The 535,004-nt window shown below is 40.3% G+C and overlaps 2 protein-coding genes and 2 long non-coding RNA genes across 11 annotated transcripts; 2 read left to right on the forward strand and 2 right to left on the reverse strand.

Annotated features, from left to right (window-relative positions):
* Positions 1–13,010: 13,010 nt before the first annotated feature.
* TNIK (TRAF2 and NCK interacting kinase) lies at positions 13,011–453,801 on the forward strand. Of its 8 annotated transcripts, XM_042998976.1 has the most exons (34): positions 13,011–13,189; positions 148,117–148,182; positions 239,188–239,363; positions 294,201–294,257; positions 308,824–308,949; positions 325,152–325,262; positions 328,802–328,892; positions 331,091–331,221; positions 342,693–342,747; positions 344,735–344,813; positions 352,764–352,939; positions 358,022–358,088; positions 361,772–361,976; positions 380,885–380,995; positions 381,826–381,912; positions 382,924–383,112; positions 392,785–392,949; positions 395,144–395,383; positions 398,061–398,167; positions 407,178–407,341; positions 409,325–409,422; positions 410,284–410,307; positions 415,944–416,128; positions 427,862–427,991; positions 433,567–433,731; positions 435,768–435,879; positions 436,713–436,883; positions 438,780–438,923; positions 441,878–442,012; positions 446,211–446,311; positions 448,551–448,700; positions 450,423–450,582; positions 450,830–450,969; positions 453,179–453,801. In XM_042998976.1, exons 4-34 carry the CDS (start codon positions 294,243–294,245, stop codon positions 453,260–453,262), a joined length of 3,918 nt encoding a protein of 1,305 aa, XP_042854910.1. In that variant the 5' UTR covers positions 13,011–13,189; positions 148,117–148,182; positions 239,188–239,363; positions 294,201–294,242; the 3' UTR covers positions 453,263–453,801. The 8 variants fall into 8 exon arrangements, with proteins under 8 accessions (XP_042854910.1, XP_042854907.1, XP_042854908.1 ...); XM_042998973.1 differs by lacking the exon at positions 239,188–239,363; XM_042998974.1 differs by lacking the exons at positions 13,011–13,189; positions 239,188–239,363 and adding an exon at positions 56,356–56,422.
* LOC122242023 lies at positions 104,634–109,735 on the reverse strand. Its single transcript, XR_006222163.1, has 3 exons — positions 109,397–109,735; positions 108,298–108,407; positions 104,634–108,008 (listed from the first exon to the last, which is right to left on the reverse strand). It is a non-coding gene; the product is annotated as an uncharacterized LOC122242023 (long non-coding RNA).
* A 31,146-nt stretch (positions 453,802–484,947) lies between the features above and the next one.
* SLC2A2 (solute carrier family 2 member 2) lies at positions 484,948–515,634 on the forward strand. The gene is made up of 11 exons (XM_007077081.3): positions 484,948–484,962; positions 492,401–492,493; positions 495,720–495,982; positions 503,250–503,374; positions 506,025–506,140; positions 507,478–507,640; positions 508,144–508,331; positions 510,874–510,978; positions 514,339–514,440; positions 515,147–515,350; positions 515,434–515,634. The coding sequence occupies exons 1-11, from the start codon at positions 484,948–484,950 to the stop codon at positions 515,632–515,634; spliced, it is 1,575 nt and encodes a 524-aa protein (XP_007077143.1).
* Positions 507,450–525,507, reverse strand: LOC122230657. Its single transcript, XR_006207686.1, has 3 exons — positions 525,473–525,507; positions 509,280–509,381; positions 507,450–507,583 (listed from the first exon to the last, which is right to left on the reverse strand). It is a non-coding gene; the product is annotated as an uncharacterized LOC122230657 (long non-coding RNA).
* Between the last annotated feature and the right edge of the window lie 9,497 nt (positions 525,508–535,004).

Raw genomic sequence — 535,004 nt, forward strand, 5'->3', positions numbered from 1 at the left:
CAGGCATTTTGTGGTAAGAATAACTTTATTAGTGGTGCTAGCTAAGCATGGTGACTCATTTTTTGGATTGCTGTATGTTGAATTCAGGGCCAAGCACTGTCACTGGAGGTGAGTGGCTGAGTCCCCAGAGCAGGGAGAACAAGCCCCCGTGGCAGGGCTGGTACATGAGCAGAGCCGCCCTGAGTCCTGGTTGGCCTTCTAGCCACCAGCCTGCTTCTTTGAAGTAGCTCTTCTGGCTGTGAAGTCATGTCTTTTACTTTTTGTATTTGGAAAATTGTATGATTTCTTCTTTATTCCACCTTAGCTATAATAACTCCTGGATTAATCCCCTTGCCCTGCCTTGTCTTTCCCCCCTTTAACTCATCCTGCATACTGATCACAAAAACTTCCCAAACTCGTGCCACTCAGGTCCTAAAGCCTGGTAGGGCTTCTTGCTAGAGGACACTTCAAGGGCATCTCATTTCTTTGCCCAGCCCTCAAGGCCTTTGCAGTCATAGCGAGCTAACATGGCACCCCGCCCCCAACCTTACACCTATTATGTGTTGCAATGCCACAGTGGATGGTAGCTTGACTATTTTTCAATCCCCAAATCAGAACACTTTCTTTGACAAATAAAAGAATAATTGTGATGCTATCAGGGGAAAATATTTTCAATCTATGTAATACCGGAAAAGTCTGGTTCTTGTGGTATGATTTCTCCTTCCCAGTTCTTTCCTGCCTCTGTATCACTTTTTTTATGCCTAGAAGCAGTGTGTCCTTTCTCAGTCTCCTCACTTTCATTCCCCAGCCTGTTAATATTCTAATATTCTGTGTGTCTGTCCAGACCCAGATCAAATGCACAACTTCCACCGCACAATTTAATTAATTTAACTTATCTCTGCTCTCAAGTCATTTTTGAAATCCTTTATATATTTTCCCTGCACTGAAGAAATACGTGTACGTGTTTTCTTTATCTTCGTGTTCCCCTTAGCATCTAGTTATAATAAGCCTTTCTTGAGTGTCTTTTAGGTAATAAGCACTCTTATTACTTCATTTCTTTCTCACAACAAACTTTGCATGTGTTACTACCATTTCGCAATTGAGGAAATTGCCCCCTGTGATGGTTAAGCAACTTGTCCAGATTCACACAGTTGGTAAGCAGTAGGCTTGGCATTCAGACCTGATTATCTGTGCCATCAGAGCTCTGCACACACAGGAAGTGCTCAAAAACACTTTTTTTCAGAAATTGAATTGAGTCAGGTGCATCAAGAGATAAGGGAATCACTCGGCAAAAGAAGTTAGCACTGAGGAGATTGGAGGCCCTGATATTTTTTCTTCATAACAAGGAAGGTACCAAATAATTGATTAGATTTAAAAGATTATCGTGAATAAACTACAAGGGAAATGAATGTGAGCAGAGTTAAAAAAAGGGGGGGGGGCACAAAAAATCTTTGTTCATAATGTTTTCTCTCAGGTGGGTATTTTCCCTTTTGCTGCTGGTGGGACAGTTGCCCAAACCTCCCAGTATATACTGGGTATATATGTAGTGACTGTATACTGAGTATACATACAATGAACTATACCTACACTGAGCATATGTACAGTATATATATAGCATACATACACTGAGTTTTCATACACTGAGTATACATGCAGTATACATGCACTGAGTATACATATAATACACATGCACTGAATATACCTACACTGAGCATTTATGCAGTATACATACAGTTCCTGTACACTGAATACACACTGAGTTTGGATACTCACATATATATGCACTGAGTATATATGTATTGACTATACATATAGTACATATGCACTGAGTATACATACACTGAGCCTATACACAGTATACATACAGTATATGTGCACTGAGTATACCCTGAGTATAGATACAGTATATATGCAATGAGTATATATGCACTGATTATATATATACTACACACACACTGAGTATACATACAGTATACATGCATTGGTTATACAAGTACTGAATATATATATAGTATACATACAGTACACATGCACTGAGCATACATGTAACACTGAGCAGCAATAGCAACCATCCTGCTCTTTCCATAGGTGTCAGTGGACCCCTGGAGAATGCAGGTCACTGGGGCCTGTGAGTGCTGGGCTCACCCCCATACCATTCACTTACTTACCCCCCCATCATTTACCCACTCCCATCAAGAGGTGTCATCAACTTGGACACAAAATGATTTTCAACTGATGCAGTCACCGGAGATGACCAGACAGGAAAATGGACACTGCTGCATTTGAAATACGCTGAAAAGAAGGCCAGTTGTGACAACGCAACACAGCTTAGAAAGTGTTCTCTGTCTCCTCTTGGCACAGGAAAGGGCCTGGCCTTGTCTCACAAGCAGGGAGTGAAATGGGGAGTGATATCATAATTATTACCTCCATTAATATTAATGTATGGATTCCACTTCTATCAACCCATCTTGATGACCTTATAATAGGTTCATTGCAGGTCTGACTAGTCAAATGCTTCCAGAACAAAATTGCTTCATCAAATTTGGACTTTCTTGATGAGATGCCTCTGGCTTCATCATCTGGTCGGCTCTCATGGAGTTGAAAGCAGGCTGCTATTCCATTTTAATTTCTTTTTCTTTTCTCCTCTCACCCTTAGGGATTTTGGATAAAAGAGTTTATTAGTTGAGTTCACTGGCTTGTCTCCCCAAAGCCTGGAACTATACTTCAAACTTAGCCAAGGCCCTTCCTTTGAGAGCATGCCAGCTACGGAAGACAGACAAGCAGGTGCAAACTGTTTGTTCCAGTCATCCTTCCTGCAGAAAGCTTGAGAACAAGCCTTCTAGGCCAGCAAGTGACATTCCCAGTAGCAGAAAGCAGCGAGAAAATGATCATTTTCATAGTCTGAGTACCATTCCACAACCCATCTTCCGCAGTCCCGAAGTCTAAAAAGCTCTGAAAAACAAAAGTTTTTGTTTTGTTTACGAATCTGAAGCAAGCTCACGTGGTGGTAAAAATCTGACATGAACTGGCATGAAGCTGTTTATAATCTTTATCTTATTTAGCATGAATATTTACAGATGGTGCTGCAAAAAAATTAGTGTTTAATTATAAGGTGTACTCTAGTACTCTGTGTGTATGGTGTGTGGTGTGCGGTGTGTGTGTGTGTGTGTGTGTGTATCTGAAATATTCCAAATCTCAAAGCACTTATAACCCCAAGGATTGTATACAAGGAATCATAGACCCGTAGTCTAAAAACACCATAAAGTCCCCACTTAACAACTGAATGAAAAGATTTACTTCATCTTCACATTCATGAACCAGTCCTAGACTATAAGTTGGAAGACCTGAATGAAATTGTTCAACCTTTCTGAGCCTCAGTTTCTTCATCTGTGAAATGCGGATGAAAACTGCAGTCCTAATTCCTTCCAGAACAGGTTTTGACACTCAAGTGGGAAAGCCCTTTGAAATGGGAAACATCAGATGCACGTATCAAAGCCAAGCCACATAGCCATTCAATTGGTGACCATTCAATTAGCTTGACAAAAATTTTCCTGATTTAAAAAATACATGCTCCATTAGCTCATTAAACCCAAACTCTTCACCATTCATTTGCGAGTCTTGATGCCCTCTTACATTTCATCACACCGGATAAGTGTTGAACACCATACCTGGGCAAACTTAGGATTATATATTTGTGTGGGTTTAAAAGCACAGGGTCAACCCCGCCTAGGTTACTTTAGGGTTGAAATATTACAAAATGAGAATTTCTGGTCCTTTGATTAATACATATTTTTGGTAGCAGCAATGTATTTTTAAAAAGTTTTTTTTTTTCCCACTTTGGAGAACTGAGAGGAGTTTATGCTGCCAGACAAGTGCCAGGGCTGTGGATGGTGATTAATTTTAAGTGGTTTGTATTGGTGGATCAAAGGAATCCCCTAAACATGGCAGATAAGATCCTAGTCTCATTCTGAAATGGAGGGAGCCGGAACCAGCTCAACAAAAATAGATACAAAGAATAGAAAAAAAGATTTACAGCAAAGGGCAGAGAGTCTGTGCTCCTTAAGGCTTTTGGTGATGTAAATTTGTCTTCCATGGGGCAAATACTCTCTGTTAGCAGAATTGCAAAATGTAAATCTGTGGAACATATGTATGAATTAGCTACCTTAAGTAAGGACTTCAGTGAAGCCTAGAATTAAATATAACAACAACAATAAAAATACTCGATTTATTAACTGCCTTCTATGTGCTAGGCACTTAAATACATGATCTCATGTAATGTTTGTATCATTTCTATACAGTAGGTATGGTTGTCACCCTTGTGCATTCTGTCTCTCTGCTGCTGTCTAGCAAACCACCCCAAAACTCATTGGCATAAAATAATAATTTCTTATTATCCCTCATTCTTCTGTGGATTAATGGGTTCAGCTGAGCGATTCTCTTTCAGAATTTCAGGTACTTGTGCTGGACATCCACAGTGGCATCTTTTCTCATGTCTGTGCCCCTAGCTGGGGAAGCTGGGATATCTAGGGTCTGGGTGGGCATCTCTTTTCTCTCCGCCAACCAGTTTGGGTTTCCCCAAAAGATGGCAATCTTAGAGGACTCAGATTTTTTTTTTTTATGGCAGCTTTCCTTCCCTAGATTGAATGTCCCAAGGTGCAAGCTGCAAGATTTCTTTCTTTTTTCTAAATGTTTATTTATTTTGAGAGAGAGAGAGAGATAGAGAGAGAGAGAGAGAGGGAATTGCAAGCAGGCTCTGTGCTGGCGGCACAGATAGAGCCTGATGCAGGGCTCAGTCTCACGAACCTCAGATTATGACCTCAGCTGAAATCAAGAGCTGGACACTAACCGACTGAGCCACCCAGGCACCTCAAGAAGCTGCAAGATTTCTTATGACTTAGCCTCAGAGTCATACCAAGTCCTTTTCACAAATTCTACTAGTCAGAAGTGAGTCACAGGACCAATCCTGATTCACAGGTGTAGAAATTAAGCCATGTGACTCATTGAGGGACCATTCTTAGAGACTAGCAGATATAAACATTTATAACAAAAATAGAAATATAAAAAATCATATTATAAATGAGAGAATTAAAGTCTATAAGGTTAAGTTACTTGTTTAAGGTCAAACACCTTGTAGGTAGTGAAGGTGGAGTTCAGATCTAGCACTTTATGATTCTTCTGTGCTACACTCTATCTCCTAAGTAAAATTATGTCTGCAAAATGAATTTACTAAAACAGTATTTATTAAGGTACTGCACAAAAAGGCATAAATGTATGGTTTCCATCCTCTGAAAGCCCTAGAATGCTACAGGTTAGTGTGAAAACAACATTGGATTTGATTAGAAGCTCGGGGGTGACTGTCTAGCTCAGTTGGAGGAGCATGTGACTCTTGATCTCAGAATCATGGGTTCAAGCCCATGTTGGGTATAGAGATTACTTAAATAAATGAATTAATTAAAAAAAAAGAAATGAGAAGCTCAGGGTTTGAAACCTGACTCTGCAACCTTGGGAGATTCATTTAATGCCTTAGAAACTCAGTTTCCTCAAAGGTAACATAGAGATAGCTGTGTCTTTCCTGCAGGATTGGTGTAAAAATAAAATTAAAAAAAAGATATGTGAGCATGGTTTTGTTAGTGATAGAGTAAATGAACAGTGGGCTTTAACTGAAAAGAAAAGCATGGACCCACAAAAGTTTATATAGCAATGTACAAGAGGAGAGCACCTCTTCGGAAGATGCATGAGGATTGGAACTTGATGGACATCAGCCAAGAATGTACTGGAACTGATCTCTGCAATGGCTGAGGTGTCGGACCAGAGGCCCTGTGAAGCACCGTCCAGCCCTACGCTCTCTGACACCAAAGTTTTCCCTGGGAAATTCGAACGATCCTTGACTGCAGAAGTTGCTCCTTTCCTTCCCATGATGGCAAAACACCATTTTGTCAGGGAATAGACAGGACACTAGAAACCCCAGAAGCTAAAACTTAGTGAAAATCCACTCCTTAATTTTATTTCACCTTTACTTCACCTCTTTTTTTTTTTAACATTGTTTTCAAAACGCTTGATGTGGGGGAGATCACTTGGGAATGAAATATAGAAGTTCGGGCAGCCTTAGCCAAACTGTGGTTTGACGCTGAGTGTCATTGTGTTTGATGAATGGGGATCAAGACGCCAGTGGTCCTGTAGTAGTAAGTGGGTGAGGGGAGAGGGAGTGGGTGGAGGCGGGGAGCCCTGGTCCATCCTGAGCAGGGCCCACCCACCAGTCTGAGCCCTGGGGAGAGGATATGGCAGCCATAGGCAGAAGTACAAGCCCTCACACTCATGAGGTTTTCTGTGATGCTTTGGGGAACAAGCAGGATGGCTTTCAGGCCAGGTAGCAAAGAGAGACTAAGTGGGATTTGACCACTTTCTCCTCTCTTCCTGGGACTCCATGTGGTTTGGCACAGAGAGGCCTTTCGAGCACTAACGGTGTTACATAGGAAGAAGTAGTAAACCTTTGAACTTAGAAGTAACGTGAATGCCAATCTGTTTGGATGTGGGTAAACTGAGGATACAGAACACTTGGCTCCTAATAGTAATCTGTGTAGAGCAGTATTTCCCAAACTTCTCTCCAAAGATTCATTGTTATTGCTTTTCCCTGTTTTAAATAATACTACCTATGAAACAAATATAACATTTTTAGTTTATTTTTTTGAGGTGCCTATTTCAGTTGGCTTTAGTGTATTCACAAAATAACAACCATCACCATGATGTAATTCCATATCATTTTTAAAAATTATTTGTATTTATTTATTTATTTGAGAGCGAGCACGTGCACAAGTGAGCACGCCTGTGCAGGGGAGGGGCAGAGAGGGGAGAGACAGAATTCTAAGCAGGCTCTGTGGCCCTGTGCTGTCAGCTCAGAGCCCAACATGGGGCTCGAACTCACGAACTGTGAGATCATGAGCTTAGCCAAGATCAAGTGTCAGACGCTTAACCGACTGAGCCACCCAGGTGTCCCTTCCATAACATTTTTATTACCAAAATGAAACCTATTAGCAGTCAGTCCTCATTTCCCATCTCCCTCTAGGCTCTGGCAACAACTAATCTAGGCTACTTACTGCCTCCATGGATTTACCTACTGTGGACATTGCATATAAATGGAATTTCATCGTATGTGGTCTTTTCTGTTTTTTCAGTTAGTATAATGTTTTCAAGTTCATTCACGTTACAGCCTATATCAGTACATTGTCCTTTTTTATTGCCAAGTAATATTTCATAGTATGAGTATACTGCATTTTGTTTCTCCATTTGGCAGCTAATGGACATTTGGGTTGTTTCCATTTTTGAGCTATTATGAACATTCATATTCAAGCTTTTCTATGGATGTGTGTTTACAATTCTGTCAGGTATATACACCCAAGAGTGGAATTTCTGGGTCACACAGTGACTCTATATTTAACCTTTTAAGAGAGTGCCAAACTATTTCAAATAAAACATTTAAATCAATAAATTTTCCATTTTTTTGTTAATAAACACAAATACATTAATTGGTGCTTCTAATCAGCACGAGGTAATCCTTGCTACTACATTGACTTCTTATTTTTTTAGCCACAAACAGAGAAATTTGCTGTCTAGTCTATACAGACTGGTTTTTAGCAAATGATAGTTTTCTTTAGACTTTTTGAAATATGGCCAATAGCTTGAGTATCCTCATTAGAATACCTCTGAAGGCCCACAGGGTCCAGAAGTCCAGATTGGGAGAAGGGCAAAGAGTATGAATAGCTTTTGGAAATGTTTTCCTAGAGTTTGGGACATTTATCCCCCTCTCCTTTCCTTTTCCTTCACCCCTTAACTGGAGGTCCCCCTTTTTTCTTAACTCTTAATAGTAGATTAATGGATTCCATACTTTAGGACTTTAAGGACTAGTAAAAAAAATTTTTTTAAGTGCATTTACATATGGTTGCCACATTTCTATTTTGCCGAATAAGAACATTCAAAAACTATCCTCTATCACAATGGTTTCATTAAAGAAAGTACAAGTCCAGGGGTGCCTGGGTGGCTTAGTTGGTTGAGCATCTAACTCTTGATATGGGCTTCGGTTGTGGTCCCAGGGTCATGGGGTCAAGCCCTGTGCTGGGCTCCATGCTGAGTGTGGAGTCTGCTTGAGGTTCTCTCTCTCTCTCTCTCTCTCTTGCTCTTGCTCTCGCTTTCTCTCCCTCCCTCCCTCTAACCCCTCTCCTCTGCTCACACTCTCTCTAAAATAAAATAAAGGACAACTCCAGAAAGGTAGATACTAGACTAAAATACAGTTTTTAAAATTTATTTTAATAATTGTTTTCAAAAACATCCTCATTTATTTTTTGCATTTTGTTGTGGACCAATGAATCAGATCATACCAGTGGGGATAGAATAATTAAGTCTACCAGGCTGTGTTAGAATGCAATTGTTCCTAACCTCTGCCTCTTTGCTTTCATTAAAGGAAGGCTATCATTCACTTCCTTGTAAAATTTTCTTCTCTTTCAGCTCCTCTTTTCTAACAAAGTTGGATTTCTCTGCCACACATGTTCCTTGGCTTTGGTGATTTGAAAATCGAGAGAGAAAGCCTAATGAGAGAAAGACCAGTTAGGGATGATTAGAAGAAGTTGGATCTTACAGTTACAAAATAAATAAGACACTGGGATGTAGTGTACAGCATAGGGAATATAGTCAGTAATATTGTAACAATTTTGCATGGTGACAGATGGTAACTCGACTTATTGTGGTAACCATTTTGGAGTATCTATAAGTAATTGCAGCACTAGGTTGTATACTTGGAAGTAATACAATAGTTGTATGTTGACTCTTCTTCAATACAAATAAGTACATAAAATATTTTTAAAAAATAAGTTGATTAAAGAACTGAGAAGGAAAGAAATGAAGACAAGTGGGAAAAAGGGAAAAGCATCCCGTCATGCTGAAGGTATTTTTTCCTTGGGTGGTCATAGTGCTGGGGATGACAGATCCCAGAATGCGTGTGGTGTGAAAGACTTAGGAAGGGATGTTAAGAATAAATGGGCAGTGGTGCTAGGATAAAGTAGGTCCTCTTTACTCTTTTTCAGAAACACTAAAGAAGATTAGAATTCCCTTTTAAAAAATATAGAGACTGGACTTCACAACCCAGGATTCATAAAGATTGTAAAGAATTAGACTGTAGATAATGTTTGGGTCTCAGATGATAAATCTCCCATTCCAACTTGTATTTCATCACTTTTGCTCCAAGACACTGATTCTCCTCCTTTATCTCCTGGGTGAAATTTTCTCTTAGGAATTAAAGAAATTTTATTTGTACAAGGATAGTATACATCTATCTGCTCTATAGATATGAGAAATTACCCTTTTGGGGTGGGGGTGGGTAACTATAATGGCAGTCTTTATTCATTTCATATTTCATGTGTTTGCTCACTCACTCAAACATTTATTTCCTAACTGAAAGGATTTTACCAAAGGACTAGCTAGATATACAGATAATATTAATGCCTAGGTCTTGAATGAACAAATATTCGACCCCAGACTGTAAACACAAGCAATTACACTGGTACACAACAGCAATATCACAAAGCACAGAAGTGGGAAGTGATGGACTATCTTTGGAGGGGTGGGGCAGGGAGGAGAGTTCAATAAAGACTTCCTGGAAGAGGTGACAACTAAGCCTAAATAGCAGGGGCGCCTGGGTGGCTCAGTAGGTTGAGCGTCATGCTCTGATTTTGGTACACGTCATGTATCAGGCTCTGTGCTGTCAGCACAGAAGAATCTGCTTGGGGTTCTCTGTCTCCCTCTCTCTCTGCCCCTCTCCCTCTTGTGCTCTTTCTGTTTCCCTTTCAAAAACAAATAAACATTTAGAAAAAAATAAAATAAATAGCAGCCTATTAGGCAGACTAGGGTGGGGAGAGCATTCCTGGAAGAGAACTGGGAAGAGTGAACTATTGATAGCTAGACTATAAAAGTGTGAGGCTGAGCATGGCAGGAGATTAGCCTGGATGGCAGGAATCAGAGCACAGTGGGGAGTTTAGAACATTGTGTCAGGGCTGAGAGGTGGCCAGTGCAGGAATTTACTCAGGGAAATATGATTTGCACTCAGAAAGATTGCTGTATGGTTGTGAAGGACAGATTCAAGAGCAGTCTGGACAGAGAGACCCAGTTAGGCAGCCATCAGGCTGGACGGAGAGACCCAGTTAGGCGGCCATCAGGCTGGACGGAGAGACCCAGTTAGGCGGCCATCACAGGAGTCCAGGAGAGAGAGAATCCAAACACGTGCTATGAAGATGCAGTGGGTTGAGGATGGGAAAGAGAGAGACTCATTCTGACTGGGGAGATCTGAGAAGACATCTGGGAAATGGGATTTAGCTATCTTGAAAGAACTGAACTTCAAAGGCCCAAACAGAGGAAATGAGAACTCCTTAGAGATAGTCTATGCTCGCTCTAAGCCCCCAAAGCCTCGCACAGATGGAGTCACATGGAGGCATTAAGTGAGTATTTGTAGGATGATGGAAAAGAAATTCCAGGGTGTGTTAGTTATCTCTTGCTGCATAGTAACAACCCCCAAACTTAATGACTTAAAACAACCACCATTTATTTTTGCTCGCCTGTCCATAGATTAGATGGACAGCTCTGGTGCTCTGGGCCCAGCATGGTTGATCTCCATGCCAGCAGCCATCACTCACCGTAGCATTTGCAATCCTCTGGTGGCTCCATTAGTAGCTGGATGACTGTCGGCTTGAAGGACAGGGTGACTGAGCCACATATGTCTTATCACTAGTAGACCAGCCTAGACTTGCTCCCACTGTGACCGCAGGGTTCCTAGTGAGTGAACAAAAGCACATTAGGCCTCTTAAGGCTTAGGCTCAGAACCTGTATTACTTCACTTCTGTTGCATCCTGCTGGCCAAGGCCAGTCAGTCACCAGCCCAGCTCAGATTCAAGGGGTACAGAGAAATTCTACTTCTTGATGAAAGAAAATGAAAAGTCACATTCCAGAAGGGTGTGGATACAGTGAGGAAAACGCATAATTGTGGCCATTTTTACACCCTGCCACAGAAGCAGAAGGAAAGGGCCGAGCCAGGTTGGGAGGTTCGACTGTGCAAAGCATAGTCACGGGCACATGGACCGATAGTGCTGACTCATGGCAGTTGGGGCAGGAGGGGATGTAGGAGATGAAGCTGGATAAGAAAGTAGAAGCCAGACCACGGAGGGCATTGAAGGCCAGGCGGAGGGAAGATGTTTGGATGACATTCTCCACTCCCTGGGCAGCTCTTCAGCATTCTGTGAGATGAAAATTGACACTTCAGATGAAACCTCAACATTGGTGCCTCCCATTCAGGGCTAGGCTGTGCGTTCCAGCTGTGAGGAAAGTCTGGGAAGCAGCAGGCTCTTCCCCATTATTTCTCCTCACCCAGTACTCTCTAAGGTGGTGGCTGGGCCCATTCCAGCTGCCAAATTAGCACCCTCCAGGTTTGGAGGGCCACCACACAGGTAAGGATCACAACATTCTCAATGACATACAACATGTTTGCCAGCCCAGGCTAATTTTTAGCTATTTCTCCACCTTCTTTGGAGGTATCCTGATAATAAAATGAGTGCAATTCACAATATCTTATGTTTATGGGGCATAAATATTAAACCTTGTGGTAAAACCCAGTGGTTATTTGTGAAGCCCAATCATATTCACTTTTGAATTTTATACTCAACATGTCCCTTGCACAGCCCTTGAACTAACTCAGGGGCTTGTCCTCTCTGGTTTATAGTCTTGGGAACTAGTCAAAGAGAGGCTAGCCACAGAGTGGTAAATGCCAGGTCACTGGGATGAGAGTAGTCTTGAACCATAAGCCATCTTAACTGACAAATTCCTTGCCCTCCAAAAATAAACTCCTTCTATTGATCTTTAAGGTGTATCAAAATAGCAAAATAGATCACATTATCCATTCTAAAAATGACAGCCTTTCAGACAGTTCAGCTCTGTTAAGGGAAATCATGGGACGCTCTTCTCCTGACTTTTCATGTAATTAATTCCTCTGTGTCCTCCCCGACTTCCACATCTCCTACGTGAACTCAGGAAACTCTGGTTTCCTGCCTTATCACTAAGGTCGAACACTTAATTGATGTTTAACTATCATAAGCCGAATGCACACATGAATACATGTTTGATCTAGAGAGAGTAGACTAAAGACACTGACAAAATTGAATTCAGCTCTCCCTGTGCCTCTTGCCAGTTATATTTTGTGGGCAGCTTACTTAACCTCTCTGCACCTCAGGTTTACTATATGTAGGAGGCTCTACCTGACAATTTTCAGGGAAGAAAGCACTCATGTGGGGTCTGTTACATAGTAGATGCTCAATAAATTAAAGATGAGAATGGGCATGTTGCAAAAAGAGATAGCCCTGGATTCTGGCAAATTGGGCCTTCTATCTAAAATGTGCAGAAAAGGACATATGGAATAAACCAATTCTGTTTATCTGTAGCTAGCAGGAAGATGTTGTGAGACCAGTCTCATTTTGGGGGCTTCTGCCGTCTCACCAAATCCACTCCCTTCCTCATTTGGAGGTGGGCTTTTAAAGTGCAGTCAATACATCAGACAGCAACATGGCGTGGGCCAAATGTTACCTCACATTCCTAAATACAGCCAACCCATACTGCCGTGTGTTCAGTTGTGCCCCCCTCTCCAAAAGATATGTCCAAGTCTTTTTTTTTTTTTTTTTAAATCCAGTGAGAGTTTTTGCCCTGGTCTTTTTTTTAAATTTTTTAATGTTTACTCATATTTTCAGAGAGAGAGGGAGAGGAAGGGGCAGAGAGAGATGGAAACAGAATCTGAAGCAGGCTCCAGGCTCTGAGCCGTCAGCACAGAGCCCAACGCAGGGCTTGAACTCACGAGCTGCGAGATCGTGAACTGAGCCAAAGTCGGATGCTCAACCGACTGAGCCACCCAGGCACCCCAAGATATGTCCAAGTCTTAATCCCTGGCATCTGAGAATGTGACCTTATTTGGAATGTGACCTAACTTGACCTTCTAGAATTTTTGCAGATGTAATCAAGTCAAAATGAGGTCATATTGAATGGGGGTGGACCCTAAATCCGATGACTGGTGTCTTTATGAGAGAAAGGAGAGGGAGATTTGGACACAGAGACACCCACAAGGGAAAAGACCACATGACAACAGACAATGAACCGATGTAGCTACAAACCAGAGTGACAAGGATTACTGGTAAGCGCCTGAGCTGGAAGAGGTGAGGAAGGATTCTTCCCTAGAGCCTTTAGAGAGAACAAGGCCGTTCCTGCCAAAACCTTAATCTCAGATTTCTAGCCTCTAGAACTGTGAGAGAATACATTCCTCTTGCTTTAAACCGCCCAATTTGTGGCAATTTGTTATGGCAGCCCTAGGAATCTAATACACATACAAATAGCTTTTATTTCTAGTCTCCAGGATCTGTTCCCAGCCTTTCCTGGAAAAAGTTTCATATCCAGAACAAAACATTTTTCGGCAACAGGATATTTTCAAACATGTGCAATTAGTAGTCATAGGAATACAGAAAGGCAATAAATAAATAAATAAATAAATAAATAAATAGCAAGAGGAGGTAGCAAAGGAGATAAGGGCAAATGGAAAACCATAAAGGGAAATGTGGGCATCAGCAGGGTAGCAGCAGGCAGTGTCGGCCAGAGCCAGCTTCCAGCTGAGTGGAGCCAGGTGGGGTTGGCATTGACAATTCCTATAGAAGACAGGTGTCACGAAGTCAGCCTGCCCAGGACAATCGCAAAGGTCATACAAGGTCAGGCCAGAAGCCAGGACTGAAAATGCTCATATCAGGTTCTCTCCAGGCAGTCAATCATTCCTTCCATCCTTCATCATGGGGGCTCTGGGTTTGCTTATGCTTGCAAAGGGCTAGTTTGGCAGGAGGATGGAATTTCTACTTAAATCATCCCTGGAAAGCTGTGTTTCCTATGAGTTGATAGTATGAATCTAAAATCAACCTTTAATCAGCTACTGAGACTGTACCCAAACATGGTATATTTGTGTGTTACCTGTAGGGACTCGGGTCATTCCCTCCTCCCCACCTTCTGTATCTTAAGGTGGAAGCCCAACCTCCCACAGGTAGGCTGGACTCACTAGGACTCAGGGCCAGGTAAATGGAGCAGGGGGATGGAAGTGCCACTGGCAGCTCACAGAGATGCAGACAGGACTGGAGACTGATCTTTGTTGCCAATGACTGTGGTCCTCCCTATTACCTCAGAAAAGAGAGAGAAAACTATAGATGACATACAGCACTAACTAAAATGTCAATGTACGTGGCTATTTTTGAAACACTCCAGGCTGATGGTTGATTATAAATGTCAGTTAGAAATTATTCTTGAGGGCCCTTTCTGTGCAAAACTCTGAACTGTCTGTGGAACTCAGACTCAGCGGTCATGACCGCTGGAGGCTCATGATGTTGTGTGAAAGAAGGGGCCATGTGAACACTCAGATACAAAGCCAGATGAAGGGGCAGGCAAAGGCCAGTGGGAAGGCAGGTGGAGGAAGGACCAGCCATATGGACTCACATGGTTTCTGAGTGCTTACTCTGCGACAGGGGCCGGAGAGGCAAAGAAGGATGAGCAAGGGCCTTGCCTTGGGGAAGATCACAGTCAAATATGTTCAACATACGCAGCTAGTTTCTGGCAACTCCTCTCCCTACCCCCGGCTCCACCCACTTCTCTGTCCTTGTCACTCTAGCCTACTTTACTTCACAGCCTTCATCACTCTCTGAGACAATCTTACTTGTTCATTTGGTTACTTGTTAATTGTCTCTCTCCCCCACTGGAATGTGAGCTCCATAGGACCTTGTTCTACTCTATCCCCAATCCCTAGAATGGCGTCCATTACCTGGAACAATGCAGTTAATAGTTGCTCGATGAATTCTTGTTGCCTGAATGAAATACGGCCCAATAGGAGTAGGTGAGACTAATAATGAAAGGGATTAAGAGCAAAAGTTTGGAATCCAGAATACTTGGGATCAAACCTCAGCGCTTCCACTTACTTGCTGTTTGACTTTGATCTGGTTGCTCTACCTTTCTCTACCTTGCTTTCCTCAAATGTGTAATGGGGATCCTAATATAGCCTGCTTCATAGGATTGTTAGGAGAAATACGTGAATTAATACATACACAAAGCATTTAAGCAAGGGTTAGCAAATATTTTCTTAAAGTGCCATATAGTAAATATTCTAGGCTTTAAGCCATGTGGTCTCTCATGCAATGACTCACTCTGCCCTTGTAGCACAAAAAGCAGTCATAGACAGTACAGAAATAAATTGAACGTGGCTGTATTTCAATTAAAACGTGGCAAATTACAGCACAACATATAACATAAAGAATTACAACACAGGGGTGCCCGGGTGGCTTATTCAGTTAAGCGTATGACTCTTGATCTTGGCTCAGGTCATGATCTCATGGTTCTTGAATTTGAGCCCTGTGCTGACAACACGGAGCCTGCTTGGGATTCTCTGTCTCCCTCTCTCTCTCTGCCTCTCTCAATCTCTCTCTGAAAAATAAATAAATAAACATTAAAAAAAATAATTACAACACAAAATAATAATCCATTGGCCAGGGAATTAGAAGTCTTTCTTTTATAACAAATTTCACTGTGGGATTTCAAACCCTCTGAATCTCAGTTTAGTCTATAAATGGAGATAATAACTACTCTTTCCTACCTCAGTAGGTTATTGGGTGATCACATAAGATAAAAGGTGAAATGAAAAGTACAAGTATACTATGTACAAATAATGTAAATTGCAGTACAATTCTATAGGGCAGCTTGTATCCCTGGTTACCGTGCACTAGGTAGGTCAGATAGTATTATACTCATTCTACAGATGAAGAAACCAGAGAGTTTGAATGGCTCATCTAAGGTCACACAGCTGATAAATGGAAGAGCTTAGTCTGAACCTAGGAAATTTTTATTCTAGGACAATATTCATCAACAACAGTGCAGCACATCTCCTCATACACAACATGAAACTTACACACACAGTTTCTCTTGGGATTTTTCTCCTTTACCTTTCTTACATGTAAGTATCCCATTTCCCTAGGCTCATCCCAAGCCAAAGAATTCCATTAGTACCATAGCAGTTGCTTCCGGTCCTTGTAGTTATCAAGGAATAATTATAAATTCAGTTCATACTTTGTCTGGTCAAACCAAAAAAGAAAGAAAAATTCAGTGGCATTTCAGAACATAATTCCATCTCCATTCCCCTACCCACAACACACACATTTTCAAGGAGCACAAATATCTATCCTGGTTAGTTTGTATATAACTTGAGTTGCATATGTCATGTTACTGTAAGAAACTTACTCGGCCCAAGTCTAGAGTAATGAGGGCATGAAGCTTTCGGTAGTTAGTGAAGACTTAACCTTAGTGGGGCGCCTGGGTGATTCAGCAGTTAAGCATCCAACTCTTGGTTTCAGATCAGGTCATGAGCTCACAGTTCATGAGTTCAAGCCCCACATTAGACTCTGCGCTTACAGTGCAGAGCCTGTTTGGGATTCTCTCTCTCTCTCTCTCTCTCTCTCTGCCCTTCCCCTGCTTGCTCATGTGCTCTCTCTCAAAATAAATAAGCTTAAAAGAAAAAAAAAAAGACTTACCTTAGCTTTGGTTAGGTTGCTGGGGGCCTGCAAGCATGAAACTCAAGTTTCCACCATGCAAGTGGAGCTTACAACCATGCTAATGCCAGCTAAATGTCTGTGCATGAGTTGTCCAAGTACTGTGTATTTTTCATCCACTAAAATAGCTAAAATTAAAAGATAGGCAATTCCAAGTTTTTATAAGAATGTGGGGAAACTAGAACCCTCTTACATTGTTGATAAGAATGCAAAATAGTACAGCCACTTTGGAAAACAGGTTGGAAGTTTCTTAAAAAATCAAACTAACATTTCCTGTATGACCCAGAAATTCCATTCCTAGGTATCTGTCCAAGGGAACTCAAAGTATATGATCAAGATTTGTATACAATGTTTATAGTAGTGTTATTCAGAATAGCCAGAATCTACAAACAACTCAAATGTCTACCAACTGATGAATGGTGTTTCCATTTTATAGAATCGCTGCTTGGTAATAAAAAGGAATGAACTCCTGATGCATGTAACAACATGAATGAATCTCAAAACCTTCATGGTGAATAAAATAAAACAGACATAAAAGACTACGTATGGTACAGTTCACTTATATGAAATTTCTAGCAAAAGCAAAACTATATAGCAGCAGAAAACAGGTCGAGGAGTTTGTTGGGGGAGGTTGGACCACAAAGGGACTTAAGGAACTTTTGCGGGCATTGAACATACTCTAATTTTTTAAAGTTTTATTTTAAAGAGAGAGCATGAGCAGAGGGAGAAAGAGAGATAATCTCAAGAAGGCTCCATGATGAGCAGGGCTTGATCCCATGACCCTGGGATCATGACCTGAGCTGAAATCAAGGTCAACCTCGGTCAACCGAGGCTCAACCCATGGAGCCACCCAGATGCCCCTAACATCTAAATTTTTATTGTCGTAGTTGCATGACTGTATGTATTTACTAAAACTCCTATAACTGTGTGGTTTAGATGGGTGAATGTAAATGTATGTAAGTTATATTCTAATAAAGCTATGAAACAGAGGTTTTGAGTATTTTTTAAGTTCATTTATATTTTTCTATAAAAATGTGCATATCTATTTTAGAAAGTGTACAAGGTATAAAAATGGAAAACAAAAACTTTAATCCCACCAGCCAGAGATAACCCTGGCTAACATTGTTAATGAGCTAATATTGAAAACAATACTATACCGTGATAGTTTTTGTTTGGTATCACATCTTTTTCTTATAAAAAAAAATTTTAAAGCTTACTTATTCTTGAGAGAGAGAGTGACGGAGCATGAGCAGTGGAGGGGCAGAGAGAGAGCGAGACACAGAATGAGAAGCAGGCTCCAGGCTCTGAGCTATCAGCACAGAGCCCTATGTGGGGCTTGAACCCACGAACTGTGAGATCATGACCTGAGCCGAAGTCGGCGCTTAACTGACTGAACCATCCAGGCACCCCATCGTTTAATATTACATCTTGAGCATTTTACCATGTCATTATAAATTCTTCGATAATTTTTGGTGGCTGCATAACAGTCCCTTGCCCTTAAAAGAGTGACTATATTGTGGCTACTTTGGTAGCACTGAGTAATTTTTTCTTCCTTTTTCTTCATTCAAATGTTTTATGTTTTTAATTTATTTTATTTTTTTTAAGGTTTGAGAAGGAACAGCTTTTTTTTTTTTTTTTTAATGTGTATTTATTAAACTCTCCCCTAGAGTGCGAATGGGGGAGGGGCAAAGAGAGAGAGGGAGACACAGAATCCGAAGCAGGCTCCAGGCTCAGAGCTGTCAGCACAGAGCCCGGTGAGGGCCTGGAACTCACAAACCGTGAGATCATGATGTGAGCACAAGTTGGACGTTTAACTAGTTGAGCCACCCAGGTACCCCAGTCATTCAGTTGTCATTCAACTTTCCTTTTTGGTGAAGTTCACTTGTAAGTGCTAGAACAATCACTGGGGCTCTTCACACACATTCCACATTCTCCAGCTGGAAACATAGTAGGTTTGGACTTCTCCCCCTTTAAGACAGGCTTGGCCGCATGACCTGCTTTGCCCCAGTACAATATGAGCAAAATGATACATTAACTCTCGCAAGAAGTTTTAAGAGCCAGTGCATAGTTTGCCACGTTCTCTATTCCTTGCCGGGATGATCGTAAATGCACGGGTCGAGATGGAGCCTCTGCCGGTCCAGGTCCTGGGGTGACTGTGGTGACCAGAGGTCTCCAGCCGACTCACATTGAAAGGTAGCATGAGTGAGAAATAAATCTTAAGAAATCACTGAAATTCAGCGTTGGTTGTTACTACAACGTAATTGAGATTATCCTGACTCATGTAGCTTATGTAGTTGTTGTGTGGAAATAAGGTGAAAAATGGGTCAATGTCTTTTCAGTTTAGGAGAATGCATAAGTTGGCACTAGGATGGTGTGATCTGAAACAAATAAAAACATGTTTTCATAGCCAATGATTTTCCAATTTGAAAATAAGTTCCTAATGCATTTCTATAAATAGAGTGAAGAAAGGAAGTTGTTTGACTCATAAGAATAAAGTAAACCGTGGGTTTTTATGAAAGTGGCATCAGCACTTCAGTAACGAAGGGAAAAGTCAGTTCTGAGACACGGAATGGATCCATATCTAATTTGTTTTGTGTCCTTTTACTATTGTTACCCAGACGACATTGTGTGCATTATGATTTAGCAAGAGTGCCCCTGTGCTGCTTTGATGGAGAGGGGTGTTTAGAGGTGTTACACAGGACATGTTATGACAATCAAGCTGCCGCCAATGGATGAAGGATTTTATGTTTGGATCCCAAACAGGAAGTTATTTTTCTTGTCAAAGGAAAGAGAATAAATCATCTTTCCCAGGGTCACACAAGCAGAAACACACACAGGATGTAGAAGGTGAGGTGGAACTGCGGTGGCAGGGAAACAGGCTCACACATACAACGAGGAGATAACATTTTACAAATCATTTCAAAGACAGACAAAAAATGCTCTGCCATGGGAATTCAGGGCCCAAAGAAACGGCCTCTCAGTATGAGCAGGGCTGAGATCTGGGGATAGAATTGAAACAGAATTTATGGAGCTCATAAAATGCAAAGAAGAAAAGAAATATTCACCAAACACCACTGGCTAAGTATTTTTACCCTACTGATGATAACAGAGCTTTTCTACATGGTGCTTTTGTTACTATAAATAAAATGTATGTATATGTATACATATATACATATATATGTTATCATAACCTGAATACAATCATTCTCAAAAATCATTTTTTCATCTTTATTTTTTTGAGAGATAGAGTCAGAGAGCGAGTGTGAGAGGGGCAGAGAAAGAAGGAGACACAAAACCCAAAGCAGGCTCCAGGCTCTGAGCTATCAGCACAGAGCCGGATGCAGGGCTCAAACTCACGAACCGTGAGATCATGACCCAAGCCGAAGTTGGACGCTCAACTGACTGAGCCACCCAGGCGCCCCTTAAATTTTTTTTTAATGTTTATTTTTGAGACAGAGACAGTGTGAGTCGGGGAGAGGCAGAGAAAGAGGGGGAAACACAGAATCCGAAGCAGGCTCCAGGCTCTGAGCTGTCAGCACAGAGCCCGATGCGAGGCTTGAACTTAAAAACCGTGACATCATGCCCTGAGCTGAAGTCAGACACTTAACCAACTGAACCACCCAGGTGCCCCGATTTTTCCATCTTTAAAAAGTCCCAGGTTTCAGAACCCTTCTGGATATTGTAATATAAAGATACAGAGGTATCTGGGCTGGCAGATTCTTTTTTTTTTTTTTTTTAATGTTTTTAATGTTTATTTATTACTGACAGAGAGAGAGAGAGAGAGAGAGAGAGAGCGAGCATGAGTGGGGGAGGGGCAGAGAGAGAGGGAGACACAGAATCTGAAACAGGCTCCAGGCTCTGAGCTGTCAGCACAGAGCCCGACACGGAGCTCAGATCACAGACAGTGAGATCATGACCTGAGCCGTAGTCAGACGCTCAACCAACTGAGCCACCCAGGCGCCTCTGGGCTGGCAGATTCCTTATGTGACCATTATAGTAAAAATTCTGGGGCCCAGAATGGGATAAAACAACACATATATGCTGTCTTTATATGTCCATTTCTCTCCTAGACAATGAATTGCTTTGTGTGTTTTTTGTGGAGAAGAGCTAAGGGTAAAGCATGGGTGATTTGTTCCTTTACTATTGAAATATTTATAGTGACCTTGATGTGACTGATGTAGGAAAAAATATCAAATGGCAAAGAAATAGTGGGAAAATTACAGTTAGAAATAAGGACTTACAGGGCTCTTGGGTGACTTAGTTGGTAGAGCGTCCAACTTTGGCTCAGGTCATGATCTCACGGTTCGTGAGTTCAAGTCCTGCGTCAGGCTCTGTGCTGACAGCTCAGAGCCTGGAGTCTGCTTCGGATTCTGTGTCTCCCTCTCTCTGCCCTTCCCCCATTTGTGTTCTGTTTCTCTCTCCCTCTCTCAAAAAACTAAATACTCAAAAAAAAAAAAAACTTAAAAAAAAAGAGAAAGAAGGACTTATAATGGATTTAGGTTACAAACACAAAAATCAAATACAACTATTATGTTTAAATTTTTTTTTTAATTTTTATTTATTTTTGAGAGAGAGAGAGAGAAACAGAGCCTGAGCAGGGGAAGGGCAGAGAGACAGGGAGACACAGAATCTGAAGCAGGCTCCAGGCTCTGAGCTGTCAGCACAGAGCCTGACATGAGGCTCAAAGTCATGAACTATGAGATCATGACCTGAGCTGAAGTCAGATGCTTAACTGACTGAACCATCCAGGTGCCCCACAACTTTTATGTTTAGAAAAATCATTGAAAGAACATGGATGTTCAGATGTTTAATTTTGGTTTCAAAGCCATTTTTAATGAGAATATATGAGAATTTTTACTTTTCCAAAATCAAAATATTGGACCATATCTTTGCTGGATTTTGAGTAATCATAGTGCGTTTATTAGGCAGCACAATTGAGTGCAAAGCTAAAAAGACTATAGCTCTACTTTTCCTGGAGAACATAGAAAAGAGACAAAAAAAGCAAGTTAACTTTCCTCCCCTGTCCGTTTGTAAGTAAAATAGGAAATATAGGCCCTGGGTATTGATTTTGAAGGTTGCTATGTCTTTAAAATTATTTGTTTTGTTTTTATTTTATTTTTGAGAGGGAGAGACATAGTGCAAGTGGGGGAGGGGCAGAGAGAGAGGGAGACACAGAATCCAAAGTAGGCTCCAGGCTCTGAGCTATGGGCACAGAGCCCGATGTGGGGCTCGAAATCACGGACCGTGAGATTGTGACCTGAGCTGAAGTCAGACGCTTAACTGACTGAGCCCCAGGTGCCCCAAAGGTTGTTATGTCTTAATAATAACAGCTAATATTTACTGAGTATCTCCCAAATGGCAGAGAGTCTAATCTGCATAAAAACCCAACCAAGTAGGTTGTGGTAGACTCTTACTTGGTGTTTCCTTGTTAGCCACACCCTCCGAGTATCAACCACTATAAATTCCCTTCCCACAGTGATTCTGGGCTTGGCCATGTGATTTGCTTTGCCCAATGGAACATTAGCAAACACGATAAGCCGAGACAGAGTAAGTGCTTAGACATTGGCTTTTTCCTCTTGAGATTTAGTTGCTGTGCAAAAAGCTCAGGCACAATCATGAAATAATGAGAGGCCACATGGAAAGAGGTTCTAGGGAATGAGAGGCCATCTTAGATTATTTCAGTCTTTAGCAAAACTCCCTGTTAAATGCAGGTGAATAAGATAATCAAGCAAAACTAGTAGAAGAACCACCCAGCTGAGCCCCACCCCACTGAATCATTTAAAAAGTAATAAACAACTTAAATAACTGTTATTTTAAGCCACTATATATTAGAGTGATTTGTTACAAAGCAATAAGCAACTGAAATATGGGTAATAAAATTTGCAATTGACAAATATGGAAATTGGGGCTCAGAGAAGTTAAATATATTGTTACGCTCTTATAATGTGATTAGAACTCCAAATGTATCACACAAAATCCCATGTTCTTTTCACTATACTTTAAAATTTCAAATTGTGTATCCGAAGAGCTTACTTGGCATCTCTCTGTTGTTCAGTAATAGGCATCTTAGTCATAAAAGGTCCCAAAACAAAGTCTTGACTTTCCCTACCTCCAAATTCATTCCTCTCTGTGTTCTTCACCTCAGTAAAAGACACCAGCACCCTGCCAGTTGCTCAGGCCAAAAATTTGATACTATCATTGACCTCTCTTTCACTCCCACCCCTCAAGCAATTAGCAAGACCTGTCAGCTAGCTTCAAAGTATCCTCTGAATCCCACCCTACTGATCATCATCTCCTCCTCAACTACCCCAGAGCAGGCCACCATCACTTGAACTACCAATATGGCACTGGAGTAGAGGGGAGCATGGGAAAAAGCAGCACCAGAGGGAGCAGAGGGTAAAAGAAAAGGGAAAATAGAATGACAACTTCTGATTCAATAGCTCTTGTCACTTTCTCCACCCTCTACCCCATCCCCATCCCTGGCACCATTGGTTATTTTCAGGGCAATGAGGCTAAATCTGGCAGGAACAGGGTTCTGCCATCTCTCTCCTTTGCCACAGCAGCTTTAGCTTATTTCTAGAAAAGCATAGTAACTGAATGCATGTTCATCAATTGTAGTTGATTTGGGAGTGGGGTTTCACATCTGGCTTTGGGGAGATTACAACAGGAGGGGACTAAGGTCTTGAGCAGGCATGATCCCTTCCTCTGCACATGAGAATGCTACTTTGGATTTTGGTGGCTTATTCCTCAAGAGAGGAGGTCTGGACAGGGGAAGGTTAATTGACTAAGCAAGGCCAAGACTTCCAATAGAGAATGTTTTCTTAAAAAAAAAAAAAAGAAAAGAAAAGAGCACCAGGATGTGTTAGACCAATAAATAATTCATTGGACTGCCTATTCACAGACTAATAGAAAAATATTACAAAATGCCTACATGTCAATCAGTCTGCAGTTAGTTAAATAAACACAGAATGCAGATGTCACTTGTAAAACCCAGATTCATACATTAATTGTATGTTTCAGCCAGGCAAAAACATAGTATCTGGTAACTTTACTTCAAAGTCTATTAAAATCTCATGGCCTTGAAAAGGTTACCTGACATCTTGTAGGCCAGATCCAGGGCTGAATGGACATGTCCCCTGCCGCCGAGTGTACAATAGCCAAACATTCAAATGGCACTCTAGTTACATTCACTGCCCTTGCAGAGGAACACTGAGGGCCGTGATCTTTCTGAGCCTGCTGGAATTGTCCTGGCTTAGGGGCCACAGCTGCAGCAGCAAATGCAAAAGCAGAATGTGTATCTGCAGATGACCCCAGTGCGGTTCCATCAGCAACACCCATGTCGGTTTTACAATTTCCTAATTGTCCCATATGCTTTTAAAAGAAAAAAAGATGATGATGTAATAGTATAATAGTTAAGTCCTACTGTGTTTCAAGAATGGTGTTAAGTGCTTCATCTACCATTTTTCTTTTCCATTTAGTCCTCGCAAGTACTATTATTACTCCATTTTTCTTATGAAATATGTAGAATACGAAAAAACAAACAGTAATCAAAGGTACCTCATGGGTAATACAGCAACAAATTGGCACTTCTGATGAAATGCACTCAGAAGGAAATAAAGTCACTTCTAGGGTGTTCTTGCTAAAAGTGTCTAGTATGGATTCAATCAAGATCAGACAAACCTAAATTGAGGGATATTCTGAAAAGTACCTGGGCAGTAACTCTTCAGATGTGTCAAGGGAAGGGCATGAAAGACAAAGACAGACTGAGAATCTGTTTCATATTAAGGAAGACTAACATGTAACATGTGAACCTGGACTGGATTCTGGACCAGAAAAAGAACATCAGTGGGACAGTTGGTGAACTTGAGAACTGTTGATCAGATAATCAGTATTTTGTTAATGTTAACTTTCTGACTGTGATAATTTCACATTTATGTGGCATAAGAAATAGTAACATTTGGGGAAACACTGTGATAGGTATTCAGGAATTCTTTGTGCTATTTTTTTAACTTGTTTTACAAGTAAAAAATTATCTTAAAATTAAAAGTTGAAAAATGGAAAAAAAAAAAGAAAGTAAAAGAAAAAATCCACAGTGTAAAGCATCTCAGCAGAGACTCTAGGAAGAGAGGAGAGGTGATAGCAAATACAGAATGGAAAATGGGAATTCTTCTTTTCCCACAAGCTCTTGATACCAGTTGTGGTTTGTCCTTAGAGTGGTTCATCCAGAAGATAAATTCTCTAGTGTAAAATTCTTGTCAATGACAGGCTGTTAGATTTAGAAGAGAATTTAGAGGTACTCTTAGAGGCCTCATTTTGCAAAAAAGACACCTGAAACTCAGTAAGGCATGGGGATCATGGGTCCAAGGTCACACGACAGGAGAGCCAAGATTAGCACCTAGCTCTTCTGGGTCATGGGATGCTATTTCTGTTCCACCACTCACTTCTGAAAGAGGACACCTCTGTGCCACATGGAACCCAAGCTCAGAATGCATGGTGTAGGAGACTTATCCATTAGCTGTGTGATTCTTTCTACCCAGCTACTAAAGATTTGCTTCTATAGCCAGATGATCCTTCACATATTCACTCATTTAACAAATATTTACTGAGCGCTTTCCAAGTGCCCAGCACTGCTTGAAACACTATAGTTATAGCAACTATCAGAAACACTGCTAATGACCTGCATGACCTTGGGCACATCCCTTTACCTCTCTAAGCCTCAGTTTGCTCTTCTGTTACACAGAGAAGATAGAATTATTCAAAGGTTGTTCTGAGTATTAAATAAGATGCTGCATCTAAGCTCATAGCAGAATGCCTGGCATGTAGGAACTCAATAAATATTAAGTATTACAGTTCTTTCTTTCTCTCCAACCTGAACCTGTGTTAGTTACATTAGCTGGTGGTGATGTTTGGGACCACTCAGGAATCCTATAGACTATTTCTGAATGTACTGAAAGCTCACATTTAGGAAGGTAAGATTTTCCAACAGAGTAATTTTCCATTTCCCACTCCATTTCTTTGTTATTTTCAAAAGTAGATAAACAATAATAAAAAAAAATGGGGCCAGAAAGGCCAGCTGAGAAAATTGTTATTGAGCAAGGAATTCAAGGTGGAGTTCTAATATGCAGAATATCAGATAGATTTTTATCTAGATTTAAATGAGACTGTTCTTGGAGGCTGGTTGCATCTAGCCTCTTCATGGGCATAATTTGAATGCCACTTTAGCCATCCCTTGATTATTTCCACAAATGGGAAGAATAATAGATTACTGTATGTAAAGCAAGTTAAGTGCTGCTTAGAACAAGCTTCTGATGCCTTCCTATTGTTATATCCTGAGAATGTGACCATCATCCTCTGCCACATTCCTTGTCACCTGCCTCCCTAAGATCAGGTTCATCTGGGTACCCACTTTCTTTCTCTCTCCCCCAACCTCTCCCATAGCATCCACTGGAGAACTTCCCACTTAGGATGTACTCAACAACTTTATGTTAAATACATAAATCTATTTGGGGGAGTGAAACCTAGTAAAACATAAAGAAAGAAGGAAAGAAGGAAAGAAAGAAAAAGAAAGAACGAGAGAAAGAAAGAAAGAAAGAAAGAAAGAAAGAAAGAAAGCCCAAAGGTAGTGAAAGTTCCTTCACTTCATTCAGAATTCTGTCTATACAAATGGCTGAGACTTAAGTGAATACAAAGTGCTTGAGTTTCATAGGCTTTCTAGGTAACAATTTTCAGTGAGAAGTGGACCATTTAAGGGTTTGGTCTCACATTCTCCAGTCACAAACTCTAGAGAAATGACACTAAATAAATCCAGTCAGTAGATCTATTTGGTTATAGATCTGTATGTACCTTCCCCTTCCTTGATAATCAGGGATGAATTGATACTTTTTAAAAGTATCAGGTGACTTTATAGGGCCTCTAGTGTTGAGCATCAATGCTGTAGATATATTACACAGTTAAGTAACCAGCTTAGCAGATCATTTGTCAAGTCCCAATTTCACATTTCTGGAGGAAAGAATCTGTTGCTTATCTTGGGTTAGGTAGCTACCTCAATTCTAATCAAATTGGCCAGACAGGCAGGCTCACATGGTGCAAGGGGCCCCATTCCTATGACCACTCAGGCAGTTCTTAAAATATTTTTTAAGTTTATTTATTTTGAGAGAGAGAGTGAGAGAACATGAACAGGAGAGGGGCAGAGAGAGAGGAAGAGAGAGGACAATCCTAAGCAGTTTCCATACTAACAAGCTAACAGCACAGAGCCCCATGTGGGGCTTGAACTCACAAACCTTGAGATCACGACCTGAGTCGAAATCAAGAGTCAGACGCTAACCCACTGAGCCACCCAGGTGACCCCAGCTCAAGCAGTTCTTAAAGAAAAAGGAGGGTGCTATTGTAGGCAGACACCTAAAAACACGGTGTGGCGATTATATAGAGTCGTTCCTACTTGTTCCAAAATAATTTAAGATAGCTTAGAAAGACACAAACAAAGCAAGATTTCTAAAAAATCATTTGAGAGAAGAGACCTATTGGAAAGAAAAAGAGGTAGTTGGAGGAACCCAACAAAAAAGAAGTAAGATTAGTGTTCCAAATTATGCTATAAGGCCCAGCACTTTCTACTAGGAGTGGACCCCAAGTTTGGCTGTGAGTTTCCTTGCAGCAAACAAAAAAAGAAAATCAACTACAGTACATGATTCCCAACATTCATAAGATAAAACATACCAGTCATCAGTGGAAAGGCAGCTTTTCCTGAACAGAGAACTGAGAAGAATTTCTCTTACGTGGTTTAGCGACCCATATTCTCAATGATCTTCTTGTAGGACATAAGACAAGTTCTCTGATGTGACTCAGTGTAGGCCTATAGCCCAACGCCAAGAGTAGAGGGCAGACCAAATATAAAGAGCAGAGTGTAGTGTGTGGTCAGTAAAGAGTGCTGAGGATGTGTCCCAATTGGTGGAATAGAGAACAGCTTTCGTCAAAACTTTGTTTTCTTTTTGAAGAGAAATCTCCTACTTAAAATTTCTCCCAAGCCTGCTTCTACTCTCCTTCAACCTCAGCCCCCATCCTGACCACAGACCCTCTGGTATCAAAGTTGAGTTGTTTACTTAACAAGAGACTACTGGTTAACAAGACCCAAACCACGTTAGTGTTGGCCGCCTTAAAAGAGCTCTGAGGAAGTTTGAGGTTCTCTATGCCACTAACATTTGCTGGTTCACAAAGGAGTGTTAGAGATGGAAACATGAAATGAAAAGGAAATGAGAAAAGGAAATAAAGGTTGACAGCTAGGGCCCTGCCATTTAGAGTTCACTTCAGAAAACTCACCCTACCTTTATCTCTACCTAAATTGGTTTCTGAAACAGACTTCATTCTGATTTTCATCTTTCTTAATTTAAGCAGGAGATTTTCTATCTCAGTGAATTGATTTCGGTCAAAATAAAAAAAAAATAAAATAAAACAGGGGCGCCTCCGTGGCTCAGTCAGTTAAGTCTCCAACTCTTGATCTTGGCTCAGGTCATGATCTCACGGTTCATGGGAATCAAGCGCCATGTCTGTGTGCTAAAAGTACAGAGCCTGCTTGAGATTCTCTCCTTTCTCTTTCCGTACCTCCCAAAATAAATAAACATTAAAAAAAATATATGTAAAAAAGAAAAAAGAAAACAAAACAATTGTGGCAAAGAATGTCTGTTGTGTGGGCAAACTATGGAGATGGAAGAGAGTCAGCCAGACTGGAGTGCATCCGGAAACAGACTCCTAATCCAGTGCTCTTCTTTCCCCTGTAGCAGTCTAGTGGATCCACCGAGAAGGGTTAGGCTATTCCAGGGTGCCAAGAAGGAGGCAGTGGCTTTGGAGGGGGCTTTAGGCCTTTGGGTCAGACATCCCTCAGTTCTAATCCTGCTCTCTTTGGTAGCTCAACTTCTCTCAGCCTGTTTTACTATCTCTGAAATGGGAATAATAATGCCTACCTGTTGAAATTAGAGATAATGTAGAGATTAGCAGCAAGGCCAAGGATTAGAAATTATACAGCACATAAATTAGTCTGGCAAGTAAATAGGAGGTGCTCTATAAACCAAGGTGGTCCATCTGTCCATCCACCCATCCACCCACCCATCCATCCATCCATCCATCCTTTTACTTATTATCTTTATTCCTTTTTTCATGGTCTTTACCAGGTCTGAATATCAGCTACATAGTCAAAGTAGGAAGAAATGGAGTAGCTATGAGAGATTAGCTTCCTTCAGAAAGCATTAATTCCAGAGGAATATTCCATGCTTCTAAAGAAGTGAACACAATATTTCCCAATTGTTTAGATGTTAAGAGCAGTGGGAAGTGGGAAGTAAATTGATATTCCTTCTAATGGGAAGCTCTCACTGCTTCCTTCACCCTGAACATTTGTCTTGTGGCCCATGCATTGGCTTTTAGGTGTCCATTTGTCCATCAGCTCTAGCCACCCTACAGTACAGCTCTGGTCAAACACACCACTTCTATTGATACAGTCCTCTACCTCCCAACCCTTAAGAAGAAAGAGTTCTTTTTTTTTTTTTAAGTTTGTTTATTTTGAGAGAGAGAGAGAGAGAGAGAGTAAGCAGGGGTAGAACAGAGAGAGAGGAAGACAGAGAATCCCAAGCAGACTCTGAGTTGACAGCATGGAGCCCGATGTGGTGCTTGAACTCACAAACTGTGAGATCATGACCTGAGCTGAAATCAAGAGTAGGACGCTTAACTGACTGAGCCACCCAGGCACCCCAAGAAGAAAGAGTTCTAATGCTACTTGTCTCTATACTTCTGAAATGTGCCTGCCATTCTTAGGATAATTCTTTGTTTATAACATTAATTTATTTGTGATTATTGGTTATACTTATTTATTTTAAAAATCCAAAAAATTAAAAAAAAAAAAAAAAACTAAAAGAGGTAAAAAGCAAGTCCTGTGAATTGCCCCACTTAGAGATTTCAGACCTGCTAACATCTCCCCAGCCTTTTTGTACCTAACACACATGCCTTCTCTTTTCCCCCCAAAATAGTATCATGTGGTATATATTATGGGATGTGCTTTCTTTACACAGCAATATATTGCAAATATTTCCTCCATGCCATCAAATATTTCATTTTATTCTTGTTTGAGTCTCTTTCTTTCCTCGGAACCATAGTAGAACACCAAAGCAGAAAGTCGGGAAACCAGGGACATACTTGGCTGGGTGACTCTGGGTAAATTACTCCGTCTTCACCTGAATGCTGTATACATTCCATGTCAGCATCAGGGTTTTATGATTTGAAGCAGAGTAATGACTTTTCTTAAAAAAATAAATAGATTCTGTATTTTAAAAAAGACAGACCCTCTGTTAAGCCCAGGTTTTTGTAGACTCATATACTCAAATCTTTAACTCACATACTCAAATATTTGTAAGGCGAAAAACTGATGATATTAAGGATCTTCTGTGCAAGCCAGATGTTATTCAGGAAGGGAGGAAGCAATGATTAAAATGTTCTAATGGTATGTGCATCAGTTGTGTACCTCTCCCCGCCGCTGGCCTCTTCCTGCCGCTGCAGTTGATGCATCTGGTGGCTTTCTGAATTTGAACTCTGATTTCTACCCAACCTTGAAGCCTTTATAGTTTATTGAGCTGGATTATCTTGGTTGTAGAAGGAGGTGGTTAAGACCTATGTTTTTACTTTACTTAGCACTCTGATTTCTGTCACAGAAGTCCTATGTGCATTATTTGCAGAAAATGTTTCAAAGAGCTCCAGAACTTTTGTTTTCTTAACTAAAAAGAAAAAAAATCATGATACATCCTGAGGGCAACTAAAGTTTCTTTTTACTGCACAGAGTTTTCACCATTAAATCTACATTTTTTGGTAATTTCATTTATTCCATCAAATCATAAATTCCTACTGTTTTATTTCAAGGATTATTTTCACCAAAAATACTTTCTTTTTTTTTTTAAGTTAGTTTATTTATTTTGAGAGAGAGAAAGAGAGAGAATCCCAAGCAGGGTCCGTGCTATCAGCACAGAGCCTGATGCAGGGCTCGATCCCATGAACTGTGAGATCGTGACCTGAGCCAAAATCAAGAGTCAGAGGCCCAACTGACTGAGACACCCAGGTACCCCAAAAATTCTTTTTAATTTTTATGAATAGATTACATGTGGTTAAACAGAAATAAAAAACAAACAACAAAAAAGCTGACGGACTACCAAAGTGGTATTGACAAAAAAAATAAGGACACAAAACATGTAAAACGCACATACTTATGCATACACATACATATATACACAAATACTACATACATAATCACCATGTCTATTGAAAACAATTGGCACATGTCACATCTGTTTCACATGAATATTTTGGTGGAATTCAGTACAGAAGATTTGGAATCCAAAGACCTGCTAGGTGTGTCATCCTCAGCAAGTCACTGAAACTCTCATTTGTAAAGTGGGACAATCGTACCACCCATGAAAACTAACTTAAAAAGTAAAAATAAAAGCAAATCTAAACTGTAAAGTAATACACAAATGTGAGGATTACAAATAAAAACCAGGTCTCTTGCAGCTCCTAACAGGAATGCCCGAAGATAACAATTCCCCAAACTATCCTACTTTCCCTGAACAGAGGTTCCAGAATGAAGCATCTGAGTTCTCCTTTTAGGTTTGAGTTGCTGACTGAGCCAGGCTCAGAGCCCAGCTTCCCTCTGCAAAAACACCCCCGAGCCTGCTCTTGAACCTCGAATATGATCTAGTGAAACAGTGAGTTATGAGCCTGTCTGACCTTAGCTCTACCAGTTGCCTTTGCTTAACTGGGTTAGATATTTAACTTCTCAGAGAGTCATTCTCTAACATTCCAAACTGGGACAATCAGCTTCATCATCTACCTTACTCAACGGGTTATGGTCAAGAGGAAGTCAGGTTGATAACTGGGAGAGGTGGGCTTTTATGGCCCTGGGAAGTGCTTCCTCTGACTGGAGTGGCAGGGAAGGGCAGAGTGGGGTAAATATATATATATATATATATATATATATATATATATATATATATATATATATATACTGCTGCTTGGTTTTATTCTCAAAAGAATGCTGAGAGATAGTTAGACAAGTTGATAGTTACTAGTCTCCCATACTACGGATGAAGACATATGGGCTGTGATGTTCAATTTTATGTATCAACTTGCCTGGGCTAAGGCTTTCAAGAAGATTCTGCTGCATACTCCAGTTAGAGACCATCTCTAAGGCATTCCACTCCCTCCCTCTTATCTCTAGGCCTTTATGTGATGTTCTGCCTGCCCAGATTGCCCTTGGCCCTGACCCCCCACACTCCTCACCCTCACTCACTTTATTCTTGTCTCAGAATCCTTGAGTTTATTTGCTCCCAACCCTCCCAGGTCCGAGAAAGACTTCTCTGGGTTGGTTGTCCACATATATGCTCCCAGAAAAACCTGTCCATTCCTCTAAGAAAGATCATTTCACATTGCTCAGTATTAAATTTTCTGTCTCCCTCAATAGACTACATGTTCCCTGAGACCAAGGAGTGCACTTCGTTTATTTCTCTATCTCCAGGCCTAGCATAGTATCTAGTAGGTATCTATAGTAGGTATCTATAAAGGTTTTTTGAATGGACAAATGAATGACTGAATGAATGAATCTAATAAGTCATTGTGTGACACAAGTCTTCACTCTGTCAGCTGAGTCCAAGCCAGACAGGATTATGTATGAAAAGTGCCCAACATGTTGCCTGGATCATAGAAAGTGATCTACAAATATCTATTCTTCTCCCTTTTGCTTGTTTTCCTCTCTTTGAAAACATTTTCTACAAAAATCCTAGTACTGAATAAAGACAATGTTCTATTTTGATGGATTGAGTGAAGGAAGACGAGGAACGGTTTCCAGCCATCCACCTAAAAGTCATAGTTTCCAAGAGTATCCTGTGTCATGCTCAAGAAAATGCTCTGTATTTGACTACTGGCAAAAATAATTTATTTGTTGCCTACTTGGAAAAGATCGATTTTCTTCTTCTCATATTTTAGTTTTAAGTTTTAGTTTTAAGTTTCCTTTAATAAAAATGTTTACATATGTTTCAAATGGGCATTTGAAAGGCCAGCACTAGCACCATGGTCATCTGCATATCTACTACTAGGAACAGGGTTTCACAACCTCAACATAAGACATTTGGGTACAGATCATCTGTGCTGTCAGGGCCCATCCTATTCATTGTAGGATGTGTAGCAGTGTTCCTGGCTGCTACTCCCTAGATGCTGGTAGCACCACTATCCTTAACTTGTGACAGCCAGAAATGTCTCCAAACATTGCCAAATATCTCTTGGGAAGTAAAATTTTTCCCTCTCCCCTACTGAGAACCAATGTGATAAAAAATGTAGCATTCTGCTATATTTGCTCTATTATACAATTTTTTTTCAAAGCCATTTGAAAATAATTTGAAAATATGCAGGTGTTTCATATATATATATATATATATATATATATACATATACATATATATAAATTTTATTTTCCTTTACTTATTTATTTTTAAGTAAACTCTGCGTCCAACATGGAGCTTGAACTCACAATGTGAGATCAAGTCACATGCTCTGCTGACTGAGCCTGGCAGGCACCCCACCCCCATATATTTTAGAAAGCATCTCCTAACAATAAGGATATTGACCTGTATAACCAGAATTCCTTTATACATATAAAATATTTATAAATCTCCAATATCATCTATAACCCACCCCACAGACTTTATTTGTGCAAAGTAATATTGGCCTTGAGTATGGGAAAAGAAGATATATTTTAATGGCTAATTTTGGTCTGATATCTGAAGGATGAATGAATGATTATGCAGTAGTCTTTGCTATTACACTGAGGCAAGGAATTTGCTTTCAAATGGCTTCCCTTAGTTTCAGTGTTCTGGCCAAGTTTTCATGATCAACTTATGGCATAGATGCATCAAGATACTTGGTGATTTTAAAAAATAACAAAAAGGAAAAGAAATGTCCTTGTTTTAAAATGAATCATTAAGGATTTTGGTACTTTCAATTCTTTGATACTTTCTTTTTCTCTTTCCCTCAGTCCCTTCCTGACCTCACTTTCTTTCTTCCTTCCTTCCTTCCTTTCTTTCTCTTTCTTTCTTTCTTTCTTTTTCTTTCTTTCTTTCTTTCTTTCTTTCTTTCTTTCTTTCTTTCTTTCTTTCTTTCTTTCTTTTTTGTTTATTTATTTATTTAGAGAGAGAGAGAAAATCCCAACCAGGCTCCACGTGTCAGTGCAGAGCCCAACACAGGGATCGATCTCACGAACCATGTGATCATGACCTGAGCCAAAACCAAGAGTTGTATGCTTAACGGACTGAGCCACTCAGGAGCCCCTGACCTCACTTCTTTCTATAGCTTTGACAATGGGTATATATCATTCTATGGTCAATTCTTTTATTTTCTTTCTTTTTTTAAAGTTTATTTTATTTTAATTCCAGTATAGTTAACATGTAAAATTAGTTTCAAGTGTACAATACAGTGATTCAACAATTCTATACATCACCTAGTGCTCATCACAAGTGCACTCCTTAATCCCCATCACCTATTTCACCCATCCCCCCACCCACCTCCTCCCCTCTCATAACCATCTGTTTGTTCTCTATTATTTTTATTATTATTATTTTTAATTTTAGAGAGAGAGTGTGAGTTGGGGAGAGGGGCAGAGAGAGAGAGAGAGACAGAGAGACAGAGAGATTGGAGAATCTTAAGCAGGCTTTACACTGAGTGTGGGGCCCACGACCCTGATCCCAGACCCTAGGATCATGACCTGAGCCAAAAACAAGGATAGATGCTCAGTCGACTGAATCACCCAGGCGCCCCTATTCTCTATTATTAAGAGTCTGTTGGGGTGCCTGGGTGGCTCAGTCGGTTAAGCATCCAACTTTGGCTCAGGTCATGATCTCATGGTTTGTGGGTTCAAGCCCCGCTTTGGGGTCTATGTTGACAGCTCAGAGCCTGGAGTCTGTTTCAGATTCTGTGTCTCCCTCTCTCTCTTCCTCTCCCTCGATCACACTCTTGTCTCTCTCTTTCTTTCTCAAAAATAAATAAACATTAAAGAAAAAAGTTTTTAAAAAAGGAGTCTGTTTCTTTTTCTCTTTTTTTTCTTTGCTCATTTTTTTTGTTTCTTAAATTCCACATGAGTGAAATCATTTGGTATTTGTCTTTCTCTGACTGTCTTATTTTGCTTAGCATAATACTCTAGCTCCATCCATGTCATTGCAGATGGCAAGATTTCATTCTTTTTTATGGCTGAATAAAAAAAAATATATATATATACACTATATATATATATATATATATATATATATATATATAGTGTATGTATGTGTATATATATATAGATATATATGTCACTTCTTCACCCATTCATCATCCCATCAATCCTTGGACACTTGGGTTGCTTCCATACTTTGGCTCTTGTAGACAATGCTTCTATAAACATAAGAATGCACACATCCCTTTGAATTAGTGTTTTTGTATTCTTTGGGTAAATACCTAGTAGCAAGATTTGCTGGATTATGGTGTAGTTCTATTTTTAACTTTTTGAGGAATCTATGGTCAATTATTATTTGGCTCCTCATCTGCTTTGTCCCACTCACAATTCTTGGCAAATCTATAGTCTTCAAAGAATTGAACTATTGCCTTCTTCTCACTTATATCAAGGATCCTGAGATTTGCTGCAGAAAAAAAATCATCCAGATTGATTCCTACTTATAAATGCCTAGTGCCTATATTCAGCTGGGCTTTCACAGCCTAGAAATCCTATGACATTTCCCTAATCATATGCTATAATCTCTGCAGTGGCCATTTGACAGACTTCTGACCTCTGGCTACCCTCATTATAGATGACCTCATCTCGTACTCATTGAGTCCAGAGAAGTTATCTGATAAGAAAGGCTTCAACTTCCAGGCATGCAACCCACAAACTCACCTGCATTCTCTTCTAGTCTTGCCTCTTTGTTTCCTGTCAAAAAAAAAAAAAAAAAAAAAAAATGTCCCTACTGGGCCTGACTCATACCTTTTGCTCTGGGATAGAGCTTGTTTCTGTAGATCTTCCCAGGAATTTGGTCTTCCAGTTATTCTTCTTCTTTCCTGCTTCTTTCTTTCTTTCTTTCTTTCTTTTCAAGTTCATTTACTTTTGAGAGAGAGAGAGCACGTGAGAGCAGGGCAGAGAGAAAGGGAGACAGAGAATCCCAAGCAGGCTCCTTGCTGTCAGCAGAGCCTGAAGTAGGGCTTGAACTCACAAACCATGAGATCATGACCTGAGCTGAAATCAAGAGTCAGATGCCTAACCAACTGAGCCACCCAGGTGCCCCTCCTGTTTCATTCCCTCACTACTCAAGTCTCTCAGCTGAAGGAGAACACTTTCATGATCCTATGACAACCCTCAACTATATCCTGATTTCTTTTATTCACTTAACAGCCAGATTCTTTAAAGAAATCTCTGGAGAAAATGTTCATAGTATTCATCAGATTTTCACTCCTTTGCCTCCAAGAAGGCTAAAAACCTCTTTTCTACATCTGTTTCCATGGAAATCTTACCTACTTTTCAGATGCTCTCCATGTGCTACTGACTTTTGATCCCTCTTCTGAGTTCTCCCTTTCCTGGATTTCCAACTCCCAACAGGCTGAACTTGTTACTTTCTGCCTCCCTCCATTCCTCTCTCAGTGAGTGACACAGCCCTTCTTGATTGCCGAAGGAGGCATCCTAGATCTCTCTGGCTCTCATATCCAATCAATACCAAGGGTGACACCAATTCTACTTTCTAAGGGGTCTGAAATCCATGTGTTTTTCCCCATTGTGACCGTTCCTATCCAGATGGCCCTGATGATTGTAACTATAATCAACCCTTCTGCTTCCAGTTTTGCTCTTCTCCAGTCCATTTGCCATGATGCAAACACCATCATCTTTCTAATATGCAAATATAATCATATCATTGGCTTAAAACCCATTAGTGATTTGCTGTTGTCCTTAGGATAAAGTTCAAACTCTTTAATTTGGTCAACTGTTCATTTGTTACCTGCCTACCTCTCCAGACTTATCCAGAGCTCTTTGTTGTCAACATCACCCACTCACAGACTAATGCTTCAAATATAATGATTTATTGCAAGATCTCTTTTTTTTTTTTTTTTAATTTTTTTTTCAACGTTTTTTTTATTTATTTTTGGGACAGAGAGAGACAGAGCATGAACAGGGGAGGGGCAGAGAGAGAGGGAGACACAGAATCGGAAACAGGCTCCAGGCTCCGAGCCATCAGCCCAGAGCCTGACGTGGGGCTCGAACTCACAGACCGCAAGATCGTGACCTGGCTGAAGTCAGACGCTTAACCGACTGCGCCACCCAGGCGCCCCGATTGCAAGATCTCAAATGAACCATGTAGTCTATTGCTTTTGAACTTTGCATATACTGTTTTCTCTTCTTGTTTTCTACTGTTTTCTTCGCATATACTGTTTCATCTTCTTGGAGATGACCTGAGGCAAATTTCTTTAGCAACAGTTGTATATTCTATACTATAATAGGCCCGAGCCCTTACATGAATAATAAAAGTTCCTTATGGTTTATATAATGCTTCATACATTTTTATAAAGTTTCAGTGTAGGAGTAATATATATTCATCACAGAAAATTTAGAAAAAGCAGGCATGCATGTAATGTGTATATATCTATATATAGATATATAGAGACATAGATGTAAGAGACAGATAGATTTAAGAAATAGGTTCATCCTGTACATATTATATTTTAAACCAACCACATTTCTTTTTGTGTCGAAAATATCATTAAATAATTTAATAGAACATCAATTATGATAATGCAAACAGCAGCAAACTGTAAGAAACCACCATGCCTTCACATGAGAATTGTTTTCGACCTTGCCAAGATCTTTGTACAAACTTCCAGCTACCTTTTTTTTTTTTATTGTGGTAAAATATACATGACAAAATTTACCATTTTAACCTTTTTTAAAAAAAGTTTTTTAATGTTTATTTTTGAGAGAGAGAGAGACAGAGTGTGAGTGGGGGAGGGGCAGAGAGAGAGGGAGACAGAATCTGAAGCAGGCTTCAGCTTTGAGCTGTCAGCACAGAGCCCAACGCGGGGTTAGAACTCATGAACCTTGAGATCATGACCTGAGCTCAAGTCGATGCTTAACTGACTGGGCCACCCAGGTGCCACTTAACCATTTTTAAGTGTACAATTCAGTGGCATCAAGAACATTCACACTGTTGTGCGGCCATAACTACTATCCATTTCTGTAACGTCTCCATCATCCTAAACGGAAACTCTGTACCCATTAAACAATAACTCCCCAGCCTGGCATCCCCACAGACCATAATAACTTTTACTTGTACATGTTGTTTTATAATTTTTTACACTTAATTTTCCAGTACCTTTAACTATTCTCCAACATATTTTTTAATGACTACAAAGATTCTGTTGATTACATTATAATTTATTTAACTGACCTCCTGTGTTTAGATATTTAAAATTAAGTACAATTCTAATTTTTCACCCTCAAAATAACACTGTACTGAACTTTCTTGCCTTTTTAAAAAATGTTTATTTATTTTTGAGAGAGAGAGAGAGAAGGAACACATGTGTGCGCATGCTTGTGCACACACGCTCAGGGAAGAGTCAGAGAGAGAGGAGGACAGAGGATCTGAAGTGGGCTCTGTGCTGACAGCAGAGAACCCAATGCAGGGCTTGAACTTAGGAGCCTTGAGATAATGACCTAAGCCAAAGTCAACACTTAACTGACTTAACGACACTTAAATGACACCCAGGCGCCACACCTTATTATTTTGTTAAGCAGTTTTTATCTTAAATCCTGTGAGGATTCGGAATCAATCATGTTGTGCCACATTTAAGATGAGGGAATATTAAGACAGTGAAACTAGTCTGCACAATACCATAATGATGAATACATGTTGTTACACATTTGTCCAAATCCATAGAATATACAACACCAAGAATGAACCGTAAGGTAAACTATGGACTTTGAGTAATTATGATGTGTCTGTGTGAGTTCATCAATTGTAACAAATGTACTCATCTGGTGGGGGATGCTGATAATTGGGGAGGTTATGCATGTGTGAAGACAGGGGATATATGGGAAATCTCTATACTTTCCTCCTAATTTTGCAGTGAACCTAAAACTACTCTAAAACATTAAGTCTTGAGATGTCTGGCTGGCTCAGTCACTAGAGCATGTGACGCTTGATCTCAGCATCCTGAGTTCAAGCACCATGTTGGGCATTAAGCTTAGTTTTAAAAAAAATTAAGTCTTTTTTTTAATTAATTAATTTATTTTGAGAGAGAGAGAGAAAGAGTGTGAGAGCATGAGTTGGGGAGGGGCAGTGAGAGAAGGAGAGAGAGAATCCCAAGCAGGCTCCACACTCAGCACTGAGCCGGCCATAGGGCTTGAACCCATGAGCTGGGAGATCATGACCTGAGCTGAAATCAAGAGTTGATGCTCAACCAATTGAGCCACCCAGGCACCCCCATTAAGTCTTAATTAAAAAAAAAAATAACGAGGAAATAGCATTCAGAGAGGTTATGAGTTGTCCAGTTTCCAAGGCTAGGGAGAGACAAGGCTGTGACTAGAACCCAGGACTTCTGAGTGCATGCCACTATACTATACCATATAAGCCAATCTCTTCATTTCTCAGCTTAGCAGAGGATGGCAGTTTGAGCAGAATGAAGTATCAGGGGATAACAAGTATATGTGGAGAGATGGCCAAACCGAGCTGCCAAGTCTGGGTTAAGTGGGGAGAGTGCAGACTTATGCTAGCACAGGAAGAGGAGTTGTGAAATGCTCATGGACAGCAAGCCAAACTGGAATAACTGAAGTCAAAGAAGGGGCAGCACATGACAAGGTTGTAAAAAGCTCTGCATGCAGCTAGGAACCAAGGACAGGCACCGCCCTACTCCCTGGTCCCCAAAGAGTCCATCATGTGAAGAACTTGCCAGTATGGAACTCTCAGCCTCTGGAGTGCACCCGTGTGCTATGTGCCAACTTGTTCATTAATACAGTAGTAGTAATCGAATTTGGGGAAATGTTTTAAACAGATCTAATGGAACACACACATTTAGCCACAGTAAGGTTAAGTGGGCTAGTTAAAACTCCAGTCTTCTTTGCTCTTTGGCAAAAATGATGTTATCTTGGCAGAGAAACATTGGTATTGAAAGCAGACTGTCACTGGCCTTAAAACAATAACATTTATTATTACTTCACAAATACAATATTTTGAACAAGAAACCTTTAAAACATTAGGTTCACAGTGAACAAATAACAAAAGGGAATCTTCAAAGCAAATGATTTCTAACTTTTCAACCAGCTAATGCTGACCTTACCCATTTAGCAATTTTTCATTTATATAATTTTGCTTAATTTGGGTTTCCTTAAAACCAAAGACAGAAACAAGAACTTGTGAGCTGAGAGCTTATTTGTGAGATGATCCCAAGAAGCAGAAGTGTGGAAGTTGGGAAGTTTCTAGGGAAAGGAGAAATGCCAAAAAAAATGTTTGTTGCCAAATGGGTTTCTGGGTCTTCCTCTTACAGGGGACTTCTAAGGGACTAAGTAGACCATGCATGCAGAATGGTTACATTAAGGCACGGGAGTGTTTATCCATTAACTCCCAGACATACAGACTGGAGCTTCCCCCTGAGCGTCTGTCTCCCCGTCCAATCTCCTGCCCCCGCACTTCCAGGCTCTAGGATCTTACTGAGTAGCCCTCTGTGTTGTGGAGAAAGCTCTAAGACCCAAAGCAGACCATGCCAGGAATAGGTACTCAGGTGGGCACAGGAACTACATGGAATGAGCCATCACAGTTGCCCTGAAGTCCAGTGGGCTGAGTGTGGTTCAGAGATCACCAGGGTTTATACTTACTTCTTTTGTATTTAAACCTCTTTATTTAAAAACAAAACATACACGTGCACACACACATGCACACACACACACATACAACAAGGACAAAGCCCTTTTTTTTTTTTTTGGCTAGTACAAAAAAGCAAATTAATTTTGTAAGTGTTATATTAAGTTTAGTATTGAATTAAAGACGAGAAATATTCATCAAGATCGTTTTTTTTCAAGATTTTATTTTTTAAAGTGATCTCTACACCCAACATGGGGCTGCAATTTACAACCCAGAGATCAAGAGTCACATGCTGTACTGATGGAGCCAGCCAGGGGCCTCTATCTAGATCATTCTTCACTCAGCATCCACTAAACTTTGACATTGTAGTTGCACCCAAAGAACAGTATTGTAAAATTAGATAGTGCTCTCAACATCATTAGTCATTAGAAAAATGCAGATCAAAACCATAGTGTGATACCCCTTCATATCCATAAGGATAGCTATACTAAAAAAGATGGACAATAACAAATGTTGGCAAGAATATGAGGAGGCTGGACCTCTCATATATTACTGGTGGGAGTACAGCCGCTTTAGAAAATAGATTCGCAGTTTCTTCAACTTACATTTCCCAGATGACTACCTAGCAATTCCACTCCTAGTAAGAGGTTTGAAAACATATCATCACACGAAAACTTTCTACACAAATGTTCATAGTAGGCAAAATGGAAATGACCCAAATGTCCATCATCCAATGAATGGATAAACAAAACGTACTGTTCCATGGAATATTATTCAGCCATAAAAGGAATGAAATACTGCTGCATGTAACAGTGTGGATGGACATCGAAAATACACTAGGTGAAAGGGGCAGTTACAAAAGATCACACATTATATGATTCCATGTATATGAAATCTGAAAAGTCCAGAATAGGCAAACTCGATCTCAGGCACAAAGATCCTGTGTCCAGAGACAGAAGGCAGAGCAATTGTTGCCTGGTGCAAAGGGTAAGAATGGGTTTTAGAATCAGGCATCCCCAGGGGCGCCTGGGTGGCTCAGTCCTTTAAGCATCTGACCGGCTCAGGTCATGATCTTGCGTATTCATGAGTTCGAGCCCAGTGTCATTCTCTGGGCTCTGCTGAAGGCTCGGAGCCTGGAGCCTGCTTCAGATTCTGCTCTCTCTCTCTCTCTCTCTCTCTCTCTGCCCCTCCCCTGCTCATACTCTGTCTCTCTCAAAAATAAACATTAAAAAAATAAAAATAAATAAAAAGAATAAGGTATCCGCAGATTCAACATTACAAGCCTTGATATCTTGGACAATGTGTTTAAAAACTCCTGCCTTCAGCGTCCTCAACTTTACAATGGCAATAATAATGGCAACCTGCTGCAGAGATTAAATCGAGCAATGTGATAAGGTGTCTGACACAAAACACATTTAGTAAATGGTAAGTATTTTTACTACTACCTCTATTATTATTGTTGTTCTTATCAATAAAGAACACAGGGTGTGGAAGTGCACAGGATAAGAGATACAAAGTCGAAAATACAGTAGAAAGTGGGCACCAAACCTCCGAACAGAGATGGTGTGATAATTTGATCATTGTGGGGCACCTGGGTGGTTCGGTCAGTTAAGCGTTCCACCCTTGATCTCAGCTCAGGTCTTTGATCTTAGGTTTGTGAGTTCAAGCATCGCATTGGGCATGGAGCCTACTTTAAAAAACAAAACAAAAACAAAAAAGCTCCATCATTGTAAGACATAAGGACTGCTTTAATTAAATGAACTATTAACATGGTAAAATGTATTAAAAACCTAAGGGCAAAATCTATAATTAGTATGGAGAACTGAGAGGAGCGTAAAGATAATTTCTACACAGTTTGAAGAGAGGTGGTGTGGACTTCTTGGGTGGAACCTCAGCCTTAGAATTCAAAATTATTTTGCCAGGTAACCTTTTTTTTTTTTAAACTTACTTATTTATGTAATCTCTACACCCAAAGTGGGCTCGAACTCATGACCCTACAATAAGAGTCTCCTGCACCTCTGATTGAGCCAGTCAGGTGGCCCTCACCAGGTATCTTTTGAGCTTGCCTCTGGGCCAGTGCTGTTACTAACATTTCCACGTTTAGTCCACCTGATAACACTAGAGGGAAGTGTCATTATTAGCCTGCTTGCTTTTCTGGAAGACTTAAATGACTTTCCCCACATCACAGGAAGTGGCATGTCACCCTTCAAACCCAGTCTGTCTAAATTCAACATGTGTGCTGTACAAGGAAAGAAGGGGGCCAATGAGAGGGAAGAAATGAAGACAAAAATGAATCCTGAGGAAGATTAGCAGTAAGCCCTGGGCTTTCCCTTTGGATGGTCGCATCCAGGACAGTGACTTTGCTTATCCCTGGGCCTCATGCTCACTGTGTTCCCGTGCACAACTCCAGGGGACTCCATTTACGTGCCACACACTGCAAGTGGTGGCAACCAGCTGCCCGTCTCCAGCAGACTGTGTGGCAGCGGGCAAAGTTGCTTACAAAAATATTGCAAGGCCAGTGTGTATGGTGGGGCCTGGCAGTAGGAAAGGCCCCGGGAAAGGATGTTGTGATGTGATAGCCATGAACTGGAGATGTACGAAGGGTCCGACTGCAGCAGGGAAAGATGGAGGTTGGGTTCTCGGAAAGGGAAGGAAAAGGTAACTTTTTTTGGTCCTGGAAATTTTCTGAAAGAGTAAGCCTTGGGGAACAATGCATCCCTTTAGAGAGCTGGGGCTTGGAGGAGCAGGGAGGGGGCTGGGCGGTCAGTGGGGTGAGGGACTAAAAGAGAAGAGGTGGTGAAAGAAGCCAGAGAAAGACCTTGCCTACTTTGCAGTTTTACCGAAGACTGGTTCTGAGTTGTTTTTGCTGTAGATGCTGGGGTGGAAAAGAAAATAGGTTAGTGATTGGTTCTTTCACTTCAAAAAGAAATACCCAGGAAGTTTTGATGACTCAGTAATGAAAGTGATCTCGTTTTGAAGTAGGAAGCACACACGGGGAATTTTCTTTTTGTAGGTGTTTTTTTCACTGTTTGATTTTTCAAAAAAAAATTTTTTTTTGGAAATGGAAACATTTTTCCACCTCTGAGAGGTCTCAATTATGGAAGGTGTTATTTCTACCCACAAGTCAGCTCAGCAATAACTCTGTAGATTTCTCCTTTGATTTTGGATGCCTCGTTTCTGAAAGTTTCCGCAGACTTTGGAGGCCATTCTCCTCTTACGCTCATTACAGACATGCAGTCTGACCAGGTTTCACCAAGTCACCAAATGAAAGACTGGCAGGCAAGGCTAGTCTCAAAATCCTGGATTGACCTTTAGTCTCCAACTAAAGTTATCATAATATTTTAAGATTATGGTAAACCCAACATCATATCTGAAATTTCTCAGAAAGTCTAAGTTAGGCTTGAAGGTTTTCAATGGAAGGTGGGCCAATTCAAATGCATCTGAGAAGATGTATTCATGGTAGCTTAAGCTCCAATTATACATACAATAGTTTGTTAATAATTAAAGTGTCAAAAATATAGAGAGACACCACCCTTAACATAGAGCTTTCAGATCTAAACTAATGCCCCCAAACCATAGGAAAACCAACCTGTTTTTTCAGGTGCATGAAACATGACACCAAGTTTGTGGGTTGATTGTAGTAAAGATTTTTAAGGAGGAAAACTCTCCATTGCACTGCCATATAGTAATTGCACTAATATTTCCCATCTGAATAATGCCTAGAAGTTTACACAGCTGTTTCATGTGTACTTCTTGCTTATCTGTCACAATAAAGTAGATATTAGCATTATACCTCTGGAGACTGAACAGCAGAGTAAAATGCAGCGGTTTCCAAATATTCTTGTAGCCTAGCAGAGTTTAATTAAAAAGTCATATATATAAAACCAGTGGGCCAAAGGTACCCCTTACCCCTACTTGTGGGGCCAACCACTCCCAGAAGTTTCTCTTAAGTACAATTTGAAGGCCACTAGTGAAATTTGAAAAAAAAACAAAAACAACAAAAGTTTTAAATTTGAAATTTGGACCAGCCTGATATTGATGAAAACTGTGTATGTGTGTGTGTGTGTGTGTGTGTGTGTGTGTGTGTGTGTGTGTGTATATATATATATATATATATATATATAGGCTGAAGACTACTTTGGATGCATTATTTAACCTCTCTAATTTTCAGTTTCCAATTTCTAAAATGCAAATAATAATATTGTAGAGTTCCTTGCATTGTAAATTTCTAACCTTAACCTTAGCCATATCTTTGTCCCCCTTATTTGCTCAAAGTACTGAAAAAAATAACTTGGAAAATCTAAGTCTTCTGTCACCAAACTTAGGGTTTTTTCTATTCTATCATGTGACTACAGATTGTATTCTCAAGGGGCGCCTGGGTGGCTCAGTTGGTTAAGCGTCCAACTTCAGTTCAGGTCATGATCTCACAGTTTGTGAGTTCAAGCCCTGCATCAGGCTCTGCACTGACAGTGTGGAGCCTGCTTGAGAGTCTCTGTTTCCCTTTCTCTGCCCCTTCCTCTCTCTCTCTCTCTTCTCTCTCTCTGTCAAAATAAATAAATAAACTTAAAAAAAAATCAAATTAAAAAAAAAAGATTGTATTCTCAACCAGGTATGGAGGCCTTGACAGTGGCACAATGTCCTCTCCTAAAGAAACAAAATAATGTATGTCTTGTTGATAATGGTCTCCTTGTTAGAGCAGCAGAGTGACAACTGGGAAGGAATGTTTAAAGCACGTGTTCTTAACCCATGTCTGAGACCTTTTGGATGAGCTCAAGAGCTCCATGGAACGCCCTGAATTTATGGGCCAAAATTTCAGATGTGTGCAGGGGTGCCTGGCTGGTTCAATCAGTAGAGCATGAGCCCTTTTGATCTAAGGGTCATGAGTTCAAGCCCCACATTGGGCATAGAGACTAGTTAAAAAAAAATCCAAATGCATGCAGATGTGCGTATTTCTGGGGAGATGGTCCGTAGCTTCAAAATCATCAAAAGTATCCATAAAATAAGAGTAGTTTGTGACACATGGACTCTGGAGTCCGTGCCTGGATCAAGGACTTTGATGTTCCTTTTACAAACAAAGCCAGAAGTTGTTATAGCTCTTCTACTCTGTCCAACAGAGGCCTGTGATTCCCAAACATTAGCGATTTTAAGAACCCTCCTCATATAATAGCGAAATACAAATATGCCTGGGTATTAGATAATGTTAAGGAATGATGGTTTTTTAGGTGCTATTAAAGAAAACTTTTCATATAATTTCATTATAAACATATGTGAAGATTTTTCACCATTATACATTTCTATCATTCAAGGAAAAAGGTTTTATCGGGGCCTTTCAAAGATTCACTCTTATTTTATGAAAAAAGGAGACTGGTAAGATATTCAACATAGAACAGACTAAAACAAAAACAAAACCAAAAAAGGCAAAAGTCACTGGATCCTTAACTAGCAGCCATTTGGGTGAATCAATGACTGGTTTCCAGACAAGTGCTTAAGAATTTTATCAGAATGTAAATATCTTTGCAGAAAGTGGTTATGAATTACATTATGCAAAAATGTTCTGTCTCAGACCTGGCTTGGGACAAGTTTTTTTTTTTTTTTTTTAAGTAATCTCCAGGCCCAATATGCGGCTCAAACTCATGACCCTTAGCTGAAAAGTTGCATGCTTTACCGATTGAGCCAACCTGGTGCACCATAAGTTTTCTTTTTAAGTGTGAGAGTAGTATTGTCATCCTGCCCTCTCTCTTCTTTTTTTAACTAAGATTTTGGTAAGTATTTATTGAAAGCAACAGATATTTTTTGTTTCCCAAAAGTCTACTCTAAATTTTAAGACAGGATGAGAAAATTATGAATTTATGAATTACATATTTTATTTATATTATTAGTTTTTATTTTATTTTTTCTCAGCTTTATTGAGATAAAATTGACATATAACATTGTGTAAGTTTAAAGTGCACAATATAATGATTTCATATATGTGTATATTGTGAAATGACTATCACAATAGAGTTAGTTAAAACCTCTCTCACCCCACATAATTATACTCTTTTTGTGTGTGATGAGGACATTTAAGATTGATTCTCTTAGCAACTTTTGAGTATATAATACAGTAATGTCAACTATAGTCACCATGTTGTACATTAGATCCTTAAAACTTATTCATCTTATAACTGGAAGTTTGTCCCTTTTGCACACCATTTCCCAATTCCCCAGCCCCTCACCCTCCCAGCCCCTGGAAACCACCATTCTACTCCCTGTTTCTCTGGGTTCAGCTGTGTTAGATTCCACATATGAGTGAGAATATACAATATTTGTCCTTCTCTGTCTAATTTAGTTCACTTAGCATAATGCCCCCAAAGTCCATTCATGTTGTCACAAATTGCAGGATTTCCTCCTTTCTTGTGGCTGAATAATATTCTATTTTCAACATGAAATCCATATATATCACATTTTCTTTATCCATTCATCTGTTGACAGACACTTAGATTGCTTCTTTATCTTGGCTATTGTGAGTGATGCTACAATAAACATAGGAGTGCAGCTAGCTCTTCAATATCTTATTTTCATTTCCTTTGGATATATACCCAGAAGTGGGATTGCTGGATCATATGGCATTTCTATTTTTCATTTTTTGAGGAATCTTCTCAGTGTTTTCCATAGTGGCTGTATCAGTTCACATCCCCACCAACAATGCACAGTTTCCCTTTTCTCCACACCCTCACCAACACTTGTTACCTCCTGTCTTTTTGATAATAGTCATTCTAACAGGTGTGAGGTGGTATCTCATTGAGGTGTTGGATTGGATTGCCCTGATGACAAGTGATGCTTTCATATACCTGCTCTTTACATATGACTGTTGGCCATTTGTAAGTCTTCTTTAGGAGAGTGTCTGTTTAGTTCCTCTTCCTATTTTTTGATCAAATTGTTTTTTTTTTTTTTCTGCTGTTTATTGAAACATTTCGTCATTCATTCATTCATTCACTCATTCATTCATTCATTCATTCATTCATTCAGAGAGGGTGTGAGCAGGGTAGGGGCAGAGGAGGTGGGTGGAGAATCCCAAGCAGGCTCTGCACTGTCAACACAGAGCCTGATGCGAGGCTTGATCTTACAAACTGTGAGATCATGACCTGAGCTGAAATCAAGAGTTGGACACTTAAAATACTGAGCCACTCAGGTGCCTCTGTTTGTTTTCTTTCTTTCTTTCTTTCTTTCTTTCTTTCTTTCTTTCTTTCTTCCTTTCTTTCTTTTTCTTTTCTTTTCTTTTCTTTTCTTTTCTTTTCTTTTCTTTTCTTTTCTTTTTTCTATTGAGTTGTATGTGTCCTTAAATATTTTGGATAGTGACCCCTTATCAGATAGACATCTTGCTAATATTTTTTCCTATTCCATAGGTTGCCTTTTCATTTTGTTGTTTCTTTTGCTGTACAGAAAATTTTGGCATTTGATATAGTCCCATTTGTTTATTTTTGCTTTTGTTGCTTGGGCATTTGGTGTCATATCCAAAATCATTGCCAAGCATAATGTCAAGGAGCTTTTTCCCTATGTTTTTTCCTAGGAATTTTATGGTTTGGGGTCTTATCTTTAAGTCTTTAATCCATTTGAAGTTAATTTTTGTGAATTGTTAAAGGTAGGGGTCCAAATTCATTCTTCTGCATGTGATTATCCAGCTTACACAACACCATTTATTGAAGAAATCATCCTTTCCTTTTGAGTATTCTTGGCTCCCTTGTCAAACATTAGTTGACCATATATGCCATGGTTTATTTCTAGGCTCTCAACTCTGTTCTATTGGTCTATGTGTCTGGTCTTATGCCAGTGCCATACTGTTTTTCATAACTGTGGCTTTGTGATGTAGTTTCAAATCAGAAAATGTAATGTCCATAATGTAATTGTTCTTTCTCAGTATTGCTTTGGCTATTTTTGGTCTTTTGTGGTTTCATACATATTTTAGGATTTTTTTTCTATTTCTGTGACAAATGCCATTGGACTTTGATAGGGATTGCATTTTATCTATAGATGGCTTTGGGTAGTATGGACATTTTAACAATGTTAATTCTTCTGACCCACAAACATGGGATTTATTTGTATCTTCCTCAATTTCTTTCATCAAAATCTTATAGTTTTCAGGGTACAGATCTTTCATCTCCTTGGTTGAATTTATCCCTAAAGATTTTATTGTTTTTGATGCAATTGTAAATGGGATTGTTTTCTTTTTCAGGTATTTTGTTGTTAGTGTTGTAGAAATATAATTGATTTCTGTATGTTGATTTTGTATCCTGCAAGTTTACTGAATTTTTTGATTAGTTCTAACAGTTTTTGGTGGAGACTTTTGGATTTTTTTAATATATTAGATCATATCATCTCTAAACAGAGACAATTTTACTTCTTCCAATCCAATTTAGATACCTTTTCTTACTTTTTCTTGCCTAATTGCTCTGTACCATGTTGAATAGGAGTGGTAAGAATGCGCACCCTTGACACGTTCCTGATCTTATAGAAAAAATTTCAATGTTCCATCACTGAGTATGATATTAGATGTGGGTTTGTATACATGGCCTTTATTATGTTGAGGTACATTCCTTTTATACCCAATTTGTTGAGAGTTTTTAATCATTAAAGAATGTTTTATTTTGTTAAATGCTTGTTCTACATCTATTGAGATGATTATATGATTTTTATCCTGCAGTTTTCAAATGTAAAGTGTCACATTTATTGATCTGAGCATGTTGGACCATCCTGGCATCCCAGGGATAAATCCCACTTGATCATGATGTATACTTTTAATGGGCTGTGGAATTTGGTTTGCTAGTGTTTTGTTGAGAATTTTTGCATCTACATTTATCAGGGATATTGGCCTGTAGTTGTGTGTGTGTGTGTGTGTGTGTGTGTGTGTGTGTGTGTGTGTTTTGTAGTGTCCTTATGTGGCTTTAGTATTAGGGTAATGCTGGTTTCATAAAATGAGTTTAGGAATGTCCATTCCACTTTAATCTTTTTGAAAGGATTTGAGAGGGATTGGCATTATTTCTTTTAAAATGTTTGGTAGAATTCACCAGTAAAACCATCTGGTCCTCAGCTTTTCTTTGTTGGGAGGTTCTTGTATTATGATTCAATCCTCTTACTCATTACTGGTCTGTTCAAATTTTCTTTTTTCTTTTTTTTTTTTATAATTTATTGTAAAGGTAGCTAACATACAGTGTATTTGTGTGCTCTTGGCTTTGGGAGTAGATTCCCATGATTCATCACTTACATGAAACACCCAGTGCTCATGGTGCTGGGAGAACTGGAGAGCAACATGCAGAAGAATGAAACTGGACCACTTTCTTACACCGTGAACAAAAATAAATTCAAAATGGATTAAAGACCTAAATGTGAGACAGGAAACCATCAAAACCCTAGAAGAGAAAACAGGCAACAACCTCTTTGACCATAGCCACAGCAACTTTTTACTTGACATGTCTCCAAAGGCAAGGGAATTAAAAGCAAAAAAGAACTATTGGGATCTCATCAAGATAAAAAGCTTCTGTACAGCAAATGAAACAATCAACAAAACTAAAAGGCAACCAACAGAATGGGAGAAGGAATTTCCTAATGACATATCAGATAAAGGGTTAGTATCCAAAATCTGTAAAGAACTTACCAAAGTCAACACCCAAAAAACAAAGAATCCAGTGAAGAAATGGCAGAAGACATGAATAGACACTTTTCCAAGAAGACATGCAGATGGCCAACAGACACATGAAAAGATGCTCAACATCACTCATCATCAGGAAACACAAATGAAAAACCACATTGAGATACCACCTCACACTGGTCAGAGTGGCTAAAATTAACAACTCAGGAAACAACAAATGTTGGTGAGGATGTGGAGAAAGGGGAACCCTTTTGCATTGTTGGTGGGAATGCAAACTGGTATAGTCACTCTGGAAATCAGTGTGGAAGTTCTTCAAAAAATTAAAGATTGAATTACCCTATGACCCCACAATAGTACTACAAGGAATTTATCCAAAGGATACAGGAGTGCTGATTCATAGGGTTACACATATCCCAATGTTTATAGCAGTGCTATCAACAATGGCCAAATTATGGAAAGAGCCCAAATGTCGATCAACTGATGAATGGATAAAGAAGATATGGTTTATATATACAATGGAATACTACTTGGCAACAAGAAAGAATGAAATCTTGCCATTTGCAACAATGTGGATGGAACTGGAGGGTATTATGCTAAGTGAAATTAGATAAAGACAGATATTATACGTGTGTGTGTGTGTGAGTGTGTGTGTGTGTGTGTATGTATATATATATATATTTTTTTATATACATTGTAACTATATATATATTTACATAACTATATGTAAATATGTATACTTACATATAGTTACATATATATTGTAACTATATATATATATATATATATATATATATATATATAGTTACAAACAATATATATATAGTTACTAACAGAGAGGGAGGCAAACCATAAGAGACTTTTAAATACAGAGAACAAACTAAGGGTGGAAGGGGGCGGGGCAGAAGGGGACAGGGAAAATGGGTGATGGGCACTGAGGAGGGCACTTGTTAGGATGTTCAAATTTTCTATTTCTTCATGATTCAGCCTTAGTATGTTTCTAGGAATTTATCTACTTCTTCCAGCCTATCCAATTTGCTATACTCTCCTCTTTTTAAATAATAAACTTAAAAAAATTAGAATAATTTTAGATTTACCAAAATATTGCAAAGGCAGTACAGAATTCCTATATACCCCAGACCCAGTTTCCCCTAATGTGACATTTTACATTACTCTGATATACTTGTCGCTGCAAAGGAACCAATACTGACACATTACTATTAGCTAAACTATATATATATGATATATAATATATATATATCATATATATATTATATATATATCATATATATATTATATATATTCATATATAGTTTTATATATGAATATAAATATTTATATATATATAATATAAATATGAATATAAATATTTATATATATATTTATATATGAATATATATATATATTTTAAATCTTACTAGTGCCTTTCTATATACTATCAAGGGTATATTCTATCAATATGACTTATCATTGATGATGTTAACCTTAATTACTTGGCCAAGGTAGTGTTTGCTGTTTGCTAGATTTTTCCACTGTAGAGTTACTTTCACCCCTTTTTCCATACACTATTCTTTGGAAACAAGTCAATGAGCCCAATCCACACTTACCCTCCCCCCTTATTAGCTACATACTGAAATATTTAGACATGAAATAACATGATTTTAAACATATGTTTAAAAATATTTTAGCAAGAAAAAAAAGCATAGAGAGGGGAGACTGATAAAATTAACTATGGTGTTATGCATATGACTGTAGAAGCAGGGAATATATATACTAGAAGACACAGAATTTAAAGCAAATTTTTGGGGCCTCCTTCACTGAGAGATCACCTACAGCATGTATAATGTCTAGAGTATCTATCTAACCAGCTTTAGGATACTTTTTTTTTTCTTCGTAATCTGGACCCTGACCCTAAATTCCTGCCACCCCACCCCTCTCAGCTCTTCTTATACCTATGCATTAACCTAATAAATTTCATTACATTTATTAAATTGGATTTTGTCTCTTATTAATATGGATTGAACGTTTGTGTTATCCCCCCAACTCCAAATTATATGTTAAAATCCCAACCCACAAGATGATGGTATTTGGAGGTTGGCTCTTTTGGGAGGTGATTAGGTCATGAGGGTGGGGCTCTCCTGACTAAGATTCATCCTCTTATAAGAGACCCCAGAGAGATGGTTTGCCCCTTCTACCTTTTGAGGACATAGTGAAAAGACAGCTGTCTATGGGGAAGCCGACTCTCACCAGATGCTGCATCAACCAGTACCTTGATCTTGGACTTCCCAGCCTCTAGGATGATGAGAAATAAATTTCTGTTGTTTATAAGCTACCCAGTGTATGGCATTTTGTTATAGCATCCCAAACAGACCAAAATATTTGCAGAGCATAATTTACTCGCATTATTCCTTTGGTCTAGCCAAGTAAGGTCCTTGCTTATCAAAGATGCTCAATAAATATTTGGGAATGGGTGAAAAAAAATCACCTGGGCAGGTACTAGTTTCAAGGTCAAAATTCCTGGACACTGCTCCCCCAAGATTCTGGGAATCTACATGTTAATTAAGCCCTGTCTCCCTGTTTGATAGAAGTGCTTCATGGACCATGCTTTTAGAAACACTGACTAAATAAATTACAAAGACAGAGACCATCTTGATGATCCCTGTTTTTAATACATGTTTCTGATGAATGGATACACTAATGAGTGAATGAATTTGTATTCTTTGTGAATGGATGGAAAGAGTATATCCACAACTAATTTTTGTTATCAGCTTTTGACACAGTCGTAGCTGTTGGTCACTTGCTTTGTTCTCAAAATCAACTATTCATGCAAAATCATAAAAAGTATAAAAATGATGACACTTAAAGGGTTTAAAAGACTTTCCCAAATTTTCTGGCTTCAAGGTGGCTAGTTCTGTCCATCTTTACCAATTTCTTCACTACACTGATTTATTGATTAGCTTTATAACCACCACTTTATTGCTGGCATTATGCGAGGCACTACAGAAATAGAGCTGAATAAGAAAATTCCTGGGGTGCCTGGGTGGCTCAGTCGGTTAAACATCTGAATTCGGCTCAGGTCATGATCTTTCAGTTCATGAGTTCAAGCCCTTCATTAGGCTCTGTGCTGACAGCTCAGAGTCTGGAGCCTGCTTCAGACTCTATGTTTTTCTCTCTCTGTCCCTCCCCCATTCACACTCTGTTGCTGTCTCTCTCTCTCAAAAATAAATAAACATTAAAACATTTTTAAAAAATTCTTTGTATTCAACAGTTTCATGGTGGAAAAGAAAATCAACAGCTACAATACAATGTTTTAAATGTTATAAGAGAGAGAACACATTTTCCAGTGTAGTCTTTACAAGTCGTCCATGTAATTGCATGACCAGAGGGTGTTAAATCTCTAGAAATGTTTGGCCTCTACCTTTTGTGGCCAAGTGATCAAAATAAATACCTATTCCTCATTTTGTTGCCTGGGTTCTGTGGCTTAAAGATTCCACTCAGACAAGCTTCTTGGCTCCATTTGTGGCTCCTCCTCCCACGCTAGAGCCAGCACCAGGCATGGCAAACCTACTCATTTAGCTTGGAGCTCTCAGGCAGCCCACACATTAAGGGAAATACGATCAGTTATATTCTTTACAGTTTCCTTAAGATAAAAAGCACAACACAAGTGGATAGTACTTTAAATGTCTGGGTTGCAATATGGTATAGTAGAAGGAATAGAGAATCAGGAATGGGGGGGGAACAATAACAATAAAAACACAGCCTTTCTTCTTTTGCTCTCCCCCGACTTTTTTTTTTTTTTTTTTTTTTTTACATAAAGCTTTCAGTCCCAGAGCCCTTTTGTGTGTTAACTCTTTGACATTGAGCAAGTCACAGAGTCTCTGAACCTTGGTTTCCTTATCTATAAAATGAGAGGGTGGGACCTGGTTATATCTAATGTTCCTTCCAGCTTTAAAAGTATGATAAAAGCTTTTATCTACCCTATGACTTCATGTTAAGATCCATCTGGCTACTCCTCCCCTCTCCCAGCTCTGGGCTAACCTATGGGATTGTGCCGTGAAAATATATGGACATGAATGAAAAACTGAAAATTATTTTGTGTATGTTGGGGCATGAGGAGCTTAGAGTCTAACATTTAAAAAGATACAATCCTGGGGTTCCTGGGTGGCTCAGTGGGTTAAGCAACTGACTCTTGGTTTCAGCTCAGGTCACGGTTTGGGAGCTTGAGCCCTGCATCAGACTCTGTGCTGACAGTGCAGAGCCTACCTGACATTCTCTCTCTCCCTCTCTCTCTGCCCCTCCCTGCCTCTAAACAAACAAACAAACAAACAAACAAACCTTTGAGAATTTAAAAAGTATTAAAAAAAAAAAAAGATACAGTCCTGTAGAAAAGTTACACAGAACAAGTGGAAACTAGTGGAGATAGCCACGAGGAAGCAAAGCACCACAGGCTTTTGACACATTCTGGACAGGACTGGTGGTCAGAATACATGTCCCTTCATCATTTCTATTCAAGTATGTTTGGTCATTGACCAGAAATGTAAGGAATGCTTACTGTTGCAAGACACTAGGTTAGGTCCTAAAAATATTGAGAGAAAACCAAGCTGAAAACTCCATTACTGGGCTAGAATATAGGTAAAATTAAAACTGTTTTAAGATTTAAGGAGATCAAGCAACTTCTAAAAAAATGATAAGTAATTAAAATTTTATTTTATTTCTTTTTCAAGTTGTTATTAAATTCCAGTTAGTTAACATACAGTGTAATAACAAGTAAACTTTTATAATAAATATTGAAGGATTACAGCTGCATATTAAAATTTCTATACATATTTGTTGTTAAGAATTTCCCAAAGAATGAAAACAGAAAATGCTGTTTTGAAAGGGCTTGCCAAATTTTTAGTAAAAATAGTTTTCTGTATTTGGAGAAAGTGTAATACTGATATTTTAGATAAAGTATTGTGTTTGTCTTTGGACTTAAATGGTACTAGATAATTATGAAAATTGTTCTGTACCCATTTAATACAAAAGTGATGTAGTCACCTGGCATTATTATTTCAATGGTGACCAAGGTTAAAAAAAATCTACCTTATCTATCTGCCTGAAAAAAAAATGAGAATTGTAAAACAGCTATATTATTTTTATTTTTCTATTTTGGGATTTGATCTCAAGCAGATCAACTCCAGGGACCATGGTCTTCATTTTAGATCATACTGTACAGAATACAGCAAATTACATTTCAGGCTCCTAAATACTGTGAGGTCCAGGACACAAAGGGAAGGAAGAAAGGGTAAGAGGAATTACAACCAATTGCAGAAGAATGAAGAATGCTACCGATGGACAGAGATGGAGCCTGTGTGGCTGAAAACAGTGGTAATGTTAGTGAAGGTTACTACAAAGCTAGAAAGAGAGGGTTTGTAATTGGACAATGGGAAATGGAGTTTCATTTTCTAAGGCAGAGCTGTTTAAGATGATGATAAATTTCGGTTCGGGTTCCTGGGAGCAAATTTAAGTTCTGTGAGAGACAATGGTCATTCTAGTGAAGAAATTCCAAGAATTATGAATCACTTATTTAGATAAATCTGTGACATGAATATTGAAATCTCCTAGTAACACTGTCTGAGAATGTGGTATCTATGATTGCTGCCTTTTGGAAAGTATCAACCTTTCCTGTGTGGCCTGGTCAAATTTTGTTAATTTCCCATGGCAGATTTGGAAAGCGTGTATATCCTTAGTTTACTGTGCTTCTTTTGCTTTGCTTTCACCTACTCTGAGAGATTCTGTCTTTCAATAAGGAAACTTAAATACGTCTTATTCTGATATTTCGTTTGTGCTTATATCTGCTCCATTATTCTTTGGTTGCAATCAACAGCAGAAACCAACTCTGGTCAACATGAACAAGTGGCAGAGCTATTGAGGACAGAAAACTGATAGAAAGGTTGGAAGCATGCAGTAGGTCTTAATTTCTACAGGTACTGAAACAACTTTTTCCATCCCACATGCTCTTCTTTAACGTGACTTAGACACTCCTCCCATCAAGAGATGGGAAATAGGCATCTCCCTTTTCAATCTAGGTAGATTTGTGACAATGGCAGAATTAAAGTCACATGACTTCTGAGGCTAGGTCATAAAAGGTGATATAACTTCTGTCTGGTTTTTATGGGATACTTGTTCTTGAAATTTAGCCACCATGCCAGAAGTCCCAACAGCCCTTGGAGAGACCAACCTGGAGAGGAACCAAAGTTTCTAGCCATCAGCTTTGGCTGAACCCTCAGCAGGTAGCCCAGCACCAAACTTACTAGGTAAGTGAGTGAGCCATTTCAGAAGTTGGCCATCCAGCTGTAGCTGATGGTCTGTGGAGCACGTGAGCCTTCCCCACCAAACCCTGTCCAGATTACAGATTTGTGAGCTAAGAGTTAATTGTTGTTTTATTCACTAAGTTTTGAAGTGGTTCTTTGCACAGCCATAGGTAACTAGCCCAGAGAGCCAAGATTAAAAATGGGCAGGAAGCAAGGTGACTTCTGAGAAACAGAAAGGAAGAATGGACTCTGGCAAATCCCTATGGGTAGAGTACCACAAATGGAATGAATGACGACTAACCATTTTCATTCTTCTTGCCATTCTTCTAAAGTTCCAGGTTTTTATGAAGGGGGCCGCTTCAGTTCTGCTTTCAGATACCCACTCACCTTTTGACTCCCAGTGGGCAGAAAACCTAAGAAATAGCACCAGTAATCTGTAACCACAGGGAGACAACCATTCAAAAGGGAATATGGATACAGTATGTCTTGTAGTTTTCTATCATTGCTGTGATGAATGACCACAAACTTAGTGGCTTTAAACAACACAAATTTATTATCTTACACTCTGGAAATCAGCAAGTCAAAATGTGTCTCGTGGGGCTAAAATTAAGATGTCAGCAGAGCTGCATCCCTTTCTGGAGGTGCGAGGGGAGAATCTGGGTTTTATTTTGCCTCGACAGCTTCTACAGGTGTTTGCATTCCTTCGCTTATGGCCCCTGCCTTCATTTTCAAAGGCAGTAATGTTGCATTTCTCTGTGCCTTTCTTCCATGGCACATCTTTCTCTAGGTCTCCTTTTCTGCCTCCCTTTTCATTACTTTTAAGCACCCTTGTTATTACATGGGTCTCTCCTTGATAATTTAGGATACTCTTTTCATCTTAAATTCCTTAATTGAATCACATCTGCAAAGTCCCTCTTGCCATCTAAGATAGCATACTTGTAGGTTTTGGGCACTGGAACATAGACATCTTTGGGGAGCTATTAGTCTACCTACCATGGTTTACAAAAGCAGAATGGATACTGGGTCAGCTCACCACTCCAAACATATGTCCTTTATATTAGTCAATCTCAATGGTTTATATTTTCTTTCTTCATTTTATTCAATTCTTCAAACTATCCTTGTTCCATTTTTCCACTCAACTAGTTTGTAACTTAAACATCCAATTTATATTTGCCTATGTGGTGACCCTTATATTTATCATGCGTAACTGACTTACATTTTTCTGTTTAGAGATTGTATCCAAGTATATCTCCAAATAAGATAAAAAAAAATATCTTTGCCTGGTTTTCTCTCTCTCTTTTTTTAAACTTGTAAGATTATTTTATTTAATTTTAATTTTATTATTTTTTTAGAGAGAGAGAGAGAGAGAGAGAGCAGGTGAGGGGGAGAGGGAAAAGGAGAGAGGGAATCTCAAGCAGGCTCCATACTTAGCAGGGAGCCTGAAGTGGGGCTTGATCCTAGGACCCTGAGATCATGACTTGAGCCAAAGTCAAGAGTCAGGTGCTCAACTGACTGAGCCACCCACGTGCCCTGATAAGATCATTTTAGTTATAAGTTATCATTATTTCATTTTTACTTTGTGAATCAGCAATGATAAAGACAATGAATAGTTTTAATTTTTATTTCCTGTAACAAGAAGTATTTGGTTACAAATAACAGAATACGTTTGGGGCACCTGGGTGGCTCAGTCGGTTAAGCACCACTTTGGCTCAAGTCATGATCTCATAGTTTGTAGGTTTGAATCCTGCATCAGGCTCTCTGCTGTTAGCTCAGAGCCTGGAGCCTGCTTCGCATTCTGTGTCTTCTCTCTCCCTGCCTCTCCCCCACTCACACTGTCTCTCTCTCTCAAAAATAAAACAGACATTAAAAAATATAACAGAATACTCAACTAATGGTGGCTTAAACAAAATGAGAAAAACCTATGTCTCATGAGAAGGAGTTCAGACAGGTTGCCCCTGGATTAGTTAATTGAGTGGCTCAATGATGTCATTAAACATCCAGATGCTACTCCTCTTTTGTTTTCTTTCCCAAGTTCATCCTGCCCTGCTAGGGAGATGGCTGTTATAGCTCTAGCAATTATGTCCACACAAACCCTGTCTGAAGACAATGTATTAGTTACCCCTTACTGTATAACAAATCAAATGGCTTAAAACAACAGTAAAATTCATGATCTCTCATGGTTTCTGTGGGTCAGGGATTTGGGAACAGCTGGATTGAACTGTCCTAGTTCAGGGAGGAACTTCACGAAATTGCAGTCAGAGCTGGAATTGCAGTCATCTGAAGGCTTGATTGGGCTGGAACATCCACTTCAAGGCTCACCCACAAGTCTGGCAAGGGGCATGAATGTCCACAGGATGTGATGAATGACTCCCCCTAGAGCAGTGATCTTGCCTGCCAGGAGACATCTAACAATGCCTGGAGATATTTTTGGTTGTCACAACTGGGAAGGTGTTACTGAGAGCTAGTGGGTAGAGACCAGGAATTCTGCTAAACATCATACACTATAGGGTAGCCCCCTACAACAAGAGTTATCAGACCTCAAATGTCAATAGTGTTGAGGTTGAAAAACATGGCGTTCAAGCATATGAACCAAGAAAACAAGGTAAAAGCTGAAATGCCTCTTATTACCCAGCTGTATTCTATATTAGAGGGACCTACACAAGGGTGGAGATACCAGGAGGTGAGGCTTGTTGGAAGCCATCTTGGAGAATGGTTGCCACAGGCAGAAAGCTCTTCCTGGCCCTCTTCTCTTCCCTTTGGTCCCTTCTTTTCTTTTTTCAGTTTTCAAACAGGAAAACCATTTTTATAAGACACACCAGACTTTTCTTCACTCCCCTTTAGTCAGTGTTGCAAAATATGTTTGTCCCGTTATCCCATACGTTAGAATGCTTTGTCCTAGGGACAAAGCACTGGAAAGGGGTGTTGCTGATGAGAAATAGGTGATCTGGTTAGAATTTTCTTTCTATCCCTGATGCTCTGAAATTCCATCATGATATGTTCAAGTGTGGTATTTTTTAACTTATGCACTCTATAGGAGATTTTAGCCTGAAGATACGGGACCATTTTCTATTATTTCTCTGAGTATTCCCTCCTATCTATTCTCTAGATCTCCTATCAGATGAAGGTTGGAACTTCTGGATTTATGCTCCATATTACTTAAATTCTTACTCTGTTGCTACATACTTTCTTCTGCAATTTGGGATCAAACTGGGCCCAATCTTCTAGATAACAAATTCACTCTTCAGTTCAGCTTGAGTCAGTATAGCATGATGATTAAGAGCTTGAGTTCAAATCCTGGTTCAGTCATTTATTACTGTGTTGCCTTGAGTATGTTAATTAAACTTTTAAGTCTTCAGTTTACTCATATGTAAAGTGAATATGCTAATATTATTGCCTACTTTGGAAGATTATAAAGATTAAATATGTTAATGCATGAATGCTTAAAGGAGTATCTGCAGCATAGTATTACTTTCTATTGTTCAATCTATATATTCATTTTAAAAATTTCAATTAATATACTAATTATTCATCTAACTGGTTTGTTTGCATAATAACTTGGTTGTTTTATGACTGTAAGATCCTGTATTATTTTTTGAGGATAAAACATATATGTTATAAAACTCATTTTTAACAGTAACTTTGGGTTTTCAATCTGTTTGTTGATTGGAGTTGGTTCTTCTCTTTCAAAGTAATAGATTTTTAGAAATGATTGGTGATTCAGGGCTGTCTACTCATCTTAGTGTTTGAAAATCTCATTTGCCTATCTGTGGTATCAGTTCTATATTCTGAGTGCTTGCTTTGCTGACTGGGGTGGAAAGTGGGGCAGCAAATGTCTTGCAGCGCGGGGGATGCAGGTACTTCACCTTCTGTGTGTATGCGTGTGTGTGGTCTCCTTTCTCCTGGCAATCGGTGAGCAGCTCCTTGGGGTGATACCTGGTCTCCTTGGCCGAAGCACCTATACTTATGGAGAGCATGTGTCAGCACTGGGGGTGGACATGTGTACCTGCTGATTCTCATGATCTTGCTTGATTTTCTTCATATCACTTATCACCATCTAAAATAATGTTAGTAATGGATTATTTACAATTTTATTATTTGCCTCTGTGAAAGCAAATCTTCAGGACTTGGTATTGTGACTGGCACAGTAAATGATTTATATATGTATGGAATGAATGAAAGAATGGATTAATGGGTTTAGTTACCGTGATGAAAGTCCCAGTTCCTTGTAGCCACTGCCTCTGAGCTTGAAGCCTTCCCAGCTCTCACCCTGGTCCTACCCTGTACAGTTTTGGTTTACGGATCTACTGGCAATCAAATCCTATTTGCTTTATATAATCTAGGAAGTCCTCTGAATTGCTAGACCACTGATACTGTCTTTATTGTCTTCTAGAACTCTAATGAATTTTTAAAAATGTATTTTCTGTTATATCTAGGGATTTGTGGTAACAGAAGATATACAGAGTGTGCTTTTAAAAGTTCCACAAGCTGTGTTACTGATTTCCAGTGTTTGTTTTAGTTGGAGCATGGATATGGCATTAAATAACATTGAATCTAATAGAGGGAACACAACCCTCTTTGGGATTCTCTCTTTTTTTATAAATATTTTTAAAATATAAAAATATTTCAAATATACAAAAAGATCCAGAGAACAATATAATAAATATGAATTAGTAACTATTCAGATCTAACAATTCCAAACATTTAGCAATATTTGCTAGAGATCTTTTTTTCTTTTTAATAAATTAGGTCTTATTGTTGGATCCTCCTTTGTACCTTCCCATTCCACTTCTCCCTTGTCACTGTCCTGAAGTTGATCTGTGTCCTTCCAGCCTATGCCCATGCTTTTTATAGTTGGCTATACATTTACAGACATAAACAGCATATCGTATTGTTTTACAGGCTTTCAAATTGAACATAAATGATATCAGTTCTTTCAATCCTTCAGATTACATGAAGAGGAAAAATCTCACTTTGGTCAAATTTTGAATGCCTTTTCTGGCATTTATTAACTCCTCTTTTTAACAAAGGAAGAGCAAGCCCTAGGCTGGAAGCCTGGAGCAGGCAATGATAGCTAGAATTAAGTAATATTTATCTTCCATTGTATTTATTTTGATGGTTTTCTTTTATTTTTTTTAGCAAGTATTGCTAGCTTTCCATTTATAGTAGTCATTTATGTTTCCTTTTAAATTAAATAAGAAAAAAAGAAAAGTATGGATTTAGAGAAAAATATTAAGCAGATAATAAATAGTATGGGGGGTTCACAGACACGGCAAAAAAATAGGGGTTTGTATTGGAATGGCTGAAATTTGATACACACTTGACCTAAAGGATAAAGTCCAAGTTCCTTAATGGGACATGCAGAGTGCTACCTGATCTGACCTTTGCTTCCCTTCTCAGTCCAGTCACCACTACTACCTAGCCTCCAGCACAAACAGCCTGGAGTTTGCTCCTTCCCTTACTAGCTGAAGGTGGCCTGGCTATTGCAACCTTTCCTTTTATGGTATTTCCTGCATCCATCACCACCCCATTCCCCCCCCCCCACACCTCCACCTGACTCTCAGCTCAACCAGTCAGCATCCAGGAAGCCCTCCCCCATCACTGGATTGAACATATAGTCTTCCAATTCTAAATCCAAGGGTGGAATTTAGTGCGTTTCATGGCATCCTCATGGCCTGAGCAGCTTACTAAGGTGGAAGAGACCATTCATCCATCTGTGATGTTTCAGATAAAAATCTGGGGTTTTTATATATAAAATGAAGGTTATCCATGAAAAAAAATTTTTATCTCATTTTTCCTATGTCTGGAGTTTTAAAAATAGTTATATTCACAGATCTAAATACCTGATCTTAAATTAATGATTTCTTTCAACATGAGAAAGAAATACATTACTTTGTCATGTAGATTAAGGGTAAAAAAGGGACAGAGAAGGGAAAAATAAGGACCATGATGGGAAATGGTAGGTTTTTTATGTCATTTCTACATGCCTTGGTGGCTTGCTGCACCTTATTTACTGTCTTAAGCTGGACGATCTTATTAGAAAATGATAGGTCAAATCGAGCGTTCTGAATATAACATGATTAAACGTTTGACATTTTAAGGGCAAATCTCCTAAGTAACTGTGTGGCCATTGAGATGTTAGAACAATTCTTCAGTTTCATGATCCCCAGTGCATACAGATAAGTACAATAATGTTAACAACAACAAAAAGCAGGGCGCAAACCAAATGCTGTTTCTAAGTCTTCCAGTGTCTGCAGTCCTGATGAACTAACTGCATTGGCTTCCGTTCATTCATTCAAAAGTCTTTTTCTGAAACTGACATTCACACCACAGGATTAAGAAGCCCTCACTGCACTTGGCTAGATGTAAACTCCCATTTTAACAGACGTGCAGATACTGCTGTATTTGGGGGGAAAGTTCAAATTTAGCTTTTCTTCCCATGTATTTCGCGTGGCCAAAGCTGGAGGGGAAGGGGGGGGCGGGTAGGGGGGCTGGGGGAAGTGACTTCATACTTTTGATTACGGAATATCATGTTTACCACTGTAAACGTTCAGCCTTGAAATGAGAAAGCGGGTGGAGCGAAATCGCTCTCACCCGGTGCATTTTGTATGTTACATCTCACCCACCAGCTAAACTTTCTCCATCAGTCTGAGTAGGTCAGCCACGAAAACGCTGCCTGAAAGGGAAATGCAGCGTCCTGAGGCGGCGAGTGCTGCCTTACCCCGTGTTCCCTTTGGAGTTACCTGAAGCATTCAGCTCTTGCACCCAGAGAAAAAGCTTCTCGTTTCAATTCGGTCGTTTCCGTGGGGAATTGCGGTACGGGCAAGTCCTGGGTGTGGCGATGCCAACAAGGAACTCAGATGTCCGTTTTCCCGCTTCTGGTAAACCTTCCTAGCCCTTGACCCGCGAGTGACCGGCCCTCCAGACCCGCCTTCCGGGATCCCGGGGGTCGCTGGCTGACCCACCCGCCCCCATTGCAAATCGCTGGAGCGCAGGGTACGAGTGCGCTTCTCCCCCATTCGTTCCGCGCCTGGAGGCGGATCCCCTTCCCTGCACACAAGTCCTTATATGCACCGGTTGCACCAGCCCGCGTTACTCCAGCCCCACAAATAATTAATGGAGGAGGGAGGCCGTCACTCTTTTTTTTTTTTTTTTTTCCTTCTGGATTTTTTCAGCGCTAGAGCATTTGAACCGAACCGAAACCCCCCCCAATGCGATTGAGGGCCATTGTGCTGCAGTGCACGAATTGGACACACAAAATAAAGCCCCTTTGCCCCTACGATAAACACGGCAGGGTCCAGGAACAGCTTTTCAGATCCATCCAGATTAGCCTGCAAAAGCTTGGGCGGAAAGGGTGCGCGCCCTTCCCCCAACCACGCTGGTGCAGAGGGACCGGGTCAGGAAGCGCGGCCTCTCCCCAGTCGGAGACCACGCCTCCTCCGCCTTCCACCCCCCCCCCCTTTACTCCTCCCAGGAAGCGGTGATAGACAGTTCTGTGTGGTTCTCCACCCCCACCCCCCAGCAGAGTGGAGGAGTTGATGTGTCTCATTATAACAGCCAATGCAGCCGCCATCCACGCACAAGCAAAGAAGCATGTCCCATTTAAATACACCCACGCAGCCCCAGCGCCCTTAGCTGAGCAGGGCGCGCAGCCCACACGCACCGCGGCTCCGGGCTTGGAGATCAGCGCAGGTTGGGCTCCCTGACCCGGAGGACCGACGCTCGGGGGATCGGGATCGGGTGCTGCGGGGCCGGGGTGGGCTGGGGAGGCTGGGCCCGGGGCCTCTGGCGCGACACCCGCATGAGGACGCGAGTAAAATAGACCAAGGTGGAATTTCCAAGGGAGAAGCTTCAGGGTGGTTTTGGACCATTTCTCCCGCGAAGAAGTAGACATGGCGAGCGACTCCCCGGCTCGTAGCCTGGATGAAATCGATCTCTCGGCTCTGAGGGTGAGTAGAACATGTTTTCTGATTTCTTCCCAGCGGTTTGTTTCGGGGTGAACGGGCTCGGTGCGTGAACCCGGGCGGGGGCTACTGGGCAGAGGGAGAATGCGACGCGGAGAGAACCTGGCTTCTGGTTTTGATTCGGGGTCCGCCGAGGTGCTCTTGGCTAAGTCTCCTCTCAAAGCTGTGCACTACGTGTCCTCCTTTGGTTGTGGCCGAAGCTCCCCAGAGAACCAGTGGAGCTAATGCCAGTTTCATCTTAGACCAGCGTAAGAGCCTTAAAATGAAAGGCTCGTGTGTGTGTGTGTGTGTGTGTATGTGTGTGTGTGCGCGCGCGCGTGGTGTGTGCACACAAGCCCCAGACGGTCATCTGGTGCCAAGGCGCGAGACCCCACTGCCCCTTTCTGCAAAGAGAGTAACAGCAGCGTGAATAGAAGCACTGGCCACTCACTTTTCCCAGCTACCTGCAAGATGACATTGTGAGCCTGACTGTCCCCACGAAGCCGAACCTGCCGCTCCACGGGGACAGCTATTGCTGTGCTGGTCTTGTAGATGGCAACTGCCTCCTCTAGCCCCTTTCCGCCTTCTGAGCCCCGACTCCCTCTCCGCGCTCTCTTCAATGCCAGTCTGCCAGTCACCTTTATTTATGGTTTAACTTAGACCTGCCTGTGCTTTCTGACTTTGTGGCTCTGACATTTCAGTTTTATGGTTGAACTTAAGCAGGTGGAAGGATGTGTTCTCTGCTTTCCCCCAGTCAGACCGGAACTCCCGTGAGTGTGTGTGTGTGTGTGTGTGTGTGTGTGTGTGTGTGTGTGTGTGGATGTGTGTGTGTGTGTGTGTGTGTGTGTGTTCGCGCGCCCGCGCGGCCAGTCCTTTGTAGAGAGCATCTACGTCCCTCCAGGCCCACTGGTTTGCGTTTACCTTCGCGTGAATCGCCTCAGACGCCTTTTCATTGTATTGACTAAGACATTACTGCTATAGAATCCATTTTGCTGTTGTTTTGAGATCAGAATACCAGGAATCCCAGTGTAGCCTCGACGCCTCCCCACCCCCACCTCTGAATCCCAACACACTCTATCGGGGAAGGGGGCAGAGCTTTCTTGCCATTTTAATTAGATGCTGCCTGCGGAAAAGGAGGTGAGGGGTGTGGGTGGCGGCAGCAGAGGGGGATGAGGATTGGACACCAATTAAGGATGGCTTCTTCCTCTCCTGAACCAAGAATAAAAAAAAAAAAGCCACAGCATGTATACTTGAAGCATGGAGGATGGTGAGATAGAATTGATGGTGGGTCTCAACACAGACACACAGGATGGGTGACGCTTGGAAGTTCACACGCCCTCCTGAGGCATACATTGTTAGACTGATGCTAAATCTTGGGATTATAGACCTGAATCTTCATTACTTCTCCTGACAGTACCTCCTTCTCTACAGTTATTTTAAAGAGCTACCTTTACTGTCAAAGTGGTACTTTTTATTTAGTCTCATGAATCCTCCTCTTTTTAACTTCCCTTCCCTTTCTTAATTCTTCCAAGAGGTGAGGGTTTCTGCAAGGCCGTCCAGGGGTTGAGAAGGAACAGAGATGCCATTTCAAATAGCTTTTTTGATAGTTGGGCAGCAAAAGCTCATTCATGTGATATTACAGTAAGCTGTCTATTTCCTGGCACAGAAATGCCACATTCAGAAACCGCTGCCCCCTGGGCAGCTGGGGGTGGGGGTTGGTAACCGGGTGGGTGCTTTGGCTAAGTCTGTGATTTCCTGCTTTACAGACTGTGCATGTTCATTTGCCCTACTTTCTGCACTGGGAGTTACTGCCAGCGGGTTAATCAGGTGGATGGATGGCCCAGACTACCGGGTAGGGGAAAGTGGCAAAAGCCCAGTAGGGGGTGGGGTGGGGGGTATGGGGAAGGAATCTGAACAATGGGCAAGGCTTGTGGTTTTCCTGAGCTAGAATCTCAACACTGCTCCTCTAATGGAAAGGGCTCTGATGCGATTTTTAAGTTGGGCTTGGTCAGAGGTGTCCCTTGTGGGCTTTTTCTGGGGAAGGTTTTTTGAGATACGAGCACACAGAGCCTGCAGGCTTGTAAGGAACCACGAGGGCTCACCGGCCTGCCTGGAGTGTGATTCACACATGGGAGGCCTGTGCTCCAGAGATCTGTATTTTGAAAAGATATCTTTGCAGGATTCCCTGAAATTGCTCTTTGTGGCCTGGGCTTAGTGCTTTGCCCCTGTATTTCTGCCTGTAGGAGGTGTGGAATGAGGGAGGGCTAAGGCCAGCTCTAGAGATGGGTACTGCTGGCTAGAGGACTTACATGCTGATGTGGAGACAATTGCACCCGGGAGGGCTGGGGTGTAGGACCCGCCTTGTAGGGGGTGAGGTGTGTAGGCTGGCTGTTGAGTTCAAAGGCTACACAGGTGATCTCCACAAATCAGAGGGCAGATAATTTCTGTCTTCTCAAATTAGGAGAGGTGGGTTTATCTGGATGAGAGGTCTCATTTGTTCCTAACCCCTCAGGAAAGCCAGCCTGCTGAGAACCTTATGGGGAATGCCTGACCCCTGAAATGCAGCCAAGGTCAGTGGCATCTAGGAGAATTTGCTGCAGCCTTACCAATCCCTTGCTGTTTCGGTGGCTCTTTAATGTACACAATCAATGCTCTTTTTGTAAACCCTGAGCTCCGTGCATTAAAAGCAGATCCTGTCTGGAGAGGCCTTTATCCTTCTCACTTTGGGGGCTTATTGTTCTCAGCCAGTGATCCCAGACTGGACCTAGTCTACATTCTCCCCAAATAGCAACAATGCATAATTTAAACCAGAGCAACCAGTGACAGCACTGATCATTTGAATTATGCAAGATTTGGATGGTTTTAAAAAATAAGATAAAACAGGATCTTCTTTGGCTGAAAAAGAGATGATCTGAATCCACTTTTATTAGTCTTGATTTTTAGAGCTCTGGAGATAAACTAAGTGTTAGGGGAGGGGGATGGTTTCATAGATTAAGAGCTGGAAGAGAATTAGAGAACACCTACCCACTCCTTTCATTTAATACCAAGCTGAAGCCCAGAGACTGTAGTCATTGCCCAAGGTCACACAGCCCCCTCTCTGCTGGGGTGGGGGTGAGGGAGGGGAAAACGGTGGTTTGGGGAGAGAATCTAGGTTTCCTGACTTCTCATTCAGTGCTCCTTTCTCTAAGTCACATTGTCTGTGGCTGAATCAGAAATCAATAATACACTTTCTGCCTGAGCACAAAAAAATGGCAGAGAGGAATTATTTCACCGGAGTCATGGAATTTTATTTATCGAGAATAAAGAAACTGCTTCATGCAGGTAAACTCATAATACATAAAACCGTGGAGCATTAAGATACCTTTAGAATTCATTTTGTAACCCCCCCCCCTTCAATTCTTCCTCTGCTGGCAAATGACTGAATCATCTAGGACAGATGGTTGTCCTGCATAGTACCCTCTCTCTGTAACCCGTCTCCATCTGAATATCTCCCATGGGGTCAGTCTAGATACACACATTATTCAGATGTCTCTCCATGTGAGGTTTGTAGAATTTTATGTATGTTTTGCATAATCTATGTGGATACTCATATATAGTGTTATGGTTATAAACTATCCATGTGGGTGTATGCAATATGTGTATACATACATAGGCTACAGAAAACAATCTACTCATTCAAACTCATGGCTTGAGTCATTCTCCCTTCAAGACATCACAGTATTAAAAGAAATGAAATTTGCCACCAGTAGGCTTTATTACATATGAGGTGAGATCAGCCAGAAAGCTTTTTGAAGATTAGCATATATCTGAGTCTGAGCACCTTGGCTGTCCTTAGTTTGGCCCACAGAGGAAGGCGTTCAAGGCCAAGATTGGCCTCTGCTGACTTCATACACTATGTTTCTGCCAGGACTCACACTCAGTTTTCTATTTGAACAGAATTAGATGACCTCTGCTTGTCTTTCCCCCTGCCCCTCACTGCCTTCCAGGCCTAGCTATTTCTTTGTCTGTTAAGACCTATAGATTTAAGAACTGACCTCATCTGGAAGACTCACATGCATCTTTCCCACTGCACTTTTTGTTCTTGTGTTATAAATGGCATTGGGATGTTTTTCTGCCAGCTTAATAAACTGTGGGCTCCATGAGGCCAGAGGTTATGCCTTGCCCATTTTTGAATCTGTCACTGCAGTTAGTTGCATAAACAGGTGAATACATGAATGAGTTGGTGAATGGAGTAGAGTGAGTACTGCATTCTATGTCCATGTCTTATTGGTTCTGTGACTCTGGGTAAGTCCTGGAACCATAATTAATTTAAAAATGGGAATGATTTCAACTGCTTGCCTTTCTCATATGCTGGTTTTAACAATCAAAGTATTTATGGCAATGCTTTTTTTGAAAATAAAACCGTAATGTAATGCTCTACACAAATATACTATTCCATGATTAAATAGAATTTTATAGGAAACTTGATTCTACCAACATTTCATCTCAGTGATTGCACCTAATTGAAAATGGCTCTGAGAAAAAGATATCAGAAGGTCCTGCATCTTTTAAAAGTACCTTTTCCTTTATATGTGTCAACATGACCTTATATGTTTCTCTGCTGGCCTGGGTTGACCTTTGCCCCAGTATCAGCATTCACTACTTTTTTTTTTTTTTTTTTAAGATTTTAGTTTTAAGTAATCTCTACACCAGATATGGGGCTCAAACTCACAATCCTGAGATCAAGAGTCACATGCCCTAAGGACTGAGCCAGCCAGGTGCCCCTGGTGTATTTCTAAACCAGTACCAGGTATCAGCATTATTCATTAAAACTTTCTTCTTTTTTTTCTTTTTTTAACTTTTTCCCTTCTTTGTGGATTAAACATTGTTTAAATAAAGCCACATTTATTATGTCTGTGTCTTTACTTTCTTTTTTTAATTTTTTAATGTTTATTTATTTCTGAGAGATTGAGAGTGTGTGTATGAGCAGGGGAGGGGTAGAGAGAGAGGGAGACACAGAATCTGAAGCAGGCTCTAGGCTCTGAGCTGTCAGCACAGAGCCTGGCGCAGGACTCGAACCAATGAACTGCGAGATCATGACCTGAACCGGAGTCGGTGTCTCCACCAACTGAGACATCCAGGCACCCCTTGCGTGTGCCTTTTCAAAGTTTGTGTATTTGGGAGGGGAGTGGCCACCTGAAATGATACAATACTAGTCCAGTATTTAAAACCTGGTCAGAGGTCTCATGGGGATTAAGGAAATCTTGAAACATTATTAATTCCTTATCCCAGAGCACTTAGTTAAATTTGGTCTTAAATGAGTGTTTAGCAAAGTTGAAAGAATTGATAAGATAACAGTGTCTCGAAAACAATAACAGCAGAGTAGTTTTTTAATTAGATATATTTGCTGTTTTTTAGAGATATTAAACAGGTGTTTTCTTTGCCATGACATTGCCTCATAATAGAACAGGGTGTAGTGGGAGTTATCAGAACATCAGAGAAATATGCGTAATCATTTTCAGTGTTCTGAATCTTAGTAAAAAAGCTAACATAAGTCATGGTTTGCTGTTTGCCTAATTGTCCACTTAGGAAGTCATGGAATATTTTGTTGATGAAAGAACACCTAACATTTTTCCTTCATGAAAATATCACATTTCCCACTGCCTTACCTGTAAGGCTCTTTGAAACCTTGTAATTTTGAGTCTTCCTGTGTTTCTGCCTTGGTATTAGTCTTCATGTCCTTGTTGTCCTACACCGTTCCTTTCTTCAGGGGTACAGTTCTCCAGTCCACCCAGTTTTGAGCTACTGTGATTGAATCATGGCCGCCATGCCCAGCTGAGCACAACCAGTCTCTGAGTCTGTGTTTCTGAGAGAATTTGGGATAATTTGTGTCTGAAAGTTGCTTTTATGTCAAATTGGTTCTACCATATCTGTGGGGGAAGTAGCTGTCTGAGAACAGGGCCTGAACTAGCAGTGTGCTGAGAATTCCAAGAAAATCTGGGTGATATTTTTTGAATGAAATGTTATTCTGCTCATATAAATATAAGGTTCCTAGAGGAGAGAGAGGGAGGACTTAAATAGAAAATGTTGGATGAATTCCGCTTGTAATTTCTTTCATTCTGGTTGGAAGTTTATTTCCCTCTAGAGAAAGATGATTTGCTTTCTGCTTTTTACATGCCTCGGCTGTTCTCCAGTTGTCTCAAGGGGGTGCCTTGAAATTCTCAAAACACATTTTATTTCACCCCAATCTTAACCATCTTTCCTTGCTATCCATTGCGTGAGGCCTTTTGCTCCTTTCCTCCCTACAACCACTGAGGTGACTGTGCCCTGGGCAGCATCCATGACGAGACTTGCCTCCTGCATCTCTACCATCAGCCTTCTCCTGACTAGTCTCTATGTACACTGCAGTGACATTACTCTTCGAACAGCACATTTTCAGTCTGGGTATTTCTTATTCATGACCTTCCCTGACTCCTCACAGTCTACAGACCAAAGACTAAACTCTTTAGTGTAGCAGTAAGACCAGCTATAATTCAGCTGGGCCTCCCACCATGTGCTGCAATTCTGATGACCGATGCTTTACTCCTGCCTCAGAGAACAGCTTCCTTCTCCCCATGGATGCTCTTTAGGGGGTGCTGTACCTTATACTGTAAAACCTTGGAGCATCAGTAACTTGTGCTGCAAGTGTTCCACAAGACAAGCAAACATTTCAAATAAATTTTATAACTTGGTAAACGATCAGTGTCTTGTAGTACGAGTGGTAGGAGATGCCGAATGTCACATGACCACAACTGAGCCAATGGTTCTTGAAATTTGCTTTGATATACGAGTGCTTTGGATTACAAGCATGTTTCCGGAACGAATTATGCTCGCAACCCAAGGTTTTACTGTATTCCTTTTCTGTATCTACTACCTTAACAGTAAACATTCAAATGCCACCTTTTCCACCAAATTTCCTCTGATTTCTCTCAGAAAGAAGTTATCCATTCCACTTGTAAACCCTTTCAGAACTGACCTCACACTCAGAACTTTCTGACCTGGATTATATCCACTACTAGATACTAAACTTCACGAAGGCAGTGCATATATTTGATTTTTCTTAAGACTCCCCACCAGGATTACCTTTGGGGCTCCAGGGCTCCTTTCGGTATATGGCTTAGTAGTTCTTTTCTGTGCATAGCTAAGTGGATAGCTTTAAAAATTAAGATCATGTTGTCTATATTATCTGCAAGCTGTTTTTTTAAAAATGTGTTTTCACTTGTTTGCTGCTTTTATTTATTTGTTTGTTTCTATTTATTTATTTTATTATTATTTTTTATATTAAATATAATTTATGGTCAAATTGGTTTCCATACAACACCTAGTGCTCATCCCAACAGGTGCCCTCCTCAATGCCTATCACCCACTATCTATTTATTGGTTTTTAAAGTCAACTCTATACCCAATATGGGGCTCAGAATAATGGCATCAAGATCAAGAGTCACATACCCTACTGACTGAGCCAGCCAGGTGCCCCTGCAACCTGTGTTTTAAACTTAACAATCACCCTTTTTGCATGTTGTTAATGTTTTTCTATAACATAATTTTAAAAATTCTTTGTCATGGGGGGATTTTAAAGTTACATAAAATTGGAAGGAATATTGGAATGCTTATACATTACAGCCACTTTGTAAAAGAGGTTGGCAGTTCCTCAGAATGTTGAATAATAGAGTTACCATGTAACCCAGCAATTCCACTCCTAGGTATATATACCCAAGAGAATTGAAAACGTATATCCAAACAAAAACTTGTACACAAATGTTTGTAGCATTTTTCAAAATTTATTTTTTATGTTTTTATATTTTTAAGTTTATTTATTTTGAGAGAGAGAGCGAGAGAGAATGTGCATGGATGTGGAGGAGGGGCAGACGGAGAGAATCCCAAGCAGGCTCTGCACCACAGAGCCAGATGTGGGGCTTGAACTCACTAACCTTGAGACCATGACCTGAGCTGAAAACAAGAGTCAGATGCTTAACCAACTGAGCCACCCAGGTACCCCTGTTTGTAGCATCATTATTCATACTAGCCAAAAAGTGAAAACAACCCCAGGGTGCCTGGGTGACTCAGTGGGTTAAGTGTCCAACTTCAGCTCAGGTCATGATCTCACGGTTCATGGATTCAAGCCCCAAGTCAGGCTCTGTGTTGACAGCTCAGACCCTGGAGCCTGCTTTGGATTCTGTGTCTCCCTCTCTCTCTGTCCCTCCCCCCATCACTCTCTGTTTCTGAAAAATGAATAAACATTAATTTTTTTTAAAAGAGTGGAAACAACCCAAATGTCCATGAATTGATGGGTGAATAAATAGAATGTAGTATATCCATACAATGGAATATTATTCATCAATAAAAGAAAGTTTTGATACATGCTACAACATGGATGAACATTATGCTAGTGAAAGAAGCCACACACAAAAGGCCACATAGTATAGGATTCCACTTATCTATAGTCAAACCTATAGAGAAGAAAAGTGGATTTCTGCAGCTTGAGCAGAAGTGGAGAATGCCTGCTAATGTCTTAAAATTAGACCACGGTGATGGTTGTTCAGCTCTGTGAACATATTAAAAAATCATTTGTGCACTTCAAAAGGGTGAATTTTTATGGAGTGTGAATTTAATCTGAATAAAAAAATAAATAAATACCTTGATATTTAAAATAGAATAGTAGAATGAGGCCCCGACTTAACAATTATCCATTCGTGTCCAATCTTGTTTTGTCTACACCTCCATCCACTTCCTCCCCGTATTATTTTCAAGCATCATATCATTTCATTTGTAAATATTTCAGTATGCATCTCTAAAAGATAAACACTCTTAAAAATACATAACCACAATCCTATTATCATGCTTAGAAATTAGTATGTAACTGGGGCACCTGGGTGGCTCAGTCAGTTGAGCATCTTGATTTTGGCTCAGGTCATGATCCCTGGGTCCTGGGACTGAACCCCAAGTCAGGCTCTGCACTGAGTATGGACTCTGCTTGAGATATTCTCTCCCTCTCTCTCTCTCTCTCTCTCTCTCTCTCTCTGTCACTTTGCCCCTCCCCCTCGTGCATTCTCTCTCTCTCTCTCTCAAATTAAAAAAAAAGAGAAAGAAATTAGTATGTTAAAATTTCTTTAAGTATTTAGTGTTCAAATTTCTAACCATATGTTTTTAATGACTGCTTACCATTTTGTCGTGAGGATGAATGATAATATTTAAACAATTCCTATTGATGAAACTTCTGGTTATTTCTAACTTTTCAAGTCTTGTAAATAATGCTTCAATAAATATACGTAAGTCTTTGTGTACATCTCTGTGTCCTTAGAATAACTTCTTAGAAGTGTAGTTTATGACAAAAGTGTATAAAGCTCTTGGTATTGTCAAATTGCCTCCAAATTTTCTGTGAGGTAGGCGTTTAGCATTCACAAATGAACACAGGAGGCTTAGAAAAATCATCGTATTTACCAAAAGTCATAGAGCTACAAAATGGCGGAACTTACAACCGACCTGCTCCAAAGCCACTGCACATTGTGACTCCCATGGTCATTATTTGCCCTGCAGACCTTGTCAAGACATCAGAATTATCTGGTGTATTATCTCCCTAAAGTTCACAGGTTTCCCAGAAGCCTTTCATTTGGGCACAAGCTCTCTTTGGTGAGCTTATGGTGTTTGAGTGTTGTTTCCAAGGTATTTCTTCCTTGTGATTTTGTTTTTCAATGAACCAAAGTCAGCTTTGAATATGTTAATTGTTCTTTTTCTTGCCTTAAAAATGTAAAAACCTAAAATGTGAACCTTTTTGGGATTAGCAATAATTTTCTTGTACACTGTGTATAATGGATGTTTACATTTAATCTGTCATTCTCTTTGGAAAATCATCTGACAGGTATGTTTGGAAGATGTGGAATCAGGCTCAAAGATTTCCATTTTTTAAGAACGGGAGACCACTCAATTTGTGATTATTGCAGAAGCTAGCAAGATGAGTCAGAAGATATGTTATAGGAAGGACCATTCTCAAGCCTTTATCTGTCTGATGATTATTAAAATCAAAATCTTGAGTCATACTTTTTTCAGAATGATGTAGATATTTTAAGATTGCAGTGGAGAAAATGGAAGATGCGGCTGGCAGCCAGAAGGGTAAATAAAGAGCCTTGTGTTCTGGACCACAATCTGCTTTCCACTAGGTTTATAAGTAAGAAATTCTGAAAATTGACACAACTTTGGGTTTGTCCGTTTTGCGGAGGCCAATTGCTTAGATTTACTAGATTTGATATCCCAGCCCTCTATTTAAAATGCTTATAAATTGGGGCGCCTGGGTGGCTCAATCGGTTAAATGTCCAACTTCGGCTTAGGTCATGACCTTGCGGTTTGGGAGTTTGAGCCCCGCATCGGGCTCTGTGCTGACAGCTCAGAGCCTGGAGCCTGCTTTGGATTCTGTGTCTCCTCCTCCCTCTGACCTTCCCATGCTCATGCTCTGTCTCTCTCTCTCAATAATAAATAAACGTTAAAAAAAAATTGAAATGCTTATAAATTACTTATGACTGGTAAAAATCTAGAGCTTCATATGGACATGGTTTCATCTTTTCTACTTCTAGGATTTTTTGTTTTGTTTCATTTTTTAGCTGCCTGTATTCAAATTATGGCAGTGTGGTGGGTGGAATAGGTTGTAAGCAGTAATTGCGAACTGTATTTAAATAATAATAATAATAATAATAATTAGCATTTATAGAGCACTTTAAATATCTTCAAAGTACTTGCAAACATTATCTAATTAGATACCCTCTCTGCTTATGATCTGGATATAAATGCATTTACATTTAGAACAGGGTCATGAGAAACGTATACCTTTGAAAGTTCATGCTAACTATGATTTACAAAGCTACGCAATGGTCAGAATTAGAGTTTGGGATTCTCTTGGATTGTTCTGTGTATCCTTTTGTTAAACCTGGTGGCGGTTTAGATTAAATTTGCACCTTATTAATGCCTCTGCTTCCTTTCTGATCATTAAGAACTGAGTCTTGATCATTGCTCTCCTCCTTACATACACTAAAGTATAAACAACATCAATAAGCTTTAAAATGGGCTCCCTCTCTGCATTTCCTGCCCTGGCCTCAGATGAAACTCCCATTAGTAAGTGAAATGAAGTGGGGTCGTGCAAGAAAGAACTGCTACGCATTGCGGTTTAGTAATTTCCATCTGAGAAAAATAGATTAAACTGCACAGTAGGATACATCATAAAGAAATGCACTGGAGAAATGAAACATCTTTAGTTTGACTGTACTAATGATTTCTTGCTGTTTTGGACATGTGTCTGTGTATCATCCCCTTGCACGTATGTCTTGTGTTGGCAATTTTGATAGCATTTGGAGCAGTACCTGCGTGGCTTACTCGGTAGAGGATTCTGCAGTTGGTAGACTTTCAGTGAATGTTTTCCTGTGCATTGTGATTTTTCTAAGAGCTGGTTGACAGGTTAACTGCCTAGACGGTGTTTCTCAAAGTGAGCTCCCTGAGTTAGTAGCCTCATGCTCATCTCTTGGTTTTACCTCTCTGGCCTCCTGGATCAGAAACTGGGGATGGAGCCCGGTAACCTGTGCATTAAGAAGCCCTCCAGGTGATTTGATGTACTTTAGAGTTTTGGAATCACTGACCTAATTTTTTAAAATACAGTTTTCTTTTGTCTTTCATGCTGGTGCATTCGTTCATTCAACAACTATTAATTGAGCATATACTTACTATGTGCCTAGCATTGCGCTACATGCTGAGAATTTGGTAGCAAAGACACATGTGAGTGCTGTCCTCATGGACCTTGGTGTCTAATGAATGGGGGACAAACATCAAATCCACAGAAATTTGAGTTTGCCTGAAAATGTTGCAGAGTAGAAAATAGTGATTTATTTATATAAGGTAACTGCCAGGTTTTCATAAGATGTATGGCTTCAAATTGTAGAAGATGCATACTTTTAGGAATATGGAATGTTATATTTCACACTAATATATGCATTTTAATTGTTTGTAAGACCAGGAGATACTTGAAGTGCAAAAGTCTACAACTTTCACCCGATAATCCTGGACTGTTCTTTGCATTGCTGTTTTTTATTTTATTTTATTTTATTTTATTTTATTTTATTTTATTTATTTTATTTATTTTATTTATTTTATTTTATTTTATTTTATTTTATTTTATTTTATTTTATTTTATTTTGTTTGTTTATTAGCATGTTTATTCAGGGGATAGAAAGCCACAGTCCCAAGACTAAGAAGCATCCTTTTGGTGCTAATTTCCTGTTTTTCCCTTTGGACCTGTGGGGATTCAGTTTGAAGCCCCAGGAGGTGCTGGCATTTGCCTAAAAGCTGAAAAAAAAGAATCCATATTCACAGCTCTTTCAACCCTACCTTAGTTTGAAGCCTGAAATCTTTGGGTTGTTTATTTTGTGAAACTTGAAAAATGAAATAGACTTTTTGGAATCTAGGCAGCAAGTTAAAGGATCCCCTTACTGAGAAATCCTACAGACTTTCCTTGTAACAATCCCCAAACATCTCTTACCTATCTACAAAGATGTCCCGTGCTGTTATTTTAATCCGTAATTCTTAAACACACTTCTTATACTACATGGTTTTTTTGTTTGGGGGAGGTTGGTGACCATTATGGTTGTTAAGGTAACTTTGTATACAACTTGATAATGAGCATATATCAAAATTGTATTTCATACTTACTGCTGGGAAGATGCTTTTAAAAAATCAAATTCAAAGACTCCCATCGTAGAAGACCTATTTAAAAAAATTTTTTTTAACGTTTTATTTATTTTTGAGACAGAGAAAGACAGAGCATGAACAGGGGAGGGGCAGGGAGAGAGGGAGACACAGAATCAGAAGCAGGCTCCAGGCTCTGGGCCATCAGCCCAGAGCCGGACGCGGGGCTCTAACTCACGGATCCAGAGATCGTGATCTGAGCTGAAGTTGGACGCTTAACCGACTGAGCCACCCACGCACCCCAAGAAGGCCTATTTTACAGGGAAAAGAGATATTAGATAATCATCATTAGGTTGGATATAAAAAATGTCTAGTTAAAGATGATTGAGTTTTTTGTAATATTGCAATCGGAGGACAGATCCAACTTTCTCAGAAGAGGCCTTAATGTCATTAAAGTAATAGCTAACTGCAAGTATTTTATTTTATTTTATTTTATTTTATTTTATTTTATTTCCTTAAAATTTTATTTTTAAGTAATCTCTACACCCAACATGGGGCTTTGAATTCACAACCCGGAAATCAAGAGTCACAGGATCTACCCACTGACCCAGCCAGGCACCCCACTGTGCAAGCATTTTAGTCAGGAATGTTAGTTACTTTCTACATGGGGCAGGGAATTAATTATGTCATTCCAAAAGTTCTTCTAGGACCAAGTTTGGGACAGTTTTGTTTCTGTCGTGGTGCTATCTTAGGCTCTGAGGAAACTGTGAATTTAGCATGGCCTCTTTGTAGCCATCTGCATGGGTAAAAGGGCCCTTTGAGCTTTGGAGTTGCTCTAGTTTTCCAATTGAACTCATAAGACTGACTCTTTTAGAGGCCAGAAACTGAGTTTGGATGGTTCTGGTGCTGGTGTCTTACTCAAGTGTGGTTGATAAAGTCAAAGCCAAGTGTTTGCTCTTCCTAAAAGGCCACCCCTCTGTTCTCTTTTCTTTAAACTACTAACGCTGGCACCAGTCAGAGAGAACTCAGTTTTCTTTTCATGGGGACAAGTAAGCAAAAGCTCTACTGTGCTCCCCTGAAGCTTAATACCCAGATGCTACTCCGGGAAAGAACATTGCACACACACTTTTGGTCAGAACAATATGTATGTTCTCTCTGTGAGTGTTTTAAAGATGTAACTCGCACTGGTATTGTAGTCATAATTTCTTGAATATAAACAGCTTTTATTTTTGGAGAAGAACAGATGTAAAAGTGTGAAATACCCAAGTTTACACATTTTGGTGGTGGGGGGGGAGTGGTGGGGGAAAGAACACTGTTTCTTTAAAATCATGGTAATTCAATTTTAGTTACTCCTTGTTTTCCTTGAGTGACTGAAAATTAGCAGGGGAAATCTCTTGGAACCTGACCAGCTGGGTACCTAAATCTCCACTTAACTGATAGTACCAGGAAGAGTGCTAGTGGGGAATTAGCATAGGTCTTCATCCCTAAGAGCAAAAAAGGTCCTTCCCAAGGAGGAAGCCTCTCTGTGGAGAGGGGATTGTGCACCTTCCGTGAAATATGTATGACACTCAAAGTAAAATGTTAGAGGTACAGAGATTCCAGCCCCAGACAGAAGGTTTGTTTTCTAGATTAGAAAATGTGAATGGCAGGGATTTGAGAGCTTGGTGTCCCTCTGGTCTCTGAACCAAAGCTCTTTCTGGATCTCTGGGTGCCCACTCCCTCCTTTAATTTGTGAGTTTGTGAAAGGTACCTGGGGTTCTCAAAGCAGCAGGGGCATTACTGTCCCCTAGAGGCCAGGATCTGTTTCTTTTCTTTTCTGGAAGCAGGGTCTCTGCTATTGTAGCGCATCACCTGATACAATGCAAGTTGCATCAGATTTAAAGAAATAGTTCCCTGGCCTTCTTTGCGAGTCCCTGCCTTTTGTAAGTTGCTGCTGCTTCGCAGGATTCACAATTAGCATTTTGTTCCTGTGGAGACTCGGTTTAGTGTGCAAGGCACATTCTCGTTTGTAGTGCTTGGTTCCTTGATAATTCCCCTTCGGCAAATATTTTGGTCAAGTTTTCTGTGACCATTAGGTCTAACTGCTTGTTTGATATTGCATTTTGGTACTAAGTGATTTCAAGCATGTTTCAAATGAACATCTCTGATCATTTCTTTTCTAACTGTCAGTGAAATTTGGAATGTGAATAAATTACGAGGCCATGTGACTTCCACAGTTCACAGGGCGGCTAGTGAAAACTTTATTCAAACTATGCTTCATGCCATTTAGAAATCTAAATCTGATTTTAAAATATCCCCAAGAATGTGGATACACTGGAACTGTCACACTCTGCTGGTGGGAATATAAAACGGTTAAGCCACTTTGGAAAAATAGTTTGGCTGTTTCTGAAAAAGTTAACTATAAGTTTCCTCTATGACTCAGCGCATTTGACTTCTGAATGTCTACCCAAGAGACATGCAAACATATGTCCAGGCAAAAACTTGTAACCTGAATGTTCATAATAGCCAGAAGTGGGGACGATTCCAGTGTCTATCGACAGATGAAGAGGTAAACAAATTGTGATGGGGTACAATGGGATACTATTCAGTAAAAAAGAATGACGTACTGATACAAGCTACAAAGTGGATGTTTTGCTAAGTGAAAGAAGCCAGCGCAAAAGATCACATGTTGTATGATTCTATTTATGTGAAATGTCTAAAAAGGCAAATCTGTCGAGACAGGAGGTGGGTTTAGTGGTCGGCTAGGGCTGGTAATGAAAACGGAGAGTGATTGCAGATAGGCGTGTGGGGTCTTTTTGAGGTGATGGAATATGTTCTACAATTGGATGGTGGTAACATGAATGAGTTTTATGGTATGTAAATTACACCTCAAAAAACCTGTTAAAATGTAATCTGTCTGGGACATTGCTTCACGGTTGTACCAGCTCCATATACCACGAGGGCAGATTCCCCAGTCAGGCCACTCCAGTATTTCTAGGAAGGCCCTCTCCTCTCTACCTTGAGGGATGGGGACTCTGGTCCTACCTTATGCCTTCTACCTACCTTATGTCTCCCTTATTGTGAAGGGTGTCTCATATTTTATAAATGTAATCATAATAACTTCCTTCAAGATAAGGTGGCTGATAACTTATCTCCCCTCCCAGAGAAAGGAGAACTTTGGAGCCAGGTCTAGGATAGCTATTCCTCTCTGAAGCCATTCCTTCCTGAACCACTTTCAATTCTCGCGGTGTTTCTGGCAGTTACTCACCCCTCTACTGTTCCGCATGCTGCTCTCTCTGCCTAGAAGTCACCTCCGGCCTCTCTTGTTAACAGATAGTTTATTTGTCTCTTCCCCCAACCCGTTGTCCCAGAGGAGACTGTAATTCCCACAGGGCAGGACCTGTGTTTTGTTTATTTGCCTATCTATTTATTAATGAAATGAATGGCTTCTCATGACGTACAGCATAAAGCTACACTCCTTAATTTAGCAAGGTCTTTGATGATCTACTTTTTTTTTTTTCAGTATCAGCAGTCACCACACTATCCCCTCACTATACACCAATTCAGGGTCTTTCAAGTTGTAATGAGTTGTGGAGTGAGTTTAATGGGTTGCAATTAGCTTTAGAAAATTAATTAGAATAGAGTAGAAAACTATTACTGTGCGTATATTGTATATACGTGTGTATTAGGTTACAATGTAGAATGTATTTCTTATAGGGTAAGGAAGCTAAAAGTTTGAAGTTCACTGCTCTAGCTTAGTTCATAAGACGACATACGATTCACCTAGAGGGAGTTTAGTTTGCAAATTGGAGTTCAGTTATCTAGCCTGGGGCCCACAGATTTGCAACTCCGTGGCCCTCACATAGTTTGGGTGTATGTGTTCTCCATTTTAAGAAGCCATAACACGCTACAGTTGCTGATGTCCACCATGCTGATTGAGGCCTCTTGTTCATCTGTTGGACACCTTCTGAGCACTAGGAGCACTGCCAGGGCCCTGGATATCCTGGACTGGTGAACACCAGGTACAGTCCAGCTGCAAGATGGAAACATACGTGGCATTTCCTCTGCTTCTTGGGAAACCCCGAACGTCATGTTTGCTCCACCAACTCTGTAATGAACACCTATCCATCCTTCAAATGTTCACTCCGAGGAATTAGACGTGTCTTCCGCTACTTTTCGTCAAGTGCAATGACATTTGGTATCTGTGTAGAGATTCGAAGAAGACAAGATGCTGAAAGGAGCTATGATCACTTGATAAAAGGCATTCTCCAGAATTCAGAACGGAAGAGCTGAGCTCTGGGGGTTACAGCTGAAGCCTGGAAGGGTCCTTCCTCGTGGAGGAACAAGTTGCTGCAAGCTGCAATAGCCACTATGGCCACAAGAGCACCCTTTGGGAAATGTGGGCAAGGAACGAGGCTTGGGAACTTACCAGAAGTAGCAGAATTGGGTCGGGGCTGAGAGCCAATTATCACTGAAATCCCCAATTATCACTGAAATACCCCAGACTCACATGGTCTTGGATATTATAAAAACAGACAGAAAATCTGTAGACACTGTCAGATTATGTCACTGCCAGAAAACTGTAAGGAGCAGTTTTGTCCTGTGTGCCCCTGTGGGGTCGGGGAAGCAGGGAGAGTATGACCCTTCCCTCTGAGCAGCTGGGAGACAGGCTGGAATGTCCTTGAAACCAGTGGAGACAGAACATATGTTTAGCTTTTTGGGGCTGCTTGTGCCAGGTGCTGAGTTAGGGGCCGGGAGGGAGGGGAACACAGGCTGTTGGCTCATGTTGGCCCTGGTTAGGGCAGCGATGTGTTCCTCATCTTTCCAGGTCCCAGGACATGATATGGTTAGGGTACTGAGTCTCAGGTCACACCATCACGTAGATACACCTGACACTGTTTGGAATATAATTTATTTAATAATGATAATGGCAATATTAATAGCTAATATCCTCTGTGACCACTTGCCATGTGTGAAGCACTGGGCTACTTATTTTAAAGGTCTGGTCTTATGTACACAGTCAGATTTTGTGATGTGTACTGTTTTTCTTCTAACTTTACACATGTGGAAACACACGCTTAGGTTAAGTGACCTGTTGGAAATAATGGAGCCTGGCTTTGAACCCAGGCTTGTCTGACTTTGAAAAGTATGAAATGTGAGCACTGTGCCATTGCTACTTCCTGTTTTCTCAATATATAGTAGAAATACCTTTTTAGTATTGGAACAAGTGTCTGCTCTCCAGTGCAGCGTCTTCCTGATTTTGGAGAGATTTAGGAATCTGAAAATTTGATCAGAAATTGACTTACTGTGGCTGGAATAAGGCTGGGGTTGACCCAGGATCTTTAGGGCTGTACCCTATTCAGGTCAGAATACTGATCCCACCATGAGTGGTTGTTGGACAGGTCTTGATAAATTCATCCAGTCTCCCTTTTGCGACCCTGATCAATCTACAGAAACCCCTGTTAGTAAGACATCTCTCTACCTTGTTCACATTAATCTCTATCTACTTTGTTCTTCTGTCTTGTTTTGTTTATACTGTATATCACCCACAGCTCTTTGTTTTAGAATTATTTACCCATATAGTCATTAGTGTCTTTAAGTTATAAACTTCTTAGGACAAGAATAGTGCCTGTTTTCCATCTGTGTCCCATAGAATGTCTAACACATACTTCAGAGTAAGGTGCATTCCTGGAATTATCTTGTTTAGATTCTGCAGCCCCACTGTGCACTGAATGGATGGGAGACTGGCTATAATTTTAGTGTGTTTTCAGCCTTTAAGAGGAGGGATTGTGCTATTGGGAAATCAAACCTTAAGAAAGTGTAGTCACTCCTGAAAAATTGTCCCAGGCAACTGTTGGACTTCATATCGGCATTATTAGAAATTTTCGAGGGTCCCACGAACTTTAATGGGAAGAAGCAGAAAGGGGCTCTCAGATGGTGAAATGACCTTTAAATATTGTTTTTCTGTCTCCCCTCACATGTTAAAGTGGTTCATTAACAAAGCACACGATAAACCTCTTTATAAGCCCAGGCTCAGTAAATGGGACATGGGTGAAGTTTTATTGTGACAGGTTACTGAAAACATATGGTGGTTATATTCCCACTTTTGTTCCTTGGACTCTAAAAGGCACTTACTGTGGGACAGCTTCACCAGTGACTAACGGGAAGGCAGGGTAAAGGACACTGTGTTACATCATGGTGTGGATAGCTAACTTGCCAATGGGCTGGTTACCAATCCCCTGGATATCTTCAGCACCTGTCATTAATGTACATTGTTGGCACTCAGATATCTGTTGAATGAAGTCATTTGGAACCTTCTAAGTTTACTTTTGTGAGGTGTATGTAAAGAAAGATTCTCTCTCCTTTACCCAGAGGCATCAGGTGAAGTTCAAGGGTCGCCTCTTGGTGTGGCAGTGGATGATACATGGATTTCAGTTACCTGATAGAAGTTGGGAATGATGGGTCCCACCTTGGCTGCAGACTCCCTCCCTCTTCTCTGACTGGTGTTGGAAAGAATTCTGCCTGTGCAGAAGGAAGGACTCAGGTATTCTTCAGAAATTCAGGTGTTTGAATACCTCCTGCACCTGTAAATCCCAGAGAATCACAGAAATAGTCACAAGAATTGGCCTAGAACTAAGTCTTGGGGCACGAGGAAAACGGCCCTTTCCTCTGCCTGTGCTGACATATGTCTAATTCTTTGTTTTATTTTTAGCTTCTACATATTGATTAGCTTTAGTGAGTGCTCACTGGTTCTTGTGGTTTCTTTCTTACAGCTGTAGAAGGATAAGGCCATGGCAGTGAAATGGCATTCTGGGAACAGAACAAGGTGAAGGGGGAGCTTTTCACATCAGATCTAAAAATGCAATTCAGCGACAAAGGCGATCATCATGTTCCCATGTTTCCTACTGGTTATATAGCCTGCTAAGCTTGGATTCTTTTTTCTTTTACAAATGCAGGCTGTTGCACTTTATAGTAATTAGCTGATATGACTGTAATGGACTCTGGCTTCACTGGATAGAATCTTTGAAATCAAGTGTATTAAATTGACTTTTCCTTTTGCAGGTAATAATGAATAGAAATTCCTGCTATAAACATAGGATTAATAGATTCCAAGCTTTTATAGGCTTTGGGGCAGTAATAAAAGGAGAGGGAAACGGGTACAGATATAGTCACACTCCATCTCATTCTTTTTGAGGTGTGCTGAGATTCCTGAACACGGCTGACCATGTAAGGGATCCTGAGGGGGAAATGTGCCTAGGGCTTTGGTGGAGGATGGGGAAAAGGATGGCGAGGTGCATGTGCTGCCTATTCCAATGCATTTTTGTGCTGAAATGTTCAAATCTTCAACCTGTTCTCAGTCTTTCTAAAATCAGGGAGTGCAAATGAATGATGATGGCCTCTGGCGTCTGGTTAGGATTCTCCAGAAGACACCTTGGCAGTGAAGTCACCCAGAGCATTTTTGGCAGTTCCACGGAGAGTAACCTATATGGGAGGTGATTGTGACATAATTTAGGCTCGTTGTGAGCTTGTAGCTTATCTCATTTGTTTTTCGAATTACAGGAAGCAGAATGGCTTAGAGGTTACCTTAGGGGTCAAATTCTGGATTTGAGTCCTGGTGCTGCAGCTTAAAAGGTTTGCAACTTGGGGCAAGTTATATAAATTCTTTAGGTTTTTTTCCACACCTGTAAAATGCAGATAATAATGACATGTGGGGATATTGCAGGAATTAAAAAAACCATATTTTATGTAAAGTACTTAGGACAGTGCCTGCCATATTGCAAATGCATGATATAATTTTCAACATGTTCAGCACCAGCATCACTTTTTTTAAGCAACTGGAGAGTCCACTGTGAATCTGGGGCAGTGCAAGCAATTGGGTATATGTAGGTTTACAAGGTATAGGCTGTGTCTTCAAGGAGCTTGAAGTGTAGTGATAGAGACAAACATAAAAACAGGTATGTTTGGTAGGAGCTCTGGGGTGCATGGCTAGCTGTATAGGGGTGAGGAAAGTGGGGGAAGTGGACCGGGATGGGGAGTGGGATGTTTCAGGGAGCTGAAATACTTTAAAGCTATGTCATTGGTTCTGTGGTGGGAGTGCCATTGATGCCAAATATTGATGTGGGTGAAGTGGGAGTTGTTTCTTAGAAGTAACCTTTGCATCTCTCCTGCTCTGCTGTCCTTAGCCCAGAACAGGCTGAAGTATTCCATGTCTGGATTGTTATATCTTTCTCTGCTGCCTGCCACCCTCTGAGTCTAGTCTTTCCCTCTTCAATGCTTCTGACATAGGATCTAATATATATGTGTGTGTGTGTGTGTGTGTGTGTGTGTGTATACATATACATATACACACATACATATATATATATTATACACACACACACATATATGTATATATATGAAATGTTGTTTATTAATAAGTGTGTGTATATGAAATGTTGTTTATTAATAAGCAGCAATGTGTGTGCCCAGCTTTGTATGAGGAAGCCTAAATATTGCAAATCAGTATGGAACTGAAAACACAGAAAATGCCTTTTAAGCACTTTTGTTTCCTTCTTGGAAAATCTATTAATGCAACACATTAATAGGTCAAAGGATGTTAACTCTGGAATCATTTCAACAGATGTCAAAAGACATTGGTAAAATTTAGCTGTCATTCTTATTTAACCCCTCTCCCCAAAGCCCCCCCCCCCCAACTATTCTTTTTTTTAAGAGAGAGTGAAATTCACTTTTTTTTAAGAGAGAGTGAAAGGAGGGGAGGGGCAGAGGGAGAGGGAAAGGATCCTAAGCAGACCCCATGGTGAGTGCAGAGCCCAATGTGGGGTTCGATTTCACACCCATGAGATCATGACCTGAGCCGAAATCTGGAGTCAGATGCTCAACCAACCCAAGCCATCCGGGCACCCCTAATCTTTTTATTTTAAGTAAGCTGTATGTGCAATGTGGGGTTTGAACTCATGACCGACCCCAAGGTCAAGAGTTTCATACTCTACCCACTGAGCCAGACAGGTGCCCCATTCCAGTTATTCTTATTAAACTGAGAATAAGGGGATTCTTTCTTGATAGAGAATGTGCTTAAAATCAACAGCCCACTTCATCCCTACTCTTCAAACACCGGAGAATCTCTGTGTGGTGATACTGTTGGTTAACTACCTATCAGCCATTCCCATCTCCTTTCTTGATGTCCTGCTCTGAATTTGGGTTGATGTTTACCCCTCCCACAATCTCAGAGGAAGTGGACCTCCATCTTCTTGGTCCCAGCATGGAAGAGGTGGAATAGATTAAGGATTGGATTGGATCCCCATCTCCTTCGTCCCAGCATGGAGGATGTGGAATAGATTTAGGATTGGATTCCATTCCTTTTGTTGATGAGTTTAGGCAAGTCATGTGACACAATGGAGGAGTCAGGGAGGTTTGTGGGAAGGGTTTTCTCACTTTTACAAGTGAGCTTTTAAAAATGAGACTTACCCTCTTCTGTACTTGGATATTGTGTAGAAGACCATGATACTTAGATTTGCTGCAGCCATCTGACAATCATGAGGGGAAAGCCTGGAGAATCATAGAAAAACCGACTTAGGTCCCTACATTGTTGAGTAGCTGAATTAATCAATGCTACAACTGCCCTGAGTCCAGATTTCATATTATATTAGCTAACAATTTCCTCATTGTTTAAGCCATTGAAGTTGCGTGTTCTTTTATTTGCACTTGTAAACACCCTAAGTGATATACAGATCTTTCTTGACTTAAAATGGTGTGATGCCCCAATAAACCCATTGTAAGTTGGAAATATCTTAAGTCAAAAATGCATTTAGTACTCTTAACCTACCAAACATCATAGCTTAGCTTAGCCTACCTTGAACACACTCAGGATACTTACATTAGCCTATAGTTTGGCAGCATCACATAATACAAAGAGCATTTAATAATAAAGGTTTCAATATCTCATGTAATTGATTGAATACTGTACTGAAAACGAAAAGTAGAATGGTTATATGGGTACAGAAAGTTTGTAAGTGTATCCGTTGCTTATCCTTATGATTGTGTGGTTGACTGGGAGCTACAGCTCGCTGCCACTGCTCAGCATCATAAGAGAGTATTATACTGAATATTGCTAGCCCAGGAAAATGCAAATTCCAAGTATGGTTTCTCCTAAATGCGTTTTGCTTTTGCACCATCTTAAAGTAGAAAAATTGTAAGTCAAATCATCGTTAGTCAAGGAATGTCTGGTATATTCCTTTCATTTTTTTAAAGGTATATTTATTTTGAGAGAAAGAGAGAGAGGGAGCATGCAGGGAGGGGACAAAGAGAGAGAGAGAGAGAGAGAGAGAGAGAGAGAGAGAATCCCAAGCAGGCTTCATACTGTCAGTGCAGAGCCCAATGCAGGGCTCGAGCTCACAAACCATGAGATCATGACGAGCTGAGGTGTTCAACCAATGTAGCCACCCAGGCACCCTGAAACCAATATTATAAGGATTAGATGATAGTGGTGCTTTCATTATTTACAGATGATACCTTAAATTTAGGAGAATCAACTAAAAGAAATTAGAACAATAAAAATTTAGCACTGTGGGTGGATATAAAATAATTATACCCAAGCCAATAGGATTCTTATTAGTGAGCCAAAATAACCAATTATAAAATATATTTGAAAAATGATACCTTTACAATAATAACGAAAAACATATATATATATATACAATATGCATATATATAATATTATATATATATAATATTATACATATATATATTCTAGGAATGAATTTAACAAGAACTCTTCTGTACAACTTATATAAAGAAAAATTTAAATCTTAACAAAGGATATACTGAAAACTTGAGTAAATACAAAGATATTTCATGTTCCTGGATAGGAAAACTTAGTAACGTAAAGGTGTCTGTTCTTACTGTGTTAACATGAGATTTCAACAAAAATATCAAGAAAAATTTGTTTTAGGATTTTAGGAAATGATTCTAAATTTCATCTGGAAGAATGATCACACAAAAATAGCTTTCTAGTCTCCTGGTATAATTTGTGTTTCTGTCATTTGTGTGTGTTATATGTGTCAGTCTTATTGCTGTATAAAGTTTTAAGGGTTACAACTTCATAGTAGATTGTAACTTTTATGAATCCAAAACACTCTGCCCCAGGTAATGGCTTTTCTTAGAAATTATTATTATTATTCTTGTTATTATTATTATTATTTTTATTAAATTTTTAATTTTAATTCCAGTATAGTTAACATATGTTTCATATGTCCAATATAGTGATTCAGTAATTCTATCCATCACTCAGTGCTTTTGAAGAAATTATTTTTGTTTTTTAAAAGTGTTTCTTTGTGGTTGCTTGATATTTTTTATTTTCTTTTTATTTCTAGACTTTGTATAGATTTGTTTTGCTGTATCTCTTGAAAGAGCATATACATAGTAGATTTTGTTGTTTTTTTAATGAGATATAATTGACATTGTATTAGTTTTACGTTTTAGGATTTGATTAATTTTATGATTTGATGAAAGTATGTATTGTGAATAAGATTTTATTTTTGGACCTAATCTGAAGGTTTTCTTTCAGAGGGAAAGTTTATGTCATTTGGTTTTATTGATTACTTATACATATGTTTGATCATCTGTCATTTTTAAAGTTGCATTTTCCTTCGTGTCTCCATTGCTTTTTTTTTTTTTAATGTTTATTTATTTTGAGAGACAGAGCATGAGAAAGGGAGGGGCAGAGAGAGAGGTAGAGAATCCCAATCAGGCCTTGCACGGCCAGCTCAGACCCTGACCTGGGGCTCAAACTTACAAATCGTGAGATCATGACCTGAGTCTAAATCAAGAGCTGGACGCTTAACTGACTGAACCATCCAGTCACCCTCTATTGTTTTTCTATATAAACTTTTTTCAAAAATGCAATTTAAATATGTACTTAAACCTGTAGTTCTCAAATTACACATATTAATAATAAAATGGGAGCCTTTAATGTCCCTATGGCATAATAAAGTGTGAAACCTTATTCCCCTACCCTGATCCCATGCTTCTCTCGCTCTTTCCAGTGTTTAATTCAACCTGATTATAAATTGGATATATATGTTATGTTGTCTGTCTTAATACTATATACTTAGTTTTTTTAAAGATTAAGTGTTAAAATTTGAAGGTATTAAAAACAATACATTGTTTTTCAGGGATAGTCTTTGTATTTTGCATTAAATTAGCTGTACTAAATCGGTTGTAGTTTGCCCTTGTTATATTCTTGAATTCTCTATTTTTGATTTGCCTTTCAGTTAGCTGGAATATATACTTTACTTTTTAAATGACTATTATGTATTTGTCATATTTTATGAGTTCTTGCATAGCTTCAAAATTGTCTTTTGCTTTTTTCGTGAACAATAATTGGGGAATACAGTTACTTTATCACCACCCTTTCTTCACCAAGTTGTATAGGTGGTTCATTGGCTTGTGGTGTTTAACATTGTAAAAGAGACGTTTGGGGCTAATTTGATATTACTTTGTAGTTAACCTGATTTTCTGCCTGGTTAGTTACATGAATTTTGAAAAAATTGGAAATTACTTTTTTGGGTACAGGTGGGATCTGTTTTCAGTTATTTTGCTTAGAGCTCAGTGTACTTTTGCTCCTACAAGCTGGTTTTCGTCCACGTATTTTATTTAAAAAAATTTTTTTAACGTTTATTTATTTTTGAGACAGAGAGAGACAGAGCATGAACGAGGGAGGGGCAGAGAGAGAGGGAGATGCAGAATTGGAAGCAGGCTCCAGGCTCTGAGCCATCAACCCAGAGCCCGACGCGGGGCTCGAACTCACGGACCTCGAGATCGTGACCTGAGCTGAAGTCGGACGCTTAACCGACTGAGCCACTCAGGGGCCCCTCGTCCACATATGTTTATTTACCTTTACTATTTTTTTTTATTTCTATTATTTCCTATTGAATTTCATCCTGCGGAATATCTGTTTGCTTTGTTTGGATCTCTGTCCCCTGTGATCCTTATATGTCAACTTTCCTGTCTTTATTTTTATATCTGTCCTTTAAATTGTTGCTGGGAGAGTGTTTCCTGTTGGTCTTTCACAGTATGGGCATTATTTTCCACAGCATCAGTTCTGTTCTTTACTGTCTCTGCTTTTGCACTTGCGTTTTAGGTCTTTTCTTCCCTTTTCGCTATTCGCTCTAATCTTAAGGACACCATCTCCTCTTTGCAGTTCCCCCATTTGAGGACGCCATGAAGGTGCATTCTCAAATTTTTATGTCTAATATGTTTTGTGTGTTTTCTTCTGAGTCATCAGGACACAGGGCAGAATAAGAGAAAAGAAAAAAAAAATGACCCAATGTTATAGGTCTATTGCTTTTGCCGTTGGGTTTCTGTTTATACATTCTCAAAAGGAAGTAATGAACCAGTCTTGGATTTGCCAAAGGGCGAGATAGGAGTTCCAGCCTAGATGGCAGCTTCCCAGTGGGACACTTTAGTGAGTTTTAATGTCAGTCTGCACATGTTTGAGTCCTGTGTACCATATATTTAATTTCTCGGTGATTCAGTTTTCTTATCTGCAAAATGGGGCTATTGTGAGCATTAAATGAGATGATATATGTGAAGAAGACACACGCACAATTCTCCTAAATGCAGACATAAGCCACCGTATGATTAGTTACATAAAACAAAACCATGTCCTTAAAACTTTTTTAGATTTTGAAGTTAACATATGCTCATTGAAAAGTTGGTTATTATAAAACAAGAAGGGAAAAAATTATGTGGTACCAGAGGTAACTCCTTTTACTATTTTGTCTTGGTCTTTTCCAGTCTTTCTTTCTTTCTTTCTTTCTTTCTTTCTTTCTTTCTTTCTTTCTTTCTTTCTTTCTTTCCTTTCTTTCTTTTTTTAAATAATTCTATTAAAAGCAATGTATTGGTATGGAACCCTGGACATTTTGGCAATAAAACTCCAAAGAGGCTAAGTATACAAAAATATGCTCACACCTAGCATGACAGCTATCACTGTGTTCTCTTCACATTAGACATGAAGAAAGTTCATCAATATAGGGAATAAATGGAACATATAATACCATCCAAAGGCATTTTTAGCGTTAATAATTATTTCCTTTTTTATCCAGAACACAAAATTTGTCATTTTGGGCCCTTAATTAAAATTAATTCTTTCTTAAATATGGTTGTCTGAAGAGTGGAAACAAATAGGCTGGACTTAAGTGTAACTCATTATTACTGAATTTCCTGAAGGCAGAATGTTAAACATGAATGTTCAACTTGACTTGGTTTCACTTTCCATTTTCTGTAACATACAGATTGTTTAAAATTAAGGTCTAATCAGGGTGGCTGGGTGGCTCAGTTAGTTAAGTGCCAGACTCTTCATTTTGGCTCAGGTCATGATCTCATAGGTTTGTGAGATTGAGCCCTGCATCAAGCTCTGTGCTGACTGTGGGGAGCCTGCTTGGGATTCTCTCTTTCCCTGTCTCTCTCTCTCTCTCCTTTTCCCCTGCTCTCTCTCTCTCTCTCTCTCTCCAAATAAATAAATAAAAATTTAAAATTAAGGCCTAATCTTGTTGTAGGTATTTTTTTTATGTTTATTTATTTTTGAGACAGAGAGAGAGAAAGGGAGACAGAACACAAGTCGGGGAGGGGCAGAGAGAGAGAGAGGGAGACACAGAATCTGAAGCAGGCTCCAGGCTCTGAGCTGTCAGCACAGAGCCTGACATGGGGCTCGAACCCACGAACCGTGAGATCATGACCTGAGCCAAAGTCAGTGATTAAGACTGAGCCACCCAGGCATGCTTTGTTGCAGGTATTTTTATTTAGGTACCTTGTCCTGTATTCACGATTAAGGTAAACCTCAAAACTTCAGAACTGTTTTTCCGAAGCTGAAATACAAAGGAAATATAAAAGAAGATTCTCTGTTTATTCACTTAATGTCAAATTATTTAGTATTAGGTAAAAGCATTTAATTTTGTTGTTTAACATTGAAAAGACTTAAACTTTTGATTAAAAGAGTATTATTTTATTTTCTTGATTCATATTAAAAACTAGAGTACTTTTGTTGTTTCTTGGAATTTTTGGGAGCTAAATTTTGAGCTCCCACAAAATTAGAGGTTGGGGTTTGATACTTAATGTGATGCCATTACTGAAAACAGTGTCACAAAACTCGTGTCTTGAGGGACGGCTATACACGAGATACTGCTCTTGGCATTTTGCATATTGTTTAGTTGGCAAGGTGAAACATCGTAGGGCAGTATTTTATTATAAGTCAATGGCTCTCAAACTTTAATGTGTGTTAGCCTTACCTGGGAAGTTTGGTAAATCACAGACTGCTGAACTCTGCCTCTCGAGATTCTGATTCAGTGGGACTGGGGCTTGGTGTGGGGGAAGGCACACATAAATATTTACATTTTAACAAAGTGATACTGATGCTACTGATCCCAGGGCCACACTGCAGAACCAGTGTTATCAGTGACATAGAAGTGGCGAGTACAGGGAATCCTGGGGCATTAATGTTGCAAACCACTCTTGTCTGGGAGGTGTGTGTCCAGCTTCTGGGGCAACGTAGGATTTCAGCAGAACATTGATGAACACATAGTACAGGGTACAGTCTGAAGAGAGGCTGGAGGAGAAACAACCAGGCGGGGAACTGTGTGAGCAGTGGTGTGTAAGGCTTTTTGGAGGGGTGGAGAGACAACCTCTTGCTCTCTCTCTCTCTCTCCTTCCTCTTTTCTCTCTCTCTCTCTCTGTCTCTCTGTTTCTCTCTCTCTCTCTCAACTTCTGAAGCCAATGTGGTACTAATAAACATTGATTGGACGAGTGACATGATCAAACCAGTGTTTTACAAAATTAAGCTGGTAGCATTGTAAAATGAAATGAGAAGGGCAGAAGGGAGGCTCTTGTAGAAATCTTAATGTGGAAGAAATAAAAGTTTTTATACAGGGGTCGTTACATCCTTAAAATAAATGTGATCGTCAGGGGCGCCTTGGTGGCTCATTTGGTTAAGCATCTCCCTCTTGATTTCGGCTCAGGTCATGATCTCACAGTTTGTGGGTTCAAACCCCACGTCGGGCTCTGTGCTGACAGTGGGAAGTCTGCTTGGGATCTCTCTCTCCCTCTCTCTCTGCCTGTCCCCTATTCTCTATCTCTCTCAAAATAAATAAATAAACTTTAAAAAGAAAAAAAAATATGATAGAATAAAGCTGCTTGCTTTGTGGAGGGATAGTTAAGATGGAGTATTTCTTTAGACTCGGTTAACTTAAAAGGAATGTGCAGCTCGTGGCTATAATAGCAGAGCGGGAGCTTGGGAGACAGGTGAAAACTAAATAGAGATATGACGATTGATGGACAGATTGATTCATTCATTTGTGCAGTCAACAATGTTGCAGGCGCTGAATGGGCTGCTGGCGACCCCATGAAGGGAACACTTAGAATGGCTGTGAGTGGAAGGTCCTGGCAGTGTAGCTTCAGAGGGACAGAGAGGAATTTAGGGGATCTGGTCCTTGAGAACAGAAATGAAGGAGAGAGTAAAGGAGAAAGGAGAATGTGGGAGGAGCGATCATAGCCATTACAGTGAACCAGGATACTCGATCTTCCCACCAAGGCTAGAATTTGAGGAAGGAGGTATTTGGGCAATGCCAAATGCTGCAGTGTGGCAAGAAGGTTACAGCACAGAATTCCAGAGTCTGGGCCGGAAGATTGGAATGTCCTCATTGCCCTGCAGGAGTGTTGTTTGTAGAAGAAGGGAAGTGTGAAGGCAGTGGTTACAGAGCAATTTTGCAAGGAAATTTAGTGTCAAGCATTAGGAGAGATTAGGAGAGCAGAAAGCTGACATGCTTTCTTTTCTATTCTTAAAGCAAGAAGACCTTTGGGCTGTTAGTGGGCAGGAAGCAATGGCCCTGGAGAGATAAAGGCATTCATTACCCTCCTGCCTTGCTCAGGAAAGGGCCAATGGGTTCTTCCAGTTGCTCTGGACAAAATCCTTGGAAATCATCATTGGCCCCTCCCTTTTTCTGCATTGCAATTGGATGGATCGGAAAATCCTTTTGGTATTACATTCCCTTCAAAAATATATCCAGGGCCCAACGACTTCTCAACCTCTATTGACATCAACCAGCCACTATCATCTTTGTCCTGAATTATTGAAATAGTCTCCTAACTGGTCTTCCTCTTCCTTTCTTGACCTTGAGCCTGTCCTCAACAGTGTTTAGAGTGATCCTAACAAAGGTGAAGTTGGATCATGCCACTGTGCAGATTTCACCAGAGGCTCCTACTCTTTGACCCACTCAAAGTAAATGCTGAATTCCTTACAATGGCCTTCAAGGCTCTGTCAGGTCTGATCTGCACGGCTTCTGCTCCCCTCCCCTCATTGTTCTGCCTTTGTCTACTGTCCTCCCCCTTGCTCACTGGCTTCAGTGACACCAGCCTTTTTGCTATTCCTCAGACCACCCAGAATGCTCCTGCCTCGGCCCTCTCAGGAATGCTCTTCTCCAGATATCTGCTTGGCCAGTTGCCTCATTCAGGTTTTTGCTTACACGCATTTAAGTGTGTAAAGTGAGGCCTCCCAGTACATGCTTTCATAAATTGTGACTCCATAGGGCTTAGCATCTTTTAACACTATATAATTTACTTCTGTGTTTTATTTATTGCCTCTCTCTCTCTGCCTGCTAGGCTATAAACTCCGTGAGGACAAGGACTTTCCCTTGCTTTTGTTCAGGGCTATGTTCCCAGTGGGTAGACTACCTCTCTGAAGTCAGCTCTAAATGGATTTTGCAGTTAGTTTGAGAGGAAGTGTGCGTGGTAATTGAAGGAGACAGCCCTGAGAGGGTAATAATAATAGCTAGTTATTGTTAAGCACCCTACTTTGGGGCAGCTACTTTAATCTATTATCATATTTAAATCTTACAACTGTCTTGAATGGTGGACATTATATTCCATTTTATAGCTAAAGAAGCTGAGTATTGGGGAGGTTTATAAACTTTCACAAGCTTAATAAACTAGTTCATGCTCTTAGATTATGGAGGCACTCTACAATACTTGATTAAGAAAAGAGGATGAAAAGCAGAGGGTTTAATGCTAGAAGCCAGGAAGGATTTTCCTCTATTAGGGAACAGAAAATAGATGAAGAAGTGTAAGAACTGAGACCGAAAAGAGAGTCTGTGCTGAATCTCTTTCTGATGACCTTGATTTTTTTTTTTTTTTTTTTTTTTTTTTTTTTTTTAGTAAAGAAGGAAGCCAGATTATCTGTTGAGGTGGAGAGGAAGTGACTAGGGATTTTAGAAGGGCAAGGGAGGTGTGAAAATAGATCTGTCTGGGCATTCTGATGAATCTACAGGAGGTCACTACTAGTATTCTTGAGATGTTTTCAGGGCCCCTTTGTTAGCAATGGATGGCATCTTTGAGATCATTTAATTCAGCTCCCAAATGTTACACTTTATCACTCTGCATCTTTTTTGTCTGCTATCTATCAAGACCATGGTCACTTCTACTCATCTTTGAAGATCTTACATCTGTTTTCCATTTGTTTATTGTCTTCTTCATTCTTTTATTTTTTTAAGTTAAGGTATAATTGACAATATAACATCATATTAGTTTTTGGTATACAATATAATTATTCAATGTTTGTATATATTATGAAATGATCACCACAATTAGTATAGTTAACATCTGCTACCATAAATACTTACAGTTTCTTTTTTCTTGTAATGAGAACTTTTAAGATTAACTCTCTTAGCAACTTTTAAAAATGCAATACCATTGCATTAGATTATTTACTCTAATCACCATGCCGTACGTTACATCCCTATGACTTACTTGTTTTATAACAGGAAGATTGTACCTTTTGACCTCTTTGGCCCATTTTTGCTTACCCTTCCACCCTCTGCCTCTGGTAACCACCAATCTGTTCTCTGTATCTATGAGTTTGTGTTTGTTTTTTAGATTCCACATGTAAGTACATAAGTGGGAAAGTGAGATCATACAATGTCTTTCTCTGTCTGACTTATTTCACTTACCCTAAGGCCTTCAGGAACCATCTGTGTTATCACAAATGGCAAGATTTCTTTTTTTATGGCTGAATAATACTCCATTGTACATAAATACCACATTTTCTTTGTCCATGCACCCATTTAGGCTGTATCTTGGTTATTGTAAATAGTTTATCCTTCAGTGAGTGCAAAATCTTTTTAAGTTAGTGTTTTCATTTTCTTTGTATAAATACCCAGAAATGGAATTGCTGGATCATAGGGTAGTTCTATTTTTAATTTCGTGGAGGGAACCGTAATACTGTTTCCCACAGTGGCTGTACCTGTCTTCATCATTTTTGACTTAATTATTTGTCCAGGTAGATGATCATTTAACACCTGGATCTTGCTGTTCATTGCCTTCCCCAAATCCAGTGACCCTAACCTCTCCCCTCCTCAGTCATTGGTACCTGGTGTTGGACCTGAGTAATCTGTGGCCTTATAAGCAAAGCAGTGAAGTGTTAGCAGTGTCACGGGGTGCTGAGAAGGGGTAATGGACAAGTACGAAGAAGGGAAGGAAGATTTGAGGGTATAGCTAGGATGGAGCTCCAGTCAAAATGGGCAAAAAATTGAGGCAATTATTCAGGTAGACCTGAATACAGTTCATTCCTGTTTAAAACAGTCTTGTATGTATTCCAAGATGAATTTGATGTTGAAAAAATGTGCATTTTTTACATTCATGTTGCTGTCATTTTTTCCTTTTTTTTTATTAAATAGAACCCATATTGTTCTACTTAAAACATTAAAACTTTTTTTTTTTTTAATACGGGAAAAGTTACCAATGAGATGTCTTTTGCATAGAATTTTGGATAAATACTGTGTAGGTATGGGTAATAAATATAGCATGGTGATAAATATAATTTCTTAAAATTAGAATTTATAGGGAGTCAGATTATGCATACTTCTCTATTTAGCCAAAGAGGTGGCAAAAAATTGGCATTTATATTAGTGTGAATTAGTGTTACTATTTATAACATTACTAACAGATATCTGAGAAGAATTGTTAGTTTGCATACCCATGTTTTAATATTTGGCAGGTTGCTTAAGTTGTGGATTTTGAAATTAGTATATACATATTAAAAACAGGTATTGATTTCATTGCTTTTTTCTAAAGCACACAAATTAATCATGTGTAAATTGAGTGGGAGTGCACATAAACACCATATACCAATATATATGAATTCAGATTATTTTTAATGTAAAGAGTTTGGTTTTAAATGATCTGGGTGATTGTAGTCCTTTTTTCTATTTAGTAACATGTGTACAGGTTTATATAGCAATGTAATAAGTAACTATTCACATATCGACACAGTGCTACACATTGACTGATTTGCATATTGGCTAAAATATCTTCAGCTTTAGCCATGGAACTTTATAAAAACGGGGGAAAGTTCAACCTGGCTTAAAATGGCGTATTTTCATTGGAGAAGAGTGTGATAGACTTCTTGGTCTGCCTTCTCATTGGTGCAGGGGATGATTCTAAGTTTCCAAAGATTTCAGCTGCTCGAAGCCAACCCATCTGGGAGGTATTAGAACACTAACAAGAACTCATTCTTTTATATCAATGAAGAGAATTAGTTTGGTTGATTAAAAAAATTTTTTTTCAGGGGTCGAGGGTGGGGGAAATGAGATGTTGGTCAAAGGGTATAGACTTCTAGTTAGAAAATGAATAAGTTCTGGGATCTAATGCACAGCACCGTGATTATAGTTAGCAATAATTTATTGTATGCTTGAAAGTTGTGAAGAGAGTAGATCTTGAATGTTCTCATTATAAAAAAGAAACGGTAATTATGTGACTGGATGGAGGTGTTAGCTAACGCTGCAGGGGTAATCGTTTGCAGTAAAAATAAGTGTATTGAATCAACATGTCATACACCTTAAACTTACAAAATGTTATATGTCATTTATATTTCAATAAAGCTGAAAAAATTTTGAAAATTAAAAAAGAATTTTTTTTACTATGGTTTCACTGGACGATGAGATCTGCAAGAGTTAAGGCTAACTAGGGTCCCATATTCATCTTTGTATCTTGAGTGCTTTGCACAACTTCTGGTACATGTTAGGTTTTATTTATTTATTTATTTATTTATTTATTTATTTATTTATTTTTGAGTATAGTTGACACACAGTGGTACATTAGTTTCAGGTGTACAGCATAGTGATTCCACAAGTTTATATATTATGCTCTGCTCACTACAAGTAAGTGTAGCTACTATCTGTCACCATACAATGTTCTTACAATATCATTGATTATATTCCCTATGCTGTGTCTTTTATTCCCATGATTTATTCATCCCATACCTGGAAGCCTATACCTCCCACTCTCCTTTTCCCATTTTGCCCAACCCTATGTTAGATGTTTGATGACTGTATGATTGCCAAAAGCAAGCTTATTTTCTCATTTTCTATCTTTTTAAAAATTTATTTTAGAGAGAGAGCGAGAGAGCAGGGGAGAGGGGCAAAGGGAGAGAGACAGAGAGAGAGAGAGAGAGAGAGAGAGAGAGAGGGAGGGAGAATCGTGGGGCTCAATTCTACAACCCTGTGATCATAATCTGAGCAGAAATCAAGAGTCAGATGCTCAACTGACTGGGCCACACAGGGGTCCCTATTTTCTCATTTTCTGATAGTAGTTCTTAAAAAAAGTAATAAAAAAAAAAGAAGGTATTTTGAGAAAGTAGAGAGTTTAAAAAACAACAAATTATTGAGTTAAGGTGGACATCACTTAGCTAATTTTTTAAAGCCATAGAAATATTACCTTTGTGTTTACAGTCTAAATTACTAACTCGCAGAAGTAAATGGCCTAATTAGAAACAGTGTGTGAATTTGAATGCATATGTATAAATGTGTGTGTATTTGTGGGGCACAATCATGGACACCCAAAAGGCTGATAATAATATGGCCTCAGAAGAATACACATTGAAGTTGAACCATAACATTACTTTATGTGCAGTACCAAACAAGGGCAGTGGAAAGAAGTGTGTGTTTTCTAGATGATAGGCTGGTAGGCTGTGTCCCTAGAGGACATCTTCCACACGGATGAATTTACCATGATGGGTCATTTCTGCCTGTGGGGTCAGAGACAGGCTCAAGGTCACACAGCTATTGAGGAGGAGCATTGGGATTTGAACCCAGGGCTTCCTTCAAAAGTTTTTTTTTTTTTAATTCTTTTATCCTTAGGCAGAAACCTGGGGCATGTTTATTTGTTAATATTTTAAAACCAGTTTTGTTCAGCTATAATTCAAATACCATACAAGTCATCCATTTGACGTGTGCAATTCAGTGGATGTTAGTATATTCACAGAGCTGTGCAGCCATCATCACAATCAAGTTTAGAAAATTTCATCACCCCCAAAAGACACCTTTTACTTATTAGCAGTTACTTCCCATTTCCCTCCAACTCTCTCTCCACTCCAGCCTGAGGCAACCATTAATTTACTTTCTGTATTAATAGATTTGCCTATAATGGACATTTCATATAAATAGATTTATAGAACTTGTGGTCTTTTGGGACTGGCTTCTTTCACTTAGTGGGATGGTTGCAAGATTCATCCATGTTGGGGGTGCCTTGGTGGCTCAGGCGGTTAAGTGCCCAACTTAAGCTCAGGTCATGATCTCCTGGTCGTGGGTTCGAACCCAGCATTGGGCTCTGTGCTGATGGCTCAGAGCCTAGAGCCTGCTTCAGATGCTTTCTCTCACTCTCTCTCTGCCCCTCCCTCCCCTACTCACACTCTGTCTCTCAAAAATGAGTAAACGATAAAAAAAATTAAAAAAAAAGATTCATCCATGTTGTAGCAAGTATTAGTATTCCATTCCTTTCTGAATAATATACCATTGTATGGATACACCACATTTTATTTATCCATTCATTAGCTGATAGACATTTTTGTTATTTTCATTTTTTCGCTAGTGTGAATAATGCTGCTGTGAATATTTGTGTACGAGTTTTGTGTGGACGTATGTTTTTATTTCTCTTGGATATAGACCTAAGAGTACAATTGCTATGTCATAGATTTGGGCTGTGTTTTAATCTCTAAGTTCTTATAGGTCCTTTTGGAAGTTGCCAGAGCACCCAAAATACATGGAAGTAGCAAGATAATGAAGAGCTACCCAAAGCTCTGTGTGTGTGTGTGTGTGTGTGTGTGTGTGTGTGTGTGTACATATATAAGATTTGATAATCATGTTTCTCCTCTGTCCCAAATAGGAACACTCAGTGGAATTACAGAATCTTAGAATTGGAAGGCAAGTGAGAGATGACCTAGTGTAACTGCTTTATTATAAAGATGAGGAAACTGAAGCTCAGAGACACACATCTCAGGATTGTGCAGCTGGGTGGTGGCTGGACGGGGACCAAGCCCATGGTCTCTTTTTCTCCGACGGGGTGATTTCCTCTGGTTAGCCTCTCAAAGAGGGAGTGGTTCTTAGAAACGAGGCTCAGCTGCTGAAGTAAAGATGTTTTGTATATTTTGCCACTGGCTGAAATCTATCTGGAGTAATGTTCTAGAACTAGGTCGTGGTAATTCTTTGGGATATGCTATGTGGTCTTAGAAAAAGCTTGCCTTGCAAACCATTTTGATTATAGGAAGGGGGTGCATGAGGCCCCAGTGGAGGTAGTGGTCTTGGGCATTGTCATGAAAGAATGTCAGCAAGTGTAGAGGAAACATAATTGTTGAAATTCAGCACACAGATTTTTTTTTAAGTTTATTTATTTATTTTGAGAGAGTGAGAGAGAAAGCGCAAGTTGGGGAGGGGCAGAGAGAGAGAATCCAAGCAGGTTCCATGCTGTGAGCATGGAGCCTGATGCAAGGCTTGAACTCATGAACTCTGAGATCATGACCTGAGTCAAAGTCAGATGCTTAACTCACTGAGCCACCCAGGCGCCCCACGCAGTCTGATTTCAGTAAAGTAGAATTTGAATGTCTCAGAGCCTGATGATCCAGGACATTTACAAATGTCAAGATTCCCAAATGGAAATGGAACTTAAAAAAGCAAGGAGGGAGCTGTAAAGGAGAAAGTTAAATGATTTTTAAATATTATGACACTTTTCACATTGCCAGAATCAATTCAATAAATACTAAAGAAATAAGCAACTATAAAATTTCTCATTGGAGAAGGTGAGTGAAGATGTGGTTGATATGGATGCAGAAAGGTGGATAAATCATGCTGCAAGGATTATTTGGTGAAACAAGCCTTTTTTTTTTTTTTAGCAGATGTAGGTAAGAGTATTCAGAAGATATTAGTAAATGCTCTTCATGCCTTTTCATTTTGAAATAAGGTATGATATTGACTTGTTGAATCACTTGTTGAATTTTTTATACATGGAAAGAATGTCTTGATTTTCCAATTTCTTCAAAAATATTTCTTGAGACGTGAAGAGTAGTTTTATTGTTAAACATTTCATGAAATGTTTAAGAGACTTGGCAACTGAATGAAAGTAGCAAAATCTGAAAAATGTATTAGTTCCTCAGTACATTTCAAAGTACAGAGATTCGGGGTCATTTAAAAATTCGAGCAATAGTCATTACATGTTCTAAATTGAAGTACAGTAATTTTCATTTATTTAATTTTTATTGTCATTCTTAGTTATTGTTGTTAATCTTTTTAAAAAATTTTATTTAAATCCAACTTAGTTAACATATAGTTTAATAGTGGTTTCAGGAGTAGAATTTAGTGATTCACCACCTACATACAACACCCAGTGCTCATTCCAACAAGTGCCTTCCTTAATGTCCATCACCCATTTAGCCCATCTCCTCACCCAGAATTCAACAACCACTTATGAACTATGTACTCTATGTGAGACATTTTGTTTGCCACAAGGAATGCAAAGATTAACCAGGTATCATTTCTACTCTCAAGGAATTTACAATTTAGTGGCTGAAGTAGTATTTAATGTAGTATTTAACGTATTCAATGCCAGAACTTACTAAATGTTAATTGACATATCCCCCACTCCTGCCAATGCAAAGAGAGAGGGAGGGAGGTGGAGAAATAGAAGGAATAATAAAAATCCAAAAGGCAGGCTTAGGGAATACAGTTTTCATAATCATCTTCTAAATAAGCATGTATAAACCCTGTCTCTTCCAGTTAGCATTAAAGATGCTCCGCGGAGGCTAAGCCCTATTGAACTCAGGATGCAGATTTTATTGTGACCAGATGTATGTAACTAGAGGACGTGATGTATGTGGAAAATGCATAATGATTACTTGTAGGGGTGACTGATGATAAACTGGATCTTGGTTTTCAATAATGCTGATGGAGCTTCTGTAAGCTATGCATTCCATATTAAATTTTCCCAGTTTCCTAATTTTAGTTGTTTTCCCCATCCCAGGATCCAACCTAGTTATTTATTTATTTACTCATTCATTCATTCATTCATTCATTCGTTTGTATGTATGTATTATGTATTTAATCTAGGAGAGTCTTTCAGTCCCTTTTTTTTCTTCTTGACACTGATTTTTTTGGAGTCCTGGCCAGTTACCCTGGTTAATATCCCACCTTCTGGACATGTGATGATTTTCTCATTATTACATACAGGTTAAATATTTTTAGGAAGAATGCTTCATGACCAATGTTGAGTAGTTGTTACTGTATCAGATTGAAATGGGTAGTGGCAGGTTGTGCTACTCCCAGGTGGTAAATGCCAATTTATTGTCATACATGTGAAATCCAGGAAATAACTTGAATCTTTTTTCAAAAGAAACAGCTGGAGGCATTTGATGGAATTGCCTTAGGCAATGAGACAGTCAGTTGGTTGGGGTAGGAGAGGAGTATTGGTCATTAATCTGTTCTTATCGAGTGAATGGCATTAGCTCTAGTGATGTAACTTAGTTGCAGTCATGGTTGTTCTGGTCTCAGGGATTCTGCCCACATGTTTTGCATCCCTTCCATGGCACTGATTGCCTCTGTGTTTGTCCTAGTTGTGAGATTCATTTCTGTTCTTTTAGTTTCATGTGTAAGAATCTTTTCACATTGGAAGAAGTAGAGGTTCTAAACAGGGAAATTTGTAGGCTGCATTCCCTTATTCAACAAGTATTTATTGGGAGCTTCTTATTGTCAGGCACTGTTCTAAGTACTGGTGGGATAGTGGTGAACCAAACAAAAGCCTGTCTTTATGGAACTTACATTCTAGAGGGGAGACCACTCATAAACAGAGACATAAAAGAATTGTGAAGTGTCAAATTGTGATAAGTACCATGATGAAACAGTAGGGAAGTGGTTACAGGGTGTGTGCGTGTGGATGGTATGTGATAAGATGGGCTGAATGTCTCTCTGAGGTAGTTGCTCAGAGGTGTGAATGAGAGAAGGGAGCAGGTTGCAGATGGAAATAGCCCCCAAATAGGTGTTCAGTTAGAACATGCTCTACGTCTCAGGGGGAGCCAGGTAGCTGGTTGGGCAGCTGGAGGGCAGTGGGTGAGGGGTCCTGGTAGAACAGTAGGTGTAGGAAGAGTACCAAAATGTGGTCCACACTGAGTATGGAAACAGGAAATTCCTGGAGGCTGGAGCTGTATACTGTTTCACTCTAGGAAAACAAGTATGAAAGACCCTGGAAATGGCTGCATTAAAATAGACTTTCAACCAAGGTCTCCCACTTAGCCTCATGTAAGTATTGAACTGCCTTACATGCCATTTGACAGTTTTGCTTTGTATTCATATCTCCAAGGTGATAACACAAGTACTTTAGCCAGAATACAAATTAGCAGTGGGGTCCATTCTTTCCAGCTGCGTATCTCTTTGTAAAGATGCGCAAATAGTTTTAAATCCTATGGTGCTGTAAAAGGAGCACTGAATTAGGAGTTGGAATATTTGAACCAACAAATTGGCATGTGGGAAAGCTCTTGAACATTCCTGAGCATTCCCATTTATCACACTGAGATAAGCCCTCTGGTTGTCTGATGGGGCTGTTGGAAGGATGGAATGGGATGATAGATATGAATGTGCTTTATAAACTGTGATGCACTCTGCAAGTCTAAGGGATTATTATCATTTAGACCTTTATTATAGTTTTGTTAAAGAGAGGCAGTCTATTATCTACCTCTCATTTGAAAGGAGAATGACAAATAGTTTACTTCAAGGTAAAATGCTTCTCAAAGAGCAGAATCTGATCAATGTACCTTAAAAGACCTAATGAATTATTCAGCTGTTCTTCAAACCAGCATATCTGAACTAAGGAAATGATCACTTTTCTCTCCCCTTTCAGCCTCCTGGAAATCCGCAGGCTCTCTGTGAGATCCTATCTGGAGACTCTTCTTGAGTTTCAATGCCAGATTAATAAACTAGAAACAGCTTTGAGCTTCTTGGAGAAATGGAAATTTGAGAAGGATTGGTGCATCCAAATTAGGCAGTAGGCAAAGATTCATTGAGTGTCTTACACAGATAGATGGAAAGATGGATGAATGGATAGGTGGTTGGATAGATACATAGATTAGATAGTGCTATCGGGGATAGAAAAAAGTATGAGAAATGGGTATTGATAATAATTATAGCTGACGTTATTCAGCACTCATATGTGCCCGGTATGAACCCACCCCCAGATCATAGGAGATGACTGATATCATTATCCTATTTTATAGGAGAGGAAAATACTATTTAGAGAGGTTAAATAGCTTGCTCAAGGTCATATAGCTAGAAAATTGCAGAGCTGTGCTTTGACTTTAGATTTGCCCGACTACAACCCTATACTCTTAATCATATATGTTGTCTCAAGTTGCATATGGGCATCATTGGAGAGAGAAGGATTTCCCTGGGAGAAGTTACATAGCAATACTGAACCGTGTATACATGCATTGGAGAGAAGAAGGCTATATACATGGTAGGAATCTAGAGGAAGAAGAGAATGGATTACTGGGGCCTGAACTGCTTATGGGATGTGTGTCTTAGTCTGTTTGGGCTCTACACCAAAATATTACATGCTGGGCAGCTTATAAACAACAGATATTTATCACTGTGTGACCGGGGCACCAGCATGGTTGGGGTAAGGGCCCTTTGCTGCGTCACAGACTTAAGAGCATCTTCTCACAGTGAAAGAGACAAGGAAGCTCTCTGGGCCCTTTTTAAAAATAAGGGCACTAATGCCATTAATGAGGCTCACTCCCATGACCTAATCACTTCCTAAAGGCCTACTTCCTAATACCATCACCTTGGGGGTTCGAATGTCAACATATGAATTTTAGGGGAGGCTCAAACATTCAGACTGTATCAGGAGTTTTATTGGAAGAGAAGGCCCTTTAGTGGGGTCTTAACAGATCATAGGGATTTGAGCAGGAGAGAATGAGCAGGTGCTCAGGGGAACCAGCCAGTACAAAGACAATAGAAGGGTATGAGCCAAGGTAAATATGTCCAGGGAGAAGTGGGCTGATGGGCCTTGTCCTTCCTAGAAGAGGAGTTCTAGATGAGGCATGAGGGAAGATAGCATTAGGATGGAAGCCTAAATCTCTGCTGTGAGGTAGAGGAGGCAAGACCACAGAGATTGGATTTCATTCACTTGGCATTGAAGATGATTCAATGGCTCTGAAGCCAGTGGGATTTAATCAGAACTGTGCCTGGAGAGGACTTAATTTAGAATCAGATGTAGAGACCTGTTGGAGTTAGAAAAGATTGGATATGAGTAAAAATATAGTTTTGTATGTCAGATATTATGTATTTTTATATCTCCAGGTAAAAGGGAAAGGAAAACCTATGTTAATTCTTTGAGTTGTGAACACAGACTATACAGACTCTCTCAAGATTGGGTCTAGTTCACGTGTGAAGAGGGGATCAAGGCCCTAGAAAGAGTCCTCTCTAAGGTACGGTTTTCCTGCTCAGCTCAGCATGGAGTGTTCATGTTCCTGATGCTTCTGGGTTTCCTTCTCATTATTGTGGTTTATGTTGTTAACTTGGCCATTTTCCCTCTGGCCTGCATGATAAAAATACCTATAGTTTATTGAAAACCAACTATGTTCTGGGAATTCATAGCACCTGGAAGAATTAAGTGAGGAAACTGAGGCTCCTAGAGGCTAACAACTAAAGTCACGGTCAGTCACAGTAATGATGGAGTTGGGATTAGATACCAGCCTTGTCCAGTCAGAAAACTTCTGTTTCATCTTTATACTAGTGGTAGTGAAGAGTATGAACTCCATTGTTGGGCAGCTCTGCCCTCCGGCTTGCTAAGTGCTCTTCGTCTGGTTATTAAATGTATTTGTGCCCCATTTTCCTCATGTGTAAAATGCGATTAGTCATAGTATCCACCTGGCATATTGTAAGGGCTCAACGAATAGCTCTTTTATGATCACTTTCTTTTATTATTATTTTCTATCACCAAATCCCCTTCTGTCGGCTGTAACTTCCTGGTGCTCAGAAAAAGGCTTAAATTCTGGCACACAAAAAAAGAGGAACATCTTTGAAAATCCATTCCGGTTTGTGTGTGTTGATTGGAAAACTCTAATTAGCTATCTATTTTTTCCCCCGGGACTTTCTTAACCCAGTTTCCATGTTGACACTGTGCACCCTTTTCTCCATGCCCATCCTGGTCACCATAAGCTGCTGTCTGTGCTGTACTCTGGACACTTGATGCCGGTGAAGCAAGAAGCTCTTGATGTTGCCTCACTGTCCCCCTTGCCTTGTCCGCACCAGGGAAGAACTGCCCTCCCCTCCGCTGAAGAGCTATTAGAGCTGTCCTATCTTATTTTGACCATGTGGGGCAAGGAAGAACTCAAGTAACTGATGATAGGAGATTTCTGAAGAAGTCACTCAGCAAATTTGAAATAGGCTGTTATGAAACCAGACAAGCAGGGCAAAAAAAGCCACCTACTTGCCTGCAGTTATCAGGAAGGGGGAAGACAAAGGATTCAAAGAGAACCAGTTCCCTCTGGGTTTAGTAGTCATCTAAAACTGAAAACTCCTTGCCTTGTCCTTTGTGGGTTCTTCCAGGGCTGGAACACCAGAGATACTCATTAACGAGTCACTGGTGAGGATAAGCTTTGGTGTAATTGCTCAGTTGGCCTTTCCAGGAGTTACTTCTTTCTTGCCTGGCTTTAATGAGCAGTTTTATATACAGATACAGTCTCCAGTAGTCGTAGGATTGATGTCTGGGTCTAATTTAAAATAACCTGAAGTTTTGCTGCTTATCTAAATGAATATTCACAGCAGGAATTCAAGCATGAGTTTACATTGCTAATGTCCTGCAAATCTATTTGTCCAATAACGCTGACTAATTATCCATTCATCTGCACTTGGAGGACCAGTACAAGAAGAGGAGCAGTGAAGTCTTAAAATGATCAAAATTTGAAGTTAAACCTATTGTACCTCCATGAAAATACAAATGGTATTTTTTTTTTAACCGGGAGACATTAAAACACAGGCAATGCATATAGAAATTTGATGACTTGTTAGTGATCAAAGAAAGCTCTTATTCTTTCTTTCCAGTCACTTTCCCAACCTTGGTGACTGGCAGTGAAATGAAAGCACTGTGAATAGCCAACTAGCACAGTTGACCAATGCCTCCTTTTATCTCCCAGCATTAAGATTATGTTGTCCTGTGGGAGTAGGCATCTACATGTGTAGATGATCCGCTAGGGCTCAGTCTGCCATCAGCCCCACGTTTGTGATGGAGATCGTGCAAGGCTATCTGAGTGTGGTTTGTTAATGCGGTCTTCAAACTCGGTTCTTCTCTTGACGGGTGGGGTCTGTCCCCCTTTCCCTTTCAATCTGAATGGGTCTGATGACAGCTTTGTTGTATAAAGTATGGCAGAAGTGACTTCCAGTTTTTTGGGCAAAGGTTTTAAGAGACTTCAGCCTTGACTTCCTGCGTATCAGAATACTTGCTCTGGGAGCAGCCAGCTGCCATGTAAGAAGTCCGACTATTCTGAGACTGGCCTGTGGGGAAGAAGTCTAAGATACTTGTTTGGAGAGGTTGTCTGGAGAGAGGGATGCCAGCCAGTGATCTCAGCAAGATGCCAGCATGTGAGGAAAAGCCTTCAGGTGATTTGAGCTTCAGATGGGAAGCAAGAGCCCCTAGAATCATGACAAATAACAAAAAGCTGTTATTTTGAGCCACTAAATTTTGAAGTCATTGGTTATCTAGCATTAGAGAACCAGAGTCAGGAGATGTTTATTCTTCACTCTCAGAGGAGAGAAGATACTTTGACTGTCCAAAATTGTGTATTTCTACAGTCAGATGCTGAGAACCTCTTTAAACTGATGTTGTTGGGGTTCTTTTAAGATTCCCAGTGGACCAAAGAACCCTGTATAAATTGCTGCTCTCATCTGGCTTCTGATTTCTCTTTATTTAACTTTGCCTTACCTGTTTGTTACAAAATCGTGAATATAAATTTCCATTCTTCTGGCATGATATCCATGCAAAGCTAGTGCAAAGCACTGGCCAGAAGAAACACTGGGATGGGTGGGAAGAACCTAGAAATTGGCAGAAAGGACAGAGGAAAAATGATTAGAAGTTAGAGAAAACATGGTGTTCGTACTAAGAATGGAGAGAGAAAGAGAAAACTCCATAATCAAAACTCCTGATTATGGTTAGTTAGCATTTGGCATCCTGAATGAGAAGACAGAGTGACTAGGTGCACTGGTGTTTCTCTGAAAGCCACCAGGCACATGTGGTGTGGAGGAGATGGTAGGATGGGGTTCAATCCCAGCCTTCACCTGTCCATCGAGCTCCTCATCTTCTCAACAATGGGGGAAAGGGTGCTATGGTTTGTGTATTTTAAACAGCTTGGAGTTGAAGGCCATGTACATCTGGAGGCTACATGTGGCCCTTCTGTTCACTCAGTGGAGATACATATCAGGAGAAGAATGTTAGTGCCTTTCAGATTTAGTTTTTAACTTTTTCTTCTCAATAATGGGTGATGGTAGATTGAAGTTGTTTTGTTTCTCCAGATGGAGAAAGTGCTGGGCACTTAGGTACTGAGGATTCTAGGGCAAATTTCACCCAGGGGAACGCATGTTCCTTTTTTTCTTGATGCTTGTCTTGTTGTTGTTGTTGTTGTTGTTGTTGTTGTTGTTGTTGTTGCTTTAATCCCACTACGTGTTTGCTAAATTTTCAATGCGTTTTGGGTTGCGGGTGCAAGGATAAGTAAGAATCAAGTTGCTTACTGCTAATATTTGTCTTTACCCTTTCAGATTCTGGTTTTCTCAAATTTTACCCCAGAGTGTGAGCACAGAGATAAAAGCATTAATTAAATGCACAAAATGAAAATGAAAATAACTATAAAGCACAGTTTAATCCCCCTCAGGGGACACTAATATAAAAGTATATCAACATTTAGCGGTAAGCAGATGGGGTAGAAACTGTCTGAGAGATGCTTCTTACTCTTATTCCATGAAATATAATTTTGAGGAAGGGGTGCTGATTGGCACTAATAACAATATTTCCTAATGTTGGTACATACATGTAATGCTTTCCCATATATCAGCCTTCATCATTTCATAGCTGAAGAAAATGAAATTTAGAGATGTTTAGTGTCCTGTTCTGCTGGTCTGGGGTTCAGCCATAGGAGAGGTAAGGGGAAGTGAAAGAGGGCTGGTATGTGTTGTCCGAGCCAGAACCTTTAACATTTCATCTCATTATGACAACCCACTGAGGTAGGTACTGTTCTCATTCTCATCTGACTATCAAAGGAACTGAGGCTCGGAGAAATTAAGTAACACAACTGAGGCAGCTGATGAGTGCCATAGCCTGGATTTGATCCATATCTGCCTGCTTTCTGATATCTTCTGCCTCCAAGAGTACAGAATGTCCATCTTCTTCTTTTTCTTTTTTTAATGTTTATTTTTGAGAGAGGGAGAGACAGCATGGGTGGGGGAGAGGCAGAGAGAGAAGGAGACACAGGATCTGAAGCAGGGTCCAGGCTCTGAGCTATCAGCACAGAGCCTGACAAGGGGCTTGAACTCATGAACCGTGAGATCATGACCTGAGCTGAAGTTGGACGCTGAACTGACTGAGCCACCCAGGCACCCCCAGCATGTCCACCTTCTGATACCAAGTAAAGGTCCTTAGTGGCAGAATGAATCTGATGGCCATTACCCAAGCCTCCATGCTGTAGGGGCCTTCCTTGACGAGTCTTGGTCCCCACCTTTGTCAAAGCTTCCCTTGGTGGCTAAATGAGCCACTGTGGTCTTTTCCCTTCATCAGAGCTAAAGCTTTCTTCATTAAATACGATCAGAAGGTTAGGGCTTTCATAAATAAATGATCCACTTTTGCAAAAACTTTCCAAATTGAATGGGGAAAAAAAACCCTCATGTAATATTTTAGTTCTCTATGTAGACTTTTCCCTCCTTTCTATTTAATGAAGAAATAGAATTTATACCAGGTACAGAACATAAATGTAATGTGAGAGATACTATGTTTACTTTACCCCTTTTTTTAGAAGAAGCTGCCACCGAGATGATTTTTATGGAAATTATATCGTGTTATGATTCCCATCATACTGTTATGATTTTCTCTTTTATCTTTAGCCTTTTATGGGCTTGGTTATATCAGGATGTGTGCTTCAGAGTAGGTGTGTCATTCACTGCGGGTTATGAAAGCTGACTCAGAACCGTAATTACTGAAGGGATTGGAGACAGGAAGCAGCCATGAGGCACCTGGACTCCTTCCTTTTTGGACTATTGATGATGCTACAGCAGATGCTCGGATGAGCCTAATGTGGTAGATAGGCACAGCTCACAGCTCTTAGATTCTCATGTGTGTTCCATAGTGGGACATCCCCGTGTTTCCTCATGCATACTTAGGGAAGTCCAGCCCGTAGCCAGAGCTTCAAAACACTTGCTAGATGAAAGTTAAAAACATTAAACTCTTGGATGTTCCTGTTCCCCTGGAAAACGGAGGTATAGGCTCTGTTATTCCAGTAGAGTATTTACCCAGTGCCGATTTGCAGAGGGTAGGTGGCTGCTTCGTTGCGTACCTGGCTCTCCCTGCCAGTGTGGAACAGGGGAGGGCGAATATTTGCCTCCCAGACTGTTTAAGGTGCCACAAAGCCAATGAAAATTGCTATTTCAATAATGGTGGCCAACTGTCCCCCCAGCCCCACTCCATTTTAAATGAGAGAAAATGGACCACAGCAACAAGGCGGTTTTCATTTTACAAGCAAAAGAGTTTCTAAATTTGCAACAGATAACTCTGGAAAGTTACTGGAATCTTAGCAGTACTGAAGGTCGTCTAGAGAGATGCTTGCTTTCTTTTTATGACACTCCTGCCAAGATCCTCATCATCCCCTGTGCCCACCTCCCTCCCCTTCCACACTGACTGCTGTAAGAGCCGCCCTCGTTCTCTTTTACTTCTTTCTCCCACTTGCTTTGGCTCAACAGCCATTTCTGCTTTTCCTTCCCCTCTTTTACACACTACATACCAGTGGAGATCCCCTTCCAGTCCCCATCCCCTTCTAACTCCTCCTGACCTTTCCTCTCCTGCCCACTACTGGAAGGGCCTCTTCCTGTGTTCTATCTCTACCCACTTCCGCCCCCTAAACTAAGCTCAGCTGGAAGGGCCTCCTCCACTTCTGCCTTCTTCCTCCTTTCTTCTAGGTTTAGTCTTATGGGATCTATTATGATCCCTACAGCCAATTACTAAGCTTGCTATTTCAGGTATTCAGTATTGACCCAGTGAACTGAAGAATATCACACTTCCGTGTGCCTCTGTTTGCCATCTGTAAAATGGGGACATGGTCTCTTGCTCTGGCTGGTTAACTTGGGGGATCTTTTCTAGAGAGCCTTTGGACCATGTTTGCTCTCAGTATGTGGAGTGTCTGCTGCACACCGCAGAACTCTGGGTTCTTCTCAGTCCCTGATGCTGGGTTGGTCTGGCTCCAGAGCCCTGCCAGGCAACTCCTGGAATGCACACTGGCATCAGATTTCTGTCATCTAGGAAGACGGTGTAGTGGAGTAACCATAAGGCTCTGCGATTAATGAATGTCTAGTAGCAGCAGGGACCATCACCGAACCAGTAGCAAGTAGACGCTGTGCTTTTTCTTCTAGCTCTTCTTTGGTCATGGGTTATTGACAACGTAATTATTAACTCGGTTGTGCGTTGTAATCCTGGTTTTATAGGCCCACATATACCCGTCCGCCTATACTATGGCATGAAACATAAATTATGATGAAGTTTAGGCCACACAAGAGTTTTACTAACTGCCTTTTCTCCAGCCCTTTCTTTCTTACCTCTGTAGAGCTCTGGTTCTTCTGAGGAGTCAGACAATGATTTCTTTGGCTACAGCTCAGGCTTTTCCTTAATTTCTCACTTGCCTTCCACCTGATTTGGATTTTCAGGCATGAACACGACCCTCTCTGTTAAAGTGTTTGACAACTGTGAATTTTTAATTTAAGTAGTATTTCCTAGTAGGACATCATACTCTTATTTCTAGAGAGTAAACTTGGCTAACAAATAGAGTTTTGAGATTCTCTGTCGAAATTGTGGAGGAGAAAACATCTTCTGCATTGGTTATCCATCGTGACCATTATAACCTGCTACAGGGAGTAGAATAGAGTCAGCTGCTTCACCTCTATTTTGAAATTGTTTGAATTAAGTCAGACTGCTGTCTGCTTCTATTTTGTTGCATTCTTTTGCCCTATTGGTGTTAGGGAATTCTTTGTGCATTTGCGTACTTAGTCTTTTCAAGGTATACATTGGTAAAGGAAGGGTAGAAAAATTATAAATCCTTCATGTCGTCTAAATAAGATGTCCAAGAGTCTTATTTATTTCTGAGTTATTTCGTTATCACAGAAGTATTATTGGAGTAGAAAATCGGTAACTTACTATCTGCCTGCTGCTTGAGTAGTTAAAATACTGGGTAATTTGACTAGCTGCATGATTGTTTCTTTTATTTCTTTTCTTTTTTCTTTTCTTTTCTTTTTCTTTTCTTTTCTTTTCTTTTCTTTTCTTTTCTTTTCTTTTCTTTTTAAGATTTTCTTATTTTTAACTAATGTCAACATGGGGCTCGAACCCACACAACCTCAAGATCAAGAGTCACATGCTCAACCAACTGAGCCTGCCAGGTGCCCCTACATGATTGTTTCTATTCTGTGAAATCGCTTTTACAAATCAACCAACATTTAATGAGGGATACTGATTTAAATGTTATTTACAAAGCCAAAAGAGAATGTCTCATTGCTTATCTAAAGCATCCCATCTACCAATTTTTCTTGTGATTTATTTTTAAGTTTAATTGATTAGAAGTTTTCTCTTCAGAGCTAGACTGCCGGCATTCAAATCCCACCCTTATTAATGTGTGACCTTTGACACACAGTGCTTCCTCCTTTCTCTACCTCCGTTTCCTCACCTGTAAAACGGAATAATGGCTGCACCTACCTCTATCACCTTTGCGAACTTATAAAGTCAGCTTTATTGAGTTTCAAGTCAGACCATTCTGAGGACCATTCTTTCTGCCTTAACTATTTCAAAAGAAGATGCTACATTTCAAATTTATAATTACTGAGTTAAAGGTTTGAATTGAGTCAGTGTGTTCCTGGCTTGGCAGAGAGGAAATACTATCTAGAGTGAGAAGAAAAAACTGCCAGAGCCTGGCAACCAAAAGTTCTGGTTTCTACCCCAAGTTCTGTCAATTATGAGCTTGGAAAAATTGCTTAACTACTCTAAGCCTTTGACTCCCTGCCTGTGAAAATGGGGAAAATAATCTTTTCCTTGCCAAACTCACAGGACTCTTAAGAGATTTAATTAGCATAATCAATGAGAGAATATATGTGAACTTAAAAAAAATAAACTGCGTTCTGTGAAGTCGGTTTGACTGAAAGCTGGCAGGGATTCTAGATTCCTCAGATTTTCTTTAGATAGGTTTTTTTTTAACTCAAGGCACAACTATTTTTAGTAACAGCCAAACATTTGTAAGATCAGATTGCTCATGATTTCTTAACGAATGTGTTATGAAAATTCATTAAATTAATTAACTGATGAAAATTAGTTGCAGTGATGGGAAAAAAGTTGGCAAGTTTTAATTTCAATTCTTTTTACTTATTGCTTCCGGTGGTTCTCAGTCAGGGGTAGAGGTTTCTGGAAATGTAGGGTGCTGGGGCAGGCATTTTTGGTTGTCACAATAAATGAGGAGTCAGAATGGCATTCGGTGGGCAGGGACGAGGGATGCTAAACCCTTTGCAATGAGCAGAGCAGCCTAGCTTAACAAAGAATTACTGTACTCAGGGGGCGCCTGGGTGGCTCAGTCAGTTAAGCCTCCAACTCTTCGTTCCAGCTCAGGTCATAATCCCCCAGCTCGTGAGTTTGAGCCCCGCATCAGGCTCGGTGCTGCCAGTGCAGACCCTGCTTGGGGTTCTCTCTCTTTCTCTCTCTCTGTTCCTCCCCTGCTCACACACTCTCTCTCTTTCTCAAAATAAATAAATAAAATTTTTTTTAAAGAATTACTCTGCGCACAATTCTAATAGTGCCCCCATGAAAAACAACTTGTTACTAGATTTCTATACACGCACATAGGTCATACTATGGGTACATAGCCACTATTACTTGTATAGAAAACAAGTGGCTATATTTCATGTTTTGATAAATTGGAAATGCTTCTTCCCACTTCTTTTCTACATCGATTTCATTTTCAAGGCTGTAGCCAGGTCCTGTGACCTTTTGTCATTGATTCTCTGTAGATGTGTGTGATATAGAAAGCCAGGTGTAGGTCAAGAGTTGTTGCTGTGAAAAACCAGAACAAGTAACACCTCTCACTGGCCATCAATTTCATAGGATGCAACATTCTTTTTTATTTTTTTTGGTCTTTAGTGTTTGTTTTCTTTTTATTTATTTTTTGAATAGGTAATACGTGGACATGGCTCAAAAGTTAAAGCAACATAAAAGGTGTACCTTCAAAAGTCTCATTCCAGGGGCTCCTGGGTAGCTCAGTCGGTTAAATGTCTGACTTTGGCTCAGGTCATGATCTCATGGTTCATGGGTTCACGCCCCGTGTAGGGCTCTGTGCTGACAGCTCAAAGCCTGGAGCCTGCTTTGGATTCTGTGTCTCCCTCTCTCTCTCCCCTTCCCCTGCTCTTGCTTTGTCTCTCTCTCCCAAAAATAAACATTTAAAAAAGCCTCACTCTTGTGCTTGTCCTAATCTATTCATGTCCCTCTGCCTCCTGTAAGTAGCCATTTTCATGAATTTCTTACCAGGCTTCTCTTGTTTCTTTATGTCAGGAATGGGTATAGATAGTAATGCCCTCCCTTTTGTAATGCAAAGCTCTTGTGTGTCTGATTGGTATCTCATGTACTCATCGTCGCCAGTGTATCCCTACACTCTTGCCCTGTGTATGAACTTCCCTCTCACCATATATTTAGCTGCAGCAGGTATTCCGCTTGGAGTCATTTCTCCTGGAGCCTCTGATCACTCCGGGTGGACAGCCTGTGCCCTTGGCCAATCCTGGGCTTCCCTTCACTGCCATCCTTTGCCTCTCTGAGTCAGATCTTGCCTGACTTGTAAAGAGAGTATTATAGGCATTGTTCACTGTATTGCTGTCAATATATAAAGGAAGAAATGTTTATATTTCAGTAACAACATTACCGGCATTTTCCCTTACTACTGGAAACTGTGAGTTATGGTGTGGGTCCTGTTCTTCTCTTTGCATTCACTGCTAGGTGATTCACAGCCAAATTTTATGCCCACCACTGTCATCAAGAAAAAGGACTGGTTAGCATGTCCTTTCACTTCCATTGGACAACAAGTATATATTCCCCTACCCTTTAGTTTTCTTTACACTGATTGCCTCACTTTCTTTTCTTAATTTTGTTCTGTATGTGTCTTTGACAACCTCCACAAATGCTTTTAAAATGAGGTGGGGGCAGCAATAACGGAATACACAGGCCCAGCCTCACGTGGACTTTCTAAAAACAGCATTATTTACCATTCAATTTTTAAAATCTTTTGTGCTGCCATATTCGTGGTAGAAATGGTACCAGTTATCTTTAGTCATTATCACAAGAATGCTGAACCACTAACTATTCAAAAGTAAGTATAAATGGAAACCTATACAAATACATGGTCATTAACATCTCTTGTTTGAAGGGTTTAACACCCCACATAGTTTGTGAATTTTCCTGTTAATTGAGAAGTAACTGCTGACTTACATTTTACAGGTCCCTAAGAAACAGGGATCCCTATGCCTGGTTCCAGGAGTAAATAACAACAGCAGTAGCAGCAATGACAATAACAGCTAGCATTTATTGAACTCTTGTTTTGTGTGAGACTCTGGGCTACATTTAAATGCATTATGTAATTCTTCCAACAGCCCTATGAAGTTGATATGAAATTGCTTCTTTGCTCTTTTATGTCAATTCCCCATGGAGCCCCACATTTAGATTCATCTGACCATCTCCTTCTCATTGGGCCTTTGCATTGCTGAGCCCTCCTGGGGAAAACACTTCCATGGTGTTTATTAGTGCTCCTGGACATTCTGTAAGATGGCTGTTCCTGCTTCCTGCTCCCAGATGCCTTGCTCTGAGCCATACCCGGGGGCCATGCTAAGACTTCACTGCTCCGCTCACCTCCTGCCTTCTTTCTCTACCTGACCTACGTCTTGTATTGACAGAACTTTGAACTCTTTCTTCCTTCAATTTCCTGCCCTTACACCTATGGACATGTTTCCCTCAGAACTCACCCTCTCCTCTTTCCCCATCAGTGTGCATCAGAATCACATCGGAACTTTAGAAAATTATCAGCTTGCTCCCCGTCGTTTAAGAGGATAGTACAGCAGGTGGGGTCCAGCTGTGTGGGGGTTGTAAAATCTTCTCAGGAGATTCTGATGGGCTCCCTGGGTAAGAATCACTGGGTTGAGCCCTGGAAGACAAAGTGCCTCTTTTGCTCAAGAGTGATCTCTCACTAGGCTCTGGTTCTTAGCCCCCCCTTTTTTTTTTCTTTTAGGGCTAGACCTGCTCCACCATTATTCCCTTTTGTCTTGAATATTCCTTGGTCTTCCTTTCTTTGCTTCCTCACTGTAGCTTCAAACACAGATTTGGATTCTTCTCTTGATCTTGTGATCACTGGCCTATGTTTCTCCTGCCATTCTTAGACAAGCCTCATAAAGAATAGTTCATAGTTTTTGCCCTATGTGATGCAGACTTTGGTTCTGCCCAAATCGCTCTGGTAAAGATCATCAGTGCTCACTAGAAGCCAAATCCAAAGGGTGCTTTTAGGCTCTGTCTCATCTCAGCTTCTTCGAGGCATATGATGCTCAGGAGACTCTTCCGTTGCCTTCTTTGACACCATCCACTCCTTCTGTTCATCAATCTCTTCCACATCCTGGGTGTTTCTACAAATTTTTTTCAGCAACATTGGGAATAAAATAGAATTTTACTTGTTTTTAGAAAACAGAGTAGTAGGAGAGTATAGATGGAGAAGAAATGTCTTCCTGGCAGTGATCTGAATCTAGCATTTTCTCTGAGGAAAATGAGAACTTCAAGGGAAGAATTTGGTGTGATTTCTTAAAACCTCTATATATCTCTAAATATGAAACTAAAAGCAAACTTATAATTTTAAGTCTTTGGTTTAGTCCGAAGATGGAAAGTGAGCTGTGGGTCCAGAGTATGGTTTCCACCAATTCAAGAAAACCTGTCAATACTTGGATCCACTTTTGAGTCTGGTAAGCTTACCGGAAGCTAAGTCAGAACTTGGCCATCCTTGTGTACATATTCCTGGGAGAGCTTTACTATTTACGTATCCTGTGGCACTGACAACGGACCTATTTCCAGAACCTGACTGGACAATTATGTGCTCCCCAGAGCAGGACAACCCATCAATCAGCATTCTTCACTTCCTTCTGCTTTCTTTTTTTTTCTTCATTCTATCTTACCTCAACTCTCCCACTTCATGCAAAAGTAAAGCATGCTTGGTATAGGAAACATGGAAAATACTGAAGAAGAATGGAGAACACAGCAAAGTTTATTATCACCTGTTACTCCATCATTCAGATATAGACACCACTAAACATGTTAGTACATTTCCTCTCAGTCTTCTTAATGCAGACATTCATATACAGGTTTCTATTAATTAAATTGGATAAAACTGTATGTAGTATTGTTTATTCTGTACTTTCTGGCAGTGATCTTTATTCTGTCATGAAAAATTCTTATCAACATGATTTTTTTAATGGCTGCCTAGTATTCTAACATTGAGATGTTCATAATTTATTTAACCAGTCCCCTGTTGTTGAACATTTAGGCCATTTCCAATTTGTGCTCTTATAAATAATGCTACATTTAATAATCTTGAACATAATTGCTCATGCGTTGCTGATTATTTCTTTAGGACATATTTCTAGATGCTGAATGTTGCTGGATTTCAGAGTGAGACCAGCACTCTTGTGATTGATTGGCCTCCAGCTAAACCAGCCTCCAAGAGGGAGGGAGGCTCAGGGGCCGAGGGAATTTGCCTACTGCTGTTCACATCTGCTTGAGATCTTCTAGATTGCATGCTGGCTTTAAGAAGGAGGCTTTAAAGAATTTCTTTAGGAATCTATAAATGGCAAGCACTGCCACAAGTGAAATTGAACACATACGCTTCAGAATAAATCCCTATTGGCTAGAGACTGGTTTTGAATTCTCTCTTCTCTGCATGTTTTGGATGAGTTCTAAATTATTTCAGAGAACAGCAGCGGAGCACCTACTATTTGTCAGGCACTCTGCTTACTTCCGGGGATACAGATGAAAATAAGCCCTCAATGGGTTGACTTGCGGTGTAGGAGGCAGATAGGGAGAAGGTTTATGTGGGTGAGAATTGCCCTAAGGGCACAGAAAAGAGTCTCCAATTCTTCAGGCTAAGGGCTGCACAGATGATGTCTGAGTGGAATCTTGAAGAACAAGAACTATCTATTTATTTATGTTTATGTATTTATCTTGAGAGAGAGTGCGTGCTTGTGGAGGGGAGAAGTGGGAAGGGACAAAGAGAGAGAGGGAGAGAGAATCCCCAGCAAGCTCTGCACTGTCAGCGCAGAGCCCCATGCAGGGCTCGACCCCACGAACCGCGAATCACGACCTGAGCCGAAGTCAAAAGTCGAGTTGTACACTTAATCCACTGAGCCACCCAGGCGACCCAGAACTATTTATTTTTGCAGAGAAGTGAGGGTGTTCTGTGAGGAGGGAATGACATGTGCAGAATCTTGGAGTTGTGATGGTGACTTGACAAGTCCAGGAAATCATGGAAACCTTCCCATAAGTGGTGTCTGGGCAGAACTTCCCAACCTCAGTGCCACACAAGGTAACACATCTGCATAGACAGTGACTCTGTCAGTCCTAGGGCCTGAATCCCTAGGCCCTGGGCAGGTTCATCCTTTACCTCATTGTGCCATATGAAAAAGTCAGGTAACACTGGTTTGGGCACATGGCAGAAGGATAATGGCCAAGAAGGTGGAAAGTTGGGCTGGGTGCAGGTTGTGAAGGTCTGTGTGGGCCCTGCAACGGGGAATCTGGATTCCGTCATCAGCTATTTAGGGACAGTCCTTCTATTACAGACTACTGTGCAAGGAGAAGATATAGGTCCTCGAGTTGCATACAGAGACACATGCAGCTGGCTTACAATTTTGCAATCTTAACAATTCCACAGTATGCATTCTTTCCCCCTAGATAACAATTTGATGCTATTAGCTCTGCACACTGACCTGTTTCACACCTCTTTGGGGAAAATACAGCAATGTTGGAATTACACAGTGGAAACTTGCAGTCGTGAAGTCTGTTTTGAGCTGGCACAAGGTGACAGTCTAAGGAGGACTGATTTGAAAAGTGCTAATAGTAAAGCATCAGTTATTTTGGTGTCTCCAAAAGTTCTGTGCTATTTACTGTGACTGGTGTGAAAAGAATCAGTAAATGAGAAAATTGTGTTTGGGCCAACATCAATTCAGCCTCCACGTATTGCCACTGTATTTTCTCCTTCCAGCACTTCCAGCTCTACACATATCACTTCATCTCTAAGATCTAAGAATTCTGCAGCAGCAAGGTTAAGAAAAAAAAATGTTAGGATGCCTAAAGAGGTATTAGGACACGCTTTGCTTTACTATTTTTGTGTCTTGTAAATGTTGTAGATCTTGACCATAGAACTAAGCAGAAAAGAAAAAAAAAGTGTTTATGTTGTGTTATAGGAATAGTTTCATTGAGAAGTTACATACTGATGTCTCATGTGTATGGATTGTCTGAATGTATTTGGATTTTAAGAAAGTATACAAGCCTTTGCGTATTTATTTTCTATGAAATATAAATGTATTACAGTGATATTTCTGTTTCAAATGTAAATACAGTTTTTAAATATATTATCATTTTGCAAGTCCATTTGTTTGCAAGGAGTAGTTAATTTTTTTTTTAATTCTTTTAAACTGAAGTGTAGTTGACACCAGGAGGAATTTTATTTTATTTTCTCTTTGTTCTTAACTAATGGGACTTCAAGATTAGGGGGACATAGGGTTCACATGAGTAGCTGAACAGTGAGCATATTTTCCTGCCAGTTACCATGGGGTATTTAGGAACCTTGTTTCCTGAAGCCCACCCCACATTTTTCTGAGCAATGGTATAACATGAGTCAGAGACACTCAGAAATACCATATTAAAATTCAGAGACATTTCTGTGTTGTCCAGCTTCTTAACCCCCTCCGCATACTAACAGAAAGGTAAGTAATATACTTTTTGGTCTGTCACCTCTCTCTGTCCATCAATCCAGCCATGACTAATAACAGCGGAGTTCGGCAGACCGTGGAAAACAAGGCAGGCATTCAGTAGGAAAATCACAGACAGATGCCCTTAGCACTCTTGTATCGAAGGCTTTAGAGACTGACACGTCAGACCTGCAGTGATTCGTGAGGGTGTGAATAGACTTACCAGATGTCACATTTCAGAGGTTCTCAGATGAAGTTTCCTTTCCTTAATCTCTTTCTTGCCACCCCTTGCCCACTTTCTGGTCATCTTGTGCTATCGACATATTCCTGGCAATTCAGACTCTTGGTGGGAAGCAGGTTTATCTTAATTTTTATAAACATACTTGCTAGAAAGTAAGTCTGAAAAAACAGCCTATGTCTAATGGATTGATATTTCTTTAAGTCTTCCGTATTGGTCTATTTATATATTCTACCTTTAATGATATCATCATTGGAATTACAATCCACAAAAATAATGGATTGAGTCTAAAGAAAAATGTTTTAAAAATGGCCTTCTGAAAGTCAAATTAGTCAATCAACAATGGTCAGGAAATGGGGACACCTTGATTCTATTAAGTCTTCTTTTCTTCTTGCTACTGGCTGTCTTTAACAGCTAGAAAATTTCAATTCTTATAAGATGGTATCTGCCCATCTATGAATAATTGATATGTAACTATTTATAAGGTAGATGAGGAGTTGCCCTGGCACTGAGGGTCTACCTGTGGTGGAATTGGTTGGTCTAGCATCGTAAGTCATTAATAAAATTTTATCTTTTTGTCTTCTGAGAATCAGCATAAAAGCTCTTGAACCCAGTTCTTCAAAAGTTTAAACAGAGTTACCATATGACTGGGAAGTTCCATTCTTAGGTATTATATGCCCAAGAGAAGTGAAAACATACATCTATTCAAAAGTTGTACATGAGTGCGAGCAGCATTATCCATAATAGCCAAAAGGTGGAAACCCAGATGTCCATGAGTTGGTGAGTGGATAAACAAAATTGGTATCTCCATGTAATAGAATATTATTCTGCCACAAAAAGGAATGAAATACTGATACATGCCACGGCATGGCTGGACCTTGAAAACATTATGCTAAGTAAAAGAAGCCTGTCACGAAAGGTCACATATTGGATGATTTCATTCATATGGAATGTCCACAACAGGAGAACGTGCAGGGGCAGAAAGTAGATTAGTGGTTGCTTAGAGCTGAGGGTGGGGAGATGAGGGGATAGGGGGTGGTAGCCAAAAGGTATAGGGTTTCTTTTTGCAGTGGTGAAAATAGTCTAAAATTTACCACAGTGATGGTTGCACATATCTGTGAATATACGACAAACCAGTGAATTGTATATGTTAAATGGTGCTTTATGGTTTGCGAATTATATCTTAATCAAGTTGTTTTTAAAAAAGCAAGAAATGGTAAATGTGAGAAACATAATGTTAAAGGTAGCAGTTGCCCTGGGAAGTGGGAGGGAGGGTTTACCAGGGAGGGGCATGGGGCATCCAGATGATTTCAGAGATGGTGGTAATGTTCTGTTTCCTAAGCTGGGTGGTGAGTACATGGATATTCACTGTGTTTAATTTATTATAATTTTTATATAAACTGCACACATATATCATAAGCACTCTTGGTATCTATGATGTATTTCATGAATAAAAAGAAATCTGTGATCCAAAAAAAAAAAAAAAGCTAATGAATCATGGAAACAATCTCTTTTCAGTATCTAATTTTTAAAAATCAAATGTCATTCCATGGATACTTATTGCTTTGTCTCATTATCATCATTACTATCACCAATTTTCCAGTATCTCTTGAGTGCCTGTGTACATCCCGAGTGCTCTATGCAATATAAAGGAGCATATAACATGGTCTCTGTGTTTGGAGAAGGGATATTAGTAAGAGTTGTAATAATTGTGATCATTCATTAGGGGCCTGTTAAATGCCAAGCACTGTTGGAGGTGATTTATGTGCAATCTTTTAAAATTTAATTCCTATAATGACACTGTGATATGTGTATGATAATTCCGATTTTACTGATGACAAAACTAAGGCTTGGGGCAATTACGTGTTCAGAATCACAGAGCGAGTTAGTAAGGGATAGATTTAGAATTTCAACCCAGAATTTCATATCACAGTCTATACTCTTCCTGACCATGTCATGTTAGCATTTGCTTTACCAGTATTTTGTGAACTTCTAAAACCCATGTCCCCTTTGATAAACTTTATAAAAAGATCCTATCGTCTCTTCAATTGAGAATCACGCTCTTTATCTTTCATTATCTGCTAAGATCACTTTATCAAGCCGTATATTCTTCAGTTTGTAATGAGCAGAGTATTTGTTTTCCAGGTATAAAATTACACTGGATATGCATTTTCAAATGACATATTTCCTCTGGAGTTTGGACATGCTCTCCCCTCAACACACAACCTTGAGAATCTTGAGAGCTAGGCTGTTTTGCCAATCTGAGAATCCATTTTCAAAAACAGTGTTGGATCAATGCTAGCTGAGCAGCATAGCAGGTAGCTTTCACTGGAATATAAATAACAGAACTGTAGATAGAAGGGCACTTAGAGACCATCAGTATAGGAGTGTCATTTTTCAGACAAGGGGGACCTGAGCTTTAGAGTAACCAAGAAGACAATGAAACCCTATCCGATCGCTGATGACCTCTAAAAGTCATGAACTTTGTGAATTTGTGAGTCATCTCATGAACCAAAGAAGAGAAATGTCATGAGCTTTGTTCACCCATCTGTTCATTAATTATGCTCTGATCTCCAACTCCATGCTGGGCTGTGTCCCAGTGTCCCAAGGGCTTTGCATTAGAAACGTGCAGGATGTAGTCTACCTTTGCAGAAGTCATGGTCTTTTGGAGGATAGAGGTAAAGAGGCCCAAATTAGAGTGATAATACTATAAAATATAGGTGGGACATCTGTTTCAACCTTGGTGGGGGAGTTACGATGTCAGAGAAAGAGATTTCCAGTAGTCAATACTTGAGATGAATCCCAAAAATTAACATGGAGTTGAGAGAAATGTGGTATATTAAGAGAAGTGCTCATCATTTGGCAGAAGGCACAAGGAGATGATGCTGAGAAAGTAGTCCTGGGACATGTCATGAACGCCTCTCACTCCCTCCTTACCCACAGGTAAAGGGAATTCATTGGCTCATTCAAAACAGGGGGAAGGGTGACATGATCAGATTTGCTGTAGAGATTTCTCTGGTAGCACTATCCAAGGATGCACTGGGGAGGAAAGGACAAAGTCAAGGGGAAAGATGGTTTTTCTCAGTTGAGAAGTATGAAGCAGTCCCTGTGTGGCACACATAATCAATTGTAACATGCTATTTTATGTACCAAAAGAAGGAAACTGGTATCTTAATTTTCAGCTGTATCTCAATTCCAGAAATGTTAAAATATGGAAAAAAATGTGTATTTTAGAATTGCTGAAATGCAGTTGTCAAAGAATGAGTGCATGAATCTTTTCTGCTGTTTCCTGTGTAGACTTTGAAGGGAATAAATACCTGAGAAATGAACATTACACTCGATTTCTAAGTTGTGCGGCTTCCCTTAGTTAACACTTCACTCAGTTGAGATTATGAAAGAAGCGACTGATTGTTTTCCTTGAACACTTGTTCTTTTGTGGGTGTAACGATCCCTCTCCATAGAATTTTTGGGAAAAAAGATTTCAGAAGTGGCTGAATCAGGAAGCTGCTCTATGGGGGTGACATTATTCTATTTAGATTTCAGGTGAAAGTGTGGAGGCTGTGTTTGTGGACCTAATGCTGACCCCCTGTGGGACCATGCTGTAACTCAAGAGGCGGGGTTTAAAAAACTCAGTGCTAAAGTCGGGGCTTGATTGAAAAGAAATACCCCGGGATAATTTACAGTTCTGCCCTCGGGGGCACTCCTGAAGGGAAATTGCTGTTTGCCTGCTTAGTTTACGTGTCTGGTGATTGCTCTCTCCTGCTGCAGCTGGGTATTTCCTGATCCTCAGGCCTGCCTTGTCTGTTCTTCCCCCACATTTGCTCAGTGGGATTCCAGCCAGGAATGTCTAAGAGACAAGGGCAGCTGGGTCTGCACTGACCTCGAGATTGCATTTTGCTGCTGCGGCTGTTTTGCTTCAGTTCACACCATTTGGGGGCACTTCTACAGGCAGAATGCAGCGAGAACTGCCAAACTTAGATATATTCTTCACATTCTCCATGTGTTTGTACTTGTGTAATGAACAGGGTGCCCTGAACTAGGAGAGAGGGTTGAAAGGGCTGTCTGCCCTTAGACACACCAATAAAGTGTCCCTCTTAGGGTGGTTCTTAGAAATGTGACTTATATGGGCATGTCACATTGTGTCGAAGGGAGAAAGCCATTGTCTTTATTGCAAAATAAGATAGAAACAGACTAGGATGGTTATTTTTGTGCCTGGTAAAATGGTTGGAAGTTTCCTTTCTTTCTTTTTTTAAATTTTTTATTAATGCTTATTTATTTTTGAGAGAGAGAGAGCGAGCGAGCAAGCAGGGGAAGGACAGAGAGAGAGGTAGACAGAATCCGAAGCGGGCTCCAGGCTCTGAGCTGTCAGCACAGAGCCCGACCCAGGGCTTCAACTCACAAACAGTGAGATTGTGACCTGAACCAAAGTTGGACGCTCAACCGTCTTCATAGACAAAAGAATGCATTTGAAAGGTCCTTGTGTATGATAATTGATTTTTTTTTTTTATACGTACAAGTTAGAATCAAGACTGATGGTCTTTGGGCAGATCAAGGATGTGCAGTTTTCATACGCTGAATTGCTGCATGTTCATTACGTCACTATGCCTTTCTCTCAGGTGGGACCCTAAGATTTTTGGGATTTCTGTCATTAGCTTTTGTCTGGTTGTGTTGACTCCAGGCCTCCTCCCCTTTCTCATAGCCACCAGTTTCGCTATTGTGACAATTTAGAGAACTGTGGATGCTAGAACTTGCTTGAAACACCCAGCTGTCCATCAGTCTCTTCGTGTATCCTTTGCCCTGCCCCTGTCCTGACCTTCCCTGCCCAATTTTTAGTCCTTGTGCTGTGGGACTCCTACCATTTACATTTGTGTAAATGCCACTTTTCAACATCTGGGCACAAACTTAGGTCCCTAAACAAAATATTCCTTTTTTTCTTACCTATTAGAAATAATTTCTCCCTTCTCTGAACTGCCAAGGCTTCATTTGTGCTTGTTTGGGTGCTTAAGTATTTGTTAACTTGTGTCGCAGATACAGGCATTAATTTTTCCTAAAACCCAGACATTCTGCTTAAGAAGCTACCTGGGGCAGATTGGTTTCCCTCCCTCCCTCCCTCCCTCCCTCCCTTCCTTCCTTCCTTCCTTCCTTCCTTCCTTCCTTCCTTCCTTCCTTCCTTCCAAGAAAAATGATAGTATGTTACATGTCAACAGCAAAGCAATTTTTTAAAGTGTGGCTAAAACAGTTAAAATACCAATGAGTAAGCTCTTTCATTAGGATATAAAATGCTAAAACCTTAGTTTCCTGATCACTAAGGATTCTGCAGCTAGCAGTATCCCAGCTACACTGTCTTTGTTGGCTGAATTTGGCACTTTGCAAAATGATCTACACATCCTTCTGCTGTTCCGCCAGCTGTTTTGAGTGTAACTTGAAGCTTTTCTCTCACATTGTGTTTTGTTTAAAATGTTGTTTTGAGCTTTGGAATGAAATATATATGTTTTTTCTGTGTACACACTGGCCAGATACTGTTCTATTGAGAGATGGGTACAGTTTTTGCAGCTTTAGAATTGAAAACCTAGAGGCATTCTGGGAAACTGTGAAGGGGGCAGGTGTTCTTGCTTAGTGGTTTTCTCCCTCTACTCATACTCCTTAAGCTCATTGAGGGCAGGGCCCACACCTGATTGATCTTTGTGTTCTCTGTAAAACCCTGGTAGTTGCTTAACGTTTTTTCAAATGAGTTAGTCGATTTTGTGAGGACTTGAAAGGAGGTTTTGAGCTGTTACTTTGTTAGAATTTTAGTCAGTCTTCAGCAATTATAGAGTATAGGGAACTTCTAGGTCTTGAAGTTCTTTTCTCAGTCATTTGGCAGGTTTATCCTGCTATCTGTTACAGTTTTGTCAAAGTCTTGTCCCCCCCCCCCCCACCCATATTATGGCCTTATATACAGTCACTAAAAAATTTTGGCCTATAAGTATCTTGTGCTAAAAAATAGAAATAGATATTTGTTTTGTTTTGTTTTCTTTTTAATTTGAGAGAGAGAGAGAGAGAGAGAGAGAGAACAAGGGAGAGGGGCAGAAGGTGAGAGAGAATCTTAAGCAGGCTGCATGCTCGGCATGGAGCCCAACAAAGGGCTCACTCCCACGACTTGAGCTGAAACCAAGAGTTGGATGCTTAACTGACTGGGCCACCCAAGCTCTTTCCATCAGTTGACTAATTATGGTTATTGTTATACACAAATACCCCTTCCCATAATGCACGCAGAGATGATATAAAACAAAGAAAAATACTTTGTCCTTAGGACTGAGAGTCTAGGTGGGAGGTAAGTCATCCCAGCCAGAATGGTCTGTGTGGGGTGGGTCTTAGAGATGCTGGATGCATTCCATATAAAAATGTGGATTAGGAGTGGGAGGGCTCCTTGACTTTTCTCCAGTGTCAGGTAAGTAGTAACTCAGAGGTTGTTCTTCCCTTATGAAACGGAGGTGAGTGTACTGCCATTTGAGCTCATGTTGAAGGATTATTGAAGGGTCAACTGAGAGTCTGGATATTAGATTCCTTCCAGATAACCATATGTTTGGATTCCCTTCCCTGAAAAAAATGCACATGCTTAAAACATGGAATCTAGTTTCAGGAGGTTCACAGACCCTCATGGGTACAGGTTAAGGATTATTTGATAGAGGGGCACCTGGGTTGCTCAGTCGGTTAAGTCTTTGACTCTTGATTTCAGCTCAGGTCATGATCTCATCGTTTGTGGGTTTGAGCCCCATGTTGGGCTCTGTGCTGTTGCCACAGAGCCTGCTTAGGTTTCTCTGTCTCTCTATCTCTGTCTCTGTCTCTGTCTCTCTCTCTCTCTCTCTCTCTGCCCTTCCCCTGCTTGCACTCTCCTTTTCTCAAAATTAAATAAACATTAAAAAAAGAATTCTTTGATAGAATATAGTGTAGGGGAGGGAAAAAAACCTTTTTTCTTTACCCATCTTTGGTTCATTGGTTGGGGCCCTGCTGATTAGACTGATAAAAGAAAGATTAACAATAGAAACACAAAATTTTTTAAACATGTACATTTTGCATACACATGAGAGAACTCAGTGATGAGTAACTCAAAGGAATGGTTAGAACTTGGACTTAAAATAACACCTTAACAGAAAAGCAATAAATTTGTAGAGAAGTGACAAGACAAAGAGAAAGGGTCTTGAGCTTCCAAGAGCACAAACTGTGGAAAGGTGAACGTATAGGGGAAACTAATGGAAGATAAGGTCCCATTTGTAAGATTTGCTATGTAGATTCCTCTGGTGTGTTTCCAGACTATAAGAGTCTAGAGTTGTCTCTGAGGATTGGTAAGAATTGTTCTGCCCTTCCTGGTAGGGAGGGAAAGGGCAGAGAGTTTGTGTGTCTGTTTCTTTTCATTTGTCTTCAGCTGAGAAGAATCCGTCAAAGTGACAAATTTTGGGGTAGCATATTCTGAACCTCTTTAATAGCTACAGGACAGCACATTTATCTCATGAAGGGCATGTGTTAGGTTAACATGCATCCTGTCAGCTAATTAGGTTCGTGGTCTTAGACTTTCACCTGAAAGAGGTGGGATCACCAACATCACCCAGCATCCAGTTCTTTGAAAGCAAATGCCAAGTGCAGTTTGTTGGCAGCTTCTGTACCTAACCAAGGCATTTAGTTCTGTTAATTGGGTGGCTATGTGGGAGACTCTGCGAAACAGGGGCTCTTCAGAGGGGTTTGTGAACAATAATCACTCTGTCCATGAGCAACGATGGGGGGAACTAAAGGTTTAGAACAGAGATCAGATGTGGTTATGTGACAAAAGGCATAAGATGAGGCAGCAATCTTGCACCACTATTATTTATTATCCATTTTAAACCATGTTTGTGCTGCTTTCAAAGATACTGAAACAAGTTATTCAAAGTTATTAACACTGAATGGAGATCTGACAAGACTGTATTCAGTTGGGTAGCATTTTAATACCTGAATTAAAGTGCTGAGGTAATTTGTCAGGGTTTCTTATATATGGCTGATCGTGAGCTTGCGCTTTTGGGCAGAAAGATGCACCTTTGCTCGTTCGGCTTTGCTTTGCTGTGGCTGGTCAGTGCTGGAAAAGGCACAGTAGACTTCCCACAGGTTGCCTAAAAATTGGATTTGCTGATCATGGCATAGCCACTGAAGGTATTGGGAGTCTTAGTTCCTTTGGTAGCCAGAACCACTTCTGTTGCACATCATTCAAGGTATATTCCTTTCACATTTTGTTGTGCTTTGGGGTGCAATTTACATAGGATGCTGTGTTAACGATGCCTCTCGGTGTTGTGAGCAGAGGCACACCAGGTTGCCGGCCTCAAGATGGACATAATGGGTTGGTGGACACAAGGGGTTCCTCCAGGGAGAGGTTGGCAGGGCATGTGTGGTAAAGTCTCAATGGTGAATGGCCTTGTTGTCTTGCTGCTCACTGCTTTGCTAGGTGGCAGCCATAGTGCCATTTCTTTGGAAATTCTGATCAGTTCCCTAAAGACTTCATTACCCCAGGTGGCAGGAGTCCACATGTGGGCTGCTCTTCAATTGTAATGTGAACATTATCTTCCTAAAAGAATCTTCTGTGGCCACATACATTGCACAGAGCAGGCTGCTCTGTGTTCCTTTAAATGATTCATAGACCCCTCTAATGGCAGACTTAATGGGCATATAACATCTGTCCATTAAGAATATGTGCTCTGAGGCACTCAGAAGTTCCCATAGCAGGCGCTTTACAAATGCTGGTACTTCCTGGTGTCTGCTCCTGGAAGACTGGGATCATGACTTCTTATCCATAGATCCCCAGTGCACAGCACAGAGCTGGCATGGAGCAGGTGCTCAGAAAATATTTTGGGAGTGATTAATGTGCGATGAAACCACTGTTCATGAGTGCTATGAGGAATTTGGTGACTGAGCTCTTTTCTTTCAAATTTCCTAAGTTAACCATGTTAACCATCACCAATGAACCTAGTTTCTGATACATTGTGCAAATCACACCCTTATTATTGTTTGTGCAAATGGAGAGAAGATGCCGTTTTTCGAGGCCCTAATAAGTGCTAGCTGTTGTGCTAGATTTTTTGTAGGCAGATTGTAGGTTGCTCCAACCTTGACTTTAATCACTAGTTTGCTGTGTTTGGGCCTTTGGTTTTTCATCTATAAAATGAATGTTTTTTTAGCGCTCTTACCAGGGTTGCAGATAATACATGTAAGTGCTTAGTCACATAGCAAATGCTCAAGAAACGAACACTTTATTCATTTATTTATTCACTTTATTCATTCATTTATTCATTTAACACTTATTGAGGACCTTCTATGACTGTGACACTGTTAGAGGCTAGAGATATCAGTATGACTCAGAACTACCTCAAGTTCCTTAGGTATAGTCTGGAGGGGGAGTCAGGCACTTAAACACATAATTACCATATGTGCAGGTGCTATGGTAGTTTTCTAGAATAAATACTATGAGAACACAAATGGAGGAGCAGCTTAGCTCTGCTAGGGAGAAGGATGTGGGTTTGAGGAAGGGCTTGGATGTGATGCCTCATATGATTTGAAGGTGAACACCAGCTTATGAGAAGTTGCTTGTGCACAGACTGAAAGTAGTTGAAGTAAAGCAGGGGATGGGGTGTGTGTGTGTGAGTGTGTGTGTGTGTGTGTGTGTGTGTGCGCAAAAGTGGTAGGGGAAGAAGTACCCTCAACAAAGTAAGCAGCTAGCTCAAAGTCACACAGCTAATAAGAAGCAGGACCTGGAATTGGAATGGAAATGATTTCTACAGAGCCAGTGCTATTTCTACTTTTTTACTCCTAATTTTAAAACTATATAAATTACATTCTCGAATGTGCTTTACGGTACTTCTTAGATCCCTAACGTTTTCCAGAGGAAAGTATCTCTAGCTCATGATGTGTGTCAGCAGTAAGTTTTGTGTTATGAACATGAGGTTCTAAGCCAGGCCCTTCAGCAGTGGTTGTTAGGGTACGGTGAGATCTGGTGGCCTTCTCCCGTAAGGCGAGAGGTGCCTCTGTGAGGAGGAGAGGAAGACCTCACCTCATGCCGTTGGCAGGGATGGGGTGGTGCTAAGAGATGGAGGCTGAGGGGAAGCTCACCAGCTCCGCCCCTGGTCAGTGTCTCTGTTGACTGCTGTATAGTATACGGAAATCACCCGAATGCATGCAGGCCGTTTAATCATTTTTAAAACTTATTCCTGGAAAGGATTAAAGTTAAATGAGCATATCAAATGGCCAAGTAGTTCACTGGCGGGGATCTTTTCTCTACTTTGGAGAGGTCCACCCTGCCCCACCTTCTCTGCCAGTACTACTGGTGGTGAGCCATGGCTTTGGTTTTGCTGGAGCCCCAGTTCTGCCCCACTCAGCCACTTTAACTGTGCGTTTCTCCCCGTGGAGAGCTCTGCCTTCACCCAAGGGACTTTGCAGAGGGGAGAACTAGTGTCTCCTTGCCAGGGCTTGCTAGAACTCCCCAGGCCTCACGATTATTGGTTAGGCTGTAGGTCTGCCAGTCGCTTTGGTCCTAGCCAAATGGTTCTACTCGAAAGAGAAAGTTTATTCTAATGACATGCAGATTTTCCAGTCGTTGTCATTCTTCGTAATTCATTGTTTGACTTGACAATCAGCTGCACAAAATCCCACCTGCCTAACAATACCTCCAGCCACATACTCCCCAGGTTTCTCATCTTGAAAAATGCATTTGAATATAGTGGCTGAGAAGGGTACAGGAGGGGGCTGTTGGAAAGATCTATCTCTGGAACAAGTGTGGACAATGTGAGAGCTGATGTCAGGTTTTGGGGATGCGGCCATAGATTTGTTTTACAGCACATTCACTGGCAAACAGTAGTCAATGAAGTAGATACTCTACAAGAATTATACGCTTAGCGTCGTACTGTGTGGTGTGGTTAACTACTGAGGGGAATGCCATAGTCAGGGCAAGAATTTCTGTGCTGTAACAAAAGACTTTTACCTGGTGGGTTTTAAGTAAGCCTCACTGACTGAGCACTGACTAATTGGTGGGTGGCTGCTTATATCTATTTCCTCATTCTTTTACACTGAAGTTGCCTTCTTCATGATTCAATGATTTTTTTGACCCTTTTAATTGCAAAATATATACTGAAAAGTGCACAAAACAAAAATGTGCCGCTAGTTTAATTAGATGGCCATTAGACCATCTCTCTGCTCAAGAAATAGAATGATCCTTTTTGCTTCTTAGGACAATTTCACTAATCCAAAGGACTGGGGGGAAGAGAGGACATTTTTATGTTGTTGAGAAGTAAGACTTAATAATAATTTGTAAAGAGTCTTATTCCCTTTTCGGTTTAGACAGAGTCACTAAGAGATACTAGAATGGCAATGTTGTCTAACACAGGTCCTAGAGTACCAGCTTTGGTAGAGATGTCTGACTATAATTAGCAGCAATTTGAGGTAAATGGCACATGACTGAGATGGTGTTGGTTTTTTTTTTCAATATATGAAGTTTACTGTCAAATTGGTTTCCATACAACACCCAGTGCTCATCCCAACAGGTGCCCTCCTCAATACCCATCACCCACCCTCCTCTCCCTCCCACCCCCCATCAACCCTCAGTTTGTTCTCAGTTTTTAAGAGTCTCTTATGCTTTGGCTCTCTTCCACTCTAACCTCTTTTTTTTTTCCTTCCCCTCTCCCATGGGTTTCTGTTAAGTTTCTCAGGATCCACATAAGAGTGAAACCATATGGTATCTGTCTTTCTCTGTATGGCTTATTTCACTTAGCATCACACTCTCCAGTTCCATCCATGTTGCTACAAAGGGCCAGATTTCATTCTTTCTCATTGCCACGTAGTACTCCATTGTGTATATAAACCACAATTTCTTTATCCATTCATCAGTTGATGGACTGTTTTTTTTTTTAAATAAGTATTTCTTTTGCTATCTTTTTAAAATGTTTCCTTTTCTTAAAATCTACTCTGTGAGGACAATTGGAAATTAAACAACTGTCCAGGTCCATCTAACTAATGGGAAATTTTGAATGAAGGAGGTGAAATAAAGAGCATTTGCTGTATTTGAAAATCAAGGATATAAGCAGTACAGGTGGACAATATGCTTCTGGATGTTTTTACCAAAACATTCCTATTGGTGAAGGAGACTAAATTCGAACCTGAAGAGATACTGGTAGGCTGACTATGGTACCTCTACTGGAAAAAAATACTGATACCAGCTTATCCGTGTTTAACCACTATGTTAAAACAACAAACACGGAAGTCCTTGTGGAAAATAGGCTTTCCGGGAAGATGTGCCATATTTGAATGTGGCCTCACATGTTCTCGGTGCCCAGCTGTATACTGCTGAGGAATGTGTATCCATATCTTCATGATATATGGTCTTCCTTACTTAGTCTTTATTTCACCAATGAAAAAGGAAAGAGTTTATGTATATTATCTTGTCAGTCTTGATACAATTATTTATTTACTTAACCAGTATTTATTAAGTGCCCTCTGTAGCCTGGATACTGTGCACGTTGCTAAGGATATTAATTTGAAGAGATCCTGGCCCTTGCTCTGTGGCGGGAGGGAACATAGTTGAGTGGGAAAGGTGGATGTAAGCAAATTACTACAGCAACACCATTTACCAGTAAACGCCATTTACCGGTTCCTTTGTTGCCTGGAACAAACATAGCATTTTGTTTAAAAAAATTAATGGCGTTATGTATTCTTTATTCCATGTGCGTCTGCCACTTTTTTATGGTCATGTGTGTTCAATACTTGAAATCTGTCTGCCCTATGAAATGCTTATGGACCCATGGTTTCTAGAAATAATCTAGAACTTGCTGAATGAAGGTGCTGTCCCACAAGTGACATGTTTCGAAGCTTCTGTCCTTTCTGACAGAAGAGCTACAGGCTATTAACATGTGTCCTTTTTAAATGACTCCATTTAAAAAAAAAAGCAATTTTTGTCCCCATGCTGAGCTCTCTCTACTTATGCAAATCCTGTTTGCATTTCAAAGTCCAGCCTGATGCCCAACTTTTCCTTTCAGCCTTCCCTGGCTGTGTCAGTCTGTATTGATTTCCCACCCATCTGAACTCCTTTAGCATTTATACTGTGTTCAGCCTGTTTGGCTGGTTCAAGCAGGGTTCCTACACTCTCTCCCGTCTCCTTTCTGTGCAGGGTCCTTGAGAAATGGATTACAGCATTTCCTCCAACAAACGTTTCCTCCTTATTCACCAGCATGGGATGGGATGGTAGAGCAGAGTAGCCACCCAGTAATCCCTGGGGAGCCACTGGGATTCAGAGGAGGGGTTTACAATAGCCCCTTGTAGGCGCCCAGGAAATGAGCACTGGTCAACTTATTGCCATGTAGTTGTTAGGGCTCCATTGCCCATTCTATGCCATTGACATCTCGTGACTTTAGGTCACTACCCCACGGTGACCTCTACTATTGTTTGTATAGAGCCTATCTTAATAAAATCTCTTTGCATGTGGCAGTGAAGGATCCATTACCATTTTCTCCCTTTCCAAATTTTCCCTGATTACGAAAATGCTGTTTTTCCACGGACCAGTGATAAACATTCTTCATAAAAGAGGCATTGTTCCTTCAGTAGCAACTTGTAATGAGAAAAGTGGAATAGAGACAAAATGCAGCCCTGGTCTGAACGGAGACCGGTTTTCCTTTGTGCGAATAACCAGAATTCCAGTCAGGTTGCCACGGAGATGCTGAGATTATAACTGCCCATGCCAGCAGTCAGAGAATGTTGCCCAATTAGTTATTTTCAGCCGCGTGGTTACCTTGACAGTGGCTCAAAAGCAGGTTTTGAGTTCAAAGGACTCAAATGAGCAGCTGGAGGGCTTGCAGTTCTGCTGTCCTCGGTGGGAGGGTCGGGGGGGGGGGGGACTACAAGCCCCGGCATGCCCTGGTTTAGGTCTGTAGGATGTGGTCAGCCCTGTGAATGCAAACTCCATGTTTTAATGTTTCCTCCCCCTTCCTGGTAACAAAGGGTTCCTGGAATTCCTGTGTCACCAGCCAGCTTTGTAAGCATTTTTATTTCCCAGGGTTGGCTTCAGATGTTGCAGGTTGGAGACAGTGGGGAGAATGTGCATTTTGGCATTGAACATCGATCTCGTGTAGGTTACTCTCCTAGCTTTAGTTTTCTCTTTTGTAAGCAATCTACCTCACAGGATCAATGCAGATATTAAGTAAAATAATTTTTGCAAAATGGCCTGCACAGTGTCTGGGCATTAGGAGGTGCCCAGGAAAAAGTGGCTCTTTTCAGAAATATTGTCTCAGAAATCATAAAGCATTTTGCTGTGAGATTATTACTATCACTACCATTTGGTCATTTCTTTTCTATCAGACAGAATGGGCTAGGATATGCTGTGATAACAAACAGTCTTAGAGATTTGATACAATTAAAGTTTATTTCTTGACCATGTCCAGAGCCCAACAGGAGAGGACTCTATCCAGCAGCTACACAAAGACATAGACCAGTGGAGACTTCATGTCCACATATGCTTCCAAAGTCATCACCGTATCTGATATAGCAATCAAATATTGCATCTGAAAGTGGCATGTCAGTTTCACTCACAGTGCATTGGCAAAAGAGAATCATGTGGTCACACACCCAACTTAAAGAGGGGTTGGGGAAGTGATATTGTATTAACATAACAGCAGGAGAACTTGAATATTTGTGGAACAACTGTAATGACTATCACCTCTATTAAAGATCAAAAGGCAGATGGACAAGAGTACTTTTAAAGAAGAACTGTTAATTAAACATAGATAAATAAAAAATGTCTGAATGGTAAAATTCAAAGCAAATCAATTCGAATTCAGTTGCAACAAACAGAAAACCTATGCAGTTCTAGGGTCATCTGAGGCTTGGGATTATTTTTTTGTTCTGCTATAACAGCCTAGCATGAGGCTTCAATTCTTAAATTCACTTTAGGGTCAGAAATTGCTGCAGAGGTCTGGCCATCACATCTGCATTCCAGGCAACTGGAAGGAAGAAGGTGGAAGACAAAAGAGCCTTTCTCTCAGCTAAGTCAGCTCCATTTAAGCAGCCCATCTGAAAGTCCTTCACCGTAGTTCTGCTTACATATCATTGGCCAGAACCCAGTCACATATTCTCTCCTAGGCTTAATGGAGCTAGGGCATACAGTTTTTGACTTGGATGCATTGGTCTCCCAAATAAAATTGGGATTTTTTGCTACCAAGGAACAATGGGAGAATGGACATTAGGCGGCACTGAGCAGTCCCTGCTACTGTAAGTTAAGATGCAAGCTTCTGTTAAGTGGGAATGGGAAGGGAAAGATCGCTCTATACCCTATCATTTTCCACCCTGTGCTACCCAGAACACCAGTGCTTAGAAAGACACAAAATTCCTTCAAAAAATGTTCTATAGCCAGACAGGTTTAGGAAAGAAGGAAAACTTTGCCTTTGTCTCTTGGAGACTCATAGGGAACATTAACACATTAAAGGCTCTGGAGAGGCCACACAGTAAAGAATGACCTAAATTGCTAATCTTTTAAACTCAGTGTTCCCAGACTTACTTGACAATGGAAATCTAACATCTTTGGAAGCCCGGAGGGATGGAGAAATTTAGCTTTTTTTCCTTGAGTTTGCCAAAAAACTTTTTAGATCCTTGAACAAATGGTATAGAACCCCCATTCAAAAATTACCTGCCTTGTAAAACAAACATAAACAAACAAACAAACTTGAATATTCTTTCTGCTAGCCTAGCCACAGGGACAAAAGCTGGAAGAAAAAAAAAATAGCTCAGATGTTAACGAAGCCCTGTTACAATAATCTGTGTAAGAGTTGGTATTAACTAACCAGCCATCTGTACCATTAGTGATGACACCAAGTGATGACTGGAACGGCTCATACCATCATTCGCCAGTTGGCAGGCCCCCGTCCCAGGTACATGTTCATGGGCTCTTGTCTGTTCCTACCTGGCTGTTGGCCATCCCGCTCCTCTCTCGAAGCAGGAGAGTAATAGGGAATCCAACTAACCAGTATTAACCTCCTCACCCCTTAGAGAAGGTCTGTTGTCAATGACATGGTTGCCTGCTGGTGTTGGGAAAAGTGTTGAAGATGCTATCAAGCAAATATAAATGTCATTGGTCTGTTGTAAGCAGGTGGGAAATGAGTACCTTTGGGGAAGGGCTCAGGCTCTTCTTCCCAAAATGGAACCTTGGGTAGTTTCCTAATATTTCTTACTTGATGATTTAGGTAATCACTTCTTGTCTTTAAAGTCCATCTGCTGCAAATGCTATTCTTTTTCTTCATATAAGCGTCTTTAAAAAGGCAAAATACCCGAATCTTTGCTAGCCTGGTTCCCAACATTTCAACCTCGTGTTGCTGCAAATACTGGAAAGCTACTCTGTCCTGACAGGCCTAGAGAGTTCTCATGTTTGCATATCTCTGTATACTGAATGATACATTTTCCCAAATAGCTATATAATCTCTGGGACAACCTGATGATGGGAGGGAAGGGACCAGGATAGTGGCCTTTATGTACAAATTGGCCTTTAGAGCAACTTATCATGTTTGAGCTTGAACAGACTGTGGGAGAGTTGGGGAAAGTTCTGGAAGGTGGAGATCCCATCCCTGTCTAAAATCTGCCTTTTTGGCTTAGTATCCTGGAGAAATTTCTCAGTCCGCTTTATGGAGTTAGTATGCCTTTCCCTGACAGTGGGTGAGTTGGAAATAGTCCCTGAACAGAGCATTGGGCTTTGTGCATTGTACATGTGCAAAGGCTACTTTGTTGGCATAGCTCAGGATCTGTGTGTGGGTCAGGAAGTGTGAGAAGGGCTGGCTGGTCAATCTCAACAGTAAACAAGGGATTAAAGTAGCCAGTCTACCAAAATCAGAATAAATATTCAAGTTAATGTTCTAAGTTCTTCTTTGATTGTTCTCTTTTTAATTTTATGTTCCTAATTATACATGCCCATTTTTTCTAATGTAAGCCATAAAATAACAATAAGCTTATGTAGAATTATTTGTTTTCTGCTCTACCTTGCTACCAGGAGATAATTTGGAACTAAGCTAAATATGAGTATGACTATGTAAAATCTGTGAACTGAGAAAAATACATTTGGAAAAATTCAATGATCTCTTATGCTGATATGTACCTATGTACATATGACCAAATTGACTATCTCAGTGATACCAAATTGGCAAATGTATGATATATAACATTATATCATTCCCCAGGCATGATTTAGATTCACTTCTCAACCCAAATACCTGGAATTTACAAATGAATGCAAGCACCTACCTATCCTCCCCACACTCCTGCTCTCTTCCCTGCCAGACACTGTTTGAAAGCGAGTGATTTCTTTCCTTTCCTCAGAGGATTTTATTGACTGGAAGAAAAGACTAGAAGTCTAAAGGACTTGGGGTCCTTGTTCTAACTCTGCCACTAACTAGGTGATACGTTGGACATTCCACGTAAACTCTCTTGTTGGAAAATCCTATCATTGTATGAGTATATAGGAACTATCTATCTAGGTCTTTGCTCTTCTGTAAAATGGGGAGAGGGATTTATTGACAAGATCTCAGAAATCCCTGCTCCTGAATGTCAGAGATCTTACTGTCTTGTGGCTCTTGGTGGTAGAACTTTCTTTCTTCAGCCAGCAGATATTTTCTGAGTGTCTATAATGTCCCAGTCACTGATCTGAGTAGTGTTTGTATTTTGAGTTTGGAGTTTGTATTCTGAGATAAAGAATTATTAGCCAACACTTTTGAGTACTTACAACACGCCAGACATTGCTTTAAATATTTTATGTATGTTAATTATTTTGTAATAATCCCGTTTAGTGGACATACTATAATCACTATTTTACAATTGAGGAACCTGAGGCACAGAGAGATTTAAATAATATACTCAAGGTCACTTAGCTAGTAAATGGTGAAGCTGGGATCAGAATCAGGATTTCTGGCTATAGGGTCTGTGGCCTTAACTAGCTTGGTATACTGCCCCTGTCAATTGATTAACTTAAAATAACCAGTATTCATCTTAGCTGATGGCAAAATCGGAAAAAAAAAAAAAAAAGAAAGAAAAGAAAGAAAAGAAAAAAGAAAAGAAAAGGAAAGAAGAAAAGAAAAGAAAAGGAAAGAAACGAAACTGTAGCTTTGGACAGAATCTGAGAGCCCGCTTGGTTTCCCCCTCTGGAACTGCAGGCTCGAGTGGGAAGTCAGGGACACTGAGCAACCACTGGCATATTTTACTTCTAGTCCCAAGTCGCTTGGCTGATTGCACTACCTGGTTGGAGCCCTTCTCTGGCTCCATTGTTAAACTGCAAGGTCTTCACCATCCCTGTAACTACAAGTTAGTTTCAACATTGGCCATTTGTAGAAAAGTGAGTAATGACAGACTTTCATTCAAAATATTGGATTTGACTCCCACCTCTACTACTAACCAATGCTATCACCTTGGACAATGTTTACTAATACCAGCAGCAATGGCAATAGTAGCAGTGGCTTTTATTTATCACTGTGCATTGTGCGAAATTCTTTATATACGTTGTTTCTGGTGCTCAGAACAGTCCTCAGAAGAGGTGTATTTATCCTCACTTTACAGCCTGGTCTTGGCTGCTGTCTCTACCACATAATATTTAACCTTGGTAAGTTGCTTAATTCCTTGAAGCCTTAGTTTCATCATCTGAAAATTGGGGTTAGTAATATGTACTCCTCATGGAGCTGTAAGGATTAAAGATGAAAAAAATATATGAAGCATTTAGGCCATTGTCTATTTCAGAGACAGTAATAATGACCATTACAGCTTCAGGTCTCACAGGTATTGCTCTGAGGAGGCAGGTTTCAGATCTAATTTTAAAGGCTGCCTTTATGAGGACAGGCTGGAGCTATAGAGTCTCTAGTGAAGCAGGTGAGTGGCAGCAGGATGCATGGGAAGCTGTTTCACTACCAATGGTTGCTTAGTAGCAGGTGGAACTAAACAGGTAGCAAACCAAATAGAAGGTGGGGAGGTTCTGGACTCCTTGTCCTGTGGGCTAGAAGCCACCATCATCAAGGATGGTGTTGCTTGATGCTTAGCTAGGACCATGTCCTGACCCTGCCTGGAGCTAGTACTGGTAAAAAGAAGAGCAATACCACCTAGCTAGGCTCAGCTGTGTAGGGCAGATGGTGTCCTGGAGTCAGCCCACAGTCAGTACCACCCTTTCCAAAGGACAACACTGGACAAGTGGGGCTGGGGAGGTGTTCAGCACGTTCACATTCAGGACACAGCCTTGCCAGGAAGGCAGGCCAAGTGGGATTCTCCCATTTTACAGTGGGAAAACCAGAATACAAGAGGTCAAATAACACTAGCAAGGAGTGGAATCCTAAATTGAACCCTAGCTTTTTTGCATCAGTTGATAGGTCTGCATAATTTAATTTGTTCTGCACAAATGATCAAATGAGAAAATTCAGCAGTCATTGTTCTATATCTATTTATTTTGAGTTCATATTATATATCATATATATATAAAGCTTATTATTTATTTTGAGGGAGACAGAGACAGTGCAAGTGGGGGAGCGGCAGAGAAAGGGAGAGAGAGAGAGAGAGAATCCCAAGCAGGCTCTGTGCTGCCAGTGCAGAGCCAGATGCAGAGCTTGAACTCACCAAACTGTGAGATCATAACCTGAGCTGAAACCAAGAGTCAGATGCTTAACCAACTGAGCCACCAAAACACCCCTATTTTTATATTTTGTAATATATTCTTTTACTTGAATTACCTCTTCTATTTGAAATGCTGGCTTGGGCAGTATGTTAATGAAGATAAGTCTGGATTATATTCTAGGTCTACCAGGTATATACTCTTAGAGCACCTTGCATTTTTCCTCCATGTTGCTTGTCACTCTAATTTAACTGAAATTTAAATGACCATGTATGTGTAGTTATGTGTGTTCACGTCTATTCCTTCATCAGATTGGAAGCACCAGGAGGCGGGGGCCAGTGTACCCCCACTCCTACATTGGACAGTAGTTGGGTGTGGAGAGTGTGGGTAGCATTCAGGGATTGAGTAAACCCCATTGTGGAAGGTAAGACCTTTGGGTCTTCAGATCCCTGCATTAGAAGGAGGGAAAGCCAGTGAAAAATGAGCTTTGAGGGACCTTGCCTGTTTGTGAGTACAGCATGTGGCCTCAGTACGATGTTTCCCATCACTGTGCTCACTTGGGAAGAACGATGGTGTTGAAAAGCCTGGAGGCTCAAGATAAATATGGAGAGTTCTCCTACTGTTCCTGTTTTCTTTGTGCTGTTTTGCTTTTGTAAGCATATGCTTGTCAGTTAGGGCTGAAACCGAACAAAACAGCTGCTAAATATGGTTCCAAGAGAAATAACATTTTGGTCTTTTCAAGGCCCATAAGTTTAGAGTAAAGCACAGTCATTTTGGCAGATGTCAGTAGGGAATCTGGGGGTGGCCAGTCATTCTGGGAGCCGTATCAGCCATCCGGACTCTACTGGGGTCTGTTTTACCCTGTCAAAGCACTGGTGACCCCAAGTGAAAGATCTGCAACAGAACAGTGGTCTTTGAGAGGAGTTTGGGAGAAAAGGTGTCTAGAATCTGGCCACTGGCCACTGGCCATCATCTCTCCCAATCCCTCTGTTAATTTCATCTCAGAGAAGGGAGAAGGGTTGGGGAGAATATACATCACCTCTTGTGAAACAAAGGAAGTCATCGTCCTGGTTATATATTTAAGTTTGTCTTTTTCGATCTTTGGGATTTAGTGTAGAGATGTTGTTTAGTGTTCTGAGAAATGCTGGGTCATTCAGGGGGCCCGGAGGAATTAAAATATAATTCAGTGGCTGGGATTTTAACCCCTAAATCTTAAATCTCTCCGTTCTGCGGTGAATTCAGGCCTGAGCCTGCCAGTATTGCCTGAATTTCATCAGCTGATGAAGGAGAGAATTTATTCCAGCATCCCAGGAGCCCCCCTAAACTTAATGTGTCTTCCCAATTTCTCAGTAATTTCTAAAGAGACATCTGTTTGCCCATAAATATCTGACCCTGTTTGCTAAGTGCTTGGTGTTGGTTAAAAACAATAGATTTTCTTTTATTGGCTTTGTTAGTTGAAAATATACAGAATACAGACGGAATTTTTCTGTGGCATAGGCCGTGTATATTAAATGAACTCTTTCTTTGAAGAGAAAAAAAAAGGAAGGAAGGAGGTTAATGTTTGTTGAAATACTATAGGTGTCAGGGCCTGAGCTAGTCTAGACACTTTCACAGCTGTCAAGGTAACCCTGTGAGGGAGGCAATATTATCCCCCATTTTAAAGATGAAGGAACTGAGACTCAGGGAAGTGATGAAGCTTGCCCAAGGCTGGAGAGCTAGTGAGTAGTAAGTCAAGGGCTGGGAATGCTGATTTTATGAAGCTGAAAAGGTCCAAAGTGGTCAAGAGTCCAGTGTTTGGAGTCTGGCCAGCCAGGTACCCATCCTAGATCAGTCATTCATCAATGGTGTGACCTTAACCGACTGCTTAACCTCTCTGTGCCGCAGTTTCCTCATCTGTAAAACAGGAGACAACAAGAGCATCCATTTGACATAGTTGTAATAATTAAATGACCCATTCGTAGAAAATGCTTTGAATAGTGCCTGGCACGTAAAGACTCCTAAAATGTTCGCTATTATTGTGATTTTTATTATAGTGGCTAACCAAATTTGTCTTTATCAGTACTTACTGAAAAGTTACATTTTCTTTTATGGAACAGCTTGCCTTTTGGTATGTAGTTATGTTTCATTATGAAATAATGTAAACTACTCTACCTTAGAATTAAATTCTCTTCTCCGTCTCCCAGCAAAGGTTAAGATCTGAATAAAGGCTTGTATAGCCAACAGGGATTCCTGACTTTGGTAAATGTCAATGATTTGCTCTTTTCTTCTTGGCGTATGTAACCTTCTTCCATGCTGCCCATCCTGGCTTTATGAGCAGCTAAACAAACATGAGAGAGAGAATTAAGCTGAATCTTGTCTCTTGGCTTTCCTGTCTTTGTAACATGATTATTAGGTACATCGCCTTGTTGCATTGCACTTGGCGGCATCCTGACAGCCTGTCCTCTCAATGCACCTGAAGCACAGCTTAGACCAACGGGCTTTATGAATTTTCCTTAGAGCTGGGAATACCATAGGAGCTAGAGTATGTGCCAGTTTTGTGCAACTGGAAGCTGGGTAAGGGAAATGGAAGGGGTAGTGACTGGGACAGCTTGTCTAGATTGTAAAAAGAAATGTTGTAAGTTTGCTAGACCTTTGGCTTGACATTCTGATCCCAATTTTGGCAGCTTCCTCTAGGCGTGTGGTGGAGAGTTGGGAGTGGGGCATCAACCTTATTCAGCAAATAGTTATGTCTAGAAGTTCTGTGTTGGACACCATGCTAAGTGCTCGGAAATTCTAAAATAAATATGTTATAGTCCCTGTTTTCAGGGCATTTGTAATTTTTCAAGGGAAAGAAATGGGAGAGGGAGTGGCACTAGGTGAAAGTGGTTATGATAGAGCTATGTACAACGTGCTGTGGGTGCAGAGAGTTGGTGGTACTAATTTGAGAAAAGCTTCACAGAGGAGGTGGCATACTGGGTTTTTAAGGCTGGGCTTGCCTGAATGGTAGAAGGAATAATCTTGGCAGACAGACATTATGAACCAAGGCAAAGAGACATGGCCTGTAAGGTGTGCTAGGGACATAGCGGGTGGTTTGAGGCAGTTAGTTGTAGTACAAAATGATGGGATGTGAGAGTGGGAATGAAAACTGGGCCTGAGAATGACAGGACCTCGACTTTCAATTTGAACCACACTGTGTAGGATTCTAAAGCATGGTGTGTTGTGTCTTTTTAGAAAGTTCAGTGTGAAGGAGGAAAGAATTGATTGAAAGTAAATAGTCCCGGCAAGAGAAGATGAGGCCTGTTGTATGAACAGAACAGAGTAGATGGATATAATGGATACTGGGAGATGAAATCGTTAGTACTTAGTGACCAGCATGAGGTTGGAACGTTGGGGTCAGCCTATCTTTAAGGTCTGGGTGGAAGAAACAGAATCTCTGTGAGAAACTGAGTGGTATGCTAGAAGACAAGGGAGGGGACATATTTCAACAAGAGTGATGATGCTTGGCAGTATAAATGCCTCAAAGGGAATAGCCAGGACGGGACTGAGAAGAGACCATTATAGATAAGAGATTGAGGTCATTGGTGACCCTTGGGAGAAATTATTTTAGAGTTCTCCAAGAGTGGAGAAAACACATGAATGAATGCTTACCCAGTTCAAGCTGTAGCATTATTCCACAAGAGCCTAACTAGCAGTTAGATGCATTTGTGTATGGGAGTATTCACAAACATCAGCTCTTGGGTATTTGGAGTGGAGGTAGGGGAGAGGGAAGCTTAGGATAAGTGCTTAATTCAAGTGCTCCTGGACAATATGTCTGCCCTCTGCTTTCCAGGGTCTCAGAGAGCCTCCTCCTTGTAAATACCATGACCCGAATTGTGCCATTTTGTCTTATTATTGTCAGCATACTGTAGAAGATAGATGCTTCTCGACTTCTCTTCCAGTTCCACGTTGGTACTCGTTTCTAGCCATGATGCTTGTAGTGGTTGCTGTGATGTGTCACCCAGTTGCCTTCTTTGCTCCTGAGGCACTCCTTGTCCACCTGCTGGGGTCCACCTGCTGGGAGTGAAGGCAGCTAGTGATTGTTCTCACCTGGGGATTGTCCTCAGCAGAAGAGTGTCACTTCACACAAGATCATAACCTCTGGGATGGGGACAGCGGACAGCCTGTATGCAATGACTAGTCAATGGAGGTGGGGTGCAAAGGCTCCCATGCCCCGGGGTAGGATAACTTTGAAGAGTTGCCTCGGCTCCAGAGCTCCTGTGGGATCAGATGAAGTTTTGGTTCCGTTGCATCATTCTGTCTGCTAATTCCAATCCGAATTCTTTCATTCCCAACTGGTGTTGATTCCGTGGAACACCCCGATAAAATCCCTCTGTGTAAATCTCAGTAATTCTGAGTCCCATTTCCTGGAGAACCACCCCAATTTCATTATTGTTTCTAGTTTGTTTGTCTACCCAAGGTGGTCACCAATCCATCCCTGTGATTACTCTGACCTTTAATTCTGAGTCCGTTGGATGCACCCAGCTGGAAGACCCCTCTCCCAGCAGCTGAACAAAAATCTTGGCATTGCACTTCCTTGGTCCTGATTGGCTGAGACATAGGCCCATCAGTGGACTGTTCAAGAGGAACGAGCTAGAAGTCAGTTGCCCAGATGCTCTTGAGATCAGCCCATTGAACCTCAGCCCCGAGGAGGGGTCTGTGAGGTGGGGTGGCCCCTGGGCCTAGAAGCTTGTCCCCCTCTGCTCCTGCCCTCCCCTTCTGCCATCCCCTCCCCCACTGCTTCCTAGGCTCCCTAAGGCAGGTGGTAGTCACCCTTCTGGATCTTCTCTCTTTCATTCAAATTCTGTTTTTTTAGTCAAGAAAAATGAATGTTGAAAACACAATTGAGATATTTCGAGCAAATGTAGAACCTCTCTCAAAATTTGTTGCAGAAACACCGCTGAGAAAACAAACTACTGGGAGCACAACTTAGAAACAAACAGCAGCTGCCACCATTTGTGGGCTTTTTTTCCCCCACTGTTCGTTCCCTCATTTCTTTCTAATCCTGCGTGTAATAGAACCTGCTGTTCTGCTGGCCTGGCGGTCTCACACACACAACTTTCTGTTCCCATCCTGAGGCCTCCCAGGTGCTCTGTTAGCCGCGGGGTCTCCGCTGACAGGGCCCTGGGCCCTTACTGTCTCTCCTGTCACAGGGTTCCCTCTGGAACGTTGTCCACACCCCCTGACCACGTGGGGCGTGGCTGGAACCTCCGGATTTCTCAGGCTGTGGAGTGTGGTTTCTTGCCCTCCTGGCTTTATCACGATGGATTACACAGATGACAATCTTTCTCGGTGACAAAGTGCTTCAACTGCTGGGCTTTTGTTTTATTTTTTAATTTGTTTTTTCTGCGGAGTCTTCAAAGGCATACAGCAAAGGGCTTTCCTTGGGCCTGATGTGCTGAAGACTGTAACTCGAAATGACTCTCTCTTATCACAGCAAACTCATTTGTCTCCTTCCCCATGCATGGCAGCCTTGAGCAGCCCTTCACCTTTTAAATGCTGCTAGTGGTGTGCAGACCCTCAGTTTCAGGATGACTGCTATTACACGTTAGCCGATGGCCAACCATGTGCAGGGTGTAGTGCTAGGCCCTCACTCACTCCTCATCAGAGCTCTGCAAGGCGCGTGTCATATCTGTTTTCTCTGCCCAGAGACTGAGGTGCTCTCCCAGGGTGTCCTATGATCATGCAGCCAGTCAAGGGAAAGCTGGTATTCGACCCAGGTCTGTCTGAATCCAAAGCCCAGGCCTTCCCTCTCCTGCCTCTCAGTCACCCTGACAACATATGGTGGTGCTCTTACAAAAGTGTTGACGCTTTTGCAGCCTTTTTTTACTTGGCCTTCCCTCACAGTTCGCGCCTAACATTTAAAAATTAAGACGGGGGTACCTGGGTGGCTCATTCGGTTAAGCCTCTGACAGTTGATTTTGTCTCAGGTCATGATCTCATGTGTTTGTGAGTTCGAGCCCCACATCAGGCTCTGTGCTGACAGTGAGGAGCTTGCTTGGGATTTTCTCTCTCTCTCTCTGTCTGCCTCTCTCTCTCTCTCGAAATAAATAAAGAGACTTAAAAAAATAAAAATTAGGACATCTTGGAAACAAACAAACACAAAACACAAAACACAAAGACAAAACACAAAACTTCAGACCTGGCAATATTGTGCTCATAGGTTAATGTAAGAACCAACTGGTCCCAGCTATGTTACCTCCCTCTCTGCAGGGAGACATGGCTTCTTCAGGCTGCCACAGACCCCAGCCGGCCCACTTCACTCTTTTTTTTTTAATGTTTATTTATTTTTGAGAGAGAGAGTTTGTGTGAGAGAGAGAGAAAGAGAGAGAGAGAGAGAGAGAGAGCAAGCATGAGTGGGGGAGGCACAAAGACAGAGAGGGAGACGCAGAATCTGAAGCAGGCTCCAGGCTCTGAGCTGTCAGCACAGAGCCTGACATGGGGCTTGAACTCACGAACTGCAAAATCATGACCCGAGCTGAAGTCAGACACTTAACCAACTGAGCCACAGGCGCCCTGCACTTTGCTCTCTTATGTTACTTGCCTAGTCTCTGTGGACGTTTAAGTTTGTGATTCTTCATTTAGGCCCTTAAAGAAATAATTTCTGTCCAATTAGATATCAGTAGAGGTCAGAGTCAGTTTATGCTTCTGAGTTGAATTTTATAGCCTTTGATATTTTTTTCAACTTTTGTGGACAGTAATTTAGTAAGAAGTAGCACTCATTGGACATTTGTGGAGCACCCTAACATTTAGCTGACTCTGAGGGTTAGGTGACACCTGTTTGGTGGTAAGGACTTGCATCAATCTCCAATTTAGTTTGTCTTCAAAATCCTGCAGGGACTCTTCAGGTACTGCAGGATCCGGAGACCATCCACAGAAACATATTTTGCAAGGACAGCCTTGTAAAGAGGGAAGATGAATCCAAAGAAAAACATGCTGAGAGAGGCAGCTGTGTTTTTTTTAAAGTTTATTTATTTATTTTTGAGAGAGAGAGAGAGAGAGAGAGAGAGAGAGAACACAAGCAAAGGAGGGCTAGAGAGAGAGGGAGAGAGAGTATCCCAAGCAGGTTCTACACTGACAGTGTAGAGCCCGATGCGGGTCTCGATCTCACGCATCGTGAACTCATGACCTGAGCCAAAACCAAGAGCTGGACGCTTAACTGACTGAGCCACCCAGGTGCCTCAGAGGCAGCTATGTTGGTTGGATCTGCTCTTGGGAACCATTGACTACCTTATGTAAGATTGCCCCACCACACAGAAACACCCCCTTCTTGACTGTGTTCAACATAATGGACAGCTCAGAAGCTTCATAGAGGAAGATCTGAGAAATTAGAATCCTTTCTCAGGATGATGGCTCTTTCATTTTATCCTGATGTACCTGCAAGTGTGTTTCCATCTGACTGTGAGAAATATGTTAATTCTTTGTTATTGTTTCAGTGAAAGTCATATCTCTTTTTGTCTGATTTAAACACATCTCATAGAGATGTAAAATGGAAAGAAAGTAGATTTTGACTAATTTCATAGCTGTAGCTGAATTAAATTTTAATAGCAATTAATATTAACACATGAGTACCCCCAAAGCTAAAGTTATTTATTTGCTTATTTTGAATTTTTGCTTTTGATTACAACAATGCCTAGAATATTGTGCTGAATATTTGTTGTTTGTTTATTTTCTTTTAGGACCCTGCAGGGATTTTTGAATTAGTGGAACTTGTTGGAAATGGAACATATGGACAAGTTTATAAGGTAGGTTCATTTAATTTGAATATAGCATGGTGTATATATGGTTTTTGATTCATGCATGCTAATTAGAAATGCTGTCCCTTCTTGTTCATATATGTCTTATAACAGATTTACAACAAAATTATGTGCTTGTTAATTGACTCTCCATCTTTCGAAATATGTCTGTAGTCCCATTGCCTAAACTGGATTCCGGGATTTGGGCATTGACCTTCATTAAATACAACAGTGTCTATATCTGACACGTGAATTCTGATGCTGCATATTTGAACCTCTTTAAGTGTTTACTTTCCTTTACATCACACTGCCAGAACTGGTTTTCAAAGGAGCAAAAGATGCTTGTTACTTTAGAAATTTAAGCTGTTAAAGCATTACAGCTGGAAAAGTAGATTTGTTATTGGCCCAGGGCATGAATTAAAATGAGTTTAGTGAACAATGTTAGGAGAAACCTGGCTACCTCACAAAGCAAAGGCCTAATGGCAGCAATGACTTTTAGAAGATATGAAATAAGTAAAAGTTAAACTTGACATGAGGAATAAGAAGTATGTTTTGTCCTTTTAGTAGTTTTTGCTTATACGTTCACTCAAAATGCTTTTAAAAGATATTACCCCCCAGTAAAGGATCTAAAAAAAATGACCGTTTAAAAAATGTGGGTTGATTTCCTTTCTGATTATCAAAAGGAAATGGAAATGAACTGTTTTGGATTAAAGTTTAGGGGGTTTTAGTGAATGAGCTATTGAAATAAATGCCTTCAAAAAAACCCAGTTCTTTTCTCATGATTATTTATAGGGAAATATCTATCATTTTCCTGAGTGGTAGTTAGATGGAATGGTGTTTTCATTACAAATTATCTCTTTTGTTGTTCTGTTTTTAAAAGTTTCTCTTCAGATCCCTAAACTTCTCTAAGTGATTAAAATTATTGTGGAAGTCATCTATATTGTAATATTTCCAATTCAACAGAATGCCAAGAGTACACACACACACACACACACACACACACACACACGATGATCTTGAGAATCTGAACACAATTGTAAACAGGTACCTATTTAAACCTTTATTTATTGGGAGGTATTTATTTATTGGTGTCCACTCTAGGGGAGAATTTCTCCCTTGCAAGAAATGATTAGTTCCTGAAATGGCAACCCCTTGCAATTAGACAGAATGTCGTCCACCCAAGCTGTTCACTTGACGTTGATCCTGTCTGACACAAGGAAGAAATGTGTCTCAGCAAATGCTTTTAAATGCTGTCAATGAAGATAATTAGGTTGGAAGATTGTGTTATTGCGTTTTGAGAAATTGGTTAGAACTTGTGAATTAATGTGGGCTAATGAATTAAACTCTGATTTAGGTAGAAAATTACTTCTGATTTGCTGACAGTCTGGAGTTGCAACTCTGTGGCATGCTCCTGGTTTCATGGCACCCTTAGAGCCATTCCACAGTACCATCCTTCTTCCCATCTGTAGAACATGCATTTGGGTCATGATTCACAGCTTTGTCCACCTCTAAGAGGTGGACTGTACACTCTTGCAAGATAAGGCAACAAAGAGGTTCAGTTAAGGATGAGAAGGTTTGGAAAATTCACAACTATCCCGAATTTCTTGTTGCCTGAAAAAAAAAATAAGGAAAGGAAACAAGTGTCAAGAGGTCTCAGATCTTTTTTAGAGAGGAAAGATATTCACCAACTATGTTGTTAACATTATCCTAGAGATACCATTATTTTAGTGGTCGTTACAAAACTTTGACACCACTCAAGCTGGAAGGAGATTGCCAAGAAAGGTCCTGGTGAACATGTTGGACTCTGGGACAGAAGACTTGGTCTCTTTTACCAGCCCTATGTATTGTTTTGTGGCATCGCAGCTTCTCTGTGCATTAGTCAGGTACAAGTGTCATTAGAAATGCTTTGGGGATTTGTAATGGTAATGATATATCTGAAGAATTAAAACTCCCTACTCATTTAAGAGATCGGTGTCTAGGCAACTCAGATGTTAGGTGGCACCTGCTTCTGGACAGAGATACCTGGGTTTCCTGAGCCACTAATCCAGTCCTTTTGTTACCCGGAGTTCTGAGGGATTCAGCTTAATAAAATAGCACAATCTAATATATGTGAGCCTAAAGAAAAATAAGTTAGGAAGTGATTGTTCACATTACAGGTTATATTTACCTTTTATGGAATAGACATATTTCTAAATTACTATAAGCATACATAGAAATTTTCATAGCCCTGAGAAGAGATCTGTATACCAAAAAAAAATTCTATGATAAACTCTTTCTTTGTATTAAGTTTTAAAGTTTCTTTGTATTAAGTTTGATTTCAACTTGTTGATTTCAGCTTTTGGTATTCCTGGATTTTACAAAATGAAGTCTAATTTTATGAACAATTACATAGACCTTGTCTTTATTTTATGGAAAGATTCATTTTTGTGAGTTGTCCTAAGAGAGACATGATAGAATTTTATTTACAAGTAGTTTTTAAGAAATGTACTTAATACAATAAATAAAAATGTGCACAAAAATGTAGATATTAAGAGAATATTTTCTGCAATCTATCTGAATATGAACCACATGCATTTGGGTGTGGACATATAAAGGTCATTTAGTAATGTTTAGATTTTCAAAGTTATTTCTAGTCTCACTCCCAAGTCTGGTTTGGTCTCTCTGTCCTTAGAAGGCTTACCTTTTAGCATTTTCGTCCCAGGTGGTCAAGTGACAAGTCACTATGTTTTTTACTTTATGTATTGGATTTAATACATAAATAATAGAGTAGTGATTCTCTGTCAGGACTTTTATTGTAGAAATCATCTTCCTGGGCCTATGGTTCCCATTAAAAACCAAACCAACAAAAAGCCACATACCTGTGTGCTAAAGATTTTGGCTATTTATTGGCATGCCACCTATTGGGAGCTAATGGAATCCAGATAATGTTTTTGTTACAATAAAGTAATATTTTAATATTTTAATATATTGAGATAATTGTTTAATGTGTACTGCTGAAACACCACTAAATCTTAGCCACAAATTTCAAAAATGAATGTTGGTCTATCCGGTTTCTTAATTTGCCATTTTGAAATATATATTGGTTATTATGGACATGGAGACATAATTTATTGCAGAATGACAGGGTGAATTGTGAATATGGTAGAATCCTCAGTATCTCTCAAGTTTTTCTCAAAACCTCCCAAAGTTGTAAAGCATGAACTGAAGAGGCCATCTTGGAGGTTACAGGGCGTGTGAGAGAGAGAGCACCTCGAGTGAATGTATGTGTGTTTTCAAAGAATTGCAGAGGTCCTCTTAGGTAATCTAGTCCAATCATTCCTCTGCCAAATGTCTATTCAGCCTGACCTTGATTACTTCTGGTCATATGGAACTCACTACCTTCCAGTCAGTCCATTTTCCTACAACTCTCTATGAGTGTTCATTATCATTATGAGCCAAGATTCTTCTACCTTTCTAAAATGTTTACCATTTCAAGTTGCTCCATACCCTCAGAGCTATTTAAAAAAATGAATCATCTTCCACAAGAACATAGTTCTTGAAATATTCAAAGAAGACTTCTCCTTTCTTCACTCAAACACATACTTGTGTCTATTGTTCTTTAAGCAATATAGCCTCAAGTTGCTTGATTAATTCTTTATATCACACAGATCTGAGGCCTTTCATTATTGCAGCTTCTCTCCAGAACTGTTCTAATATATTACTAAAAATAATACTTTATACTTCTAAATAGCTTTCTATTTTGCAGAACATCTTGTATATGCGATCTGATTTCTGATTTAATTCCTATAATAATTTCATGAGCACCTTGTTCACAGCTCAGGGTCTTTACAGCACAGTTTCCTCTGTCGGGAACACTTTCCCCCAACCCTCTCATGACTGGCGCCTTCTCCTTCAGGTCTCAGTTCAAATGTTACCTCCTCAGGGACACCATTTTCCATCCTTGTGTCTACTACAGACAGCCACTACCTCTGCCTCCTTCCCCCACAGACTTTCTCTGTCTCATGAAATTGTTTTATTGCATTCGTGGCATTGCCACTCTGAAATCATCTTCCTTTTTTGTTTGAGTGTATATTAAACTATTTAAATGCATAAATAAAGGAAAAATAAGGATAGGGACCTAGTCTCTCTAGCCATCACTGTCTCCTCAGTCTGGTGCATAGCAGACGTTGACCATTGTGGGGCTCAGAATTGAGCTTTGTTTTCCTTGAGAATCCTTTTTATACTCATTTCCAGTTTTTTTTTCAGTGTTTGCCATAAAATATTAGTCTACTTACTTCAGAAATGCCTATTTGCACAAAAGTAATCAACAAAATGCCCTACTTATTTTTATGGTCGGAAGTGGATGTGGAGTTTATGTTAAATGAATTGTTCATAGTCTGTAGAAGCCAGACCCATGCTGGAAATTTACAAAGTGAGGCAAATCCATTTTCTGGGGTCCAGCCTCCTGGCAGAGGTTCTCAGACTTTAGTGTGCAAAACAAATATTTGGGAAATTATTAAAAATGTAGATTTATAAGATCAATTTTTGAAATTTTGATTCAGTCGGTCTGGGGTGGGGTGCAGGAATCTGCACCTCTAATAAGCATACGGGTTTATTCTGATGGCTAGGGCCATGGCGCCATGCCTCCAGAAACTGCAAAAATGAAAGTAGATTATCCTGTTGTAGCAACTGAGTGAATGCTAATCCTAATGCTTTTTGTAATCATTTACATTAGGATTTTAGGGTTTCTGTGCTGACTCCAGCTTATATCAACTGAGAAAAGTAAAAAACATAAAGATCTTGACCCGAGATATGATGTCAACCGGGTTTGATGTACTCATCGAGATATTAAGCATTTGGTGTTTTTATTTGACATGTTGTGTTTACAGTTTAAGGTTGTCCTGAATAATTCAACTCAAGACCTGAGAATCGATATGGTCAAACTGACCTGGTGTAGAGAAGAATCTGAGCCTCTTGCATGAGATTTCCTCAAGTCTGTGTATTGTGATCTCTTAATTAACCTTCTGCTAAAGTAAGACAAGGCATTTTAATAGTGAGCTTATCAATCATCTCGATATAGAGATGATTCTATGATATACTCAGGTTGTAATGTAGCTTTTCATAGTCTGTTCTAGTGAATCATGAAATTATACTATTCATATGTTGTTTAGTAAGGAATGAATACGGGGAGAACGTTGTATTTCTTAGATAATAGTGGCATTTGTTTTTTTAATCAAGAATTTCCAATACAAAGAGTGCATTATTTCAACATTTGTTGAGTGCCAGTTTAAAAAAAAAGAAAAACCCTGAGCTTTGTATGGGAAGAATGTAGAGCCAACTGAGGTGGTTCCTGCTCTACGAAAGTGTGCAGTCAGATTATCTAATCAGGATTCTGGGTGCTTACCATGTGCTAAAAGCTTTCATATGTATTGTCTTCGTTACTCCTCATGATTTTGTAGGGGAAGACACTAAAGCACATTTGTTAAGCCACATTATCACTCAAGGCAGGGTTTCTCAATCTTGGAACTATTGACATTTTGGGACTGATAGCTCTTTGTTGTGGAGGGCTCTCCTGTGCATTGTAGAATGTTTAGAACGTGTAGAATCCTTGGCCTCTACCCATGAGATATTAATGACACTTCAAAGTCATGACAATCAAAAATTTCTCCAAACATTGCCAAATATTTCTTAGGGAGTAAAACCGTCCCCACTTGAGAACCATTTCTTTAAGGATGAGACAAGATAGCAAAACTCTTAAAATTGGTGGGCAGAGACAGTGGGAGTATAGAATATGGAGCAATTAATGCTGCCCAGGCAGAGTAGAGACCTGAATGGATTGTGGAAGGGAGATATGGAAGAAGCTTTGAGGCCTTGGCATTTGCACATCTTGGGGTGCAATTTAGCATTTTTGTAAGTGGAAAATAAAAAGGATTTTGGAACAGGACTGAGCTGGATTCACAGTCAGGCTCTGCCTCGTTCTGGTTGTGTAAAGATAGCCAACTCACTCTCCAAATCTGGATTTCTTCATCTGTTAGTAACAGCACAGTGTAGGGCTGTTGGAAGCCCGAAGTGTAATGTGTATGGAAGACCTCAGCACAGCACCTGACACACAGTAGGCACTCAGCAACCTTTTCTTCTTCCCAAACACATGTGCCAGTGGAGCCTAGCTTACCAGTTCTTTCTATGGTCTTATTTTTATAAGTTTTACGATCTGAAAGAAGCATTCATAGAAGGTGAAGTCAGAAACACGCATAGCCTTGTGTGTCCAATAAAGAATTGCATTATTTATGTTAAATCCAGTTTGCAATACTTCTTACATGGTGTTTAATGACATAATTACCATTTAGATATTATAGTTGATTTTTAGTGTTTAAAAAAAAAAAGAAAACTCAACCTCTCAGTGATTTGTAAAGATAAGGTGGATTATTACAGGAAATAAGAGTTGGTTGTACCACTCTAGAACTTTAGGAGGTGGGTGAGAGTGAATCATTCACCCTTGAAATGTGTTGGCTGATGCACTCTTCATCCTCATAGATCTCAATGTTGTTTGCGTCTGACTTGGCTTAAGACCATGCTACCTCATGCTATGATCTGTCGGGTGTAATGAATTCGATGGTTGCTATGTGAGCACAGAGGGAAGACCTATGTGAGTGCCTGTATGCCACATGCCATGTGGAAGGGTCTCTTTCTCTGCTAGGCGGCAAGACCTCCATAGTTGCTACCAAAACTTGCTGCAGGGGACGACGTGGGATTTCTTGTTACTACTAGTGGTTCGCAGCCCTTGCTGTTTATAGAAATCATTTGGATAGCTTTGAAAACCTATACATATCTGGGTCCTTTTCTAAAGACTTGGTTTTAGTTGGTTTGGTGTATGGTTGGGTAGAAGTGATTTCCAGAACTTTCCAGATGCTTCTAGTGTGCAGCCAGAATTGAGAGCCACTGGACTAAGGTATTGCTTCTCAGGTGATATAGGGGCTCTTCTTGGTGTCTTTGCCTCTGAGAAGGAGTCTCTACCACTCTTACCTCTATCATGGGGCTCCGTTCACCTCATTTATTCACTTATTCAGCATCAGCCTTTATTAATAAGCATCTTCTGCTGGCTTGGCACATGTGTACCCACCTTTCATTTGAAGTGTTGAGATTGCTTTAGTTCAAAATACTTCCATTCTACCTCATATCAGTGAATTGCCAAACAACTTGATGCACAGCACTCTGGTGGCTTGTAGTTTTTAGATCTCATAACACCCTTAATGACTTGGTGATTATAAGGCAGTCTCATGTAATTAAACAGTCAATACTTACTATGTAATTACCATTATTTGGGGTTTTTTGCAACCTGTAAAATAAAACTCTGCCAGGATTACAGGCACAGAATTTAGAGACATGCACACTTTTAACTGTTTTTTACATGGGAAACATTTGAGACTTAAAAAAAAAAAAAGAATAACCAATTATTACTAACCAATTAATTAAACCAGAGATTGAATTTCTTATCTCTGTGGTTTAACCTCAGTAATTTTAACCTCAGTAATTTTATGAAATCTACTGGACGTTTTGCGACTGCAAAAAGAAATATCTGCTGTTTGACAAGCAAATACATACTCTTTTCTAAGTTGGAGCGCTGCTTGGCGGTGAGGATTTGGAATGGGGGAACAAAGCATTGCCAGGGCCTCCAAATCAGGCTGAGTACAACATCTCCTGCCAAGTGCTGTGGCCTTGGGCATTGCTTCTGATTTGGGTCCTGTTGCTTACTTTCCAAAGCAATGCACAGAACTTGTCTTTTTTTGTTCCCATCTACAACAAAGAAGAAAAGACTAGCAGCTGGCTCACTGAGAACTCTTAATAAATACCAAATAGCTACCATCATAATCATGGTGATGATAATATCATCTTACTAGGCTGCATGGAAAAGTTATGAACCAGATTATGTGAAGAGATCTGTCTCCTTTAGGGGGAAGTGTTCTATTGTTTTAGAAAACCTGCCCTAATTACATGATAGAGTCCCCTGGAACATACAGTCTCTGGCAGACCACTAGCATGTTCCCGTTGATACTTTTCTTTAAAGCATTTCTTGATAAACTGTGTTTTGGTCTGTGCATCACATTCAGGAAGACAGTATGAGGCTCCTTGCTGAATTTACTCAAAATCTTACTACTTTTTGGTTTTGCTTCTCTTTCTCTCTTATTTATTGTGGCGAAGTATACATACCGCAACATACTGTTAAGGAGCATTAAGTACATTCACATAGTTGTGCAATCATCACCACCATCCAAATCCAGAACTTTTTACTGTCCCATACGGAAACTCAGTACCCATTAAACAATAACTCTTCATTCCCTATTTCCCTTCTTCCCCCCAGTCCCTGGCCTGCCTGCCTTGCTTCCTTGCTTGCTTGCTTTCACTCTTTCTTTCTCTCTTTCTCTCTCTCTCTTTCCTTCCTTCTTTCTCTCTCTTTCTTTCTCTTTCTTTTTCTCTTTCTCTGTTTTTTTTCTTTTTTCTTTTTTCTTTCTTTCTCTTTCTTTTTTCTTTTTCTTTTTCTTTCACTCTCTCTTTTTCCCTTTCTTTCTTTCTCTTTCTTTCTGTTTTCTCTTTCTTTCTTTCTCTCTCTTTCTGTTTCTCCCTTTCTTTCTTTCTTTGTTTCTTTCTTTCATGTTTATTTGAGACAGAGAGAGACAGAGAGACAGAGAGACAGAAAGAGAGAAAGAGAGAGAGAGAGAAAACCTGCATGGGGGAGGGGCAGAGAGAGAGGAAGAGAAGAATCCCAAGCAGGATCTGCACCGTCAGCATGCAGCCTGATGATGCAGGGCTCAATCCCATGAACCATGAGATCATGATCATGACCTGAGCTGAAATCAAGTGTCGGGCGCTTCATCGACTGAGCAACCCAGGTGTCCCCCTGGTCTTTTCTTTTTAAAATATTCCCAGTTAACTTAATTGTAGAGGTAATCGTTTCCTGGATAGTGTCTTGCAACTCAGGCTTCCCAGTGAGCCTGGAATGGTCCTGCACATCTGCCTGTCTGTGTGTTGGCTTTCCTCAAGATGATTCACCGACAACCCACTTGACCCTCCAGTTGACTGAGTACCCAGCACCTGAAGGGCTACATCTTGTTCTAGGAAGCCGAAACTGACTGAGTCCTTGATTTTTCTACCCCATTTATATGTACATAAAATGATCCTTTTTAGGTTGAGGTGGAAGTAGAAGTCGAGGTCAATAAAAAATGTACAAGCATATTGTACAAATCCTAAAAGAGTGTGGCTAATGTTTTCTCTATTAACATGTTCTAGGCTGTGGTTACATTTATTACAGTTTTACAAGTTAGGTTCCCTTTTACCTTTAAGTGTATAAACTCTTTCCTTTTTTAGCAGGAAATTTCTTTTAGATGTAGTATTTCGCTCACAGTGGAATGTTCTGGGTGGAGGAATGTCAGGGTCTCCTTCGTGCAGCTGTTCCTTCATCAATGCACCGCTCACGTGATACTCCCTTCCTTGCATCAATCCACAGAGCATTCCCCACTCTTAGGTTCTACACCCTCCATTCCCAGGTCCCTCATGATGGGATCTCTGTCTCTCCCTCCAGCCTGACTCACAGTGTGCTTCAGCACTATCTCAGTGCTGCACTCATGCACACAGCAGGCGCTTTCTATTTCTTCATGCCAGCTACCCTCCCTCCTGAACACCTGGCTCAGACAGCAGCCCCCTCCTCTGTACCTTGTGACACCTACCTACTGACATCTTCTCGCTAGAGTGATCTCACAGTTTTGTAATGTTCTGGCTGTTTCCACTCTAAACTCTGAGTTCCTTGAGGTCCAGAACATTACCTTATTTTGTCTCTAGTGCCAATATAGAGTAGATGATTTAAAAAAGAAAAAGATCATATTACTCCTATGTTTTGCTGAGTTTTGGAACGCCCTATCTTAGTGGAATATGTGTCATTTTTGCTTAATGTCAACTGTTTCATCCCGGAGACTGACACTAAATATAATATTTAATAGCCAACAGCAGCTTAAATACTGACAAGCTAAATAAAAAGTATCCACCTACTGCATCATGTAACAAAAAAATAGGATAAGGAAAAAGTGTTTTCCCTTCTTTCTAAAACTAGTGTCATGGACACGATTCTGTAACCATCCCTGTGGGAAAACAAAAGGGGCCACAGCTCATTTGAACTTGTAAAGACCCTGTTTTGCACTTTGGGGAACAGAGATGGATTTTCTTAGCTTTTCCTTCTGCCATGTCTTCGGGACTGTGGAGTTAAGCATCAGTACTGATGAATTTAACCATTTTCATAAAACCCTCCTTCACATTATTTCACGTGACCTTTATGATGCCCACAAATGAGATAAAAGAGGTATGGTTACCCCTGTTTTACAGACAGAGCCCTTGAGGTCTCAGAGTTTATACATGACTTTCCTGATGTCACCAAGTAGGTGATAGAGCCTGGCTCGTGGTTGAGTAGCCTAAATCTCTTTAAATGTTTGACAGGGATTGGTTTTGCCCTGCCCTTGTATTGCATGTTAGAATTCATTTTATGTAGATCCCTGATAAGTCTGAATTCAGAATGTAAAGCAATGATGCCATGACTTATTTCAATATGTAGTTATTCTAATCTTTAGATCCAAAATACTGACAGGTGATTGATGACTAGGTAATTAATCACTGATTTCTTAGCAAGTGGAGACACTGTTCTTTATACAACAAACCAAATTGCTGTTTCCCCAGAAAGATAAGAAGGGAATTATTTTCCTTCTACAAAAAGGAACTGGCATGCTTTGCACTAGTTACATTTTACAATATGAAATGGGGCTGTGCTGATCATTTGAGGGAATTGGTTGCTTTTTTTCTCATGATTTGCTTTTGGTGGGAGAGGGGAGAGAATAGCATATTTCTAGACTTCTTCAAAAATCGGCTTCAATAGCCAGGTGCATGATTTTTTTTCCCAAAGGCTCAGCAATCAGACTAGAGCTTGTTAAATGTTTGTTGAATTGAATTGATTTTTTCTTTCAGCTGTAGTTATGTACTTTTGTGAGCAAATGGATGAATGTAACTGCTCTGGAGACCATGCAAATATTTGCCAGGTGCATAATCCGTACTTTTCTCTATCCAGAGCAGAGGGAAAACCAGGTACCCGTAACCCGGCATGGCACTGTAGCAAATTGCTTACTCTTTGCTTTTATATTTGCCCCTCTCGGGGATCTAGGTTTATGTGTGAGGATTTGGGGGGCTGGGAGGGACAATGAAACAGAGGATGATAGGTAAGAACTTCTGGGTAATGTAGTTGAGAGTGACCTGGCTACAGTATGAGGATGCAAACGATTTATTGTGTAATTTATCATGAAAGCCAGTTGGGAATACTTGTGTAAAGATTCTTCATTTCTAGTACCACTAAGGGCCACACTATTCAGCCTTTTTTTCCCCTTCAGGTTATAGGTATATAGTACCCATAACCGAAGAACTCTAGCAGTGCCTCTAAAAACTATTATCAGATGATTCAGTGGCAAGTTTTGCCCATGTCGATCTCACTCATTCTCTTACTATGTGTCAAAACAGTGAAGGCTAGTGAAAACACAGGGCACTGTGTCCTTTCCTTTGGATGGAGGCAGAGTTGATTGTAGATTCTCTCTCTTTTCTTAAGGTTTGTTTGTTTGTTTGTTTGTTTGTTTGTTTTTAAGTACTCTCTACAGTCAATGTGGGACTCAAACTCCTGACTCCCAGATCCAGAGTCACACGCTCTTGTGGCTGAGCCAGCCAGGTGCCTCAATTGTAGATTCTCTTAAAAGGAGTTTCAAATTAAGCAGATCCTGATTTCCCTCAGCTAACCCTTCTGGTGATTTTAGCATGTTGCTGAAGACAAGACTTGCTTGAACAAGACTAAAGCCTACAGTTAGTCATCTGAGTAAATATGCTATAAATTTAAGATGTGGTCAAGTAATCAGTGTTGATAAGGGATGGAGGAAAACACAAAATAGAAACAAACAAACAAAAAAACCCCAAAGCAAAATAGCAATCTCCAAAACAAAAAGCTTTTTTTTTAATATTGTTTTTCCATCCAGAAGCACAGGAGATTTATGAATTTCTGGTTAAGTTGATGAGTAATACTGTGGTTAAGTGTGCTCTTTGAAATTTGACTTGAATACTATGCATCGTAGTGCTAGTTCTTGTTCAAATCCATATGTTTGTTAATATCTAAAAGTAAGTAGGTTTCCTGTCATACCCCACTTACCACTTACCTCACACCCCAGCATTCGGTCATCTGCATTTTGGTGTTGAAGAGACTCCTTGTTTTGTGCAATAGTCTCTAGGGAGCATCTTTGTTTTTTAAGTTAATTAACTTTTTTTCATGTATTCCTTTTTAATTTTATTTTAAATTTATTAGTCACGTATTTATTATTTAGAGTTGACACAACGTTATATTAGTTTCAAGTATACAACAGTGAGTCACCATTTGTATACATTGCATATATATTCATGTGTATGTATATATATACATGCATATACATACATACATACATCACACACATATATACATATACATACATACATATGTATACATGCATGTATATATATATATGTATACACACATACATACACATATATACCACATCTCTTTTTTTTTTTTTCAACATTTATTTATTTTTGGGACAGAGAGAGACAGAGCATGAACGGGGGAGGGGCAGAGAGAGAGGGAGACACAGAATCGGAAACAGGCTCCAGGCTCTGAGCCATCAGCCTAGAGCCTGATGCGGGGCTCGAACTCACGGACCGCGAGATCGTGACCTGGCTGAAGTCGGACGCCCAACCGACTGCGCCACCCAGGCGCCCCCCACATCTCTTTTTATCCATTCATCCAACAACACAGGTTGTTTTCATATCTTGGCTATTGTAAATTATGCTGAAATGAATGTAGGGGTGCATATATCTTTTCCAATTATTGTTTTTGGTTTCTTTGGTTAGATACCTAGTTGTGAAAATCCTGGATCATATGACAGCTCTAATTTTAATTTCTTCAGGAACCCTCACACTGTTTTCCATAGTGGCTGCACCAATTCACATTCCTACCACCAGTGCATGAGTGTTCCCCTTTCTCCTCATCTTTGTCAATGCTTGTTATTTCTTGTCTTTTTGACACTAGCCTTTCTGACAGGTGTAAGGTGATATCTCATTGTGGTTTTGATTTGCCTTTTCCTGAGGATTAGTGATGTTGAGCTTCTTTTTATGTGCCTGTGGCCATCTGGATGTCTTCATTGGATAAATATCTACTCAGATCCTCTGCCCATTTTATTTTAATTTCTAAAAAAAATTGTTTAAATGTTTATTAATTTTTGAGAGAGAGAGAGAGAGAACACAAGTGGGAGTAGAGCAGAGATAGAGAGGGAGACACAGTGTCCGAAACAGATTCCAGGCTCTGAGCTGTCAGCACAGAGCCTGACGTGGGGCTCAGACTTTGCAATGGTGAGATCGTGACCTAAGCTAAAGTTGGAGGCTTTACTGACTGAGCCACCCAGATGCCCCAGTCCTCTGCCCATTTTTTTAACTGTTTTTGTTGTTGTTTTTGTTGTTGTTTGTTATTGAGTTATATGAGTTCTTTATGTATTTTGGATATTAAGCCCTTAGCAGATAAATGATTTATAAATATCTTCTTCTAGGGAACATCTTTGCATTTCCAAGCCTGTGGTCATTATGTTATAATTCTGTCACAGCTGGAGATTAGTTAGGATTATGATACCCACTCCTGAGTGAGAACATGAACATCCAGAGGTTTCAATGTGTTACTCAGGATCTTGCTTCTCAGGAAGGGTATGGCACACACAACTCCTAGGCCTGTAGCCTTGGTTCACAGAGCTCTGCTACAGCTGCCCTCTCACTCTAAGGTCTTGGTTAAAGCTGAGAGGTTTTCTTTGTAGATTTCCATGAAGAACACAGCTCAGGGAGCTGATGATCAGCTAAGATGCTGTAAGTTTGTGTGCACACGAGCTCAACTAACTTCTCTATGGCTGGTGTCTATTTCCAAAGTAAATAGGGGGGGAGAAAAATCCGTTCTTCATAGGCAGTGATTTGGGTTAGAGTAGAAGCAATTAAGTGTGTAGTGCTGGATATTAGTTAAAAAAAGAAAGAAGTAAGAGTAGATAGCTAAGGGCATATGTTTCCATTTGGTGTTCTTATTGACTGAGTTATATGCATTACTTGAATTAGATTTCTCCCTAAGAGGAAGTAGCAGTTGAGGACACTTCTTTTCCTGGTGGTGCAGTCACCCTAAGATATAAATGTGGCCTGAAAATTTGATTTTGTTAGAATAATGGTACTTTATATTAATATCTGCTTTTTGGAGGATTTGGAAGATGGAGGTTATTTACAAAAATCCTCTAGAATAACAAATGTCAATATTGCTCAGATGAAGGACTGGATATCCCAATGAAACACTCAAGTCTCAGAACTGACTTAAGTCAAAACACAGCCCTGTGGGCTTGTGTGCTGTGGAAAGTCACATTGAGGTTACATGCTACTATCTCTCTGGACTTGAACCTTAGAAGTTAAGTGGCGTTCAGAACCCTTTTGGCAGTTTGCTAAGGAAGAATCTCTTTGTATTTTTTACCCCGGGTCTTCTCTGGGCTCAGGAGTTTCATAGATTTAATAGGGACTTTCGGTGGTAGTTCTTGACTGTTCTTGTGGTTCATGTGTCTTTTTAAAGTTCATGGACTAAACCCCATTCTTTTAACAGTAGAAGCATACTAGTATGCAAGCATATAAGTAGAGTGGGTATATATAGTACTTATGCCCATTATATGAAAGGCTCCATTCCACAATGTCATAAGGAAGATAGATACTTACTACTTAGTATCCCTGCTCCACAGATGAAGAATCTGAACCTTAGGAAGTTTGACATGCTCTTGGTCACACTGACAGTAATGGTGCAATCTGGCAGTGAGCCATCTGCAACCTTTTGACATCAAAGATTTAAGTAGATATAATTCATTGGAAGAATGAAAGCATGGTGGGGCCGACTGCTCAACTCAAGAGTTCAGTGATCTAATTAAATGTTTAATTTAGATATTTCTGGTTTAATTGAGAACTACAGCCTCTAGTTCTTAGGATCCCTTTTAAAGCGGAGGAGCCACACTGACAAGCCATCCTTCAGTACTGTCTACATGCTTTATTGCTCCTCTCTGACCAGTTAAAAAAGGTTCAAGAGTTATCTTGCTTCTTGCAGGTGACCTAGTAATTCCGCCAATATGTGAAATATATGTTCTTTAAAATATCACACTTAAGAGGATAGGTAGAAGCCCAGCCAAAATATGTTGCTATTCTAGAAGGTTCTTTGACTTGGGTCAATCAAGTAACCTTGACACTACTTCTGCATTTCTGAACATTAAAACCTTATTCATTTTCAGACAGGAGACCTGGGTTGAATCTGATCTTTTAAAGTGTCTAAGAAGAAAGAATTTACCACGTAGTTTAGGAGTATAAACAGAAGTTTAAGAAGTTTGTTGAAAAACCTCTGTCCTTAAGTACCCTCAGGTATCTTAAAACTCTTTATTTATTCCTATTGATATGCTAATCACAAGTTGTTCTTCAGTGTTCAAGCATTTTCTCCGAGGAATTTGTACTGCCTGTACTTGCTTCATTAAGCTGTACAGTAAAATAGTCCCTTATTTACATAGTGGTACCAACCCTTGCATCCAAAGTAGTCTGAGTTAGAGAAGTTCACTGAGTATTGAACACATCTGTGTCACGGATTCATCATTTTGAAGTCATTAGTTGCTTACTGTTGGATAAAGGGACATAAGAGGACACATCGCTAGGTGAACTTTATGTATGGGATAACGGTCTCCCTTCCTACCTAGAATGAGATAACCTTGTGGAGTGCAAAGACTAGAAAAGTGAATAGATATTTCTAAGGATTATCTAGAATTTTCATGCCACATGAAGATAATGGAAAATTCTGTAGATCACTCTGGATTTGAACCCAAGATGAACCTCTCAAAAACTGAAACACAGACATTTACTTTTTACTTTTTGCATTTGCCTGTGAACTAGACCTTTAGTGTCCCAAGTGTGATCTGCTGTCCAGTAGTGTGGTTGTCACCACCTGGGAGATGGCTAGAAATGCAGAATCTCAGGCCCTCCCAGAACCTGCTTTTTAACAAGATCGTACAGGTGATTATTCATATGCATATTTAAATTGGGGAAGCATGCGCTTAGTTAGGCCCTGGGGACTAGAGATCACTTGATTATGTGAAACACCGTTCCTAATTAAAGAGAAGGCGTTAAGTCCAGATTTGGGGTGGGCTGGGTGCCTGAACGGGGCATTTAACTTCTGTGTTGAACTGTTCTTCTGGGAAGTGAGAAGATGAGGGTAAGGCCTTGATGCCCAGTGCTGGCTGGCTTGTCAGACCCCAGAGAGATAAACCACATACTTGAGTAAGTGAAGAGGAGAAAGCAAATCTTCTTAGCAATGGCAATAACCAGGATACATGATGGAGTCTTATAATACTTAGTGGAAATTACATACAGATTTGAGACATTTGGCTGCTACGAGGCATTGGAGACTTTCCTCTGAACTTTTATACGTTTAATGATAGCCCTGAAACTCTGACAGTCTTAAAACTCTGTCCTTACCGATATTGCAGAACTTCCTGTGGTGCTGTTATATTTCATATTAAAATGAAAAGAAAAAAAGAGCAAGAATGTGAGAAGAAATGAATTCTGTTCAACTTGAAATGTTGAAATGAAGATTCACTTAAAACACCTAATGGAAATTTGAGAAAGATGATACACAATGCAGTTTTTGTAGGAGTTCTTCATGTGATTAATCATAGAGTATCTAAAAAGACTTTCTTTCAAGGGTTAAGAGATAGATCCAATGATTTATAGTGATGGGTTAGAAGGTGGAGTTATTCACACAAACCTACTTCTCTATCTGCATGCATCATATACACACTTGTACATACAAATATTCTGCCTATGGTGGATGCAAATAGTTAATGAGATAATGCGTAAAAAGGATATATGGGACACATTGAAGTGTCCAGTAAGTGGTAGTTATTATTATAGGAAGCAACAGAGCAAAGTGTTTTAGAGCAGAGGCTTTGGCATGAGGTCCTTTGGGTCAAGAATCTTGGCTCTGCCGCTTGTTGGCTGTTTGACATGGGGTTAATTGCTTAACCTCTGTCCATTGTGTCCTCTTCTAAAAAATAGGAATAATAATAGTACCTACCTCACAAGGATTAAGTGAGATAATGCATGAAATGCATTTAGAGGAATTTCAAGAATGAAATGAGTACGCAAACCCACACACACGAGTTAGCTAGTGTTGGATATTTGCAGTATACTCTATGACCTGGAGTCCAGTTAAATGATTGAGATTCTTTGGACATTCCTTTCTTTAAAGCAAAGCAACAGAACTTTAAACTTTTTGTATGGAAATCGTTTACTTATTTTGGTTATTTAACTGTAATACTTAATTTTTTCTCATCCTAATTGAATTTCGATAAGGAGTAAAATTAACCTGAAAGAATATTTGAGACAGGGCATTATCAGGTGTAGTCCTTGAATCCTATCAGATGTTTTAAAGAGCTCTTTCATACTGGGAGTTGAGATTAGCTGCAAAGTAGCTCCAGAAGATACTTCAGAATCCTGGATCAGACAGCCCACTTCTTAATCTAGATTCCAACTCAAAAATGTATATTGACTACCAGCTTTGTTCCAGGCACCATTCTAATACAGGGGGTAAGAGCATGAATTTAGGCCTAAGCAAACCTCAGTTCAAATCCTGATTCTATTATTACCAGTGACAATATTTTACGTAAATAGTAGGTGAGGATGATGGTATAGCTAATATTGGCAGCGGTGAATAAGCCAATAGAGAACCTTGTTTACCCTTTTCAGCATGTTTGTAATGATGTTATATGCTCTATCTTATTTATTTTGTAGTCTGAATGCTCATGAAAGATATACAGAATATTTTTCTTTGGGCAGCTTTCTTTCAGCTCCCTGGGGCAGATTTCATTGGCCGTTAAAAAAAAAAAATAATAATGTAAGACCTTGTTGCTCTGGGAGTAGGTAAGTTCCTTCTGTCTGAGTTAACAACTCCAAGACATACAAGAAAAAAAGAAGCCTTAGGATACTACTTTTAGAAGGTCCTGGATTCCACTGGCTTCTTTTGATTCAAGTGAATCTATGCTCTGAGGGAGCTAAAGCATGCAAGAATAGATTGATTTCAAATATTACTTGAGGAAAATATCCTTCTCTATATTCAAAACATGACTGAAATGGAATGGATTATTGGAATGCTAGACATTCTGCGCCAGAAAATTATTCTGACTTTCCATCATCCGTTTTCACAGGACCCCAGCAGGTGGTTTTTAGAAAATGTGTCAAATTTGTGTTAAGCAAGGGTAAACAATCTAATTGTATGATGCTGCCTCTCGGGAATCAGGAGTCAGCTTCCTCCAGACCCCAGAGTGACTTGTTTATGCTCCAGGGCTGTCTGACCCTCGTAAAATTATCCCAGCTGATAAGACTGGACTTGCTGACCTCATTTTTTTGTGAACATCTCATTCTTGGGGGGAATCTTTATGAATTATCTGCTTCCCTCTGTATAATGTAAGAACTATGTAGGATCATTTCATGTGCTAGTGAGAGATGCTTTGTCCCAACCAACAAATATTTCATGTTGTCTTAACAGTTTCACCCACTAGTTCTGAAAAACATTATATGATTTAAAATGGAATTAAGTAATCAGACTAGTATTCAAAATTTCTAATTTTCCAAAAAGGAAACTTTATTACTACTATTAGTAGGAAACCCATCATTTTAACCACACTTTCAAATATAGTACATACTGGGTGCCTGGCTGGCTCAGTTGCTAGAGCATGGGACTCTTGATCTCAGGGTCATGAGTTCAATCAAACCTCACATTGGGTGTGGAGCCTACTTACAAACAAACAAACAAACAAACAAATAAATAATATAGTGCATACTTTTCAAATTAAAAGTGCTTGACACTGTCCCACCAAATCACAATGATATTGGACCACTATACTTTAAAACGTACCATTGTCAGTTGTATTCTGAGGCTTACCTGAGGAGGAACTAACTACCCAGGGCCACGGTAGGACTCCTGTGGGTGGGTCCTAGGCACTTTTCTTTCTGGTCATCTGACTCCATAAAAATTTTTGAAAAATAGATTTTAAACCTACTTTGGTATAAAGACAATTACGTTAATATTATATATTAAAACATTTTCTTTGACCTAAGAGTTCATTGTTTTCTTCGTATTTCAAAATTAGCATGACATTGACAGCTGTGAAAAGCACTGTGGGGCCCTAGGTACTGTGGCCACCCATGCCTAATGGAGGAGTCTGCTTGTACCTGCCCATCCCCATCAGGAGGTCTGGGGTTCAAGGTGGTGGTGGGGAACCCACAAGAATGACATGTACCTGAAACCTTGTGTTTTATCTTAAAAGTTCAGTTGGATTTTGCCTTTTATACTATGGAATACTCATTGTTGCTTCAATTTAAAATTATTTGAACTTAATTCCTATAGAAAGATAGACTTAAAAAAATCTGTGGTTTCCTGCCCCTACTTGGCATAGGGTGGTGACCCTTTCCCCCAAAATAATCTATGGTCACAGGAAGGGATGAGGTTTATGATGGATTCACATACAAAACAAACTACAAATATTATCCTAACCTTTTGTGACTGTGAACAGGTGATCTTCAGGTGAGTAAGATCCCATTAGGATTCTCAGAAGAGCTTAGAAGAGTCTATACAGCACGATTTAGTTTCAGGCTCATTTATAATAAGCGCCTCCTTCCTTAGGGCCTCTTGTGTGATTTAGACTCTCAGCTATTTCTAGCAAAGAGGAAGAACAGTCACTCTTGATGACACTAAAATTCTTCTTTTCACCTGCTCCTTTTTAAGAAGTCACATTCTTAGGTTTCCTTGGCATTAAGAGGAGGACGACTTTTCTCTTTGTCCTCTCATTACTGTCTTATCCAGGACAGGCTATTATAAAAGCTTTTTGTTTGTGAGATCAGTTCTCGGATTCCTAACTTCCCCTCTCAAACCTAAATGCCACACTTGAAGTTCTCCCAAATTGCTGCTGCTGCTCAGATGACTCCCTGGCATTGTATGCTTAATGTGAGACTCTTTATTTAGGTACTTTGCTCTCTGGAAAAGAAAATCCTAATGAGTCACCCAGTTTGCTGATTTCTTTGTAGGTGTGACCAGCTAAGTGCCACCATAATGAAGTGGAAACAGAGAAGTCATTTGGATCAGGAGGATCAGGAGTTCATTTGTCTCCAGTCTAACATAAAGTATTGGCTTCTCCTTATTTTTTATTTTTTTTATTATTATTTTTTTTTGTGACAGACCCTTTGCAGCCAACGGCACTGGAGACTTGAACGTCAGGGATTCAGGTATTAACATAGAACCAGGCTGGCTGCTAAAGAGAAAAGAGATACTGTGCTCTGTGTGTTTGGTGCCTGAGCTAGGATATTTTGTCATTTTTCTTCTTCTTTTTTTCCTAGCAGGTGAACAAAAGAAAGATGGGCATCATTATGGTTCCAAAAGCCAAGTAGGAGTCACCCATGACATCTTAATCTCCTGAATTTAAATCCATGACCAAGCTTGGCTGACTCTACTTCCTTAATGCTTTTTAATTCCCTCTTCTGTTTTCTGTCTCTACCACCGTTCTTCTTATGCAGGCAATGAATATCTGTCTGCTGAGCACCTCCGTGGATTGTCCCCTGATACTATCCCCAAAGCCCCTGTATTCCCATTGTGCAGCCAGTGAGGTCATACGAAAATGCTTATTTGATCGTGTCTTTCTCCGGCCCAAAACATTTCAAATAGTTTCCCATTTGATCAAGACCGAACTTAGCCTACAAGGCCCAGCATGATGTGACTGTACTCTCCTTCTCCAAAATCAGTTTTATTGCTGTTCCATCTCGCTCTCTGGGATCCAGACACACTGCTTTCTTTTAATACAGCAAACCCAATTTGTTCCTGTACATTTCAGGGCCTTGGCACATACTGTTCCTGCTTCCTGGAATCCTCTTCTCCTCTTATGAACTCCTTCAAGTAATTTCCTCACAAAACCCTTTCCTCATCTTCCAGAAGGTCCTAGGCCCTGTTTTGAGTTCTCATAGTCTCTGCACACTCCTTCAGGGTGTAAAGCTCAGTTTATAGTGGTGTATTAGTTGGCTAATGCCTGACTCCCTCATCAGACTGGAAACTCCATGGGGACAGGAACTTTCTGCTTTGCTTATCATAGTATTCTCCATAACTAACATGGTACCTAGTAAAGAGTAGATGCTCGATAGGTAAGGGAGAAGTATAATGTTGCACATAGATTATGTGCTTAATATGTACATGAATAAACAATGATACTTACACATGGGAGTCATCAGAAAAGACTTCATTATGAGCCATATTTCTAACAGGGCAGAGTGTTACAGAATCCATTTTCAATGATTTTTTTTTCAAAAATGGTAAAATCAATGTTTAGGGACTTGAAAGAGGAAGTTTTGTCTAGAGTGACTCAGTTCTGAATATATTGTTAAGCTTTTAGGGTAGTTAATGGTCAACCAGGCAAACAGGTGGCTGATTGCAGTGCCTTTTGTACTTGCTGTTTCATCTACCTGGAATCTTCTCCTCCAGATACCCGTATTGCTTGCTCCTTCACTTTCTCTAGTTTCTGCTCAAATGTCGTTTTATTAGAGACCTTCCCTGACCACCTCATAGGAACAACCCACCGTCTAGACCTGTCATCCTTTTCCCTCCTTACTGTTGAGGTTGAGTTCCCACCCTACCAGACTGTGTGCTCTTCTTTTCAGTCTCTTTCCACAAAACTCTTTCTTGAGGATAAGGATTCTGTTTGATGAGTCCTCTGCCCCTAGGAAATAAATTAATGTTTGATGCCTAGAAGACACTAAAAGCATATCTTTTCAATGCATGAATGATCATGGTGAAGAAATCCTCAACATTTTATCCCCTTGCTTCTAAGGAATAAGGATGGGAAAAAAAAAAAAGTCCACTTTCATCTTTTGACCTCTTTTTGCCCTTCACCCCAAATTGGCTATCCTGGTGTTTTCTCATTGCTGATGCAGGGAAAGCAGCTTTGGTGTGGCAGGTAGGAGCCAAGGTTGAGTTCCCACCCTACCAGATTGTGTGCTCCGTTTCAGTTCTTGACAGTCTATTAGAAATCTATAACTCTTAAATACTTGTGCTTCTGGGACTTTCTTCATGAGCCTAAGATTTAATTGCAAGCACACACTTTTGCCATGTGGCAAAACTAAAAGACCTTAGGGTATTTTCACTTAAAAATAGCAGCTTGCTCTTCATTAAGCAGCAGCCTACTCTTGCATTCAGTCCTTCTCCTGGCAAGATGTAATATAACAAAGGAAGAGGCTGGTGGTCACAAGCCAGGACATTGCAGGGCTCATTAATTACTTGGAAAATGGTGCCTGGGTTGTGGCCAGAATCCCAAACAAAGAAAGGAAATAGCTCCTGTTCTCCAATTGACAAGTTGATGAGTGAGGTAAGAATGAAAATCATTTGGGTAAGTAAAGGGGGGAAGAAATCAAATGGAAGCAGTAGTTTTGTTCAAGAACAAGTATACAATTAAGACATATTCCCAGCCCTAAGGGGATTGATTCATATCAGTTGAGACCATGGAAATCACTATCTGCGCCCAGCCATGCGATGAATTCATTATCTCTAATAAAAGGGATTGGGGACACCAATTTAGGAAAAGTGTTGATGGTGTTAGAGCCTGGGCCAAAGTACATGATATGTGTACGAATGAATTATTAATCTCAACAGCTTCTAAATCGGTTTGTTCCTTATGGCAACTTTGTTGTAAATATAGAGAGTTAAATACTCTTACTCCAGAAAATAGGATCCATAATTTTGGCAAGGCTAAGAATCCTAAACCATTGGAGCAAATTTGTTGTAACTAAATGGAGAGAGTTTTAAGCAGTTAAGAAAAATGAGAATTTCTTAATGTTGATATAGAAAGATAATTTAAGAAAAGTACAGTTAGTGGATTAAACCACCTGATCTTCTTGTGATTATATTTTTTAGGCAACATTCAGAAAACTTAGGCTTTGACTTCTAGAATTCTGAGCTGTGCAGAATACATAGGGAGTGCTGATCATTAATACTTTGCTGACATGAGGCCCTCAGTCATTCCTTTCTTGGGTGCATTTTGTACAGTTTTCAGTACTGATTGGCCATATTATGTCTCTGCTATAAAAACTGCTGCATTAGGGAAAAATGAATATCTGTCTGCTGAGCACCTCAGTGGATGAAATGAAAACACATATACACACACTCCCACCCCCACCCCTACATCCACTATCACCACAAAACCGTTATAGAGAATCAAGACATTCTTGTGGCTGTTTCATAGCCTATAAAGAATATAAAGAATACTTGTTTAGGGGCTCCTGGGTGGCTCAGTCGGTTAAGCAGCCAACTTTGGCTCAGGTCATGATCTCGCGGTCCGTGAGTTCAAGCCCCGCGTCGGGCTCTGTGCTGACAGCTCAGAGCCTGGAGCCTGTTTCGGATTCTGTGTCTCCCTCTCTCTGACCCTCCCCCGTTCATGCTCTGTCTCTCTCTGTCTCAAAAATAAATAAATGTTAAAAAAAATAAAAAAAAGAATACTTGTTTATTGAAAGAGATAGATACTTTTGGAGTTTGGAGACAATTTCAAGGTTAAGCTATGTCCTTTGGGAGGAGGTTACCAGAACTGCCCACTGACACTGACAGTCATGTGTTTAAATTCCCAGACATGTTGAAAGCAAAATGAAATTTAAAGTCTCGCTCTAGTCATAAAGAGAGAAATGCAAACAGAGTCAAGATCCAGGCATTAAAAGAGAATTAAGTATGGTTTAAATTTTTGTTGTTGTTTTTTTGCTTTTTAGGGGATGGGGAAGAGAGGATAAATAAAATGGAACTGTTTCTAGGAAGACATACAGACTAAGAGCTGAGTTGGGTACTGGGAGAGGAAGGGGAAAGCACAATAAATTTGAAATATTGATTTCTGCTCAGACCAGACATGTTGAGGGCTTGGTTTGTAAATTGGTTGAGCAGGTTCATGTGAAAAGGGGGCTGCCCTTTTCATTTTACTGAAACAAGTGAGTGAGGCATTGAAACTCATTTGTGCCTTTGAGTAAACCAGCAAACAACTCTTAAATAGCTCACTTGGTTATGATTGTATGCTGGGTCTGGAGTCAAATCAAAAGAATCGCTGGAGAAGAAGACTAGAACCCCTGATAATGATACATACCCTAGGAGACACTTGGAGGAGCAAGAGAAAATTAGATGCAGTATAAATAATCTCTCTATGGAAACCATGCAGGATGCATCAGTCTAGAGGTTGACTCCAAAGAATCTGCACAAGGCATAAGTGACCCAAGTTTCTGTTTCAAACGGATGAAAAGCAAGTGCTGTGGGAGTCATTGGTACTGTTCATCTAGTAGTTGCGTGCTCCCTTTACTCTTAGCATATGGTGGTTCTGACAGTGTCCTCTTCTGGATGAGTGGGGCCATATGACTAGTTGTGGCCAATGAAATTGATGGAATAAAGCCTTTCATTACTGATGCACTTTTCCCTTGTCAGGGTGACCAGCATCCCTAGAGATGGTGGCTTCTCATCATGCCTCAGTGTTTTGTTTTGTTTTTAAGCTAAATGAAGTTGATACTTTCCTTGGTTTTCACTAGTTTTCCCCTACTGTCCTTTTCTGTTCCAGGATCCCATCCATGACACCACAGTGCATTTACTTGTCAGTTTCCTTAGGTTCCTCTTGGCTCTGACAGTGTCTCAAACTTCCCTGTTTTTGATGACCTTGACAGTTTTGGGGAGTACTGATTGGGTGTTTTGTAGGATGCTCTTCGATACCCTGATGTTTTTCTCATGGTTAGGCTGGGTTTGGGGGAGGAAGACTGCAGAGGTAAAATGCCATTCTCATCACATCATTAAGCATAGGTACTATCAACATGACTTGTCCCTGTTGATGTTGACCATGATCATGTGGCTAAAGTAGCATCTGTCAGGTTCTTCTGCTATACCTGTACTTCCTTTCCATACTGTCCTTTTTGGAAGGATGTCTCTATGCCCAGCCCACACGTATGGAATGGGGAGTTATTCTCCTCCTTGAGGACAGAGTATCTGTGTAGAATATTTGTAATTCTTCTGCATAGGAGATTTGTCTTTTCCCCTAATTTATATCAGTATGGACACAGGGATATTGTATTTTATACTTTGGATTGTATTCTAGTACTACATTATTTATCTTTTTGCTCAAATTGTTCTGACTTTGGCTATTGGAAACTCTTTCAGTTATCTGTTGTGTCCCTTTGACACTGGAGATTTTGTTTGTTTGTTTGAGCACTTTCTTACTTTCTGGTATTACAGGATGCTCCAGAGACTTGGTTTTTGAGTTGACTGCAACAAGCAAAGCCTTTCTACTAACTTGTGAAGAACATTTATTCTTATTAAGAAAACAAAATTCCAGTAAGCCAGTGAGATTCTAGAATTGTTTGTTTTGGGGTTTAACTTAGATCAGTGATTCTCAAACTGTGTTTCTGGGACCAGCAGAATTAGCATCACCTGAGAACTTGTTAGGTATGCATATTTCCTGGTCCTAGCCTAGGCATCTTGAGTCAGAAACCCTGGGACTGGAACTCAGCAACCTGTGTTTACCAAACCCTCAGGTGATTCTGATGCAGTCTTATTTTTAAAAATTTTTTTTTAATGTTTATTTATTTTTGAGAGAGAGAGTGAGCACAAGCAGAGGAAGGGCAGACTCTACCCCAGGCTGTAGACCCATTCACTGGTTTGAAATAAAAAGGAAGTAAATTAAAATTGGAATTGTATTCATTTTGTTTTGTTTAATTAGGTTTCTTGATAACCATAAGCTAGTAATTCGCATTGTAATGGCTGAGAAGCTTGAGTACAATACTGTCAAGGCACAGTGATATCGGCTTTGGGACATGTTTGCAACATGTAACTTAACAGTTTTTTTTCATATTATGAAAGTAATATATACTTGTAGAAATTTAGAAATATGCAGAAAAATGTGAATGAAAATCCTGAATCTTTCATAATTCCATGATTATTGCTGGTCTTTTTAAAAAATGTGTTTTCCTATATTTAGGATCATACTACATGTAACGTCTTAAGGTTTTTAAATGTTATAAGCATTTTCTCATGTCATCAGAATTCTTTATAATGTTTTGATGGCCAGATTAAAGCCCATTGTGTGTATGTGCCATACTTCATCAAACAGGTTTATTATTCACTCCAATTTCTTGCTATCCCATCTTTGAACATAAATTTCTATGAATTTTACATGATTTTGGTATATAATCATATAAAAAAATACTTATAGATAAAACTAGGCAAAGACCAGTTAACACTGCCAAAAAGGGCAGCTGGGAGGGGCTGGAAATCAGCCCGTAACCTGGTATATGCCAACAAACACACCTTGCAGGTGCTCCAGAAGTCCTAGCCTGGCAGCCAAGGCACACAATCTGAAAATTATAGCAACAGACTGGATTCTGGTAGTCACTTGACATCAGGGGATTCAGGAACTTGTAGAGTGTCCCAAGAAGCCTGCTGAAATGCTCTTAAGACAGGAAAAGAGGGGGTAAGAAGTCTTGTAGGAGGCAACGTGGCCATCAGTCAGCCTGGTGTTCAGCAGAAGGACCTACTCTCTTCCACCAGCAGCTATCAGGCAGGGCCTACTGTATCCCAGGCACTGTGCTGGGTGCTTGAGGTACCTCAGTGAACAGGCAGATACCCATCTGTATCCCCAGGGTCTTATATTCTAGCAAGGAAAATCTTCCTTGGATGGGGACTGACAAAAGCAAGGTAGAGCCCTGGTTCTTGAGGAACCAGAATATTGAGTGTGTTCCAACACAGACTCAGGTGTGGGGAAGGGACAGAATTGATTATCAGAATGCACAAGGCAAGAGCCATACTCCTAGCACATCGGTGACTTACCATCATGTCATGGAGGAAAGACCTGGAAGTGCACTTTTCTGGTCTAAGGTCACATTGGTCCAAACAATTAGCACCTGGCTCGTCCTACAAATGGGAGTATAGTGCTGGTACCTGGATACTCATACTGGGTTATGGGAGATGGGAGTTAACTTAGTGCCAGTGACTGAAATGGAGACAGGAATGCGTTACAGCATCTAGCCTCCTGCCTAGCATGTATTCTAGTAGGTTTTCAATAAAGTTTTGTCAAGGGAATGCATAATTTTGGAGAAAAGAAGGATGAGCATTGTGGGAAAGGCATGGGAGAAATAAGACTAGTATCTATGACATAGTCATTATGAGTTTGACTCTGGAGTCAGACAGTCCTAGGTTCAAATATTAGCTGTTCCAGAGGCACCTGGGTAGCTTAGTCAGTTAAGCATCCCACTCCTGATTTAGGCTCAGGTCATGATCTCACGGTTTGTGAGTTGAGGCCCCGTGTCAGTGCAGAGTCTCCTTGGTATTCTCTATCCCTCTCTCTCTGCCCCTCCCCTGCTCTCTCTCTCTCTCTTTCTCTCTCTCTCTCTCGCTCTCAAAATAAATTTAAAAAATTTAAAAAAAAACAATGAAAAAGCAAATATTGGCTCTTCCATTCTCAAAGCCCTTGAAACCTTGAACTGATTCCTTAACATCTCTGAGTCTCAGTTTCCTCCTCTGTAAATTGGGCTAACCACAGGATTTACCATGCTTTAGGGTTATGAGGCAGTTCTTACAAAGAGCCAAGTGCATTTCCTTGCAATAAATAATTGTTAGTTAATAAGAACAACAATAATAATTTTTAATTAATAATTTCTGAGGGGATATTATTAACCTTTTACACATTCTCTGGTGAAGTCTGGCTTTCTTTTATATCATTGTGATGACCTTAGAAAATTAAGAAAAGTTACTGTTTTCATAGAGAAGATGAACTATGATGGAATTTTATGCACATCCATCTATACACATCACCTACTACTCTTACTGAAATGAAGCCATCCCACAGCTTAGAGACCAGGCAAGGGAGAGCGGAAGGATTAGCGTATGCAATATTATCTAAAATTTAATTGTTGGTTGATTGAACATAAAAGACTTGGAGGGGGAAGCCGCATAATGACCATATCTTTCTTCAATCACATTGAGATAATAATTACAAAAAAATGGGTCCATATAAAAGGACCTGTTAGAGACTTGGAGGTACATGGTTGAAGGGGCAGATTAAGCTGCTAAATGGATTTGTTGTTCTCTTTTTGTGGGAACAGCCTCTCTCCCTTCTGTTCAGGCTAGAATGATATTAGAGGAAAAAGGACCCAGAGCTAGGGTTCACTGTCAGTGTCCTATTTTGTTTTGGCCTCAGCTCAATGATCCCGAGGTATTTTGAAGTGCTCACTTTGGGAAGAGTCTAGTAATTTTTTTTTTTTTTTTTTTTTTTTTTTTTGCCTTCTGAAGGTCTGTTGCTTGCATAGAAAATCTTGAAAAAATATTTCTAGAAGTAATCAAATGGCTGGGCACTTCCTCTGAACAGACGATCTTCTACTTTTGACTCTTGAGGAATGCAGTCCTGGAGAAAAATTCCATCAGGAGATGTAATAAGGATGGGAAATATATGGAATCGGCATCTGTTATTATGGACAAGGAACACCCAAGTGAGAGTAAGGGAGCCGAAGTTTCACTGGAAGTCTTGTCAAGTCCAAACTCAAGATTGAAGTGTCACACTGTAGCTGTCTCTGTGCCCACAGGATGCCAGGTTTAAACTCTGCACACACACACACACAAACATTGCTGTTTCTACATTCAGCCTATGGACTTCATGTCCCTTCCTCACCCTTCCTTATCAGGGTCTCTTGCTTCTTCCCTGCTCAAAACCTAGTTTTGTTCTCCTCCTTCCTGGGCAGCACCTGTGTCACCCCATCTCACTGTGAGGCTCTTGTCCTTGCTCAGTCCTGTTCAAGGGGTATTTGTGTATTTGTTGTTGTTTTTCTCCTTCAGAACTTTCTGCGGTGGCATGAGTCAGGCTACCCTTTGAGCTGTGGTAAGACTGGTCTCCTGTAGTCAGATCCTCTCGATGCAGCATGCTCACATTCTCTTCCCTGTTTGACTGGCACAAGGTGCTCTGAGGTGGGCAATATGTACTTTATTGTCATTTTATAGATGAGGAAACCAGCAGCAGAGAGGCCACAGTTGCTGGGAGGGGTGGAGTTGTGTTGGAGTCCAGAGTCTCTCAGGCAGGAGGTATCTGTGCTTTTCATCCTGATGAGAGGTGTTTTTGCTTTTGTTTTTTGTTTTGTGGGTTTTTTTTAAATTTATTTATTGTTATTTTTTTTTAATTTTTATTTTTTGAGAGAGGAACAGAGACAGAGTGTGAGCAGGGGAGGGACAGAGAGAGAGGGAGACACAGAATCTGAAGCAGGCTCCAGGCTCTGAGCTGTCAGCACAGAGCCTGATGCGAGGCTTGAACACACACACTGCAAGATCATCACCTGAGCCGAAGTCAGACGCTCAACCAACTGAGCCACCCAGGTTCCCTTAGTTTATTTATTTTGAAACAGACAGGGCACATGAGCAGGGGGAGAGGCGGAGAGAGATGATCCCAAGCAGGTTCCACACTGTAAGCGCGGAGCCTGATGTGGGGCTCGAACTCACAAACCGTGAGGTTGTGACCTGAGCTGAGATCAAGAGTGGGAAGGTTATCCAACTGAGCTACCCAGGCGCCCCATCCCTATGAGAGTTTCAGAGAGCATGAGGCTCTCTGCCAGGGGTAGCTATGCTGTTGGGGTGAACAAAAGGAAAAGCTGGGAACTTATTTTAAGACACTGTCCTGGAGCATGAACTGTATTCTTGCCCTGGTTTGCTGGCCTTAAAAATAATAATACTTATTTGGTATCTTTTATGTGTGTAGAATAAAAAAATTGGTTCCTTCAAGGATGCATCGGAGTTGTGTCCTCCAAAACTTTGAGTCCTTCCAAAACTTTCTGTATATCTGGGAATGGTGATCAAGAGATTCTCTTCACTGATCCTGATACAGGACATTAATCGACTGACGGCGTACCTCTCAAGCAGAGCCCTGACCTGGAAATAAGCCACAAAATGTGTGTCATCAGGTTCCTCAGAGAAGCCTATGGGCCTGATTCCTGGAGAGATCTTCAGGCTTGTACTCAGAGCCATATATGCTTCTTTTTTTAAGTAATTACAGAAGCTTGTAGCTTACTATACAGCAGATTACTGTGTGTGATTTTAGGCAAGCACATGGACAGCAGGAAGTAGTATCCCTGAGAGAGGAGAGAGAAAGACTGTGAAAATGAAACACAAACCTAATTTTTATTTTTACTTATTTATTTTTAAATGTTTATTTTGTGAGAGCAAAGGAGAGAGAGAGAGAGTGTGTGTGTGTGAGCTGGAGAGGGGCAGAGAGAGAGGGAAAGAGAGAATACCAAGCAGGCTCTGTGCTGCCAGCCTGTAGCCTGAGTCAGAGCTTGATCCCACGAACCCGTGAGATAATGACTGGAGCCGAGAGATAATGACCTCAGCCAAAATCAAGAGTTGGATGCTTGCACTTTCAACAATAGCCAAATTATGGAAAGAGCCTAAATGTCCATCAACTGACGAATGGATAAAGAAAATATGGTTTATATATACAATGGAATACTACTTGGCAATGAGAAAAAATGAAATCTGGCTATTTGCAGCAACGTGGATGGAACTGGAGGGTAATATGCTAAGTGAAATAAGTCAGGCAGAGAAAGACAGATACCATATGTTTTCACTCATATGTGAATCCTGAGAAACTTAACAGAAGACCAGGGGGAAGGGGAAGGGGAAGGGGAAAAAAAAAAAGACCAGGGAGGAGGGAAGGAGGCAAACCATAAGAGACTCTTAAATACTGAGAACAAACTGAGGGTTGATGGGGGGTGGGGGAGAGGGGAAAGTGGGTGATGGGCATTGAGGAGGGCACCTGTTGGGAGGAGCACTGGGTGTTGTATGGGAATCAATCTGGCAATAAATTATACATATATAAAACCAACCAAACCACCCAGGTGCCCCTAACCTAATTTTTAAGAGAAAAGGACATAGTCACCTGGTATGGGTACTGTACCTCCGTCTTCTCTGTAAGAAAATGGTTAAGAATGCGAAGGAGTCAAAGAAGTATTTAATTCATCTTAGAAATTTTCCATCAAAAACAGAGGAAAACGAAAAAGTGTTTTTTTGGATATTAACTAAAATGTATTGGGGAAATCTACATGAGTAAAGTGCTTTTAATTTTTATTAAAAGATATTTGGTTTACCAAAGAAGCTACATGCAGCCAAGTTAGCACACATAAAGATACCTGACATCAGTCATAAGGCAAGTGCAAATTACAATTGCAGTGAGCTACACATCTCATCTTGAGTATGACTAATGTTAAAAAGATCGACAGTATCAAATGTTGACAAGTATATGAACCAACCAGAACTCTAATGCATTGCTGATAAGGATGTGGAATGATACAGCTGCTTTGGAACACACTTTCTCAATTTCTTACCAAGTTATTCATACACTTACCATATGAGCAGGCAAATCCACTTGTAGGTGTTTACTCAGAAGAAATAAAACACATGCCAAACACAAAGATGTATATGTGAATATTCCTAGCAGCTTTAATTATAATAGCCGAAAGCTGGAAACAATCCAAACATCTGTCGATGGGAGAGTGGGTTACATCTAAACAATAGAATACTACTCAGCAATGAAAATTAATAAAGTACTGATACAAGCAACAACAGGGCAGAACTCAAAATCTTTATGCTAAGGGAAAGAAGCTAGCCTTGAAGGCCACATACTCTGTGATTCCATTAATAGGACATTCTGGAAAAGGCAAACCATGGTAATGGAGAACAGATCAATGGACCAGTACTATGGAGAGGGGACTTGACTGCAATGGGGCATGAGGAATTTTGGGGGGCTGATTGTGCTGGTGGTTACATGACTGTATACATTTGTCAAAATACCTCAAACTGTACACTTTAAAGGGGTGAATTTTATTACAGTAAAACCCTGGTTTGTGAGCATAATTCATTTTGGAAACATGCTTGCAATCCAAAGCACTTGTATATCAAGGCCAATTTCCCCATAAGAAATAATGGAAACTCAGATGATTCATTCCGTAGCCCAAAAATATTCAAATAAAATGATTACAATACTGTAATATACAAAATAATACAGAAAATACAACATATAAAGAAAAATAAACAAATTAACCTATTTAACAAGGAACCTATCCAATGACACTTGCTTTTACCTCCTTTTGAGGATTTCATGGAAATGTGACATTGCATTGTCGTTAAACAGATTCATCACTCACACTACTACAACCTTATTTGGATGGTGCTTTTCTACAAAATTTTGCAGTTTCCCACATTGTACACATCTCCCTAATCTCATCTGAAGTGAGGGATTCCTCTGCCTTTTTCTCCTCCTCCTCGGCAGATGAGATGTAGACATGCACATAGACATTATAAAATCTTGCAGTTTTGACCACTTGCATACCTTGTTCATACTTCTCAGTGATTTCCTTCTTAACCTCCACTGTAATCATCTCCTTCTTACTGTCTTTCCTTTCAACCTTTTTCTTCATGGGGGCCATGGTATATGCTCGCACAGATGTTGACTACAGTACAGTATTAATAAAATCTTGTCGTATACTGTATTTTCTGTATTTGGAAGCAGAGGAAAGGGTCTATATGTGCAGGCAGCCTGACCTAGAATGAAGCAAAGCATTCCTAAGCTTACTCTCATATGGAAAAGCAAAGGACTTTCCATAGGTGCTTTGAAGTGACAAAAAGTACACTAGTGCCAGTTGTGGGCACCTTCTGTTGTTCTGAAAAATCACTGATTACTGCCAAACACTGCGGCCTGAGACTGAGCATCTGAGCATGGGAGATGATCACCCACAATCCTGCAGAGAGAGAAAGAGAGAGGAATCATTGGCTTGGTTGTGATCATGTGACATTCGGCATGACGTGCTACTTGTATTACAAGACATCCCTCGCTTATCAAGTTAAAATTTGTTGGAAATGTTTGCTTCTCTTGGAGAACACTCGCAGAACAAGTTACTCACGGTGCAAGGTTTTACTGCATATATATAAATTTTACGCCAATTTTTAAAAATCTAAAACTTTGGAAATTGCATTATTAAATTAATCAATAACCTATACATTTTCTTTTTATTTGTCTAGCCTTTCAACAAAATTTTATTGCATGCCAACATTGTGCCAGACACTGTGCTTGCCCCTGGGGATAGATATATAAATAAAATGTGACTTTGCCCTGGCCTCTTTCGTGTTAGTTCTAGGTCTTTTGCATTAGAGAGATTCTCCAATATTAACCAAGCTCATAGAAAGTTACTGTTTTTAAAAAAAAAATTTTTTTTAGTGTTTTATTTATTTTTGAGATAGAGACAGAGCATGAGTGGAGGAGGGGCAGAGAGGGGGAGACACAAAATCAGAAGCAAGCTCCAGGCTGTTAGCACAGAGCCCAACACTGGGCTCAAACTCACAAACTGTGAGATCATGACCTGAGCTTAGGTCGGACGCTTAACCGACTGAGCCACCCAGGAGCCCCAATAGAAGGTTACTGTTGAGTGGCTTTTAGGAGGACGTATTTGAGGAGACACATTATTAATCATTCCTATCTCTAAAAAGGCTCTGAAAGTCACCTTAAGTGATAGTGATCTGCGGTACTAGTAGAGTAATAGATTCTGTCATCAGAGGGGTTGTGACAGTTTATGGCATATATAAAAGAAAAACAACAACAATCCAGGAGCACCTGGGTGGCTCAGTCAGTTGAGTGTTCGACTCTTGATTTTGGCTCAGGTCATGATCTCATGCTTTGTGGGTTTGAGCCCGCATTGGGCTCCAAGCTGAGTGTGGAGCCTGCTGAAGATCCTCTGTCTCTCTCCCTCTCCACCTCTCTCTCTCTCTCTTTCTCTCTCTCTCTCAAAAGTAAATAAATAAATAAATAAATAAATAAATAAATAACCCTCAAATCCAGCTTATTAAGATCAATTGTTAAGGACTCAGGTTTTTAAATTTAATACAGACTACCCTCCCTTCATACTGTGCTTCTCCCTGAGGAAATTACTGGCATGTTTGAGGCACAGAAACAATATGGTTCTGTCAGACGTGGTGAGTAAACAGCAGTGCCTGCCCAGACCTTCTTGAGTCTGTTCCCCTGACCCACCCTCTTTTTTTTTTTTTTCTTTTTTTTCTGGCAAGCCTTAGGGTAGTTAATCTTTAAAAGAAAGAAGGAGGAACAGGCTGGAAACATAGCTTGATTCTAGCCTATTTTTGGAAGACTCTTTCACTCTACACCTGAATGTCATATTTTTGAGATCCTTGCAGGGCAAGGGCATTTCTGGATATCCTAGTGTGACCATGAATTAGTCCTATGGCCTAAAAAAATCTCTGGTGCCCACAGATCCTGCCAGAAATGATCTGTGTTTGTACCACCTTCTCTTCTTCATTATTCTCCTTCATCTCCCCAAGCACCTTCTCCAATATTCTATTCCTTTTACCCCCATCTCCTCAGGGAGGGGCCCTTGCATTCCTACAGTCACAGTGGAGGGGGTGTGAATGTGGAGAGAGAGGGAGAGAGAGAAACTAAATAGCCAACAGGCTGCTTGGGTAATCTCTTTCTAAAAGCCAAACCTGACACCTCCTTCCAGTTCTTAAAACTCTTCTTATTTCCAAAATCCAAGCGTGCTCTCTCCTCGAGCTTAACCCCTGCCCCACTCCCTCCCTAGCACCTGCATTAGTTATGCCACACTCCTTGTATTTCCTAAAAAGCATCACGACACTTTCTCCATGCCTTTGCTTTTCTGCCTTCTGTCTGAAAAAGCATCTTTTCTTTTAGTCTACTGGGTGAATTTCCAGTCAGCCTTTAGGTGGAAATTAAAGCTCCCTTTCTTCCCTGATCTCTTGGCTCTCTTTCACATGGAGGCCGTTAGTCACCCCGCATTCCCTGAACTCCATTACATATCTCTGATGGAGGATTTATGACACTAAGTGCTAATCATGGGTTATATGCTTGTTTTTGTCCTATACTTTGATTTCCTTGCAGTTGTAATCTTTTCCCCTTGGTATCTCTGCCCCTAGCATGTTGTAGGTGCTTAGTTAATGCTTATTCAAAGCACCATCAAATAAACAATGATAAAAGAAATGAATCCATTTGATACCAGAGGTTACAGGAAGCAGCTAATAATACCCTGTGACCCTGGACAGATAAGGTAGTTGGTATTTCAGATCTCCAGGTGCAGCTGTCCAGGCGGGGACATGTTACTCTAGGTGTAGAGGAAGTTAAAGCGGTATTAACTAGCTTCACATTCACCTGGCACTGACTGAGCCCGAGCTGCAGGAAGGACATTTTCATAGTCATGACCTCGTTCAGACCTCCCAGTAACCTTGTGAAGGATGTCTTGTTATCCCCGTTTTGCAGATGGGGAAACTGGAGCTTAGAAGGACTAAGTGACAAGGCCAAGGCCATAGGAGAGGTAATCTAGGAGTCTGAATGAGAGGTGTGGTTCTGGCAGGATCCCTTTCTTCATGAGGGTCCTTGATGTTGTTTATGTCTTCTTTTTTCTTGGCTCCATGTCTGCTAAGGCTTTTGGTTTGGAGTTGCTGGTGTACTTGAAGTTCCTCTGAAGTTTGGAGTCTGGTTTCTTTGGTGGAGGAGGCACCGATGCTTGACCGGTCGGGGTGGTGGTGGTGGTGATGGTTACAATGGTGGGGATCTCCTTGAGGCCTTCCTAGAATTTTCTCAGTCCAAGGAACTGAAGAACTCCTTGTAAGACCTTGTGGTTAGGAAGGGGCTTGCCAGGCAGGTAATTCAAATTCATGAGACTGGTCTGTCCGCTCAACTCAAGGACAGGCCACTACTCATTTCCTACCACTTGTTGCCGTGGGAATTTAGGCCCAATGTTGTCAGGTCTTCCGATTTTCTGAGGAAGCCAGATTTTATGTTAAATTTCCAAATGTTAAATTTGAATTTAAAATTAAAAAGAGCCCCTCTGCTTCTTGTTCTGGTCAAAGTATCTTCAAGAATGTCACTATGCTGTTGGCATTTTGGGCAGAATGATTCTTCTTTCTCAGAAACTCACAGATCTCTAGCCTTCCCATCTCAACCCCCCCGCCCCCCAATATTGCTTTACAGTCATTCTGCCAAGGTGTAAAATGCCATCAAGTTTGCAAATAACTCCTAGGGAAACAATATTCCCACCCCCAGCTGAGGTTTTTCCAGAATCATTATAGATATCCAAGTATCTCTGTTTGTGTTTCATATGTTGAGAATAATCTGGGCCAAATATGACACCTCAAACTCTTGTAAAATCTTTCTGTCTTAGCCATTCTTCCCCTTACACCAATTTCGGTAGATTTTGTTTGAGTAAATGCACCTGGCTTTTGGTTATAGCCGAATCAGCAGGAGGTTGGCTGGCAGGAGGATTACCTGGAGACATTTGAGCATCTCACACCTTTCTTTGGCTCTAGCAGCCCTGACTCACAGCAGACAGTCAGTCCTGAGGCTCTTCCCAGGAAGAACCCTAACGCTAAACTGGCTGCACTCCCATTGTGGAAGGTTGTCATGTGTGGTAGTGCTTGGAGCTGAGGTGGGGTGATGCATACTCTTCAAGAATAAGTTAATTTTCTGGAAAGCAGTTTGGCCATGTCCAAAAGTGTACATCCATCTTTGAAGAAATGATCAGAAATATGCACAAAGCTAATTCCAGTAACTAAAAATAGTAAACAAGTTAAATATCCCACAGTAGGAGAATGACTAAACAAATTTTTGGGTTTAGCCATATGATATAATGATAAACAGCCCTTTAAAACAATTTTTATGAAGAATTTTTAATGATATGGGAAAATGCCATAATAATCCAAAGAAGACAGGCTATAAGACCACATATATACAGAGTTATAGTTTATATGTATGTATACCTATTTTTTATAGGTGGTTTTCCTTTTTACAATTTTCTTTTTTATCCCAAATACTCTCCAGTAAAACAAAACTTTTTTAAAAAATATTTTTTTAAGTTTTAGAATAGCTTGTCTTTTTAAGAGAAAAATCCAAAAATAGTACAGAGTTCCCATATACCTTACCCAGTTTACCCTATACTTGCATTATTTTAAAAAGTGGGAACAAAAGTTATTTTAAAATGATTAAAAAAGCTTTCTGTGGCTTATATTATCACAAGATAATTTTTCATAATTGTTTAGGTTATTTTACTAATTCAATTAATTCAATTTAATTTTTATTTTTTAAACAAACTCTGTGTTTGGGCAAACTGCCACGTTGGGCAACTTGGGGCTTGACCTAACAACCCTGAGATAAGAAGTTACATGCTCTACTGGCTGAGCCAGCTAGGTTATTTTAAAGGAGGTTTTCAAAGAAAAAAAATGTTATGTTCTTCATAGAAAACATGTGTGACTCGGACCACCATTTACTTTACTTACTTATTTGTTTTTAAAATTTTTTTAATGTTTATTCATTTTTGAGAAAGAGAGAGAGAGAAAAAGAGAGAGAGAGAAAGAGCACAAGTGGGGGAGGGGTAGAGAGAGAGGGAGGCACAGAATCGAGCTGTCAACACAGAACCTGACACGGGGCTCAAACCCACGAACTGTGAGATCATGACCTGAGCCTAGGTCAGATGCTTAACTGACTGAGCCACCCAGGCGCCCCTTACTTACTTATTTGTAATGCTGCATTTAACTGAGATCTCAAGCATTTCACATGTGCTGGATGGAACATTAGAACTTTCAGAAACTCCCTTAAACCCTCATTGCTATTTGTCCTAAAATGATTTAAATGAATCTATTGTTTATCATTGACTTCCTTTGGGATTTGCTTCCAAAATAGACTCCTATTTAAGACAAAAGAAGTTATTCATCCTGCCTCTTTGAGCTAGGAATTTATTATTTCTTCTCAAACTTCCTCAGCTATGTAAAAGTCAGGCTTATATTAGTCTATAATGGGTTTAAGATGCAGTCATCTGAAATTGAATTTACCAAGTAGGTGCTATTTTAATACTTTGTTTTGACTGATCAACTCACCAAAGCTGAAAGCTAAAAATAATAAACCCTGTCATTTTAGCAAGTCAAGCCATTACAGAAAACATTAAGAAATGACAGCAGTTGGCATTTAGGAGGTTTTCTTTGCCATGTTATTCCTGAATGGAAGCTCTATGGGAAAGCGCCAGGGAGTGGTCCCGGCCCTGAGGTGGAACTGGGGGCCTGTTGTTGGATTCATAGTGTAAGACACTGGAGGGCTCCTTTCTTCACTCAAAGAGTTTCTTCACCAGAGGATTTGGGAACTGATTCACAATCCCCAGTGCTTTTCTCTTTCATTGGGATTAGCACACGTCTGCAGTTTTAGAGGATCACAAAATATTGTTTTCATGTCACAGTTTCAAAGGTTTATGTTGTTAAATTCAAAAATTTAGTCATCACTGGTACTTCCATAGCTTAATTTTTCTGTTATTTTTGGGAGGACCGTCTATGTCTTTTGTCTCTCTCTCTTTCTCTCTCTTTTTGAAATGAAGACAAGCAGATCTATGCCATCTGCTCACTTGCCATTTACTCTTCCTTGGGTAGGAGGCCTGTGGACGTTTTAACCCAGGGGTCTGTTAGGATAGGAAGAGGGTGTCATGATGAATCGCTTGTTGTGGTTGTCATTAGGATAGTGGGTGAAGGACCAGTGGTTCTCACTTGGGTTGGTTTGGAAAATATAGTGGGAATATAAGGATCACGTATCAGGTTCTCCCAAGAAGGTTTTGTCTTCCGCACTTCCCATCTGCCTGGTTAGAAATACCCCAATTATAAAATGTCCCACCCCTCTCCAGTTTATAAGGCAGAGTCCCTGGGATATCAAAAACAAAACCCCAAAACACCAAAACCCTGCTCTTTGTTGCTAGGACACTGCCGCCTCCTGAGTTAATGTTATTAACAAAGGGAAAATCTATATATTCTATCTCTAGAAGTCCGGCCGGAGAGGGAGTAGAAAAGAAAATTAAGAGACAATTAGTTTGGCAGTCATTACTCCTTGTTTAGCCTTTGGGAAAATAAGCCTTCCTTCTTGCATCTTGGTCATCTGGTGGATTCGATTGCTTAAGGAATGCTGTAGTCCCTGAGAGAAAAGACAGTGGCCCTTTACAAAGATGCAGCAAGGCACCTGAAAACATCTTCCTTCAGCTGTTTTGCTGTCTAAGATTCAAAGGTACTTAAGTGATTTGGGGTCAGTATCTAATAAGCACATTTGTGTCCCAAATGAAAAACCAGCACAGCTAGGCCTTCTCCACAGAGCACAAACCTAGGTGTTTCTACTTGTACTTCATAGGAAGGGAGAAGATCATTCAGAATTTTCTTTTTTGAAACCTTCAGATACGAAGATCTAAATAATAGTCTATTTAGGGTGTTCAGAGCGGCCTAATGGAAGCTGCATAATTGAGTGGAATTAAAAACCGATTTGCTTTGGGTCCTCCTTTCCTCCCCCATCTGCAGTAACCTTTGACACTACATAGACTTTGAAAGTCACACCGTGAGATGAGTACAAGGGGTCTTTCAACGGATGCTTGTCACTGAAAATCTTTTTTTTTTCAACCCCTCAAAGTGGAAAGCCATAATGAAAAGAAAAGAAAAGAAAAGAAAAGAAAAGAAAAGAAAAGAAAAGAAAAGAAAAGAAAAGAAAATGCTTTTAATGAACAGTCTTTGCAGAATCAGCTCCTCGTAACATTGGTTGTTCATGTGAATCAAAAATAGCTGAAAGTAGGTCATATTGTAAAAGTGAATTAGGTTTCACTTCACATTTTATTGACTTTACTAGACTTTTTATCATTCACAGTGGCTGATTGTTAGCTAATGACTGGCCTAAATGAAGAGGCATTGATTCTCTTATTTTCTTTATTTTGCCATCTACTCCTTCAGAATATCAGTGGGGACCATTATGTGCTAGAGGCTTTTACTTGTTTCATTTCTCACCCTCAAGACAACACTGAAAGTTGGAATTTTTATTCTAATTTTTTATGTGGGAACTGAAACTCATGGAGTTCAAGGTAAATGGCCCAAGGACACTCACTCATTAGTAAAAGATTTGGACACATTTCTCTGTCTGGAAGGCCTGATGTTTTCTACTACATTATTTTCTTAAAAAAAAAATTTGTTTGATATATATTAGTGAAACATAATTAAACTGCAGTAAAGTTGCCAATCTTATGCCTCATAAGGCAATGAAAAATGTTTACTGCAATATTAAGTAATTTTAAAAAATGACAGAAGCATTAACATTTATTTGAATTAAGCACTTAGTATGGACGAGGCATTATTTAGCTGTCAAGGTGATCCAGAGGGATGCATTAATTTTTTTTTTCCCATTTGACTGTGAGTCTCATACAAGTTGAGGCCTTTGTCCCAGGAAGGCCGCAAGGCAGTTACTAGAAGAACTGGGATCCAAACCCCAGACCAGCTGCCTTCATACTCCAAATGCTTCATCTCACTATAGCAACTCAAGTTAGCATAAAATGGTAATGATCTATAAATGATGGATATAAATGGCAATGAAATTAAATATTAGTCTTTTGATTTTGTGTTCTTGTAATATTTTATTATAGAAAAATAAATTTTCTTTGTTTAAGTATCAATAATATTCATGGGCAAATAATTACGGAGTTTGTTTTTTTCTTAATCCTCTTGTGTTGAACAAATTTCTAAAGGGTATTTTAATGGTTGCAACATTCTCCTTCTGAAAGACTGGTTGAGGAGGCAGTTGGGCTCTTACAGGGTGGGGACTTGAGACTGTGGCCTCAGGAGAAGTTAGAAAGGTCCTGGTAGGACTGAGGTCAAATCTAGAGTTCTCTGCAATTTTGCTTACAGCCATTCCTGCACTGAGACAATAGGAGAAAGGGGGCACTCTTAACCTTCTCCTCCTGACCTGGACATGCTTTCCCATGTCACATGACTATTATTGGGGGCTGGGGTGGAGGTGCTTCAATAGCTTGTGAACTGGCCACCCTACCACCTAATTATATCCCTTTGAGGAGGATCAGGCCCTGAGTTACATGTTTTTAGAACATAGCTTATCTGCAGGCCTATATATATCTCGAGATATATATATGTATCCATATATATATGTGGTGCTAGAACATGTATTTGCAAACAAAAAATGTTTGGTTCAGATATATTTTTCTGGACATGAGAAATTAAATATTTTGGGGGCAACTCTTTTAGGTAGAATATCACCTGTGGCAAATTTGCCCAGAATGGAACAGATTACTAAACAGTATGGAATGAGAACTATCCAATCTCATCATAAGAAAACCCTCTCATTCATATAGTCAGTATATCAGGGCCCAGTCCATACTCATCTTTTATTTAGAATCCCCCAAATACTCAAATATTTAAATTCATTAAACTTTTTTTTTGCTTATTTATTCATTCAAAATATTTATTGAGCACACTTATGTGTCTGCCAGCTTCTAAACCCTAAGGATACATGAAACTCATGTAAGTGAGAGAAGTGGGTAATATACAAATAGACAAGTAATATTTAGCATGTTAGATGGTGAAACTGCTAGAGGGAAAAATAAAATAAGGTATAAGGAAGTGTGTGTGTATGTGTGTGTGTGTGTGTGAGGGGTTCTTTTTTCATTGACGGCCTTAAGGATAGTGACATTTGAGCATAAGGGAAGTGTAGGAGCAAGTCTTTCAGACAACTACAGGAAGACTATAGCAGAAATAGCAAGTGCAAAGGCCCTGAGGTAGTGTTGATGTTATATTTGAGGATCAACAAGGACTTGTCAGTCTTAGACAGTTTAGGTGGTGCTCTTGTGCTCTGACCAAGAGTAGATTCTCAAGCCGGGCTTCCTCAATTACTTTTTATGATGGCCCAAGTCTACTCTGACTGCCCTCATCCTCAAGGGGCATGGAAAGTCCTGGGTTTTTTTTTAAAGTTTATTTATTTATTTTGAGAGAGAGAGAGAGGGAGAAAGAGAGAGAGAGAGAGAGATCGGGCCTGTGCAAGCAGGGAAGTGGCAGAGAGAGAGAGGGAGAGGGAGAATCCTAAGCTGCCTCTGTGCTGTTAGCATGGAGCCTGAAGTAGGGCTCAGACTCGCCAACTATGAGATCATAACCTGGGCTGAGATCAAGAGTCGGATGCTTAACCCCCTGAGCCACATGAGCACCCCAAGAAACTCCTTTAAAGGGGATGAGGAAAGGTAGGCAGAAATTACTGTCAAGCTGGAGAGCTTAGGGAGTCAATCTTGTTTACATATTTAAATATCTCCTTCACAACGAATAAAACTCAAATTGTTTTAATTGAGCATTTAAATCCTCACTGGTAGGTATTTCGGGCATTCGGCTTTATGCCAATTATTGCATCATCTTAAAAGAGAAGCTTTTAAATTAATTAAATCCATTACACTTGAATATTTGATTCCTGCCAATACATAATTTAAAATCCTCACTTCAAAAATAATTTGGTAAAGATTAGTAGCCTTCCAAAATGTCCTAAACTATGCACCTGACAAGGCATAACCTAGTCTCCAGATAGGGGCAAACTAGCCCTCTGAAAGGGACATTTCAATTTAGCCCTAGGCAAGCCAATTGTTTTAAGCCTGTGTTTAAGAAGCCTGTGGCCTCTCTCAAACTTGAAGATTCTGATTCAGTAGGTTTGGAGAGAGCTCAGGATTCTTTTTCCAAACAAGTGATTTTCTTAATGAGCCAAATTGGAGAGCCACTGGTCCAGACTAAAGACAATATAGGTTCTATGTAATACAGAAGAACAGAATGTGGCATCAGTCTGCTTTGGCTCAGATGAGGAAGGGACAATTGTTACACCTTATCTTCTGTAGTTGTATTAGTTAGGAAAGGCTAGGCTATGCTGCAGTAACAACCACCAAATCTCAGTGGCTTCATGCTCTAAAGTCTGTATCTTCCTCTTGCCAAACCCAGAACCAGTATTCCGGATGAGCGGCTCTCCTCTAACCACTGTATACTGGTGACTTTCATCCAGTCACACCATGTCCCCTAGGGCCTTCTCAGAGACTCCTGCAAAGGCAGCAGAAGAGAGTGTCCATCTTTATGGGTTGTTTTATTTTATTTATCTATTTTTAAAATATAATTTATTGTCAAGTTAGCTAACATACAGTGTATACAGTGTGCTCTTGGTTTTCGGAGTAGATTCCCATGATTCATTGCTTATATACAACACCCAGTGCTCATCCCAACAAATGCCCTCCTCAGTGCCCATCACCCCTCTTCTCCTCTACCCTTCCCCCTCATCAACCCTCAGTTTGTTCTCTGTATTTAAGAGTCTCTTATGGTTTGCCTCCCTCCCTCTCTGTTTGTAACTATTTTTCTCCCCTTCCCTTCCCCCATGTTCTTCTGTTAAGTTTCTCAAATTCCACATGTGAGTGAAAACATATGATACCTGTCTTTCTCTGAGTAACTTATTTCACTTAGCATAATACCCTCCGGTTCCAGCCACATTGTTGCAAATGGCAAGATTTCATTCATTCTCATTGCTGAGTAGTATTCCATTGTGTGCGTGTGTGTGTGTGTGTGTGTGTGTGTGTGTGTGTGTGTACCACATCTTCTTTATCCATTCATCAGTTGATGGACATTTGGGCTCTTTCCATAATTTGGCTATTGTTAATAGTGCTGCTATAAACATTGGGGTACATGTGCCCCTATGAATCAGCACTCCTGTATCCTTTGGATAAATTCCTAGTAGTACTATTGCTGGGTCATAGGGTAATTCAATCTTTAATTTTTTGAGGAACCTCCACACTGTTTTCCAGAGTGGCTGCACCATTTTGCATTCCCACCAACAGTGCAAGAGGGTTCCTGTTTCTCCACATCTGCACCAACATCTGTCATTGCCTGAGTTGTTAATTTTAGCCTCTCTGACCGGTGTGAGGTGGTATCTCAATGTGTTTTTTGTTTGTTTGTTTGTTTGTTTGTTTGTTTGTATTTCCCTGATGATAAACGATGTTGAGCATCTTTTCGTGTGTCTGTTGGTCTGGATGTCTTCTTTGGAAAAGCGTCTATTAATGTCTTCTGCCCATTTCTTCACGGGGCTATTTGTTTTTTGGCTGTTGAGTTAGTAAGTTCTTTATAGATTTTGGATACTAACCCTTTATCTGATATGTCATTAGCAAATATCTTCTCCCATTCTGTCGGTTACCTTTTAGTTTTGTTGATTGTTTCCTTTGCTGTGCAGGAGCTTTTTATCTTGATGAGGTCCCAATAGTTTCTTTTCGCTTTTATTTCTCTTGCCTTCAGAGATGTGTTGAGTAAGACGTTGCTGTGGCTGAGATCAAAGAGGTTGTTGCCTGTTTTTTCCTCTAGGGTTTTGACGGTTTCCTGTCTCACATTTAAGTCTTTCACCCATTTTGAGTTTATTTTTGTGTATGGTGTAAGAAAGTGGTCCAGTTTCATTCTTCTGCATGTTGCTGTCCAGTTCTCCCAGCACCATTTGCTAAAGAGACTGTCTTTTTTCCATTGGATACTCTTTTCTGCTTTGTCAAAGATTAGTTGGCCATACATGTGTGGGTCCAATTCTGGGTTCTCTATTCTCTTCCATAGTCTATATGTCTGTTTTTGTGCCAATACCATGCTGTCTTGATGATTACAGCTGTCTAGTACAGGCTAAAGTCTGGGATTATGATGCTTCCAGCTTTAGTTTTCTTTTTCAACATTTCTTTGGCTGTACGGGGTCTTTTGTGGTTCCATACAAATTTTAGGATTGCTCGTTCTAGCTCTGAGAAGAATGCTGGTGCAATTTTGATTGGGGTTGCATTGAATGTGTAGATTGCTTTGGGTGGTATTGACATTTTAACAATATCTGTTCCTCCAATCCCTGAACATAGAATGTTTTTCCATTTCTATGTGTCTTCTTCAATTTCTTTTATAAATTTTCTATAATTCTCAGCATACAGATCTTTTACATCTTTGGTTAGGTTTATTCCTAGGTATTTTATGGCTCTTGATGCAATTGTAAATGGGATCGATTTATAGGTCATTTTAGAGGTCAGGCCTGGAACTGTCTAGCCATTCTGACCATATTCTACTAGGCAGAATCAGTCACTTGACTCCTCCCAGATGCATGGGGCCAGGAAAGGGAAGTCATGTGCTCAGGAGGCAAGAGAAGTAGTTGGTGAGCACACACACACGGCATTGACTCTGTAACTGCCATCTATCAGCTACTCCCTGATGCAATTTTCTGCAGGTTCTTCGTGTTTTTCCACCAGGTTTGCTGGATACTTCAGTCCATGCTCAGGATTACTAACCTCTCTGACTTCAGCCCTGGTTCAGTGTAGCAAAAGGGAGACCCATCCCCTGGTTAGACTAAATCACACTAAGGTGTATTTGCATCTTGGATCCTCCTTCCTCATCCATTCCAGAAATCATTTTTTTGTCTTAAAGTGGGAGTCCCATTCCGGGGATGGCATAGCTTCTTTCCTTTCTTTAGCATAGATTTCTAAAACTTCATCATTTTTTATAATGCTTCTTGTGTTATTGGCAGTGGGGGTTTTTGGGGGCCGGAGCAGACATCCTGTAGGAGGGGATGATTCTAAGTATGGTGTTTGTGAGTTGGGGACTTTCTAGACAGTCTAAAAATATAAGCAGACAAGATAAGAATCTAGGAAGGGCACATTCAAGGGTAGGAGTGGTTTGCCTTTATGGTGTGACAAATCATAAAGACTCAATGTGAACAATTGTATTAAACAATACCATTACTTATAATTGCACAGGCCCTGGTTTCTCAAAAGATGATCTTCGAACCAGAAGCATTAGCATCATCTGGGAACATTTAAGAAATGCAAATTCTTAAACCCTACCCCACACCTAAAAAATTAGAAATTCTGGGGATGAAGGCAACAGTCTGTGTTTTGATAACCTTCCAAGTGATTTTTATGCACATCAGCGTTTGAGAATCACTGGCATAGATTGTACCGACTCATTATAGTTTTGTCTAAACCTAAGTAATTAGGGAATCTGGGAATTTTTTTTTTCCTCTGGGAGAAGGAGATGGACATAAGCCTTCTGGACACTTTATAGAGAAACTGCTACTCTTTTAGACTAGATGCCTGCTTCTTTTGTATATCTGCCTACAGTACCCTGTAGTGAGAATCAATATCTAGAAAGGTAACTTGAGGCAGTTCAAGTGCCCAAGATTACTAATTATTTTTCATGTACATTACATAATAAAGCAGAAGAAATGAGCTAATAAATTTTATTTTATTATTTTTTAAATGCTTATTTATTTATTTTTGAGAGACAGAGCACGAGGGAGCATGAGTGGGTGAGGGGCAGAGAGAGAGAGCGAGAGAGAGAGAGAGAGAGAGAGACTCCCAGGTGGGTTCCACGTTCAGTGCAGAGCCCAACACGGGACTTGATTTCACGATCATGACCTGAGCCGAAATCAGGAGTTGGATACTTAACCCAGTGAGCCACCCAGGCGCCCCTGAGCTAATATATTTTAAAAAGCATTTTATTTTATTAAAAAAATTTTTATGTTTATTTATTTTTGTGAGAGAGACAGAGTGTGAGTGGGGGAGGAGCAGAGAAAAAGGGACACAAAGAATCCGAAGCAGGCGCCAGACTCTGAGCTGTCAGCACAGAGCCTGAAGCGGGGCTTGAACTCATGAACTGTGAGATCATCACCTGAGCTGAAGTCAAACACTCAACTGACTGAGCCACCCAGGCACCCCCTAAAAAGCAGTTTAAAGCAAAGATACGTTCAAAACCCCTTTGTAGTTTTCCTCTTGGTTTTACTGATTACTTTTGGTCACTCTCCTCTTTGTCTACCCAGAACTCTGGGCATGATGGTTTTGTAGGGACCTGCAATGTGTAATCCTAGCCTATTTATTGGAAATATTTTCAACTCACCTCTCCCACCGCATACTACACCATCTTAGATGAATAGCTCTAAACAAATTAAACCCACAGGGACCCAAGAGGATCAATATGGACCTCATTCATTATGATGTCTGGAGGATGGAGGAGAGGAGGCTTGGGAACCCAGTGGCCCTAACTAACGCTGCAAGGACTCTGGGATTTGCTTCCTGTCACAAATCGTTGGTGTCAGCAATGTTTGCCTCTTTTCCACACGAATGGTAAAAGCATATTTAAGATAAAAATGCCTGCCCTCATGGCCCTTCTGCAAACGTCAATTAATGAATCAAAGTCCAAGATAAACCCTTCCAAAGTGGTCTTCTAGCATGTGCAAGAACTGTCCCCTGCTTCCCCAAGTCTTTAAGATGTCACTGACCACGGCTGCTTGTGTTCTCTGTGACTAAATTTGCCAGATAAAATGTAGGACTCTCCGTTAAACTTAAATTTCAGATCAACAATGAATAACATTTTAGTGTATGTCTTATAGCTATACGCATGTGATATTTGAACAACTTGAAAACTATGTGGATTAAGTATGACCATTTGAATTTTGGATAAACAACTGATTATTTTTTTTTAGTAGAAGTATATTCCATTATCATATTCTTAGTTATGGGACATACTTCTACTGAAGTGTTAGTCTGTCTGAAATTTAAATTTAAGTGGACATCCAGAAATTTTTACTTGTTAAATAACTTTTATTAGCAACAACTCATGTAATTAATGGCAAAGGAATACTTGGGGCCACCTAGATGTCCAGAGCTTCCTACTAATCCCTAGACATGGCTCCTGATCAGCAGACGGATTTGGCCTTTGGACTCCGTTTATTGAACCGTTGTTACTTTCTTCCTGCCACTCTGATTTTGGGCAACTTCTTGAAGAGATGGTCTGGCTGGTCTCTGCCTGTTTGCAGAGAGAAAGGCTGACCTCTTAGGAACAGTACCAGCCAAGCTGAGTTCTGTTTAACAAACTGGTCTCTCCCCGAAGATTCAGTTCATCTTTCCGTTTTGGAGCTAGGTGATGCCTGGATATTTGTGGCTCAAAAACCCCGGTGTTTCTGAAAGTTTAGCTCCAGGTCCCTTTCATGAGTTTTATCTTTGGTGAATCACAAAACCTAACTTTCAAACCTAGTTCTTTGTGTAGGCAAAGTTAGCCCATCTAATTACCATCAATTAGATGAATAAGAACACCTGACCCCCACCAACTCAGGCCCTAATGGAAAACCAGTACAGATAGTGTCGGATACAGCTTTACTCAATAGGGCTCACTCAGCCTTCTGTGAAAATAACAGAGACCTAGTGGCAGCACTGTGAAGTCATTTTGTTCTTTCTGTCCCAGATTCCAGTTGCTGCTTCTCTCTAGAGACCTTTTATGCTTGCTTAGTTCTGTATGAAGTCAACAGGAACATAGGACACCAAGGAAGCCTGTAAGAGTGAGAGACTCTGACCCAATTTGAATGTCCCCATAGTTCAGTTACTCAAAAGAATTCAAGCCTTAAAGGCGCAGGACCTTGAAGTCACTAAGCGTCACCCAAACTCCTCCACCCTACGTCAGGATTGCAGAATATTGCTGAAATCGTCTTTTTCCCGTTCGTCTCCTCTTCTCCTCACTTTGTGTGTCTGGGGATTTCAGGTGTATAAAAAAATACTGTTGATTTCTTTTATATGGACACAAAGCCTCTCTTATCTGGGTGGAATTCTACTTGGGAGTAGCTGCTGGGATTACACCGTGGAATAAGGCAGGGTGACTTTTTTTTGCTTTGTGTTTTTAAGTGCCATGGGGTGGTTAGTGGATATATACACAGTATGTGCAGTAGTTTCATTTCTTTTTTCCATGAAGGAGGCTTGGGTTTGATGGTTGGATGAGATCCACTAAAAAAATGAAATTTAAACTCAAAATCTGTTGATGGTACAGAGCACTCACAGTTTGGCCTTAGTCATAAACTGGATTGAGATTGCATCTCTCTCTCTCTCTTCAATTTTAGAGAGAGGGAGAGCATGCATGAATGGGGAAGAAAGAGCGGAGAATCTCAAGCATGCTCCACACTTAGTGTGGAGTCCAACGTGGGGCTTGATCCCACAACCTGGGATCATGACCTGAGCTGAAATCCAGAGTTGGATATTAAACTGACTGAGCCACCCAGGTGCACCAAGATCCCATCTTAATTAGAGGCTAAAATGCTCCCTTTGCTGGGGTGCTTGGGTGGCTCAGTCAGTTGGGCGACTGAATTCACTCAGGTCATGATCTCACAGATTGTGAGTTAGAGCCCCATGTCAGGCTCTGTGCTGATAGCTCAGAGCCTGGAGCCTGCTTCAGATTCTGTGTCTCCCTCTCTCTCTGCCCCTCTCCCACTCACATTCTCTCTCCTTCAAAAATAAACATTAAATTTTTTTTTAAAAAAAATGCTCCTTTTGCTCACAATCATAGCTTATAAAGAACAGAGAGTGAGAACACAGAGACAGTGAGGTGGTGGCAGATTCTCTCATTGCTACCTAATTTCTTGTGCAGCAACTACCCTCTGGATTTTGAGTTTTCAATCTAATAAAAGTGAAATTACCTTGAATCTTTTCTAATCCCACCCCATCTCGTAGACGAATTGTGCTCCCCTGATCTATGCTTTCATAGCTTCTCACATTGTAATGAACATACTGGGCTGGGAGTCCCTGAGGGCAGAGATGATGTCCATCTTGTTGACTCGGGAATTGTCAGTGCCCTGCACCGACCTGGAACACAGTAGGTGCTCAACAGGTGGACAAATGGGTTAGACTTTCCAGCAACATAATCCATGGCACCTTTACTTCATTAGCAGATTATAAGTAATATTTTAGGACCAAGAGAATTTTTGGAAAATCTAGAAAGATAAGTCCATATGTATATTACCTGTTTGTTGTACTAAGTGACCTTTTTCTACTCCTGCCTATCTGCATACTTTGGTCATCTTTACCCACTAAAAGAGGAGTATCTACATGGCATTTAAAGAATTGTTTTACAAGTGAGATATTAGAAAACTAAATCTCATGTACTAAAACAGAGGTTGTCAGACTTTTTCCACAAAGAGCCAGATAGTAAATATTTCAGGCTTTGTGGAATTACAGTCTTTGCTGCAACTTTTTTTAAAAATTATTTTTAATGTTTATTTTTAAGGGAGAAAGAGAGAGAGACAGAGCATAAGTGGGGGAGGGACAGAGAGAGAGAGGAAGACACAGAATCTGAAGCAGAATCCAGGCTCTGAGCTGTCAGCACAGATCTTGACGCGGGGCTCGGACCCACAAACCTCAAGATCATGACCTTAGCCGAAGTCGGACACTTAACCGACTGAGCCACCCAGGCACCCCTCTTTGCCACAACTTCTGAGTTACTGCCCTCGTAGGAGTAAGCAGCCATAGACAACAAGAAAAATGAACATGCCTTCCAGTCAAACACTTATGGACACCAGAATGTGAATTTCATGTAACTTTCACTTATCATGGAATGTTATTCTTTAAAAAATATTTTCCTCCAAACATTTAATAATGAAAAAACATTCTTAATTCACAAGCTATACAAAAACAGATGGTAGACCAGATGTAGCCCAATGGTCAGTTTGGTGACCCCCAGTATTGTGCCCCCCCCCACTAAAAGCAAACAAACAACAAAAACAAAAAACACTGATACCAAAGTCAAAGTTGTGTTGGTGAAATGGAGCACTTTTGCTTTATCTGCCTTATACATTTCCTAGGTAGCTAAGCACTAATAAGGAACAAAGGGGCATTTTCTTAAGAGGCTTATTTTTATGCCGTTTTGTGTTTAAGTATACATGTATATTTGCCTGTGTGCATACATATGTGTATAATAGAAGTAGGACCAAGTTTTCAGATGGCATTTGATACATGTTCTAGCCACTTGGGATGGTGACAGGGAATTGTAGAAAATACAGTATGATCCCAGTTTTTTTAAAGCATATTATATGAAAAAGTGCTTGTCAAAAGTTCTGGAAAGTGTGCATTTACTAAGTGGTAGAGTGGTTTACCCATGATGGTCGAGAGTGGGATTGGTAAGGGAGGGGGGAGCACAGTACTTGACCTTTCTCTGAATTATTCACTTTAAAATGAGAATGTTTCTTGCATTATTTGTGGAATTAAATTTAAGTATTTAATTAAAAAAATATATTCATGGGTTGCCTGGTGGCTCAGTCAGTTGGGCATCCAACTTCGGCTCAGGTCATGATCTCACGGTTCGTGAGTTCAGCCCCGCTTCAGGCTCTGTGCTGACAGCTCAGAGTCTGGTGCCTGCTTCGGATTCTGTGTCTCCCTCTCTCTCTGCCTCTTCCCCACTCGCACTCTGTCTCTCTCTGAAAAATAAATAAGAATTAAATATATATATGTATATATATATGTGTGTATATATATACATGAAAAAATAAACACTGCCTGCTTCTGTGAATCTACAAATACAAATCACATATTCATAGATTTTTAATAGTATTGTAATCGTTTCATATTGACGCTTTCTGAAATACAACTTTTGGGAAATCCCTTTATTTATGAAGGAATTGATAATTAGGAAGTGTTAGGTTTTATAGGAGCAAGAATATCTTCTCAAGGGATGCTGATGTTTTAAATACACAGAAAGTACCAAGAAAAAAAAGCCCACAGTCTTCAATACTGTGGATCCAAACTATATACCCAGATTTTAAACACATTTCTTACTAGAACACAAAAGGCCTTTAAAGCAGGTGGTGCCTTTGTCCCCTGATACCAATGTATTTTAATAAGGCTCCACTAGATTTTCGAAGGCTTTGGTTAAATTGGAACTGACATTATGCTAATTAGCTGGGTTTGTGAACGCGAGACAGGTAAAATTGAAATGCAATGGACTCCAAATTATGTTTATTTTCACAAAGAAGGCTCTGAAGAATATTTGGTTCCATTTGTCAGTATTTCGTATCTTGCCACTTCCATCATTTTTTCCCCGCCTGGTGTGTTAATCTGGTAATCTGAAATCTTTTTGTCTGCCTGTAATATGATAGGCTGCTTTCCTGTGGTCCATCTGTCTCCTACAGGAGGTGAAAGTACTTTTCAGAAATGGTTTGGGTTGATGTTATTAATCTTTAGAAGCAGAGAAATTCCTTGAATAATTTAATAGCCAAATGGCATGAGGGGAACTTGGTATGAAAATGAATTTTCCTGTCAGCTTTAAAAATCACAGCATGGCCAGCCTTTCATCCATGCAACTCAAATATCAAAACATGGGATGTTTGTTTTCTTTTATGCAGGTTTTTTCTATTTTGCACCACCTAAGGTGATGAGGAAACATCTAGAAAATTTATGCTTACATTTTTTTTTCTGTTAAAAAAACCCACAACAAACTAACCAGCAAAAAGAAAGCCCTCCTTGTTCTCTGAAACAACAGATGCTGCCTTTGACCTTGGGATTTAAGGGCAAATCTATTCTTGTTTACATGTCTTGAATTTCTTGGGTTTGCCAGTACGAAGGCAGCAGTTGGGAATGGATGCTTTGGAAAGTATATGAATGATTTAAAAAAAAAAATTAGTCTGCACAGCTGTTGCTTAAAAAAAAAAAAAAGGTTGTTTCCCCCCTTCTTCCAATGCCACTTACATACAGGGTTTTAAAATTTATTATTGTTATTATTATTATTAATGTTTTCTTTTGTACTTTTAATTGGAATTAACTGAGTTACAGATGTCACAGCTTCTGGGTATCTGATCCAACACTCCTTCCTGTGAAGGCGCCTATGGGTGGAGGATGACACATTTCATTTGCAGGGTCCCATTGTTTCTCGATGTTGGGAGAAGAGAACACAGCCAGTCCTGTGTTAGGCAAGCCAGCAGTAGTGGAAATGTTAATAACCAAATAAGATTTTTTTCTGTCAGACGTAGCCTCTTTACAATGCCGTCTTCCCTTGCCCTGTCTTTTGGAACATCATTCATGAAGGTAGCAAAAGCTTTCTAACTAATGCGAGGTCCAAGTGATACTACTTTGTGTGAAGTATGTCCACATGGAATTATTCTTATTTTGTTAAAAGACCATTAGCAAGTTTGTGGTTGTTGCTGCTGTTGTTTTGAGTCCAAACCAATAGATAGGCATTGACCATTTTTGTTTCTTTTTGCATCAGTCATGTCCTTGGGAAGGAAATCTTGATGACGAGAAATTCATACCTTTCAACAACAGAGAATTAAGTAATGACCTTATTTTTCCGATAGTACTAAACTGAAGCCGGAAGAAGTTTTTCTCTTTAAATATCATAAAGTTCAATCTCATCTCTTTCTACTCTACAGTTTCAACCTGGGGAGACTGACAGTGAGATGGCCAGATCAGTTTCTTGGTTTCCTTTCAGAGATAATTTTCCTGAATATTTTCTTTTTATCTTAACTGAGGTTAACTTTTTATTTGTAGATCATTATAGTGAAATCCCCAATAGCAGTTACTTTAGTTTTATTAGTCAATTTATGGGCAACAGAAAATATATTAGAATGTCACCATGGGTACTTAACTAGAACATTCAAATCAGAAATATCTTTGATCTATTAGCTCTGGCTGCTAATTAAATAACAGGTAAGCAGTTAAGTATAATGAGCCAATGTGGAAGAAGCCAGGGGCCCATGGAAGGCTTCCTTTTCTCAGCCTTGATCAGTAATAAGGAGGTAAATGGATCAGGGCAATCATCTTCCCCTAAGAATAAGGTTCTTTTGCAGGCACTGGCAATCAAGTGCATTTGACCCTTAAACAATGAATGTCTCAACTGTGTGAATGTCCACTTATACATGGACTTTTTTTTTATATAAATACAATCCAGTACTGTAAATGTATTTTCTCTTCCTTGATTTTCTTAATAACACTTTCTTTTCTCTTGCTTACTTTGTTATAAGAGTATGGTACATAATACATTTACAAAATTTGGGTTAATTGGCTGTTTATGTTATCAGTAAGATTTCTGGTCAACAGTAGGCTCTTAGTAGTTAAGTGTTTGAGGAGTCAGAAGTTATATGAGGATTGTTGACTGTGTGTGGATAGGCCTACCCACCTAACCCCCCACATTGTTCAAGGGTCACAGACACTTGTGCGTAGCCCCAGCATTGGCTGTCCTCTTCTGCTGCTGTCAGTCATTTTCTTCTGAATCTTCTCAGTATCCCTCTAAGAGTAGGTGAGGACAGATGTTTTAAATTGCATTGTTTAGAAACTGACTCACCCTGTAAAGAGGTAGTTAGGGCATCTTGCCTTCTCAAATTGATGCTTCTGGAAGGCATCACTGTTAGGGTAGCTGGAATCTACAACAAAGTGGTTATAACCTTTGGCAGAAAAAAATTTTTTAAGTTTATTTATTTTGAGAGAGAGAGGGAGAGTGAACATGAGCAGGGGAGGGGCAGAGAGAGAGGGAGAGAGAGGATCCCAAGCAGCCTCGGCACTGTCAGTGCAAAGCCAGATTCAGGGCTCGATCTCATGAACCTTGGAGATCATGACCCGATTCGAAATCAAGAGCTGGGTGCTTAACTGACTGAGCCATCCAGGTGTCCCTGGAGAATTTCTTAATGATCTTTTGAGAGCATTTTCCTTGTTAACTGCTAGTACTTTAAAAAGGTCCCAGTGCTTTCCCTTGACTGCCTTGAGAAACTGTAGGCTCTAAAGGAGTTTTAAGAAACTTGATTCTCCAAACAACTGCTCCAAAATCCATTTTCTTGGTTCAGGAGTCTAAGATAAATGTTTAAAAATTAATTTGTTCAACCAACCAATGACCTATTCAGCCAACCAACCAGCCAACAAACTAACTTCACTGAATGAATGTCTTGCTCTGGAACTCTTTCTTAGTACCTTTGCAAAGCTTTTTAAGAGTACCAAGAAAAGATGGTAAAGGTGTGTTTTGTAAAACTTAATAGTTAGACTTGTTAGTTTATCAGTTACGGGATAAACAATGCTATCTGTCATTTTAACTTGTCTTTATGTTAAATTTCTTCCAGACTATGGTTAAGGGCTCAACTATACAGAATTCTTACCCAACAGCAGGAACATTTCTACAAAATGATAGAAAGTCACCCATTAGTAAAAGTATAAAGTAAAAAGGATAAAACATTCCTCAGGATAGAATTTCTTTACTAATTTTTTTACATGTGATATTGAACATTTTGAGTCTAGTATAATTTTTTTTACATTCACCTTATTGGAGTATTGGGAGGTACAATATTAATTTTTGGAGTCCACTAAAATGGAATGTATTGCATGAAAGCTTAAACTAATTTGACTTAATTTGAGAGATTATAAAAGAGGACTTAAGCTTAGTGCATTTTCGAAGTTCCTTTTTTTCAATTTAAAAAACAGTTTTTGGTCTTTTTGGCAAAGGATAAAGTCCATTGGCTACATGAGGAACTGTAGTGTAAAAATAATTAGCTTTTGAAGATTTCTTCTTCTCTCTCTCTCTTTTTTTTTTTTTTTTTTTTTTTTTTTTTTTTTTTTTTTTTTGAGTATGAACATGGCTACAGGTTTTAGGAGAATAGGTTTGAACAGGAGATTTTCAATATTTCCTAATGAGAGCTAGCATATATATAAAATAGAAATTGACTTACTAAAAAGTTTGCTTTGGATTTCTCTAAAACTTTCTATCTCTACCTATGCTCATCCTTTTTAAACAGAAGTTTAAGACCATTAGTAATTAAAAATCTGTATTTTAGAAAATGATTACTTGGACTCAACTTTTGGGGGTGCTTTTGCATGTGTTTAAAATTATGTTTTGCCTGTATTTTGACTAAGCATTAGATAATTAAAACACTCATAGTAAAAAATTATATAGATTGTCTGTCTTACAAGGCTGAAGCACAGTTGCTAACCTGTTTCTAAAGAACCTTCTTTCACAAGACCAGTTTCAGGTCAAACCATGTCATACATAGGATGTTTTTCTACAATGAAGAGTATAGATTTTAGATGGAGAGAGACCCGGCTCAAACCTAAGCCTCTTGTTAATTAGCTATTTAGTTTCATGCATGTTATTTTAGCCCCCTGAGACTCAAGAATTGTATATTTTCTAAATGCCAGACATTATACTAAAATAAGCAAACATCTTTCCTTTCCTTAGGAAGTTTACTGACCAGTGGGAGAGGGTGACTCATAGGCATAATTTTGTGATGGGTATGCTCATGGTCAGAGATATGTGCTCAAGGTGCCACAGAAGAGTGACATTCCTCCTGGCAGCTCACTCCTTTTCAGCACACATTTAAGTGCTAGGCATAGTCTTAGGACTTGGATACCAGTGTGAAACAGGTAAACACAGTCCTGACCCTTCTGTTGTCTTACAGTCTAAATAACAAAGAGATGATTGTAAACTAGAAATTCTGGGGCCTATCTTCTAGGGTTTGTGAGGATGAAATGAGTTTTCTTTCTCCTTCATGCCATCTCCATCCTGCTCACTTAGGGCCTCTCTTTGCACTCAGTCCCCCACTTGCCTTAGGGGAACTTGTTGGCTGGGTGAGGTTCTCTTTGGGGTAGCTGTTTCTCTTGGTTAACAGTTCCATATAATGAATACCCTTACAGGTCAATAGCTAAATACTTCTTCCCAAGAATGTTTGCGTTATTACCAAAGACCTTTGGAGAATCAAAACCATAATAAGCATCTCTTCATTTGATAGAATTTTGGCTACTGAGCAGGTCTCCATGGGGAACTGGAGTGTCTCCTCGGGTCCTACTATGATGGTGCCTGGCTGCTCTCCAGATGTCAGTGGTAAGTGGTAGGGTCCCTGGTGCTTCATGGAGAGAACAACAGATGGTAGCCCCACCCTACCTCACGTTTGAATGTTATTGGTTTGTGGGCTTGCCATGCTCAAATCAAAACCAAAGAATTAGGCTGGACCCAGAAGTTAGAATGCTTTGCTATACATAAAAGTCCTTCTTATTACTCTGGTACAAAGAGTACAAAATTAGCTGGTACAAAATCATCTTCTCTTGGGTTTTAAATTTCAAGTTATTATCCTGGGAAGAAGTTTAGGTCCTGTGACATCATCCTATTAAAGTACTTCTAAGATATCTTTTAACTATAAAATTAGTATTAATTATATAAGTTATATAATAATATACTACATATAATGTAATTAATTAATAATTATGAAATGTGATCACTTATGTACAGTTGACCCTTGAACAATGTGGGGGGTTGGGGTGCTGATACCCCACACAGTCAAAAATCTGCATATAACTTTGAGTCCCCCCAAACTTAACTACTAATAGCTTCCTGTTGATTGGAAATCTTACTGATAACATAAGCAGTCCATTAACACATATTTTGTATGTTATATGTGTGATATACTGTATTCTTACAATAAAGTAAACTAGGGAAAAGAAAACGTTATTAAGAAAATCAAGGAGGAGAAAATACATTTATAGTATTGTACTGTATTTATTGAAAAAAACAATCTGTGTATAAGTGGACCCGCACAGTTCAGACCCATGTTATTCAAGGGTCAACTTTATAGTTCTTAGCTCCTCAGGCAAATAAGTTCATAGTAGATACACAGGTAAATATAAAAATCTCCTTGTAGTAATATAAGAACTATCACTCAGGCAGGAAGGTAAAGAAGGAACACATGCATGAATCATTTCTGTGTATTTTTTTTCCTTTTGAAGCACAGGTAGGATCATGTCATTTCCCTTCTCAAGAAAGTCCAGTGGCATCTTACCGCACCCAGAATGGCCTGTGCTCAGAGTTGCCTTTCATCCCATTTCTCATCCCAAGTATTTTCACATCCTTTAGGTACTCTTTGCTCCAGCTTATTGGGTATATTAGCCGTTCCCCCCGAAGACCAGGCTTTATATCTCCAGGCCTTTCCTCATACTGTTTGCTCAGCAAGGGATAAATTTTACTCTTTATTCATTTATAAGATCCTACTAATCCCACAAGACTGAGTTCAAATGCCTTCTCTTTCATGAAACCTTCCATAGTCCTACTAATCAGGATCAATGATTTCTTTCTCATTGTTGGCCGATTGTGTGTACCACTATTACTCTTTATAGGCTTTTCTCATTCCTGCTTGCATCTAGTTAATTCATTCATCTATCTATACATTTATTCAACAATTATTTCTTGAAAGCTTGTTCTGTCCGTGGTACTGTGAAAGGATATGGGAATGTAGTGGGAAGCAGAAAGCAGACATGGTGCCTATGCTTTGGGAGCATACAGTCTTCAGGTAGAGATAGGCAATAAGAACATAGAAAAATCCACAAAGCTAAAACTGCAGCTGAGATAAGAGCAAGGAAGATAGATTTGTGTATTGCTCTTTCTAGACTCTAATCTTCTTAATGTCAGTGACAGGCTCTTGCTTGGTAGAGAAGGCAATAGTATAAATCAGCTATGACCACACGGTGGGACTTATGCTCTCTGTTGGGGGTTGAATTCTGTCCCCCCAAAAGATATGTGGAAGTCCTAAGCCCCAGTACATGTGAATATGATTATGCTTAGAATAGAGTCTTTGCAGATGAGGAGGTCATACTCAGGGCGGGCCCTAATCCAGTATGACTCATGTCTAATAAGAATAGGAGAGATGACACAGACACAGACACAAGAGAGAAGGCCATGTGAAGACAGAGATAGGGATTGGAGTGATGGGTTTACAAGGCAAGGAACACCAAGGAATGGAAGCAACCACCAAGAGCTAGAGGGGAGGCATGGAACAGATTCTCCCTCAGAACCTCCCCGAGAAACCAACTCAAATGGCACCTGGATTTCAGACTTCTAGCCTCCAGAACGGTGACAGAATAAATTTGTTTCTCGTTTTCTTTTTTTGGCCACCCAGTTTGTGGTAATTTGTTCTGGCAGTCCTAGCAAACCAATATACTGTCCTAGAAGGAAGTTCATGTGAACTAGCACACAGCACCACAATGCACTAATGTTTGGGTAAATGAATGAATTTGTGTAAATGATTGAATGAATGAATAGAGTATTGTGTTTGTTCTCTTCAATATTAAGAGACCAGGGTGAGTTCAGGATATTTCTTTGTGCTCCAACTCTTTTTTAAAAGGAAAATAAAAATGTGGATTCACAGTTAACAACATTATCATCAGTTGAGGAGGCTGAACTGAATTACTTAATTGCCCATGGGGATCTGTCTTTAGAAATAAAGCTGTGTTTTTGTCACTGTGGCTAGTGAGGGAGGTTTTAAAAAGCTAGAATTACTAAATATTGAAATAGCAGCAACTCTTTCCTCTTCTCCCTCCAAAGTAGAAGGACTCCCTTCTACTCCCTTTGGACTCCCTCCAAAGTATATATTTATATACATTTAAATTATATATATATATTTATATATTTAAATTATATATTTATATATTTAAATTATATATATTTATATATATTTAAATTATATATATATATGTATTTGAGAGAGAGAGCATGAGTGGTGGAGAGGGGCAAAGTGGGAGAGAGAGAGAGAGAGAGAGAGAGAGAGAGAGAGAGAGAGAATCTTAAGCAGGCTCCACTCTAAGTGTGGAGCCTGACATGTAGCTGGATCTCACAACCCTGGGATCATGACCTGAGCCAAAATCAAGAGTTGGACACTCAACCAGTTGAGCCACCCAGGCACCCCTACTTCCTATTTTATACATCTAAGACCATACCCATGGAGCCCTGTGGTGAATACCTAATTAAATCCCAGAGAGGCAGGAATGGGATGGCACTGCAGCTTGGAGAAGTTGGCCTTTAGCTCTACATGGATCTCCTAGTTGTGTTGTCAATGGAGAATTGAGTCCGTCATTTTCCCAGGCTCTCCTCACAAGACCCTTGCTCCGAGGTGCCAACCAGATGTCTCAGAGTCATAGCCAGGGGAGGAAGGCTAAGTCAGCCATTGTGGCTCTCAGTGCAGAGGGATAAGGCAGAAGTAGAGGTTCTCCTAATACAGAAATCTTCTCTCACACCTGAAGTTTGTATTAAGGTTGCATTAAGGGATGCAGTTTGCAGGTGACTTCAGCAACAGAGCATAGTGGTCCTCGCCTCTGAAGAGGGTGGCTTATTTTCCTCATGTTATTACTTGTCGTCTACATGTCTCTGTGTTTATGAGTGTCACGTGATATGGCACAGAGCATTCAACATTTATTGAGCCCCTAAAGATTCAGGATAGGATGTTGAAATTAGCCTCTGTACCTCAGTGTATCCCACCCCTGCATCTCCTGTACAGACCCATATCAGATGAAACCATACATAGCATGCCTCCTGAAGGCCTGTTTTCAGGCTGCTCAGAAAAGTACCAACAGAAAAAGTAGTCTCCTAGCAGTTAATTTAGTACAATAAATGATTTATTGAAGGGAATTAATTTTCAGAGGGAACTGCTATTAGCATTTATTCTCAAGATGAGGGTAGTGGGATTGCAGGTCTCAGAGTGATAGACCTGCTGTTTGTATATATGTGTTTTTCTGTACTGTTTACATGCTGGGACTCCTTTTCTCCCACCTCTCCTCCAAGCCAGAGCCCTGCTTTGAGGAAACATGGCTACATGTTTGTTATTTCACAATAATCTTTTTGAAAATTATTATTATAAGTGAATTGCACACTGTTGGTGTTATTTGTACTTGCAAGAGGACTCTTGTGAAATATCCACGTAACGACAAAAGGAACAATTGTAGACTTCACTTTCTAGGACCGATAGGTAAGAAAAAGAGGATTGAGCTGTTTCTGGAACCCCCTCTGCCACTAATTCTGTGTGTCTTCCATCAATTACCCAATCTCTCACACCCATGATTTCCCTAATGTTTAAAACGAGCAGGTTGAAGCTGAGGACCTCTAAATTGCCTTCCAGCTCTACTGTTCTGTGATTTTTAGCTGTATGCAATTCTAGCCTGTTTGGTTTGTGTGTAAGCTAAGAGTTGGTAAGCAGTATCACAAATAACGACAAAGATAAATTTTTCAAAATTGGACAAGCTAGAATCCTCAGAGGCAATATTCCCGGTTTTGAATTTATAGACTATTTGCTGGTAAAAATCTCCTGAGTAGTTTCTAAACATTTGTATTCTTACTTCCTTCATTTTCAAAACACTGTCTCCGTGATTGCTGAGCGATTCCCCTGAAATGTAATCTCTTATTCGTGGTAGCATGCTGGGCGCAGGCGGGATCCATGTGAAGTTAAGCACGCACAGATCTTGAAGGTCAGAAGTACACCTAATGGCACTCTGTGGTCCAATACCCTCATCTGTAAGCATTAGTAATTGCCATGAATACTCAAGGAAGTGCCCCACTTGGGAGCTGCTGGATTTCAGCCATAAACCAGAATTCGGATATACGCATCTTGTGAAAGCCGAAGTAGCTAGTGTTGCCAGAGACACACAGGTGATACTACCGAATTAATGAACTGGGCATTGTGCCATCCTGCTGAAAAAAGTGTGGCCATTTATTAAGGTACAACACGATAGACAGAGGAAATGGTGAACTTACTGGATGTATTTTAGAAATTTGAAAATTGATAGCAAAACAGAAAAGAGACCCCAGTCAAGAGAAGAGGCCTGGCACAACAGGTTGAAAGCATTCAGTGAACTAGATCTTCTGGCCCGTTGGGTAGCCACCAAGAACTGGGCAATTTGGGCAAACGCTTCCTTAGTGGTTTGTGTCTGAGGTAGTGAAATCCTCCACAGGACTTCTGTTTTCTGAGCCCCATCGGAAAGTGGCTACCGTGGGTGGTCAAGATACCACCCTCAAGTTTCAACTTCATTTTCATTTGAAAATGGAAATATTTTAAATGATACACTACATAGTGGCATAGGCATTTATTTTTATAAAAATAACATTGTTTTGATAATTTGGTTAGAAGTAGAAAAATACAGAATGAACCCGCAATTGTTTAATCCTCCCATCTAGGTATAATTTTTTAATATTAACCTTTTATTAACCCTTTTGCTGTATTTCCTTCTGGTCTTTTTTGTTGCTGTTGTTCATATCTTAAGCGTAACACCTACACAGTTGTGCACACATTTTGAAAATCCGACATGACAAGTATTGTGTGGTCTTCTCTGCTTTGGAGCAGCCATTAGGGCAACTAAGGGCATGAGGATCAGGGCCATAAAATGTCTCCTCTCTCATTTCCTTTCCCCACACTTTAGCGGGTGGTGAGTGGACATGCAGCCCCCCAAAGAAGGGCTGGACTCGAAGACACCCTGTTTGCAGTGTGCACACACCTTCCCTTGTCATCCCCTGCGGGAAGTCATGTGTACTCTTGGGGCTTTGGCACTTCCTGACCTTGCTCGTATCTTAGTTGCTAAAACCCTTCCTGTCCCTTCCTACCCAGCTGTTAACGTCTGGCTGGCCGAGTGATATTTTACTTATCTAAATTACAGCAAAGTGGCTGGTGAAAGAGCAAAATATAAATGATGGTTTTTGTTCTCTACATTCTTTTGTAAAGCAAAAGTATTGGTCGTGTCATTCTACACGACAGAACTTGTTAAAATCATGGGAAAGTAGGGGGAAAATGTTTAAAGAATCTTTCCAATTAGTATTTCTGGGTCAGCTGGAGTCAGATGACACATGTTTGGTTTGGGAGAAGGCTCTTCATATTAAAAATGGCTCCCAGGAGGCAGCCTAGTGAGAGGAACCAGTGAGAGCCTTGGAATCAGACAGACCTGGAACTGAATACTGGTTTTTCTTAGCTCCTTAGTATCATCTTGAGCACATTATATAACTATTATGAACATGAGTTTCCTCACCTGTGGGCTACAGATGGTGGTGCGTACTTCCCAGATGTTTAGGGAGCTTAATAAAAATATATGTGGAGTTTCCTAACACACAGTAGGTGCTTACTAGTGAGCTTGTTCCTTCTGTTTTCCTCAGAGGTTTCTGGAAAGTGTGCAGAGAAATACAGTTCATCCTCAAGGCAGTGAGTGATGATGATAATGGTATGCTAATATTTACCCAGATAAACACCTTGCACAAAACTATTTGTATAATGTTAATCAGCAGAAAAGGTTCTCATCATATGCTGTGATTTGAGTTTTCCTTCCCTCATATTAAAAAGATTTGGATGAGAGTGAAAGTCATTGAATTGAAAAAATTTTCTCTGCTTTGCTGTCAGAGCATGTTCTTATATTTGTTAATAAAGCTGGCAGTGCATCTCTTTATGACATTCTCATCATCTCCCAAGAATTTCAATGAGTGGGAGCAGTGAGGGGAGATTGGGTTTTGGGGGCCACTTTGTGTTCGAGTTGAAAAGATACACACATTTGGGAAAACAGATTATGATCTGAAATAGCTGGGTGGCACACGTGTTGTATAAGTGCTTGACAGATTTCCGGAGGAAAAATTTAAAAGAAAATAGTTTTGCTTTTTGCTTGTGGCAGCCATTCTGAAGAGTATGGTATCAGCTTTTTACTCCACTTCTTAATAATATAAGGTGAGGGACGAGTAGACTTTGTATTGTAATGCTAAAAAATATTTATTTATTTATTATTTCATTTAAAATATTTATTATTTAATTACTAAATATTAGCATGTAGCAAGAGATTGCTCAATAATAGTGTAGAGCAGGAAAAGGGATTGAGAAAAGTTTTCATACAAAGAGGTAAAAGAAATTGAGGGAAATTCTTTATTTCCGACTCTGGGTTTTAATTCCCCTCACTACTTACCCCATTTTTCTAAGCTTGATGCATTTCATCTCAATAAGTGGGATTTCCTTAAGTTTTTCGCATTTCACTTAATGGAGTAACTTTGTTTTTGCCATTAAATCCATCCTGAAGGGAAAGATAGACGTTGTAGTATGGGAAGTACAAAGTTTGATTCTGCCTTTGAAATGAGTGGCAGGTTCCTTCAGAAGAAGTCACACCTGCTTTGAGGTGCATCATGAGTAATAGACAGTATATCATTGAACAGACAAGCTCAGACTTTGTTGAGAAGAGGCATTCGTTTACAAGGAGTATTTGTTAAGCATCTGTTCTACTAAATGGGGGAAATGAAGTCAAACCCTTATTTTTTTTTTCCTTCTTAGTCTCCTGGAAGATCACAATCAGATTTTTAAAAAATTACATTTATTTGTTTTTGAGAGAGGGAGAGAGAACTTTCAAGTGAGGGAGGAGTACAGAGAGAGAGAGAGAGAGAGAGAGAGAGAGAGAGAGAGAGAGAGGGAGAGAGAGAGAGAGAATCCCAAGCAGGCTTCACACTGTCAGAATCAAGAGTCTGATGCATGGGTCGAATCCACGGACTATGAGATGATGTCCTGAGCTAAAATCCAGAGTCAGACGCTTAATTGACTGAGCCACCCAGGTGCCCCAGGTCACAATCAGATTTAATGTACTATTATAGCTTTGTTATTTTGCTCACTTGCTTTCCTTTTTCTCCCTCAAATTTTTAATTTCTCTCTTTTTTTTATTTTTTAGAGAGAGAGAGTGCACAAGTGGGGGAGAAGAGCAGAGGAGAGAGAGAGAGAGAGAGAGCGAGAGAGCGAGAGAGCGAGAGCGAGAGCGAGAGAGAGAGAGAGAGAGAGAGAGAGAGAATCTTAAGCAGGCTGCATGTTCAGCCCAGAGCCCAATGCAGGGCATGATCCCACAACCCTGGGATCATGACCTGAACCATAATCAAGAGTCAGATGCTTAACCGACTGAGGTATCCAAGCACCCCAAGTTTTTAATTTCTGAGTTTTTAATTTCATCGATTCAGTCATCAAACATATTTTCTGTATTAGTTGGAAGGGAAAGAAAAAATATCCCATACGTCTCCCAATCTTGAGAAACCCCGTAAACAAATACTGTGGTTCAACAAAGACTGTAATCCGTGAAGCTCAGACCTCCCGTCTGTGGAGGGAGAAGATCCAGGCACAGAGCTATGGGAAAGGCGTTGTGTGAGAGGCAGTAACGTGTATCTTTTGGGGCAGAGCACATCAAGTTTTAAAGAATAGATTAATTGTAAATAATCATTAAAAATGAGTGAAGAAGTAAGTGTGATCACCACAATGGGGAGAGGTTAAGTGGCGGGCGGGGGAGGTAGGTGACTAAGGGCCACAGTGAGTGACTATCCTAATGGAATTTCAAGTAAAGGACTTATTTGCAAAAGTAGACTGGAGGAATAGAGATGGTGCATTAGATGAAGTCCTTCTCTCCAAGAGGTGAATCAGGAAATAGAGTTCCAGGGAAGGAAGAAAGTCCAGCTACTGGTAAGAGCTAGAGATCCCTAGAATTCTACCACTTAAAGAAAAAAGCTTAAGGATGTTTCAGTTTTTCCTATTTTAATCAGCCAGCTGCTTATGTGACACCATATTACGAGGTTATTACTTAGTAAGATCCTGAATGAAAAGGCTCTCTTAGACCTCTACCTCTTATAAAATATTGGTCTCAGAACCCCATTACTTTCTTAAAAGTTATTGATGATTCTAAAAAGCTTTTGCTCAGGTGGTTTATTTCTATCAATTTTTATTGTATTATCAATAAATGAGAATTAATAAAATACAATGAGGAATTTTTAAAGTCCAAGAATATACCAAAAACAAATTCTATTTGCTTTAGAGTGATGATGTCATCTTGAGGCATGTAGCCTCTGGAAAACTCCACTGTACAATTGTGGAAAGAGAGAGTGAAAAGGGCAAAGAACATCTTATACCTATTATAAAGACAGTTTGATGTCATGGACCCCCTGAAAGGGGTTCAGAGACCCTCAGAGGCCCCCAGACCACTTTGAGAACCACTCTATGCTGGTGACACAGTAGCTTTCTGTGCTCGAGATTTGAGGGTGATTGTGCCGATTCTTTCATTCAGTCAGCAATCACTTACTTCTTTTTCCAGGATGAATAACTTTGTATGAAGGGTTAAAAATAAACAAGGTTGCATTTCACACGTTGCTTTGTGGTCCAGGACTGGAACTGCTAGTGGTAAAAAAGAAGGAAAACTCAACATTTACAGCAGAAGAAGACTATTCAATGGTTTCTAACTTTTCCATTGTTTTTAAACGTGTTAAATTAGATGTGAGTCAATCAAGTGAAGAGAGTGTATTTTAATTACACATCATAAGGACCTTCTTGACCTTCGGAGTAAGTGAACATAGAATGTGTGTGGAGTCTCCAGATGGAACTAATTAAGAAGAGGCCTTCCCTCAAAGTCCTGGTTTACATGGATGAGTCTGGAGGCAGGGTTTGAACTTGATTATGGTTGGTCTGCCATCACTTTTAGCTTTCGAGGTTCCCTCCAGCATGATGACACAAAATTGCAACTCTGCCACATCCGGCTGTCCTCACTACCCCTTCTCCCCACCACCACTCATAAAACTCTATGCCTGAAGAGTTCAAAGTCCAAAAGAATTAAATGGAAAACAAGAGTTTGGCAAGCTTATATAAAGGAAGGTTTGGTATCAGGGCAGATGTTTTTGGCACCAGCTGCCCTTTCTCTAGGCGACCTCTGAGTGTGGCCATGAATCCCATCGTCAGTCTTTGTTCTGAAGATGCACAGAGGACGCTCCCTAAAACACGAAGCATGCTGTTGACTTTGTTCCCAGGCCTGGTGTCTGCCAAATCTGCCCAGTCAGTTCCCATTGCTGCCAGCCGAGATTTTTCCCATCACCGCGACAGCAGAGCACACACGCCTTCTCTTCTCTCTTTAGAGGGTTTGTTATTTCAAGAAAAGCTGAGGACGGAATTGCTGGGAATCACTGCTGCTGTGTCTGACCACCGAGGGCAAATTTTCTCTATTGGTTGTTTTCCTTTTCAACTTCCTGGGGCCTCGGTGGTATTTACATTTGGGCCCTGTCATTTCATTGTTTCATGAATATCCATTTGAGTGAGACACTTGGCATCCAAATATACTTCTTTTTTTTTTGGTTCACATTGAGTCCAAATGTCTAACAGTCTCACCATTGATCATTGAAATGGAAAGATTAAAAAATGTCACTTGCTTATTTTTTCTGCTTTAAATCCAGTAACAAGTCGTTTTGCACGCCCTAAGGAGCACAGCTGGCATCTATAACCTGTCTTCTTATTTTATATAATGGTGCTTTCTACTCCACACTACCAGATCTGGATGAAAAGCTATTAAAAGAGTTCCAGAGGAATTTCCAAGTGAATTATTATTTTTTTAATGGGTAAAGAATGCTTTGGATCTTCCACTGCTCTTGCACTCAGTGGCCTTTTTCGTAGTGGTCTACTTGAAGAGAAAGAAAGAAAACAAACAAAAAAATCGTATGTGCTGTGCAATGGCCACATTGGAGCAGGGTCACATTTAGCTCTCTAAGTTGCTACCATTGTTAATCTAGTGGTTTTTGTGGGGTTTTTTTTGCTTTTTTTAACATTGTTCTCAAACTCCTTTCTTACCGAAATCTTGACCATGGTCCCATCTTTCTTAGCCAACTGACCTGGTTCCTCCCCTGCTTTCTCCATAGTGCTTTCTTGTTTTGGGCACCTGTTGACCTAGCAGTAGGTATTTTGCTTTGAATCCTTAGTTTATGGCCTCACTTTCCTGCACACATCCCACACTGTTCTTTCTGTCCCTCCTTTTACCTATTTCTTCTCATAGGTCCCCCTATGGATCCCCCTCCCTCAAGGCCCAACTGAGGTCATGCTTCCTCCTGGGCCTTCCCTGGGTCTGTGTTGATGGACTCCTCCACTCCTCTGCACAAATCCAGTGTATGCCCTGCATTATCATGTTAAGCCCTGGTGTTGCCCGCCCTCTGGGGACAGCAATAACACACTCCTTACACCACCAGAGGACTCAGGTGGAGCCAGGGGACCATGTATAGAGTATTTACTTACACATGCCAGCTTTTAAAGAGTTGATCTTAGAAGAATAATTGAATACATATGTCTGACACATTGTAGTCAGCACGGGAGAAATGTGAGTTGAACCACAGGGTGCCTAGTTCTAAGTTTTTTGTGTGAAGGCTATGCTATATAATGCCTCAAATGCTTGATGGAAAGGCAAACATTTAGTCATATAATCTGAATGTTTTGAAATGTTATATATTCTATATGTATTTATTTATTTTTGAGAGAGAGTGAGCGAGCGTGTGCGCACATGTAAGTGGGGAATGGCAGAGGGAGAATCCCAAGCAGATTCCGTGCTGTCAGTGCAGATCACAATGTGGGGCTCAATCCCATGAACCATGGGATCATGACCTGAGCTGAAATGAAGAGTTGGATCCTTAACCAACTGAGCCACCCAGGTGCCCCAGAAAATCTTAAGCAGGTTCCATGCCTTTCGCAGAGCCTGACATGGGGCTCAGTCTCATGACCTTGAGATCATTACTTGAGCCAAAATCAAGAGTCAGATGCTTAACTGACTGAGCCACCCAGGTGCCCCAAATATCTACCTGTCTATCTATTTATCTATCTATCTATCTATCTATCTATCTATCTATCCAAATGGATATGTGGTAGATTGTAAAAAAATATTTTTCATAAGTTGAATAAAAGAGTATGTTCCAGCTCTACACTAACATCAGATACTTTGATACTTCAGCTATGTGTTTCACAGTGTTAAATAAAAGTTATGATATGAAAGTACCACAGATTATTATTAATTTAAAACAATGCTAAAGCCATACATTAGGCCCTACATAAGGTTGGGAGTTTGGACCCAGAGGAATGGAAATGGACACAGATTCTTTGGAATATGAAGGAGGGATGGCTGTTTTCAACTTCAGAAATTTTCTGAGTAGTAACTGCCTATTTATTTTACGCTATTACTAAACAATAAAAGATGAGGGAAGAGTCATTTTGACCTTGCTCAATTCTTGTAAGAATACTACTTTGGAGTACATGATAGAAATTTTACTTTCTTTGACTTTATGAATTTTGTGTTTGTTGCTGTTAGCCCTTTGTTATAAAGGCATTTTGTTCTGTCAGTACTAGACAATTGGTAAAGAAAAATAATCCCTTTGTAAATTGAATCTGATTTTGCATCGTGGAGACACAGAGGGAAAGGCTGACTGATAATAATAAGGAAGCTAGATGACCTGAGCAAGAGACTTGGACTTGATGTGACACAGATGGTGAAGGAGATGGGGGCTCCAGGATGGGAAGAGCTCGGTGTCTTCTTAGCTGCAAAGAGAGGTGGAAGGTTGGGCTCTGAGTTATCATTCTTTTATGGACAAATAACATCTTTTGATTTTTCCCTTTAGATTCCAAAAGAATATTTACAAAGGATTCATGACTTTCTTTTAAGACATGTAATGAATTCATCCATATGTGGACTTCTGCCAGAATTTTAAGGCATATGCTATTGACTCTTCAGCAGAGAGTTCCTAATTCAAAAGAAAAGTTTAAAGCCTAATGTTTAGATTTCCTCTGGAGCCAGGGCTTCGTTGCAACCACGTCTGAGGATGTAGGCACCCTACCCACATTGTCCCAAAGCTGTACTGACACTGTCCCAAAGTTGGTTACTGAGCGTTTCATACCATTTCTGTTGTAGAATTTGTGCTGTTTTTCACTAGATTAAATAACAGGTGAGAAGTTGACCATTTTCTGAAGTGTACCTATGTTAGGTCTGTAGGTATTGTAAAACAGATGAATCTCTTCGGGTGTGGCAGTTGAGGCATCTTGAACCATTTTAAACTAAGAATGGACCTCCTGGACTGTCCCATCTTTCAGATGAGGCCCGCCCTGTCAGAGGGGGACTTGTGAGACCCCGGGTGCAGGCTTCATGCATGTGGCCCCTTAGCATTTCTGCTTTCTGTGACCCGCCACTGTAACCTGAGCTCAGCCAGCTGCTGTTTTTTCTTCCTCCCCACCCCTGCCTTTTTCATGAAAAGTTTCAAATTAAGCGGAAGAGTTGTGAGAATAGTAAGTGTACACCCATAACTTCTCATCTAAAGTTACCAATTAAGAACATTTTGCTGTTTTTGCTCTGTGTCTCCTCCCATATCCATGTAGGTAGATACACACATATTTGGTGAACCATGTGAAAGTCAGTTGGAGACATCATGCTACTTCATCCCTTAGTACTTCAGTATTATCATCTAAGTGCAAAGACTGGTCCCTATGTGATCACAAAACCAGGAACTACAAAGGAATTTGACATCAGCACAGTAATGCCATTTAGTACACAGACCTTATTTAGATTTCTCCAGTAGTCCAAAGAATTATCTGTATGGTTGTTTGGTTTGATCAAGGTGCATGCATTGCTTTAGTTGTTCTGTTGCTTTAGTCTTCTTTCATCTGGATTAATTCTTCACTTTTTCTATCTTTTATAAAACTGCAGTGCAGAGTTGAAAAAGTCCACCTTGGTAGTTTGGTACAGTATCTCCTAATCTGGGTCTGCCTGCTTGTTTCTTTATGATTAGATTTAGGTTTAATGAATTTTGCAAGAGTACCATGTAGGCAATATTTTGGCCTTTCTGTTGGGTCACATCAGGAGCCACATAATGTTTGTCTCCTTCCTGGTTGTGCTGAGTTTAATCCCTTGGTTAAACTGGTACCCACTAAATTTCTCTGTTATAATTTCTCCTTTTCCTTTTTGTAATTAATAAGTAACCTGTGGCATAATTGAAACATTGACCTAAAGGTTTTGATGTCCATTGAGAATCCTTGCCTGAATCAACTGTTATTTTGAAGGTTGCCAACGTCCAGAAACTTTTAACTGAGCACTACTGGTTACCATAGGAACCAAGGAAGCTCCAAGGAAATGGAGCTGCAAGGCATTAACAGTGCCAAGGCACTGACTGACCAAACATCTATCCCATTCTTCTTCGTACTCTTTCTGCCTAGCAGGAAGCCTGGCATGGAGAAAAGCCCACATAAACAATTGTGATTGAGAGAATAGTAATAAGGACAACACTTGACTATTTCCTTTTAATTAGTTCTGATAGTTTCTGCTTAGAACACTAGGCCTTTTCCCTCAGAAAAACACCAGTGTTTGAGTGCTTTATTCATGCGTGCTATGGTTCCTACCAGCCGTCAGCAGTTGTTCCATCCCCATAGTTATCATTGAAAACACAGGTTTCTCCTCACCATTCTCTGCCCAGAATCATCTTTATTTTATTTTATTTTTTTACGATTTTAATTTTTTTATGTAATCTCTACTCCCAACATGGGGCTCAACCTCACGACCCCAAGATCAAGAGTCACACTCTCTACTGACTGAGCCAACCAGGTTCCCCCAAATTATCTTTAAAGCAACATCTTTCCAAGTCTTGTAAGGAAAGGATGTCTCCCTTCCAGAAATAATATTCGATACATCTTCCTTTTCTTTCCCTGAGAAAATCTCTCCCTTTCAACCAGCAAAATATGTCATGTTGATTTTTGCTCCCAGTAGGACATTTGTAAAGAGAGAACCAAAACTGTACCACCGTTCTCAGTGGTACCATTGGGCATGGTGGTGTCGTATAATTGCCAACAGAGAATGTCGTGTGCGGTTCACCATTTCAGTAGGTACAACAGGGTTACCAGTCGTGAAGTGACCTCATATATAAGTCGTCTCATATCTGAAACTCATAATCCGGGGTATATATTGTGGTATATTTGTTTCTGCCTAGTCAGAAACATTGCCTGCCTCGGAAAACTTTGGGTTTACATCTAAAGATGGAATTATATTATCTTTGTAAACCCTCCTTCTGTCACACTTCCTGATGTTTAGTAATTAGTAAACAAATTTGTGCACCATTCATGTTTGTTAATACTCAGGAAACATAGTGTTAGTATCACCATTGATTATTTAATTTGAAAGAAATTATTCGTTTTTCTGATATATGTTTCTGGCTCATTGGAATGGTGAAAGTACGAAATGTCCCAAGTCATCCCCTTGCATGTTAGGTACTATACCAAAGTCTGAGGCCACTGCTCAGCACACTTTAGACTCTGTCACCTCCCGTTGCCGCCAAATACCTGAAGCTGGGCCTGGGTTGGTGGAACCTTCTAACTTTTGTAAACCTAATGCTAACTTTATTAGAATGTTGGGGAGGCTGAAGTGGGAAATCAGCCTGGCTGATTTGTTCTCCAGCTTCAAATCAGAAAGCTATTTATAGTCCCGCTTGGAACCCCATCTCACTCTTTTAAGCAGGAGAAAGACATGTTAGCACAAAACCGTCTGAGGTTGAGCAACAAAGAGTTATCATGGAAACACCTTTTATGGCAGTAAGTGGTCAAGCAGTCCCCAAGCAGCAGTTTAATGATCATGGCTAATAGGCTAATAGGGCAGCTGTTCCTTTGGATCTTCACACTTCCATAGATTTGGCCACCACAGGGACAAGAGTCCAGATGGATCCAGACATGTATTACTTACACAGACAGCAAAAGCAAGATCATCCTGGCATCGGTTCCCCATCTCCCTCACCCCACACATAGGATGACACTGGACTGCAAGGGCCAGATGACAGGTGGCAGGAGTGGTGGATCACTCTGCCCCAGAGGAGCCACGTCTAAATTACAGCCAAGTAGTTTTGTAGACACAGAAGCCTGCAGCTGTGCCCTAGGTGGGAGGGGCTGGTAGGTGGAAAGTCCTGTGCTCAACTGAACCTAGGGAGATGGATGGGAAACCGTCTTGTGGCGGTCTCACAAGATTGGGAGGTAGATGAGAAACTGCCACATGGCAGCTCCCCACAAGGCTGCTTATCTCCCTTCATTTGGGGAGGAATTGTGGGCAGCCTGCCAACACTCGGGTCAGACTGTGGTTAAGCTTTGCCCACGTGGCCTATGTGGAGACGTGCAAGGTTGCCAGGGTGCCATGGTGGAGTCATTCTCTGCATATTGTCCTTCATCTCAGCTATTGGTGTGGGACGAAGTGCAGAAATAAGGCACCTAGAGTTGTTTGAAGCTAGTTAGGTGAAAATTTTAAGGTGTTTGGACTTCAGACATTATTTTATTCGGGGTAGGATATCCTGAATGTGCTGCAGGAACTAAATAGTCCCAACTTCCATCTTTGTATGTGGCATAACACACAAAGGTTTGTTTCTTCACTGTCCGTAACCAGTTGTGGTGGTATTGTACCCCACACAGTCATTCAGAGACTCAGGCTGATGCTCCCAGTTTAACATCCTGTAGTTGTAACATCTATAACTCATGGACTCCTCAGTCACCGTGACAGGAGAAGACACAGCCAGAATATCATGTGCCAGCTCTTTTATACTTTGGCTTAAATGTGACACAGGTCATTTCTACAGGACCAGCATACTGGTCAGAATTATCACATGGTCCAACCTAACTGTGAAGGCTGGGAAATGTGGGGGAACAGATATATTTAGTGAGCACATTGTTTTTGACACAGGCATGCAGTTTTGAGTCAGCCTATCAGTCTGGCTCAGCACTCATAAGTGGATAGTCACCAAGAAGAGTTTCATGTGTGAATGCTTTACATTTTACAACAATGCTTTCACAATAATTGCTCTTAGAAAGAGGTAGAGACTCAGAAGTTCAGAGGAAGGGCTAAGACAGTGAATGACAGTGTTTTCAGTCCTCTACCAATTACAGTTGGTCCATGTATACTATTTGGATGGAAACCAACATGTTTCAGTCTGTACTGATATTGGCAGAGGCTAGGAAGATCATTTTGTACTTGTTAATAGTGAATGGAAATCAAATGGTAGATGAATACCGTCCTAAATCGTCAGAAACACTGTGCTATTCTTGAAACAATTTGCATCCACCATTATGACCCGGAAGCTGTCGTGTAAGGAGGTAAACCCTTCTGCAGTTAGAGCGAATGAAACGGTTTCAGTATTGCAGGTGCAAAACATTTTACTTTCCACATAAGTCTAAGTAGGAATTTAATTGCTGCTCTTCAGAAGTGAAAAACAAGAGAATGTAATAATTACAACTGTCATTATATACTTTCTCTTACTGTGATGCTGATATTAATGGGTTTTAAATACATTTCTAACCTTTACTTTGGCTGTAATTATTGAATTTTTAACATAAAATTCAAACTGATTTCATTTTTTGCACTCAAAATAATTTAAAAGAACAGATCCAGGTTAAGTTAGTTGATGAAGACATATGAAAGAAGTAATAAAATTATATCCCAAGTTCCATTTTTCTCAAAGACGTGAAGGAAAACATGTCTGAATTTTGTATGCTCTGTCAGTTTTAAAGGAGGTGTCAATATTTTGTTGGGATATAATTAAAAATTGATCATTCGGGGGAAAGCGTTTTAAACAGCTTTTCCTCTAATCCATACAATTTTGACGTTATCGCGTGTAGCCCTGACAGGGATCACCAGTGAGTCAGTTACATTAATATAACTTGGGGGAAGCCAGCAGTTTATGTTGGCACTGTTGGAGCTCCAGCAGGACTCAATCTCTTTTCTCAGTGCATTCCTGGCATGTGAAAGATGAGATGAGGGTAAAAAAGTATAGGTTGATCCCAATACAGCATCTTACTTGTCTCCCCTCTTCATGGACGTGGCATCTATGTTTTGCTCTCTCCAGATGTTTAAGAATCAGTGGGGAGAAAGGGAGAAGAACAGAATTGCGTTTGGTGCTTAAAAAGGAAGGCAGTATATTCCTTTTCTTCTCGTCTCCTCCTCCCGCCTCCAGTGTCTCTCCATTTGGAAAGGGGAGGTATTGAGGGACTGGAATCTCAGAGCAAACACAGAGAGTGGCACTAAATTGTAGCTGTGTCCAGATACCTAGGATCTTAATTGGTCTGTAAAAGGCAAGGGTCACAGTGAAATACATGGCAGGGAATTTGGTTTCTTACTAGGTCTGAACGGTTGAAATGGTGGAAAGAAAAAAAAAAAGTTCTTCTTATATCATTAACCTATGAGAACAGGGAAGAAATTGTTCTGCAAAATCAAATAGAATTCCAAGTATATTCTCTATCACATATTTCTGAAATAGAGGAGTGTTAAAAAACAAAATTGAGTCAAGTAAACTGGAAGATCTAACTGGCTTTATTAGACAATTCATAAATTAGGCAGCAGCCCATCTAACAAGTGGAGGGGGGCTCAGAGGACATATACAAAATGGAAAGTTTTTATAGGAAAGAGTGTGGGGCAAGAAAGTTATTAGCAAAAGAAAAAAAATGCTTCAGGCAAGACTACTTCACCTTATGAGGGAAGGTCAGAGGGATCTTATTATGCAGATGACCTCATCTTTTTGAGATGGGCGGGGGGAGGAATCAATGAGGAAGGCCCATGTGATAGATTACCTCATTGGTGCTGATCAGCAAATTCCTGACTGACTGGTTAAGACTACATTTCTGGGGGATGTTGAAACTGCAGTTAGGTTAGGTGTTAAACCCCATTTGGTGACGTGGCCTAAATGACACCATTTTGGGCTTGTGTGATTCTTTTTAACAGGATAAAGGTGTTTCATGAAAAGAGGACTTGAAAATTATTTATGCTATAGATAATTAAAAAGTGTCATTTAGGGGCGCCTGGGTGGCTCAGTCGGTTGAGCGTCCGACTTCGGCTCAGGTCACGATCTCGCGGTCCGTGAGTTCGAGCCCCGCGTCAGGCTCTGGGCTGATGGCTCGGAGCCTGGAGCCTGCTTCCGATTCTGTGTCTCCCTCTCTCTCTGCCCCTCCCCTGTTCATGCTTTGTCTCTCTCTCTCTCTCAAAAATAAATAAACATTAAAAAAAATTTTTTTTTAAAAAGTGTCATTTAAGGATTAATCATACCCAGGTGCCTGGGGAGCTCAGTCAGTGAAACATCCAACTCTTGATTTTGGCTCTGGTCATGATTTCACTGTCATGAGATTGAGCCCTGCATCAGGCTCTGCACTGAGCATGGAACCTGCTTCGGATTCTCTCTCTCCCCCTCCCTGCCTTTCCCCCGCTCACACTCTTTCTCTCTCTCCCAGAAAAAAAAAAATTAATTATACCAATTTCAAACAAACATGAAAGTAGATAGAATGACCTAACACAGACCTTCCTCATTGTCAGTAATTATTAATATTTTGCCTGTCCTGTTTCACTATTCTGTTGCTGCTCCCCTTTTATTTTTTGTTTGGAGAATTTCAAACTTGATCCTAAACATCATGTGCAATAAGTTACTCCAAATTTCATAACTAGAAAGTGGTGAATCCAGGATTCAGACCTCTTAGAAGCTCTGGCGGAATAGAAAAGGCAGAGGAGAAGCCCACTGAGATTGGAGTTGTTCTTAAAATTAGTGTAACTAAGTAATAAGCAAAACCTTCTAGGGAGCCTCCACACTACCTTTGAATCTAGGTGTTTCACTTACTTTCTTAAAAGGGTGGGAATGTATAGGGTGGGTTTAAGATTCAATATCAGAAGCCTTCTCTGCTAGCATATCATTTTATTTATACATTCATAAAACACCAGCTTATTACAGGGACTGCTTCTCTTCTGAAACATATTCATAGATATGAATATTTGCTGACACGCTTTGCCAGCAGTTTGTGAATTTAAAATTGCTAGGTCAAGCATTGGTCACCTCTGAGGGAAAGCTTGAGCCCATGGGGGTCTTCCACTGTGTTCTGAAAAAGTGTGAGGAGCTGACTCTTTAATTACAGCATTTCTGGAATGATCAAAGGTTTGACACTTACTGTTCTTGATTGTTTAAGATTTTACTATTTTTAAGGAATACATAGAACAAAATTTGAATGACTGCTAATGTCTCAATGGTGCTGAATCAATAATTTGAATTTGATTCAGTTACATTTACTAAACCTGAGCAGAGATCTCAGACCCTAAATTAGGTGCTTGTGATCTGTGGAGATCAAAGAAAGATCCTGGGGAGGGACATTCCCCGCTTTCCTTTCTTGCATGAGGGAGTGGCCAAATAAGAACTGGCCAGTAACTCTAGAAGTGGTGTTGGTGGAGTGACAGAGATCCCATCAGAAAGACCCTCCTCTCCCCATGGGCTCCCTTCCTGGTGCCTGGTGGCCTAGGCAGGAACTGCAGTGGCAGTATCTTGATAGGACACACTGGGAACAACATCATGGGCTCTAGGAAGCCACTGTGTAAAATTTCTTAATTTCCCTGGAGAGAAGAAAGGAAGAGCTTTCAATTAACATGAACACTGGTTACTTTTTCAGGTTAGCTAATTGAAGTCTCAGAAAGCATTGACTTTGTAGAGAGGGTGAGAGTCAGGATTAGTAAATTGTGATTGCAAAACTGCTAGGAAGAAAAAGACTGGCAGGGGACAGGAGCCTTGGGCAGTGTGGAGCTGGAGTGAGCATCCCAGGATCCTGTGTGGGGAGAGGTCTACTGAAATGGGCAGAACCTTTCTGGGACTGCCTGTCTGTCTTGCTACATTTGTTGGGTAGAGGTCTAATGCTGAGTGCAGGAAAGTGGGCAGGAAGAAGCAACATGAATATCCACAGTCATTCTTAAAAGATGAAGGAAGCTTTCTTAGATGCGATGTCTGCCTCCTCCCCTTTGCTTTGAAGGAACATAACCTAGGGCAATTTTCCAAACTTTAGTTCAGTTTCCAAAACTTTATGCTCACCCAAACCCAATATTCTCTTTCTCCTGGTCACAGAGTTAAACTAGTTTCCTCCTGGCTTCTCACAGTTAAGCATGGCTATTGACTGAGTTCCAGCCAGTGGAATGTGGCTAAAAGGATGTACATCTTTTTTATTTTTTTTAATTTTTTTTCCAATATATGAAGTTTATTGTCAAATTGGTTTCCATACAACACACAGTGCAAATCCCAAAAGGTGCCCCCCTCAATACCCATCACCCACCCTTCCCTCCCTCCCACCCCCCATCAACCCTCAGTTTGTTCTCAGTTTTTAACAGTCTCTTATGCTTTGGCTCTCTCCCACTCTAACCTCTTTTTTTTTTTTTTCCTTCCCCTCCCCCATGGGTTTCTGTTAAGTTTCTCAGGATCCACATAAGAGTGAAACCATATGGTATCTGTCTTTCTCTGTATGCCTTATTTCACTTAGCATCACCCTCTCCAGTTCCATCCACGTTGCTACAAAAGGCCATATTTATTCTTTCTCATTGCCACGTAGTATTCCATTGTGTATATAAACCACAATTTCTTTATCCATTCATCAGTTGATGGACATTTAGGCTCTTTCCATAATTTGGCTATTGTTGAGAGTGCTGCTATAAACATTTGGGGTACACATGCCCCTATGCATCAGTACTCCTGTATCCCTTGGGTAAATTCCTAGCAGTGCTATTGCTGGGTCATAGGGTAGGTCTATTTTTAATTTTCTGAGGAACCTCCACACTGCTTTCCAGAGTGGCTGCACCAATTTGCATTCCCACCAACAGTGCAAGAGTGTTCCCGTTTCTCCACATCCTCTCCAGCATCTATAGTCTCCTGATTTGTTCATTTTGGCCACTCTGACTGGCGTGAGGTGATATCTGAGTGTGGTTTTGATTTGTATTTCCCTGATAAGGAGCGACGTTGAACATCTTTTCATGTGCCTGTTGGCCATCTGGATGTCTTCTTTAGAGAAGTGTCTATTCATGTTTTCTGCCCATTTCTTCACTGGGTTATTTGTTTTTCGGGTGCATCTTTTTTAATTCTGGCCAATAAAAACTGCCCATACTGTAGGTCATGCTTTTTCTCTCTTGTTCCTGTCTACTGACTGGATATACTCAAGATGATCTTAGAATCCATGTGTTAAAAAGGTAGAAATTTTTCAATTCTCAGCCTCTGAATGAACAAATGGAAAACTACCACACATCAGAAATATTCAGTTGGCATTTTCATGAGCAAGAAATAAGTTCTGTTGTGTTGAGCTGCTGATTTGGAAAGGACAGTGGATATCTGTTATAACAACTAGAGTTATCTACTCGACTACTCATCTTTTTCCTATTCTTATTTGTATATGACCTATACTGTCATTTATTATTTTAAAATAAATTTTAATTTTTGTGACTTTTTATTTTAAAATTAAACTTTCCTAGTTATCACAAATAGAAAACAGTATCACCACAAATAGAAGGTAACTCTAAAAATACATTGAATGCAGGATAAAGTAATGCTATTCATTTCTAGGTAGGTGCTGTTGCCTGGAGAAGGTTCTTCACATGAGACCTGCTGTCTCTATGTTTGAAAGGGGGGAATTAGCCATTATTAGAAAGGTGTTAAGGACATAGTAGCACCAAACTGAGATTTACTCCTTGACAGAATTAGAAGAGTTGAAAAATAATTGAAAATATCTTTCTCTTAGTGTGATTCAGATTCGGTGCTATTTAATGTTAGGTCTCGGCCATCTGAAGTCATCTGGTTTATCAATGGTGTACATCTTGCTGTACTTGGAAAACAAAGACTTACTAAGTAGAGACCAGATATGAATGAAGGCTTGAAGATGAATTGAAATATGTAATAGGGGATGTGTATTGGCCATGGTGGGTAGACCCAACATGATTCTTGTGAGAGGGTGAAATGAGAATGAAACAGGCACAGAAAATCTTGGCAGACTATAGTTCACCATTTAAAGTTTTATATAGCTACTTGAGAGTGAGAAGGGAGTTCCAGAAAGGAGAGAGTCAGACACAGAGAGCCCCAGGTTGTGTGTGTAAACTGTGCCTGTCTCTGGTTGACTCCTGAACCATACACACATTGGGACAGACTCAAAGCAGCACAGGTAAATATAAAATAACTTAACTGAGATTTGATTTATTACCTACTTCAGACAAGACAATGTTTATAATTTAACAAAGTCAATTGCCTGTTAAAATAAACATCAACACTGTTCAAAGGAATATAACAGAATCTAGAGCCTCCATACATAGGACTCATAATGTTCAGTGTATAATCCAAAATTACTTGACTTACAAAGAACCAGGAAAATGTAGCTCATTCTCAAGAGAAAGTTGTTGGAAACCAATCCTGAGATGATCCATATGTTGGAATTATCAGACAATTATTTTAAAGCAGCTATTAAAATTGAGATAAAGGAAATACTCTTATAACAAATTAATGAAAGTATAAGGAATTCCAGGAGTAAAATAGAAAATATAAAAAAAGAATAAAGGGAAATTAAAATTTTTCAGTATCTGTGGGGTGCCTGGGTAGCTCACTTGGTTAAATGTCCAACTCTTGATATCAGTTCAGGTCATGATCTCATGGTTCATGAGAAGGAGGGATTCTCTCTGCCCTTCCCCTTCTGTCTTTCTCTCAAAATAAGTAAGTAAACATTAAAAAAAACCTTAGTATCCAAAAATTAAAAGTTTTGTAAATGGACTTAAATTAATAGTAGAATGTAAGTCATGGGGGAAGATTCATCAAACATTAAGATTAATAAATAGAAATTATCCTTGATTAAAAAGAGAAAAAAAGGTTGAAAAAAAAGTGAACAGTCTTAAGACTGTGGGACAAAAATGAAGTCCAACATTTGTTTAATGTCCTAGCAATAAAGGAGAGAGAGAATGGAAGCACAGAAATATTGAAGAGTAAGTCACCAAAACTTCCACGTTTCATGAAAACCATAAATTTAGATTCAAAAACCTTGGCAAAACCAAAACTAGCTAAATAGAAAAACATACCAACACACATTATAGACAGTTTGTTGATAAAGAGAAAATCTTGAAAGTAGGCAGAAGAACATGGCACACTACATACAGAATAACTGATTCCAGTAATTGTGGACTTCCCAGCTGAAGCTATGAAGGCCAGAAGAGAGTGGAACAATACCTGCAAAGTTCTAGAAGGGAGAAAAAAAATAATCTCTGTCGAACCAGAAACCTGTATCCAGTGAAAGTATCCTGTGAGAATAGATGCAGAGATATTTTTAAATAAAAGGAAGTGTGAGAGACTTCATTGCCAGCAGATCTGTAAAGAAAGTGCTGTAAGCTGTAGGGAAATAAGGTGAGAGGGAAACCTGGATTTTTTTAGGAAGTAACATAAAGCATCAGAAATGGTAGACATTTGTGTAAATAAAAGACTACATTTTTTCTTAGTTAAAAAATACATATGACTACTTACAGCAAAAATTGTATCATTATCTTGTGGGCTTTATAATGTATGTAACAGGTAGTACATATGACAGCCATAGCATATAAAGAAGTGTATGGGGTGTGTGTGTGTGTGTGTGTGTGTGTGTGTGTGTGTGTGTGTGTGTGTTGGGGCAGGGGAGTTAAATGGAATATATGCTTGTGAGAGTTTTACATTTTTCTGTGAAGTGGTACAATATTAATTCTAAGTAGATTGTGAAAACTTAAGGATTATATTTAAAAAAAATGCAAAGAGGCATGCTAAAAAGTCAATGGGTAATTTAAAATGGAATTGTAAAAATAATTGAGGTATTTGTGGTATGGATAGACTAACATAGTAGGAGAGCAGATCTTTTTTGGTTCTATGGACAGGTCATGGAATTCATTGTATTTACCATTCCTTCCTTCCTACTTCTCTGACTGTTTTCACTGAACTCTCCCCATGGAGTCCACTGGACTTTTTCACAGTGTTTCCATTCACCAACAATCTGTTGAGCTTTGGGCTTGTAGTGCTGTTCTTTCCATTACTTGATAAGGAATGCCCTAAATTGGGAGTTAGGACACCTGAATGGTAGCCCTGCTTCTGGAATGACTAATTGTATGTACCTGCCTCTGAAGTGGACATTGAATCTCTCTTGGCCTTGAAAACACCTGTAAAAAGGGAGGAGAATGCCATTCTCTAATATTCCTTTATACTTTTAAAAGGCTACTGTTCTAAGTGAACCTGGAGTAATTCCATAATTATGGAGATGAAGATTTGGAAGTTTCAGATAAAGAAAAATATTTTCTTTTGTTTTTATTTATTTATTTATTTATTTATTTATTTATTTATTGAGAGAGAGAGAGTGTGCACTAGCAATGGATGTAGAGAGAGAGGAAAGAGAGAATCCCAAGCAGGCTCTGCACTGTCAACACAGAGCCTGATGTGGGGCTCGAACTCACTAACGATGAGATCATGACCTGAGCCAAGATCAAGAGTCAGACGCTTAACAGACTGAGCCACCCAGAGGACCCAGAAAAATATTTTCTTACAGATAAGGTTCTGGCAAATTACAAGTCAAAGGTGACTGTGGGAGTCTTGCAGACAGCTCATAATATATATTATTAGTCGTGGGTAAATGGGATCTGATGGCGAGGATATTTGAGTTTGCTTAATATAGTCAATTTTTGTTTTTAATTGCCCTTATTAAGTTCCTGGCATTATACTGGCCCTTTATATGTCATATATCTTTTAATACCCAGAATAATGTCAACAAGAAAAATTACAATTTCCCTATTTTAGCAATGGGGGAACAGGCATAAGGAGGTCAAGTTGATGATGGTTGAGTGGGATTTGAACCCCTTCCCACACATTACAGTTCCTCTTGTTTGAAGTTTATCACATTTAAATGTTGACGTCTGCTTTGTCATCATCATTCATCCATTGATATGGTTGAGCACTTGAGAATAACAAGTTGCAACAAGATGCATGATCCAGTGGTGATGGTAGGGGTCATATATGCCTTCCCAAGAGCCCAAGGTGCTAGAAGCTCTTTTTTCTCATCCTCCTCCACTTCTGTCTTTAAAACTATTAGTCTACGTAAATCTTATAGCATTTGCCCACATGATTTGTTCTTTTCCACTATTTGGAGGAATAAACTGAGGCCCAGATGAATGGTAGTGTAAGAAGAAGGTGTGAAGTCCTATGTCTGGGCTCAGATCTAAACTGAGGCCTTTTCTTACACTTTAAATTTGAATCCCTATTCTAGAACTTTAGTGGTAAGGACATGTTTTTTGAAGTGTTCCAGGACTGAGCTGGCTCCTGGCAAAGTAGAGTAGTAAGAGGATGGGAATAGCATCTACATAAGCTTGTCACATTTTCTCCTGTCTCATGTCTGGAATGTCATGGCAGCATATCAGATTGGTAGTGACATTTACAGGAGATGAAACATTTTTAATTGGAAAGATGAAGAGTTTTTAAGACCATACAAAATCAGATTCTCAGCTTACTTAGAACCATAGCCTTTTAAAAGGATGAAGGAATCTTAGAGAACACTATTCGCATATTCTCTTTTTACAGGTGCTTTTAAGGCCAAGAGCGGTCCAATGTCCGCTTGAGAGGCAGAGACATACAATTAGTCATCCTAGACCAATCAGGAGTCCTAACTCCCAGTTGGGGCATTCCTAACCACGTTTTCCTTCCACTTCCTCTTAGTCTACTTCTTCAGGTAATGAGCTCTATGCGAGGATCCCCTTTATGTCTCTTGAACTACTATCCTTGAAAAGGTACTTATAATGAAAATGTACATGCTATATTAAAATTTTTAACCCATCTTGGGACAAGTTATCATTTGAAGGTGATTAATGATCTTGAAGTGGGGAGAAGATATAAAGGAGGGAGTTCACTGGCTTTGGTGATCTTGAATAGTTTTGCTGGTGCTAGAAATACTGGCCTTGAATAAAATACGCAACCACATTCAACACCTTATTTGACCAACCAATGCACTAGATTTGATTGGGATCAAAATGTGTTAATCTTTGAAAGCCATGTGACTATGACATATAATAAAATTCCCTATAAGTTTCCAAAATATATCATAAAACATTACTTAAGTGGAAATTTTTAGGGGATTGTTATTTGTCGCTGAGCCTTTACTCCAAGTTAAAGCTACTAAGCACAGGATCCTGTTGGAATTGGATTCTGTACAACTAGGTGACTTTCTTAGATGTTCTTATGCTGGAGTCTGCATTAGAGCCAAAATCAATTGATTAGATATATCTCTGGCCATTTTTAGATGCAATGGATTTGAGGTTTAGATATATTGAATTTGAAAAGTACCAATGATAAAAATAGGGTTTGCTGTCACATACTAAGAGATTAGTGTTGAGAACTTTTTCAGCAATTAAAATGAGAATTTTTGTACAGTTTTTGAGTTAGGCAAGGAGAAAAGGAAGATTTCAGCAGCATATCATAGTCAAGATCATTTTGATTTGCCCTGAGGACCACAGGAAAAGCACCTACATGCTGCTTCAATATATTCCTGGAAATAGTAACACACAGTGATTTATTTTAAAACATATATATTTTATGAGAACAACATCATGGAGGGAAACAGGTCTTCTGAACAAAGACTTGGCATCCTATGAACCACGTTACCCATAATAAGCTATAAAGATAGGTATGAAACAATAGAGTAAAATTCTAGTGTCATAAAGCTTCTACAGTAATTGATTATTACAAGTAGTCCTTATGTTTTAGAAAATGGAACACAGAGCTCTTCCAACTACAGCATTGTGTCATCAATGAATTTGTGTGAATGGAAGGACCCTGCATGGTCCTGGCTTATATTTAGTACCAGGTAATTTTAAATTGACTCAGGACAAATAAACATCTGTTTGCTCTGCAAGGTGGCATTTCAGCCTCTACAATTTTATATCTCAATTTGCAATTTATACTTTTGCTGGGAAAAATTGTGAAAGAATGTCATAGGCTGTGAAGCACTGGAGGGTTTTGGCTTCCTCCATAGATGTCTGAATAGGTCTCTTACTACCCCCTTTATTTCTAGGTGAGTCAAGGCACGCATGAATTATCCTCTTACTCTCAGTTTGTGTACTAAGAGCTATAGGAGGGACTCTTTATGTACCTGTTATGGTGACAGATGATGGTGATGGAGAAGAATAACAGCAACCCCACTTCTGTCATCTCACTTGATTCAGATATGCTTTTTCAATGGCTCATTTGTAGATACATTCCCCTCTCCTCCCACCAAAAGGCGATAAGGAAATATTGAAGTAAGTGTTTTTTCCTCCTTCATCACCATGGAGTATACTTGGCATCTCTCAGGAATGCTAAGATAGGCCAAGGCTATGTCCTACTCTTGATCCTTCAGGAATGGAGAGGCCAGTCCCCCAAATGACCACATTCCAGAATAGCTAACTTGCTCCAACTTGATTTTTGTAAAGAATAATAATAATTAAAAAAGCACAGCAGTGTTTCTCAACCCTCCGAATGCATCAGAATCACTGACGCAGGGACCCCACCCCCAGGTACTGTGGTCCAGGTGTTCTATGGTGGGGTGGCAGTTTCCTGTTTTGTTTTAAAGCAGCCTGGGTGAATCTAATGTACAGCCAGGGCTGAGAACTACTAGGCTAGAACCTTCTCACCTGCCACATGGAAGAATATAGGACCAATTTTATTAACATCTAATAACTGATTGAAAGTGAAAATGGGTGCTTCTTCATAATTATAATTTGTTCCTCACTGTTTACTCTATCACATCATCTCCAGAGTCTTGCCGTCTCGTCAACTTTTTCCTCTGAATAAATGCAGTCAAAGTCGGGCAGGCTAACATGTACTATTAATGCTAACAAATTCAGCAGCCTGAGTATTGCTGAGGAATTTTAATGGCTGGTGTGTTTATCCCGGTCTCAGATATAAATGATACATTATCAGCCGCTTATAAAGAAAACAGTTTTATCAAAAAATTATCTGCTTGAATTTTATCACTGAAGACAGGTGATTCCTGTCCATGGAAGATAAATAGTCTGTATCCTTTAAATAATCGAAGGCATATTTCATGCTAAGGTTCTGTATTTGTCTAATGTCTTCCATTAAAAAAGTATTTGCTTAATATCTTAAAACAGGGCTATTATTAACATGGTTCTCAAGGAAAGAAGGTTTTAAAAATAATTTTCTCTGCTCTTCATTTCTCTTACTGTAAGCATGTGGCAAAGTCTTGGCATCTGTTCAGAATAAATTTTCTACTTCCTTTCTGCCTTTTTAGTCAATGCACATTTTATCTGAGTTCTCTCCCTTCCCCCCTTCACCCTTTGGTAATCTGCAGGAAACCAGACCTTACTAATTTGAGTGCTGGATCCTAAATTACCTATTGTATTCTTCCATGTTAGTTAGAGCTTGTGGAGGATTTGTATTGCTCTAGGTGTTATTTAAAAATGTGTAAAAGACAGGCCCTTTAATAATGTGTGATTTTGAGGGAAACTACAAAGGCAGGGGAATTTCTTTGACACTGGCTATTTGCAATGCATTGCTCATTATAAAATGCTGCATTTTGAGAGGAAGCTTTTTGCAAGTGGGAGCTATTTGGTAAAAGAATTTGGGAGTGGAAAGTGACTATGGACAGAGACGGTTTCTTCTATTCAGGCACCTATCTGTTGCCTGACATGCATCCAGATGTTGTTTTCAAGGCTAAGTTTTCATGGGATTGTGTTGCTCTAGAACGAATGCTCGGGGATTCATTCTGGGATTGCACTCCAGTGCCTTGGAATCCCTAGAAGGGCTGGATACTACACAGATCGCTGGTCCCCTCCCCCAGAGTTTCAGATTCTGGTGTGGAGCTGAGAATCTGCATCCAGGAACAAGTTCCCAGGTGATGCTGATGTTTCTGATTGGATAATGAGCAAATATTCATGAAACCCAGAAAATTCAGGTCTGAGACATGAGATACCCGTGTCTCTCAGACTGAGGTTGTACTATAACTATCTCACAATAACCCAAATTACATTCACCTATAGGAACCCTTGGGGGTTTGGGGAGGCCTGGCAGATAGTAAGAGACCCTCAAAGGTAGTTTTGGGGACAGAAGGTCGGCCTGCATTCCCATGCTGCACCGTACCTGTGCGGCTTCCTTGCGTCCTGTGATTTGGGGTACTGGGGTATTTGATTTAGGAACCAGTCCCTGAAGTTGCAGTGGTTCGCAGTTTACCAGAGCTTCCAGAACCTTAGTGGGGTGGTAGGAATTCCTGTTCCTCATCCGCCCGCCCCACAGCTCTGGATTTGTAAGGTTTCTCCTAGGCTACCTGGAATTCTACTTTGTCTTTCCCTTGGTTTACAGAGGGCAGGAACTATGGACTCTTCTGTATGATCAGCTTTGTCTGAATGTCAAGAAGCCTTTCTTTTTTAGAAAGGCTTAACTGGTAGATAGCAAGACTGAATTCCTCAGCCCCTTGGTGAGAGGAAGCATTCAGATAGTGATGGTTATTATTTTGAAGGTTTAGCACCAAAGCTTGAAATTCTCCTAAGTGAATAATTTTGAAGGATCTACTCCTTGTCGTTACACAATTGGCTTTCTCATATGTGCATTCATGTTGCCAAATCTCCTATATAATCCTCATCTCCCATCAAAAGAGAAAAAAAAAGCGTAGTTCTATTTTTGTGAAAAAAGAGGAAAGAATCCAGGAAACATTTCAGAAGACTGTAATGTTTTCTTAGCTCCTTTTCCTGATCCATATGAAATTCAAGGAGAACTTGGTCAGTTGTTAACATTACATGAGATTTTTTAAAAGTTAGTCTAAAATTTAGCTTCCTTCCCCTCTCCTCCACAAGAAACTATGAAAGATGTCTAGTTTATACCATTTTAATAAAGTGATTCCTTTATAAAGGCCACTGCTTTCTTCTTAATAAGAGTTTGCATAGAAAGGTGGTGTGAGGCCTGTATGTGCCAGGGTTTCACTTTCCTTCTACAGGTGCCACGGGCTGGGCACTAACCTCATTCTACTGTTAGAACAAACAATTGCCTAGGTTTGTTATAAGATTAAGGTTCTGGGCCCTCCTGTTGTTTCCAATCCTCTCCTTTCTCTCTCTTGGAGTTTTGCATTCTAAATTCCTGCTTTGAATTTTAAAGAAAGTAGTTTCAATTTCTTTTGTGAGGTTTTGACATCATTTGTTCGGTATAACTGATACGATACCTCCATTTTTCTTTTCAATTTCATTTGTTATTTTGAAAAGCTTCAAGATACCGTTAGGAGAATCCACAGATAGTTCCTTTGGCAGGGATGGTCGTTAGGAAAATAAATTTAGCCCTGCACCAAGGCCCTGACCTATAAATACTCTTGCTGGCTCTTCCTTCTCTTCTTTGTGATTCACTGGGATGGGGATCTTGGCCTGATGCTGTGAGGAGAATGTTTCGATGATAACCAACGATTTTAACCTATACCCGAATTGAAGACACCACTGATGGCCTGGATGATGGCTTGTAGCCCTGACAGTCATTCTCGAGATTACATCTCAGGTCTGCCCTATGAGTGGGCGCAGTGTGCCATTTCACACAATCAAAGTTTTTAAATTACTATGTAATGGCAGCTGACATTGCCCTCATTGACCCTAAGGTACAGCAAGATCCAGAGGGCTAAGATGTATATAAATGTGTATGTGTGCGTGAGAGAGCGAAATAATTATATTTGATGCAGTTTTAGTGTTAACTGTTGATGTATCAAAAATATTAATAATATTTAAAATGTATTGCTAGCTCCTTTGGCACTGTGTTAAGCACTTTATGTGCATTGCCTTACTCAATCCTCAGAAGAACCCTATGAGGGAAATTCTGCTACAATCCCCATTTTATAGGTTAACAAGCTGAGACTAAAAGAAGATAAGTAACTTGTTTATGACTTAACAGCTGGTAAGTAGCAGCACCAGAATTTGAGCCCATATCTATCTGGCTTAAAAGCAAGGTTCTTTTACACTTTGCTACCCAAGGAAATGTCTAGTAGTGATCTAATGTGGTCAAAACCTGTTTTCGGTGCATTGCTTTCCTCTTTGCTAGTGTCAGATTTTTCATATGAGAAAGGCCAAGGGAGGCTGCCTCCCACTTTCCTCCCTCTCTATTCCAGTGTTTCACTTTTAAGGTCCTGTTATTTTTTTTTAAGCCCCAAGAGAAACAGAAAGTAGCTCCCATCCAAGCGAAATTTGGGGACTAGGTCTAGTCTATCTCAATTTAATGAGACTATTATATTTCCCACTAATAATAGGAACTATTTGTGTTGAATGCTACTCCATTCTCTAAGGACATTGGGGCACTTATATGGGGTACTTCCTGGAACTGTGGCTGAGGCTGTTTATTCAGGAGGTTCCCAGCACTGTCTGTTTTATTGCCTGCCCTAGATGTTGTCAGGTTATTCTTCGAATCATGGCCAGCGTTACTGTAACGTGAAATATTGATTTCTCTGTTGTTATTGTAGCAATTACTGTATAAGATTGTATCAGTATTAAAAATTATAATTATTAATTAGCTATATCAATATTAATAAATAGTACATCAATGTTGATAATTAACATTTACTGTGTAACAAGTATTAAAGTATTAGCCCTAATTTTAGTAACAGCATAGTCCTAAAGCCTATAGCTATGATATGTAGAAAAGGTAGGGCACTTGCTGGGGTGAGCACTGGGTGTTATATGTAAGTGATAAATCACTAAATTCTACTCTTAAAACCATTATTATGCACTATGTTAACTAACTTGGATTTAAATAAAAACTTAAAAATAATAATAAATAAGAAAGTATTTAAAAAATAAAACATTAACTTAAAAACATTCTATAATATTATAAATTAATATTGATTCCTTTAAAGTGAAGAATGGTTTTTTGTTTCATATTTTGATACATCTCTGAATAATTATTCTTTTGGAGGAAATTTTTAATTTAGAGACAGTTTGAATTGTATAGCATCATAATTCTCAAGGTGGGATCAAGAGGAATAACAACAACTGCTATTTGTCAAGAATTCACTCTGTGCCAGGCATAGTGCTAAGCCTTTAATACACATTTACTCACATCAGCTCTATGAGCTGTAAATATTTTTATCTGTGCTTATCAGATAAAAACAAATGAGGTTCAAAGATTAAGCATCTGGTCCAAGAGCACACAGCTCCTAAAGTGTGGATCCTGGAATCCAGGGCCTTTGCACATGATGTTCAATTGCATCTTAAAACTCAAGATTCTGTTATCCTGTTCAGAAAGTCTCATCTGCAGTGATCAGATAGAACCACAGCATTTGTGAGAATTGATTCAGTGGAAGTTTCACGTAATTATCTGGATACTGGGCAATGTTAAGGCCATCTAATTGGTGCAAGGCCGAAGGATTGGTGGATTGACTGGTGGGATAAACAGAAACAGTGCCTGTCCATTCACGAGTGCTGTGTATCCAGGAGTGCCCTGTATATAGGCAGGGCATGGGTTCTGATTTTAAAAGAGAACAGATTCCAGATGGGAAAGTACTTGACTAATTGTATTTAAGTAAGCTCACATCTGTAAAACTGAATAAACAATAACTATATTCCCAAGGTGGGGGGATGGTTGGTGATCTTTCTAGTTTGTCTTTTTTCCTTACGGTGGATGGACTATTAGCAGGTATGTATTGATATGTGAAGAGGCAAGATTAATTCTGAAGGACTCTAGAACCAGACTGCAGGGGTTTGAATCCTAATTCTACCTCTTATTGACTTTGTAAGCTTGGGCAATTTACACAGTCTCTCTGTAGCTTAGTTGCCTCATCTGTAAAATGAGATGATAATAAAAGAGCCCCTTTATCATCACCACCACCATCATTGCTGTTGCTGTTGTCAAAGATGTTAAGTGCACTTAACAGTTACCTTGGATAGAGCAGCTCAAACAGAGCCCTACCAAATCATGAACTTGTTAAAGAGTCATTAAGACAGCAATCATGGAAATGAATGCTAGCTAGACCTGGCAAAGGGGTGGGCATCTCGCACAATCATATGGCATAGTGGTAGGACCATTTGGATAATTCTTGGCAGGTCAGTTAGGAGATCTGTTATCAAAAGTCCTAAAAAGGTGTAAGCCCTTTGACCTAGGAGTTCTACTCTAGAAACAATGTGACGTATGCCTAAACTATGCATAAGGATGTTAGTTGAAGATATTAAAAATAGAGATTTATGTTTATGGACATTGAAGATTTGATAATAAAGTAAGTGAAAAAAGACAAGCTACAAATACTGTATATATATCTAGGGGTCTTCTATTAAAAATATGTCTTAATAGATACCTTCAAATGAGGTTTTTTAATGTTTATTTAAAGCCAGAGGTACAGAGGTAGTAAATTTTCTTGCAAAATGTGCTTATACTTTGTTTTTGTTAGTTACACACAGTTTTGTCCATTAATGCCTATATATAAACTTTCATCCAAATATTAAGAATTATGAGATGCTGATGGGAGTCTTTTTTCCCCCTGAAGAGGAGAATTATGTTATCCTCATCAATATACCTGAGGTGTGCAACTGATTCTAATCAGTGCAGTAATGTTTCTCACTAACTTGAGCAAGTGCAATTTAAAAGGGCTTCCTCCACCCTGAAATTTTGATACAATTCCAAGGGACATGAAACCTACACATTCTACCATTATACCCATTGAGAATCCTTGATGTGGAATAAAGGGTTTTGTCACAGGCTAAGTTCTTTTGAAGGTCAAATGGGGTTCTGTGTGGAAAGACCTCCTATGAACTAGTAAATACTATGATTGTTTAATGTTCATTCTGAATACACAATTTAGCAAAATCAGCCTGTGTAATTTAGGAGGAATAGTGCTTTTTTTTGTTTTGACTCCTTAACAGACCATTACGTCTATTCTTATTTCCTCTTCCCAGAGTTAGATTTACCTCCAGGTAATATGACAGTTTGAAGGACCATGATGGGAATGTGAACATAATGGAAGAGTGACAAAAATTGAACTTGTGACTAAAACACCAACTGGGCCGGGAAAAGAATGGCATTTGGAAATTCCGTGAAAATGAAAATATACAAACAAGAAAATTGAGCCACAGTGAGCATTAGCTCCATTGGAAATACTAAGTTACAAATACTAATATTATTTGCTTTTCAATTTTCAGAATCAAGCTTTCCATAAAGCACCAAAGATTTAAGTGCAGTTATATAACAGAATCAAATATTATGAGCCTCGTTATACAAAAATAAAAAGAGGTAGGAAGAGCAGGAGTGCTAAAATCTTAATTTTACAAAGAAGGGAATCTAAAAGATACTATTGGTGAAAATTCATCAAGCTGTCTATTTAAGAAGTGAACTTTTCGCTATGAATAGTTATTTCAGTAACAAGTAGAGAAACAAAAATAACAATATAATTATGTTGCAGATATGGAGGAATGGGCACTTGAGAGAATCATGAACTAAATTCTCTATCTTAGCAGAAAGTCAACAGATGTCTAAAACTAATAAATTAGGAAACAACAATAAAAGCCTATTACATTGAGATTTGAAGGCAACACCCAGAAGAAACAGCTAAAAGGGAAACAAGCAGTTGCTTTTAGATATGTATTTGCATTATTTTGACTTATCAAAATTAATAAATTTTAAAGACAATAGTATTGTTGTAAATTTACAATGTATCAACAACTTACAAGATAAATATTTTTGTGAGTTGGGCTGGGAAATGAATGATCACTTATAACAGGTGTTGACAAACTAAATCCAGTTCACAGTCTGTTTTTTTAAATAAAGTTTTATTGGAACACAGTCACAGACCTATCTGTTTACATATTGTCTATGCCTGCTTTCTGCTACAACAGCAGAGTTCAGTAGTTGCAACAGCCCACAAAGCCTAAAATATTTACTATCTAACCCTTTACAGAAAAAGTTCACTGATCCCTGATTTGTAAACACTGGCTTTCCAGGAAAATGTTATCTGTAGTCAACTTGAGTTTTAGAGATGAGTCACTTTCTAAGTTGGGGCTGCCCCTCTCTCTTACAAGTACAGCTCACTCAATGGGAACAGATGTGCTCCAGGAGTCAGTGTCTAATATTTTCCTTCTTTGGGCATGTAAAAGGTGCAATACACTATCCCTGTCTCCAGTATATAGTGATGTAAAGAGTCTGTCATTACATTGTAATTCTCCTGACCTTTCTGATGACAGTAAAACCTCAGCCCTTGTATTTTTATTGCTAAATGCTGGATGTTACCTGTCAAAAAAGAGCAGCCTTCGCATGCTCACATAAAAATGAATTTCTGCCTGTATGTCGATGTGGATATTAGAATGAAGCTTATTGGGGCGCCTGGGTGACTCAGTCAGTTAAGCGGCCGACTTCGGCTCAGGTCATGATCTCACGGTCAGTGAGTTCAAGCCCCGCGTCGGGCTCTGTGCTGACAGCTTGGAGCCTGGAGCCTGTTTCAGATTCTGTGTCTCCCTCTCTCTGACCCTCCCCCGTTCATGCTGTGTCTCTCTCTGTCTCAAAAATAAATAAACGTTAAAAAAAAATTAAAAAAAAAAAAAAGAATGAAGCTTATTGACATCCACTAACACAAGCACTAGGCATTCTGGGCCAAAGACTCAGCAGCTGGGCATTAAAAGATACTACAGATACTTGTTTTGTTTTTTAAAGAGATACAGTAATCTGAATGTCATATCCTTGGCCTGTTTCATCATGGTCCTTTTTAAGTTTATTTATTTATTTTCAGGGTGGGGGGCAAGCAGAGAGAGAGGGAGAGAGGGAATCCCAAGCAAGCATGCACTATAAACACAGAGCCTGACACAAGGCTTGATCTCACAAACCATGAGATCATGACCTGAGCCGAAACCGAGAGCCAGTTTCGACTGACTAAGCCACCCAGGCATTCCCATCATGGTCTATGTTCATTGTATGTGCCCTTTCCCAAGACCCTCCAGCCCAGCATACAGGCCCACTGTCCGCCATCCCTCTGGGAATTCGCTGCTTGGGATCAGCTGGTTCTTCCAAATCATCCTGTCTCCATTCTCTGGCCACTCCTTAAATTTTGGTTGTATCTATCTTCAGTTATCTTCCTAAGATAGAGGGTCTAGTTGGAGGGACTAACTTTTCTGAGTCTTTGAATGTTTGAAAATGATTTTATTCTCATTTTGGATTGATGATTAAGTTGAATATAGAGTTCAAGGATGGATGTTATTTCCTTCTGGCTACATTGTTAGAGATTGGGAGGAGGGTGTTTAGAATGTGGCAGAGTGAAAGGGGAACTTGGCAGTAGAGGTTTCCTTTGTCTTCAGTCTTCCATGCTTGCTCGTGAAAAGTCTGATTCTCCTTCCTGTCTGATTCCTATTCCTTTGTAGAGGACAAGTTTTCCTTTTTCCTTCTCTTTATACAAAGGCACATGTTGTGATGAACTCATATTCTAAAACTGTCATAATTTTTTGAGAAATGAGAATATTTCCTGATTTTTCATTTATTTAATTTGAAAAAAAGAATTTTCAATTACCAGGACTTTTTCTTGCTTACTCATTCTTCCTTTTCTATGGCATTCTCTTCTTGTTTTATGGTTGTTGACTCCTTCTGGGATAGGTGATATTTCTTTTCTATTGCCTGTTTTATTTGTATTTCCTCCAGAACCATTCCCCTCTTTAAAAATCTTGCTTGTGCTCTTTTTTGTTGAAGATTTTCCTTATTTGTCTGGTAACCCATAAATGACCATTCATAATTAAGATCCAGGCCATTAACCAGCTGTTTTGTGACTCACTGTGTGGGCTTAGTTTTACGATAGTTGAGTGGTTTGGGGTCTGAATGTGGAATCTTTCTTTTGTGGAGACTTTTGATTTCTTTACAGAAGATTGCTAAAAATTTATATATTTATTTATATTGTGGAGAGGCAGGTTCTAGGATGATGGAGGGAAGGGAGAGGGGGAGATGAAAGAAAGAGAATGTTAGTTGGCAGGATGGAGGAGGCACATGGTACACATAAGTGGTTGGTTGCTCTGTATACAACCTTTCAAATTCTTTTTCCTGGCTTATATCTTACTCTTATCCTTTGTTCTACAAGGAATCCCAAGTGTTGCCAAATTCTGCAATATCAGTCGAATCTTTTTCGTGGATTTTCATATTAGAGACTACTCTTCTGCCATGTTTGATTATCACCCTTCCATTTTCTTTCTGGCTTGAATCTCTTACCTTCTCAGGGCTCTTGCATTTAAAAAAAATGTAGATTTACACCATTTTTAATCTTTTAACTCTCATTTTAGTGGGCTTGGTGGATGGAGAGAAGATCAACTTGTGTGGTCAATTGGAAGTAACAATATTATTTTTGCACCTGTATTTTGTGTTGTTATTAGTGATTATTTTATACTACTGTCCATTTTATAGCTGTATGTGGGTTGCGCTGCCAACTTAACCTGTATCTGTGTGAGAGTTCATTGAAACTCGGGATGCTAGGACCATATTTCTATCTTACATTATAACATTATTCCTTCTACTTCCTTCTTCTTAATTCCCTCCTCATCTGTTGTGTGATGCTTGGCAGAGACTCAGGGGGTTGGAAGGGTAGCTCCTTATTCATTAGGCAGCCAATGCCTGTCAGCCACTTCTGAGGTGATTTCCACTTCTTCCTTGGCCTCAGTCCCTACAAGCAACCTGAGAGAGAGACTGAGTTTATCCATAGCTTCGACAATAAATTGTATTTTGTTAAGTTAGAATGAATCTTGCTTTTCAGTCCCGAAAATTCCAAACGTCCCAGATTCACCCTTGAGAATTACAGACAATTTGAATGAGAACACTTCGTGTTTCTTGTGTGCCTTTCCCTTTTGCTAAGGACTTTCCCTGCATGCTAAAGAATACTAACAAGCTGGCTGGGACACAGGGCCCTGGGTGCTTATTTCACCTTAAACACAGAACAAGATGTTGTTGAAAACAGGCTGCTAACTCACTTCCTCTCTCCCATTTTCTGTCCAGCCCTCATGATATAAATGTTTGTTCTTCAAAATGAGGGAGAGAAATCAGATATTTGGGGTGTCTGTGCAGAGCTCTTTAGGAAGACTTATGTCTTGTTGATATAAAGGCTTCTTCATGAAAATTTAAAATAAATCAAGCTGTTGATTCACAGATCTTCTAGCTCTGATTTCCCTCCTGGGAAAACAAAACAAATGGTTTTGTGGTTCATTGTCTGTTGTCAGAAAGTCTCCATCATTCCTATGCTGGTTTCTTTAGGCTCCAATTACATTTTAATTTAATAATAAGCTTTGCAACACATACAAAAATGGTAAGTTTTGGGGTTCCCAGGGTTAAAAGTTTAGTAAAATGTTGTGAACTTCTGCTTTTTTTTTTAAACTAAGAATAGGGCACCTGGGTGGTTCAGTGTCTGTTGATTTTGGCTCAGATCATGATCCCAGCATTATGGGATTGAGTCCTGCATGCAGGCTGAGCATGGAGCCTGCATAAGATTCTCTCTGTGCCCCCCTTGCTCACAGTCTCTGTCTAAAACAAAACAAAAACCAAGGATAAAGAAAGTAAAAATAAAACTGAGAGTCATTTTCTAAGCCTTCCTATAAGCTCGAAGAATGGTCAGACCCAAAATTTTCATAAGGTTTCCCAGATGAAGTCCTGATGGTGGCATGACACATGCAAATTGAGGCTCCATCTAATTCCACTTGAACCCATTACCTTGTGTGTGAGTATGGGCTAATCCTTGCTCTGCAGTCACATTCCCTGTTTGAGTAAGTGTCCACGAGACCACCGTGCATCATTGCTTCTAAGTGCTTGTGTATCTTCCAGGAACTTAGTTTAGACTGGTCTTCAGAACTCTGGAACATATATGCAGTTATGGGAAAGCATCTAAGTGACCATGTCCAGACTGATGGTCTTTCCATTTAGACAAAATGCTTTTCTCTAGGATAGCAGGGTCTCTGAACACAGAATATGCTATTGTGTTTATTAAACCAAAATATAATGGGAAATAGTAGAATGGTTAAAAGGGAGACAATGGCTATCGAGCTGAAATATGCATAATTCGGTTGACTACAGGCTACCCTTGTACTGTGATTTAGCACTCAAATTTGGCCTCCATAAATGGATGCTGGTGACCCCTCCTGGAGATGGCTTGCTATGACAGCCCACCTTGATCATGCGCATCCAAGTGTGGACTTAAAAGGAAAGAGGGACTCGTCAACTTCTAAAAGGGAATTACTGCTAATGAAAATCCAAATGAGTCGTTGAAAAATTACTTTTTGAGTGTATTTACTCATTCATCTTACACTGTTCTGCCCACTATAGGATGGCACTGTGAGAGATGTGAGTAGCTTAGACATGGATGGCTCACAAACACTGCCTGTCAAGGCACTGATGAGCTAGTGCCCTAGGTAACATAGATTATGAAAATAGTAAAAATATAATACGTTTTAATAATCTTCTATTTATAATATATTAATTACATTATTATAATACATAATATATTATGATAATATATTAAGGTTGTCAGACCAACCCCCATGCAAATATAATTGTATTTATTTACTATGGAACAAATATATAATAACTTTAGTGCAAAATGGCACACATTTAAGTTGGGTGAGTAGACTCTTATGTGGTGCCAATGATTTTACACAAAATAAATATAAGCTGATTTTTAAAATAAGATTTGGCAATATTCAAAATGCAATTTTAAAAAGTTTGGAAAGGGGGTTCTAGTTTGTGAAAATATATATTGTTGTTTTATAAATGTTTAGCTGTCACTCAGTATCTGAACACATGTATGTATATAAATCCAATACAATGAATGTATAAATTATAGGGAAAGCACAATGTCATCAGTAAGGGATGGCTCATTGCTCTGATTCCCTCGACCTTCTCAAAATCTTTTCTAATTTCCCCTTCTTATTCTCACCTAGAGTTATTAGTCTAAAAGTCATTCTTTAAATAACAAACAAAATGACAACAAAAAAATTCTTAGTGGGACCTCAAACTGCAGCCAAATCAAAATAAATAGAGTGCATTTTGTGAAAGAGGAGCCGAAAGTTTCATTTCTAAATATCTGCTTTTAAATTTTTCTCTTGCTTTGCCTGGAAGATCCTCTCCAGAGTATCCACGATAAATATTTTCCAGAATACTCATGATCCCCGGTAAACAGGAGCATGGCAGATACTGCCAAATGTGCTAGTTAAGACTAGCTGCTAAAACAAATGTTAAAACAAACCAACCCTTAGATAGTTCATATATGAGAGTAGTTTATTTCTTGTTAATGTAAGGTCCAAACCAGGTATTTCTTATAGGAAGAGGAACTTTCCTTCAAGAAGTGATTCAGAGACCCAGTCTCCTTACATTTAAAAAAATTTTTTTTAACGTTTAATTTTATTTTTGAGACAGAGAGAGACAGAGCATGAACGGGGGAGGGTCAGAGAGAGGGAGACACAGAATCTGAAACGGGCTCCAGGCTCTGAGCTGTCAGCACAGAGCCCCATGCGGGGCTCGAACTCACGGACTGCGAGATCATGACCTGAGCCGAAGTCGGCCGCTTAACCGACTGAGCCACCCAGGCGCCCCCCCAGTCTCCTTACATTTTGTGACTCTGCCATCTTTAAGTTACTCACTCTGATTTCTCTTGTAGTACTTGTCTGCATCAAGCTGGTGAAAGAGAAAAGACTTGGGTGAGGGAGACAGAGACCACATTGGTAGGCTATTATGGCCAAGCCTGGAAGGACTGCATGTCACTTGTTTACATTTGATTGGCTGTAAATACGTGTTCATACCTAACAAAAAGGACACAGCATATTGTAGCCTAGCTATGTTTCAGGTTTTGGAACACCTGGCCAATCTCGGTCTCACCAAATTTTGTGTGTTTTCAGGTTGTGTAGACAAAAGTGGGTGACTTAGAAGGCTTTCGTATTAATTCACAGCTGCCTCTAACCTCAAATTTCCTCTTTCCTTGGAATTTTGGTATGTGTGATAAAGGTACACTGCTTTCCATGATAAGAATAGAATCTCATTCCGGCATCTTTTGCTGGTGTAGTTCCTTTAATGAATATTTGCTGACAATAATTCCCTGTGGGGAGGAGGTGAAGAGTACTCCAAAGCCAGTTGGTACTGCCTGGAGCTGATTCTGTGTGTCTCTTCCCAACTCTGAGCTAATTGACAGCGTATTGGTAGTTTGAAATTGGCCATGGTGATAGCACTTATACCACAGAGATTGGCAAGTAGTAGGGGCATTTCCCCTAGAGAGGTAGTTGTTAAACATTTACCATCACACCACTAGGTACTTTTCTTATTACCCACTGGTTCATGGTTTGAGATGGCTGGCATGGCTAATGAACCCTTTAGCAGAGGCTGGGAGAGAACAACAATCAACAGGAAATTAAATGATTAAATAAACTCAGGGAAAAAGTAAGAAATTGTCTGGCTTCTTCTTCCTCAGCCTGAGGATAGCCACTTCAGGGGTTGTTCCTGGCTCCCCTCTGTCTCCACATGTAGGATGTGATCTTAGGAGAGGTCCCCTAGCAACTCACAACTGAAGAGCTCTAGCCCATGAATAAGATATGGCCATCCCTTTCCCACCTGCTAAAGGCCTGGCTTCTGGGTCCTGGACTTCCCCAGAAATTGACGTTGTCATTTCCTTCTCTGTCAGTGAAGCCCTTGGTGCTCACATCTTGCCCTACAGATTCCCCCAATAGCAGAACTTCGGCAATCCCAACACTGTCCTGAGTCCAGTAGGGTGGGATGGGGGAAAGTCAAGGTCAGTTCTGTAAGTGATGCATGTGTTTTCATGGCAACTGGGGAAGAGTAAAGGGACCTAGTTGGTCTTTACTTTCCTCTTGGTATCATCTTGTAGTACCAGGTGGCAGCTATAATCACATAAACTTTTAATTCAACAATTAAATCCAGGAAATGTTTGGCACGCCTATTCTGTGAAAGATGCATCTGCGCATATAAGGGAGACTTTGAGGCTTGTAATCAAATAGTGGGGTTCAAGTAAGTATTTAACACTCAAGGGTAATTCTGAAACTGAAACTTAATCGGAACTTAATTAATTAAAAAATTTAAATTTGCTTATAAGCAGATAAAAGTCCTAACATCCTATGCATCAATTAAATTTATACTCTTAAATTCAATTAAAATATTATATATAGTAGTTTGTGGAATACTGCTCTAGGCATATTTCTGGATACAGACATGATTAAGTCCCAGTCCCTGTTTTCTAAGAACTTAATATCTATAATTAACTAAAGTCAAAATAGTCACAAATACTTTGATAAAAACAGACTTCCTATAAAGAGTGTCTTGGAACTAGATGGGAGGTAGAGACTAATTTGAAAAGAACTTTTATGGAGGAAATTGTATTTGGTTTTGATCTTGAGAAATGAGTAAGTTTATACCAGACGGACAGCAGTGTTCCCAGGATGAAGGCCCAGCTTGAGCACAGAGTCGGAGACAGGAAATGCAAAGCAAGTTAGAAGTGTATATTGGGTAGGTCACGGGCAACGATGCTGGAAAGATTAAGTCAGCGTCTTATCGTAAAAAAATCTTAGTGCTAGGCTGAGGAGCTTGAATTTGATGTCGATGATCTGAGTGAAGCCAATAATTACTGTCTTTTTAAAAGAAATAATCAGGTTGGCTCTTAGATAGATTATTCAGATAACAGTGTAAAAGGATGAAGAAGGAAGGAAAATTGTGAGAAGAATGGAAAAGTTAATGCCCAAACTATTAGAGTTGGCGACACAAGTAGGAAAGATACATGTTTAGAAGCAGGATTGTTACAAGACTTGCAGACAGGTTTTGAACCCAGACACAGAGAGGATAAGGTTGTCCTGAGGGAAAGCCAGAACACAACCCCTTCTGCACACACAGCGTGAGTCTTGGCCATGCATCAGGTGCTGCACTCAGAGGAGTGAAAACTAGTTCCTCAATTCAGCTTATAGGGGAGGCAGGCAGTCCAGCTGTGGATAAAATAGCAGAAAGGATGACAACTATCACTTAAAACCCACCTGTTATGTGCCAGACTCCACTGTAACCATTTTGCATCTGTTAACTCATTTAACCTTCCTGAAAACCCTCTAAAGCAGGAACTTTTATTGTCCCTATTAGGTAGGTGAAGAAAATGAGGCACTGAGCATGAAGCATCACCCAGCAAAGCAGTGGTAGAGGTGGGATTCAAACCTAAGTCCGTGCTCTGAACCACCACTTCCCATCAGGAGAGAGTTGGGTGGTAGTCAGCAGTTAGAGAAGGGTGGCGAAACTGGGGAAAGGTATTTCAGGAGTGAAAGGAACACGTGGAAAGGCATACAGAGAGTTGGAGGAAGGAGGTTGGAGATGAGAGACGAGTTTTACGTTGAGCATCATTTGGACTGCTGGGATATTTAGGTGGGGATGTCTCACTAAGGAGATGATGGGTGGGTGTTTTTGAAGTTACCAGGCATTCTCAGTTTGGTCTCTTTTTATCCCCACGTTGGCAGACACGCTCTGGTGCATTCCATGTGTATTCCACTTCTGTGTGAGCAGGGAAGTACATCTCGAGAAAGTAGATGTAGTACTACCTTCTAGCTCTTTCCTGAGGGGTTCCATTGTTCACTAATAACTCACTCCAATTTAATGCTCAAGCAATATTTTCAATAACAGTGGATGCTATAGGAGTACCACTGTGATCCACGTGCCCCTAACCCTTGAAGAGCTCACACTTTGGTGGGTGCCCAACCCAACTGTGGCAAGTACCTGAGTAACTCCTGCCAGACTTGGCAAGATGGAGTTAGCTAAGGAAAAAATAATGATCTTGGCAGTTTCTAAGCAGGAACTGAATGGCTTAATGTGAGCGTGCACGTGTGAATATGTGTGTGATCATGAAAGCATTTTCTATTGAGATGTAGGAATCCATGTAGACGAGTGATCTCATACATGAAGAAGGAAAAATCTTTCTAGATATTCAGTATTTCAGAAGTTCTCTGATATTTTTAGGATAACATATTTTAGATTTACAAAAGAAAATTTTTGTGGCCCCTGGCTTAGGAGACTTGCTTTGGCTGCTGCTCCCTTAAATTGTTTTTACTCTAATATAGGGGTGAGAGAAGACCATTTGAACCATGGTCGTCATGTACACCCCTTCTCTCTGAAGACAAAGGCAGAGGGAAGTCCAGTCTCCCCAGTATAGGCCAGTTTGGTGGTCTTTCATGTAGGAAGCTCTCAAAGAATACCAGCTGTGGCTGTAGTAGCTGTGGAGTAACGATTTCATATTAAGAGAGAAATCACATTTTGAGACAACCAAAAAAAAATTTACTATTGTACCCATGGTTCCATTTTAAGTGGTACCACTGAATTCAAGCTCTTCAAGGAAACTAAATATAGAGGCGGGGGTGGGGTGGGGACATCGTGTGATGTGTGTTCACTGAAATACTAAACACTCCAATATAACATCAGTATATAATTTGTATGGTTACAAATATTATTGGCATAAATAATTCATGCTGCTGTTTTTTATTTACTTGATTAACAGCGTCTTTGTCATTTTTATCAGTCATGATGCCATTGCAATCTTGCACATTGTGTTTAAAGAATACTCAGGGAAATGTTTCAACTGTGTGTCTGGATGGTGTAATGTATTTATTCATTTAGTCAGATGAAATGAAATAGAGAGTGTTTAATATGCATGTCTGCATTGCACTCCATTCTCTCCAAATAAATTACAGACAGTATTACTCTTTCATTGTAAGAAAAATTATAGTTTGATTTTTTTTTCCAAGAAGCCAAAATGTAGCCATTTTGTACTTTTAATTACATTTTTTGAGGCTTTACAAATGAGCTTTGAATAATCCTGAAAATTTTTGTATTGAGGTGTCAATAGGAAAACTTTGGTAACTTGAGTGAGCTATATCAAATATGAATTGAATACTCCGAGTAAAAAATGTAAAATGGTTTTTCTATCATGGGACACATATACTTCCGGGAAGTGTAAATGCTGTGATGCAGCCATGCCTTTATATTTGTATCGCTCCATGTAGCAGCCATTGTTTTGGCTCCTGGGCACTTCTGAAATCTGCCAGCTATAATGTCACCGGCACAGGGTATTTTGTCCCTTTCCTTCTCTCCTCTTGCAATGCTCTGTCCCCCTTCCTGGAGCTCCTATCTTTGGCCTCTCCAGTACCTCCTCTTATAGCATACCACCCAGATCTTCTCGCTCAATTACCACCCCTTTCAGCTTCCACCAAAAGGAAAGAAACCCTGGCTCCTTTCCACAGCTGGTCTCTACTTCCTTAAGGTCAGAAATCATGGAGTCACCAAAGTAATTTATGTTCATGTTTGGGGGACTGGTGTCAGAGAAAACCAGAACTGGACAGCAGTCAAAGTAAGAAGAGATTATACTCAGGACTATTTGCACTAGGGGGAAAGAGACCTCAGTGTGGAACTGGGCTCAACCCCAAATACAACAAGAATAGTGGGGATTTGTAGTCAAGGAGCAGGGTGGGGGGGTGGTCATTGGATGGAAAAATTACTCAGAGCGGGGTAATTCCTGCCAACATATCTAACAGTATCCTTCAGAAGGATGAAGACTAAGCATTTTACTGTCACGATAGCACATTGTAGTTTGGAGACTTGCCTTGAAAGGAAGAATTTTCTAACTAATGACCATCTCCCATGACTGGAACATTTCAGATGGAGAAAGGGGTGTGTTTGACTTGGGAGTATGTGATTCTCATTTCAGGCTCCTCAGCCCTGCCATGGTCCTTCTTGAATGAATCTTATCTCCTCTTGGAAGAGGTTGGCCCCTCATTTTCCCTCAGAACCTGCTGAGCCAGGAATCCTTTGATTCTGTATTGAACCAAGCCAGGTGAAGAAAGCGGCCCAGCACCAGCAGACTGAGAATCCTGAGAATCCCTTGGCTCCTCTAAGCAAGATGTCAATTCTGTATTTACTAGCTCTTACACAGTGACTCATCCCTGCCACAGAGGCTGAATACTGCTATAACACCAAGATGGTTTGATCACAAACTCTCCTTTCAATTACACCCTGAATAATATTTTTTTTCTAGTACTCCTTAAAAAAAAAAGCTGCATCCCAATAAATATAACGTAGATTTTTATCTGTGTCAGCTTCTCATCACTAAAAAAAGTCTAGTAAAACCAAAAATGTCATTTGCTGTGTCCAGGCTTTTCATTATAAGAGAGGCATTTTAAACAGCAATCTGAGAGTGAAATGTTTTTGGATTTTACACTGGCCAGGCTGTTCTGAACAGACTCCGAGTGAGAATAGTCAAATATGATAATCATCTGCTTTGGAGAACGGAAGGAAGCCAGTTTAACTTAAGCTGGACCGATTTGCAACTTGGAAGACATTGGCTCTGGTTTCTCAAAGGCCAGAGAAAGGAAGTGTTTTCAAGGCATCCTATGATTTTTTTTTCCAGGTTGTTTTTTCCAAATTTTTATTTGGTTCCCTTTGTGTAAAATGCACTCTTTTCTTGTTAAAACCCAGGCTTTCCCATGTAAGCATCCAGATTTCACAACTCGGTTGGAATAGACACTTGGCAAATCTCACAGAAGTGTGGCAGAGCAGGGCTGCATTCTAAATCAGTACAAGTACACAATAATGAGGAGTAAGAACCCCATATAGGCCTTTCAAATAAAGAGGAGCCCAGCTCTGTCCTATGCGGTTAGGTGACATAGCCTTGGGGCATCCTTAGTCAAACTCATTCCTCCACATTCTGGGGGAGGATGAAAGGAAACCTAGAGGGGAGATACTTCCAGAAGCTTTTCTTTCTCTCTTTCTTTCTTTCTTTCTTTCTTTCTTTCTTTCTTTCTTTCTTTCTTTCTTTCTTCCTATGCTCCCAAGTATGAGACCCGAATGTAAGATTTTTAAAATTTTCAAAATATTTAAGAATTCTTTAGCTCCCGAGCAGTTATCCTCAGGGAAGGGTGATGAAATGACAGTTCCTGGAAACATTAGTAGCTTAGTTATTTTTGTTTTTTCATTTTGTAAAATTCATGTCCACAGCCCTGTGCCAAGTGTGATCTGATTTGTGAATAGGGACTCCCTTCTTTCCTTCCTTCCTTCCTTCCTTCCTTCCTTCCTTCCTTCCTTCCTTCTCCTTTTCTCCTTACTTTTATCTTCTCTTCATGCTTTCTTCCTCCTTGCCTTCTTCCTTCCTCCTCTCCTTCCTCCTTCTTCCCTTCTGTCCTTTCTCTTTGTCTCTCAACTCTGACAGCTCCCTGGGCTCTTGTCCCATTAGCATCTGCCTCCTCTTGATTCTAGACTGCATTGGGCGGTGTGCTGAGCCAGGAGGTATGTCTAAATTTGAGCTGCCGCGACAGGCTGGTGCCTCTGGAGGCTCCCAGGAGCTGCAGGGTTACTGAACAGGCAAGTTGTAGATCCTTATCTGGTAATTTTTGCCCTTTTTGAGACTTTACGAAGGAAAAAAAATAATGCTTCTTTAAATCAAACGCTAGTGGTTCAGGCCAGCTCTGTTCCTACACAATCACTGGACATTCTTTTTTTAAGGCCCCCCTTTTCCTGCTGCATTCCACTTAACCTTGATTAAATTAATGTTGGCTTGTCTATCCCTGGTAGCATTCACAAAAATGAATCACCTCATGAGGATGATTTTAATTACCATTTTCTTGCAACCTTTAACCATTCTTGGGAGCATCTGTTTGAACTGTAAATGCAAAGAAATTAAACACTTGAAGAATAGCATTCTTCCCCCCCCCCACCCCCCCGCCCCTGCCGCCCCAAGACAGTTTTGAAATCTGTTACTCTATCAGGATGAAGGCAGGTCTGGGACCACACAGGTCGTGGAAATACCAGTCATGTCATGAAAGACAAAGAATCAAGTTTCACTGAGGAACCTCTTCTAGCCTATGGCTTTTCTGAAAAGAAGTCAACGCAGGTTTGAAAATGAGCATCCGCACGTCTCTTTAAACCGAACATTATTTGCTTAGAAATTCTTTCCAAATTGGTCCTAAGTCACAATTCTTCCAGATTTTCTTGTATTATTTGAAATATTTTCAGTATTTGATTCTTTAAATGGCAAGCAGCCGTGCCAATTTTTTTGGATTCTGTCACTTGCCAGCTTTTTCTCTGGAAAATACGCTTCATGCTCCGCATTCTGCTTCTTGGTGCCTCTGTTTGGAAAGAAGTGGCATTCACGTGCACATGAAGAATAGCAGCAGCAGGACCCGGCCTCCCTCCGGCAAATGTATAATGGGTGCATATTTTGTGTGCCATGCGTGGTTGCTGTCCTCAGGGGGCTTCTGGTTGCAGTGTTCAGCAAGGTGAAGCAGATTTCTCAGGAGTCGTCAGCCAGTGGGGTGCCTCACTCAACAGCCTCTGGAGGGAACCCCACCACCACCCCCTCAAATGGCAGGGGTCTGAAATGCTGTGGGCGAGCTTGGGGAATGTTCCACAGCATTTCTGAGCCTCCGTTTCCTCAGCTGTAAATTGAGTTGATCTCAGTGGGTCTCCAAGGAGCTCCTTCATCTCTGAAATGCAGGACTGTGGCTTCATTCCTCTGAGGTAAAGGACTATCCTCCTGTAGAACACAGAGTTGTACTCTAAGCTGTGTTCATTCATTTATTCCACGATATGAGCTAGTTTGTGGGATCTCTTTCCAATTGTTGAGCCCCCAGACTGGAGGTTTGCAGAGACGGTGGAAAGCCTGAGGGAACTGGGGCTGTGGGGCCTGGAGGTAGGAGGGGAAGAACACCCCCTGCAGACGAACTTCCTGCCGGCTAGCAGCCGGAGCTTCTGGGATCTGGGCCCAGCTCTTTCCTCTCTAGCTCCACAGCTCCCTGCCACGCATCCAGGGAGCCAGCCTCACGGAAACACTTGTGTCCTCCAGTGTGCTGGGCCGCATCACATCCCTCCCACCAGGCCCTCCCAACTTCAAATCTCAATTTGAGGGTTGCTTTCCCAGGCCAGACCCTCATCTGACCTCCCGTAATCCCTTGGGCTCTCTTCTAATAATGGTTCTTTTGAAAAATATTGTAATATCTGTACCTATATATGGCCTTCACTATACTGTTCACTTCTTGAGGAAAGAAACTGTGTTTTTTATACATCATTGGATACAGGCATTATCTGCCCAATACTAGATGCTTCATAAATATTTGTTGACTGGAGGTTTAAAAACATTAACATCATTGAAATCATTTTTAAATCATTAAAGTTTGAAAGCCCTACCTTTTGTTTCTTCCTCCAAAGCGTTCCTTTCTGGTAACAAGAGTTGCAATCTGGCATAATCAGTGTCAATTTTATATTTCTCCTAACTAATGCCCTTTCTTAGAACTCTCGAATTCTTATTCATTCCAAAAAAAAAAAAAAGGGAAAGCCTTTAGGCATACAAATCCAAATTCATATCTCCCTCTGAACAAAAACCTCTGTAAGTCTCTGGTCACCTGTCAGGGTTTTTACAGGTAGCACCACATACATCAACATTAGCACTACTGTTTAGAACCGTGCTTACTTAAGTGTGCCTCTGTGAAAATCTCATAGTTTTTTGAGCTAGAAAGTCCTTTAAAATTTATGTACCTAAACTCACTGGTTTCTAAGTCTAGGAATGGCATGGTGACTTTTTGAGGTGACAAAGGTTATGAATTGGAAGGCTTTCAGCTTGTCTTTAGTCTGGCTTATCTGGAGCCTCAACATGGCTATTGAAGTTCCATGTGTCAGATGCAGGTATGATAATGTCCAGGAATGTAAGAGGGACTCTGTCTTTCTGTGAGTGTTTCATCAGCCAAGAAACTTCTCCCAGAAGGCCTTCCGCAGATTTTGCCTCCTCTCTCTTAGCCAGAATAGGTCACATCCATCCCTAAGCCAGTCACTTGCAAGAGGGCTAAGATTACCAAGATAGAGCAGGGTTTATACCTAAGTTTGGAATAGCGTCATTTCATTGACGGGTGGATAGTAGAACAAAATTGTGGGTCCCTTATCCAGGTGGCAGGTGAGAAACAAAATTTTCTTTGATAGACCACCGACTCCTTAGTAACAAACCTTGAACTTGAATCCCTTTCTGACTCTCCACAGGTACATTAGTATCACCACTTCCCACAGTGTGTCAACCACAGGGCTTTACAAATGCAACTCACCTTGGAAAACTAGGTGAAATCTCTTCAAGTTTAGTGAGGGGTGGCTCCGTTTCTCACTTGCTGATTGTGCCCTGACCAACTGAGAGAAGTTGCTTGCAAACATTGATCTTTCATCTTGCAGAGTATTTTTAGGAGTTGTGTTAGCATTTTTTGTTTTATTTATGGGCTCTCGAGGGCAAGCAGATAAATTGAGATGTGGAATGCCAGCTTTTGTTCTTTCTGTCAATGTCCAGATGAAAGTGATGAGGAATGGCATTCAAGCTCATTTCAGAGAGGAGGTGGGGTGGGGTGGGGTAGGGAGTGATGTTCGGGGGGGGGGGGTGGGCACTAGGGAGACAGGCAGAAACACTAAATCTGATTGTTTTATTAAAAGGTCAGTGAAATCAAACAGCACAGACAGGTTTTACAAACAGAACTAAGAAAAAGTAAGCCTCTCTAGGTCAGTCTATCCTCATCCTAGGATGGCTCATCAGCACAGTGGTGACAGATCCTCTGGATAGGTCTATGGTGAGCAGAGCTAGACCATGGTTGTCATCTTCCTACCAGTGCCCCCAGAATGGTCTACCATTGACCCCACTGTTGGGTTAGAATTGGAGAGGTTATAAACAGGAGTATTCATATTTAACTCCTGTTGTTCATATGACTTGACATCTTATTATCCAGGAATTAGCTTAAATGTTACCTCCTTGAAGAGACTTTTTCTACCCAAACCAATGCAAAATTTTGTATCTGCTCCCCCCAAACCTCCCAGCCCTTGCATTTTGACACCTGTTTAATTTAACTCTTTAATTTAAAGATATGTGAATACCACATATCTTTAAGTTTCTTTCTTTCTTTCTTTCTTTCTTTCTTTCTTTCTTTCTTTCTTTCTTTCAAGAGACAGAGAGAGAGCATGAGCAGAGGAGAGGCAGAAAGAGGGGGAGAGAGAGAATCCCAAGCAGACTCCACACTGTCAGTGCAGAGCTCCACATGGGGCTTGAACTCACAAACTGTGAGATCATGACCTGAACCAAAATCAAGAGTCGGACACTTAACCAACTGAGCCACCCAGGCGCCCCCTGAATACCACATATCTTGATCTGAAATGGTCTTTATTTGTGTCTCTACTTCATGTATTTTTAAATTTATTATTATTTTGTTTTTACTTCATGTATTTGATTTAACTTCATTAGAACAGGGTCTTGCCTGTTCTGCCTATTGCTGTAGCTCCAACACCTAGAACAATGACCTGTACGATAGGTGCTCAATTGTTGAATGGATGAGTCCTATTTTATGTAATGAAGTCATACTTTATATAAGAAAGACAGGATTTTAAAATAGATTTATTTTCCTTTGGTATTATGGCATTGCCATTTGCCTTGTTTTAGCAAAAATAATATTCATTTATCCATCCAACCACCCAACAAATATTTGTTGATTACTTACTAAAAACTATCTTTGGTGCTGAGGCCCCTACTTGAAAGCAGACTGACATTTAATAGGGGAGACAGACATGTAAAGAAGTAACTGTGCAGATACTATGATTAAAATTACATACAAGGAAAGAAGGAAATGATTTTTCTGCCTGGGAAGAAATGTCAGGAAGACTTGTACACAGAAAATAATGCTTGGGTTGGATCATGAAATATATGTGACTGTTTACCAAGGCAGGGCAGAAAGAAAGGAGAGCAATTGTGGCAGGGAAATGAGCATGAGCAAAGATGTAGAGAGGTGGCATCACTTAGAATGGTGGGAGAAATGCTTTAGTTTCCAATGGCCAGAGAGCAGCCTCATAAGAATGAAGGTGTGGGGAGGGGCTATGGAACCAAAATTGAGACTGGAGAGCCAGACAAAAGCCACATGGGGAGGGCTTTGTATATTACATTAAAGATATTCATTTTTTATCCATAAAATAGATATGAATAGAATATGAAGAGCTATCAGAACATTTTACACCAGGCAATGTAGTTGTCAGTGTTGTGTCTTAGAGACATCATTTGTGAAAATACACTGGTTAGATAAGAATAGAGCTGGCTTGATTCATGTCTTCTCTGACAGCCCTGTGTTGATTTATGGGCCATCGTCCATCTGGTAGGAAGTTCCTAAGGCAGCTGTCTTTTTCTTTTTGTCTTTTCTTACCTTTTAAAAATCAGTGACTTTGATGAAGATGTTGGAGGCCTGAAGATGGAATTTATAAATGACACAAAAGTAATGGGGATCACTAATCTATGGGTTGATAAAATTAAAATTATTTTAATGGGGTAGAAGCGATGTGAACCAAGGTGACATTGCCTAGGGACAAATGTAACACCCTGAATTGAAGTAAGCAAATCAGGAGAAGGAGAAAGGCATTCTTATAAGCAACTCTTCTGAAAAATGCATGGGTGTTGTCCAGCTCAGGGGAATGAACAGCCCCACCTGCCTCTGCCTGGCACCAAGGTCTAGTTTGGGTCTCCAAATGTTAGCAGAAATATTGACCATGTTGGAGTACTTCTGGTACAAGAAAACAGCCAAAATGATGAAGAGTCTGGTATCCACCTGATACACAAGTAATTGTTATAGAAACTAGGGCTAATTACCTGGGAAAAAGATATCTGAAACATGAGATCAACCTCTAAATGTTTGAAAGACATGTACGAGAGCTTGGAAAAGAGTTAGAATGACTTAGCAAGTCAAAAGAAATGCACCAAGTGTCTGCTCTGTGTCAGGTATTCTGCTGTGGAGATTGGTAAGAATCACTCCCTCTTATTAGGGCACCCTACATCTGTTGACGTTTGTTGGATGCACGTAAGTTTGCTTCAGTGTGCCTGTTGAATAGATATGAGTGGACAAATACTAGGGTTGCATGATAAAGGATCCCTCATGTCATGGTAAGGTGGATCATGGTAAGGTGGAATCTAAATGTCTCATGTCTGCTAGGTTTCATGAATTAAACTTCCTTTGTATGTCTACTTTGGAACACAGATGTAGTCAGAAGGGCACTGGATTTGGAGTAAGGAGCTCTCGGTTAGGTAGCAGTGTCCTGCCACTTACTGATGTGATTCTATTATGACAACTTGTGGTGTCTGAGCCTCAGCCGTACAAGTAACATCCTATGTTTAGGAGGTGACCTAACTGTAAGTGACCTCCCCAGTCCCTTATTACTACATAGTCCCTAATTCTGAGTCTCTGTATACAGTTAGAAGTGGTGATAAAGGAAACATTATTTGTGGTGTAAGATCCTACTAGTATTTGCTACAGAGATGAGATTCTTTATTGGATTTAAATCCTGTCCTGTGTTGTATGCAAGGGATTACATGAAAATCTTTGTTGGTTTTGAGTGTTGCCTTGAAAAGAGCTACATTTATTCAATATTCAAATGAATACCTCCAATATGGGCATGCTTATTTACATATAATGAATTGAGAAAAAGGAGGATTCAGGTACTTTAAAGTAATTGGATCGTATGGATAATATATTTCCATGTTTGCTTAGAAAAACTAAGTTCCTCTCACCATACCTAAAACTTTAAAGTGAAAATATCACAATAAAAAAAGATATTTGAACATTAGTACAGTTGGTACACACAAATAGGTAACTTTTTTTAGCATCTCCCTAAAATGTACCTGTCGCTGTTTGGGGTTCTTTATATGTGCTACTCGTTTCATGAACAGAGAAGCCTTGAGAAATAAGGGCAGATGAAGATTGTAGGCTCGCGGAAGTTGAGTAATTCCCAGATTCATATGGCTTCCTAACTAGCAGACTAGAGATTTACGTCCAAATCTGGGACTTGACAGCCTTTTTTACCCCCATTCCAATCAGGAAAGCTTAATGGACATAACTGGGAATATAATGGAATAATGGACATAACTGATGCAGCTGGACCTACTGGGGACTCATGGTTTACAATGTTAGTGAAAATACAAGAATTATATTCCAGAATTTTATCATTACATGTCTAGCTGTCCTTTGAATTAGCACTCTTTCAAAGAGATTAAAAGATTAATAGGTAGATAGAGGAATAGACAAATGACAGGCAAATGGGTGGATTTATGTGTGAATGGACACATTGACAGAAAGTTGTAAGTATTAGCAGTTGCGGAACTTTCTGTTAAAGTTAAAATTATACACGCTTAGTTGCCAAGCTTACTGCTATTATTGCTTCTCTTTAGCATTGGGTAGAAGGCAGTTTGTGAAAAGGATTTGCAATCTTTTTTGCAGATCATATATTCTTCTGTGCAACTGTGTTACAAAGATGTTTTTATTTAAATTCATCAGTCTCCTCCCTATTCCTTAGTGAAATATGCCAGGTCAACAGGGCAGGCTAGCCATCTCCAAGCAACATTTCACTCAAATGGCAACGCTGAGGAAAATGGTGGAAAATACTGCTACTCCTATGCCTGCTATGCCCACCACTCCCACCAGAGAAAGGGCTTTCCATCAATTCTTATTTAATTCTCAAAGCAACTGGAAGTGGCTAGATTTACCTTTGGTTAGTAGAGATGAAACAGGCTGTTCAAGGACATGTCCTAGTGGCAGAGGAAACCCTGACTGGGGGTTCCAAGATCGGGGGTTTTGCTAGCTCTGCCGTTCTACACTCCACAGCATTGAAACGGACTGACTGTGTCTTACTTGCTGCTGAGTCTCCAGCACTTAACATCATGCTTGTACACAGTAGGTCTTTAGTGGAGGAAGAAAGGAAAGCAGACAAATCTCTAGAAAATATAATTCATAAGCAATTAAATAATCTATTATTAGTCACCATAGATTTTTATGAAATAACTAATACAAAATAAACCCTTGATCTACGAAAAGATCTGAAAATAAAAATCTATAATATTTTAGCAATAACCCTAGTTATCTGGTAAGAAGTTATTTAGTAACATCCTTAAAGCAGTTGGCTTCAGAAAAACACTCCAACTGACCCGAAGGAATTTTGTAAAGCATTTTAGCCATTAAAGGAAAGTAAAGTTCTGTTGAGTTTTTTAAATGCTGTGTGAGCCCATTTGTTTAAACTAAACACCGAAGTGTCTTAGATTTTAATGAACCTAACTGAAAATTTAGCTAAAAACAACTCATTGGGAACCAGATGGTGTAGCCACCATTGTGAGCTGAGCTCAACTCTCTTGTTTTCTGAAGTGCATGTCAATTTAGCTCCCCACAATTCACAGGACAAGGATGCAATTAATTCTGGGAGCCTCTGTACCCTTTTCACCCATTCCTGCCAAATTAACACAAACTTTGCCTTCAGTTAAAGTGTGTGTGTGTGTGTGTGTGTGTGTGTGTGTGTGTGTGTGTGTGTGTATCTGTGTCTGAAAGGGGAAGGTGTAGGAAAGGATGCCATTTCCCCAGGTTTTCATCTTCTTACATGGTGTGTGGGACAGATGAACACTTCTTGGGCTTTAGTTAATGAGGGCAAGAAGAAAGATGGAAGGCTCTTGAGGAGCACTAAGCAAGTTACAACTTAACTGGATCTCTCAAAGAGCATTGGGTGAGGTGTGAGGGCAATGAAACAGACAATGGCAGAGTTTAGAAGTGGAATTCTATGATATTATAAAAAGTGCCTGGCTAAAAAGTGTAAAAAGTGAGTGCTTTTTAGTTGTGGATACCACTGCAGTTTTTGCCTTAATTTCTCTGAATTCTTGACCTTCAGTCATGTGGTTAGACAAATCATTTGTTTTCTCTCTGCTCTGTCTGTATGCTAATCTGCTGGGTCATTTCTTTCCATTTGTGGATATTTAGGTCTTCTCAACACATGTGTGAAACAAACTGTAAGGCACAAGGATTCTTTCAGACCTCTTTGTCCAAGAGCTCAGTGTTAGAAGCTCATCACACCTTTGGTGGGCTTGGTTGCATTCCTATGTGGGTCAGCTTCTTGGTCAGCTTCTCAGGCAGCTTTTGGAGGTAGTTATCAACTTCTAGTTGACAACTGCCAATTCTTCCTTATTCCTAAAACCTGAGGCTTATTCCATCAGCCATGAGATAGATCCCAGATGATGGCCCCTGAAAGACTAATATGACTGTCTCCTCCTTAAAGGTGATGTTTAAGCGTTAGATCTGTGTTTATAACTCAGTGTCAGCCCTTTGCCTGAATGTAAGTAAGGCCTGAGGCTAAGATTTATTCCCTAAATATTTATTAAGCACACACTGTGGTACACACACACACACACACACGCAGAACAACACATGGTAAATTGACTTTGCGGGACATAAGCTGTGCACCTGAAAATCACAAACAGGTCATTACAACACATTGCAAAGCTGACAGACTAATGGACATTTACAGGGAGAAATCAAACTTAAATGGCCTGTGTGTGACAGTGAACTAAGCAGTACAAGGAGTAGACAAGGATAATTGGTTACTGAAATTGTAATAAGATCATCGTCATTGAATTGTCTTGGCTTCTACTTCACCAGGAAGATAAACTCCACTCACACAGTTTCTGAGAGGGTCAGGGAAGCAGAAAGAAAAATCCTGGGAACTAGGCTGAATGGGGCAGAAAGGGCAGGCCGAGTCATGGTGTCCCTGGAAGAAATGGCAACAATTGGGCTTGGCTTGAAAGAACTTCCCTTTTATCTGTTGTAAGTTGGAACGTGGCTGATTCTCCCCAAGAGGAGCTTGAGCTTTGCTTTCATCACCGCTTTCCCGGGCAGCTGGCACAGCGGCTGTAGGCAGTTGTTTTGAGGGCTGGGTCCCTTTTGGCTCTTCTTTCTTTGACTGACAGGGGGCATCAGAAAGAGGTGAGGGTAATTAGAAAACAGCTAGAGGGAGAAACAAACAATCCTCCCATCTCCTAGGTCTTTACTACTTGAATTTTCTCTCTGCAAGTTGATTTGGGTCAGTCAGGAAATTATTAGTGGGATAATGTGGTTCTGTAAGGGTTCCTTATTTATCGATGCTAAGGGCCTTGGGAATGTGTATTTCCTTTGTTCGGTTTCTCCACAGTGGTGGCAGTGCTAGATAAAATATTAATCATAAAGTTTTCTTTATCATTTCCAGTTGCAGAGAGATATTAAGAGTTATGGCCACGAAGCCTTGGTACAGCTATATTTTACTGCCCACGTGTCTTCCCAGAGATGACACATATGCTTTACATTTTGCTGCCATTATTCTTCATGAGATCTCAGGGCATCAATCATCACTGTTCCACTGTGGTGGAAAAATGAAGACGAGGGAAAAAAGCGCCGATGTGTAAGAACAAAATGATGTGTTTGTCTGCGGTGGTAAGGGACAGTCTCCGAATGCAGAAACCAAAAAAGGCTCTCTGACTTGTACCTCTGGAATGAGATTCATCAGCAATGAAACCAGAACCCCGACCAACAGTTGGTATTGCAGAAGTGTTTCGAGAAGCTATGTTGCTGACAGCATATGTGGAATTCAAATCCCATGGGCAGTGTAATGCAATCACGAAGTCTGGGCTGCGAGGAAAAGAGTAGGGATGGCTGCCCTCCAGAATGTCACATCAAGCGTGGTCTGGTTTACGCCAAAGATGAATGGGGTGTTAATGCTGTGAGGGAAAGTGCTCCAGGGATGGCCTTCCTGGCTCTCAGTTGCCAATGGGAACCCGAACTGGGCTTTTCAAGTGGTGTGGATTTTCAAGTGCCTGACATGTCCAGCTTGCTTTCATTGTCATCAACATGTTATTTTCTATCCTGAGAAGCCATATTGGAGGACAGAGTGCTGTGATGAGTATAAATACAATTAAATTAGGACTACAGTAGTGATAGTTATCGTGGCCTGAGTATCTGCTTTGTCCTACATGGAATTTGTCCCAGCTCGTCTCTGAGATGGGTGGCATTATTCTTAGATGAGGAGACTGAGGCCTAAAATGATTATGGTGTCACGGCCACATGGCTGGTAGAGGCAGAGCTGGGATTTGGATTCCTGTAAGCTAAGTACATTTGCATGCTTCCGTAGGGACAGGTATATGTCATCACTTGGACCTCTTTATATGTTGAGCGTGTAGAAAATGAACTGCCGGCCTAGAGCAGCATGTGCCCTGATTGCCCCAGCACAGATCCCCGATTTCTCAGACACCCCAGGACCTCAGCGGAGTGCCGCACCATAGTGAACAGCATCTTTCCTTGAGACGAAGCAGGCCTGGGGTTGCCTCCCTCCTGACTTCCTTCTCCAGGCCATTTCTGTGCAGTGACTCATCAAGTCAAACCCACTTTAGAACTAGAATAAACAGGGGCGCCTGTGTGTTTCAGTCAGTTAAGCAGCTGACTTCAGCTCAGGTCATGATCTCACAGTTCATGAGTTCGAGCCCTGCATCATGAGTTTGAGCCCCGCATTGGGCTCTCTGCTGTCAGCACAGAACCCTCTTCAGATCCTCTGTCTCCCTCTCTTTCTGCCCCTCCCCTTGCATGGTGCACTTTCCCTCTCTCTCTCTCTCTCTCTCTCCTTCTACCTCAAAAATAAATATAAAAAAATTTTTTTAATGTTTATTTTTGAGAGAAAGAGACAGAACGTGAGTGGGGGAGGGGCAGAGAGAGAGGGAGACAGAACCCGAAGCAGGCTCCAGGCTCTGAGCCATCAGCCCAGAGCCCAACGCGGGGCTCGAACTCACGAACCGTGAGCCGAATTTGGACGCTTAACCGACTGAGCCACCCAGACACCCTAAAAATAAATAAACATTAAAAAAAGAAGAGACAGTCCCCAGTGGGTACTTTTCGAGCATAAAAAAAGATGGAAAGGATGTCTGGAACCGGGGGAAGTGGGAGTGTCTCTCAGCAGCAGTTATTTTTCTGCTGATTTTTTACACCGGACTGGATACACTGGATTGCACCCCCATCCCTGGGGAAGGCCGAGGACTCTGTCTGCATGATAGAGGCCAATGTTATTGTGCTTACCTGAGTGAGCATTTAGTTTGCTTTGATCCTGGGCCTCAAACTCCAGTTTTTATTTCAGCTAGACCGCTTCCAGATATCCTCTGGCATCACAAAAAAGTCCAGGCCTCAGAACGGAGTGACCCAGCATCCATCCAGCTACACCAGTGATAATAAATGGCTTCTCTTATGTCACTAGGAAGTAAACCAAATGACCCCTCAGCTATTCACCCTCTTTAAGGTTCTATCTGACCTTGGAGCTTAGAGGAAGTTGGGTGGAGGAAAATATAGTATTTCCTGAGGTGTTCATGAGCTAGCTCCCCATGAGCCTTCACGGTTAGCCCATCATCCTCTCTGTTTGTGGCTTTTGTTTTCTAGTGTTCATAAAGTATTGCAGAAGAGAGTTCCCCAGTCATCTCACTTGGTTGAGAAGATAGTGTCTCCCCACTGGGACACCCTGGCTATTTCTCAATAAAATGTTCTGCCTCTTTCGACTGTACCACATAAGCTAATTAACCTCTTCATGGATTTTTCCTTCTGCTTACTTTAATTCTCAGCTGGTATTTCTCTAGGCTCTGGGCCTTGAGAATGGTAGAGTCATTTGTTGAATTTCTCATAGTTTGCTTTTGGTTCTTATGCGTAGAACTGAAGGAAGCAGGCATAGAAGGCAGAGAAAAGAACCGAGGAAGAAAACAAGACTTCCTGGAGGCGTCCTGAAACAACAGCCATGCTCAAGGCAGGCAAGGCAGGGAGGCGGCAGATGCTTTTTCTTTCTGCCTTGTTTGGGTTTATGTTTTCCCTCTTTACTCTGTGCGGCAAAGTAGTAAATGCTTGTCTTATTGGCTGCCGAGAATCCTTTGTTGTATGTAGACTTCTAGTTCTATCGAAATACCTCCCTTCTCTCCTGGGGAGCTAGATCCTGCCATCACCCCTCCTCCACACTACCCTGCACCCACTCTTAAGTATGAACTCAAGGAAATGGGATGAATTTTAAAACCATCCATGGCTTAGAAAGTACAGAGCAGACTCTGTCATGTTGATGACTTTTCAGTGCCCTTCCCACAGAAAGACATTTCTGAAACACTGAGCACCACGCCTGTGGTTTCCAAAGGTAACTCCAGGATATGAGCCATGACAGCTAAGGATGTACAACAAGGTCAGCTCTGCTCTTTGGGCCTGTGACGCAAGACATCCCTTTGCCTGAGTTAACACACTTCGGCTTGAATCTGTCTTGTCTCCTGACTCATCAGACAACTTTGTATTTACTCTGTGCTGTTTTTGAAGAGGTGGTATCGTGGGTACGTACTTAGGCTACCTGTGAGGGCCTTTTTTTGGAAATTTGCCACCACAAAATGTTTTCAAATCTGTTGATGAGCCGAAGATGTCTAGGTAGTGAATAGAAAAATAGCTAAAGCTTGTACCCGGAGTTTGCGAAACAGGGAACTTCCAAAATGATTTGTAGCCTGATTTTTAAACTGTCTTCACTCTAGCTAAGCCATGGAGCATCACTTAAAACCAGACGGCATTTGTCACCCAGACGGCTTTAGAAAAATCTACTGTTGCCTCATGGAGAGTGGGGGGATTGAACTTGAAGAATCTTTTTAGTTTATTTAAACCTGGGCTTTTCCATAAACCAAAGGAGTGATTGATAGTTTCTCTGCCCATATCAGGTGTTGTTGGCCAGATGCTTCTTTCACAAACTTCGCTCCTTTATTTTCTAAATTGAGTTGGCATCAAATAAAACACATTGCAACTTCAAAATCAGCTGCAACCCAGCAGTACAAGATGAACCAACAGCGGGACATGAGGCTGAGGTGGGCTGGGCACTGCAAATTCAAAGTGATTTTCAGTTACATTAAAAATGGATTTCTCATTTTGAATCTTTGGGAAAGCCATATGATTAATTTGCATACTAAATCCCTTTTTATTTTGCTTCTCAGAACACAATTCCGAAAGCCATTACCGTACTCCAAACGAGAACGTATTTATCTTGCTTATTCAAAAACAGTGAAAAATCAGATCGTATTTTCTGCAAATAGCTTTTCTGTGCTTTCTTTTGCATATCACATCTTTCTGATTATGAAATAGGATTAAAACAATGGGTCTCTGTTGTGTTATCTACCCACGAACTTTATCACGATGATGGATTAATGCTGTAAAACTAGGATTTCCATTTAGCTCTTAAATCTTAGTTGTAATGGGGTGGATAGATATATGAAATGTAACTGTGCTAGTCAGCAGTTGAATCTTCATCTAGTAATAGAAATTTGATTAGTCATAATATCGTTGTTTGTTTTCCACCAAAAAGAGAGGCTTATGGGGTTGTTAATATCAACACAGTGCAAAACTTCTGGGTGAGGCTTTTATCTAGCTACATGGATTTTAGTGATGTATACCCAGAAACTGAATTTAAGAGTTGCAGGGAATCTGGATTTTCACGTGGGTCTCTTGTGGTTTATATGGGGAGTAGTGAGCAAATACTGAAGCCCTAGGAGCTGAGTCCTCCAGTAGTCTGGGTAAAAACTGAAATTCTGTTAATTAGTTCTTCATTCCTTGATCTTGTGGCATCTGATAGAGGAAGGGTGTGGGTGGTCTTTGGAGTCAAAGAATTGGAGAATGGACTTTCAGAGAGTCAGTTCATCTTTTTAAGACTACTTTGGGTTTTTATTGTATAAAACGCCTTCAATAATAGACAGCCTACATTAAGCAGATCATGACAAATGATCTATGGAATATCTTTGTTATGGTATTCTACAAGTTCCAGAAGTTGCTGTTATTTCTTGCTAAAATGAACATATGCTTAGGAAAGAAGATACATACATTATGTTGTTATTAGTCATTTGCATTTTGGTGTGAATTGAGGATTTAAGAACAGATTTTTAAAAAATGAAATGTAAAGAGAGATTGAGATGGCTGGTTGTCTGAGCCACGTCCAGATCCTGACAGTTGTGGACCATTTCATAATTTTGCCAGTTGTGTGTTTTTACAGAGCGGTTATTTAAACAATGGAAGGCCCTCTAGTTACATCTTTTGTTCTGTTTACTTCTCCGGAAGTACTAATGAGTAGGATAAAGATATTTCCTGCTGTTTTTTCAATCTTCAGTAACTAATTTTTAAGTTAATTTTGTGGCTTTTGTTCTTTAAGGGAGAGAGTGGCTGCATGCAGCTGATCAGAGTTCCATCAGGGAAGGGTGGTGGAGAAGGTCTGTTACTTGCACTTACTCTAGGGTCTGGGTGGCCCTGACAGCCTAAACTTCTTCCTAGTTGGGACATTTGAAGGAATTAAAAAAAAAAAACCCAAAAAACTCCTGATTTCTTATATTCTTGAAATCAGATCTGTGAGGTAGGGGTTGTTAAACAGCCTTTTGATCTCACACACAAGGTGAGGGTTGGGGAGACAGAGGAACAAGGGAGGCCTCATCACGGATTTTGCTTTAACGGGGCTAGCCAGACAGACCGAAGCCGGGGGTGGAAGACGGGAGCCAGAGTGAGAAGCTACAGTCAGAGACCTTGCCCGGCCTCTGCTCTCTCCAGCTGACAGAAGGGCCACTCTCAAATCCTGGGTTAATATTCACAGACACTTCCAGTACTTTACAAAATCAAGGAAGAGCAGCTTGCACTTCTGCCTTAGCAGAACTGTGCATTCATAAATACGAAATACTTCTCCGCACCCGCACTCCCTTTAAATTATCTTTAAATGCCCCTTTCCCTGCCTTCCCTGGTAAAATCCCAGCTGTAGATTTTCACATTTGGGGGGAACTGGATGATACCGCTGGGACCTCTTGCTCTCCCAACCCACAGGCCTTACTTACCCCTTTTTTGCTTTCTTACAAACCTGGTCTAGTTTTTCTTTTTCCCTCTCATAAAGAAGCAAACTAACCAAACTGGTTTCTTACATCTAAGTTACTTTGTGAATGTCAAGAACCAATTCCATTGCTCTAATCCAGCTGTCACTGGCAGGCCATGTGCTCCCTTCAGTAGTTTACCTTCTAAGTGTGGCATTCACACAGGTGTATTTGAATATGCAGGCTACCTATCTTGCTTGCATTACCGGAAGATAAGTGGAAATGTAGGACATGTCAGGTGAACTATTATTGTACATGACATGCCAGTTCTTTCCATGATTCTGTTTATATCCTTAACCTTTTCCTCCCACCGCCAATTTTTAGTATCACCTACCTGGGCAAGTGAACATGTTAATTTCCCACCAGCTACCCAGATCTGTTTGGTTTTCTAGTTTTTGTGTTCAGAGCGCTTATTCGAGATAAGTTTTAAGTTTTAACGCCAACTCAGTCATTTATTGAGTACCTACTACCTGCCCACACTAGGCTGTAGCCAACCGGTGAGCATAAGGAAGCTATGGAGGCATTCTGTTTCCCATAAACTGCTTCAGTGAAGATGCATTTATGAAAGAAAAGTGAGGGAAGGGGGGCAAGCAAACTAACAAAAAACTAGAAACTAACGCAAGAGGTTTTTTTAAGGTGAGCTATTAAGAGAATCTACACATACTCCAGATCCTTCTCCATCTTTACCTGTTTGGAAAGATGTTAAACTCTTTCCCAAAATCAAATATACTTTCCAGCAAATAAAGATGGGTCATAATTATTTTTTGGTGTTCAGGGGAATGCGATGAGGACCATTTGAAAATGATTTAAACATCAATGGTATTAGCGCCTAGAGACAAAATCCGTTTTGAGTGCAAGTCCTGGTAATTCTGTTAAATAAGAGTGGACACATTATTTATGCTGAATGTTCAATAGTGTATGTAGGATGTTCAGGTTCTTGATAATTTAGGTCCCAACTAAGCACATGTATTCTGTGGGTCTGAGTTAAACGAAAAATCTTATAAGGACAGTCTTGCAGTGCCCTTGCACCTTGCTCCTGCCCTGTCTCTAGATGGCTAATCTGCCCAAATCAGAAGAAATTATCCCAAGACAGTTGACAGAAGGGTTAGTAACTATTATGACACTTCCTGCTTCTCGTTTCTGGGCCCAGCCATCAATGCATGCCATCAAAATTTTACCCAAACATGTTCAGACATCAACTCAGTCCTCTGCCAACAAGAGCGACCAGTCTCATGATGGACTGGGCCAGAGCAGCTTTAATACTCTTGAAATCATCATCTTTAAAGAAACAAGCACTCCTTTCTCCTGCCGGAGGCCCTCCTATCTTGTCCTGGTTTCTGCTGTTTGTCCGGGTCTTCCCAGACTCTACACAGATTCCAGCATGTGCTCTGCTTTGGGTTCCTCTCCAGTAGGCTGTTGCCCACCTTTAAGTTGTCTGATAGTCTGTGTATAGAGGTGACACCGCTTGTTAGGTTTTACTGGATTTCTTGTTGCTATTTAGATGAGCTTAGCCATTCTTCGATCACACACTTTCAGATGCACAGAACTTATCAGGCTCATGGTCATTTGTTACTTGGTGTCTCTGAACAATAGACACTGCATTTGACAGCAGTCTCAGACATCGTCAACAGATGATTGCCACGAACAGAGGATTGTAAGAAAAAAATAAATCTCCAACATGAAAGCCAGAAACCCCAAATGTGGAGTAATAATGGAAATCTGTAGTATTTTTAGAGCATTATGCATTTTCCAGACCTTCACATGCCAGCTCATTTAATTCTTACAATAACCTTAGGTATCATTACTCTGACTTTACATCTAGAAACTGAGGCCCAGAAGGATTTGAGTGATTTGCCCAAGGTCACCCAACTAGTGGGTGGCAGGGTCTGGTGCAGATAGAAGGTCTCTGGCCACAGGGGCAGCATTCTTCCTCCTCCTCCAGCTAAAGTAGTTGGAATCCTTGCTTTTCTCTGAGTTAGCCACGTGGCCTTGGAGGAGTAGAGTGGAGGGGCTAATATCATAGGCACAAGTGTCTCCAACAGCTCCAAAATTCTTGCTTTCTAGTCGTTTGCATCTACTAGTTTTGAGCATATGAGATCAAAGAAAAGGCATCACTGAGGTCTCTGGGAATCTCTATTCCTGGACACTTTGGGGAACCAGGGCTTGGGTTGCACTGAAACTGATTAACCCAAACCTCCCTTCTGTGAGGAAGCCGCCTCAGCCGTCAGCACTGGTTTCCCAGGCAGACAGGGCCAGCTGGTCTCCTCAGGGTCTTCACCATCACCGTTGGAGGGTGCTGATGCTACCAGAGACCAAGCTTCCTTCCATCCAGGTGTGGGCGAGCTGCCTCTGAGAGGGGAGAGATGCATGCGGACTGAAGTGAGAAGTCTTTCTGAACATGTGGAATCTGAGCTGTAGAGAAGGAATTGGGTGAAATTTGGTTGGGGAGGCAGAGTAAAGGCAGAGGCATGGAGAGGACATGTGGAGAGTTGTTCAGCCTTGTGACAGTGCCTCATTTGCCTCATCTGTAGAATGGGGGTGGTTTCACATGAGTGATGTGGGGATCAAGTAGTATCCACGCAAAGTCCTAACCTGCCAAGTAATTACGCGCGAAAAGCAAGCTATTAGCTGTTAGGTTTGTGAGAAACAGAAAAACTAGGAACAGTTGGAGAGTCTTGGCAGGTTGGGTTGGATGGGCCCCAGCTAACAGGGGAGAACCCCTCCAGCTTTAAGAGTGGGTGAAATTAATAGCGGTGGAATGATCGTGTGTGAGAATTCGTGAAGCGTATGTCTTCCTGCAGGCCCCCCGCTTTCGTATACATTCAAGGGCAGGGATAACTAATGACATTTTTTCATTTGTCTTTTGTAATGAATTACTCAAGGTTGGATTTTACTCCCATTTACCATCAATGTTCCATTGGAACGTGCCTCTAAATGTATAAAGACCTGAGGGCTGCCCACGACGGAATTAGCAGTGGCCGATGGCACTAGGACCTCTAATTGCCATTTTTAGCACAGCCCCTGCATCCTCAAACTTGTCTTTTTACAAGGTCTGGTGATGGTAGTGAGGGCCCGTGTGATTCTGCATCAAAGGAAATGACAGCCCCATTTACATTTGAACAAATCTGATGTTCACATATGGGAATATGTCCAAATGTACCTGGGTTGAAAACTATGTGATAGAGCATCTCCTTATCTTCCTAAATCAGCCTGAATCATACCAAAGCAGCCTGGTACTTGATAGGCAGTGGGGGTACAGCATAGTGAAATCATCACCAACAGTCACCTTCAGGTTGGATTTATGTTTTCTGAGCTAAAATGGTTCTTAACTATTTTTGTGGCCGCAATGGATAGCTATTTACTTTTAATGCTTTTATAATAAGAAAACACTTGCAAAGATACATTTTAACAGAATTTCATAAGCCTCGACATAGAGGTAATAACCAGAATACTGAAAATAAAACTTTCACCTGTATTTTAAGTCAGATTTATAGCTTTCTTTCATTTCTAACTTCTAGAGTAAAAGCAAAATCACCATCTTATTATTTTTTTATTCAAAAGTTGAAAGGAAAAGGTACCAAATGAAATGATTTTGTATGAATTGATCACAGGATTTGGCAGCGAAGGTCTGGATTAAAACCTTGCTCTTGCTATTAACCAGCTGTGACTTTGAATAAGTCTCCTAATCTTTGGCTCATTACTAAAATGGGATAACATTGATACTATAACTGTGGTTCTATTAATTGTAATGACACCCCACTCTTGTGACTCACACCTTGGACTTATCAGGACCCACCTCTGTTCTGCTTTGAAAATCATAGATCTCAGAACACAGACTTTGACTCTCCTAGGGTATACTCCCTCCCACCCTGCACAGCTGCTCTTTGATGTTGAATAAGCCCTCAGATCTCTTCTTGCAACCTCTCAGTCCCTATGAAACTTGAAAAGCTTGTCCATCTAGCCTCAGGCCTCAGGATTCCTTAATTTAATCACTTTAAGCCAATAGGTGTTATCTCCTTTGCCCTTTCTTCTTCGAGAATATCCATCTTGCAGACCCCCTCCCAAAGGTCAATCCAACCATTTGCTTTCTTTTTCTGCATTTGGGTTGTACAACTCAACTAAGAGAAAAGAGCAAACCCTAACCCAAGTGAGACACTCAGTTCTACTCAATAATCTCACAATATATACCTGCTCAGTTCCTTCTCCTTTTCCCTGGAAAAGTTACTCCAAAACTTCATCTTTCTTCCCTCCACTTCCCTGCCTTCATTACTCTCTGCAGATGACCTTCTTGCCTGCCTCTTAGAGAGAGTGGAGCCATTGCACAGGTATCACACAATGACTCTCTCTCCCCCTTGCAACTCATCCGTGCCCCCCTACATTCTTAATGAGATCTCCGTTGTTAGTTTCCATCTGAGCCACTTTTTTCTACCTTCTTTGTCTTCACTTGATTACTTTCCATTTTTCCTTCCCTGTGTACAATCTGGCTTCTATCTCTGCTTCATAATCCCTGCTTCTATCTCCAGAGGCCTCATAATTGCCAGATTGAATGAACCCTTCTCAGTCCTTATTTCACTTGGTCTCCTATAGCATTTGGTTCTGACCATACCCTCCTTTTTGAAACTCATCACAACTTCCTTTCTGGAAATTTCTCCTTCTTTGATTTCCAGTGGCGTTACAACTTTCTCTTTTTACCCCCTCTGGTTGTTTTTTCTGAGTGTCCTTTGTGAGTCCTTCTGTCTCCATGAAACCAACTCGACCCCCTGAAACTTAACCCCACAGCTGGGATGCCTAGTGGACACATCTGTCTACGTGTCCATTAGGCCCCTGGAAACCTTGTGTGTCTCAAACTGAAGAGGGGAAAAGTTCCCTCTTCATGTTTCCCCTTGAGCCTTCTGTGTCAATAAATCCACCCAGAAATGCCAGCTTCTTCCAAGAGTTCTTTCCTTTGAATTCTCCAAAACCTCATGTAAAAGTCCTGTTGATTCTACATCTTATGTATTCCTTGGATCTCTTCTCTCTGCCACAGACTCTGTTTTAGATTCTGTCTGGTTTGATAGTCTACAAATCTTGGTAGAAGATTGATGAACTCTAATCTCACATCTGGGATTGGGTGGTAGTGGGTGGAGAGGTGGGGAAGGAGTGGGGAAGATGGTAACAGGGTATCCTTTTTAGAATCCAATCTGATCCTGTGACTCCAGCCTAAATCCTTTAATGTCAACTCCTTAGCATGACATGGGAAGCTCTACTTGATTGGGGACCTTGTCTACTTTTCCAAGCTTATTTCTTAATTTTTTTTCCATATATGTGTGATGTCATAGCCATACAGATTCTGGACCTTCCTAATAAGTTGGCCTATTAGTGCCTTTATGCTCAGTGCCTTAAATGTCCATCTTCCTCTTTCTCCTGATCTAGTACCTTGAATAATTTAGGACTGAATTCAAGTCTTACATTCGCTTCCATTCCTGTTCAGCCCAGTCTGAGTTGTCTGCTCTAGCTCCAGTGTTGTGTAATGTTTGGGAATGTGTCCATCATGGTATTAGTTTCTCAAGCTGAGAGTTCTGAGAACTCAATTTGAACAATCACACCTGGGGATCCAAGATCTTGAGAGAGAAACCAGTGCTAGAAAGACTGAGGCTGCAAGTGAACTCCCAAGAGCCTTGAGAAATATTTTTTGTTCACTAAAATGAAGGAAATGTCACTGATATGTATTTTAAGTAATTTAAGTAGTAGTTAAGACGCTACATATCTTAAATAGTGGATGTTTTGGACATGTCGTGTAATTTCTTTGGCCTTAGATTCCTTCTCTATAAAATGAGGATAATAATAATACCTACTTCATAGTTTGTTATGATGAATTAAAATATGTAAAACACTTAAAACAGTGCCTGACATAGTAAGCACACAGAAGGTATTTACTATTAATAATAATTGTGGGGGCGCCTGGGTGGCTTAGTCGGTTGAGCGTCTGACTTTGGCTCAGGTCATGATCTCATGGTTTGTGAGTTCGAGCCCCACATTGGGCTCCCTGCTGTCAGTGCTCTCAGAGCGTCCACTTCAGAGCTTCTGTCCCCCTCGCTCTCTGCCCCTCCCCCTTTCTCTCTTTCTCTTTCTCTCAAAAATATTAAAATGATAATAATAATAACAATTTTCACTTACCAGCTATGATTGCTACACACTGCTTGTTATTTCTATTTTTACTAACGTGATTAGAATCTGTCTTGTTTTGAAGTATGAATATGGAGAGACTTTTTTTTGACTGATTCTCTACCCGACGACTGTTCAGCGGGTCTAATTTATTACTCATAGTTTTTGAGTCATCTTAGTTTCCACTTTTATCTCAAAGATGTACCTTTTTATTTGACTTGGGAAGGGTTTGGGGAATGATGTTTATCTAAGCAGGTTCAGCTCAGGTCAGAACTCCCTTCCCCAGAGCACAGGGTTAGCTCTGTCCCTGATTTCCAGAAAATGGCAGAATAGTCTGACCTGGCTTCATTAACCTTGTTGGCAACATGCTCTCCCGTGCTCATGCTCGCACCCTCTCATTCATCACACTGCTCTTTGCCCTCTGCTTGGTTTTCTTTACCTTTCCTTGCTTCTGCTTCCTTTATGTTTTCAAGGCTACCCTACACAAACACTGACTGCTGCTCTTTTTCTACTCCCCACCTCCAGTTCTTTTTCCCCCCTATTTCCAGCAGGACTTGGTGTTCATTTACTTATATTAAAACATTCACAGTATTACAAATGTGCAATGAAGCAAAGGTATGACTAAAAGTCCCATGTGGGCAAGATATAGCATTGTATTCATATTTGTGTTAGAGTAGGCATTTATTTTTTTATTTTTTTAACATTTATTTATTTTGAGAGAGAGAGAATGTGTGAGTAGGGGAGGGGCAGAGAGAGAGGGAGACAGAGGATCCGAAGCAGGCTCTGTTCTGACAGCAGCAAGCCCAATGCGGAGCTTAAACTCAAGAACCTTGAGATCATGACCTGAGCCAAAGTCAGATGCTTAACTGACTGAGCCACCCAGGCGCCCCAGAGTAGGCATTTAAAGGAAAATTATCAGAATCAAATGAGACGATCTATAAGAGATAAATGTATAAACTCTAAAAATTACCTCACAGATTTTTAAAACCTAATCCAGTCTTTCCCTCTTCCATTATGGAGTACTACAATACTGTCATCATACCAAAATCATGAAGATCTAATTTAATTTTTGAGAAAATATCTTAAGAAGAAGTCCCAATCTTCCTAGGTAACTCTGACCCGATGATCACTTTCATAAATCTGTAAGAAAATTAGACATTTTGGGGCGCCTTGGTGGCTCAGTCAGTTAAACATCCGACTTCGGCTCAGGTCATGATTTCGTGGTTGGTGAGTTTGAGCCCCGCGTTGGGCTCTGTGCTGACAGTTCAGAGCCTGGAGCCTGTTTCAGATTCTGTGTCTTCCTCTCTCACTGCCCCTCCCCTAATCCTACTCTGTCTCTCTCCCTCTCTCTCTCTCTTTCTCTCTCTTAAAAATAAACGTTAAAAAATTAAAAAAAAAAAGAAAATTAGAAATGTTTAAATTATGGTTTAAATCTATTGTTTCTCTTATTCTTTTTTTTTCAATGTTTTGAAAAAAAATTTTTGAAAAAGAGTGCACAAGCAGGGGAGGGGCAGAGAGAGAAGGGGCCAGAGGATCTGAAGTGGCTCTGCACTGACAGCAGTGAGCCCAACATGGGGCTCAAACTCAAGAACCTTGAGATCATGACCGGAACTAGTGACCATGACCTCTCAACCGGCTGAGCCACCCAGGCCACCCCTCTCTTACTCTTTTTTTAACGTCTATTTATTTATTCTGAGAAAGAGAGAGTGCAAGCAGGGGAGGGACAGAGAAAGAAGGAGAGAGAGAATTCCAAGCAGGCTCCATGCTGCCAGTGCAGAGCCCAATGCAGGGCTTGATCTCATGAACTGTGAGATCATGACCTGAGCCGAAATCAAGTCAGACACTCAACTGACTGAGCCACCCAGGCACCCCATGGTTTCTCTTATTTTTGGTACAGAATGGTGGTAAACTGGTTGAGCAATACTCATATATTTAATGTCTGTCATTGTATTTTTTTCCTAGCCTGATCCTTAGGCTGTGATATCATAAACATGTTGATACCTTTCCCCAATAATTTTGTTTACCAAATCATTCAGGTCACTCTCATAGGATCCTCTAACTTCCCTAACATTGATTTAGGTTGTTGGGAGTTTGTAGTAATTACTTCTTTACCTAAGTGCAGTGTTGAAGAGTAAAAAGGTCTGTTTTATAGGACCCAAATCCCCACAGAGCTGGCTCATTTAGACACAATGGAAGTAGAAGTTCAACAGACCTGAATTACTATGTCCTTTTATTCCAACTTCCTTTCCCTAATCTTTTGCTTTAACAGTGTATTTCCTAAAAGGTTGTGAGAATATTATTGGCAATCCAGAAAGAAACTGTTTATAAATATTGGTGTATTTAAAAACAAAATAGTTAGGAAGCTTATACAAATTGGTTTAAGCAACTTCCTCTTTTTTCAAAATCTCATAGTAATTTGAGGTCTCTTGTTGAAATTTAAACATGCTCCTATAATCTATAGAGAACCAGACAGTTGTTGTTATCCTATTGAATTAATTTTTCTAGTAATTGAATATCAGATATGGGTGTTTTAATTAATAAAATACAATCATAATGTTTATTTACATATGACTTTGTAACACAAAAGCTGGTATTTAAAAAAAAATTTTTTTTAATGTTTATTTACTTCGAGAGAGAGACAGAGCGTGAGTAGGGGAGGGGCAGAGAGCGAGGGAAACAGAATCCAAAGCAGGCTTCAGGCTCTGAGCTATCAGCACAGAGCCTGATGCGGGGCCCGAACCCATGAACTCACAAGATCATGACCTGAGCCCAAGTCGGACACTTAACTGACTGAGCCACCCAGGAGCCCCTGAAGCTGGTATTTTAAACTTCAGGTTGAAAGTGATATTTTTTTTAAGTGTATTCACCTAAAGCTGTGACAGAGATAGTATGTGACCAGACTAGAGAGTGATCTTGGGCTGGCAAATACAAATTGGAGTGTAGGAAGTCCCTTTTTTTGCTACCATTTATTAAATTCTTTGAGAAAAGCCCCCCACCCCCAGTAAGTAAAAGAGTATGTGCTGAGAATAGTATAATAGAAAGCACAAAATGAAAATTGTATCATGGCCTTAGAAAACAGCCTCTCTAGAATCTCAGTCCTCTTCAGTTTTGTTTTGTTTTGTTTTTCTGCATTAGGGTTGTTTTGGAGGAACTTGCAAAGTAAATTAGGGAAGAATATTCTGGATCTAATAAAAATGATTCTTTCTCAATGAGATAAGGTAGATTTCTTTCTTGCTATTTTTCTTCAAGGTAATAATTGTGACTTATGAGGCCAGCATATATTTTGCTTTTAATGGTGTCTTTCTAAAAATGTCATGCCATAACTTTATGTTGGTCATGGGTTAATTTTGAGGAAGCTTCTAAAAATGGAGCAAACTTGTGAAAAAAAACCTTCTATGCCTATAAATCTTCTTTTAGGAGTAAAATCTATTAAAATGAAATTAAACTAGTGTAAGAAATTTTAATAATTTTGATGATGATGATGATGATGATGATGATGATGATTCAGGCTCCTCTGAGATGGACAGAGTGTTTTATATACAGTAGATGCTCAGTAAGTAGCTTATGAATTTACATTTTAATCAACAGGGCTGCCGTCCTGGTCAACTCCAGGAAACTCCATTCATACAGAAAAGAATAAGAATGGTGTTTCTTGGAGTTGTATAACTATGTGGCTTGTGAGTAGGATAAGAAGTTTTTTTTTATTATTATTATTGTCATAATTGTTCTACTCATTTTATGTGAATAGGTATATTTTCTTCATAAGACCTTTCTTTGTAATAACCTGACCACATTCCAATGTGCACTGAAATCTATTTCAGTTTATAGAAATGATGCCCTTTTGGAAAGTTTTTTATTGACATTATTTTGTTTAATAGTGGAATACGGTACTGATTGTATTTATGATATATTGTGAGCCCCTGAACAGAAACTGTCAAGGTCAGACAACTCCATTGCGAGGTATCATGAACAATACCAATGAAGTGTTGACTTGATAAGGTGAGTCATAAGCACTCACTCTATGTGCTTGCTTCTGTTTACATTTTTTTCCTGTAAGGAAAAACAGGCATAGCAAGTATTTCTATTTTCTTTCTTTAGAAAATACATGAAAAATTAAAGAGATTTGCCTAGAGCCATGTTGAAAAATTGAGAACATATCAAATTCTGAATAGAATATATATGGGCTTTTTTCCTCCTTCAGGGACACTGCATTTACTATCTCCCAAAGATTTTTCATGACTTCTGAATTTGTTTTCTAAAATGTATTCCTCTCAAAAGGACTTTTAAAAACATTAAAAAACTGTAAAAATAGAAAGGTAGTATATTTTTAAAGGTAGAGTTCAAGAATATGTACAATTCTTATGTATTTTTTAATATTCAGATCTATAAACTGTTGAATGTCCATCAATGACTAATAAATTGCTATACTGATTATTATTGGCATTGAATTACAGTCTTTAAATTATAGTCATTTAATGGTTTATTAAATCTAAGACAAATTTTCTGGTTAGGGGTTACTGAGATATATGGTATATTTCAATAATTAAAAACTCTTAGTTCAGCTTTTTGCTTGAATGAACACCATTTTGATTTCCTTACCACCACTTCTGAAGACAGAAGCCACCAAAGAAATAAACCATTAATGTTGCAAGCACAAGATTGCTAAGCTAAATGCCAAGGAAATGCAGACTGATACGGATCTTCTGGATAGTAAGCAAGTACCTCTAAGGCCCCAGGTGATAGAAATCAGGTCTGGGCAATGAGATTTAAATTAGACTTGTTGTGTGATGTGTATGTCCCTATACCTATTCCACACCTGGAAATGAGGAAGAGGAGGAAGGAAAGGCAATCCCTCATTCTTTTGTGCAGATGAACTTAGCTGATGGCGGTCTAAAAGGTTTAGGCAAAGTTGCTAGCTCCATCTTTTCATATTTGTGTCAAGGGAAGGTTATCAGATGTTCTCTTTGGTTCAAAAAGCACGGCCTCTTCATCAGTTGCTACCTGTAAGGTTGATCTGTTGGTTGCTGCTAGCAGCAGCATTTCAGTATTCGATATTATGCAACTTTTCAATCCATGTTGATAATATCTAAATAAAACAGCTATATAGAGTTCCACAAATCTTCCCAGATAAAATATACTCAGACTGTCAGGCATTTGAATTATAGCTCTGTTCTTCACCCTTTCGGCTTTAGGGAGAATTTTAAATAGCACGGAAAAAGATGGAGATGGTCCGTTCTTGCTTGGTTTACTTAGATGCAAGGCCAGTCTGAAAGGAAACTATGCCCTGCAAAACCTTGCTTCTCTGAGCTGCAGTTTCCTCATTTGATGACAGTACTTGCTCGATAAGAGTTGTTACACTTTCAAATAAGAGAGGCTGTGCTCTTTAAAAGAGAGAACAGAGGGACTTGGAAAAGTGTTTCCACAAAGAGGTTGGTAATTCGTTCAGACAGTACATACCCATTGAGTGTTTACTCTGTATAGGCACCAATCTGCCACTAAGGATGCAATAGTGAACAACACAAAGAGAAGGGCCTGCCCCCAAGACGCCTCCATTCTGGAGAGAGATGTCCAATACATATGATAACTAAAGAAAACATGTAATCCATTAGATAGTAGTAAAGCAGGAGGGGAGGAGGCTACTAAGAGTTACGGCGGAGTTGAAGTTTTAGGTAGGATTCCTAGAGAAGGTGACTTTTCAGTCAGGATGCGAAGGAAGCAGTTGAACAAACAAAGCAGGGAGAGTGTGCAGGCATGTCGGAGGAAAGGGAGAAAGGCTCTCTGCCTGGAGCATGCTAAGTAAGCCGGGGTGGGGAGGACAACAGGAGACAAGGTCAGACATCGAACCTTGTAGTCACTCTAAAAACATGAAACATCGTCATCATTTACTCAGCCCCTATATCAAGTGTGTTTATATATATTAATTTAATCCTTATTAATTTATACCTGTTTTACAGATAAGGAAACTATTGACCAAAAGTAGCTCTAGACCCAGTACCTCATACAAGGGCACCTCACCCTCCTCCTAAGCCTTTATCTCTTGATTTCCACACTCCTCCGTAGGACCTATGGGGATCCCCTCTGCTCGCTGTCTCTTAGGCCAGGGGAAATCCCTGCTTAAGAAGAGAACATTGTCAGGGAAGTCAGCAAGATGCTCTCCTCGCCCTTCTCACCATCCCTCATCAGTTGATCTAAGCAGGAGGCATCAAAATGTGGTGGGAGAGAAGAATTTCACTGGAGTCAGGAAAACCTCGCCCTCGTTAGGAGGAAACTACCTGACAGGTCAAGGTCAGATTGCAGCTAAATTTAGCTGGAAATCATTGTGTTTGTAAGCTAGTCAGCTACCTGCCTGTTCCAGCCTGCTCAGAGCTCAGGGTATGTCATTTTCACTTAAAAGAGCCTAAGTTCTTTCTCACGGTGTTATCATATTTCACCCACCTCCCCAAGATTTCAGACTTAAGTGTTCTGAATATTATTGCTGAACGAGGGTATAGTTTTCTAAGAGGCACATGAGTTCTTACTCCCTGTTACCAGGGATGGATGTGTCTGCTGACAAATTGCTGTCGTCCTCGCTGGCCACCACGTTGAAAGATTATGAATATGTAGGAACTGCCTGCATTTATAAAATGGCATTCCGTTTTCAAACGTCCTTTTTGTCCTCTCGCCCTCCTACCCAAAGAAGGATTTGCAGGCCTTCGCTTGGAAAGCACAATCGCTAATGCAGTCTGTGCTGACACCGGAGACTTCCTTGGTGGGGAGAGAGATTTTCAGCCTTTGCAGAGATCCGGGTCTTGCGCTGTTGCAGGTGGAGCCATTACTATGCTGTAATCACTCCTCTCAGACACTGTGTGGGAGATCCATGTATGGATATTATTCCTTGACCGCCTCCAAAAAACTTGAGTTCTTGAATCCTCAGGTACCTAAGAGGCGGCGAATGGTTGTCACTGATAAAGCATATTGTTGCTCATCTTGTTCTTTCTACAGAAAGCAAATTCTGCTTTCCTTATTTCTTGGAAACATCAATGGCAACAGCAAGATTCCTATATCCCTTCATTTGAAGAACTTACGTTGGATAAAAGCAAACACCTTTGTTCTCTTGTAACTGACCCTTATATTTTAAGCTTAAAGTTTCATCATGATTTGTATTTTAATCAGACAGAGCAATGTATTTCCTGAATTGAGCTGCCAGTAATTAAAACCTATAACTAAACATTTGAAAAGAGGGAAAGAACGCACACATATGCACTATAAAGCGTTGTTGAGAAATGCAAAAAAGGCTATTCTTTCAAAAATTAATGTAATTAGCAAATTTATAACAAAATTAACAAAATTCTGTGTGCAATTATCACAAATCAAATTCTACCTAGCCCCAATACTACTTTAACAGTTTTGTTTGTTTGTTTTAATTTAGGAAATGCTCCTTAATTGGGAAACAGTGAAGATCTTGGAATTGGCTTCTTACACATACAAAAGCCAAATGGAAAGTGGTCTTATGGGCCACTGGGTGTTACCTGTGTTCCAGAATATCATGGGTATTGGAACTTGAGAAATACGCCCCTCATTTGTAAATGCTGCTAAGCAAAGAAAGAACAATACCACGTCCATCTCCCTCCCTGGCCCTACGGGAGATCCCTTAGAGCAAGAACTTACCTTTTGATTTTTGTGACCTGGTGGAGAATATGACTTTTTTTTTAAATATTTATTTATTTTTGAGAGAGAGAGCATGAACAAGGGAGGGGCAGGGAGAGAGGGAGGCAGAGGATCTCAAGTGGGCTCTGTGTTAGCAGCAGACAGCCCAATGCCGGGCTCGAATTCATGAACTGAGAGATCATGGCCTGAGCTGAAGTCAGATGGTTAACCGACTGAGCCACCCAGGCACCCCAAGAAATGTGACTTTAAATAGAACTCAGCATTCATTGAGCACCTATTAAATGTTAAATTCTTTTAAAGCAGGGATTTTCAGTCTTGGCTCCATTGACATTTTGGGCCCCCAAATTCTTTGTTGGGGGAGGGGGAATGTACTGTGCATTGTAGAATGTCTGATAGCATCTCTGGCTTCTACCCATGAGGTATCAGTAATACCAGTCTTGACAATCAAAAAAAACGTCCCCAGACACCCCAAATGTCTTTTGGGGGCTGAGTCAAAACCACCCCTTAAATGGAGTGAGGTAGAGACTTTAACGACATTTTTTTAGGATAAAACACATATGACCGTTTTATGCCAATACTTATACCCACACCCACACCCACACCCACACCCATACTTTTGCCTATACCTATACCTATATCCACATTCATACCCACACCCATACCCATACCATCTATCTAGGCACACACATTCTTACAGAGTCCTTACAGAGGAGGTATTTGTTTGGAAGCGCTCATTGTAGACTTTTTTTTCCCCCCATGAGAATCATTATAACTTCAGTAAATTGCTCACTAAATTTCATCTGTCGCCTGCGTTCCTGCTCAGATACATCTAAAGCCTATTGAAATTGATTTTTGTGTCGGCAACAGAGCAGGGATTCAGTAAGAACATGAAAGCTTCCCTTTCATTACTAGTCTTCTCTCCCCGCATTACTTTAGATTTGGTGGGCCCTAATTATATTCCAGTGCTTCTCCAGCTGACATTTCTTATGTTTTAATTAAAACTTCTGGGGGTTTGAGGACACTGTGGGAGAGAGTTTATTCATCAACAGCCCTGATAGTCAAGTGAGTCCCTATTTGTGTCCCTGCTGCCCGAGAATGATAGCTGGGGACACAGTGGTCCTTTCCCTTTGTTTTTTTCTCACCACACCGGTGCCGTTCTGTCCTTCCCCCATACCTCCAATTCCAGACCTGTTCTTGCTGCTGCCATAGACACTCTGTTATTAAGTAACCCAGACGGCACTGTGGGTAGACTGGCTTCCTATTGAAGCCATAAATTAGGTGAAATGAAATGTAGCACTGTCTTTTTTATCATCATCATTATTATTTATCTCTGCCTAGTTGCCTATGGTGCCTCGTGGTGCAAAGCCAACCCACCCACTCCTGACCACATGGTTGTAAATCTCCAAAAAGACAGGGCTGCTGTTGGGCTGTGATTGACAAACTGATGCAGGCCTGGGGAGAGAACATAGTAGATCTTCTTAGTCTGCAGCTGGGAAGTGGGATGGAGTGAGCAAAAGGGTCTGCCAGAGGTACTGAGGGGAAGACAGGGTCACCTCCTAAAGTAGTCTCTGAAGAGGGAACTGTTGATTCAAAAATCTGACAAAATGAGCTACTTTTCTCCAAGAAGAGGTGAATCTGTTCTGCCTCAGTTAGTATTCTCTCAGGAAAAGGGAACGCAGAGATAGAGGAACTTGAGCAGGGCAGTGTCTGGGCCTTGCTTCTCTCTTGTCATATCTTTCTCTCCCTGACCCCTTCCTAGGTGAGGTAAATTGTGAGATGGTGGAATGCAGAACTCTAATACCTGCTCACACCTCCAGGGCTCATTCCAGTGACCCAGAGAGTTGGTTAGCACTTGGAAAAGGGAACAAAAACAAAACCTTCTTGAGCAAGTGGCTTCTTCCTCCAGTTACCATACTGGGAGCCATTCTTACAGTTTCTTATTGCTTGAGACAAAAGCTATCTGCCACTCTGACGTAGACATTGCCTCAAATTCTGTCATACTTCTCCCAGGTTAAGCCATGATGGATCACTGGAGTCTCTCTGTTCACTGTGATTTGAGGCAGCTTACAAGGTCCACTAGGCCTAGAAATTTCACGTTTCCAGGTGTGATTTAACACCTACTCTTTGTCAGATGCTGTCCTAGACAACGACAGGACTGAGGACACATCAGGCCAAGTCCTTGCCTTTGAGGAGCTTTTGGCTCTAGAAGTATAGCAGCCATGTGCCTGGCAGACTGAATGTCCAAAGGCTTTGGGGACTAAGTGAGCTCAGAGGAGACAGGAGTTGACTCCAGTATCCTTCACACTGTCTACTCTAAGCTTTTAGGAGCTGTCCACTGTTGGCATGAACTCTTATAACCTGTGTCAAGAACAGCCCATCTTTGTATCTTAAGGAGATTACTTACCTCTCTATTGTGCTGCACCCATGTATTTTAAAACGCCGTGCTCAGACTCTCAGATTTCAGAGTACTAAAATCTCACCCAATAGAAAAATCCCAGTAAAAAACAAAATAACCATTGAAAATCAACATAAAGTTTACTTTTACTCTTTAAAGAGTAATCTTTAAGAATATTTCATTAAGGACATTTTTTTCCATCAAGTATCTTAATGGAAACTACTTAAATTGAATATCTCTGGCTTTCTGGAAAAAAAAAAATGCCACAGAGTCCTTATTTTCCTCCTTTTCCTGAAGTTGAGTATACACTTCATCCTGGACTGGTGTCCAGGAACCAGAGCTTTCAAATGCCATCTGTATACGCAGGGGCCACCCTGATTCAGGGAATAGGGAGGGCTTTTGTGCTGGGCAGGGAGGAGTAGAACATTGGGGAGGCTTAGGAGTTGGCTATATATACATATTCTTACCCCATCTTTCAAACCCTACATCTAGGAGGTTCAAAAATCCTCCCAGAAATTCATGTACACAAGCCATCAATGATTGTGGTACTTCTGTGGCATAAACTAGATGAGAGCCCATAAGGTCTTTGGTTTTGTGCTCCTTTTTTTGGATTGAGAGAAGAGGTTACTGGGAAGTGTGTTCCTGGCTTAAGGCCATGGCCAAGAGACTGGTTCTGCTACTTTTTTGAGCTCTCCTCACCCTGCAGCCTGTCTGCCTCGTCACTGCTGTCACTTCAGCTGTGCGTGCCTTTCCTGGGTACAGGCATTAGGCTCCCTGCCATGGAATCTGCATACATTAACTATTGTCTGCTAAAAATTGTGAATATTTGATTTTTTTTCCTTTTAATCATCCATTTTGATTTATAAACTGAGCCAAACTGTCAGCCCTGAAGACAGGACTCCTAGGTTCCAACAAAGAAAAATGAGAGTCTTTTCTTCCCCACCCTGTGTCTGTGAGCAAGCCTCATTCTCAGTTGGCCCAGCCCTGAACAGTCTTGAAAACAATCCATTTTCTGTCTCGCAGAGGTGCCAAACAGAGGAATTCACAGTGACTGGTGTTGAGATGGGGAGCTGTTGCTTGGGAACTGTCCTGTGTCAGTGCCTTGCTTCGTCTTTGCCACAAGTCTGGATGAAGTGATGGCTGGATCTCAGTTCGACAGATACGGAGAGCAGGATTTTTTTTATGCTACTGATGAATGGCACATACGGGCCAAGGAAAAATAAAGTCCTTATTTAACCTGGGGAAACCCTAGGAGCAGACACTGGTCCAAATATATCCTGTGACAGTTCATGTTCCTTGATTAGAAGGATCTTTGGAGTCTTTTCATGAAGTTGTTTTGTCTACTTCTTTCACTCAAGACATGGTGTACCAAAGAAAGGTAGCATTCTTGAAGATGTCCAGATAGGTCTCTTAACTATGCTTTAATCTTAACTGGGACTGGCAAATCAAGAGTACACCTTCACTCTCATCATTATAGCTCAGGGGGAAAGCTAAAGCCAATTCCTAGTCTCTGTGATCTGTGCAGAGGGCACGTTGATTGGCCTCTCTATCAAGTTTAAAGGAATTTCATCTACTAAATTCGTCTTCTCATGTCTTATTTATGAGTGAGATGATTGAGATTCTTGCTCACGGTCTCACCCCATCTGCTTGTACACTTTGTGCCTGGATAGAAATGGGGGAACGGGGCGCCAGGTGGCTCAGTCGGTTAAGCATCTGACTTTGGCTCAGGTCATGATCTCATGGTTTGTGAGTCTGAGCCCTGCGTCGATCTCTGTGCTAACAGCTCAGAGCCTGGAGCCTGTTTCAGATTCTGTGTGTCTCTCTCCCTCTGCTCCTCCCCGACTTGCATCTTGCCTCTCCCTCTTTCTCTCTCTCTCTCAAAAATAAATAAACATTAAAAAAAAAAGGAAAGAAATGGCGAGAAGTGGAAGAAACTGATATGGACATATGGATGGTGCTGACCATGAACCTGACTACAACCCTCAGATCTCACTACTTGTCTCACTAGTAAGCACCTATTTGCTCTGAGTCCCTGCTGTGCCAAGCACTGTAGGAGGTGCAGGAGGTGCAGGGTAAATATGTATCCAAGCCATTCCCTGGCCTTGATGGTTCGATCTTCTGAATATCTCTTGATTCCATCCACTTTTCACCTACTCCCTTACTTCCATCCCAGTCCAAGTTGCCATCCTCTCTCAACTGAATTAATTAGTAACTAACGTTATAAATGCTATATTTCCATCATCCTTTCTATTTCCTCTATTCTCTGTCCTGCCCCTAGAGCAATCTTCTCAAAATGCAAACTTGGTGACTTTACACCCTTGTTTCAGACCCTTCACTGGCTGTCCATTGGTCTTACGATAAAGGCAGAATTCCTCAAAGTAGCCTGTGAGCCCTTTCTTGGACTTGCTAGACACTTTCTCTCCACTCCAGCCATACTGGCCTATTTTTAGTTACTGAAATACTCTAGTAACCATAGCATAACAGGACCTTTGGACATATTCCCATTATCTGGATATATTTCCTAACACTCAACTTAGTTCATTTTGTTCATCCTTTAGGTCAGAGTTTTTGTAAAAAATGAAAAAAACAAAACAAACAAACAAAAAACCAAAAAAAAAACCAAAAAAACTTTCACCTCAGATCTGGTAAGAAATATTATACATTAATATCAAATAAGGAAGAAAGAAAGAGGAAAAGGTAAAGGAAGAAAGGGAGGAAGGGGAGAGAGAGAGAGAGAAGGAAAGGAAACAAAGGAAAGGATAGGAAGAAAGGGAGAAAGAGTAAAGGAAGAATGGAAGAAAGAGTAAAGGAAGAATGGAAGAAGACAGGACGAAAGAAAGAAAGAAAGAAAGAAAGAAAGAAAGAAAGAAAGAAAGAAAGAAAGGAGCCTTTGATGGAGTTCCCTGGGAAACAAATTTTGAGGACAGAGATTATAGGAAGTATTTTGGGGAGTGTTCTCAGAATTAACACCTGTGGGAGAGTAAAGATAGTTTTGAGCAGAGGAAGAAGTTGAATGCACTTACAAGGCCCTAGGCAATCCCAAAAAGGAGCTTTGGAGTTGGGATGGCCCTTCAGAGTTGTTCCACCTTCACATAAGTGATGCAGGCTTTTATATTCCCACATCTACCAGTCACTGAACGCTTGCTACCTTCATTAATAGTCATCGAATGCTTACTCTCTCTAGTCAGGGAGTATGACCTTGGGTCTAGCTGTTCTCTTTGGCTAAGGGCAGCTCCTGAAGAAGCAGAACACCTAGGTACTGAAGAAGGGATTTGTGTGGCACACCACAACATCCGTTATAGTCAATCCCTTGTGACGCTTGGACCTGCCTATTTTGTATACATTTGGAAACAGCTCCTCTAGTATTCTAGCTGGTCTCTTCTCTTTAACAAAGTTATAAGAAGCCCCCAACTACATCTTATCTAATGGTTGCAGCTTATGCTCATCATTTCCCTCCTCTACTATCCATTTCACTTCTCCTCTCCTTGGTTAGTACTTTTGCTGTCTATGTGGCTGACCTGTTCGGGTGACCTGATCCTCGTTCCTGAGAAATCTGAGGCATGCTTACCATGACTTTCTCAGGCTTGACTATGCCGTTGTCCCTTTACCAAAATTTTGGGTGGCATTAAAAATAAAAAAAACTTCTTCTCTTCTGCAGCCTGAGGATAGAAAAAGCTTAGGACCAGTCCCAGGAATGAATTATCAGGGTAGAAGAAAAGGTTGAATCCCCAACTTGAGTCTAATTGGGAAGGAATGAGACTCTGAAACTTGAAAAGGAGACATCCAATTTGATGTGCTTGAGAGCTTGAAATCTTCTATTTCCCTGACCCCTCTGAGCCTACAGCAGAGATGTCCCCATCTTATTTGAAGACAGTGCACAGGCCTCAGGATTTAAACCTCAACTCCCTGATGATTTTCACAGATTGCCTTCAGTTGATGGTTAATTGCCCTTGGCTTTTCTTTGTTTTTCTCTAGTACATCAATGGCTGTCAGCAAAAGCAGAAGCCATCTGATTCCATTCTTTTTTAATTACTGTTTCTTTTGGACCTCTCAAAAGTCTGAAATATTGGAATCACTAGTGAATTCTCTTGCACCTGTATCCTACTCTACTCCACTTCCCTACTAGCGAACATCCCGACAGTGACACTGCTGTAGCGTGCCAGGGGCTATCCGAGAGCCACTGATGGGGGTCTCCTGGCAGCTACTCTAAGAACCTGTTTCCTCAAGCCATTGCTGTCACCAGGTGTCTTAGGTAGAGTTCCTCTGGAAACAGACTCTGAGATGGAGATTTACATGCAGGAGTTTTACTGAGGAGTGGTCTTAGGGTCTATACCTATGAAGAAAATAGAATTGTGCAGAAGAAAGAAGAACTGCAGTGCAGTCTTACAAAGACCACAGCCATCGCTAGAGGCGTCAGGAGCTGAGATGGTCCTTCAGAATTGTCCCACTTTAAGGCAAGAGGGCTGGGACTTTTATACTCCTGTGTCAACCAATCATTGATTTGTCTGTCTTCAGGAGGGAGCATGACTTTGGCAGTGCTTTTGTAGCTGAGGGCACTTTCCAGAGATCGAACTGGCTGAGAGCTATCAGATGTTTTGGTCTTGAAGGAAAAGTCTGGGTGGTGCAGTATAGCATCAATGATAGATGATAGATAGATAGATAGATAGATAGATAGATAGATAGATAGATGTAACCATGACATTTGATCCATGAAACAACGGCTGCCATTACTACATGTTCTACACTGATTTTTTTCCATTTGATTTGATTTATTTTCATGGTTCTTTGTGGGGTTTTATTTTTAAGTTAGCTCTATGCCCAACATGGGGCTTGAACTGACAACACTGAGATCAGCAGTCACATGCTGTAGTGACTGAGCCAGCCAGGTGCTCCAATTTTCATGGTTCTTATGATGCACATTTTGAAAATCATAGCATTGGCTATGATCAGTAGGGTTCATGTAAGATACTGTGGAAATGCAACAGTATAACACTCACTTGCAATTAGGAAAGTGAAGTCTTCCTCGATAAAGGGGAGATCTAATCTAAGCTAAACACAAGGAGCTAAAAACATTCTACCTGTAAGGGAGCCCTTGGACAGCAGGGAAGGAAAGAGTAGGTAGAGTGTCTGCATTTTCCACAAACCCAGTTTGCTCATGTGCTCTGCTGGAAACAGATGTATTTCAGTGACCTAGAAATGAAAGTACTCTTTCTTCCAGGCTAGCCTCAGGCTACCAGCTCTAAAGCCATCTTGCTGTTCCTTAAAAAAATAACAGCAATAACAGAGCCAAGGCTTACATGGCTATTTCAGACAAAACCATTGTTTTTCTTTTGCATTCATTTTAGGAAGGAGGTAAAGGGGTAGAGTACTATAATCCTTGAGTGATTTAGATTTCACTGCAGTGTTGAGTTATTTTGCAAAAAACAAGAACCAGCAGATAGGGTTTTTTTTTAACCTCAAGTGTGAGGAAAAAGAAAGGAAGAAGGGAGAGAGTGTGTTTGTATGTGTGTCTGAGGATGGGGCGGGACCACACTCACCAGTTCTGAGTGACCCCACACCCTTTGCTTTCCTGGATATGAGGCCCATTCTTCCTCCTTTCTTGGGTACAGGCTTATTATGCTTGAGGACATGATTGGCAATAGGCTTGGATCCTACTTGAATACCAATTATGCCTTTCTAGAATTAGTCTGTTATTTTTGTTATTGTTGGTTATTTCAGGGAAAAAAAACACTTCATTCTTTTATTAAAAATGACTCAGCAACTACAGTTAAATAAGATATTTTTTTTTCTAATTTTTGTGGAGAAAAAAATTTTAACCATTTGTCTCCCTTTCAGGTTTTTTTTTTTCAGAATAAAAATTATTTTGTCTTTGGTTGAATATGTATTTTAGATCCAAATATAGATGGAGTCTATGTTTAGATTTTTTGTTTCTTTCATAAGTGAAAATAAATTAAAATTAGGGGTAATGTTAAATTTTCACTTTAAAATTCTCCTGTCATACAGCGTGGAGCCTGGAGCCTGCTTCAGAGTCTGTGTCTCCCTCCCTCTCTGCCTGTCCCCCACTCGCACTCTCTCTCTCTGTCTCTCAAAAATAAATCAACATTAAAAAAATTATTTTTTTAATAAAGTAAAAAATAAAATAAAATTCTCCTGTCATGTTGCCTTGCACTCAAATAAATTTTTTTTTTCTTTTAAACCCTACCTGAAATAGAGATGAATGGTTCAATGTTTAACTCCAGTTAAGTAAAATATGAAAAGAAGATTTGTTTAAAATAATTTTTTTAATTTTAGTGATAATAATTTTTAATTCAAGAGGTGGATGGCAGAAGTGGGAAAGAGGAGAAAGTGCCCTGGCATTAGGTCCTCATTAATTGTAAGATATTGGCCTCATCTCAAAAAGGGCAGTGGATTAGGCACCTTAGGGTCTCTTCCTACTCAATTCATTTGTGACTTTATGAACACTTTATGTGCCTCTTCAAACACTGTCCTAACAATGACGGCGCCTCAAGTTTCTAGTGATCTTTAGGTCAGCTGACTCCTGGCTATTCCCTCAAAGTCAGCCTTAATCTGGATCCTAATTGAGGTTGACATTCTCCAGTGATGTAAAAGGCACCTCGTGCCAGGGGGCCTCCTTTGTGGCCCTCCTCTATCAAAGGTTGACAGCTCAGCAGCCTTCCTATTCCAGAGTGCGGGGGATGCCTTTGCCCGGGACTGAGCTGAGGCTGCTAATTGTTCCATCTCCAGGATCTCATTTAAGCCCAAACTGCCATCCCGGGGTGTATTATTCAGTCATCTGTCCGAGCCATCGAGAACTATTCTTCAGCTTAGAAGTGAAATTTAAAATGGGAGAGAAGTAGGTTAATTTTTTTTTTCTCAGTGTTGCCTTTAATGACATTAGAGCAGTTACTAAAATAAAAACAAATACCAAACAACAACATACTCTACATTCAAAAAAGTAGCAGATATTTATTTATTTCAGACCAAGAACTGCCCAGTGCCTTGTGTTTGAAATATAAAATGGATTGCTTGTATTATGTCTGCTCCCTGACCTTGGGCCTGGACCAAGAGCTAGACCTGCTTGGCTCCCAAGCTGCTGGTGGAAAGAACTAGGTGTTGACGTGTCTTTGTTACAAATTATTAATTCCAAGAGGATCCCCTGTTTCTTAAGGAATTAAACATCAAGTGCACTGTTTCTCAAACTGTGTATTGACAGAGGTGCTTCAGGCTCCCACAGAGAAAGAGAAAGAGGTGGCTGTCAGAGCAAACCAGAGTTTGCTGGTCAAGCCTCTTCTTGAACCAGGAGGATTCTATATAAGATTGGGGGGAGGGGTCCTAGGCAGGGGTCTCCTATAAATGAAGCCAGAGAAAAAGGAAGGGAGAGTAGGAAGGAAAAACAGAGGGACAGGTTCTTTGGGCCCAGTGCAATAACAGAAACATGAACATGTTCATTGGTAGCACAGAGGTGAGTGATTGACAGTGAGGTTTCAGAGAAGGTGGTACTTAAGTTGAATCTGACAAGAGTGAATAAGTTTACTAGGGATTCAGGAGGTGAGGGTGTCTTAGGCCAAGGAAACACATCATCAGAGAGGCAAGAAACAATATAGTACATTTAGAGAACACAAATAGTTTAGTCTCAAGGACCACGGAATAAGAGCAGATGGGAGCCTACCAAGGTGGTATGGCAGATAGAGGCCCAGTTCGTAGGAGGCCCTGCAAGCCATATGCAGGTGGTTTTGCCCTTATCTGGCTGTATGGAGCCATTAAAAGAATTTCAAGGTGGGGACGCTTGGGTGGCTCAGTCAGTTAAGTGTCTGGCTTTTGGTTTTGGCTGAAGTCATGATCTCACAATTCATGGGTTCAAGCCCTGCATCGGGCTCCGTGCTGATAATGTGGAGTCTGCTTGGGATTCTCTCTCTCACTCTGTCTCTGCCCCTCCCCACTCACTCTATTTCTCTCTCTCAAAAAAAAAAATAATAATAATTTCAAGGTGAATCAGCTCTAGGATACCATTGTTTTTGAGAAGTCAAAAGTTATGCATGGATTTTTGACTCCACAGGGGTCAGTGTCCCAACCCTCACACTGTTTGGGAGTGAACTGTTTCCCAAAGAAAAGCTGTTGATTCCTTTGCTATGGTCAACATTACAGCACCATAGACTCTTACTGGGACCTGGACAATTCCAGAGGCCGTTTAGTGTTTATCAACAGAGGGCGCTGTCCCTCTGCTACTTCTCCCTTGTGTGAGATTAACTCTCTTCCTGAAGTTAATATTCCTGATCTCTGGACACTGAATTGCAGTAGCACTACACTACTCACTCAGTCATTGCCAAAACTATTTCCAAATGCTCTTTGCAGTGGAAAGGGGTGGTGGTAACAATAATACTTGCTCCCCTCACTTTCAGCCACTGAGCCCTTTTCCCCCACATTTTGCAGAGGAGGGAACCAGGGCTCAGATGGGTTACATCACTTGTCTCGGATGAACCTACTGGTCATGAGCAGAACCTGGACAGGACTCAGGCCTCTGGAGCTTCAGTTCAGGGCTCTGAGAGGTGACACTCCCGGCTCCTCCCTTACTGTCTTGAAGGTCGAAATAAGTAGGAGGGGCTGTGCCGTGTCCATATTGAATTACCAACTTGATGCCTCCTTCTTTTAGCTCTTTCCTGACCAAGGAGGAAAGGGAGCAGGATGGGAGGCCGGAAGGTGAAGGAAGTGCTACTAGAGTCAGAGAAAATAGATGCAAAAAGCTGAGAAAGATGAGACGCAAAGGGGCAGACAGCACTAAGCCTCTCCCCTCTTCCCAACTCCAAGCGCCCATCACCTGCTGTTTTCATCCATAAACACACCACTTCATCTGTGGGGTGAGCACCCACCATTCCAGGTACTGGAAACACAACGATGAGACATGACCCAGGCCTTCGTGAGTCACGTGGCCTAGAAGGAAAGACGACATTTAACATGAAGCACAAGACAGGGTCACAAACAATCATAGGCAGCATCTGCTGACAGCTGATCTGTGCCAGGCATTGTCAAACACTTTATATACATAATCACATTTAATTTTCACGGCCATCCCAGGAGTCAGGTACCGTTATCTCCATTTTTCAGATGAAGAAACTGAAGCCAAGACGGTTAAGAGACTCGCCTAAGGTTATGCAGCTGGGATTTGAATCCAACTGATCTTGGAAGCAGCATCACACTCCCGGGGAGCAGTCATAGTTGAAATGTATTTTAGAAGACATATATGAAATGCATTTAGAAGTTAGACGTATTGGTCATCCCTGCTACTGTGTGAGAGTGGGAGGTAGACTTCACGTTTCTCAAGGAGCAAGTGAAGAGAAATCTTCTGTTCTGGTGTTGGCCCCTCACCACACCCTATTCTTTTCTGATTCTGTGTGGTTGACACTTCATTGTGGTTCCAAAGACCCAAGTTGCCCGTTTTCGGGGAAATAGTTGCTTCTGTTCAATGCTGTCCCTTTGATCACAAATTTAGATTTATTGCTATCTGTTTTATTCTAGCCTCACTTTTAAGATAGAGATAAACTTACAGTCTCAAGTAATAGCAGAGTCATATCCAGTTGAGACTATTAATACAAGATATTTTCATAATCAAGGAAACTAAAGTTTCTTCACCTACTGAGTATTTTCTGACAGAGGAGATACTTGTGTCTCCACACCCAGACCTAGCTCCCCTTCCTCTCACACTAGCCCTTACCTTGGAGAGAAGATAAAAACAAGTTATCGAATATTGCCTTTTTTTGGTTAACTTGACAACCATTATGAAAACAAACCCAAAAAACCAAAATGATGGAGATGTTTTACAAAGTAAATGCTAAATAGAAATTGATCCTTAAAGCACTTAAGATTTGTGTGTGTGTGTGTGTGTGTGTGTGTGTGTGTATCTGTCTGTCCATCTCTGCCTGTCTGTCTTCCCTATCGGTGTTCTGTAACAGTGATCTAGATAATTGTTCTCTATAGTTGGAACTGAATGCAGACATTGCTTATCAGAACTAAAGCCTTCTATTATTACTTTTTTTTCTTTACAGGGTCGTCATGTTAAAACGGGCCAGCTTGCAGCCATTAAGGTTATGGATGTCACAGGGGTAATGTATCTTTATTTTGCCATCGCAGTAGCTATATAGTTATGATAGAGAAATTAGTGAAAAAATCATTTTTCAGAAATAGAATCTTCTTAAACATCTAAGATATTTCCCCACTGAGCTTAACATAGAGCAGTAAGAGTATTCAACATCTGACTGAGAAGACCAGGGATAAACCATTCTAATTAAATTAGAAACCTACACACTGCCTTATGTAGAGCGAATAATGTGTTTCAAAAATTTACATAAACACAACCAAGGATATTTGCATATGAAGACAGAACACGGATTTGAAGGTATTAAAAGAATAATACAGAGATTACACAGAAGAGATGGGTCTTAACAGTTTTCCCAAAGGTCCATCTAACGCTGGAGTAGATAAGAGTTTGGGTAGCTCTAAAATCCTAGTAGGATATTTAACATAAACATTTCCCTCCTCGAAATTATTGACCAAATAACCAAAAATTCTTGTTATTATGGAGCAACACTGAAACAAAATTTCTGCCTGGATGATCAAAAGGAATAGACTTTATTTTAAATACAATCTTATGCTTTCAATCTTTTTGCTGCGGCTATTTAAAATATTTTAATGCCTTTTTAAGAGTACAGAGCAAAAATCAGACTTGAAAACACACACCGGACATCAAAAATATGTTAATAATTTTCTATTGTTCTGGGGATTTTTCTAAGATGTCTGCTTGTTGTACATAAAAGCTAAAAGACCAAAGTCTTCCATTTGGCCCAGAAGTGGTTTATTTGATGTAAATAGACACAGAATGAATGAACCACATGAAGATACCAAGAACCAACATACAAATTTTAAAAAGGCACACAATATATCTGTTTGTCAGACAGACTTCAATCTATATATATCTTTTCTGGCCTAGTTTGTTACCTTTGATAAGTATACATTATATGATACACTGTCTACCGTAATACTAATTTCACTAATGTTCATTTATACCACACTTCGAACTGCCTTCCTTTCCTTACTTATTAATGATCTGAATTCATCTTTAAATTATAGATATCTTTCAGTGGCAAAGAATCGTTCCCATGTTTATTGGCACTTTGATAAAGTACTACTCCCTTTTATTTGTCCTTTCATTTATTTATTTTATTTTTTCAAATACATTATTCAAATTTCAGAGGTTGCAAACCAGTTCAGATACTTAATCCCTATTAGTTTATTAGTTCACCTGGCCTTTACTGAAGAAGAAACTGCATGTAGACTATATGTATTAGGTTTAGATTCTGCCACTTGAAACAGAAAACTCAAAATAACAAAGGCTGGAGCACAATGCAAGTGTCTTGCTCTCTCATGTTAAAGGAGTCTGGAATCTATAGCCCAGGGATATATGGCAACAGTGTGACCAAGTGTCTTCCACCCTAAAGGTCACTTCCATGGTTCAAGGTGGTTGTCAGATTTCAATTGATCACATTCTTTGGCGGCAAGAAAAGAAGAGTGAGTGGGTGGGAGCAGAAGGGTACAGAAAAGAGCTCCTTCCACTAAAATCTTGTCTACTTGTATACAACATTTCTAGTTAACTTCTGCTTTCATTGGGTGTACCTAGCTGCAAGGGAAACTGGAAAATGTAGTTTTTTATTCTCCCAATATGTGCAGTTAAAAATCTGGGTTCTGTTAGTCAGGCAGGAAGGGAGAATGGATACTGGTGTGGTCAGTTAGCAAATCTGACACAAAAGTCAAGATCAGGTACTATCAGTATCTACACAGAAACCCATTATAAGTTTGTAAACCCTTTGCAAAGTTTTTACCACAAAACAAGTCAATTTGTTTTGCAATTCTGCTGAAGTCATACTACTGTATTTTCCCTGGATTGAATAGGATCTTCACATAATGTGATGCACTTGGCAGTTTAACAATTGCTGGTTGTGGGTGGGGTCCAAGACATTCATGCTGCAAAGTTCTGTTGTGTGGCTCTGTGGAACCGACAGTTGATTTCCATTGACATCATTAATCTCAGCGCACAAAGCTGTATGTTGATGCGCAAAGTATGACTTGAGAGCACTGGATATTACTTTTCTAGTTTCTGGTTCTATTTTTGAGACTGCAAGTTGCTTGAAGAACCACTGACTATTGTTAGACCACCTTGCTTTGGAATCAACACAGCTTTTTATCCCAGCGTATGTATTCTCAGTTTAAGGAGTGTCAGTTAGCCCTTTTAAACTGGGTTCCACAAGATAGCGAAGCTCAACAGAAAATAACTTGGGAGTCTCTTTTCTCAATTCTCTGGAGGATGATACAGAGCTAAGGCTGTTGCCAGCACATAGGGAGTCGATCCGTTGCATACAATGTATGCTTTATGTTATTTAGGCTTAATTTTCTAAGGGAACCCTTGTTGAAAAGGCTGAGTAGTTTCCCTGATTCAGGCACATCATTGACTATTTTGTAACCATTGACGCTTTATCAAAGATAAATATGGATAGCACATCAGGAGATAGTTTTCTTATTTCCCTCGGTGTCTGATACAGCATCAAATGACTTTTGTATCACCCCCTTACACACTACAGTCAGTGTGTGATTTCCTTTGTGGAATTTGTGTGGTATCCTCAGAAAACAATCTATTTCATTTTGCCATGTTGTCTTTTGTGTATTATGGAATGCTGCAAACGCTTCTTACCAATTATTATAATTGCGCTCATTATAGCTGCTCTGTTAAAAATGGAGATGAATTCTCAAAGGTCGTCTTTGTTAATTGTCTGCAGTGATCTACTGCAAAGTTACTATAGTTTATTGTAATGAAATTGATAAAACCATAAGCTTGAAATCAATTTTTAAATTATTGTTTTTATTCTACACCACTTTCTTTCTTTTTTTTTTTTTTTTAATAGAAAATAGCCACAAAGAGAACTGGATATAATGCTTCTGCTCTTCTGGTTTTAATGCCGAGACACTTCCAAAATTGCCAATATTTGCTTCAGAATTAGTACTTCGACTCAGACTCAGTCTTTGAAGTTGTTTTAGTTCCTGAAATAATTATGAGAATTTCTTCATTTCGCAGCTTTCTGGGGATTCCTTCCCAGCTGGGTTTGTGTACTCTAGATTTGCCTACAATATCTAAACAACATTTCTCAAAGTGGACCACTAGCTTCAGTGAACTGTCAGCCCTCTGGTGGTCTTCATGAGAAAGGGTCCTGGGGGACCCTCAGAACCTGCCTTTTCTACAAGCTCCTCAAGGAACTCCAGATTCGTGAAAGTCAGAGGGGCACTTCTCTAGGCTTTTAGATTTGCTGCTTTCTGGCCACCATATGTGAAGAGACTGTGGTTCTTTGATCACCCTGTAAATGATTCTCATTTTCATTTGGAGAAAAATTCCTGGTGTAAACCAGTCCCTTTACAATGATACCTTGAAGCCCACACAGGACTTAAGGAGATAATAACTTAATGCCATAGGCTTTCACCTTTACAATGACTGGTTCTGATCCTATTGCTCAGGACACTGTGGGGTGTAGTACCAAAGCCCCCCTCAAACCAAATGAAGCTGAAAATGGAAATTATTGGAAGTCACATAGTGTGATTAGGAATGTTGGCTCTCTCTCTCTTTGTGCTCTGCTTTCCTCCCACCAACAGGTCCAGGCTCATGTTCTAATTACTTCATTATTGTTAGTCCCAGCAGAGTGCCAGTCTGAATATCAGTGAGTGGTGCAGCTTGGGTCACGTCCCCATTCCTGAGCCAACCCTTGTTTCCTTCTTCCATATCTGGATTGGGTGCCTGGCCCTGGAAGCTACAGGGACTAAGGGCTGGATGATTCATGAAAGGACCATTCACGAAAGAAAAACATGAGAGATATTTGAGGAAAGGGTGGGAAGGATGCTGAGTAGGTAAAACCGGGAGAATTGCAGCACTGTGCTATCAAATACCATTGCAGTGGATGTGCTTAAAACTGATTTGGTTCTCAAGTGCCTCTCTAAGTGCCTTTGTTATGTTGCAGCCAGAAATAATAATAATGGTAACTAACACTGCGGGAGTGATTATTACGAGCCAGACTCTTTCAAGCACCTTCTATATTCTGATTATTTAATCCTTTCAGTAACCTGCAAAACAACTTCCATTAGCAGCACCATTACAGAGGTGAGAAGACTGGGCTTATTAAGTGTCTGGCTCAATGTAATGTGTACATGGTGGGGTGACTATTTCAGCCTGAGCGATTTAACTGTATCTTTGAAATCCATCATCTCAACCACATTGCTATAGGTCTCCAATTAACAAAGAAGGGCATTTAGTGTTTAATTTACTGTGTGTTTTTTTCCCATTAATATATTCAATAAACATTTACTGAAAACTGAGTTTCTGACGGGCACTGGAAATTCAAAGATGAAAAAGTGCTCCTTTGCCTGCAGGGGAACTCACAATTATACAACCTCGCCCCAAATATTTATAAGTGAAACGAATCCATTTTATAATAAAGTTATAAAATTCATGAACCAAGCTACTTATAAAGTTTGATATTGACAGTGAGGTAGAGTAATTAAGCCCAGGAAGGACAATCAGACAGATATTCCTGGCCAAGGAGACAGCCTGTGCCAAGGCATGGAGGCTGAAATAGCATTGAAGTATATTCTGGAAACTATTACATGATTTAGTTTCAAAAGGGCTGAGGAGAGAGTGATACAAGATCCTTGTGGACAAGGTAGGGCCAGGTCATGAAGGAAGTAAATAACATGACAGGATTTTACATAGTTTTCAAACTTTCTGTTTTCCCAATAGAACATTTTGATCACATCCTCTTAGGCAGAAATCCAATATATAAAAGAAATATAAACTTTTTTTTTTAAACCAGGGATGGGATGCTATACGTCCTGGTCCTTTCCCCCAAACCAGTGCAAGAGCCAATGTGGGAGCCAGAAGTTGAACAGTAAATTAATATGATGGGATTGTCTACTAGGAGGATCCATTTTAAACCCTGTTTGACTGAGTTCCTATTTCAGTCCTGCTTACTGAATTCCTGTGGCTGAAGCTTATGACCAGCCTCCATCCTTCTTTGAAGGGTAAGGAAGTGGTCTCCCTGGAGCCTCTGGTAGAGGGCTTTGCCCATAGTTAATGTTGGCTGAAACTGGACCAAAAAAAAAAAAATCTTTTCATCCGGATTGTTTTGAAGAGTCAGGGCACATACTGCTACAAGCACGTTTCGTTCCTCTCTCCCAAAGAGAGACTGTTCAGGGGAGCGATTGGTAGCACAGGACATAACATTATTAATAATAGTAATAACAACAACATCCATGGTCAAAATAAAAATGGCTGAGTACTTATCATATGCCAAGCACTGTTTTACTTAGTACAACATATATTAGTCTGTTTAATCCTTGAAACAACTCCCATTAGCGGACACTGCTACTGTGTTCATTTTACAAATGAGTAATTAAAAGCACGAAGAGCCTAAGTAACTTGTCCAAGCCCCATAAATAGTAAATGGCAGAGTTGGAATTCAAAGTCAGCCAGTTAGGGTGTGTCCACTCTCCCCACAGCCCTGTTTTAGGAATGAAAGATGAGGGAGTATCCATGGAGCATGGCCTGCAGACTCAGGTAGAGCTGAGATCACCTACTACCTCCTTACTGACAATGAACTTGGAGGGGGGGGGGAAGGGGCAGAGATGGAGGGAGAGAGAGAATCCCAAGCAGGCTCTGTGCTCTCGGCATAGAACTTGATGTGAGGCTTGAACTCACAAACCATGAGATCATGACCTGAGCCAAAATCAAGAGTTGGACACTTAACCGAGCCACCCAGGCACCCCATGAGTCTCATTTTTCTTATGTGTTGGCTGGAAATACAGACATCACAAATTTATACTGAGGCTAAAATGATATAATATCTGGTGCTTGGCACATAACAGGTCCTCCATAAATGATCTTAATTATTAGTCCTGGTAAGATACGGTGAGTTCCTGAATGGGGCAGTCGATAGGAATGGAAAGAAGAGTTTAGAGCATGCATTGAACTTCTGTCATTAGTAGATGATAGTGTGGAGATGGCAGCCTATGCTGTGAACTGTGCACCATCCCTGGGTTAGTCTCTTGTTGATGTGTGTAAATGGTTTGAATCAGCCCTGTCTTCATCACCTCAATTACAGAGTTATTAGTCTTACCCTGAACAATGTCTCACCCCAAGCATGTACCAAATGACCTACTATAGAGCAGGATCTAGGAGAGAATGTATATAGCTAGATTCTAGAAGCCGAAGACTGAAACCATAATTATTCATTCATTTAAGAATGAAAGGGTGTGCTATGTTCTGGACTGATAGCAGTGAGTAGAACAGACACAGGCTCTGTCTTCTGGAATCTTATGTTCCAACATGTATAAAAGACATGAAAAATAGCTGAACAATTACTTAATCACAGTTTTGATTAGCTTCTAAGGACTGTACAGAGGGTATTAAGAGAGAATTTAAGAGGAAATGAATCTATCCAGGTGGCTAGTATGTTTCCTGATAAAGTGACAGGTAACTGAGATCCGAGGATGAGTAGATCTCGGTTTTGTGTTACTAGGGCTGGGAGAAGGGCATTCTCAGCTCTCGGAGTCTCACTCTCAGGTGGGTTCAACAAAGCCTAGGAATCCCCAGCCCACAATCTTCTGCTTCAGAGACCCCTCTGGACACCTCTTTGGGACTTCTCCTTTGGGGCTTTTCAGGTAGGCATCTTTAGCAGACAGATTGTCTGATAAAGCACATGATGAGAACTTTTAACAAACAAAAGATAAACATGTTATTTTTGTGTCCATAATACCTTTTACCTTGGAGGCTATATTTAGTGCATCAGTTCTGTATGGTATACAGCATTTGGAAATTAGAAAGCTTCTAGAGCTCTAAAAATGAACAAGCTGAGCTGCCCACTGCCTGCACATTTCAGCATCACCCCCTGTCTTGCCTACAGACTATCCCCCTTTTGGTGGCTTATGTCTGTCCAGGTCTCTGCACACGTGCACGCACACTGGGTGTATAGACTTGTCATATATGTATGCACGCATGTCAGACAGATTCCTTAAGAGCAAAGAATGGCCCTGGAAACTACTGTCTATGCCCCCAAACTAATGAGGGTGAACAATGAGGCTCACTCATTTTTAAAAATATTTGTACATCATTATGGTCTGTGTTCAGTAGTGCCTTTCATTTGTGTACCTCTAAGCATTTGGTCAAAATTATAGTTAATTCTCTTATGCCCCTAGTGAAGTTGAGATACGTGTAGGGGAGGATGTTGGCACACAGAGGTATGAGGAGTACCTGGATCATTGAGCGTGTTATTCAAATCCAGGTTTGCAACCAGGCTCTTCGGTAGCAGACTGTGGGGTCTCCTTCTGTACGTTCACCCCCTCCTCTGTGCTTCCAGCACATTTCCATTTCATATGTATGTCCACCTTTGGACTTTATCAGGTTCTCTCTTATTGGGCGCTTTTTTTCTTTTGTGGCTTGACTCACCCATCAATATGTTGGCTCTCTTCCCAGTAACTTGAAGCTCACCCCTTGTGTTCCCTTTATGGAAAGTCCTCTCTCATTTAAAGCCTACCCTACCGACTTTAATGAGCCAGGAATGGAAACTGTGCAGTTTTCATCTCTGTACCTCCTGCAGGGCTTGCTAACCTAGAACCTGGGGCATAGTAGATGCTATACAAAATGATAATATATATGTGAAAACAAGAGACCAGAGAAAATATAAAGAGTAGAAAACCAGATAAAAGAAAAACAAATCCAAATGATAAGCCACAGAAAACTAGAAAATTATTTTTTCCTAGTAACCAAAACACAAAGGGGAGGCATTATCAATTATACTGTTTATACCATCAGATAAGACTCATTCCAATTCCTGTGAGCTGTTACCTGAATTATAGGTGTAGGGTCCCTGAGGATATAAGTCACCTCATTTATGTAAGACTTGAGGCAAGTTAGTGACAACACTACCAGGAGTAAAACTCATTTACTTCTGTGTTAACTTGATCAAGGGTCTTTATTTATTTTATTTTATTTTTAATTCATGGTTTTATAAGGAGTCATCATCAGTGGAAGCTTGGGTATGAGAAAAATGCACATCAGGCTGTACTAGCTGGATCTCTAAGGGACAGCATTTCCCAGCAAGAGAAATTTCCCAGCAAGAGAGCAGGTTAGCCTCATGGGAAAGAAGAGCACTGTAGATTGGCACTTTCATCTGGGTATATTCTAGTTTTGACATTTCAGGGCTCCCTTACCCTGAGCATGTTGCTTAACCTTGCCTTGTGGATCACACCCCCTCTCTTATAAAGTTTGTATGAGAAGTAAGCATAGTTATTTATAAAGAAAGTTTTTGAGAACCATATGTAGAACACTATGTTCAGTGCATATTATTATCACAGTGTCTCTTGCCGACATCTTTCCTTTTTCTCTCCATGGTACCAACAATTCCTATAGAAGACAACATGCCATACCCCTTCCATCTATAGGGCTTTGGCAGTCACTATTTTTCTGCATGAAAATTGGTTCCCTCCATAGTCACACCATGTCACACTTTTTTTCTTTCTTCCCAACTGGGTACCCCCGACAAGGCCTTCAGAATTCAGCCCAAACTTGAAATTCTTGGTGCTGTCTCCCCTGATGCCTCCAATTAGATTAGCTATCCATACCTCTCCTGTTTGTAACTGTTCATGCATCTGTGTCATTCTTTGATTTCCATCAGTGTTCCCCACTAGCCTATAGTTAAGTTTCATTGTGGCAGAGCTTGAATCCATGGTGCCCATTGTTGTATTATTATATTATTAGCATTTAGCATTGTGCCTGGAGTACAGTAGGCAGTTAAATGTTTATTGAATGAATTCATTAGCTTAAGACTAACATATACAGCAAATCCAGGCACTGCCTACAGAATGTCAAGGCAAAGTCCCAGTTCTCTCAAGGCTAAGGTCATTGGACCATTCTGGGTTTGTTTCCTTCAATGTATAAAAATACAGTTTACAGGTACATAACCCCACCTTGAGATAATCTTACGAGATCCGTACATGCTTAAATATTATCTAATTTTTATTATATATTCATGTTTAATAAACTGTGATAAAACAAACCTCAAACTGTATGTTATATACCAACAAACACACTGGAAAATGGCAGCCTCTTAATTTGTACTGCTAAGTTACTCCGTTCGTGTGCACAATTTCATTCAGGAAGAAGAATTTCCACTGAAATTTCAGAGTTTTCTCTTTAAAAAGAGAAATTTGCAATTACTTGTCTTGTTTTTTCTATGCCTTGGAAACAAAACAAAACTGAAAACTAATGAGATACTGAAGCTGATATGGGACTTTATATTTCTTTCAAACATCTAACGTATTCACTAAAACAGCTTCTTTGTTGTCATTGATTAATTTTATAACTAGATATCACATAGTTACACTCACAAAAATAAATGTTACTTATTTTAAAAGTCTAGTTTTTTGTTGATGCTATATTTGTTGGCATCCTGAATCAAATTTCTATTGGAGGAAAGGATTTCACTATTACAAATTATTTTAAAACGTACATTCTGGAAAATGTCAACAACCCCTTTAAATTCTAATAGTCTCTGATTCTTTAACAATAAATTATCTTCAACTTCGTGTCATATTCTGCCAACAGTTGAGTTGAGAATGATAGGAAAATTAACACAAACAACTGCCTAATGCCAACAAGTGCTATGGAAAGCAGGACTGGTTGAGCAGGAGCAGAAGTGGTTCTACCTGATGCCCATATGCCTGGGGTGTAGTGGCACTTCCGAGTCTATACATCTCATACTTCTGAACTGAAACTGACCCGTCCCTTGGATTATTATAAGTTATGCAGTTTTACTCTTGTTCCATGGATTGAGAGCTAAATGTTGGTCAAACTCTTTGTTGTAGAGCACACTAATATTAAATGCCTTATTAATTCCATTTTTAAATCCTAGCATAGTGTAGGTGCTTAAAGTATATTCCCCATGTATTAAATATGCAACTTAAAATCCCTCTTTTATCCCTTGATATCATTCATAAGCAAATACTATTGTGTGCTAACAAGCTTCTTTAATTGGAGGACCAAAGGCGCGTTTCTCTTCATCCCTGGCTTGAAATGTTCCCAGACACTTCTTTCATGATTAGCAGCTTTTGTTTTATCACCATGGGTAACTGGAGTTTTCAGTAGAGAATTAAGAGCACTGGCTTTGGAGTCAGAGGAATCTTGCTTTGAATCTTAGCTCTGACATTTAAAATACGAATGAACTTGGGGGTTACTTAACCTCTGTGAAATTCATTTTCCTCACTTGTAAAATGGGATCGTTAAATCATCTACTTAATAGAGCTGTTTTGAGTATGAAATAAGATAACACACACAGTTTCTGGGACATAGTGGAGGTTGGCTTTGGCTATGTTTTATAACCCTGGTATCATATTGTTATATGATATCATCATTAGAGGCAGTCAATGGCTTAAAAACATCTCCTGGACGCATCCATTTCCTTGCATGTGAAAACCACTTTCTTCTCACATGGAAGAGTTGTCTGCCAGCAATAAGAGAGAGCATGCCCCAGTGCACAGGTACTTTTCCAGCCTCTGCTAGGGCACATTTACTAATGTTGCATTGGCCAGAGCAGGTCACATGGCAGAGCCCAGAGACAAAAAGAAGAACTAATGGACTCCCTTTCTTCTTGAAGGAGGCTGCAGAATATCATGGCCTTTCTACTCCCTCTCTGTCTCCCTCCCAGTCCAAGTCTACCACAAATACTAAGCAATAAATAGATTCCCATGATCTTGTGAAAAAAGCAATCTTCTTTCTTTTGACAATAAAGCTATGCTTAAATAAGCACTTAGTTTTTTCCAAGCCCTGAGAGGCAGCTTAAATAGATATTCTTATTTTCAATCACAGGTGAAAATGGCTGATATCCAGAGAGTATCTATGCAATGCCTGAGGGTACATAATGAATCAGCTTGGACTAGATTTTGCAGTATCAGTACTGAAGTAATAGTTCTTCCCAGTATCCTGGACTTGGCTTTTAAAAATTATTCCCTTGTAAAATTTGTAACAATTTAGTACCATTACTTTTTTTTTTCATTTGTTTCCCAGTGAGCTTGATCCTTTTGCTTAATTCTTCAGACATAAGAATAACCCATTTACAAAACAGAAGACATCCTTTTCTTACAGCTTTGAAATCTAATTCTAGCCTCTGTTGTTATCTTTGTCTTTTTGAAACCATCGTAACCTCATCCTTTTCAATGAGCTGTGTTGTGAGAGGGTAGACTGCTTATGGAATGGTTGAATAAGTTCTCATAGTTACTAGTACGTGTGTGCTTTTCAGTTCCACTGCCTAACTTGCTGCCACCGTTGCCCTAGACTAGAAATCAGGATAAACCGTAGCCCTGAAGGCCTGATAAAATGCATGCCCACCTACAAGGTCACATAACCTCCAAATCAAGGTTCTGTGCTAGAGCTCCATAACCATGACCCACAGTGGTCCCATAACTGTGTTTGGAAACAGTGCAGTTTAAACTAAAATTCAAGATACTTCCATTCTTGCCCTTCCACCCTTGTTATGTATTTATTTTTTTGGTTGACAAGATTAATAACAGTGTTTATTTTGCATTTATAACTCAAACATACTTCGTTCAAATATCACAAAAGACTGGGCATATAATACAATACTATTATAAATCTGTATGTAATTCTAGATGAGAAAACTTAAGTGCTGAAAGTTAGGTTAGGGATGCCTGGCTGGCTCAGTTGGAAGAGCATGCCACTGTTGATCTCAGGTTTGTGAGTTCGAGCCCCACGTTGGGTGTAGAGATAACTTAAATAAATAAAACTCAAAAAATACAAATAAAAATAAAAGCGAGATTGCTTCCCTAAGGCGATGTAGCCAGAAAAGAGTGGAGCCCAGAGTGAACATGCACCCCATCTGCCGACCCTCATTTTTCTGACTCCGTGCATATGCTTTCTTCATTTTCATATTGCCTCAGTTTACCTTCGCAAAGTGATGGAGAACTTGCTGCCTTCATTCCGATCTCCAGTATTATTTATTTTGGATTTAATTATATATTGAATCACACTATTATTTAACTGTTTTCTTAATAGTATGGTAAACTTTTTAAGATACTTTTCCCCTGAGGCATCTGGGTGGCTCAGTCGGTTGAGCATCCGACTTTAGCTCAGGTCACGATCTCACGGTTCGTGGGTTCAAGCCCCGCGTCGGGCTCTGTGCTGACAGCTTGGAGCCTGGAGCCTGCTTCGGATTCTCTCTCTCTCTCTCTCTCTCTCTCTCTCTCTCTCGGTGCCTCCCCTTCTGCGCTCTGTCTCTCTCTCTCAAAAATAAATAAATAAACAAACATTTTTAAAAAGGATACTTCTCCCCTCTTGGATTGTCCCACATCACCCTCCATCCTGTTGAGAACCTAGGAGGCCGGCAGCAATGCTTATACAACCAACTTGTCTCTAAGAATGACCAAAGGTGAGATTGGCAGGCTGCCATTGGAAAGTGATTGGTGTTTCACTGCCCCAGGTAGTTGCCTCTTTAATGGAAGCAGCTGTGGATACCAGGCTGCTCACAGAAACCCTCAGGTTTGTTTTCCTCCTTTTGTTTGGGCTTCCCTAAAGTACATATGCTCACATCCTGCATTCATCCACAATTATTCGGCCCACATGGTAAGTTTAAAATAGCTTAATCTGCACCATAGTAAGACATTTGAGGCATGCTACAGGGGCCCTTCAACAAGTAGAAGGTCTGTGAAGGTCAGTCTGTCCTCAGGCTACAGTGAATGTGTAGGTAGTCTCCCATAGCTGCAGGGAAGAATCCATTGGTCATCGGATGCCATCCCTTCCCTCAGCCACTGTCCCAGCCCCTCACTCCTGGACCCCCCTCCTCAATGTTGGGGCCACATGCTTCTCCTTAGGTCAGCACCTCAATCGTATGTTCTATTTTGAGATCAGTTAGTCTTTGATTTTGTTAAGACTTGTGACATGTAAGAGGCTTCACTCTCCTGGGTTTGCAAATCTCCATTGTTTTTCACTAAAACTTATTTTCTCATGATGAAGAAATGTCAGCACTTCACCGTTCTCATCTCACCCTCACCGTTTCCTCTCAAGTACCCCTGATGCCACTGTAGTAGCAGGGTCCTTGCAGGTGTCCTCTCTTTTATTTGTATTTGTTCACCAGCACTTTGCCTGGTGCTGGGCATGCTACAGAGAGCAAAAGCAGGCACCATTCCTGTGTTCACAGTTGGTACGGGCTGATAGGAAAGAGAGGCCTTAATCAAATGATAGGACGGATAAGTGTAGATTGCAATTCTGGTAGGTGCTACAAAGGAAGACACATGTGATGATCCATGAGGCTAGAACCAAGTCAGACAGATCAGAAACCTTTGCTGGTGAAGGGACTCTGGAACTGAGACCTGAAGGCAGAGGAGAGCTCACCATCCATGAAGAGCGTCGAGTAGAAGAGCAATTATGACACATCTCCACACCAATACCAACAAATATGATGCCTGTGTGAAGTGTAGGAGGTGGATAAGATACAGCAGGGGGGACTTGACATGGCCTGAGAGAAATAGGGAAGACATCCTGAGGAGGGCCCTTTAAGCTCGATTAGGAATAATGAGTAAAAGCTGTGTCCAGAGGAGGACAGGAAAGAAGACATCACGTGGAAAACCGCAGAAGGGCCCGACAATGTAGAGACTGAAGTGAGGCCAAGCAGCCCAAGCTGCAAGGGGACAGACAGGGACACAGCACAGGCGGCCTTTAGGTAAAGGTGATGTTACAACCTACCCTCAGAGGTAATTGTTACTAATGCACATCTCACATAACTCTCCTGGGATGGAATTTTGTCTCGCCAATCTCAGAAATAAATCCAACTGATGTGTACATATCAAAATAAAATTATGGGAGAGCACATGCACCCCCCACCGATAGTGCCAGGGCCTCCAAAAGTGGCCAAGTTGATGGACTCCAAAGTGAAACTCAGAATGAATGAAACCCGAACATCAGGAAACTTAGTCTGTAGGAGAGTTACCTCTTTTCACATCCATGGCACTGCCACGTTCCCCCTTTCTTTTTATGTTTAGTTTCCAGAAGGTGAGATGAGTTCCCCTGTTTTGTGAACTTCTTCAGATCTAGGGAACTTACCCAGCTGACTTTCATCATCTTCAGTCAGTTACTTCAATAAAAGTAGGCTTCAAAGAAAATGAACCTAACAAATTTTAAATGTCAGAGCTTGTATTTTTTTTTTCTTTCCCCAATCTTTCCTACTGATCAGATATGATCAGTGATAGGTAGTCAGTGGACATAGTTCCCAGAAGCCGAGAGTGAATTTTATTTCAATAGTCTACCTTGATCTTTTCCAGGTGAAAGGATGAGCTTTTTCTTTCTAGCTGGTTGCATACTATGCCTGTTTGCTGTACAAACAGAAGAGCCTCTAGGATTGCCAATTTGATGTCTTGTGATTTTTTTTCTTTGTAGTCAGTATGCTTGTTTACCACCACAGAAGAATAAAACTTAAGAAAGAATTTATTGTGTAGTTGATATAGATGGTGACGAAAAACAGAATCCTACTAAGCACAATGGCTGTTCATGACATAATATTTATTATTCTAATACAGGATGAAGAGGAAGAAATCAAACAAGAAATTAACATGTTGAAGAAGTATTCTCATCACCGGAATATTGCTACATACTATGGTGCTTTTATCAAAAAGAACCCACCAGGCATGGATGACCAACTTTGGGTATGTAGTGCTACCCAAATTTACTTTACTTACAGGAAGAACAACCAGGGCTGAATGGTTCATTTCTCTGTCCTCATGACTAAATTGGATTAAGTAACTCCTTCTTTGAAACTCTTGGCCCCATAATTTCCATAACATTGTGTTTTCAAGGTTCTTTCCCATTTTCCCATTTTAAGGATAAAGTATCTTTATCTTCTACCCCTTAATGTGGGCCATCCCTAAAGCCAGTTGTTAAGTTCTCTGGTTTTTCCACTAGTGACCACATTTATTGAGTTAGGCATCACACTGTTTGCTTTTTATGTATTATGTCATTTATTCCAGCTCTTTGAGAGGGACATTATTATGGTCTCGTTTTTTTTAGTCTCATTTCTTTTTTTCTAATTAATTAATTAATTCATATTTTAATTTATATCCAAGTTAGTTAGCATGTAGTGCAACAATGATTTCAGGAGTAGATTCCTTAATGCCCCTTACCCATTTAGCCCATCCCCCACCCAAAAACCCTCCAGCAACCCTCAGTTCTCTTTATTTAAGAGTCTCTTATGTTTTGTCCCCCTCCCTGTTTTTATATTATTTTTGTTTCCCTTCTCTTATGTTCATCTGTTCTGTGTCTTAAAGTGCTCATATGAGTGAAGTCATATGATATTTGTCTTTCTCTGACTAATTTCACTTAGCCTAATACCCTCTAGTTCCATTCCATCTTGTTGCAAGTGGCAAGATTTCATTCATTTTGATTGGCAAGTAATACTCCATTGTGTATGTATATATATATATATATATATATATATATATATATATATATATACCACGTCTTCTTTATCCATTCGTCCATCGATGGACATTTGGGCTCTTTCCATACTTTGGCTATTGTCAATAGTGCTGCTATAAACATTGGGGTGCATGTGCCCCTTCGGAACAGCACACCTGTATCCCTTGGATAAATGCCTAGTAGTGCAATTGCTGAGTCATAGTGTAGTTCTATTTTTAATGTTTTGAGGAAACGCCATACTGTTTTCCAGAGTTTGCCTCATTTCTTAGATGACAGAACTTAGGTTTACAAAGAGGGTAAGTTAATTGCCCCAAGGTCTATGTAGCTAGAAATGGTGGAACAATAATCTAACCAAGTTCTATGGGTCTTTTCCTCATCTCTGGCTAATGTGTGGATGACTGAAATTTAAATTCCAGTTCTGTGAATGAAATACCTAGAACAGTATCTGATACCATATAAGTACTCTCATGGTTGCTTTCCTTTCTAGTTAGCTATGCGCCCCAGTCCTGTATCTTTGACAGTTTGTGAGACAGCTGTCCCACTGAAGGAAGGTAAATTCAGTATATCTGCTACCAAAACCACTATTCCTATCCCTGCCCTGCTTAGATTGCTCTTCCTCTCACCTTCGTGGTTTCTGTCCATGAAACTTTTATTCATTCTTATCTCTCAGGCTGGCTTATAATGCTGTCTTGGTTTAATCTTCCTTTGCTAACTTCATGTGGGCCCGTTCAGTGGAAGCCTAGATTTTGCAGTAGACTTCTACTTGACCTACCTCGCTCTCTCTTTCTTGAATCTCTGTTCATTCCATATGTTGCTGCTTGGATTAATTACTCTAAAAATACCCTTTTAACCACTTACCATCTTACTCATTTTCTAGAGCGCTTACTATGTGTCTGACACACAAAATTCTTTAATTAGACAGAATTTACTATATGCCAAATTATATACTAAATTGTGTGAATCCAGCAACTACTATTTCATGGACAGCTAATCAAAGAATCTCAGTTTACTCTCTTAATGCAAAGACATCTGTCTGTAGTCCAGTTGAGAAGATAAAATGTACACAGTGAACAGAATTGGTGACAAAAAGAATATTATAATGTTAGCTCAGAAAAATAACAAGATTTTCATGTATTTTGATAACTGAATACTATAATCTTTGGAAGTGAAAAGAGCTACTGTATATTTTTCCCCCATAAGCCCATCTTTAAATTTAAAATAAAAAAGGTATTTTGGGGTAAATAAACCCACTTTGTATGATCACATTGATTTTATATATTTTTATGTGATTTCTGAAAAAGTTATAGTAATATTTTAATTGTGGCCTCTTAAATGTATAGTAGATATAAATGTGAAAATTAAAAATGTAAAAATAGTAAGAGAAAAAAGCTATAACTGTGTAATACTAAAAAAGATAAACGAGGCCATATATGCAAGGGCATAACCACATAACAGAATTTTGATGGACTTGCCTGTATACATTTTTTTTTTAAGATTCTCATTACAAAAAAAACATAAAAAACAAGGTAAAATGCAAGTAACTAATTTAGGAAAAATATTTTATATATGATGAGAAAGAATTTAGTAGCCTTTAGAGAGGAAGAGTTTTTAGAAATAATAATAGAAATAATATGGTATAATAGAAAAATATGGAACTAAAAGAAGGATTGAGTTAAGAATGAGGCAGCAATTAGCAAAGTAAGAATTATCAATTACCTGTAAAGATGTTCTTAAAATATAATCATACCAACAATATAAATGCAAAACAGAACAAGAATTAGATACCATTTTTTAAACTTATAGATTGGCAAAGATTTTTTTTAAATGATATGCCCAGAATGGACACTCATACCCCCTGCTTATGGAAATGAAGATTGGAGGCTGGTACTCTTATCTTTACTCAAGGACATTTGGGATACATACAGATAAACATTCACACACACACACACACACACACACACACACACACACAGATAGATATGCAGGAATGTGTCCTAAATAAATATTTGGGTAACTGTATAAAGATGTATGTAGAAGGTAACCAATAGGGAATTGCTTAAGTAAATCCATTAAAGGACAGTGTGAAAGACACATCAGCCAGTTACAATGATGTAGATTTATATTTATAGTGCAAAAACATTAACTTATATAATGGGATTTTTTTAAAGCCTTTTAAAAATACTATGATTAGATAAAATACATTTTCATTTTTGGCAAATAAAAAAGGAAGAAAAAGGAAATAAAAGAAAAAATGTATCTATTGTCTATTTAAATGATGGGGATGTCTAGGATACCAATGGTATCGAAGATATTTGTATCTGGGTAGTATTTTCACTAATTTAACTTTTAAAACATTTTTTTCTTTCTTATGTCTGCTTCTTTTTTCTTCTAAACTTTCTCTTACGTTGAACATCAGAGCCACTTCTGTTTCTTCTTTTTTTAATTGCTCCCCATTGGGCTGTTTTTGCTCCTCAAAGACAGTCAGCAATCTGAGGCAAGGACTGTGTTTGCATCTCTGTGGCCTCAGTGCCAGGAAGGTGCTGAGCATACGAGGCTGATAGAATAATTGGACTGTAAATGAAAATGATTATTATTTCTACAGACCTGGTTGCTAATAATGTCGGTACAAAGCAGATGGCTGCAGGTACTTTGAGAGTTCATTTTATTTGTGGACTAAAAGTTCGACAGGAAGTGATAAGATGATTCAAGTAGGAATATCTCTGTGTTCCTAAAGGACTTCTATGTCATCAAGAATCTAGCTTTTTAGCAATGACCCCATATTGCCATAAGCTTCAGCAGATAACAAGTGGAGAATGATAGCTGTTTTAATGCTGTCTGCAGAGAGTTTTTTTGTTTGGTCAGGGCCCTGGTTCCAAATTAAACGAAAGCATTAATGTAGCTTTGGAACCACCACCTTCAGGAATCACTTGCAATAGTACAAGCTGAGTCACACCCAACTATTTATCACTTCTTCTGTGAGATGGGCCAGATAGGAGAGTTGGTTTTCTTGTGAGAGTGAATTGTTAAAATCTGGATGTTTATTTAGAAATTGGTTGAAAGAAAGAGAGGAGTGGTCAAGCAGGGATTCACTTATTTTTACCCTTTTCCTAATGCTGCAGTTTTTTAAGTTGGAAACAAAATTAGTCGTCTTTTATTTTGCTGGATCCCCAGGAAGTTAATTGACTTTCCCAGGGCCTCAAAGCTCATTAATGGATGAATGCAGAGTCAGAATGCAGGCATCCTGAAATGTGACAATTTAGCTTGGCCTGAAGTTCTGTGAAAGGCACTGGAAGTTTGTTGTTATTGTTTTTAAATAAGCAGACCTGCAGTCCATTTTCCAATAGGCGCTGGGAGAAAGCAGGAAGCCCGTTTGCATCTGCATGGCATGAACAGGAGATTTCGTATTCTTGGGAATCAGTTGCTGCCTGCCAGTTCTCGCCCTGGCCAGCTGCTCCTCCCACGAAGACAGCTGTGGTTGCTGGGAATCAAGAGTCTGCAAATGTATATATTCATTTATTCAGTCACCATTCATTTGTTCATCCTACAAATATATATCAAGCACTTGCTAGACAAAAGGGACTCTTGTAGACACTTAGGATATATCCATGAACAAAACTAAAGAAAGCCCCTACTTACATGTAGCTTACACTCCTGCTACAGACCATAGAAAATAAATATAGTTAGTAAGAAAAGTGTAGAGAGTGCTGGAAGCTGACAAGAGCCTAGTAGAGCAGGGAAAGGTTGATGGGGTTGCATCCAGAGGAAGTCCCATTGTAGAAGACTCAAGGAGGCGTGTTCCAAGCCTGGTGGTTTCCAAGAATAACAATGGGAGCAGTGTGATCAGAAACCTGGGAGATGAGACCTGGAGCCACATCATGCAAGGCCTTACCGACCATTGGAAAGATATCAGCTTTTACTCTGAGGGAGGTGGGGGGGCCACTGGAGGGTTTTGAAAGTAGAGGAGGGATGGAATATGAGCCACGTAGTTAAGGGGTCTCTCCCATTTCTGGGTTGAGACTAGACCAGATGGAGGCCAGAGTAGAATCAGGGAGGCCAATTAGGAGACTGTTTTAGCAAGCGAATCCCCTTCCTGAGGTTGGCAAAGGGAGATCTGCAAGTAGTGGTCTCTCCCAAACCCAGGCACCAAGGGAGGGCCAGGCCTTCACATTCCATTTGACCACCTGCAATTAAGTAGGACCCACATTCTGCTTGGAAGACAGAGGGCCTAGCAGGGACCATCCCCACTAGTAATCGTCCATTAGCTTCTGTGTTACCGGGGAAAAAAATACCAAGCCATGAAATGCTTACGAGGATGAGGCCATCTTCTTTTTCTAGTTGTGCTCTTTCTATTTGGTAACAAACTCAGGGGGAACTTGGAAAAGTAAAGGCAGAATAGAAACATAATGGGAAATTAATACCAGAGTACAATGTTGGTGGGACCTTGGTTATAGAATGTGATTGTGTATCATTATTCCAAGGGCTCCGACTCACTAAATTTGAGCCATTCTGTGTTAATAATAACAGTGGCAGATAATATTTATTGCTTGCTTCTCATATGCCAAATTTTATGGTTTTGGGTTTTTTGTTGTTTTTTTTTTGCATTATCATATTATTTCATTAAATCTTTACAACTACTCTATACTTTAGATCTATCATTATCCCCACTTTACCGATAAGGAAATTTGGCTCAGAGAAGTTAAGAAATTTACTCCAGGTCTTAACAGCTGGTGAGTGATAAAGCCAGTGTGCTAGCTAACCCCAAGCTCTCTTATGCTAGAATCAAGCCCTTGAGCTTTACATTCTTTTAAGTTGTAAAAAATAATTCTGATATCAAAAGTTGGTGTTCCAAATAGGATTGACGCTTTGGGTTTATTTTGACTTCATCTTTAACCTCCATTCCTCAGTTCCCCAATTTTCAAAGAGGGTAGCAGGACCAGTTAGCTACTAATAAGACTGATGTGGAAGTCTAAGAAATATGCCTTGAGGAGTACCTTAAGACTTTTGGGAATGTTTTAGCAAACAATTGCAAAGATCACAGATAGTTGACTCTTTGGACTAATGGCATTCTGTTAGGATTACATTTATATAAAAATGTTATTGTGAATTATATAGAGACGTAACCTGTAGCAACCAAAGCAGCACTTTTTTAAGAGAGAGAGAGAGAGAGCACAAGTGTGAATCCCAAGAGAGGGGCAGCAAGTGAGAATCCCAAGCAGGCTTCATGCTGTCAGCACAGAGCCCAATTTAGGGCTCGAACTCATGAACCATGAGATCATGACGTGAGCCGAAATCAAGAGTCAGATGCTGAACTGACTGAGCCACCCAAGCTTCCCAAAAACAGCACTTTCTAACATGCATTCCCAGTATCCAGACTACAGGAAATATTCCCCAGTTATTTCTTTTGTTGTGGCTAGAGGTTTTGCACATATCCTACCAGCCAACACATGTGCTGTTTTAGGTGTCTGATTGAATTATAATCTGTGCGAATTCTATCAGTCTTGTTGTAGAGATAAACTCTTGTTTAGTACCAGCTCTTTGAGGAAATACAGCTACTTCTGATAATGGCTAAGTAATTCTCCTTTATCAACCGCTCAGGGCCTGAACCGGAAATCAAAAAAGGGAGCTCTTTCAATAAAGATTCTGATCTCTTGGAAACAAGCAAGCTCTGTCACACAGCACGGCCGTCTCATTTCACCCCATCTCAGTGATGAGAAGCTCTCCATTTTGCTGCACACCATTCGGGCACTGGGACTGAGGGACAAGTACCATCTATTAGGGGTACTAATACTCTAACCTTAGAAGGCAAAATCATACATATTTTGCTGTCTTCTCATACTACCACAATCCCAGGACTAGAATATCTTATAAACAATGATAAATTTCTTTTTTTTTTTAATAATATTTATTTTTGAGTAGAGGGAGAGAGAGAGAGAGAGAGAGAGAAAGGGAGGAGCAGAGAGAAAGGGAGACAGAGGATCCTAGCAGGCTCTGTACTGTCAGCACGCTCAGGGCTCAAACTCGGGGCTGGAATTCCCCAACGGTGGAGCTGAAGACAGACTCTTAACTGACTGAGCCACCCAGGCACCCCAAAAGCAATAATATCCGATTAGTTTCCAAAATGTAAGGTGGTCAAGTAAGACAGCAGATTACTGTACTGAAATGTCTCAGTAAGCCATTCATTAGATTGCAACAGTATAGCCTTGCAGAGCTAAGAGTTCAAAAACTATATATGCATTGAGGGGACAAACATTGCCACCGTTGGCTGAAACCTGATCTGGAATCCAGAGACCTGGGTTCTGGTATTGGCAGAGGCAGCATCTCTGACATCTGGTTTCTTCCATATAAAAATGGTAACTTTAGAGTAATAGGCCTGGGTTTTCAAACTGGCAGCCCAGAGGCTAAGTACTGTCTGGGTGAATGTATTTAGTTTTAGTCACATAAGATGGCGGTGTTTTAGTTATGGCAACATTAGAAAAAATCAATTTCTTGCAAAAGTCTGGATTCCTTAAAAAGTTTTGAAAACCAGGATGATTTGAAAATGCTGGGCCTGAAACCCCCAATAGCAGCAGTGTGTTATAACTGTTTGGGGAGCACACGCCTGCTCCAATTTGTACCAGAAATTCCACCACTCCCAGGTGACTTCCATACATGCTAAACTTCACATATTGATGTTAGTTGCCTAGCTCCTGCATAAGATCATCTGTAAATAAGATATTGAGATGAACCAATGAGAGATCCTTTCTAGAATCTGCAGTGATGTTGGCCACAGCCTCCAGACCTAGGTCTGCTAGAGTTTACATTTGCTGTAGCATCTTGCCTGGCAAAAAGATCATGCCCATTGACATTTTTGGTTGTTGTAAAGTATAAATATGAAATGCTGCAGATAGCATTATTAAAAATTCAGCCACCTGTAGCTGAGTCCTTTGAATAATTAATATTTCTCCTTTTTGAGTTCTATGCATCAGAAATGAGGCTTTATTTTTCTTTTCTTTCCTTTTTTAATTTTTTTTGATTGTTTTAATCAGTATTTGTCACTTGTATAACTAAAGAACTCCTTTCTTCATATATATAGAGCCTAGGTCATTTGTCTGGAGAAGTAATTGAATCTTATTATTTGTGAGTAGAAATTTTGAAAGGCTAACTTTGGTAATTCTAGAAGGAGTGCCTGAAATATTAGGAGGAATGATTGTAAACAGGCTTCCAGTCTCAGAGCTGTCCTATTGCAGGACCTATAGAGATATGTTACTTAGTTACAAACACAGAGTTAAAGTCATACCTAATTTGATACTTTGCAACAGGGCCTGAGATCAGCTTTAAAAGAGCCATTTTTATGAACCGATGGGTGATTCTGTGACAAGAATGTACAAATGATTTCTTCTTTTATCCCAATGAATTTCATTTGAAATGTGCTTAAACTTCTTTTCACCTGAGCAGAAGGAAAACTTATGTGTCCCCAGAGTTATTCTGCCACTGGTCTAAACAAACCTTCTGGTTCCTTTTCTAGATAAATTCTGAACCAAAGTCTGTGTCTCATTAACCTAAATGCTTCTCAAAATCCTCAACTATCAAGCTGCTTAATCATAAATCGTCTGAGGCTAGTATTTTCTCTTCTTTTCCTGTTTTTACTTGTCTGAAAGCTTGCTTTCCCATCCCTTCCCCAAATTCTTCTATTTGGCTGTAACATTCTGACCAGCAGCATTGAGCATTTCTTAACAGCCTTAATAAGGTTAGTTTCTGTGAGCAGAATGGACACGTAATGGTTTACTCCTAACAGGAAAAATTCCCCAGCTGAGCTTGCATACATACTGAGAAACTTGAGCACCAGAAACCAAATACAAGATGCAACTAACTTTGTTTATTCCCTGAATGCTTCTATGCCAACTCTGAGGCTCTCTCTCCCTAGACATGGTAACCATTGAGCCCTTGTAGTGGGCCTATCCTTTACACAGGCTTCTTGTCGCTAAAAGTACCAGTTGGCTCCATATATTCAAACTCCCATTGTCGTTCTCAAGATATAAAGTCGTTCATTATCCAGAAACTATATTGACAAAGTTTGAGAGACTTCACGTCCTTGGGACTCAATTTTTTGTCTTTGCAAAACTTAGAATTTGTAGTTCAAGCACTTGTTCTGAAGTCTAAAAATATAATGTAGAAGTTAAAGGAATTTTTCTTTTCAAATACATGCTAGTTTAAAAATGAATGCATTTCCAAATTTGAAATTCCCACCAGTTTTACTTTACTTTTACGTAAGTTGGCTTAAATGGTAAGCACGTTCATATGTACACCTGCCAATTTCTGTACTTACATACACGTGTATTTTATATTGTGGGACTTTAAACTACCTCTGACAAGTGAGACAGCATTCTATAACAAAGTACTGGTTTCGTTTACACCTTCATAAATCATGCAGATGAGATCTGTGGCTATTCCCAGCCACACATGATAAAAATATCCTGTGCCTTTCTGATGTTTCTGGACCTTCAAGGTCAAGATGCTTATCCTCTGCAGAGCTGTGAATTCTTGGGAGTTTATCTTTCCTACCCATTTCTTGGAATGCCCCTTCAGTTGCTCAGTACAAACTTCTCTCATTTCAATTTTTTTTTTAAGTTTATTTATTTCTTTTGTGAGAGAGAGAGAGGCAGAATCCCAAGCAGAGCCCGATGCGGGTCTTGAACTCATGAACTATGAGATCCTGACCTGAGCCAAAATCAAGAGTCAGTCACTTAACTGGCTGAGCCACCCTGGTGCCCCAGAACTTCTCTCATTTTAGACAGACCTTAAGCATCCTGCTCCCTTGTCTTCCTCTCCCTGCCTCTTTCTCCTCCTTTTACTATAAAAGAGAAGGATCTGTTAATAGTCAGTTATTCTTGTGAGTGACTGACTAGTGATATGTGAGGGGAACAAGTTGAGGTGTTTGGGGCTAGTGCCTGCAATTCTAAAATATCATAAAGCATTGTTTCTTATATAGGATCTTAAAACCAGTTAACTAGCAGACCAGTGAATACTGTAGGGACCCCATAAATCATCCTAAGCTTCTTAAGTTGGTTCTGAGGATAAACCTTTTAAAAGTATTTCAGAGGTGATTAGGATTGGAAAGTGCAGGTTAGAAGTGACCACAGGGGTGCCTGGGTGGCTCAGTTGGTTAGGCGTCCAACTTCAGCTCAGGTCATGATCTCGCGTTCATGGGTTCGAGCCCCGCATCGGACTCTGTGCTGACAGCTCAGAGCCTGGAGCCTGCTTCGGATTCTGTGTCTCCCTCTCTCTCTGCTCCTCCCCTGCTCATGCCCTGTCTCTGTCTGTCTCTCAAAAATAAAATAAAACATTAAAAAAATTTTTTTAAAGAAGTGACCACAGCAGGTGACTCCATATTGAAGGCCCCTCCTGATGAGGTGAGCTCAGGGCTGGCTCAGGCAGTGCTTCTGAAATTCCTTCTGGCCTCAGCTGAGACCTAAGACCTTTTGCTTCAATATTGTCCTGGAGAGGGGAAGGCAGAGGAGGGCATAATAAGTGCCTCCTCCCCCCACAGCCTCTAAGAGAAAACAGAAATATAAGACAACTGACAAAAATACATGACAAACAACCATGTAAGTTGTGACATATATTAGAACTTTGTGTTTTTTTGTTGTTCTTTTTTAAAGGGCACCCGGGTGACTCAGTTGAACATCTGACATCGGCTTAGGTCATGATCTCATGGCTCATGGGTTCCAGCCCTGTGTCGGGCTCTGTGCCAACAGCTCAGAGCCTGGAACCTGCCTTGGATTCAGTGTCTTCCTCTCTCTGCCCCTCCCCCACTCTCGCTCTCTCTCTCAAAAATAAGTAAACATTAAAAACAAACTCTTTGTTTTTAAAAGTTAACCTTTTTAGTGTCGATAACAATAACTACGTGTCCAAATCATCCAGGCAACACTTTCCCCCTTTTATTATTATTATTTTTTTAATGTTTTATTTATTTTTGAGAGAGAGTGACAGAGACAGGGGATGGGCAGAGAGCAGGGGATGGGCAGAGAGAAAGAGAGAGAGAGAGAGAGAGAAAGAGAGAGAGAGAAAATCTGAAGCAGATTCCAGGCTCCGAGCTGTCAGCACAGAGCCTGATGCAGGGCGTGAACTCATTAACTGTGAGATCATGACCTGAGCCAAAGTCAGAGGCTTAACTAACTGAGCCACCCAGGCACCCCAACCCCTTCCCTCTTAATTGGGTCTCGCTTCACTATATTGTTTCTTAAATATCTAGTCAGTGACATGGTTCCAGGTCCAGGCCCCTTCCTGCCTGAGCTTAGTTCTGTTCTCACCTTCAACCCAGCCTCTCTTCTCTTTTCCCAAGTGACACACAGGTGTATTCTATTTTCTGACCCAGTTATTTCAGTGGTGTGGAAAGAGCATTTCAAGTGTACCATTCCTTCTAAACCTTTCCCTCTACCTCTTCAGCCTCAAATAAAAAGATCCGACATCCTGGAATGCACCACTGTTTTTTTCTTGCCATGTGATACAAGCTTTAAAAAAAAGCCATGTGTTCTTTGTGCTCTTTTGCTAATAGAGGTTATAGAAATGCATGTGCCCCATGCTCTGTCAGCCATTTGAAGTGGATCTTGGGAAGCTATTGATACCATCTTCCAAGCTGGAAACTCTTCCTGGTTGCTCGTTTTTAAAAATGCAGACAGACCAACAGATAAAAAGTAATAAGTATAGTTTAAGATTTGGGACTGCTAGGACCTTTACACTCATAAACACATTTAGTGTTCACACCAAACATTTTGCTTTATTTTATTTTACTTTATTTTATTTTATTTTATTTTATTTTGTTTTGTTTTATTTTATTTTATTTTATTTTATTTTATTTTATTTTATTTTATTTTATTGTTATACGTTGCATTTTATAGTGATGGTGGTGGGGTGCTGAGCCCAGGGTGGTTAGAGAACATACATGCCCAGGGTCACATAACTAGTACTTGAGAGAGCACCATTCTTTCAACATGCTCTGCTTACTTAATGAGTAGATATACCATGGATAAGGCTGCAGACCATTACTAAGCTTCATTTCTAAGTGAATAAGGAAAAGGGAATTGAGGAAATGGCGTATTAATGAATCAGTAGCTGCAAATCACCAAGCCCAGCACCCGGCACATGGCAAATTCTCAGTTAATGTTAGCAAGTATTGTTGCCCCAGTGTCAACTCTTCAAGAACTTTCTTTGGGGGAAAGTATTAATGATCCATTATTTCTTGCTTGTGAGATGTGAAGTTATTGACTTATTGCTGCTGGGCTTGGCATGTTGAGCCCTGTTTCTGTTTATTAATGTGATGAGGTTACTTGTGATGAGGGAGGGTCCCTGCTGCGTGGTGGCAGTAATTATCAGTGTCACTGTGTGGCTGCAGGAACCAGTTGCTAGCAAATGCTGGTTTCTTCCTTTCTTTCTCTCTTTTTTAAAAAAATCCCATTACATAATTTAACAATCATTTCATTCCATAGTGAGATGAAAAGAATTCAGCAGCCTTCAGCTAGAGCTGAATAGCGAAGCAAATTATAGAAATCACTGACATTAGTGCCTGGCTAGAGCAGGATTGTTTCCTACTGAATATTTGAAAGTATTTTGTCCAATCTAATTTTAAAAGACTAGAGTCACTGGGCTTCCACTGCTTTCCTTGGGAACTATAATTTCGTGGCCTAATAGAGCTCAGCGGTGGGACATTTTCTCCTGCTGATATGGGAGCAATGGAAGGATTCATAGGAGGTCTGGTCACTGTTTGTCAAAATGAGATTTGAGAAGAGAAAGGAGCACAAACATATTCAGCTCACTTGAGAAAATATTTCAACCCAAGGATGTTTCTTCAGTCTATCCTGCCACCATTGAACCATGGTTTGCTACACAATGGGATTTTTCTTTAACTTTGTATTGTAGAGAATCCCCCAAATACACAATAGTAAAGAGAACAATATAATGGACACTCGTATGCGCAACACTAGTCCCCAAACCATCAATCATTGACCAATCCTGCCCATCCATATGATTACCCACTTCTTCCCTTCTATTATTTTGAAACATATCTTTTCATTATATCTCTTTTTCTAAGTTCTGATAAAAATATATAACATAAAATTTAACATTTTAACCATTTTAAAATATATAATTTAGTGGCATTAAGTACATAGTATTGCCCAACCATTACCACTATCTAGTTCCAGAACTTTGTCATGACTCCAAAAGGAAACCATTGGCAACCACTAATCTTTTTGTTTCTAGGGATTTGCCTAGTCTGGATATTTCATATAAGTGGGTTTATACAATATAGAGCCTTTTTGGTCCTTCTCTCAATTAGTATAATCTTTTCAAGATTCAGCCATGTTGTATCAGGCATCAGTACTTCTTTCCTTTTCATAGCAAAATAATACTTTATTATAGGATATACCACATTTTGTTTATTCATCCAATGGTGGACATTTTTGTTACTTCCACCTTTTGTCTATTGTGAATAGTGCTGCTTTGGACATTCTGATGCAAGTTTTTGTTTGAATACTTGGTTTTCAATTCTTTTGAGTATATACCTAGAATTGGAATTACTAGGTCATATGGCAATGCTATGTTAACTTAATGTGTGTGGAACCATTAAACTGTTTGTGACTGCAACATTTTACATTCCCTCCAGCTGTATATGAGGGCTCCAATTTCTCACATCTTTGCCAACATTTGTTATTTTCTGACTTATTAAAAAAATTATAACCATCCTAGTGGGTATAGAGTGGTATCTTATTGTTTTGATTTACAACTTCCTAATGACTGTTGATGATAAACATCTTGGCATGTGATTGCAGGTTATTTGTATATCTTCTTTGAAGAAATGTCTATTCAAGTGTTTTGCCCATTTTTAAATTATGTTGTTTATTTTTTTGTTGTTGATCTGTTCTTTATATATTCTGGATACTAGACTCTTATTAGATATATGATTTACAAATATTTTTCCCATTCTGGGAGTTTTCTTTTCACTCTCTTGTTTATATCCTTTGATGCATAGAAGTTTTTAATTTTAATGTAATCCAATTTATCTGTGTTTTCTTTTGTTGTTTGTGCTTTTATTGTCATAGCTAGAAACCATTGCCAAGTCCAAGGTCATGGAAATTTACCCCTGTATTCTCTCCTCAGAGTTTTATAGTTTTAGTTCTTATATTTAGGTCTTTGATCCATTTTGAGATAATTTTTGTATAGTATGAGGTCAGGGTTCAACATCATTCTTTTACATGTGGATATTCAGTTGTCCCAGCAGCATTTATAGAAAAGACCATCATATCATTTTATCCATAATATTTCAGTATGTTTCACTAAAAGATAAGAATTTTTTACATAACAACAGTACCATTATCACACTTTTAAAAAAACCTCATATTTCCTTAGTATCATCAAATATCTAGTCTGTATGCAAAGCTTTAATTGCCTCAACAATTTTAACAGCTTTTTAAAAAAAATCATATTTAAATAAGTTGCATCCTTTGCACATTGTTGGTATATCTTTTTTAATGGTTTTAAGTCTATAGATATCCCCTCCATCTCCTTTTTACCTTCTTGCAATTTATTTGTTAAAGCAAATGGGTCATTTGCCCTATGGAGTTTTCTATTCTAGGTTTTCTTGATTGTGTCCCCATGAGGTAACATGTTCCTCAGTACTCTGAATTTTTTGTAATTTGGCAGTTGGAACTAAACACTTGATCAGATTCTCGGTTGTTTGTTTACTGTTGTTTGTTTTTGGCAAGGCTACTTCTTAGGTGATGTTGTTATTCTAATCAAGAGACAAATCCTGTCTGGTTACTTCTTATTTATTTATTTATTTATTTATTTATTTATTTTAGTGTTAGCAGCCATTGATAATCAGTGCTTAAATTTTTTATTTAGGAGCTATGAAATAGTAATATTCTAATTCTCTTATGTCCTCTTCATTTATTGCATGGAATGCCTGCTGTTTATGAAAAGAAAATTTACCTCTTAAGTACTTAATTATCCAGTGGTAAAACTTGTCTAAGATTGGCAGTATAAACTCTTGATTCTTTCCCTTTATTTACCAGTCTCAAAATAAGACAGAGCCAGTTATATATATTCTTTTTGAGGGTTGTTTATTAATGCATTTAGTTAGGCACATTTAATGTGTTTCAAGCCGTTGCAGGTGTTACTTTTATTGATGCTCAAATCATCCCATAGTTGGCCAGTGAGAACCTCTTCAAGTTGATTCTTGAGTTCTTTCTAACATGATCTTGTGGTCTCCTATAGCTTCCTGGCTATCATATATGACAACTCTGCAACTCTTTTTAGGTTGCAGTGTGAGCTACTGTGGCACTTCTCAAATTTCCTTACAGAAACTTCTAATAGGTCTCTTTACTTCCCTTGGCAGTCTGGAGAAGATGGTAGCATTTCCTGCCATTTGTGGAATCATAAGACAAGTCAGAAGACGCACTGGAAACTCATTCATGAAACTCATTTCAGAGTTTTACTGAGTTTCTATTAGGCAACCATGGTGTTGATGTTGGGAATGGACATTTGGACAAAGCCAAAACCGTCAATGTGATTTCTTATGGATCCATTTTAGTTCTGTTTCTAGTGTCTAGTCAGAGATTGATTGCTAGTTATTCTGAATTCTTTTCATATAATTACAAAAAATATATAAGTACTTAATAAGATGACATTTGTAGAAGACCTCTTTTAGTTTTAAGAAAAGGGAGAAAATATGGAAATGGATATGTTTCCTCAACCTAGAAAATGAGTGTAAAATCAGATGGATTGTTTTCCCTCTTCTAGTCTTTATTTCTCTATTAAATAAGGGAGAGGATTATTTTCTGCCTATTCGATAAAGTTGCTGAGTGCTGTAATGAATTTATATTTATAGAGAACTTGAAGCTTTTTGGATGAAAGGTGCTAAATTAAGGCTTATTTTTTATCGAATTTATTTGATGTGTCTAACCTCCCGGGAACATTTGCTGAAGTTAATTAAAAACAGATAGTCTGCACTCTGACAGCTTACAGTGCCACTTACAAACCAATAGCATAAACAGCCTACACTTTATTGTCCTAATGTTGGACTGCCTAGAAAACCATAGCTCTTTCAGACAGGAGAATGATCCGCTTTTGTAGGAGAGATGAGATCAATTGCTGGATAAAACTGCAGAGATATTCTCAAATACATCTGCCCTTGTTTTTAAAAATACTTAGAATATGGAGATTTTCCTCAATTTCCAACTATAATTTTCAGATTGGAAAATTAAAAATAATCTTTCTTTTCCATCATTTTGGAAAGAAATTAAGATATAGGTTTATGTTTTATATATTGTCTTACGATCACTTGTTCCTTACAGGAATGGCATTCTAAAGCAGCCAACTGGAATGACTTATGCTGTCTTAACCCAGTGGAAGCTGTGAAGTATAATTATAATTATGGTATGTTTGCTTCCTTTGCCAGTTGGTGATGGAGTTTTGTGGTGCTGGCTCTGTCACTGACCTGATCAAGAACACAAAAGGTAACACGTTGAAGGAAGAGTGGATCGCGTACATCTGCAGGGAGATCTTACGAGTAAGTGACAACATGGAGTATCTTGGGAGGTGTTGAACTTTGTACCAACCTTCCACTGACATTCACAAAAGTATTGTAGACCTTTCTAAAGCTTTATTCTAACAATGATGGCAGTGGTGGTGGTTTTGTGGTCTGCTCCAATAGAAGGGAGAGTCATTCTGATCAGGCCATGTGAACTCTCATTTGGGGGGTTAACATTGGTTGACTTTCCTTAACCATTTGCAATGGTGTTTTCAATTAGAAATATGATTTTAGATCATAGAGATAAGGTTTCACTTAGGAAATGAATTTTTTAGAGCTTTTTCGATTACTTGAATTTTCCATTTATGAAAATAGTTTACGAATTGCATGACATTAACCATTCCAGCATTTATAACCTCGTCTAACTGATTTTAAATGAAAAAAAAAAATTCTTTGAGATGTTGTCACTTAAATCAATCAAAATATCTGGATAAGACTATGTATATTTGTCCAGTTTTGCCCACTAATCTCAGTCAGGCAATCTGGACAATAGTATCATATGTACTGAGCTCAATTCAGGAAGAAGGTAATTGGTCAGGGTTCAGTCAGACTAGTTTATTTATCTCTTGCTAGTAATATGGAGTCTATTGTATGTTTACTGAGCATTATTACTAGATCTGCTTCACAATCATAATTTATTTATAAGCTCTGCCTTCTTAATCTAAGGGAATAAAAGTTAAAACTATTTTCATGATGTGCCCAAGATACACTTTTGAGAGACAGATTATGTGCTGTGAATGGATGGATGGGTGGGTGGATAGAAGGCATTAAGAAATTGAAACCACATTAGGAGAAAGAAAGGAAGGAAGAAAGGAAGAAAGGAAGAAAGGAAGAAAGGAAGAAAGAAAATGGACCCATAAAAATAACATTTGTAATAGCATATACTTAGAAATAAATTTATAGAAAGATGTGAATGACTTATACACTGTAAACTACAAAATATTAGTGAGAGAAATTAAAGAAGACTTTAATAAATGGAGGTATATACCATTTCACAGACAAGAATATTGAATATTGTAAAGATGTTATTTCTTACCGGTTTGATCCGTGGTTTCATTGAACTCCCTATCAAAATTTCTCTAGGTGTATCTGTGGATATTTACAAGCTTTATTTTTTAAACAATTACTTATTTATTTTGAGAGAGAGAGAGAGAGAGAGAGAGAGTGCAAGCAGGGAAGGTGCAGAGAGAGAGAGAGAGAATCCCAAATAAGGTCTGAGCTGTCAGTGCAGAGGCCAACGTGGAGCTCGAAACCACAAATCATGAGATCATGACCTGGGCCGAAATTAAGAGTCAGACGGTCAACTGACTGAGCCACCCAGGCACCCCTTGACAAGCTGAATTTTAAAACATTAAATGGAAATGCAAAGTGCCAAGAATAGCCAAGGCAATCTTGAAGAAGAAGAACAAAGCTGAACGAGTTATGGTGCCAGTTATCAAGACTTATTATGAAGCTACTGAGTAGATAAGACAGAATGAGGTATCGTCACACAAATACACAGATGGCCAAAGGAACAGGATAAATATTCAGAAACAGATGCACTTCATATGGACCCCTGATTTATGACAAAGAAAGTGCTGCAGTGCATGAGGGAAGGGTGCCCTTATCAGTAAATAGTGCTTGGTTAATTGAATAGTCGTGTGGAAACATGTAACTTGATACCTACTTTATATCCTGCTTAAAAATTAATTCCACCTGGATTAGAGACATAAAGGTGAAAAACACAAAAAATAAAGCTCTTAAGAGCAAACATAGGATAAGCTCTCCATGGCTTGGGGTGGGCAAAAGAACACAAAACAAAATTTGAGTGGGATACAAGGAGGTATGGCTGCTGCTGTCCTTCAAATCTGACATTTATTTTCAAAGATCGAGGTGCCTTTTTGTCAACTTCATTTGAATTTCTGACTTACAATTTTACTCATTTAGAGAAAGCACGAAAGGTTATTTAGTCTTCGAGACCACCCAGTGGTGCCAAGAATCTGTTGGGTCTTCAGGGCTGGTTCTGCAATATACCTTTCTGTGCTGCTGGGGAACCCTGGGGATCCACCATGTGCTCTCCAGGGTTCTGAAAACAGCAGGATCATCACCTGATGATTCTCCCTCAATGCTTGGGTAGAATGTGTGAAAACTGTTTTCTTCCTTCTTCCAATACGTTCTCCCAAAAGGTACTGGCATTTGAGATAAGGTGACTCATTGGAAGAGACACTCAATCACAAGAAGTTTCAGAGATAACCCTCCATGCATCATACGATGTCATAAAATATGGCATTTGGCTCACTTGTGTGCTCTGGTACCTGCTTCCAAAAGCTCTGGTAGTGAAGGAGGCCAAGGGATCTTCAGTCCCTCTTTTAAGAATTCATGGGATGTTAAGATGCTGTAAAACATTTTAATCTGCTTGATGTCCACCTTGAGCTAACCTGACTAGATAAGAAAGGTAATTTTTTAGCACCCAAGCCAGTGCTTCAAACTCTCATGGTTTATGTTTACTGATATTCCTGAACATACACATTGATCTTTTTGAACATCCATATTCTTCTGATGAGTCTTTTCAACAAGGGAATTCAGATATTTAGAATTTTTTTATGTCAACTTCATTTTTCATACCAGGGTTTTGTCATTATGCAGGAAAATTTAAAAGACATAAAAGTATAAATAATAAAATGGCAATACCTGAGTATAAATACCTTGGATGAGCAAGTGTTAGCATGACATAATTTGCTTTAAGACACCAATTTGAGATTATTTTAGGTTATGCTTTGTCTGACTTAGAGCAAGTCTGTAGATTTTTAGAACTCAGACCACAGAGAAGCCAAAGTGAGAGTAACTCATGGAGAAGGGGAACACAATCAGGTTTGGATGCCACCACATAATTATTTCATATAATGAACACAAAGTCATAAATATCATAAAGCACTAAAGATGACAGCTATGAATGCCAAACAAAGGAAAGGGAAATTGCTGTTTTCTTTTTTTAATGTGAGGCACTGTGGCTAAAGGCAATGGGAAGTTTCTTGTCTGGACTGAGAAATATTTCATTGTGCTTAGTTAAAATTATACACTATAATGTAACTTTTAACTTTTGAATTCAGATATTGATTTAAAAAACAAACTGGAGTACTTAGTTAAATCAGGTTAGTTTTCTGTAAGAGACTCTAGACTCTGTTACAAACCAGCACATGCAGTCAGCCCTCACTTTTCTCAGTACCATCAGCCGAAACTCGTGCATGCCAGAGCCACATCATTGTCCACTTGGGTCCATGCTACCTGAGATCAATGCTGATATGCAAGCAGTTCATTAATACAGCACCGGGCGTTGCAAAGACTGCTTCTGTATTTTAGTTTATATTGATCAGTTGCCTAGTTTAGAACAGCACTGTACACATATGAAAGATGTGAGTCTGATAACAAAAGTCTCTCTGGGTGAGTTCACATCTTTTTTGGATCACTGACAACCCAGCTAGTTTATTTGCATCTTGGCTTCTGTCCTGTTAACCCTTTTCAACTCTCTGTTACTCCAGGGGCTGAGTCATCTGCACCAGCATAAAGTGATTCATCGAGATATTAAAGGGCAGAATGTCTTGCTGACTGAGAACGCAGAAGTTAAACTAGGTAAGAACAGGATCCAGTGAGCCTAGGAATTGAGGGAACTGATACGATTATTTCAACAGCTGATTGTTTTTCCATTCTGTTTTGTTTTTAATGAATATAAATTTGTCACTCACTGTGAATTTGGAGGTCAGTGTACTACAGAACGAAGAGGAAAATGTTTTTTTGTCTGTTTCAAACATTTTCTAAAAGTGCTTGAGTGAATTGGTATACAATATAGCAGACAGAACCATTTGCTTAATCAATACGTAGAAAAAAATTCAGATTCTTAAAAAATTTTTTTAATGTTTATTCATTTTTGAGAGAGAGAATGAGACAGTGAGTGGGGGAGGGGCAGAGAGAGAGGGAGACACAGAATCCAAAGCAGGCTCCAGGGTCTGACATGTCAGCACAGAGCCTGAGGCGGAGCTCGAACCCACAAACTGTGAGATCTTGACCTAAGCCTAAGTCAGACACTTAACTGACTGAGCCACCCAGGTGCCCCCCAAAATGAGGTTTTTTTTAAGCAAAACCCTTTAGATTAGAAGTGACTGACCTTGAAATGGTTTCCTGTATCTTACCATTTTGTTGACTTTGTTGCTGCTATAACAGAAAGTGATGACCCATTTGTTTACTGAAAAATATCCTGTTAGACACATTTAGAATAATGAATTCCTGCTATATTCCCATATGTTTTACATTATATTTTCATCGACTTCATTATTACCTAGGGCACGTGCACAAAATGGGTGTTCAGTATTCTCCTTTGTATGCATGCTGGATATCCTACTTCCACTTGCCAGAGTTATCTGTGAGGCAACCCTTCTCCTTGGTGCTTCTTTCCAACAATCTGGTGGGAAGAGAAGGTAGAGAATCTCCACATGCATTTGCCTGCTTGGCGTCTATGAGTAAGGGCATGGATTGACAGCTATCTCTAGGATATGCAATTTGTCATCTAGAAAGGAGGTATTGCCCATATGATTGTTTATTTTCAAAGAGATTGAAATATCTCCTGTGTTTATATCCTAAACATTTGTTCTTGCCTCTTTGTTAAAATACATAATTTCCATTTTTTCTTAGTTAGCATTTGGGGCCAAACTTTCATCTTGTGAGTAATTCCCGCTTAAAACAAAAGCATACATTTTGTAGGCAGGGTGTGTGTGTGTGTGTGTGTGTGTGTGTGTGTGTGTGTGTGTGTACACACATGCGTGCATGTACATATGTTTGTGTTTACTGGCTAGATAATGTATCCTCAGAATATTCACTCATCATTAATCAACAGTCACTTGTTGAGAGAATATTATGTCAGGCCCTGTACACAACACTCTTCCATAGTTTCTCTCACTTTGCCATCATAGCAACTCTATGTAAATACCATCACCCTCATTTTATAAATTTGGAAACTGAAGCCTAAAGAGGTTGATCTGCTAGCACTAGGTGACATCACTAGTAAGTGGCAGAAATGGGATGCAAACTTAGGCAGTCTGACTCTAGAAACTTGGCTCATAACCACTTCCTTTGTATCCTCTAAGTATTCTCTTTTATGGCAAACAAGCTTGCTTTTTATTCAACACCTGTTTTTGGTCCCTACAGACCCTTGGTTTAACCAAATACAGCATTTTGTGCTTTCCTCATTGGTATACTTTATCCATTTATACACAGAGTTTAAAAATAAACATTCACAATTGCTAAAAGGAAGAAGCAACCCAAGTTGCCCATCAGCAGATGAATGGATAAACACAGTGTGGCACCTGCATACGATGGGATATTATTGAGCCTTAAAAAGTTAGGAAATTCTGACACATGCGGATTAACCTTGATGACATTATGCTTATTGACATAAGCCAGTCACAAAAAGACAAATACTGTATGACTCCACTTATATGAGGTACCAACAGTAGTCCAGATTTACAGAGGCAGAAAGTAGAATGGTGCTTGCCAGGGGCAGGGGTGGGGAGCAGGGAGGAGAGAATGAGGAGTTATTGTTTAATGAGTACAGAGTTTCAGTTTGGGAAGACAGAAAAGTTCTGGAAGCAGATGGTGGGGATGGTTGCACAACAATGTGAATGTATTTAATGACACAGAACTGTACGCTTAAAAATGATTAAAATTGTGAATTCTATGTTGGGTTTATTTTGCCACAGTAAAAAAAAAAAAAATGCACATTCATTTTATCACCATATAAGGACATTGACTTCATGCATCTGTCTTCTCTTAAATAGTGGACTTTGGAGTCAGTGCCCAGCTTGATCGAACAGTGGGCAGGAGAAATACCTTCATTGGGACCCCTTATTGGATGGCACCAGAAGTTATTGCCTGTGATGAAAACCCAGATGCCACATATGATTTCAAGGTATGACTTCTTCATTGTTTCAAAACTATGTCTCACATCCTGCCCTGAATCTTGCAGTGGGAGAATTCTCATGTGCCTTTGGGTTTAGAATTTATATAATCCTGGGTTTACGATTTATGTAATCCAAAGGGAGAACTGAAAAGCATTATTTGAATTTAAAATGGTAAGACATTCAAGTGAGAATCTTTTTCATGAATTGACCCATTATATCTGGTTGCTTATTTGTAAAAAATGTTGAAACCATTTTCTATATTCTCTTGAACTTAGTCTGGTTTCTTATTAGAAAATAGATTTCTTCTGGAAGCGTTGAATCAATAGATTGTACACCTGAAACTAATAATATTCTGCATGTTAACCAACTGGAGCTTAAATTAAAACTTTGAAAAAACAATAGATTTCTATTTTGATTAATGTTTAAACTTTTGGCCAAGGATATATATGCTGAGAGCTTTTTATGCTAAAAGAGGCCAATGTGTTGTCTTGGGTCTTTTCTGATTAAAAATAGACTTCCTCGTTTCTCCATTGCTCAAAGTTTAATTTTTGAGGTTTCTTTTCAATGAGAGAGAATGAAGTGGGGTGTTGGTAGCTACCTTATGGTATTTCTGTAGCCTGTTGTAGTGTTCCATTGAAATTCGATTGGTGGCTTGTTACCTTGTATCATAAACTGGCAATTTGCTCATGAATTCAAAGCAGTGTTTAACTAGATGGTGGTAGTTGTGCCCTTCTTCAAGAAGCCTCCCTCTTTTCCATTATGCTAGCCAGTAATAAAACATAATTTGGGGTTACTATCCCATTGACAGCTGCAATGTCAGGTGACATTATTGTCATGAATTGTGACTGAAAGTTGAAATATTAAAATTGGAGGCAAATGGAATGTAGGAACTGTGAGTTTTCAGACGGGGAAATAGATGAAGAGATACCCTGTGGCCTTTGTGTAGACCACAGGAAAACCTTGGGCAAAACCTGACACTACTGAGGCTGGTTTCACAGGTGCACGGACTTTTCACGCAAGGACTTTAGTAGTCAGCTCCAAATACCCTTCTCTTGAAGATGGGAAACTGAGGCCGGAGGTCTTGGAAAGTATACCCCCAAGTTAGTGGGCTTCTCAGAGTTGGGGCTTGAGCCCCCATCTTGCAAATCTCTTTTGAGTATATTACCAATATATTACCCTGCTCCTCTATGATGTGCTCTTATATAAATCTCCAATTTACCAACAAAACAGCTTCTGAAGAGTATATTTGAAGAATTCCTCTTTTAAAGAACATTTTTAGTTCTCCACATGTGGGGTTATTATTGAAATCAGGTCACAAAGATGCCAACATTGCAATGTCTTTGGGACCCAGTATCGTAGGGCATGGACGAAATTATTTGCCTCTTTGGAGAAATGCAAGCTGAAAGTCTAAAACCAAAATAATCTCCTGTACATTTCTTCCTTCTTTCAAAGTTAGGCACTGTAATAACCTGACAACAATCTGTCTGAAAACAGCTGCCAAGTTAAAAATTAATCTCTTGCCAAAATAAATGTCATTTATTTAAACTGCTAATGATAAGCACATTTAAATAATTTAATTTGCAAATCCCTTCAGAGGAGCCACTACAAAATATATGTCCCAGGCCAGATATGTGTATCATAATTTTCTATAAGCAATTCTTCAAACAGTAGTTATACTTAACAAGTGCTAACTAGACTACTTCTGGGCCACAGATAGTTTAAACTACTTTATAACATACCATAGAGAATCAGGGTGTTTCAAACTTTTACCCTTGGCTTAGCCTTTTAAGTATTTTGGGTAGTTGTTCTGTATGTGGCATTTATTTTCTGTGACATAAAATAGATCCCTGTGACTTCACTGTTTTCAATAATGTAGAAGAGGACTTCCTTCTGGCAAAGCCAAAGCTTAGAATTAAACTGATATTCTGGTCCTCTTTCCTCAGAGTAAGGCTAAGGAATATAGTTTGGAATCAGCAAAAGACTTTTGAGCCCAATGCATAATTCTAGGTGTGGACACAGCCTGGTGTATGAGTAACCACAGGGGGATCATGCTGCAGAAGGTGATTTCAGAGATACTGGAAAGTCCATGTGACTATTAAAGTATTAATGTATCCTGAAACATTAATAAAGTTAAGACTAATTTCTGTGTCTTTTATTAAAAAATAAGGAATCCTGATGAGGAACAGGTTCGCTATATTAGTCATTTAGACCTTAGTGAGAATTAATTCATCAGGACTGTTATAATGCAGGTGGTACAAAAGGAGGAAGAAGCCACGGCAAGAACATGAGCCTCCCCGGTCATTGTCAGAGGTACAAGAAGGATCATGACTAAAGGGTTAAGTTAGGAAGACTGGGCAAAAAGGAAGGCTTGAGCGTTCTTTGAAGATTTATTTCAACCATTTCACACTTTTACAGTGGACTAGAGAAGCAGTGATTCTGTAAATATAATCTTTCTCCTTCTTTCTTGGCACCAGATTGTATCCTTTTTTTCTCTTCACCATTCTTAGGTATGTAGTCTGTCACCAGGAGACAACGTGACAATATGTTGCCTTTCAAAACCATTTCTTCATTCACTCAGCACATATTTATTACATACCCACCACCTGTAAAGAATTAACTAAGCTGGGTCTGTACATGCAGTTTTCGACACATAAAGTTAGTTTGCAACCCCATCAAGGTTCAGGCGTTCAGTACTGTGCATCTGGTAGTCCGTTTGACCCAGCTGTATATTCCAACCTCAGAAACTTATGTCGACACTTTGGGCTCTAATGTGCTATCGATACTTTCCACCTAGGGGTATGTTTGGAACAAAAGATGACTTGAAAGCCACTAGGCTTTATTAGATGTCACAGGGGCCTTCCTTTAAAATAAAGACAGGGGCGCCTGGGTGGCTCAGTCGGTTAAGCGGCCGACTTCGGCTCAGGTCATGATCTCGCGGTCCGTGAGTTCAAGCCCCGCGTCGGGCTCTGTGCTGACAGCTCAGAGCCTGGAGCCTGTTTCAGATTCTGTGTCTCCCTCTCTCTGACCCTCCCCCGTTCATGCTCTGTCTCTCTCTGTCTCAAAAATAAACAAACGTTAAAAAAAAAAATTTAAAATAAAGACAAAACTGGGGCACCTGAGTGGCTCTGTCGGTTAAGCATCCGACTCTTGGTTTCAGCTCAGGTCATGATCTCACAGTTAGTGAGTTCGAGCCCCACATCAGGCTCTGTGCTGGCAGCACAGCCTGCTTGGGATCCTCTCTCTCCTTCTCTCTCTGCCCCTCCCCTGCTCGTGCTCGCTCTCTCTCTCTCTCTCTCTCTCTCTCTCAACATAAAAATAAATAAATAAATGAGCTTTAAAAAAAATGAAATGAAATGAAAACAAAATGTAAGAGAATAGTTTTGTTTTATTGTTTTATTATTTATAGATTACCATCTACTATCTAAGATATGTTTAAAGACTGCTGTAAATTTTTCTAAAACTACAGCAACTCAAGAAAATAAAGGCCTCTGTAGAAAAGTAGTCTGAAGAGCTCATGGTTTTCTTTGCAATCTAGTTTTGTCTGATATCTACCAGGCACAGTAAGTAACTGATTAAAAATAACCCCTATTCGAAGGAGGAGTACCAGAATCTCATATGCCTGGTGTGTTCACTTTCCCCTAGAGGCCCTTTCTTTCTTGTTTTCAGAAATTCTGTCAAAACACTTCAAGCAAAAGGAAAGGTTTCATTTCTCTGATAAGTATGTAGGGCAATAATGGAAGCTTTCTCATTTAATAATAAGCATTCAAAAGATTTAAAATTAATAAAACGGTTCAAACTTCCTAAGCTGTTTAAATTCTTATTTTTAAAATTTGAATTTCATTTCAGTTGGATGGGGGTTGTCAAGTATTTCATAGTCCTATGTATCTATTGCTTTAACAGAATTACTCGTTAATGAAAGCTTTCTGCAGCCAAATTCTCAGCAATAGGGAACTGGTGGGATAAAGACAAGAGCATCTGTCCAGTGGAAAACCATGCAGTCATTTAAGCAATGGGGTAGCATGCGTGCTGAAGTGGACAGATCCCAAGACAGAGTGTCAGACACAAAGAGCAGCTTACAGCATGTGCACATGATACAGTCTTACTCACCCCTGCCCCATGGATGGATGATATGGGGGTGGAGAGCTTAAAATTTTTATTTTATATATTTTGCTGTCCTGCTCACTCCACCCCATAAGTTGGCCTTGCATTCATATTAAATTAGTAAGTAAGAGAAGTCCAGTGACATGTCATAGCCCCTCAACCCCCACCCCCCCATCCTCTGGCCCTACCTGCACTAATGTTCTGTGTCATTCACCTCAACTCTGCTTATGAGACTTTGCACACAGGTGCTGTGGATCATTTGCAGGCATAGATGTCTCCTCCAGGGTTTAGGTGAGTGTTGTGCTCTGGCTGTAGGGCAAATACTCATTCTCCTGTGTCACAGATACTTGGCTTTATTCAGGCAGGATGGAAGGAGAAATCTGACTCGTTGGGAGTCACCAAGATCCACGCAGAGTGTGATGTGAGAGAGAGATATTCAGACTGCAGCATGAGATTTGTATTCTCAAACAAGGCCTGGCCTCTGTCTACTGAGATTCAAAGGCACCACCCTTATTTGGAAGGAGGAAAGGATGATACAGACACCATGTTATTATCACCAGTAAGAGGCTGAAATCGCTATTGAACCAGATCCCTTGTGGCTCTGTGTTCACATCCACCTGTATGACATTCCTCAGTGAGGCACAGTAGCACCTCCCCTGGCCTGCAGGCCGGTCCCCAGCCGAAGGTGATAAAGCTGTTCTAACATTTTCCCTTCCAACAGATAACACATGTAGATGAACAAGGGACTGGAGATTTCCGCTTTCAGTTTGTTTTATGTGTGAAATGGAATTATTAGTCACAACCCATGCTTCAGCACCCTCGGTGACCCTGAGTGACCCACCACCTTGGCTGTTTATATTTAATGTAGAATCTAAGCGTATGACATAGTGAATTCAGAGTCAAGCTTTCAAAGTTAGACAGGAGTGGTTTAAAATGTACACTTTGCCTCCTATTTGCTCCATTACCTCAGAGAGGTTATTGAAACCTTCCCGAACCTCGATGAAATGGAAATAGTAAATTGTATATGACAAAGTTGTATTAGAATAAACTGAGCTACCATATACAAAGGGGTTAATTCCATGCCTAACACTTGGTAGCTACTCAACATATGATAGTTAATATTTGTGTTTGTGTGTCATATGAAGGGACTGCCATTTGGGGCCTTTTTTTTTTTAAACCTAAAAAAACCAGCAGTATCCTAAGATTCAAACCTCATATTTGTATGACACATCTTTAATTGTCTGCCTATTTTGAGTCAGAATCTGCTTATCCATAACTTCTGCCTCTGGATTAAGGTGCTTCCCTTAGAGACCGCACACAATAAATACAATTTCCTTTTTCCAGCTTGAACATTTCCACAAAGACAATAACAATAACTCACAAAACAGAAGACTGTTTTTTTCTCTGTGAATCTTGGTAGAGTCCACTCTACTGGCCGTGCCCGTCATTGAGCTATTGCTTGTCAAGTCTAGACTACCTTGCTACCCTGAGCTTTGGGATAATGGGGCTAGCACTCCATCTGGCTTCTTAGTAGGCTCTGCCCATGAAGAGAGACCACAGGGCTGAAGGAGGAAGAACACGCCCTTTCCCGTTTCTTCCCGTAAGCTTACATCATCCCAGTGACTCCTTTGAGTACCTTAAGTACCAGAGCTCATTGCCACCTTACCTGATGCAGGTGTGCTGCTTGAACTGCCGGTCAATGACAACCATACCAGAGTTTGTTAAATACCCAGTATTTGCACGTCAACGTGCTGAGCACTGTACCTATACCACCTTATTGAGTTCTGGTATTAACCCTGCAAGGTAGGTGTTCTCTTCACGTTATAGGTGAGGAACTGGGCTCAGAGGAATTATGTGGCTTGCCCCAGGTCACCAAGCTAGTTGTGTCAGAGCTGAGTCAAATCTAGGTCTGTCTGTCTGTACTGCATGAGCTCTTTCTGCCTCTTCAAGCACACGGAGCTCTTTACTGTGCCGCGAAGGGGTCAGCCATCAGCAAGTGCTCTTTTCTTCATGTGTTGGGCAACCCAGCCCCAAAAGAGATGCTCTTATGCTGTGTCCAAGTTGCCTACATGCCAGCGGGCCCCCCAGCAGCCAGAAGTTGCGTGCTTGCCTTCTCAGAGACTCTAGAATTCGTCTCTGTTCTGTCTGTAAAGCACACAGGACTGGGCTATTAATCATGCCACAGGCCAGGCTGAGCAGCGCCTCTAGAATAATGAATTACCCAGCTCCTGCCAAAATGAGTCACACCATGGCCACGAAGGAAACTTATCTCTCCCTGACTCTCTCCCCATCTTGTTCCTCCCTCTTCCCTTTCTCGTCTCCTGTGATCTGTCTTGCCAGTGGTAATTGGAACATTTTCTCCCGTATTTAAGTTCTGAAGTGTCTTTGGGACTTGCTAATGTATCCAAAGGCTTAAAACAAGTCCCGTCAAGGACGTTTATTGCTGTCTAGCATGGGCAGTTAAGCGTAGCTTACAAGCAGCTCTGGGTACGGATGGTCAGGAATGTAAATGTTCCTTTTGGAAAAGAAGAGAACCCCAGCAAAAAGAAAAGAAAAAAGAAAAAAAAGAAGAGAAAAAAAAAGAAAAAAGAAAAAAAAAAAAGACCTTTATGATGATATCAAATGAGGCCTTAAAGAAGAGGCAGTTTCTGGCCTGGTCATGTGACAGAGGTTGCACAGGACTTGGGATGGTGTGACCTCTGGTTTGAAGGGGTTGTTTTGGGACTTGGGGGAAAGCTACTTAAGAGGGGATCTGAGGTGCTATGTACTGAATAAAAGAAACCTCTCACTTTGCTGACTTTTCCTGCTTCCTGTGGGGGTAAATCCAGGCTCACCTAACAACTGGGACCTCTCCGTTTTCCTGCTCTCAGAATATGTTTCATCAATTTATCGCTGTATACATATTATCACTAAAGACGCTTTTGGCTGTACTTCTGTTTCTTACATCATCAGTAGTCTAGAGGAAGGCGGTCCAGGGTTAGTGTAGTGACTCATTGATTCATTCAAACCCCAGGCTCCTACCATTCTGCCCTGTCATAATTCATTTGCTGGCTTATTGCCTCATGGTTGCAAGATGGATGCTGTAACTCTAGATACCATGTTTTTATTCAAGGCGCTAAGAAGTGGAAAAGAGTTGTCAGGACATCATCTGTATTTGTCACTTGTATCAGGAAGAACAAAACGTTTCAGAAGCTCCCAGAAGTTGTGTGCCTGTGTCTTATTGGCCAGAACTACGTCACATCCTTACCTGCCATCCTTGGCTGCAGGGAAGTCTGGATAAGCAGGTTTAGCTTTCCTATACTCCGAACTGGAGGCAGCAAGGGAAATGGGGTCTGAAAATGCCTGTTGGGGGGCGCCTGGGTGGCTCAGTCGGTTGGGCGTCCGACTTCAGCTCAGGTCACGATCTCACGGTCCGTGAGTTCGAGCCCCGCGTCGGGCTCTGTGCTGACAGCTCAGAGCCTGGAGCCTGCTTCCGATTCTGTGTCTCCCTCTGTCTCTGCCCCTCCCCCGTTCATGCTCTGTCTCTCTGTGTCTCAAAAATAAATAAAACGTTAAAAAAAAAATTAAAAAAAAAAAAAAAGAAAATGCCTGTTGGGTTAGCCAACAACCCAAGAGGGAGAAATAATACAAGAGTGCATTGGGCAAGCACAGGCAGTCTCACCTAACAGGAGAGAAGGAAATTCGTATTCTTGAGCTTACTATGTGCCAGACGCTTTGCAAGACAGGATGCCTGCATGCATGCAGGTCACGGTGACCTGTGTTGTACAGTGAGAAAGCTAAGGTCTGAGCAGTGCTCTGCATGTAGTTATGATAGGAACCTGGATTTGAATCCAGGCCTGTCTGAGACTTAAAAGACTATTCCCTCTGCCTCTGGGAAGTTGAGGCCAGTTTCCTAGCCTTGGTTTTTGGGGTGACTCACTGAATCTCAGCACCTGCATTCAGTCACCAGCACCTTCAGTTCCCTGTAGACAAAGTGGGAATTTAGAGCAATTATTTTATGGGCCCCTGATAAATTTTATTTAGAAGATGAATACTCAGGTTTTTATGTAGTGATGACAGTTAAAAAATAAAAGTGGCCCAGGGGGCAGAAGACCCAGCTCTGCCCCAAACCTGGTGCTGAGTTGCTCTGGGGTCTTGGGTAAGTCATTTTCCCTTGTCTGGGTCGGAGATGATCTACAAGGAGTCTGACAATCTTAGGACGTATCTTTCATTTGTTTGCACCTTTGGTTTGCTCATTCATTCAACAATTATTTATTAGGTGCTGCTTTAGGTACTTGGAATATGCCAGTTAACAGAACAAAGATCCTTGATGCCTTGTGGACCTTATGTTTTATCCAGTCTGGGTGTGTTGGAGGCAGGGGGTGCAAACAATGAACACAAAGCAATATAAACTAGTGATGAGTAAATTAGTAGACGTTAGAAGGTGATTCGTTCCCTGGGGGACAAAAGTGGGAAAGGGGATGGGGTCTGGCAGTGCCCCGGGGGAGATTCAGTGGCCCTCACTGAGAACATGGCATTTGAACAAAGACATAATGGAGAGGAGGGTGGTGGTAGGCACTTAATTAGGGTAGTGGCTGCAGGCAGACAGAGTAGCTAGAGCAAGGACCCAGAGGCGGACATGTGCCTGGGTTTTCTGAGCTGTTTCTTTCCCATCTGAGAACTGGCCTGGAGCCCTTCTCACCCCAACCCCATCATTTCCTTTCAGATGCATTGGCTTTCAGTTGTCTTTCAAACTTCCAAGCTCAAGCTTCCAAGACTGGAGGGCCATTTAAATGTGACCCTGCCGTGGCACTTAGAGACATAGTACCTGGCCACCACCTTTATATTTGTACTTCATTTCACGCTACAGAAACACTTGATTTCTGGGGATGTAAGGGAAATGGTAGAACCAGCAAGACCTGGAGATATTAAAATCCTATCAGAATAGCACAAACCACCATTTCCAGCCTATTCTTGCTGTGTTTCCTGTTGAATGCCTCCTGCACAGCGAGTGACTCAGTGTTTTTGTCATGTTCTCAAATGATTGTCTGTGTTAATCAACCATAAACCCCCAGGTACAAGAGAGCCGTGTTTTCAACTTTATCGGTTACAGCCTGTAATGGCAGGCTGGTCCTTCTTTATTAGCTCCGCAAGGCCAGGAGCCTGCGGGAAAACTCAGTCACTTGCTGGGCTATGCAAACGTGTGTGTGTGTGTGTGTGTGTGTGTGTGTGTGTGTCTAATGACAACTCTGAATACATCTTGAAATATAACAAAGTGAAAGGAGAAGAGTAGCCTTTTTGAGTTGTGTTCTGTGCAGAGAAGTGACCTACAGTCTGCAAACAGTGGTATTGTGCAGGTGTGTTATTATCCCAAGTTGAACTGAGAACTTGTATCATGTGAACCGATTGATGGGCTCATGCATTAAAAGAACCCCTTTCTGGTCCTAGTATGGGCTTAGCATGGGCCCTAGCCACCTACTCTAAAGTAGATTACACTTGGGGCACTTGGGTGGCTCAGTCTCTTAAGCATCCAACTCTTGATTTTGGCTCAGGTCATAATCGCACAGTCAGTCCTGAGACTGAGTTCCACATGATGCTCTGTGCTGGCTCTGTGCTGGGGTGTGGAGCCCCCTTAGGATTCTCTCTCTCCCTCTGCCCCTCCCCCACTCATGCAAACACACACTCTTTTTCTTTCTTTCTCAAATAAATAAATAATTAAAAGCAGATTATACTTCAGGCAAGAGGCTAGGCCCGCCCCCCAGAAAGCCTTCTGCCTTTATGTGCAGGCCTCGGTCCAAATACTGAACACACCTGGGTGTCACTCACCGGATACCGAGAAGTTTAGTCCTGGGTAATGGCCCAGCATGGATTTCATAGTCCTTTTCCAGGTGTGACTCCTCTCATGTGGCCTTGACATGTGTTTGATGGGAATAGCACGGACACTGAACTTTGACCTCGGTAATCTGAGTGAGGTTCCGGGAGAGAATTTGGAATAACATACAAAATGCAGGTTATATTGAAAAGAAAAGGAGGATGAAAGTCTTCATCAGGATTGTAGGCCACTGAACCAAATTTCACACTGTGTTTTCTTACCCACCCACCAGGACACTGAAGCAGCAAGCATCTCTTCTGGGGTTTCCTAACCTGGTTTTCCCTTTCTTTTGATTTGCTCCTTCCTATGCTCCTCAGAGACAACTGAGCCATGGACGCAGAGTGGGGGAGAAGCATACTGCTACAGACGGAGATTGCATAGGCAGAGGCGGAGATGTTAGCCTCGAAAATTCCAATGAGAACATAAAAGTCAGTCTCATCATAAGAAAGAATATAACGGTGCAGACTCTCTATTTTACATATTGTCTACTTACAAGATGGAAGCTATTGTTCATTCATTCATTCAACAGACATACCAAGCACCTGCCACTGTTGCCTGGCTCCCATCTAGGCCCTGGAGATACATGCAGATACAACCCAAAAGTTTCCTTGTCCTCATCTGATTTGGTTAAGCCATGTGAAATTGCTGTTTTGGTAGGTCTAAAACAATCGACTAAACAAACATGTACCTACTATATGATTCAGCCATTGCACACCTAGGTGTTTACACAAAAGAAACAGAGGCATATGTCCGGATGAAGACTTGTACATGAGTGTCTGTAGCAGCTTTATGTGCAATAGCTCAGACTGGAAACACTGTCCATCACAAGCGGATGGATAAACAAATTGTAATGTAACCGCACAATAGAACACTAGTTGGCAGTGAAAAGGAATGAAGTTACTCATATATACTGCAACAAGGCTGGACCTCAATCCATTATGTTAGTGAAAGAAATGGAATGATTTAATTTATATAAAACTTCAGAAGATGCCAGCTAATCCATAGTGACAGAAAGCAGAACTGGGTCAGGGGATAGCAAGGGCAGGAGGGGAGACGCCAGAGTAGCACGTGCAACCCTTTGGCATGGGGGAGGGGTATATCTACAGTGTTGATTGTGATGACGGTTTCACAGGTGCATACATGTCAAACCTTTGCAAATGATAGACTTCAAATATAGGCAGTTAATTGTATGATAATTCTACCTCAATGAAGGCATTAAAACAGCACCAGTTACATAGGGTTCAATCGACAGATAAATTTTGGTGATCAATTAATTTTTGAGACATTATATTCATTTTTCATACATTTACTGGAAACTCACCATGTATCGGAAATACTGTGAGAGATACTACCCATGAAGAGTGAAAAAAGCTGTTCTTGCTTTTAGGCTTAGTGAGCAAAATAGGTTCGTAAAGAGATGACTGAATGGCTTTTCTACAGGCAGTTCTGGAGCGATTACCGGGCTTAACCAAGTTCTTGTCTGTTGACTGCATTTATGCATGTGTCTATGCCTTCTATCTTTTTCAGAGTGACTTGTGGTCTTTGGGAATCACCGCTATCGAAATGGCAGAAGGCGCTCCCCGTAAGTACCTTCCTCTGGGTGAAATCTGTTGCTGGTCTGCTCTGCAGGGACTGAGCGACGCTTCCTTGCCAGGCTCTGTAGTAGCTTTGCTTCTGCTACACCGAGCCCGGCGTGGGTTCGAGCTGGCATATTTAGAAAGCAAAGTCATCTTAAATCAACCAGGAATCCATTCATCTCAGAGCGGTGTGAAGATCTCGTGTTTAGAGGAAACAAGAAAGAGAAGGGAGACAACTCGGGGATCTTGTGTATTTTACCGATTCAGTGTGTAGTTTCTTCTTGAACTGCCCTTCGCCTAACGCAAAACTGGGGCCAATTCACACAGACTAGAAACTCCAACTTAACAAAAAGTCAGAACTGATTTCCAGTGCACGGCTTATGCAGACACTTGCACACTCAGTTGCTCTCCCTCCTAATAAAATACTGACGTTTAGATTTTGAGGTCCAAGGCAGAGTGGCCAGGGCTCTGGCTATCTGGGGAACCTCTGCTGTTCCTTGAGCTCTGCAGTGTTGGTACTGCAGAGTGCCTCCACCAGTCCTGTGCTGGCTGTGAGCATGTGCCCCACAGGCTTCCCTACAGGAAGTGCAACTCACCAAGGGGCCTCCGCTGCCACTGCTCTACCCACCGCCCTGCAAAGCCCTCCGCATCAGTGACCCAGCCTGGCAGGGATATAAGACAGAACTTTTTCTCGAGGGCACAGGATGCCTTTGTAGGCAACTCTCACTCCTTAGTTTCACTGCTTAGTTTGCTCAGGCAGCACACTTCCACCTACTTTGTCTGCCTCTTCCTTTCACTCTGATCAGACATGCAGAGCAAACTGAAAACTCTCCCAGCCTTCCCTGGCTCCGTCCCTACTTCCTTCCAGGCAGGGGTTTTCCCTGGTAATACCTTCTCATGCTTAGTGCTGCCCTGGTGTCTGCTTTGCAGGGGACCCGAACCAAAACAGGCCCCGTCTGTGTATGGCAGGTCATTTTGTTTATATGACTTTTTATCTTCACGTTATCATAGTCTGATTTCTCACTCTAGAGTTGGTAGGATTCATCTGTAAGCGTGATTGATTTGGATTGTTTGATGACAAAATTCCCTTCATTCACAATGCTAATAGGCATTTATGAATCAGAAGAATAGTATATTGCAGTCTGAAAACCATATTGTCATTCTTGATGAGTAGTAGAGGGGGCTGAAAATAAACTTCTACCCACAGAATCCTTTAGCTTTTAGAGAAAATATATTCATATTCTGGGCACAAAGGAAAGGATACCCCCTGATGTTTGAAAAATAGACCTGTGAAATATTTTGATTAAAATAAGGACGCATGAGTCCTTTCTCTATAAACCATAATGCCACGTTTCCAAGTTGAGATATTTTAATGACTTTTCTACCAGACCCTCTTTGCCTTGATCTCTCTGTTCTTTCTGGGGCCAGTGAACAAACAAATGAACAAACAAACAAACAAACAAACGATAAGCATATCATAAAACCTGAAAAGCCATCAGGTTATTTAGAAATACAGACAGAAAGGTGTTCTGGCCTAGTGCTTTTTACTCTAAAAATCTATGTACATAGCATTGCGTTTGTATGGGCCTTTGGTATATAAGAAATAGACCATTCATCTTTCATTTTATGACTTAGGCTTTTACAAATTAAAAACAACCTACCATCTCCATTGTAGTTGTTATCTTGATGTTGTCTACTTTGAATCTCCGATGGCTATTCCGATAGCAAAGCAGAGGTTTTGGCCCTGTAATGTACTTTTCTTAAATACGAAGTACAAGTAGAAATGTTAACAATGTCTAGTTGAGATGCGTATTTTATGAGACACCAGCTCTTTTAAGTGCTTCACAGACAGAAGCTTTGTAGTCCTCTGACTCTGCTCACATGGCATGTGCGACTGGGAGCCACTCGGTAGCATGAGCTGCACAGCTAGGGTGGGCTTGGCCTGTATTTGGCCTCCTAACCTGAATTGCCCTTTGTTTTGGTCTCTTGCAGCTCTCTGTGACATGCACCCCATGAGAGCCCTCTTCCTCATTCCCCGGAACCCAGCACCTCGCCTGAAGTCTAAGAAGTGGTGAGTTTGGTCTTCAGTGTTTTGCAGATTGAAGGGTTTCCTGTGATGCTCTGTTGGATGAGCTCAAATCCGTAGGTCCGGCTCCATGAGTAGACTAACATAAACCAAGACTTAGTGAGTGCTTTTCCATATACTATCACTCCTCTTAAGGCACCTATTAAGTACCTACTGTTTGCACAAGTCTTTATCACCACACCTTCCAGGTAAGGAACTGTTAGCTAAAGTGAGTAGTGGAGCCCCAGAAATAACATGAAAGCCCTTTGATTTATTACCTCAAGAAGTATCCTTCCTGGCTGCACAAAACATCTTATCAGAGAGGGGGATAGTTCCGAGAGTCAGCTGGTTCGGAGGGCCGACTTTTCTTCTATTCCTTAAGATGGCAGTTCTGTAAGTACACACACATACTTGGCAGTGTCAAAGATGATTTTATTGGTCTGTGCATAAATATTTGTAAGTTTTGCTTTTACCACTGCTTTCTCTTTATGGCAAGTGATATTGGCTTCTTAAGTTGGGTGGTGGTACAACCTTCCCGTTTAATAAACTGATTCACTTAAAAAATTGGCCTAATTTAAAGAAGAATACCGAGGGGCGCCTGGGTGGCTCAGTCGTTTAAGCGGCCGACTTCAGCTCAGGTCGCGATCTCGCAGTCCGTGAGTTCGAGCCCCGCGTCGGGCTCTGGGCTGATGGCTCAGAGCCTGGAGCCTGCTTCCGATTCTGTGTCTCCCTCTCCCTCTGCCCCTCCTCCATTCATGCTCTGTCTCTCTCTGTCTCAAAAATAAATAAAACGTTAAAAAAATTTTTTTTAAAGAATACCGAGTGGATACTAGTATGGGCGGTGTAGGAATATGGCTAAAAATTGTGCTGATAGTATACAGTTGACTCAAGTTTGAGACACACAGTTCTGCAGGTTAGGCCAGATGTTGGACTTTTGACTTTTTTGCCTACTTACATCAGGGTCTTTGTATCTTATTATTGCATAACAAGAATCCGTTGGTCCTTTCTTTCCCCTGTATGTATGGTGGATCTTGATACACCCTTGCCCTGGGATCAATTCCTGGGCTACGTGTGATCTCCTATCTTTTTCTAGAGGCACGTTCTGGGCACTTAGAACATGAAGGTTCAAGACCTCTCTGTTCCTTTTCACAGTACTTCATGATCACCCTTCACGGGGACCCTCATATTCCTCCCTTACCCACTCACAGCTTTCCTCTGCTATACAGAGAGCAGTTTAATTAATACCAGCCACCTAGTAATGACATAGCAACCCTGGTGTGACAAGGGAAAGGCATACTGCCCAGAGAAGAGAGGAAAACAGCCAGAAGGGGCCGGCAGCCCCGAGTTGCAGAAGAAGAACAGAGCATCAGAGTTGCTATTGGCAACAAGGGGCAGAGCAACCCCTGTTCCTCGTTCTCACTCTGGAGGGTCGCTGTGTGATAGCCATTCTCTCCCCAGCAACAGCCTTCCATTGGGTACCTGTATGGCACATGATCAGTGGGGCCCGGAAGCCCTGCTTCCTCCCTTCTCCCCGGAACAGACTTCCTCGGGAGAGCAGTCAGCTCAGTTCCATCTCTGGAAGCATCAGTAGCACTATAAAGCCCTCTGCTCGCTTTCTGCTTGTCCTTGGTGCCAGGCCTCCCTCTCCTCCTCCCCCCAACACACACACACTGTAAAGGGCAGACTTCACTTGCCTGTTCCCTCCTCCCCTTCCCTCTCCCAGAACTGCTGCTGGACAGACGTTTCCAGAGTTCCACCCACAGGAGTCAAACTGGCCATCCACACATGTGTTATGTGTGCTCAACACAGCGTGGCCACACACCGTGTTTCAGGAACATTTGTATTAATTTCCAACTTTGAAAAATCTGGCGATTGAGCTTTACCTTTAGGTTTCCGGCCTTTTGTGCAAAGGTGTGACACCAGGTGGTCTTTTCTGCCCATCACCACCTCTCCCCGACTAAGAAGTGGGAGTCACTTGGCCACCATACTTGTCCTGTTTTCCTCTTATACGGAGCTCGCACTGCCCTCTGTCTGACCTTTCTGGCTCGCTAGAGAAGCGAGTAAACAGCCTCTGCCCTACAGTTTTAATTTTCTTTGCCCCTGCTCCAAAAAGTTCAACTCTGTATTGGCCTTGTTTGAGAAATACAGACTTTGAGGAAAATACAGGCTGACTTTTCTGCGTCAAACCTTTGACAACAGGAGCTATATCTGATGGTGCTGCAGGGAACAGGGACAGTCCAGGGACAGTGAGGAGGCCAGGCCTCCATCTTGCCCAGCCTCCCTCCACACCCTCCCTGACTCCAAAGGAAAGCCAGTCAGGAGCTCAAGACCCACACTGTTAGAGAGGGGAGGGGGAAATGACGTGGCTATCTGAGAGTGAGTGGGGAAACAAAGGCCCTGCTCAGGTGCTCTTTCTCACTCAGAACCCGGCCTTTATAAGATGGTAATGCAGCCCCCCACCACGGGACGTGGAGTGTGCCTTCCAGCTCTCTGCACAGAATTCTAGTTTTTAAGTGAGAATATTGAGCACTGCAGAGTACTTTCCTGAATGACCAGGTCCAAAGTGATTTGAAATAAGTTAGGAATTAAAAGAGAAAAAATGGGGTACCTGGGTGGCTCAGTCGGTTAAGCGTCCAACTTCGGCTCAGCTCATGATCTCACAGTTTGTGAGTTGGAGCCCCACATCGCACTCTGTGCTGACATCTCAGAGCTTGGAGCCTACTTTGGGTTCCATGTCTCCCTTTCTTTCTGACCCTCCCCCACTGGCACTCTGTCTCTCTCTCTCAAAAAAATAAATAAACATTTAAAAAATATTTCAAATCAGTTAGGGTTTTAACACACCCTAGTGCTTGGGAGGAAGTGAAAACTTTATTTATTTTCCTTTTATATTTCAAGGGAGAGGATCCCTCTCCCCACCCGTCAAAAAAAACAAAACTCCAAAATGTTCTTTTATTCTCTGCCTAATGAATTATCAGATGAAGTGCACCGTTCGCAGCGTGTATATCAAAATACTACCAAAGTGGGTGTGGGGATGCCATTGTGGTAGAGATGGACCATAAACTCTTTATTATATGCATTCAGTTGAGGGTCATTTCCACCTAACTTGCTGAATCTACAACATACAGGACATATAAGGCATATATGCATGCTGTAGACTCAGTAATTTGTGTGTGTGTGTGTGTGTGTGTGTGTGTGTGTGTGTGTGTGTAAATTTAAGGTCTATATAAATTTAATTTTACCCACAACCCTGCCAGGCAGATGCTCTGAGTCTCCTTCTCTTGCTGTAACACTACGGCTTGGGTAGGTTATGAGCCTTGTGCAAGGCTGTACAGTCTTCTAATTTTCTAAGTTTGTAACCCCCATTCTCCCACCTGCACCATCTGGCCTCTGAAGTTCCAGCTTAGAGTAATAGAGAATGAGATACCGGTCTCTTAGTTGAACAGTTTTTTTCCTGTGCCTTAATATTAGGGAAAGAAGGGCAGTAGCAGGGTTCTTTGCCCCTTCCATTGTGGGGTAAAGGAGAGCAGTCCACTTGCTAGAACCCGGCCCTTCCCTCCCATGTCAGTGAGATGAGGAGAGGCCTCCTTGGCAAGGAGGTCATGCAGTCAGGGCTCCAGTCCAGCCATTCGATAATTAGATCTCAGGGAGGATTATAACCTCAGCTGAATTAGAGGACACCAGGCATCTCTCGGCCGCTGTCTCCATGTCACCACCAGCAAACGCGTAATAAGTTGGGACTCCCATTTCCTCCCATCTCTGTACGTGGTCAGATTCCACCCACGTGGGTGAACCATCTCCTTCAACACATTTCCTCCTCCCTTATCTTCCCACCGTGCTCAGGCCAGCTCCCCTGCCCTACTCAGTGCTGCAGTTTCCTGCAGGAGTTTCTGGAGAAAGATGGGGATGATTTCATTCCTGTAACAGACAACTGGTCTTTTTCTTTTTCCTTGCTCTTCAAATGCAAAGATTGCACACAGGCAAAGAAGTGTTTCATTGAGATCATTAGGAAAATCGTAACTGCTTATCACTGGGGAGAGATATGAGGTTCCTTGGTCCGGCCCATTTGTGCCCCAGATGAAGACTAGAGGCCTGGTGATGTTAACTGGCTTATCCAGAGTCCCAGAGGTTTCATTGCTGGAGCCACAGCCCTGAACCCCTTACAGTCACTACTGTTATTTTATGAAACAACAGCTCTGATTCTTGGTGGATTGTCAGGCATTTTTGTTCTTTAAGAACTGACAAAGTTATTTGTGTATGTGTGTTCTAAATAAAATCATAATAGAAAGCAAATATCAGAAAATACTTCAAATTAACTGAATTTGCTAGTAGACAATATGACTTCAGGCTTCATTGAAATCAAAACAAAAATTGTTCCACAGCTTTTACAATTAACCTTTTTTGCACAGTCTCCTTGGAGAGAGTGGTCTCGTTGACTCTGTGAGCATATCTAATCCAAATATATGTGAAATTAATTCCCTTTAAGAACACTGACCTATTCAGTTCCACTTCTGTTTCTGCCCCCAGCTCTGAGGGCAGATACTGCTATTGGTTAAGCCTGGTGATGTTCAAAGGTGGCAGGACGTTGAAAACACAATGAAAGTAATAGCAGTAACAATAACAGCAAACATACATACGGCGTTTATGACATGTCAGACACCGTGCTAAGTATTTTATATGAAGCAATTCATCGGATCATCACAACAGTCATTTGAGATCAATTCTAACGATCCCACCGTTTGCAGCCAGGGCAACTGAGGCACAGAGACGTTAAATAATCTGCCCAAAGTCTCACAGTTAGTAAGCGATGGAGCCCAAATTAGAGAGAAAGGGTAGTTGTGGGAAAATGCAAATTCTAAAGCTCAAATTGCATTTAGGGAGTCCTGCAATTATCAGAAACTTCAGCCTGACTGGTTACAGTGATTAATGTAATAATCTTTCAGGCGTTTTTAATTCCTCTAACACAATTGAATATATAAACAGAAAAAATCTGGGAAGATAAAGTGTTTGGTGATGCTGGTATTAGAACCAGGGCCTCAGACTGTAAGCACCAAACATTAACATTTATCTCTCCAGGCCACCCCTGGGGAAATTAGTATTACTAATCTCGGGCATTTTTTTTAATAGACAGAACTAAATTACCGGCAGCAGAGATTCAAACAATAAAGTTATATAAATGTACTTTAAACCCATTAGACTGCTCAGCAAACAGTCAAGTGGTGTTCAACATAGGGAAGGGTTTTTACTTTTAATTAAATGTGTAATTAAGCATATTGATTCTTTGGTCACACTAACTTAAATAAGAGACAATGAATCTTTCCTTTGAAGATTTATTTTAAGTAAGCATTATTTTGTCTTCAAACTGTTCCATTTGAAGAAGACGTCAGATACATTGCCAGGGTTGCGGTTCTACACATCTTGGCCCAATCTTTGGGCTCAAGGTTATTCTCCTGAAGGTTCCTTCCCACCGGAAGAGATCCTGGAAAGTGGCCTGTGAGCCACAGCTGCTTCCGCGGAACTCTTTGAACACTCTCTTACCCTAGAGATGCCACCGACTTTTTTTGGGTGTCAGTACTGGGGAATGGAACATACAGTTTATCGAGTCTGCATCTCATTTTTAAACTGGGTGTGATTTCTTTATTTATCACCCTCTAATTAATAGCTGAGCACTTTATAAAAAGCACTTCCTTCTAGTTGCAAGCAGAAAAAACAGCTTTCATTTGCATTTATCATGAATATTTAACAGCCCCCCGTCTTAATTTGTTTTTGTTTTCATGTTTTTAATACTGATTTTCTACCTAGAAAAGCGCCATGTGGAATTTGTCTATCTCTTTATACAGGTCAATCTCATTCTCTTCTATTTATTCCTTGGGACAGTCCATTATCCCATGATGGTTTTGTTTTGTTTTGTTTTGTTTTGTTTTGTTTCGTTTTGTTTTTTGCAAAGTCTCTCCTTAGATGATATCACAATTGTGCCTCTACAGATTTGTCTCATGGACCTGAAAAAGAAAGCATATTCAATACTATCTCCTCTCCAAACCTCACTCTCTGTGCCTCACAAGCACAGATTTGATGGTAGCCATTTTACAGCATTTGTCCGGAACTTACATGTGATAACCATTCCTGCATTCATTCATTCATCAGACATGTGAGGGCAGGTAAGTGTGCTCAGGATACCAACAGCACACCAGTGGTCTTGGAGAACAACAGTGTGGAGGAAGCAGGGCTACAGGCTGAAGGACATACAAGGAGGTACATAGAGTATCCACGCTGTTGTCACCATTTTCCACAGGCCACGGGGTGGCCGATCCCGATTGATCCTGCGGTGACCCCAAACATAGCAGGGTACATATGCTTCTATGTAAAATAATGTAAAAGCATGAACTTAGGGGAGAAAAAAATATTAATAATGCAGTCCTTCAAAAACAATGGAACGAGAAACTGCTTTGACCTAGGCAGAAATGCAGAGTGGTGCATATGCCAGTGCCCTCTTGTGTTTGGATCTTGAATAACATGTTCACCATTGTGTTCTGTGTGGTGATGACAGCTTTCAAGCCTGAATTCTGTGTGTAAGGTCCGCTGGGAGACAGGAAAGCTTGCTCCTGGGATCCGCTCCTGTTATTCCACAGCACTCCACAGGAGGGCGACGGAGAGCACAAAATGGATTCCCACCTGCTCTGAGCAGGGTGGGGGCCACAAAGAGGGTGACCAGAGTTCCACTAAGGTCTCTGCCCATCATGTGCCAAGATGCCAATGTAGCACATCAGAAAGTCATGCTATATAGTTGTGAAATAATTATTTATGAGACTGGACAATTTCTTGGAATGCAGCAAGAACATACATGCCCAACTCATGAATCATAGCTGAAGTCCACTGTTAATTTCTCCCACATTGTGGACTTGCTGCCCTATTCCTTGGTATATTACCTTTCACCAGTTGTCCCCTCCCCTGTGTGAGGCACGGGGTTTATCTTTGAGGAAACAGTGCCTGTCTAGTGGGAGGTAAATTTGTTTCTGGATATGAACTTAGTTCCTAAGTTTGCAAGTCCTTGGGTTGATAGCAAACATACACATAAATCCTGTTCTTATTAATTGGAGAGCAAAGTTCAAAAGTAATTTTGAAATTACCATTTAAAAAAATTTGCCTAACCAAGCTCACTTTACCACATAAGAATCTTTCTCATTTCTACAAATGTACTCCTTTTTATCTATACAAGCTTGATTTTATGTCCTCCCCCCAGCTTGCATTTTCTGCATCATTTAGACAACTCATCTCAGTTCCCCTGACATATAGTGTGCTCAGCCCAGTCCTTGGTTTTTCACTATTTCTTGCCTCCCTGAACTCTCTCCTGAAAGTGACTTCCTCTTCATTCTTTTTTTTAATGTTTATTTATTTTTGAGAGAGAGAGAGAAAGAGAGCTTGAGTGGGGGAGGGACAGAGAGAGAGGGAGACACAGAATCTAAAGCATGTTCCAGGCTCTGAGCTGTCAGCGCAGAGCCCGACATGGGACTCGAACCCACTAACTGTGAGATCATAACCTGAGCCAAAGTCAGATGCTCAACTGAATGAGCCACCCAGGCACCCCGGTTGCCTGTTCATTCTCTAGTCTCAGCTCTTGTTCCCTCATTACAATAGACCTTCCAGATACACTTTTCACCAAGGTCTTTCTCTTCTCTCATTCCTTTTGGTCTCTTGTGTGATATTACATACAAACTGTGCAAAAATGCTTTTATGCACGTAACTCCCATACATTGCCTGAACTGTGTGTTGATGGTGATGATGTCTTTGAACCCCATGTGCCTAATAAAGGTCTAGACGTACTTTGTGATTGGTTGATTCCTATGTTGGCTAATTGAACCTATTCTCTTTTTTTTTTATTCTAGCATTTTGGAGAAATAGAATTTTGCTTTTTCTTTGGATGGTCTTTTTATCTGTGGGTTCATCTCTTTTGTTTGGCAGGTCAAAAAAATTCCAGTCATTTATTGAGAGCTGCTTGGTAAAGAATCACAGCCAGCGACCAGCAACAGAACAATTGATGAAGCATCCATTTATACGAGACCAACCTAATGAACGACAGGTCCGCATTCAACTCAAGGACCATATTGACAGAACAAAGAAAAAGCGAGGAGAAAAAGGTTAGAAGCACATTTGTATTTCAGCAAAGGAAACAAAAGACGGAGCGAGTCATGGGCTCTTGATATATTTGGAGGTGACCATGGGGGTTTCAGATGGACCTGCATTATTCTTTAGTGTGAAGGCCTGCCTCTGAGCTCATAGCCTGTAGGCATCAATGGATTGAGCCTGTGAAATGGAATCTTCATGAAAGGATAGAACTGTAAGGAATATTACCTCTTCCAGGCACTAACAAAGAGACATGTTGAGTAATACTATGAAGTGGTTTAATATGACAAGTGATTTTCTTAGTTCAAATGAATATTCATGTTTTGAAGGCTAAAAATCTACAGAAGACAACCTAAAAAAAAAATCATTTGGTTGACATTTTTGTATACTGGCACTCTTCAGCATTTAAGTTTTTGTGCTCTGAGGCTCATTTAGAATTTAGCTCAGAAGTCAGAATGAATTTTCTTATAGTCACAGAGATGCCAGACTTGCTATTTGGAACATTGAATTTTGAGCTGGAGGATCATTTAATGTACTTCTTTATTTTATAGATTGAAAAACTCTTATCTCTTATGGCTCTGGCTGTTCTACCACACTATCTTTTCATGGCTTCGATGGAAAGAACATGAGTTCAAACTTGGGGTCCTGGGGCCGTATCCTGGTTGTTCAAATAGAGACTCGGACTTCCTTAACTAGCATCCTGACTAAGCAGAAAATTCACGTGGTCTGGGGCAAGCTTTGTGCCTGGTTGGATGGGGAGTTGGGGAAGGTTGAGGTATGGGGAGGAAAGGGAAAGATCCAGAGGACAGACAGAGTGAGTCCTCCCCGAGTGGAGGCAGGAGGGTCAGTGGAGAAAAGGGGAGGGCTGACGGTGAGGAGGCAGTATAGGGCTGGTAAGGTGAGCCCTGAGCGTGCAGCCATGGAGAGTAAAGGGGAAGACCAGGCACCGACGGTGGGACACAACTGGCGACATGATTTTCCTCTTTTCTGTCCTCAACACCATTCTCCTCTGTTCTTCCAAGCCAGGTGGAGCATTGGAGGGTGGTGGGCCCCACAGGACAGAGTGTGCTCTCCTTTTATTTGAATTTCCCTTCTTTGCCTCTGCAGCTACCATCTGTAATGTGGCGAGGTGCAAGCAGGTGTGTGGGGTGGGTGGTAAGCATTGCAGGAGTCAAGACCGTAGAGGTAGGAGCAGCAGGGGGCTGAGGCAGGAGGGGAAATCCTCAGTGAAGGCTCAAGGGAAGGCTTCCTTCTTGGCTGCTGGCCTCAGGGAGTCAGGGAAATGTGCGATCAGGTTAGACTCCAGAGTAGGAGGTTATGAGGCGAAGCCAAAAAGGAGGCCCATCACCTGAAACTAATGAAATATTGTATGTCAACTATCCTTCGATTTAAAACAAAGATACAATGGGGCGCCTGGGTGGCTCGGTCGGTTAAGCGTCCGACTTCAGCTCAGGTCACGATCTCACGGTCCGCGAGTTCGAGCCCCGCGTCGGGCTCTGGGCTGATGGCTCAGAGCCTGGAGCCTGCTTCCGATTCTGTGTCTCCCTCTCTCTCTGCCCCTCCCCCGTTCATGCTCTGTCTCTCTCTGTCCCAAAAATAAATAAACGTTAAAAAATTTAATAAATAAATAAATAAATAAAACAAAGATACATTGCTGAATGTTTGAGGATCAAACTATTTTCACTTGAAGTGCTGAATAGGAAATAAAGCTTCATTGCCAATTTTGATTGAATACAAAATTATTATAGCACTGAAAAATAAATAAATAAAAATTCCGAGCAAAACAAAACAATAAAAAAGGAGGCCCATCTCCAGTTGTGAGTGGGTGGAAGGGGATGGGGTGTTTGTCAGAACCCAAGGGGCTGGGAGGGCAGCCCAAGCTGGAGGAACCAGGCATGAGAGAAATAGGTAAGTCAAGGTCAAAAAGCTCCAGGACTGATTTTTCAACTGCTGTTTATTAATAGTGGTCTCCCACTCCAGGGAGTTAAAATTGTAATGGGGACATTTTAGAGAGGTGTGTCAGACATGCAACCATTAAAGGCCAATTTCTCTAAGAGGGAAATTTATTTTTCTATGGGCCTGTCTTTTCCAGACTCAGACTAGTTCAAATTCTAGCTCTCCAACAAATTCTGACCCCCTGAAGAGTTATGTGAACTTCATCCCAGTTTTCTCATCTTTAAAATAGGAGAGGGGATATAATAGTAATTAGTATTGCCTGGCATTGTTACAAAGATTAAGTGAGATAATGCATTGAAATATTTAATACAATGTCTAGCATATAGTCATACTTAATAAATATTAGCTATTCTCATATAGACAGTTCTTTTTTGACCTATAATTTTTCAGTACTATTCAGAATCACTTCCTGAGAACTCATGACCTCTTTGCCTTTGACCTGTGAGTAGAATGGGTAAAGCTTGTGCCTTGGGTTGCTTTCACATTTGGAGGGCACAAACTCTAAAATGTGACTCGAAACACCCCATTCTATGAAAATAAGACTATTTTTTTTTATTTTAGAAAAGGGAGGAGAGGGACAGTGGGACAGAGGGAGAGAGAGAGAATCTCATGCAGGCTCCTTGCTCAACATAGAGCCCGATGAGGGGCTTGATCCCACAATCCTGGGATCATGACCTGAGCAAAAATCAGGAGTTGGACACTTAACCAACTGAGCCAGCCAGGTGCCCCCAAATAAGACTATTTTTAATGTGTTCCTTCTCTGCAGAGTAGAAGAGTAAGATTCCTGGTAGGAGGTATGCTCCACAGTTACATAGTAATTTAAGAAAGCTAATTCTGTTTAGGCTCAAAGCCATCAGAAGCCTTCATTTTTGTCTGCTCCCCAGAAGGAGTATTGATCAAATGAGGTCTCATTCCATTTGCTCAGTTTCATCAAATTACTTCATTTGCTTCCTGTAATACTTTCATACTCTCTTAGTGGCTCTAAGACCAGCTTTTGGTACAATCAAACAAGTTTATGAGAATTGATTTATGATTTTTTTAAGCCAATATTATTTTTTCCTTAAGATATGTTGACATATGCTAATTTATGCCAGTAATATAAAAACAATAAGACCAGATTTTGGTGAAGTATTACAGTTGAAGGGCCTGACAAATGCAGGTTTTCCCATAGAGAGTAGAAATAATTGGATTAATTGTGTGTTTCTTTTCCTTGCTAGAATTTCCTTCTCTAGATAAAATTTCTGCAGTTTACTTCCTACTCTTCTTCCATTGATTTATTTCAGGTAAATTTGGAAAAGTACACTTTCAGTGTGGAATATTGAAACACTTTATGGAAGTCCTTTACATTTTGGTGACATAATGCTCAAAAATAAGTAGTCTGAAAACTTCATACATATCTAAATATTTGAAACTAACTTGTGATTTTAAAAAAATGCACTTGACATCATCATGCTTTTGGCTCCTTTTCATTAGCCCTTTAATGGCTGAAGAGTATGGAAGGCAAAGGGTTTAGTTCTTTTCCTGTGTGCTGCCTCCTGGTGGTAGCCCAACCAAATTGCAGTTTTAGTTCCTTTTTAGGGGTACACAAATACCTTCAAAGTTATAATTACTAATCCACAGCTATGAAAAGATAACAGTAATGTGACGCCCTGCCTTGCTTAAAAGTAAAAGCTCTTCCAAGATACCCCAAACCCCGCAGAAAAGTCTTCAGCAAGGACTTTTATATAAGGATCAGAAAGTCATATCAGACCTGCTGGCCTTACTCATTCTGTCTGCTTTTCTCACACCCAACATCTAGCCACCAACAACTCATTGTGAACATGTCATGCCCTTTAATACTGTCACCCTTACCCACGTGGTTATGTTGCTTGGAATGTCCTTTTCCCACCACTTTCAGCTGCCATCTGCCTGGAAGGGGGCCACCAACAATTACAACGCGCAGCTCATTTCCTCCTCAAAGGCTTTGCTGCCCCCCTCTCCCTCATTATGACTGATGGGCTTTGCTTCTTTCTCTGATATCTCATTGCTCTTTTTATGCACTTCTCTTTAGCATATAATATGTTGGAAAGAATACTAGTTTCAAAGTTGGAAAAGTTCTGGATTGAATTCTAAATTCAAATCCCAGATTGACTGACCTTTTATTAATAAGTCATTGGTTCGGTCACTTAACCTCTTGTGATAGTGTCTTCACTTGAAAGTGTGTTAAAGTATTGTTATGCAAAATAAATGAAAGAACATAGGTAAAGTATCTAGCAGGGTGACTGGCATGGGAGATACCCAATAAAGATTAATTTCTTCATAATCATGGAGGATCTGATTACCTACTTGTCCATCTTGCCCATTAGATTCTGATCTCCTCCAAAGCAGACTCAATCGTATTTATTATTACATATTAACTTGCTTAACATATTACTGAATTAAATGGATGTCCCCAATGGGCAATTGAATGAATGTCCCCAGTGGTCCATTTATGTCTTTTTTTGAGAGAGAGAGAGAGAGAGAGAGAGAGAGAGAGAGAGAGAACGCGCACACACGTGTGTGTGAGCAGGAGAGGGACAGAGGGAGAAAGGGGCTTGGTCCCACAACCCTGGGATCATGACCAGAGCTGAAATCAAGAGTCAGATGCTCAACTGACTGAGTCATCCAGGCACCCCAACTCTATATTTTTAATAGCACACATTGTCAAGTTTCTTTCTGGTGTTTACCAACATATCTAAAGACAGTTTGTGGGTCCATGTAAGTCATAATAAAACTCCTACTTAAAAAAATGATTAATAAGTTAATACTGGGCCAATAAAAGTTGGTTTAGGTGGTCCCATAATGGGGAATTAACACAAACTGAAAAGTTATTTTTCAGTTCCTTGTCTTGACTTTCATGTGAACACTAGCCATTAGGGACAGGTATCTAGAGTCAGCTGGGACAGTTTTGAATGTTAATTCCATGCACTTGAATCCAGCTGATGGGAACTATTAAATCACAAGTCAGGAGGCCTGGAGCCTGTCCCGGGTCAGCATTAATGACAGCTCTTTGGGCCTCAGATTACTTATATATAAAACAAGGGTCGGGGGCGGGGGGAGGGGGGGATTGACCGAGCCACTGCATCTTTTTGTGCACTAACATTCTGTGAGTCTCTCTTTAGATGAGACAGAGTATGAGTACAGCGGAAGTGAGGAAGAAGAGGAGGAGAATGACTCAGGAGAGCCCAGGTAGGAGAGCAAAAGCTAAGTGTTACTTTCACATTCTGAGTTGTGCTTGTGTGAAACGTGCTTCCTTTTGATTTATAGGTTCATTTTTAAGAATCCAGCAAGGTGGTCTCATTTAATTTATTGCCCATGAACATACTCATTAATTTGGGAAAATTTCCCCAGGCAGACTCTTACAAAAATGTGGAAATCAGCGTATTCTTTATCTTGTCCCCTAAGATTTATGGTCTCTATTCTAAGACCTTGTTTCCTCACGTATGTAATGTGTAGAATGGGTAGGAGGCAATTATCTGGGTAATACAAGACTCAAAGTATCTAAAACTGTGACTTTCAGGAGACCTCAGTGGTATTTTGGGACTTGAATTATTCACTTCATTACATCATACCTTTCTTTAAGAAGCCCATTTGGGCAGCCACTGTCCTTGTCACATGTCTTGGTATTTTCACCACAGTCTAATCTGAGAGGAAATGATTTCCAGGAAATTGAATCATGCTCGAGAGGGGAACCCTACATAGAAACATTCATGCCCACCTCAGTTGTCACATGTTGGATCCCAGAACCAATGCTGCTTTTATCATTACTATCCCTGCGTTTTGAATTTCACTTGACATTGATTCTGACTTTCTTCCAGTGTGTTTATGAATGATTAAGGTTAGTGTACTCACATTGCTGGGATTTCTGTTCCTTGAGACAATTCAGCTGGCAGCAGTTTGGTGAGTTGAGGGGGACAGGCACACACACCATGGTGGTGGGAAGTGAGATTTATTGGGGAAAATGCAAAAGAAGAAAGCTCAGTGGGGTATATGGGGCTCCATCCTCTAGCCATCCAAGGAGAGGACTCCAATGATCTGGGAGGCATAATTGCCATACTGCTGGGGCAGAGCTACCTGACCAGGAAAGAGGCCAACTCAGCCACTGCTGTTAGAATGAACCAGTGGCTTCTTTTTTTGAGTTAACTCGGATCTCCCAAGCTAGATTATTGCTGAACTACAGGAAGAAGGAGGGACTTACAGGGCCATCCAGTTTTTCTCTTCACCTGCTATAGGAATTTTAAAGGTCAGAGACTGAAGGAAAGTTTTTCCTTCTATCTGATACTTTACATGGGCCTCCCCCAGTTTAGCTACATAGAGATAATGTCTGTCAAGTAGTGACGATCAAAGGCAAAGGACCAAATGCCCTGCATTCAGAGAGGTTGTGCACTATTTTTTATTTTTCCAAAGCTCACCCAGATGTCACGTCAGCCCTTCTGATCACTCTCTAGAGAACTGAGAAGCCACATTTTAACTAGTACTTGCTAAACTGAGTCACTTAGCAGGGTGACCTAGCCATGCCTTAACGCTTCTATAATTGTAACGTGTCATTATATCACACTGAAGATTATGTTCCAAGGCCTGTTTTATGGGCACATGTAATTAATCTTTGTGAAATCCTGAAAACTCGAAAGGGACAGTTGTTATCTCATTTTAAAAATGAGGTGAGAACTCAAAGATGGCAAGCAGGTCACACACCAAGTTTATGACTGAGCTACTACTACAGCACAAATCGCCTGACATTGATTCAACATCAGTTAATTGATTCAACATCAATTGACTCAACACCAGTGCATCCTCGTGTGCATGGTGAGGCCGGGCTCCCCGAGTCCTGCCTTTTTGCACGGAGCTTGTGGCCTGTGTGGATAAGTTCTCTTGCTTGGGGTTTGGTTTAGAGTCCTACACAAAAGTGTAAGTTTTAGAGGAGTTTTGTTAGTAGAATCCAAGCACCGTCTGTGGGACATCATGAACAAAGCCTTTTCATGTCATTTTTTGGCATTGATGGCAGTCACGCGGCATGCTAACCGCTCTCCAAAACAAAATAATCCCCTCGTCAACTGCCACCAAATCTGCTCCCGTTTGCGTCACCACCACTGTCCAGGTGCCAGACAAAACCTGCAAGCATTGCTCACTCCACACACCAGATCCATCAACAGGCTTCATCAGCTCTCCCAGCAAGTGCTTCTCTGCCTCCATCCTCACCGCCCCACCCCCACAGAGCCACTGCAGTGCCAGCCCAGCTGGTGGCCCTGCTTGCCCTCCCCTCCCACACCCTGCAGACAGAAGTCCATTCAGCAGCCAACAAATCCCATCACGTCACTACCCTGACTATAACCTTTCCATTACTGGCTTCCATGCCATGTGCCTTCCCGGGTCTGCCCAGTCTCTCTGGCCTCCTCTTGGACCACCTTTCTCCTTCACTGTGCTCCGGGAAGTCCCATGGAGTTTGGTTCCTCAAAGATGCCGCGCTTGTTCCCGCCACAGGCTTCTACATTTACTTTTCTTTCTGCCTGAAAGGTTCTTCCCCTACCTCTTTGTGGGACCAACCCGTCATCATTTGAGTGTTGGCTCATCTGGCACCTTCTCAGAAAGTTCTTCCCTGATCACCCCCGTCTTGAGCAGAACCCTTAATTCTCGCCCCAGCCTCCTGCCATTGCCACTCTTAAGCCATTACCTCTTTTGTCTTATATAGAGCCCTGCTCCTAAGTGAAATTGTTATTTGTATCTTATCTAATTATTTGTCTGTCTCTCTTCCCCACAACAAGATAACTAGAGAGAACATTCATTGAGCAACTGCTGTATCCACTGGAACCTATCACAGTGCCTGCTACCTAGAAAGGGTCAATAGTTATTTAATGGGTTTATCACAAGTGGAAGTTGCCAGAGAGATGAAAAGATTTGCATGAACAAACAAGAGCCTTCCCCACCTCCCTGTTAGGCTGCTGTGTGCAACCAAAGAGTCTAACTTTGAGTTGTTCATATGCAGTTAGATGTGAATAGGACAGCCCTAGACCAGGGCTGTGGGGAGAGTTGCTTTATGGTGTTTTCTATCCTCTTTTTCTTTCTACTTTTTTTCTTACATGTGCGCGCGCGCACACACACATACACAGGATGCACAACCACCGTTTTACAGATGAGGAAACTGAAGCCCATGGTGCTTAAACAGAATCTAGGAATCAGTGAGCTGGGTTGAAGTCTACACCATTTGCTCCAGAACAAACCATGTCACTTCTCTTTAATCCTGGTGCAGCGAGACAAGCCTTGAACTCTCTGACTTTGGCAGGCTTGGGTTCCTATTCTACTCTGTGTTGACCTTGACTCAAATATTCTCCCTCCCTGGCTCATCATGTCTTCACATGAGCAGCCTGTCCTTTGCCTCCTGGCGTTTGGTGCAGGGAGTCACGGAGGAGGTGGGGGGGTGGGGGTGATGTACTCATCTTAGTAGAATAGGTTCCCTGCTGCTCCCGGTTGTTCATTTCATTTGCTGGATTTTTTTGTGCCTTTCTTAAACATGAAAACCAGCCGATCTAGGGCCTAAGGCTTGCACACTCATTAAAACCTTTAGAAGCAGATCTTTGCATGTCACAAGGGTGAGGGAGCAGTGTGGACAGTGCTGGAGAGAGGTGGTGACATCTCCATCTAGGGATGGAGACAGAACGCGTATGCAGTAGTCACACTGAAAAGGAGGCTGAGCCTTGACTCAGTTTCCCTGGGGATGAGTACTGTAATTAACAGAGGGTCTAAGAGCCCCCGCTGGCACATGTGGCTCCCTTCCCCGCATACAGGGGAGTTGTTTGCCCGCTGTCCCCCCCAGGACCCGGGTAATAATGACCCTTGCCGCACGCAGGATCCTGATCTCTCCCTCCTGCCCACAGCTCCATTCTGAACCTGCCAGGGGAGTCCACACTACGGCGGGACTTCCTGAGGCTCCAGCTGGCCAACAAGGAGCGTTCGGAGGCCCTGCGGCGGCAGCAGCTGGAACAGCAGCAGCGGGAGAACGAGGAACACAAGAGGCAGCTGCTGGCCGAGCGCCAGAAGCGCATAGAGGAGCAGAAGGAGCAGCGGCGGCGGCTGGAGGAGGTGAGCACCTGCCTGGGTGACCGTGGAAGCCCACGCCTCTTGGCCGGGTCGCTTCCTGAGTGTCCCATCCTTGTGCGGGGCCATGGCCTACTGGGAGCACACACCTTAACTTGCAAAGGAGGATGAGGCCTGAATGGTGTTACCAGTCAAGGACTTCCCTTGCCTGGCAGGGGGCCAGGGCGTGACCTTGGTGAGAAGTGACCTTGGTGTGGTCACTTCAGGAAAGCAGCTAAAGACCTCAGCCTCTTCAAGTCTGACTTAGATATCACCTCCTCAGTGCAGCCTCCTTGACCACCTTACTTAAATTTGCACCCCCTCCCTCTAGCATGTCCTGTTGCCCTTCCCGGCTTTATTATTTTTACATAGCTCTTACCACCTTCACACGTACTCTCTATGTACCTTTGCACGTCTTACACTGGAATCTGAGCTCCCGAGGACAGGGGATTTTGTCTCTTTCGTCCCCGATGCATCTCTCCATCATGTATCTCCAGCACCTAGAACAGGGCCTTGCACATGGTAGATGCCTCGTGAGTATTCATGGAATGAATGAACTAATATAGGAATAAATGAGTCAATATGGAGAGGTACAATATAGGTGTTAAGTAGACCGCAGTGACTAGGCAGGCAAGTGAAATGTCAGGTATGGAAACGCAGGGTCCTCCTGTAGATACTCCTTCGTCACCCCTCTGGACACCGTGGAAAGCACTTCACAAGTCCTTTTGCACACCTTTAGTATCCAGGACCCGTCCTCCAGCTTGCTGGCCACACTTGCCTTCACCAGCAGGCATTGCTGTCATCTGTGTGGAAAACCATACCAGCAGCCACACCTTCCTGCATGCCTTGTCCTGGGTGAGGCTCTCACCCTTGTGGTCTTACAGAAGTTTGTTAAGCCTCCTTCCTTTATGAGATACATCAAAGCCTCTAGATAGTTAGGAAACTGAGAGCATAGCTGTTGGAAAAGTCTGATGGCAGATGAAAGGTTGACCGACTGCACGATAATGGGGCAGCAATTTTACAGTTTTCCCAAACGCCGTCTTGCTCCTCGTTAACGGTTTACAGCAATTCACTTGCTCTGTCAGGTGGCCATGGCAGTTCGAGGCTGGTGGATTGCAGGCACCAGGAGCAGATTGCTTTTTAATTGGCACATCCAGGTCCAGCCTCCCTGGTTTAAATCGGTGAGGGCCTCCGTTTCAGTTTGCAGTAAAATCCTATCAACCTCATATATCCCTGGAATGTTCATACACAGACCAGCCACAATAATACCCAACAGTTGCAATTATAAAGTGACTTCTGTGCACCAGCTCCTGGGTGAGGTTATTTGCTTATATCCAGGATCTCATCTACTATCATTATCTCTTTGCGTATATCCATTGCCTCTCGTGCCAAATGCATACAATCCCCATTTAACCAAGAGGAAATTGAAATTCAGGAAGAGATTGAAATAATTGGCCCAATATCACAGGGCCGCTAAGTGCACAGTGTTCACACCCATTGAGATCTGATCTCAATGTCCACACAAGCCCCGAAGTAAGTCATTGAAGCCTTGAACTGCGACCCTCACAATAGGACCTTGCAGGCTTCTGCAAGCATCAGTGGGCAAGTGAAGCACGTTCCAATTTCAGTTTATAAGTCTGTCTTCTTGTCAGTGTGAAGAATGCTCCGTGCATGAGAAGTTTGAAGTTCACCACCTTCTATTCTAAAAACGACACTGTAGTAGACGGAGACCCTCCGGTGCCATGGAAAGGAGACCTTGGAAGGAGCAGGCAGAGGCAGGGGAAAGGGAGGTGTGGGTGTTAATTAAGCAGCTCTCAGAAGCGAAGCGCAGAGTATAGCTGTGCAGGTGCCTGTACCCCCTCTGGTTACTCTCCTGGGCACGAATTGAAATCCCTTGCAGCTAAGACCTGGTGTCACCTTCAGCCCAGCCAGGTCAGTCGGGACCTCTCATTCTAGCCCCCAATCCAGAGCTGTGCCATATCCACCAGTCTGCTGGTTCTGAGAACCAAATGCCTCTGCAGGCTGGAGCCCATGTTTACTCGTGTAGACTCTGGCCAAACCTCTCCCCTCACCTAAGCAGTACCCTGTCGGGCTCTGCCCCCACGTCCCGCCTCTCCTGCTACCTTCCTTATGGTTTATTCCTTCCAAGGGCATTTCTGAAGGGCACCACCTCACTGAGGCATTACACCCTGGAAACCTTGACCATATGCCTTAGTTAGTGGGCTCCTTGCCTAATGATTTGTTACACTTAATTTCAAGTGAAAGACACTTACCATGTAAACCCTAGAAAATCTCCACTGTCCTCCCATAAAACATTTAAAATACTCAAGAATGCCCATGTGCCTGTGCATACACACACACTTACGTGCACTTTCTTCCTTTTTTTTTTTTTAATTTTAACATAACAACTTTTGACCCTTGAGCCTGGATTCTCAATTAATGCAAAGTCTTTTCAGAGGATGCATTGTGTTATTTTGTTTTGTTTTTATCTGTATTTTCTTCCCTTCTTACCTGATATGATTTATTTGAGCTTTAAACGTTTTTTTTTCATCAAGTTGCTAAAATAACGATTTCTAACGCTTTCCAAAGCATTTACCATACGACAGGTACTCTGTTCTGCACTTTACATGAATTGTCTCATTTAATTCTCACAATAACCCCCAGTCTGAAGATAATGCAGCTGAATTTCAGAGAGGTTATGGGGCACCTGGGTGGTTCAGTTGGTTGAGCATCCGACTCTCAATTTCAGCTCAGGTCATGATCTCACATTCTGTGAGTTAGAGCCCCACATTGGGCTCTAAGCAGACAGCACGGAGCCTGCTTGGGTTTCTCTCTCTCTCTCTCTCTCTCTCTCTCTCTCTCTTTGTGCCCCTCCCCCTCCCCCATTCATACTGTCTCTGTCTCTCTCAAAATAAGCAAATAAACTTAAAAAATATTTTTTTCAGAGAGGTTAATAACTTGCTACAGGTCACACAGCTTGGGGAGAAAACTAGGTTTCAATCCCAGGAGATCGGACTCCAGAGCCAAAGAGCTGTCACTGCATCCATTCTGCCTCTCCACTGATTAGCCAGGCATATTTTTCTGGCCCATGGTCCTGTGGCCTTTTACTCTGAGAACCTAAGGACGTTTGAGCAAAGGCAAACAAGCTGCACCCAGCCAGCGGGTGCTCTTCTTTAAAATGGGTTCTGACTCTGGTGTGCCCCGTCAGAGCTATGGCCAAGGCCTCCTCGTGTCTCTTCTCGTGTGGCACTTTCTGGAGACTCTATATTGGAGGCAGGTCAGAGTTCAGACTCAGTGGGGCACACGTACCCACAGAACACACCCTCCGAGTCCCCACTTGCACCAAAGGCAACAGTGTGCCCAAGGACACTTTGCTTTGTTCACCAACGCACATGAGCCCTGGCTTCTCCTCAGAAGCAGGAACACTTGTGACCACAGGGCATTAAGAGATTACACCAGCTTTATCTTTTGATCCTTCATCTTGCACCTATTCCTCAACACAAAGAAAAAGAAATACTAACTACTGAGGTGGCTGTAAATTCTGAACTCCTAAGTAATATCTGTCTCTGCCGCCAGGGGCTCCTCTCCTGCATCCTGCTCCTGCTGGATCCCCATCCAAGTCTGCCGCCCTGGCCCGTGGTGACAACTTGTGTTTCTGGTGCCTTGAGTAGGAGCTTGGACTATGTAGAGGCAGTGAAAGCCCACAGTTAGACTTGCAGATTTAGCTTCATTGTGGGTCAGGTGGGCTTTTGTTGGCATCCTGGAAATGCAATTCGATTCTCAAATAAAGGGCCATCAGATGACCTTCTGGTGATGCAGGGCTGTGTAGGTTGTACCCTTTATATTCCCCGGGGATCTCAGATGTCACCTCCTACCAGAGTTTTAGTTTCCAAGGAAGCCCTGTGTGTCCTTTGCTATTTATGGGTAACCATGTGGATTTGAATAGGTTCTATATCAGTATCTGCATATTCTTAGAAGGACTTTGTACACTGAATGTAGTCATTTATCAGCCTCATGAAAAGGACGTGACTTTGGACCAATGATAGGTTGGGTATAAGACTTTCAGCTTTTGACCAGTGATAAAGCACAATGTATAACTAATTTCCAGGAAATTGATTGAACCTAGCTAAGGTGAATGAATCCATCAATAGTGAGAAAAGTACATAGAAGACCTCCTTTATTTTTACTTAGTTCAATAAAAATTTCTTTCTATCACTTGGCCTACACAAAATCCCTCTTGTTTTATTCTCCATCACAGAGTTAGGGGCCAAGAATCATGACCTTAAAGTGCTACAGCACTTACTATGGTCATCTTTTCAGACTAACCTTGGCCAGATTTGTGATGATACTTAACTGTGCCCAAGGGTTTTGGAATGGTTTTAGTGATTTATCATTTTTTTTCCAACTCGCTGAGAGCATTCTGTGCCTTCGTTTGGAGAAGAATATCTTTAAGTCACAAGAATAATCAGATTGACCCCACGGGCACCAAATTGCTCAATGGTGGTAAGTTTCATTCTTCAGAGAATTGCATTAAGTCTTTCAAGTCACCTACGTCTTATTTAGTGCCCTTCAAGACCATCATAACATCAGCCAGTTATAGAAACAACCAGTCCTAGCTGAAAGATGTTATACTGCTTTGGTTCTATTGCCTGAAAAAACATTTTTTAAGAAGTACCACTAGTATCTTATTGGCCAGTAAGAGTGGAGCGCTGATATAAAAAATGAGAGCCTAACAGTCTTGACAGGTGAATTCCCTATAAGCCTCTAACTTTTTAATGTCAGTGGCTGGGCTTTCGAAGACGTTAGGCTCAACTGGGTATGGTAGAATTAAAACATGTTTCCTATTCCGACGGGCAGTCATTCAACAAATTTCATGAATTCACACCTCTGCTATGCTGGACCCCAGGAATACAGTCTGCCCTGGTGCTCACCAGATCTCTGAGGGAAACAGGCATGGGGCAGATAGTCACCTAAATAACCACTCATTATCATTGTCAGACTGCTGTGGTGGAGAGGAAGGGCAGCTAAGTAATCAACCAGAGAGGTGTGGGGTGGAGACAGCAGCCCAGCCTGGCTGGGAGGCCTGCTGGGGATTCCAGCTGAAAGACTCGGGTGGGAGGGGCACGCAGAGATGCCAGGCAGGTAGGCCAAGGCACACTCATCTAGACAGCTTCCCAGGCCCAGTTAAGGATTTTTAAGTTTTACCCTGAAAATAGTGGGAAACCATTGACATGTGTTAACCAAGGGAATTCAATCAGATCGGCATTTTTAAAAGGAAACTGTGGCTGCTGCAAGGTTGAGTGATTGGAGGAGGGAAGAGTGGACGAGAGAGCCAAGTTGGTCCAGGTCAGAGAGAGTGGTGTTTCTGTGAGTGGCGGTGGAAGGGGGATTGAGGAAAGGGGAGACACTGGAAAGAGATGCGGGCTGTAGAACATGCAGACTGCATCTGTAAATGTGGTGCCTGAGTAGATGTCATAGATGGTTCCCAGTGTGGACTGAAGCATCTGGCTGGAGGACCGGGTTTGGGACCAAGAGGATAAGATGAGCTTGCGATGTGGTGAATTGAAGATGTCTGTGAGGTGGCCAGTGGTGATGCCAAGCAGGCAGTTGGATTATACAGAGCCAGCCAGAGAAGAGAGGGTGGGATGGGGAAAAGGGGGCATCACGACTTATGGTACTGGAAGTATACATCAAGAAGAGAGGAGGGTGTGGGCCTGAACTCTGAGAACATCGAGCAAGAGAGGAGAAGCCAGCAAAGACTGATAGAGGTGTAGAAGGAACACCCGTAGAATTTGATGTTATTGCAAAGAAAATCGAGTATTCGAGTGCAATGAACAAGTTAAAGGGGCCTGCTGTGCAGAATGCTGCCCAGAGGTCGAGTAAGATAAGTGCATTCATTTCCTGTTTGAGAGAAAGGGAAGCAATCTGCTCAGCAAGTGGGATCTGAATTTGGGGTGCGAAGACATCAGTTTGGGTCTGAGAGCTGCCATGTGCCTCCTGCACACCCTGACCACCCTTTGAGTCTCCCCACCCTGGCTCCCATTCCTGGGCTCTCACAGAGGTCCCTAACCAAGCTTGTCCCCTACCTAAGTCATGTTGGGAATTAACCAGGAAGACGGACGTGAAAGAACTTTGTCAACTGCCCAAAGCTGGACAGATCTCTCTTTTGAAGGGCCTGTCCCGTGTAGTTTAAATATAGCTAATGAGCCCCACCTCGTGCTTCTGCTTAGAGAACTCTAAACAATTTTGTGTTCATCCATTTGTGGCCAGCTTTTTTTAATGTTTATTTATTTATTTTTGAGAGAGAGAAAGAGAGAGTGCAAGGAGGAGGAGGAGGCAGAAAGAGAAAGAGAGAGGGAGAGAGAGAATCCCAGGCAGGCTCCACACTGTGAAGTCCAATGTGGGGCTCAAACTCAAGAACCGTGAGATCATGACCTGAGCCGAAATCAAGAGTTGGACGCTTAACCGACTGAGCCACCCAGGCGCCCCCATTTGTGCTCAGCTTTTGCTCGCGTTCTCCCTTATCATCTGCTTTCCTTCAGGGCAAGCAGGCTAGTCTCAGAGAAGCTGTAGCAGCTGCAGCCTGAGCCCAGAGAAGCCCCTGGTATGTGAGGTTATTCTTTGGAACCTATGTCGTTTCTCCCAGATGTTCTTAAACCAAAGCAAAGGGGCAGGGGCCAGGGGGAGCTGCACACATCTTTAAGAGCCAGTATGTGCAGGACATCACAATAAAGCTCTGAAAATCCCCACGGGCAACAGAGCACTTGGGGGAGATTCTGTTGATAGCAGCATTTTGTCTAACAGTTACCTTCCTTATTAAGTACAAGTTTTTAACTTAACTGTGCCTCAGTTTCCCCATTTGTAAAACTAGAAAGAATAGTAGGATTACCTTCCAGGGCTGTCATGAGGATTCAATGAGTTAGTTCCTGGAAAAGCTTAGAATGTGACTAACACTTACAGCAGCACTCAATAAATATTAGTTATTATTATTGGAGTGGGTGCCTTTGGCTGAAGTCAGAGGTGTAATTTCCAAAAGTTTAAATGCTTTTATGTACAGTAGTAAAATCCTCTTGAATTTATTAAAATAAATGTACCAACAGGTAAGCTTTTATTCATGTCTTGAGAAGAGTATGTGTTATACTAGCAGGAATTCATTTATGTCATTAGGAGAAAAAAATGTCAATAGTTTTTAAATGACTGGATAGCTTAGTACAGAGGCAAACTATACCAGCTTTGAAGCTATAGAAATAAAGGTGTAATTCAAGCTATGTGGTCTTGAGTAAATTACTTACCCTCTCTGAACCTCAGCTTCTGTATATACACAATCAAAATACCATTTACTAGGGCACCTGGGTAGCTTAGTCCTTAAGCTGATCTGACTCTTGATCTCCGCTCAGGTCATGATTTCGAGCCTTCCGTCTGGCTCTGTGCCAACAGTGTGGAGCCTGCTTGGAATCCTCTCTCTCTGTCCTTTCTCTCTGCACTTCCCCCGTCATATGAGTGTACATGCTCTCTCTCTCTCTCTCTCTCTCAAAATAAATAAACTTAAAAAATATACTATTTACTTTGCAGGACTGTTGTGAGAAGTAAAGGGAATCGTGTACAGAAGGCTTGACACAATCCTGACACGAGTGATTGACATTTTTGGCAACGGTTTTATTGTTATTTTGCAATGGATGATTTCAAAATTGTTGTTAGGATTTTCTATATAGATAGCATTTCCCGTTGTCTGCCTTCCTGAATTCTCTAAGGCACCTTCTCTATTTACTGTAACCCATGGACTTTTCCATCCCTTTCTGAGAGCACAGCTCTCATTGTCTCTTGCTGGCACATCTGTCTGCTGATGACTTAGCCAACGGTCCTGGCCTTGCCGGCACAGGGAGGCAGCCCATTCTCTGTCCTTCCGGATGTACCTCATTTAGTAGGATGAACTGCCACCTAGAGAAGTCTCTTACCAGCCAAGCCTCCGGGAACCTTCCCCTGGAGAAATTCTGCTTTTCGATATATTCTCTTATCAGTACTTCTTGCTGTCATTTCCAACACTGTGTAATTATGATCCCATCATTGCCACCAAATGGCTACATCAAATTTTATGTCCTACCAGTACCTAAAACAAACCCCTAAGATAGAGATCTTGTTGTGTCTCAATAGTAAGCTTCTGGGCATCAAGGACACTGTACCTTAGGAGTGAACCCTTTCACCGAGAAGGTAGGACCAAGGCAGTCAAAGGTACTGTAATCAACTGCCTGGGTTTGGATCTGTCTCTACCACTTACTGCCTTTGTGATCTTGGAAGAGACATGACTTCTTTCTGCCTCAGGTTGTCTGTTTATAAAAGGGGATAGTGATAATTTTGAGGATTGAATGAGTTAATACACAGAAAGCACTTAGAACAGTACCTGGCACCGAGCAAGTACCTAAGGAAGTTCAAGAAGAGAGTTGCAGAGGGAGGGAAAAATCTTTGTTTCCCATGGTCTGCCTTGCCATTGCTACCCTGAGTCATCTTTTCAGGGTGCTTGCAGTCGAAGGTGGCCCCAGCAAGCTCAGCGCACAGAAGCGGGAGACAGGGAAATCAGGGCGGCTTTTCACAAGTGCACATTCCCACCCACCGGACAATACTCCCAGGCCCTCGACCGGAAGAAAGCACCATGAGCAAGAATAACTCCCCCATTCAGGGCCTGGGGTATTAATTCATTGGCACTGCTGAGAAACGGCCTTTAATTCACTTCGTCATTAACCATAGGCATCCTAATGTGTCTTGCGAGTGCCCTCAGTTGGGAAGCAAAGCAGCCCTTTATCCCTGAATGTCCTTAGCATCAGCACGAAGACTGAATGCTTTCTAGCTGGGCTTTTGTTCTTTTATTGCAATAGCTGAACAGAGATTATGAATCAGCTGGGAGCCAGGCAGGCAAACTGGGTGCCCATTGTCCTAGGTGGGGCCTGCCCACAGGTCTCTGACGGTGGTCTGTGGTCGCACGCCTGTGTAAGTCACACCGGTGCTCCAGGAGGCCATGTGGTCGGCACGGCCGTATGGAACACTGCCTCTCGGTGGATCCCAGAAGGGCTCCTTGTTCTGACTTACCTGCCATTCTGCTTGGGCCCTTGGACACTGTGATGGGAGGGGTTTGCCAATAGGGCAAAGCAGTTGGGCTGAAATTCCTGAATGGCAGCTTAAAGTGTTACTAATATTTGCAATCCTATTTTTCAGACCCCTTTTTACATTTCCAAGGAATGGAAAGATATGCTAGTATGTTATTTTATTTTTTTATTATTTTTTAAAGTGTATTTATTTTGAGACAGAGACAGAGAGAGCAAGGGCAAGTTGGGGAGGGGCATAGAGAGAGGGAGGAGAGAGAGGATCCTGGGCAGGCTCCACACTCTCAGCACAGAGGCCGATGCGGGCCTCAAACTCACAAACCATGAGATCATGACCTGAGCTGAAGTCAGATGCTTCACTGACTGAGACACCCAGGGGCCCCCATATGCCAGTATTTTATACTTACAGCATTTCATGCTGGAAAAAAGCCTGCATTAGCCAGTTCCTGACCATCAATGTACCTAGAGCACCTTAGGTGGATGGCAGGGATGGCTTTTCAGTGACAGCATGGAATGGGCATTACAGACTGCCTTCCAGTATCTGGGCTCTTTGTGGAACCTCTTTTATTACATCTGGCCTGCATCTCCGTATTGTACAATCAGTATTCTTAGTGGTCCCTAGCCATAGAACTTTTACGGCAATAGTTGCCCAGACAATATAATTTCAGCATGACTTTTAGATTGGATTGTTGTCATTTCCCTTTTGTGTTCTTCAGTGAGCAGTTTTGTGGAATCATAGAGGCTAGAGAACATAAGGGACCTTGAAAGTGATCTCAGCCAATCCTTCTCTTGAAGAATCCCTTTGATAAGATGCCTCAGTCATTTAACCTGTTTAACATATGATCTCTGCTTATGTTTAGAGGCTTCAGGAAGGATGTCCTATTTCTGAGCGGCTCCTAATGTTAAAAAATTCATCCTGTTATTGATTCAAGTCCTTGTGATATTCCTGCATTAATACAAGTGATGCCAAAGAAAACTAAATGACCTTCCCCTCCAGCCCCAGAAATGTCTGTGACAATGATAATCTCCTTCTCCCACTGTCACTGGTTCCTGCAGCCTTTCCATGTAAGATGCAATTTAGCATCTTCTGTACTATCCCAGATGTGCTGGAGTGGCCCTCTCTGTAGGCACTGTGTTAATAAACTGGGCCATAATGAGCTTGTTTTCATAGGATACCAGTCTCCCATCTGAGAGTCTCATTTAAGTCTTCCAAAGGATGGCAGAAGGAATTTGGAGTCACAACTGCACTTGACTTTTACACTAACCTACAGATTCATAGGTCCTCAGGATGTCATTCTGGCTTCTCTATATGATACCCAGGAAAACCCCGGTGGCCCTTCCCCCCAGAGGAAAACTGCAGCTTGGAGATAATAAGGAGCATGACCATGCTGAATAGCACCCGTAGAAGAGGCAGGACCAGAATTTGTCATTAAGCCTTCTCGCAGCTTTGTTTCAAACTTTCATTCCTTGGGCTACGCGCGTGAAGATCTGCTTAGCACATAGGTACTCAGATGGTGCTTAGCCGTAGGACTGCCTACCGATCAAAAGTCGGCCTGGGAACCCAAAGGAAGAGCTTCACTTAGGAAGTTAATCTTCCGGGAAAGCTCTGAATGGGTAGGTTGGATGGTTTAACTTTAGTAGTATGAAGTAAGTGTAAAAAGAAAAGAACGTGGCCTATCTGGCTGGTCTAGCTTTCTCATTGGTTCTCTGTATTCTGTGAGGAAAAGATGGGTAAGGAAGGGAGGATAAAAAGAAGGGGAAATGGCCACTTGTAAAAGCATAAGACAGCATCTTTCACTTCATATGTGTAGATGTCTCGGCCAGCTTCTTTTGAATCCTTAGAGGGAGCATGGCAAGAGCCAGACATTGAGTATAGTCCTGGCTTTGCACTTAGCAGGTGAACTTGGGCAGGATCTTGACCTGTGTTTGCCACAGTTTCCTCATCGGTCAGATGGGGATGGTGACAGCAGAACATGTCCCACAGGGCAGTGGTGATGACTAACGAGTCCGTATGAGTGAAGGGCTTGGGACGCTGCCTGGCATCGTAGAAGGCACTGCATGGTGTTTGTTCAGAATCCTGGTGTTAGTTGCAAGGTATCATGCCCTTGCGCTGCAAGTGGTTGGTCTTTCCAAAACCGAAATTTTAGCAAAAGTTAAAATGGGTGAACAGAATGCCCAAATGCTTGAACACCTCTCCTCACGATACAGATGCTGTAGGGCTTGTACAGAACAGTCCTATTTAAGTGAGGGGGCTGTGCAGTGGTTTCAAAAGACCACACTGGGTCCTTTCATTCCAAGTGTCTTTGAACAGAGAGCTTCTTTGTCGAGGAGATGGTTGAAGGTACTTGCCACAGAGCCTGACTTGATCCCGTGCCAGCTGCTGGCCTGTTTCTGGAGGCTGGCTCGGGTCTTCCACGCTCAGTGGGGTCCCCTCTCACCTCTTCCAGGAGGTCACCCAGGTTGAAAGCAAGTGGAGCTGTCCAAGAGCAAATCAGAATTCTACTCTGTTTCACTTCTCATTCTGAATTGTTAGTAGATTGCTTAGCAATGCAGCACATCCTTGCTTAGAGTCAGATGCACAAACCTGTGAGATCACCTAATCTGCTCCCATGTTCAAGGTTGAGTTAAGGTGACTTATTCAAGGTCATATAGCATTCACTCATTTGTTAAACAAATATTTCTTGAGACTGTGGTCTAAATGTTTGCTTTGGTGGCAGAGCAACACCAGAATCTAGTCTTACTATTTCTGATCCAGTGTTCTTTCCCCAAGCCCTGTGGCCTTTCTTGCCTACCCCCTCATCCTCCAGTGACACGTCACTACAGCTATGGGATATTAATTCCCAAATGTAGGTGTTACCTCTGAGTCTTTCCACTGGGAAATGTAATGTATATAAAAGATAGACCCAGAGCCCCAAATCTACCAGAATGTCATGAGAACAAGATTCAATTTCAATCTGAACATTCAATAAGTAGAAAAAAGCAGCCATGTTTCCTATCTGGAAATTCTGAAGGATATTGAAGAAAGTGCTGCTGGTGGTAGGACAGATGAGGTATCTTTTGCTCCATCCCTCCCTGCACACTCTAAACTGTACATCCCACTACATCTCCAGTTGCTGGAATACTCTTCCAGGTAACAGAAGCTGGGCATGGGGTCAGATGGACTCATGGAAAGAGCATGGAGTCAGACTGACCTGGGCTTGATTCCAAGCTCTGCCATTTCCCAGCTGTGTGACATGGAACAGTTTACTTTGCTGTGCCTCAATTTGCTTATCTGTCATTTAGGAATAATAATAATAAAGTCTGTAGTCACGCTGTGGAACCAAATGAGTTGAAACACGCCGAGCACCCAACCAAGCAAACACTTGACGCCTACAGACAGTGCCCAATATGATGACCTGTATTCATTTCATGATTTTCCCTGAACTTACCACGTGGCCAGTGACAAGGTAATGAACCTTCCTGAGAGTCTGAAAAGGAAAATAAAGAAAACGACATTTGCCTCACTTACCTGACAGAGCTAATGTGAGGCTCTGATTACAATAATCTACAATACAGTACTTTTTTAGGTAAAAATGATGCCATACATACAGATTGTAATCCTGTCCTTTTTTTCCTAAAAGATTCCATATCCTTGAATGGTGGGTGGGCTTTATTTAGTCATGTTTGCTCTGGTGCAAGGTAAGATCTTTTAGATTAGAAAGGAGACTGTGCTGTTACCCTTTCGGTCCCAGCCGGCGTGTGTGTTACCATTGCTTGCCTCAACAGCTCTTCATTGAGAGGTTGTGGCAGGATCAGAGCAAACTGACTGCCATGTTGTAAAAACAACTTTAACCACTTGCTCAGGGGTCATCAACACACATGCCATCCTCATAAGCAAAGAACCAAATTACAAGTCTACAACTTCTTGTTTATCTCATTTTGATCTTTCCAAGGGAAGCTTTGAAGTTTCAAAATCCCTGGAGATCCAAGATCTGTTCCTCGTTTGTTTGTGTATACCCTTCTTTATGATTCTTCTTTGCTCCAAAAGAAAGGATGAAAGGTGGCTTACAAAGATTAATATAGCAACTAAGAATAAAATAAATGAGAAAATTAAGCAGAAGGGACTTTAAAGCAGAAGAGAAAAAACAAGACAAAGCCAGGGTGGGGTCAGTTCACAGAATGCCAGGTGCAGGTGACTGAGGGGGCCACCAGTCCGACTCTGAGAGTCTGACCCTAGCAACTAAGAAGAGAGGCAAACAGGTGGTTTGAGATTCATGTTGTCCATCAGATCAGAGTAAACTTGTTACTCAGGTAAGCTTTCTGAGATAACTTGGAACCTCTACCCTTGCCTAGTAGTGGTTGGAGTAGTGCCGTGAATGATGTGTGAGGTGATATTCCTAGCATAAACACAGTGGTTAGCTTTTTTCAGCTGTTCTGATGACACTTTAACTGCAAGTTATGGGGAGCCTGGGTGGCTCTGTCTGTTAAGTATCCCACTCTTGGTTTCAACTCAGGTCATAATCTCATGGTTTGTGGAATCAAGCCACACGCTGACAGCACAAAGCCTGCTTGGGGCTCTCTCTCTCCCTGTCTCTCTTTCTGCCCTCCCCCGCTAACATGCTCACTCTCTCTCAAAATAAATAAATAAACTTAAAAAAAATTAAAATAGAGGGCACATGGGTGGCTCAGTCGGTAGGGCATCAGGCTTCGGCTCAGGTCACGATCTCACGGTTGGTGAGTTCAAGCCCCGCATCAGGCTCTGTGCTGACAGCTCAGAGCCTGGAGTCTGCTTTAGATTCTGTGTCTCCTTCTCTCTGTGTCACTCCCCAACTCTCACTCTGTCTCCCTCTCTCAAATATGATAAATAAACATTTAAAAAAATAAAAATAAAATAAAATGCAGTTTATGGCCTGACAGCTCATCAAAAAGTCACTTCTACAAGAGCCAGAGCACCCTGGTGGAGGTAACACGTTTCTGCTGGTTAAACTTAATCTAAAAGGAGCATTTAAAGAAACGAAAGAAAGATCAACACCAGAACTTTGGTGACAGTCAGCCATGAGGATTATTTGTTACAACTTCGATAGGAATCGAACATGTAAGAGTTAAGGTGATATTCTCTTGCAAGAATTTGAGGAGCCAAAATTCTGCAAAATCAGTCTGGAATAAATGTATAACCTTTGAGGGTTCCCTGAGCAAGGAAACAAGATTATTTCATTAAAATAAACTAACTAGTTCACATACTTGAAGTACAGCCACACAGCCTCCACCTGGAGGTGACCTGAGGGGAACACCCAAAGGGAGAACCAAAGCTGCCCAAAACAAAATTATTCTTTGAGAACATCCATAGAAGACTGTGGGGCAACAAGACCCCCATGACCTACTCCATAGAGCAGGGCAATATTGATTTTAGCCTCAGAAATTTTCAGAGTGGATATTATCAATCATCCCCCACCCAGGGGAAAAAAATTAAGACACTTGTAAGACCCCACAGAATGTCTAATTTTAAGTGATACGATTTGTGAAGAAAATGTGGATGAAAACATGCTTCTAGGCAGTTCAGTAAAGGTAGGATGTCGGCCAAAAGTGTTAGGGTAGTTGGTTTAAGCCATTCCTTTTTGACAGCAGGACCACTGTCATCTTTATGCATAGTTTGAATGAAATTTAGAAATGCTTATTGCGGTTTTGATTTGTATTTCCCTGATGATCAGCGATGGTGAGCATCTTTTCATCTGCAACAACATGGTTGTGTAGAGTATATAAGTCAGGCAGAGAAGGACAAATATCATATGATATCACTCATATGTAGAATTTAAGAAACACAACTGATGAACACAGGGGAAGGGAAGCAAAAATAAGATAAAAGGAGAGAAGGAGGCAAACCATAAGAGACTCTTAAATACAGAAAACAAGCTGAGGGTTGCTGTGGATGGGTGGGGGGATGAGCTAAATGGGTGACGGGCATTAAGGAAGGCACTTGTTGGGACGAGTACTGGGTATTATATGTAAGTGATGAATCACTAAATTCTCTTCCTGAAGCTATTGTTACACTATATGTTAACTAACTTGAATTTAAAAATAAATAAATAAACAAACAAACAAATAAATAAATAAATAAAAGACAATTTTTAAAAAGGCAACTTAGAGATGCATAGACTCTTATTCCCTTATTTTAATTTCCCGCCTTTCTTTAAGATGGCAAATAGGTACCATGCCAGTGCTAGTTGTTGGTGGCTCTCTGTTTAGATAAACATTCTCAGGTCTTGTCTATGCTCAACATAAAAGAACATTCTGGTCTGAGAATGACATAGAAGGCTGGAGGGGTGGCTTGAGGCTCCACCAGGCTTTCTCCTCTTCTCTTGGTACCCAGTTTACAGTATTCATTGCAACAGATATCAATGGTATCGGGCCCAATATGGGATTTAGTAGGAGATAAAAAGTGGAGTGGAACAGAGACCCTGCCCACAAATAGCTTTCATCTTAGATTGTAGAGTAGGTAAGACATACTCAGATAAACATAATTTAACACACAATGTGATACAAACTCTAAGGATTAATGAGACAGATGATGCCCCCAAGGAATTTAAGATATTGTGTTGTCTTCTTTGTCCCATCTTTCTTACTTGGTTCTGTTCAAAGAATCTTCTGTGTACCTGCCACTTGCCTAGCCCCACATAAGAGGCTGTGGGTCCAGAGGGAATCAAGCATAAGCCTTCCCTCAAGGAGCTGCTTCTAATAAGAGTCAGGGTTTTGTAGAGGTATCTGCTTGAGGTCGGGGACTTGGTCTTTCTGTGACATGTTTTGGTATGTACCCAAAAACAGCTCCATGCCCAGGAGGAAAGAAAGCAAAGATTTTTCCGGGAAAGGCATTGACGTTGGAACACAGCAGCTGGAAATTGGCAAGGTGCCCTCAGAAGGTTGGGGAATGATTTATTTTTCCAACCTCGCCACGGGAACCAAAGCCCTGGCAGATGCCTCCATGCGTTAGCGGCAGCTGATCTGAATGAGATCATTATTAATTATTAGTCACTTCTGAGTGTCTTTCTCAGAAACTACAGAGTACTTGGGAAGCCCAGACCCTCTTGAGTTGCAATCAATACTTTGTACACCTCACACAAGGACCTGAGTGGCATGTAATTATAAAACAGTATTGATTCCTGGCGAAGGGGTTGAAAATGTACAAATCCTTCACATAAAAATCAGCTAAATCTTCAAAAGCCTCGATTATTTTTTTTTGTCAAGAAAGAGACCGATGGTGGGAGTAAAAATCTTGAAATGTTAGCTAAATTAGGGCTAGTTCCTGCCAGGAGCCAGATCTGTACACATAATTATTTTATCCTCTGTGTTGGCATTGGTTCACTTGGGTTGAGTGTTGGAAAGATCTCTGTTTTGGGTCTGTAATCCAAATTATTCAGTCAGTTCCTATGATGATGTTTTCTACTCGCATCTTCCTGTATTATTTTTCTGCAAAACAAATAATTACATGTCTGGAGCTTGACTCATCCCTATCCCCCAACACACCCCTCGTTCCTTTCCCTAAACCTACCTTTCCTGTCTGTTTCAAACCATCTGCTCTGCTCCTTGGCCAGGAACTCCACTCACCCTCACAAGCCCCATAGTCCCCAAATCCTGCCTATTCTGTTTTGGCCTAATTCTAATTTCTACTTCTAACTTGGCATCCACTCCAGTCCTGTTAGAAGAGTTGGAAACCTGGATAGCTTTTAGTCTGTCTTCCTTTTGGCTGCGTCTCCATTCTCAGCAGTGATTATGAACATGGACTCTCCAATTGCCTTTGCTTAACTCATCGGTGCCCTGTTATTTTCTGTCTGTACCCACAGAATGGCCTAGCACTGTATTTCAGCTCCTAGTTATGCTTCCTCCCATGACTGTTAGGAAGCCCCTTGAAAATGCAAGTTTGGTTATGGCATTTGACTGCAGGAAGTCCTCCAATGGCTCTCTATCACCTACAATCTGAGGAGGACAGATAATTGTTGATCTGGAAGTGACAGATGTTGAGTCTCAAAAAATGTAGCTTATCTGCAAACCTCAGAGGTCATTGGAAGACAGCAGTTTCAACGGATTGCAGGAGGAGGCCACATTAGGAAGGCTTCTTTGGAGGTCTGAATGTCTGCTTGGGTGTGCTGTGGCTGTGACAGAGAGCTTTTGTATTAGAAGGCTCTTTCCCTGGTTGTATAAAGCTAGCTTGTCAGTGTGATATAGTCACAATCCATTCTGTTTTCGATACCTCATATTTTCTCAGCCAGGCAGTGACGTGTTGTTAAGAATGTTAAAAGAGGAAAAAAAATGTTAAAAGAGAATTGGACGCCCCCCTCCAATCGGTTCCCTCAAACCGGTTCCATATTTGAGGAAGAAGAACTCCCAATGCCAGTACAGAGATCCAATACCAAGGGCTACAGCATTTCTCAAAAGGAGCACGGATAGCATGTGGTATAGGAAAATACTTTGTAATGTGTGACTGTCCTGTACATTGCAGGAGTTTTAGCATCCCTGACACTTCATGCTAAGCGCCAGTCATGTCCTCTGGTCATAGAGACAACCAGGAAAACTCCCACATGCCCCTACACATTCCAGATGCTCCAGGGATTAGGGAACGATACTGTCCCATTGGCAAACGCTGGTTCCTGTAACTGTTCCTAAGATGTTCTCCTTTTCTGAGAGTGTAATGAAGAGCTGGATGCGTCTGTCATCTTTCTGTCACCCCCTGTTGCCTCCTCATCTTCTGCAGTGATTGAGTTCAGGCTGTGGAGTCATATTGCCTGGCTTTGAAATCAAACTCCACCACTTACTGGGCATGACCTTGAACGTGAGGATGACCTTCAAAATTGCTTAATGTCTCTGAGCTTCGGTTTTCTCATATAAAATGGGGGTGATAATAATACCTACCTCAGCAGATTTTTGTGAAGATTAGATATGATAAAGCATGAAAGATGTTTACCACACTGTCCATATTCAGAGGCATGGTGATTGTATGAGATGATGATGAATTTAAAGGTCTTACTTGAGTGAGACATTGAAATTGACACTTACAAGTGAATTCTTCAGAAAATAAATAAAGGCAGCATGATGTATCGGAGAGGGTAATGGACAGGGTCAGAATCAATGAATTTTGTTGTACTCTCAGCCATTAATTACTGTATGGCCTTGAATATGTCACTTTATTTCTTTGGATTTTGCTTTCTTTTATCTACGAAATAACTGCTCTACGTGGTGTCAAAAGAATTGAATGACATGAGCGTTACAAATGTGTTTTTAAGTTTATTTAGAGAGAGGGAGCTGGGGAGAGGCAGAGAGAGAGAGAGAGAGAGAGAGAGAGAGAATCCCAAACAGCCTCCACACTGTCAGCACAGGTTCCAATGTGGGGTTCAATCTCACAAACTGTGAGATCATGACCTCAGCCGAAATCAAGAGTGGGAAGCTCAACCAACTGAGCCACCCAGGTGCCCCTTAAAACCTACAGAATCTCCTAAACAGTTTGATGATATGTAATGAGTAACTTACTTTGCATTGATGTTTCCTACCCCTGGTTTGAAAACCATCATTAGCCAATAGGGAGAATGCACTTAACAGGAACTTCTTGGGAGGACTAAAATCTGGAGAGTACTTGCATCGGAAACGACAGGGTGTTGGGCGTGACACTGAATTGCTATCAGCCCATCCTTGCCAGCGAGTCCCCCAATAGCACGGGACAGAAAGAGCCTTTGGGCACGTAGGCATCTCTGGAGAAGAGGGCACGTCTGCGGCTCTGCAGCCCTCGCTGCTGCTGTCCCGACGGCTCAGCACCAGGCCCCTTTCCTTCATGGTTGTCCGCTTGTGGCCCCACAGCAACAACGGCGAGAGAAGGAGCTGCGGAAGCAGCAAGAGAGAGAGCAGCGCCGGCACTACGAGGAGCAGATGCGCCGGGAGGAGGAGAGGCGGCGCGCGGAGCACGAGCAGGTACAGCGGGGACGGAGCCCGCAGATGGCCCCTGTGTGAGCTCCGGCGCCCGCCGTCCCTGGGGTGTGGGTCACCTTCTCTTAGGACTGCTCAGTTTAAGCAGGTTTTTACTCTTTCTCGAGCCGCTCTTCTCACCTATTCAAGAAGTCAAATGCACAGCCTTGGCAATGCCCACTCATTGAGCCTCGCTTCCTACCCAGGCCAGAGTCCCCTGACATACCTTGATCTTAGGGTTCTCCCAGCCCTGGGTATGTTCTTTGAAGGTAGCGCCACGGCGTAATGAACGAGCCACATCTTTCATTGCTTTAGAAGGGCTTTTCCACTCCTGCAATCTCCCATCTCCATGACGGAGCCATGGATGCAGGGCCCTCTCTCTTTGTTAGAATCGCATTCTGACAGCAGCAAGGTGGCACTCTGCGGGATGGTTCCGTTACAAAGACTGTGCACGATGGCATTCAACAATTATTTTATTCCTGCTGCTTGCACAGTTGCCTTTGAACTTTATAGCGTTGTTCATTCCGGGTAGCCCATAAAGAGGGAACCTGTAATGAAAAGCTTTAAGATGTAGCCGATTAAAACCAAATCGTAAGGACAAAGCACTGAGCGATCTCTGTCGGCTGCTGTAGGTAGAGGGCTTGTGCTTTTGACTGCATTGAAATGCTTTGGCTTCGGTACTTTTCCTGTTTGGTGAGGAGGCGTCTGGGTATTTTTTTCACTCCTTCCTTCCACACTTTACTCGGCAGCTCTTGTCACCTTTGAAATTACCGGTTCTTTCTCTCTCTCTTTCTCTCTTTGTGTTCCTCTGAATTCTCTGCTGCCTACCTCTCCAGGAGTACATCAGGCGACAGTTAGAGGAGGAGCAGAGACAGTTAGAGATCTTGCAACAGCAGCTACTGCATGAACAAGCTCTACTTCTGGTAATGGGAAAGCCAAGGGCCAGCAACCCGCTCTGTGTTCACCATGTGTGTGTGTGTGTCCCTGTGTGTGTCCCCCTAACATGCCAGTCCACAAGAGGGGATCCTCCAAGCCTCGTGGACCTCAGAAAGTCTCATGGAAACTTAATACATCTCCTGATCTAGTTTGCCGTCTTCATACATTTGAGACACATGTTATGTGTTCCTTATTAACTCTGCCTCTTTGTAAAACTTTAGCATGAATCCTGTCTTATTACAAGTTCAGACTGTTTTTGAGAGCCACTGTGTTTATTGCGGAGTAATTTTTAAGGTCATTTGCAACATGCTGGAATACAATCACAGCAAAATGCACCTCTTCTGTAAGAGCCCACTCAGCTCTGCAGTCATATTTCATTTGCAGACTATTAGTTTTACCCTTATGATGGGAACATTTTGTGTTCCCTGCTCACACGGCTTCCACTTGAAGTACTTTTTTATTATTATTGCACTGCTCTCCAAATGAGCTTCTTGATATATATTTTTTAACTGAACTTCTTATTCAGCGGCACTGTGATATTTTTTAGCCTGTGCATACGCTTGCTAATGGCCTTTGTTGGTCCAAGTTTTGTTAAACAGAAGATGATTTAAGCAATTATCTGTAACTGCTTATTTAGTTTTGTACTTAATTGGACATGTTTGAATGGTTTAATTACTAAATCAGGAAGTGGATGACTCCTTATAGGGGTTGTGTGCTGACCATCCAAATGTCCTCATTATTGCCACTTTCTTGGTCACATTTCAGGGGCAAGTCACTTTGCAATGGGTGGTGTTCTGTAGGGATTTCCATGAAAGCAATAGTGTTTTCACTAAGTGCTAACCCCTGGCTGTGGCCTACCTCTGTGGTGCCTCCCTGTTAGCATTAAGGCCCCTTGTTACCATCTCTTCCGGCTCCATTGCATGCTTTTCCAGTGCTGGCCGATGGTTTCCATATGGTGATTTGGCCTTTTCTTCGCTCCTCTTTTCTGATCTGGATAGGAATATAAGCGCAAACAATTGGAAGAACAGAGACAAGCAGAAAGACTACAGAGACAGCTGAAGCAAGAGAGAGACTACTTGGTGTCTCTCCAGCACCAGCGGCAGGAGCAGAGGCCTGTGGAGAAGAAGCCACTGTACCATTACAAAGAAGGGATGAGTCCTAGTGAGAAACCAGCATGGGCCAAGGAGGTAAGTACGTTAGCAAGTGTCACCATGTCCTATTGACCAGGCTATTGGCTACAGTGAGTTCATCCAGTAGAAGTAGAGAATTGAACTAGCTCTATACAGTTGGAAAACAATTCATCACGAGAAATGCATGCTTTGCTTCTGAAAGGGCCATAATATTATTTCTGTAGAGAATTGGCAAGACACCTTAATCCATTAGTGGTTTTTTGTTTTCCAGGCCGTTTTTTGGGGTTTTGGCGTGTTTTGTATTTGTTTTTTAATCTTCTCGGATACAGGGGATTTTTGTGATCAACAACAGGAAGTAGAAAAACCATTTTTCTCACAGAAGTCCAAATGAGTTTGTGGCACGAGGAATTAAGTGACTTTCCCATGAAAGAATATGATTTAATAAAGATTTAAGGAATTTTAGGTAGAATCATTTCTTGTCCATACCTAGACCCTCAAAGTTATCATCAGCATCGTTGCTAACCTTCCTTTGCTCTGTTATGGTACAAATGGACACACCGTTGGTCTCAGACCTGTGGTTGTGGTCATCCCTTGTAGGATCAGAGGTCATTTGTATTGCTTTTGCAAATACTTCCAGGGCAATGGTTCTTCATTTGCTCAACTACCCGACTAAGGATGGATTTTCAGGAACTTGGCTCTGTGATGAGCTATTTTAAAAATCTAATTAAAAACTATTTGCGTGGTGGGGGTGGGGGGTGGGGGGGAGGTGACAACTAAATGGGTAAAGCAAAGAAACAAAATAATAACTCCAGCCAGGATCAACATCCCTCCCAGGAGTCACTGTGTCATCTCACACACATAACACTCTGGCTTTCGGTTCTGTCATTGCTTGTGGCTCCCAGTGATTTCCTGTAGTTTCTTATGAGCATGGTGTTTATGTCACTTCATATTTCGTTCTAGTATCTTCAGGTATTTATAGCCAGAGCTTTTTCAAGTTATCTAGACCACAGTCTCACCAGAACTGGATTTCTTACATAAGATCCTCCTTTTCTAAAAATATTTCTGTCTTTTCGTTTTCTTATTCTCTTTCATATATGTAAAAAAAATGCTTGAAATGATATTGCCCTAATGTTAATGATGATTGTTTAAGGGAAGTAGACGCTGCGGGGATTTTTCTTCCAACTTTTTTGTATTCTTATATATTGTGTAAGTCTTTTATAATGACCATGTGCTACTCTTACAGAAATTAATTTTTTTTCTTTTAAAACTTAAAGAAATCTGAACCTGTAGAGAAAATCGTTTGATCTCACATAGAGAATGTTTTGGATCACTTTCTTTTAGAGTCTGTTAATACGATCTGTATTTACCTATGTCTGTAACAGCTGCCTCTTTCTCTTAGATCAATAACTCAATTTTGTGATCCAACTCCCAGGTCCAGCACCGACTCTTTAATAACCCACCTATCCTTCCAGCTAAGCAGAATCACCATGCTGTTCAACAGCAGCTGACATGCATCCCGGCTGGTAGAGATGTGCCACCTTCCTCCACTGCTAACCCATTTTCTAGTCCTGCCAAGTTGAAACCCTCAGCTAAGCCAGACTCACAGCTCCTGATCATGGCAGGTGTTCAGAAGGCTGAAAAACTAGGCTCCACTAAGCTAATGCCAGTATCACCTGCCGAAATTAATGATTCCAGAGCAAGACTCCTGTTGGAGCATCACTCGCAGAAGAAAGATGGACCAGCTTGTCCTAACAGAGTTGGTCTTGAAGAACAACTGAAGGCTCAGGAAGCCTCAAGGATCATAGTGAGATCCCCCAGGCGATCTCGCTCCCAAGGATGCAGTCCGACTCAAGAGTTAGGATCTAAGGTCATTTGTGTGTCCTCTCCCAACATCTTCAAAGTGACAAACCCTAGGTTGTCCATCACTGCAAGTAAGGAGGGCCTTGGAGACTCCTGTGGACCTTGGGGCAGGAGGGGCATGAATTCACGCATCCTTCCAAGTACCTCGACGCCTCTAAGAAGTGCTGCATCGCTAAATGATGTTTCCTTGATGTGTGACTACATGGTCCTCAGTGTTCCCAGCCCCCAGCATGAGTTTAGGAGAGGGACACCTACAGATCCCGTTGGAGAAGACCGTGATTGTTTGCGAAGCATCCCAGAATTCCTTCTTTCCCCCATGCAGCTCCCTCATGCACAAATGTACCAGAGAAGGGGGAAAAGCTTGGAGCAGTTCCCACGTCCTACCTTCCGCCTCTGCCCAGCACGTTCTGATGTGAACTTAACTGCTTTGACCTCATGGTTATCTAGTTATTCTTTGTCTTCCTCACTGAGTTTCCTGGCCTATCCTCTCTGTTCAGAACTAGTTCACAGCTCCCGAGCTTTCAGAAGCCATGACACTCCTGGGCGCCAATCTTTGCAGATGTCATCAAGGTGGTTTTCTAGACCTCCTAATTCCCTTGTGCTTCCTAGCCAGGCTTCTAGCAGTGAAAGAAACACAGTAGTTGGGCGTGCAAACAACCCGGCTATGTCGGCAAGCACTCCCGATGTGAGGTTCCCTGGCCGTCATAAATCTGAGCCACTTCTGGTGGGTGACATCTTCCAAGGTCCCTGGCTTCCAGGCAGCTGGCGCTCTTCTTTGGGCTTCATGCAGTTCTAGACATATGTGGAAACATGCTTCTGGGGCTCATATTTAGTCCAATACTTCTGGGTGTGGTTAACATAATCCAGCTTCCAACTAACCAATCTATTCCATGAAACAATTCCCAAGTCTTAGAGTGGGTGTTCACATTTTAGAAGAAGATGAAACATTTAGATCACAGAATAAATGACAGTGCTGAATTTGGGATTGGAGCAACTAGTACACAAATAAGAACAAATAATTGTGTGCTTCAGTTTGTTTCATCATTTTCTTAACACCCACTTCTTAAAATGGGAATAAAAATGGGTATGAGGATCCTTATCTTCCTGACCTTTTAATGCTTCTCGTAACAATGCATGAACTTCTCTTCTAGAGCATTATTTAAAGACTTTTTTCCTTATAGTAGTGACGTAGATGGGGCTGAAAGTAGCTGAACAGTAAAATATTTTCAAAATTTAGATATGGATGGAATTTCTAGCCTAGCAGTATCTTAATTATCAACCAAGAAAAATAACCTAGGTTAAACTCTCCTTTGCAGTTAGAATAAAAGGCACCCTTTCTTTTTCTAATGCATCCTCTACCAGGGTATAAAATTGGAATTATCCTTGCCACGGTCCCCTGTGATGCAGGGGCTAGGCCTTTTTTGCCCCTGTGCCCTTGAAGACACCCCCAGCTGTCTATTCCCCTGGCGGCCTCTGTAACTTATGCCAGTACTGGTTTTCTAACCCATGTCTATACCTCCTCACCAGAATGGTTTTTCCTTCTTTGGTTACTTTTTCTTCCCTTCTTTCTCTTCCTTTTTTCAAATCAACAGTTCTTCATTAGCTAGTGTAATGTTATAATGCCTCACCCTCTGTGATTTTTTTGCTTCATTTTGTAAAACGTAAGTCATCATTGCATTTCTCATTAGCCTTCTCATTAATCTGTTGGGTGTAATAAGAAAAATAAAAATGCTCGGTCATTTGCAAATCTTGTTGAGCTCTTCCCTCTCTCCTTAAATTTTTTTAATGTTTACTTATTTTTGAGAGAGCGAGATAGAGTGTGAGCAGGGGAAGGGCAGAGAGAGAGAGAGAGGGAGACAAAAAATTCGAAGCAGGCTCCAGGCTCTGAGCTGTCAGCACAGAACCCGATGCGGGGCTCGAACTCACAGACCGTGAGATTATGACCTGAGCCAAAGTCGGACATTTAACCGACTGAACCACCCAGATGCCCCTTCCCTCTCTCCTTTCACTGAGTATTTGATCTGTTCTGATTGTTACATTGACTGTGATTTTCAGATTTCAGCCAGGGAGGAACATTTATGTCTCTATTGAAAGGAGGGGTGAGGACATTTTTACTCCTTTCAAATTCTCTGCCATTTCTGGATTGGGATGGAAATCAGATTTGTTCTGTAAAAACATCAGTATGATATTCTGTTCAATGTCAGCAAAATTTGAAGGTCTTTTTCTTTCTCATTTCCACTTTTTGAAAGATAGAGATTTATTTTCTTATAATACCTTTTTTTTTTTGTTTAAACAATGGAGCAGATTCCTTTCCTTAAACTGGCATGTGATTGGGCCTGGCAGTAACTGTGTGTGCCCCTCCCCAACTTTTTCTTCAAATTTTCATCAACACACAAAAGTGACAGAATGCTGTCTCTACATGAATGCTGTATGAAATTGTATTTTAATTTTTTTCAATACTACATCATGTTCTTACTCTGTGATGCATTCCAGTCATCTGGCCATGGTTTTATTTGGCAAACAATGGACCAAGATATCCCTTTATATTTCATCGGCCCATTGGACTCTGAAATCCTCTATATGAGAACTCCTCTACTTGGTTTTCCCTACTCAGTAGTGATGTGGGTTTTCTTTTTTTCCTTTTTGTATGTTATTTTATATATGAGGTTTCAAATGACCATTTAGAGAGTTTATAGCTCTGCTCCCTTCTTTCCTCAGTTTCTGCTTCTCTCTCTTAAGATTTGGCATAAGGAGGTCAAGTTCAAGTTCTTCCACCTCCTGGCTGGGTGACATGGAACAAGCCTTGGAGCTTTCCTGGGGTGCAATTTCCCCATCTGCACTTCCTGCCTTCGGGAAGGCCCCTGGGCCATTGTGTGTATGAATGTGCCATTGAAACCATAAGCACTATGCAGATACAAATGAAAGATAGCATTCAACACAGTCATACTTTGTTTCCAAGGTCACTGTCACCCACAAGGAGTAAGTGTTTGCCTCTGTTGTTTCCGGTGTGTACTTCACACGGGCAGCCCACATGCGTCCCCATCTCCTCCACCCTCCTTCTCCCCAGTGATACATGCACACTTCTTCATTCCCTCTCAGCTTATAATATTTGCCTTATTATTTTTAACTTAAACGCTCCATCCCCATGAAGACCTATACTTTTCTTTGGAGTCACTGGTTAAGAGTAGATAGTGGAAGAGTAGTCCCGGCTCTTGTCTTCAGATGAGACCGCATTTTAAACATTTCATATGAATGAGAGTCTCCCCTATCCTCAGAGGGGCCTCAGAGAAGGGCTATCCCCAGTCTCGCTCAGTAACCATCTTGCTCCTGTGGTTTTTGCCAAAGGGCAATATGACTCAACTCTTTATGGGACCAGTGAATACAGGGCCAGGGTATCTAAACTTAAAAGTTATTTGTTGACTTCTTTCTCCAACATTTCCAGTAAAGACAAAAACATCAAACTGTTTTGTTCAGTTTGAAAAAAAGGAATTCCCGTATGATTATGTTCAATTCACCATGTATAAGCTTCTAAGTAAGACCTTCTAGGCCTCCATAGACCCCACAGAAGCTGCATCATATAAAATATTATAAAAATGCACCCATGTGACATAGTAAATATATTTTTTCTGTCAACATCTAAAAGATTACTTCTATAATTTTGTTTTGAAATTTTTCTCTCGGCAGGTATCATTCATTATTGCTAAGTGAGACACTGTAAGCTATGAATTGTTGTCAACGTACAAAACGCTTCAACAATTGACATCGATATATTTCCTTTTATACATGCTTAAACATATTTTTATTTATTTTGATAAATTTTTTGAAATCCTACAATCAACAAATTTATTTTCAGGTCTTCTGTGCTCGTATAGCCTTTATGCATCTCAGAGGCCTTAGACATCACTCCCATTGAACCCAATGGACAACACAGTGCTGCCTGGAGCAGAGTTTTATTTCTGAGACTATAATTATGGTTTTATTTCTCCCTATAATGCTATAAAACATAGCATAGCATTTCTCTTTTATTTAAGTTTATTTATTTTCAGAGAGAGAGAGAGCACGAGCAGGGGAGCAGCAGAGAGAGAGGGAGTGAGGGAGGGAGAGGATCTCAAACAGGCTCCACACTGTCACCGTGGAGCTCGACTTGGGGCTCAAACTCATGAACTGTGAGATCCTGACCTAAGCTGGACGCTTAACTGACTGAGCCACCCAGTATAGTACAGCATCTCTGCAGAGATGATCTGAACCTCCCCAAATTTAGTTTTGATGCTCAAACAGTCCTTTTAATAAGAAACAAATTGCATTTATACTAAAACTGATCAGCCTCTCCTAATCTTGTTTTCTATATTCATTGATAATCCCTACAAGTATGAAATCCTTTGTAACGGATATCTTTTGTTGTCATGGTCCGGCACCTTGACCTTCTATATCTGTTGCTACTAGAGCATTCTTTTTTGGTGGTACTTCTGACATTTTACATCTCCTTGGAGCAGAGGCTCAGCTAATAGATTTTTGATATCATGCAAGGCAGATCGAAATATATCTCCATTGTCCCCATTGTTTAATCACAAATATCCTTATTCTGTTTGGAAAAAAAACACCTTCTTTATTTGTCTCATTCACATATCTATCTCCTTTTCGATTAGTGAAAGTAAGATGTAGTGAATCAGGAGACAGCCCTTTGCCCAGTATCAAAATGATCAGGAGGGGCCTGCACCCAAGTACGCTACCCAACTTCTCCTTTGTCTGATATTAGGATGTTTGATTTGATATCTTTGCTCCAATATTCATGTTGTTCCTTTGGTGCAAAAGCAGTGGGCAACATTATCTTCCTAAAAACTTTGGGACAAGGTTCTCTTGAGACAAAGTATATAGCCAGATGGCTCATTGTTACACCTTTCTCATAGATTTTCAAATTTCGTTGGACAAGTTCCAACCCAAGAAATTTCACCAGATTTTGAATCATCCTGAAATAATTTGCAAAATATAACCATAAATTAATTATGCCATATATTCTAGAATGGTACAACCTGACACATACGAATGGTAGGATTTAGTGTGTAAACCAGATTTTGCTAGAAGTACATTAGTAATATTTATACACTACCAATCAAACCCATTAACTTCCTATGAAAATCAGCACCTCACTTTCTGCCCTGTTCATTTCCCATGGCAGCTCTATGGCCCATATGGCCTGTGGTGAGAATACCTCCTTTACTGGAAGCTTGCTGCAGGCTGTTGGCCAAAAAAATTCTTTATCTCAAAAATGGTTTCTTTGCTCAAGATGGAGTCTTTTTCATCTCCATCCCCTCAAGGCAGACTTTTTCAATTGCTGTTTTTAATGTGCTGTCTCTAAGTGTGTGTTTAACAAGGAATGAATTTTATAGTTAAAAAATAAAAATAATGGCAAGTATTCCCCACTCTCTGAATATATTTGGTTCCTGACTGTTGGGTAACAGGTGGCTATCGATTGGATAGCCAGGTATTTCTCTGAAAATGCATCTGAATCTCTTGGGTTCCTGAGCTCAGACTGCAATGACCTGCTTAGACTGGGGGAGTTTGGACGGTGAGGGATGCTTGTACACGTGATTTATCTATTAATGATCTTCCGTGGAAATAAGAAGATGGCTAATATTTGACCAATTTCAGTGGCCTGGAATAGTCACTTTCTTTTTCAAGGAGTCTAGTACTTAGAAAAGCAATACATTGAATGCCTTCCTCTTAGTTTATCTACCACTGTCTTCATGGGACTTTGTCTTCTTTATGACCTCAGCTCAAAACTGGCTTTATTTTTTTCTTTTGCTCAGTGCAGTAGCCAAATAATTATTGCTGGTGCAATGCTTTGTATGCACGCATACACAAAGTATACATGTTCTGGTTTATACGTCTGGCTTTTTATAGCTAACATTGTTTGTATGTGGTAAAGCTCTTGGGACATGGAATTGAAAAACAAAGTCAGCTGGATGCCAGTTGTATGTACCCTGCACAGCCATGGTGGGAGAGGACATGTTAAGTTATCCCTAAGTAGAGGTGGGGGATGGTCTTCTGTTCTGCAGCGTATCTTCTTATGTTAAAATGTTTGCAATTAATATGACAGTTTAAAAAAAAAGACTTATTCAGTATATGAGACTGAGTCTGCCTCTAGAAAGATTCCTAATGATATAAGAAGGAAGGGGAAGAATAGCTCTTGTGAAAAAATTTTAATTTCAAATCAGGCAGTGAAATGAATAAAGAGCTCCATGCAAATATATGTTGACCTGCATGTGGGTTCTGTGACAGACACTTGGAACACTCATCAGTGAGTCAGCAGAAGAGAGTTAATGCTCACACTGAAGAGTCATCAGGGTGGATGCACTGCCCCGGAGATTTGGAAAATACAGCTGTCAAATTGACCCTAAAGAAATAAAGGACAGGATAAGATGGATCTGAAAGAAAAGTCCTGGACCTCTTAAAGTCGTCAAAGTTCTTAACATCTTGTTTATCTTTTTTGTTTTTAAGATTGTTTATTTTGAGAGAGACAGAGACAGCAACAAGCGGAGGAAGGACAGAGAAAGAGGGAGAGGATGAGACTCCCAAGCAGGCTCTGTGCTGTCAGCGCAGAGCCCCACACGAACTCATGAAACTGTGAGATCGTGAGCTGCGCTGAAACCAAGAATCAGACACTTAACCAACTGAGCCACCAGCTGCCCCAACATCTTGTTTATCTAAATTTCCATTCGGAAATATCCTCTGTGACAGTCTGCTGCAGACATGTACCGAGGGGAATCTTACCTGTAAAAAGGGCATTCCCTGGGACTGTGAGCCTTTCCTATGAAACAGTTCTGATTAGTTACCTGCTTTGGGTTGGGAGAGACTCAGCAAGAAAGGGAAATGAAGCGGCCACAGAAGCAAAAGGGTTGGAGGCGGGGAGAGAAGAAGGGGAGAAGCAAGAATGAATGCCACACGTGGACAAACAGGGAGGAGGGTGGAGAGTAAGGCAGTGAAGTTCTGGATGGAAATGGAAAGACATATTTTAGGGAGCAGGGAGACAAGTGAAAGGGAAGGATCCTAAAAGACAGAAACAATACAGGAAGTCTGAAGACAGTCCAGCTCATTAAGGGAGCGCTTGAAACACCCTCTTGCTTTATCAGAAGGGCATGTGAGGAAATGCACCATTAGTGGTCTTCCCTTCCTGTCCCATGAGAAAGCAGTTTTCTGCTGTTCCCAAGCAATCTTTTTTTTTTTAATGTTTATTGTTTTTTAGAGAGAGAGAGAGAGAGAGAGAGACAGAGTGTGAGCGGGGGAGGGGCAGAAAGAGAGGGAAACACAGAATCTGAACCAGGCTCCAGGCTCTGAGCTGTCAGCACAGGGTTCAATGCTGATGCTGGCCTCGAACTCACAAACCGTGAGGCCAAAGTTGGAAGCTCAAATGACTGAGCCACCCACGCACCCCTGTTCCCAAGCAATCTTAATGCCTACCAGTGTCTCCCTCACTGACGCCATGGCTTTGCAACCGACCAGTCAGTAAGACAATATCCAGTTAGTGCAAGATAAACTCTTAAGTGGGTCCCAAATTCCCAGTTAACTGAAACAGCATAAGATAACTGGGTACCAGATGGCTTATGTGTTCTGTGTTTTGGGGGCTAGGGTTTACTGTGACAGAAAATAGCTTTTTTTAAGAAGTTCTTGATGCAGAACAGGTATGAAGAGTTTGGGTTCCTTAAAACAAATTGACCAGAAGGACACAAAAATGGCTGTGCAGGTGACTACAGATAATCCTTATTAGGAAGCAAATCAGTTTCTATCCATTTATCCATTGAAGCACCTTTTTTTCTTGTTTGTTTTGTTTTTCTTTTCTTTGTTTTGTTTTGTTTTGTTTTTTGCTTCCAGGTAGAAGAGCGGTCAAGGCTCAACCGGCAGAGTTCACCTGCCATGCCTCACAAGGTTGCCAACAGAATATCTGACCCCAACCTGCCTCCAAGGTCGGAGTCCTTCAGTATCAGTGGGGTTCAGCCTGCTCGGACACCTCCCATGCTCAGACCAGTCGATCCCCAGGTACCTCTCCCCTTTGTTCCATTAGCCATTTCTATAGGGTGTACAGTTAAGCCTACGAAAACAACAGGGGATTGTAACTTGGATTCACACATCGGACCAGTCAAACAATGGCCCTTAATACAGAATCTATAGAAATAAAGGAGACCCCACTGGATTCGAAGGATGGGGAAGGGGTGAGAAAGAAAAAAAAACCCATCCTTAACTTTGAGCCAACCACAAAGTCATTTCTTGGTAAATTGGCCTCACTAGAGACCCATGGGAGTGTCTGCAAGGTAGGAACAAGCATACTTTTAGTTATAATTACCAAGCTAATAGTCGTGTATATACGTATATGTATACACACACACAAATATATATATATACATATATATGCATATACATATATATATATATATGTTATATATAAACTATTATATTACCTTTTGTTCATTGGGATTTTGGTATGATCTTTAACCAGAAAAAGTAAATGAACTTGGATGAAATTGTGTCTTCCAAGCCAGTGTTTCCCAAAGGGAAACCGGACCATTAGCATCAGCGTCACCCAAGAAGTTGGTAGAAATGCAGTTTCCTGGGTCCGCCTCAGACCTGCTGCTCAGACCTTCTGTGGGGGTCTGGTAGTCTGTGGTTTAACAAGCCCCCAGGGTGCTCCTATGCAGTCTAGGACTCGAGAGCCACTGTTGTAAGCTATTTAAAAAAGAAAAAAGGTACTCCACTTCGGGAGATGTTTCTGGAGGTTTTAGGAGGCTTCTTAAATTTTAAATACTAAAAATGAAATAGGAAGTGAAGTAAAGAATGGAATTTTATGAAAAACAAAGGTGATAATGCAGCTGGTTTCACCCACACGTCTTTGAAAACTCTTTTGAAGTAGGTTTGTGGTTTTGTGCTCTATTTGTAAAATATGCTTTGTTTTAATATTATTGTTTATTATATTTCATGCTAATTAACATTAAGAAAAATTTGGTTACAGTTCTATTCTGGTTGAAGCATAACATTCACCTGAACTAGACTTTGAGAATTTTCACTGAACTATAATTAATAATATTTCAGGTTTCAGACCAAAGATGGTCTGAAGAGGCTAGGGCAGGGCTGCTCCAGGGGTAAGACCTCAAGGGCAAAAGGAATGGGGCTAGGCTAATGGAAGAGGACTGTGGAAATGCCCCCAAGGGTCTGGCACTGAGAGGGCCTGATAGGCCCCTTGCACAAATCAGATATTAGATTAGTGTTTATTGAATTTAGGAAGTACTGTAGGTGTTTTCCCAGCCAAGATTTATTGACCACATTCCACATGCCAGGCAAAGTGCTAGACTCAGAGATACCATGTTGGACATGGCTCCCATCTCCAGGGAATTTACCTTTGTGGTGGAGAAGTAGACAGGCTTACAGAAGCAGTAGCAATAAAATGTGAGCAGTTCTAATGGTCAAGAGCACTGCGAACTCTTGAGTTTAATGATTTGTCTTAAAGTGCCACATTTCTACCAGAAGATGGCATGTCTTCCCTGCATGAACAATATCAATGCATGCCAAATTGTGTGACTTACAACTCGAAAAAAAACATCTTGGTGTGGAGAGATATAGAGTATCGTGGGTGGTAAGAGCCAGCTTACCGGAAAACAGAATAATGCAGAGTTAGGTGTGTGGACCATGAGGTATGTGTGAGTTCCAATCCAGGCTCCAGCACCTATAAGCTGTGAGATCTAGGTTGTTATCTAACCTCTCTAGACCTTCCATTCACATGTGTAAAATGATGAAATAATTGTGTCTACCTCATGGTGAATTTAGTGAGTTCTTAAGGAGTAAGATATTCAGAGCGTTTCTTGTTTTACAGAGTACTCTCTAATGTCAGGTTAAGGGTGTTGAAGGAGGAAATTTATCATGTTAGAAGAAAAATATTTAAATACGTTATCTTGCTGGTCAGTAAATGTTCACTGAAAATTGCTCTCATTGTCACCACACTCATTTCACTGACTTCTTAGCAATCCCGAGGAAATCACTTAATTTTTGCCGAGCACCCTGGTTCAGCCCTACATATGTCTGTAAATGGGAAATTTGGAAAAGCTTCTGAAAGTATGCTGGAGATAACTATGATGGCCTCTTTGTCCTCCCTAAGATTTTATTTTCCCTTCCACTGAATGAGGTACTAGCTGATCTACTCTTTCTTCTAATCCTGTTGCTCTAATGTTGGTTCGATGCTTAGATTCCTCATCTTGTAGCTGTGAAATCCCAGGGACCTGCCTTGACCGCCTCCCAGTCAGTGCATGAGCAGCCCACGAAGGGCCTCTCTGGGTTTCAGGAGGCTCTGAACGTGACCTCTCACCGTGTTGAGATGCCACGCCAGAACTCGGATCCCACCTCTGAAAACCCTCCTCTCCCCACCCGCATTGAGAAGTTTGACCGAAGCTCTTGGTTACGACAGGAAGAAGACATTCCACCAAAGGTAACAGTGTGGCCTGCTTTTATCATCATTACTGTCATGGTCATCATTGTTGTTTATTGGTATTATTACCTCTATTCCAGACCTTTTATGGTAATGAGGAGCACGAGAATGTCAAAGCTCCGCCCATGTTTGTTTTCATCCCTCCTCATTCCCAAGCTAAAACTTGTATTATCATTTATCACTTCTGACCTTTATTTCCCAAGAAATGGAGGCTCATATAGATTGAGTGACCTGGAAACATCTATCCTGTATCCAGAATTAGAACTCTCAATCTCAAGCATTCCAAACTATTATTTTACTATCCATATTAAGAAATAGAATAATAGGGGCACTTGGTTGACTCAATCAGTAGAGCAGGCAACTCTTAATCTCAGAGTCATGAGTTCAAGCCCCACATTGGGTATATAGCTTTCTTTAAAAAGGAGAGAGAAATAGAAAAACGGATATTTTCACTGGTGACTGAATCTACATCTAGACTAATTGAAAACTTGCAGATAAAAAGTAGAAAATTGATTTATTCCTACTTTTAATAAGAACACAAAGTGAAATCAGATTGCAGGTGTTCAGAAGATAGTACTGCTCTTAAAATTGGCTGTTTAAGGCAAGTTCCTTCTAGCCCAGGTCATAATTTAATTCCTAAGGATAAAACTGTAGGGTGAAATGACTAGCCATCCACCGGACAGAATAACCCTGGGATTGGTTTCTTTTGATTTTACCTAAGCCAGTTGTTACTCATTCCAAAAGTTGTTATGTAATGTGGTCATGTATCTCACTACAGACATCTTGGAAATATTTCAAAATACTGGAGAAATGTTTGCATTAGATTTTTCCTGGTCCAAGATTCCCCTTTCTTTTGAACTTAGCATAGGATCTATGACAAATGGAATGTCCCACTATTTCCAAAGATCAGTGCCATTGTTGATTCCAGGAAGAAATAATACTTTTTACCCAATGATCTTCAAATATTCTTCCTCATCTTCTACTCAAAAGGATATTATAACAGTATTTCCATTGTTTTGGAAATGAAAATAGCTGATCATGGCTTTTTTGTTGGTGCTCTCTTTTTGTGGAAGCCGAGATGCCATCAGAAAAGGTTAGTTAGGGAGCAAAGTCCAATATGGAAAATAGGACAGGCAGAGAAGTGTCACGAGAGCCAGAAAAACTGAAAATGGAAGTGAGTGGTCCACTCTCTGAAAGCATGTAGGCATACATTTATAACTCTGGGAGAAAATTTTACATCTATACAAAGGTTTTAGTTTTAATAATTTGTTAGATTCTTTCTTCTCTACAACTATTTAAGTTTACAAAAAGAAAAAGGAATATTTAATTTGAGCGGGTGGAAACTCTGATTTGGCCATTCCGCTTCACTTCACTGACTAATCTTCCTAGGTCTTTATCTTAAAATGCATCATAATAACCAACAAAATTTATATTAATCTTAAATATCACTTAATGTATTAACCAATAATGTTATAACAAAGCACATTTTTAAAATATCTAGTGCAAGACACAAATCACTTTAGGGGCACCTGGGTGGCTCAGTCGGTTAGGCATCCGACATTGGCTCAGGTCATGATCTTGCAGTTCGTGAGTTCAAGCCCCGTGTTGGGCTCTGTGCTGACAGCTCGGAGTCGGGAGCCTGCTTTGGATTCTGTGTCTCCCTCTCTCTCTGCCTTACCCCCATTCACACTCTGTCTTTCTGTCTCTAGAAAATAAATAAAAACATTAAAAAAAAAAAAAACCACAAACCCACTTTAAAAGAGCCCCAAGAAGTGAATGAAACGGAAGTACCTGACAAATGTTTAACCCAATTAGCTATCACGGGATATCTACATTTTCATTTCCTGCTCACTTTCATACAGTATTATTCTCCTCCCTCATGTTGGACCCCTTTAGTACACTTACAATATTTGATTTCATTAAAAATGTTTAATGAAATGAGACATACATGAATTCCACCTTAGGCCCTCGTCAGATAAGCTAATAATGATACATGTTCCTACTCTGTGTCTGATGATACACACAGTCTTTTTGAAGACCCTGCCAGTATTTTCAATATTAATCCTGTTTTGTGTTACATTTGCAAATGACCTTCCAAAGCACAGTGTCTAGGGTTTGTTTCTAATTAGTGATTGCAAGTTGATTAGGAAATGGAAACATATAGAATCTATTGAAGCAGCTTCTCTGAGCTCAGCAACATGTGGCTTATGTCCCAAGTTCTAGCCTGATACCCTAGTTTCTCCCCAGATGTCATCATTTCCTTGCCTGTTTATCAGTTGTGACATAGCTCAGCTTCTCTGGATGACTCTCATCTGATGAAATTTCCAATGATCAGCTGAGTTGATGGTACCCCCAAAAGAAATATCTGATATTCACCACTCTTACACAAGCAAAGGAGGTCGGTTATTTTAGCCCAGTGAATCAAAATAATTAGCTTGGTCTCCTTTTTAATTTGTTTTTATAGTTACCGTACTCCTTCGTGATGGCTGAATGTGCCTCAGCCAGTGTCTTTTGTCTGTGTTTAGGGAGTTAAATATTTCTTTGAAAAATGAACACTATTGCTTGCCTGTTTCTGTAACTCCTGGTAAATTTTAGGAAAGGGTTAGGCTGCTTTTCAGGTAGGAACCTATGGGAGCTATTTCATGGAAAATATTTCTGAATTCCGGTTTTCTTTCAGGTGCCTCAAAGAACAACTTCTATATCCCCAGCATTAGCCAGAAAGAATTCTCCTGGAAATGGTAGTGCTCTGGGACCCAGACTGGGATCTCAACCCATCAGAGCAAGGTAAGGGAAGGAAGATGGTTAAGGTAAAGGAAAAAACCCCACCTTCCACTGTCATTATTGCTTTCCTAAAAATTGGTTTTGTCCTTGTTTCACTTCAGAGGCATGTTGACTGGGCACTTGGACTGTAAGCTTCTGTGGGGCCGGAAGATACACCTTTTATTTCTTCAGTCACCTTTCACAGAAATCAGTGCAGAGTGAGGGCTCATGAATAAATGAGTGAGTGAGGCATCCCAGAAGCCAACCAAGTGTACCTCATTTTTAAAATCTGAGAGTAAAATTGCAAATATAAGTCTGGTTGGAATACCCCAAACCATGACTTAAGAGGCCATTTCATGAAGTCAGCAGAACAAGACAGCCTGGTTTGAGGTGATTTTTAGCATCAGGTCAAGAAATGTACCCTCGGAGCCATTAAGACATTACAAAGTAATTGCCAAAGAAATGTATTAGTGGCCAGCTGCAGAGCTCCCTAGCTTGACAAATTACAAAAGAACTATTTCTTAGCAAAAAAATCACTTCTTTGGCATTATGGAGGGTCACTGAGATTCAATTATGCTTCCACCGCCACTCTGTGCTCTCCTAGAATTTTCCATCAACAGTGGATATTCCTACAGTGAGGAAACTGCATTCACCTACCGGTTGGTGTAGAGGTCTCAAGAGAATCTGGAAAGTAAGCAATATCTGTACTGTATCTGAGCTTATTCTATGCCGTTTGCTTCTCCAGTTCGTCGAGATTCCCTCAGATTTTTCATGATGAATACACCACTTTTTAGGATGAACTGAAATAGCAAATGGTTTCTGCTGAGACTATAAAAAGGATGAGCTTGGGCAGGCCGTTATGTTCTTCTTCACTGTGTTCACGAGAGGACTCTCCCTAGCTAGTAAGAACGAGAGACTGGAAATGAAAGTTATGATTATTTGTACGTATCTTTAATATAGGGAATGCTTTTGATCGTGAAGCTTTAATTTTCCTCTTCACATGAAGAGCTTTAGAAAGAGGTCAGTCCAAAAATAAGATGGAACTGTACTAAGAACAGTAATCCCTTCAGGGCGAAGAAGTTAGCCTGTTCTGAGTGGGATTGCCAATAGCAGGAAGCTCTGAATGAGCCATTTTTTTCCCAGTGACTTGTCAGCTCCAGCCTGAGCTGGCGTTGCTAAGCAGCGCTGAGGAAGACCAGAGTGTACTGTGACCGGGAGCCAAAGGAGCATCAGCCCTGGGATTGCGGGCGTGAACTTTGTCAGTCCCCCTCTTCGAGCAGCAATAAGCCCCCAATTATCCGTGCTTCTTGGTCCCTTGGACCCTGCCCTCGAGGCTCTGGTCATGGGATCAGTTGCTTAGAATTTTAGCGGCTGTAGATCAAGCGTCATTTCAACTAAAATCTTTTTCCTTTCTATCAACCAAAAAGAAAGAGAACTATCATTATATAATCAAATAAAAAGCAGCTCTTTGTTCCCTCTGAAGTGTTATTTTAATGACACTAGGGCCTAAGATAGTTGGCTTTTGATGGTCAGTGGCTTGTAAAACATGAGCTTTTCCCTCGGAACCACTTAAATTTGTACTTTGTCCAAAGAATGCAAACTTTGTGCGACAGCTAACATTTTTCTGCTTACAGAGAAGGGAGGGAGGGAGTGAGCTAAGAGGTAATAATTATTTACCTACAATGAAAATCAGGGACTGTGGGGGAGGGGGTGGAGAATCCCCATCTCTGCCAACTAGAGTAATCCTACCGGACCCCCTACTTCTTGCTGTCACCAAATGACCAACACTTAAGATGTGAATCAGACTTTGCCACTCTAGATTGGATTGCATTTTTTAAAGCTTCAGGATTTGGTTTACTTACTCTTTGGTTATTTACTGTTTATTACTTCAGGATTTTGGTTTGTTGGTTTCGGTTGCCTTTGCTTCATAAGAAAACATCCTAAAAGTTAGTAGTCTGAAATAGGAACAATTTATTATTTCTTGCGATTCTCTGGGTTGGCTAATAAGTTTTTCGGCTGGTCTCACTTGGGCTACTTATGCAGCTGCGCTGAGCTGATGGGTCAGCTGTACCTTCATGTGGACCTTCATCCTGGTCTTCTTTACTGTTTGGCCATCTCAGGACAGCCTCCCGAGAGGGAGGGCCCCAGTACAGGAGCACTTTTAAAGCCTTTGCTTGCATCATCTTTGTTGATGTCCCATTGGCAACAAGTCATGTGGGCAAGCCCTGAGTCAGTGCGCTAAAGGAAATACACAGCGCACGGACGATGGGAGATGTGATTGGCTGGGGACATTACTGTAAAACAGACTCTCCTATCTTATATTGGTCTTAATGAAGTTCTCATAGTTCTTTTTGTACCGCTCTTCAGGCAACTGGCCATCCACGAAGCCATGACAAAGGGTTGCTTTTAAAGAATTCATCCTTTACCATGTTTATGAACTGTACTTCTTGTTGTTGGTCAGTATTCCTTTTTATCCTCCCGGCCCTTCTCCTTAAATTGATCCTCAAGGGAAAGTAGAAAATTAACAAAGTAAGAATGGATCCCAAGAAAAATCACACATCTAATAAAGGACAAATTCAGGATGTTTTGTTGTTATTATTTTCATTTGCTAAATTCAGCAAATGTATACTGAGGACCTGCTGTGTTCAGGGCTGCATGGGACCTTGGGAGTCAGTGACTCAACCAAGACCACCTGAGTCTAGGGCCCATGGGTCAGAGGATATACCATACCTGCTACCCTTTGGAGCTATAGGCATTATTAGGGGCAAAATTCTATTTCTTGCCTTGCTTTCCTCCTTTGCTTTGAAGTAGATATGTGAATTATTGGAAGAAGGCAGAGGCTCCCTTCTTTTGTAGCAAATGTAAGGACCACAAATATAAGGCAATAATGTCTGAACATGGAAGGAACCTGAGTCCCCAAGCAGAGGCTCCCTTCTTTTGTAGCAAATGTAGGGACCACAAATTTAAGGCAATAATGTCTGAACATGGAAGGAACCTGAGTCCCCAAGTCCCCATCTGAGGAAGAACCACCAAGGAGACCAGTTTGATCTGTGTATATTGTGATATGAGTGAGAAATAAACCACTTTTGTGCTAAGCCAGCAGGAAAAAGGAAGACTAGAAAGTAGAACCTAATGGTTAAAGAGCTCAGTTTTTGCTTCCTGAATTTAAGTACTAATGAACTCCAAGCACTAGGTGCAAGATATTGTATATTCCATAGTAACTGCAGAATGTATGCTAATTTCTGAGAATGTAGGAAACAGTATGTGTAAGTCAGTAAGCTACTTGGCACCCTGAATGGAAGATTCTGGAGGTGAGTTAAAATGGGAGATGCAAGCATGCCTCCAACGTGAGGAAAAAGCAGAGCTTTACTATTTTCAAAAGCCTTCCTTCTCCCAGAAAAAAACTCCCTATTATGTCACTTCCCCTATCTACACACACTACACCAAATCAAAAAGAGCCCTGTAAAGAACATGTCTTAAAATCATTGTGTGTGTCAAGGAATACAGCTGTGCTGACATTAGCTGGTCAGGAAAGTGTTACTGGGCAACCCCCTTGCATCCCTGCCTTCTGATTGGTTTGGGTCAATTTTTTATTTATTTCTTTATTTAAGAAACACATCTGGAACATCTTTATTTGTGAGGCACTCTTCAGTGTGCATCTCAAATAGTAACTAATTTAAACCATTTAACAGGCGCCTGGGTGGCTCAGTTGGTTAAGTGTCTGACTCTTGATTTCAGCTCAGGTCATGATCTTGCCATTCCTGAGATCGAGCTCTGCATCTGGTGCACTGACAGCACGGAGCCGGCTTGGGATCTTCTCTCTCTCTCTCTCTCTCTCTCTCTCTCTCTCTCTGTCTCTCCCCCCCCCCCTCTCCTGCTCATGCGTGTGCATACTCTCACTCTCAAAATAAATAAACTTTAAACCATATAGCAACTCTGTGAGGTAGTGGCTGTAATCACCTCTATTTTATAGAAGGGAAACTGAGACAAACACAAGTTAACTAAATTGTTTAAGGTGACAAGATTATTAAGTGATAGAGCCACCATTTGAACCATTGTCCACAACCATTCTGTGGCACCAAAGTCCACACTCTTAAGTACCATGTCATGCTTACCTGTTTTGCAATAAACACAGCTGGCGTTGCTGCATCATGTTCCCAAAGGAAAGAGGGTTCTTGATTTGTTCATTTTGCCTCCATTTTGCCTCCATTTTTCCCACCATGTAATTGAGTGAGAATGTTAATAGCTCCTCTTAATCCTGTGGTTATTGATTCTCATCTTGTGGTATTGACCACCTTTTAGTGGTTGTTGTCCCATAGAACCTATTTATAGCCCCCAAACCTTCCTACTCAAGCTGGTACTGATATCATTAGGTGCTTTTGACAGTTTCCACCCCATCACCATAACCCCACACACCTGTTCCTGCCCTTCTGTCTCATGCATATGCAGATCTGTGCTCGGTTCCTACCTGCTGTGTGGGCTCCCAGATGCCTTATGGTGTCAGAGTGATTAGTTGAGTTTAAATCAAGATTTGGTTTGTTCATTTTTTAAAATACCGTTTTAAAAAATTCCAGGTACCTTAATATTTAACTTTGATTCATGTGTTCTTTTAAAGCAAATTAAAATTTTATCAAACAAGTACATTCAGAATATGAAAAGATTTAAAGTAAGCCAGAAACACCGAGTCAAAACCCAATGACTAAATGCTTAATTTAAAAAAATAATTCTCTGTCCCATCCCAAACCTCTCTTCCTATGGCTCATTTGTTCTCATTGGCTGTGTCATCACAGAACAAAGTAAAGTGAATTTTGGCAGTCAGCCAGTTAATTACAGCCTTGGCCCAAGTATTTGGGCCAAGAAATCACTTTGTAATCCTAATTTTCTGTTTTGACTTTTTATATGATTCAAGTAAATGAAATAATTGCCACATTTTCACTTTACTGTGTGTTTTACAGGCCCCCATGGCATTGTCTGTGGGATGGCAAATGTCTGAACCAAAAGTTAGCATTTGAAGAAGTATATATGAATGTTTTCAAGTTTTTACACATTTGGATCTGAGTAGTTTCAGTTGATATGTGAACAAGAGAAATCTATTATTTCATAGAATTCTTCTGAAATTCCCTCTAAAAGCATTTATCTCAGACCTCTTGGCCCCAAGGCCAGACCAGATTACTATACAATAAGGAAAAGAAAAATATGAATGGTATGACATTTTATCAAAATACTTATATTTTCTGGGGCGCCTGGGTGGCTCAGTTGGTTAAGTGTCCGACTCTTGAATTTCAGCTCAGGTCATGATCTCACAGTTCATGAGTTTGAGCCCCTCATCGGGCTCTGTGCTCACAGTGCGGAGCTTGCTTGAGATTCTCCCTCCTCCTCTCCCTCTGCCCCTCCTCTCTCTCTCTCTCTCAAAAATAAATTAGAATGTTTTTAAAATTTTTTTAATAAAATTTTTTAAATACTTATATTTTCCAAAAAAAAAAAATAACATAGAAAAAGCATTTTGAAGTTTCCCCTATTTCTATGTGTGTTTGTATAGACACTAAATACTTCTTTCAGTCTCCAGCAGCAAAAATAGCAACCTATTAAGATCAGCACCCATGCTGGTTAGCTCCAGTAAGAAGGGCCTGTGCTAATGAGGCCCAGGTCACGGATTTAACACCCATGGGATTCAATTAATTTCATGCCAAAAGAGGCTCTGAGCTCCATCAGAGACACATGCACTTGCCAGCTGGTTCTGCCAATGACCAGGCCCCTCTCTGACACCCTGGGCCCAAGCCTTATATCATCAATATGGCAGCAGCCTCCCACCTGGTCAGCCTGCATGTCTCCTCCCCAGTCATCCATAAGCCTGCCCTGGGAGACCTGTGTGCTCTACCAAGCTTTACAGGCACTGCTGCATAAGGCATCCATTTCTTCTGATCACCCATTCTTCCAGGCTATCCTAACACAGACTTAGTACTCCATCAGGGTGGGTGTCCTCTCTACACCAGCTAGCCCCAGAAAAATCACAGCCACTGCGTCTTCACTCAGGCGCTCCCCCAGACTTCCTGCTTATTCCTCAAAGGCCCAGTCAAGTCCTGTCTCCTTCTTGACACCACCTCAATGACCCCAGGCTGCATTCATCGTTCCCCAAACTCCAACAATACTTACGGGCTCTTTCACGCATAGCATGCAGAGATTTGCCTTCTTCGCTGTTGTCTCCGCTGCCTGTTTCTCACGTCTAGAATTCTGCTGCATCTCACACCTGTGACCTGTGCTGTCCTCCAACCCTCATATTGGTCCAACGAGTCTCACAAAGCAGGTGTTTCACAGAAAGGTATTGGTTAAATTACCAAAGGAGTGCTGTGTTCAAGCAAGTAGCTGGATCCTGCTACCACACCACAGTCACCAGAGAAAAATATCTCAGAGCTCACAGCCACCCTTCTCACAATAACTGTTTTTATTTTTAAATACAAAGAACACTACATTACCATTCTACAAAACGAAAGCAACTACCAAGAAGCCTTAGCATGTCCATTACCTTTAATCTGTGATACAGTTGGCTAGCAATGCAATTTTTAGAAAAAAAAAAAAAAAAAACCTTTGGACTTTATTAATTATGTATAAATAATTCCTGACCATCACTGTTTAATCAAACAAGACCATGGGAAATAATTTATTATTGGGAATAAAAGGAGATAAGATTGTTTCTTTAAGGAAAATTCAAAAGGTAGGATACTGCATAAGTATTATACATTTATCATTTTAGGTATTCTCCAAATCAGGGCTAGTTCCAGTATGGATCCAAATCTATTTTAGCCAATTAAGTGCTAGCAGTTTTCACAAAAATAATTACTATGCAAAGGAGTCCTATAAAAATATTGAGAATTTAAACATTTTCCTTAAATTTGATAATCACTTCGGCTTCAGTCGATCATACTGTTGGGTTGACTTAGCAACTCCTTTACCATAAAACCTTAAGATAAATATTGTGATAAATTCTATATTTATGTGATAAAAATTACTAAGTTATGAGGACATATTTATTTTCACATATGTTTTCCAGAGCCACGAGCCATGTCTTACAATAACCCAATATTTAAAACATTTTCTCACTTGATCAAATGTTTTTGGAAGATATATCACCAAAAGCAAAATTCTTAAGTTTTCAAGATAGAAATTATTTGGTCCAGTTGCTGCTATAATGATGTCATTCTGTGGCCAGATTTTTGGTACACTAAAATGCAAGCGTCTCAAGGGAAGAGACCATATTATTTCCATTTTTATACATGAAACATGGGACACCCCACACAGTTTAGTGTGCACTTGACAGTCTTGAAATGAGGGGAGCAAAATGAAGGCTTAAAATTGCATTTTAACATGAATTATTGCATTAAAATCATAGTCTGTGATCACACTAAGGTGTGCAGTTCTGTTTGGAGAACTGAAGACATTGGAAACATGTAGGGGCCCTCGGCAGGTGGATGGCAGTGGATTTGAGCTTTGAGTTGCAGGTTTCACTAAATTATCTATGCACTAATTTAGGCCCAGAATTATATAAATGAAAAGGCCTCTAAGGTATAAATTAAAAAGGAAGAGCTTTGTGGAAACTTTGAGGATGCTGCTTATTTTTATAACAAAATCATAAAAACCTCAGCAGCTGTTTCCCACCACTCTCTTAGGACAGCTTCTATGATCACCAAAAGTGGCTTACGTGGCTCTGTCCATGCTCCCATGCTGCCCTGTGCTCACTGCAGGCAAACATGGAGGAAATTGGCTGCGTGCGTCCGACTAAACCGGCAGATGACAAGACTGTGTCTTGTTCATTACCGTATCTCAAATACCTGACCCAGTGCTTGGTATAGACCAACTGAGTGAGCAAATAAGTACCACTATTTTGGGGGCAGTTTACATATAAAGGTGAATAATAATAAGATTTTATAAAAGTATTTATTCTTGAATTAGCGCCCAATAATTATTTTAAAACACACCTCCTTTTGATAATAACCAAAGTATATAAAGACTTACTGAAAGAAATTTAAAATGCAAATATACCACTAACTATGTAAGCAGAGAACTTGATTAAGCAATTCACAGAAGAATTATAAATGGCAAATGAATGTGAATAAGAATTATTCTACCTCAAGAGTAATGTTTTAAAACAACATTACAACAACAAGATAGATTTTTTTTTTTTTACAAAGTAGCAAACTGCTCATCCTAAAGCGTGGTAAGAATTCAGTAAGATGGTCCGTTTCATACACTTCAGCAAAAACCAGTGATAACATTACACACCCACATACAAAAACATATGCAACACACTCATCCCTGTTCATGTCCTTCCACCCAACAATCCCAGTTCCAGGAAAGAGATGTGACTAGGATGTGCAGGTGCCTGGAGATACTTATTTCAATGTCGCATGTCACGGCAATGTATTGGAAGTAGCTTAATATCCAGCAGTAGAGGAATAGTTAAACTAATTCATCCATATACTGGGTTATTATGCAGCCATTATTATTTTTGTAAGCATAAGAAGCTGCTCCCAAAGCAGTGCTAAGGGAGGGTGGAAAAAAGCTGCAAAACCGAACATACAGCATGCTTCTGTATATACAAAAGTCTAGAAGATACTCTACCAAATAGTAAAATATAGTTGGATGTCTCTTGGGTCAGAGATTGAATGTGTTGCTTCCTTCTTTTATCTTTTAATATTTTTCAAGGTTTTTTGTTTTTTTCGGGTTTTTTTTGTTTTTTTTTTATAATGAACACAGGAACAAGGGTTTCAAAGAAAGCCTCCTTTGACGAGCACCATTTCAGAGCTAATACTTTAGTGTAATGACCCAGGAGCTGGGTCAAGAGTTCATCTCATCCAGCAGTATCTGGCTGGGAGCTCCACAGAGGACGACATGACTGTCATTTCCGTTGACCCCTTCCGTGCAGTGTCACACACGTGCTCTCTTTGCTCCTTTGCACCGGGGGTGGGACTGGACTGTACTGTGTCTGTGGATGGCAAGGTGTCCAGGGTGTAGTCACCGCGTTCTGCCTTCCACACAGCAACCCCGACCTCCGGAGAACGGAGCCTGTCTTGGAGAGCCCCTTGCAGAGGACCAGCAGTGGCAGTTCCTCCAGCTCCAGCACCCCCAGCTCCCAGCCCAGCTCCCAAGGAGGTTCTCAGCCTGGATCGCAAGCGGGGTCCAGCGAGCGAACCAGAGTTCGAGGTAAACCTTCCCCCACCATTTACTTCCTGACTTTTGTGATTCCTGCTCCTGGCATGGCCACCACTGTGTGATGCCACAGAGTCCTGACTTCCCGGAGCTTCAGTCTCCTTAGATGAGTAAACCGCCATCCCCAGTCATATACATGTGTGACGTCACAGTGTGGACTAAATCTTTTCTAATTGCAGATCACGTTGTTTTCCGGGATGATCATAGACTATTGGTCTTATTTGAAAATATTACTTTTGAGTCACCTGAATTCCCATTTCCATTTGTTGTCTGTTTAGAGTTTCATGTACCCCCAAGTATCCTCTTCCCGTTATGCCAGCCTTCCCTTTGTGTGTGAATATATTTCATGATACGAAGGATCTCTCAAAGTGGGATTCGGTAAAGACTAACGTAGAACACATATACATTTTAAAGAAGAAATAAGCTCTTTGACTTAGAAAGTATATTTCACTCTTCTAGTTATTCCTACCAAAGAGGGATAAAAAATGAGCCTCTCTGACCATTTATTCAAGTCATTTATCACTGTTTAGTTTTCATTAATGAGGAAGCTTGTGAAAAACATTAGCATGTCCAGCTAATTACACATGACAACACATTGCTTCTAGCTAATCAAAATTTACTCTTTCTGAATAACCTTCAGAAGATAATTTTGCTTCCAAGTAATAAACACCAGAACTTTTTTAAGTGCAATTTGATAAATATTAACAAATTGCTGTGCTCTGAGAAAAACCACCAACCCTTTTTCTTAGCCTCTTCATTAGCCACAATCATAGGTTGCCACATATTAGCTTTTTAAGGTTTCAAATAAGTAGAGTCACTGTATTTCCATTTTGGAAAGGTTGAAATCTGGCGTGCAGTGCTCTTGTCTCTGGACCGGGATATGGCTGCCTCCATATGCATTCTTCAGACCTCAGTGGTGCAGCACATAGCTATGTGTACTTCTGTTGCTTTACTTCAAATATAAATTTACTTAATTGAGAAAAGTGCCATTCATTTATCTTTTTTCTATTCACAAGCATCTTAATATCCTTAGAGAAAACTAAAGAAAACTAAAGTTATGCGTATCATTGTAATTCTCTGATCTGGTTTGGGTTTAATTCTTATCTTCTTTCCTTTGGCCCCTAGTTCCTCTGGGTTAAAAACACTGTTGTATCCCTGATGTGTTTCTGCCCATGAAAGACCACTTTACAGTAAAAGAATCTCTCCGATGCCAGATTGTTTTTCTGTACCTATAAAAAAATCTGAGAGATACTCTTCACTCTGTAGCTGTTGGGGGACCTCCCTCATCCTCCATTCTGGGGCTCTTCCCCTTTGTCACCAATACTCTCCTTCCTGTCCCCACCTCATTCTTTCTTCCTTAAAGGACCCAGACAACCCCTGCCCCCCATTTAAAAACCATTCCATCACATAAAATAGGTTTCTATTTTTTCCCACAACACTCCCTCAAAATAACCTACTCTGACGGGTAAGTGGTACAAGAAGAAACCAACCATAGAATGCTAACACAGAAGCTGGTCTAGTGTACTGCCCAGAATAGGACTTGGGTAAGCCAGACAGAATACCAACTCTGCCCATAATTTCAGCATGACCTTAGGCTAGTATGCCATCTCTCTAAGTCTGTTTTGAACAGTGAAATGGGAAAAGAGGGCCATACATTGGGTTGCAGCAAGAATTCGATGAGACAGTTGACATAGAAGGCTTTTAGCATTAAGCCTGACACACATTTAGCACTCAGTAAATGGTGGTGGTGCTGGTACGTGCTAGTTTTTCTTACTATTATCAGTGACTTCCAGGTTACAAGACTAAGTGCATTTGCCTGAATATTAACAATTTTTTCATGGATGTGTTTCAGGATTTGCCTAAATGAATGATGTATCCCCTGAGTAATCCCGAAGGATGACTCACCACAGAACTCTAGAACTTGAGTCAACACTTTTGATGGTCATTATTTTTCTTGATCCCTGTCTTTCTACCTAGCCAACAGTAAGTCGGAAGGATCACCTGTGCTCCCCCATGAGCCTTCCAAGGTGAAGCCAGAAGAATCCAGGGACATTACCCGACCTAGTCGACCAGCTGTGAGTGCTTTTGAACTCTTTTAAATTACCAGAAAAGCCACAGGACACAGTAGTTGGGGATACACCCATGACTATGAAACAAAACTTAATGAGATTAAGAAGAAGAATGGATGCTAGAAGTATCCAGAAGAAAGTAATACCTGATTAGGAAAGAACTGGACAGATCTCAGATTGCCTATCTGCCATTAGGCTTTCTGCCAATCATTAGCACTACTTTAGAGAATAAAAAAGGTGGGAAATAACTCCTATCATAACATAATTTCTACTCAGCAGCTTTGGCAAAAAGATGTTCAAGCTAGCAGTTGAAGGGATGTGGGCACTTTCTTTGGGTTTCTGTTGTCTACTCTGCCCTCTCCCCATATTATTTTCCATATGAATTAATGTAATTTATGCTGTTTTTCATGTCTTTAGGACTCTATTTTTCTGGACCAAAACATGATAAGCATGGTTTGACCATGGGCCTGACAACTTGAAATCTAGCTTCATTGCTGTGACATGACAGACCCCAGATAGTTTTAGCAAAAGAAATAAGAGCATGGAGGCTGATATTTGAAAGTTGGAAATTAACTTGGGATGAGTTATTATCCATCCACATACTTTACTTAAAATTTCTGAGAACCTTTTCTATGAAATGAATGCGAAGGCTTTTTGGTTTACTCTGGTTTTTACATATTTAAGTAAGGAAGCATAGTGAGAGTAATAATGAAGGGAATTTGCCCCATTTGGGGTTGACGCCCTTTCTGCTATTTTGCATTTATCAGTTGTGTACTAACAATTCCCATTTTGTGTCTAACCTGCTCTCTTTCTTCTGGCTTTTCCCCCTCCTGTGGATTCTTCTGGATTGGGTTCCTCCTTTTTCAGAGCTATAAGAAAGCTATAGATGAGGTTAGTATTACCTTTTCTTGGTCATGCTGTCACAAGATGTAAATATACAGGTGATTTCCTGATGTTGACATTCAGAAATGTGGCCTGTTGGATCACAGATTTAAAGTTCACTCCTCCGGAGTGGTCTGCTGGAAGGCAAGCCCCTTCAATGGCAGCCAGCCTGAGGCCCTCAGACACTCGGGTAAAGCTCCAGAGACCTTCCTTCGAAGCCAAAATGTCACTTTTCCAATGTTGCAATCTAGCTAAAGATAAACATTAGTTAGTGCTTTGTTATTGGCAGTTTTTCATTCCAGCATCTTCCAATAGCAAAGCCCGAGCTCTTAACCTGTGCTCACCAGCCTCGCGAGGGGATGGCAGTTTTACTAACAGAGAAAGAGACATCATTCTAAAGCACTCCAAATTTATAATGTGTGATTTGTGAACAAGGAGTTACTGGGTATTGTTAGATTAATTTTGTGGGACATTAACTACAGCATCGGCAGCAACATCAACTTTAGTTAATGAATCCTGGCGAGTTAAGTGACTTTATTTCCTTATCTGCGGAGACATTTTTCCATTAGAAAAATATATGGCTTTGTCAATCTTAGGTAGCTTGCTAAGAAGGATGACTGCCTTCCTGCTGTTTGTCAGACCTGCATGAATACAGCACAGTGGAGTTGTGCTGTTGTTTGTTTTAAGAGACAGGCCTTGCAAAGAGTCCTGAGTGCATGGAATCTGAAGACTACTATTATGGCTTTAAGGCTGTAGCTCTGCTGAGCACTATTTTTGTGAAACGACATGGAAAAAGCGCTGGCTTTGGAATCAGCAAGCTGCATTCAAATTCTAGCTCCCCCGAGTAAATAACTGGCCAGGACCAGTTTCCTAACCTCTCTGGGCCACAGTTTCTTCATGTGTAAGATGGGGATGAAGGCACCTGCTCTGCCTCGGTCGTAAGATTGATTAGGATCACTCAAGATCACGTGTGCGAGAACATTTTGAGAAAGCCAAGAGGCAGTCCTCATGCTAGTTTGAGCCCGCGGCATGGCGCCATTTTAGCAGGTGGGAGAAGTCGGATCCTATGCTTCTGACCTTTACCAAAGAGCCTCTCTTTTTCAGAATTAGGACTGCCTTACCATTCAGAGTGGTTTAGAATGTTATTTCTTAGGTAAGAGATTACTGCTCATAAAAGAATGAGACTCTGTGTCTACAGTGTGTGGACGGCATTTATAAGAGAGGAAAATGAGGAACGTTTTTCATTGCTTTGTACCACAGCCCTGAACTTTCCCTCATCATAGTCAGAAGGACAGCAATTATTACACCTTTTATCAGTTTTTTCCCACATGGTTGAAGACAGAAAGCAATATTCTGTTGCTATGGCTGCCAGAAAAAGGGTTGTGTGTGTGCGCAACTCAAGGGAAATCTCACAAGATTTCAGCTTGAAGGTGGTTGTCATGAGGAAAATGGATTTCATCTGGTTAACCCAGGATATTTTAGGCTTTTTAAAAATTGCTTTATTTATTTTGCTTTACTCTCATACCCTGGACACAGATGAGAGATAGCAACAGAAGTATAAGTAATTGAGGTGATGTAAGTGGCACACCAAAATCTCGGACCATGTGTGATTGGAAAATATCCTTCAGGTGATTCTGTTAACTATCCCTTGAATATCACTGATCCAAACCACTAAAAATACAGGATTACTTGGTTCTGCCTAACTCAGTAGTTCTCCCCCAGGGACGATTCCACCTCTCCTTTTCCTTCCATCCCCTTCTTTCCCCTTAGGAGATATTTGGCAAAGTTTGGGGTGGTTTTGTTCATCACAACTTGGAAGTGGGGGGCAGTGCTACTGGTAGCCTGTGGGTAGAGCAGAAAGATGCTGTTATACATCCTACCATGCCAAGAGAGCCACCCATAGTAGAGAAGGATCTGGCCCCAAACATCAATAGTGCCACAGCTGAGAAACCTTGAATTAAACCTTTCTCCCATCTTCAGTCACAGGGTTCAATATGGCTTCCTTCCATTGTGACTGATTTGCCATTTAGATAACCCAGGATTGAAATGAAAAGTTTCTAAACTCTTGGAAAGCATGTTGCTTATTATTGTTAATTTAACAGTTTGATTTTTCATGAAAATCAGTCTCAAGGAGTGTCCATTAATTTAGCATTCCTTTCTAATGGGATATAAGATTGTGCAATATAGTCTGTGATTATTTAATACAATCATTGAAAATATTCTTTTCACTCTAGCAGTTAAACATGTGACATGAAGATTGATACATAAGCAAATACTGGCTTTAGCACTATATTTTTGTTATTGTGTAAGAATCTGAAAAATCCCATCGCACACCCATAGACAGGACAAAACTTGAACAGTAGCTAGTGATCTAAAAGCTTTTTTTCTCAGTTGAGGATGCTGGAGTTAAGTAACTTCCCCAATGTCACTTCTTAAGATTTCCTAAAAAGGAGATAAATTATTTTCATATGTAAAAAAAAAGACCAGCCTAAAAGCTTTTAACCTTTATTTTAATAATTCAAAAAATTGAACTAAAATCTGAATAAACTACATTGTTTCTAAAAAGAGACCCAAAAAGAGCACCTTTTGAGGTAAAGTCTACATAATTGTCAGATTAAATAAGAGTTTTTTTTAATGAAAAAATATATATCAAGTTAATTCTAAAAAGTGTTACATCAAACAAGCCTTTGGGTAAGAGTCTCCTATCTTCACATTTACTCCATAGTCAAAAAAATCTTACCATTTTGCCGTATTTCTTTTTTAGTTGTGCATTTCTCAAATATTTCCATACTAAATAGCACTTTTTTTCTCTTTTTTGAAATTTTTTTTAGCTTCAGGCTTGAGACAGCCAAGCAATAAATTACCACAAAAACTCATTATATGGAGAAAATTGGTATTGTCAGAAAATAAAATGTATGAAAATGGATCTGAACCCAATGGTGTCAATTTTAGATTGTGTCTATTTTCTATAACTTTGCTATTGTAAATTTTTCCAGAGTGGATGGATAAGGAACAAAACTGTAGCTAAGCATGTAGACTATTGGCAATGGAAGATTAATTTTCTTTGACTGGGGTATTACCTTCGAATTACTCATTATTGTTACCTCGGGAGTCTCATATACGTCTCACTGTCCAAGCTGTTACCAAGTAAACTTAAAAGGAATTTGCAATTACTTCCAGTGTTTCAAGAAAGATAACTTTTTAATAATGAAGAAACAAAAAAAAATTCTAATTAAAAGTGAAGTTGTAAAGCAGGTCAGAGCTTTAAACTTTTCCTAGATACAGTGTTTAGAAAAATTTAGGTCATTTTTACAAATGAGAGTTTCTTTAATTCAATGGGCTTTGGACAAGCTAAATATTTCTAAATAGTTTTGACTTTTTAAAAATCTCTTTTATCTTGTCATGAAATGTCAAAGATAAGGAAAATGAATCCACGGGGAAAACGTATTATAAATTTAAATAAATCATAGCTAACATTATTATATTTTACTCAGAATTATTGACATTAGAAATAAATTATTTTAAACCATATTCTCTCTTTAAATTATAATAAAATGCTTTTTTTAATCATAAGTAACATTTTAAATGCCTTATATTCTTTGATGAGACCTAACATGCTCCTAAAATATAGAAGACAAAATAGAAAATAAATTTTGTTATTATTTTACTGGTTTGGAAGATTGTAATACCTTTTCTGTTCATAGCTTTAACAAATATCCAAACTATATTTCCCACTGTGCTCAAGTATTGCATTACCCTTCACTTTCTTCTCAATTTGATAAAGGTAAACATTGACAATGTCAAGAGGAAATGAGGAGTATAAGCTGAAATCTGAATATTGGCTTTTCCTGTTTTGGCCCATTGCCAAAGAAACAAGTAGATTTGCATAAAATTCTGTCTATGTGGTAATTTTCTTCTTTAATGGTATACGTTATATTTAAACACCTTTGAGTCTTTTTAATAGAATTCTATTTTCACTTTCACAGATGGGGTAAATATATCCACTGAGATTGAGGCCATGCGTGTGTGCATGTGTATAAAAGCCCAGCAAGCATGTTTGGGTGGAAAATGCACAATTTGAATTTTCAGAAACTACCCTTTTCCAAGTGCTTCAATTCAAGTGACTTCAGAACAAATTTAAAAGTCGTGCTTTCCTTTGACTTTATTATGAAATGAGAAAGAAATGACCCTGGACCTTCACTTAGCACCTTGACCTTCCTAAATTCTACACCAAATAAAACACCTGAAGGATTTAACCAACATAGTAATGCCTGATATACAGGTGACAGTAAAGAAACATGATGATTTGTTATCTCCTCAAAATAAAATTATATTTATAATTTAACGATACACATTTATCTCAGTTTTTCTTCTGACCAATTAGGATAGATTATCAGGTATCATTTAGATCACCTACATTGCTCTAATCTCACATCAGGTGAATTGGACAAATACATTTCTGAATTGAAATAAAGAGAGAATATGGCCATAAGAAAACTGTGGGATTTAGTATCTTTCAATGAGTTTCTTTCTCCCTAATCCCCTGTCTCTCACTGAATGCTCTGATTCCCACATGGGTCACTAATATAGGGAGAAATGGTAAGACTGATATCAAATTGCTTTTTCCTCATTTGCATGCTACGTGCCATGGGCAGTTTGACCCATGCAAATTAGAGCGGCCATGCTTTTGCAGAACTGCTTCCCTCTGCATTGCTCTGAAAGCATGTGAAATAAAAGGTAGTCAGAGATTCAGCACACTGCCTGCAATGTGCCTGGTGATTAAATACCACATCATCACATCCATAAGGCTAAAGATTGCATCATACTCATGGAAAACTGAAAAACGATCTCTTCTCTTTTGGTGTTTGCACATGCACTTTGGTATTCCTCATAAGGGTTTCTGCCAGGTGACTGTAATTTTAAACAAAAGAAAATGAAACACCTATCGTTCTGGAAGAGAATTTCCTTGTGTTTTTTTTTTTTTTCCTTTCTCTTTTTTCTTTTCGATTTTGTTGTTGTTCCTCTTGATTAATTCAGCTCCGTGGCTATAAATTTCAGTGGCACTAGGCTTTGGGGTGGGCCATTATTTGATGTGGTGCCTCTGCTCTCCAGGGAATGATGACCCACCAAATGAGCCATTGTAGTAGCTGGAACTTTGGGAATTGCTCTGTTCTGTGACTGATGCTAGATTTTTGGTACAGTAGCAATCAAAGAGGGGAGAGGCCATGACCGTGGCTTGGGCAGGAGACCCAAAATACTGGGGAACAATTGCTAATCCCCTGTGTTTTCCCATAAACTCTGAGGGTGACCGACTTCACCTTCCCAAAATAAAATGAGAACCCAATGTTTGTATATATGTGTATACACACAACGCACACGCACATATATACACGCGTATATTCAGAACTGAGCCGTCTCAGTCTAGCAATTGGTTTTGAGCAAAGTCTAAATTTATTTCATCTTTCTTTTCTAGTTTCTCTGTGCTACAAACATCGTTTTCTGAGTTCCATGCAGCAACTATGTTTGTAACCGTTCTATATAGAGCTTTCTTTTCTTGTTGCTTAAGCTGGAGCACTGACTTGCTGAGAGATGTGACTTTGTTGTATCTACAATTCCTACATGCTGAACAAACTTTTCTTTTGTAGGATCTGACGGCATTAGCCAAAGAATTAAGAGAACTCCGGATTGAAGAAACAAACCGCCCGCTGAAGAAGGTGACTGATTACTCCTCCTCTAGCGAGGAGTCGGAAAGTAGTGATGAAGAGGAGGAAGATGGAGAGAGCGAGGCCCATGACGGGACAGTGGCTGTCAGTGACATACCCAGACTGATGTAAGAGGGCGGATTTTCCGATGTCGGCCGGGGAGGGCTAGGTCTCCAAAATGAAAGGACAAGAAATAGGAATTAAATATAGGATCGTTTATGGGTCTCTGGCAGGATCAACTGACTTTTGGGATTGGAGTGTTTATTAGAGCATAGTTCTGTAAGTACCTCTCTCCACAAACACGGTCACTTAGAATAATACATAGTGGCATTTGTACCTGCATATGCTTTATCTAGGTACTCTCATTGGACTGACTCTCTCTTTGGTGACACTTTCTTGGTTCTTTTCATCTCCAGGGAAAATGATGACAACCAGACCGTTGGCACTTGCCTGTCCCCCTTAGAACTGAAAGAGTGGAGGGGTGCCTGGGTGGCTCAGTCTGTTAAGTGGCCGACTTCAGCTCAGGTCATGATCTCGCAGTGCGTGGGTTTGAGTCCCACGTCGGGCTCTGTGCTGACAGCTCAGAGCCTGGAGTCTGCTTCCCATTCTGTGTCTCCCTCTCTCTCTGCCCTTACCCTGCTCGTGCTCTGCTTCTCTCTCTCTCTCTCTCTCTCTCTCTCTCTCTCTCTCTCTCAAAAGTGAATAAACATTAAAAAAAATTATAAAAAATGAAAAGAACTGAAAGCATGGAGTTATGGGCAATGACGTTTAGGAGTTAAAATTTAACAGCATAGACATGTGTTCCTTCCTCACCATCACCTCGACAAGAGGAGGAATGAGGAACACAAACGTATGTGGCAGTGTGGGTTAGCATCCCAGCAAAAGAATCAGGGGTCAAATAATCCTGCAGAGAACCTTCTGAGTGTCTGACTTAAATATATCCCTGTAGTGATTTTCTTCTTCTTCACTGTCTCTCTCATGTGATCCTTTTCTCTGTGGCCTGTGACTTTGCCACATACATCTGCCCATTTCTTTGCGGTCTTCTTTTGGCTATTTATACCTGTATGTATGCCTACCTATATCTCCCTTATTATTTATAGCCTTTACGTCTTTTCTTTTCTTTGGTTAAGTGAAGGAAAGGCTCACTTTTCTTTTTCTCATTGGATAGGGTCCTATGAGAGAATTCCTCTTGCCCTGTTGCTTCTCCAGTTTAAGCAAACGGATTCATACAGTCACACTCACATACATTTCTTGCTTTCTCCCCCAAATAAACACAAGGTGCTGTCACCCTGATTTGGTATAAATCTAACAGAGTGGGACGCTGATTATTCCAACTTCACTCTTCATTCACCTCCATTTCTTTAGCCCACCTACTAGTATTGGCCATCACACCACACTCGCTCCCTGTAGATAAGATGCCATTTCGGGCTACCGGTTACTGTCCTGTCCAGCAGAGATCGGAGAGACAGGGCTGGCCAGTCTGTAGGGAACGTCATCCATTGATTAACAATCATTATATACAAGCAATTCTGAGAGGCAAATCCAATTATCACAGCTGAAAATTTGTACTTGTTGTGTTACTGTTGATTACACAGTTATTGACAACCATAAATATGCTAAAATATGACATTTGCAAGAAATTGCATTAAATTGCTTTTTTAACAGCAAATAAAATTGTTCTAGAGGCGAAATCACTATTCTAAAACATTTTTGAAAAATATGCTGGTCCTTTCAGTTTTTGTCTTGACTCAGCATTGGTTAATTCTTCTAACAGATGTTTTGAATTCCCTTTAAACACTGAGCTTACAACAACCAGGATGAGGGTGGATTATGTATTTAAAATATTGATAAAATTTCCACTCTGTGTTACACACCATACTGAGGGCTTTGAAACATTCAGCAAGTGCAGATGCAAATTCTGCCTTCTAAAAGTTTGTAGGCTAGTTGGAGACAAACAAAATTATATACGGAAACTTCAGATTAATATAAATATTTGGAAGAATGACCAAAGACAGCCTTGGAGGAGATGTTCAGTCACGTTTGGTTTTTAAGCCCTGTCATATTTTGCAAGGCTATTGACAGTGTTCAACCTGCTACCACTAAGGGCACATCCATTTCTTCCCTCACTGCAGAAATACCCACCTTTCTAGAATTGCTTGAATAGGCCATGATGCACTTCCTCTCTGCTGTCTGGCACTCTCCTGTCCCTTTGGAAATCACCTACTCGCAGCCCAGCCTGCACAGATAGAGCCTGTATCTTCCGCTGTGTGGCCGCTGGATCTTGAGTGTATCCCTGCAGTTTCGGGTAGTGCTTGAATCAGGCTATTTATTACATGGTCTCCCTCTCTGGGTTGTGAGATCCCTGAGGGTGAAGATGGCGTCTCATTCATCTCTCTACTCTTAACACCTTGTGCGATGTCTGGAATAGAGGTGGTCTTCAGTGGCTTTGATTTATATTCAGTTGCACTGAACTGAAATTGCAAGTCCTGGCTTCATAGAGTTTATAGCCCAATCCAGAAGAAAGACATGTTCACAAATAACTGTTGTCAAGACAGAAGAGAACATGGGGTAATATGGGAATCGCAGGCAGGAGGAAATTGAAGTAAAGGCACAGAAGGTTGACTCTGGTAGGAATTTAGGGTGTGCTGGGCAGGGTCGGGGGGTGGTCTGGACTAGTGAAACCAGACCAAGAAGTATGTGCTTCACCATGTGGCCATTGGGAACTGGTAAGAAGGCCTCTTGAGCTGGGAAATGACATGATCAGTGCTATGTTTGAGAGAAATCATTTCAGCAAAATGATTTGTAAAAAGAACAGGCTAGACACTGGTAAAGCAATTCAGAGGATCTATTGCTATCATCCAGAAATAATAAATAGGCTATCACTGAATGCTTATAATGGAGGCAAAAGTTGACATGGCTCTTGAAGAATTGGTAAATTTTAGACAGATTGAAGTGCACATTCAAAGAAGAACATTTAAAAATATTTATTTGTATATGAGCTACAATCAGAGACAAGGCCAGATATACGTGCGTGGGTGTGTCTATATGTGTTTATTCCAGTTTGGTAAATATATGCATTTTCGTGAATATAAAATATAAGCAGCCTGTTGTGCTATAGCATGATAGTTGTATACTTCACACTATTAAAAATTTTCATTATAAAACAATCGTGTCTTTTGGAATAGGGTATTTCAGAGTTAGAATACTTCTTATGTACATTCTTATAAGTTTTATTTTCTGTTAAGATTTATCTTGTTAAGATAAGCCTTTACATTCTGTGCTATATATTTTTAGAGCCATATATATACACATATATATCTGGGATTGCAACACAGTTCACTGCCATGAAATGTATACAAAAGAGCTTCTCAGAAATGGAGTCCAGCCATTCAGACAAGCAGCTGTAGATCCTAGTGTTCAAAACAACAACTGTTTTCTATGTACAGTGCTGGTTTCATATTTATAGTATAAGATCGCACCTATTAAGAGTGCACATAATTAAGATGATTTCTCTAACTAACCAACTGCACTATTTCCCGATGCTTCATGCATAGAAAAGTAATGGGTGGAGGGAAATAGACTAAAATTATAAAAGTGATTATCACTGGATTATACAATTGTGAGTGGGTTTTATTTTATGTAGACCCCCAGTTTTATGATGAGCATGTACTATTTTTATAGTCAGGAAAAAGTAAGTAACAGAAAAAGTATAGAACGGGAAGAAGGGAAGGAAAGGTACGTTAAGTGAATTTGCATCAGCTCGAGCAAGCTGAAAAAACACCCTTTTGTATCAGCACCTTCCCTCAAGTACGTGCACCTGCTTCAGAACAGTACACGTGAGGCACAGTCTTAACCGTTATGACTACCTGCTGCTAGAATAGTCCCTGAGCTGTGTACAGTCTTGTAAAATGCAGTCTGGACAATGAAAGCCACATGCCGTGTGTTTTCTTCATTCTGTTATCACTGGAAAGCCGAGCTCCTGACCCCATTGCCCTGCCAGGCTGTTGTAATGCTCCCCTTCCTCACCTGTGGTCCTCTCTGCCTTTCCATCCATTTTTCAAGCTCTGGTCTTATTAGTGTTGCAGAAGCGTGGCTCTGGTCATGCTGTATCCTAGTGCCCTATGACCCTCTTCATCCCTGCGGCTCATGATTCCCTCAACATATGCTCCAGCAGAACTGACCTATCAATTCTTGCAAATAAATGCCTTGCACTTTTCCAGTGCTGTGCCTTTTCTTGGAGTGACCTCTCCCTCTAGTTTGCATTCCCATTTACATCCTGCCTTGTTTTTGAGGATTCATGTTACGTTTTTAAGCTCTTCTGGATGCTAATCTCTTTAGTTTCAGGAGCCATGTCTTCCTCAACTTTTATAGCCACCACCCAATGCCAAACCAAGAGCCTTTCATATAGCAGATGTTCGATAAATGTGTATTGAATTGAATTAAATCAGTACCTGCAGGAACACTTTGACAAATCCAATTAGAGAAAATTATTGTTCTAAAACTGTGGCCTAATCACTGTAAATTTCCTATAGTTTACCTTCTAATCAGTAGAAGTGTTTTGTTTTGTTTTGTTATAGTCTTTATAGGAATTTGGACAACTCATTGTTCCCACCCAGACTGTGCCTCGGAAATAATTTTTAGAACAAAGGATTACCTTAACTATAAAATGTTTTAGCTATTTTCGCCTTAGTGTTTTTTCTTTAAATCATTGCTTTTTTTCATTTTTTTACTATTAATAACTTTATTTTTTTAGAACAGTTTTAAATTCACAAAAAAGTTTAGATGGTACAAAGTTCCCATGTTACTCCTCCTACCCCCTGCACACGGTTATCCCTATTATAAGCATTATGCATTAGTATGTATATATGTTACACTTAATAAACCAGTATTGATACATTTTACTAAGTTTATTCAGATTTCCTTAGCTTTTACTTACCTAAAGTCCTTTTTCAGTATCAAGATCCCATCTTGTTACATTTAGTTATTTAGTTACCATATCTGCTTAGGCTTCTGTTCGCTGTGACAGTGTCTCAGACTTACCTTCTTTTTAATGAAGTCGGCAGTTTTGAGGAATACTGATTAGGAATATCATAGAATTCCCGTCTACTGGAATTTATCTGATGTTCTTGTCATGATTAGACCAAAGTTATGGGTTTGGAGGAGAAAGATCACAGAGGTCACATGTGACTTTTATCACTTTATATCAAGGGTATGTACTACCAGTGTGACTTAAGACTGTTGACACTGACCTTGATCATCTGGCTGAGGTAATGCTTGTCAGGTTTCTCTACTGTAATGTAATCCCCCCCCCCTTCCATCCTGTACTCTTTGGAAGGAAGCCAGTGCACACAGCCTGCACTTAAGGAGTAGGGAGTTATGTTCCTTTAGGGTAGAGTATTTACATAATTTATTTGAAATTATTCTGCAGGAATTTATCTCTTCTCCATTTATTAATTTATTCGGTCATTTATTTATATCAGTATAGGTTCATGGATATTTATTTAGTGCTTTGGATTATAATCCACTATTTCATTTTGCTGCTTAAATTGTTCCACCTTCAACCATTGGAAGCTCTTTCCATTGGCTCCTGTACGCCTGTGGCTGACCTACCCCCCACCAAGCACTTCTTTACTTTCTGACACTACAAGATGTTCCAGGCTTACCTCATGTATTTCCTGTTCTAGTCCTGGAATCACCCTTTCCTCCTAGATGCCTTGATTCCCTTTATTAAAAACTGATACTAGAACCAAGAGTTGGGCACTAGGTGTGCTCATTGCTACTAGTGAATCAGTTCTTGTAGGCCCTCTCAACTGACAGAGCAAGGAAATATATATTGTGTATATTAACCCATTATGTACACATATCTATAAATATTTCTATATGTATCCATCTGTATCTACATTAAATAAAAGTTTATCCTGATATCTCCAACTCTGATTCATTACCACATGGATCCTTCTAGCCCCTTCTGCTTCCTTACCTGTCAATTTCCACTCCAACAGCGGGAAACCTGGCTGTCACAATCTGCCAATTCTTGCTTAGTTGTTCATTTCCAGTACACATGTAGAGCAGGATCAGAATGGTTAACCAGTATACCTATGGGAAACAACTTTATCAGTCAGAGTACAGTGCTTACAAGCTGTTTCTTTTACCTTTAATCTTAGGGGACTCCATTTATTTCCAGAGTTACTTAGGTCAACTTTTTTCCATCTCCAACTCACGTTTTTAAAATACATTTGTGGGGCACCTGGGTGGCTCAGTAAGTTAAGCATCCAACTTCAGCTCAGGTCATGATTTCACAGTTTGTAGGTTCCAGCCCCGCATCAGGCTTTGTGCTGACAGCTCGGAGCTTGGAACCTGCTTTGGATTCTGTGTCTCACTCTCTGCTCCTCCCCTGCCCATGCTCCGTATCTCTCTCTCTCTCTCTCTCTCTCTCTCTCTCTCTCTCTCTCTCTCTCTTTCTCTCTTCACAGTCTACATTCTTTCCTTAGATCCTCCAACCTCCTAAATGATTTTTTTAATTTGCATATATCAAAGTTCAGTCTTCATGCTATAAAGTTCTGTGACATAGCTGAACAAATTTTTTCATTATCCTCTAATAACAATTATAATAAAATTGTTTTTGGCACATCCTGTATATAAAGTGAACCCAATGCTAAAGTTATTTTGTCAATTTTAAAAAGACAAAATTCAACATTAGGTATTCAGGACACTTTAAGCATGGTAATAATTCTTCTCATAGCTGACTGTTCATCACTTCACAAAAGAGGTATATTTGGATAATAAACTTGAATGAAATGTTTATTGGGGTTATTAAACAAAGCTTTTGTGGACTTATAAAACATTCACTGGATCTCACCTGCATGCCAGGCACAGTGCTTGGCACTGAAGATACCAACATTACTGAGATATGATAACTGCAGGACTGTGCATTGAGTGCATGGTTAGAAGTGACAGGGGATACTGTGGAAGCAGAATGGAGAGCCACCTACTGAACCATCCCAGTGGGGCTGAGGTGGGGTTTGAGAGTGCCTGAACTGCAGTGTAAAGGATGGAATACCTAGAGGGAGGCAGGGAATGTAAGGGAACCATTCGTGGACAGAAGACACACTAAAGTTGCCCAAGGGTGTTGGTAGCATGATGTGTGTAGGAAACCGCTAGAAATCATATGTTGTTAGAGTTAGAAATAGAAGGTAGGTTTCGTTGAAACCATGAGGCTAGAGAAATACACAAGGACCAGATACAGGAAGGCTTGTAAGCCACAGGTTTATCTTATGGTTAATTGGGAACTCTTATAAATTGAAAGCAGAAGAGTGACATGGTCAGGGGAGCAGAGAAGGATGGACTGGAGGGTCAGTCATAGTAGACAGACAAGAGGCCAAACACTCAAAGTATTGAAGAGCAATCATTGTACTTGAGAGCTAAGAAATGACTTGAGTTTCCCTGAGATGCTTGAAGTCAAGTATAGAGAGCAACAGTTTGAAGAGTTGTAGTATGTGGAGGAAGGCACTCACTATGCCTTTTTTGTTTTGTTTTGTTTTTTGGTTTTTATTATTTTGGTTTTTTTTTTCTCCATAATCCATTTTTATTTCCTCCTATGCTATGGATCATTTTTTTAATATGAAATTTATTGTCAAATTGCCTTCCATACAATAACCAGTGCTCATCCCAACAGGTGCCCTCCTCAATGCCCATCACCCACTTTCCCCTCCCTCCCACCCCCCATCAACCCTCAGTTTATTCTCAGTTTTTAAGAGTCTCTTATGGTTTCCCTCCTTTCCTCTCTGTAACTTTTTTTTCCCCTTCCCCTCCCCCATGGTCTTCTGAAAGTTTCTCAGGATCCGCGTAAGAGTGAAAACATATGGTATCTGTCTTTCTCCGTATGACTCATTTCACTTAGCATAACACTCTCCAGTTCCATCCACATTGCTACAAAAGGCCATATTTCATTCTTTCCCATTGCCAAGTAGTATTCCATTGTGTATATAAACCACAATTTCTTTATCCATTCATCAGGATGGACATTTAGGCTCTTTCCATAATTTCCTATTGTTGAAAGCGCTGCTATAAACATCAGGGTACAAGTGCCCCTATCCCTCAGCACTCCTATATCCCTTGGGTAAATTCCTAGCAGTGCTATTGCTGGGTCATAGGGTAGATCTGTTTTTAATTTTTTGTGGAACCTCCACACTGTTTTCCAGAGCGGCTGAACCAGTTTACATTCCCCCAACAGTGCAAGAGGGTTCCCATTTCTCCACATCCTCGCCAGCATCTATAGTCGCCTGATTTGTTCATTTTAGCCACTCTGACTGGCGTGAGGTGATATCTGACTGTGGTTTTGATTTTATTTCCCTGATGAGCGACATTGAGCATCTTTTCATGTGCCTGTTGGCCATCTGGATGTCTTCTTTAGAGAAGTGTCTATTCATGTCTTCTGCCCATTTCTTCACTGGATTATTTGTTTTTCAGGTGTGGAGTTTGTTGAGTTCTCTATAGATTTTGGATACTAGCCCTTTGTCCGATATGTCGTTTGCAAATATCTTTTCCCATTCCATCGGTTGCCTTTTAGTTTTGTTGATTGTTTCCTTTGCTGTGCAGAAGCTTTTTATCTTGATGAGGTCCCAATAGTGCATTTTTGCTTTTAATTCCCTTGCCTTTGGAGATGTGTCAAGTAAGAAATTGCTGCGGTCACTATGCCTTTTAAAAAGAATTCTGGGGCATCTGGCTGGCTCAGTTGCAAGAGCATGCAACCCTTGATCTCAAGGTTGTGAGCTCAAGCCCTACACTGGGTGTAGAGATTACTTAAATAAATAAACTCAAAAATTAAAAAAAAAAAAGAATTCTGTAGAAAAGTGATTCAGAACATGCAGAAGTTTGTAGGAATTTTCCATAATCAAAAGCCACTATTGATAACAGAAAAATTAATGGTGTGGTCAATTAAAACAAGGTATCCAGAATGTACAAAAGATTCAGAATAAAACAGACCAATCCTTAGACAACCTTAACCTTACTAAGAGAAATTGCTCACCATTCTAGATAAAATTGGCCAAGGGAGAAGTACAGATTATTATCTTTTATTCAATATAAGGAATATTACTAGTAGAAGTAATATTTTTAAAAACTCAAAACAGCCTGAACTGTTCACCATAAAAGTTTATCATAGATGAAGCAGTTCTGACTCATAAAAATTTAAGTATAAAAATTAACCCAGAAAAAAAATAATCTCACTAAAAATATGCAGGAGGTAAAACTGACAGTGGCTAACACTCTACACTGTAAAACTTGCTACTGACTAAAACTTGACAGATGAACCAAACCTTCTTAATACAATTTACACCTTTAAAACTAATACAAACAAATTGGACTTGGTAGAAGTAGTGACCACAGAAGCCTTTGAAAGATGACAGGGATAAACATCTTGATTGGCTGATTAAATCTTTGCCATAAAATTTACATAGGGAAGAATTGGAACCTATGATGATAATTTTAGTAAAACAATACTGAAAATAAATAAATTGAGGAAGATTTTAGCTGAGATATATGGGAAATTAATCAAGGAACTGTCTTAATGGAATTAGCTCTAGAAAATACCTTTTTTATGAAAATTTCACTCATATTGACATGTTTCTGATGAAACTGGGGGGAATCAAACATCATCAGGGTGAAAAAAATAAGTGGGGCCAAAATATCTTTGATCTTCTCACTCCCATGAACTTTAATGGTGAAAGGGAACTCAGTTGGACAGTGTCAGCCTGGCGGTGGTCACCATCGGTGTACCTACACTTCTGACAGTGGCCAAGGATGTCTGAGTGATGAAGAAGGAAAGTGCCTCCCTTCCCAGAAGGCTTTAGCTTTTGATAAATGCCCCATTTATGGACTTATTTGTATCACACCGTCTTGTCCCAAACAAGAATGTAAGGCAGCTAAATATATATACATATATATATATACATATATATACACACACACACACACACATATACATATACATATATATACATATATAAATATATATAAAATATATAAATATATAATATAGTATATATTTTATATGTAATATATAATATATAAATATTATGATATATAAATATATAATATATATTATATATAATAACATATAAATATCATAATATATAAATATATAATATATAAATATATATATTTAGCTGCCTTACATTCCATATTTTTGCCACACACACACAAACACACACACACACACACACACAAGGTAAAATAAAATTTCAAATAAATGAGTGAAGATATCATAGTTTTGAGAACTATTCTGATTTGCCAGTCTAGCAATATGTCAGGCATTCATTGCAGCAGTTTCTTATTCCATATCTCTGAATCGCTATAAATGGCTCCTTTCTGAGAATGAAATATTGCTTCTTTTTCTTCCCAAATACGTCAGTTCTAACTCATCTTTAGATTCATTCAATCCACTGTTCCAGTTTAGTAGTTTTGAAGTAAGCATCTTGCTATGCACTTTTCTTTGGTCTGGACTCCCTTTCCCATTTTATCACCTCTTTGTTTGGATCCTTAACATATGCTTTCTCTGTCCCAGAGATGTCATAAGTCTGTCATGTTTCTTCTTTCTTGAATTGAGTATTTCATCAAGTACTTGGACTTTGATAGGATCCAAGAGACCAGAAATGTCTTTTTCAAATACATAAGAAACAGTTAAGAGGAAAAAAAAAATAGTAAAAGATATAATTAATATATTTAATGAGAGAAGCCTTGATACATTTTTTATTTTTGATAAACCCACTTTAAAAAAGAGGCAGCTGCTGATACAGGGTATCAATGAGGATTGCATGGAAACTAAAATCCTGTAGACAAATCACATCACCTACCTGGTTCTCATTTTCCCTTGATGTTGTGGTCTGTGTTACGGGGCACATAGAAAACATGAGTCTCTGCTCTCGGGGTGTATGTGAAGGTCCTGTTACCTTCTCCGTTAGATATTAAACACAAGAACAAGAAACAAACTAAAAATAGATATACCACAGTGTGGAGTAATTACAGAGGTTTTAAAAAGTGTTGCATATTTTTAAACAGCCTACCTAATGGATGTCCTAGTAAGCCAGAATGCCCTTAATTGATATTTCTTCTCCATAAATAGTGTAAAACCCATTTATCAAATGAATGTATGTTGCACTCCTACTCTGTGCCCAGCTCTATGCTAGGTATACAGTAATGAACAGAGACAAGACTGCCCTCATAAGCATATGTTCTAACGAGACAGGGGGAGAAAGTTCCAAGAGACTCAAAAAGAGAAAGAATCATAAATTGTGATAAGAACCAATAAGACAAAGGATGAAGAGAAAGAAAAAAGAGGGGTTGGTGGGCTAAAACCTAGGTGGTAAGAGAAGGCATCTCAAGGAAAGTATCACTTAAGATGAAATATTGTTACTTAAGAGAGGCAACCAGCCAAGAGCCAGAGTGGGAGAGAGTTTTCCAGCAGAGGCAACAGCATGAGCAAAGCACAGGTCAGGGTGCCTGCTGGTCAGAGAAGGAGTAGAGAAGGCTTGGAGGCCTTGCAGAGACTGCGAGGGGCTCTGACATCGACGGCAGTGTTTTTTTCCTTGGACAGTCTGAAGCTTGCTCTCTAGGACTGCTGCATGGAGGATAGGTGGAGAGAGGATGCTGCAGAAGCAGGACACCTGTTCAGGCATCAGCACCACATTAAAAATTAAATACAATGTACTTAAGGCCACTGACTGTATGTACCCTTAGAAATAGTTAAAATGGGTGAATTTTAAGTTGCATATATTTTACCCCAATTTGAAAAATCAACATAAACAGGAAACAGGCATTCCCTAAACACACATTGCTGTTAATACCGTTCCTTCTCATCTCAGACCAACAGGAGCCCCCGGGAGCACCGAGCAGTACAATGTGGGAATGGTCGGCACGCACGGGCTGGAGACTTCTCACGCAGACACTTTCAGCAGCAGTATTTCAAGAGAAGGAACCTTGATGATAAGAGAGGTAAGTTGGTATAAAAACTGTGAAGAGGAAGTGCTTCCTTACGTGGTATTTATATCAGAGCTTTCGCAGAGAATGCTGGCAGCATGTATTTTCAGCATAGTGAATGGGGGTGGGGAGCCAGAGGAAACACGCGCTTCTAAATGGCTGAGTGATTTCAGTTGTCCACCACCTTCTTTCCTGTATCCTTCTAAGCTTCCGCAGTGTGACTTAATTACATTAGTCCGAATTCTTCAGTAGGAGCTATGCAAATCAGAGTATAGAATTTGAGCTTGAGGATATAAAACTGGCAAACCCAGATGTTTCCTACGGCAGCGAAATGGGAATGCATGGCCTCACTCAGTAGCATCTGAGGCCTTGTTATGCCTCTTTTCCCCATGGCTTTATCCTTGTGGATTGTATGTATAGAAAATGGTTAGAAGTTCCAAGAAACGGTGATATCATCTTATCTGATTAAACCAACATTAAAAGGCTATTGAGCTATTTTGATTTAAAAAAAAAAAATGAAATATGCAGATCTACTTAAAAACGTACCTATTGCTTTGGGTGATTTTGGTTTTTTATCTGTATTTTTATTTTTTTTTAAGCTCATTTACTTATTTCGAGAGAGAGACAGAGAAAGCAAGTGGGGGAGGGGCAGAGAGGGGGAGAGAGAGAATCCCAGGCGAGCTCCACATTCAGCGTGGAGCCCAAAGTAGGGCTCAGACTCACAAACCATGAGATCATGGCCTGAGCCGAAACCAAGTCAGACCCTTACCCCTGATTTTGTGTGTTTAAACTCGAGGAACATCACTTCATTTGAGTGGGGGGCATGTGCTCGCTTCACATGCGCTTCCTCACTGCATCTGTGCCAGCCAGAAGGGCCTTGACAAATCAGAATTTGTCTTCTCTTCTTTCACACTTCATCATCACCGTGTAAATTGGACAAGTCTCTGATTGGAAGGAAAACAATAGCTGGTAACATTGGGCAAAAGTTACTTGATGTCCCTCCCTGGGTCTGTGTTATCATCTATAAAATTTTGTAAATAATAGTGTATGACTCATAAGATGACCCAAACAACACGAGTGTGAACTGTGTGAATCCACTTATATGTGGGTTTTTTTCAACACAGTCCAATACTATAAATCTATTTTCTCCTCCTTATGATTTTCTTAATAACATTTTCTTTTCTCTAGCTTACTTTATTATAAAAACATAGTGTATAATACATATACAAAATATGTGTGAATCGACTGTTTATGTTATTGATAAGGCTTCCAGTCAACAGTGGGCTATTAGTAGTTAAGCTTTTGGGGAGTCAGAAGTTCTACTCAGATTTTCAACTGCACTGGGGGACCATGCCCCTAACCCCTATGTGTTCAAGGGTCAACTGTAATTTATTTCATTTCACTCTCCTTTTACTTGTTATCCCTTCCTACTCTTGCCTCTGAAACAATGCATATCATCTGTCATTCTACAGCCAGGATAGTTTGGGAAACCATAATAGCAGGCTTTGCTCTCCCAGGAAAGAAAGGAAGTGTAGTTTTGAGATGAATAAGGCCTTTGAAGTAATAATTGGCAGAAGGTCAGTAACTGGAAAAGTAGTTCACAAAGCAACTTGCTAGAATTTCATGATATGGCCCTGCCGAATCTTTGAAGTAGGCTTTAAAGAGCCCTATCCTGTAAGCCTGAAATAAGAAATGGACTTGGCTGCACAAGCTGACGTTGTGTAGTGCTGGTATATAAATCTCCCAATGTGGTGAATGGATAATTCCGATGGCGGTATAGAAGGCTGCTGTCATTCTAACTTGCTGCTTGGAAAACCTGAGGGGAAATGTTCTGAGTGAGTGACTCTCTGACTCTGCTTTCTAATGCAGTTTATAATTTGCTAGAGTCGTTATGACAGAGTCAGTACCTTGAAGAAGATATTGGGAGGCACATTTTCAGTTCAGTTGCCAGACATATCCAAATGGCTCTGTGTTATTTAAAGCACCCCAGTATTCTGTGACCACAGCCAATCACTTTGAAAATAGCACTCACCAGTGTCTTCTATGAATTTGATATAATGAGGGCCCCAAAACCTTTTTGTACCTCAGTTTCTAAATGCCACCTTTCCCAAAGGTGGGCTTTTAACATAACAACCTTGAGTTGGAATCATTAAAAGTACAGGTATTACAAAGGCAAATGCAAGTAAAAGTATGTCCCTGACAAAAAAATAAGAAAATAAAATGAAAACTCATAATAGAGCTTAGTTTATAGGGTGCTATAGTTCAGTTCCCCAAGATGAACATCAAAGAGAACTCACTCAAGACAGCATTCTCATGGGAGTGGACAAGATGGTTCTAGAGGAAAATACTGGCTCTACTACCCACAGTCCTGCCAAGACACACAAATTTGCCCTATCAGTGCACACCCTGGCCCTCTGGTTCTACCTCCCCCTAACCTATGGTCCCAGAGAACCTTTCCCTACTCTAGTTCTAGAACAAACCACACCAGCTATCATCTACCACATTGTCTATAGGGACCCATCTGTCAGAAGAGCTATTCTCCCTTCCCAACTTCCCCTGCTGCCCATTCTTCACCCAGCAGATCCCCGTGGGTCTGATTCAGCCTTCCTTTACTCCTTGAAGCCTCTCTTGGGACTCCATGAGCCTCTGTCCATAGCACCTTTCCTACTGACCAGCTGGGAATGGGAAATGATAGGTAAAAGAATCCGCTTAAAACAGCTTACAGTGTGGTGGGGAGAAAGGTGCAGTAGGTATCAGAGATAGGGGAATAAAGATTCAGAGGTATTTCATACAGGGAATCTAAAGGCAAAGAGTTAGTTGAGACCCCGCACAGGGCCGGAACCAGAAATTAACAAGGACCAGGAGCTCAGGCAGCTATCTCTGGCTCTCTCAACTGCCTGTCTCTCCCTACCCTCATCTCTGCTTTCCTCCATGCCTGTCCCTCCTTTTCCCTCATTTCTCTTTCCTCCAATTTCCTTTGTTCTTTTTGCTCCACAGAACCGCTTTCTCTCCCTCTGCCAGCATGAGCTCTCCCCTCACCCCATCCCCCAATTGCAAGACATGTACCACATCCCACCCAGTTCAGCTGCCCAGCAGAGACTGAGCAGTGTCTCTCAGACCCAACATGAAACGCAAAAGGGAACTTGACCCTGCTTGGCTTAGGAGTCCACTCCAGCTCCAATCAGCTACGGCTGAGAGCAGAGCCACCTATCACGGCAGCAGCCCAGAGCACCCGGGCTCTCCCAACAGACAGCCCCTGATTTCAGCACTTACAACCTGTGTCACTCGGAGCAAGTCAGCTGAATTCTCTGCACTGCAGTTTTTCCATGTGTAAAGTGAGGATAATGGGAGCTAGCCTGTGGTGGTATTTGAAGGACTGAGGGGAATACCATACCTAAAGGTTGGGCATGGTCCCAGGCACAAGTTGTTACTCAGGGAAATCTTAGTGCCCACCCCCATGGGAACGGTGAGGGCGTGAAGACTGTAGAAATTGTTGGGCTCTGTTACGGAGGTCCTAGAGGGCCAGGCTGTTGTTCACTTATCTCTGTATTGCTAGCAAAGTGCCTGGCACACAGAAGGTACTTAATTCAAAGGAGCTGGTTGAATGGACAGAAGGCCGATGACTCAGAGTGGGGAGATTCAGGGGTCGGTCACCACTGGATTCCTTCAAGCTTCTCACTGTCTGGGCCGTTTCCCTCGTTAGCCTCTTCAGGTCTTTGATAACCAATGCGTCTGCCTCAGCTTTTGGCTCGAGGCAGAATGCTGGGGATAGAATAGAGAGCCCGTAAAACTCTAAAGAGGCCATGTGTGATTTATGCTACTGGGAGATTGGGGGGAAATGTTGAAAAGCCTTCCAGTATTTGAACAGAACTTAGAAGAAAGGAAAAGCTGCCCAGTACAAATAAAATAGGAGACAGTGAGATAAATTAGGACTGAACCCTGTAAATGTCATTGAGAAGACAAAATGTTCGATCCTGAGAACAGGCACTAGTACAAGCTGTGGACGCATGAAGACTGTGTGGACAAAATGAATCCAGAAAATGCCCCTCTCCTGGGCAGCTTGCAGGCCAGGAGCATGTTGCCAAGAAATAGAGGGCACCACAGCTTTACAGTTATTTCTTAAGCTCCCCGGTAACATCTGTTACATGCACCCTTTCAGGAACTTGGGAATCTGTTTCATCTCTCCCCAGAATTGCCTCCTTTCACTTCTAGCCAGAAGCAGGTGCAGAGTGGTCATTGCAAGACAAGGACAGGCTCTGGAAGGGGGAAGCCAGGCCAGTGAGCCCAAGCCAGCCAGCCCCAGGGAAGGCAGGGAGTATGTCTACCTGCCTTGATCCTGGCCGATCCCTCCATGTTCAACAAAATGCCTCACACTTAGTAGTCACTCAGAAATGCTGGGTAAATGGATGAAAGAAAGAAAAGGCAAAGAAGAGAATCATTGCTTAATCAGATCTACTCTAAGAAACCTCAGTGAGCTAGTCGCACAAATGTTAAATCAGAAAGCACAATACTGGCCAGGCCTACAGTGTGGCTACGGCTTTTAGGAAGCAGAACTGTCTTTTAATCCTGTATTTCTTCCCTGGGTGAGAGGAGGCTTTGTTTCGCAGAGCAGTGGTTTACAAACTTGTTAGGTCATACAATCCTGTCAGTAAAAATTTGAGAGCATGCCACTTAATTGCAGTGTATTTATTTATAACTCATCCATTTGTCCTACTTCTCATATTATATATATTACAAAATACCTTGAAAAGACGTTAAAAAGGGATGCTATACAAAATAGTTCAAATATTGTTATTGACTATTCCTTGTTAGTCATGATGACTTCCGTTTTTTACTGCAAGGCACCATACTTGCTTGTAAGAGATTCAGTATTCAGATTCAGTAGCGGACACACACCTGTAGTTTCAAATAATCTGTGGTTTATTTCAGTACATTTTTTTGTAACTCCTGTCCGATCTGGTGAATTAATCATTGTTTTGACCTCATGACTGACAAAGAGCCCTATGATCTGGGCAGATGGCATCTCTGCGTTTTCTTGGCGTACATGGTATGTGGGTTATTATCTCACACAGCCTCTGTGTGATACAGAGGTATCACATAGATACAGATGATACAGATAGTATTATCTCATCCCAGCCTCTGTGTTTCAGCAGTATTTTAGGTCATGTATGTGTCTTAGGGGTTCACATCATTGTAACCTGGTAATATACCTGCAAATCCAGTCAACGGTGCATCCACAGGCACACACACACACACAAATACTGCAGGAGAGAACTGTGCAAATGCAGACCTCAGGAGCTCAGCCCCTCCGCCTGCCTTCCCATGAGAACTCCCACTTCCTGTGTGACCCTGACTGCCCTCATGCAGAAGCAAAAGGCCGCAGGGTCAGTCCATATACTAGGCGTGAACAAAGTTTAACTTCTTTTTTATTTTCTTAGTAAAATATAAATGTAAATGTTATCTTCCGCACACCCCAGCAGGTCCGTTTGGGGACTGTGCCTGTGCTGTGTGAGGGGTGACACCACTCGGTGGCCTTCACCCTCCCTCTCTAATCCCTCTCTGATGCTCCCCATGTGTTGTGCCCCCTCAGACGTCTGGAGAGAAGAAGCGGTCTGGCCACAGTGACAGCAATGGCTTTGCCGGCCACATCAACCTCCCAGACCTGGTGCAGCAGAGCCATTCCCCGGCCGGGACACCAACCGAGGGCCTGGGACGCGTCTCCACCCATCCGCAGGAGATGGAGTCCGGGACTGAGGTAGGTGCTGGGCAACAGTCGTGACAGCTCTGTTCTCCTGGGGGTGCGGGGGGTGTGGAAACCCTGCTGTCTTCAGGAATAAGGCTTTGTAAGCTCCCTGAGGTGTGTTGGTTCAGTTGCTATATAACTACTTATGCAAATACTTTAACGGACGAAAATCATGGAAGCTGAGGGGTAAAAAGATCTGATACCATCTGGCCCAATGCCTATTTTTACAAATGACAGTACTGAGACTCAGAGAGGTTAAGTGACTTGCCCATGGCACACAGCTAGCTGGTGACAAATCTAGGACTAGAACTTGGATTTCCTATCTCCCAGGCCAGTGAGAGAAACTTTAGCCTATAGAGATCCCATGGCCAACGGTTGAGGTTCATGTTTATATTGATTTAGTCAAACTAGGTTTGACTTAAAATGAGGTTGAAATTCTTTGTTAAATGAAAGATAAAAATCAATAGGTAGATAGGCTCTCATCCATCTTCCTAAACTCCAAATTGTGTGGGAAAGGGAGAAATGGGATATTTAGCTTGCCTGTATAGAAACAGTCCCTGGAGACAGCCTGAATAAATACAGTCTGTTAGGCAGTGCTCGTAGGTGTAGTTATCCAAGCCCGACCAGTGGATGAGTTCATGCGGCTTGGTCATGTTTCATGAATCACACGGAGGCCGCGAAGGAAATCATGAAGCATATGTCCTGGTGTTTTTGATGCTGTCCACACATTAACTTTTTATGATACCCCCTTTGGATTCTACCTCAAGGAAAAAAAACAGAGGTGCCTTGGGAGGCCGCATATCCTCTTGTGGCTTCCCACAGTGTGGTCAGGTTTCCTCTGCCTGAACATGTCTAACGGAACCTAGAAGAACCCCATGGGATTGGACTCTGGTTCAAATTCTGCTGCTGCTCCAGCTCTAAGTGGGAATGTTAGTACCTGCCCCACCTCCTTCGCAGACTTCTTCTAAAGATCAAAGGAGAGAATGTATGTGAAAGCTCTTCATTTGGAAGGAGTCTTACCTTGTAGAGGGTGAAATCATTTTAATTTCATAAGGTGGAGGGAAAATCAATTGGATCTTTGTGGTTTCCTCCGTACGTGTTTAGGGGTCCTGAGATGTTTTTATTTTTAAATGGAAACCTGAAAATAAAGCTAGAAAGTGAAAACTCAGTTAAAGACATTTGTCTGAAAGGAGATATTCTGATATCGAATGCAGGTCTGTTTGTGATATTAAGAGGACTTGAGCATAGTAGAAGGAATAGAGATGACAGACAAGATGAGAAAGTGGTTATTGTACCTTCTTTGGCAGAGCTGAAATATGGAGTTTCACCAGGTGAAGCCCTGATATTTAGTTCGCTGTTCCCTAGTCGAGTCGGCCTTCATGTCTTTATTGAGATTTATTTTTTAAGCAAGCCCTCTGTGCATTGCCTGCAAATCTAGCATCTTCATGAAGTCCCTAAATAAGGCATGAAAATAGGAATATCCTTTTAAAGCGACCATTCTGGGAAGGAAAAATATTCAATCCCTGGATGAAATTGTCCCTGAATTAAAGATTTTAAGGCTTCTTGAGCCGACACCAATCCACCTGCATCACCAGGTCAGCTTACAAGGGCCCAAAGGCTCCAAGAGGGAGACTTTGGTGGACCGGATGTTCAGGATGAAATGCTGCTATGTGGACATGCTTACTTAGTTTATTGTGTCAGCTTTTCTTAAGACCATTTGGTCAATATGCGATTGTTTGTACTTCAAGGGAGAGATAAGCTCTGTCATCACGGTCATCGTACCATGTGGTCCAAAATATAATTTGCCCCCAGCAACTCTTGCAGTCTGACAATTAATGGAGCCCTGCAAAGGCAGAATGGCCAGTGAGCAGCCAGCACCAGGAGAAGCTGGAGAGAGAGGCACACCTTGACTCCAAGGGTCAGACTGTGAACAAGCTAAATAGATTGAAGAATCTGTAACCATTCTAAAGCCCAAGCAAAGTATTCTTGGCATTGTTCATTCCTGTAGTACTTATCTGTTCTTCTTAATCCTCTTGCCTTTCCATTAGTATGGCATGGGGAGCAGCACGAAGGCCTCCTTCACCCCCTTTGTGGACCCCAGAGTTTACCAGACATCTCCCACCGATGAAGATGAAGAGGATGAAGAATCATCAGCCGCGGGTAAGCGAAACTGCCCAGATGTTTTAGAAACAGCTTGGTTTTCGTTCCTGGTGTGACCTGATAAAGAAATGAATTATTGGTTTAGTACTTAAGCCATTTCCTGCTTAGACCCTGTCTTAAAGGGAGGTTGGTTTTTTTGTTTGTTTGTTTGTTTTGTTTTGTTTTTATCATTATTATTTTTGTAGGATTTCTAAAACAAATATCTTTGTCTCCCATTTTTTTTTTCATCTCTTCTATTTTGCTTCTGGTAGGAACCCAGAGGTATCCAGGGGCCCTGGGAAAAGGTGTTCCTCAGCGATCTCCAAACTTACCACATACTTCTCAAAAGCAATTTCTGGGTACAATGCTGTGCACGCAGTAGACACTTAATCAGTGCGCGTTGGGTTGTGTTGAGCTCTAGGTGTGTGCTTCCTACCGCACAGGTCTGGCTGATTTAGAGGAGAGCCTTGCTTTCTGGACTTATGCAGCTCACTAATCATCAGGGGAGGCTTAGGCTAGTCTGTCAGTTGATGATATGGAATTTTAAAAAGTAAATCTTTCCTGCAGTGTTCTATGAGATGGGGGTGGTGTGTATGTATTCTCTAAACTACCCAAGTAGTATCTTTAAGTCTGTTTTACTAATGGTTAAAATCCTGCTTCTGTGAATGACTTATACTGTAGTCTACTAAAAAAAAAAAAAAAAGTATAAAATGTACATAGTTTCAGAGTTTCTGTGCCTTTCCCATAATGCACACTAAACGAGGAGAAATCATAGTGTTTTGAAGCCCCTTCTCCATACCTCCACTGGTTGTTTTTTAAGATGCCACTGACTTCTCTGATTCTCTTTCTCAAAGCTCTGTTTACTAGCGAACTTCTTAGGCAAGAACAGGCCAAACTCAACGAAGCAAGAAAGATTTCAGTGGTAAATGTAAACCCAACCAACATTCGACCTCACAGCGACACACCAGAAATCAGAAAATACAAGAAACGATTCAACTCAGAAATACTTTGTGCAGCTCTCTGGGGTAAGTTCTTCTTTTTACCACTCATTAACACATCGACCCTCAAACATTAAAAACCTCTGGAGCTTACTATCCGAAGAGCAATGGTTGAATCAGGGGTGTCAAGTCCTGACTTGAGACCATCTTGGCCTCAGGAGAAATCAAGAGCAATTTTACAGGTAGCAAGAACTGATAGGGCACCTGGGTAACTCAGTTGGTTAAGCGTCAGACTCTTGATTTCGACTCAAGTCATGATCTCAGTTTGTGGGATCGATCCGCATGTCAGGCTCTGCTTGGGATTCTCTCTCTCTCTCTCTCTCTCTCTCTGTTCCTCTCCCACTCTCGTGCTTGCACACACAGTCTCTCTCTCAAAATAAATAAACATGAAAAAAAAAAAAAAGTTGATAACCTAATGCCCAAGATAACAAGATCAGATTCAGAAATGACCTTGACACATAATAGTGATAGCTAAAGTCGGCTGCTGAACCAGCTACCATGTACCACACACTATTTGCCCAGCACTGTGTGATGTGTCCCCCATTCTGCCTTGTATGATCTATGCAATACCCTGCAAGGGGAATTAGATATGACCCCTATTCACAGCGGACAAACCAGCCTAGAATGTTTTAGTGAATTGCTGAAGGCTAGTAGTAGCAAGAGAAAACTGGAAAAGGACAGCAGATGATGAACCTTCCCTTTTAGTTCAAAACATCAACCTATGGTTCTTATAAAAAATGATGCACGGGTTTTAGCTGACCTCAAACTCAGTATAGTTGGGATGAAATTCTGTCAAAGTCCTGGTCTGTGTTACTGCAACCATCTCATACGGATTAAGGAAGGACATGACCCATCTGTATCCATCTAAAATACTAGGCCTAGTTTGGGGCACCACAATCTTATAAGAACAAAAGCATTTGAGATGTTTGGGGAAGTAGATGAAGCCTGGAAACCATTTCATGGGAGATGTGATGGAGGGAATAAGGCACTATCCTCTGGAAAAGAGACAGAAGACAAGATGACCATGTATGTGACTCAAAAAAATACATGTACAAAAAGCAAGAGAAGTCACAGAGTTACCTGTTTGTGAATATAGTTCAGTACACAGTGGACCCTCAGTGTGTTGGTGTGTGTGTGTGTGTGTGTGTGTGTGTGTGTGTGTGTGGTGTGTTACAGGGGCAGGTGGGAGTTACTTTGTCTAGGGATGAATTTTTAGGATGCCAACTATCCAGACGAGACCACTTACCTGCTAGAGCTTTTCTAATAGGGATGATTGCATGGGAGATAGGCTGGGCTAGATTTAGATACCTGAGTGGTCCCTTACAGCCAATCTTTCTGCAACTCTCAGGCTCTTAACACCTCACTTGCATTGGTTTGTCATTTCCCTGACAGACAGCAGAACCTTGAGGGCATGAGACGTTCGTAAGCTTTTGTGTGAGAAGGAGGAAGGGCTTTTCTTCCAGTGGGGTATGGAAATGGGGCACTCTGCTGTATGGTGAAGGTGGGTAGGCTAGAGATCACTGTGTGGACAGGGGCGGGGCTGCACCTTGGAGAAGTCTTGAGGTGGGATTTATAGAAAGAGCCCAGAAAGGGATGGGTGTTACAGGAAAGGAATAAAGGTAATGATGCTAGTGTCACAGCTGTGCCCAGAGCATCTCTTAAGAAGGACTCTATACTAGGTAGTAAATGGCGAGATGTAACGAATGCTGCTACCACTTTATGAAAGAGAAGTAATTTCATTGCCAGAGGGGCAGTGATTTAATTACTATGGCAGGGCTTCCACTTCTTCACTCCCTCCTGGGGTACCTACTTGCCCATTAGTTTATATTAACAAGGCACAGTTTCTTAGGTTTTACAGGGACCCCAGATGCAGAAGGTTAAAGCAATAAAAAGTCAGTCTTGGGGTGCTTCTTATATTTGCAGGTGTAAACCTCCTGGTGGGAACAGAAAACGGCCTGATGCTTTTGGACCGAAGCGGGCAAGGCAAAGTCTATAATCTGATCAACCGGAGGCGATTTCAGCAGATGGACGTGCTAGAAGGACTGAATGTCCTGGTGACGATATCAGGTATGTTACTGGGATGTCACCGGAATGACCAAGTCCTCTGAGTCTGCACAGGTAGGAAAGGCCATCCCCTCGGTTCTGAAAAAAACAGTAAGCTCTGCCCTTCCCAGCTAATAGTGACATAAGAAATTATAGCAGGATAGCCAGAGAGATCACTCAGGTTTTATAACTCCGGAGATACTGACCTCCAAAGGGAAGCCTCACACCTCTGCACGATCTCTGAATCAAGGAGAAGTACCACAAAGGCTGTATGTTTATAGGCCTTTAACCTCTGCCAGGACTCAAAGATGTCTGAGCTCCAGTCATTGCTACCTACTCTCAGGTGGAGAATATCAAAGTGTGGGCTTCTCAGGGTGGGAAATTTTATAAGCAGAAATGTCTCTGGTCTCTTTTCTCTCAAGAACTGTTCTAGCTTATATTCCACTGATGTCAGCAAATGCAGCTGGCCCATTGGGTGATTGAGTCTGCAAAGAGAATCAGATGTGGGAATCATTCCTGCTACACTCTGCAGCTTTCTGGTTCTCAAAAAGAACTCAAAAAAATTAAAAAAGCCTACACAGAAGTGAGGTTAAAAATGTAACAAGTTACCCTTTGGCAAGGTTAAAAATGTAACCTCAAGGAGCCTGTATTTATTGAAAGTTCTTTCTGATGATCTTTGAAGAAGTTTAATCAATATCCCTTTTCCCCTGCCTTCCCATCCCACCCAGTATGAAACCACTGCACCTCTGTGCATTAGAACCACTTGAATGGATGGGAGAAGCCCAGACCAGTAGGGTCAGAATGCCTGGGAGAAGGGCCCAGGTATCAATAGCTTTCATAGTTCCTAAGTTGTTTCTAATGCGCGGCGAAGTTTGAGAACCAGGGCTCTATACTCAGCCATCATTTCACAAAGAGAAGACACAGGGCTACTGGGTTCAACCTTGAATAAAGTTTAACTCTTGAGCTGTATTTCCATTTTGAAAAACTACCTTCACTTGATGCTACAATTCCCTCTTTCTTTTGCCATTCCACAAAAGTTTCATCTCTTTTTATTCTCTCCAAATAAGACTTAACTGAGTAAATTGTTCTTGTATTATCATTCGAGTTTAATTCAATGTAGTCTTTTGTTCTTGCTAATGGCTTTCTTGACTGCTACACCGGCAAATCAAATTTAAAACCGTACAACTGTCACTCACCTACCGAAAGTGGAAATGATACCAGAAAGTTCACATTCTGGCTTCGTTATATTGTTAGTGACATATCCCCGTTCTTAAAAAACGTAACCGTCTCCTCTTATCATGAAGTGTAGATGGGGAAAGTAGAAAACGAAAATAGAAGCAAATGATTCTTAAACTGCCCTCCTTCTTGATCTGCGTTGGCACAGAAAGGAGGAAGCACTGGCCTTTCTGCCCATCCTAGCTGTTGGGATCAATTCTGGGCCTCTGTCTATAAAAAGGAATAGCAACTACACAGTGACTTCCTTCATTTATGAATGTACTCTCCTGTCAAATCCAGTGTGTAATGCTTCAATACATTTTCTTCTTCTGGAACTCCTGGGCAGCTTAGTCTGTTAAGCGTCTGACTCTTAATTTCGGCTCAGGTCATGAACTCAAGGTTCATGAGATCGAACCCAGCATTGAGCTCTGTGCTGATATCACAGAGTCTGCTTGGGATTCTCTCTCTCCCTCTCTCTCTCTCTCTCTCACTCTCTCTCTCTCTTTCTGCCCCTCCCCTACTCATGCACACAGGCTCGCTCGCTCTCTCTCTCAAAATAAATAAATACACTTAAAAAATAAAAATAATAGATAAATAAATTTTGGGGGCTCCTGGGTGGCTCAGTAGGTTGAGCAGTAGACTTAGGCTCAGGTCATGACCTCACAGTTCGTGAATTTGAGCCCTGCGTCAGGCTTACTGCTTTCATCATGGAGCCTGCTTCTGATCCTCTGCCTGCCTCTCTCTCTGCCCCTCCCCCAATTCTCTTTCTTAAAAATAAATATTTTTTTTAAAAGTTAAAAAAATAAATAAATGTTCTTCTTCTTATATATATCACATCTGTAAAATATAAAACATCTTTTGATGCCTAAGAGAAATCAAGGGAAAATAAGTACCCAAGAAGTAGAGCCCACAGGCCTAAATGTCTGATCACTTAGGAAGAGCCTCCCCAAGGCACGTGTTCTTATCTGGTACTCAGATGATCTCATAGGGTATATTAAATTTTGCTCCTTGTGTACCCCTCAACATTTTTAAGATGTTTTCTTATCACAGAATTCCTTGCCCCAGGAGCGCTTTACCAACGGGAATGTTGTATTTTCCAAGTACACATCTCATTCTCTCCTATTTTTGTTTAGTAAGTGATCCCAGAATCATAAACGTGTCCAGGGTTATCTTGTGAGCCCAGGTCGCCTTCATTAATTGTTTCTCTTGTCTCTGTATACAATTCTTTTGTTGTTGTTGTTGTTAGGTAAAATAAAACTACCACCAGCTATCATCTTTAAAGTAATAGAGGAGGGGAATAAGAAGCTCTCTGTTAACATATGTTGTTAGGTTAGAAGGTGAGGGAAAGAAGGTTATGTGCAGTCACACATAAGCATAGTAAAATGTCCAGTTATCAACGCTCCTTCGTGTAATTAGATCTAGAATGTTCTGGCACTCTGATCAACTATTCTGTTACACAGTTAGGTCTTGACACTGCCCTTTGCATTGAGAAGAGAGAGTAAGAGCAGCTTGCTCAGATAAGAAACAACCTGAAGGTAAAGACAAATTATAAAATGGTTATTTGTCCAAAACACTTGGAGGTGTTTTAATCATAAGTCTTGGCATAGGCAACACATGACGATGCTGGGGACATTGGTTATTGTGCCTTTACACCATACACAATTGTAAATAAAATAAATGAATTAAATAAAATAGAGATGGGGAAGGACTGAGAGAAAATGCTGTCATAGGGGTGTGAAATTAGAGCTCTGTTATTTCAACAGGAAAAAAGAATAAGCTACGAGTTTACTATCTTTCATGGCTAAGAAACAGAATACTACACAACGACCCAGAAGTAGAAAAGAAACAAGGCTGGATCACAGTTGGGGACTTGGAAGGCTGCATACATTACAAAGTTGGTAAGTGTCAAGACGTGGACTTGTTTACTCAATCAGAATCATTCCATTTTTTTCCAGTCAGGTATTGATGATGCATTTGTTACCAGTTTAAGATGTTGTTGGAACTTAAGGTATACTTGCATTATTTCCAAAAACATCAGATTGATCAAGTTCAAAGAGTACATTCAAAATAAAGTCCTGTGCTCCAGTTTAAACATTTATGTCCACTCCCTTCCAAATACTCATTAAAATAACAGTGAAGGAATTAAAAATGCCATAAACCCACAAGGACATGAGACCAGAAGAAGAGAGACCAGCAAACAAGAGATATCAGCAGAATCGAACAAGAACAGTTGAATGACGAGGACCTAACCTAGATGACCAGGAAATGCTGAAGTCTACATCTGCAGTGAGGAACAGCATCAACATCAATCCAACCACATAACAGAACCCAGGAAGGCCCAGGGTCTGAGGCCCCAGGTGTATCTGAGATAGAGGTGGAAGGAGGAACTGCAAATAGGATTGTTGGATGGGTGATGACCACAAGTCCTCCCCCACTGCAACAGAGGATGAGAAGTTGCCACAACCAATCTGAATTGTGGGAATACGGCATTGCCAGGAAAGACAGACAGATACACACGCACGCACACACACAGACGCACCCCTTCTAGCCCTGTTTAGCTCCCAAAATGTTGGCGACCATATTTATATTCCCAAGCAAGACTCTGAAAGATTTGGTTTTGGAGAAACTAAACAGCCGGAAAGAAAAGATGTTCAGGTACTAACATTTGAAGTGCCATGAAAAAGCTTGCTATCTAACCACCCACACATGAAGCCTGGCAGTGAGTAAGCCCACTACCTGATGTGGGGACATCCGCTAACAGGAAGGAAAATTAAACAGAAAGAAAGGACGGTAGACAAAACAAAGATAATGAGGAGTGAAAAAAATTTTAAAGAAACTTTAATAACCTCAGGGAAATTAGAAAAACTCTTTCCGGAACAGAAGCATAAGGATCATTAAACAGAACATTGGAGCAGGGTCAGGGGAGGTCATTCAGAGACCAAGAAAAAATCTTAGAGATTAAAATATGCTGGTAGGGATAAAAAGTGTAAGAAATGTATCGGAAGATAAAGATGAGAGGTCTCCTAGAAAGCAGGACATAAAGAACGGGCAAGAAAAGGTAAGAAAGTAAAAGGATCAATCCAAGTGCTTCATGAGTAACATGAGTTACCCAAGTAACATGAGTTTTAAGAAAAAGAAAAGAAATGGAAAGGGAGGAAAGTATCAAAAAAGAAATATAAGAAAATTTCTAGAATAAGGACTTGAAATCCCAAATTTAAAAGATTCACATAAGGTCACCTGGGTGGCTCAGTTGGTTAACCATCTGACTTCAGCTCAGATCATGATCTCACAGTTTGTGAGTTCAAGCCCCACGTCAGGCTCTGTGCTGACAGCTCAGAGCCTGGAGCCTGATTCAGAGTCTGTGTCTCCCTCTATCTCTGCCTCTCCCCTGCTCGAGCAACTCACTCTGTCTCTCGCTCTCTATATCTCTCTCCCTCTCTCTCTCAAAATTAAATAAACATTAACAAATTTTTTTTTAAAGGATTCACTGAGTACCTGGTATAGTGAATGAAAAAAAAGATTCACAGGCAGATATATTAACATGGCATTTCAGTACCCAGGAAATGAGGAGGTCCTTAAAGCTTCCAGATTATAATTAAAAAATAAATAGTTTATATATAATAGGCACAGAATTAGGTGACTTGAGATTTAGCAGCAATACTAGAAGATGGAACAAAGCCTTCAACTGGTATTTTATAAACCATCTGTATTAAATAGGGTTCTCCAGAGAAACAGAACTAATAGGATACACACGTACACACACGTGTATATATATATATATATATATATATATATATATGTATATATATAAAGAGGTATATAAATATAAACATATATACACAAGTATGTATGTGTGTATATATGTGTATATGTGTGTGTGTGTGTATATATGTGTATATGTATATATATATATATATATATATAGAGAGAGAGAGAGAGAGAGAGAGAGAGAGAGAGGTTTATTATAAGAAATTGCCTCACACAATTATGGAGGCTGAGAAGTCCCAAGATCTGTAGTCAGCAATCTGGAGACCCAGGAGAGCCAGTGTGTAAATCCCAATCTGAAGTCTGGAACAGACCAGTTTCCCAGCTCAATAGTCAGACAGGAGGTGTCCTCTCACTCAATCTTTTTATTCTATTGAGGTCTGTAATTGATTGGATGAGGCACATCCATATTGGGAGAACAGCCTGGTTTATTCAGTGTACCCACTCAGATGTTGATATGATTCAGAAAAACCCTCACAGACACACCCAGAACAATGTTTGGCCAAATATCCGGGTACTTTGTGGCCAGTCAGGTTGACACATAGAACTTAACCACCATGCCATCAAACTGCCAGTCAATTTTGAATGTTGCATGAAGACACCTTCAGATGTGCAGGTTCTCCAAACATTTATGTTCCATACCCTATTTCTCAGGAAACTACTGACCGATGCATTCCACCAAAATAAAGGAATAAACCTAGGAATCCAGGTAAAAGGTGAAGAAAATACCCAGAATGAGGGGGAAAGAAATTTAGATGACAACTCTACAGAGGCCTAGAGAGGAGTCAGTCCAAGCAGAGTAGAACAAGGAGCATTCCAAAAGGGATGCCTCCAGGAAAAATAAAATGTGACTAATAGATTCCCTGCCATGTTTGACTGTACCGAAGGCCTTTACAGTACCAGCAGAAAGTCTCCGTGGTCAGAGATAGATACACAGACAATAAGGAAGTGGGAAAAAATGACGGAAAACCAAAAAGGAAATGTGGTTGTGGCATACTATTATGTGTTAGCTGTGAACAATAATAATTTCAACATGGGATCTTGATTTCACCAAAAATTTAAAATATAACTGTATCACTGGTGTGGGTGAGGAAGAAATGTGTATGTTTGAGAGAGAGAAGTGCAGAGAGGAGACAGTTCTAATCAACTAAATCCTTTCCATACTCTCAAATCGATAGATAATATCTATAATGAAAAAAATCAGTAAAATTATAAATATGTTATTTAGAAATATGGAAATAAGTGGCTGAAGAAGTAGTTGAAAGTATATTAAAGACAGAATATGTAAACAGAAGGGAGAGCTCAGAGAGCAAGAATTAAGTTCGTTGCCCTGGGCTGTCCAGTTTCTTTAGGACACAAGTATTCTGTTCATCCAGGTATTCAATAAAGTAAATAACTGCTGACTGTGTTAGCCTATTCAGGTTGCTACCGCAGAATATCATGAACAATAAGAGTCTATTTCTCACAATTCTGGAGACTGGGAAGTCCAAGATCAAGGTGCTGGTAGACTCAGGGTCTGGTGAGGGCCTGCTTCCTCATTCATAGACAGCTGTCTTTTCACCACAACCTCATGTAGTGTCTGGAGAGAGGGATCTTTCTAGGGCCTTTTTTTATAAAGGCACTCATCACTTATAAATTCCTAATAATTGGAATTCAAATTTGAATAATAAGCAAATGGCACACTTTATGTCTCTACCCATTTGCTAATTTTTCTACCATTTGGCCATACCAGCTCTCAGCATCTTCCGTGTGGGTGACTATGAAAGCCAGGCAAGGGAACAGGAAGGCTATTATGCAGATTCTTCTTACAATGAGTAATTCACATCTAGACCTAGTGATTAAAGAGAGTCCTAAGCCTTCAGATGAAGAGCTTTCAGTGTAAAGCCAAAGACCCCAAGCATCTGCAGACCGAGTACTTTAAAGAAAGTTCAGGGGCACCTGGGTGGCTCAGTTGGTTGAGTGTCCGACTTCAGCTCAGGTCATGATCTCGCAGTTCATGAGTTCGAGCCCCGCATCAGGCTCTGTGCTGACAGCTTGCTCAGAGCCTGGAGCCTGCTTCAGATTCTGTGTCTCCCCCTCTCTCTGCCCCTCTCATGCTTATGCTCACTCGCTCGCTCTCTCTCTCTCTCTCAATAATAAATAAATGCTTAAAAAAAAAATTTAAAAAGAAAAAAATAAAGAAAGTTCAATCTGTATCTATGAGCAAATCTCACACCAAGAGCATCACCCTCAATTATAATGTATACTCCCATATCGTGGCTTACGCAGTCAGTAATGCAAAAACCTGAATAAGTTGATATACTCTTTTAATTCATAGTTTTTCTATTACAGTTAAATATGAAAGGATTAAATTCCTAGTGATTGCCTTAAAGAATGCTGTGGAGATATATGCTTGGGCTCCGAAACCGTATCATAAGTTCATGGCATTTAAGGTAAGTGGGCATGTGATTATCTAAAGAAGGGATTTTTTAGATTTTGGGTTCCTACCAGTTAACAAAGTGATCTGTCTCACACATCGACCAGTACCAATTTTTTTATATATAATAAACCCCTTTTAAAAGTATAGGAACTCTTATATAGATTTATTATTCCAAAACCAAAGACTAAGCACCAATCAATGCTATAGAGTTAGTCAAATTAAAATTAACTGGGAGGTGGGGGGATAGATGAAAGGGGGAAAAACTGGGGTGTGCCCTCCCTCATTTCAGGTCTATAAATCATCATCTCCTAGGGACATTTAGTATGGGATGGTTACTGAGCAAAGCATTAGTTGTGATATTAGGCAATGAACTTCATTATTAAGCCACCTAACTAGGGTGCTCTCTGATATGTCATCTGAAAAAGGCAGACCAATGGCAGCACCAAATCTCAAGGATGAACCATGTCTCCAAATCTTCTCATCCTTATAAGCCTTTTGGGGTAAAATCCCTAAAACTCACATAATGAGCATATATCCCCAATGTTACCGGACTTCTCTGAAATGAATACTGAATGTGGTTACATACAAATGGCTTGGTTTCTCTGCATTCTGCTTTTCGTTTTTGACCTTATCTGAGTCTGTACCCACCATGGTTGGATCAGTCTTCATGGCACTCAGTAAGGGTGTGATGAGGATATGCTAGCGTTGTGGACTCCAGCTCGTGAAAGCTGACCCCTCCCCCCAGATGCTGGAAGGACCAGTACTTGCTAGCACTCTGGTGTTTACAGAGCTGCAGAGTCTATCCACAGCCCACGTGAATTAATCTTCTGCTCCTTGTCTCTGTCTGCCTGTGTCTCTCACTTTCTTTATAGCGCATTGGCCCTCACTTTTTCTCCCCATCCTTGTGACTGTTGTCTCCCTTTGACCCTTTATGTACTCTTTCTTGCCACTTATGCCATGTAAGGGCAGAAGCTGCCTTGGAAACATTAGGAGGCACCCTTTGGGGCGGAATCACCCCACTCCTGTTCCGTTAGTGCAAGGGGCTCGTTTGCGAGGTGCTCAGGAAGGCAGGTACATCAAAGGAAATAGGCTCCCCTCCACTTTCATGGAGAGAAATTTTTGGAATGTATTAAGTTAGTAATAACACTTAAGGGATAACTCCTAACTAAGCCGGAGCAATGCTGCTGTTCTGCCAAAATCTCTGTCCATGAACGCTTTTCAAAGTTCCCATTCCCAGTCAGGTTGGGAAGTTACTGCTGTTGGTTTACCAGCCAAAATGCCACCTGTGGCACCGAGCCCGTAAGGAGGCCAGTGCAAAGACAAGGACTGGAGCAGGGAGGACTGGAGCTGGCAGGAGATGAGGCCAGGGCCTCCCCTAGTCAGAGACTCCTTTAGCAAAAGATGAAGAAAGGGCGCTCCGTTTGGGTGGCGATGGCCATAAAGCTGAGGCACTTGTGGTTTCACAAAGTCTCTCCCAGATGTCAAGACCCAATAAAGGTTGGCTGTGCAGGAATAATGGCAAAAGAAAACAGAGGAATGCTTGACGGCTTGTTGGGGCTTGGGCTCTGGATTCAAACACATGGGACCTTGATAAACTTGGCTGGAGCTCTCTTTTTTCCTTCCTAGTTAAGCCCAACTAGCCAACATAAGTCATGAGTCTTATGATGTTCCAGCCTCCCCCGCCTTCTCTATTGCCCAAACCTAAGTCTCAGATGTCAACAGTAAGTTTAAAGAAGGTGCCAGTCTGATGCTCACTCACTCACTGAGGGAAAACCAGAACCAGAGCATGCCCATTAATCCTCAACAGACTAGGCACAGAGCTGCCCAGCTGTCTACCCCAGGCTATCTCTGAAAGGGTAACGGCCATGCCTGGGCCCGGCTGTTCCATGGGGAGTAAAGGAGCCAGAGAGAAGTGACTGTACCTTCCCCAGAGGGAAAAGGCCAGAAATAAACAGGAAGAAACAGCAGCACCCAGATGCCAAGTTTTAAAGTATAATGACACTGTCAAAACTGACAATGGTAAACCACTTCTCTTCCCTAGAGGACAAGGGGTAGAGACGGGGGCACAAAAGGATGTTAGACCCTTCCTCCTAGAGCCAGAATATGAATAGACCTAAAGCTGAAAGAGGGATCTCTGGGACTTTCAGTGTAAGAAAATCAGATACTAACTTCCACCAGGCTTTGGCTAAAAGAAAACAATTTTCAGATAACCTCTTTGAACGATGTGGACACTCATGGGGTGCTTTTTAAAGTCTTTTGCAGATCTCCAGCACAAGCCACTGCTTGTTGATCTCACGGTAGAAGAAGGTCAAAGATTAAAGGTTATTTTTGGTTCACACACTGGTTTCCATGTAATTGATGTTGATTCAGGAAACTCTTATGATATCTACATCCCATCTCATGTAAGTTCCTGGGAGCCCGCTGTCCAGGTTCTGTGTACAACAACATGCATGCGGAAAGAGATTTGCTCTTGCACATTTTTAGCGGAAGTCCTGCTAATTTTTACTAATCGGTAAAGCAGATGGACTTTTAGCCTCCACTGAATAGACAATGCTTTTAATACACAAAACATGTGAATTTCATTTTTATGACTGCTTGAAACTGAGTAACACATAACAGCAATTCTTTGCCATGTATTAGACATGTCGTCTCGTTGGACTTTAGATGAAAATGCATATGATATTTTTCCTTCAGGGGCATAAATTGTGTTTTTGAAGCAAAAGTGTAGTAGATGAGTTCCTAGTTTCAGTTTTTGAAGGGAGATGGGCTCATTTTACATGGGAAGTCAGTGGCCCCTTTGTGCTATCTTTGTTGCTCTCTTCAACTTGAGGGGAGCGTCGTATAGAGGAATCAGACACTGGAGTGCATCCCTGGCATTAGCATGTACTCATTGTGCAGTAATGGGCACATTAGACAGTCCCTCCAAGCCTTGACTTCCGTATCTGTAAAACGGGGATTAAAGGACCTATTCCAGAGGGTTATCGTCAGCATTAAATGAGGCAATACCTCTAAGGTACTTGCCATAAGCCCCTGCAAATTGTAGTATTAATATTGCTATACTGACACATTGCCCCAAACCTGACTTTTAAACAGAAATGCCACACATGGTTCCACTTATTAGGATTGGTGCGGTGCAAGTTGTGTTTCCTGTACGTAATCCCAAGGCTAACGTACCATAGACGCTGTCAGGAAAGTCTGAGGCCTGATCTGTTGCTGATTGGTATTTTGAGAGTTTAAAGACTTTACTGCAAAGAAGCACAACAATTGAAAAAAGTTGTTTCAGTGCCTAATGCGCACACGCTGCCTCACACACACGCACGCAGCGTTCATTGCTGTGTCAGAGCTTTTCACAACAGGTATGTGCAAATGCACACAGGACTCACAGCTCATGTTCTCAGTGAGGTGACTGGGGCCTCACTGTGAGCATCCTTGATCCTCTCATCTACCCAGCCAGGCAACTACTGGACCACCATGACATCTCGGCTAGGGGAATTTTTTTTCTAAACAAGCCATTAATTTGCATTATGTAGGCACCCAGAAAAACATTCTGTGTTGTATGCTCATAGCCTATTTGTAGGCGTCTGTTTGGGTCCCACCCTTTGACCCCATTTAGGCTGTTCCCATTAGATTCAGTTGATTTTCATTCCCCTCATCTTTTTTAGAAGTAGATGGAAAACACATGAGTTTTAATGTCCATGAGACAGGAGCTCAAATCCCAATTCTACCACCAAATATCAGTGCAACTACGATCAATTTACATAACCCCTCTGACATGCAGGTGCCTCATCCAAAAAGATATCTACCACAGGGAGCTGTCCTAAGGACTAGGAATTATGCATGTAAGGAGCCCAGTGCTTGGCACATAGTAGGTGTTCCATAGTTGTAGTCGTTTGTTTTAGGAACAAGTGAATTGGATTCTCGACCTAGTGCCGAAGTTTGTATTTGTATGCTGGGGTATCTGACAGATCAGTGGTTAAATTAAGCAAAGCAGGGCAAAATGTCAGTCTCTAGAATGAAAATGGGGGTGGGGGAGGGATCCTTTTGTACAATTCTTAGAGATTAATAGTCAGGGTGCTGTCTTATTTTTTAAAAAGAATAATACCTGGCCTTTCTTTGTCTCCTAGATTCAGGGCAATATCACTCCTCATGCCATTGTCATCTTGCCTAAAACAGATGGAATGGAAATGCTTGTTTGCTATGAGGATGAGGGGGTGTATGTAAACACCTATGGCCGGATAACTAAGGATGTGGTGCTCCAATGGGGAGAAATGCCCACGTCTGTGGGTAGGTTAACCATTCCTTATCTCCTTCAGCAGTTACACCCCCCAAATGAAACGAAAGTCAAGAAATGTGAAACAACCATTTGATCCCACAAAAAAAAAAAAAAAAGTCTGTGAATAACACTTGTAAGACTTGCTTTGTCTGTTTATCTCAAGTCGTTTGTCATTTTTGTGGTTAAGATGTGAACAGATGCTGTGAGTTATTGCCCATCTAATGTTTTTAATGCAGTTTTGGAAATTCCTTTTGACAGCCTACATTCATTCCAATCAGATAATGGGCTGGGGCGAGAAAGCTATTGAGATCCGGTCAGTGGAAACAGGACATTTGGATGGAGTATTTATGCATAAGCGAGCTCAAAGGTTAAAGTTTCTATGTGAAAGAAATGATAAGGTAAATCCGTTTCAACATTTGCATTAGTGTTTGCATTTTAAGAGACCACCAGGTACCTGTGAAACCTTCATTTTCCTTTATACTGATTTGAATCACATCTGTGTTAAACAATCAATATTATCTTCAAATGGCATTATTTGGTTTGATTCACGTGAACCCTCAAAATATAGTATTCACATATTAAAAAAGACATTAAAACTTCCAAAAATTTCTTGTAAACCCATAGTAACTTTTGTGGCCCACAGGCCTTGCGATGACTCAGCAGACATCCCAAATTCTCCCAAGCACTTGGGAGGCTTGGCCCATCGTTAATCATTCACACAGGGTCAACTTCACACTCCACTTTTAGACGTGTCACAAAGTCACCATGAGAACCTAACCCATCACATTATATCCACTTTTAAATATAAAACATTGGACATATAGAAATATAAACTTTCAAAAATTGTCACCCATTCCTTAACAAATGCACCATCACAAACTCAACTAGTGCCATGTCCTGTGTCATTCCAGCCATGTTTCTTCCAAAGTGTCATAGGGGGACTGTTTTGCAGTGAAATTGGTGGGGTCCGTCTGGCATGATCAGTGGCCTCAGAAGGGTATTCTTCGGCAACACTGCTTCTCCTTTGCCCTCCGTGTAGACCAACCCAAAGTGTTTAGTGTTAGTAGCTAAGCTGTGCTCATTTGTGAATTCATCCTTTGTGACTATGGCCAACTTAGAAATGCTGTCCCCCAAACAGCAGGAATAAACACTTGTAGTAAAGAATGTGATGGATTGAACAGATGTACATCTCTTGGTCCGCCCTAGCACGCCAGAGGCCTGATTGGTCTTAGTCCAACCCTGGGAGTGTGAGTCTAGACTATATCCAACCCTGGCCAACTACTCTGACCTGGTGTGGTCTGGATAGACAGTAGCTGTGGGTGGCACGGGTGGTTCCAGGGCCTTACCAGAGTATGCCAGGAAGCAGACCTGACCCCTGGCAAAACTCCAGCCCCAATCCAGTCTCTGGGGATCATAAGACTAGGAGTGATCTGGGCATAGACCACCACACTCAAGTTCATAGAAGACCAACCCCAGCAAGCCGATTTCAAGCCATGCCCATGCCCTCAGGAGCCGGCTGGGACCACACCAGTATCTGGGGCCCAAGGTTTAGAGCCGAGGGTGCACACAACCTGGAGAGAACAGCAGCCCTTTCTTTCCCCCATTGTGTTTCCATGGGTCCTCTGTGCTTCCACATTTTGATTCATTGACCCTAACAGTAGCTGTACTTACATACGTAGCTTTAGCTGAATGCCAAGCATTTCCACAGAACTTTGTAAGAAGTCGTTGTTGGGAGAGACAACATTCTTCTGAAGGAGTTGTGGAAATGAGGTAGCAGAGACTTTACACTAGTGACAAAAGTAAATGCCTTGGACCAAAGTTTGGCATTGGCTGATTGAAGGGCTAGGCCACAGCCCAGAATAGTATTTAGCTCGGGCAGTGGTTCACTGACATTCAAACAAGCAATAACCCAAATTTTGCTCACTTCTCTTAGTTGTTTGATAAAATGATTTCACAGACCCAGACCTAATGGACTGTGGTTCTATTAATGCCATTATCTCCTAGGATATGCCTGCACCAGCTGACAAGCCAAGAGTTAACTTTTGGCATACCAAATGAATAGGCATTAAACACCTTATCCTATCTGATGACATAATTTTTTTTCGTAACTTTAAAAATTGAGAACTGAGGTTGTATAGTAGTCAGTTGACCCCAAAATCCCCCCCCCCCACTGACTTTGGGAATTTGAAAAGATTCTCTTCAGTCCCAAAGTCTGCCCTCTTGTCAGTATGGGAGAAAGCCTCTATGGCTTTCCAGAAATTAACAAAAGACCTGTTGTGTCCTAGGCCAGAAGTCTAGCACATTCCTAGCACGAAACTCCCTTTTAAAACATAAGCATCCTAAGGGATGTTGCAAATCAATATATAGCCCCTCCCATGTTCCCAAAGGCCAGTACCACAATAAGTAATAGTAACATCATAGTAATAAAGTCAGGAGTGTTTACAGAGGATGCACTGTATTAAAAGGCACTTTATAAACACCAGCCATTGAGTCTTAAGAGCTGACACATGGCAAGGATAGAACATGTGAGAGAAAATGGATGGACGGTTGAAGAAAAGAGGAAAAGAAACCATGCAGTTGAACTAACTTCTTTTTAATTTCAAACAGGTATTTTTTGCATCCGTGCGATCTGGAGGAAGTAGCCAAGTGTTTTTCATGACCCTCAACAGAAATTCCATGATGAACTGGTAACAGAAGAGCACTTGGCACTTATCTTCATGGCGTTATTTCTAATTAAAAAGAACATAACTCATGTGGACTTATGCCAGTCTAGAGGCAGAATCAGAAGGCTTGGTTGAACATCCCGCTTTCCCCTTTTCCTCTCTCTCTGCCTGTCCCAGTACAGCCCACAGTCCATCTTTCAGTGTTGCAGCCTGGTTGAGAAGGAGAGAAAAAGGTGGCAGGAATTTCCAGGAGATCCCCAAGAATGCTGCGTTGTCTGTGGACAGAGATGGACCATGGTGCCCTTCGGAGTTAGGGATAGAAACAAATATTGTGTGCTCTTATGATTCAGCTGTGTTATGGTGGATTTTGAGTTTTGTTTTGTTTTGTTTTGTTACCTTTTTTCTTTACCCCCTTACTTTGTAAGAATGGGGAGAGAATGCATACCGAGAAAACGAGTCTGTTTTTTAATTCCTTCTGCCTGCTAGCTTTAAGTATACGAGATGTTGTAAAATTTCCAATTTCAAATGGTGAGAGACAGCACAATAAATGTACCTTATCTCCTTACACTGAAGGCCATAATTGCATAGTGGGGTAATTTTAGAACTCTTTTGCCTTCACCAACCCAAAAGGTTGCTTTTTGATAGCAACTGGCTAATGAATTTTTAAGAGAAGAAAAATACTAGTTTTCTCCTCTTTGGGGAAATAGATTTTAAATGGCTAAACTACTAGCCTTAGACTAATAAAATCAACTACCATTTTTGTGAGTCTGACAGGTCCTGTTTTTATATGGCCCTGTACAGAATGGAATGTGTGGAATGGGATAGTAGTGCCATTGAGTCGAGTTGGCTCTAACGATTGAGGGACTCCGTAACACAACTTTCCCTCAGCTATTATGCAACAGATCAGGGCAAAAGATGGGATGACTGTTGGGGTCAGACAAAAAGAGCTTCTGGGAAACAAGCTAAAAAAATGTGTGTGTATATATATATATATATACATGTATGTATGTATATACACACACACACACATATATATATACATATATATATATATGTATATATATATATACACATTCTTTTTTTTAATGCATAAAGCCTCCACCTAGGAGGTCATTTGCTTTGGGCTTCATTAGGAGGGAGACTTTGTCGAGTTCTTTCTGGGAATTGGGGAGTGAATGACATCCAAGCCCTGGTCATTCCCAGCTTTCTCCTGAGGGTGCCACTTTCTGAAAATGAAAACTATGACTGAAAAAAAATAATAACAATAAATGTTTCTGAGCTGCCTGTGTTCTCTCTGGGTTGGTGAGAGAAGGGACAAGACTACCAAGCCTGCCTGAGACACAGCGGGCACCATTGGTTCAGAGTTGATAGAACTTAAAAACAAGGCTTTGGCCAAATTTCTGAGACCCTAATCATTTTACCTTCCTCCAAATTACCCAACATACGGTAAACAACATTTGTGCAGAGATATGTATGTATTTAGTTCAGGTTGACTTGTGTCCTTATAAACTCTTACTCGGATGATTTGAACTTTTACGTGACTGTCTGGGTTTTTTTTTTTCCAAAGCTACAAGCATGGCCGCCTGTGGTATCGAGGTGTTGCAAAACGATCTGTGTTGCGCTTCCTGTTTTAACCTACCTCGTTTTGTTTGTTTTGTTTCACTGTTCATCACAGCAGTGTTATCTCCAGGAGACATATAGAGAGCTCAACTGGCAATCTCAGGTGTATTTAATATTTTTTTAAACAAAACAGTAGTTGACCAAATTGTTCTTCTGGAAAAATTAAAAAAAAAAAAAAATCCAACAACAACAAAAACAAATGTGGCTTATTTCTGAAGAAAACAATTAATGTAAACAGATTGTCTTTTTAAAGTCTGTGATCCTACTGATTTTGCCTAAATACATTAGCAGCTGATGTACTATTAATGAGAACGAAATACACGTTAGGAAAATGGAGCCATCTCAATCTGGTGGTTTAGGCAAACAGGGTAAGGGCATGGGGAATTATTCCAGTTTCTGAAGTAAATGATTCTTCCCCTCCTGTAAAGGTGGTTATCATTTGCATTTATTCTAAACAGGTAACACACAAGAATGGAATTGAGGATTATCTTCAGGTGATCACCAAGATGTCCTCACCATGGTCCCTTTAGCTCTCAAAAGCAATGAAATCCCCCCTGTTCTCATTTTTACTGCTGTGGTTCTGCTGCTGAACAATCTATCTTCACAAATTCCATGCAACAAATTCAGCAATAACTTTGTGGATTGAATTTAACAACTACTGTAATTGGATGCCAACGTGGACAAAATATATTGATTTGGGTCTCACCCCCAAATGCGATTGCCACCAGCTCTTTATATTGCTGCTGTGGTATTTTGAACCAGAAGCTTCTTTAAATTATGTTGCAAACTGATCTTTGTTTTTATGTTATGTTTTGTTTTTATTTCTAAGTGATGAGTTTGAAACACACAGCTTTAAATGATTTTTTTATTGTGGGATTTTGGGTACAGTTAAGAAATAAAAGGGAATCATTGTGTTTAAACATAAGGTAGTTTGTGAATGTATTTTTTAAAATCTAGAGTCATTGAAACAAAAACTCATAAAACAATATTAATGCAGTCTTGTTTACAGTATGTACAGTGACATAACATAGAACATGAGCTTTTTCTGGTGCCAACAACAATAAAACACAGACGTTAAACATCAAGCCATGCCTTCTATATTTTTGTACAAATATTTTACACTGAGTACAAGGCAAAACTAAATTTAAAAGGTCCCCTACCAAAGCTGTGTTTCTTAACAGATACCTAAATCACTCCTGGAAGCTTTTATCTTCAAGAATATATTTTCTTCCATCAGGACAGGCCGTAGCCCTGACCCGTGGAGACCCAGTGTGCCATGCGGAGTATTTCAGACTATTGTTCTCATGGCTCATAATAATCCTCAGCTTTCTGGTTTGTTTTCTTCCCCCCGCCCCGCCCCCGCCTCCTTTTTTGCCCCATTTTTCCCCCTTTCTTTTTTCTTTTTTTTTGGGGGGGGGGGTGGATTGTGCTTTTCATTCATGTTAATTCCATTTTAATAAAAATTTCTTTACTTTTGAAACCAGTTAGTTTCCGTTTTTAGTTTTAGTTCTTCCCATAGGGGATTTTGTCAGTAGAATTGGCTCGTCTTATTTTTCTTTTACAAAGAGAAACTGAGCCTTCCCCCCAGAGTAAGTTTCACTAGAGCTTTTTGGTTCTTGTTGCTCTAAATTGATAATCATGCATAAATCCACTGAGCCTGCCCGTGTCATAGTCTTGACCCAGGTTCTAGCAGGTGGCCATCATTCTAGGGTGCCAGTCCGGGGAACCGTAGTATGGATTCCTGCTTCCAGTGGGTGGTAGAAACAGATGACCACTAGGATCTCGGTTCAAATGGTGAGAGTCCTCCCAAGGCCAGTTGCACTCCGACCACTGCCAGTGCACACAAGATAAATGAAGACAGCTTGCACCAAGTTCCACATAAAATTTATGGTTCTGTTTATATACACCTCGTGATTTTTCTTGAAGACTTTTAAACGATGCTTCAAGACCCAGAGCTGCTTCACCAGTATAGATGATGGTACAGATGAAATCCCACAAGGCCACTTGGACAGGAATCCCATTTTTCTTAACACAATGGCATCGCTTTCTAAGGTACACTTCTTGCATACTTGGCATCCAGCACATGTTTTTCCAAAGCATCTTCGTTCCTGGTTGTCAAGACCTACTAACAGTTTTCTGTCTGCTCTTGTGACTCATCGGTAATTGGTGTCTCTGGTCCCTCATGTGCGGTAGATTAGAAAGAGATGCGAGATTCAGGTCAGAGCCCTTTTGGTTTTGTCCATTGCCAGACAAAGAAGTGCCTGAAGCCTGACCTCCCATTCCATGAAGTTAAAAAAAAATTTTTTTTCTCTACTATTATGTGTACCAGTTCCCGTCACTGTATTCTTGAAATGTGAAAGAGCTCTTTGTGTTACTAGTGTGTGCTGTCTTTGAAAGTCCGCTTGAACAGGCATCACTTGTATTTGTGCTGATTGCTTTAAGATGGAAGATGTGCCACATTATTTTTAGGAAAGAAAATAAAACTCTTTAACCCAATGGAGGAGAACAGAATATCCACAATACACTGATAACAATTCTGAATCATCTTATCAAGCCCCTGATATTCCAAAATCCTTTTCTGAAAGTATGTTCTGGCCATCTCAACAGTTTCTGTGAATTATTAATTACCTTTTAATTCACGCCTCACAAATTTCAATCTCACCAAATCAAACAAAGCACAACAAACCAATCTATAACTGGCTTCTCCCTTGAAACTACATAGTTACAACATAAAACCCAAAAGTCTAAATGTGATTTCACTTACCAGCCAATATTTCTCAAATGCCACTACATTTTGGCTCTGATCAGCATAGTGGCATCAGAAATCCAAAGGTGTGCTGTGCTTTCATGGGTCTCAAAATGGTATAAACTGAGCTCTTTTCAGAAGCCTCAGCAAAGAAGAAAATCCCTTGAGAACTTTCAGGTTCAAAACCGACCATTTGTACATTTCTACTAAGCATTTTCTAGTGTTGTTTGATTTTCATGCCGTCTCATTCTTGTGGGAATTTTTCCACAGACGACTAGAATATTTTTTAAAAAATGCAGTGTTAAACAGTATGAGACCATAACTCTCTGCTGTGAACTTTATCCTTCCAGGCCTGCCATTTCAGGAAGTGCCCGAATGCACCAAAACTAGAATCCCCATAAAAGCATTTTTTGAAACAAAAATCCCTGGATATGTTTTTGAGATATTTTAAATCTGGATCAAAATCTTAGACTCTGTGTCCATGAGGCCAAACATTTGGATGAAGACTGAAAACACACACACACACACACACACACACACAGTTAAAAATAGAAATGTTCTAAAGATTACAGATTTGGGGCTTTGTGTAGATACCTTCAAACTAACTCACCTTGCATGACAGGGTTTGGTTTCGATGGTTTGTGTTTATCATCACCGCGTTGCATTGTGCTATTGAGGCAGAGCAAAGTCTCCTGGAGAGGTGAGTCTTCACCTGCCAGCAATGGTTCGTTATTTACATGACAACTATCCATGCCCCAGCTGCCCCTTCCTCTCAGTCTCTTCCCCTGGGGTTAGTGTTAAGGAATAGTAATATTGTATTATGCCTTGTTTTAAAACCTTAGTTATGACCCTGAATCAGAATTTCAAATGTTAGGTGACAGCAAGAAATCACAGCAGGGGAAAAAAAAAATGACAGCTTGGATGAACTTTAAAATTGGATGTTGTGAAACTATTTTGGGGCGTTGTAGCTGTCTTATTTACAATGTCACCATAACCGTAGAGATGCCAGATTTACAGGATTGGGAAGGGAGACTATCATTTTGCTACGCCTACAAATGTCTACATGGTTTAAATCTCCAGTTTTCTAAAGTGTTTTAAATTGTCAAAAATATGCTGAAACTGGGTAAGTCTCAGCTGTGTTAGGGTAAAAAAGAAAGTATTCTTGGTGTATTTTCTAGTCTGAACCTTTGGGTTACTTTCCAGTATTTCTTTTCCTACATACAAAAAGCCTTCAGTTTGTTGTCTCTAGTTGTTCTGAGCAGTATTTAGAAATGATCTGGTAGATTCTAAGCCAGGGTTTTCCCATAGAGTCAATGCCATGCCTTGGAATATATTATATGATCACTGTCAAAATGTGAGTAATAAAACATTAATAGTAGTAGGATGCCTGCTTGTCCCTCATTGCCCCTTCCAGACTGTGACCCATCCCTCGTAAGCACCCGGTGCTTTGAAGCTCTTGCCATCAACCTACAAAGTCCCTATTTACCTTCCTTCACCCCCTCTCATTGCTTAAGTATTTTCGGGTTTGGCTCACCATCACTGTCTCCAACTTTTGGAGATTCAATATCCACTTAGACAATCCTATAAATACCCTGGTTTCTCTGCTTCCTGGTCTTGTGTTGTGAAACACATGACCACTCTACCGCCTCCTTAATTCATAGCAGGCTCTGGGTCAGTCTCCTCCAACCTCACCAAATGAAGGTCACTGCCCACAGAACTCCTCCCTTTCCTGCATCGCCATTTTCCCCCAACCTAATGGAGGATTTCACTACATTCATGCTGCTACCTCTTGTCTTATAAAACACCTTGGCCCCCTTAACCCTGTCGAACCACCGTCTCATTTATCTTCTCCCCGTCACAGAAAAACTCCTCAGAGGGAATTATGTAAACTTACTGTCTTCAGTCCTCTTGTCCTTTGGTCTCTTGAACCAAATTAAATCAGGCTCTCATCCCCACGGTAGTAGCTATTGCTAAGAAAAATGTATCTCCATGCTGTCAACTGCAAAGGTTAGGTCTCTGGCTTCATGCTTTTGACTTCTCTGCAGTCTTTAACACAGTTAATAACACCTTCTTTCCTGAAATACTTTCTCAGCTCTGGAATATCCCTCATGTTCTCTCATGCCTCTGGCCACTGCTTCTTGGTCTCCTTTGCCAAGTCCTTGGAGTGCCCAACACTGGTCTGTTTCCAGTGTTGGGGCTCTAGACACCATCAGTGCACTGAAACACCCATATTTCCAACTCCAGCCCTCACCTCTTTCCTGAATGCCAGAGGTCTATGTCTAACTTGCTACTTGATATCTTCATCTGGGTCTGTAGTTGGCATCTCCAACTCAACATGTCCAAAACTCACCTCATGTGCACCCCACCCACAAATCTGCTCCCCGTACAGTATGTTCTGTGTCAGTAAACAACTCCATTCTTCCAGACTGGAAAATTGTATAGTTGCCCTTAAATTTTCTCCTTCACATACCACATACAATCCATTGGGGGGAGGGGAATATATAGTTTTTCCTAGCTTCAGAATGTATCCACAATCCATGGATATAGGAGTCCATGCCACATCTTGCCTGGGATGACATAAAACATGTACAGGTGCTGCCACTTTTCTACTCGTGTCTGTAATGCCTTTCCACCTCCCTCAAAGTGGCAGTGTCCTTCCAATAGCACTAAAGCCCCTAATAAATCTGACGCACCCTTTGCCCCATCTCCAACCACTGCTACCACTTCTCTGACCTCACCTGCTATTTCCCTAGTTCATTTGCTCCACCACCCTGCCCTTGCTTTATCCAGAACACCCTCAGAGCGTGCTCTTGTCTCAGGATCTTTGTCCTGGCTGCTGCTTCTGTCTGGAAACCTCTTCCCCCACACCTCTGCGTGATTTGCCCCTCCTTTCCTTTAGGTCCCTGCACAAATACTCCTTTACTGTCAGAGACCTATGTAATCTCTAATCGCCCACTCATTTTCGGCCCTATTGCTTTTCACAGCACTTATCAGCATCTGCCTTGTTCATTGGCCTATCTCCAGTGCTTTGAAGAATAGCTAGCTGACAAACAGTACACATATTTATTGGATGAATTAATGAGTGAATGAAAGTAAACAATAACAGAGTTTGGGAATCAAAAAAGGTTATAGAACTATATGGTCATTTTCATTTCAATATCAGAACAAAAAGCTATGTCCAAAGCTTATATCATAAAAGGATCGGTTTGCTTTCATGTCGAAAATAGAAAACCCCATGGATTTTCTTTCCTGGAAGGCTATTGTAGATGGAAACCACTATGACCCTGGCTGTACTGTCTTTTTCCATTACTCATCTTAACAGACCAAGTCGCAGGGCTGGAGGAGAGACTGTTATATAGAACCTGAAGAAAAGCAGCATTTCAAAACCCTTACGTTTATACACATAATGATCCGTTTTAAACTCTTGGTATTGCAGAGTTATTGGAAGTGGGAAGAGGATTCTGCGTTTTGTTTTCTGGTCTAAATGTTTAAAAATGACATTTTTTTTCTAAAAAAAGAAATAAACAACAGGAAAAGTATCTCCTGCCCAAGGCAGCTTCAAGAAAACCTAATGACATTTGGCTCTTATCATTTGGCCAAGTGATGATAATTCTGAAGCTTGCCTGGGCAGGCTCTAACATCTGTATATATTCAGCGCCACTGAATGTTGTTGCATGAAGTTTCATTTAGGAAATTGAAACATGCCTTCTGATGAATTTATTGTTTCACTCAATCTTGTAAAGGGCACACTTGTAGTTTCGATTTGTTCAATTATGTATTTTCCTGCTCACTTAATAAAAGAAACATATTTAAAAATAAAGGAAGAAGATAATGAAATGACATAATATGAAGCAATATAACAATGAAATAATTATTTGTTCTTTTATTATTTTCTGTGTCTTTTCACAAACCTGTCAAGCTGAAAGATAATGTGCAATTCATGCTACATAGCCAGGGTCAAGGTCTTAATCAACCTTTTCCAGGACCAGCGCCATTTTGGGATTCCATGGTGCTTAGTTGCAGATTCCTGAAGTTCTTTACAAAAGAGACAAGGCACTGGTTCTGGGTTCGGGTGGAGAATGTGAAACAGATGCTAAGGTTTCTTAGGTGTTATTTCAAAATGAGCTTTCCACAACTTATGTGAAAAATCATTTTAGGGTTTGGTTTTCTTTAAAATGGAGTATCACCAGCTTGACTATGTTTTTATATTTCCATAAGCAATTAATTCCACGTTCTGTGACAACAATGTGATGGATGGTCACCTCTCCCCCTAGAATAGTCATGTTGGTTTCCAGAGTTCAAAGTGAACTTACCAGAGGATTTCATGGAAACACAGTTTAGCAGCATTATGGTCTGATCAGATTTTTCAGCCCTACACCTAGTGCTCCGTGATTTCTGTGATCAGGTTATCTTGTGTTACTAAGCTCAAAAATAGATGGCAGTGGGAAGATGAAAGAATTTAGAACGAGAAGCCATCCCTGGAGCAGAAAGAATCAGCATAGCCTTCAGATTAACCTGAGACTTCCCCCCATATCATCCTTCCTCCTTAGGAAAAAAAAAAAAAAAATAAACTGCATGCCAAAGTTATCATCAGTGCAAGACAAAATGATCAGAAAGGACAACATAGTGAGTTTTCCATAAAGCTCATTCAAAGACACTCTTACCTGGAGATGGCATGCTTTCATCATATAGTGATGAGATGTATTTGAGAGCTGACGCTGATAATATATAGCCGTTCATTTTATAAGATGTTCTAGTTTGGGTTTGAGGGGAGGGAGTAGAGATGATTTGTGAGATTTGGGGGGGTGGGGTAGTTTTTGTTTTTACCCATGGTTCTATTTGGCAAAATTAAAGGTTGGCAGCTTTTTTGTCAGTCTTCACAAGATTTGGGGTTTGGATTGAGGAGTCTTTGGTTTTATTTTTGAAATTTTGCTGCTTAGTGAAATTAAAAAAAAAAAATGTGTGGGAATGACTGCTCCAGAGTGCTTATAAAAGTCCAGACCTTTTTTTCCAGGATAGCATGTACTAACAATCTCAAAAATTGATGGGATAAGTATTTTTTAAAAAGTGGGGGGAAACAGCATCATCCAGGACCAGGAACAAAGCAGATGTCCCACCTGGTGTCTGTGATTTAGACTTATGTTGCTGGCATTATCAAGGCAAATGGTGCTTAAACTCATGCAGAATTCCAGCCACTTCCACTGGCTGCAGTTTCATCACTCAGCGGACATGCTGCGAGGCAGAAGACGTCGCAAAACATGGCGGATACCAGCCAACAGCATCCTAGCCACCTTATCAGCCTGTTGTTCCCAATCCCAAATATGATGACCTCCCATCATAACCACCTATGAAAAAGGCTACAAGAAGTCCAAGAACACTTTCAAATGAAACTGCATTTTATAAGCCACATTCATTTGGAGAAAAGTACTAAGACACGTGAGTCATGTATTTAGTCTGCAAACAACGTGTGGTATCCACGAGGGTTACTGGACCCCTTGTTATAGTTCCACACCCTAAGCCCTGCTGACGTCCCTGATCCAGAATTTGGGAAATCTAACTGTAAACGTTTTCCCTAAGAACCCCGTTTGAATCTTTGTTGTGTTTTATGGCAACGTTTGATGCGGATATGTTAATGGTCACTGGTTCAGTTCATCTTAATAAGGCTGCCCTGATCACCTTCAGGTATCAGAGAACTACAAAAATATCATCACAGTATTTTTACATTTTTGCCGGTTTATAAGCCATCTTAATTTCTCAAGTATTTGCAACATCTATGATCAGACTTTTGACAAGCCACTAAAGCAAACCCAGCTCATACCATCTGTGTGAATAAAAGCAAAGTAGCTATTTGTCAGTTGTTTATTACACCACAGGCCCAACACTGGATGCCAAGACAGAAACGGCTAAGGAAGAAATGCTCCCTGCTCTCAAGGATCCAAAGTCACCTTTTGCTACGGGGGAGATGGGGAGAGTGGGGAGGAATACCAACATGCACAGAGACAATACCAAAACAGCAGAGCCTAGTATTTGATAGAGGAATGCAGGGATTGCTGGAGGACAAAAGAGAAGGGTTATGGAGTGCTGCCAGGAGGAGGTGGCCCTTACCAGGCTATGAGACAGGAAAAGGAAGGGAGAGGCTTGAGCAAAGGCACAGAGGAATGAGGAGCATGTGGGCACAGAAAGGACAAGTAGGTCTGCACAAGCACACGGTGCTGGTGGAGCAGGAAAAGCAATCACCTGACGACATGAATATGTAACCTACCCTCTTTACCCCATGCCCATCCTCTGACATAGGCCGCAGAGCCTTCCAGATCTTGATTCAGCCAGCTGCCTGGCCCCATGGGCAATGCTCAGGGAATGAATCACATCAGTTAGGAAGGCCAGTGATTTCTGTGTGTGTTGATAGTGGGAGCCCCTCAAACAGATCATTTTGTGCATATAATTCTGCATATTCTTGTGCTTTCTGCCTGTAGGACTAAGCCCCCAGATTTCCTCACTGCACCCCAGCTTTGAAGCATGAAGCTGTCCTGTGGCCCTACTGGCCCAAATTCTCCTGATAGTAAGAATTACCTGTGTGCCTAATACGAAGGCAGACTTCTGGATCACCTACCCTGCTGTGAGTAGGAATCTGTCATTGTGATGCCCCAGGTCCTGAACAGCCCCCAATCCCATGCCTTGAGAAATACACTTCTGAGTTTTTTCTTCTTCCCCTCTGAACAATTCTTTATGCTCCCAGCGTGTCTAGACATGGAAAGTGTGTCCAAAAGCCACCCCTTTTTTATCTTATGCAGGCCTCAGGTACCAGCTTCTGTCCCAAGCAGGGCTTTGGGAAGAGAGGGCTGCCTAGAGGCTGCTGTGACCAATCACTTGGAAGTGGCTCTCTGAGCCACACACCTGCCACTTTACTGCAGTGAGACTCCCCAGATAGCCCTAATTGCTGGGGGCACCCTCCCCAGACAGCCCAGAGCTGCCTACTTCTTTTGCCATTCTTACCCTCATTCTGTCTCAGATTTTCAAACCTCCACCTATTTTTACCATCCTTTTTATCGTCTCTTAGATTTCAGTTGAGATAAAAATGTTTTATTTATTACTATTTATTTATTTTTAGTACTTCTCTTTTTTATACCCACCTTCTAATTTCTTTTGACTTAGCTATTTACTTTGGGGGGGGGGGTGCTTTTTTTTGTGCCTTTCCCTTTTATTTGGCAACTGTCTTGATTTCTACATCTTTGTGACTTTAAATTCTTTTTACTTTGTTCTGCTTCTTTGAATATTTTTATGATTCAATTTCTGCATGTACTGCTGCATGTTATTTATTTTTAACTTTTTCCTCTTTTTATTTGCATTTTATCTATATGCTCTAATCTGCTTTTACATTCCTTTTAATTTTTTTCTCTTAACTTACTGGTCTTTTGGTTTGCTTTTTTGGGTTTGTCTGTTCTATGTCCTAATTATTGATTAATTATTCATTACAGTTATTTTTCCACCATATTAAAATTTTTTTCTGCCTGATTTTAATTTTAATTTAGAACTCATTCTATTTAATCCCCTCATTTGGTAACTGGGGATGTTGAAATGCGTAGAAGGGAAATAACTTAAGATCTTAAGGTAGACAATGGTAGAACTTAAATAAGAAGCCTGATTTTTTTGTGACTGGTCCAGTGCTCTATCAAACCACAGCAATAAAAGTTACTGTGGGAAGAAGACCCTGCTTTAAAATAAAGAACACCTGATAGCACCTCTTCAAAGAGCATTTGGTTCCTGAGACATTAGAGTCAAGACTGATTCAATGCCAGTGACCACCCAGGGAGAAGGATGTTCCTTGGCCTTTAACCAAAAGGATATTTGAAAATCAAATGAAAAGGGGAAAGCCGAGAAGTGGAACTTTACTCCTAAACTGCATGAAGAACAGAATCCAAAGCCAATACAATATGTGACCCTAGGTAAAGAGACATCTTCAAGCCTCTGTGTTCTTTCCTTTTCCTTTTAAGTTCATTTATTTCTTTTGAGAGAGAGAGAAAGTACAAGCAAGAGAGGGGAAGAAAGAGGAAGAGAGAGTCCCAAGCATGCTCTACACTCAGCACAGAGCCCTACCAGGGCTTGATCTCATGAAGTATGGGATCATGACCCGAGCCAAAATCAACACTTAACTGACTGAGCCACCCAGGTGCTCTGTGTGTGCTTATTTCTAACATGGGGATAATGAGACCATTTCTGCCCGCCTCACAACTGTGCTATGTTGATCACATCAGGTCATAGGTAAAAAAAACTCTTTGGAAATTTTGTGTGTAGTTGTTCTTATAATGACCATAAGATTCAAAAGTTTAGAGGAATAACTACATAAAAAGAATACATTGTTACTTTTTTATCTATTTAAAGATGGAAAGAAGAAGGTGCCTGTGCCACTCAATACCCAAAATCATATTTTTCCCCTTTCCTCCTTAAAAAAAACCAAATTACTTTTTATTGACTTTCTATTGTTTTTTGCACATTTCCATCTGGCGCTCTTAGGTTTATATTCCTGCATTATATGCATGCATTTGCCTGCTTCATTCCTTAAGCTTTGATGGTTAAGAAAAAATGAATATAACTCTACCTTAATGAGAGATACTTTATAAGAATGTTTGTCTTTGGACTCGCATTTAGCCTTACCAATCAAGCAGTGGCTTCTGTGGCAATCCCATAATTTCTTCCCTGATCTATTTTGTACTCCTACATTCCCACAAATGTTCCAGCCACAATCTTTGTGGAAGTTAACAATGACAATCGGAAAAAAAACATTACCTTGTACATCTGGTGTTTGAGATTTTTTAAATTTCATTACCCAATAAACTTCTTCTGACAGCGAACTTTCGGTGCCATGGCATCTGGAGTGGTTATCTCCTAGGCATGGCTGGCTCTGCAGCAGCAAATTAATGAATTAAAATGCTAAGTGAGTTCTCACTGGCAAGAAATCCATAAGGACAATGGTTGAGTCAGGTCGAGTGCTAACTGATGAGGACAAAAGGACCAGGGACATTCTAGTGGTAGGGCTGCCTCTTGGTGGGAGCTATAATCACCAGAATTGAACTAGAACAGCATTTGGCACTCAAGACCCTTACCTGTGGGAACACTCAGATGGTCTCTTTGCCCTTCAGTGTGAAGCCATCACAAGGAATCTACCCCTTATCTCTGCTGTGATCTTACATGTCTTGAAAGGACAAAATTGCATCCCTATAAGGGACTTAGAGCCTCACCCTTCAGAGACCATAATTGAGTGGCTCAAGGTGGTCTGAAGGGCCACAGCAGCAATGGAACAAGAAGGCTCATCTCCAGACTCCTAAGACAGCACTCTTTCCTCTCCAACAAGCTGTTCCCCTTTCTTCACCCTGCTCCCATCAGTGGTAAAATAAAGGCAATGGCTTTGTGTGTGGCAACTGAGCCCACCTATAAGGTTCGGCTAGAGTCTGGCAGTTCGGTCAGGGTAAGAGAGACGGACACCTGTGCTCTTGCTGTAGCAAACCAATTTTCCCCTTCACATTAGCATAGGCCACTTGAGGAGAGTTTGGGAAGAGAGAAGAAAAAGGGGGAGGGAAGGTGAGAAGAAAGGCAGTGACGTGGCCTCGGGGAAGACTCCTCCTCGAAGGGGAGACCATAGCTGCCAAAAAAGGAGGGCTCCATTCTCAGGCCACCTTGAACATCCCTAGAGGCCCAAAGGGTTGCTCCCAGGGCTGGAGAAACTGAGTCATCTAATGCACAGAGCCACTGAGGCTCTGACCTTCAATTCCGGTATGCTCAGTTGAGTCACTGAAGAAAAATAAACACTGCTCCCTCCTCCAATCAACCACCGAAAAGTGCTTCACCAAATCTGCTTGCCATGCTCAGAGAGAGGAGGTGACTTCAAGTTGCAAGAGAGAGACATTCTATTTGCTTTCACGTTTGCCAGTCTTGCCACTGACTCTCAAATGTCTCTAAAGAGACTCCAGAAGCCCACGTTTGGTGTTGGTAAGCACTGGGGATTTTCTGAGGAGAATGGGGCTAATAAACTGAAGCTCGCTGTGTCTCTTAGAGATCTACAAGACAAAGGAGTGCCTGGGTCAACAACTTGCCCACCACCGAATTGCACCATCTGCTTATGACAGTACATTCCTGGAACTCCTCTGTGTCTGGTAAACAACTGTCACGAGAACTGTTTCTTCCTGACACTGCTCCTTTTATTGGTGACCTATTGGTCAACAACACGGAACAACATTGTTTGTGAAACCTCCATGATGACCTCATGATCTTTGCTCCCACTTTTTTATGTCAACTTCGTAAGCCTTCCTTAGCACCCCACAAATTAGCAGCAAATGGTACCGAAGGCAATGGTAGAAAATAGCACAAACACTGTCTGAAAATGATTAACCTGCGAACATTAAAGAGACACAAACTCATAACAGAAAGATGCCCTGAGGAGTGTTGTGGCCATATAGGCATCCTTGATTGAAAACTGGTTAGGAACAGAGAATTTTAATAGACTTAATTTAAACTGAGATGACTTAAAAATTGCAAACAAAAACTTTTCTGCATGCAGCAGCACCATTCAATTTAGACTGAATTACCCAATGATTAATTAATTTGGGATAGTGCTTGCTGAAAAATTGCTGTAAATGTGCATCTGTCAAAGGAATTAGCCACAGATTGTCAAACCTTCGTGACATGAATGGCACAAATCCAGGGGACTGCCCACTCAGTAGACCTCTTGCTCTTTTCATGAGAGCTGTCCTCATTGCCAAATATCACAAGCTCCAGACTAGAAGAAAGAGCAGAAAAGTGGGAAAGGTGCCTAGACTTGTACAAACCACTGGGTAGCACTATCTGGTGTCTGTGACTCCCAATGTAGGTCATTGTAAGACTATTAAGGTCACTGCATCTGTCCATGAAGTCTTAAAGTCACAGCCCCAGTGACCAGGGCTACTTCCTCTGCCCTGCACTTAGTGGCCATAGGTCTGTCTTTGCGATGGGGTCAAGAGGTCCCACAGGCCTCTGTGTACATGTGGATTTGTCACTTTAGATTGTCTGAGTCTCTCCAGGTTACCACTAAGCTAGCCAGAAGAATCCATTCATTCTTTCTCATCCACCTATATTAAATCTATTGAATTGACTCAATTATACGTAAAATTAAAGAAAGGAGAAGATAAGGAATATAGGAAACTGGCCAATTTATTGGCTGCCACAGACAGAACTGGCACCAACAATCTGCCCAAGATTCTTTCCTTTTAGTCCCAGCATGGGACACTACCCTTTAGGTCCTAACAGTCTCCCCTAGTCATGGGTGTGGCTGAAGATAGAGACCGTGACCACACTTGGACCACAACTTGACCTCTCTGGACCCCTGCTGTGACTCATTTCCAGGGAAAGTCCAAGAGGTCCATTTGAATCCCACAGCATCCAAACAGGAACAATACACCAACCTCAGCAGCCCTTCCTAGAAACCTGGACTCCATTCTTTTTGGTGTTCTCCCTCTTTCATTTTCTACGCATTGCCCTACACAACCCAAACTCATACTACTGTCTATCAGAGAAATATCTATTCTTCATCATTCTCCCTTGAGTCTATCACATCAGAGCTCAGGCTTTTGTGATCATTGACTTATTTATCCCAAAGGCCTACTCTAAGATATAAGGGTCTAATATTATTGGCCCAACTGCCTTACATTGTTTGCACACACAAAGTTTAATTAAGGCTTGAATCTGTAATATTTTTGTGGCCTCTAAATTATCTCTAAATTGTTTACCCAAATTCTTTAGTACCTTTTAGTTTCAATGCTCAAACTTAATACACTCAATGAAGTCCTCATTTTATGTTTTCACAAGGAAAAATATCATACTCTTATTATATGGAGATTATCCATGCAATATATGACTTTCTATTTGGATTGTGGGTAGAACTAAAAGAAAGAGTATGTTTTCCATCAAGTGTCCATTAAATATTTGTGACTGCTACAGTGGTTGTTCAGTGTTTTGATGTATTTTTTAACACATTTGTCAATTTCCTACCTCACCCCCCTATAGGTTGTCATTTTCACAAATTTGAGGTGCTCTCAAGATAGGTTCCAAAACTTGGATCCCAATCCCTATAAGAATGTAAATTCTAGGAAGACAGGAATCTTATCTGATTAGTTCACTGCTCCGTCCAGTCCTGGAACATAAAAGATAATCTATAAACATTTTTCTGAGCAGATTTGCCATTGATTAGCCATGGAAGCTTGGGATAGATCCTTCAGTGCTCTGAGCCTTAGTCTTCTCACTGTTAAATGAAAATAGTGTCCTATTCAAATGGTGTTACAGGGATGAAGTGACAATGTGTAACATTTTTGAACCATGGTAGGCATTCAATAGTTTAGAAAGAGGTCATAGGAATTTGGTTATTGATTACTTTTCTAATTCTTAGTTCTTTTGTGAAATTGCCTCTTGCCTTACTGATTTTCTAAAGGTTAATGATAATATCAAGATCTTTCATTGCCAGACAAACAATGCAATGAGATGATGCTAATGTCCTGTGGGCTCTTCCAAGGTTTAAAGATGCCCATCAGGAATCCCCTAGTGGGAAGGCCATACTAATTAGTTAAATATCCTTCCCTTTCTCTCTAAGTGGGCAAGAGATGATCTTTTTGGCCTGCTTCCTGGGACTAATTCTAAGCATCATTGATTAAAAAGAGAATAAATATTTATTAAATAAATAAAATCTATAATAACCACTACAGTTGGCATGTTTTGATCAGAGTCAGGGAATTCTTGAAGTATCATCATCATCATCCCTTGAAACCCAATGTCCTTATTGAAAATCTTCAAAATGAAGGTGCCCTTTAATGAAATTTAGCATATATTCAGTAATTAATAATAATAGCATCAAATAGTTATTATGGGCTTGGTACTGTTCCAAACATTCCAAGTACATGTAATAACTTCTTTAATCCTTACACAACTGTGAGAGAAGCACTATTATGTGCCCCATTTTACAGATGAGAAAACTATGACCCAGAAGGTTTAAGTAACTTTCCCAAGGTCACATAGCTAAACAATGAAACTGTGGTTCAAACCTAGGCAGTCTACTCCAGATGTATAGTAGAAAAGGATTCTGGCAAATTGTGTATATTGCCTAATTATTAATTAATCAACAAATATTTATATTTGATATTAATCAACAAATATCCTAAAATCCAGTCTTTTAGGAGCACCTACTGTGTGTGTGTGTGTGTGTGTGTGTGTGTACTAAAACTATTTGGGGAGTTGAGAATACAACAGTGGGCGTGATAGAGTCTGTTCCTCAAGGACTTTGTATGGTCTTTAGGGAGATAATAAAAATAAACATGGAAACAAATACATAAGTTGGGTTTAGGCCTTAACAAATGCAGTGAACAAATTACAATAGGGTAATAATGATAATAAGTGAATGGAGGGAAGATGCTATTTTAGCCAGGGTGGTCAGGAAGAAGGATGGTAGGAGTAGGTCGGGGGTAAAGGTAGAAACAGGTGACAGTGAGAGGGACATATTTGAATTGAGACCTAAATTATAAGAAGGAGGCATCCATCTTGGGAAGAGTGTTCCAGATAGAAAGGAGCTAGCTTAATGGGCTCAAATAACATGGTGGTTACTGTAAAAAGAACAGAAATGAAGGTGGAAGGGCAGATGTTAAAAAAATAAGCAAAAGATCAAATCATGCAAGCTTTTTAGGTAAGGTTAGGAGTTTTGATTTATTCTCATTTAAATGGAAAGAAATTGCAGTTTAAACAGGGAAATGTCTTCTGGTTTTTTACTTTTTAAAGATATATTTATGTTTTAAAGATATTTGTGTCTACTACAAGGAAAATGAACTGCAGAGGAGCAAGAATTGAGACAGGGAGAGTAGTTAGGAAGCTATTGCAATAGTCAAGGCCAAAGAGGGTGCTCCCTTGGACTAGAGTGATGGTGGTAGAAATGGTGAGATGTGGTCAGATTTGGGGTATATTTGGAAGGCATAATGGGCAGAGCTTTCCAATGAACTGGCTATAGGACTTAAAAGACAAAAAATGACTCCTGGCTTGTAACAATTTTTGATGCCATTTACTGAACAAGAAAAGGCTTGTGGGGTAGCAAATTTAAGGGTAAAAATTAGAGAAAGTAGGAGTTCCATTTACACAGAATTGACTTAAGATAAAAACTCTTCGACATTTAAGTGGAGATGTTGAGTATTGTCTGAAGCTTGGAGAGAGAAGTGCAATGCTAGAGATAGATATTGTACTTCTGTGTTGTACAATATAATAGCCATTAGCTATTCATGGATATTGAGCACTTGAAATGTAACTAGTATGACTGAGCAACTGAATTTTTATTTTAATCAATTTAAATTCAAATAGTCACATGTAGCTAGTGACAACTATATGGGACAGCACAGATACAGAACATTTTTATCATCACAGAACATTCTTCTGGATACCAGCCGTTAGATCCAATGGGATTATATACAGAATGAATGTGGGTAAAAAGAGAAATAGGACAAGGACTAAGCCCTGAACTATAACACCATTAAGAAGTCTGGAAAGGAAGAGGGAGTCAGAAAATGAGTTCAAGTGATCCAGTTGTTATGAGGTCAAGAGAAGAAAACGTTTCAATAAAAAGGAGAGTGGTCCAATGGACAAAGAATTGTCCATTATCCTTAGGGAGATGTAGATTGTTGGGAAACTCATAAAGAGCTATTTCAGAGGTGTGGTGAAGGACAAAAGCCCATTTAAAGCAGACTGAAGAGAAAAGACTGGTGAATAGTGAAGATAGTTAGCACTGACAACTTTTTGGAAGAGTTCTGCCATTAAGGGAAGCAGAGAAATGCAGCAAACGTCTAGACATTAAGAGAGCATTTCCCCCCAGATGGGCCATGTTAATGTGCTTTATATTGCTGAAGTAAATAATTTGGTAGAAATGGGGAAAGTAATGATTTCTCTCGACTGCAAGAAGAGAAAGTGGATAATTGCAGGAATGAGGTCCTTAAGAGATTAAAGAAGGTCTAGAACAGGAGTGTAGGCATTGCCTTTAGAGACGAACAGGGACATAGTCTTCCACTCTAACAGGGAGGGCAAACTACAGAAGGGCCAACTGTTGGAATCGGTTGTATGGAGATAAAGGAGGATATGATGAAATTTCACTTGTATAGAAAGATTCATATGCATGTACAATAACAATAATAATCACTATCAGTACTGAGCAGCTAGTATTTGCCATGTCCTCTTTATTTACACATACTTTCTAACTGTTATAACTAATCCAAAAAGTAGACATTATCATATCAGTCTCACAGAAGTGGATATTGAGGCCTAAAGCTACATTAGCAGCAAATGGGATATTCGAGGGTGGGAAGGTAAGAAATCAAGGTTTCTGGGGCACCTGAGTGGCTCAGTCAGTTGAGCTCCCAACTTTGGCTCAGGTCATGATCTCATGGTTAGTGACTTCAAGCCCCGCGTTGGGCTCTGTGCTGACAGCTCAGAGCCTGGAGCCTGCTTCAGATTCTGTGTCTCCCTCTCTCTCGGCCCCTCCCCTGCTCATACTCTCTCTCTCTCTCTCCCTCTCTCCCTCTCTCTCAAAAACAAATAAACACTAAAAAATATTTTTAAAAAAAAGAAATCAAGATTTCTGTTTAATTATGATAACATTTAGATTGTACCTATTAGACACTTATGTGAAAATATTGAGTAGGCAGTTAATACCCTTTTGTTTAGAGCTCAAAGAGAGAGCTTTGAGCCCACATTTATTTACCTTTTTAGCCCATTTTCTTTTCCCCGTATCTCACCATTACATACGATGAACCAAAGTACAAGAGATGAAAAACAATAACTTCTCAACTCTAGTATTGATGAGATAAGAAAAAACAAAATGAGTGGGGAGACCTGAAGTTTCAGTAGGAGAAAGTTAAGTTAAATGCCATAATTTTTTTTGTTTTGTTTTAGTTTGGTTTGACTTCATCTTTTGTTTATTTGTTCTTGTGATTGTTTTATAATTCATTAGGTTTCTTTCCCTAAAGTCTTTTGAAAATGGAACAAGGCCTCAGCTACCAGGAAGATGAAGTAGACAAACTCTTCCCTATTCCCCCCTGCTAAATACAACTAAAACCCTGGACATTAATATAAAACAAACAGAAGAAAACTACAGAGGGTGGAGAGTAGAGAGCTAACTGGCTAGAAACCTCAAAATTTGAAAAATGGTAGTGGTGAATTCCACTGCTTCATATATCCCCAATTTGGAATGAAGAACCCAGAAATGCCAATGGGTACAAATAAGCAAAAATAAAAAAAAAAAAAAGTTCTTCAAAAATCTGCTCTCTGTAGCCAAAGGAAAAGGAAAACTTACTAAGGCAAAAAAAAAAAAAAAAAAAAAAAAAAAAAAAAAACCACTTTTGGATAATAACTGCTTTATTCCATCCAATCATCACAGACAAAACTGGCCCTGACACAAATTAAGCTGACAAAGACTGAGTAGGGAACCTAGACTTCTATCCTTGGGAGGCACTAACAAAAAATCCCAACATCTCTACCTGGATGATGTCAAAGAAGGCCAAATAAGGAGCATGACTTTTATCCATGCTGTACTGAGACTCCCCTCCAGCAGCATCGGTGGTAATCGTGAAGACTCTAGACTTTCCCCCATACTTGAATTAATGAAGTTCCCCTCTCCCTTCCTGCTGGGGTATTGCCAGAGGAGACCTAGTGGAGAGACAGGAATTTTACCTTGCCCATCAGGAATGAAGTCATCCCCCACCACGGCATCAGTGGAGACCACATGGGGAGCAGGAAATCTCACCCCCACCCAGTATAAATGAAGAACTCTCCCACTACCTTGAGTATGATTGTATGCTGAATGGGCAACATGGACTTCTACCTTTACTTGGCAGTAATAGATAAATCCATAATTATGGTTGCAGACTCTAATACCCTTCTCACAACAATTGATAGAACTAGACACATAACTAGAAGAACTCAACAATACCATCAAACAACAGACCCTAATCAACACTGACCGAACATTCCACTCAACAGCAACAGAAGAGATATACTTTCTAAGAGTCCATGGAACATATATCAAGACAGACCATATCCTGAGCCACAACACAATCCTTAACAAATTTAAAAGAACTGAAATTGTACAGTGTTTTTCCTAACCACAGTGGAATCAACCTAGAAATCAATAACAGAAACAGAAAAATTCTCAACACTTGTTGAGTGCAAACACTTCTTTTACACTTCTAAAATAATCCAGAGATCAAGGGAAATAAAAAAAAAAAATTGAACAGAATGAATATTGAAATGCAACATGTTAAAATTTGCAAAACACTGTTAAAGCAATGCTGAGAAGGAATATTATAGCACTAAATTAATACATTAGAAAGGAAGAAAATTCTCAAATCAACCAGTTAATCTCCCATCTCAAGAACCTAGAAACTGAATTACAGAATAAACCCAAAGCAAGCAGAAGGAAGAAACTAATAAAGATAAGAGTAGAAATCAATAAAATTGAAAACAGAGAGATAACAGAGAAAAATCAATGAAATAAAAATCTTATTCTTTGCAAAAATCAATAAAGTTTACAAACCTGTATCAAGACTGACAAAAAGAAAGAGAGAGAGAGAAGACAAAAATTATCAATATCAGGAATGAAACAAGGTATATCACTATAAACCATGCAGACATAAAAAGAATGAAAAGGGAATACTAAGAAAGACACAAATTTGACAAGTTAGATGAAATATACCACTTCCTTAAAAAGCACAAATTGCCACACCTCATCCAATATGAAATAGATCATTTGAATAGTCTTGTAACTACTGAGGAAATCGAATCTATAATTTAAAACCTCCCCAAAAGAAATCTCCAGACCTACACTGTTTCATTGCAGAATCTTACCAAACATCATTTGTACACAATCCTTTCCAGAAAACTAAAGAAAGGAGATGACTTCTAAATTCATTTTATGAAGCTAATATTACCCTGATATCGAAACCAGACAGGGACGCCTGGGTGGCTCAGTGGGTTAAGCATCCAACTTTGGCTCAGGTCATGGCCTCATGGTTCATGAGTTTGAGCTCCACATCAGGCTCTCTGCTGTCAGCACAGAGCCCAATTCAGAAACTGTGTCCTCCTCTCTCTCTGCCCCTCCCCCATTTGTGCTCGCACACTCTCTTGCTCTCTCCCTCTCTGTCTCTCTCTCTCAAAAATAAATAAACACTAAAAAAACAAAGATGGTATGTAGCCATCATATTAACAGGCTAAAGAAGAAAAAATCATATGATCATATCAAATGATACAAAAAAAAATCATTTGACAAAATTCAATACTGATTCATAATTTTTTTTAAGTCCTAGAAAAATAGTTATAGAGAGGAACTTTCTCATGATAAAGAGCAGCTACAGAAAACCCAGAACTAACACTATCCTTAATTGTGAGAGGTTAATGCTTTCCCCTGTGATCAAGAACAAGGCAAGGATATTCACTTATGTCACGCTTACTCATCACAGTGCTAGAAGTTGTTACCAGTGTCATAAGTTAAGAACAGGAAATAAAAGGCATATAGGTCATAACATAACAAATAATGCTCTCCCTATTTTCAGGTGACATGACTGTCTACATAGAAAAGTCCAAGAAATCTACTAAAAACTCTTAGAATAAGTGAGTTCAGCACGTTGTAGGATATACAATGAACACACACAAAAATTAATTATACTTCTATATTCTAGCAAGGAACACATGGACACTAAAATTAAAAATACAATATTATTTAAATCACTGAGAAAAATAAAAGAGTTAAGTTTAAATCTGACAAAACAGGGGCACCTGGGTGGCGCAGTAGGTTAAGCATCAGACTTCAGCTCAGGTCACGATCTCGTGGTTTGTGGGTTTGAGCTGTACTGACGGCTCAGAGCCTACAGCCTGCTTTGGATTCTGTTTTTCCCTCACTTTCTGCTCTTCTCCCACTCATGCTCTGTCTGTCCGTCTGTCTCTCTCTCTCTCACAAAAATAAATATTTAAAATTTTTTCAGCACATGAATCTGACAAAACATGAATAAGATTTGTATGCTGAAATCATAAAACTTTTATAAGAGAAATCAAAGAAGATCCAAATAAATGAAGAGCATGTTCATGGACTGGAAGATTCAATATGGTAAAAATGTCAATTGTTCCCAAAATGATATGCAAGTTTAATGGAATTAAAATAAATTTCCAGAAAAATATCAGCAAGAGGTTTTTGTTAATTTATATGAAATTCTAAATTTCATGTGGAAAAATAAAGGAACTACAATTTTCAAAAAGAAGAATAAAGTGGGAGGAATCAGTACACCGGATTTCAAGACTTATGTAGCTATAGTAAGCAACACTCTGTTATTGGTAGAGGGACAGACACAAACATAAATGCAACAGAATGGAAAACCCAGAAATAAATCCACATAAATATGCTCAAGTGATTTTTGATAAAGGTGCAGAAGCAATTCAATAGAAGAAAGATAACCTGTTCAATAAATGGTACTGGAGCAATTGGACATCCATCCATAGGCAAAAATGAACCTCAGTCTAGGTCCCACACTATACCAAAAACAACGCAGTGGATCATAGACTTAAATATAAAGTGTAACGTAATAACTCTTTTAGAAAAAAAAAATGACGTAGAAGAAAATCTTCAAGATGAAGGCTAACCAAAAGTAAGATATGACACCAAAAGCATAATCTATAAAAAGAAAAATTAATAAATTGGCTTCCGGAAAAATTAAAATCTTTTGCTCTGTGAAAGATCCTGTTCAGAGGATGAAAAGACAAGCTAGAATGCGGGAGAAAATATTTGTCAATCACGTATCCAACAAAGAAGTAGTAGCTAAAATACATAAGAAGCTGTCAAAACTCAACAAAAAACACACAGATACATAAACACACAAAACAATAATTTAATTATAAAATAAACAAAAGGCAGGAAGAGACATGTCACCAAAAAGCATATATAGATGCCAAATAAGTAAATGATAATGTGTTCAACATCATTAACCATTAAAGAAATGCAAAAGATAAGAAACGAGCATTGATAAAGAGGTGGAGAAAAAGGAACACCTGTGCACTATTGGGGTGAATGTAAATTGGTGCACCCACTGTGGAAAACAGAATGAAGGTTCCTCAAAAAGTTAAAAATAGAAATATCATATAATCCAGCAATTCAACTATTGAGTGTTTTTCCAGGGAAAATACTAGTGTTCCACTATTGTTTTCCCACAGAAAGCACTAACTCAAAAACTTATATGCACCCCTCTGTTTATTGCAGCATTATTTACAACATCCAAGACATGGAAGCCACCTAAGCGTCCACCAATAGACAAACAGATAAGGAAAGTGTGGTACACATACATGATGTAATACTATACAGCCATAAAAAAGGATGAGATCATGCCATTTGAGACAACAATGAATGGACCTAGAGGGTATTATGCTAAGTGAAATAAGTCAGACTAAGAAAGGTAAATACTATACCATTCTACTCATACATGGAATCTTCTAAAAAAAAATGAACAAACAGGGGGACCTGGGTGGCTCAGTCGGTTGAGCGTCCGGCTTCGGCTCAGGTCATGATCTCACGGTCTGTGAGTTTGAACCCCGACTCGGGCTCTATGCCCATAGCTCAGAGTCTGGAGCCTGCTTCAGATTCTGTGTCTCCCTCGCTCTCTGCCCCTCCCCCGCTCATGCTCTGTCTCTCCCTCTATCTCTGTCAAAAATAAATATACATTAAAAAAAATTTTTTTAAATAAACACACAAAAAACAGAGTCAGAACTATAGATACAGAGAACAAACTGATGGTTACCAGAAGGGAGGGGGATGCATGGTTGGGCAAAATGGATCAAGAGGAGGGAGATACAGGCCTCCACTTATGAGATGAGTAAGTTACAGTAGTAAAAAGTAGGAGCATAAGGAATACAGTAAATGATATTGTAATAATGATGTAACAGGACAGATGATAGCCACACTTGTGATGAACACAGCATAATATATAAACTTGTCAAATCACTAACTTGCACACCAGAGACTAATGTAACATTTTGGGTCAATTATACTAAAAAAAAAAAATAAAGTAGCTGTCTCATGAAATGAAATGAAATCTAGATATGTTGTTCTTTTGAATAAAGTGATTAATTTAATTAAAAAATAAAGAAATGCAAAATAAAACCATCATGAGATATTACTACACACCCTTTAGAATGTCTCAATTAAAAAATAATGCCAATATCAGATGATGAGCTTGCAGGAAAACAATCACCCATATATTGCTGGTAGGAAAGTAAAAATGGAAGTTTCTTAAAAACTAAACAGGCAACAAGTTTATGGACTAGCAAATGTACTCATGGACATTTATTCCAGAGAAAAGACTTACGTTCACACACACAAAAGTTTTGTTTTTGTTTTTTGTTTACATAAATGTCTTAAGTTTTATTTGGAATAGTCCAAAACTGTAAACAACCCAGATGTTCTCAAAGGTAAGTGGTTAAATACACTGTGGCACATCCACACCACGGAACACTTACCACTCAGCAATAAAACCCAACAAACTACTGATACATGCAACAATTTGGATGCATCTCAAGAAATTATACTGAGCAAAAAAAGCCAATCTCAAACGTTACATGCTGTAATGATTAGTTTGATGTGTCAAATTGGCAGGACCACTGTATCCACATATTTGGTCAAGCACTATTCTGGATGTTTCCAGGAGAATGTTTTGAATGAGATTTATATTTAAGTTGGTGGACTTTGAGTAAAGTAGATTGTCTTTCAGCATGTGGATGGGTCTCATCAGTGGATGGTCTCATAGAACAAAAGCCTGACCTCCCCTGAGCAAGAGGGAATTCTCTAGCAGACTGCCTTTGGACTTGAACTGCAACTCCTTCCTGAGTCCCCAGCCTGCCAGCCTCGCCTTACAGAATTTGGACTCACCAAATCCACAATCATGTGAGGTAATTTCTTAAAATAAATCTCTTTCTCTCCTATTCTCATATATATACACACATCCTATTGGTTCTATGTCTCTGGAGAACACTAATACATATACTAGCTAATTCCATTTATATATAACACAGTTTAAATGACAAAATTATAAAAATGGAGAAAAGATTAGTGGTTGCCATAGTTTAGGAATCAGTAGGGGTAAGAGGGAAGTAGGTGTGGCTATAAAAGGGCAACATGAGGGATCGTTGTGGCGATGGGAATGTTCTGTATCTTGACTACTGATGTCAATATCTTGACTACTGATGTCAATAGCATTACACTGTATTTTACAAGATGTCACATTGGGGGAAACTGGGTAAAAGGTATATGGGAACTCTCTGTATTATTTCTCACAACTGCATTTGAATCTACAATTATTTGAAAAAAAGTTTAACTTTTAAAAAGTAAAACAAAATATGTCCATTTTGGTTATTTTATTGGGACCCTCCTTGAGGTCTGGGAGATGAACTTGGATTATCACTCAGATGAATAAACAATCCAGCACCTATAGCCTTAAATAGCATCACAGTCATCCCAATTTAACAAGCCAGAAACCTATCTATCACCCTCAGTTCTGCCCCTCACTCCTCTCTCAAGCAGTTAGGGAAAAGTCTAGCTAAACTACCAAAATACATCTTGAATTTGTTACTTCTCTTTCCCTGCTACCACCATTATTTCTAGTGGTTAACAGCAAGGATGAACTGTTATAAGAGCCCTACAATCATGTCTCTTCTCTTTCTCGGACGCCCCATCTAATGCGCCCCCCACTCAACAGCATGAGTGACCTTAAAACATATATTGGATCATATCATTTCCATGCTTAATCCCCTCCAGTGAGTTCCCATTGCCCTTGGCATGAATCCAAGCTCATTCCCATGGCCTTCAAGGCCCTGCATGAGTACAGCTGCTATTTCCCCAATAACATCTCTTTCCAGTTCCTCTGGCTCTCTGGCTTTAACTACACTTCTCTTATTCTTCCACCTAAGATCTTTCCTCTCTCAGGCTTTGCTGCATATACTTGCCCCCTCCACACCACCTGCCCATTCTTCAGGTATCAGCTAAAAAGACACCTCTTCAAAAAACATTTTTCTGAGCACTTTTTCTAAAGTGGGCATCTCCTGTTGTTCTCTTCGTCAGTACTATTTAATTTATTTCATAGAATGTAACCCCATGAGAGTAGAAACCTGTCTGTTCCATTCACTGTTGTAACAGGTGCCTAGCAATATGCAGTGTAAATAGTGAATTTATTGACACTTAAATCCATCAATGTCCAATGCCAGCCTCAGACGCCTTCTCCCCCATTGCAAGAAAGTATGGGGCAACTCTTCTTGAACTTCCTCCATTTATTAAACAAATATTTACTGAGTGCCTACTATGAAGTAGTACTCTACTCCAGGCACTCTCACAGGCACTAGAAATAACAAGATGGGCAAGGTCTACACATATATGGTGGAGAAAGGGGAACACGATAAGTAATACACAAATAAATAATAAAATAATAAATTTTAATTAAAATAATTTTAATATTTAAACAATTAAATATGTAATTATTAACTTATATTATATATAACAATCATATTACACTTATAGTGTTATAATTATTACTTATTAATTTACATATAAATATTTAATGTTTAATATTTTGATTATAAAATAATAGTAAATAAAATTTCAAGCATAAGTGCTAGGAAGAAAATAGAGTAACAGGACCGAGAATGAGTTGGAAGGGGTAGGTGGTGTTCACCTTAAGAAGACAGGATGCATGGAGAGGGGTGCGTGGGTGGCTCAGTTGGTTAAGTGTCCAACTTTGACTCAGGTCATGGTCTCACAACTCATGAGTTCGAGCCCTGCATCGGGCTCTGTGCTGACAGCTTGGAGCCTGGAGCCTGCTTAGGATTCTGTCTCCCTCTCTCTCTCTCTACCCCTCCCCTGCTCATGCTCTGTCTCTCTCTGTCTCTCAAAAATAAGCATTAAAAAAAAAAAAGAAGACGACTGGCTGGAGAGGGACACTTGGGTGGCACAGTCAGGTAAGCATCAAACTCTTGGTCTGGGCTCAGGATCATCTTGCATGAGTTTGAGCCCCACATCAGGCTCTGCCCTATTGGTGTGGAGCCTGCTTGGGATTCTGTCTCTCCTTCTCTCTCTGCCCCTCCCGTGCATGCTGCCTCTCTCTCTCTCTCAAAATAAATAAACTTTAAAAATTTTTAAAGAAAGAAAGGAAGGAAGGAAGGAAGGAAGGAAGGAAGGAAGGAAGAAAAAAAAGACTGGCTGGAGAGTCTGAACTGTCATCTGAATGTAGAGGTGCTGGCCACAGACAAATCTGGGGCAGAGCACTCTAGACAGCAACCCATGGAGTACAAAGGTGCTGAGCCTGGAACACATTAAACAAGTCTGAGGCCAGTGTGGCTAAGCAGGAGAGGAGGAGAGTAGTAGGGGAGCAAATCTCAGTGTCAAGGAATGCTACACCAAGTCAGCCATGGTAAAGAATGTGGGTTTCCTTCTAAAGATGACTGGGACACCTCTGGAGACGTTTAAGCAAGGGGTATTATGGTCTGGTTTAATTTTTAAATCACTGCTGGCTGCTCTGTCAAAAGGGACTATAGGGTAAGAATGGAGACAGGGAGGCCAGATAGTCACAGTCAGAAGAGACGCTGGTAGCTTGGACCAGAGAGGTATCTGGAGAGGGCGAGAAGAGGCAGGCTACGATGAGGGCAAATCTGACTCGGAAATCTTAAAATACACCAGACTTCCTCAGGGAACAGGAGTTTCCCACACTGCCTTGCGCTCCTGGCTTGGCCCAGTTTGAACTTAACTTGATTTGGTTCCCCAGAGATGCCTTTGCATTACCCGCACTTGCCCCAGTGAGAGAGGAATGCAGCATGCTGGGATAGCTGGTTTTCTTTCTTCCCATTTATAGAAATAAACTAAACACTCGTGTTGCTGAATGGAAGGATAATAAATAATAATAATAATAATAATAATAATAAAGAGCGGCTCTTCTCTATACTTGGAAACTCTCACCACCTAGAGATACTGGTTATCTACTAGGAAGGTTAAATTAAGCAAGAAGTAATCAGAATCTGACCCGACGGGTTTAAAGTGTGAAGCCTAAAGAACAACCACACAGAACTGGTTTCACCCCATCTGGCAGGGATCTCTGGGTGATTCTGGGCACCGAAGCACCTCTCTGAGAGGCCCCCAACCCGACAGCAAAGCACAAAAAGCCTGACTTTATCCTACAGCCGGGGAAACACGAGGACGCCTCCGTGCGATCGATCGATGGGACCCGCAGCTCCTCCAGTGGGCGCCCCAGCAAACTCCCCCCAGAGGCCGAAATGGAGTATCAGTCCTCCGAGGGCTAAATCCACCAAGGCAATCACCGTGACTGCCACCCTCCACCCCCACCCCGGAGATAGTTTCAGCCCTTCCCTAAATGGTGCGGAGATGACTCATTTCTGAGCAAGAGCAGAACAAGAGAGGTCCTCGCTAAACCAGAGGAAGCTGGTCTGGGTGGCTCAAGTTCCCGCGTCCCGGTTAGCCAGGGTGCGCTCCCAACGGCGAGGAGGACAGCGCCCTGCGCGCGCTGTTCCCAAGGCCCGGGCTGTTCCGACCGGCACCCGAAGTTAAAGGCTCACCTGATCCCACGCAGCATTCAAGGCCAATGCTGCCTCTTAAAAAGGAAGATTCAAAAAACAGAGGATGGCAAAAATCTGGAAGGTTTTCCTTCCAGTTTCCACAGCCGCCCAAAGACTCTTTATTGCGGTGTCATGTCACTGGAAGATGATTGCTAAGAAATTCTCCCCTGATGGTAGAGGCTCTGACGGGGAAGCGTTCGCATCAGCCGCTGAAACTGGTGCAGAAAGCAGACTCTGGCAACGCACTAACGTCATTGGTGGCAGGTGGCTACCTGGGCTAACTTTGCTCCCCCAAAGCTTAGCTCAACAACGGAGAGTGCCTTATGTTACGATGAACGAGTTAATCTATGTAAAATGCTGAGAGCAGCACCTGGCAACAAGCAAGAACTCAATAAAGATTAACTATCATTGCTAATAATATTCCTTCATGCCTTTCTACTAAAGAAAAAAAACTGTGTTGCGTGTCTGTGATTCCATTCATCTGTCCTTATACCTTACGAGCTCCACGTGTTTTATTTATCTCATGTATTTCAGAGCCTGAGACTGTACCGGGCTCAATAAAAGTATGTGGTTTGAGTTGAATTATTTACTCAGTTGTGTTACCCTGCAGAGAGTGGTAATAGAAATAAAAGGATGACAGCAAAATACAAGACACATGAAATCAGAGTCTCCTTTACCTCTTCACTTTATCACTGTCTGTTTCTTTGTAACATCCCTGGCTTGGGGGACTCTCTGTTATATTTCCTCCCTAGGACCTGGTTCCAGCTGAGCCTCAGTGGAGCCAGTGACAATCGTCGCCAAACACAGTTCAAGTTCAACCAATTTTGATGCCACCTGGGCTCCCATAGGGACTGAATATCATACAGGAGACACAGAAGGGCACAAACTCAAGCCATATGGGCAGATTTATTTAAGAACCCCACTCCAACGAGTGTCTCTTGACATACACCAAAACAATAATAATAATAGCCAACACTGCTGAGCACTTATGCATTATGCTAAGCAGTTTTCTATGACATTTAATCCACGCGACAAAACAACGTGTGTTCTCTTATTTTCATTTTATTAGGTGAAAAAAACTAAGGCACAGAAAAGTCACTGTGAGCCAGCCGCTTAATAACACCACCAGTAAATGCTGAGATTCAAACCCAAGTTCACAGCTCTCCAAAGCTCATTCAGGTGAACCACTCAAGACTGCAATGGCCTCTGGCTACACAAACCCAGCTGGAAAGCACAAACATCACTGTTCTGGTTCTCTATGGGGCAGAGTGGAGTGTCCTCCCTTCTCCCTGTCTTTGTCATCCCCACAGCATGGTATGTTGGCCCAGCACATCTTACCTTCTACAAAGGACCCCAACGATTTCTTTTTTCACCTATCTCTGATTACTGGCATACTTAACGTGTCTTAAAGTGTGACCATCTCTGCTTTGTAACTCATGCCTAAGGGACCTACTCCAATTTTCTTTTGCTGGTGCACAGGCATTGAAGCCACAAGTCACTAAGACAAAGCATTTATTGATTACATTCTCATCAATATCAGCCTCTGCCAAGATTAGATTTGGACTTTTACATGGCCACACGGCTTCCTTGCCTTGCTCCTCCTCCTCTAATATATAACTAGTAGAAAGCTGGAGAAAGGCAGGGGCTGGCCAGCTGCGTGTGCCACACTCACTACAGGACTTGTAATTCAGAGGAGGACTCCAACTGGTAAAATGACAAAAGATAAGGTAAAACAGCATTATGTTTATTTTAAATGGGCTTGAGGAAATGAATAGGGGGATTCGTTCAAGTTGGTGACCATATGGAGGATTTGGGGAATGTTGGGTGTTGCTACCACAGATCAAAGCTACTTCTCCTGGCCAACTGATAGTTCATCTGGCTGCTAAAATAAATATTTTATTTAGGATTTTATATCATGTATCTATTCAGGATTTTAAGGATATTTACTCTATTTTCTGACCAATCTGTGTAACTTTTTCTCAAGTGATTTTGCATAACCATATTACTGAAGGAATGTGCAAAAAAAGGGGCAGGTTAACCTGAATCTAACTAATCGTGAAAATTGGTCTGAAATTTAAAAAAAAATGACAATGAATGAAAAACAAGAGGTAGAAGGACTGTTCTAGATAAAAGGAGACTAAGAACTGACAACCAAATGGGACAGGTGATCTTAGATCCTGGAAAGAAGAAAAGAGCTGTAAGGGACAATATGGGGATAGTTGGGAAATTTTGAAAATGGGCTGCTTATTAGATAATATTAGTATATCTATTACATTCTTGGGTGTGATATGGTATTATAATTATGTAGGAGAATGTCTTTGTTCTAAACGAGTACATGCTAAAGTATTTAGGAATGAAATGGCACTAGTATGTGCAAATTCTTTTCAAATGATTCCAACAAAACAACAGATATACATACATACGTGTGCATGCACGCGTGCGCACACACACAGTGCAAGTTTAACAAGTGTAAATGTGAACCATCCTTGAACACAGGTTATGGAGTGGTCATTGCACTACTTTTTCAGCTTCTCTGTAGATATGATATTTTCCAAAATAAAAACTTAAAGAGAAAAAGGTCATAGTGCTGTTGTTCCCTTATAAGTTTTCCCCAACCAAACTCACCCACCCCTGCACATAATCATACATGTGGGTAAATCTGTGGCCCTGGAAGAGTAGGACCCCTAAAGTTCTGACCTGATGTAACTTTCTGTAAGCACTTCTTCATGTCAGTAAGTGACGAGGCTGGGAGCAAAGACTTTGCAGTTAGCCAGGCTTGGATTTAGAGTATGGTGATGCTACTTACTTGCCATGAGACCAGAGTTGTTTAAGCAAGCTTGGGTTTTCTATATTGTGACAAAATGCGAACATATTGGGATAAAATAGAAGGATATGATATAGGATATGCAGGGATAACAATAGTTTTTTATGGTCTGGGGGTATTTAAATGAGATAATATTACAGAGTTCAGATGACTGTTAATGCTAATAGTTATGTATTTACGTGATGCATATTTTAAAAATACCTAGGACACCCTGATTTCCTATCACAGCCCAGGATAAAGCTAAAGCAGTTAACACTTTCAAGATGACATAAAGACAAATATTACGTTAATAACTATACAGATGGTATGTAGATTTGGCAAAATAATAAAGGTAGTATTCAAATAACTAGAGTTTGGAAGATACTGCAAAAGGGAAGATAATGTGCTTACCACAGTGTCTGGCACGTAGTAAGTGCTCAAGCTTCATTTTGAACTATGATTAAATTCCCTTTGGGAGCTTGAGAAACTGTCATAGGGCTTTTCTTGAGAACTAAGGAATTGCCTAATAATGGAACCCAGAAATAATGCGAACTGTTGGAAAGCACAATGTTACAGCTTTGTAAATCTGCCCAGACTTTAAAAGAAGTGGGATAAACATGGAACTGAGGGTCAGGAGACCTGAGTTCTCACATTGGATATGCCCAATAATGCACTATATAACTCAGACAAGAGACTTGAACTCATTTTCTTCAAGTAAAAAATGAAGAAATTAGACTAGAATCCTCTGTTCTCTAAGGTCCCTTTCAGCTTGAAAATCCTATGGCTTGAGAGGCCCGTGGGGTTTTCTAAAGTTGGATGCAAGATCACCTTTAGGTTTGCATTTGGAGTCATGCAGTTTAGAGGGAAGACATCAGCTTTTCCTCCTGACCCAGTCAATCAGTAGCTGCTGAAAATCTGCTTTTGCGTTTATCGGTGAGAGCTTACAAACACCAGCTCTGGGTTCCAACACTAGAATATCTGTTACTAGCTGTATTGTAGTTGGAATATTGCTTAATCTTCTGTGAGCTCTGATTTCCTCACCTGCAAAATGAAGATAACTTCCTGCACTTTGTAGTATTGCTGTGAAGATTATTGGCGATGTATGAAAAGTTGAAAGGTGGTTGGTTGACAAGAGAGATAAATGAGATCCTAATGTGATTAAAGATGCAGTTGTTTTATAGCCCTTTTATTGTTTATAGAAAGACCATATTATGTATCTTGTTTAATCTTTATGATAATCTTATGCATTAACTATTATTATACCCACTTTTTTGGCAAAGAAACAGGCTCAGGGTTATTAAAGGCCTAGCTGGGACTCTTTGAGGATTCCTGAATTCTAAGTCTATCTGTTTTTTAACAAACACTTTTGATTTCTAAGCCACAAATTAAACATTACATTTTGTTTTATGTTAGAATTCAGCCACTTGCCTAGTCTACATACTTCCACATTTATCCAGCAGCAGATTTTTAATTGGATGTGGAATCTAGTTTCTCTAACTTAAAAGTGTTAAGCTCTAAGTGAAGGTAGTCATTCTAAGATATCTTGTAGCCCATGAAGAAGCCAAGAGAAAAGTCTTGAAGATCTTCAGCCATTTTGTAGGTATTTAGCCTTCAGACAAATTCCTTACCCTTTGTGTATTGGTTTTTCCATATGTGACAGGATAATAATAATTACTACTTACAAGGCTGTTGAAAGAACAGGCGACCATTTAGAACCTGTACAGAGTAAGATCCTAAGTTCTCACTGTTTTCATTAGCTCCTATGTACCTAACCTTGAGTCAGTTTCTTGGGCATCAGATTTAATGGACGGGGTTAACAAGCTAATTCAAAGGTAGCAGTCTTCAGACGTATTCCCTCTCATAAACAAAACTTTCTTTGACCAAGCTTAGTGCCAAACCACACAGAAGATTGACTATAAATGTTATCTGTTTTCATTTCACAACTGAAAAAGAAAAGATGGGAAGCAAAGAACCGGTTTAAAGTGAAGTTCAGAGAGGGTAATTAAACCTGAAATAAGAGAAAAACAAAGAAAGAGAAGGAAAGAATGTAAGGAAGGAAAGGAGGAAGGGAGAAAGGGAGAAAGAGAAAAAAAAAAGAGGAAGGAAGGAAGGAAGGAAGGAAGGAAGGAAGGAAGGAAGGAAGGAAATCAAACAGCTCCAGAGACTTCTATATTTAGAACTATCGCTTCAGTTGGGAATTCAAGTGACCTGCTTCAAATGGATAACATTATTCCTTATCTGACCAACTAGATGAAATTTCCATCTTAGGAAGCTAAAGTGGGGAGACTGCAGCTTCCCTTGGCATGACAAGACCAGAGCCAACTCTAAAAAAGAAGCCAGGAAGACCAGAGGACAAGGACTTTAAGAACACTCTAAGATTTCTAAATGTTTAAAAACTATTTCCTTCACAGTTCCTTTTTGTTGTTTTTGTTGTTGTTATTCCTATAAAATGAGAAATTGGTTTTAGGGGCAGCCCCAGAATTGCTGCAGTAATGACTTAGAACAATGTGATTAGAAAGTAATGGGACTGGAGCTCCAGAGAACTTCGATCTCTGAAAATTAAATTTCGTTTTTGTCAAAGTAATGTAGGAGCAGCTAACGCTGTTTGGAGTGGCAGGGGCGGGCCGATGGAGATTATGGGGGACCAGATCTGCTACTGCCACCACCTTCACCACCAACTTCCATTTCCATAGCACCCCTGCTCACCATTGGCATGGTGACTAGTTGGATTGTTAAAATAAGAAGAGAGGAACTATATGATTGTCTGGTGGGGGCAGGAGGAGAGAGCCAGCAGAGAGCAGAAGCCCAGGGATGGAGTGGGAAGGGCAGTCACTAAGACACCAAGTACTTGGACATTCTGCCACAGGAAGAAAAGGAGATGAAGGGAAGAAATTGGGTGAGTATATCATGGCCCTGGATTTGGTGGTGGGAAGGCCATGAGGTTCTTCAACTGAGTTGTAGATGAGCAGTTGAGTAACCTTGGCCCTTTTGTATTTTTGTACAGAAACTTCACAAGTTTTCTGTGGGTAGATGAGGAAGGAGGGGATTTGTGTGGTGGGTAGTGGGAAAGTGAACTTGAAACTGGGCACTATTGGTGATTTGGTTTCAGCGTCACACTTGCAAATTCTATAAATATGTGCACTCTTAATATATTTTTTAAATGTTTATTTATTTTTGAGAGAGACAGAGTGTGAGTGGGGGAGGGACCAAGCGAGAGGGAGACACAGAATCCAAAGCAGGATCCAGGCTCTGAGCTTTCAGCACAGAGCTTGATGTAGGGCTTGAACCCACAAACTGTGAGATCATGACCTGAACTGAAGTCGGACGATTAACTGACTGAGCCACCCAGGCAACCCAGATATATATTTTTTTTTATTGAGAAAGACAATGATCCTAGATTTTTAGATGTTTGTTCCTTATCTGGCCAACTAGATGAAATTTTGAATGTCTTGAATTTTGAATGCCTATTTCTGACTGATGAAAAATGCAAAATAACCCATTAGTTAAAAGCATAAGGTCTGGACCCATGTCATTATTGTACAAGTTACTGCCTCTGAGACCTTAATCTAGTCTAGTTACCTATAAAATAGGGATGCTGATGGTGCTGTCATGAGAAGTGTGGTTGGTAGAAAAATGGCTCTCCAAAGATGGCCATTACCTTATCTCCAGAATATGTAAATATGCTACCTTAAATGGCAAAAAGGACTTTACAAATGTCATTAAGATACAGAGATTTCCCTGGATTATCCAGCTAGGCCAAATCTAACCCCACAAATTCTTCAAAGGGAAGGACTTTTCTGCAGTGGTCAGGATTAGCGTGAGGCCTGACTGACCCATTTCTGGCCACAAAGACAGGGGAAGGGCACCACTAGCCAAGGAATGTGGTGGCCTCTAGAGCTCGGAATGGCCCTCACTTTGCAGCCAGCACAAAAACACAGATACTACAACCATGGGGAACAGAATTCTACCATCAACCCGAATTTTCCTCCACAGCCTCCAGAGAGGAACACAACGTGCCAACATCTTAATTTTAGTCTGGTGAGACTCATACCAGACTCTTGACCTACAAGAACTTTAAGATAATAAACTAGTTTCATTTATTAGACAAATAAGAGAAAACTGAGAGCAGTTAAAAGAGATGATACACATAGAGCAATGAATAGGCATGCACTAGGCATAAATATTCAGTATCAGGCCTTGAAGCTGTGTTTGCATTGCACCTAATATCAGATTGTCTAGATTGTAGTGATAGACACTATCAGGGAAGTGAGTTGAAGCCTTCTCGAGGTGCCCACTGGGCCCCTCACTGCTGCTGCTGGTTACTCCCTATAAATAAAATGAAAGGATGAAATTCCCTGTCCTTGGAAACAGCTGAAGGGGAAAAAGGATTTGAGGAAAAACCACCAACCAAGTAAATGGAACCCATTTTAGCTTTGGCTGCCTGAGGCACTAGGTATTAGAGATCTAGTTACATGTTAAAGGATAATTCAAAATCTCTGGTAATCCCATACACCATGTAGCATATTGTGTATATGTATACACACATGTACATTTTACTTTGAATTTATTTACAATTATTTTATTATGTATATGTATAAATATACATATGGTTTATATCTCAATATATAATGCATATTATATGAGATATATATGCTTCTTTTAAGATATACATATATAATATTATCATATCTTTGGGGAAAGTTTTTAAGTCCTTTCAGGGAAGGAGGTTGCTGGGAAGAAAAGTCTACAGAGGTGCCACCTGAACTTGATTCTGAATTAGTGGAAAGAGGACAAACCTACAGATTCCCAATTCTCTCCCCAGAGAGTCCAACCCAGTAATAGGTCTGGGATGAACTCCAGGAAGCTACACCTGTAACAAGCTCTCTAACTCGGGTCTGGTTATAAGACCACTAGACTCTAACCTCAAGGGCTCTCGGGCTGGTTCTGTGATTATACTTTGTGGATGAGGACACTGAAATTTCTGAAATCTAGCTTTATTAGGGAATGAGGGGACCTGACTAATAAGCTATTTTTCATGCTGGAGTAGGGGTTTACAATGATCCCCCAATTTAGAGAAAAACTGAGGATCCTATAGGAGAAGTGGCTTGGGTCACATACTCCCTAAATATCAGAGTGGGAACTGGAATCCATGTTGATATGACTCATTCATTTGTTCAATGGAATTTTTACAATAGTCCATGTTATTTATTTAAACATTTAAATTATGTAATTATATATGAAATTATTTCCTCATAAAATGACTCATAGTATAAATAAAAGAAAAAATACCCTCTTCTCTAGTCTCATATTCCTCCTCAACGATCATCCTTTTGTTATTTTTTCTTCAAGAAAATATTCTATGACTTACATACAACATGCACAAATCAAAGAATACTCGGGTTTAAGCCTTTTTAAAAAAATATTAATGAGATTACACAGCTTCATTTGTCACGTAACAATAAGTCAGTACATAACAGTCACATTATTCCTTTTAACTGCAGCATAGCGAGTTATAGGTCTTATGATGTATTTGAGTCTATCTGGCCATTTTCCACTGAATGACATTTAGGTTCTTTCTACAATTTTTTCTATCACACACACACACACACACACACACACACACACAGCTTCATCAAATATCCTGAAACGTGATTCCATATGTATGATATGATTTCTCTAAGATGGTCAGACGTGTAATTTTGAGTTGAAGGGAATAAATGTTCCTTTCTACACTGTTTTTTGTAGCTACATGGAGTTGGGAAGAAAAGAACACGCTTTAATCCATAGCTCTAGGTTCAACTAGTTGCAAATCTTGAAAATTATCCTTACATGGAAGGTGATGTGGTTGTGATAAAGCCTGGCCTATGCCTCTTGTATGAGTTTTGAGGTGGTTTTGTACAACAGCAATGCCCAGGAGCGCCCCCTATCTCTTTGTTACTGGTGTCTTATTTGACTTCTCCCAATGATATAAACTGACTGTTTCTGTCATGGCAGTTGCCTTCAGTCAGTAGCAATTCTAGTCCTCAGTCCTGATTTTGAATCTTAAATATATACATATATATATATTTGTGTGTGTGTGTGTGTGTGTGTGTGTGTGTGTGTGTAAAAGGATGTTTCGTTCCTCTCTTGGAAGAAATTGTCCCAAACTTCTCTCAGCTTTAACAGTGTAGAGGACATGATGAATGGCTTTTACATTCCTGTATGAATGACGCCTGCTGGGAACATAAGGCATACTGTGAATGAGTATCAAGGATCAAGAACCAGCCTGTGGAGCCTGTCAGAAATCCAAGCTGCAGACCGACAGGATGGCAGGTAACTGAAATTGCTTAGTGTTTCCTAGCCCTGTGTTTCATTCCCCACAGGTCACCGGGACTTTGGTTTTCGCTGTCGTCACAGCTGCACTAGGTTCCTTCCAGTTTGGATATGATATTGGCGTGATCAACGCACCTCAAGAGGCAAGTGAAACATGTACAATTCAATTCTCTTTGTGGCGATTTCTGTCAGTGACTGAAAGATCTGCGTTCCTCATACACAGAGATAAAGTGTGCCCACGTGGAGAACACAGGGTAATCCCAGCATTCTGTCAGGCACCATGTGCGTGGTTTCAGAGCTGATAACTTGGCCTTGACTCCTCTATCACCCTCACAAAGAAAGAAAGGGCAATAAACAACTCCTGATCTCTGACTCTGCTGTTTGCTGAGCTCACAGAAAACTCTAGCCAGAATACCACATGCCTATTGATGTTGTTTTTAAAAACTGAAGAGCTTATTGCAGCCTTGATTCAGAGCCCCCCACCATATGTGAGTGGAAAAATGAATGAAAAATGCCAGGGAATAAGAGGAAGCAATAGAAGGATTTTAGTGCACTAACTTTTACTGAGCACCAACTCACTGTGCATCGGGCACTTTAACATATGTTCTCCCTAGTTGGACCTCTAAAAACCTTATTATACCCAATTCTAGGTCAGTTGAAAACCTTTAGGAAACTTAACACTAAAAACGTCCTAGTCCTTCCTCCTACTTCTGTCTCCCATAGCTAATTCAAAGAAAAATAATATGAAACTATTTAATAATAGTCAAGAAGTCCAATAAAAATTTGGATTTTCTCCATAATAACTATTTGGATGGGTATTTTTTTTTTAATATTGAATAATTTCTATAACTTTTCTCATTTATTTTGTGCATCCCTACTCTGGTATCCAATGAATAAACAGGAGAGGGCTGTCATTTTTATCAGCTCCCATGGCTTGTAAGTGGGGAAACCAGGAATTCACCCCCCTTGCTCTAATGAAGGCTGTCGGGTCATTTAGGTCAGGATTGATGTCTCATTCCTCTTCCTGTCATTGGCATAACGGGGTTCAATAAAGTGTTCCATGAGTAAAGAAAGAGAGGAGAGAAGGTGGGGGGAAGGAGTGGCAGAAGGTGAAAGTGCAAGCATTTGTTGGGTGCCTTCTATGAATAAATCATATTTCATCTGCTTCTCTTACAATGTTGGGCTCCATGGAAAATGTGTGCTGGCCACAGATATGGTCAACAATAAATAAATCTACCTGTGATCGTATGTATAGAATATACAACCCTGGAAGGGCTGCTCCTTGGACCAGAAGATGTGCTTTGGTCAGGTGCCATATAATATTCTCATGGGTGTGACGGTCTTGCCGAGGGTGAGAGATTTAGATGATAATGCTGGGGGTCATGGCTTTTTTTCTGAGTGATGACAACTCATGCCAATTTACCAGGCTTCTTGAAATTTGGTTCAACATCACCATAATTCAGAATCAGCAAGCCTCTTTTTTGTGGAAGATCTTTTCACATTCTATTTAAACCATCCTCTCCAGGGAAGGAGAGGGGAAATTAGTCTAAGGTTTCCCCTCCTTCAATCCAAGTCCTAGAGCCAGACTTGAAAACAGGATCCCCGACTGGCATCCGGCTTAGTGCCTTATCTAGAGCCCTTCTTTTCTGTGTTTAACAAGCCACTTAAACACCATTATAGAATAATAATCATTCAGCTTCATTTGTTTTTGTTAGTGGGATGACATTTGGCATTATTTTAGGGTATTTTAAAGTCACACTTTTTTATGATTATAAAAAATTATACAGGGGCACTTGGGTGGCTCAGTTGGTTAAGCGTTTGACTTGATTTCAACCCAGGTCATGATCTCATGGTTCATGAGATCGATACTTGAGTAGGGCTCTGCACTGACAGCACAGAGCCTGCTTGGGATTCTCTCTCCTCTCTCTCTGCCTCTCCCCCCACTTGCCCACACGTGCACATGCACACACTCTCCTTTTCTCTCTCTCAAAAGAAATTAAAAAAGAAAAACAAAAAGCTACACATACCTGTTACAGAAAGTGTTAGAAATAATCATCTATAATTATTCTACCACATAGAGCAAACAGCTGAGAACATTTTGGATGTTTCCTTCTAGCCTTTTTTCTATGTATATTATCCCTATAGAGTGGTCTGCTAATGAGGTAATGTCATGGTCAGACTTCTTTTATCATAAGAGGACGTCACTTCCCTCCCTCACTCAGTTGACTTTACCACATAGGGCTTTACCCTATGACTGGCAACCTAGTCAGTTGTATTCCAGGTCCTTGTCAGAGGTCCTCCCAGACCACTCAATAGTGACCAAACCATCACTGAGAGGAAGGACAAAGAAGGAAGCCTGAAGGCTGTGCCTTTACTAAATTATATTTTGGTAGGATCTTTGCCTCTTCAGAAACACATGATAAAATAATGGTGCTGTGAAATTTAGTTCTGAGAATTGTTCATTATATTACACACCGAACTCTGTGGGGATCCAGAAGAAAAAAATTCCTTCAGGTTCCAACACCTTCTGAGGGGCCACTGAGTTGTTTTTATCTTTGAAATTCATCAGGATACAGGATTGTTTTCTTCTCTTTGAGCTGGCTGCCAGGAAGTTTATTGCTAAATTTATAGCATACTTCTAGCAAGGATACAGCACCTAGTCTTTTTAGCCTGCAGAATATTTTCCATTTGAATAGCTGCTTGCATTTAAAACTTAAAGAATTTTATATAAAAATACAGATTTCTGGTTTCTTTCCATTTATTTATTTATTTATTTATTTATTTATTTTGAAAAGGAAAGAAAGAGAGAAAGCAGGGGAGGGGCAGAGAGAGAGAATCCCAAGCAGAGAGAATCCCACACTGCCAGTGCAGAGCCCGATTCAGAGCTTGAACTCACAAACCAAGAGTTCATGACCTGAGCCGAAACCACGAATTGGATGATTAACTGACTGAGCCACCCAGGCACCCCAAGATTTCTGGCTTCTTTTTAAAAATTAAAGGTCATGAAACACTAATCTCACATTTGCAGCTTCCTCCTTTAGGTGAGGCAAATGCTCTCCAGTGCTATAACCTTGCCCACTTACTATTATAGTCTCAATAGTAGAGACTGTATTTCAGTTCTCCTAGCTATCAAGGTTCTCCTTCACTTATTTGTTGCTGCCTAGTTCCTGTAGGCACTGGAATTTGCGACCTCTGTTTTACAGGATATGGTCAACTGTAAATAAATCTATCTGTGACTGCATGTATATAACACACATAATTGGGATGACACTTTTAAACATCTAACAAACATTCTAAAGGAAAAACAAAGAAAAAATGTATAGAGTATATGAGATGTTGGAGCTATTTTTCTTAATTTTATTTCCCCAGGTAATAATATCCCATTATGAATATGTTTTGGGTATTCCACTGGAAGACCGAAAAGCTATCAACAACTATACTATCAACAGTACAAATGACCTGCCCACAATCCCACACCTAAGGGATTCAACACCAACCTCTTTGGAGGAGGAAGAGACTACAACATCTACTAGCCTCATTACCATGCTCTGGTCCTTGTCTGTGTCTAGCTTTGCAGTTGGTGGAATGATTGCATCCTTCTTTGGTGGGTGGCTTGGAGACCAGCTTGGAAGGTAGGCAAGTTTCATAAATAAGCATAAACATGGAAACTAGTATTTGGGGTTTGTTAAGACTTTGTTTAGGAAGAAATCATCTTTCCTTTTGTGGAATAGTTTTGAAGTTGTTTTTTGTTTGCTTGTTTGTTTGTTTGTTTGTTTGTTTTTCAATTCATGACCCTATCAGTTAGGTTGGTTTTAGACTGAATAATGGAGAAAGCTCTTGCCCTAGTCTGCTTAGTTGTGGAAGCATTCATAGCAAAACTGAATTTGGTGTGTATTTCCACAGAAATGCTTTGATTCTCTAAATTCATTAGTTTTAAAAATATGTTAAGAAACCACTACACAAATGGTTAACTCAAGAACTATAGAAAAGCCAAGAGTGAAATTTTTAACCAGGGAATCCATTGTTTGCTTCCCCAAATCACTCCATTTCTCAGACCCCCAGTTTTTCATTTTCAAATTAGAATTTGGCATTTGGATCAGTCAAGTCCTAAGGTCAAACCAATATCCCTAACTCTCAGTTGCCCAATACAGTTGGCCTGGGTTTCTAGCTGCTGCTACTGCTATGTCAAAGCCCGAACCAGAGATGAAACAAATAGTGTCTCCATTTCTTTACTCTAGTTTTTACCAGGTGTTTTGGATTTAAAACATCACTGGAACTCCTTCAGACTCAAATTTCTTTCATTTAGTCATGTGACATACTAAGTTGGGATTCTGCCCCCACCCCCAGAGAGAGGAAATAAAATCAGAAAAATCAGAAAAATCAAATGGTTGGGTTTTTTTAGATTTATTTTCTACTTTTTGATGCCACCTTTTGTTTATTAATTATATTTTTTCTGATGATAAAAATAAATATGCAAATATGGACAATTTAGAAAATGCAAAAATATTTAAAGATGTAAATGATATAGGCATCTATTTTAGTAATTCTGGATTAAAATTAATTTAGTTTTTTAAATTCCTACTTTAAATTATAATTTTATCTCTCTGGTTATTAAAGTACTGAAAATTTCTTCCTCTTGCACTGGAGATTTTATATAACAAGACTGTAAGAAGTTTTCTTAAATACTGAATAACCTAATAACCTAAGTTTTATTCTTGTTCTTATTTGAAAGGACATTCCTCTACCATAAAAGAGTCAGTTTCTCACATTTTTCTCAATTTACACGTGTTTAGCTGAACTTAGAATCCATAAGTTACAGGGTTCATAAACTGACTTAAATTGTTTAAAAAAATTAAATCATTTTAATTTGAACCAAATTGATTTAAGCAGTAATTGGAAAATTTTCTAGATTATTTCTAAAATAAAATTAACCAAAGTTAAATTTTATAACATGAACCAACCAATTCTTTCACCAGCTACTGATATTTTCTACCTCTTCCCATTCTTTTTTTTTTTTTTTTCAACGTTTTTTATTTATTTTTGGGACAGAGAGAGACAGAGCATGAACGGGGGAGGGGCAGAGAGAAAGGGAGACACAGAATCGGAAACAGGCTCCAGGCTCCGAGCCATCAGCCCAGAGCCTGACGCGGGGCTCGAACACACGGACCGCGAGATCATGACCTGGCTGAAGTGGACGCTTAACCGACTGCGCCACCCAGGCGCCCCGACCTCTTCCCATTCTTAAAGAAAATATTTAAGGGGCACTTGGCTGGCTCAGTTGGTGGAGCCTGTGACTCTTGATCTTAGGGTCATGAGTTCAAGCCCAAAGTTGGGCATGAAGCTTACAGAAAGAAAGAAAGAAAGAAAGAAAGAAAGAAAGAAAGAAAGAAAAAGAGAGAGAGAGAGAGAGAGAAAAAAAGAAAGAAAGAAGAAAGAGAAAGAAAGAGAGAGAAAGAAAGAAAGAAAGAAAGAAAGAAAGAAAGAAAGAAAGAAAGAAAGAAAACTTAAGTCCTTATTGTCATCTCATTTAGAGATGAGATTCTGGCAGGTCCAGTGACATACTCTAAAACATTTATTTCAGGTCCTACTGAAGGAAACAGATGCATGCCCTCTCAAGTCTTAGAATTTAGCATCAACAATGATCATACCCCAAAACCATGTCAAATGATTATTTATCAAATGACTTATGGTAAACTAAAAGTGATGCTTCTTCCAGCTCTCAGTAGAAAAATGATTCTCCATGAAAAGAGCCACAAATTAATAATTTTAACATCAAAATTAAGACAAAAGGGTTTAGTCTCTCCTATAAAACTATTTTTCTAGGAAGAGTCACTGATAAATGCCATGATTTTCCTTATTGACCAGGTCGTTGCTCCATCAGTTAAAAATAAATAAAGAAAAATGTATATTTCTATTACTGCTTTAAAAACTTTTTCCTTGTAATTGTGAAATAGGTAATAAATGTCTGTGGCCACTGTTTTATAGATTTGGCTTCTCAGGGTCAATTTTTCCAGAGGCTGTGTTCTGAAAATTTAATTACAAGGATATGGTGGAGGAGACCACGATCTGTGCAATCTATCCATGCTACCATAAGTTGTACATAAGGTGTACATACCTTGCATTTGAATACACTCTTTCTTTTATATAAACAATGGAACTCACTAAAACCAAACATTAACCTCTCATTTCACACAGATCAACTCCCAGCTCTGTCACTTAATAGTTGTGTGAAAATGAACGAGTTACTTAGGTCCTCTAAGATGTTTCCCCCTCCATCTACAATGTAAGAAAAAAATAATACCTAACTCATAGCATCATTACGAGGATTACATGAGAACATACACAGAGGTTTATCACAATGCCCAACGCATAGTAAGCAAGCCCTGAATGTAGCCTTACTGTGATGCTGATGGTGATGATGATGATGATGATGATGAAGACAATGATGATGACAGGATGACAGTGATAATGCCTACGCTAACAGGAATATTTAGAGCAAAATTTAAAGAAATATACTTAGAAATATATTCTTTCTCCCTGATTCAACAATGTCATGTATTTTTAGATTATTCATTCTTGGCCATTTCTCCCGTCTGAGCAGAAGTTAAAATCCTCTAAGTTGTACAAAGTGCTCTAGCATCCCTTGGTGGTTAAGGAAGAGGGACTTAAGAGAAATCTGGCACCAAAAGTACTTTCAGGCTATCTCTTTTAAGAGTTTTTCTGCCTAATAGAATATTCTCCCTAATAGAATATACGACTAGCCAGCTAATAACAATTTTCTTAAGGTCAATTATTGAATTTGTTTGTCTTCTGTCCTTGTGTAAAGAAAAGGCACTTCACAGAGAAATATCCCTGTCTTGTTCTGCAGCTCTGAAGTTGGTCAGCTCTAAATCACTGTTTTCCTTCCCTTTGAGTAGTTGACAATTCACATACATTGTTTTTCTATTACTGCTCTAATGAGTTACCCTAAGCAGTGGCTGAAAACAACACAAATTAATTATCTTACAGTTTTGGAGGTTAGAAGCCCAAATTCAGTTTCATTTGGCTGAAGCCGAGGTGTCAGCAGGGCTGGTTCCTTCTATTTTTTTTTTTCAATTTACTTTTTATTTTTTTATTAAGTTTTTTTTTTAATATATGAAATTTATTGTCAAATTAGTTTCCATACAACACACAGTGCTCATCCCAAAAGGTGCCCTCTTCAATGCCCATCACCCACCCTCCCCTCCCTCCCACCCCCCATCAACCCTCAGTTTGTTCTGTTTTTAAGAGTCTCTTATGCTTTGGCTCTCTCCCACTCTAACCTCTTTTTTTTTTTTCTCCTTCCCCTCCCCCATGGGTTTCTGTTAAGTTTCTCAGGATCCACATAAGAGTGAAAACATATGGTATCTGTCTTTCTCTGTATGGCTTATTTCACTTAGCATAACACTCTCCAATTCCATCCACGTTGCTACAAAGGCCATATTTCATTCTTTCTCATTGCCACATAGTACTCCATTGTGTATATAAACCACAATTTCTTTTTTTTTTTTTAACGTTTATTTATTTTTGAGACAGAGAGAGACAGAGTATGAATGGGGGAGGGGCAGAGAGAGAGGGAGACACAGAATCGGAAGCAGGCTGCAGGCTCCAGGCTCCGAGCCATCAGCCCAAAGCCCGACACAGGGCTCGAACTCACGGACCGCGAGATCGTGACCTGAGCTGAAGTCAGACGCTTAACCGACTGAGCCACCCAGGCGCTCCAGTATTAAACCACAATTTCCACAATTTGGCTATTGCTGAGAGTGCTGCTATAAACATTGGGGTACAAGTGCCCCTATGCATCAGTACTCCTGTATCCCTTGGGTAAATTCCTAGCAGTGCTACTGCTGGGTCATAGGGTAGATCTATTTTTAATTTTTTGAGGAATCTCCACACTGTTTTCCAGAGTGGCTGCACCAGTTTGCACTCCCACCAACAGTGTAAGAGGGTTCCCGTTTCTCCACATCCTCTCCAGCATATATATTCTCCTGATCTGTTCATTTTGGCCACTCTGACTGGCATGAGATGATATCTCAGTGTGGTTTTGATTTGTATTTCCCTGATGAGGAGCAATGTTGAGCATCTTTTCATGTGCCTGTTGGCCATCCGGATGTCTTCTTTAGAGAAGTGTCTATTCATGTTTTCTGCCCATTTCTTCACTGGGTTATTTGTTTTTCAGGTGTGGAGTTTGGTGAGCTCTTTATAGATTTTGGATACTAGCCCTTTGTCCGATATGTCATTTGCAAATATCTTTTCCCATTCCATCGGTTGCCTTTTAGTTTTGTTGATTGTTTCCTTTGCTGTGCAGAAGCTTTTTATCTTGATGAGGTCCCAATAGTTCATTTTTGCTTTTAATTTGCTTGCCTTTGGGGAGGTGTCAAGTAAGAAATTGCTGCGGCTGAGGTCAGAGAGGTCTTTTCCTGGTTTCTCCTCTAGTGTTTTGATGGTTTCCTGTCTCACATTCAGGTCCTTTATCCATTTTGAGTTTATTTTTGTGAATGGTGTGAGAAAGTGGTCTAGTTTCATTCTTCTGCATGTTGTTGTCCAGTTCTCCCAGCACCATTTGCTAAAGAGACTGTCTTTTTTTCCATTGGATACTCTTTCCTGCTTTGTCAAAGATTAGTTGGCCATACATTTGTGGGTCTAGTTCGGGGGTTTCTATTCTATTCCATTGGTCTATGTGTCTGTTTTTATGCCAATACCATGCTGTCTTGATGATGACAGCTTTGTAGTAGAGGCTAAAGTCTAGGATTGTGATGCCTCCTGCTTTGGTCTTCTTCTTCAAAATTACTTTGGCTATTCAGGGTCTTTTGTGTTTCCATACAAATTTTAGGATTGCTTGTTCTAGCTTCAAGAAGAATGCTGGTGCAATTTTGATTGGGGTTGCATTGAATGTGTAGATAGCTTTGGGTAGTATTGACATTTTGACAATATTTGTTCTTCCAATCCATGAGCATGGAATGTTTTTCCATTTCTTTATATCTTCTTCAATTTCCTTCATAAGCTTTCTATGGTTTTCAGCATACAGATCTTGTACGTCTTTGGTTAGATTTATTCCTAGGTATTTTATGCTTCTTGGTGCAATTGTGAATGGGATCAGTTTCTTTATTTGTCTTTCTGTTGCTTCATTATTGGTGTATAAGAATGCAACTGATTTCTGTACATTGATTTTGTATCCTGCAACTTTGCTGAATTTATGTATCAGTTCTAGCAGACTTTTGGTGGAGTCTATCGGATTTTCCATGTATAATATCATGTCATCTGCAAAAAGTGAAAGTTTGACTTCATCTTTGCCAATTTTGATGCCTTTAGGGCTGGTTCCTTCTAGATGTTCTGAGGGAAAAACTCATTTCCGTGCCCTTTTCCAGCTTCCAGTGGTCACCTATATTGCTTGGCTTGTGGCTCCTCACTCAATCTTCAAAGCACATTACTCCAATCTTACTTCTGTCATCACATTATCTTCTCCTCTGCTGTCCTCTTATAAGAATACTAGTGATTCCATCACTGGGTCCACCAGAATAATCCAAGGTAATCTCTTTATCTCAGTGTCCTCGATTTAATCATGCCTGCAAAATCCCTTTTATTATATAAGGTAACGTATTGCCAGGTTCTGAAGATCAGGATGTGGACTCTTGGAGGATGTTATTAAGCCTATAGTTGTGGGCAATCACTGAAGAATAAGACTACATAGTTTTACTCTCCAGAAAAAAAAAAATCTCCTTGGCGTTAAAGATACTTGTTTAGAAAAAGCTCACCTATTCAAGTTTGAAACATTGACATAGAATATAACAAGGTGCTGACATTTGTTTTTGGCACAAATATTTCCACACCTACCCATTTAGATTCTTTTATTGTCCTTATCATCATCTACTGAACTTTAAAGGAGGTTTTTGTGCCCCAATTTTCCATTTAATGGGAGTAAAAGTATCAGATGTCTGCAAATGTTAATTTTCATATGATTAATTTTGAAAATGATATTTTTGTTACTATTGTCAACTTGATTACATGTTTTACCTTGGTTGACACTAATTCATTGATTCTGGAAATATGACATACGATGTCAAAATAAGAATAATTATAATTCTCTTTGATAAGGCTTAAAGTCAAAGTATATTTTAATTTATTTCCAAGTAATTCATGTTAAAGGAAATTTAACTTTGAAAGTTCCTTACATGACCTACATCAACTAAAAATGTGCACCATTAAGAAAGGAAGGAAGGAAGGAAGGAAGGAAGGGAGAGAGAGAAAAGAAAGAAAGAAAGAAAGAGAAAGAAAGAAAGAAAGAAAGAAAGAAAGAAAGTCATAAGTTACAACTACAGTGTTGAATATAGCTATCAACAGGCAATTATGCCTTATAGCAATCAACTTGAAGAAAACTTAATTATTTATTTTTATTTTTAATGGTATCTGTACTCTTTTTTTTTTTAAAGTAAGCTCCACCCCCAATGTAGGGCTTGAACTCCACACCCTGAGATCAAGAGTCACATGTTCTATCAACTGAGCCAGCCAGGTGCCCTCTTGAAGAAAACTTAACTAGTTAATTGTTTGAAAAAGTTTCAGAAGAAAAAAAAAAAAGAAAAAAGAAAAAGTTTCAGAAGTATTATCTTAAAGCAAATCAGTCATCACCACAATTGAATCATCTCTATTAAAATGTGGAGATCATGTGCATGAAACTCAGATTTTCTCATTATAAACATTAATCGTTAATGCTTTAGACAACAGATAAATCAAACTAGCAGTCATGGTTTAAGATCCCCAACTAGCTGTTTCAGCAAAATTAAAATAACTGCTCTTAGGTAAATACCTTAGCATACTCTGAGGGCAAATAATTTTATCAAGTTTTGATGCTGAACTTATAATCCTTGCTTTTTAAAATTTCAGAATCAAAGCCATGTTGGTAGCAAATGTTCTCTCATTAGCTGGAGCTCTCTTGATGGGGTTTTCCAAACTGGGACCATCTCACATTCTTATAATTTCAGGAAGAAGTATATCAGGACTCTATTGTGGTAAGTCATAACATGTGCATGTGCTCACACACACACACACACACACACACACACACACATCTGTCTGAAAAATTCTAACGGCAGATGTGGTAACATGCAGGGAAGTTTTTGAGCCTAAGGTGGTGTCACAAAAGGGAAAGGCAATAGCATGAAATTGAAGTCCAGAGTCAAGCAGGTTTGGGACCAGTAAGTGGGAGTTGTGAAGCTATCTTCTTGCTCATGGCAGTTTCTAGTGGTATCATCTCAGATAAATTATTTAACTCTTAGTTTCATTATCTGTTAAACGAAAGAGATAATATCTACCATGTAAAGCACTTGTGAGAATACATGTAAATGTTCAGCATAGGATCTGACTACAGCAAGCTGCCAAGAAAAGCTAGCTGTCATCGCTTCTGTTGTGCGGGAGACAGTAGCATGCTTCTATACCCGCAACCCCCAACTCAGCTCTTTGGGCCTATTTGGCCACTTATGTCTCTGTCTCTCCTTTCTGGAAAGAGCTTGACACTCGGGCCCATCTCTCAGACCACATTCCCTAGCCATTGGATTCCAGACATGGTTGGGTGAAGCATTACAGTGACGGTGACCATAAGGAGAGGGAGTCACGCAGCAGCAGATGATTGAAGAGCTCACAATGGATGAAGGATGCTCCCCCTGTGAGCCTCACATCTGAATATCTGGAATGACTAGTTCTGGGAACAGCTTTTCAAACTTTTAGAGGTTTCAAACTTTCAGACGCAAATTTAACCAGCGGGGGTGTGAACAAAGGGAGGATCACTTAATCTCTACAATAGCCAAATCTTTAGCTTCTCAGTGCAAGTGAAGCCCTGATTCTGGTGGTTTGGAGCCAAGGTTTTACATTGTCCCAAATCATAGCTGCCTTTCAGAGCACTAATATTCACTGGGGCTGGGGGCGCGGGAGGAGGGGACGTGCAAGAGCACAAAATGATGTATAAAATGTTTACATTTACTTCCAAAGAGAAAAGACTATATAGTTTCATGTGTCTTCAATGATCAGGTAAAACAAAAGTCTAAAATATCCATAAGTTAATAACTTAATTAAAAGTATTTTTTTTTGTTATTTTCAATGTTAATATAAATAGCTAAAAGTTAGGATAGCTTTATCAAGGTGAAGAGTCAACCCACATGTGGCAAGATTTACATTCAGCATGTATCAATTCTGGCACTGTCTCGGCCTGGCCTTAGATATATTAACTGAACCTTCTGTAAAATGCAAATAATAACACTATTGAGGAGGCCCAAATCATGATTCTTCTTTCTTCTCTCTCTAATTTTTAACATACAGTAGGAAAAAAATCACAAATATTTTGGCAAAATTGAAAAGAAATGCTGTCAACATTGTGGACACTAGCACAGCCAAGTAACTTGTACTCCCCAACTAGCTTTTAAAATTATTCCTGGTCCTGTTCTGAGCATTAAAATTGCTGAAAATAATAGGAAATACATTTGGACTTTAAATTTGTGTCACTTCAGACCTGTGAGCTTATCTACATTATTATGTTCTTGAGATATAAAGGTAAGTATTACACAGAGAGTACAGCCTGGAATAGAGCCAAAAAAAGGGGGAGGGGGTTTCTTCTTATTTAAGATCAACAGACCACACAATAGAGTCACATGTAAATGTCAACCAAAATTTAGATGCCATTTCAATCATGCAACTGTTCATGTGAGACCTTAGAACGATTTAAAGCACTAAAAGAAATATCAAAAGTTTCCAAATGCATCTTTTACAAAAAAGCCATACATTTCCATTTTATAGACAATCTCTCTAAGAGGAAGACTCTAACAAATATTATTTTTAAATTCTTAAGAAAATGCCAAACATCTCATTCAGCCTTGCTTATTGATAGTGTCTGACCTTCCTGTGCACTCAGCAAATGGCTGGATACTCTGGCAGCTACTCCAACATGACCGATGACATCTGCACTTAAGAAAGCTATAGAAGCCAGAATTGCCTAGTGCTTTTCAAATTTTTTGTATTCCTTTAAGCACCAAAATCTTTTCTGAAGCCCGTTTTGGGAGAGAATAAAGAAGATGGGTTGCTCTGGTTGGAAAAATGGAGGAAGAGCCCCTGAACCCCTTAACCTCTCCCACCTCTCCACACCCCTGCTCATCACTTTAACAGTGATCTTGAGGCACTTGCACGTTGTGGACACTCAGGGCTTGTAGTTCTCATGATAACGCTCTGTTGCACTGTGATCCCAGGTAAACTCTCTTTGAAGTGAAAAGGTTGGCCTACATAAGTGCTCATTTCCTTTCATACCAGGAGTTTGGATTAAGAATATTATTAAAGCATTTTTTCGTCTCTTTTCTGAAGACAACTTAAGGCCTTATGATGTACAGTCCATTTTAACATGGTTTTAACTAAATAAGGCAGTGCTATGAGTGATTGCCAAATCCACGACTCATCAGTTCTTTCCATTCCTATATTCAACTACAACTTCATCTGGAGTCTTCTCAACAAATATTTTTTGCATTAACTGTGTCTAAGACTGGGGACGAGGGCTCTTCCTTCCAACAGACTCTGAAAGGGACTTTTAGTCAGGATACTGACCATACTTAAACCAAATTACTGTTATTGAGATAGTCCCAGCTGCACTTGCATTCACATTTATGTTCATGTTTTATGCAGGGCTAATTTCAGGCTTGGTTCCAATGTACATTGGTGAAATTGCTCCGACCACACTCAGGGGCGCCCTTGGCACACTTCACCAGCTGGCCATTGTCACAGGCATTCTCATTAGTCAGGTAAAAACTCGATCCCCTACTTCACCCATCCTCTATCCAACTTCTCCCTCCCTGACAGTCCACTCTCACTGTAGACCAACACAAAGGAAAAAACCAGTTCCACCAGCAGGAGTAGAGATGGTGTAGAGACTTAAGCTTTTTATGTCAAAGCTAAATGATTAGGACACCACTCCTCAATTCTCCCCTTGGATCTCTGGTAGGATTGGCATTAGAGATGACCCAGCATGCCAGATCTTGAACTTCTGGAGCTATTCTAGAATTAAATTATTCTGTTTAGATTTCAAAGAATAGGAAACTTCACATTTTTTTACTGCTTGGGTTTCCTTTGTTTTGAGCATTTTACCTGGAAAATTAATATGTATATGATTATCATAGCAGTTTTTCGTTCAGCCAGCTCTATCCTTCCCTTCAATCCCATGGACTCAGAGTCTTCAGAGCCCCTAGCCTACAATTATCCAGGGGGTAAACCACTGCAATAAGAATGACAAAACGGGTTCCCATTATAATAATTGTTCTATCTATGGAATACTATTTTATTTAAGTTCTGGGTAATCTAAGAAGAAATTTTTTTTTTCAACGTTTTTTTTAATTTATTTTTTTTTGGGACAGAGAGAGACAGAGCATGAACGGGGGAGGGGCAGAGAGAGAGGGAGACACAGAATCGGAAACAGGCTCCAGGCTCCGAGCCATCAGCCCAGAGCCTGACGCGGGGCTCGAACTCACAGACTGCGAGATCGTGACCTGGCTGAAGTCGGACGCTTAACCGACTGCGCCACCCAGGCGCCCCTAAGAAGAAATTTTTTAATGTCCAAAGTTTACACATGATTTTTGGTGTTGCTTTAGATGTCAAATGTGTTCTTAAAAGTTTGGTTGTTTCCCATCCTAAATGGCCCATATGAGTTAATGAAAACAAACCTAAGTGAACTCTTTGTAAAACAAATAGTCTCTAATTCAGTTAAGGTAGGACACAATACTAATAGTTTCTGTTTGAGCATACTTGAATCCAAGTTGTCAGGGAATACTATTTTTTTAAGTTTATTTATCTGTTTTAGAGAGAGATAGAGAGCGAGCACAAGTGGGAAAGGGACAGAGAGAGAGGGAGACACAGAATCCGAAGCAGGCTCCAGGCTCTGAGCTGTCAGCACAGAGCCCGACACGGCCTCGAACCCACAAACCATGAGATCGTGACCTGAGCCCAAGTCAGATGCTTCACGAACTGAGCCACCCAGGTTCCCCACCAGGGAATACTATTAAACAATGTGCTTTTTCAACAAATAGTTGCAGAAAGCAGACCCAACATGTTGTGCACCTGCTATGTTTCCTCCCTGCCTCTTCAGATTGTCGGCCTCAACTTCATCTTGGGCAGTCATGAGCAGTGGCATATCCTGCTTGGTTTGTCTGCTCTGCCAGCCATCCTCCAGTCTCTGCTGCTCCTCTTCTGTCCTGAAAGCCCCAGATACCTTTACATCAAGTTGGATGAGGAAGTCAAAGCAAAGAAAAGTAAGTCTGTGGGTGGGGTTTTTTTTTTTCCCTTCCTATTGTTTTGGAACTAGCAGATAATGAAAAGCAGTGAGCATGAATGTTTACTGATCAAATTGGTACCAGAGCTTTCCAAATGAAGTCAGTGATTACATGTAAGAACAATGTGAAAGATCACCTCAATATGACTCATGCATGCCATTTCAAACCCATAAACACTCGAGCCCAAATGGGAAACCCACATGCAGGGTATTGGACTCAACCAGAGGTTTCTAAAAGACCTTTACTTGCATTACGCTGCTATGATAATAAAGATCATAGTTTTCTTTGTCATTAGATAAAACCAAATGTGCTTTTAAAAATTTTAAAACAGGATTTAATTTAACAAAAAGACTTTCCAACACCCATGCTGTAAAGCAATAGAAAGAGCTATGCAGATCTGTAACTCTTTCAAAAACATAATAAAAGTAAATTTACTTTTGTTTTGACCTGAGTTGTGTCAACCTGATCATTTGGGGGGACAGGCTTGAAAAGACTCAGAGGAAGTGATGATGTCACCAAAGACATCACGGAGATGAGAAAAGAAAAGGAAGAAGCATCAAGTGAACAAAAAGTCTCCATAATTCAGCTCTTCACCAATTCCAGCTACCGACAGTCTATTATAGTGGCACTGATGCTGCACATGGCCCAGCAATTTTCTGGAATCAATGCGGTAAGTTTTAGAATACCCCCTAACTCTAAGAGCAAATTGAATGAAATAGGGAAAGAAAAGGATGTAAATTTAAATAGCTAAAAGACATTTTAAAATGTTGACATCACATGTTTCACTACAATAAACATATACTGAGTGAGCATTAATTTTCTTTGTTTCGCTTCATCTGCTTTCTAAAATTGGCATAGAACTTTTTTAAACGTCAACGACAATCACTGGTTCTGTGTGTCCACTAAGATGGAAGGTTAAAGGCAAAATTCACAATTAATACAAAAGAGGGAAAAGGAGAATAATTGTGAGGAAAAAAAAAAAAAACACCTGAATTACAAGGGGCTTCTAGACTTGAGAACCAAATTTAGGATTTCTGATGGCTTAGGAAAAAGGAGTCCGTGGTTCCCTTTATCTATTTAAATGAAGTATACCAGGTAGCCAGGTGCAAAGAAATTTCCTGCCATCCAAGAAACTTTCACTCTATTTATCGAGACAGCATACAAAATAAACAATAGAGTGAACTGATATGATATGGGTGAGTGAGGGTAGTAGATAAGACATGATTGAAAAACATACTGAATATTAAACTAGCTAGCTTTTAGGTTTTGAACTGAAATCATTGCATTATGCAAACTAAAATTATTCTACTGGCAATTAACTACTAGAAGAAAATAATTAAGCATTTGTTAAAAAAACGAGATACAGGGGCGCCTGGGTGGCTCAGTCGGTTGGGCGGCCGACTTCGGCTCAGGTCATGATCTCGCGGTCTGTGAGTTCGAGCCCCGCGTCGGGCTCTGTGCTGACCTGCTGAGAGCCTGGAGCCTGTTTCGGATTCTGTGTTTCCCTCTCTCTCTGACCCTCCCCCGTTCATGCTCTGTCTCTCTCTGTCTCAAAAATAAATAAATGTTAAAAAAAAAATTAAAAAAAAAAAAAAACGAGATACAGAAAATCACTTACCCCTTTTATTGCTTTTAAAAATGCTGTTTGGGTTTCCTTTTTAATGAGCCAATCACAGATCCACAGGGGACACTTTGAGGGTGACCGATGGATGGGCAGATCCTTGGAAGAAGGAAAGATAGTAATTCTCATCAGTTGAAGAAAAGGAGGCCTGAACCTCACTCAACAAGCTGAATACTGCTCTTCTGTCATCTCTGTTCTCCTTTAAGGGGTCAGTGATGTTCATTTTAATCTAATACTCCATAAACCTTTGGGGTTTGGAGACCAATTTTGTAGGCTTTCTCTCAGTTCTGCCTGTATATATCCAGAGGCGCAATACTTAATCTCTCCAAACCTTCCTGCTTTAGTTACTATCCCCATGCCTGACTTAGAGGCATCCAGGAAATGTGAGCCGAAGCTGTTGGGCAGCCTACAAATGTGGGATAGTGTCTAGTGTGCTGTAAGCTGCTCCTCACTGAACACAGTGGGTACAGTTCTCCTCTATCAGCCCCACCTGCAGAAGAGGTGCCAGCCAGCAGGACAGGTTAACCAGGGAAGCAGTGAAAGAGGATGACAGAATGACAGAATGGCCTAAACAAGACCACTATAAACATAAAAACATAATTAATAAGAAAGGCTATTAGAGAGATTGTGAAGATTTCTCCATGTCCACTGAGGATTAGTGAAAAATGTTGGATTAAACGTGGTAGCAACCAGAATTCTTACACACATGGGTGAGAGTGTCAGTTGGAAAACTGTTTGCCAGTATCTGTAAAGGTGAGCACATGCATACACTACGGTCCAGCAATTCTATCCCCAGGCATAAATATGTACGTCTTTCACCAAAAGGATTATACTAGAACGTTCACAACAGCACCCTTCGTAATCGCCAATGACAACTACCTAAATACCCATCAGTAGTAGACTGGGTAATAAATAGTGGTATATTAATACAACAAAATAGTAAGCAATGATAATCAACACTGTACAAGCACACATAACCATATGGATGATCCTCACAAAGGTAATGTTGAAGCCAGATAACAAATAATTCACACAGTGTGATTCCAGTTATGGCAAGTACAAGACTAGGTGAAATTTATCATGATGTTAGAAGTTGAAGCATTTCCTTGGGAGAATAGGGGGACATTCTGGGAGCTTCTGGAGGACTAGACATGATTTATATCTTTATCTGTGTGCTGCTTACACAGGTGTGTTCAGTTTGTGAAAATTAATTGATCTGTATACTTATGCTATGTGTACATTTTTTGTATGTATTTTATACCTTAACAAAAAGTTTAAAATTTTAAGTACATATAAAAAGAAAATGCAGATTCAGAGTTTTCAGCTAAATTTAAAGAGAACTTTAAGCAATCAGGAGTTTTAAATACTAAAGATTGATAGCGGCTTCTTATCGCAATCAGGAGTTTTAAATACTAAAGATTGATAGTGGCTTCTCATCGCCCAGAAGGAGAGGACAGACAAAATCTTTAGGGCATTGTAGGGACCATGGTTCCATAGAAACAACTAAAACTAAACAACTTAAAATATTTCTTGCTTTCAAGCCATTAGTGCCAGGATTCTTGATTAAGGCTAAACTGTTATTACTTTACAGATCTTTTACTACTCAACCAGCATTTTTCAGACTGCTGGAATCAGCCAACCTGTTTATGCAACCATTGGAGTTGGTGCCGTCAACATGGTTTTCACTGCTCTCTCTGTGAGTTCATACCCTAGATAAGTATGCTGCTTGTTTCTCAGTTCAGAAATGGGAGAGGGGAGAACCTTGTAATCCAAAAGTGACCAATCACTTATTGTTCTATAGATGTAGAGAACCAAGTGAGTCACAAGAAGAGTCCTTTCTGCAAATAATGACCCACCAAGTATAACCGAGCACGTGGATCACTGGTTATCCCCAGAGTAGGGATGCCAGTTAGTCACTCATTTGTGAATTAATAACTCACTTGGGGGACAGAGGACTTCCTCCTTGTAAAAACACCTGGAGTCCTCCTTTGCTCTGTACTTAAATCTATCGGGATTGGTGACAGTCTGTCATTTCTATCAATATCGGGTCTTTTACCTGGGCTCCTCTCTTTCCGTGGTTGAAATTCTTTCTTTTATCCTGATGCCCTGGGGAAAATACTTAAAAAAAAAAAAAAAAAAAAAAAAAAAAGGTCTTCTGCAATAGATATATCTGTCTGTAACAGAATTAAACAGCCTCAGCAAATTCCTACGATATTTGGCTATTGGGCAGAGTTTCCAGAGAGCTCACAAGGCCATAACTTCCGGTGATGAGGTGATGCATAAAAGTCTGTGATATTATGAGAGACAAAGTAGAAGTGGTATAACTTGAAATGTCACTATTTTTGAAATGTTATTATTATTTTTTTCTGACAAGGGGAAAAAGTGATATAGTCCACTTAAGACCAAGTACCTTATATAAGGACTGATTCAATATCTTGACAATGATATTTAACATAAACAATTGAAGAATTAATGTAAACAAACAACAAAAAACTCCCCAAACTTCCCAACTCATGTAATTCATTCTAAGATGAGGACAATTGGGCTTATTTTTATCTTCAAATGCAGGATATTCAAAAAGTTCATGCTTTTCAATGTTGGTCACAATGCTGTCTGTACTCAATATACTTTAGTCAGTTGTTTTTCTTTCTCTGCTCATGGACTTTTAACTATTACCTTAGAATGGTCAATAAATTACAGCCCGGTTACCTAGATCAAAAAACAGATTTGTCCAGACTACATTAAACAGTGCTGGACCTTGGAAAGAGGAAAGAGAACAGATAACAAGGGAATACCAGCAGTTCTGTAGACATGCCTTTCATGATAATGCCTGTTCAAGCCAAAAGGCCACTTGAAATCGATGAAGGTCTCCTACTGGGATGTGATCCAAGGGACTACTCACATTCTTCTGTCTCCTGAGCTATGTTTGTTACAAGCCCCACTTCAAAATATTTTTTTTAATATAGAGATTATGCTTAAACCATTTTATATGTAACAGGATTTGCTATGTAAAGCATCAGGTTGTCAAAATTGAGTAACCAAAACTCTAAATGCCTAAAAAGGAAACTGCTGCAGAATTTCATTTTTGTCCCCCCTCCCCACCAATCCACTTGGAATAGGAGGAGTTGCTTGTTGCCTTGAAAAGTATCCTGACTATTCTGAATATACCCTCTGAGAGTTTATCCTTTTATTCTGTGAAAGATTTTGAACAGATTAGTGACATAATTTTAAAAATAAGCTCTAATCAGCTACCTAATTAACCCTCCAGGGCTAAATTTTTTAATTACATGTATTTTTGGAAAGTTGTTTTAAGGCAGAAAAAGTACAAAAAGGATAGTCCCTAAGTCACCCAATTCCTCTCCCCCAAATTAACCAATGTGTATCCTTTCAAATACAGATATGCACGTAGGAATATGCACTGATAGGATATTAATGTTTCATTGACTTGGAAGGGACATAATCAAACAATTTTTTTCTCTTGAATGAGTATTTGGGAAAAGAAAGATTTTCCTAACCCCATGCTGAATTATGCTTCCACATTCCATATTTTCTTCCACACTAATGGGCCGGGAGAAGAGGGCCTATAATGTTGAGAGAAAACAAAACAGGAAGAATTGGGGAGGGAATGGGGAGACAGATGGATCTAGAGGAGAAGCAGTGGCTACTAAACTCCAAGGAGGCATCCAGAACCTGTGTGACACACATTGTCTTGGGCAAAGACAAGGGTTCTGGTTAGGCAAACATCTCTAACCCCTGACCAAGTCTCACCCTGGGCCACACTCCTCCCCAAGTGCTCACCTAGCCTCAAGAAATGAGTCCAACTCAGTTTCCAAGGCATGTGGTTTTAGAATTTATTATCCTATTAGTAATAATTGTTCAGAAACAGCAGAAACATAGTAAAAGCCCTCATTCTTGAAGAAATGCTTCTATTTTCTTGATAGCTTTGACATGGTGTCATCAAGTCAACTTGGAAAGTCATACTGACAGAATCAAATTACACAGAGAAATGTTATGAACTTGGAAAAGATTTGTTTCTCCTATTACCTTTTCAACAGTAAACGTGGGCTCTTTGCTCATCACCCTGAAGTGATTTGAAACCTGAAGATGCAATGCCTCTGAAATGAAAGGGGTTTTTGCTATAGATGAAAACAAATGTTTCTCAGATATTTTCAGAGCCAGAGCTCAAGGGTATTGGATTGCTATAGATTTCCTGATAGATTTATGAGCTGAGCCAATTTAGTCATCGAAGTGAGAAATTATGGCATAGTTTTTTGTGTGTGATTCACCAACCTTGGCAGTATTCCAAGAAGAAGAGTCTATTTAACAAATATTGGTCTTGGCTAATTGTAAATCTTAACCATTAATTGCAAAGGTCCACAGACCCAAAGGTATCAATGACACATCTCCTGAATTAGGATAAGAAAGCACTTAAAGCTTTTGCTTTGAAGTCTTATCTTTTCAAATAGATAATTCACTTCCAGCACCAAATATATTTAGGGACACCAGAAAAATGCAGATCTGACTAATTGGTAAAGTGATCAAATTCTGTGAGTTGCCACGTGAATGGCCATAATTTGACTTTATTAGCAGTGAGAAAGTTGGATAAGAATGGTTGGCAACCCAACAGTTACATGATTTCAGGTGTCTGCAGTGCACAAAACCTTGTACTTGTAACAGGATAATTATCAAAAGATAAGTTAATGTCATTTTTTATGTAGAGTCATTTTAAATGTATAAGAAATCTACTGGAAGAGATCCGAGAGGTACAGCCTCTTAATACTGTACTCAAGTGATAATTGTAGAGTGATGGTAAGGCCATGGCTCTTTCTCCAGAATTGCCTGTTGAAAGCAATGTGACTGAGTGAAGCTGGTATCTGTTAATTACTTCTGCTCACTGAGACCAGTTCTGCCACCTCAGGCAAGAGTCACTACCCCCACTCAGTTCCACATCTGTAAAAATGGGATTACAGAACTGCCTGTTTCCAGCTGTATAAATTAAAACGACCTCTTTGGCCATAAAAACCATTTAATTCAGTATGTTTTGAAACCTTCCTAGGTATTCCTTGTGGAGAAGGCAGGGCGACGCTCTCTGTTTCTAATAGGAATGAGTGGGATGTTTGTCTGTGCTATCTTCATGTCCGTGGGACTTATACTACTGGTAAGTGTAGATTTTGGTCCTGAGATTTTTGGTTACCATATGATAGCACTTCTATGCTCCAGGTCAAAGTGTTTTGCATGTCAAAACATTTGAGATTGACTTAGGAGATAAAGCCAGAGGAACAGCATATAATGCAAAGGAGGAATGTAAAGAAAAAGGGAACTAGTGTTTTAGGTTTAAAGACTTCAACATCACATTACTTGCAATTTATTATTGCACTTGTTACCAAGGGAGGCAGTGTCGCAAAATGGTCAGAGCATAGTCTCTGGGGTCAGCCCCAATCGGGTTCTAACACTGGCTCTGCCATTTGGCTACCTGTGTGACCTAGGGCAAGTCCCAGGACCTCTCCAACCTAGCACACTCATCCACCACTTCATGGAGGGTAATGCACTCCATCTGGCAACATTGATATGAATAGGAGAGAAGGTCAATAGATTCTTGCCTTGCCTCTTTCACAGGAAAAGAGTGACTGAGAGTCATATAGAGTCCTAATCCCGAGGATTTCCTATAACAGAGTTCAAAAGATTTAAGCACGACTCAGACTAGAATAAACTTGTGTCAGACTAGAATAATTTGTAGTTATTTGCACATAAACATATCTAGAAGAGAGCTATGTCACCTCTGAACTCAATGAGAGCCTACTTAAAGGAAGAAGCTGCCAATAATCCCAGTTCCACTCTTTTTGTTGTTTTTGTTTATTCCTCAGAATAAGTTGGCTTGGATGAGTTACGTGAGCATGGTAGCCATCTTCCTCTTTGTCAGTTTCTTTGAAATTGGGCCAGGCCCCATCCCCTGGTTCATGGTGGCGGAGTTCTTTAGTCAAGGACCGCGGCCTGCTGCTTTAGCAATAGCTGCATTCAGCAACTGGACCTGCAATTTCATTGTAGCTCTGTGTTTCCAGTACGTTGCGGTAAGCAGCCTAATATTGTGCAGATTTGCTGAACAGTGGAGTAGAACAACGGCTAACTGGAACTCTATTTGTTCTCTGTGCAGAAGTTCTGTGGACCTTATGTGTTTTTCCTCTTCGCTGGAGTGGTCCTGGCCTTTACTCTGTTTACATTTTTCAAAGTTCCGGAAACCAAAGGAAAGTCCTTTGAGGAAATCGCGGCAGAATTCCGAAAGAAGAGTGGCTCAGCCCAAGCGCCCAAAGCCGCCGTGGAAATGGAATTCCTTGGAGCCTCAGAGACTGTGTAAAGATTATCTGATTTGGGACATGAAAAGGAATAGAAAGGAGGTTGTGTGTTTTTAAATGACAGTTCTTTGAGAATGTTATATCTACATCTTGAAGGGTTGTTTTCTTTTTTAGAGAACGTTTCTGGGTTCTTCTCAGTAATGTCATCAAATATTACCAAAAAACGTATTTTTTTTTAAGTTAGAGCATCTATTTTTGATAGTAAGACTCTGTAATTAAGTAAACCAAAAGTCTAGCTCATTTTGCTCTCCCAAAGGGCAAGTACATTCTAATGTTGCTAGCTCTACTCTTTTTTTTTTTTTAAGAGGGGGTGATGGGTAGGGGAAGAAAGAGAGAGAATCTTAAGCAGGCTCCGCACTCAGCACGGAGCCCAGCGTGGGGCTCAATCTCACAACTGTGAAATTGTGACGTGAGCCAAAATCAAGAGTTGGATGCTTAACTGACTTAGCCACTCAGGTATTCCCCTGTTCTATTTTTTTATAACAAGGTTCTCCTGAAATGAAAGCTGTTTCAATATATCACTTTAATGCTTCATTAAGTGTGTAGCTAGAAACCTGAAGATGCAACTAATTTACATATTTGCATATGATTATGTTGGAATTTTCTTACCTATGGACCTCATACTAAAGATTTGGCTAGTGGCAATAAGGTCCGTGTTAAAATTGATAACTTTTCCTTTTCTCCCACTCAGCTTTTTTTCTTGTGTATTGAATTTATATTGTTTAATGTTTTATTTTGTCTGTTTTGTCATGTGGAATGGTTTGTGAATATATTAAGATATGTGCGTAAAGAAAAACTTTTATTTTTGGTAGGCTTACCAAATCTTTCAGAACTCAGGGAAAAACATTAGTTCCTTGGCTTGATTTTTTGTAAGATTAAACACTTGAAAAGAGTTTATTGGTCATGTAGCCTGGGTTATCAGTTAATATTACTATTATAAACTATGTTAATTCTTTGCTGGTTCAATCCTTGGAGCTATATTTTGGTTTGCTTTTAATATTGAACACAGCCTGGTTTTCTGAGCTGTGTTTTTATAAAATACATCCAAATAGTGATTAAGTTGGGCATTTTTGTATCTCCTCAAATGCTAAATAAGTTACAGCAGCCTAAGGGAAATTTGAAATAAAGGTTTGCTCTGTTTGTTAAAAAGGATTTTCTGAATTATGTTTCAAGACAAGGTGAAAGAGGAGGTTGGAGGATTCCTGAATGGGGGCTTCTGAAACTTCCTGAATGTTCAGTTTCAGACTTCATCAAAGTCCCTATTTACATTTCTGGTTAGATGATCATCCCTTTTGATGTTTCTTTGTCATGGCAATCTATGGATGCTATCTCAGCTATTCTATTGCTATTGCTAACATTTACTATGTACTATCTATGTGCCAGGCACTGTCCTAAGTGCTTTTACCTATGTAGGCAAATTGGAAATACACAGATGATTAAACAGACTTTCCCTTACAGTCAGTTTTACAACTATGGAAATACAGTTCTGATGGATACCAAAGGCTTAGCAGGCAGCTAAAATATCTCCAGGCTGTTTTCCCCACAAAGTGGAGTACTGAGTCAATCCTTTCAATGTTTGCTTTAATGTGCTTAAAAGAAAGGCACTTTTTTAAAGTACTTTTTATGAGTGGAGGGAAAAAAAATGCAGAACACTAGTTTTTTGGTTTTGGTTTTTTTCCCTAAGTTGTTTACTTTTTACATAATTTGGCAGTCCAAACAACATAAAATTATTTCTTTTCACTTTGCTTTTTATTCCCTTTGGACCAATTTGGAATAAATTATTTTTACTTAAGACTTCAGGATACAGTTAAAGAGAGCTTAAATATTTCAGAAGATTTTTGTACTAACTTGTGAATCTAGGTAAAAATATCGGGACTCTGAACAGGGCAGGATCAGGGGAATGGCTCTTGTGTGGCTCTTGTCTGTCCTCTTGTTGGTGGTCTTTGAGAAGCCCAAAGTTACACTGATAAAGAAATTTAACATTTTTCTAGGTGATGAGTGTGATTTAATCAAATTGCTATTCCTGATCTCATTTACTAAGAAAAGTTAAGTTTAAATGAAGAACCCAAAAGATCACTTTTTTTTTTAAATTTTTTTTTTTTTAACGTTTACTTATTTTTGAGACAGAGAGAGACAGAGCATGAACGGGGAGGGTCAGAGAGAGGGAGACACAGAATCTGAAACAGGCTCCAGGCTCTGAGCTGTCAGCACAGAGCCCGACGCGGGGCTCGAACTCACGGACCACGAGATCATGACCTGAGCGAAGTTGGCCGCTTAACCAACTGAGCCACCCAGGCGCCCCCCAAAAGATCACTTTTAACTTCTAATTGGTTATTTCAACTGACACATAAACACCAGAAATTCAGAGCCTGAAGTTTTCTGCCTCAGAGAAACTGAAGTAATTTACAATGTTTCCCTTCCTTATTTTTTTCCTTGCAGAGATACAAGTGTGTTGAAAAGAAACCTTAATGTCAAGTAATGAGCAGTAAAAGCTTTGTAGCCGGACAAAGGAACTAGCTTCACATAATAGAAACTCCTAGGTCTTCCTTCAATGGAATACCTCATAACAAATACTAAAATTGGCCCTGATTAATTAGATAGAATCCAAGGGAATTAGCTATGAGTTTGAACATTTAATTTTCATAGTAGTCTATGACGTTTGTGGAAATGTTTTCATACCCTAACGTCCTAACAAATGTGACTTTTCTCTTAGCCTGTTAGAAGCATGATTGCAATTCTTGGTCTGGCCACTCACCTAGCTATTGCCCACTGCCATCACCTCAGTGAAAGGGACTTCTCTAACTTTCTTCTCTATGCAGTCAGCACTGTGATGGGGCTGAGATACACTAAGACACTGCCCGCCTCCTCCTCCAGGAGCTCACAGTCTAATAAGCAGTTCAGGAAGACCAGGGTATGAATATTCCCATCTGTGCCTTTTGCCATGCATGAACCTTGACGTGGAGGCCTCTCTTGTAAAATGGGCACAGCAGTATTACCTACCTCAGAGAGCTGTGAGCATTGTAGTAGAGTTCCTGCTACACAGGAGGTGCTCAATAAATGTTACCTAGAATTAGTATTCATAAAGATACTGCTAAGATAAAAGTTTGTCATATACAAGATAGTTCCAAATTTTTCCTTTCTTTTTTTAAAGTTTCCCCCAAATGTATCTTTTGAATATAAGAAATTTTATAAATTCGAGATAATATTTTCTTACTTCAAGCAACAATCTTACAATGACAGGGGAATGGTAAAAATTAGGGGAGATATTAGGCTATTCTAATTCCTAAACCCAAACAACATTTCTAAGTTGGTTATGAGTTTTTATTGTATTTTTAAAGTTTGATTTTGCCTAAGTTATGTTATTTTTTAAGAGGTCACTGTAATATTATGTCTTGGATAATACCAAGTACACAGTAAAATGCTGTCTATTTAAATGTAATTCAACAAGATTATAATCACAGGACAAGACCAAACCTTCTTGGTAAACCTCAAAAATTGCAAAAGTGTTGTATGTACACGTAAACCTGTGTGCATGCATAAGCTACTTCTGGCTAGCTTATTAAAACAAACACATGCAGGAAATAAGGCAACATTAGGCGATATCTTGTGTTTATGGGTGTCCTAAGCAGAGGTGTTGAGTAAAGGATAAAAGAATATATATTTTTCTTTATAATTCTATCCATGACCACTCCAGCCATCTGCTGGTGTTTTTACTGCTTTCTAATTTGGTGCACATTAGAAAGAATCATAGTGAAAAGAGACTTGTTGTAGTTAGGGGTATATATCCACTAGAGTTTTATGTCAATAAATACATTTCTGAATGCTTAGTGTTGCTTCCTTTTATATTAAAAATAACTACATTTAAGAAAATAAATATTGGTTTTTCTGTATATCCTGTTTCCTTCTCACAATATTGTTCCTATTCTCATTTTAAAGATAATATGTGAGTTACTTTTTTTCATTTATTTATTTTTTTATTTTAGTTTTTTAGAGAGCACACAAGCTGGGGTGGAGGCAGAGAGAGAGAGAGAGAGAGAGAGAGAGAGAGAGAGAGAGAGAGAGAGAGAATCTTAAGTAGGTCCATACTCAGCATGGAGTCCGATGCAGGGCTCAATCCCACAACACTGGGACCCTGACCCAAGCTGAAATCAAGAGTCCACTCAACCGGCTGAGCCACCCAGGCACCCCTGTGAGTTACTTTTTAAATCCAAATTTTATTTCCGCCAGGCAGTTGTTTCTATTATCATTGGTAGGAAAAACTAACCTGAAGGCTAGGTAAAAATAATTGAAGAGAAATAAATAACTCCCTTTGATAAAATAAAAATAATTTTATTCAGTAAATATTTAGTTGAGCTCTCACTATGAATAAGACACTTTGTTAAAATTTTGTGTAAGACACAAAACTTGGAAAAAAAGGTCCATATCCTCAATTACTTGCATTCTCATAAAAGGGATAAAAATTGAAAACAAATACAGTAAAAAGGAGAAAATAGAAAACAACTACAGTGGTTACTACATTTTTAAGTTGACATATAAAAGTTTTGTTTAAATAGCTGCAAAGGATGTAATTTTTTTTAAATATAGTATATATTGATATTTAAAAATTGTTCTGCTTAGGGTACCTGGGTGGCTCCGTTGGCTAAGTATCAGACTCTTGATTTCAGCTCAAGTCATGATCTCACAGTTCAAGCCCCGCATCAGGCTCTGGGCTGACAGTGCAAAGCCTGCTTGGGATTCTCTTTCTCCCTCTCTCTCTGCCCCTCCCCCACTTGCTCTCTCTGTCTCTCTCTCAGTATAAAGAAACTTAAAAACAATTTTTAAAAAATTTCTTTCCTCTATTTATCCAATGGAATTTAAATACCATAGTAATTGGTTACCACAACCATTAAAATATATGTATACACATACATATGGGGTGCCTGGGTGGCTCAGTCAGTGGAGTGTCTGACTCTTGATTTCAGCTCAGGTCATTATCCCAGGGACATGGGGTCAAGCCTGGCATCGGGCTCCATGCTGAGTGTGGAAACTGCTTAAGGTTCTCTCTCTGCCGCTCTGCTCCATGCACATTCAGGCACACCCTCTCTCTCTCTAAAATATACATACATACATACATACATATATATACATATATATTAACAGTTGGAAATTTTACTGCATTCTTCTCTATTCTCATATTTCTTCATTTCCTCCAAAGAATTTCATCCCAAATAATAAATTTGTATGCTTTAAAATAACTCTGATGATTCTATTGTGAGTTTCTGCAACAAAAATATCTATAATTTGAATTTTTATGTTCAAAAATGTCCCATGTCTATGGAAAAAGCCCAAGTGTCCAACTGATGAATGGATAAAGAATATGTGGTGTATATATGTATACATATATATACATATATATATATATATATATATGTATACACACACACAATGAAATATTACTCAGCCATGAAAAAATTGGAATCTTAACATTTGCAAGGACATGGATGGAGCTAGAGTGTACAAGTCAGTTAAAGAAAGGCAGATGCCATATTATTTCACTCATATGTGGAATTTAGGAAACAAAACAGATGAACACATGGGAATGGGAAAAAGAGAGAGAGGGGGAAAACAAACCATAAGAGACTCTTCATGATAGAGAACAAACTGAGGGTTGATGGAGAGAGGTGGATGGGGGGTGAGCTAGATGGATTATGGGTATTAAGGAGGGCACTTATTATACTGAGCACCAGGTGTTATATGTAAGAGATGAATCACTCAAACCAATATTGCACTGAAAGTTAACTAACTAGAATTTAAATAAAATTTAAAAAGAAAAAAAATGTTCCATGTCTATAAAGGTCCAAACGTTTAACATTTTTTTCTGGATTGTGCTAACATTTATTGTTGTTAGTGGTACACAAATGATGAAAAAAAAAAAAAAAACCTGTGTTGCAGATTTTGATAGAATTACTAATTTTTAAAATCATTAATTTAAATTTCATCTCAGTGAAAAGCAGGAGTTATTTTTCAATCAGTTAAATATTAATGGATGGATATTTCATACAGCTAAAATTAAAGTGATCAGCAAAAATACTGTTATTACTCTGTTATTACTGATATATTAAAATCTTGTTTTCATAAATAATAATATAGGAATAGAACATTTATTCCATAAACGATTTCCAAATTATAGCCAAAAAGCACATAAAAATTGATCACAAAAAGAAATTTTAATAACCAGCTAACAGCTTAGTTGAACATTCTTTAATTTTGTTGAAATCAAACAAATTATATTGTGGAAGGATTTGTTATCCAGTTGTTACAATCATTCCTCATTTAGTTTGTGGGCAGTAAAACCAAAAAGGTTTTAACAAAAGACTATTAATAATACCATTGAATCTTTCACTTAAAGGCAACTTGCTTAATCTGATATACTGAGAAAGGGTTAGGAGAATTGAAATACTAATTTTACATATTTTCACATATATAACAAAATTTCTCTGTTTTGTCACATGCCTTATATACATCAAACCATTAGAACTTGGATTTGGCTTATGAGCTTGTTCAACTCACAGAAAATATCTAACATAACCTAATGGGCAAATTTCAATTTTCATTGTCAAACTAATTTTCCAAATCAGATTTACTTTCTATTTGACTTAATTTTTCACTTCCCATAAGTACTTTCATACTTTTTCCTGTGACAGCCATCTCATGTTTGAATTCCAGTACTTCCACAGGTAAATAGAGATTAGGCATGGATACTTGCCATTAAGTCTGTCTCCGGCATTTCTCACAGATGTTTTACTTTCTTTACTTTTATGGGTCATTCCCTCAGGAGCAATACACTTTGAAAATAATTAGGTAAGTTCTGCTAAACAAAAGTGGTCATTATCTTGTCCTACAAAGCCTGAATTCAAAATATTCTAACTTGGGCCAAAATATACTATTTCTTATGCCACCTTAATTAAGGTAGGCTTCATAACTAAAAATTATTCCCAAATATTTTTTTGTTTGGCACCTCTAAAATCTTAACACTCTGGGACAATGCAACATAGTGAGAGTTGGGATCTATTGAGAAGGTTGATTATGAAAGAGGTATTTGAAAAGAAGAACTGGCTTAATGCACAGTAGGCACGTTATTGGGCACAAAAGTGTATATTTTGGCCCATAATAAGAGCTAAAACATGAAACTTTGAAAACAATTATTACAAGTTATTCAGGAACTAAATGTTGGGGTTGGAGCAGGGTGCAGAATAAAACTTAGGGAATCAGATGATACAGACTCCAAACAACAGGAGTTCAAAAGAGGAAAAAACAAAATAGAGGGAAAAACTTATTAAAGATACCTTATACTGAAAATTTGCTGAGCTGAAATACAAGATGAGATTGTTCATTTTGTGTCAAATACAATGAACAAAACCCAAAATTTCACCATGAAATTTCCAAACACCAGAGATTGAGTACATATTAAAGCATCTGGAAGGGAAATACAGGTCACACACAAAGGAACAAGAGTCATAACAGCATGTGATATGTGAACAGCAACTATGGAAGCTAAAAGGCTGTGGAGCAAGGCCTGTAAAATTCTGAAGGACAATGATTTTCAACCTAGAATTCCATCCCCAGACATATTACCCATTGAGTGAGAAAGTAAAATAAAGATATTTCCAGAAATGCACGACTCAAAATATTATTTTTTCTGCACCTTCTCTCATGAAACACATGGATGGTGTAGTCTACAAAACAAAGAAGAAAACCAAGAGAAAGAGTAAGACGTGGAATTCAGCAAAAGAGAAGAAAGAAAGATAAATCTCAGGACAAAAGTCATGGGTGGACAGCTAGCATCAGGGTCAAGAAAGCAACTCATTCAAAGTGAAGTAAGGAAAAGAACATTCTGGGGGAAAATAAAACCGGAAGATTCTCTGATGCATTTGGCCATATGAAGAAAAATTTGGAACACTAAGGGAAAAAAGTGACAAACACATAGAAAACTAAAAAATGAAGATATGGGGCAATTATGAATTCCTGGAAAGAGAGTAGGGTAGGGAATGGCATAAAAAGGAAACATCATAGTACACTATTTGGCTTGGCAGTGAATAATTGCTTCCATAATTATGTAAAACTGGATATTGTTACAATTTTTGTTTCCAAGTTAAATTTACAAGGTACTACATCACAAGGCATATGGACAGAGAAGGTGAGCAAGTGTGAGGAAAAAAAGCTCAATTATTATCATAGTAAGTTGTCAACACATAAATCCATAAAGCAAAAAAATATTAGCATAAGCCAAGTGCTGGTAATTTTCCCTGTGCTCTTGCAGATCTGTTGTAACCCTTTCTAACCTGTGCCTCAGGAGACTGGTCTCTTCACACCATTGCTCATCTGGGTTCCTTATCTTTAGCTTCTAGTTGGATTTGCTTAATGGGACGTACTGGGGGAAATGGGAGGACAGAAGCAGTAGAAAGCAGACTATTGGTTCCTGCAGCTTCCACCTGCCCACCCTTGGCTGGGCAGTGTCTGCATTCCTCCACCTATGGTCACAGATCCTGCAAGGTGGGCCCTCTCCTCCAGCTACTGTTCTTACTGTTGTCTGGTAATCATTGCTCTGGCATTGCCCCTCTAAATCCTAAAGTTGGTAATGGCGTCCTACTATTATTAGTTCCACTAATACAAGTCCCGGTGCTTTACCATCCCTCCTCCTTTGTAAATCATCTCTTCATTAAACTTCTTTAATCATCTCTTTTTCTGCTGGGACCCTGAACAATATAGCACATGAATTAGAACATGAACATTAAAGCTCTAAGGGATATTTAAAAACTTTTCAAGTGTTCATCTACAAGGAGATTTGTGGGTGGAGAAGAATGGGGCAAGAAACTATGTTTTGTAGTTTTTAAAATATTTTTAATATAAACTTTGTACTATTATTGACCTTTGAATCATAGACATGCATTCTTTTATAAAAATTAAATAACATTTTAATTTAAAGTATTAAATCGACCTTCAAAAAGCTATATAGCACAAAAGTAGATGAGATTATATATACACAATATGTTTTAGACAAATGAGAGAGATCAAGAAAGTAAAAATGGGTAGAAAGAGAGAGAGATGGGTGAGGAAGGAGAGAGGGAGAGAAGGATACAGAACAATGTTAACAGAGGTTAGTGGTTATCCTTGGGTGGTAGGATTTCAGACAGTGTGTGTGTGGTCCAAATCATCTTCATTGTGCATGTATATTATGTTTGTAACAGGATAAAAATAAATGTGGGGAAGTTAACCTTCTTTTAGAAATAGATGGTGAGAAAAAGAATAGAAATGGGTCTGCAATTTGAAAAACAATCAGGTTTTATTATAATGGGAAGTGTGTGAATGTGTTTATAGACTAAAGAAAAAGAAAAATAGAGAAAGGCTTTTAGGAAGAGGAAGAGGAGGATAAGCAAAGAGTGGGAAAGTTTGTTACAAAAATCACAGGTAGTGATATTAAAAAGGAGGAGACAGAAAGGTGAGAGAAAAATAAAAAATGAATAAAGATATGGAGATATTTGGGGACAAAGAGTAGAAAACTTGAGATTGCTTGTATCAAATGAACTGTCCTTTTTCAGCAGAGAAAGTGCTAGGTGAGCTCACACCCTGAGCAGGAATCCAGGGGATAATTGGTACCTGGACTAACCCCAGTAAACCAACTGCACTCCAATGTTCAGCGTTGATTATTAAGTTATCAGATGAGTCATTCTGGGTAGGTTACATAATCTTCTAAAGTTTCAATCATTTGCTCCTATGTAAAATTAAAGTGACGATGGCATGAATTCTGTTTAAATTACAGGATTTTTTTGAAGCACAAATAACTGTTTTTAAAATTTTTACCTGGGGGTGACTGGGTGGCTCAGTTAAGTGTCTGACTTCGGCTCAGGTCGCTATCTCGTGGTTCATGAGTTTGAGCCCCACATCGGGCTCTCTGCTGTCAGTGCAGAGCCCACTTCAGATCTTCTGTCCCCCTCTCTCTCTGCCCCTCCTCTGCTCACACTCTCTCTCTGTCTCTCTGAAAAATAAAAAATAAACATTACAAAATTAAGCTAGAAATCAATAACAAGAAAACTACTTAATAATCCAACTGCTGGAGGGGATTCAGAAAAACTGGAACTCTTGTTCACTCCTGGTTGGAATGCACAATTGTAGAGCCCTTTTGGAAAATAGTCTGGCAGTTTCTTATAGAGTTAAATATATACTTAACATAAGAACCAGCAATCTTACCCTCAGACATTTATTCAAAAGAAATAAAAACTTATGTTTACACACACACACACACACACACACACACACGCTGCATAAATGTTTATAGTGGCTTTTTTCATAATCAGCAAAAACTAGAAATGCTCAAATGTCATTTAACTGAGGAATGGATAGAGAAACTATAGAATACGACTCAGCAATAAAAAAGAAAGAATGAGCGTAAAATGTGTTAAAAGTTAAACTGAGGCATATTAAAAATTTTAAGAGTTTATTTAAGCAAAAATCAATTCGAATTGTGCAGTGTCAAAAAGATGTGGCTGGGAGTGTTCCATCAAGAGGAACTAGGGGCAAGACTTTCATGGAAAAGACACAGAGACAAAGCAAAAGATTATTGGATTGGCTATAGGGTTGCTTTATTTGGGAAAGCCTAGTTGGCTGGTTGTGATTGACCATCCTTAGATTTTGATTTCTTACCCTTGAAGGATTTACAGGCTTAGGTTTTGTTTGATCTGTTTATATAGGCTGCCAAGGCATTAAAGCCACTACAGTCTAATGGCCTCCTTTAATTAATTTAACGCATGCAACAACATGGATGAATCTCATATATCATAGGCTAAATAAACAAAACAAGACTCGAAAGGCTACATAATCTATGATTCCACGAACACAATATCTAGAATACAAAAGGATAGGGCTAGAAATCAGATTATGATAGTATTTGCAAAGGAACAGGGTTAATTTGTAAAGGGGCTGCATGAGGGACCTTGGGGGAGTCATAGAACTGTTCTTTATCTTGATTGTAGTGGTGGTTTCCTGGACTATATATTTGTCTAAACGCATAGAACTATACCAAAAAGAGTGAATTTTATTGTATATAAAATTTTAAACATCAATTTAATGTTTTTTTTAAATTTGCATAAAATAAAAGGCAATGAACTTCTCAGGTTACTTGAGGAGAGATTTTTTTTTCATGTTTTCTGGCTATGGTCAATTATCAAAACATGAACCCAAACCAAACAATGTAAGCCTTGTTTATTCTGCTAACTCTAGGTGATTTGTAGCAGAAAAGGAATATGCCAATCAACAGAATCCAGAGATAATCCTAAAGCACAATTTTAGCTTCTCTTCACAGTCTCTGAGCTACACTCAAAACCTCTTTCCAGAACTGCCAAGGAGGCTTGATTGAGTTTCAGCATTATTTCCAGACCTCCCCAGGTGGAGCCATTAATAATCAGTGAAATGGCCCAAAAAGAGCACTGAAAGGAACATGAGTTTCAAAAATTTGCTAACTGCATCATCAATCTCTGAATGATTGAGAACTGAATATAAAGGCCATGGTACTGCTGCCCTTTCACACACCCACAACACTCTGAAGCAGCAATCAACCCTATAATGATGATCTCACGATATTGCATAACCCTGAGGAGACAAGGTGAAGCTGGCTCTGTCTGGAACTGTGTTGATTGTCATCCATCAATCTGCACAGTCAGGAACGTCTGTATTCAGAGCCTCTGACAACCAGTTCCAGTTTAGACTTGTTCCCAAGGGACACGGGTGATTATTTTTATCTGCTAACGTTATAGTTTAACTAATTCACTAATGATTAAGACAATTTTAAAGACTGAGCAGGCCCCACTAGCTAAATGGCTGCTGCACTTTAGTTAACATGCAAAAGGTGTCCGCTGCCTGCAGTTAGCTAATAATGCATTATAATTAATAGTACTCGGGAAAAGTGTCCGGTCAGCAGGAGCCCTGAGGTTGTTTTCCTAATGCGCCAAGATGATCTCCATCAGACCTTCTCTTGTTTCATCAGATAAGTGATTGTGCTGTCCTTATTCTGATTCTTTTAATTTTGAAAGTCATTTGGGTTCTGATTCCAAAACCTCACAGAATTTTCTTCATGAGCATTTTCTTGAACTGACATGTGGGTTGCTGTGGTGATAAAAGTGAATAACCACCTTCTTATTTACTCATCTCCAATTCTGCCTTGCAAAAAGCACATCTCAGCAGGAGGGCTTCAGCAAGCAACACCCAGGGGAAGTCAGGACAATGATTCATCCACTGCAGTATAGATTTCTTCATTTGCTTGCACTATCTCATGTTCTTCTCACATTGTTTTATTTGATTTTATTTTATTTTTGACTTTCATTTCCTTGTGTATAGGATCTGCTTTGTCCCACTATTCTTAATTGGTGCTAAAAAGCCTATTTTGTAGTTAGGGAAACCAATCTTGGATGTCCTAGACAACTATTACATCATCTAACCCTACTTTGCTGGAATAAGAAACAGATGATGATGAAATCAGAGCAGTTCAGTGAAAGCCAAGAAAATAACAACAAATAATAGCCTGAGAACATGGCCAAAGGCCCATAGTCATCTCCTACCTCATTATTATTGTCAAATAATAACATAGAAATATTTTGGGGAATTCAGTGCCCTTCTCCAGATGCTCCTTCCCATCTCTGCCATCCTCCATTGCCCATCAACATTCCAGGGCAGGAGAGGGATGAATGAGGTGTCCCTCACAATATACATTCCAAAAGCAGAAAGTATCAAAATCATGTAAAGATGATAGAGCAGTCAGAAGGGGAAAAAATATGAGATGAGTTATATATATATATGTTATATATATATATATATATATATATACACATGTATATATAAATATATATATATAACATATATATATAACATATATATATACATGTATATATAAATACATATATACATATATATATAACATATATATATACATATATATATAACATATATATATAACATATATATATACACATAACATATATATATACACATATATATACATATATATATAACATATATATATAACATATATATATATACACACACATATATATGTATATAACTCATCTCATATATATATATATATATATCTCATCTCATCTCATATATATATAATATATGCTAGCAAGAATCATTGTTCTACTGGTTCTGCAATTATGTACATTTTCATTTTTTATCAGGTTAGAAGTTACACACAAAGAAAATCTCTAATAACTGGCATTGGATCAGCTGGTGGAGTCTAGTTGTGTTCTATGTCTTCTATGAATGTCAATCAGGTGTTGTTCGGGTCTCCTATTTTCTTACTGATAATTTTTCCTTTACTTGTTTCTGATTACTGAGAGAAGTATTGAAATCTCCAACTGTAACTGGATTTGCCTAGTTGTATAACCTGTGCCACCACCATATGTCCTCCTTCCCCCAACATTTTTAGCCATTCTAAACTCTACTGTTATTATAATCACCATTTTAAAAATAAGGAAACTAAGGCAAAAGGAAGGCTAAGTAAATGTATGAGGCCACTTGGATTTCAAATTGAGGTAGTTTGACTCCAAAGTCCTTGCTCTTCACTCCCATGATATGCTGAACTCTGTCTCATCTGTGAATTTCAAGAGTGGGTAAGATGACTTTATTTGCCCTTTACAAGTTATTTGTGGCACAAGCCAATTTCTGGGGTTGTTCAAGCACCATCCCAGCCTCTACTCTCTCCCATCTCGACCACCATTCAACACAATTTTATCCTCCCTTCAAGGAGCATTGGACGGGACACTCTAAGGGTATGTTGTTAGGAGATACTGCTTTCAGTGGGTCAGAAGGTAAAAGACCTTGCTTTGGCATGAAGGGCTCTATGGGGGTTATGGCTTTCTTTCCACCTTCTCTCAGTTCTTAGCTACCTTAGCTTTATTCTCTTCCAGGATGTTGGTGTGGATAGTTCTGAGTCCTGCTTTTAGAGGGTCCCCCTCTCCTGAAGAGGCCTGGAGGTGGGGAGATAAAGCCAATACTACTATGGGGTTCAGCAATTCACCTGCTCTTGCTTCTTCTTGTCATCATTGTGGTAAAACCTTTGAGGTTTTACCTCAAAGGTCAACTATGGGGTATGGGCTTTGAGAAAGAGGCAATGAAGGCCTATTCAGATTTGGCCTTAGGCTAGAAAGACAAAAGGAGTCTTCCTGGTTCACTCACAGTTCATCTGGTTTAGCAAGACCAGGATGTCTTGGGGTCAACAGGACTTTCAGGGTCAAAGTTATACAGCAATGTGTAACTCCTAAAAAAGCAATGTGTATTCTCCTAAAAGATGGCTTCTGTATATAAATCTCTTAGGGAAGCTGTAATGATAGATGATTGGCCACCTCTATTTTCATCAGAGAAAAATTCAAACCATAAGATTGTCCATGGGAATGCAATAACTATTTCTTTTTTATTAAATAATTTTTTAATGTTTATTTATTTATGAGACAGAGCATGAGCAGGGGAGGGGCAGAGAGAGAGAGGGAGACACAAAATCAGAAGCAGGCTCCAGGCGCTGAGCTGTCACCACAGAGCCCAGCATGGGGCTTGAACTCATAAACTGTGAGATCATGACCTGAGCCGAAGTCAGATGCCTAATCAACTATGCCATCCGGGCACCCCTGGAATAACCATTTCCAACCAAAGAAATGTAAATCCTCATTCAGAATATGGCTAAAGAGCTGTTCTGTTGTTTGCCTCAGAGACCTTTTTTTTTCAGAGTTGAGGGTTCTTCCAGTTTAGATTAGGGCAAACTTTGGATCCAATGGAAGGACAGCTGAAATCTGAGCAAAGACCAGTGCATTTGATGTCTTGAAAGCAAGAGATGACCCACCACTCTCTTTAGTCAATTGAGGAAGGACTATGAGACCTAAGTGTTAAAATCAGTGTTACTGCCAAACTAATAAGACACTGGTCATAATATCAGAGTGGTAAATTATTTTACATGAGGAAACAGAGTTGTCAGGTAACCTGGATGTATACTCCTGTTGACCTGACCTAACACGAAGGGAAGCTAAACCAATATGGTTCTTAGAAAGTGAGGGGAGTTGTTATGATTTAAGTGTCTAGTAGCATTAGGCTCTGAAATGATTTCAGATTGGAACATTCCTACTATAGATATGTTTGTATATTTATCAGGCAAGAATTATGGGCCTGGAGGGTCATCTGGTCTGCACTGATCTACTATAGTAGTTGTAATAATAATAATAATAATAACTTGGTGAGCACTTACTATGTCTTTTATAAAGATAAATATTCTCTCATTTATTCTTCACAACAACTTTATTCCTATAAATAATATTACTGAAAAGGAAACCAAGATTTAGAGAGATATACTTGTTCCCTCGAGGATTTTGCCCTCACAGTTTCCTTACCTGGAACACACATTTGTCAGTCACCTGATCATTCCTATTCATCCTTCAAGACTTAGTTCTAGTGTTCCCTACTCTCAGAAATCAGACATCTTCCCTTCTTGGAGCCTCTTCTGGGCTAGGCACCATTCTTCTCTTTCCTCAGTCCTCTGCATTACCTCTGCAAAGTACTTGCTACATCATATTAAAATGTTCCTGTCTCTAAGGCAGGCTGTATCTTGTTATGACTAAATCTTTGTTTCCAGAGATGCTCAATATCTGGCAGAAACTATTATTCAGAAGAATAAATACTGTGACTAGTATTGAATAGACGCTCAAATACTTGAGGAATCACAAATTAGATGATGGTTAAGCCTTTAAGATAATGGTTAAGCCTAATTAGATGATGGTTAAATGAGTGATTGGACTAGAGACTCTTTAAGGTCCCTTCCAATTCTGAAATACTACAGGGTTTTTTTTCTTTTTTTTTCATAATTTTTTTAAACATTTATTTATCTTTGAGAGACAGAGAGACAGAGCACGAGTAGGAGAGGGGCAGAGAGAGAAGGAAACACAGAATCCAAAGTAGGCTCCAGACTCTGAGCTGTCAACACAGAGCCCAACCAGGGTGGGTAGAGCTTGAACCCATAAACTGTGAGATCATGACCTGAGCCAAAGTCAGACACTTAACTGACTGAGCCACCTAGGTGCCTCAGAGATACTACAGTTTTGAGACTCAGATTTGAGCCTCTCTGGCTTGAATAGATAATACTGACCTTCACTGAGAAGTGAGAAGTGGAAGTAATTTCAAGAGGAAACTAAGGAAGTCAGTTCTGAATTCAAATGAGCCCCCCAAAATTGCCCCTTCAAAGTTGGTAAACTCATCTAAAAGCAGAAGACCCACATGTTTTTTTAAAGGAGAAAAAAACACAATATATTCTATGACACCAGTTCTAATTTTCAAATGTAAATCCCTTCATAGTTCTTTGGTAGAAATAATCCAACGTAAATAACATCCTCAAAGAATAAACTTCTCGGTTGTACAAGACAGATTATATCTTGAAGGACATGAAAATACTATATGTGAAGAGATGAGACTGGCCACACAATCAGCCCCTCCCTGTTATCGAATGGCCACTGCAGCAGTAACAGCAGGCTCCTGCTAGGCTCCATTCAGAAACCTCATGCACCGCTGACCTCTATTAATTACTCCTGTGACCTTCACCAATGTGCCTCAGGCAGTAGTCATTCTTTTCTGTCATCTACAGGCTTCATGAATTGTAAATCAGTTCAAAACTGATAAGTACTCATCAATTCCCACTCACATTCTGTTCCAAAGCGTAGTTGTTTCCATTAGTTTAAAATTTGTCATAAAACTTTCATACTAGGAAACCCATGGTGAGAATTTCTCTCAACAGTAGGCATATTTATTTCACTTAAACCTTGGAAACAAGGTTATTAAAAAATATATAAAATGGTTCCTTTTGTCTTGTTTTTAATGTCTCTTTATTGCAGGAAAAATAATTTGAGGGGTCTCTGGTAGAAGGCTGGTTCTGATTGCCAATGCCATAATTTAAATTTCACCACAAATACTGATTGATTCAAAAACAGCAAAAGAGAGTGGCTCCCAATTTTCTGTTACAGAGCCAAATTTAATCTGAATGTTGTGGGAATATTAATTCATTTGTGGAATTAAATGCAAGATAATACGCTCATGTTCTGATGCAAATCTGTAATTTAGAGTTGAGCTTGCCAATAACAGTGTTACTTAGTACAAATTCAAAGTTTAATGTGTCTGTGTTCACGTGCTTTCCAAATGCATTTCAGAGTCCATTTGTAGTACAGATAAGCTCAGATATCTGCTATTTTGAATTTTATCCAAGGAAATTTCTGCAACCAAAAAGAGGTGTGGTTATTTTAATCACCCCTCCTGAAGCAGTCCATTTCTTTTAGCTCTATGTTGAAAACTAGTTCATTAAATTGAACCAAAATCTACCTCCCTGAGATTTCTTCCATTTTTCTGGTGAGAACACCTTCCAGGTAAAAGCTATAAAATGGCCCGAGACGCCTGGGTGGCTCAGTCGGTTAAGCATACGATTTTAGGTCATGATTTTGCGATTCACGAATTGGGCTGTGTCCTGACAGCTCAGAGCCTGGAGCCTGCTTCAGATTCTGTGTGTCTCTCTCTCTCTGCGCTTTCGTGACTCATGCTGTCTCTCTCTCTCTTTCTCAAACATTAAAAAAAAAAATTTTAAAGCTACAATGGCCCAATTTCAGCCTGTCATAAGGAATGACTTTCTTACAATTCAAATGTTCCCTATCAACATGACCACTGCACGAACTGAGTACACATGAATTGCATGTACACTATGTGCTAGACCTTCTTTTAAGTGCTTTGCCTATATTATATCTTCTATCACAACCACACCTTTAAGTGGGTACTATTATTATCCCATTTTACAGATGAAGCAGGCATAGGGATTTTAAGCAATGTGTCCCAAATCACACATGCAGATCTAAATCCACTGACCATACTGCAAAGTCCTGTGTTATGAGATCACCACTTGACAGAGAATTCCAGTAGCAGAGGAGGTTTGAACTAAATGATATTTGAAGCCTTTTGCAACCATGAGAATATGTCACAGAGAATTCTCATGCAATGTCAACATTTTCACTTAACCACTCCTTCCTCAGAGTACCTCTCTATTATGCTCCCTTGGATGTTTGTACTTCCTCTGTGATGGCACCTATCCAATTACTTTATTGTAATTACTTATTGTGTCTCTCCCACACAAACTAAACTTCTTCAGAATGAGGACTATTTCTACCTTCTTAATCATTATATCTTGAATATCTAGCACAGTTCCTGGCACAGAGTAGGCAGTCAATGAGTATTTTGTTGAATAAGTGAGTAAAAGATATAATGAATCAATGGCAACATCCCATTGTTTTACAATTTAAATTTCGTCAGGTCTTACTGCAGAACTAGATTCTAGAATGAAGACTAAAAGGAAACAGATACACCTACACTAGAAGTGTTTTAAAAAGCATATCCCATATTGCTTTATGCTTATTGTACGTTGCTTACTAATACATATATGTTTTTTTAAATATACATCTATTTTAACAATAGGAGATTAGTTAAATAAATTACTATCTGTTCACCCAGTAGAATATTGGACTTTTATTAAAAATGATGTTGAGGGATGCCTGGGTGGTTTGGTCAGTTAAGAGTCCAACTTCGGCTCAGATCATGATCTCAGGGTTCATGAGTTTGAGCCCCACATGGGACCCTCTGCTTTCAGTGCACAGCCTGCTTTGGATCTTCTGTCCCCCTTTCTCTCTGCCTCTTCCCCACAGGTTCTCACTCTTCATCTCAAAATAAATAAACTTTTTAAAAAATGATGTTGAAAAATAATAGTTAATGACATGGAAACACATTCTCGATGCATTCAACTTTTTAAAAAATTAACCACTAAACCCACTTTTTGCTCATGTGAGAAAAGAAAAAAGAAAAAATTAAATGGCATATATACATAAACATCACTAAAAGGATGTGTTATAACATTAAATAGCAATAATTTTTTTTCTGTTACAGAATTAGAGATAAATTTTTATTGTTTACAGGTCAAGTTTTTTTTCCTATTTCATTGATCTCTATATTCTCAATTTTCCACAATGAACTTGTATTACGTTTAGAAAGAGGAAAAATAAAGGGTTGGGGCTTTTGTTTTGTTTTTTGCTAAATACAAATGAATTACTTGTATAAATAGTTAGAAAGGAATGGGTGCAACTTCTACTCATGTACTCAATTATCTCTTTTCCCCACTACTTTAATTGAAATACCATACATAGGTTGTATGTTCATACATAGGTTGTATGATTCATTATGTTGTAAGGGGAGGGGTGGCTCTTGGGAAATATTTTTTCAAAGTGGAATCAAAGGCACAGTAGACTTTTCCTACCCAAACTTGACATATTCAGAGGAT

The sequence above is a fragment of the Panthera tigris genome, chromosome C2 (assembly GCF_018350195.1).
Source record: "Panthera tigris isolate Pti1 chromosome C2, P.tigris_Pti1_mat1.1, whole genome shotgun sequence".
Classification (NCBI taxonomy): Eukaryota; Metazoa; Chordata; class Mammalia; order Carnivora; family Felidae; genus Panthera; species Panthera tigris.

Bases quoted from the DNA above. Each gene is read 5' to 3' on its own strand.
- TNIK (XM_042998969.1), top strand. From the start codon at position 64,309: ATGGCGAGCGACTCCCCGGCTCGTAGCCTGGATGAAATCGATCTCTCG. The intron at 325,263-328,801 runs GTAAGTGACAAC...CTGTTACTCCAG, and splicing joins TCTGCAGGGAGATCTTACGA to GGGCTGAGTCATCTGCACCA. The intron at 448,701-450,422 runs GTAAGTTCCTGG...TTTGTCTCCTAG, and splicing joins ATATCTACATCCCATCTCAT to ATTCAGGGCAATATCACTCC.
- SLC2A2 (XM_007077081.3), top strand. The intron at 492,494-495,719 runs GCAAGTGAAACA...TTATTTCCCCAG, and splicing joins TGATCAACGCACCTCAAGAG to GTAATAATATCCCATTATGA. The intron at 495,983-503,249 runs GTAGGCAAGTTT...TTAAAATTTCAG, and splicing joins CTTGGAGACCAGCTTGGAAG to AATCAAAGCCATGTTGGTAG.